This window comes from Spea bombifrons, chromosome 4 (genome assembly GCF_027358695.1).
Source record: "Spea bombifrons isolate aSpeBom1 chromosome 4, aSpeBom1.2.pri, whole genome shotgun sequence".
NCBI classification, from domain to species: domain Eukaryota; kingdom Metazoa; phylum Chordata; class Amphibia; order Anura; family Pelobatidae; genus Spea; species Spea bombifrons.
In genome coordinates this window covers 62,052,380-62,629,095 of record NC_071090.1, presented here as the reverse complement: position 1 = coordinate 62,629,095, position 576,716 = coordinate 62,052,380, and the positions used below count along the sequence as shown (strand labels likewise).

General features: G+C 38.0%; 2 protein-coding genes and 2 long non-coding RNA genes across 8 annotated transcripts; 1 reads left to right on the top strand and 3 right to left on the bottom strand.

Moving 5' to 3' along the window:
* Positions 1–27,157: 27,157 nt before the first annotated feature.
* Positions 27,158–58,168, bottom strand: LOC128492788 (guanine nucleotide-binding protein G(i) subunit alpha-1). The gene is made up of 9 exons (XM_053465478.1): positions 57,718–58,168; positions 38,907–38,949; positions 38,231–38,372; positions 37,516–37,673; positions 36,070–36,198; positions 33,393–33,522; positions 30,305–30,458; positions 28,928–29,134; positions 27,158–28,644 (listed from the first exon to the last, which is right to left on the bottom strand). The coding sequence occupies exons 1-8, from the start codon at positions 57,833–57,835 to the stop codon at positions 28,944–28,946; spliced, it is 1,065 nt and encodes a 354-aa protein (XP_053321453.1). The 5' UTR covers positions 57,836–58,168; the 3' UTR covers positions 27,158–28,644; positions 28,928–28,943.
* On the bottom strand, positions 37,040–37,509 carry LOC128492792 (uncharacterized). The gene is made up of 2 exons (XR_008354139.1): positions 37,249–37,509; positions 37,040–37,202 (listed from the first exon to the last, which is right to left on the bottom strand). It is a non-coding gene; the product is annotated as an uncharacterized LOC128492792 (long non-coding RNA).
* A 103,542-nt stretch (positions 58,169–161,710) lies between the features above and the next one.
* MAGI2 (membrane associated guanylate kinase, WW and PDZ domain containing 2) lies at positions 161,711–563,171 on the top strand. 5 transcript variants are annotated; one of them, XM_053465468.1, is made up of 24 exons: positions 161,711–162,211; positions 254,509–254,625; positions 410,942–411,061; positions 433,498–433,713; positions 435,103–435,313; positions 444,013–444,092; positions 482,171–482,228; positions 486,000–486,121; positions 486,908–487,090; positions 506,641–507,282; positions 514,282–514,313; positions 515,794–515,983; positions 519,760–519,801; positions 522,128–522,219; positions 525,396–525,588; positions 526,207–526,449; positions 530,356–530,541; positions 532,241–532,397; positions 532,479–532,719; positions 534,515–534,658; positions 543,178–543,316; positions 548,092–548,183; positions 555,991–556,041; positions 561,922–562,109. In XM_053465468.1, the coding sequence occupies exons 1-24, from the start codon at positions 161,914–161,916 to the stop codon at positions 561,973–561,975; spliced, it is 3,903 nt and encodes a 1,300-aa protein (XP_053321443.1). In that variant the 5' UTR covers positions 161,711–161,913; the 3' UTR covers positions 561,976–562,109. The 5 variants fall into 5 exon arrangements, with proteins under 5 accessions (XP_053321443.1, XP_053321446.1, XP_053321441.1 ...); XM_053465471.1 differs by lacking the exon at positions 555,991–556,041; XM_053465466.1 differs by lacking the exons at positions 548,092–548,183; positions 555,991–556,041 and having other exon boundaries at positions 561,922–563,171.
* Positions 414,376–415,613, bottom strand: LOC128492791 (uncharacterized). The gene is made up of 2 exons (XR_008354138.1): positions 415,149–415,613; positions 414,376–414,456 (listed from the first exon to the last, which is right to left on the bottom strand). It is a non-coding gene; the product is annotated as an uncharacterized LOC128492791 (long non-coding RNA).
* Positions 563,172–576,716: the final 13,545 nt, after the last annotated feature.

Genomic DNA, 576,716 nt, shown 5'->3' with positions numbered 1-576,716 from the left:
TTCAGATGAGAAATGTATAAATATGTATATAACTCTGATGCTTTAATAGAACCTTATGCAACTCCAATGCACATGAGGCATTAATGGGATGGGTTATCATGGTAATCTATTAAATATGAAGGGAGAATAAGAGGCCAAATAAAAAAATGCACTTGCAGAATATATCAAGACAGAAAAGCTGAGTTTAGTTATCGTGTTCCCTAATGATACTTCCATAGTATGCTGTACTTAACTATGTAAAATAAAAATATTTATCAAACAAATAAGATGAAAACAACAAGAACATTAGCTGGAGTCAGTGCTGCCAGACATCTGCCTTCAATTAGTAGCCGAACAAGTCAATCAGAAATCATGACCTAGATTTTAGGAATGATACTCCTTCATTGAACATAAAGCAAGGGATGCCTGTCAGTTAAATTAAAGGGACATGATCATAACAAGTAAGCATTTTAAAGGGAGGTCCTGTGGGCATTAAGTGCTCTATGGCATTATGGCCATAATGTAAACTGTGTTTTACGTTTTATTTTGCGCATAGACTAAAACTAGCTGTTTAGAGAGCGTGTAGGAGAGACAGTGAACATGAAGGAGAGTCCAAACCAAATGGGCAGGGAACATAATTCATTGCCCGGAGATAAATAATCATCAAATTATACAGGAATGTCAGTAACACAACCCCCTGCCCAGATTGCCTTGTAAGTGCTCCGAAGAGCAACCACAAGCGCCATCAGTGGATGGCGTTGCCGCCACTCACAAGATGGAGGCGCCAACTATCAGATCAATGAGTTTACAGAAGGTCTATCAAACATGTACTGCATTCAACCATGCAGGTCAATGGAGCCCAGCACCATAATCACAATGTGATTACTAAAATGAAATATATATATATATATATATATATATATATATATTTGCAAAAAAGTTCTGTATGAGAGAATCCTACAATTAGCGCAATATCTTAATATCTTCACAAAACTTGTTCCATGGAAAGAGACCTTCAAAATATTGGCATTTTAAATGCCCATGGGGTACCTAGTTTAAAAAAATGTATGATTTGATGGGGTAAATTGAATTGGCCAGCTTTAAAGATGTCCCAAATATAGGACATGGGCACAGACTGATTACCCAACAAACCTACGCATAGGGGCTATCGTTGTACTCAGGAGATGTTACTGAGTACATATTGGGTTGTTGTTTGATAGTGACATATACCAGGAGTGGTAAATTCACACCTGAAGTACAATGTGTGTGGGAAAAAAAAATACTACTACCATAAGTTTTGACAAAGGCTGATGTAGAATAAAAGCATGGAAAAGGTTAAAATACCAGCATTTGAAATACCCTAGGGTGTCTAGTTTTCAAAAATACATGGTTTGACAGGATAAATTGCATTGGCCGGAAAAAAAAAGCAAAACAATATAAAAACTTTGGGTATTTCTAAACTGAGGACAAAATCTATTTGTGACAGAATGACCTGTCATACAGAGCCCCAATGTACTCAGAGATGGCTCCAGCCTGGCTGTCAAACAAGGATAGCAAACAAGGCTGTCAAACAAGGACAGGTAGGAACTTCATTGTTTAACTAATCCCATTAATAGGATTGCTGCCAGGGAAATTTAAGGTTGGGTTGTATACATGTATCTGTTTATCTATGTTAATACAGTTCTGTGGATATATGAGGCTATATTTTACAATAATAAAATGTTCATTCTTGCTGTCTACTTACTGGGTACACATAGCAGGGTTTCAAGGTGTGCATGCTGACTTGTGCTGGAAGTGATTTCAGGGACAACAGCGGGATACATCTGGGTGATCTCTGGGAGATACTACAGCTCTCTTGGTGAACCCTTTACACTATTTAGCAGGTTTTTTCATTAGTTTTTGCAGACGAGTAAAAGATTTTTCAAATAAGTGAGGGAAAAGTCCTTTTTTTAAACAGAAAATCACCATATTTTATCTTTTTATAGTAAATAAGATGATATGATAAAATTAATGGTATCCAAAGAAAGCCCTGCTTGTCCTGAAAAAAAACAATATATGACATGTGTGAGTGCACAAAATGAGAAATGAGAAAATTACAGCTAAACAGCAACACTGAAAAAGAGCCTTTGTCCCAAAGTGTACTACGAAAAAAGTCTTGTCATTAAGGGGTTAATAATAAAAACATTGTAAGTGTATAGTGATAAGAGAGGGTGTGTATCTGTGACTGTGATATGTACGCACGTGGTACATGTTGCTGTACATGTTCTTCATATGTTAAACCTGGCCTCAATAAGAGAGAAGGATATTGCTTTTTTGATCTTGATGCTTGTCGGCCTAATGGTATTAACGCAGTTCAAGATCTTACTTATGTTTTTAGACATTGTTAATATATTCATTACAGTTGATCATTACATGGTCCTTTAAGTTAAATTAATCTAGGTTAGCCACATTGTATTAAGCACTGCGTAAAGTGTTGCGGCTATATAAATAAAAGGTAATAATAATATGATTGTCCATATAATTGTAAGATACATGTTAAACTTAAGGGCATATTTCTTCATATCGTGCCAACGTAAAATTAAATATGTCTGCCTATACTTGATGAGAGTTTTTTTTGTCATCATCAATGCATTTTATCTATTTATACTGCTTATATCTAGTGTAAGATGAAGAATTTGTGTATTTATCATGCCACCTGCAATACATTCTTTTAACCAGAAGATGGCTTTTGGGCACATTTAGATTTTTTTCCCCATATAGGGTGTATTGCAAATATATTCAGATTATTAAACCCATATGCTGAGGTTTTAATAAATTTCAATATTTAAAATAGTCATAAGGGGACACTTGTCTTTGTGGTTGGACTTGTGGTTAGAGCATGGCTAGGGGTGGGACTTTCCTCAGTACACCGTGGCATCTGAGAACCCCTTAAAATCCTATCCAAACCAACGCTCAAGCTGAATGGCAGTAAGTATGTGTTCAATCAGACAAATGTCATGCAAGACAAACATATGGGGCATAAAGAAAGGGCAAAATGCATTGGAAATGGGAACCAAATGATAGGTACACAAAGTTTTCTCTTCTAGATTTTTCTCATAACAATAGAACTTACATAATAACAACAGTATTTTTATACAGACACCTTTTAAGTGTCCATATAGTTTCCGCAGCCTCTGGTTATACTGTTTTACAGTCTTTACCCTTCCTTTGTTACTCAGGTTTAAGTTGGGGCCCTTTAAAGTGTAAGTTGGTAGTGATACACTTTTAAGTGAGAGTATGTCACCCTCTTTTTATTTCTGCCATTTATTTATCAAATATATATATATATAACATAATATAATATATACACACACACACACACCCATCTACTGTCAAAAAGCCATACCTCCCACTTGGAAACATGGCCAAGCCACTCAACGATTCATAAAAACACAGGGAGTGGGGTTTGGAAAAATGGCAGCATGTGCAGCTGATGGGTCAAATATTTTGCTGTAGCATAGGGTAGTTTGTTCACAGTATGAAAATGAGTGTTTGCAGGCAACAGTGAACAGTGGTGAAGGTTTGCAAGTTTGTGGTGCATTCTGGTCTCCTCAATGATGACAAGTTACAGCAGATATCATGCAATACCATCAGGGAGGTCCCAAATGTATCTTACAGCATGACAATGACCCCAAACATACAGCCAAAGTCACTAAAAACTGTCTTCAATGTAAATAAGAACAAAGAGTCCTAGAAGAGATGGTATGCCCCCCCCCCACAAAGCCCTGATTTCAACATAATTGGGTTTTTCTGAGATTACACAAAGAGAGCGAAGCAACTGAGGCTGCCTAAATCCACAGACAAACTGTGGCTAGCTCTCCAAGATGTTTGCAACATTCTACCTGCCGACTTCCTTAAAAACTGGTGCTGTTTTGAAATCAAAGGGTGGTCACACCAAATATTGATTTGATGTGGATTTTTCCTCTATTCACTCACTTTGCATTTTGTTAAATGATAAAAATAAACTATTAACATGTCTATTTTCTAAAGCATCTTCGCTCAACAACATTTTTCACACCTGCCTACAAAATATGTACATAGTTATTTAAACAAAAGCCAGTTTTTAGAAGATAATCAGATGTATTGCTAAATCCTGACAGCTTTTGATTCTTTTTTTTCAGGCAATTCTCAATTCGGTATTATATTATTTGATTACTAGTTGCTATCTATTTTGTATGACTCCAGTTGACTTAAGGCTTAAGAAAAACATTTCCATGTAAGATTTTTTCCTCTTCATGTTCCTTAAAATATGTAGGTTTTCAAAAATGTTCAAAATATGCAGGTTTTTAAAATATGTAGTCAATATGCAAGATGTTGACCACAATAAAAATTGTGTGTATGACTGTGTGATGAAGAAATTATACATGTAGAGAATTAAAAACTGCTTGGGACACCACCAATGACATTACTATCACATCTTATTGGAGGTTTTAATTATAAAAAGGCCTATCATTTGTAATATGTTATTCATCTCCTTATTGGAACTTAGTCCTTTTATAACTAGATACAACGTAGAAATGTCATTGTTAGTACTACTGAATGTCCCAAAAACTTGAATAATGTCTAAAGTCTAACTATCTTGGTGGTACAAAAGCATGTGTTGTCATTGATGCCTTAACAACGTTAAACAGCATTTAAAGGGGTACTAGTATGACAAAATATACATAATATAATTCATACAACTGCATATAAGTCATGTGTATGAGCTGTAAAAATCGACCTCCTTATTGTGTTGCCGGTTACAAATAATAGAGTATCAGATTTGTTGCTCTTGACCATGTACCAGAACAAGTCAGAGGAAGGGGCAGCTCTAAATTTATCCTTCAGAGGGATACTTTTTGGTTTCAAGTTTGGACTGTACAACCAATAGGGGATTAAATAATATTAACCCACTGACCGAATGAACCCCTGGGACCCATGTAAGGGCAAGCTCTGGGTGGGTAGCTTTTTACTTAATTTAAATATGCACAAGATCATAAAGGAGGCTAGATGGACTGAATATTTCTACTCTGTCGTCAAATTCTGTTTCTAGACACAATTGTTCTTTTAATTACAGAATACCAAAATCCTAAAATAAAGCAAAACTGTTTTTAATTTACTGTCTTCTCTTTAAAATATGGCTCATAAGGCTTCCTAAATAAACTCAGCAGGAAAGATGATGGATACGTGGCTACTGAGAATGTTAAGTTGTCCTGGCCTACGGTGGAGAGATTCACAAATCATGTGCCATTGAAACAAGAATTTTGGCAGCTTGCCATCAATTAAGAAATAGGTTGAAGCATTGTAATGAAGTAATTATTCAGGGCAATGAAGTGTATACATCGTAAATTAACCATGACCTAAGCTTCATGTGTTTTTAAGTGGAAAAAAAAGCTGGTACTAGCTGAGGCACCTGACAGAAGAGAAGGACTTAATTAAGGACAATACATTTTGCAACAAACCCCAAGTGGAATTCCAGCAACAATGACAGTACTGATATTTAAGTAGGCAAGAGACTCTACTGCATTTAAACGCTTCCAAAGATCAAACAAGGTTTGGGTTTTTAACAGTAATCACAATTGATGGGCCAAATGTTTCTGCCATCAAACTCATTTTTAGAAGCCTAGCATATATAATATATATATATATATATATATATATATATATATTTATATATATATTTATATATATATATATATATTTATATATATTTATATATATATTTATATATATATATATATTTATATATATATATATATATAATATAATATAATATATATATATATTGCAACCTTCAGTTACCAATGCAAGCCGTCATAACATATTTAGTCAACCTTTGTAGAGTAGTGTTTCTCAGAAACTGGCTTTAAGTTTAATAATTCTCGGATAAACTTTACTCCTGTGGCTAGTTAGCAGATCCAATTACATCTAAAGTTCCAATCTCGAAGAACTAGATCTGGACTATGTTTACGTTATCCAATCTGTTTAGAATTTGAAACTTATAATTATGTCACAGGGTTCAGCATTAACTTTTGATTATACCTTTGCCACCATATTACATAGTCTTCTTGATTTACTGGAAACCAAAAGAATCTGTATATTCACAATAAACAAGAAACTGTGCTTGCTAAAATATGAGGATATGGATAAGAGTATGGAAAACGTATTATCGCTAGCTTTAAAAGCTTGAAAATGTCAAGTATGCTTGTATAATCTAGAACACGTGATGAGGAAGGTCACAAACTGTCAAATGCTTTCCAGTCTCCCTTTCCCTGTAGTGTACAGATAACAGATCTGGGGAGTTTTCATATTCGCTTTTTAATAGAAAATGTCATATTGGTCAATGTAAGCAGTGCCGAACTATTTCCTATCCCAATATGAATATCATAGGAATACATTTGCTATAATGTATGTTGCTCTTGATGAGTTGCCTGCTGTTTCACCCAAAATTTATTGATTACAGTTTACCTTAAATAAACGCCCTATGTATGTATGTAAACTACTCTTATACATTCAACACAAAACATTTTTCATGCCACCTCTCATCGTAGGCAGAGCTCTCCCATTTGAAACCAATATGATGACATACTGTTACTTACTTTGTTACCCAAGTCTGTCTCAATATAGAGATGTTTGGTCTTAGCTTTAACCCTTTGAGTGCCTGGACACACATTTCCACCTGGGAGCCAGGGTTGGTGCTAGTTCAAGGCAAACTGTGTCATCACATCACATGATGTAATAGTAGAAATGCAATACAATGCCCCATTATTGTTTTTGAATGCACCAAATAATAAAATTAATCAAAATTAAAGTGTATGTAGTTATACCTACGCGTAGAACAAAGCCAATATGTGACAGTATGAAATATATATCAGAGAAAGCTCACAAAAGGTAGAGTTGAGTGGCATAATTATACCAAAAAACCTAGTAATAATCTAAAAATATAACAAAAATACTGCATTGTTAAAACCTTACTGGTATAAATGTATGTTTTTATTACTTATTGTTCATGGGGGGTCCTTGTTAAATCACATCCCTGCACGCCATCAAGCTTAGCTTACAGTAAACAAACAACAGTCAGGATCTGTTGCCATATTAACTAGTATCTTATGTTTTTATTATTGTTACATTAAAGGAATTAATCAGTCGCTGACCGAGGAACAGTTACCATCTTCAATTACAGGTTATGCTTTTAAATGTAAAAGCAAGGTGTCTGTAATGAAAGTCACTTTTGAATTTAAATACGTAATATTTTAAGCTGAAATAAGGGAGAAGACTGCCAATTGCCACCCTTAGGGGGAGGAAACAGTGCTGCCACATACAGTATATATTGTTGGCCTTCGTGGTCGTCTATCAACCTAGCCTACCATGTACGGTTGGTGGCCTCAGGATTAAGGTTTCTTCCGCGTAGTATTATTGTGCTGCCTGCTTTTATTGTGAAGTTACTGTGACAGAATGACCTGTCATACAGGGGCCCAAGGTACTCAGAGATGGCTCCAGCCTGGCTGCCAAACAGGCAGGAACTCCATTGTTTAATTAATCCCATCAATAGGATTGCTGACTGGGGATTAAAGGTTGGATGGAATACATGTATCTGTTAATTTATGTTAATGAAGTTCTGTGGCTATATCAGTCTATGTTTTACTACAATAAACTGTTCATTCCTGCTGTACTCAGTTCAAGGTAGTTGTGTCTACTTATTGGGTACACATAGCAGGGTTCCAAGGTGCGCATGCTGACTGGTGCTGGAAGTGATTCCGGGGACAACAGGAGGATACATGTGGCTGATCTCTGGGAGTTACTACAGCTCTCTTGGTGAACCCGTTACAGTTACCAAATGGAGCATGTAGCTTCGGTCTCAGTTGTTTGGACCAGAAGCAGCATTTATTTTCAATCCCTGTTGTTTAGAACAGGCAGTGAGAGGCATTCATTTGCTTAGGCATGTAAGCCTTCAAGTATAATGCATTTTTTTTGTTTATTAAAGAAATGTCAATCACTGAATATGCAATATGTAAAAAATCTAAATACACACGGTATATAAACCATAGACGTACAAATAACAAACTCAATACATACAAATTAGATATTCCACATTCCTCAGCCTTCAGTCCGGTTTCTTCTTTACTCCCTTAACAAAAACTCTCTCTGCATGAGTAAAGTATATTATAAATCACGTCAATACAACAGAGCAAGAATGCTGTCCCTCTAGGCACTTTCTGGAAAGCCATCAGCCAGAGAAAAAACATCTTTCGTCTGCATAACATCATCAGATAAAAAATATACTCTATATTTCATTACAAGACAGCATGCGGCATTTATTTAATTAATTGCACTGGTTCATTAGTTTATATTGACTAAACAAGCAGGGTGTTCACAGAGCATAAATCCCACATCAAAAGCATATCATTTAAAAGACATATGAAATTCTTCTTAGAATGCCTTGTGCATGATTGAATCATCCAGCTGAGTGTGTTTGACCAATGATTCTAAATCGCATGCATGAAATTAAATATCAACCTTTCTTTGATTTTTTATTAGATAGGAATCAGCACAAAAAGGTTATCCTTTCAATGGTACATCCGCAATGACATTTTGTGCATTTTAAAGGGACACTCCAGCCATCATATTCACCTTAATGCATATGATCGGTGACTGGTCCCTTGCAAGTTTTTCATGGAGTCCACCAAATGCATTTGGCCCTTTTCGCTACCCCTCAGCTGTTTGGCGTGTGCAAGATACTTAATGGCAGTCAACTCCAGCACTGGCTGGGCGAAAACTCGGGGAGATTCTAATGAGACACCCCATGTAAATGTGTGTAAAGTACTGCTATGGATGTCAGTGGGAACATTTTTCTACCATGGATTGGTTGCTGCAAGCAGCCACTCAGCAGTGTAAAATGTAGGTACACAGAGCATGCGTTCTGCTGTCTCTCTGGAACTGCAGCTTCTCCTTCAGGTAAGTATAATTTGTCTTTTTCTTTTTTCATATGTTAACTTACAAAGCACTTTTGTATACACGTATTGTTTGTGGGGCTCCCTGGGACACTGTCGTGTCCCATTTATATTCTAATATACCAGAATGACTCATATGTTTAATTATCTCAAAAATTGTTACTAGATTTTATACTATAGTAAAACTGAAACCTCTTTTGTTTTGGTAGCTACTTCACACATACCTCTTTGAGAGTACTGAAAAGAACACAAGAGCACAGAGTAGGGTAAAATACACCCCTCGTGGCCCCTGAAGCAATTGGCTTTATTGATCCAAGAGAATATATAGGTCATGTATGAAAACTGACCACTTAAATAGTCATAGCATGCAATGAAATGTTCCTTCTCGTTGGACCATTCTGTTTGATAACACCGCTTTTCAAACTTTATACCAGAGTCGCTTGTTATACATAACCCCCATAGTGTCCTTACTCTGACCATATCAGCCATTGTTTTCCAGCACAATATACATTTCACATATAGCTGGCCATTGTATGTAACAGGCTGCCTTGCAGTATGTGAGATATATCACTGAGTAACTCAGTAACTCATTCCTTTCTGTGACTCAATAAACTACAGAGCCTAGAGTTGGTTAGCAACTAACAATTCTTATCTGTTCCATAGATTTCAAGTTCCTAATTGATTTTATGGTAAATACTATATAGTTAGTCCAGATTGAGGAATTTACAGTGATATTACTAATTGGACTTTTTTTTTAAAAAAAAACATTTTTGTAACATAACAAATAATACAAAATTATACATAGTAAATACAAAAGCATACTTAAATATAACAGCATAGTTATGGGGGAGGTTTTGGCAACATTCATATAATACATGTCAAAAAAAGAATATTCAATATATACCAGGGGCGTCCAACATGCGGCCCACGGGCCAAATGCGGCCTGCCGGACCTCGAGGTGCTGCTCGCATGAGATCTGCAGCCAGGGCAACCGGAATCCAAAGAGCCCTGCTGCTTACCTGGGGGAGGGTCTTTTTTTACTCCACAGGGGAAGCGGAACACAGCAGGGTCACGTGAATTTACGTCACATCACATGACTCTGCTCCATTCCTGCTTCCTCTCTACAGTGCAAGAGAAGTTGCTCGCACTGATTCAAACAATGCAGAGGGAAGCAGAGGCCCTTGCGAGAGAGCTGCAGTGCAGGTAAGGGGGTGGAGGACAGTGTGTGAACGAGTATGTGTGATTGAGGAAATGAATCTGTGAATGAATGAGTATATGAATGAATGAGTGGGTGTGTGATAGCATGGATGTGTAAGGGGGGGCATGGCACAGGGTGGCTGTAAGTGATGTGCAGACCCCATACTGTTGGCAGCTTTAATACACAAGGGGGGGCAGCTAGCCAGGTTTCAGCATGTACTGGTTGACTAGTCATGATAGGAGTGTGATTGCTAAGAGCAATCACAGTCCTATTATGCCCAGGTGCCAGCATTTACTGGTTGCCTGGGCATGATAGGAGTGTGATTGCTGTTGCTGTTGATTTTTTTGTCCAATTTTGGTGTGTTAACCACACTTTTATTAAAAGTAAGTAACACACCAAAATTGGACAAAAAAATACTATAACAATATTAATTGATATATGATTGACAGCAATCACATTCCTATCATTCCCAGGAAACCAGTAAATGCTGGAATCTGGGTATACTTCAGATTTCTGTTAACAATTATATATATATATATATAACATTGTTATACGTTTATTAAAGTGTGGGTTTTTATTTCAAAAATAATTTTTAATTATTATTTATTATGAATCCTGAATTTGTAGTCGCTTCAGAGGACAAAACTTTCTAGGCCCAGAAATCAGTGAGAGGAAAAGTAAAGGTTTTGTGTCATTTTCTTTATTTTAATCTGCATATTTTATTAAAGGCCATATTTTCTCACAGTGAAAAATGAGTGCGGCCCATGCACATATACATTTCTGATGAAGTGGCCCACTGCAGTATAAACTTGGACACCCCTGATATATACAAAAGAACAGCAAATCACAAAAATTAGAAAGAAAAATTAGTGTTAAAATTACGTAATTTCTAACATAAGCATTTAAGGATTATTTATTGCAATAGTGTTTAATCTCATCTTTCCAAGAACCCCAAGATATACGTAATGAGTTCAGTTTTGAAGAGAATGGCCTAGTTTAATAACTAGTATTTATGTGTTTTGATCATGGTGGCATTTTAACTGTCCTGAAATCAATTTCAAATGTGTGGCAGAGATTAAGAATACTTGAACCTTTAAATTATTACTAATATATTGATTTGTTTTAAGTGTGTTTCTATCTTCTTATGTAATCATTTTTTATTTTTAATCAATAAAACATAATATTTTAGTTATTTGCATTGGATGTATCTTTCAATGCATTATTCATACTCACTACTTTTGCTATGTGGCACTTGCCACTTTCCTGCACCTACCAACAAAAGAATTAACACACGTTATGGTTTATAATCATTTACAACCCTAGAAAGCTTTTAAAATATTGTTTAGATTTAGCATAGTACAACTTGTGAAAAATAAAAAACCGGCAAGTTTCATAAAATATTTAGATGAAATAACACAAAATATGCCTTTGCAAAATGCTTCCAAATGTTTGATACTTGCCTGACCTCCTGCTGAGATGGAATTTCTACCAAGTTATTTCAAGCCCTCTATCTAATAACAAACTATTATATTTATTTTCTTTTGATTTTTTTAACCCATGCATCCTGACATTTGTCCAGATCATTATTCAAAACTATATGCAGTGCTTCTTACAGTACATACATTCAAAGGACTGAACTAGAATTGACAGGCTAAGCCGAACTATTAAGGCCCTTCTCGCAACTTTACATCTGAGGCTAACAGCACAGAAAGTATCTTTGATCTATAGCAGGGGTGTCCAACCTGCGGCCCTCCAGCTGCTGCAGGACTACATCTCCCATACTCCTCAACCAGCCCCTTAGTTGAAAGAGCATTATGGGAGATGTAGTCCTGCAGCAGCTGAGGGGCCGCAGGTTGGACACCCCTGATCTATAGTGTAAAGCCACCAGTCCTGAATGTTTGGTGAATGTATGAGTGCTGCATCCGATGGAATCTGCAGATTTAATGCAGAGAAACATGTATTCTCTTCCTAGGATGTTCAAACAGTTCTGAGTGAGCTCTCATGAGACTCTGGAGGATGCTCACTGGCATGGATAGCATGATCTGCCTCGATCATCTGAATTTCTTTTGCCCTTCAAAAGTCCCAGAAGCTGACACAAAGAAGATTGATGGATAGTTTTATAAAGTGTTCCATTCTTCCAGAGATTTTGGCTCTAGGGGAAAAAAGAGCATTGTGATTGTAGACACGCATCTCTTGAGGTCAACACACTGAATCACTTACTAAAACATCCTTGCAGAAAATCTAAGATTTGTACAGGATGACAAGTTGTGGCATCCAAGTAGTTTTCAAAATCGCAGAGAGAACCTTTACCAAACTGATCTCCATAATTTGTTTTGCTGTGCCCTCAGCAAAGTCCTTTCAACATCTAGGTCATATATTTAAAAAGGCCTGGATTTGGATGCATAACTTGTCCTTGGAACAATGGGATGTTCATTTTGGACAAAGGCTCTGTGGATAGTTGGGGAAGCTCTTTATAGCAACAGCCCCTTGTGCGGTCTGTTGCTGTAAGAATCACTGTGACCTTCAATGAGAAATATCCATCAGAACTGTTAGGGGGAATTGGAAGAAAAACAATAGGCCAGATGGCATATCTGTTCTTGAACCAGTAATATTTACAGCCAAAGGCTTGTATTGAGCACTGGGGGAGAAAAAAAATAACAAGCTTCTTATTCTTGAAACCATTAGATGTACTTCCAGTAGACCCAACTGTTCTAATACATTGAAAAATATCAAATTCCTATTTTCCTGGCTGAATGACAGTTCCACTGCTGCCTGATTCAGTTGTCCATGAATGTAGAGGCTCTGAGCTACTGCAGGTGTGATTTTCCCAGGTAAAATAACCATTTGCTAAGATGTTGCAAAATTATACCTCTTATACTCCCTTAAGTGGACAATAATTCAAGGTTACATGGTGTTAATTATTTTTTCTTCTGAGACCACACTCCTTGGGTTGCCATGGCCCTGACAACTACCTACCAAGTAGACCAGGTCTTCCTCAATCTAGTTTAAACCGATTCTGGTTGAGGTAACTTCCTTTTCTGTGTGGCCCTTGAAGTGCAAAACAACATCTAAAGGTAATGTAGTCCTGTGACTTGCTTTGGAGACTGAACCATCAACTTTGTGAATGTCCCACATTGTCTGTTGTCAGGAAATCAATGCTCCTGACTAATTAAAATGTTTATATTAATGTGTCATGCACTAGAAAAGTTTTATCTTTGTCTTACACTTGTGATAGGAAATCACTTTTTTGACAAATTTGAGATATTTGGCCTTTAAGATAGAATGGACTACCAATAAGAATAGGCAACAGTAAAGAGAAAGAAAATGTCTGCCAATTTCACAAGGTCCCCAACTAAGTGAGAGATACTTTAGGATTGCATATATGCTGATGTTGACAGTGTTCTGATGAAGAAGGCTGTAGGGGCAAAAATGCCCAGATATGCTAGAAAGAAATTACCTGGGATTGAACATATAAAAGCAAGCATCATCAAAACATGGAAGCAGAAACAGTATGTAATAACGTCAATAGACTTATATGAGCCAAGCAAAGCACGTCCAGTGAAAGAGCACAACCCCACATAAGACCTGCATAAGTACAACATGTTATTGTTGTATATTGGGTCATCTTGTGGTGAGGAGGAAGCTGACAGGAACTGCAGGAGAAGTAAAGAAAAGAAACCTCCGTCCCTCTGACACTCCCTCAACTACCAGGAATACAGTATGTGGCTGCCAAAACTTACTTAGGTCTGTCAGATAGGAATTCCTAGTCCCCCCAGTACCATTAGGCAGGCAAGGGTCATAAGGTTGCCAATGTTAATTTGTTTTTCAGATGTAACAAAAATGTATAAACATAAAACCATCTAAACGTAGCTTTAGGAAATTGAGGTATCTTTAGGCATTTCAGTGAAGTATAATAAAAATGAAATCACGTTGTGCATTCCTATGGTGTTCATCACCTATTTAAAATGCACAATAATGCCAATTAAAACTATTCAGTCTCCTGTGTTTTCCTTTATCTTACATCCCAGTGGTCCTGACATTATTTTTTGTGATCACAAGGCTTATCTTGTACTCTCAGGGATTCTTTTCCTTGCAAAGATAAGAACAAATGAAATTTAATTTCCACACTAATCACTATTGTTAAGCCCAACTCTCTTAAGAAACACAATAATCACACATTGCAGAGAGTGTTAAAGTGACTTGGACTTAATAGGGCAAAAGGCCAAGATCCCCTTTGTCTTATTGAGTGCATGAAATAGGTAATTGCTTTTCTCAAACATTTTTGTTAGTTGCTATGTTTTAAATAAAATAGATCTGGAAAAATACAAGGGCATAACAAAGCAACTTATGATATTCCAAAGTCTTCTGGTGCATCCACATGCAGTAGTTGGTTTAGCATGATGAAACTATTGGTCCTTGAGAGCTGAAGAGCAATGTCTGCCTATTATTTTTTATTAATATTATTATTACTCATTCAATCAGTGTTACCATGGATATATTTTTGTGTGCCTAGTGCATCTTATACACTTATTGTGAGTATATACTATATAGATAGTAAACTTGTTTGAGCACCGCACTCCTCATCTTTTGTTTCCGTCAGTCCAGAAGTTATGTGATTCTCTAGTCGAGTGCCAATTGTACAGCACTGCGGAATATGATGACATCATATTAATGAATAAATACAAATACGTTTGGTACTAAATGTTCATGTACTGAAACAGTGGGATTATTCCAACAAAAACTCTTGGTGCTCTGTCATGTTTGTAAAACAAAATAGATGATATGTGAAATGCTCAAAAAAAAAAAAAGAATTTCCCCCCTTATTTGGCAATATTAGATGTTCTGTTTCTAACACTCTGGATAATTTTGGTTTCGAAAAATGTGAAAAGTAAATTGGTCTGTAATTAAACTATTTGTTTTCACAACTAATGCCTTATTGACAACATCTTTCATTGCTCTTACTTGTGGTAGTTATTATATGTAGTTATATAATTATGTATTCTCTTGAGATTAAGTCTTGTGGGAGATAAACTGTAACACATGGAGCGAATAACAAGAAATGGTCCAGGGTATTATATTCTAGAACTATGTTGAAGAAACTGGCTATCCTAATAATCTTCTTTTTTATTTATTTTTTATTTCTTATAAAGGTCTCCCCTCTAAAAAATTCATTTTAGATACAACGCCTCTGCTTCTTTTTTATACCAACGTGTTGTGTAGCAGTCAAATTCCAAACTCCATCTTGCTTAGTAGTCTTTTTTTCCCAATGCAATGTATTAATTTGCTTTTAAATCCCAATTATTAAGTACATTGCACTCATTATCATTGGGTTAATTCACTGGAGTCTCAACCCTCTTCTAATTTAGTGCAGCTCTCTACCCCTAATTAATATTTCCTTAAATAGATGTTGCCCTCAATATAGTTTAACTGTTACGTTAAAAAAAATGTTCAGAGATTTTCTTTTAATCTATGAGAGTAAATTAAACTGTCATTATTTCTGCAAATCTATTGTTTAACTTAGAAAATAGGAAAATAATATTACAGCGCCGGTATTAGGCTTGTGAGGATTTGTGTTTTATGTGTATTTTCGGCTCAGACTGGAAGCATATAATCTACTCAACAAGAGCAAGAAGTAAAAGCATTTGGGTCATATGAAAACAGGGCTGTCAAATCCAAAGAGCAAGTGAGTGCATTTATAGCTTTCAAAATGACTTAAAGTATTCACAGTTAGACTTTTGAAGGTTTAAAAAAAAAAAAAAAAATTGCGGGGCTAGACAATAAATCTTATAAATAATTAAATGCCTTTAATGAAATTGAAAGATTTGGTGCTGATTGTTCAACACAGCCTATAAGCTATGTAGGTACAATGGTTTTTGAAGAGCAAGTGTAATAACTAAAGCAATAAATGGCATGTTACTTATGAATATATAACATTTAGCATTCTTCACTATAAGTTCTTTATTCATTACCTCCAATTAATCTAAACAGTAGACATTTCTCCTTTTGCTACAGGCATATGGCAAAAGGCAATTAATATTAAATGAAGCTGATCAGTAGTATTGTCATTTACTTAGTTACTTACTTGATCAAATATTTTTGTTTATAAGTGTTATGACTTCTATATTGGCACCAAAATAGCCACTGGGTTGTGCGTAGACATAGACTAAGCATTAAAGAGTCGCTGGTATAGTTAAACTGATGGTTATTCATTCACTAACATTGGTTTAAGAAAGGTGGCTAAGGTCATTTGTTATGTGAAAATAGCTATAGCCTTTAAGTGGATCTATCTCAGAAAATAGAATAGAACTGTAAAAATGTATGGGTCAAATTCACATTAAAGGTGTTTTACAGAGGTAAATGTATAGATTAGGGTGTATGCTCTTATATAAGGAAAATAGATATTTGGTTAAAATCTTTTCTACTTCACCCATAGTTGTTATATTAATCTATTTGTACATTTTGTTACTTAGACTACATATGTGTTGTCAGACTCTGTTAAACATTGCACCATTTTTTTAAAATGTGCACTAATATTTGAATTAAATTGTAGGCATATCCTTTATTTTATTCTTATTTTGTAAAATCATTAATCTCAAATAAATATTCTCATGAATCTCCTACTATATGATATAGCTAACTCTAGAACTTGTGTACTGTACATACTCTTTTTTGGAAGACTATCTAAATCCATTTGTCATCATTAGATCTCAATTGCCCATTAATTCTATGATTAAACACAATTCTTCTTCAGAGCACAAACATTATCATCACAATCATTTGTTAAAGATTAAGTCTTATTTTGTCTCCTAAACCATTTTACAACATTTTGATCCTCAGCAGCAACTATTATAATTGTCTCTAGGGTATAATTAATGGAATTACATTTGCACTAATAAAATATTTTGTGTCTGCAATATGTATATGCCATTGTTAAATTGCAGTCTTAGTTCTATCATATTTTTTCTGTTACAACTTTTTGTTAATTATTTTAGAATATTTTTTACATGCCCACTTCTAATATTGCTGTTGATATGGTGTTTTTCCCATGTTTACATTATATAAAAAGTGACTGATATGCTGTGCTTTTCTCCTTTTTTGAAATAAAGGAGTGTTTGATAGAAATAAATATGAAGGGCATGTGTCTAAAACATCTCTATAGCATAATTCCTTCTACTATGATATCTTACAGAGCACAATGAGGGTGTGCATAGTTTTATAATATATCTAAAATAATCCAATTTTTTTCCCCTTTAGTATAGTACTTAATGCAGGGGAAAAAAAAAGAAAAAAAGGGGATAATATATTGTAGCAATATAGTTAAACATCCTATACTCCCTTAGATATTTTCACCATTGAAATGCACTCACGCAATAATGAGCGCTATATATCCAGTTTAAGAGATATAATGCAGGGTTGAAAGAGAGATTTCATTTACTGCTTATCATCCCCAGAATTCGTTTTATTCAAAATGCAAGGTAGGACTATGGCATCTAACAGGTTTATTAAGCATATGCATCAGTGGCACTTAAGCAGACAAATCATAAACTCAGAAATTCCACTATGTCAACCCATTCACACAGCTCCTGCTATTTGACATTCACATATTTGAATGTCTTGTATTAAAGACAATAGTTATAATTTCTCATATTATGCCCTTAACTGGCAAACCTTTCAGCATTATTGTCAATCTAAAATTGTATCTAAAATCTGCTGCAAGTGATTTGGTTTTATTTGTAGCCATCTGCAACAAAGGAGGATAAGCTCACCTTATGGAGATATAAATGATCTTCCACATGCCTTGAGCACATGTTGATATAACATATTTTACAATTGTTTTTACAATATTTTACTAGATGTACTGGTCATCATCAGACCTATCTCAGATATATTATATGAAGTGCTTGATGCCAGAATACTCTATAAGTTATTAGTAAGGGTATAACTTTAAGCATGTTACAATAGAAGTTACATGCAAAGTGCTGTTATAATCAGGTTAACTGCAGCTAAGTTGGCTGTTGACCAGTTTGGGGTCAAAAATGCATCATGTGTAAATATTCTGCATCATTTTGTTAAAGTAAATTTCTTTAGTGTACAATAACCTTTATGGTTATTTTTTAAGCCAAATTATCCCTTTTAGATGTTTTTGTTACCAGGAACTTGGCAAAGATGTCCATGATACTTTCATGCATGCTAAATTTGGCTATTCATACGAAGCACCGAAAACAAGGCTAGACCCCTCACGAAGAAAAATGAAGGAAAAAGCTCAAAATTTTCAACCGATATTCATAGATCCACCTTTACACACACGCTCACTCTCTCTCAGTGGTGTCGGCAGTGTGCCCCCCCTATTGAAACGCTGTATTTTCTTGTTGTGCAGCCATGATAGACATGGAGGAGAGGGAGGGGCGCCAAGCGGTCGCTCAGGAATATGTTTTCAGCAGCCGCTTGGCACCCCTCACTCTCCTCTGCGAGGCCTCTGCTTCAGCAGTGAAGCAGCGCGCACCGCAGCAGAAAAGCGAGAAAGAGGTCTTCCACTCGCACTGCCGGACTTCTACAAGGTAAGTGAACTACAAAGGGGGGGAGAGGGGGTAGATAGTGAGAAGGGAGGGAGAGGGGGTAGATAGTGAGAAGGGAGGGAGGGGGTAGATAATGTGAAGGGAGGGAGAGGGGTTAGATAGCGTGAAGGGAGGGAGAGGGGTTAGATAGCGTGAAGGGAGGGAGAGGGGGTAGATAGCGTGAAGGGAGAGAGGGTAGATAGCGAAAAGGGAGGGTAGCAAGAATATTGGAATAGAGTCAGAATGAGTGAAAATGAATAGATTAATGTGTGGATGCATTGTGTGAATGAGTGAGAGTATTAATTAATTTGTGGATGCATTGTGTGAGAGAATTCATGGATTTGTGAGAATGCTTTAATGAAAATGTGTAAATAATTGTGTGAAAGAAAAAAAGGTTGTGTGAATAAATTGGTTGAAAGAATGATTGTGTGAATGAAAGTGAATTAGTGAAGGACTGTAAAAAGTGTTTGTGTGAATCATAGGTATATATAATTGATTTGTGAAAAGGCAAACACAAGCGGGGTGTTTATGGGACAAAGATGACACAGGGCGGGCTGTTTAGGGACAATGTTGACTCATGCTGTGCTGTTTGTGCAGTGTAGATGCCAAGGCTGGCCTTTGGTGTGTGCAACCTGTGATCTATGCCTGTAATGTAGGGGGTTTATATACCTTTAATGCTGAGTTTTTATGTGAATTCCAATTGATCTATACATGCAAAGCTGTTTTTTCCTATTTTGATGATCTATATCTGCTTTGCTGTGTTTCCATACATTTTTTATATACCTGCAAATACAGGGTTTGTATTCCTTAATTAGTTGATCAACACCTGCAGTGCTGTTTTCATGTTGCTTATTTGATCTATACCCCCAGTGCTTAGTTTACATGTGATTTCCAGTTGATCTATACATGCAATGCTGGGTTTGTGTGTTCAGTTGATCTATACCTGCAATGCTATGTTTAACTGCAAATACAGGGTTTTTATGTCTTATTCAGTTGCATGTGCTGTTTCCATGTGTTTATTTGATCCATACCTGAACTACAGGGAGTAAGTAAAAAAGATGTGTGGTTGGGATGATTACGGGTGAGACAACCTCTCAAAGTCACGGTAGGGTCAGAAGGAGACTGCACTGCGTTCACAGTCTTCTCCTAATCTATGGTCAGTATGGCAATTTTTTTTGGTGTGGTAGCGGATGGAGTGATTACATGCTAGGGAGCGTGGAATGGGGCCCAAGGAAATGCTTGGGGTAGGGTCCATTTTTTTCAATATAAAATATATTGGCAACAGGGTCTAATATTTATATATATATTGGCAGAAGGATCTAATATTTATATATTAGCAGGGGCTAATATTAAAGAATGAAAAATAACTGCCAGTTCAGCTGTTATTTTTAAATCATATTTCATGTATATGTAGTGTTTTATAAGTGCCACCCCTACTTTGGTCCCTGTCCCCTCATGTGTCCCCCCTAAATATGAAAGTTGGAGATGCCACTGCTCGCTCTCTCATGCTCTCTAAATGTTCCCCTACCTTCTCTTCTGTCCACTTCCGCTTCTGCCGACAACCTCCTCTTCCGCATCTTCTTCCTCATCTTTTTCTGCATTTTCTTGTGCATTTTCTGTCTTTTTTCTTCTTCTTTATCTTCAATCTTTAATCTTCTTTCTTCTGCGGACATGACCCAGCAACTTCCGCCAAGATGGCGGCAATGCCGTGAAGACCTCCTTAATCCTCCAATAGAGGAAGAGGACGTCACCGCGGTGCTGCCATTTTGGCGGAACTGGCAGGATTATGTCCACGTAGATGTGAAAGAAGAATAAAGATTGAAGATAGACTAGAGAAGGGAGAAGGTGCAGAAGAAAAAGATGCGGAAGAAGAAGCGGAAGTGGTCGACGGAGAAGGTAGGGAAACATTTAGAAATAAGTGTGAAAACAAATGGGCCAAAAATGAACATGTTGCAGATGTATACAACATAATTGTGACTACTAAGCTCTTTTGTAATCATTAAAAGAGTTCTGCCATGGCAATGCTGTAGGGTTCATCTAAGGACAAGCTATCACCAAAGTAATTAAAAAAGTGGAGTTTGAATATATTAACTTTTCCCTTATGGATTAGCTTAATGTTTGCTGAGACATTGTTAAAGATATAGTATATTTTATCCATTATAATTACTTCCTGCGCTATGTAACTTGAGGAAATTCATCTATACATTGTTAGCTTAATTTCTACATGAAGAATAAAAGTATACACTCAAAAAAAAAATAATAATTGCAAGTGTCCATTATCATACTGTACAACAGGTAACAAAAATAATAATAATAAAACAATAGCAGAGAGAATATAGTCTGTGCATGTCTAGACTGGGGACAACCAAACAGACATTATGTTATACATTACAAAGGACAAGTAGTGAAGCTGCTCCTGCAAAAAATGGAATGAGGCTAATGCATAAACCATACATTTTAGAGGGCTGGTGTTATCAACTCACATGTAAGTGAATATGCCCCAGCACACTACATTGATATGTGGAGCCTCCCTGGTTACCTTAATACCACAGTCTCAAAAGTACCATTATGGGCTTTGTGAGCCTACTCCACCTTAAGGCGAGAGGACCAAGTATTCCCTCTTTCGCAGGTCCTCACTTGATGAAGGAGGTGCATGTCTTGAATATTCACAATTAATTTGTTGGATCTGCCCCTCTTCTGTGATCATTCATTTCCATATTACGTATAATGGTGATGCCAAAGGAAAATACAAGATAAAAGCTTATCTCTCTAGATATTCACTTGGTTGCAATGCTGTTATCAAAATAAAATGCACTTAAGCCTATACGGACTTTAAGAATATATACACACACACACATATATATATATACACACACACATCAATCAGCCATAACATTATGACCACTTGCCTAATATTGTGTAGGTCCCCCTCTTGCTGCCAAACAGCCCTGACCCGGCGAGGCATGGACTCCACTAGACTTCTGAAGTCCTTTAGCTCCTGTACGTTGCGAGGTGAGGCCTCCATGATTGCATCCTGGTGCCATGTGTTCTCCAGGTAAGTAATGCACCTGGCCATCCACGTGATGTAAAAGACATTCACCGGCTGCCAGAGAGGAGGATCCCCCGCAGCACTGCAGGGAATCTGGATTCTCCTCTCTGACAGTTGGTGAACATCTGTGGGATGCACGCAGACAACCTCCACTGCTGCCAGAACTTCCACTGGGCCTTCTATGTCAGAGCACCGGCGTGACATGACCTTCCAGTGGCAGCAGAGGTTGTCTACGTGCATTGTGCAGATGCCCACCTGCTGCCCCCACCAGGTAGTCTGGAGCACAGGGGCAAGTCTAGGGATGCATTGGTAAGTCAGGAGGGCAGAGTGGCATGAAAGGGGTATAGGACATATCTGAGGGCAGAGTGGCATAAAGGGGGACATAAGGCATTTCTGGGGTAATATGTGTAAATGCCTGGTATTCTATCTCTTCGAAAGCAGCAACTCCAGCCTCTCTCTCCCAATCATGGATGGTTGAATATATTTGACTGATGAATGTAGTTTGCATCTGCTTTTGAGTAAACATTCAGCATTTGGTGGAATTGATTTGTTTCTGTTGTTAAAATAAAATATGAAAAATAAATGTGTTTGCCCCAAGCAGTATCCTTTTGTCTGTGAAACTAATCTTGGAATAGACCACATAAACATGTCAATGACATCTGAAACTCATCTGTTGAGGATCAGAACAGGATTTGGCAGAAGCCTGTAGATTGCTACCAGATGTATGGTTGGTTTTGTATTAACACTGCTAAGGGAAAAAAAAAATAATAAACGGCTATATTTTAATTATTAATCCTCATTGTTTGACAGAGGTGTGATGAAGAATATGGAATCCAGTAACTATGGTCTCAGATGATGTATTCATTCATTGACGTGTTATTATTACAATAACTGTTATAGACCAATGAAATAGTAATGTCTTAGTAGCACATTTCAAAAATTAGAAACATGCGTACAGTAGTGCATCTATAGCTGAAGTGAATATTCCTACTAGCATTTATCAAGCATGTGAGGGCCTTTTCCAAATCCAGAGCTGTTTTTTTTAACTAGGTTTGTAAACTTTACGTGGAGCTAAACTTTATTTTAAGTAAATGACTATGCAAACATTAGTTATATTAATAAGTTATATTATTATTATGTGTTATTAATTATTATGTATTAATTTCAGTAACATTCTTTTAACAAAAAAATCTTCTTTTCTTCCCTCTGCGAGTGAGCGGACAGAGACAGCATGTATAGTTATTGACTTCTGCAGAAAATACCTGGGAAAGGCAACAGCTAGTAATCAGGCTATTTTGCTACAAATGCTTAGGGGAATGATTCAGAAAAACCTTACTTAACTTAGCAACTTGATCTTCTCATTATGAGTGAAAAAACGATTAGTGCCACTTGAAGTTTATTGCAAAACAACATTATCTTTTGATATAGTAGACGTTGTTATCCAACACATAGATTGTTCTAAGAATACAAAAAAATCTAATACCAACTCAAAAGTTTCCTGGAATATGCTAAATTATTTACCATATTCAAGGGGTTCAACATCATATTGGATTTGATGTGTTTGAGAGTTGTCCAATTTCTCTTTTCTCTTACTTAGATTATCTTATAGTTTTTTTTTTTTTTATAATGTATCCACTTTCTATCTTGTCAAATGAAATTGCTTCTGTCTCCAGAAAGTTTTATCGCCTCTGTAAATTCTGTGTGTCTAATAACCAACGCTTGGGTAGCTGGTGTAACATAAGGTATTTGCTGTAACAATGTATTCTTTTTCTGTTTACTTGTATTTACTTTTAATTTTTATTTTAAGTTTATTAAAAGCTTATATTTTTACACTTGAAAGGGGTTTAATACATATTGTTACTTAACCATACAGCCCAGATCTTGCTGTAACAATGTATTCTTTTTCTGTTTAGTTGTATTTACTTTTAATTGTTATTTTAAGTTTATTAAAAGCTTATATTTTTACACTTGAAAGGGGTTTAATACACATTGTTACTTAACCATGCAGCCCAGATCTTCTCAAATACTTTGAGTGTTTGTAAGACAACACATCATTTGCTTGGAACATCCATGCTTGTTCTACTTAAATTGTAAGCTTTGTTGACCAGTGACCCCTGCACATTTTTTTTCTGTAAGTACAATTTTTATCTGATGCACTACTATATCCGTTTATCCATTGTGCTGTAGACTATGATGGTGCTAAATAGGTTAATAAATTTGCATCCAGATACCACCTAACAATTAAACGGGAGACGGGCGACTTGCATGATGGAAATAAACAAAAAAAACTCAAACAAAAAGGGAAGTTTTATTTTAATACCAGATTCATTATATGTAGTGTAGCATTTATCTATGAAGGAATTGAAGAAAAGTTGAGGCGTATCTCACAATTACTATTGATCTTTTTAGAACCTAGCCCCACACCTCTGGTAGCTGGAAAGTCATCATGAGAAAATGCGAGCTCACATTCTCAGAATTTTGGCTCATGGAGGTTACACAATGATGTTGCCAATGATGCCCCCCCCCCCACTCCACTAGGCTTGCCCCTCAATACAGCAACCCCCAAAACATGCTACTTTAACCAAAAAACACTAGAAACTTAACTGTATGCACATCATGAGAACTGAAAGATGTCTAATCCCACAGAATATACACAAGGTGTGTTTATACGTCCAAACCGTAGTATAAATGTGGGATATTGGATAGTGAGATGTACACTGTTTCTTGTATTCAAAACATCCTAGATGATGCTTTGGTGTATTTAGTAATCTAGTTTTCACTAAACAGTTGTGAGAGGTGACATTATCTGGGTCACACAGATGCAATAATTCTTGACTATCCCTAAAATGTGTCAGGAATGGTTTTATTTATCTATATCTCATAAGGAACAGTCTGTCAAAGTAAGCGAAAAGCTTTCTTATAAGCTAAAACCACTCAATTTATAATACATTTGTTAGAGATTTGTTTAAATCATCAATGCTGATACATATTTGTGCATCTGTGCGCCATATAATTCCTGCTCCATTGCTCAAACAGATGGCCTGGTGCTTTTAGATTGGTTTCAAAATCTGGAGCAGAGTCGTTTGCTGCATTTATGTGCAATGAAAATATCTTTTCAAATTTCACGATTGAAATGAGGCAAGACAATGTATTTTGGAAATGTCAAAATTAGGAATTTCTCTATTTCAATTGTTTCATTTTAAAACAAATAGGGCAATATTCACATTCATTTTTGCCAATCAATATGGGCATTAAATCGGTTAGATTTTTGCCTCAGTAAGCTTCTTAACCCTAGAGGGTTGCTTTGCTTATACAGAGCACTTATGGTTCTAAATGTAGAAAGTGATATCACTGCAAAAAAAAAAAAAAAAAAAAGAGAGAGAGAGAGAAATGAAGTGACCAACCATCAGGTGCATTCTATTTATTACTATGCAAACAACACCACAATTAAACATTTGCACCAGAATTGCTCAATTTAAACAGGCTCCTTAGTTGTTTTTTTTTGAGGAGACATCACAGTTTTTAATAACCAAAAATATTTCACAGATGGTCTATGGTGTCCAGTTCACTGTGAACGTTTTAAACTTATTTTTATGTATTGCCTGTTTAATAAACAAATAGCTATACTTCCTTCCATGTACAGTCATTTTTATATACTCGCAGATGTGAAGAATCCAACATCTTCTACAACTAGCAGACTTTTGCCTGCGTTCAGATATTTGCCAGATGCATAACTTGTCACAAGTTCTACACAGGAAGAGAGTTATAAGTGTCAAGGTGAGTGATAGCAGGAAACCAAAGAAGAAACCTCTCCACCCAACTATAAAGAATAATTTCATTTTAAAAATAGATTTACAGCTTTATTTAGTTTTATTAATGCTATGAATAAGGAAGATAGTTTGGTTCATCTGGCAATCCTGCTTGTTCCCTTAACATATGATTAAGGGAAGACTAGAAACTTGGGCTCCCAATGTTATGATTAGAAGCCTGCGTTATTGCGTAACCTCTCTCTCCTGATTTACAGACTGTACTATAACATGGAAACTGAAGAATGTTTTATTTGACTAAAGCTATTATAGACTTTAGAATATTTAATATATGTTGCAGAATTTACAATTATCGATGTGGGATCCGCAGCTTTACCCCCATATTACTGATTTTGTATGGTAGAAAGCTGGGGCAGGTACTGAATATGATGTCATCAACAGTGATTTATTAATTATGCATCGTATTAGTTGCTACATGATACATACTTGACTTCCGTTAATGTGCTGGAGAAACGAGTGTAGGTACTAAGGCTGGTAACACATAAGCTGGCTACACCTTATAGTTGATGTCAGATATCAACAATGCCCTAAACTCCCACAATTTAATTTATCAGTGTTTGTTAGGTGAATAACTGAAAGGAGAAAACCCTATGCTATCTAGTGGATTCTTACATTTAAACTGAATAATATAGTCAATATTACTGTTGAACGTTGCACTGTAAAAAAAGATGTTTATGGAAACAAAACAAATTATAAAATGTTCCTGAAAAATATCTCCTTATAAAAGATTGCTGTGCTCTTCAGAGTATTGGAGATCACCAGGTCAAATATGACCTTATTCTTCAGAGTGTATTATGAGTTGGATCAAGCTGTTATCTGAATCCTAAAACCAGTTTCCTTTGGCTGTACTGAAGATCATATTGTCAGGAATAAGAAACATAGCCAAACATAATACCAGCTTTGCCATTTTGCAAAGATTGCCTTCTCCAAAACAATATTACATAAACCATTAGTTTTTTCCTAAATACAAAAACTTAGAATCATATTTGGTTGTTCTTTATGCTAGGTAGGGTATTGTTTAAATGAATAACTGAACAGCCTATAGAAGATCAGCTCAGCCATTCATACAAGAAAAGCTCAGTAGGTTTTGCCTTTAATGTAGTTTTAACAGGCAGTTTTTTTAACCCTATGGGTTATACGTTGGTTATATAGAATTAGAAACGGGCAGTTCATTTGCTTAGTATAGACCCTCCAATTCTTGTTAGTTTTCCATTTATAATATTTGTAGAATTCCAAGAATTATTTCATTTTTAAAATAGACCCATAAGTACTAATACAATTTCTTGGAGAATAGGCTTCTTTTCATGGTATAAATATCCATTTTTCTTTTCAGAAGTCAAAAATCTACCTCTACTGGTGCACACATCAAAACTTTAAATTCATCATTTGCATGCAGTAAAATTACTTAATGTAAAATGGACTACAACTTGCATTGTACATTATTAATCGATAATATATAGTCATATTCACAATTTCATTTTGAGTATGTAAAATGTATGTACCTTTGCATGTAACTTTTTAATGTTACTTGCTTTCTCAAAAAAAAAAAAAAAAAAGTAATGAAACTGAACAAAACAGAGTTAAAATCTGAAAAAAATTGCAAATTTTATTAGGATTTGTTAGCAACACAGGGTATTACAGGGTAAAGTCAAGGAATCCATCACTAACGGTCAAAGAGTGTGCTCTATTTTACATAGTGAAGTGGACAGTTTGTATTTCCATATCCTCAGCATTAACTGTTACAATGAGAACGTGGCAGGTTATCTACCAAGTACTTTAATTACAAAAAAAAATAATTGAAGGCACAAATCATTTAGACAGTGGTAACCTCAGTAATTATCAATCACCATGAATTCATTACCAACAGTGAAGTACAAAACTTTAATGAAGAAGGTACAAGAACAACAATTTATACAAGCTCTGACAACACAAAATTATTCATGACGTTGGGTTAATATTGTGATCCAACACAATGTCCGTGGAATAGTGTAAAAGTTACGCTAAATGTCAAACCACAGAGAAATAAAATACATCTTAAAATAAAAGTACAAATAAATTGAAAACCATAAACAGTTCTGTTCTGAAGTTCTGTATGATGTTACCAATAATGTCTTTTAATTGTTCCCATTCCCAGCAGCGGCAGGGCATTTTTAAATGATAAATAGTTTACAGGGGAGAACAAATAAATCGAGTCCCAATGAGGCAATTCCATATACAGCATCACAAACCTACAAATTGAAAATGTAAAATCATGACGTCTTATTGTGAATGGAAAGACAGAAGTGTAGAAAAACACATATGTGGAATTAAATTAATGCCATACTTGGTCATCTAAATAATGTACTGCCATGTTCAGTATGCAAAGTACTGTTCCAAACGCATAAGGTAATCAGTCTCAGATTTGTTTTGTTGACACTTTAGCCAACAAGAAAGAAAAAAAAGTTCCGGGTGAACAACTGGAAAAAATTCTATTTACAAATAAAAGGTTATTTGATTTTAAAATATATAAAAATGCAATTTTGGCACTACCCATAAGGCAATGCACAAGATAGCTATTATGTAATAAAAATGCACAGTGATGGCTTAGGTCAACAGGATGATTCTGTGTTACATGCCCCAGGTTTGTGCACCTGTAAGAGGTGTCTAGATCTTTAAAAGGCTTCATATATCTTACAGGCTGCAACAAAACAAAGCAGAACACAGAATAAGGCAGCATGCATGCTTAGAAGGGTAAATAAAATGTACATTATTTCTTTAAATAACCGCAACAGGCGAGAGAGATACAATTGTCATTAACAGCATTTCATAAAACAGATTTTTTTGAGAACAATTCAAATTATTAAAATATTCTGTTCAATGTCTGTACAAATAACATTCCTACAATTACAGTATACATACAATCAAGATACCTCCTCCACTGTGTGGCCTAGTAGCAGTTGGAAAATTTACAAGACATGAACATAAATAAAGCTAATAAAACTGGCAAGTACAGTACTGGTCCGCCGGTCAAGAGTCTTTAGTCACTCCAAAAGCCTTCAAGCTATAACAGGGTGAAGTCAAATGCAATCTAAAGACAGGGAGGAAAAAAGAAAGACATCTGATGATACCTGCATTATTATTATGCATAAACAAATAAGACCTCATTTGTTGGTTCATTTCAATGGAATGTATTCACTTGAAGCTTTGCTAAGGCTGTTGGCTAATTAACATGGTAAAAAATACATCAAGATAATTTATATACTGTGTGCGTATGTTTAATATATAATATCAATATATATTTATATTATATTAGTATAAAATCATAGAATCCTATCATGGAGAGTGCTCTTTAGTAACATAACAGGTCTTACCATAAAATGTCATGTCTTAGAAAAGGCCACAGTCCTTGAGATTATTTTTAATAATGACATCAGTTACTGCATCAAATACAAACTGCACATTCTTGGTATCTGTAGCACAAGTGAAATGGGTATATATTTCTTTTGTGTCTTTTCTTTTGTTTAGATCTTCAAACTGACACTGAATGTATGCAGCTGCTTCTTCGTATGTATTTGAACCTGGGGGGGAAAAAAAATAAAAAATAAAAAACACATAAAAGAACATATAAAGCAGAGCCACATGAAAATAATTGGCAAAAGAGAAATTGTAACAAATATATGCCACTACAATTGTGCCCTGTGATGTTTGCATCTGCAGCCGTGAAATCTGTAGGCCAAGGCTCCGCCATCCCTGGGCATTAGGTTGCCATGGCGACTAGAAACCACTTCCTGGCGCTCCGGGTTTTGCAGGACAAGGGAGTAAAAATTGGCTGCAGTTGCCATCGGGGATCCGGAGCCCTATGCTTTCCTACGTGGGCATATTGAAGTTGGTGCAGTGATTAGCCCAGCTTAACCACTTAAGCCCACTTGACACCTCACAGCACCAGCTTTACCATGTCCCCGCAGGGAAGCATAGGGTGCTGGATTCTCGATGCCAGAAGACAGGCACCGGTGTGGCAGGTATCCACAAGGTGGGGGGGGGGGTGAGTAGTGCATCAGAGTATATACTGTAGTGTCAGAGTGTGTGTGTGTATTGCAGTGCCAGAATCTATGTGCATGTTAGAGAGATTTTTATATATGTATAGTGTTAGCTAGTGTGTGTATGTTGTTGGATAATGGGTGCATGTTTATAAGCGTGTGATGTAAGCATGTATGGTGCCATGTATGCATGGCATTAGCATGAGTGTGTGTGTAACTGTAAGGTGTTAGCGTTTGGGAGCATAAGATGTTGGCATTTGTAATAATTGTTAAATATCCAAGCTTGAGTGTAAAATGGTGCAATATACCCCTTGTCATAACTGGGGTACTATACAAAGCGGTGGAGCACTGAAGAAAGGTACATATGTTACAATCGATTGTCATAATCAGGGGATTTTTTGTAACATTATCACATAAGTAAGGGCATGATGTGAACTGTGTTTTGGTAGAAAAGCAAGATGGATGCCCCCATTCTTCTCTTGTAAGGCACTCAAAACTTTCCACTACACTATTCAATACCAGTCACAGCTAAAATAATAAAAGGTGATAAGTGATTTGGGTATAATCTAACTGCAATGTGCACATCTATAGGTAAATAAAGTTTCCTGGGTTTTCAAAAGATTTGTGCAGATTGTTGTAAATGTTTAGCTTCAAAATATACAGAACATAATTGAGATAGGGTATTCCTTTCAAATACTAATACACAAATACCTGCATATTCGGGGTAACAAATTGTCAGAGGGCTCCTTTTGATTTTTTCTTCAAACAAGTCCTTCTTGTTTAGGAAAAGGATAATAGAGGTATCTGTAAACCACTTGTTATTGCAGATGCTGTCAAAGAGCTTCATACTTTCGTGCATCCGGTTCTAAAAGGAAGAAAAAAAAAAATATTTTATGTTACTGATGGCTACAAATTAAATATGTATTTTGTTAGCTAAGACTGCTATACACATTACCCCAACAAATATTTTGAACTCCTAGAACAGTGGGACATGAGGGGACTAAGGAGGAGCACAGGAGTCTAGGTTCCAATGATTCGCCCCTAGTAAGGTGGCAAAGAAGCTGTCACCACTTCAGAAATATCTCCCAAGAAAGAATATACAGCCGCTGAGGATGACTGGTGCTAAGACGGGCTCTGATGTTCGGAATTACATCTTTTATGATACATATATACACACACACACGCAAGTTAAATGTTCTCATTACTGTAGTCCGCAGACCTTAATTGTGCACAGCAGGATACATAACATGTAAGAGAACTTCTGTAAAGTTGCCACTACAACTACCTATAGCTTGTGTTTCTTGTTTGGCATGCTGCATTTATGTTAGAGACAGGGCCACCATTAGGTTGTACGACCAGTACTATTGTACCAGGGCCCCCCTGCTTGGCTGCAGGGAATCTACCCAAGACATACCGCTAGGAGGATGCTGCAACTCGCACTTCCTCAGGCCCAACTTTGCGTGTGAGGACAATGAGCGAACAAAAGAGCCGACACCAGCCTCCTGAACCAAAAGTGCGTTGTGTGTTTGCAAGTGCAAATATTAGTGCAAGTATGTGACTGTATGTTAGTACGTTTGCACAGGTTAGAATGTTAGTGTAACTATGTTACTGTATGTGTGTGCCTCTATGTTGTTAACACAGCGTTAATATTTATGAGCATATGGTGTTGGCATGTGTGTTTCTGTTATGACATGGTGTTAGAGTGTGTCAGCATATAGTGTTGACGTGTCAGGGGTGAGGTCAGAGTTCGCGGTACCTGGGAGGGGGAACAGAAGGAGCAAGAGAAAGAATGTACCGTATTGGCCCGAATATAGGCCGCACTTTCTGGTGCGGGGCGGGTAGTTTTCCCCCCCATTTAGCCCTGCTGCGGTAAGCAGCAGGGTTAGGATCCAGATCCCCCAGCAGCGCTGCAAGGGACCTGGATGATCCTCTCCGGCAGCCGTGGACGTCTGGACGATGCACGTAGCCAACGTCCTCTGCCGGCACTTGCGCCTGTGCTTCTCCATCATAGAAGCCACCGCAGCGGACGTTGTCTGCGTGCATCGCACAGACGTTCACTGACCGGCCCCGCTAAACACCAAGGAGTCTGGGTGTGCATTGGTAAGTCGGGGGGTGGCACTTCTAGGAGGCATAAAGCATTTCAGGGGCAGAGTGGCACATCTATAAGTAAGGTGCATTATGAAGTAAGGGGGGGGGGCTTGGTTTAAAAGCAATGCAAACATGAATTCCCAATGTCTCCTGATATGATACTGATACTAAATATATAATTTGCAAGCATGTAAATCGACATAGGAAATAAGAGCAAAACACCAAAATTAACATACGTTTGCAGATAAGACCATACTCAAAAGGTTTCTTTGATGAGCTTATCTTAATGAGATTTTTGAATTTCACAGAAAAAAAGTCTAATTTCTAAAATACATTTTAAATTGGAAATTGCAGAAACGGCAAGATGTAAAATTCCCACATTGGGGCTTAGTAACTGGTACAATACACTGGCGACAATGTATCGACAGAATTTAGGCCAATTTCACTGAAACCTAAAAGAAAAAACTTTTTTTTTTTATATATCTCATGTACAAACTATTGGTTATGTTCACAATATACAGCAAGCAGTGCATCATTTTGTTTCAATGCATTTTACTATGAATTAGTTACAGAAGAGTCTAAGGGAAGGCTAAAGTAAATAGCAATTTCTAGGAGTCCAACAGCACTAAAAATCTTCAGTTTGCTTTACGGGTTTCATCCTATATACTATGGATGAGTTTACACAGACATCACTCTTACACAAGAACGCTGCTCTATTTAATACAAATACAAAATCCCGGTTTTCTTCAGTCTAAAAGTCAACAGACAGAATCAAGATTTACTCGATTGCCAGGTTGGTCAGTTCTTTATAATATTGCGCTACAACCCCCACAGGGTAATAGAAAAACTGTAAAAATGGCTAAAAACCTAAATAAGTGCCAACAAGCCGACACTAACAGGGATTAAAATCCAAAAACAGGTAGAGTATATCATCCAAGGCACTCTCTGTGGCATCAACAGTATGAAGAACTGGATTATTACCTTTTATTACAGCTAACAGAAAGCAAAGGGGTGTTTAGGTTTAATTGAAACACTGGAAATGAGGTAATCGCTAGAAAATTAAAGAGATCCTTATTCACAAATACTGTTACATTAAAGGTTCTCCTTCATTTATCTATACACAGGCTTTTTAGTTCTGTACCATTGTAAGAAACACATTAAATACAAATTAAAACTGCCAAAAATGCACTTAAGTAAAACATGAACGAGTAGCTACTGTAAAGGTGCATGACCTTAATAACAAACTTACCATAAAGAATTAATGACTTTAACATGAATAGCTTAGAAAAAAGGAGAAAGATGAGACATGACAAACATTGAAAAGATCAGTGCTAGAACTAGGCACATCATGGTCTGTGGCAGGAGAGTAAAAACGTATGAATTAAGTTAGGAAACACTAATTTATCAAAAGTGGAACTAACGTCTGGCAGTTGTAGAAAAAAGCCAAGGCATTTTTTTTTTCATACTTGTGATGAACCAAGACTTGTTCTGAAGCGATGAAAACTGTGTTGATAACGGCAAGACTTGTGTAACAAGGACATTGACTAGACACTTAATATATAAATAAAGCTTTATGTAGTATTAGATATAGAAAGCTTGTGTAATTTTCTCTGTCCTACAGACTATGCAGTCATTGCCATGATACCAAGTCATTAGGCTTACCATACATTGAGCTTACTTACTGTAAGAATCAAAAAAAGCAGGTTCTTACCATTTCTTCATCTTCAGCTAGCACTAAATCATAATCACTCAAAGCCACGCAGAAGATTATTGCAGTAACGCCCTCAAAGCAGTGAATCCACTTCTTCCTTTCCGATCTTTGTCCTCCAACATCGAACATTCTACAAGCAAATACAAATATTACTATAGATCACCAATTAGAACCACAGGAATATTTAACTGCAGCATTCAGACGTGCCACTACTTTGTGAACGGTGTATTTTCTTTGTAGAAATTAGATATTTTTTACATTGAGAAACATATTGTGAAATCGATAAGGACGGTTTAAAATGACGCCAGAAATTGTTTAACCCCTTCCGTACCGGTGACGTACCTGGTACTTCCTGATTGGGTGTCGCTATGGACCCTGGGATCGCGAGGGGCGGCTGCTACTGACCATTGGGTAGTAGCCACTCCCCCTCAATTCCATGCACGTGATCGCTTTGAAGCGATTCACGAGCATGGAATTAAAATATTTAAATAAAACTGCAGTCTTCAAGGGAAGACGCAGTATGAGAACGCCAGCACGGAAGGGGTTAATCAATAGGATTTTATTTCATGCAAAAACTTTGCAGCACTAGATTGGCAGTAGTTTCATCAGGTAGATAGTTTAAGTACTTTAATATGTAGAGTCTTTGTTATTGGAGCTGTATGAGTCCCTGTATGGCCTCTTAAATATTTTTGTGGAACATTTTTGTTTTATAGTTAAACAAGGTAAAACTCTCGTCTCATGTAAATTCAATAAATGCTCTTGATTAAATAAGCAGAGAAAAGCTAAACAAAAAATATCATGGATGACATTTCCTCTTTAGGAGCCAACCTTTTTTTGTGTATTAAAGCATCTGTTGGTTGATTTATTACATAGCAAGTATGTGCCATTGTACTTAACCAAGCAGCTTACAATGCAGAATATAAAATCACTACAGGATTCTTCATCTAAAAATAAATGCTAATGCCGAGTCTGTAAAAAGTTTGCAAAGAGAATGTCAGTTTGAAACACGTCATCAAGCAATACTAGAGTATAATACAGAAATTCAAACAAGTGTGGAAAGACAAACAAACTAAAATTTGAGTTAAGCGCGTTCCAAATTTAGCCTTTTGTCTGAATTGAGATAAAACTACCCCGTTTTGGACAAAGCTTGTTAAGGAAGCGCTTATCTTGTTAGCCACAACTCTGTTTAGTGATTAAACCCCATGGCTGAGTGGAAGGAAAATGAATCTTTGACCTCACTATAGATTCTGAACATCAGGGTCAGCAAGTTCCTCCAGCAAGAATGCAAAGTTAAGCTGAGACATCCTTAAGGTTTTAAGAGTGCATTACGTATGGACACATTGGAATGTTTTGTAAGACAGGCTTGCTGGTTTTTCCCTTCATAGGGTATAGTTAAGTCAGCGAGATGAAATGCAAAATTGTGGTTCAATGTACAGTATGGATGAACTCCTATGTATTTATTTGTACAAAGACCCTTTGCTAGCACTCTTAAAGAGTAAGAATCATGGAACTCTTTCTCAATAGTTTAAGGCACTGTATACAGTAATACAGTGTAGCACAGATGTCGCACCCTTTGTTTTGTGTCACACTTGTCTAGTAGACGTTATCTGCAGACTTGTAGGATATCATTGTAGGCAGTTACTTGATTTTGTTGCCTTCCTAACTCAAACATCACAGTGTTGTAAGGGCCATGTTAATTAAGTGCTGCTTACAGCTAATGAAGCCCCTTTATTCTGAAACTAATCACTCAGAGCAGTTAAATATTCCTTTGGTTGAATAAGACTGAGGCATTCTATTGTTTATTTCAAGTCAGTAAGATTCCAGTGCGCCTGTCTAGTAAACTGGGCTAGGGTAACAGACCTAAACACATACAGCTAATATACAGGTGTCAAACACTATTTAATAAAACAGAAGAATGCCTACATTTTTATAAAAAAAACTGCTAAAGTTATACTAGAATGCTAGTAGCAACAAATGGAATTGAATAGTTTCCATTTAGCCTTAAAGCTTCACATAACAGTGTTGCTTGTATAATACTAGCTGCAACAGGAAACAAATTCTTCTAGAATGATGAATGAGAATTGGGGAACATTGTGTATTTCTGTCTGAAACACTAGAAATTGGTTTTGCTTTTTCATTACACAAATTATTATAGACTTGGGGGAAAAAGCATGACTATACCACATCTACTTGTGTGGAGAGTTAAACAATATTAGATGAATACATCTTATTGTTATATGGTCCAACCTGTGAAACCAATAAATTGTACACCGTCATATGTGACAAAGGCTATCTTTCGCCAACAAATGTATATTTAGGATTAAAGAAAATAAATGACTGATCAATCTGATGAATCACAAAAACTATCATTGCTAACCTAGCATACAGTACATCATGCAGATCACCACAAAGCAAAAAACCAATATGATGCAATATCGCGGCCTGACTCAGAGCAAACATACAGGCATGTCTGCAGAAGAGAAAAGTACAAACATACCTTTACACCAAACACGCAAAACCTACAGAATATTCACTCAATGAAAAATCTAAATCTTGTACCCCTACAAAAAAATAATGTTGGTGGATGTAGAGAATGCATCAAAATTGTAGAGACCACAACAGCGGCTGTAACAGGTGAACAAATAGACGCTTTAAAAAAATGTAACAAATTCCTTACTTAAAATGGAGATCTTTAAAGGTAAAATGAGTTTCCACTATCCCAGTAGTTTTCACTCTGGTCCTGAGAACATCTTGTTGAGTGGGTATGTAACTGTTCTGAGCTATCCTGTCCAAATCATTGAGATAGCTAAAAATAAGCAAAACAGATTATAAACACACACACAAATATAACACCATATGCAACTAAAAGGAATACACAATTAGGAGTCAATTTGCCCGTGGCACGTTTTATCAGCCATTAAGACAATAGTTACTTGGTTGAGATTACCTGCCACTTCTATTTACACATCCTGCAGGCGCCTTGGTAATACAGACAGAACCTATTTCATGGTTAGGCAGGTATATAGTCCTGACCTTTCCTACAGTCCTTTGCAGAACAAGGAAGCTCTATGGTTGGTGCTTGATGTGATAGTTTTGATCCAGAATCATTGTTGCACAAACCTATTGCTACATTGCTGGTTGTCCCAGCCTTGTTTACTTCCCAGGTTGCTGTTTATTGGGGTGTCCTTAAGCAACCTAACTTGTCACCTGCTTCCTTGCTTCTGGTGTTAATGTCCTGACATCTCTGGTCTTGTATCTTATGTATTTTATTTTATTTTTTTAATACTACCTTTACTTCAAAGTGAATCTATACAAGACACAGTGGATCACGCTTTAGTGTGATTTACAAAATCACTGAAATAGAGTCAAACAAACCACCCAACCAAGTATGACGTGTGTAAGTGGTCAGAGTGTTCTGTATAAAATAATTTGTGGTGCAAATGAGTTAAATTGGAGCAATCAGTCTGAGCCATAAATAATATATTTATATTAAAAAAGAAAAACACACATCACCACCAGCGGAACAGAGGTAGATCAGCTCAGGAAGATACTTTTGATACCAAAAAACACTTGTCTTAAAAGTTTTAGAACATTTTTAAATAGCTTGCGCCATTTATATATAACCCTTGTTGCATTCTTTGTATTGATTTATTTTTAGGACTTGTGTATCATGCGTTAGTCATAGGAGCAAACCGTTGGAAGAAAAAAAGAATGTGGATGCGTTTGTTTTTCCCTTTTTTTTTTTCCTATTTTTAAAGCCCACAATATCATTCCTTTTTTGTTGACACTTTCAACACTATATAAACTAATCTGAAAATACGGTTGAATTTCTGTACCCAACTTAAAATAAAATAACTTGTGGAAACAGCTCTGCTTAATGCATATAGATCCCACAATACTGCAGTCTGTGCCTGCAATCCATATATAAGTATGCACCTATCCAACTTAAAGGGTGGCACACTGCCATGTATACACATGACAAAGTTAATCTGTGTCTATAAATCCTTAAATCAGTTTATGGCACCCTGGTAACAAGACCGTGACAGACCACAACGTGTTTCCATAATGCAATCTGTAATGAGTCACTGACCATCTAAGATTTTAAATGACCATATTTACTCACTATGCTGCAGAGTCATTGAGCTGGTATTCTCTTGATCTGTTAAAACACGCCTGCACACCGCCATCTTTCCATAATCGCTTAATAACTCCAGCCAGCTCTGCCGTCATAAAACCTTCTTCTGCTGCTCCAGCCAACACAAAAAGTTGTCTGGCATCATCCTACAAAAAAGTTAGTGTTTTAGAAACAGAAAAAGAATGACAGGAATTCTATGTATTTTCTTGCCGCATTTATTTTAAGAGCCTTTTCTGAGTGGGTTTTCGACATGCGACAGTATTTGGAATTTTCAAACTCTGTCCCCACCAAGCAATGTCAGCTTAAAAATTGAAAAGGTTGTCAATTCATCAACATCTTCCCACTCTATCCATGATCTTCTGCCAATATAGTTTGCTTCAGTAAGGGGGAGTTTGCTTCCTTTATTATGCATTATGATGGGTTAGCATTGCCTAATGCTAGTTTAACTAGTGAGGTGACCTTAAAAAAACTCGCTATCTACGCATTATACTCTGCCTTACTTTCAGCAGAAGTTCATTGAGTTGACCAACTAAGGAAAACTGTTTTTCTGCTTTTGAATACAGCCAACAGCTAAAATATTGCAACAGCTATTTTATTATACATTTTGTGGAAGTGTCACTCATTCTACAAAGTGTTACCTTGTCATAAAAAAAAAATTAAAAACAAACAAAGCACACTTGAGATGACTTATGTGAATACTTACAGCTCTTGATGGGTCTCCAAAATCTATCTTCAACCTGCCCATTGCCCTAATGATGGCAATAATGGACTGTATAGTGTTGCTGTACACCACGGCTTTGTACTGTTTACATTCTTCTTCTGAGTAGCCAGCTTCATGAATAATTCTAAATGAGAATACAAATGAGAATGACACAGAGCTAGACATTTTATTATGTTGATGTTTTGGCATGATGATTGCCAAAAGGGTCTCTGATTTAAATATGCTATTGTTTAAAAAAAGGACCCCCTCCCACAATAAGTTTGATGCAACCAATTTTTCTACATTCTCATACAGGATTTGCTTTTTTTGTATAACCAAATATTTTTTAATTTTGTTTGCTTTGTAGAAAAATTGTGTCCACCTGTTTAAGCAGATGTTTTCTGAGGTCCAAAGATACCAATCTGATCAAAGCCTTGGGTGGGGGGAAAAAGCAGAGGCATCTTTTATCATCAAGTTGTGCCGAGGAATACAGCAAAAAATGAAGATTTTGGATGATTTGGTTTCACTTAACCAGCTCTGCTTTTCATTAGTTCGCTTAATTTTATTTTTAATTGGTTCATTTAATAAATGACCCAGGGTCCTTTGGTCAGCTATTGTCATATTAAAGTAGTCATCTAGGGATTAAAAGTACTTCTTTTCTTACAGACAAGTTGCTTACTTCATTTGCTTCACAATCGTGCTTTTTCCAGATTCTCCAGCCCCTGAATAAAAAAAAAAAAAAATTAACAAAGATTAGCAATTTTTGATTTGCAGGTCTTCTGAATTAGCAGACAACACGGACGCTCTCACAATTACGCCATCATAACACTAAACTGACTTACTCAATTTTGACTGAAGAGATTTCCTAATAATCCATAAATTAAAGGTACTTACAGGGAATATCCATCAAACAGATCTGAAGAGGATTACTCAGGCTAAGGAATTAGTTACACAAACGTGACACATGACTAACTAAGTTGCAAATAACGAAGAGTTTCAGGATGTTTTTGGTCTATGGTGAAGCAGTTAGAGCTTTAAGCCTTAGTACGTATATAGGACATTTATAGACTGCCAATACTTTACTCATCTCAGCACATGGACACAGAAATTGGCTTACTGGCGAGTGCCATAGTACGGGATAATGCTACCCATCGTAACGTCTGCTAAAGACCAAACTTATCAGTTCATTAAAAAGGGTCACTTCTGCAAATGGTGAGTTGCGTTGAAACTAGCTTTTTCTATTTTTTTTTTATTTTTTTTTTTAAATATAGAAGTAGGTGTGTGTGAAAGGTTGAACTTGATGGACTGAAGTCTTTTCAACCTACTATACTATATAAAATACAGTACAGCTCAACACAGGAAAGGAGGTGCAAAACACATGCTATAGGCAAGCAAGTTATGTTTTATTTACAAGTTATGCAGCTCTTCTTACAGCTATATATGACACAACAACTACAACTGGGAGAAAAAGCGATGGATCAGGGAAAGAAAGTGTCTCAAGTTTACAATCTAAAAAAGGTTATTATCCCTGTTATGGCGCACACCTTGTACAACAAATTGCATCATTCACACATGTAAATATTTACCGCTTCCTCATTTACTATACGGACGATCCAGCTGTCCACGAGCCGTGATCTGGCTACTGCCTCTCTTACCCGAGTTTTGTCTAAAGGCTGTCTTGTACAGCAGCCAATTACTTTCATCCACGTATAAAGTGGATACAGAGGCAAAAGGTGATAATTGTTGACCTTATTTGCATGTGCCTACCCAGAATTCCTTGTGGTTGTGGCAGCACCATGAGATTTCTGAGGGAAAAACAAGCCTTCTGGCTTGTCTGGTATCTGTAGATGAATGTTTAATGATTCTACTACCCCTTAATTTTAAGTGGAAGGGTTTTCCCATCACCTTTACCTGCCATAACTTTTGTTATTGGTATTTACTATATCAACAGCAGCAAAAACCTTTAGTATATACGTATATAGACCTTTCGGGGGATATGACAATCAAGAATGCATTTGCTTCTTTTACACAACACAGAACTTTTACTTGGCAGGACGCAAGGATTTATTTTTTTTCGTTACCATGAAAACCCAGCAGCAAAACTAGGTTGCCGATTCCATACACTAGTTCCTGCTTTTTTTTTTGTGGTGCTCCTTAACTTTACAGTTCTACAGAAAGTAACGTAAGCAATGACATTTACTGATTAAAATAAACGCATTTTATGTATTAGGTGTGCGCTAAACAACCATTCAACTTTACTGTGCTGAAAGATTGTTCCCCATTATATCCCCCCCCATCGTTCTTCAGGCAGACTTTATAAGAGTTGCTGAGAAGAGAGAGAACTAGGCCAGTAAACTGATTAAAAGCTCACGTCGTGGATGATGGGACGTCTCGGCGTGGCAGAAAATACACACGCTATTCCTAAATAAATAGTTATTCTAAATGCTGTGATTACGACAGTTCCTATTTAAAGTGTTGTTGGGCTGTACGTTTGCTTTTAATTAGTCGGTAATTTACGCATCTTGCCCTTTAACAATTACTTATGTCTTTATTAAAACAAAACGTCTTATGCAATAACAAAAAAGTTAATACGATAGGCGAGGTTAAGCATGACTCAAACACTGTCACAACTAGCCTTTTCATTTAAACATTTATTACAGGTTACTATTTTAACATCAAAACAAAGCCCGCAGCTCCACTACACAGTCATTTTAATCAGCAAGTCTTCGAGAATGTTATAGAAACATTTGAATCTTTTATATGGCTATGTATCGCGTACATAATTTCAGGAGCAGCTGTATACATTACTCAAGATCAAAAACTTGGACATAGAAAGTAGATTACTCAGCTCTCTCACACCTGCAAATATAGGACACACGGAGATATCTACTTTTGCGTCGACATGATGCATCTTGTAGGTGCGAGATAAAAAGAAAAAGTTTGGAACATTCAAAATGTATTGCATTCTTGGTCATATATGTGAGTTGGAGGAGATACATTATTACTTTTTTATTATTTTGAGTGACATGCTCTCCATTTACAGAGCCAAGGTCGGTCTCACAGAAGGTAGACGTAGACCCTTGGCGTGCTGCTCCCAAAGTCTACAAACTTGACAATGCTTTAGGTGGAAACACCACAACCTTGCACTGTTACTCCAAACAGAAGCTTCTATTAAGATGGTATTGAAAGATTTAATAATGGTTAGGTTACCATGTTGCATTGCAGTTCTAACTTTCAAAAGATCATTGTGTCCTACAGCATAGAGAGCTAAAAAAAATATTTTTGGCGGAGTTTGGGCATTATTTTATTATAACACACAGTCACTATACTAAACCCTAGGCAGATACAAACAGATTTGTTTGCACAGGCAAGCACTGGCACAAAACAAAGAATTTGACCTTGTCCTTTCCTGCCAAGCACAAGCCGGTGTGTTTATCTTGCAATGTAAGTGTTTCAGCATTCGCCACAAAACAGAGTTCAGTTATAGGCTCCCTCACTGAGAGTAAAACAGGTAGGGGAAGCCGTCAACAGCGCATAAAGTATCTTGTCGACAATTCTGTAACATATGGACATTGGGAAACCTCTTCATTCTGCACATTTTGAAACTAAGCCGAAGTGCTTTTATATAATCTCTAAATTGGCATCTATATATGAAAACAGCACATTTTGTACCTCCACACTCACACCAAGAGTATATTAATAATATGTGTGGTATACATGTACTTTTCTAGCAGAGGAAAAGCATATACATGCCACATATTTAGCAGGAAGATTTAGTATATACAAACAAGGTTGCACATATATATATATATATATATATATATATATATATATATATATATATATACACATACATACATACATACATACATACACACACAGCTTCCATTTTTATTTTCTTTAAAATACTAGACTTGCGCATTTGGATTTGTCCAAATTCAAATTAACACACTTTGCCAAGAATGATGCCGAGAAAGTGTGAGAGACACAGAAACGGCTCTCTTTCACCATGGAAATGTCTACATTATTCTAGCCCCTTTGAGTACTTCCACAGATCCACGGCATGCACCACAGGGACAGTATCTCCCCTGTTCCTCCAGGCAAGGCAGAAGGTGTGCGTGGAGGCCGATACCGAGGAGCAAAAGAACAAGAGGCGGCAAGACAAGAAACGAACCTGCCGAAAAAGACAGGGACACGGAAGCGGAAGGTGCAGACGGTAGCATACCTACGTTAATATCTACGTTAATGGATGTTAATATCCAAGTAATGTATTTCAAGACCAAGAAATCTTGTAAAATTACTTCAGGAACAATGTGCTTTAATGTTTTAGTTTGAAAAACTCTCCCTCTATTTAATCTCCAGCTACCATAGATGTAAGTGGGGCTCATAGTTTACAGTGACCTGTAAATTACATAACGGATTTCACACTGCAATAAATAGCAGTATTTCCTTATACAAGAAACAGGTTTTTATTCAAATCGTTTCTAATTGCACAGGTCCCATCCCTATTGAAACCTGGGGCAACAGAGTTCAAGACTGAATGCATTTTTAATGGACTCCCTGAGGACGTAAGGCATCAAGTTTCCATGCTGAGTTTCCTCTGATGGAAGGGCAAGGTTGGCTTCCTCTGTCAGATTTAGGATATGTACCAATTTTCTTCAGAGTATTTAAAGCTTTTATACCATAAGCATGGAACCTTGCTTAATCTAAAACCTCAATGCCTTTTTTAAGCAATTCATGTGTGAATCTGAGTTGAAACCTTCAAGAATCCTCATGAGTGTGTTACCCACTCTGGATCTTGCAAGAAAAATATGTTCTTATCTCTAGTCCATGACCTTTAGCAAAGTTTTTGCATTTAAGCTAAGTTGTCACCTCACAACCATCAAAACCCTCTTCATATTTGTTTAGCTAGAGCAACAGTGGGAAATCTATGCAAACCAAGTATATTTACATGTGACCCAAGTTGCAGTTTGAAGAGTTGTTTGGGATAATGGATGGTCACCATGACAGCATGGTGAATCTACCATGTCATAGTTGAAGAACTTAGAAAAAAAATGCTAGTTATACAGCATAAAGGGACAACTTAGCCTCTTTTACAAAACAAATCCACTGCAGAGATGTCAAAGTTATTATACAGAATATGCGACTTATTTTAAATTTGAAATTTTATTACCGTATTGGCTCGGATATAGGCCGCCCCCGTATATAGGCCGCACCCTAAAAGTTTGGTGCTTTTTTAAAGAAAAAGTTTTTTTTCTTTAAAAAAGCACCAAAAAAAACATGCTGCCACTCTGCCCCCCCCGCGATACGCTGCCGCTGTCCTCCCTCCCCGAGATACGCTGCCGCTGTCCTCCCTCCCCGCGATCCGCTGCCGCTGTCCTCCCTCCCCGCGATCCGCTGCCCTCCCTCCCCGCGATCCGCTGCCGCTGTCCTCCCTCCCCGCGATACGCTGCCGCTGTCCTCCTCTGCCCCCCCCTCCTCGACTTACCGGAGCAGACTCCCGGGTGTCTTGCGGGGCCGGCGAGGGACATCTACGCAATACGCGTATGCAACTTCCGGTACCGGTACCGGAAGTTGCATGCGCGTATTGCGTAGATGTCTCCCGCCGGCCCCGCAAGACACCCGGGAGTCTGCTCCGGTAAGTCGGGGGTGGGCAGAGGTAAAACGCTTAGATAACCTCCCGTGCCGGCACCCCCCCCCCCGTGGGAAGTGCTGGCAGGGGAGGCTGTCTGAGCGTATCGGGGAGAAGGATGCAGGTCCCCTGCACCGCTGCGGGGGGATCTGTATCCTAACCCCGCTGCCTGCCCGGCGCCCGGGACTGCATGTCCCGGGCGACGGGCGCTAGACCCCGAATATAGGCCGCACCCCCACTTTAAAAACTTAAAGTGGGGGAAAAAAGTGCGGCCTATATTCGAGCCAATACGGTATATTTTGCTCAAATAAAGCTCTCTATACGCAGACCTGGAGGCTGTCATTGTTGTCATTCACGTGACAGTTTGGGTGGCTCTCTGCTCAAACACCGCTCTGAGCCGATTCTTTATGGCAACGCTAATGAAGTCTATTTCCACGTAGACATTCATTAGTCAGAGTGTCAAGTTGGGTGATTAAGAAGGAGCCATTCTATTATTTACTACAAGTAAATAATACAAGTTGAATAGTCAGTCAGTAGATTGGGCAAAGATAACAGTTGAAATACATACAAATAAATAATATGCAGGTTCCTGAAAATATTATGCAAAACCTAAAACCATTAAAAAAAGTGGGAAACATTGGAAAACTAATGTAATACATATTTTATCCTGTGAACATCATTACACATTTATAAATTTAGAATTGTAAAATCTCCAGTTTTGGAATGCCGATTAATTTATTATTATTTTAATAAAATTAAAAGTTCAAACATGTGCTTTAATGTTATTTCAATGTATTTCAATGTTAGTAACCACTCTGTTGACACGGAAAACAAAATCATAACATTAAAAATATTTAGGTTATTTTCCCATAAAACACTTTGTATGACATCTGCTTTAAAGCCATACATTACCTGAACTTGTTTATCCCATGAGATTCTCCTAACAACCGATATTACTTTGAACCTTCTGTATGCACATTGTCATATTAGAAGAAAAGTACTATCAATTGGGTGGCAGTATTATATTTTCTTGTAACAATCAAAAAACCTTACCTAGATTAACAAGTTGACCACCATTATTATCTAAGATTTCATGAAAAGGCCTTTTTACTTACCTGACAGCTCATTTCTTCTTGCATGCCTTCTCCCTTCAGGGCAAAGTCAAGCTTCCACTTTATAGGATCTATTAGTTTAAAATTGAAGATCCAACCGCACTTTATGGACAAAGATGGGTAGTGCCGGATTTAACTTTGGTGCTGCCCTAGGCTGAACCCAGGGCAGTGCCACCTGCTGCCCCTGCACTGGGCATGAGGATATAACATTTTACCCTGACATGCAAATTTTAAAGGAAGTGCAGCACGGAAGGAAACCATTTACACCTGGCTCCATAGTGTTAATGGAGTTAGCACGGGGGGGGGATCTGACATCTCCCTTTTAAGCAGTCCATTAGTAGACAAGTTACAAGGAGACTGATCACCAAGTAGGCCGATCAAGCTCCCAGTTATGCCACAAAAAGTGCTGCCACCCCCTTGGAATTGCCATGAATAAACAACTGAAAATGCCTCATGTACTGCTGGAGAGAGAAGATGTGCAGCAGTAGGTGGGCATTGGCGGGTAAGTAATGGGCCCTTCTCATTTAATCTTTAACATTGGTCAAAGCGGAAACCCCTTATCAAACACAATCAAGTAGCTTTTTGACTTCTTGGTTTAGATAAACAACTCTGACTAAAAACATTTACATTTCTCTTATGATCACCTGGGTCAAATACATATGCATAACGTAGCTACCCAAGAGGGTGGATGTGTCAAACTATGTCCTGTCTAGCTCCATTTAAGACATAACTTCAACAAAAAAAGAACTAGTCTTTTTTTAGCATATATGTTATGGTAGAGAGGAGTGCAATGGCATTACATGTTCCATATGCACCAATGAGTTTCAAAAGCCTTTCTGCAAATCACTGATGTCAACATACAGCTCTTCTTCCTACCTCTATGAATAATAAGGAAATTGTCTACCTTTCTTCTGTCCAAACATAAACCTTATCAGCACAGAGAAGAGAAACAAGCAAAACCAAACTAATCACAAGAAGTTAAGAACTGTGAGACACCGCTCTCACAAAAACACAAAATGAAGGAATTTAATGTACCAAAAAAGCAGTTTCCCCTTTTATAAGTCATCTGCATCATGTTGTTGAATTAAGTCTCCAAATAAATGGAATCTTTATAAGGCTTGGATTATTGTGACCTTATTTACTTCTACAAATTCCCAACACTTAATAAAAATCACTGATGTGTGAAATCTATGCACTTAAGCTACCATAGTCTCAAATTCAGCATTCAAACAGTATAAATAGTGACCTTGACTTCAGGATTTATTTTAACAAACCTACAGCAGCCATTTTTAACAAAACAAGAACAAAGACGAAAATGATGGAAACCTGCATGACAATATGGTTGCATTTTAATCCTTTTAACCAATCTTTTTATTTCAGTTATATAAAATGAAAAAAGACCAATAAAGCACTAGAAAAAAAAACTAAAATGTACATCATACACAGTCATTTTACAAATCCCACTAATAGGCCAGAACTATTTAACAATTTACCTAAAGAGACTTAGAATTGAGGAAGAGAGCGGGGAAGAAAGCATAACCAACGAGCAGCAGGGTGGAAGGACACAAGCCATCAGTAAAGTATGCATCACATTAGAACATGGAAGAAAACATAAGTTTAATCAGTGGTTCGTAAAAGGTCAAAAAGCAAATCCGACTCAAAATTAAGCCCTCATTTTGCTTACACAGTTGTATCTAATCAGACATATTAAAACGTCATTATCTGCCATCTGTATGACAGACCACGAAAAAGCTCTATAATGGAAAACATTAAACCTAGAATATTCCGACATCTATTTCTGCTGCTTGGTTACTGCTTGCACTGCTCAATTTTTAATGACTTATTGTGCTTGGTTGGAAGACACTAAAGGAGCATCCAAAGGTTTACTGCCAAGAACTGTTCTGTTTAGACTGGAAGGAGAGGAAAATGATGACCTATATTAGCAACAGGGCATACCAAAAAAACATGAGGAAGTAATTACTTCAATATCATCTAGTTATAAGTTAGGTGGGGAAGTTACAGAGGGATACACGAAAATATTGGCTCACGTTAGATTGACATCTATGCTTCTCTTGCAAGAAGACAATATTTTTTCCATGCGTATAACATTCCATATAGACTTAAGGTCAACAAACACAAGAAGGAATATAGAAGCCAAGAGGTGTTTAATTGCATAAGTAGGTTTTAGAATTACAAAGAGCCAAACACCTTGAAAAGTTTCCTAAGTGGTCGCTTCCTCATGAACAGTTAATGCAAAGCCATTTAGCTCCTCGATTAGTTAGCCTAATAAAGACAAGAGTTCGAGTGGCATTTGAAGCTCAAGCTGGTATTGCTTATAAGCCATATATATATGATATAATCATTTGATCCTGCCTCTTGGACATCAATCCACTGATGCAATATGTGTTGCATTTGAGAGGGGTCCTTCTATAATGTTTATTTATTTAATTTTCAACATGTCTGTTTAAAAGAACATAAGCTACAAACGATATAATTTAAAGTTTGGATTTGATAAGGTATTGCTAGAACATTACGGTTTGGGAAGGACAGTACTGATGTCCGGTGATTGCAAACCAGATCATCTGAACACGTCTCCAACTATTTAAGCGGACTTGGAAAATGGCATTCATATTACAACTATATGGAAAAAGGGTGTAATATCAGCAATATTTTTAACTGCCATCATAACAACATGCAAACTAATTCTTCAGAAACTGTGCTCATTTATCCTTTAATGTAAATAATCTGGCAAAGGCAAACAAATCCCATGCAAATATCCAGGCAAATAACGTATTCTCCTGTCAGAAGACAAGATCTATTTATAGCTCTCAACGTAGTCAGCTTCCGAAAGCTTAAAAAGCATCTGAAATCACAAATGATTCAGTTTCTTAACCAAACGAATTAATAAAACATATCACAAAGCTGCTCTTCTTTATGTAAATTTAATTTCCATCAACACAAGCACAGAATCTATTAAAATTTGGGTATAAAATCAACCTGCAAATATAGCCACACGGAAATCTACTTTCCTTGTTTTGTATGCAACAGATTAGGGCTAGGACGTCACCTTTATATATCTTTGGGACTATAACCTTGGAGAAGCAGTAAGAAGGGTTTACCTATCCCCATGAACGAGCGGGATCCCGGATTGCATTCTGTGTTTCACTCTAAATGTAAGCGGAAAAAGGAAACCTATAGAAAGAGCTGATGAGGGTCTTTACAGAGCTCCAATGGCATCAATATTGATGTGACAAGGGATTTAAATCACTCCATGTACGTTGCTGCTTTGTTCTGTGTGATGTTGAGCAACTTTGCCTTTGTCTGATTCCTCTACCGCTCTCCATCGAGAGATCATAGATTGAAGAACAATACCATGACGTAAAACCACCTTTCGATATTATCACATAAATCATCATTGATCATATACCGTAGTATTTATACAAATTTTAATAACAATCTAATTTGAAAAAGTACGTACATCGTTGGGTAGTTTGACTGCCATGAAGGCTCGACACACAGTATATGTATTTTTTTTAAATCTAGTTTAGAAACAAATAGTAATCTTTTCATATATAACTGGTAGTTACTAAAATAGGTTAAAATCTCAGGCATATAGATTTTTTTAAACATTTTTGGTTAATTCGCATGGTGTTTATAATTTAAGTTTTATATATATTTTAGCAAATACAATACTAAATGCAGCATTAAACACACTGTTCCCAGTACCGTTGGATGTCCCACTAAATTATTGAATCATGTCAAATACTGCCTCAGTCATAATTTTTGTTGGGAACACTGCCCTGTGACACAAAAGTATACAGAAACCAGAAATTATATACTATGCACTACTAATCAGAAAATCAAAATCCTGCTTGCAATACGACACAGGAAATAAGAAATGGATATTGATCTTTTCCTATGCAGTGATTCTAAATTATAGGTTTCAATAATATATGAACACTGAAGAAAAGTGAAGCGTTCCCCACTGACTAAGCAGTTCAGGTATGCCCTGGTGTAATATTTAAGCGTGTCCGAGCATGCCATGTAAACATATTGTTTAAATGTTAGCACAGGAATGCTATTAGAACAGACTGATTGGCAACAGTAAACCAACCTGTTTTCACTAAACTGACCAAAGTGAAATTACTAGGGCTGAAACAACTAATCGATAAAATCGATAATAATCGATTATGAAAATCGTTGGCAACGAATTTCATCATCGATTAATCGGATCGATTTTTATCGATTATAAAAAGAGGTTTTTTTCAGAGCAAATGCTCTGGAAAAACTCCTCTCTTTATATAATCCGACCTCAAACAGAGATCGGATTATAACACCGGAATCCAGATCCCCCGCAACGCTGCAGGAGACCTGGATTCCCCTCACTGTCGGCCGGTCTATCACTTCCGTCTCTCTCCCCCTCCCATCTGCCTCCTCCCATACACCCCTCTGACTCCTCCCCCCTCCCATACATACTCTGCCTCTCTACCCGGCACTGTTACTGACAGGCACTTTCCCTGCAGCTTCATAGAAGCCACAGTGTAAGTGAAGGTGAGTAACGGAGTCTTTCTGTGCGATTGCTGACAGAGAATCATCCTCTCTGACAGCCGGTGAGGGTCTGGATCGCACAGACAGACTCCGTTACTGCCCTTCACTTACACTGTGGCTTCTTTGAAGCTGCAGTGAAAGTGCCTTCAGTAACGGAGCCGAGCAGAGAGGCAGAGCGGTGTATGGGAGGGGGGAGGAGTCAGAGGGGTGTATGGGAGCCACCCTCCAATACACCACTCTGGCTCCTCCCCCTCTCCTACGCCACTCTGCCTCTCTACCCGGCTCCCTGGTGTCTTGTCAGAAACGGAGGTTCACAGGAGGCAGAGTGGAGTATGGGAGGGGGGAGGAGGCAAAGTGATGTATGGGAGGGGGAGGAGGCAAAGTGATGTATGGGAGGGGGAGGAGCCAAAGTGATGTATGGGAGGGGGAGGAGGCAGAGTGGTGTATGGGAGGAGGCAGAGTGGAGTATGGGAGGGGGAGGAGCCAAAGTGATGTATGGGAGGGGAGGAGGCAGAGTGGTATATGGGAGGGGGAGGAGGCAAAGTGATGTATGGGAGGGGAGGAGCCAAAGTGATGTATGGGCGGGGGAGGAGGCAGAGTGGTGTATGGGAGGGGGAGGAGCCAGAGTGGTGTATGGGAGGAGCCAGAGTGGTGTATGGGTGAGTTATAGTGGTGTATGGGGGGTATTATGAATTTTTAGGGCATATAGGGGGTATAAGGCATATGGATATTAGGCATATCAGGGAGGCATAAACATATCTGGGGGTAAAAGGTATATCAGGGGGCTCAGTTGCATATCACTGGCATATAAGGAGTATAAGGCATATCAGGGGCACAGTGGCATATCAGGGGGCACAGTGGAATCTGGCATATAAGAGGTATAAGGCATATATGGGGGCAGTGTGGCAAGCTGGGGGTCAGATGTGCATAACTGGGGGCAGTTTGGTAAATAAAAAAATTTAAACAAGGCTTTTTTCTCAGTTTTTATTAAATATGAAAAATAGTTAACATATGAATTAATATTTACTAATAACTTTGTATTAAAACCTAGTTTGAGAAGCACTGTGTTTGGGTTCTTGTAGCTTTTATTATTATGTCAGTAAAATAAGAAGGTGAATAGAGAGAGAGAGGCCATTGCAATAAAGAGATGAAAGTGTAAATTGTACGTTTTTTATTGCAATTTTTCTTCAATTTAAAATAATGTATTTTTTTATCCGATTAATCGATTAATCGAAAAAATAATCGGCCAACTAATCGATTATTAAAATAATCGTTAGTTGCAGCCCTAGAAATTACATATTAAAAGTGCCAGGTAGACAACATACGAAGATCCCTAGAAGAGAAAGCAAATAATGCTTAGTAGATCTGTCACTTTATTGCCTCTTCTAATAAAGTAGACCAGAAACTCATTATATTAAAAGCCCCCACGTAAATTCAGTCCCAGATCAGAACGTTTAGAGAGATCTGGGGTTGAAACATTGATCTTCTGTATGTGAACCTCTTATTAGGTAATAATAAGGTAATAATAAGGTAAGTTTTTGGATTTACAAGACCTGTGAGTGCCTACATTTTTGAGGATTTATAATTGTGATTGCCTGTAGTAGTAGTAGCAGTATATATTACACACATGGAAATATAAACTGATATACATCATCCTTAGTAAAAGAGGAGAGGGGGAACTATATCAATAAAAAATTGATGTTACAATCAGAAAATTAGGTCGGGGCTGGTGTTATGAAAATAAAAATAACTTAGGTGCCAGTAGTAAGATTTTCAGCATTCATGATTCTCTGTCCCTGTGATTTTTTTTTCAGTCACTTTTTCCTCTTTAGCACAGACATCACTTTATGACTTTCTTCCAACAAGTTTTACAAAGAGGTCAGTGTGTGAGGAGATAATGTGCAATGTATCAACGTACACAGGTGGTGTTGTGTAAGCCTTATGATCGTTAATTAAATATTTTATGCATTTTATTTTTAACATTGTGAAAGAGGTATATGGATCTAAAACTACTGTGCAAAAACTTGAGGCCTATTATTCCATGACAGAGCTTAGATGTTGTGACAGTAAAGGGGGGGATTAGGTAGCGTCGCTCTAAAGTAAAAACAGGAAGATTAATATTAAAGCAACAGATGTTAACAAAACAATGTCAAATAAGAAATGACAAGGCACACCACCATGCCAGAGAATTACTAAAGCAGGGAGATAACTTGGTTTGTCATCAAACACAAGTATTTTTATTTCTGTCTATTCAAGACACATAATGTAAATTATGACAATGTCATAAAATGTGATTACAGCTCAGGGCATTTGCTGTAATTAAGAACGCACAATTAGTTTTAGTTCTTTCAGGGCTTACTCTTAACTCTATCTGTATTTGAAAAGCCAATCATGATGTTTGTGCAAACCCATTGGAAAACAGAGAGCTTATAACAGCACAGGGACATGGAATATTGCACGATGACTAAAACACGTTTACCACTTAGCTAAAATTGGCTGATTTAAACAAATATTCTACAGATGTGTATTTACCAAACCTGAAGTCACCAACTTAACTATGAGCTTTAAACCGTCAACTCGGCTCTTGTTGCAGGAGAAACAGGGGTTACCCCTTCAAGATACACACTGATGTTGGTGTGTATCATAACGGCAATGAGAGTCCAGGTGTCAGTAAACCGGTGTATTAAGAAGACATTGAAGACCAAAACTTCCTGCCATGTAAAATTTGCCAGTGAGAAATATTTGAGGGGGAAAGGACATGAAATTGCCATTTGTTATTGTCCTTGCAAGTTATACATACATTGATGAGAAGTTTACAGGAGCCACTGAGTGGGTGGTAATGGCTCCTGACTTTGTATACCACCTCCCAAAAGCAGTGCTATTGACCCTGCCTCTGGTGTATATGGTAGCTGTAGAAAATAAGGCGACTTATCCAACAAGGCTAAGGCGTGAACACTCCACAAGCCAGGAGTGGCGTGAGATTTCTAATACATGCGTAAAGGTGCATAGTAGTGTATTTGCTATGCAAAACTCTGTCAGGGTCCTCAAATTGCAAATCGTAGCTACCAAGAACAGAAGGGTGTATTCAAAAGAAAAAGAAATTCACTACTTCAAAATCACATTCAAAAACATGAAGCTCTGCAAATGGTTTTTATACATTGAGGGCAAAGACAACTACCAAGGAAGAGATGCACAATGCCAGTTACTGTACTCAGCAGATTCAATCAACGGAGGAAGGGCTCAAGCTCTAACACCAATTGTATATTTGTAAATCTCACTGCGCTGGCGAATAACTTTCCACAAATTCAGAGTTCTTTTAGCTCAACAATTCCTGCTACACACTCGGGTTTGTGCTTCCCACACGTGTGTAAAGTAACTAAGTCAAACGTGGGAGGAAATTACAAGCATGCAAATTGTTTGACATATTTCAAATAATTTTAGGTTTAGCATCAAATACATACATAGAAAAAAAATCTTAAGGTATGAATTCAAGACTTTGGCTCTAAAGTCTAAATTCATGTGTGCTATCATTTAGAGGAAAGTAATATAAAAGTTATTGTATTGTTATTGTGTTAAATATAATATATATATATACCGTATTGGCCCGAATATAGGCCACACTTTTTTCCCCCAGGCAGCGGGGTTAGGATACAGATCCCCCGCAGCGGTGCAGGGGACCTGCATCCTACTGTCTGATACGCTCAGACAGCCTCCCCTGCCAGCACTTTCCACGGAGGGGAGTACCGGCACGGGAGGTTGTCTAAGCGCATCGCACGGACGTTCACCGGCAGCGGCGATGCGCCGTTGCCGGTGAATGTCCGCACGATGCATTTTAACCCCCCCCGACTTACCAGGGCAGACTCCCGGGTGTCTTGCAGGGCTGGCGGAAGACATCTACGCAATACGCGTATACAACTTCCGGTGCCGGCACTTACGCTGAGTGCTGGCACCGGGAGTTGTATACACGATGTGCATAGATGTCCCCCTCCGGCCCCGTAAGACACCCGGGAGTCTGCTCTGGTAAGTCGGGGGGGGGTGTAAGACAGAGTGGCAGCATATCTCCAGGGGAAGGGGGGACAGAGTGGCAGCATATCTCGGGGGGGGGAGGACAGAGTGGCAGCATATCTGGGGGGGGACAGAGTGGCAGCATATCTCGGGGGGGGAGAGCACAGAGTGGCAGCATGTTTTTTGGTGCTTTTTTAAAGAAAATGTTTTTTTCTTTAAAAAAGCACCAAACTTTTAGGGTGCGGCCTATATACGGGGGCGGCCTATATCCGAGCCAATACGGTATATATATATATATATATATATATATTTAATTTATAACCTCTGGAAAAAATAACTTTAAGAAAAAAAATCTACTTACACGTATTTATATGTGTTCATGGAATGCTGTCTACTTTTGGAAGGTAATGCAGATTTATTAGATTTACCCCATGCAGAGAATAAGATAAGCGGTATTTTGTTAATTTGTATCTTAGCACTAATCCGTTTAGTTGGTTGTTGGTAACCAAACTAACATTATCACCAAACAAATAGAGCTGTAACTAATAAGAATTAGCAAGCTGTTACTTTTGCTACCGTATATTAATAACAGGTAGTACTGAAGCTCCACGTTCACGACAAATGATCCAGTAAGGAACTTCCAATAAAAGAATACGCTGCTGGAAGTGTAAGCTTTCTGCAGTTGTTCCTCGCATATATTACGCGTAGCAAGACTTATATAACCACGTATGCTACTAGGATAACAGTGCGATGTACACAGAATTGTTACAATTATCAACACCAGACTAAAAAATATTATGTTCTTTATTTTTTCCATCACATAAGATAAACGGGACTGGATATTTGTTTTAAAACAATTAAAGAGCCGTCAGTGCCACGTTTACAAGAGTAAATTGTCATGCTGTCATAATGTCACTAATGCTTAGTGATCTGAAATATAGGCAACAAAAATATATACATTAAAAGTCATGTCCAAGGGTGTGCCCAAAAATAATTTTAGCTCATTTTCTCCTCCTTCTTGTTAACCCATAAGAAAAATGTAATCCCACTTAACCTATATCACAAACACAACAACGTGTTTTTTACTGACGAGATGTGCCTGCCTCTCGGTAAGCATCACATTGTGCCACACTGTACAGTATGGTACACAGAATTTGCAGTAATGATGTCACAACAAAACCAAACAACAATTTCCCTGCCCACAGCTCCTCACTACTACACTGCCAATGTGTAATGCAAATTTGCAGCCAAAGCGCATGTAACAGCGGCAACTGGGGTGCTGACCAAGATGCAGTGCGATCACAGCACTGCTGTGCTTAATAACTGTCCGTTCACATTAAGCCCACTCACAGTGACCAACAATTCCCACGGTGACACATGCGGAGGTTGGGGCTGCTCATTTTCCAAACGGGATGGCAAAAAGGGAAAACATAGATGCAGATCTACAAATTCCATGGGTGGTTTCCACTAGTAGAAAAGTCCAGTATAGTAATTTAAGATGAAGCCTTTTGGTGTGATGTTTCCTTATTATGCAAAGCTCTTTCATCGCACACTAGCCCTTCTTTGACCTACTTGCTTACTTGTCTTCAACTCCCTCTGTCCCCCACTCTCTTAAGCAAGCAAGCTTCTCTGCCCATTTGTTTCACCCATCAATCTCCTAGGTCATTGTATAAAAAGGTCAGCAGAAAGAGTACTTAAATACAAACGCAAGAGTACACTGCTGCAGGGATCACGACTCAGGAAAAATTCTATGAAAGTGCTCTTGTAATTCACAGAAAGCTCTGCTACATGATAACCCTAGTGAGTACTAACAGTTTTACATGTACTGTTTAGCCAAATAAATGTGATTCATAAACTTTGGCTGAAGACTAATTTGTAGGCAGCCTATTACATCATTAAGTGACAAAAAATATTGCACCCTCATATGGTTACATCAAATTTTCAAAGATGAAATACATCAATCCACTTCCCTTATTATAATACCATATATTCGGTATTATTCGTCTCTTAAAGCTATTCAATGGCCAGTTTACAGGGAAGTTTTTTTTTTTTTGTCTTGTGTGATGTTCCTAGTAAATAACAATGTTATCAAACTAGCTTGGTTAGCATATATGTTAAACAAAATAACAAGCAAATCTGAGAAAATAATGGCACAAGCTATACTTGAGATAAAGGATTAGAACACACATGGTTTGGTATGTAAATGTGTTTTAAATGCCCAATTTACAATTAAAAGCCAAGAGAATCTAATGAGGCACAATGGTAATTTGATAGCTGAGGCCCTTCGACACCTTAATCTGTGATTCAAGTACCTTTAGGAAGCTGCAAGGCCTTACACATCCAGCAAATGTTGCAAATGCTGCTGTCCAAATATACCAGGGGGGGGGGGAAGACCATGTGGTGCCTTGAGCAAGCACCAGAATAGCCAACGAGAGGAAATTGTAAATCCTACTACATATGGGTTTTAAAGAGAACTCCGTAAACAGCTCAGATCCCTTGCGGAGGAAATGCGCAACTAATTATTTCCCTCTGCTTTGTCAAAGCTTCAAAAGGTCTTTTATAACAATAGAAACAACAACAAGAATACCATAACCATCAGAATTAAATGTTTTTTTCGTTAGCCATCTAAAATATACCAATATTTTTGAAAGGGTATTTTTCAAACAGCATCGGTGCTTGGGAAAAACTTTCATCCACTAGCAAATATATCTGTAGGTATATGTACATTTTATTTTTTCACCACACAAGCTAAATACACTTGGAACAGAATTGCTAAAAACAGCAACAGATGCTTTCAAAACACTAACACAACTAAGCCTTGAGTCCTGAGCCAGTACCTGGCAAGCTCATCGCTGTTAAAGCGCAAACATTATTTCACATTTGAGTCACCCAACTTTTAAACTTGAAACTCTGCATCAGCTCTATTGATTTTAATCAGGACCTTAAAGGTGCCAGGTCAATACAAAAACGTATCGCTTGGGCTTCCATGCGCTCATACCTAGCGGGATGAAATAACATCTCACATGTCTCATTAGATAATCAGTAGGGTGCCATTTCACTTTGCAAATACACAAACACACGTTTGACATCACTCAAAAGAAAGCTTAACAGGCCATCCAAAGAGTATCTATAAGTAACATTATCTTCTTTTTTTTTTTAGCGCCATTTGCAATATATTCAAGGGGTATGATAAATCTAGAACTGACAGAATAAGACAAACCGATACATGACGTGGAGAGAGCCCTGCTCGCAAGCTTACAATCTTGAATCAAAAATAATAAGTGCTAATATTACAACAAATAAGTTATCCTCTACACTTTCCAATTTTAAAAAAGAAATGTGTTTTGTTTGTAAAGTTATTTGATTATTCACTGTGATGGTTTGAAAGGGATACACTATGTGTAATAATAATAATAAAAAAATCAAACCAAGATGAAAGGATGTTGTTGTAAACCCCAAAGGAAGCGATCTGTACAACATAACAGAATGGCAAGACTTTAGTACATCCTGCCCCGCAAACTTCCACTAAGGATGTTTAATTCATAAAGAGGACATGGGGGGTCTGAGTATTTAATAAGCCTCAGTACACAATATCATTGGTGCTTTTTTTTTTTTAGTGATCCCTCTTAGTACTGATTAAATGCTCAGTTTAAATAGAAAATGCTTGAGTCAGGCGAATCATTGCGACTTTTGATTGGGTTCAGCATTTTTTTTTTTTGGCACAACATTGTTCATTTTCCCCCATAAAAACAAACTTTTAAAAGCTGGCCATAGTTTCGATACACAAGTTACAATTTCATTAAAAGCAGACATTCTACACCGTTCAGAGGGCACGCCATTAAACAAAATCCCCACATCATAATTATGTAGTTGCACACCTACAATTGAGAGAAGCTTTAATACAATCACACCATACCACACCCTATTTCATCCAAAGCAATGCGGACTCCGCGGCAGCCAAGTAGTTAAAGCCTTTATTTAACCGGAGACGGGCAGAACGCCGCCGCACCCATGCCATAACCTTAATGCCTAAAGTATGGCTGCTATTTAAATAAAAGATTTTAGGCCTGCCTTAAAACAAAGGGGAGTTTATGGGAGATAGAGCAATGGCCTCGCGAGCTCCTCTCATGCTCCACTACTGGCTGTAGAGCAGAGGCCATGAAGGCACCCCTGCAGTTGTGTTACCCGCGTACCCAGTAGCAGCAGCTTGACCTCCCGAGCAGCCTTCTCGCCATCCTCCCTTAGGTTCCTGTCGATCATTTTACTCCTCTCCACCGCCGCTTTATCCTCTGCGCTCAGCGTACATCCCATGGTGACAGTGCTGCGTGTCACACAACGGCCAGGGAAACACAGGGCAAACACACGAAGCTGGCACGGCCCGACGACCAAGGTGGGCGGGGGTCCGGGGTAGAAACGAGCGTGTATGTCTCTCCACACGCGACAGGAACAGCCCGCCGCAGGTTAGCGAGCCGTCAGCGGGATGCTAGTGGGTGTGTGTATGCAGAGTCCCTACGGGAGGCACTCTGATAAATGAGGGCTAATGATGATGAGTGGCTCAGGCGGCCAGACAAACCCTCCCTAGGCTCTGGCTTCCACAGCTGCTTCTCTCCAGAGCGTCGCTCGCTCTAACCCCGTACGGATAACGACAAGTTGCAGAGCGCATGCGTCAAACCAAGAGGTGCGCTTTCCACAAGAGGGAGGAGCTATTGGTCGACAGAATGGAGGCGCCCTTTGTTAACGCCTTCGTTTCAGTAGCTGCTTTAGCGGGGCCTGTTGTTTCAGGAGGGAACCGGGAGAGTAGCAACGAACGGGTTATTGCAGTCGGATGCGCGTGAGCCTGCTACGTCACGGCGTTGTTGACATATAAAGCCAACGCAGTGATGTTTTATTTGAATGGTAACGGCTGGTTTGTTGTCTGCGGTAGATACGGGCCGGGGGTAGTGCATACGCTTTTGTTAAAATATGGAACTCCTGGGTCTTAAGGTTTTTATATAAAGATAAAAAAAACTGATTCCGCTGGTTTTTGGATTGTTAGTAAGTAAAAGCTGCCGTTAGCTTTACACCGTACTATCGTAGGAGTTTTATTTTAACCCCTTAAGGACAGAACTGTCTTTTTTTGTACCCTTTGTAAAAGTGGTTGTTTTAATACTTATGTGGCGCTCGAGTTAGGCTATAATTCTCTCTCATATGCTGAATCCACACAAATTTATATTTTGGCACTTTTCAGGACAAGGACTTTCTTTAGATGCCATTATTTTGATCATATTTACTATTAAGGTGAAAAATTGAAAGGCATTTTTTTTTCTTTTGTTGGAAAACTCTACAAAAGCAAATGAAAAAAACCTGCCGAATAGATACTGTTTGTCCTAAGTTTAGAAATACCCAATGTTTTTTGTTTTTTTTCAAGTTATACTGCAATAAGTTCAAGAAGCGTTTTGCTATTTACAAAACCATTGTTTTTCAACACTGGTAATTCTGCCCCGGTGTCTTATTTGGGACATAATCGAAGCTGGTCAGTTCAATTTACACCCATCAAGCAATATATGTTTGAAAACTAGGCACCCCAGGAGATTTCAAATGCTAGTATTTTAACTCTTTCCATGCACCAATTCTTCTACCAGCCTTTGTCAAACTCTCACCCCCCCCATACACACTGTACTTTAGGTATGAATTTACAGATCCTGGTATGTGTCGCTGTCAAACACCACATCTAGTCTTTCAATATGGTAAATACAATCGCTTCCAGGAGTGATCGATGGCTTGATGCCGGGCGTGTCGTCGCTAATGGGAAGTATTTCTGCGACTTGCCTGACATTTCAATTTTTGTTAAGGGGTTATTCTTTCAATTTGGTTTGAAGGTTAATTTATCATGTTTTTGCATTAGTTTAACCCTTTGATGACAACAGATGTGCCAGGCTTGTCACAGAAAACCATATGGTTTAAGACAATTGATGTGGGGTTAAGCAAGCTTAGAAATGTATTCTCTTAAGCAAGCTTAGAAATGTATTCTCTCAAACAAGCACATCAAGGCATTCAGCAACATGGGGGGGGGGTGCAGAGGCCCCATGTGATCTCTCACAGGTTATTGAAGTGTTGAGCAACACTGCTGTTGATCACTGTATAGGCATTGATCTTAAACAGCAGCACTTCCCTGCTGTCTGCATCATTTTAGGTTTTTTGTTTTGGGATTTATTCTTAACAAATGTATTAAATTGTTAATTCTATATATTTATGTATAGTATAATTACATTTTTAAAAATAAAACAAATGTCAGGTGTCTATTCCAGTTTTCAACTTGGAATTTTGACATCTGGTCATCCTGCATCCTTGTCTTATTTTGGACATCTTTGAAGTTGGCCAATATAATTTACCCTCCGCAAAGCCATATTGTGAGTGGTGGTATTTTAATGCTTTCCTTTCACCAGTTATACCACCAACCTCTGTCAAGGCTTGTGGTTGTCTTTTTTTTTGTGTGTAACTTTCTGGGCAAGATAAGGTACTCATAGTATAGGGTAAACTGTTCAATCTATAACATGATTATATATCAATAAAATGAGAAAAAAAAATGTTCACCTAATTATTACCTCATAAAACCCAAACCATTTGGCAAAAGTATCTTAACCCCTACTTTACTGTGTGTGTTTTGTCAAAAGCACCTGACACTTTTTTTTTCATTCATTAGCACAAATTATGTATTGGGTTCCCCCCTGCCAAGGACAAATAGTTTTCTTTTTAATTCACTTTTAGATGTAGCATAAATAACACATTAAAATAATGAAAATATTTCAGGAGGGGGAAACACTTTTTGTGTCATAATTATATACTTTGTACTTCTACTCTTGGGTATTCCTGCCAAGAGTATCAACTACAAGTTACTGTATCAGGGGGGCAAGGAAACCTGTATGATCTGTATGATTTATATAAAAAAATATATAACGTGGTAATATTCAGCCATTATATGTATTAACTTTAGGGGGGCGGCTGGGCAGTTTTTTTTTCCTTGAAAGAGATTGTGCAGCATTAACTCTGTGATGGCCAGTTTGCTGGTGACAATAGGCTGCTTTAGAGATGAGGAACAGGTTATCTTTGGTCCCCACACTTGTGCACAATTGCTCCATCACAGCATTAAAGGGGTTAATGATTTTCTGCAGCCCTATAGGCATTGAAAGAATTAAAAAATCTTTGCTAGCACTGACCTGGAAGCCAAAGGTACCTCCAACTCTTTTTCTGTCATGTTAGCTCTGCCAGAGTGTGCTGGTGATGATCACATCACTCCTGACCAAAAGGAGTCATCTGACCATTTTGAAAGCCATTGGATGACCCCTCACATAAGTTAAATAATTGTTTTTATTAGTTACATTGTATTACTTTACTGATCAGTGATCCTTTAAACACAGCAGAGCTCTGAAGTATTGTTTGCATTTCATTGGGGGGGGGGGTTCCACTCTCGCCCACACTCCCGCTCTCTCACATACTCTCTTACACTCTGGTTCCTTGTTCCTGTATCCTTGCCCCGCAGCTCTCACTGGATTAGACCAATGTGAGAGAGGTTGTACCCGTGGCTCTGCCCCTTTTTGAAGAAGTACTCCAAGAGGCCAGAATTTCTGCACCTCTCTTTCTCCACTTCAGTTGAAGTCAGGAATGATTGCCAGACTCCTAGCAATGTGGTAATTCATAAATAATAGGATAACGAGACTGGATGTATCATCAGGAGATATTACAAGCTGTATGAATCTAAATAAGGTTAACAAGGTAGGTGCAGTTCACTGCACATTGCTTCCCTGTCTGGGAGTATAGTCACATTCCTAGCATGCATCCTTTATATATTGTATGTCATCTAGGGATTAGCACTACCCCTTTAAAAAGATGACTATAGGTCTCAATGTACTTCCTGTAAGGTTAAGTGTAGAAATGTATTTACACATGATTTGCCTCATTAGGTACTTCCTCTCACACTCTGCTTCATTTTACCATATTTGCTCGGTTATAAGATGACCCCCCAAAATCTGAATATTAATTTAGGAAAAAACGAAACAAGCCTCAATATAAGACCACCCTATTGGGGGGAAAAAAGTTTTACTAGTAAATATTAATTCATGTAAACTATTTTTTCATATTTAATAAAAGACCTGCGGGGAATTCTCTGGCAGCCGGGGAAGGTATGCGCGACCTCCACTGTTACCGGCGCTTCTGCCGGCGCTCGGTGATAGACGCCTCGGTGGAAGTGCCGGCAGCATCGGAGGTTACCAGACAGGAGGATCCGGGTACCCTGCAGCAGGTATAATCAGACCTCTATTTGAGGTCTGATTATAAGACGACCTTGATTATAAGACAAGGGGTATTTTTTCAGAGCATTTGCTCTGAAAAAAACCTTGTCTTATAATCGAGCAAATACGTTAATTACCATGTTTGAAAAGTTGCCATAATGGCTCTTTATTTGCCCTCAGATAATGTTGCACGGTGGTGAAGCGTGATGAGTTGCCTTTATGGGAAGTCTGAAACAAGTGGAATCCTTGTACTGAAATTCGATCTATATCAGAGGTGCATGTGAAGCAGGTGTCAATATTTGTGCTTTGGTGTCACTGGCCATCCATCAAGGTCTAGGTGTTTTTTATTTATTGTGTTTTTAGTCACTATACTTTTTACATTTAATTAAAAAGCATGGTAATTCTATGAATTTAGTCATTATGGTAATATGTAAGTAGTTAAATTCTGTACCTTACCATTATCTCATGCCGACTACTTTACATCGGTATTTACACTCTTTCACGAGTGAGTAGAATTGAAGACAATAGCCCTGCTATAAAATTGTACTTTTTTTTTCTTTCTCTTTTTAACACCCTATTCACAAATCACGACTTAAAAAGGAGCTCCCACCAATTTTCTTTGTATTACTATCAGATTAAATATATCTTCAAAAGGTTTTTCTTTGTTTATTGCATAACATGTTAATATTAATGTATTATGTTTTTACAGAGCTGTATATTAGCCATTTGTATGTGTTCTAGCTGTGTTTTCTTAGCTCAATTTACTAGAAATACACCCTGACTTATACTGCCTTGTAACAAACGGTAAAATGGCTCAGTCTTAATGAACCAGTTGGCCACTCTGGCTAATAAAAGTCTTAGAGGAATGGATTAAGAAACCTTTGGCTTTCAATACCATCTTTATGCCAATAACACCCAGATCTATCTATCCTCTCCTGATCTCTCTCCCCCGTCACTAACTGCCTTGCATCTGTCTCTACCTGGATGTCTGCATGTTTCCTGCAACTCAATCTCTCCAAAGGGAGTCTTGGCTGTCTTTGTGTCACCCTTGACTCTGACCTCTCGTTTACCCCCCACATTCAGTCGGCCTCGAAAAACTGCCGTCGCCATCTTAAAAACATTGCCCGCATCTGTTCCTTCCTAACACAGGATGTCACTAAGGCTGCCTTGATTATTGTAACTCTGTCTTAGCTGGTCTCCATCTTACCCGTCTCAACCATCTACAATCCACCATGAATGCTGCAGCCAGACTTATCTTTCTCTCCCATGGCTTTACTAATACCCCTCCCATTTGTCAGTCTCTTCACTGGCTGCCTGTGCACTTCAGGATTCATTTCAAAGTCCTGACTCTTTCAAAGCTCTTCACAGTGGTTTCCCTACCTACATCTCATCACTCATCCCCAAACACTCCTAACCAGTCTCTCCGCTCATTCAATGATCTCCTGTCCTCTCCTCTGATTTCTAGCTCTCTTGTGCGCTTACAAGATTTCTCAAGGGCTGCCTCTATCCTTTCCCTCTGCCTTCGGTCCTTCAAAAAATACCTCAAGACCTATCTCTCAAGGGCTGCCCCTATCCTCTGGAATGCCCTTCCCCATCCTATCAATCTTCCCCCTGCCTTTTGTCCTTCAAAAAATCCCTCAAGACCCACTCCTTTAAGGACACTTACAACATTGCATATTAACGCCCTCCCGTATTCCTGTAGGTCACCATTCATAGTAACTCTCCTGCAATACTTATACTTGTGTAGCTGGTCCTTACCTAACAATGGCACTTTTACCGTTTGTAATACACCCTAACTCCCTCTAGATTGTAAGCTTGTTTGAGCAGGGCCCTCCTCACCTGTTGTTTCTGTAAGTCAAGTTGTTATGTTATATACTACTTGTTACATCCTCTCTACCCATTGTACAGCGCTACGCAATTTGATGGCACTATATAAAACAATAAATAATAATAATTGTCGTAACAAATCAGCACAGTGTAGTGTTTGATGAGGGAAAGCCACCCAAAATATCACAACTGATAACCATGGCAGCCTTCAGGTCCAGGTTGCTCCACAAATAACAATAAACTTGTTTACTGTTTGCTGTCTTTAACCCTTTCTGTTCAAACCATGGGTAGCATATGTGGTTGGCAAAGCTGACCCCAACAGGTTATATTGAAGCGCCTATCTCGAAGTGTCACCACAGAGCACAATGCTCTTACTATTTGATGGTTGTAGACTTTACGTTTATGTAGTATGACAGATGTCACATTTACAGAGCTTGGTTTCTGCAAAGAAGATATATATCTTATGACATTTTGACTACAGTGTCTGCACAGAAAATAATTCTTACATTGAAATTACAGTCATTGATTAGATCTGTTAACATATTAATTTTCATATCCAGTCTATAATATGTATTTAAAAATCATATACATAGATTAGGTATCTATATTTACCTATAGAATATAAATTCTGAGGAGAAATAACACATATAGATATTTGCTTGCTATGTTCAAATTCAAATTACCATGGTTACCAAGCTACATAGTGTTTTCAGGTTTCTTGGCAACCCTTGGAATCTTTGCTAGTTTGTGTCCATAGTAACCATGTTCCACTTCAGTTCTCCATTATAGATATAGTAACTAGTATGTTCCGTTCGCAGCGTCATTTTAATGTTTGGAATAATGACGTCTTACAGAATCATTTCAGTTCAAAAAACTGCAAGTGTAACAATACCTGAAAAGCAACCTATCACTAAAATCAGGGAAAAACATAATACAAATATGCATATAACCATCATTTTTAAGTTCAGCAATTAGTTTTGAAAATATGGTTTAGTATATACCCCCTCCTCCATATTATTGAATTTTAAGAAAAATGTTTTCCATTATGTTATGGAATATTTCTTGCATGTTCTGTAAATGTTTCCATTCAGGAAACTTATAGTTCCATTGTTTTTGTTCAATTCACACTTTGAAGCCAATTTTTTGTGATGTTAAAGAATGAGACACCTTTAATGTGACCTATAACGTGGACAATTAAATTGCAAAACAAACTGAAATCTTGGAGGGAAAAAAAAAAAAACCTCACAATAACCTTGTTGCATAAGTGTGCACACCCTTTAACTAATACTTTGTTGAAGCACCTTTTGATTTTATTGCAGCAGTCTTTTTGGGTAGGAGTCTATTAGCATGGCACATCTTGACATGGCCATGCTAATAGATTCCTGAGTATTTTAGAAACTGCTGATCTACTGGAATTTTCACTCACGACCATCTCTAGGGTTTACAGAGAATGGTCCGAAAAAGAGAAAATATCCGGTGAGTGGCAGTTGTGTGGATGAAAATGCCTTGTTGATGTCAGAGGAGAATGGGCACACTGGTTCAAGATGACAGAAAGGCAACAGTATCTCAAATAACCACTCGTTACAGCCAAGGTATGCAGAATACCATCTCTGAACGCACAACACATTGAACCTTGAAGCAGATGGACTACAGCAGCAGAATTTGGCGTATGCAATATGAAAGCATGAATCCATCCTGCTTAGTATTAACAGTCCAGACTGGTGGTGGTGGTGGTGTAATGGTTTGGGGGACATTTTGTCACACTTTGGGCCCCTTAGTACCAACTGAGCATCGTTTAAACGTCTACCTGAGTATTTTTGCTGACAATGTCCATCCTATTTTTGACCAGCAGGATAATGCACCATGTCACAGCTCACATCATCTCAAACTGGTTTCTTGAACATGACAACGAGTTCACTGAACTCCAATGGCCTCCACGGTCACCAGATCTCAATCCAATAGAGCACCTTTGGCATGTGGTGGAATGGGAGATTCGCATCATGGATGTGCAGCCGACAAAGTTGCAGCAACTGCGTGATGATATCATCTTCATATGGACCCAAATCTCTGAGGAATGTTTCCAGCACCTTGTAGAAAGTATGCCATGAAAAATGAAGGCAGTTCTGAAGGCAAACGGGAGTCCAACCTGGTACTAGCAAGGTGTACCTAATAAAGTGGCGAGTGTGTGTATATGTTTTTATATATACAGTACAGTACACTCCTCACATTTTTGTAAATGTTTTATTATATCTTTTCATGTGACAACACTGAGGAAATGACACTGCTACAATGTAAAGTAGTGAGTGTACAGCCTGTATAGCAGTGTAAATTTGCTGTCCCCTCAAAATAGCTCAACACACAGCCAATAATGTCTAAACCTTGACAACAAAAGTGAGTACACCCCTAAGTGGAAATGTGCAAATTGAGCCCAATTAGCCATTTCCCCTTTCTGGTGTCATGTGACTCGTTAGTGTTACAAGGTCTCGGGTGTGAATGGGGAGCAGGTGTGTTAAATTTGGTGTTATCGCTCTCACACTCTCTCATCTGTAACATTTTCTTCTTTGTACAGCGCTGTGGAATCTTTTGGTGCTTTATAAATAAAGTATAATAATAATACTGGTCACTGGAAGTTCAACATGGCACCTTATCGCAAAGAAAACTCTGAGCATCTGAAAAAAGAATTGTTGCTTTAAATAAAGATGGTCCCAGACTAGTAAAATCAGCGAGGATGTGGGTGTGGGATAGTGAATGGATGAATAAATGAATGAGTGAGTGTTGAGGGGCAGAAATGAGACAGGCATGCTTTTTAGGGGAAAGAAACAATAAAAAAAACGTGCACTCTGGTGGCTAATCCACATATGTGAGTGAATAATAAAAAATACATACACAACAAATCTTTGAAGTGCTGGAAGAAACTCAAATGGATCCAAATATATGGAAAAAAAGAACATAAACACTATATAGTGTAGTAAGTAGATATGTGTGGAGGATATAAATACAAAGACAGCCCCTTACATGATATAGGGCGTAGAATAGCCCTTTAAGAAGGATCTGTGTTCTTCTTGGATGTGGACTACCTCAAGGCAGCATATGTATTAGACAGAAAGGCGATAACGAGTAAGGTTTCTTATCTTACATTGGGGATTCCGCATTTTTCTACTGCGATCATATAACTAATCCATATTGCAGCGTCCCGCTAAAGGCACATAGTCCCCAGTGGCTCTGTGTACTTCCGATGACGTTAGCACGGACCAGGCAGATGCGTTTTGCTCTAACAGCTTCCTCAAGTGAGTATCAGGTAGGTTCCGTCTTCTACTGCAGGTCTGTGCTTTAAAACGTCCTCCTTGGAGTGACGTAAGTAGTGTAGTGCTGTTTCCAATTAATTCCAATATAATGTGTTAAAACAAATGCTTTTTAGGGGGAAGGGGTGTCACAGGCAGGCTGCTTCTCATTTACTTTTCTCTCTTACTCTGCTTTACTCTGCTTTTGTTATTATCTTCTCATCCTTTGGTTGCTTTCCCCCCTCTTTCTTTCCTTTCCTATTTCTCTCTCCTCTTTCTCCTCTCTCTTTGCTACCATATTTCTTCCCTCTACTAAACCAAACATGTTAGATGTCTACAAAACCACTTCCAATGACACAACCTCTCAAAGAGTCTCCAGAAAAAGCTTGGCAAAAGATGGCAGCCTATAGACCATTTTCTTCCTCCCATCTTTGTCTTAGTTTTAACTGTTGTAGTCTATTCTAGTCTTTTTTGCACCCTGATCTTTAGCATGACTGATTATGCCCTAGAATATATAGTGGAAAAGACAATGATATGTTTTTTATCATATTCTGATAATTGTACAAAAATGAGCTTCTGAGAAATAAACAAGAATAGCATGTGTATTTTCGTAGGTATATGAACAGAGCTCCACTTTTAATTGGTATTAATGCCATACATCAAATATCCTTCTGACAGCACTTCAAAGGCATGCCATTTTCAATTGCTACTTTTCAAGCTTTTTAAAACATCTCTCCCCACTAACATTAAAATGTTTTTCTAGCTTACATTTAAAACAGTTTCTAACCGATGTAGCATTGATTTAACTCTTCATTGAATTTTTTCTGCCTAAAGATAATAATTTAGGTATACATTCCTCTGAAACACTAACATAAGGTTTACAATAGCAACACAGGTATTTAATACCAGGGAAGATTTGGTATTATGAAGGCTTAAGATCTGGACATCAAAACTGTCATTAAATGCTTGCACTACACACCCTCTCAAAATGTGATAATGGTGGAGTATGGTGGACTCTAGGACATCTTAAAAACAACTGCAAAACTGTGCATTGTAGAATGAAGCTAGTGGGTCATACATCTTTCAGGACAGCTTAACAAGGTATTTATTATTTGGGGGAAAAAAAGGATAATGTTACTTACCTGCCGTCTGTCCCCACGCCGCAGCATCCCCCCTCCACCGCACGGTCACCACTGCAGCAGCAGCCACGGAGGCGAGGGAGACCTACCTCCACCGCACGGCCACCTCAGCAGCAGCCACCACGGAGGAGAGGGAGACGTCCTCTGCCGCAGCCTTCCGAAAAGCTGCACGGGAGAGGGAGACCTCCTGCTACGCGGCAATCTGCTTCGGCGCTCAGAACTGCAGGACATTATGAAGAGAGATTATGCCACGCTCAAGATGGCTGCCATTCCTGACACAGGAAGTGACGTCATGATGTTTTTGGTGGGAGATTCGAACTTCCATTGCAGGTTCCTAAATGAACCCTTCAGACTGAAGATACCTTGCCTTCTGATGTTCTTCTATGCCTTGTGCTAGTTCCTCAGACTGGGTTAATATATTCCTGATCTTCGTGTTTGACCTTGGCTTGTTCTTGAGTATGTTATCGGCATGTTTACCGTTTATCCTGTCGTCTGGAATCCTGACCTCGGCTTGTTTGAACTTACTGTTCCCTGGGGTCCTGCCTGAGTCCGGTGTCTCCAATACCCTTTGTAACGTGACAGATAGAAGGGAGTTTTGCATAATCTGTATAAAGTTACTGTGGTTAAAGTCCTAATACTAGTTTTAAAAAAGTTAATTTTAATTAAAAACTACTTAAATTGGTGTCCTTGAGAGTCAGTTCAGTCTCAAAAACCATTTAAAAGAACATAGCCTGTTTACTCAGGTTTAATATTTGTTTTATTATTATTTATTACATATGTTAAACTTGTGTTACATGCTAAAGAAAACAAAAATATATCACATTTTTTCAAAGCTCCCAGTAAAAGAAGCAGCATACAGACAAATGAACAGCAACATTTTATCAAAATGTTCGTAGGTAGCTTAATAGAGAATTGATTGTGAAGTCAGGCGTTTTGCATCCATTCTATAATAAATAATGTCAGTGTATTAGTAACGGACCTTACATATACTACAGTACTATATAAAATTATTTACTAAACTAGTATAGGCACAATAACTGTGTTATGCATGTTCCATTTCTATTAACTCACACGGCAGCTGAGAATTGCATTTTCATTCTAACACCACATAATTTTCTATAATAAATAGTTGTTTTATCAGTAATTAGAGTCATTCAACGTGTTATTTGTGCTTCATTATATCATATGTGCGTATTTAGTGGCTAATTGTGAATGCGTTAAGTTTGGCCAACAGCCCAGACCTCAGATCCTTTAACTACCTAGCAACAGTTTATTCTTGTGAAAAGTCAGAACTGTGAGGGGATGCTCACTGTTTATCTGTGTTCTAGCAATATAGTATTATATTATAATATAGGTGATTATTCTTATATTAGGTATTTTCATTTAGTTTTCCAATATTAAGACACTGCAGGGTCATTTCTACAAGGGCGATTACCATTCTTTTTATTGAATACAGAGCAGCCTTGTGGCAATTTGTAATCATATTTAAGATAAAACAAACATATATTTAGTACTCTTGCATTCTGTTTTATATGTTAACCTGTATACAGATTTTTTTAAACAGTGTCCAGAGTTCATAGTTCATACTACCAATGTAAGATTATCTAAAGTCACTTTACTGTTTAGCTGAATATTAAGAGCCTGGAGTATCACCATCAGACCTGGCAAACGTCCAGGACCGTCTTCCTAGAGCTCTCCTTATAGGCAAGAATGGGATGTAGGGTGACCACATTGGCCGTGATTCCCAGGACACATAATTTTTACATACTGCTGATCAGCCCAGATAAAATGCTGCCCTGTATTACGGGGGATGTATAGACTCATGGAAGGGAACCAATTAGTCAGTTACCCTAGTGGGATGTATCCAGGTTAAGGAGGCAGGATGTGACTGATCCCTAATGGTAATTATAAAGGGGTGACAGTGCCTGTGTTTGGCAAACAAAACTGGTCCCTGTGTAGTTGTGATGCAGCATATTATCTTATATTATAAGTAGTTACTGTCCCTTTACATTTATTGACCAGAAGGCCTTATAATTAATTCCCAAGTATAACCATGCTCATAAAGATGTGTTGATATCGCCTTAAAGGGGAAGTCCTGCATTCTTTAAACTATTGTTAATAAAATTAAATTTATTCTGTGTTCAATATTACTGCATTTCAAAGGTAATTGAGTAGGACACCATTTGTAGTCTTTACCTTGAAACAGATTATCTTTAACCACTAGAGCGCCAGCTACGTAAGAGACATGTAGCAGGCAAACTGAGTTGGGGAGGCCATCCACGTATCTCCTATGCAGTGCTATTAGAGTCTAATGCGGTGGGGGAAATTAAACGTGCTTGGGATAGACGTACAGCTATCCTAGATCTAATTTAAGAACAAAGACTGATTAAGGTTTGATTCTTTACATGAGCAAAAACAGGCAGACTAAGTGGACTGAATGGTTCAACGGTGACATGGCAGATTATCCATGAATGTTCCTTGGGTGCTTTATGGATAATCTGGCGCTACTTGAATACATCACAACTCAGCCACTAATCCCTAACTGCTCTATTATCCACCCTTCTTGCAAAAGGTTAGGGTGGGAGGCATGCATTGTGGAAATTGTTTTCAGAGCACAAATTGTTAACTATATATAAAAAAGTAGCTACTGATAAACTGAATACTATATGAAGAGATATTTAAGAGCGATCTTTATATTTCAGCAAATGTGCATTGTAAGCAGAAATGCTTAAGAGGCTTCAGTTTTAATTAACAGAACAGGAGAAATGCATTGCTCATGGATTTTTATTATATTAAAATCAATATACTGTTAATCTAACAAAGAAGAATGTTTGGCAATGCAATCAAATCTCCAGCGCAATCTGCTTTTTTGCTTGGTATTCCCCGGTACAGTTAAATTGGATGCTAGCCAAAAAACAGAAGAATTAAACTGCTATGATAATCATATACCAGTCATCCAATGTTCATCATGTTAATGACACATTGAGTTGTTTTATTTCTACATCTCTATAATTTAGAACATGTGGGTTTTGAATATTTTGTACTTTTGTACACATTTAGATTAGGTGTGTTAGATTATTTGGTCAACTGAGACTAAATTAATCCCATTTAGAAATATTACTATATAAATTATTCCCCTGAATAGGTAGGGAAATTAGCTTATTTTATGTATTTTTTTTATTCGAATTTAGGATTTTGATTATGTTATGATTTATATAGAGGCAATTGGGTTATATAATTCATAAATGGGAAAGCATATTGTATATTCGATTAAATGTCCAATGTGGACTAAGTTCTCTTTTTAGGCTTTAGAAAATTGACCTCTGGCAGCAGTTCCTTGCCAGGTTGGCTTTAAAAGGAACCCATCTGCCCACCTTGCATAGCCCTGCTGAAAAAGTTTCGATCAGCACCGGTAGCAGAAAAAAACAAGGCATGGAAGATTTATCAAAACATCAACAAATCCAGCTGATCTGCACTAGGCTCTTACTAACATATATTACCCAGTTTTGGTTCAAATTTCAAGAAGTGGCATTCTTGGCATTATCTTACAAATCTTAATGACCCGATATGTTGCAATTAAATCAGTGTTTTTATACTATTATTTTGTATGTTAAAATGTATGGATTAAGCCTTAGTATCTTAGACTTGTCGACAATGGAGACCACTCATTGTTCATTAAAAAAAAAATCTGCAAGCATTGGTACTACTGATTATTGTAAGCAGCGTTTGCTGCAATAAACTGGCGGCTTAATGCAGTTTCCATGGATACGTTACTAAAATAAGTCCTTGCATGCTGACAGATGATGTTTTGTTAGGTCAGCATGCAGGAACAATCATCCAATATTTGCTTACATGCATATTAGTTGTCAACCCCTTAAAAATAAATTAAAACTTTTGTTTATTCGTTAAATAAAACGCATCTGATAAAAAATATTTTTGTATTTTTAAGTAAAGATACAACTCCCATGACCCTTAGCCATGATAAAGGTGCTGTTATCTGAGCTGCAACCCACACATAATCCAAGTGAATTCACCAGAGCTACACAATTAGAGGAATATGTATTTTATGTTTAGATTGTGTTTTTTTGTTATAATTAATTGAGTATAATCCCAACATCCTTGTGCATGTCACCTAAATGGCTTTCATTTGCATGCTATGTGTGTGCACAACCAGATATACTGGATACATTTACAAACATATTTTATTTTTTGGTTTGACATAGTGGGGAAAAAGGGAGGATTATTTATTTATTGGATTTGGACTATTATATCATGTGATGCAGGGATATAGAGTTTTACAAAATGTGCAAACTATGTAAATATCAGCTTAATTCATAACTCTCGGCCATGGAAAGTATGCCTGATTTTTATTTAAATTGGATGGAAACAGATGTCATGGTTAAAACATTTGCACATATTCATAAATGTCACTTTCCCAGGACAGGATAAATGACTTCATATATGCATAAGAACATGCAAATGATGCTATAGTTTCCTTAGTGGGTTATCCTCCCATCAAAACAATGTCTGGTCAGTAACAGGAGGAAAACTAACTTGCAAATGTAGTCTGTGTTAAAGCAGACAGCATACACTCAAATTATATACCTTATTATTACACACCCTTCAAGGTTAATATTTTTAGTTATTGTTGTTCAGTTTAACATTATGGCATAGTTTTTGAATCAAAATATTTCATTAAACGAGAATTTTAAAAAAAGCAATAATTTAATGTTTCCACAACTTTTCAAGTTTTGTATATGACAAAAACAACACCAATTGGTTGCTATCAGGTCTACTTTTAGGTCCTTATACTACTACAGTCATGTTGGAAATGTTTTAGTTTCTTCTTTCACACACACACACACACACACACACACTGTATATCACATACACACTGATTCACATATGAGCAGACCGTCACACACACATAAAATGCATTTGATATTATATATGTCACATACACCCTATTGCATACATGATGATCTGATTGGCTTTTAACAATTAATTATAATCTGTAACAAAAGCAACATCTTTTATGCAACTGAAATTAAAAATGTGCACTTGAAGTGTTTATATGCACTGTAATCATGTGGGCCGAAAGTGGTCACTTTAGTAGAATTACCAAAATTGTCTAAAAAGTATATCGAGTCATTGTAGATGGGATATTCTCAAACTGAAATAAAGTATTAAGTGAAGTAACTCAGGGGTCATCTTCTTTTTAATTTGGGCAGGCAAGTCACAAATGAGGTTCAATACAGACAAATGTAAAGTTATGCATTATCGGAAAAATAATAACAACCCAAAACATACTTTAAAAGGCATCTCCTTTGGAAAAAAAAACTATTAATGAGAAGGCATGGAAACACCAATAAGATATTGACATTTATAAAATAGGGTATTGATTCACGGGAGGGGATATTATAACATCGTATAAATATATGCAGGGCCAATATAAAGAGCTCTTCGGTGACCATTAACAGAAATGTACTAAGAACAAGAGGTCACCCTCTGAGACTGGAAGAGCGCAGGTTTCATAAGAAACAAAGGAAGGGATTCTCTACAGTAAGGACAAATACAATGAATGCCTTCAAAAAGGGTCTGGATATTTTTTCTTTTTTTTTTTAGAAAAGCAGAACATAAGTGGCTTAACTAGCTTCTTTTAGATCTGAAGCAGGAGGAATAGGAAGAAGGGTTGAATTTTATGGACATATGTCTTTTTGCAACCTAAAATACTATGTGTGTCCAAAATAAAGTGGGCAGCTAAGGTTATAAATGGATGCATTAAAAAACAAAAAAGGAAATAGAATAGGGTGCTCGGCAGAAATATATTTACGGTATATAGTTTAATGCACTCCATAAGCAAGGTATCAAACTTCCCAGTGTTTCATAAAATCTTCAGCAGAACATCCACCTGCGCATGGCATCATGTAAGTGGTGCCCGGTGCCACAACATGCCATTGCCTGCATTACATTGTATATTGCCCACATAGACCAGAAATCTCTTGTGGGTTTGTACTTGAGGATACAGCTGCACACCGTTGTATTGAGGCATTTCAGGACTAAAATCAACATCAAAGCAAGAAATCCGCTACACGTTGATTTGAGATTAACAAGTCAGGTGCTGCACTGTTTGGATCTCTGCGGAATGAATGGAACATTCCAGATTCCAGGACACTTAATCAAATCCAAGATAGCAGATCACTTTCCACCTCAATGTTTTTTTTTTCTTTCTTTTGATATTTTCTTTGAACGTTTGGCATAAATTTATAGTGTTTGTGTATGGTATGCCTGTTTATTTTTGTGTTGGCTTGGAAACAGAGATGGAGGTCAAGGAGATGGAAGGAGTATTACAATGAAAAAAAAAGACAGGGGATACTTCAAATGTATTATGTATCAGAACCAAAATAAATAGTGATATTAACAGTTCCAAAGTCTCTGCCTAATTATATGCATTATATAACGATCAACTACAGACGTTTACCAGACAAAAGATCCACTATCCTGGAACTCTCAACAAGCTAGCATGGTTGAATGGTTTGCAGGTTAAACATTATCAGGAAAGTCTAAGGGATCTTAATATGTATAGCTTGGAGAAGAGAGATGATTTGATAGAAACATTTAAATACTTATTTGAATACATTTACATTGCATTTGAAGGGATTTTACAAAGAACAGGAGGGAAGTTTATTTCAAATGAGGAGAACAAGAGTTCATAATCTATCAAGAGTCAGAAGGTTAGATGTACTGTAAGGCTTTACTTCAGTCCAGTGAGAGTAGTGGACAGGGCCGGCCGAAGACTTAACGCCGCCTGGGGCGAAGTTTAAAACGCCGACGCCATAATCTACGACCCCCCCCCGGTACTTACCTTTAAACAGTCATGCGGCGAGTCTCCCTGCTCTGCCACGGTGCCGGCTTGTAATGCTGAGCGCCGGAAATTGACGTCACTTCCGGCGCTCTGCATTACAAGCCGGCACCGGGACCGAACAGGGAGACTCGCCGCAGAGGAGAGAGAGAGAGGGGCACCGAGTGGGTAAGCGAAAACCACTCGGTGCCCCCCTCTCTCTCTCTCTCCTCCGCTTCAAAAAAAAAAGCGTTTGGGGCGGCAAAGTGCCGCCCCTTCTAAAGTGCCGCCTGGGGCAATTGCCCCAGTCTGCCCCATTATAGTTCCTGGTAGTGGAACAGCCTTGCGGCAGATGTGGTAGAGGCTTAAACAGTAAGTGAATTTAAACATGCATGGGGTGGGCATATGGCTATCCTGAACCTAAAACGAGACAAAGGACTAATTAAGGTTTGACTCTGTAAAGCATCTGCCATCAGATTCTGTGTTTCTATATGCATTAAAGTTCATATGATGGCTAGAGCGCCCCTTTTGAACGTACCACAGATCCTGGGAATCCAAAAATCCTGCCTAGGATTAAGTAAAAGAAGATTGCCCCACAGAAATCCATATGAATATATTAATTAAATCAACAGTGTAGCAGGGCACTTCCATGTTAAGCCCGTTTATACTTTTCAGTTTTGTACTTCACAGTAATTGGGGCCATCAGCATAAAATGTCCTAGATTTATTGTGGACGTGATTTTTTTGCAGAGCAAGTGATTTAGTATGGGATTATTTCAAAAACATTCACTGTGTTGGTTACTTGTGACTTAAAAAGGCATGCTACTGACATATTTTTTTTAGTTTGTGGATAGCTATATATGTAGTTGTTTACTTGTAACATATCTAATTACCATAGTAACCATACCTGGAAATTCACTGTATTGTATCTCAGATACAGAGCGTGTCTTAATTTATCCACTTGTGCACATGAACTTTGATCTCATTATTAATAAATTTCATTTCTTCATTTCTGTTTTGTGATAGCTTTTCCAAGTTACCTATGCATGTTTACAATAACTGACAGCGTTTATAATGTACATAATCTTACCTGAAACAAAGCATGCAAATAGGATTTAACAAGAACCATTTAATTGTTGGTTAAAATTGGCTGTATTGACTGTTTAGGTTTATAGCTATATTTTCCCTGAACGTAGTAGAATGGCAATGGTAATAGAGCAGTTTTCCAGGGCCATGTATTTCTTAGTAAACCACTGAGAAGCACCTGTCTATTGTAGTTTTGTAATAGTACCCTAACAAGAACCTTATCTGAGAGTTGATAACAGCGGGAAAAGTAAGATGGGTAAAGTGTGCTTATATGGAAGTAAGGAAGTGAAAACAGACTACGAAAGACTACACACTTATCATACACTTATAAACCCATGCTAACATAGACCCTCACATAAACGTACTCATACACATTCATGCTTCCACTTATAGATACACTTTCATGCTCACACAAACACTACACTTACACATTCATGCTCACACACACTTACACATTCATGCTCACATACACTTACACATCTTGCTAACACAGAAACACTTACACATGTTGGATTACCAAGTATCAGCGTTGCAGACTTTTGAGTGATTAAACATTATATCTCTTATCTGAACATATGACCAACGTATTTGGACACTCATCTCAATTATTAACTTTAGGTCTTTCAGCGATACCCGTTGCTAAAAGGTGCATTTAATCAAGCACATAGGCATACCTTTTCCATAGAGAAATACTGGCAGTAGAATGGGTTGTATAGAAGAGCTTAGGGACTTTGAACAAGGCACTGTCATAGGATGCCACCTTTGCCACAAATCAGTTGGTGACATTTCGGCACTGCTAGATCTGCCCCAGTCTACTGTATATGATATTATTATTAAGTGGAAGCATCTACAAGTAACAGCTCAGGCACTCAGCGATAGTTAATGCACACCCATAGACCGAGTGCTCAGGTGAGTAGTACATAAAAAGGGCCTGTAAACTGTAGCATCACTCACTACAGAGTTCCAAACCCCCTCTAGAAGCAATAGGTTTCCATTGCCAAGCAACTGTGGCCAAGCAGAAGATCACTATGCATAAAGCCCAGGGCCGGCTGGAGTAATCTAAAGCACACTGCCACTGGACTCTAGAGCACTGGTAATGTGTTCTCTGAAATGATGAATCATGCTTCATTATCGCTCCTCTCACGACCTGCGGCTTTCTTCTACTGTTGTTACCTCTTCCCACTCCCGTATCCAAGATTTCACCCGTACCGCTCCCCTTCTGTGGAAATCCCTTCCCGTTCCGTCAGACTTTCTGCCTCTTACGCGACTTTCAAAACCTCTCTGAAAACCCACTTGTTGAGGGAAGTGTACAGCATTCCTTTACAGTGCTCCCAACCATCATCCTAATCAAGCCATCTGAACAAACAGCTTCAACACATCACCGCAATCAGATCAACTCATCCCCATTCAAGCAGTCCTCTCCTATTGTCTCACTCCCCTCAACCACCGATTAGATTGTAAGCTCGCAAGAGCAGGGCCCTCTTCTCCTTTGCACCAGTTTGTTATTGTATGTGTTATTGTATGTGTTTATAAACTGTTCTAATGAATTTAACAGCGCTGCAGAATTGGCCGGCGCTTTATAAATAAATATAATGTAATGTAATGTAAGTCTGATTGACAAATCTGGGTTTGGCAGATCGAAGGGAAATATTACCTGCTACAATGCATAGTGCATAGTGCATTGGTGGAGGAGAGATAATTGTTTGGGACTGTTTTTCAGGGTTTGGGCTAGGCTACTTAGTTCCAATGCAGGATAATGTTAATGCTACAGAATACAAAGGCATTTTAGACGATTGCATGCTTCCGACTTTGAGGCTCCCGTTAAGGGAAGACCAAATCTTGTTTCAGCATGACTCTGCCCCTGTGCAGAAAGTAAAGTCCCTCAAGACATGGTTTGCCAAGTTTGCACTGAAGGAACTTGAGTGGCCTGCACAGAACCCTGACCCCTGACCCCACTGAACACCTTTGGGATGAACTGGAAGGCAGATTGCGACCCAAGCCTTCTCATCCAACCTCAGTGCCTGACCTCACAAATGCTCTTTTGGCTAAATTGGCACACACTACCACAGACACACTCCAAAATCTTGTGGAAACAAATGACCGAATGGTTTTGGAATGGGATGTTCCACATGCTAATTTACTGTAGTTGTGCTTTTAACATACTTTTGGTGATATAGTATCTGCTGACTACATTTGTCAGACAGGAAAGATTCAGAAACTTCAGGAAAGTATATCTAGCTATTGGCAATTTGTCTCGGACACATATAGACAGATATCCACATACTGCATGATGAGTAATCCCAAACCTTGTGAATGACAGTCCCACTTTAATCCTTAAATCACTGCCACGTTTGTCAAATATTTTTTTGATGTAGATAGACATACTTACATAATTCATAACTTTGAAGAACATTATTTTATTGACAAATTTCTGCTGTTTAGATCTGTTTATATCCCTAAAGTAAATATTTTGGCAACTGACTTTCTATTCATATTTTCCAAAACTTTAGAAAGCTTTAAGCTATGTTCATTATGCATATTACCTAACGCTTTATGGAAAAAAATGGCATCTTTACTATACGTTGTATGCAGAGAAAGCTGCAGATGTGAGCGTTCATACAGTGTTGAACTATCATGGGCTATGTGTAGAAGAGAGCTCAATGCAGTCATATTTGAACAATAAAGAGCTCCATGCAAACTAAATATCTTTTTCAGGAAATTGTTTAACGTTACAAAAGCTTCACAATTAAAAGGCTGATGCAGAGTAATCAGCGTTCGAGAAATCTTAATGCATCTAAAGCTTATTCATAAGAACGTAGTCATTAAGATGTTATTTGTAAATAGAACAGTTGATTACGGGGTACTGTAACTGATGCAGAATCCAGATAGCTGTTTTTTTGAGTCAGTGCCAGCTGTCGCTACTTTTCAACCCAAGCAGAAATAATATTACAAATATAATGATTAATAAAACTGTATGACTTTTTTAAAAAAACATAATTGCACACAAACAGCTGTTATAATGTAGATAAGGTAAGAGTATTTACCGTAATTTGCCAGGTGGAGGGAAAAATAAAGTCTTAAGGTGCCCAAGTGTTAATTAGACTCATGAACAGTGATAAAGCATTTAAATATACAAATGTTACACATGCTATGTAGGGCAAGTCAATGTGTTTATGAAATTAGATATATGATGAAACTGTCATAATGTATAATTTGACCAGCGATTCTATATGCAGTCTTAATATAGTCAAGCAGCTTAATGTTCAGACTCAATCAATAAACTGTAGTATTCTCATCAGCCAGTAATGTGGATGTACCAAAGTGACACTGTCAACTGAATTAGGGATATCTGGCACTGTACGTACTAAACTAGACAGATAACTATTACTATTAGAAATAAAAGTAGACTTGTCCATTCAGATTCAACTTAACAAATTAGGCCTAATAAGCGCATTTAAATTGCAGAAGACGAGAAACGACCCACAATGAAACAAATGAAAACGAACAAGAAACCTCTGAATTTTCATTATCCATTCATCAAGACCAGCAGGGGTAGGCTGGCCCAGGAGGTTGGGGTGGAATTGCTCCCCAGGTCAGTCCAAAAGTCTTCACAAAAGGGACAGTCCAGGTGAGTTAAGTGAAGTGAGTATGTATGTATGTTAGAGTTTGTGTGTTTCATGAATGTGTATGCGTTAGTGTGTGTTGGCATGAATGTTTATGTATGCACGGGTGTGTAAGTGTTTGTTAGTGTGTGTTAGTGTGAGTGTGCATAAATATGTGTGCCACTGTGTATCTGATTTACCGTTGGGGTGGGCACAAGGGGCCAATAGGGCCACTTGACTTTACCTGCCCCCTGAGCAAGACGGTGCCAGCCCTCCCCAGATGGCCAGGCTGGTATATGCATTAAAACTCTACGACGTCTGCCTGAACCGTTTTACTTTATCCCAAAAGGGTTGAATCATGCAAAAATAACTTGGTAATTTAACAATAATAACTTAATATGAAGTAGTTCTAATGCAGGCTCATAACTGAAACATAGGTTTTAGGACTGACAAAGTACTATGGAACCTATTGTTTCCATACAGTTTCAGACTCAAGCCTTGCATTATTCATGTATTTGTATTAGTCTTAGAATGTTATATATTACTTACTTACAATAGTGCCATGGAAATAAATAATTGTAATAATTATTATTACGCAAAAGGGAATATATTTTTTTCACTTGTACACTACTGAAATTGTCCTCTAGCTAGTTTAGTTTAATTACCGATGCTTATTTACAGTCATCACATGTACGTGCAATGTGAAGGAACATATTTGTACTCCTGCCTTTTGTTGGAATAAAGAAGAAGGAAAACTGACTTTGTTTTTCTTATCCTCTTCCTGCTATTAAGAAAGTAACTTATTGTTTTTGTAGAAATATGTGGATACTGCCTTGGGTGTTTTTTTTTTTTTTACACGCACAGCAAATTACATTTATATTTAAATTATGTAAATAACTATTTGCAAGTTTTTTTAGGTTCACTTTGAAAAGGAAATAATTTATAGGAAGTATTTGCAGTCTAGTGGTTTTACATTATAACTTCCCTCTGGATGTCCACTTATCAAAGGATATTTGTCACCCACATATGTTTTTGAATCATTAAATTAAGCCTAAAGTACCTTGTAAAGTAACTTGTGCTTTTTGCTTTTCAGTCGGCCTTGTATAATGTATAGATAAATCAGAGATTTCTCCAGTTCAGCCTTTCTTGCTGGAAAAAACTGAAAGTGTTGGGCCTTCATAACAAATAGTAAATTGAGTGAGTTGAAATTAGAAAGCTCTTGCAAACCCTTCTTGCAACTATCCCTTTAATTAATAAACCCCTGCGTGACACTGCTAATCGCCTGCCTTCAACAGCAAACTAAGAGTCACGCTGGACTGGCCCAGTTTTATGAATTTTGATTAGCTTGTGACAGCTGTCCAATTGGGACAGCATTTCAACCATAAATTGCATATACGGCAAACCCTTTGGGGAAGCGGCCTCCGTTCTTAATGTACCCAATTCATTAGGTCTGTTTGATTAGTGTACTTTTTGTATGAGTGCACTTAATGTACCTTAAGTTTATTAAACTGTAAAGTGCTAAATAAATTTAAAAAAAAAACACATGCATACAAATCCAAATCAACTAGAAACTTTCTTTTCCATATATATATATATATATATAGTTTTTTTGCACAGGCACCTCAATTTGCACACAGTTCCCCAAGTTGCAGAGGCAGCTCAGAACAACACACAGGAATTATTCCTGGCCTGTTTTTTTGTGTTTGGAACAGACACCTCAAACACAATCCTTGTGCTACAGCAGGGGCGTCCAAGTTATTTCTGCAGTGGGCCACTTCATCAGAAATGGATGTGTTCGTGGGCCGCACTAATTTTTCACTGAGAGAAAATATGGCCTTTTAGCTTTGTAATACATATTAATACTGAGTTAATTTGGCAATAATTAAAAAACCAGTCGACAAACAGTTTTTTTAATCAACTTTTATATATTATTCCATAAATACTAAATTACTTAAAACAGTAAAACAAAGTAATTCCACGAACCATTTTAACACAAGTTTAGTCAAATAAAACTGCACAAAAAGGTTACAAAATCTAATGAGAGTACTGGTAATTAGCTGACTGAACTATGTTTGAGAACTCTGGAGTGTATTCAGTCAGGCCACATCTTAATTCGGATTCCAAGTTAACATCACTTAATGTGGCTCTCAGCTTGGATTTGAGCAGCTTCATAAACGAGAATGTGCTTTCACAGAGCCAAGTAGACCCAAACATTGCCCAGAGCTTGGCAACATAGGTCGAAGTTTCTGGATAGTTTTGTGATTTATATATCTGTCTCCAAAAGTCCAGAGACACTGGGTCTTCTTGGTGGACATAGTTCGATTTTAGTTCAATCAGTTCCTCTTGAAATTTTGCTATGTTGATAGCGCCTATTCGTGAAAATTCAGACACATCCTGAGGCTTGCATTTCAAAGGGAGGCGAAGAAAGTCAAAGCATGAACTAAACTCATCAAAGTCCTTGAACCTTTTTTGAAATTGGGATTTTGTTTCAAGCAAATAGCTCTCCAGTTGTTTAAAATCTGGGACTCCACTGAGTTCAGGGGAGTTTAGCAATGGGAAATGAGTGCAATCTCCCAGTGCTATTTGCTCAATCCACATGTCCAGTTTCAGTCTGAATATCTGGACTTCTTTGTACAAATCTGCAATGCTTTTGTTTCTTCCCTGTAGTTTCAAGTTCAGTGTGTTCAGGTGTCTTGTCAATTCTGTAAGGAAGTACAGCTTTGTGAGCCACTGAGGGTCTGACAAGTTGGGTCTCTGGGAGCATTTTAATTCCAAAAAATCCCTTATCTGTGGAAGCAGCTCTGTAAACCTTTTCAACACATTTCCGCGACTTAACCATCTGACTACATTAAAATATATTAAATCTCCATACTCTGCTTCAACTTCTTCCAGGTATCCCAGAAATTGCCGATGGTTGAGGGCACGAGCACGGATAAAATTTACAATCTTTATTACTTCTTCCATCACCTCGTGCAATTCACCTGACTTAAACAGTTCACAACACAAACTCTCCTGATGTATAATGCAGTGGAAGCTGGGAACACAAACTTTCTCCTTTAATTGGAACAATCTGCTGAAACCTTCATTTTTCCCTTTCATTGAAGGTGCCCCGTCTGTGGCAAGTGAAGTCAGTTTTTGCATATTTAATCCAAATTTTTCAAACTCCTTACTGGCAGCTTGAAGTATATTGCATCCTCGTGTTCGGTCATTAATTGGGGACAAGGCTAGTAATTCTTCCTTCACTTCAAAATCTTTGGTGACCAGTCTTATCCAAATGCACAACTGCGCAGTGTCTCTCATGTCGGTGGATTCATCAAGAGCGATACTAAATGAGAGACAAGAATTCAGCTCTTTTTTCAGTTGATCTTCAATATTCTGAGACAAATTGACGATTCGTCTAGCTGTCGTTTGTCGGCTTAACGGCATCATCTTGACTCTTTTTGTCAGTTTTTCTCTTTCCTTTTCGGTAAAGTCAAAAGTAAGAGCTTCCAGTGCTGCTAGTAGAGTTTCTTTCAGCATTTCTGCATCTGCAAAAGATTTCTTTCGCCTCGCCAAAATCCAAGAGCATCTTAGTGTGGCAATTTGGATCATGTCACCTTCACCTATGAATTTTCTCATTCGCTCTGCCTGCGCATTCAGCTGCCTTTTTATCTTTTCTAACTCCTGCTTTCTTTGCTCAGATTTAGGAGGAAATCTCTTCTCCATTTCAGCGTGAGTTGTGTCATAATGACGTTTCACATTGTATTTTTTACCGATAGCAAGAGTTTTGTTGCAAAGCAGACAATATGGCTTGGAGTCCTTTTCTGTCACAAAAAACTCAATTTCCCATTCTTCTTTGATTTTGCGATTTTCTACTTCCAATGCTCGTGTCTTCTTTGTTGGTGGTTCTTTGCTACTACTGGCACATTCCTCAGTCACGTGGGAGTCCTGTGGTTGTGATTTTTTAAGCCATTTATCCATTGTCAGGGCTTGACAAGACGATTCTTTGTACAAGAAAGAAAAAGTCACCATTTGTGGCCGCAACAAGAAATGCTTTCTCATAGTAATGGTGTAAGTGTCTCACAGAGCTCCACGCCAATAAAATCCACAGCAATGCACAGTGTGTAAGTGTCTCACAGAGCTCCACGCCAATAAAATCCACAGCAATGTACAGTGTGTAAGTGTCTCACAGAGCTCCACGCCAATAAAATCCACAGCAATGTACAGTGTGTAAGTGTCTCACAGAGCTCCACGCCAATAAAATCCACAGCAATGTACAGTGTGTAAGTGTCTCACAGAGCTCCACGCCAATAAAATCCACAGCAATGTACAGTGTGTAAGTGTCTCACAGAGCTCCACGCCAATAAAATCCACAGCAATGTACAGTGTGTAAGTGTCTCACAGAGCTCCACGCCAATAAAATCCACAGCATTGCACAGTGTGTAAGTGTCTCACAGAGCTCCACGCCAATAAAATCCACAGCAATGTACAGTGTGTAAGTGTCTCACAGAGCTCCACGCCAATAAAATCCACAGCAATGTACAGTGTGTAAGTGTCTCACAGAGCTCCACGCCAATAAAATCCACAGCAATGTACAGTGTGTAAGTGTCTCACAGAGCTCCACGCCAATAAAATCCACAGCAATGTACAGTGTGTAAGTGTCTCACAGAGCTCCACGCCAATAAAATCCACAGCATTGCACAGTGTGTAAGTGTCTCACAGAGCTCCACGCCAATAAAATCCACAGCAATGTACAGTGTGTAAGTGTCTCACAGAGCTCCACGCCAATAAAATCCACAGCAATGTACAGTGTGTAAGTGTCTCACAGAGCTCCACGCCAATAAAATCCACAGCAATGCACAGTGTGTAAGTGTCTCACAGAGCTCCATGCCAATAAAATCCACAGCAATGCACAGTGTGTAAGTGTCTCACAGAGCTCCACGCCAATAAAATCCACAGCAATGCACAGTGTGTAAGTGTCTCACAGAGCTCAACAGCAGTACAATTAACAATCATATGTGATGTGTCTCATAATGCCCCACAACAGCACAATTATATGCAATGTGCATCACAGAGATGCATAGCAGTAACTCACAGTATTGGGCTGATTCAGGCTGGCTGGAGCACACTGTGGGTACAGGCTGGATTCAGTCAGGCCGGAGCACACTGTGGGTACAGGCTGGATTCAGTCAGGCCGGAGCACACTGTGGGTACAGGCTAGATTCAGGCTGTGGGTATTGGCATGGGGGCACACTGTGGGTATTGGTCTGGGGGTCACACTGTGGGTATTGGTCTGGGGGGCACACTGTGTTAAGTTAAATAAATGGTACCCACAGTGTGCCCCCAGTCAATACCCACAGTGTGCCCCCAGGCCAATACTGGGGACACACTGTGGGTATTGGCCTGGGGGCACACTGTGGGTACTGACTGGGGACACACTGTGGGTATTGGCCTGGGGGCACACTGTGGGTATTGGCCTGGGGGCACACTGTGGGTATTGGCCTGGGGGCACACTGTGGGTATTGGTCTGTGGGGCACACTGTGTGAAGTTAAATGAATGGTACCCACAGTGTGCCCCCAGTCAATACCCACAGTGTGCCCCCCAGGCCAAAACCCAAAGTGTGCCCCCAGGCCAATACTGGGGACACACTGTGGGTATTGGCCTGGGGGCACACTGTGGGTACTGACTGGGGACACACTGTGGGTATTGGCCTGGGGGCACACTGTGGGTATTGGCCTGGGGGCACACTGTGGGTATTGGCCTGGGGGCACACTGTGGGTATTGGCCTGGGGGCACACTGTGGGTATTGGTCTGTGGGGCACACTGTGTGAAGTTAAATGAATGGTACCCACAGTGTGCCCCCAGTCAATACCCACAGTGTGCCCCCCAGGCCAAAACCCAAAGTGTGCCCCCAGGCCAATACTGGGGACACACTGTGGGTATTGGCCTGGGGGCACACTGTGGGTACTGACTGGGGACACACTGTGGGTATTGGCCTGGGGGCACACTGTGGGTATTGGCCTGGGGGCACACTGTGGGTATTGGCCTGGGGGGCACACTGTGTGAAGTTAAATGAATGGTACCCACAGTGTGCCCCCAGTCAATACCCACAGTGTGCCCCCCAGGCCAAAACCCAAAGTGTGCCCCCCAGGCCAAAACCCAAAGTGTGCCCCCAGGCCAATACTGGGGGCACACTGTGGGTACTGGCCTGGGGGCACACTATGGGTATTGGCCTGGGGGCACACTGTGGGTACTGACCTGGGGGCACACTGTGGGTGTTGGTCTGGGGGGCACACTGTGGGTTTTGGTCTGGGGACACACTGTGGGTATTGGCCTGGGGGTCACACTGTGTGAAGTTAAATGAATGGTACCCACAGTGTGCCCCAGGCCAAAACCCACAGGGTGCCCCAGGCCAATATCCACAGTGTGCCCCCAGTCCAAAACCCACAGTGTGCCCCCAGTATTGGCCTGGGGGGCACACTGTGGGTTTTGGCCTGGGGGGCACACTGTGGGTTTTGGCCTGGGAGCACACTGTTGGTTCATTTAACTTTAAATTGTTTTTTTTTTTTTTTAATATACTTTATTGATTTTTTAAATATATAAACTTTAAGTTGTAAGGCTGCTCCTCCACGTACCTGGCGTCCCGGTGAACTTCCTCCCTCACTCTGACCCTTGCGTATGACGTCACACGCAGGGAAGAGGAGGGATCATGCGGCGAAAAACTTCCCCCGCCGCTCCTCGGGTGACGTGCGCTTCTCTCCCTCACATGCAGGGTAGAGGAGGTGCGCACGCTGTGTTCCTCCGGTCGCCGCGGTGAGTTAGGCTTGCTGTCAGCAGTGGAGGTGCGGCTACCGCTGCAGATCTCGCGCGGGCCGCACCTCGGACCCCGGCGGGCCGCATTTGGCCCGCGGGCCGCATGTTGGACGCCCCTGTGCTACAGAGCTAACTATGCAGGCAACATAATGGTAACTACAGTTTGGATGGCTTGTCCATTTACCAACATTACTAACGCAGAACAAACAATTCAGTAGCTTTCTCCATAATCTTAAGGAACAAAACAATCTGCCTACCTTGGTTCAGAAATGTTTTTTTTTAAATGCGTCTCCATTAATTAGTCGATGTAGGTGAGCAAAAATAGAGAGTGCTGGAACTTCTAGGTTAGATTCCTCCCTTGCTGCGTGTTAGCCACTTGTAAACTGTAGAGTGGAGCATTGACCTGCCCTAGTCTCCAATTGCTCCCACCCCAGGGGCCCAAAGTACACAATGTTTCTTAGGCTAGCCACCCTCAAAAATGTTGGAAACAGGAGGCGTGTAGATACTAGATTCCACAAAAACAAAAGTTTTATTAAATATATCTCTTTTTGTGAAGATATTTGTGACAGCAGATTTCATCACATAGTTACATAGGGTGAGAAAAGACTTTAAAGTGAATCATGCTCAACCCTTTTATCCGATATTTTTCCAAGGCAATTAGCTAAAAGCAGGCCCGGACTGGGACAAAAAATAGGCCCGGGCATTTAAGCCTGAGCAGCCCATATTTATTTATTTATTGTTAAAGCCCACCCTTCATGTACCATCTTTGCATTTAATCATTCACACAAATCACTAACACATTCATTAATGCAGTCTCACAAATCATTCAAGCAATTCATCCTCACATGAATTCATTAATTGTCATACGCATTTACACAATTCATCCACACATTAATTCATTCTCATACGCATTCACACTACCCCCTCTCTTCATCTTATCTGCCCCTTTTCACTATGTTCCCCCTTTTCACTATGTAACCCCCTTCCCCACTTCTCAATATGTACTGCCTCTATCTATCCCCTCTCCCCCTTTCTCACTACCTAACCCCCATCTGCCCCTTCTCACTGCACCTCCCTCCCTCACCCTACTTACCTTGTTGCCGGAGCAAGCAGCAACCGAGACCGCGCCTGTGGCAGGGCAGGATTGATTTAGGGGCTGATGGAGCTGCAGCTCCAGGCCCCCACCTTAAAACAGGCCCAGTCAGGACTGGACTGACTGGTCCTATATGGCCGCATTAACGCAGAGCCCCTTAAGCCCGCCGCAACTACCCCCTCCTAACTATCTACCCTCTCCCTCTTTGAAGTTCACTTACCTTTCAGGAGTCCTGCGGTGGGGGTGCAAGGCCTCTGCCTCCCAGCTCTGCCACTGTATGGAACAGTATAGAGTGATGGGAGTTATGATGTACTTTTAGAGCATAATTAGATCATGAAAAAGACATTGGAAATGGTACAGCATAACACCCATCACTCTCACACACTTACCAATCCACACATATATACCAATCCACACGTATACCAATCCACACCTATACCAATCCACACATATATACCAATCCACACGTATACCAATCCACACGTATGCCAATCCACACGTATACCAATCCACACACATATACACCAATCCACACGTATACACCAATCCACACACACATACACCAATCCACACACACATACACCAATCCACACACACATACACCAATCCAAACACATATACACTAATCCACACACATATACACTAATCCACACACATATACACCAATCCACACACATATACACCAATCCACACACACATACACCAATCCACACACACATACACCAATCCACACACACATACACCAATCCACACACACACACATACACCAATCCACACACACATATACCAATCCACACACACATATACCAATCCATACACACATACACCAATCCACACACACATACACCAATCCACACACACATACACCAATCCACACACACATACACCAATCCACACACACATACACCAATCCACACATACACCAATCCACTCTCACTTAATGCTTTCCTACCTTTCCTTTCTTCTTTCAGCTTCTTTTCCCCCTCTTCGCTCCTCTTCTTCAGTTCTTGTCTTCTTCCAGGTCAGAGGGCACGGACAGCGGTGGGCGCGGCTTCAGTGTTGTGCGCCGGGATCTGACAACAAACCCCGGCGCACAACAGCTGTTGCCGCGCAGATCACAAGGGAGCGGTATCGGAGGTCTTTAACAGACCTCCGGCTCCCTTGAGTGATTTTAAGCCGGGTTGAACCCGGCTTAAAATCACTCAAGGGAGCCGGAGGTCTGTTAAAGACCTCCGATACCGCTCCCTTGCGAGCCTGCTCCTCCAGCGGCGGACATTACTGTCCGTCTCTGGAGGGGTGCCGGGTGCCGCAGGTTGGCACCCCCTGGAGTGTGGCGCCCTGTGCGGTCGCACACCCCAAAGGTCGGCCCTGCTCTAAGGGGCCGGCCTTAGGGGTCTGCGGCCGCACAGGGTTTAAATAAAAACATTGGGGTTTTTTTTTCAACTTTATTTAACATCCTCCATGTTAAATAAAGTCAAAAAAAACTTTATTGAACATCCTCCATGTTAAATAAAGTTTTTTTTAACTTTATTTAACATGGAGGATGTTAAATAAAGTTAAAAAACCCCCCAATGTTTTAATTTAAATCCTGTGCGGCCGCAGACACGTAAGGCCGGCCTTGGTGGGGACTTCCCGGCCCCTTAGAGTGGCGGACCCGGTCGCAGGTGCGGCGGGCCTAAGGGGCAGGCGCCCCTTATGCCCTGCGTTAATGCGGCCGTAGGTAGAGTAGGGGCCTGGAGCTGCAGCTCCATCAGCCCCTAAGTCAATGCAGCCCTGCCGTGGCCCGGCCCACCGGGCATTTGCCAGTCCGGGCCTGGCTAAAAGCAATATGATTGTTTTCTGGATAAACAATACCTAAGCTAATTGTTACAACCCTAAATGTATGCGTTCACTAGGAAGGCATCCAACCTGGCGTATGAGTACATTTTTCCTTAGCCATTGGATTATTGCTAGCATTCACAATACCTAGACCCTCAACCAAAGGGGTACATGACTGTTATGGACTGAATACCTGTACTTCCAGGGTTTCCTTATTCTACGCCAAAGGTTCCATGTGCTTTTCTATAATGGATTTACCTTAAAAGCAGGCATTCAATTTACAATTAGCATCTTTGTTTTGCGTCCCCAAACACATAATTTAAAATTTTCTGTCTTAAAACATTCTGTGCAGAGATTAAATCAATTTATTTTAAAATTACCTTGCCTATTTTTGAATCATCTGCAAACACTGAAATATTACCTTCAGTGCCCTGTTCTAGGTTAGGGGCTAGAGCTGTAACTAGGGCTCTTCCAGCCAAAGGCATTGACATCACACGTGATTCCCAAAGAAGAAAAAAAGCAAGAAGTGGAGCATTCCCTTACAGTGCCTGGGGTACTCCACTCAAAACATTAGTCCAACTGACAGAGCAGGTCTTGCAACGTTCAGGCAGGCAAAATGCTCAATATGCACTATACAGTCCTGTCAAAAAACATCTACAAAAAGGGAATGCATAGAAAACAAACAAAAAGCACAGACAAAGGGTCTTGTATGGACATAAATGCTTCAAATAGCTCTTTCGTGGGGTATTATCCTGCCATGAGGTAAACAAAAGAATGGCTAATTCCTAATCACAATGAAAAACGAACTAATGAAAGTCTATAATGGTATGCACTTTATTAGCATTGCCAACGTCGGATCTAGATCTGCAGATAAAATGAGTTCATTGAAACAAAGTGAAACAAAACCAGCTTTTCTTCAATGCTCATTTATATACAACACTCTATTTAATGCTGAAGGAAAAATGTTTACCTCATACAGAAAGTAGGTCTAATATTTGATCTCAATGCCCACGTGGTTCATGTTATATTTGTGAAGCTACTCGTCCATCGACAATACGAATTGGGGAGCACAAAATATATATAATATCTGTTGTGGGGTGAAAGTTGCTCTCCTAATGAAAGGGGGCTGAACTGGATAAATACGTAGCTGGCCTTCTGGCTTATATGGTGGTTGGCTGGGTTGTATTTAAGTTTTGGTGCTCTGGGTGTGGACCAAGAGCCTTGAGTGTTTGTAAATTGGTTATACTGGTTTTTGTGTTCATTTAAAAAAAATAAATAAACGATGTCAAGTGGTTTTTTTTTTATTATCGAAAATGTTTTGGTAATTTTAGATACCTTACAGCCACATGCACATGGTGGTGGATTTTGATGAATCTCTCAATAGTATAGTGCATATGGTGGCTGGATGTCCCTTTAAGCAGACTTGGCCCAGCTGACCGCCTGTAAAGAGAAATTAGGCTGAGAGTGTTGAGCTGTAAGCAAGCTGAGCCAGACAAACTTGCAATATAGTCACTCAATATAACTACAGCCTATAATTACCGTATTTGCTCGATTATAAGACGACCCTGATTATAAGACGACCCCCCAAAATCTGAATATTAACTTAGGAAAAAAAGAAAAAGCCTGAATATAAGACGACCCCAAAGGAAAAAAGTTTTACCAGTAAATGTTAATTCATGTAAACTATTTTTTTAATAAAAGCTATGATTGAGAAAAAGATTTTTTTTGTTTTTATTTCTTGTATTTTCCAACCTGTCCCCCAGTTACGCACATCTGCCCCTAAGGCTTGCCACTCCAATATGGCACTGTGGCCCATGATATGCCTTTTAACCCTCTATATGCCACTGTGCCCCATGGTATGCCTTTTGACCCCCTATGTGCCACTCTGCCTCCAGAAATGCCTTATACCCCTATATCCCATTCTGGCATTTAGGGGGTTAAAATGCATATTATGGGGCAGAGTGGCATATAGGGAGGTATAAGGCATTTCAGGAGGCAGAGTGACATTATGGGAGTTAAAAGGCATTGTATAGAGCACTCTGCCTCCAGAAATGCCTTATACCCCTATATGCCACTCTGCCATTTAGGGGGTTAAAAGGCATATTATGGGGCAGAGTGGCATATAGGGAGGTATAAGGCATTTCAGGAGGCAGAGTGCGCTATTAAATCCCCCCTTAACGCCACTCCAGAAATGCCCTATGCCCCCATTTAACACACACACACACACACCCTATACCCCCATTTAACTAACTAACACACACACACACACACACACACACTCTCTCTCTCTCTCTCTCTCTCTCTCTCTCTCTCTCTCTCTCTCTCTCTCTCTCTCCCCCCCCCTCTCTCACCCCCCTTCCCCCGCTCTCCCCCCTCTCTTACCGGTGCTTCCAGCCGGGGCAGCGGGTTGACGTCGCCTTCTGCTGCAGCCGGAAGGAGGTGTGGCTAGCAGCGGGGGTTTGTATGCGTCCGTCGCGTATACTTTCCCCGGCTGTCAGAGATCAAAGTTCCCCGCACCGGTGCGGCACCGGTGCGGGGAACTCTAATCTCTGACAGTCGGGGAAGGTCTATGCAACGGACGCAGACAACCCCCGCTGCTAGCCACACCTCCTTCCGGCTGCAGCGGACGTTGTCTACGCGGATCGCGTAGACGTCAACCCGCTGCCCCGGCAACGCAGTAGGAAGCAAGGAAGCACCGGTAAGTGTGTGTATGATGGGGGGGGGTGAGACAGGAGGATCCAGGTCCCCTGCAGCAGTGCGGGGGATCTGGATCTTAGTCTCCTAATCAGACCTCTATTTGAGGTCTGATTAGAAGACGACCCCGATTAGAAGACGAGGGGTATTTTTCAGAGCATTTGCTCTGAAAAAAACCTCGTCTTATAATCGAGCAAATACGGTAATCTTCTTTGGAAAAAACATCTGACTCAACATACAGAATGTCAGAGAGTCTTTAGATTAAAAAAATATATCTTTTTATTTACTAAACATTTTTTAAATCTAATCTTGCAACCTTAGGTACTCTTCAGACCGCGTTGCAGAAGAAAACTCATTGTGGTTGGCTTTACAACTCACTGCTTAGTGGAAAAACTCCATTAAAATCAGGTGCGTTCTTCATTGTTTTTATTATCTCTGCCTGAGATTGTCTAGAACTTCCGATCTCCTCTATTGTTTGCTTTTTTTTCCAGACAACATTAAACAAAGCTCAATAGTATTAACTTCCTAAGCAAATTGATCTTTGTCACCTTAGAGGAAAGGTCAACACAGCGTATATTTGCACTCCTTAAAGAAGATCAAATTGAAAAGTACTGTCTGCATATGTCAGCCCCCCATTAAGGATGCCAATTTACTGAATGATCCATTTAATTTCCTATGTACATAAGAGATTAAAGGGAAATGGGTTAGGTTTTTATTTAACTAGAGTGTCTTTATGCAAAAATAAATAAAAAATATATATGCAAATGTGGCGCAGACAAAAATATTTACAACAGATCAAAAAGTTACATAGAACTTGACATCCGATAAGAACGATTCGAACATCTAGTCACATATATATATATGTAACGCTTACTAGTGGTCTGTAGAGATAGATTGGTATGTTTTTCACATGGATAAATAGGTGACTGAGCATAAATACGGTATCTGCTTGTACCGATTCCTGATAGTGACTGTAATAGCGTCAAGGAACACATGGCTTACTGATAACATCAGTGGTGTTGAATTTGTTAGCGGCCTTTAAATAAACTGATTATAATCCTATTTGCCTTGCATCGCAACTTCTACTTGTGTAAAACTTGTCGATGTTATATTTACTGGCCTTTCAGATATTCCTGTAATGCATTATTTACTTTGATTACTTTGCAATATTTTTTATCTTTTATTTTTTCAAATTATTTTGCCAACTAAAATTTTTACGATTTTACCGTATTTGCTTGATTATAAGACAAGTTTTTTCTTCCAGAGCAAATGCTCTGAAAAATACCCCTCGTCTTATAATCGGGGTCGTCTTATAATCAGACATCAACTAGGTCTGACTATGAGACTAAGATCCAGATCCCCCGCAACACTGCAGGGGACCTGGATCCTCCTGTCGTCCCCACCCCCCAACTTACCGGTACTTCTGAGTCCCCGGTGCTTAGTCTTCTTATAATCAGGGTCGTCTTATAATCGAGCAAATACGGTATATACCACTCTTGCATGTTAGGTCTTCTTTAAACATGGTTAGGGCTTCTATGGCCCTTGTAGCAGTGTTGTGTTAGCTATTATACCTGTGTGCATGCAGATGCAAATTCAAATATTTACTATGGATTCCTTAATAAAAACAGATTTAAATCAATAAAGTATCGGCGAGGACCACTGTGAAAAAATAAATATAAGAAAAACGTTATTATCACGAGTGTAATATATAATTTTTTGGCCTTTTACACCAAGAAGACAGTTAAGTCAGATGTTTAACCTAACATTACTTATCAAACATCTATTGTGTGGCATCAATGTAATACTTTATTTCTGTAAATAACCAGAAACCCCATTCTTCTCTTCACAAATATAAGATTCAAGGAAAAGGAAGCTGAGCACAGTCTTGTTTCCTGGAAATGATTTAATCGGAAGCGATTTAGTAAAACATTTCCAGAAAGGTACGTTCAGAGTGTAGTAGTTATTGGACAAAGCCATCCAGGGACCCATTCAGACGAAGCAGGATATAAACCAGCTGTGTTTATTAACGTTCACAAGAAAGGAAATGTTTACTACGTGTTAGAACATTCGTTTTGTAATTCATTCCTGAAATTAAAATGTAGATTCTCTTTCCACAGCACGGGGATGAAAAGGAATTTGAGCAATATGTATAAATCCGCAAAGAACTGCATAAGGCAGCAAGATTGGATTCCAAACTGCACGATCTGTACGAGGGAACAATTCTAACATAGATGCCTTCATTGTATATGTAAGTTTGATGTATGGTGAATTCAATTGAAAACTACAGCACTGCAAAAAGTGGATTGTACCATGTAGGAAAACGAATGTTCATGAAAAAAAGATGCCAACGTTAGCAAATCCTTTTACTTTTCACATTAAACCGTCACATAATATTTCATAGTGTACACATGATATGAAAGTTGCAATTATTGCATATCTCTTATAGAATTAAAATGATGCAGCTACATTGTCATATTTCACTGCGCCATATGTTGACTATATTTAAATTGATATTTCTTCAGGGGAGCTTGAAACAGCCAGGCTTTTGTTTCTACTGGAACTAAAGTTACTTTGCTTACTGGTAGAATAACTTGTAATGTAGAACGTCTTTGTAAGACCCCTGCTTAAATATGTGTGTCAATTGCATGCAGCACAATAAGACTTCTTTTCATGCCAGCAGAATTAAAAAAAAATGCAAATATCAAGACAGGAATATCATGACCGATATAATCATCATTAGGGAGTGTTTATCTGGGCACCCACATGATTGTAATCGGTCAATGGAAGGCTCTGGGCATCAATAATGCGTGCGTTTCTCAACTACCTATTCCATCCTCTTTAATCATTTTGATACTGGTCCTGACCGTAACTTACCAATTGTTGGTGTTTTCACAGAGCTGTTCCATTCCAGGCATCCCAAAAGAACACACCATGGAGTACAGTGGGATAATACTGGAGCCCTATCTGTCCACCCATTGTTAAATCACTGCTAAAGTAACTTTAGAGGTTAATACAGCGAAGGAGTTTACACTGGCATGGGGCAAGCATAGTGCTACCCTGAAACTAAGACAAAGAACTAAACAAGATTTAAAGTATTTTACAGCACAGGAAAATGGAGCCGCATTTTAAGAAGAAAAACCCTCTTATATGTCATTTAAAAGCTCTCCAGTAATTTGTAGTCAATAAATGTATTTCCTTATAAACGTATTATCAGCAATGCCATCAAAAAGTGCAAATTTGTCACATTGCTGCTTTTTGAAATTCCTGTGCCTTCATAACCAAATAAAGATGCTACATTTTGTATTTTATAGGTTGAGAACATCATTGTTTTCATTTTCAGATATATATTTGTTTAATACCTAAAAACACCTCTAGATGGTGCTAAATGTCTGCGTATATAAACCATTTATTCACCACAATACTTTCAAATGTAAAAAAGATGATGTATCTTAAATCTTGTAAAAATGATTGTTAAACATTTTAGAATTTCATGTGTTTCCTTCCTGATTGAAATTGCTCGCTATGTTCATACAAGTAATGTATGGATGAAATATATGCTGAACGTATTTCTGGAGTCAGAGAAAAATTTGTGATATTGCCCATTGTACAGTGCTTCAGAATATGATGGTGCTATATAAATTGATATATAATCATAATAGTAATAATATATCCTATGAGTATTATATATTTGTGCTTATTATACATATGCACTTACTAGAAAAGAAGCCCTATATACCGGTAATACCAAGTCCAACTGAATTACATGAATTTCCGGTAGTTGCACAACTTAAGATAACATAGGCATTTCAAGTTGTGCTTGGAAGTTACAAAATTGGGGCAACTAAATGAAGCCAAGAGAAGGTCTGTGGGTGAGTAATATGATGAGCACATGAGTTCACATAATTCCTCAAGCTAAAATGAGAGCTAAACATAGACATTGGGTAATACAGACAAATAAGACTGTCAATGATGCAATGCAGTTTTGCAAACCATACTGAATGCAAATATATATGCTTGCTGGCACCGTATAAATAAATGTGATGTAATATCTCTTTTCTGTTTATCTCTGCCCTTCTCTTTGATCCTTCCACTTCTCTTTATCTCAGCTCTCCCTTTGCTCTTTATCTCTCCTTTTCTCTTTATTGCATGCATTTCTCTCTCTTCCATTTCTTTTTATATCTCCCCTTTTCTTTATCTCTCTACTTTCTCTTTATCTACCCTTTTTTGATTCCCCCTTTTCATTATCTCAACTTATTTCCTCTCTTTTATATCCCCTGTTTATCTCTTCCCTTTCTTTTTATCTCTCTTTGTTCTCTTTATCTTCCCGCTTTTCTCTTTATCTTGCTTCCTCTTTTTCTTTACCTCACTTTTTTTCCATCTCTCTCCCTTTTCTGTATATATCCCCTCCTCTTTTCTCTCTCCCCTTTATAGCTTCTCTATCCCCCTCACTTTTCTCCCTACATCTCCCCCTTTTCTTTGGTCCTCTATTTCTCATTATAGTGCCACATTTTTATCTAATCTCTTCCATTTCTCTGTATCTCTCCTCCTATTTCACATTGTCTTCCTTTTCTCCCTATTCCACCCACTTTTCATTATCACATTTGCACAGACTTACACAATCACACCAACACACATGCTCACTAACCTGCACTTACACACAGACATCCTTGCTCGAACACTGATACACACATGCACACACACACAAAAACACACAAACAATGTATGTTCCCATGCTCATACACATCCAGGCTTACACATACACATCCATGCTTACACATATATGCTCACACACAAACATTTACACACCCATGCTCACACATACATGTCCACATACACATTCATGCTCTGGTACGCTTGCACATATACACTTATGCTCACACATACAAACCCGTGTTCACACACACTTATACATACATGCTCACACAGACTTACATCAATGATTACACACATGCTCACACACACACATTCATGCTTACACAAACACAGAATATACATACATACACAAAGACTTTCCCTCTTTCTCCCCTTACTCGGTTAGAGGGAGCTTTTATGATCTCCTCAACCAGCTTATAGCCTAGAATGGAGACTCTGGGGCTAAAGTATAGTTTAGCCGCTAATGCATACTTTAGCCATAGAGCCTCCATTCGGGGCTATGAAGTTGATATTCAGGGCTTCAGCCGCAGTAGCCCCCATAGCGACACCACTGATGAGATGGAAAAAAAATGTATTGCAAAGGTAGCCAACATCAGTTCCAACATGAATAAACATCATGCAATTAGACCGTTGTGGCATGTTATGTATTAAGGATCAAGCATACAGTATGCAAAATAAGGAACCCCATGTAACAGAGGGTAAGGAATCAAAAGTGATCTTATGTCTTTATCTCACACCTAGATTTCCAAAGGTACTTCTGTTATGATAGTTTGTAGACAAGTTTATTTTGATGTAAGACTATTTTATGTTGCTGCCTGTAGTCTGAGTGGTGATGTCCTTTTGTTACTTTTGTTTGCTTAACATAGCTATACAAAGTCTGCAAGTATTAAAAAACTATGGATTTATTCATATTATCCAGGGATCGTATTTGTGCGGGTGTGACAAATATACAACTGTCCATCATCGTTTGTAATAATGCTTTCACATAAAGGAAGGTGACCGTTTGGCCTAAGATGGCCTGAGTCCAAGGAACATCCAGTGAGTAATGAAATGGATATTGCTTGGAGTGTTTAACACATTTCTAGTTATTGGCATGTATTTCCTGTTGTTACTGTACTGAGCCCCAGATTGGATCTCTGATTCAGAATGGCCTCATTTTGATTATGTATTATGCTGTAGCATTGAATGATGGAGCTTTATCTATTGAAGCTCATTTTTGCCAGCCTGTAGGAAATATTGAAAACAGAATGAGCTATAATATAGTCAACCAAATTACATTTTGTGTTTACATCTGGTTCATTTTTCTTATTTTCAATAGCATAATTTCTTATGGTCGGGATACAAGTGCCGAATGGAAAACTTCATGTATTATACATAAGTTGAACTTTTGGGGTAATTTGCAAGAACTTGATTTTGTTCTATGATGATTTCAATAAGAAAATGGCTGCCATTATAAATGCAAGACAAAAAAAGAAGAGAGTAAAAGAACTGCATTCCATAACACAAAAGTACAGAACACCAATCTGGATGCTTCAAACATTTGCTCAGTAATGTCATGTCATGTTTCCCTTGTTGACATTTTTTTTGTTGCAATTTGTTTATGGTTAGGTTCTTGAGGGCAATGCAAAGGATTAAAGCTAATATAAAATGTGCAGAATGAATCACCTGAAAAAATACTTGCAAAACTAGTGCTGTGTTAAAGCATGAAAAATCTTAGTTCAGACCACTGTGTGGAACTGTACCATTTCTTAACACAAATTTTAACAAAGGTTCAGGATTTCACATCAAACTTAATATCTTCTATCACAGCCTGATGTTAGAGGCTATGAAAAACCCGATGTATTGGGTTCAGCCAAAGAGAATACTTTTAAGCTAATGTCAGAAAGAGCATGTCTTTATTACTGCAATAGAGTAAGCCGTGTCTGGAATAACAAAAAAAAATAGAACTTTAATTTGTGTGTTTTTTGTTAGAATTGAGTTCACCCTTTCTCCAATCTTTCATTATATAATCCATGCCCCTAAAATGGAATTTAAAGATAACTTATTAAAAATCCACCTTATGTGTATACCATGTGGGCAGCTATGTTAATTGCATTATTATGCCCATTAAATTGAATAATATCCCTGACTATAGAAGTATTCACATTTAAGTATTCATATTAAAGTACTATAATATGCATTCTACCAACAACAAAAAATGTAAAAAAAAAATATAGCAGATACTTCTATCTTGCTGTAAAAGCTGCCCTCTTCCTACAAAAGATATGTTTCAGTATCTGTGAACTGAAACACCACAGCCAAAATATAATAAATATAATTATTTTCAGAAGACAGCTGCAACCCAAAAAGAGCACTCAAGACATAAGGTGACAAGCAAAATGCTTATGCAATCAGGAAAAAGCAAAAAACACCGATACTGTATATAATGTGTGTATAATACTGTATCAAACAGACTTCTGCACAAAAGCTCATCTTAGAAAGCCTTTACTTCCATGGTATCTAAAAACAAGACAGGTACACCCATGGCACAGTATCAGTATAAGAAAGTCCAGAACACTAACAGGAATTATTGCACATTGATCAATCCCCTTTAAAGTGCTTCAATCCAGTCCTGCAAGATTCTCCCATAAAGCAAAATAGCTGATAAATATATACATAAATACATAGATGTAAATAAAGACTTGCAAAAATAGCAGAATAATGTCCTCCAACATCCTCAAAGTGTCCTCCACACCTCCATCAGGAGGAAAAGCCAATCCTTGGTTTTGCTTCTTTTATGTTTCTTGTGCTTACCTCAGCGGGAATGTATCCGTCTCCTCCTTCAACGTATTAGACATGTGTATGGAGTCACACAGTAGAGGCAAGCCGAATCCAGGTGCAAAGACACATTGTACATATTGCAGTAGTACACAAGGCATATTAGTTGCAATTTCAAACATAGAAAGTACACAATACACGCGTAGGAAATCACCCACAGCCACCCCGACTATGACTCAAGAAGGCTCAAACCCCTGTAGCGGAGAAACTCCGCGCAACATCTGAAGGCAAAACCAGTGGTTGAATCAAAACATATTATAAAGGGACCTCTTAATAGAGTCATCCTTGCAATGAATGTGGACCATTTTTGGAAAAAAGACTTAGCCCTCACTTCCCTAGGCAACGCTGCTTCCAGCCAATCCATACGAAAAATTAAGTCCAACCGGCTTATGGCCATTTCTAGAAGCCGTGGGTCGGATTGTTTCCATTGGGCCAAGATAGCCTTTTTGCTTACTGCCGATATAGTTATTAAAAGCGTTTTCTCCCTAACCGAAAAAGGGCCTGCCTACCAGGGGGCGGCAGAATCCCAAAGAGGGCCCACTCCGCCGTCAAATCAAACTGAACGCCCAACACCCTGACCACATACGTCCCTCCAAAACCTCCCAGTACATGACAGGCCCAGAGGCCACGAAATAAATCTGCCTCCAGTACATCACATTTAAAACATTTGGAACTACTCCCAAATCCCACAGCCGCGTAAAGCTTCAGGGTCATGTAAGCTCGAAGTAAAGTTTTTAAAAACATCGCTGTACGACCGGGATACCAAAATTTGCTTATCAAACCCCCCCCCCCGGCCCAAATATTAACCAGTCATACTGCCCCATATCTCAACTAGTCTAAAAAATATGCATGCCTACTCCTTGTGTCCTCAGACAGTCTAAATGTATAGATGGCATATATAACACTGTGTATTGGAGCTCTCTGCTTCACAGAACCATAAAATAAAATAGTATGATGTATACTGGGTGGGGTCAGTGGATATTTTTGCCTGTGATATTATATTTTTCTAGGAGTGACCCTGTTGGGAAGAAAATTGTAGACAGAGATAAATATTGTAATATGGAAATATTAGTGATAATAGTGACATCTTATGGTCTGTGTGTGTTATTACTTCATCAGGGTCAATGTTTTGGTAAAATATAGCTGCTTGTTGCTTGAGGTATCACGTTTGGAAGTATCTATCCCAGTAATATCTTTTGGATATTTTAACATGCATGACTACAAGGAATTCGTATTTAAATTAATTAACCTATGTTACCCAATTATGTATTTTTACAATTAACGTCTACAGGTAGGGTGACCACAACGGCCATGTTTTCCAGGACACATATACCGTATTGGCCCGAATATAGGCCGCACCCCTCCACTTGTCTTTAAAGTGGGGGTGCGGCCTATATTTGGGGTTTAGCGCAGGGATGCGCAGTTCGTATTGCCGGGACATGCAGTTCCGGGCTCTGGGCGGGTGTTTTATTTTTCATTTTCATTTATCCCTGCTGCGGGTAAGCAGCAGGGTTAGGAGTCAGATCCCCTGCAGCACTGCAGGGGACCTAGATCCTCCTCTGCGGCAGCTGTGAACGGTGTTTCTCCGGCATAGAAGCCCGGTGGAAGTGCTGGCCGGCCCCGCTAGACACCAGGGAGTCTGGTGCATTGGTAAGTTGGGAGGGGGGGTCACTTCTAGGGAACAGAGTGGGATATCAGGGGGGCAGAGTGGCACTTCTAGGGGGCATAATGCATATCTGGGGGGCAGGTGGGAATTTCTAGTGGGCAGGTGAGCATTTCTAGTTGTGCATAAAGCATATCTGGGGGGTAGGTGGGCATTTCTAGGGGGCATAAAGCATACCTGGGGGTCAGAGTGGTGTATCAGGGGTTATAAAGCATATTGGGTGCAGAGTGGCATATCTGGGGGGCACAGTGGCATATCTGGGGGCAGAGTGGCATATCGGGTTATAAAGCATATCTGGAGCAGAGGGGCATATCTATAAGTAAGGTGCATTATGAATTAAGGGGGGGCACCTTAAAATGGCTATTGGTTTTCTGTTTGTATATAACATATGCTGACAAATTGATAGATACCAAAAATGTTAAAATACATGTATTCCTGTTCATTAGATAAAATACTGTTTTACCATTCCACTAATGTGTATTTTTTCTTTCAAAATATTTTTTTCTTTAAAATAGCACCAAACTTTAAGGGTGCGGCCTATAATCGGGTGCGGCCTATATTAAAACCAATATGGTAATTTTTACATATTGCTGACCAGCACAGATAAAATGCTGCCCTGCATTATGTGGGATGCATAGACTTATGGAAGGGAACTAATGAATCAGTTATAAATCCCTGTATATATGATTGTGACTGACCCTCATGCACTGGCGTAACTGTCTCCTTGTACCGGTATAAAATTGTTTAGAAAGGGCCCTTCCGACCTGGGCAGCATCGATCCAGGTCAGAAGGGCCCTTTATAAACTATTTTGAACCAGCACGGGGAGATAGGAACGTATTGGGGGACCCCGCAGTGAAACTGAGGCTGCTCGCACAGTGTGCGCAAACAGCCAGGGAAAGCAGCAGGAATGGGGAGAGGTAAGCGGCGGCAGGATATATGTGTTTGCATATATATATATATATATATATATATATATATATATATATATATATATATATATATATATAGATGTGTACTTGTGTGTGTGTGTGTGTGTGTGAGAGAATGCATGTGTTCATGTGTGTGTGAGCATGCATGTGTACTTGTGTGTGTCTGAGCATGCATGTGTACTTGTGTGTGTGAGCATGCATGCGTACTTGTTTGTGTGTGTGAGCATGCATGCGTACTTGTGTGTGTGTGTGAGCTTGCATGTGTGTTTGTGAGCTTGCATGTGTACTTGTGTGTTTGTGAGAGAGCATGGGTGTGTAATTGTGTAAGTGGGGTGAGATGGAGTGTGTGTTAGTGCGTATGAGTAAGTGTGTGTGTAAAATATGTTGTATGCTGGAAGGGGTGGGGGCACAGACCAGTTATGTGGGGGCAATGGTGGCATAGGCAAGCTGTTAAAGTTGGGGGGCCCTGTAAATTCTTGTAAATCGAAAGATTGATTACAAGATAGAAAATTATTATATTTATATAAACCAACACACAAAATGTCATAATGTGTGCGAATCAATTATTTTTCAAGAAATATGTATTGAATATTATAGGATAAAATAATTTATACATTTAATAGAGATAAATTGGCAACCAATATAGCAATCATAGTTGCTATACTGGTTGCCACAAACTAAAAACATTTTAACCCTGTAGAGTGAATGTACTAATTTAATTATTTTTTTGTTAAAACAAGATTATTGTATTAAATATTATGAAACAAAATACTTTCATTTGTACATTTTATTATTAAATTGAGAATTGACAAAACAACAACCAATATGGCAGGTATAATTCAGGTATAATACTCATTTAAACCATGTTTAATAAATTGGCAAAATGTGCAATGTCCACATCAATAACACCCCATTCTTGGTTGTAGCCAAGTCTTTTTAGGTTGTAGTTGGTAATCACTATGTACCAAGAGGTCTTTTAAGTTGCGAGCTTGTCTCTCCGTTAAAGAGGCTTCTGGTGGTAATACATAGTCAATATGGGCATCATTATGTAAAATGGGCCAAAACTGCTGATTTTAAGGATTTGTCAAATGCAGCAATAAAGTGTATTTCTTGTTGAGTCAATGTTTTTTTTTTATTTCTATTTTTGTTATCATTGGATAATAAATCAAATCTATTAGGGTTTACTTCTCTGGGATAAGTATATTTTACCTAGGTGGGTAAATCTATCTGACTTACAGTGTTTCTCCCTCTATCTGGCTAAATAAAATAATAATAATAATAAAAAATAGTAAGGGTGCATATTACACACCTACAAAATTAACAAAAAACATGAATGTGTGAAATTACCGGTATTTTACTCAGGGGATGTTGTTGAACATAAATCAGGGTTCTTAATATTAGTGGGGCCTAATTTAGGGAAGAAATTTGCAAAGTTGTAAAACTAGTTTTTACTGTTTTTTGACATATTATATATAACGAATGACAGACTGTACAAAAAAGTGGTTAAGAGAAGGTGAAATCTGTCTTTGAAAAAACAATATAATTTCTGTGGGTATACTAAACATGAAAAAAGAGAATCATTGGTTGATCAAATATATGCAAAAATGGTGTCACAAAGGGGTTCATGTGTTGAGCACAATCTATAATCTATAAGATTATTTTTACCATTGAAACATACACAGTGCTACATATCAGGCAATGAAAAGCACTCGCTATGTTTAAAAATGGCCCTCACCCTAAAGATAAAAATACAAAACAAATACAAAAGCCGGTATATTATTGATTGCTAAGGCAAAAAAAATAAAGGAATATGTTTTGAAGAATATGATTAGGAGTCAACACAGTTTTATGAAAGACAGATCATATCAGACACACTAAATTTTATTCTATGAAGAGATAAAATAAAAGTTGAAGGTGTGTTAATAGATGTATTTTTTTGTATTTTGTTAAAGCATTCATTTATTATTAGTCAAAGAAAAAAACAAACAATACAGTATTTCATGTACCATACCTAGGAATTTCCCGCGGTTGGTGCTCATGAACTCCCACTGACAGCGGCAGATCCGCCCACTGACATCAAGGCCGCGTCTCACAAGGGAAGGCTCAGGGTAGCCGGAGCTAAGAAGTTCCCAGGTATGGTGATTAGTACCAAGTTATTCTATTGTTCACAGCAAAGCAGTATTATAAGGAGTCAGAGTGTTTGTCTAGTAGATTTAGATTTTAGAACATATACAAATACTAATATGCAGCTAACGATAATCGTTATGCAAAAACATTTTAAAAAAAAGCATTTTTGAAAATGTATTTTTAATTTGATACCTGTTGGATGTCAGAAAGAAGAAAGCCAGGGAAATGATATCTTCTTTAAAATGTTTGTTTTTAATGTACAGTTTATCAGAATATCCCTTATCATTAACCACCTGTCCTGTGAAAAATAAATAAATATTGTAATAAGACAAGTGTGGTATAAATATAGCTTGCAATATTGCATTTTGCAGACTGCAATACTTTGAAGTCTATCTTTAAAAACATCATTGTCTTTAAACTATGACAATTAAATTGACCTTAAATAAATTCTAACTCATTAAATCTTTAGAACCTGCATATGCATTTATCATTTGTTGTCCCTTTCCAATTTACTTTGCAAAACTTTAATACACCAAAGCTCTCAAATGAATCTTATGGTTGTTTTATTTAATGTAATAAATATTTTCTAGATTATGCAACAACAGTAATGCTCAATCATAAAATAGTTGTTAATTTCAAGCCTTATTGACCTCCAGTGAATTTGGCCTGCTGTGATTTATCATAAGAGTGTATTTTTTTCTTCTTTTTGTTTATCAAGTAAATCATATTATGATAATTATTTAACACACTACTGGAATACTAATGTATATGTGTTATAGTTACATTGCAAGAACGTCCTTAACAAGCATTCCTCTCATCCCCATACTCTGATCAGGGGGCCACCCACGCACCCTTTGAGTACCATAAAGATGACGCAGGGCAAGATGCATCAAACATAGGCTGAGGCTATGTGAGGTAAGTGAGCTGCATGTATGTTAGTGTCTGCCTGGGTATGTATGTAAGTGTCTGCCTGGGTATGTGTGTGTGTCTGGATAGGTTAGTGTGCCCAACTGGGTATGCATGTGTGTCTGGGTATGTTAGAGTGTGTCTGCCTGGATATATTAGCGTGTTCGTCTGTATGTTAGTGTGTGTCTCAGTATGTATATTAGAGTCTCTTTGGGTATGTACATTATTGCCTGCCTGGGTATGCATGTGGGTTTGCCTGGGAATGTTAGTGTGAGTGCCTGGGTATGTTAGTGTGTGTATCTGGGGATGTTTGTGAGTGTGTGTATATTTTAGTGGCTTTTTTGGGGTACGTTAGTATGTGGGTTTGGTTCTTTGTAAGGAACCAGTCAGAGGAGTAGTAATAAAGGAATCTAAATGCAAACAGGACTGCATAACTCAAGTCTAGGGTGAATATGGCAGGCCGCAAGCAAAAGAGTTAATCCAATGAGCAGTCCAGGGTCAGTATGGGAGGTGGTAGGCAAATGGTTAATCAAAAGGCAATCCAAAGGTCAGGGGCACAAAGCAAAGGGAACACCAGGAGCATCAGATAACTTATTGCCATATGCAGGGAACTGGAAAGTAGACTTGGGCACCAGGGGGCTCTTCGTGTTCGTCTTCGTGCTCGTCTTCGGGGGGGAAAAAATCTTCGTATTCCACGAATATTTGCCTGTTCCTGTCTTCTCTTCAGGCGAATATTCGTGGACATTCTTCATGTTCGGTTTTTCTTCATTTTTCCTGGTTAAGGGGTTAATACAGGGTTAACGCATACCGCAGCAGCTCTGGCGCCAGAAGTTTAAATGTCCGTATGCGCAACTCTATTGGTCGTCAGCAGGGGGCTCGTCTGCCAATGGTTGATGGCAGACGAGCCCCCTGCTGGCGACCAATAGTGTCGCTCGTACAGACTGTTACACTCCTGGTGCCGTAACTTGTCCGGCAGATCCCACTGGTCTCCCTGTTCTATCAGTTAAATGTCCGTACGAGCGACTTTATTGGTCGTTCGTACGGACATTTAACTGATAGAACAGAGAGACCAGTGGGATCTGCAGGGTAAGTTGCAGCATTGAGGTTTTAAAAGTCTGTACAAGCGACCAACAAAGTCGCTCGTACAGACATTTAAAACCTCAATGCTTTATATATATGTTTGCACTTTGTCACTTTGTGGAATAGGGTGTCAGTCCACGTGTGTTTTTTGAGCTGCTATCTTCTAAACCTTGCACTACCATCACTACTGTTTGCTTTATCAATATACATCAGGGTTTGTTCCAATAGTGTTTCAGTGATAGGACAAATAGTATCGAAAATAATGGACAGCCCTGTCTTGTGCCATTTCCAAATGTTAATGGCTCAGACAGAATGCCAGTTACCTTTATACAGGCTATTGAGTTGTAAGAATCACTCATCCACCTCAATAGGTTTTCCTGAAAGCCATAAAGGTACCATTCACTGTAAGACTTCTCACCATCTCTGGGTAATAAAAATATGGTAATATCAAGCGATGTGTACAGTGTTTTTTTTTTTTTTTTTTAGCTTTGTAGCATTGTCCTTGGCCTCTTGGACCAGGAGAAATCTGACATCTAACCCCAGATAACGTTTCTTCTGTCTAATATACCTGGAGTCAAGTTTTAGGTCTTTGTTCAAATTGAATATTTGGAAGAACATGTGCAGAGCTCTGAGTATTTTTCGTTTATGGTTTTCATGTTCATACGTGTTTGCTTGTGAAGGTTTCCTGGCCCCAGTAAATAATTTAGAATCATAGCTAGCTAAGAGATTTGCATGGCTAAGAACATATTGTAATATAGTAGATAAAAGTGTCCCACCTGTGGATATGTCTGGGTCCAAGTATATATTAAAGCCTCCACTATGTTAGCAGAATATGCTAGTTAGTGGAAACAGGCACTAGAAATATAATTTTCCTAGGGTGAAAGAAATGACCAACATTGCTTAGATGAATACTAGTCATATAATGTGCAAATTAATTCATGAAAGGATATTCAGACCCGAAATAAAAGTTCTTGCTGTTGTTACGAGACGTTCACTCACCATCAATCTTAGGGCGCGTTCTTGATTTCCATTATCTATTCCCAGTGTTCCTTTTACAATGCCCCCAGCCAGTTGGAGTGTTAACTTTTTCTTGCTGATTTCCATAATTAGCTGTTCATGAAACTAGCTAAGCATACTTCTGTTGCTTGGAAACTTGGTGCAAGAAAAGAGTATAGCTATCAGCATAACAATAATGTACTGTATATGCTAGTATCAAAGGAGCTATCATTGAATCTCTCCTATCCTGTCTTACGGACCTGCTAAATCTGGCAAGCATTTTCTGCAGGCTGGCATCAATCCAGGGACAAATGTTTTAAGAAATACTACAGAACATAAAATCCCTTAGGCATTCTCCAGTATAAAAAGCAAATTTTCAATAAGCAGAATTTCTGTAGCATTGCTATAAATCTACATAAGCTTCCCCTAGAAGTCACACATTATGCAAAGCAAATACACTTACTGACATTGATGAAAATGTATCTAAAACAGTTCTTTTAATTTGCTTTCTACTTTATATGAAGGTAGTTTGGGAAAGATCTTAACGTATTGCCACACTACTGAATAAGGGATTTTTAAAAATGTTTCGGGGTGAATTTTCCCCGTTTAGGTTCATGACCCAAACTGATATGCTTTTAGAAACAGAGGTATCTAGCTGAGTGGGTCTTTCAAACACTTCAAAACAAGATAAGAGAATGTTTAGATCATTGTGTCGTAAAACATAATGCTGTTTTATTTCATGGGAATTAGGAATATTTTAAAAATCTAGCAGGATTTAATCCCTTGAGCAAGAAGTCTGACACAGAGGCAAAAGGGAATGACCTTAATGATACTTAACCAATGCAGCTTTCTTGGCTTTGCAGTGCCCATAATGGGGCCGCCCAGGGCCGGCCCGACAATGGACCCGAGTGGGGCAACCGCTCCAGACGGCACTTTTGAAGGGGCGGCACTTTGCCACCCCAAGCCCTTTTTATAAAGCGAAAGAGAGAGAAAGGGGCGCCAAGTGGTTTTCGCTTACCAAGCTGTCAGTACCCACTCGGCGCCCCTCTCTCTCTCCTCTGCGGCGAGTCTCCCTGTTCGGTCTCAGTGCCGGCTTGTAATACTGAGTGCCGGACGATTACCTCATTTCCGGCGCTATTGACCATCCCTTACATGCTGTCTTTTTTTGGTATCCTCTCACCAGATCTCATCTTTTAGCTGTCAATTGGATACATACAGCCACATGCTGCAAACATGTAAGAGTAAGTATTTTATCCCCTAACCAAGTTTCACCAGAGTTATGCTGGTCATTAAAAATAACACTTAAACCCCAGGTGTCCCAGTCGTGAGTAGTATCTTGGAATTGTACAGAATCCTAGAAAAAATGTCTCACATGCTAAATAACACAATAATCTAATATGACAAAACCTGGGACATCTAGTTACTGTGTAATATTCCACAGTTGTTAGAACATTGGGGCTCTACTTCATGAAAGCCTGAGGGCGTCTGGTGGCCTATGGGGATCTCATCTTCAGCATTCCGCCGCGCCTCATGGCACCCAAAGTCATCCTTTGCATATTTACATATTTTTGGATACAGTTGCCTATACCCACCATACTCTTTTAGAAATAGGGTAGTCTTCTGTATTGACATTTATATGTGGGCTGGCATATTATATTATAATATTAAAAATGCATACAGCCTTAGAATTTATTTATTGTTTACTTTATTGTTAAATGTCAAAAGTTACAGGCCTAAACGTCAATCACAATACGGGCAACTGTTTGTATAGCTTGTGCAAAGAAACTTGTCAAATATGATCTTCATTATATCACCAAAGTGATAACTATACAAGAAGTATGATGGTTGTGATAATTCTTTGCACAATATCCTCTGTATCTAGAAAGATAGAGGGAGCTGTTCACTCCTTTATAACACCATGTCCTTTTATGTAAATCTGTACATTATCAGACAGAATAAACATACCATATTTGGTACAGCAAGTTATCAACTTGAATATTCACTGAACACTACTCGCTACCTATTTTAACAATGGAATCTGTGGGATTTGTAGGCAACTAAGTTGTTTTGTCAAGTTCTACAGAGAACTACTGTTAGAATATGTCCTCGCACCCACCGTTCCACTGAAGAAGCTGTCATTTCAGCATTTTTCAATAATGTCAAACCTGGATGTGTCTACCATATAGGAACCCTAGGAGATAAAGTGGTTTATATATGGCAGGCAATATGAACAATACCTACAGTTTTATCTATGGACAGACTTAATCAGCCTTTCTACATTCAGATGCAATACCACCAGTTGCGGGTCATGCAATGCAGCCAGTAGGATTTGAACAAAACTATTTATACATATGTGCCACATTTTATGGCATGATGTTGCATCTTTTTATTTGCAGGCCTGATTTGTGGAGCAGAGTGACCCCATGGATCACCTGTGCCACTGGAAACCCTAGATGGGGTATCATATGGAATATCCAGAATGATAAACAATTTACACACAGACCAATGAAAATTATGAATGTACACAACTTAATGCTAGGAAGTCAACACGAGAAAACACTGAGCTATCATGTTCTCAGCGTTTTCTCGAATGGCAGTTACAGGATGTTGTCGCCAGTGGGGACCCACAAATCTAAAATTGCCCTGGGTCCCATGCTCCACTAGTCTAGCCAGAACAGACACTGACCGACCCAGTTCTACTAAATTGGCATAATATAGTAAACATTATAGCTGAGCAATTTCTTCTGGCTTTTTTTGCCCTATTTACTGATTTAATGGACCATTTTGTTATTTGATCTAATGGTATATTTAATGCCATTTTAATCATATTTTATAAGATGTCTTTTATTTAGTTTCATTTACTGCCTAAAAAAGTTAACGTGTGAGATGAATTGTGAAGTAGATGCCATGAAACTGTCATGGCATTTTGTTTTTTATTAGAAACAATTTAATCCATAGAGAGACACAAGGCTCACAGCCAGAGGACAATTTACTATATTAATCCTTCAGCCCTTCTTACATTAAGATATAATAATTTGGGCTGCTAAGCATTTAGCACCCCCTTCCCAATTTGTCTGCTGCCAGAATAACAGATCCTTTCTATCCCCCTGTCATTGTTTTATTGCGTTAAGAAAATTAAATAATTGCAACAGTTCACTATGGGTAGCTGTTGGCATTAATAAAGAGATTTCAACAATAGCATTATAAAAAAATATATGTTCATAAAACAAAAAAAAAACAATGTTCCTACTGAATCTCTGAAATTTATTGTGTAGTAAGTTTATTAAAGATATTGTAAAACAAATTGCCTTACCCTAATTGATTAATCGTGCAGAGCCCTCGTTGTGGCAGGTTGGACCAATAATTTGAGCCGCTAAGAGACTTTGTTTAACAATAGCTACAGAACTCACCCTTGGTAAACCCATGTTTTAGGAAGCCCTGGCCCAGACTTTAACAAACATTTACTGCAATGCGTCAGTACAGGATAATGCATTGTTCATGACGAGGCTTGTGGAACTCATTGGTGCCTCTTGGGTATTTAATTTAAATATCTGTCACAAAGCCTGTTACTGCCTATCCATGGTTTAGTAGTTTTAATTTATTGGTTCATTTTCATATCCTTGTCTCATAGTTTAGCAGTATACAAATTCGCTGAAATGGATCTGTTACAGATACCCTTACCCTCCAACATTTCAGGTCTCCAAATTGAAACGCTTGTGGTGGAGGGTTTTGCAAGAGGTGGAGAGGGTCATGGCCAGAAACAGAAGCAGTCAGAGCCAACCACTGTAGTAGAAGGGGCCAGAGGCATGGACAACCATCTTACCTTAAGAGCCGCCTTTTGTGCTCTATTGATTTTACATAAACTAGGGGACTGGTCAAATAAGTGGCAGATGAGATTCAATATAGATAAGTGTAAGGTAATGCACTTTGGTACCAAAGAAAAAAGTATGCAACTTACACTCTTAAGGGCATTGCATTGGGAAAAGCAGACAATGAGAAGGACTTAGGTATAATTGTAGACCATAGACTTAGCAACAAAGTGCAGTGCCAGTCAGCGGGTGCAAAAGCCAGTAAGGTATTGGCATGCATAAAGAGAAGTATTAAATCACGACATGAAAATATAATTTTACTTCCTTATAAAGCAATGTTGAGGCATCACCTTGAAAATGCAGTGCAATTTTGGGCACCAGTTTTAAAGAAGGATGCTCTAGTGCAGAGTCGGGCTACAAATAGAGAAATGGAGAATGTTTGTTATGAAGAAAGACTAGAAAAACTGAACTTGTTTTCACTTGAAAAAAGACGTCTAAGAGGGGATCTGATCATCAGTTGAGACTTGAGGAAATGAGATTTCCTATCAGCATAGGAAAGGGTTCTTCACAGTCATATTAGAAAATTGATCCAGGGAGTAATCTGATTGCCGCTATGGAATCAAGAAGGAATTTTTTTCCCTGTTGTGGCATAATTGGTAATTGCCCCAAGTAGGGTTTTTTTGCCGTTGTTTGGATCAACTTGAGAACTAGGTATGTGTGAAAGGTTGAACTTGATGGACTGAAGTGTTTTTTCAACCTACTATACGCTACTACTATATTATTACACTGTATGCTTTATACAGATTACACATTGATCTAGATGAAAATGATATTATACATAACATTGTTCTAAACAATTCAACTGAATGACCTTGTGATTGAAAAAAGATTCTATTAACATGGTTTATGTAATTCAATTGACATTTGCACTAAATTTATAACATTGTTCACTGTACACATCAATAGGACTTTTGCAAAATACATTAGTCCATTTTTAATGCTTTCTGCTTCATAATGTTTGAATGCTAATAACTTAAGAATATGTCGTTTATGGCATTTATCACAGCTCTTAAAGAATTTTTGCTCTTTGCAAAAGTAGTTGAGAAGCTAAAGCATAACTTATGATTTATCAGTAACATTTATCAAAATGAACACCCGCTGCACTAAAGTTATCTTACAAGGTCACAATATGTTGCTAAATCCTTTTTAACTCAGTAAAACAGTAGACAATGAGCTTACCTTTAATAATTTATATGCTAGGTGGCATTACGATAGTGAAAATGTACAAATATTCTCCAAATCATTACTGTTGCTACGATAATGGATAGAATTATTTAAAACCTTAGAAATATCATTCACATTGAGCTTCACCAATTGAGGGTAGATTTTCTGAAAAAAAGCTTCAAGCAATACAAACATTAGCAAATATATTGAAAAATTTCATCTAAACCTCAGGCCCTGTAATTTTAGAAGATTTTGGCCTTCTTCTAACACTTCTGAGTGCAAAAAAGGGTGAGGTTCGACTTTTCTGCTACCAATGCATCTAGCTGTACAAAATATGAGACTCATGCATCAGTGCTACTTTTTCCTTCAACCGGAAGAGGAAAATAGGTATACTAGACTCAACACATAAGCTGGCTGACAAAATGTTTCTAAAGAAAAATGTTGTCGTGCAGTGTCATGCAATTTAATATGCCAAGACCAATAATATGTTTTTTTTAAAATATATATATATATATAAATAAAGAGTGTAAGAAATGTCATCTTGATTGTTGAATGGAGTTTAGAGTGTAAGTAGAATTTTAAAAATAAGTTTGGCCACTGTTCAATATTTTTGGGGAATTTTGTGCTGCTCCCACAGAAGTAGCGCAGACTAAAATTGACCTAGATATATTTTTGTCTCCCATTGCCAGTAAAAAATAGTTTGGAAAGGGCCATTCTGACCAGGATCGGCCCAATCCAGGTCGGAAGGGGCCTTTCTGAACAAATTTGAACCAGTACGAGGAGAAAGTGTTTGCAGGGGTCACCTCGGGCCCCTGTCGCAGTTTCGACCTCTGCGACCCCTGTAGTTATGCCACTAAGTCAAAGTAACCTAAAAAGCAATGGTACGGATAAAAAGTTTGAAAATGTACAATGTGTGTACAGTAGAAAACGACTGTTGTATTTGTGATATGTTAACTGAACAGATTTAAGACCTATCAGAAAGTTTAGATATTTAGAATTTGTTGATTTCAGAATTACGGCAAGATTTAACACAAGCTTGTGTAATTATAAGGAAACAAAGTCATGGTTAAATGAGCAAAATAATAGGCTATTTAAGGTATGGTTACCAACCCACATGGGTAGGAGAGTAACTACTTTTGTAAGTTCTCCCATAGTAAAGGTGATGAAATAACACATGGGACAAATGGGAGATAGATTTCAAAAGTTTATATCATTTTCAACAGAGAATGCCAATTCAACAACTGAAATACTTGAAAATGTAAAACATACTATTTATGAGGATCCATTTTTATTCTTACTGAGATTTAAGCAGGTTTACAGAATAGTTTTTCAAACTCCTAACAATAAATGTCCTGATCTCAAGATCCAACAAGTATTGCGATTGCTTCCAATATAGAAATTCTTGACGGAGCTGCTGCATTTATTGCTAAGAAAACTGAAACCACAAAGGACTAACTGAATGTGTCAGTGGTTAACAAGGTTACTTACATGGACATGGAAGGGAGTGTAGAAATTAGCAAATGCAGGGTTCCCAGGAGACAGAATAAAGAACGTATTCAGTGTTTCTATTCCAACAAGGCAGGTCACTTTAGGAGACAATAAACTACTTGTTCCACAATGAGAGAGACCCTACTTCCCCGTCCACTTGAATTGTTTGGATCCTGTTTATTTGGATGGATGTGGCAGACCCCATGTACGGAGTCTCTTAAAGGGTCATGATATAATCATGATCCTCCAGCTCAACGATAATATTTCCCCTAGAAGCTATAATTGCAAGTGTGATAAATAATCTAGAACAAAGAGCGATAGTAAAAACTCAAACATTTAATGCAATAATCAAGTAAGTAACGGATGAACTCAAACTTTGGCAACTAAAAGAAAGAGCAAACCTTTTCAAAATGATTAGCTTACCAAAAGTATTATATCCATTACAATCCTTACCTTTACCATTAAGATCCACAGACACTAAAATGTCTCTACTGTCACTAAAATTGTACATATAATCACAGCAGTAGCACATAAAAGCACCAGCCAATGCTGGATAAGACACAAACCACCAACATTAACCATTTTTAAATCTAAACTATATCAATTGTTCTGCAATGATTGGGTATAGGCTATACGCCGTGTATGTTGATAATATACTTCATGGTACAGCTTACAGTTGTTATGACTAAATACACTCATTATAATACCTCATAATATACAGCACTCATCTTAGTATTAAACGCTCAGATCTGATTGGGGCGACATAGAGACGTAAAGGGACACGAATTGAAGATTATACTATTAATACTCAAGTGGTAAAGGTAGTGTTAGATATTGTGGGTGCATTAGGTTATAATAGTTTAGCCTGGTTTGTTTTTAAAATGAAAATACATTAAATATATTGAATGGCATGCAGTTACTTTTATAACCTTTTATCTTGTGTGGTGGTTGGGGGAGTATCTATTATATCGTACCTGTTAAAACCAACCTCTTCTTGCAGGAGTCCCTTGCTTGCCAAATTAGTTAGTTGAGATCACAACCTTCCTGGAAACTCCAGCTTTAACCCCCCTCCCCAAAGGCAGCTTAATATACCAAACAGAACCTATGTCTATAGCATTGGATAAGAAGGAAAGTACACAATCCTCATCATTATCAACAAGGAAAGGATCTATCCCCTATTGCCTCTTGAGTAGATACAAAACCTTCATTGTTCATGAGTATGGGGTTTTGTGTTACGACCAAAATAGGTAACTACGTCTTGTAACGCCTAAATATTTGAAAAATGTATTTACACATTATATCTTCGCCAGATGCGTTTTCCTAGAATTCTTGAATCTGATCAAGGTACTCGATTCACTGGTAAGGTTTTGCAGTCCATATGCGTAATTTTGGAAATAGACCATTGATTTCATGTTCCATATCAACCACAATCAGCTGGCATTGTGGAGCACATGAGCAGAACACTGAAATCAAGACTTGCAATTTCACCTGTTCTTATGGATTTTAGAAATACTAAAATGTGTATTTGTATGTGCATGGATGTGTAAGCGTGTGTAAGCACAGATGTGTATGTATAAGCTTGGATGTGTATGTGTGAGCATGAGAACATACATTTTTGTGTGTGAGCATGGGTGTGTAAATTTGCGCATGTCAGCATGTATGTGTAAGTGTGCAAGCAAGGATGTCTATGTGTAAGTGCGTGTTAGTATATGTGCATGTGTGTTGGTGTGAGTGTGTAAGTCTGTGCACATGTGAAAGGCAAGGAAAAGATGGGGGTGCTGAATATAATAACGAATAAGAGGAGAGATAGGGAGAAAGGAGGGAGATTGAGATAAAGAGGAGGAGGGAGATAATGAAAGATGGGGAGAAAAGGTGAGGGATAAAGAGAAGTGGGAAAAGCTAGGGAAAAATAGAGTTATAAAGTGAAATAGGAAGAAAGCTAAAGGGAAATGGAAGAGATGAGAAAGAAAAAAGAGGATATATATAATAGAAAAGGGTGATCAAAGAGAAAGGGAGATAAATAGAAAGATGGGCAGAAAGGAGAAAAATAATGAAATAGGAGAGAGTGTATTTGTGTTGTGGAAGTGGGTGTATGTTAGATCAAGCAAGTGTGTGCAACGGCCAGTGTAAACCAGCATGTTTATTATTAGCTTTTATTTTTATAGCGCCAACAATTTATGTGTAAGGGTAAGTGTGAATGTGCGTGTGTATCCATGTGTTTATGGGCAGGCATTTGTAGGAGTATGTGTGTATTTTTATAGTCTATATATACTGTTTTGGGCTTATAAAAATAATAAAGGGTGGGCCTGAGGCTGACTGAGAGGAGACCTGAGATTCTGAGGGGAGACCACTGTGGGTGCAATTTGGGTGTGGGGTAAGTCCTGTAGATGTAATCTGGGCAAGTCCTGTGGGTGCACTCTGGGTGCAAGGGGCCAGTCCTTATGTATATATTATATAATTAAAATAGATAGACTTGTTTGCATATTTCATAGACGTTGCTGGAAATAAGGAAATCATAATTTAGTTAATTTATAAATGTTTTGCAAATATATGTGTGTATATACATTATATATATATATATATATATATATATATATATATATATCTATATATATATATATATATAAATTATGCACAGCAACTACTCCTAAAGTGGACTCTACTGCTATCAAATGTGTTATGGCCTCTAGTCCGGGATCTTTGGGAGACCTAGCAATGCTCCTGCTTACTAAAATACATATGTTAAGACTTTGTGTTTAAGCACCCAAATCAGTAAGAAAATAAAATGTATATACATAAATAAACCTCTGTGTTATATATATATTATACAGTATATACTATACCAATAAAGGATATGTCACTGGTCACATTGGCCAGGGCTTAAGGTGGTGATGGTCCAATCATAGTGCACTTGCTGGAATGACTTAGATGCAGAATCATTAAAGATTCAGCACAGAAATGTTTTATGGAAAAGGCATTTGTCATTGCATAAGGACATCCAGCTTTTTTCCGAGGACATAAAAGTACAAATATTATAACTCCTGCTGCAGCTTTTAGATTTTGGAGTTGCGTCCACACAGTAGTGTCCTTGCAGATAGAATGAATTGAAGTAGAATCATGGTAAGAGAACATCAGGATAATAGTCCACACAATATCTTCAATTACTTTAAATGTCATGCTATGCATCGAACAGTCTTTAGATGTTGAACAATGAAAGAGTTCCCTAACTCAGCATTTGCCCTGAAGGGAACTCACTGAATAGCTCAACACTTCTGTAGCTAAAAGGCTATGACACACATGGTCACCTCTTTACAAAGTATGAATAAATTGCAAACCACATAGATAACATTAAAGAACATTAACATTCAGCTTTATCTACTTCCTCCTGTAGAATATTGGCAGACAAAAGAGATACTGTTGAATCTTGTTCAAATTACTGCAAGAAACGTGTTTGATATTGTTGGTAATATTCAATTACATTTAAAAAATATATATATATATTTAGGACAAGTAAAACTGGATCCGTAAAACATAAAACATTTAGTACAGTGGTGGGCCAGTCACAGCTTCAGGCCTGCTATAAGCGGGCATAGCCCGTACTGATCTATAGCGCCCAGCCTACGGACTGGCCCTAGGGCCCCCACTTCTACACTCATTTACTATTTACACAAACTTATACCTTGCATGCTGATGGAAGTGTAACATGGGAGCCAGGAAGATACTGCTTACCATGGGGATTTGTGGGGGGCAAGGGTGTGTAGGCATTTTTGAATCATGAAGGACAAAGACCCAATAAAAAGTCAACCTTGTGATTGCCTTTTCAATAATTTTTTTTTTTTGGATGGGCACATTCATCTTGCTAACCGGCACACATAAAGTCCTCTAATGTATGCAGGAGTGAATGTTCCCATTAGAGACCTAAATGGGAAAGTAGGGTAAGATAAATAAAACAATTTCCATTGTGTGTTTTTGTATGGTATATGTGGTACATACATATATTTAAAGTAATATCAGTGTAATCTCCATAGCATTGTACGAATTGCAGAACTGCAGTATTCCTAATATTTTTTTACAAATTCATAGCACAGTCTCCGACATGATCTATGTCTCCAGCTTTGGGTTTTTTTTTCAAACAAGTAATTTATTATTTCCATAGTGCATTAAATCACATCTTTGCCAGCGCTGGCATTTAATTTAGGATATGTAATTAAATGATTTTACAGTTCAGATCAAAAGTAGAGTGAACAAACTAGCCCTAATGCCCAATGCTACAATCAAAGCTAACTGTTAATTACAAATGCTTTTCAGATTTTTTAAGGGTTTTAGCTTTTTTTAGTATTATTTCTTCATTTGCAAATAATCATGAGCCAATCAGGGAACTTGTGCAATAAGGAGCAATCATTTCATGATTCATGAGGCATCCAAACATTTTTAAATTCAATAATACAACAAGGGTGGGGTACTGCTGTATGTGTTAAAGAGACATGTCACTCAAACAGTGCTCCGGAATGGGGGTCAGACTGAAACTTTCCTATAATGTGGCATAGTTTCCCCATGCATTTGCAATGAGGGCTGCAAGAAAATTTAAAGGGACCACACAGCCTTCATATTCATTAAAGTACACATGATGGATGAAGTATGCCTTTAATGCAATAATCAAAACTAAAAAAAAAACCTTGAAGCTTATCTGCTTTTCCAGAAGACTATTTTATTTCATGGATATGTAATGTACAGGGCTACAGATATATATTACAAAAATAAATTTAGGCACAGATCTACAGTGTCCAGACAGTATATTTGTCAATGTTGTGACGGAAACATTTTTCTCTGCATCTATACACAACATAATAATAAATCCATATTTGTATACAAAAACATAAAAAAAACCTTAGTGTTATTTTGTGGATAAGGAATGTCCTTATCACATAATAAAAATATTATTTGATAGATGACAGAATTCTGAATACCTTTTATTTACTGCAATCCTACAAGAAAAGAAAATGATAATATTTCATTCTAGACATATTTCATTCTAGCCAGTTTTATATGAACTCAATACATTTAAGTATCGAGACTGTGTAAAATAAATAATTGATTTGAAACTGTGGAACATTTAATAAAATATTGAATACTATTTTAGAGGTCAGTAATACAATGCTTGTTAAAGGGCAGCATACATTGTCATGTTATGCTTTTTTAAATAAGATTCTAACCCATCTGTAGGCTAGAAAAAAAAAAATACCCAATAACCTGTCCACACACAAGAGACATTCTCCAATCAACTGTTTGGCATGTTAGGAAACATAACAAATGTTTGAGCAATCAATAGAACATTATCATTAAAACTAGCCACAATATTCAAAATATATGTATATACCCTTTATTTAGTGGCAGAAAGGCAGAGGTTATCATGTTGGAGGGGTGCATAATTATTAGACTTGGGCACCAGGGAGGTCTTCGTGTTCGTCTTCGGGGAAAAAAAAATCTTCGTATTCCGCGAATATTCGCCCCTTCCTGTCTTCTCTTCGTGTTCGTTTTTTTCTTAGTTTTTCCGGTTTTGTAGAAGGGGTTAATATGGTGTTAACGCGGTACGGACTACGCAGCAGCTCTGGCAACCAATGGTTGATGGCTCGTACGGACTTCTAATCCTAATGCAGCAACTTGGCCTGCAGAGACCACTGGTCTTCTTGCTCTATCAGTTAAATGTCCGTACAAGCGACTTTATTGGTCATTCGTACGGACTTTTTAACTGTTGCACCAGGAAGACCAGTGGTGAGGTTGCACCTTAGGGAGTTAAGGGGCCGTGCGAGTGAGCCTATTGGTTGCTTTATCCTACGGATTTCCGCTCCTGTTATGCCCTCCTCCAAAACTCCTCCCCCAAATCCTACAATTGCTGCCTAGCCCTGCTCAGCCCCGTGGGCTTCAATTTCTCATCTCATTATAACTCACTCTCAGCTTATTGTTTAGTGAACAAACACTGTACAGGAATATAAATACTATTTACCATACTAAAAACATTAACAATATAATATGAATCATTAACATTCATATATGTTAATACATACCATTAAAAGCTGATGTAGTACCATGTACCATACGTAGTACACACAAACTCGCTCTAACACCAACTCACTCTAATCGGTGCTGTGCACCTGCCTTAGCACATCCCTAACACTACCCAGTTTCAAAATAAGTCATCTTAATTAAAATCCATTGTAACTTATAACATCTGTATGTTGCTTAAAGCTTCATCTCCCAAATGCAGTAACATCAAAGCAATGTAAGTGCTTTATAGAAATAGCAGCTTGTTGTATTATACTTTTACTTACTGATTTCCATGTGGGAGATGCTACCGAAAGGTCAGCTCAGTATAAATATTAGCAAAGTATATTGTTTTCGAAGCAAATACAATCTTGAGCAGAAATACACAGAAACAAATAGAATAGGCTCAACAGAATAATCTCTAGTGAAATAAAGAGGTGATGACATTAGATCGTAGCGATATGGATAATGTACATAAGAAATAGTGGCCCTCTCCAGGTAGATGATAAAATTCCAGGGTCCCTCTAGATGTAATGGGAGAAACTAGGCTGGTAGTTGTACAGCAACAATAGCTTGGAGAAGACAACCATTGGTTGAAACAAACAGCATCCGATACACTCTTCCAATAAGTAATAAAAACATAGTAAACATAATAAAAATATCACTTAAGCTCTATGCATTTGATCAGATTTTACTCCACTTTTGTAAGAGGCATACACACACAAGACAGAGACACACCAACTAGATATCCCCACTATACCCTCCCCCCCCCTTCAGTCCAATCCCTATCCAGTCCTCATAAAAGTGTTGGGTATGTGTGTGAATTATCTGCTCATTCCAAGAGCATCCAAAAACTTGCGCTACTGGGTTCCAATCATGCAACTCCATTTGTCATCGGCAGGATCCTCGAATCACACACAGCAAGATATGACTGAAACTTGGTGTAAACAGTTTAGTCCTCCAACTGCATAATAATGGGCTGATCAGTCAAAACAGATTTTAAACCTGAAGGGAAATAGAAAAAATGTAGTAGCAACAATGTAATGGTTCCCAAAGGTTATTACCAATGACACTATAATCATCTCTGTCAAGCGCTGTAATTCACCATCAGTATTATATGTGTACATGAAATGCTATATTATTATTATTTTTTTTTTTTAAATTAAACAACACTTAACCCTTAGAGTACAAGCTGACATCACACATATGACTGTCAGTTTTGTGTATATAGGAATAACTATAACTATAGAATTTAAATCTGAATGTGATATATATAACACACTGTGGTATCAAATAATATGTCCCTACATGTAAAATAGAACATAACCTTTAAAATTAGGTAAATAAAAGAACTGGAATAAGTAAGCCAAAAATAAATCATGAACACCAAATGTATCGGTTTGTCTTAGTCTGTCAATTTTCTGTCTTGTCATATCCCTTGAATTTATGTATTGTATTAAGCGCTGCGTAAACTGTTGGCGCTATATAAATAAAAGATAATAATAATAATAATAACTAACTCTATGTAGATAAACCTTGAGCAAAAAACCTAAATGGGAATAGTAAAGTAACCACCCAAGACACTGGGTGCTTTAAAAATAAAACAAATTCTAAATTACATATAATAATCAGGGTAATAAATAATAAATCAAACCTAAAGTTATACTAGAGGAGGCAAGGGCTCTACAGATTCCACACTACTGCCCAGAACACTGTATTAATTAATAACAGGGTAACTGTATTAAAGGGAACACACTTTATTAAGACCCAAAGAGGACATAGTCTTTCATTTGTGGATCCAGAAGCCCTCTGTTTAATATAGCTTTTAGAGATTTCCCCCCTCTAAGACCCTAGGTAAGTGGTTCAATGCAAAAAACCCCACTTTTTTCCAACTAAATAGGAGGACAGTGGTTCCGTCGATCACCCATAACATTATGACCACTGACAGGTGAAGTGAATAACACTGATAATCTTGTTATCATGGCACCTGTCCGTGGGTAAGATATATTAGGCAGCAAGTGAACATTTCATCCTCAAAGTTAACGTGAAGCAGGAAAAATGGACAAGCGTAATGATCTGAGTGACTTTGCCAAAGGCCACATTGTGATGGCTAGACGACTGGGTCAGAGCAAACCTGCAGCTCTTGTCGGGTGTTACCGGTCTGCAGTGGTCAGTGCCTATCAAACGTGGTCCATGGAAGGGAAAAAAAAACCAAAAAACAGTGTCATGGGCAGCCAAGGCTCAATGATGCACGAAGGCTGGCCTGTGTGGTCAAATCAAACATACGAGCAACTGTAGCTCAAATAGCTGCAAAACTTAATGCCGGTTCCGATAGAAAGGTGTCAGAACACACGGTGCATTGTAGTATGGGGCTGCATAGCCGATAACCAGTCAGGGTGCTCATGCTGACCCCTGTCTACGGCCGAAAGTGCCCATAATCGGCACATGGCCATAAGAACTGGATCATGGAGCAATGGAAGAAGATGGCCTGGTCTGATAAACCATGTTTTCTTCTACATCATGTGGATGGCCAGGTGTGTGTCTTACCTGGTCCCACCTCGTAACTTACAGAACTTAAAGGATCTGCTGCTAACATCTCGGTGCCATATACCACAGCACACCTTCAGAGGTCAACTCTCTTATGTCTATAGTTCTGATAATCCAGTGACTTTAAAAAATCTTTAACCAGCACTTATTATCTTGCTCTGCCTGGCTTTAGTTTTCCAGGTGGAATTCTTTCATTTTCTTAATTTACTGATTCACATTCCCTCCCCTCCTTTTCTCCCTCCCTCCATCTCTCCCCCCTCATTCTGTCTCTCTCCTTACCTCCCTCCACTGCAAGTCTCTCTCCCTCCCTACCTCAACTTCTATATAATTTCCTTACCTTTCCTCATCTCACCCTTCATCTCCTCATGTCCTCTTTTCTTATTTCACCTCACTTATGGTTGCTTTTGCATTCAAGACCATTACCATGTTACCATTTTATGAACTCTAAACTTAAAATTATTTTGGTAAAAAAAGGATTTTGTTGCTATTAAACCTATTTTTGCAGTTAAATACAAACATAAAATATGTTCCATTACCGCCCCACAAAAGTACATGTTTCTGACAAGCAGAGAACTTAGGTTCTTTTAAGAGATTTATTTTAAGAACCTATTTTGCAATGAATTTAACAATAACTGAGTCTGATTCTAGCTTTAAATAAGAAAAGCCAATTTACTGTAATAGAAAGCCATTATAAACATTAAATTTATGTCATTAGTGGAAACCATTTCATCATTTATAATAAAGTCACTGAATCAGCATCCAAGGTAAATAAGTGATCCTCAGTCTATCGTCCATAATAGACTAAATGCCAATATAGGTCCAGGGAGGCGGCAGTCTATCTGCCCCAGGGGGGTGATCTGCCCCCTCTGCTGTGCCACTGCTCAGTGGGCCAGTTACAAGGTAGGTCTCTAATTTTCACTTTGGTCAATCAGCGTTTATAAAGGTTAGGGAAAAGCGTTAGATATATAGGTGTGCTGACTCCATTGTAACCCGTCAGTAGAAGTTACAGGTTGATGAGAGTTGGAATGTGAGACAGTCAGTGACAGTAAGTAAAGACTAAGGTTAATTCTCATTCATTACTTATCTACCATACTGAAAGTCAATTCAATAGTGCGATGCATTTCTAAATTAAGTATGTATTGTTTATGCAGCTTGAGCATCATGTAAGTCCCTATTTGAAAGAGGCCAAAGGTTCACTAGCAACTAATGCCTAGTTGCTAGTGTGCCAGTTTAGCAATTCACTAATGTAGCTTCAAAAAGGAGAAATATACTTACTCAGAGTAAAATAAAGGAACATAGATACATACTTGATTAAACAAATAAAAATATGTCTGCCAATCCCCATTTCAACTACTAATTAAATGGTTCATTTCTAATAGAAGAAAATGTAGAATGATTCCCACTAATTCTTCCTTAAAGGTTTACCACAAAGCTTTTATAATACGCACAGATTTCTCCAGGGCCAGAGAGAGGATTTTAACTAATTTAGTATTGATTACACCATTTGTATTTTTTCAGAACAATTATTGAGTGGATTTGATGAAATAAACATTCCATCAGAGAGTGGAATAGCCTTGCGAGCAGAGGTGCCATTGCAGAGAATGCTGTCCCCTGCAGCTAATCTTTGCAGACTCTGATGACAGTCTAATTAAGATTTATGTTAAGTGAATAAATGCAAGTGGCGCCATCTACACTAGTAATTGTTCAATTGTATTTGCCAAAATATCTATCTATCCATTTTCAAGCAAGATAGATAGATAGATAGATAGATAGATAGATAGATAGATAGATAGATAGATAGATTATATAATTTGTTTAGTTTTTTCCCCAAAACAATTGAGTGCCTTAAACATTCCCAAGAAAACACACTTACCTCTAGGAAAAGCTGCAGTGTCAAAGCTGCTGCACTTTCCCCATCATTGTCTGAACTTTGCAACAATTTTAAATGCCTGAATCACAGGCAGGAAAGCGCTCCTCTGAAACCAATTGGAGAGCTTTCTGCACGTGTGTGTGAGGCCATTGGAACCTGGAACTCTTGGAGCATCTGAACCCTTACAATAGTGACCTTGACAGAACAGTTTGATTTACAATTTGTCTAGAAAAGAAAAAATAATTATATATATATATATATATTTTTTTTTAAACAGCTGGGAATAGAGACTCTTCTTTATTCTGATCTGGTACACAGTGCTCCAACATAAAGACGATAATTCTCTTGATTGAACATTTTATCCATTTTCTTTTATAGAATTTTTTTCAGTTTGGTATGATATGAACTATTTTCCTTCAAGTATCAAAGCCATATTCCTCATAACACCATAATGGCCTGTTGGTACATTATCATCTTTCATCTGCACGCAGTGCATTTTAAAAGTGCATAACCTTTCCTAAATGTCCTTTCATATTTTAGAATGAATCAAATTGTTATGCTGCTCATTTTTGAATGTTACAGACATCACAGAGATTTAGCAATTTGGAATAATATATTATTGACCTCTAACATTTTCACCTCTTACAGGAGATAAAATATTATATAAAACAAAGATATTACAATTGTGCAGTATAAAAGAATACATAATTTGGTGATCTTAATGAATGTCTATCGAAGTATATGCTTATTAATTAAAATATTTTGATTCAATATGCCGGGAGAACTTAGATGTATGTCTTTAATTTGATTAAAGATGTCTTTCGGTTGATAACTTTTATTGGACTACCACAGAAAAAAGATATAACGTTTAAGTTTTCAGGAGATCAGAGGTCTCTCATCAGAGGAATCATACTATTTGAAGAAGAGACCTCTAAGTTTCCCATGTGGACAAAGTGAAATAATAGATATGTGAATGGTAAAAAAGTTTTCTGTAACAACTGAAACTTTTCTAGCCCTAGTATGGGAAATCCATACATATCAGGTCCAGTGGATCTGTACTATTCAGATGGCCTATGATAGTAGACCAGACTTGTAGGTTCTGGGGTTGTATGTACTTTCTAGTTTTTACGTACCGCTCCACAGATTCCTCTATAGCTAATGGCAGCATATCTGGCTCTCTTATTTCCTACAGCTACAGGATGTTCTATCCACTGCAGTGCGCTCACAATACTATAAAATGGTGCCTAATCACTTGAAGACCATGTTGAAGACCTTCCTTGACACTCTCTTAGGTATACCTGGGAACTCTATGGGTCATGGAAGTAAATCTGTGGGTGGTGGTTGCAGTGTCTAGGCATGACCACTCCCTACCCTATTCCTCTCCCAACCCCATATGAATTTAATGTGTTTGGGGATAGGCCTGTCCCCATACAAGGCTAGCCCTGCCCCCCTCACACACATCTATCCTGGCATAAGCATTACATGATAAATCCCAGACTGTTCAGCATTAGTTTGCTATATCTAAAGATTATGTATATAATGAAAGCTGTACATCATTAAAAGGACTGTACAAAGAACAAGAGGTTAACCATTCGGACCTAAAGCAATAAAAAAAAAAGAAAAAAAAAAAAGAGTTCTTTACATTAAAGATGTGAAATTCACTACCCATCAAATTCAATAGATGCCTTTAAATGTAGGCTAGTTGAAAAAAAGACACAAGTCTATCATGTTCAACCCAAATAACTATGTTACTAGGTGTTGGCGTTATGCAAAGCTGCTGAAGAGTCTAAGGGTAGGTTGCCTGGAGCTCTCCATCTTGTGAGGAATTAGGTTTGGGACGGGGGCAGGGCTAGCCATGTATGAGTGCAAGGCTAGTTAAACGAGGACGGGCTAGCTGCTGACTTGGGAAGGGCTAGACTCATAAACCATTAAATGTGTTAGGAGCGAGAGGGGAATTGGGCCACTCCAATGCCACAGGGAAAGAGTGCTTCATGGAAACTGACCTCAAACCAAGAGAGCTCTCAGGTACTGTATGCCTGCAGTGTCTTTTTTCTTCTCTTGCAGCTAGCAACAATATTTTCTTACAGAGTGTTTCTAATGTCTGATCAATACGTTGCCAATTAATTCTGGTCAGTTATTCTATCGATCTATTTTTTAATATGCGGCAAGTTGCTTTATGTTGCCTAAGTATTATGAGGTTTAATTCCTAATTCAGACATGTCCATGTTTAATTATTTATTTAGAATTCTTTTTATGCACTTTGAATTTCTCTATTCAATTTAAACCTATAACAACGATATTTCTGATGATGAATTGCCTAGTAATAGAATAATTATATTCCCAGAGTTGAATCCAAAACCTGATAAAATAAATCTATAAGCAAAATCCATTTATATATTCCATTTTAATTCAGCCCTTTCCAAAATTATGTTCTGAGTTATTCATTATGGTCCTTTACATTTTATTCTTATTCAGAGAAAGTTGAAAAGTGTGTAAGTTTATACTAAGAACAAATGTAGGACGATGCAGTAGTATTGATGAGTGAAATGTTTTAAATATTCAGAGAGCATATTAGACCTGACCTTTGGAAGTCCAAAAAAATTCAGTGATTTTATAACTACCTTGGATTAAAAATAACATATTACTAATTATCTGGGCATACAATATTATAGTTCTTTCAAGTAACCTTTCAGTGGAATCCTGCCATTTGCATTTGTCATTCCCTTCGATATACCCAGCCACCCACGATAAAACAACACAACGCGTGTTTGGAAAGAAGTGGCCACCGTGTTTAATGACAAATGTAAAATACATAAAGTTGAACACAGGAACAGTGGTCCCATCTCCACATAGCCGCAACCATACAAGTTAAGTGGCTCTCTTCCTCACGGACTCATAGACACAAATGTAACCACACACCTCAAAAGCAGGCAGGTATTATTCCAGACCCCCGCCAAATGCCAAGACAATGACACACCAACTAAAGTATGTGCTTGAGGGCAGGCAGGCAACTCACTGGCTGAGTAAGTCCTACCCATAATCCCTTTTATACCTACCCTGTCCAGCCCAAATACAAACCCAACCCCTCTAGCACCCCAAAACCCCACTTAGCTAACCCTGAACATGCCTACGGCCAGCATAGCTCCATCATCCTGGCCCTGTGCTCCATCTTCAAGGCCTATTTGCTGAAAACGTTTATTGCAAAGTGTGCAAATCTGCCCATCTGAAATTGGATGTTATCATAGGGGATTTCAGCTACCTAAAACTCAACTGGGAATCTGTAGAACAACAAAATAGATTTGTGTATTTATTGGATTCCGTAAGACTGCATTTTATGGGACTAAACAAAGACACATTTAATCTTCTCAATGTTTTCGTGCAACAAATTAATAAATTCAATTGTAACAGAAAAATACACCAAGGGAAATGACAAAGGTTAAAATATTGTTTATTATATTATTATTATATTATATTATATATATATACACACACACACACCAATCGGCCAAAACATTATGACCACCAGCCTATTGCGTAGGTCCCACTTTTGCCGCCAAAAGAGCCCTGACCCGTCAAGGCATTGATTCCACTAGAACTATCACTGCCTAGACGTTAGCAGCAGATCCTTTATGTCCTGTAATTTACGAGGTGGGGCCTACATTAAAAAGCGATCATGCAAAATTGCAATAAAAGCACATGGAAGGGCTTTACGCAATCTACAATTTCTACAAATTAATATAATCCACTGAGCAGCTGCCTCCTTGCATAACCTTAAAATATATGGATAATTTAAATTTGAGATCCACTCTTATGGTGGGGGGGTCCTGCTGATGTCGGTGGGCGGCCCCGTTTAAGTCGGTGGGCTTTCCCGCTGACGACGGCAGTGGGAAACACCCCCATTTATCATGACCCTGCACCCGCGACCTGGAGGATTCAGGTCTTGATGCGGAGAACCGGAGGAGCAGTTCCCAGGTATGCTGATGCCTAGTTGGAGTCCAGTGCATTAAGATGGTTTGTTTATTATAATACTTGGTGTTGTAATATACCTTTGTAGCTTGAAATGAATTGCCTGTGTTTTAAATTGATTAAAAAACAATGGTTTATTTACAAGAGCTCACCACAGCTCTCATGCATTCACAGCAACTTGAAAGGAAGTTGAGGGTATACGAGTTGGAAGCGAGACTTAACTAGACTTCATTCTCACATTCTCTGCGCTACAACTCACAAATCCACCCATATTCCTTAAATGGGGGTCTAGTGGCAAGATTTCCTTCCTGTGGTCTCTTTCCCCCATGTTGTAGGTGGTTTAAAATAATAAATAGAAAAATTACAACGTTATCCCCTAAACACATATCTAAATACCCCAAATACAAGTGCCATGTATGGCAGTGAATGAAGGATGCAATTCATTCTTCAGCCACTAGATGTCGCTGGTTACACTGAAGTACACTATATGGACAAAAGTATTGGGACATCTGACCATTACACCAACAGGGACTTTTAGGACATCACATTCTAAATACATAGACATTTATATGTAGTTGCCCCCCCCCCCTTTGAAGCTATAACAGCTTCCACTCTTCTGGGAAGGCTTTCCACAAGATTTTTGACTGTTTATGTGGGAATTTGCCCATTCATCCAGTAGAGCATTTGTGAGGTCAGTGTCATGTCCCATCCAGGCTGCGAAGCTGCATATCTCTGGTTTTCACTTTTTCGCTACAATCCGTTCCTGTATTTCCTTGTGCTCTGTTCTGTGCTTCTGATTCATTGATCCCAGTTCTGCACTTTGCTTCAGCTCTGTTTCCTTTATAAGGTTTGCCCCACCCGTTTATTATGTTTGTCTCAGTCTGCAGTCTAAAGGTATGTCCTTCTCTGTTCTGAGTATAGATTTGATGTTCAGTTTCAGCTTTATTTGTTCAGTAGGCAGGGTTTAATGCTAGGACCCACCGAATATTGGAGTACTTTGGCGTAGTGGTGGGCTAAGCATACTATGGCCATATGATGTGACGGAATCTCCAATTGTTATCACATAGTCCTAGGCTAGTTCCTGTATTCATGTTTGTCTGTCTCTTAAGTGCCTTATTGACTTCACTAGCGCTTTAACTCTCATTATATTTATTGGTTATTTAAATTCTGCTTGTTTCTGACTATCCGTTGTTTGCCGCCTGCCCTGACCTTTGCTCGTGACCCAGACTAATCTTTTGCCTGATCCCCGAATTTACCTACTTGTTCCTGTATTATTTGGGACGTCTGGTTACCGGTTCTGCTATCCGTCACCTGGAGCTCCTCATCACTGCTTGGGGGCGCCTTTCCTAAGTACTGAAGAGAGGATCCACTTCCTGACCAGCCGAAAGTGAGAGTCAGTCTTCCGCTCTGTGACTTTACGCAGTCTTCCGCTTTGTGGCGGAGTTGCTGCTGTTTCTAAATGCTTAACATCCACCTCCTGAAATCTCTGCTCAACTCCTACTACTAATTTTGCTCCTGTTTGTACTAAATGTTAAATTATAATAAAAATGATTTTTTTGTCAAACAATCCTTTTTATTATGTAAATATGCTTATTTAACATAACTAATAATCTCATGAGATTGTTTAGCCTGCATTGAAATCATCTATTATGAAAAGTTGTTGGCATTAGATGAATCGGGTGGAAATGTATTAATGTAGCTTGGTCCATCCTCAAGGTATACTTTTGGATCAGTTCTGTTGACTTTCTGTTGACTTTCACGTAACACATGAAATATTTATTGCACAATGAAATACCTTAGTATGCTTTGTGAGAAAAATAAGTTACAACTTTACTCAACATCTATAAAGCTGCCGTTAGTAAATTCACACAGCTAAAAAGAAAACAAAACTTAAAAAAAAACTAAAAATAGCAATGCCAACTACAAAAAGGCAGTGTATGTAGTGAACACATACATGTAAGAGACTAACTGTCCTCACAGGATAAATAATTGTTCTGAATTTCTAGATCCCCATCAATCTGAAGACAATCCTCATTTTTCTGTAACGTGTAAGATGAAAGAAGGGAAAAGGAACAAAATTATTACTGCTTAAATGCACAGAAGAATGGATGAGCAGGCCTGGACTGGTTATTTGGCAAACCAGCAAATGTCTAGCATGGCTGTGCCAGATGACAACATTACTTAAATAAAGGCAACAAGAAAAATGTACGTAAGCACCCTGAATATACCATCTAAATCTGCAAACTTTCAATAGTAACTATCTTATTATGCTTCCAAAGTTCTTATATACGAAGCCGAATAGTCCATATAAGAAAGCAAATAATATCAGCCTTCAAATGTTCCTCCTCTTGGACCTTGATGGAATGGCAGTACATATCTATACAGCCATCGAGAATACAAAATGCTACATTATATTTCTAATCAGTAGTTCGAAATACTGAATATGGCAATATGACACAGAGAACAAAATTACCCTCTCCGGGTTCTACTCCTATTATTCTCGGTGAGCCACCTGATATCTTAGATCAGGGGCCATATGTTACTCTGCCACCTTCTCCTTCCAGGTTACTGTACATATGTTAAATCACATGACTATTAATTATCCTGTCTGCCATCTTTGACGGTATGTTATATACGATCATATACAACCACACAAAATTAGCATTCTAGTGAAGTACTGTATGAAGATTTTTTAATTAAGCAGGATACAAGTTTCATCGATCAGTATACTGGATCCCAACAATGGTAATGGTGCACTGGGAAATGTACCTTGTAATTGAAATGATACACCTCCTTCCCTATGTGTTTTGCTAGTAGGCTTAGACAGGGGTAGTTACTTGTACTACTGCATGCATGGCTGTTCTGGCCCTCTTAATTAGCTTTTTTATTTCTCATTATGTAGCCTAAATTCCATTTAATTAGTGCAGTTGTGAAAGGTCTATAAAAATCTCTGTCTTTTTACTATAACACTAGTATAATCTACACAAAATCAAATAACATTATAAAATATTTTTTTTATGTTTGCTTCCACCTGTACTCTACAGGTAACATTATGGTTAATTTACCAAAAGAGGCTGTTTTTCAGTTTTGGGGATTTTTTTGTTTGCATTTCTGCTAGAAGAATTAACACTACATTGTTTGTAATTCATATTAAACTATTAAAATTCAACACCTTTATTTTCTTCAAATTCAAGCCTGTTGGCAATGATGGTTTGGAATTGCATTGTTCAGGTATGTAGAGGTATAAATGATCATTTTATCCATCTGGTATTTTGTTTATGTTGCTAAATCAGATTCCCATTCATGTTATGATGCCAAAAAACAGCAACATGCATATCACCTTATCTTGGGAAATACTAAATAACATTTTAAAAACATGTTCAAAATATAAAAAGATTCAGAGAGAATCACGGCTAAAGATAATATTTTTGCAGGCATACTAGACTTGTGCATTCAGAAAAATTGCCTTTGTTCAAATCTCAGATAACAAGGCCGAAAACAACAAATTGCTGCAAAAGTGCTAACATTTTGTTCATTCATTGCCACTTGTAGCCCAAGAAGCAGGGATCTTCTCATAACTGGAGTTTTGTACTTTGTCTCCCTAGCACTGTGTGCCAGTGATTGATGCTAGGTGCTGGGATATGAAGTATCCCAGCGCTCAGCACTGAAGCCATGTGCAACACAAGGCAGCAATGAAGCACACAGGATTGAAGATGGAAAAGGAGAGGGAGAAAGGGGGATAATAAGAAATAAAGGAATATATAAAAATTATACACATATATATATATATATTTTGACTGTCTCTCCATAATATTACTGTTTTGGGCCTGAAGGGACTAGAATGATTCACTGTAACACACATTTAACCTATTAACTATTTACTGTTGTTTTAAATTTAAAAAAATGTCCTTATTGCATACCAAGGATGTATGGTAGAGTTGGTGGTAATAAACTGCACAATAATAACTAGGCAGAGCTACATTATGTTAATTATGTGCATTGGGAAGGGTGGGTGGAGTTTTGTGGCAGTGGGAGTGGTAAAGTTTCAAATAAATAATTGATAGCTGTGCTGCAAAGTGTCACCAGAACTAATTTTCAAATGTTGGCAACTATGCAATGCATGCAGAGGAAAACACATGAAGCTTCTACAGGGAAAGGCACTGATGTCCCTTAACTGCATCCCTTGGCATGAAATCTCTGGAAGGAACAGGCTGCCAAGCAGGTGTGCATCTGTTTGTGACTTTGTCAGCAGACAGGCTGATGCCAGCTGGTGGAAGGGTACAGAGCGGCATGTACTCACCCGAGCACTGCAGTCGGCATGGTCCTAGTGAGTGAGGAATGAAGGGGGTGCGTCCATGACCGGCACCAAGAAGGAGAGCGTTCACCGCATTGGATTTAAAAATCTAGAACTATGGTTCTCTTGGCTTGTGTGACTCCTGCTTTGAGTTTATGCTCCTTGGCTGCTCTATTTGTGCTCCTTGGTACCATTCCTCCAAGAGACTGAACCTCCTTGTGACAGAATGACCTGTCATACAGGGGCCCAAGGTAGTCAGAGATGGCTCCAGCCTGGCTGCCAAACAGGCAGGAACTCCATTGTGTAAAGTAATCCCATTAACAGGATGGCTACCCGTTACATTGGTGTTAGCGGTGGGATCCTCCTTGCAAACGTCCCAGCGGAGTACCAGCGGGTATACCAGCAGCAAGCCAAAGGAATGGTACGTGCTACAACTAGATTGGCGAATGCAGTACCTGGGAGAACAGCCTCAAGAGGACTTGGTGGCTGAGTTGGAGAAGTTACTTCCACTTGAAATGACTGTGGACTGTGGATACCGGGCCCTGTATTGGCAGGCCGCGCAGTGGTGTCCAGAGCTGAAGGATGACTACATGCCAGAGGGCGATGACTTTGGCGGACAAACATCCGAGCAGAGCGCAACTGGCCTCTGCCCACTCCCTTCCCTCACCCCAGACACTTTGCCCTATTCCCCGCAATATGGCCCAGAGACTGACCAAGACCCCCCCTGCATGTCCCAGCCAGATCCCCCAACTCAACTGCTGGCTTCGAGGCAGAGTGCTGCTGGACTCTGCCCACCCCTTACACTTGTTCCCATGCCTGACCGCAGTAACCAAGGAGGGTCCGGTCAGGCAGCCACAGAGTTGGCGGTGCCCCTGGATTTTACAAATGCAGCTGAAGCGCTGCCCTCGGGGCAGAGTGCCGCTGGCCTCTGCCCGCTCCCCTCTGTGACCCCAGCTCCATTGGCTTTACCCCCCAATGTTGCCCAGAGGCAGTGATTTCTATGGATCCTGTATCCCCAGCAGAAGTGTTGGCAAAGAGAGAGAGGCAGATCGACATCTCTCCCCAGCAGATGGAGTATACAGGAGGGGATGCATGTGGCTTTCCTCCCCTCGCCGAGGATCATACAAACATTTGTACCATGCAGGTGGATTGGACTACGGTCGCCACCTGCAGTCCCCAGAGGTGGCGGACAGTCAGCCCAGAACCCCATATGGAAGGGACCCCAGCCTCTCTGTTTTCTCCCCAGCGGCTGAAAGGACCCCAGGGAGAAGGCACATTTGGCCCTTCTCCCCAACGGCAGTTACACTATTTGGGAGAAGCAGAGTGCGGCTGGGTGAGTACTGGTCCTTTGTTAAATTGTTTTGGGGAGTACCAATTTGTGGCTGGCAGTGGTGGTCTGGATATACAGACTGACTTTGGAGTCAAACCGTGTGGGGTGTTATCAGACGTCAGTCTCCCCCAGAAAAAGGAGATATGTGATGGAGTATGTGATGGAACTGTCCATCACTGGGGCCCCTGGCGAGGACTGAAAGCAAGCCTGCTACCCGCAGATTATGGACCCTGTCTCCCTGCCCTGGCGAGTGGGACTGTTGTCCTCGTCTGGGACCCGAACTCCCCAGTCTCTAAGTGCACCACAGAACTGGTTAGTGGGACAGGTGCCTCTTGCCAGCCCCCTGCATCCACAACTCTAGGAGCGACGGAGCTGTGCTCCCCAACTGAAATGGATGCAGACCCGGTTGGGGTCTGGCCCCAGTTCAGTCTTCTTTTTAAAAAGGGAGATATGTGACAGAATGACCTGTCATACGTGGGCCCAAGGTAGTCAGAGATGGCTCCAGCCTGGCTGCCAAACAGGCAGGAACTCCATTGTGTAAAGTAATCCCATTAACAGGATGGCTACCAGAGGGATATTCAGTAGCTAAAGGGGATTAAAGGTTGGGTTGTCTACATGTACCTGTTTATCAAGATTAATTTATGTTAATGAAGTTCTGTGGCTATATGAGTCTATGTTTTACAACAATAAACTGTTCATTCCTGCTGTACTCAGTTCAAGGTAGTTGTGTCTACTTATTGGGTACACATAGCAGGGTTCCAAGGTGTGCATGCTGGCTAGTGCTGGAAGTTATTCCAGGGACAACAGGAGGATACTGGGTGATCTCTGGGAGTTACTACAGCTCTCTTGGTGAACCCGTTACACTCCTCTCTGTTCTTGCCCAAGACTCTAGCTCTAGCTTTTACCTGTAACAAATTCTCCTCGTCCCAAACCTGTTAGGCTAGACTCCCATCTGGAATATGAAGTTCAAGCCATTCTGGATTCCAAAAAAGTCAGGAATGCCATTCATTACCTAGTAACCTAAGGGATATGCTCCAGAAGAAAAATCATGGGTCCCTTCCAGTGATCTGCATGCTCTTGCTCTGCGGCACAAATTTCATGCTGACCATCTGGATAAACCTGGGAAGCTTCGGCTTCCTCAAGGAGTTAGTAATGTTACGTTGTTGGGACTCTACGAGCCGACACGAGTGACCACTAGCGGCTCGTACACACTCAAGCATTTCCATTCAGGCTGAAGAATGAAGGGGGTACACTGGTGATGCGCACCAGGAGGCAGAGCATGCACAACGGCGGATATAAAAATCCACAACTACAGTTCTCAGGCACCCTGTTGCAGTTCTGTGATACAGCAGTCTTCTGTGAGACTCTGGTTCGTGATTTTTGACCTTTGGCTTGCCTGGCTTCTCTCCTGTTTTTGATTCTGCCTCTGTTTGATCTATTTGAGCACCATACCTGGCTTGTCTGACTACCCGCTCCATGATCTAACCTTTGGCTTGTAAGACTACCGCTTAGTGTATCAAGCCCGGCTGTGTCTGACCATCCATTCTGCATTAACCCCTTGCATCCTGTGTCACCCATCTGTGACTCTCGTCTGATATTTACCTTTACAGTTATATGGATCCATTCATGGTTTGTCTAATACACTCAGTACCGAATTATTATAACTGCCTATACCTCAGCCTCCTCTCTGTTGCGATCATTTAAGTCCCTGTCCTCTTAGTTTGGGGTTCAACTCCTTGCTAGGAGAGATCAGGGCTGAAGTACTTCTGTGTTGAGTGCTCATTTGGCATTGGCAGACGTGAACTTCCCTTACAAATCCACCTAAACTAAGACCCTAAAGTTTATTGCTAGGCAAAAGGAAATAATTCTCAGTAGTAGCATGACAAGACGGCACAGTCATTCAGTAGCTCCTGTGAACATAGTGTCTACACATCAAGTAGGTTGGAGGCATGGTGAGCAAGTTGCCAGAGATGCACAGACAGTTAGAATCTGAAGGGGGGCAAGGGCCTTTCAGTATTCTAAAACTGAAGAGCAGCTTATCAGGTTCAGCCCTTAATATTACATATATATGTGTATGTTCAAAATGGCCTGAAATATTTCAACCTGCCTATAAATATATAAATTAAGTGCAAAACAAATTATGATGACATGTTATGTATTCAATAGCTGTACATCCTCACATTTAAATATGCAATTCCCTAATACAATATCTCTACTCAGCAGCCGTAACACTATCTATGGGATCTTTAACTGAGATTTTAACCTACTTAATATTTTTCTTTCTCTCAAGCAGCATATAATTTCATCTCAAGATTGTTAGCTTCCGAGTAGGGCCCTCTTCACCTAATGTATCAGTTTGTCTTAGTCTGTCAATTCTGGTCTTGTCATACCCCTTGAATACATGTATTGTATTAAACGCTGCGTAAATTGTTGGCGCTATGTAAATAAAAGATAATAATAATATGATCTTTACCCTAGCTGCATATAGCTTCTCCTTAATAAAAAGCACCGAATCCAAATGTGGAGACTAGGCATTCCTCACATCATTCTCTGGCCAAAGCATACTCAGAGATGAGATTGCACTGCAACCTTTAAGTGACCTTCTCTTTGTTTTTGTTTCATTTAGTAAAGAAGTTTACGAAGGGAGCGCAAGATCTGTACATTCCAAACGATATAATCTGTGCAGAGTATTCACAAACTCCTACATTATCCTACAATAGCTGAAGCTCTAGGCACAAGCCTAATTTATGTTATGGAGAAACCAACTTGAATTGATTGGAATTTGATTGACACAATATAATTAATAGTTTTACTAAAACACTAAATTTTTTTGGGTGCATCTCTAACAGCTTAGACGTTTATATACTAAAATATTTGCCTATTATTCTTGGCAAAATGACTTACCTTTGGTGAATCACAATTTTCTAGGCTAGCCAGAGATTCAAACTAAGGACAGGACCATTCTTTTGGGTTCTTGCTTTTAAATCACTTTACTGGAACTTTGAGGTTATTGCCCTTGTAAAAATTAACCCTCCACACGACTTTCTTAAAGCTAAAAAGTATAATAGGTTTTGATCGCATCTCAACAGATAACATAACCTGTTTGCTATGCTGCTAACGTGCGTTTTGGCCGAATATAAATGACGACTGGCATTTGTTTTCTTTTTTTTCAGCAATAGCGTTCTTCAAACCATACTTTTACAAAGTCTGGCTCTGTGGAACATCCAGAAGATACTTGGTCCCTTAACATTTGTATTATCCTTGGCCCCTACAAACTTTCCTAATTAACTGGAAAGGAGCGGCAGGGGGGCATTAACCCATGGGTTGGCTACCACCTGAAGCCACTGCAGTTAGGTGGTATTTCTGTGATGTTCAATCCCTTTCCTGCACCTGTTATGGGTTTCTATAAGTGTGTTTTAGACAGGATTGTATAATGGATAGTATGCATTAAGCATGTTATCTACCAAATAGGTTTTGCTTTACAACTGGGCCACTTAGCCGGACTTGCCCACAGTGGCTGGCCTTTTAATGGATTTAATGGTGTTCTAGTATGTCCACAGTTTAAGTTGTTTTTAGAATAGGAATTTAGCAAACTCATATAGAAAATGCTATGCAATTAAAAATATATTTTCTTTTAATTCTATGCAGTGGCACAATCTTAGTCAGCCCTTTCCTTAAAGATAAATGTTGTCTAATAAGAGATTCAAATCTGAATAAGGATGCCTCCATACCTAACTCCCATGTCAATCTACTTTTGTTTTTAGAAGTGGATGGAATTAACAGGAAACATATGCTGTTATGAACTGAATGCAGGATGTCATCAATTAGTTTCACTTTGCAGACTTTCTAGGGTTTTTTTCTACCAGTATTGAAAACCACATTTTTATAATCCACACAAAGTAAAATTATATTTCATAACAAATGATGTAACATTCCATTAATGGAAAACATCTGAATGATTTCACAAATAAAGCTTTATGAGGTCAAAATATCTAAATTCCAACCACTTAAAAGGTCTGCCCATACAGTAACTTAAAGTTAAGAATATGTTGCACAATTATTTCACAAACATTTAATAAGCAGCTATTAATATGACAACATTTTGTTCTGCCCAAACGCTTCTAAACGATAAAGCAAAACAATAATGTATCAGCTGCATTGAATCGACAGCTACGACTCTCCAGCAAATTATATGTCATCATAACTGGCAGGTGAAATAAAGTTACAGAGAACAAAAGCTGAGAGGAGAGATGAGGGGAATGAGGGTACATTGTTATACATTGTTATGAGCACGAACGTGGAGCTACTTTCCATCCTTTGTGGGTCCCCAGGGTACTCACCCTAAGTATCATTTATGGGATCCAGAAATACTGGGCCCGTCATGGACAATAAAAGTCACACTGGATTAAATGTTGGGTCTCCAACTGCACGAACAGGAAAAGAAATCCAGAAGACAAACATGAACCTGTCCATCCTAGCCGGAAAATGCCCACTGGCTTTAGAAAAAAAAGACACTGTAGCCGTAAATAATTTGCAACATTTAATCTCAAGAAATCACAAAAAGTGGTAAAACCCCTTATATGTTTCATATCTGCAGACACTTAATCATAGGGCTAATCATTACTCCCTGGAGAGGATACTTAAGCTTTGCCTCACAGCGTCAACACAACATGGGAAGCAGCCATTTAGCGTTATAAGCCTTCTGCTAGATTGGTGTAGACCTGAATACAGGGGGTGGGAGAGACCATCATGTCTCACTGGACAGCTACCGCCTGCCTTAAGCTGGGCAGTCCCCAGCCAATAAGGTGCTGTCCCGCCACAGTTCAACTGCTTCACAGGGTATGTGAAACATAGCATACAAGAATACCTGACAAGTGGACTGCAAACTATACACCAGGCAATAACAAAAGAAAATCAAAAATAAAGAACCCAGCCCTCATGTTAGGCTGCTGGAACGTACAGACCATGACAACTGGCTTGCCAGATGACCTCCAGACAATCAACGATACTTGGAAGACCTCTGTCATCACCAATGAGCTAGCACGACTCCAAATCTACATCGTTGCACTGCAGGAAACACGACTGCCAGACTCTGGGACTCTCAGAGAAAAGGACTACACATTCTTATGGCAAGGGAAGATTTCTGACCAAATCAAACAGTATGTTGTTGGATTTGCTGTCAGAAATCCCCTGCTGATAGATCCATGCCAACAAGGAACTGAAAGACTGTCACTCTGACTCCACGCATTCAACGGGGCCCATCAACCAGATCTGTGTGTACACACCAACACTCAGCACTACCAGGGAATGAGTTTTACACCCAACTAGATACGATTATCACCAGGATCCATAAAGAAGAGCACCTAATGCTACATGGTGACTTCAATGCCAGGGTGGGCACTGATCATGACTCATGGCCATCCTGTCTTTGGTATTGGATCACATCAGGGACATAGTGTTCAACACAGCCATGAACGTCTTTGGAAAGAAGCAAAAGAAGAATCAAGACTGGTTTGAGGCCAACTCCACTACACTCACTTTAGCCATAAAAGAACGCCACATTGCTCACCTGGAGTACAAGTGATCCCCCAGTCAGAGGACTTTGTGGACATACAGCTCTGTCAGGCGTAAAGTATAGAGGCTAAGGAGGCAGTGTGCAAATGACTACTACTGTCTCCAAATCTACCAGAGGTTTCAGCTTTCCGCGCCCACTGGAAACATCAGGCAGATGTTTTCATCAAGAAGGTCATAGGAACAACAAAAAAAGGTGACTGTGCCACTAAATTCTGCAACAGGTGAGATCACCTGATGTACCCCAAAAAGTTATACACACTTTTTTCATGAAAAATTGGGCTTTTGTTTAAAGCCATAGAAACATGTAAAAAAACAATAATTGTGAGTGCTAATATTAAAAAATTATACTTAAATTAAAAAAACAAAACTTTTTACAATTTTGCTTAGAATTTCTTCTACACAGTATGTCCCACTGTTGAACAGTGACCAAATTTATGTTTAGCAATATCCCCTGATTACAGATATACCCCACATAGATATTGTTTTATGTTCTAAAGAGCCACATTTATCCCTAACATAGTTCCCTATAGGATAGTATTTGGGGGAAGTGAACGGCAGGGCAGAGGGAGGTTTATAATTTTTGTATATAGTGCTAGGGCAATGGGCTAGGGCTTTTTTTTTGCAATATGAATAAAGATTTATTAAAGGAACTCTCGTACAAGTTATGTATGCCAGTGACATCACAATGACATCGATAGCATCACTGTATTGTTTATTTTTTATTTTCATTTTTCTTTTTCATTTTTATTTATATTTCATTTAAAAAAAAATAAAAAAATGTCCCTTTTTTACTTTTTAAATGTTGTTTCTCACTCTCTTCCCTCGCGCTGATCACACTGTGATTAGCAAGCAGGTCTACATAGCCTTCACATCACAATGCATACGATCAGCCAGCAGGGGGCAATCATAGATCCCAGCAGAGTCTACATAGATGGATTTCATGTCCCCAGTGAAACATACCAGAAGGTATGTAACAGTGTACCAGCGCTCATGTCGAGGACCGTTCCACATGATCAGTTGCTAGCTTCTGCTGATAGGGGAGAGTCCAGGCTGTCAGCATCTCTCTGCAGCTGCAACAAAATCAGGACATATGGGGTAAGGAACAGGATATGTTGTCTAGTCACATATTTTCTTAAATAAAATATTTTCTCCTCACATATGAAATACTTACAGTCAGTTAGCTCTGTTGATTTCTTGGTGAGGGTTGCAAGAGACAAGTCCAATGAGACCCATGTGACCTCAGGGTCGTTCCCACTGACGACAGTGGGAAACACCCCCATTTAAAGGGAAAATGGGCGGGGAGCGGAGCGTGTCATGTTTATGGTTGACTGTCACAATCTAAATGCCACATTGTGACTGTAGTTACAACTCTTAGAGAGTAATTTGACTAATTGAACTTCTTTTATATAGCATCCTCTGTCATATAAATCTCTATTGTGTAAAATACAAGCCAATGCTTTCCATTTGCTATAATTAAAATGCATCTATTTTTAATACTGTATTGACATTTTACACCATCAAATAGTAAAAATCCAATGAGACTGAATTGTACAAAAGGCAAGCGCACTTTTTTCATAAATTATAGAATTTTAAGATTGATAGCTTGAAGATAAAAGCAAGCACATATTGTTCAACCAGTATAGAGTAGAAATCCATAAGGTTTTTTTAATCAATGTAATTATTATGTGATTTCTGGTAAACTTAATGGATAGTGCAGGCATATTGTGAGCAAACTTAAAATTTAATTTTTTCTTGCAATGATATCTCTGTATTACTGACTAGCAAATGAAAGAATACTTCATTCTTACAAGGGTATAATATTAAGGAGGTAGCAGAGGCATTATTAAACACTAATCTACAACCACCAGACAAGCCCGGAGAAATGTTGAGGTCATGCCACCACGTGCAAGGGATTCTGGGTAGGCATATGCAACAAAGCTTAACAACGATCACCATTTTGCCTCTGTATCCCCTTGGAGCAAATGTACGCTGTGCTAGACAGCCTTTAAACAGAGCTCAGGACAGAAGTGCAAAAGCCAGATCACCATTTTATAGATGGGCATTGGGTCTACCCAAGGAAAAGATGCTTTTTCTGCCTCACCTATTAACAAATTACCTATTCAGATACTGTATTTGTGACAATGAAATAATAAACCACGCTTCTAGATTAAGGTGAAAGGTTACAAATCGATTAATAATGACCAATAAGTACATAAAACAAAGCAAGAATTAAATGCATGCCTAGTGAATACCATTAAAAAACACACCTGCCTAAGGCATAAATATTGGGGATTCTGTCACACTATATGACCTTATATTGCTTAGTCTGCCACTATGTCAAAGTACTCCAAGTTTGGCGAGTCCTAAATAGCCATCTAGAATCCCCAATATTTATGCTTTAGATGAGTGTTTTTGAATGGTATTCGTTGGGTATGTGCTGAATTCTTGCTTTGTTTTGTTAAATGCTACCTGACCAGCTTTTAATATGTACACTTTATATGTACACTCATGTACACTCATTGCACTTAAAAGGGTTATTCCACTTAAGACACAAGTTCTGATTCCAGGTTCCTCTCATTTGGTGCCAACACAGTGTTTCGTGTACCGTTGCTCGTTATTTTAATGAGTAGCCCGGTTGCTACGTATGTAGCAGTGTACTCTTCTTTCAAAGCTAACATTCTTGTTTTCTTATCAGGCTCCTCAACCCAATCCCTAATCACTAAATATATAACATTCATAATTATATTTAATTATTCATATACAAGTAGTAGCAGTTTCTAAATGTTCTTCTGTTTTGTGATTCTTCATTAAACATTGCGTTCTTGATGTTAGAATGTATTCTTCTCTTTCTTCATGGTAGTTAAGCCATGTGATTGTTCTACTCACAAATACTGTACATGCATAGCCAAACATACATATGCTATGCCGAAACATTACTAAATATTCTCCTGTTGTCACTTTGATTTTTTTACATACATAATGTATGCAGAATATGACATAACTGAAAAGTCTTTATAGACCTAGCCATCTGTCTATGCTGCTCTGCTACAAGATCTAGAAATATTTATAACATTCACTTTATTTCAACCCTCCTGTGACAAAAAAACATAATCATTGTTTTTAATTGTAAAACTTTTGGAAGGTTTTTAGAAGTGTTTATATTTAGTCTTGTCCTGATCTTATACATATAGCTTTAAAGAGTCTGCAATTACAAAGTGCTTAAAATAGGACAAGACAATGGTAAATGTAACAAAGATGCAAAATACATTTTATCAGTCCTTTTTTCCTCTAGGGTCATCCACACAAATATATTAAAGTTGCTACAACCTACTTTGCTGAAACTTAGGACATTTCTAACTAAAGCTTTATATATTTCCCAGTACTGTTGAATGTCCAAACCTTTCCCAGAAATGATTGTTTAATATTGTTTCATATTTTTTTCTGGGAACACTTAATTATCATGTGACACAAAAGCGGATACTAATGGGTTGTTACCATAGGAACCTAAATTGCTTCTTAAAATTCTCTGTGCTGTTTTTATATAATTAAATGTTCAGAGGAAAGCATTAAATGATCTGCTAAGATTTCTAAGCTTACTGCAGTTTAACTGAACTGCAATGCCTGCATTACCAATGCCTGTCTTTTTACGGTATGTACTAAAACACAAATACATTTTATTCACAAAAATACTTTTATTTCATTTTGCTACGTCTAAAAATTATTAAGTTCACTTACAGAATTTGTCCCCGAGTTCTACATTATGAACCATTCTACTGTCAATGTTCGTCTATAGAGATAATATGTGCTTTATTTTATACACCTGTTAGCAACTGGTGTGGTTGAAACACCTAAACTCAATAATTAGGAGTGGTATCCACACACTTTTTGTCATATTGTGTATTATATGTTATGGTACTTTGGACCTTCATCTAAACCTCTTCTCTTTCTCAATTTAAGGTACTGGAAACAGAGCAAACAAAGGCAAGGCAAGATGAGAGGAATGGCAAGGCATGTAGAAGAACAGAAGCTCTATTGGTCCATCTAATTTAAACAGTCACTAAGTCACATATGGCCACAAAAAGGCTAGAATTAAATGTAGTTAAGAATCCAAAATTTGCCTGGACAATGTTGACTAGTGGACCATTGTCCCAACTGCAAGCTGTACCATCCTGTATCACCATTATAAGGAACGGTTACAGTTCCAAATGAGCAATATCTGAATCAGGACTTCCATATCCATAAAACAGTGGTGGGGTGTTCCACATGAAAAACATCACATTGTTGTACTTGAATTGTTGGCAGCCTTACTTATGACATACCATACCTTTGGTTGTACCTAGAAGGTGAACTTGAGCCGTGGTAAAAAAAGTAAAATAACAATTTGTAACCCTTTGAATGATTTTGGTGAGTACACCTATTTGGTGATGGACAAACTATCTAAGTTAGGACAGTTGAGTGTGAATTTAGCTTGACTTGCTCTCAAGTTGATCTCACACCTATCCTTAACACTGATGTCAGATCATTGATACAGCCAGATTACCTTTAGCTTTAGAAGGTTTGAGGCTAGCCTCCACTGGAAAAAAAAATCTTCATGTACCACTTTTCTACAGCTCATGTACCACTTTTCTACAGCTCAGTACCTTATACAAGTATTCTGAATTACTGATATTTTGTCACAAACACAGTCACCGCACACAGAAAATGTAATGTCCTGACAGGATTAATACGACTTTCACTGGCAATTATTTTACACTACTTCAAGCATCTGGATGCCCAAAGACAAATAAATGTTTAGGGCCAGAAATCCCCAATTGTCAATTTTACACTCCAAACTATTGTAAGATTAATAGAACTGTGCTCACAAACGCACCAGGCATAACATAATTAAAACCCCACTTGAAAGGCTACATCCTGTCAGGATTTGTAATTGATTATGGGTCCAGTACATAGAACCTGCTTTTGATTATGTGATCAAGGGTTTTTAAATGTCTTGTACAAAGCAAGACAGATGGAAAAAGTAATAGTTTAAAAAAAATGCAGAAGTTCTTCTGCTGGAGTGTGGCGCTTTATCCCCTAGAAGAAGCAGTGTAATTGTGTATGTTATTTGGAAATGTTAAATTAATTTTGCCCCCCAATAACTCTATGTAACAAATGCTTATCTATATTGCTTTTGCAACTTTACATAGTTTTAAATGTGTGTCTATACATGGCCATGTCTAGCACAATCTGCTGATGCTACATAGATGAAACATTAAAGGATGCTAAATTATGTATTAATGCAGACATGTCTTTTTATCTTGATTTAAAAAGCAGGGGGCTTCTCAAAATTATAATTGTGAACATGGTTCTTCTTATATTTATGTTTATTCATAATTAATATCTCTTTGCATGGAAGAGTGCTACGTAGCTGGCAAAATTTCCTTGGTGTGACAGCTTTAGTAATGCTTGTAATGACAGAATATAAACTTTAACTAAAAGTTGATCCAAGGTCAGAGAGTTTTTGAGGAGTTTCTACTTAATTTAAACCACATGAAAGAATAATTCTCTATTACCAATGAACTTTGTACTGACCCTACTAGACCAGTGGATTGACAAATCAAAGTCTCAGTAGACAGGGGAGGGCTGGCAGCCTAAGGCCTGGGGGGCAAGTCAAGTGAAGTTGCTCCGCCCCCTCGCACTCACCTTTCACCCCTCATTCTGCTCCAATCACTATGCGGCCATCAGACTGCTGGAAAACTTATCTAAACGGCCGCTGGGTGCTGATTTAATCCTTTTTTTTATTTATTTAATATGCCGGATCGGCTTGCCATATTAAAAATAAATAAATAAAGTATTAAAGTAGCGCCGGCCGACAGCATCAGCACCCAGCAGCCGTTTAGATTCGATTTCCAACAATCTGATGGCCGCATAGTGATGTGAGCAGCATGAGGGGTGAAAGGTGAGTGCGAGGGGGCGGAGCTTTCACCCCTCACGCTGCTCCCATCACTTGGCGGCCATCGCATACGGCCGCTGGGTGCTGATGCCGCCGGCCGGCGCTGCTTTAATACTATTTTTTTTCCATTTAATAGCCAATCCGGCTTGCCATATTAAATTTTTAAAAAAAGTAGCGCCGACCGGCGACATCAGCACTCAGCGGCCGTTTAGATTAGATTTCGGGCGGCCTGGGGGGCAATTGCCACCCTGCCCCCCGGCCCAGCCCGCCCCTCTCAGTAGATAAAATGGAACTGTAACATTGGAACGTATGCTTCTTTAAAGGGAACAAATGGAAAAAATGCAGTATAAAGTTGCCATTGACAAAAAAAACAGTTTTATCTAATTATTTACAACAAACTTCCTGTATCTGTAGAGCTGAAGGCTGCCATTGTTGTCAGTCATGTGATATGTCGGATGTTTTTGCCCAGTCAAACACCGTGAGCTATATGTCCATTCCTTCAATGACCCCTTAGTCAGAGTGTATGGCTGTGTGAGCCATTGTATAGTTTTTTCACAGACAATATGATGAGTCAGTGTGTTTTCCTAGAAGATCAGACTAAGACACAAAAACTAGAACACATACAAACGGCTTAATAGTATCTGCATGAAAACATTATATTACACAAAATTTAAACCTGTAAAAAAAGAAAACCACAAAATATTTTAAAAACATATTTTTAATCTTATACTAGAGTAGCCCATTGCAGTAATTCTGCCTGATCACACTGCACTTGAGTTGTCATGGACACTGGCCTTCCCCTCGAGCAACAGTCATTTGTCTCCTGTGAGCCAATCAAGATTATTTGTGGACATCTGTCAGTCTTTCAGGGTTATAGATACCCTCCTGTCAGAGGAAAGAAATCCTTCTTAGAAGCTTCTGGAAAATGTGAGAGGGAGCTGAGCAGGGGCGTGAAGAGCATCAGGGCACTGCTTACCCAATAAGCAGGCCTAGAAGTAAGCCTGTTGTTTCTAATGTGTGCATTGCTGACAATGAAGCAGTGCGCTGAAGTGTCAGAGTGGAGAGAATGCACCAAGCTGCTGGACTGTATATGACTGGATAATGGACTGTATAATGTGAGACTTCCTATTTAAATCACTGCCATATACTACATTTAGTTTTTGGTTTTAGTCTTTCAGATAATATAATTTAGAGATGTATTCATTAAATTCACATATGGATTGTGTATATTCTTCCCCCAAGGATTAGTAACAAAATAATGGGACCCACAATACCAATCTCACAAAAGTAGATTTAAAAAAAAAATGTAAATGTAAATCTGTAAGGTAATAAATCCATTGAATGTAAAACGATTAAGACTAGCACTCAACCCCCATAAGAAATAGCTGACACCCAATTTGAGATTCCTCAACATTTCGGCTGTGCTGCCTTGTCTTTCACTAGGCAATCAATAAAACCATTTGTACTATGTGTATGTGTCGCATTTGTGTTCTCCATTACTAATTGTTATTTTTATATATTCACTGTAGGCCTGTCAACAGTTTGCATAAATAAATACAGAGAGCTTTATAATAAGCATACCAGGGAATTTCCTAGAGTGCTCCCTTTACTGAGGGAGTGGCTTTGTGAGGGTGCAGAGATGGCCATCAGTGGAGATGGAGCTAGCTATTTATGGGGGCCAGGGGCACTGTGCAAGTGTACCTAGAAGAATTGATGCTGTTTTGAAGGCAAAGGGTGGTCCCACCAAATATTAGTTTGAGATTTTTCTTTTGTTCACTCACTTTACATTTTATTAAATGATAAACATAAACCATAAGCATGTCTATTTTTGAAAGCATTCTTACTTTACAGCATTTTTTCACACACTGCACTGCATGTGTATGTATGTAAGTATATTTCGTTGGAGGGTTTTCCCAGGTATGATAAAATAGCCAACCACCTCTTGCAGGGCCGGCCGAAGACTTAACGCCGCCTGGGGCGAAGTTTAAAATGCCCCCCCCCGACGCCAGGGGGGGGGCGCGGCGGCATTTTAAACTTTGCCGACGCCATTATCTACCCCCCAACGCATCCCCCCCACCCCCCCGGTACTTACCTTTAAACAGTCCTGCGGCGAGTCTCCCTGTGCTGCCACGGTGCCGGCTTGTAATGCTGAGCGCCGGAAATTTACGTCACTTCCGTCGCTCTGCATTACAAGCCGGCACCGAGACCGAACAGGGAAACTCGCCGCAGAGGAGAGAGGGGCGCCGAGCGGGTAAGCGAAAACTACTCGGCGCCCCTCTCTCTCTCCTCCGCTTAAAAAAAAAACAAACAAAAAAAACGCTTGGGGCGGCAAAGTGCCGCCCCTTCTAAAGTGCCGCCTGGGGCAATTGCCCCAGTCGGCTCCATTGTAGGGCCGGCCCTGACCTCTTGGGTACCAAGAAAGCTAAGAACAAATCACTGGATCATCTATTCTGTAGTATGAAGGCTTTTTTTGTAGAGCCTAGGAATCACTTATGATGTCCTTTTACATTTTCTTTATGTATGTCATTATTTTTAGATTTTTAAAGAAGTAGCAACCCCCCTTTGCATTTTGATGTTCATGTCTGCTAATCACGCTAAGAGAAAGTTCCTGCAGTATCAGTGCTCACACCACTGAAATTTGTTTCAGTGTAATAGCGCTCGGCATGGCATCTACCGATGACGAAACAGCCTGATCTTCCATGCATTGTTATGAAGATGTCCCTAAAATAGAGGTGTAATAATACGTTCTCCATCAATAAGCCCACAGTTTTGCAAGAAACTTCCGTTATGCTCTTTGTTGCAAACAAAGTAGATTGTTGGCTGTTATTAATGATGTGAGGGTGGGCTGAGAAGGGAGAGAACCCAATGACTCAAATTGATTACAGTTTCTAGTTTTGCAGATTATATATCAGTGATAAGCATCTTTTACATGTAATATATATTTCCAAAACAATTGATTCACAAACAAAAATACATGATGTAGGCACCTTTAATGTGTGAAATTACTGTTACTAAAACTGTGAAGGTGACATTATATAGACCATGTGGCTTCTTGAGTTAACTATCAAGGATGGATCAAGGTCAGGTGGAGCCCTGGGGCAACAACGTACAGTAGATACACAAACACAGACATTGTATTAGCAAAGCTTTGGCTGCACAAGAGGATTACTACATTTCACAATTTAGCCTGTGATTGGAAGGTTCCAGTCAGTAACATCCCCAGGAATCATATTCAAGGGGGCAAGAAGGGACCAACAAAAAAGTTGAGGAGCATTATGCAAAGCTATTGAATGAGCACATATAACAAAGTACTAATCAGATAATGCAGTGAAAAAATATTTACATTTGTCATGGAAACTACCTCTGTCCTTGTGTTGCTCTACTTATATATAAAGACACATAAAGGCATAATGTTCATTCATTCATACACACGCCCCTGCATACACACTGACTGCCATAAACACAGATCTCCTACCTGCAGATTTTCTCTCTTACTGTAGTTGCAGGTTGATGTCATACACTAACCCTGATCCTTGCTTTTTCTTACAAGCAGAGAGCCATACAGCTTCCACAGTCTCACTGGCTGATCCTGTGAACATGACAAGAAGTAGGAAGCTTGCTCATCACTGATACCCATAATGGAGTCTGTGTTTCTGCAAAAACCCTATCTGCCAGAGTAGGTCTCCACATCCGCATGCAGTACTGTATTAATAGTGTGCAGACATAAATTAGTATCCAAGGAAGCAGCATGGTGTGCAGACGCTTAAAAAACCTGTATACCAGTGGTACTCCTGAGGGGTTGTAACCTGGATGCCATGCTTAATCACTCTATGGTGGGGTGCTGACATTGGCTGAGGCCCAGGCCAGATACCCGAGCTTGCCCATGCTCCTGTTAATGCAGGCACATAGCTACATAACCATGCATATTATATACTTCACCCCAGGGTAGAGGACTGCATTGGGAAAAAACTTGCGGGCGGTCTTGCTGGTGTTGCGGGCGGTCAGACGCTTACCCGCGGGTCCCGGTAATCCTGCGCAGTCCCGCAAGGCTGCCTTCGCGCTGCTCCCTCACAGCGTCTCTTCTGTTGTTCCGCCCAGCGGAGTCACGTGATTTCACGTCACTTCCCATGACTACGCTGTGGTCCTGTGCGGAACAAGAGAAGAGACGCTGTGAGGAAGCAACGCAAAGGCAGCCTTGAGGTACTGCATGGGAAATGTGCAGTTCAGGTAAGGAGATGGGCGTGATTTGTGTCAGGAGCGGGCAGGATTGACCACATATGTGGTCACACATGTTGCGGGAGCGGGAGTGGAACACACACATTGCGGGAGTGGGTGGGATTGGGCACAAAATCAGCGGGAGTGGGCAAGAGCGGGATTAAAAAACAGTCCTGCGCAGGGCTCTACCCCAGGGGATTGGGAAAACCTTCTGGGGACTAGGGGTCTGGTACACTCCACAATCAGGTCTTACAAAGGGCTGAATAAGTGCCCACCATAAGGGGGAGGCAGGCAAATGATTGTAGCACCTACCACACTTACAGTTGACCTGCATTTATGACGCTGTCTGTGAGATGCATAGGGTGATACCGGTGGCTATGTATAATGCCTATTTTTCACCACTACACCTTTTGAAAATGGTATACATGCAAAATTCAAATTGTAAAGCTCCCTCTGCAGACTTGTTTCATTGCTTTTGGCAATGTATGCAGATTTTGGACACAGACCTTGGATTTTTGTAAACGAGTGGGAATACTATTACAGCAAATTACACCGGAGCTAGTCATTATAGGGGTGGTAGACAATTTTTGGTAATAGGGCAATCTAAGCCATCTAAGAATATAGATGGAAGTGTCGAGAATGGCGATCATGACTCAATGGGGAACAGAGGGTTAGTTATTTTGGGTTTATTGACACACTTGAGAATAACGTTAAGTTCGGGATAAGAGACCCAGTATACCCCTTGGTATTATTTGCAACTCTTTGGTGGCCGGCCACCTGTGCGTGGGGTGTAGCAGGGGATACATTAAATGGAGAGGAGGGAGCCACAGTTGAGACAGACCCTAGCCATTTCACTTTTTGGAATGGGGAGTCATTGGAGAGAGATTGCTAACTGTTTATTGATGATTTATTGGGTTGAGTCATTATTATTCAGTAATGAATCTCTACTGACAGAGGTCTTTCCATTGCTCAGTGTACATTGGGTGAATATTCTGTGGGCATTCTTCACCTATAAGGAAAAAATATACAATATAAGGTTTTGAAAACATGGAGATGGCAACTTTGTAAGCTCTGAACTCCTTTGCGAGCTATGCACACCTTTGTTATACAATAGAATGTTGAGATCTTCTTCAAACATGTACCCAAGTAAAGTTTTCAATTAAAAAATAAATAAACCCCCCATCTCATTATTATAATAGATTATGAGCTTTAGTTTTCTCACTCTCTCCTCTCACACGGACAGTCACCTCTCAGGTTTGATATCTGCTCTCTTGTTCAGCTCCCAGATCCCAGGCACCACAGAAGTTAGCGGCAAACACCTAAAAAAACCAATAAATGGGGGATTTACCCAACAATGGTAAGGAACAAGGATAGGTTCCATACACCTCTTTTTAGGAGGTGGAACCTGGGCATGAGCCTCATCTGACACATTAGAAATTGGCTCAATATGTGTTGCTGTCAGAGTGGCTTCATAGGAGTCACAATAAAATATGCTTCTTCTACGCTGTAGAGACATTCCATTTTAATTAAATTCACAAAAATAACCTTATACTGCCTATTCTAATTCCCTCTAGCCATCAACTAAACTACCCGAACACTATACACTAAAATATATATTTTATTTTATTTTTTTCTACCTTCCTAAAACTCAACACCTCCTACACTATCCCCAATGCCCCATAACCTAACCTAAATATAATTTTTTTTATTTATTTCAATATAAAGATCTGTAGTTGCAATTTATTATTTTTTTACTAACATGAATTTGTAACATGGCTCTCTGACACTCCATTGATTTTACAGACTGTGCATGAACAGGTAATGGTATCTGTTGTTTCCAACCATGCAATTCCCCTGTAAAGCTATTATCACAAAAGGATAGGCAGCAATAATACCTGCTGGGGTAGAAAGATCACCATGTTGCACATAGTACAACATAAAATGGCAGAGGTAATTATTTGATTGATATGTAAAACATATTAATATGTTTATATGGTTGTAAGATATGAGGACTTTAATTAATCAGCAATTTGAAAAATGTGCTTTCATTGCCACACTTTCTGTTGCTATTTCAACTTTAGAATAATTGACTTAATAATATCCTGTAATGGGATTTTTATGAAGTATATGTAAATTGACTGGGTCTTTCACAGCCAACTGATCAGATCCAAAGGCAAACACAATGTTCTAGTTGTCAGTGTAAGGATATACACTATAAAGTATAATGCACAAGAGGAATAACAATGGCACATGTTACCATAAAGTACAGGTGGTGCCATTTAGCTACACTGGCAGAGGATTTTGTACACTGTGCTGCACATCAAAACCATTGCAAATTGTAATATGAATCCAAGAAGACATTATTCCTTGCCAGCACCAACATTTTATAACCTGTTACTCTATGATATGTTTGGAATCCCAGATTTGGCATTGTGTCTGATGCATTTTGCTTTCCTTTTGGCTCCAAAATGGTGATGTTCATCCTTGTTCTTTTTATTGCCTTTAAACAACTAATATGTGAATCCACTAACTACATACCTACCAACCCACTGAATATTCAATGTATGGTAACATAATAATAGATTACATTTATTTCATAGTTTTATTAGTTTCTAATAGTCACCTGGGGATATCTAATGCCAAACAGGTGAAACATGCAGTGCATTTAAAATGTCTTCAAAAAGCTAACGTCTTCTAAAGAAAAACAGCACTGGCTTATGGAAAGCAAGGGTGCACAGCATAAATGTCATCGCCTCATATGCATACCTAGGAACTTTCCAGCTTTGACCAAGAGTCTCCTGGTAAACCTAGATCCCTGGGCCAGGTTCTTCTTTTTCAGGGCACACATTTGTTTTGTAGAGTGTGAGGAGACCCAACTAGTGTTTGGTTCTAGGTGTGTGTTGTATGTACATCATACCTAAACTGTAAACTAGTCCATTTTATGGGTCCCCTAACTCTGGATGAACACATAGGGTATATTATCCTATTTCTGGAAAAAATCCAGAGGCAGAGCAGGCTTCTTGGTCGTATGTAATAATAATGATAATAACAATAATAATAATAATAATTTTTCTTTAAAACCGACCATAGAAATTCACAATGTTTTTTTTGTTTTTTTTTATTAATTACGTTTCCTCACAAGGTTAACTATGTTTGACTTGGCTATTACTGTGAACATATGTGTCCAATATATCTGGCGAGTATTGTAATGTTTTTGAACCAAATCTAAAAATACATTATTTCACTGTATTTGAAAACTGTAATTCTTTTCACTGTAATTCAAGAAACTCTAGACTTTGTACAGTTGGCAGAAATATTCTCTTTTTCATCAGTGCTGAGACATTATGAGGCATGTGATTTCAGACTTCTCAGTAGACTAATTCGTAAGTGTGCCAAAAATTATAGTCAGATTATTAGTAAATACACTTGTGATTGATGTTTAAATGTAAACAGTTGGAAAACCACAGAGTATTTATCAAAAGATGCACTGTAAAAATAAGCTTCAATAAAACCATCAATAACACCCATCCATGTCTACACGTCAACATCCAATCTCTACATTGTATTTCTGATCTATTTGATGTTATTTTAATGGACAAAAACAAGGAATTTTCTAAGTGATGGCTTTGAACGGTACTGCATATCAATAGGACCCCTCTTTCAGTTTATAAGCAAACATAAACACAACATTGGGTTTTATTATGTTATTAATCGTTGTATGAAACTCATTTAATCAATGAGGTAAAATTTGACATGATAGAATAATTGTTTCTGGGAAGGAACTAGTCTTTGGGCAATGCTAAATGTTGTTTATGATGGTATATGTAGTTTAAATTTAACAAAGTAGCTGGGACAGAACCTTTAACTGAGTAATAACAATAATAGCGATACAAACTGTTAAGTGTTGGTTGAGGAGTTAGGATATGTGATAGGACTTTGTGACACTTCTAACAAATACAATATAATGAAAACTTTAGTAAATGTGTGGCATTTGCTGAGCCCTGGGTCCTCAAAGGAGCTTATGACCCATAATGATCTAGAGGTCACACAGTACTGAAAAAAATTCAGCCACTACATATGTCTTCAGAGCGCAAAACACACCTCCCACCTCCGTTCTGAAGCCAAAATCTATGCATCACTAAAATCACAGATGGTTTTCTTTTCCCAAGTATAGGGTGGACCATTTAATTTCTAAACTTCTCGGGATGCAATAAGACCACTAATATTTTTTTTTTATTTTATTCTCTCTCTAGTTTTTTGTATATTAACAAATGACTGGATGAAAGCCAGCATGTCTCCTAGTTACTACCAAGAATACTGAATAAAACATTGGCCCAATTTTACACAGAGACAATATTTTCCCTATATTATTATTCTGCAAGGAAGTATCTTCTTTCATGGATTTACTGTTAGGAAATGATTTATACGGTGTGAAGTCAAATGACAACATCCATAGCACCCAGTACCATATACATTTCACATGTATTAAGTATATAAAATATGTATTTAAATATCCAGTACATTAAATTGTTTCTTAGACTACGTTAAATGCCTCAAGCATAAAGGATGTATTACTTTTTTTTTCGTTTTTCGTTTTAAGTCAATTGAGTTATATAAACTAAATAATAAAGTGAAATATATGATTTACAGGAAGTTTGAGTGTTAAAAACGGTTTGCCCTGAAAGCTCTAATTCAAGTTAATGTATCTTCAGAAATATACTACTACCTGATCATTTGCCTCATATCATTTCTTCATAGAATTGGTATTTATCTCCAATTTGATTCAGGCTATCTAGGAAATAATATGTTTTAGAGTTTTAACAGTTTTGCTTAGCTTGATAAATAGCTTGGTTCCTGTGGTTTTTCCAGTTCTTCTCAAATTACTAACAGCAAGTATGCTCGTAAGAAAAATATACCAGTATGAAGCAAGATTATGACAATATAAATGTAATATCTTGATTTTGTATTTCAGATAGGTTTCTTATCGTCTAGATTAACTGTAAATCCTATAGCTGTAAGTCGTTTTGATTAATCCTAGTACTGTATCTAAAGTTAGACTTCACAAAAACTTTTACAGTGATTGAACATACAAGGACATTATGTCAGCACAGTGAATGTATCAATCGCCTTTATTCTATTAGAGCCAACGGAAGACTTGGGTAAATCAGTTTTAATGGAGAACTGGTACGGTATGAAAGATCCTGAGGAATGAAAGACATGTGAAGACAGGAGGAACCAAAGAAGACAACTTAAAATTGGACTCAATACTTGGTCAAACAAGAGATCAGAACAACGTCTTAAATTTTAGGAGGATGATAACATGAGATGAAATGGCATATTTTTAGAGGGAGCTCTCCAATAAAGTCTCTAGAAGTCTCCATGTCAATTACTGTTTGCATGTTACATGTGGAGTGCCCTGAGGACATTTTTGTTACACTCAAATACTGTTAAACTGAGGGTTGACAGAAAAGTGAACATACTGCAATTAAACTAATGAGAAATATGAAATAAGGTACAACAGGAATTGGATACACTAAAATAGGAGGTCATTGCTCCACACAACTTTAAATCTAAACAGTTAATAGGCATTTTACAGTAAGGCAGACAGGAACAAATTATAAAAGTTCTGAGAAATGCGGATGTATGTAAAGTGCAGAAGAAAACTGCATAGCCTAGATAAGAAGAAATAGTTGGTAGGAAAAATGGTGCATTATAGGAAGCTATGGGATTGAGTCTTGGAGTGATGGAGCATACATTATTCAAGAGGCAGTATAGAGTATTCCAGGGACCGAGATAACCATGGGTTGATTTTTTATTATTATCTCAGTACAGCGAATGTATGAATCCTCTTTATTGTAACAGCGTCAACAGAGAAGACTCGGGAAATCGTATTTAATGGAGAACTGATACGGTATAAAATATCCTGAGGATTGAAAGACATGTGGAGACAGACAAGACCCAAGAAGACAACTTAAAGTAGTATTAAAAGTGGTCAAACAATAGATCAGAACAATGATTGAGTAGTAGAGAGCAAAATCCTGAATTTTAGGAGGATAATAGTCTATTTAACATGAGATGAAATGAGATGTTGTAAAAGAGATATGTGTGCAACAAGTAGAGGAACCTGTTATGCAGAATAGGAATATTTACAGCAAGACAAAAATAGTCATACTTTTTAATGTTTTAACCAAATATAACTTGGTATCAGTCAAACAAAATCAAACATTAATATAAACGCACTTCTACTGCAATTTTTTTTACTATATACAACCAGGTGAGCCATACAGGTTATTCAGGTTCATATGGCTTAGAAATATATTTTTACATAGGGATATTTTAGCTAAATATCATATGCACAATAATGTATATGATAGGTGAAGAGTCCCTTTAAATTTGTGTCTGGTCCCCATTGGAACTGCATGAAGGGATACTGAAAAATCCTCTCATATGCATTTAACCTTTTCCTGCCCCAGCCATTTACTGTGTATGATATGCGTTTGGCCGAACACATCTCCTGGTACATGATGTACTTACAGACAATCATTCCAGGGGTGGAGGCCTAGCAAGACCCCGTGCACATGCTCAGAGCATTATTTATTGATTTCAGGTGAAAATAATGAAAATTAAGGTACCAGGAAATGAAAAAAAATGATGGTGAAAAGTGGATGGGTAAAGCAAACATAATTTACCTCACTGATCCCCCAAGTCTGGCTATTACTTCCCCTTTAATAGTTTATTTTTCATTTATGGTGTATGTGTTTTTATTCATTTTCGACACAGTCTACAGTCTACTAATTTTCAACTAAATTATTTATAACTTTTGTATTTTGAAGCTGTACCAGATTTTGTGGAAACATGTTTTAACAGGCAAAGTATTTGAAAAAATAAAGTAGCTCCAAATTCCAAGTAATACTTGCACATTTTCACATTTGATCCAAACGTCTAGATGTAATACCTTGTGAGACATTTGTAAATACCAGAACAATATGTTTACGCTGTGCCAGTGACTCACATTCAATTTATTTGTAATGTTTCACAATTACAATGTATCAGATAATAATCCAACTACAACAGGTCAGAACATTCTGCAGAACAGAACTCTACAGCTCCTAGTCACTGTATCTGGAATCAAATTTTAGGACATATACATAGTTACATAGTTACATATACATAGGACATATGTGTAGAGGTCCTCTTAAGTCAGTAGATTGTTCTGCAACCAGGAAACAATTGCCACTAAGAATTTGTTGCCCATGGCTTTTATCCATCCACATCAGAATTACTCACGGGATCCACAATATATTTTTTTAAACATTCAAGACAATTTATATTTAAAAGCTCCCTTATTATTTCATACTGATATTTAATAATAAAATGCGGTTGATGTTGTGCAGTGCTTTTTTATGATTTTTTTCCTAGTTATTTACCAGTCTCTAACTAAGGCGTTGTTTAGAGTCATGTGAAAAGGAACATGGCTTTCTCACACTTATATTGTCATTTTAATCAACTTGACCTAGAAGTATGTGCAAATACTGTATTAGCTCGAATATAGGCTGCACCTGATTATAGGCCACACCCTAAAAGTGTGGTGCTATTTTAAAGAAAAATACACATTAGTGGAATGGTAAAACAGTATTTTACCTAATAAACAGGAATACATGTATTTTAACATTTTTGGTATCTATTATGCAGTTAGTCAGCATATGTTATATATAAACAGAAATTTGGAAAACCAATAGCCATTTTAAGGTCCCCCTTAATTCATAATGCACCGGGCCGGCCGGTGGACATCTGCGTGCATCTATGACAGAGACGCACCGGCGGAAGTGCCGGCAGCGGAGGTTGTCTACACGAATCGCCACAGCTGGTGAACGTCTACGCGATGCGCTTAGACAACCTCCGTTGCTGACACTTCCGCCGGGGCTTTTATAGTGGAGAACTGGAAGGTTATGTCAAGCCGCTGCTCACCACAAAAAAACACCTCTGGCAGCCAGAACTGCATGTCCTGGGCGTCGGGCGATAAGAATTGCGCATCCCTGCGCAAAACCCCGATTATAGGCCACTTTTAAGTCTTTAAAGTGGGGGGGAAAAGTGCGGCCTATATTCGGGCAAATACGGTATATTTTATGGTACTTTCTACATACCAAAACACTTTATACATTAACCTAACAGTTTTTTTGCTGCCCACTATTATTATTTAGCAGATATTCAAAGGTGCACAAGGATATCTGTAACTATTCATTGAAGATGATCTTTTTCTGACTTAAGTTTGCTGGAAATTATATTAGAGAGAAAGAACATACGACTAAAGATGACAAGCTACAGATACATTATTTTTACACGTTAAATTGTCAGATTATCTTTTAAATATTGCAGGATTCTAAGTATATAATGTGCAGGCATATATATATATATATATATATATATGTGTAAAATCTTATAAATCTATTAGGGAAGGGCTGGCACTATTAAGCATATAGGGCAAGTTTATAGTGAGCCAAAAAATATGGGTAACAAAGGCAAGGACAACAATGTTTAATGTACACAATCATGTCCTGTCCAATGCCCTGCCTTTATAAAATATTCACTGACAACTCCACATATGCTAAATTACATGTTTTTATAAATAGGTTTTATACGCTTGTTTAATATTTACATTAAATGTTGCCACCTATTGCTGTAGGAACTTCTTAAAATTCCTTTCACATTGCTTCAGATGCGTGAACATATTATCCAGTGCGTGAAAACAAATAAGAGCAAAGGATTTAATTAAACTTGTGTAATTAAATTGCTCTGAAGGGAATGTCCTAAGATGTAAGATCCTGTTGATGGCCCCAAGGCATGGTTTCCTTTTATATCTTATAATTTTGCACTAAACCACATAGATTCTATGAATCTTTTGTCAGCATAAAAATTTACAATATTTAAATACCACAAGAGCTCAATTTTCCCCAATTATGGATCACCTGAACAGTGGAAACATAGTAAACATGTTTTATATATGCAGGTTTTTCAAGTAATTTGTAATGTCTGGTTATATTGTGACACTGAACCGCTCCAGGAAGATGTTAAAAAAACATCAATTCATTGATTCCATGACAGCTTTAGTAAGGTGAGGTCCTCGTTGCAGCATTTTTAAGGTCCAGCCACACTTGCTTCAAGCTGTAAATGTAGCCAAAGAAACCGTTTAAACTTTGTGTTACCTGTATCGCCAAATGATGTTTGGCTACTGAAAAACTTGCTGGTTCTGATAGAATGGTGTCAGAACACACAGTGCATCACAGTCTGTTACATATGGGGCTGCGGAGCCACAGACCAGTCAGGGTGCCCATGCTGACCCCTATCCACTGCCTACAATAAGCACATGAGCAAAAGAGCTAGACCACGGAGCAATGGAAGAAGGTGGCCTGGTCTGAGAATAGTTTTCTTTTGCATCACATGGATGGTTAGGTGCGTCGCTTACCTGGAGAACACACGGCACCAGGATGCATCCATGGAGGCCCCACCTCGCAACTTACAGAACCTAAAGGACCTGCTGCTAACGTCTTGGTGCCAGATACCACAGCACACCACCAGAGGTCTTGTGGAGTCCATGCCTCGATGGATCATGGGGACCTACACAATATTAAGCAGGTGGTCATAATGTTATGCTGATCTGTGCATTTATGTATACCCAAATGTTACTGTTTGATGCCTGTATTGACCAAAAAGTCCTTAGCCTTGAAGCAGTAAATCCCACATTACTTTCGTTCTTAATCTAATTATCTCTCTATATTTCTGAATTATAATCTTATTTTGATAATGTTAGTGGATGGCCTTTCAGGTTCCTATAAATTTCTTTGTATCGAGTTTTAATATATTTATACATATTAGTCTCTTTTTGTCAAATATAAACAAATATGTCAAGCTTCTTTTATATAGAGAATATGTAATGAAAAAAAAGCTTGAAAATCAAATCAATTAACAACTGTGTTATTTGCGTATACATTAAGTTTTATAATTACCACGCGCAAAACGAAACAAAGAATCGTGCTTGACAAACTATGACATGTTTTCCCCAAAACATAATAATGACAGTCATTCAAATCTAAGTAAACTCAAACAACATACTGCAAAATTAATCCTATGTCAACATTCTGTTTTTAGAATATTCGCATCTATAACGCTTTATTATATAAAATGATTACGCATTTTCATGGTGTATAAAATAAATCTCACATTAGCAATGAATAATGTCAAAAAATGCTCTCCTTTCTCTTAAATGCGATTGTATTTCATGCTATGTTATCAAGAGTTGCATCTCCATCTAATTGTACATTATCCAGTATCAACATGCTATATTGTTTGACACATTCCCTAAATCAAAGTTGAATAGGAAAAAAATACATATAACACCATCAGGGGTGTATTCACTAAAGACAGATTTGGCAGCAGAGTCCGCAGGAGAATTGTGGTTTCAGCTGCTTGACTGGAAAGAAGCAAAGACGCGCAAAAGGTGAAATTTTTTAAATATAATACAGTTATGTATGAGTAATCCAAAATAAGTTTATGTAACCACTGCATTTTTTTGAGTCTAAAATGTTTTTGAAAAGATTAGTTCTGCGAACTACTTAATATTTTGTGTTATTTAGACATAAGTTATAAAAGAAAAGTACCCTTAAAATTTTAAGTAACCGGGAATCGGAGTGCTAAACGAATCCAATTAAGATCGTTGTAATAAATAGTGGAAAAAACAAAAACAATATTTATTCAGTAATAGAATCACAACAGGAATAAATGCATACACATTGTAGAAAACAGTATTCTTTGGAGAATAGATTTAACTTTTTTTTATATTTAGAATAATTGTGACATTATAGTTGTTTTCTAGGAAAATAAACTTTTTAATACCAGCTTTTTTGTAATTTGGTAACTTATGTATATTATTCACTGTGTTTTATTTCACGTATGGTTATATACCATGGTTGCAGAGGATACGAGTGCATTGTCTTTGACAACGTTTCTACATATACTTTAGATTCATTGTATAATGGTAAGGTAGCACAATACATTTGTCTAGTACCGGTATTCATCAGTTGAGGAATGAGTGACTGTTGTTTGGGATGCCTTCTTTATTCAGCAGATACTAAACGGCCAAAACACTGGATGTTTTACTTTCACCAGGGGAAAAGGGGTATAATTATTTATGTCTCTAATTTCCTACTGGAACGTGTTATGAAGCCTCTTAGTTTATTATCACTTGTAGGAGGTGGACATAATTCCACTGGTGGATCTGGATAAAATAATATTTTTTTAAGTTGATTTGATTGTGTAGGTAGGGGCTTTAATGTTTTAACAGGTGTGATGGGGTCAAATATTAATGTCTTCATGTAAAGATCTTATAAGCATTAAGCCACATTATTATTTGCTGGTTTGCTTTGTAAATAGACAATGATTTCTTAACATGAAGCTTGATGTATTCTTAAATTAATGGTGTTTCCTTCTCTTCCACATTGTTTTGTTTACTAACTTCCAATAAAGGATCTTGATAAGCGATCTCCTTTGATACAAGAATACATGATTTCCATTAATCCAGATGGGCCTTTTTCCATTGCATTCTCACTGTGACTATATTGATTAACCCTCTCTGCTCCAGACTCATCCCCTTCTGATTGGGTGCAGCACCCCGGCTTTTATACTATACTGTGGATCCATAGCCATTGATCCCTGGTGTGGTGGCCAAAGGCTCCCTGGGAGTCACTGAGAGTGTGGGGAACAAGCACTAGGATGGGGATCAGGGGCTCTGGATCTTCTCACTATCACTCACTCACACCAAGCATCAGAGGAGGAGTGGACACGCAGAGAATTCCGACCCCAGCGAGGCTCGGCACAGCAGCTGGCCTCGGTCAGCATGCACAGTGAGGGGGAGGCATGTCTTTCACAGCACCTCTAATTATTTGTATAAATAAAAAGACTGCAAGTGGGAGCAGTATAAATAGATATCCAAGGACGTGCGAGCAGCATTCGAATGCTCAGGCTCCAGATGACTCCTCTCTGGTTGCCTGGCAAACGCAGTCAGCCTCTCTCTCACACTTCACTACCGGGTTAGAGAGAGAGAGGAGCGAGCAGACAGCTCCCATCCCTCCTCCTCTCCCAGCTCTCCATCCTTCCCCTCCCTCTGCCAGTTATTACTGTACAAGTAGTATACACACGTACACACGCTTACACACATACACACTGTACCAGCCTGCAACACCCACCATGGAGGTCAGCTAGCATGCACTACTAACACACACACACACACATATATATGCACGCATGTGTACACACAACACAGTGTGAGAGAGCATACACATTCCAGCTGGAAATATAGCAAGAAGCTACACACTTCCTACTGCTGCTGCCGCTGCTGCTACATCCCCATCTCTACAGGATCACCCCCAACACCAGCTTGTCTTCTCCATCCCGCACCAGCTTCTCTCCTCATCACCCTCAAAGCCAGAGGCAATGTCCAAGAGCCTGAAGAGGAAGAACCACTGGACTAACAAAGTCCACGAGTGTGTGATTGACAGGAGCCTGGAAGGGGAGCTGGGCTTTGAGATCAAAGGGGGTGCAGAGAGTGGTCAGTTCCCATTCCTCGGAGAGGTGAAACCCGGGAAGGTGTCTTATCAGAGTGGCAAACTCGTGCCTGAGGAATTAGTGCTGGAGGTTAATGAGACGCCAGTGGCTGGACTTACCATCAGGGATGTACTGGCTGTGATCAAACACTGCAAGGACCCCATTAGGATTAAGTGTGTCAAACAAGGTAAGCCAGTGCTGGTTTATTCACTCTTCTTCTAATGATATGTACACCACGCTGCTCCATTCGCATGCATTCCGTTATCTGTGTTATTGATGTTGTATCAACACTATCACTGATTACATTGATGTATAGGGGCACATGGGCTGTCCACAATTCTCAGATCCAGAAGTGATCTGTGACATTGTGGCACACAGAGAGTTAAAAGTACTTCTGGAGTTTGGTCACCTGAAAGTGTGTTAAATGGGGGGGGGCTGGGCTGCACACTCAATAAGAAGCCCAGCCCTGCAATGCAGAGCCTTGTGGAAGAGGAAACGCATCCAGATCTGGGCTGCTGTTTGAACTGTTGCCGGAGTAACTTTGTTTTTGCAGCTGTTGGAGTTTGGGGATTTCTCGGTGCTGGCAGTGAGGCTGTGTCACGGTGTGCGTCAGTGACACCGATCTGCAAGCGGCTCCAACTTCAGGACCGGGCCACTGATGTCGCAGGATGAATGTTCTGCTGGGACGTGCAGGCTCTTTGCAGATACAGAGCACTGCATCTGGTCACTGGCTGTTAACCCTTAGCTGACAGCCCCAGAACTCCCAAAAACGATATACAGAATTAGCAAGCTCACATGTGATGTTTAGAACAAAGTGTGCCTTGCAGGTACCTCACACCCTCTGGGTAGCCTTACGCCGCATGCCCCTTTGGTATAATGATCTGGAGATCACTGCATCTGCTGTAGTAATCATTTTGATAGTAATCTGCACAATTTGTGAATGACTCTGGTGTGACTGTATGACTAATAGCTATTTTAAAGCGGTAGTGAGTAATTTTGGGGAAAACAACTTGCATAATATTCCTGAATGAGCAGGGTTTTCTTGATGTTAATGGATAACTCTGGTGATCTTTAAGTGGTATAACCTAGGAAAGTATTGCAAGGAATGTTATGTTGTTAAATCTAGAATTCTGTTTTGAGCAATGCAGAACCTTTACTTTTTACAGGTTACTAAAAATGTATCGGTTTGTGTGTCCATTCTAGTCTTGTCATACCTCTTGAATGTATGTATTGTAAGACGTGCTGCGTACATTGTTGGCGCTATATAAATAAAATATTATATTAATAATAATACTAGGAGAGTTGTGTTTAAGCTCCTTGATATCACTATACATTATGCACCAACAGCACACTTCTGTGCTAACAGTACTTGGCTGGCCCTGTAAATGCATAGTTAAATCAGTGATATCTCCTCACCCTTGTATTATGCAGGGCTAGCTCAGCCCTTCTTGCTGCAGAAACTTGCCAGTGCTGGCCCTTCATAATGTATAGTGAAATTTCCTTTGGTGAATAAACCTCCAGTGTACGTATTTTTAATAAAAATGATGTAGAAATGTGTCATTGTTCTAAGTTAAGAGGCATGTATTGAAATAAATATTATTTACATGTAACGGAAGCGAAAGTAGATCAGTAGATCTGGCCACTGGCCTGACATGTCTAATACCTTCACACCTTCCATAATACCTAGTGCTTTACATTTAATCAGGGTTACTGTGGGTCAGGTTAATGACAACTCTGGATGGATGAGAACAATCGGGTTATTTACTGCATAGCCTTAGCGGGAATGAGATGATCTTGTGACACTGATCCCAGCTCTACCAGGCCCGCAAATGGCATGAAGTCATCTTTGAAGTTCTACTGAATTCACTTCTCTTTCTAGTCTGAAAATAAGCATTGTTTTAAAGCGATCATAACACATCGGAATTGTTGTGATGTGAGTCTTTTGAAATGCTAGGACTGAGTTAAGCCTACTGTTTTTAATAAGCAGCAAACCATGCAATACTTTTCTCAGTATAAGGATATACGCCTCATTTGCACTTGATTTTGTAGCAGCCAGGTTCCTAGACTTTGCCCAGGACTGGTTATTAGCCTTAGCAAGCATTGACGCTATAATATCTCTAGCAATAATGTGAGCGTACCACATCATGCACTTTTTTTACTGCATTGAAGTTATATGGAAGGATGGCTTTGGTTGGGCGAATATTCTGGGACGGAAGGTACAGTAAAGGGAAAAGTTCAGTATGTGAAATATTGTAACTTTTGAGAACTTGGGGTATCTTATTCACCTATACCCGAGGATGCACAAATCCACTCCTCAAGGGCTACACATTTTAGATATCCAAACTTAAGCACAGAGAACTCAATAAAGGCAGTGAGATACAGAATCCTTGGTCCATTTGTGCCCCTCAAGAACGTGGGTTGGAGCCCTGCTTGAGTTTGTTGGCGAGCTAGAACATTTCAACTACCTTATTTAACAATGCAAATTAACCCAAGGCGTAATCCTTAATTAAATCAGTGACATTTCTAGAGTAATTTAACAGATCTAACTATGCTGTATGCAGAGGTGACAACTTTTAGGTTGTCTCTTAATAATGTATAGATTAACTAGTAAATTGAAATGTTTCATCACTCTGCAACGTGCATATACACGTGAATAAATCATTTATATTTTATTAAGTAAAGAACACAATTCAAACGTATTAATCTCTCGACACCGATGAAGATTTTCTGCATAGTACTTCTATGGTTTATAATAAAAAATAATACATCAATAACAGTTTAAAGGCCACATGCATGAACTGTCTGGGGAAAAAAAGACATTTCTTTCTGTCCAGGACCTTGAATGCTTTACAAGATTAAGTATTTCATACGTATTACTACAGAAGTACAGCATAATCAGTTTTCAGTAAAATGTTGGAGAAAAAATATATAATTTGTTAGATTAAAATGATTACTGAAATCCTTGGTCTCTATTTATTTTACCTGTGTTTGGTTAATGATTTCTCCACCAAATGAATACATTAAGTCTATATAGAAGTACTCAGGCCTCAACAGCCAGCGGATACACACAAGCGACACTTTTTGACCCAATATTGTCTTTGTGGTTTAAATAATAATTGTGTTATCTCACTTGTACATAATTGGACATAGTCTTTAACCCTCTGCATACTGGAAACATATGTAATACCGGTACATCCGCAACACCTAAAAGCTGAAAGGGTTGTGGAAACCAAGAGATAAGAAAATGATCAAATCTAACTAAATCAAAATTGCCATGCTGCAGAGAAGCTTTCTTTATTTTCAAGAAGAAAAAGGGTCAAAATTCATAAATATGATTAATTTATTGGCTAATTGAACTATAATAGATTGCAAGCTTTCAAGACTATCGAGGTCTCTTCTTGAGGTATATTATAGAAGCTCTCAAAACACATTGTTGTGTTCAGTCTTTGTGAATGTCTATCCCAATAAAACTGCAATAACTTTCTGAAGGTGTGTATGCCTGAATATAGAAGTTTGCATACACCTATAACTGAAAGTGTCAGTTTCAGCATAATTCGCAGTAATCACTATTAGAATGAAGCAGTTTAATGTGTTCAGGAAAGTATGTGTTAGTTGTTAGAGCAGTATTCTTAGCTAAGGTGACCAAATGTTTTTTTAAGTAGTTAGAAGAAAAATCCGGTCATGTTGCCCTAAATCCTGGCTCAATTTACATTAGGTAAAAGGCACTTACCGTATATACCGTACTATCTGTATTTTGTTACCAATGATACCATCTTATGTTTGCAATGTTCTCAAGAAAGCTAGCCCCTAAACTTTTCTTCATAGTTGCATATATTTTTTACTATGTACGAAAACGAGATGATTCTCACGTAAATTAGGTTTTGGCAAAATGCATTTTGCAAGTGTGTCTTTTTGTTCATGGAAAGCCCTTATCTTTTAGTTTTGTAAGTGGAAAAATATTTACTTTTGGATACGTAATTAACCGAATTGTGATTCTAACCACCCTAGTGTTGATTATTTTGATTAGGTCAGCAGCAGCTCATTGCAGGGTGAGTGTTCATTTACAAAGGTCAGTAACAGAATGGCCTCTCTGCTTAAAAGAGGAACTGTTGCATTGTAACCGAATGTACCGCCGGAAAACATCTGATCACCTGTTCTTTCTTTAATATTTTTTTGGATTCATACACACCTTGGTCCATTTTCCATTATCTCTTAGAAGAAGTTGTATTTGCTTCCTGGACTATGTTTGCATTGTTTTATCAGATTGAGCCTCTGGCAAAAGAGATTGTGTACAACCATAGCATTCCTCTCTGAAGCAATTATCACAAATATCGTAGGCCAAGGCGAATTAACGGTTCCCCTAAAATTACATACATTTTATTTTGCTTGCTATGGAGAAAATGATGTTCTTCAATAAGGTGATATGTATCAAACAGGCAGTATGTGTATGTAAAAAAATGGAATACATTATTATTGCTATGTTTTGTCCTCCGTTCAGATAACTTTATGTTTGCTGACAATGTCTTTATTTGTAATGTCACACTTCTAAGGTAGAACATGTGGGGTACTCTGGATTATGTTCAGGGCCCAACTGGTGATGACATAGTGGCCCTGGCACTTTAAGGCCAGTGGCCACCTGATGACCTAAGCGTGGCATATTTGTATGCTCTCAGAGCGTGCGGCCAGGCTTATCAATCAGATTGTATGTGACTATTTATGCCAGTGGTCCATTTGTTAATCTAATAACATAAAGATAAAAAATACACCTGAACATGGCTAGACTAAGGCCAGAAATATTCCAGACTTTGTTTCAAAGTTGCATGACAATATGGGCCCTCACACGTTGTGGCAACAGCCGATAATCCACTTGATTTTTTAGCCTCGGGGCTATTGCTTTAGCTAAATCTTCCGTAATAATATATAACAAAACTTTAGGATGTCAAGGATCAAAAAAAATGAAGTTAAATCTGATACATATATATATATATATATATATACTGCATATATAAAGTGATTCAGTTGTAAAATGATCTTATCACTATAGCAACAGTCGGAACATTATGTTGGTTGCTATGGTTATAAGGCTACTTTTCAATCATTTCACCAGGATTACTTTTTCTCATTGCTGACATGGGGAGCGCCTTAACGACTTTGGCTCCATTTTTCCTGGTTTGCATCTGTATACACTTTGAGGAAGAGTGTTGTTTGGTAGCTGCTCTCATTGTGGGAAGTATTTATATTCGTTTCATATTCACACGTGGGATTTTGGTTTTCTATTTGTGTTCGACTTTGGCTTAAGGAAGGTTCTGTAGCAGTATTTGTGTTCAGTGAATGATGAAGTTATTTGTAAGGGCGTAAATAAGAAATTATCATGATTAAAAATAATTTCAATATTATCCACTTAACAGTGTTAAGGAGAAAACACAATTTAAAGCCTTTAATTATAGGTATCAATAGATAATCATAAACTATAGTTTCTCTCGCTTAATTCGAAGATTAAATATTTCTATTAGGATTCATGACATATATCATGCATTTTATATCTAGAAATATAGAACAGATCTTGTGTACTGAGTACTGAGGCATTTTCTAGGAACCATTCCCTCTGTGATGTCTTTTCCATCACAGTTTAAGATGACCATGGTTTCCCACTCAACTTTACAGTCTAGTATTGTAATTTGATAATCTATATCATCTGTATATCTAAAATAATATATAATCTATATAATCTGTAATTTCCAAAGGTCAGGTTTGATCAATTAGGGATCTAATCTAGGGATGGCCAAGGCTTTTATTATTGCATATAATAGTTCTTTTGAGCCACTTCAGTCTACAGCTGAAATAAATTAAAACTGAAATGATATATAATGTATTTTTTATATTGTCCTCGATGTTCCCTCTTTTCTCCCACATGCATTCTTCATGTGAAATTTTGCTTATTTTGCCCATCCCAGGAAGTGTGTTGCAGATTTATTGGTAACATGAGCAAAAGATTATTGCTACAATTACTTGTAAAAATGTGGGAGAAGGTCCGCAGAGCCGTATTTCATATACTTTTGCATCCACTTTAAACAATTTGTGGCACCATTTTCATCATAAATTGAAATAAGTGATATTCCTTTAGATAACTGTAACTGTAAAATGCTTGCTACGCTGCTTTAAAGGGTCATTAAACTGTAAACATAACTTTGGCTTCTCTTGAAGCATGCAACACTGCTGGCAATCCCGATATAAGGGGCAATTGCCAGGATAATTCTGAACAGTTATAATATTAATATAGACAAACAATAATTTCTATATTTTTATTTTCATTTTAAATTACATTTTATCTTAAAAGCACATGCATGTTGGCTCCATTTCTAACAGAAATTATTCAAGATCAGATCAATACCTTCAAAACGTTCCTTGACCTCGTTGATATTCAAAGTTATCGTGCTTTATGAACCAGGTATACCTTTTACAGAAATACTATTTGTGTCAGAACGCCTCACAGCTCACTAAAGAGCATATCACTTGGGTTTTTTTATGTTTCCCCCATCTGTTCGCCCTTACACCGTGATTATCAGCCTCTCTTTACAGGTCCTGGTGAGAGAGCGCGCCGAATGACCACTGAATAAAGGTTAAGCTCGGCTGCTTGGCCGCTCTCCCTGTACTAGACAGCGGTAGGTAGGCGCATCACCTATTGGTCGCTCACAGGTAGGCGTTGCCCTGAGTGGTCATCAGAGACGGGCCCTCAGAACACCATTAGGGCTGGAGAAGTAGCTCTCACTCCCATTGGTCACTACTCTTGCCAGCCCGGATGTCCTTTTCTCATTGCCTGGTGAGTTAAAGGGATTAGCATCCACCCACTTGTGAGCTGGCCGGCCGGGTTTGGTCGCCGCTTGTTTAAAGGGACGTCATGGAATTGGTCGGCAGGCCCCCTGGCACCAGACTCAAACTAGTTGAAAAGCCCATTAAAGGGATTAAAGATTTAATCCTCTCATGTCCAATTGTTCTCCCATTTACTTCCTGTTAAGAGATGTGATAACAATATGTATAAATATGGTAACTTCTGTACAATAAAGTATTTTTCTTGCTGTTGGTGAATGATGGTAGTCTCGTCTACTTTTTATGACATAATCTCAGGGATTCAAGATAGCTCTTCTCCTGAGGCTGGAAACTGAGCTGGGGACTAAGGAGAATTATGCAAGGTATCCATAACCCTGACATACAACAACATTGTTACACTATTGTGAAAACTAATATTTAAATTTTATTTATTTTAGTTTCAAATGTTTATTTTAGTTTCTAGAATGTTTGTTCATATCACTTGACTCTTAATATAACATTAATATGGTTTAAAAACATGGTTAATGTTTTGATTTAGCAACTAAGGGGGCAATTACTTTTTCACATAGGGTCAGGTAGGGCTGTATAGCCTTTTTCCTTCTATACAGGAAATACTCATTTAAAAACTGCCTTTTGTGTTTACTTGGGTTGTCTAATATGAAAACTAATATCGATGACCTTGAACATTTAAACGTGACAAATGTCCAAAAATAGAAGAAATCGGGAAGGAGGCAAATACTTTTTTTCACAGCACTATTTGAGACTTGGCTTTAAAACAATTGGTTTAGGCTGGAGGTAAATAGTATAAAAGAAAATTAAACACATTGTCCCTTTACTGTGAACTAGGGGGGCACTCTCAGCCATCACATGTATGTTTGGACCCTTTTAATCATCAAGGTGTCCCCATTGCAAAGTTTTCATCAGGATCCCCATATACACTTGGCCTTATCCTCAGCTAAACACATCCGCTGCCATGTGCTATACTTGCCACCAGTCGGGTTCAAGGCTGGGTTAACAAGGATTTTGTGAGTGGAAATTAGTTAGGGCTTATGAAGGCATTCTTTAGTGAACCTGCCTTTCACACTGGTGTGCCCCAGGAAGGGTAAGTCAATTATATGCTAAACATAAACTACAAAAGTCTTCATAAGGCTTTGCTCTTTTTAATACTCTAAATTTATCATTAATATGTACTTAACTTTTTAGTACTGTAAGAAGAAGCAAGTAAATTGCGAAACACAACTCATCTATTCAAAGTGAAACTGTAAACCACTTATAAGTTATTCAACAAGAACTTCAAAATCTCTGGACTCTATCAGGAATATGATACGGGGAATGTGATACGAAGGAACGCTGGCCCTTGCCGGATTGTATTTTAAGGGGCCATTGTTTAGAGTTTGCTAAAAATAACTCTCGTTACCCATGCTTAACTGATATTGCGAGTAACTATTTTGTAAGGAAAATGTGCGTTGAATACTTAATATTACAGACTTGAGGAAGAGAAATTACAATGTTTCTGGAGTGTAATTCACTATCAATACGAGGAGAGTGAAAAAACCTAAGTTAAAATTTGTTTCTTTAAATTAATTAAAGTCATCATTGTATGTTCCTAGAGAACATCTTCATTAGAAAGGAGTGTGGTTATAAAAAAAATGTTACAAGGTGGGAGGTTTATAATTGGAACCATGTTTACAGTATATTTTATATAGATACGGCACACATTTGCATACCCCTACATGTGTGCTCTTTTAGTTACCAATCAATTTTTTTTCACGTTGTGAAATATATTGAAATAAGTAAATGGATTTAATGATAGCTTTCATAATGAGGTATTCTGAACTTGTGACTGCTCTACGGTTCATGGGAAAAGAACATTAACAAGTGAGTTAAAGCACTTGTATACTGAAAGTCCTACGTTGTAAAGACAGAACTCCCACAATGCTGTCCATATCGCAGAGGTGGTAATCTGAAATACATTTCTCTGTATAACCTGAAAGCTGCAGTAGAACGGGATTCATTTGTTTATGATCTTTTATCATGTCCTTGAATCACAGATGACTTTGCACTTCGATTTCTGTTATACATTCATTTTGCTCTTGTCCTCATTAATCAAAATAAATAGAGGGGGCAAATGCTTATTGAAAACAATGCTTATTGAAAAGTTTGGATTCTATAACATGAAAAATAAATGACTTCTCATAAATATATTTTCATAAAGTAGGATCTGATCTTCTTCTAAGTCACAAATATAGACAAACACATTGTCCTTAAACTAATAACATACAAACAATTATAATCTTTAATGTCTTAAAGCACCCATTAAACATTCACAGTTCTGGTGGAAAAAGTAAGTGAACCCTTGGATTTAATAACTGGTCGAACCTCCTTTAGCAGCAAGAAACTCAAACTGGTAACTGCAGATCAGACCAGCACCATGTTCAAGAGGAATTTTAGACTGTTCTTCCTTAAAGAACTGCTTAAGCTCAGCCATATTCTTAGGATGGCTGGTGTGAACGGCTCCCCTGAGGTCGTTTCATAGCATTTCTAATGGGTTATGGTCTGGTTTTGATTGGGCCACTCCAAAAGATGGATTTTCTTTTTCAAAGCCTTTCTGTAGTAGATTTATTTTGATGTTTAGAACCATTGTTCTGCTGCTTCACCAAATTCTACTGAACTTCAGCTGGCAAAGAGCAAGCCAGACATCCTGTATGATAGCTTAATAAAATTCGGAATTCATTTTCCCCTCGATGATGGCAAGCCTTCCAGGTCTCGAGGCAGCAAAGCAGCCCCAAATCATGATGCCCCCTCCACCGTACTTCAAGCTCAGATAGAGTGCAAGGCTGAGATAATAAAATAAACTGTTTGTTACTGTTTACATAATTGTTGTCTATTGTGCCTTTACTCAGTGAAAGCAGGCTCTGTTTGGGTTATTAAAAGCTCATCTTACCTTGTTCTGTGCTGGTGTTACCATAAACACTGTGCTTACTGCCAAGCAATTGTCTGGTGTTGATGTGGAACGTTAGAAAATATTAACGCATCTGCCAATGCGGTTTGTACATGTATTCTTTGTAAAGCATTGCCTGGGTGACCTTAATAGCTCCAAAACATCTACAACACTGATATGTATATTGATTGCTGTGCTAACACAAGTGGCCACGCAAGGTGAGTGAGTAAGCATTGTTGTGATCTACTTAGTGAAATGTTTCCGTGTAGTCGTCAGCCCGGAGCTTTAATAGCTCTGCCCTCTAGAGAAGTGATCATTCCTCTGATGTTATGCATCATTTAAAACAATAAAGGAGAGGGATTTCAAAGCTCCTGTCAGATGGAGCTAGTGTGTTAATATTTTCTGAAATTATACTGGCATAAAAGACAATATAGAGTATAAAATATGTGCTCATTAGCCAACTGTATTGCAAGCAAATTGGCTTTAAAGGGATAGCTTTTATGTAACGTTTGAAATGAGAATTCACATACTGATAATTCTTGCACCAATATAAACCGGAGATGTTTTTTTCAACTCATCAAGACTGTCAGCTGAGATGTGAAAAATAACACCTGCTATTTTTCATACATATTATGATTATATCCGTTTCTGTGTATTTACTTTCTCTATCAAGAACTCAGATTTATATTCATTTCTAACACAGAACTCACTTGGATGTGTTTTCCTGCAAATTGGACATTCTGTGGGGTGCAACGATTTTGACATCTAGAATATCATACACCAATCATGTCCTGTACAAGGACAAAAATATTTTAAAGATATTTATCAGAACTTAAAAAGTGTACATATCTTCATCTTAAAGAAGACCACCTGAAGTTGTTCAAAATGCATTATTTGGAAAAATACACCCACTTGATGTAGAAATGGCCGAAGACTTCTCCTGCATGGTCAAGGGATTCTGCAAAAATATGCCTCATGTGTTTGCAATGGGGACAGCACACATATTTAAAGTGCATATGATGGCTGTAGTGTCCCTCTAATAAGATGAAGGGCTTAACAGACATATTTTAAATATTATATTCATTTTGGTCACATGGACTCTGACTTCCATTCGGAGACACTGGTCTTCATGATTATAGTGTGAAAATCCCTAAATAAAATAAAAAGTGTAAACTCCTCTGAAAGAAGGAAGAAGTCTTCTCATCATCCCACTTGTTTCCCAGCAGGCAGCAAACGAAAAGTTGATATCTAATCAGAATCATGGCACTGTTTTAAATGAAAGCAGCCCAGTTTGAATGCCATTTATTAACCAGTATTCACTCAATTGACATTTGTTGTAAATTAAGGGTGTGTACATTATTGTCCATTATTTATTTTTCTCTTCTAAAAGAGCAAATGGGACAGCCAAGGTAGATAAGGGAATTTAATATTTATGCTTAAATAGACCCATTCAATAGATTAATTTTAGTGTTTAGTGATACCCAGAAGGGTTGAGTAAGGGTGCAAGGTTTCACTATTTCACTAGTTATATATTCTATTGATGATTGATACTTTTTAATTCATTGTAGTTACCCTTAATACAGAAAATTGAAATATTAGTCATGGCTTAAAATGGGCAACTTAAATCATCCTCTTAGTCGACTATTGTTTACCCTTGAAATGGTGCCCTATTCTGCCCCAAAATGATTGAGCTAGCTATAGACAGCAGACGGGAAGTGAAATGTCAATATCCTTGCACATTGGCTGCCACCTAAACCAGTTAGATGTATCTTAGTATATCTGAATACTTTGCATTCTGATTTTCATTAGTTTACTGCGCCCTATGAATTTTTGGCTAAAACATGTGCATCGCTGAATCTAATAGTATTATTCATATGTATCCAATCTGTGATGATCTGCTTTGTACCTGGATTACTTATTTGATTTTCCACAAAAATGATATGATGTTTATGGCTTCTTGTTGACTTATGACTTCTTTTAAGGTTAAGCATGACATCATAAGTTCAGCGTTCCATACTTGCCAACATTTGGTCTAATATCCCGAACAGTTCCAATCAAAATATGTGGGTAGAGGTATGACTTCTTAGCATGTCCCATCCTCTGAATGCCTTAGAATGCTGCATTTGATTTGTGTAACATAGGGTCAACTCAGCCCTATTCAGAAGGGAAACTCATGGTATGTCTCCCTTTCTTAATACTCTGACAGTTTCTGTGGGTTACTTAATTCAGAGGAAACCATTGTCAAATGGTCTACAACTGCACGAGTTATATATGCGTAAACTTACTTACAAATGCAATATTTTATATTTTGGTGGTATATATAATAAAATATATTATACAATACTAGGTGCAGAAATCAATTATTAAAGCAAAGAAAAAACAGAATTGCTCAAGGAAGTGTTCCGAAAGCCAAGATGCTTGGAACACACAAAGAAGCTGATCTGACTTTCTAGATGAATGCAAAGTTTTTAAAGGTAGAGAGATAGCCAAGGAATCGATGAATAGACTGGGCATCTTCAAACAACATAACACTGCCACAACACAATAAAGCTTGAAAGAAAATAAAACTTGAAAATTATGCCTGCGATTTGAGATTTGTTTAAGACTCTTTAACAGTTAGATAGTAGAGCATCATGAAATACAAATGTATCTTCCTGTAGCAACCCTTCCTCCTCTGACTCTGTTCCATCCCACACAACCTCTCCATACAGCAGGAGGGGAGGTCTGCAGGAAAGTTGCAGTTTCAACTCAAAAACCTTACTATGCATTATAAAGGGCCATACCTGGAAAAAGTTCCTGCAAGAAGAGCTGAGCTGGCTCTGCACCACATTGGTGGCAGTAATTTGGAGATTACGTCACATTACACTCATTTATATTGCACCAGCAGGTTCCATAGTTGTTTTGTTTTGTTTTGTTTCATTAGCCCCAGGGAAACTTAACATTATTGAAGGAACCATGAATTCTGCTTTCAATCAGATCATTCTACAGGAGAATGTCAGACCATCCATTTACATCAATATCTCCAGGAACACAATTTTGTGGTAGTTAATCTAATATTAGACTTTGGTTGAACATCTAATAACCTTTAGTGAAAAAAAAAATGCAGCAATGCAGAAAATCCGGGAAGAGGGCGAGTAATGCTTACACAACTGTGACTTACCAGACACTTATGCTACATCAGAGCTGTAGAATGTTTGCTACCTCAAATTTATAGCCATCTGTACTTTGGATTACTGTCAGAGAAGCACTGTTGATTGCAGTTTAATGAGATACTACACAATCTTAATGAACATCAAGTTTTCCCAAAGCATTCTGGGAACTTTGATCATGCCTTCGTTTGTTTCTTGACAGATCTTCTGCAGCTTTCAGCTCTCATACGTAAACTGCCCAAGACCATTCTTTTTTATTGACAACTAGGCACCTTATTAATTAAAGCTTGAATATAATGGCAAATGTTGTCATTCCCTTAAATAATATGTAATAGCAAATGAAACTTACAGAGTATATATATATATATAGTACTGTATACAATATATCCTGTCACAGTGTCGATGCATTTAATATCTTAGTTACATATTGTCTTGTTAGATTGCTTCTTCAGGTTCTAGAGATTAAACCAGTGATACAGTTTTTAACGATGCATGTCCTTAACTAACACATCCGGAAGTTTGGTGTCACATTTTAAGGAGACATAAGTATCTTTTGCGGTGGTCCTGTCTAAATTTTTTATAAGACATAAACTACTTTGCATCAGATGTGCCTTTGGTACATAGTACCCTGCGTTATGTTGCTATACGAACTATAGAAGTCCATCTAAGCGTATACAAAAATGCATTTTGATAGTTTGTTTTTATCATTTAACAAAATGCAAAGTGAGTGAACAATCAATATTTAATATGACCACCCTTTGCCTTCAAAACAGCATCACTTCTACCAGGTACACTTGCACAAAGTCAGGGGTTAGGGATTGGGATAGGGAAATAGTTAGGTGTATGATAAAAAATTATGCCAAACAGGTGCTAAGGATCATCGATTTATTATGTAAGTTGAAACACAATCACTGAAACAGAAACAGCTGTGTAGGAGGAATAAAACAAGGTAAGAAACATACATGCTCACTCAGAGCCGGCCTTAAGTGTTCCGGCGCCCTGTGCAGACTACTCCTGTGGCGCCCCCCCATCCCAAAAAAGGAAAGGAAAAAAATCTTGTCACAAAACTCCCCTTTCTCACTATCTTCCACATCTGCCCCTTCTCACTGCCTTCTCCCCCTCTGCCCCTTCTCACTGACCCCCCTCTGCCCCATCTCACTGCCCAATATACAATATATACAATCATATAGGTATAACTCTAATGCTTCTATTCGTAAATGTAAAAGGATTTATACATATTATTCTATGGGTATTTTATACAAAAAGAATCTGGCATAGTATAGCTTTATAGCAATCATTAGAATGTTCTGGCGTATAGGAAAGTTCTTGGCAACTATGGTGATAACTATCTATCTATCTTTCATCATCCATAAATATCATCTTTACACACTCCACTTAGACGTCTGACCTTACATAAACTCATTCCTTAAGTGAATTAAGGGTCTTTACTTACAAAAGAAGAAGCTTAGTCATACAGCCAGGACCACTTACACATTGATCTGCCTCTCTACAATTATTTTCCATGGTAACATTAAGTCTTTTACTACTTAAACTGCTCCATGGTGTGATGAGCATTATTTTAAAGTGAAAGCCAACACTACAGATATAAGTTGTGAAAGACTTCACAATACGAGTAAGGAGGTGTTTGTAACTCAAATCATTTTTGTGCCCTAAAAATCATATGTCGTGCTGCACAAAGCAAATTCTTGAAAGAATAGAAGCCTTGCACGGCTCTGCATTTTCTGATTTCGTATAACTGCAGGGTTCCTATTGGCAAGAGAGCGACACTCCCTCTGCAGACCGAGTTTACATTTACTCATGCTTTTGGAATGCAGATTTCCTCTGATACTGCAGAGAATTATAGGAGACTACATTTGAAATGTGCCATGAGTTTTAGCTCTAGCTGTCATATCCCTTTACTTTTGTCCAAGCGCAATGAATTCATAAGAGGAGAGAGTATACCGATTATATTTTGTGCCTTGAACTACGGCCAAAAGTTCTTTGTTTAAGTTAAATATGAGAAGATTTATGCTCTGCAAAATATGTGGGGACAAGCTGTTAAAAAAAGGGCAATGCCTGCAAGCTATTCATCTCGCTAATGCCATTGGCATTTTTTACTTATAGTATTACATTTTATAAATTATAACGTTACATTGTGTTGAGAAAGGTACATAATGTGCAGAAATGTATGAGAAATGTACATAGTCAAGCCAGACATTTTATTTTGAAGTATGTCTTTGTGTGATGTTGTAGGACAGGGGTGCATAATTCTCTTTATCCAAAAATTGTATCCTGTTTGGGGGTCTTGATATTGGAGTTGGATACTTTTTTTTGTTTTGTTTTTAAATGCTGCTCATGCCACATCTATGTATCAAACCATGACCACTGGTGATTCAGCAGAATTGAAGAGGAACAGTAGCACCTCCAGTAGCATAACTATTGTGTACTTTTTTTTGGCTGTGATTCACTGATTGAATATGTTGGTATCTGCTGGCTACCTCTTTAAACATTTAAAAACAAAAGGGGGCAGCAAGTATATCTGTTGGTCTGTTCTCCTGTAAGTACTTTTCAAGTGTTGCTACTTAAGAATTCTGTCTTGTACTACCGTATTTGCTATAAGACGACCCTGATTATAAGACGACCCCCCAAAATCTGAATATTAATTTAGGAAAAAAAGAAAAAGCCTGAATATAAGACGACCCTATAGAAAAAAAGTTTTACCAGTAAATGTTAATTCATCTAAACTATTTTTTTTAATAAAAGCTATGATTGAGAAAAATATTCTGGTTTTATTTCCTTCTATTTTCCAACCTGCCCCCCAGTTATGCACATCTGCCCCAGAAATGCCTTATACCCCCTATATGCCACTGTGCCCCATGATATGCCTTTTAACCCTCTAAATGCCACTGTGCCCCATGATATGCCTTTTAACCCTATATGCCACTGTGCCCCATGATTAAAAGGCATATTATGGGGAAGAGTGGCATATAGGGAGGTTTAAGGCATTCAGGAGGCAGAGTGGCGTATAGAGGGTTAAAAAGGCATTTCTGGAGGCAGAGTGGCGTATAGAGGGTTAAAAAGGCATTTCTGGAGGCAGAGTGGCATTAAGGGGTTAAAAGGCATTTCACAGAGCACTCTGCCTCCAGAAATGCCTTATGCCCCCCATTTAACCCCCCCTCTCTCCCCCTCCCTCCTCATGTAGTCGGGGCAGCGTGTAGATCCCACGCACTTACGCTGCAGCCGGAAGGAGGCGTGGCTAGCAGCGGGGGTTTTCTGCGTCCATCGCGCAGACCTTCCCCGACTGTCAGAGATCAGAGTTCCCCGCACCGGTACACGCTGCCCCAGCTACACACCGGGGACTCAGAAGTACCGGTAAGTGGGGCGGGGGGGGGCAGGAGGATCCAGGTTCCCTGCAGCTGCGGGGGATATGGATCTTAGTCATCTCATAGTCAGACCTATTTGAGGTCTGATTATAAGACGACCCCGATTATAAGCATTTGCTCTGAAAAAAACCTCGTCTTATAATCGAGCAATTGCAGTATTTTTAATATTTTTACCTTAGGTCCATCTTTACTTGAAATGACAGCTGAGTATCTCAATGCATGAGGATCTGCATTTTAGTCAACTTGGACCAAGCGCTAAGCTCTGAGTATTAAAAGTTAAATTCACATGTACACGGTGTGTAACTATGATACTGATGGCTGGGAGGACAGAACCCAGAAACGATTTTGGCACAAATCAGCAGACCTTAACATGTATGTGAGACAGTGAAATCAAGGCAAAAGAGGAACAATCAGTGTGGGTGAGCCAGATGTGAAGGGTAGACAGACAGCAGGGTCAACAGTTAACAAGTTAGGAAACCAAGAAAATCAAGCACAAGATAACACAGTTGCAGATTAATCGGCCCCAAAACAATAGAGCACAGGTTCTTGCGATGACAGGTTTGTATGTATAAGCATCAGGTGCAGATACTAAGGAATGCAATCTGGAAGAAAGGACTCCCCCTGGTGGTGAAGCGGTAAAGAGCACACACAAATCAGGTTCAAGGCCAGTTTGGTACCTGAGTTAAAATGTTAATTAGTATTCTACCTCCATTCTAACATTTTGAAATAAGAAAAATTTTAACGTAAGTAGAACTAGAACATATTTTGTTGACGTTCGTTTCATTGCCTATAATATTTCTAAAATGATTAATAATTAGCTATCAACTAAGCCAGTACTTGTATCAGACGGTTACATTTGTATGCAATGCTCACACATTTGTTAAACTTCAGGAGTTTTGACAGCTCTGTTTTCACTAAACATGTTGTTTTCTGAAACACACAGGATTCATTTAGTCTGATCTAAAAAAGATTAAGCCTTTTTTCTTTCCTTCTCTTTTTATCTCTGTCATCCTGCTGGGAAGGCTGTCACGCCATTGATATTAGACTTTATTAGATGAAATGTTATATTTCATTAATTAATGTTCTGTATTTACAAAAGATATATTACACCTGATGAAGTGTAGCAGAAGAGGGTGGTAACCTTTACTCAAACCAAAAAACTCAATATAGCAACCAAGTCTTGTCCAATTCTCACTCCCCAACAAGAACTTAATAACCTAATAAGAGACATGAACAAATGACTCAGTCATTGTGTAGGTCAAAGTTCGACAGGTTCACTGGCAGTGTATAGGAAGAAGAAATCGGTTCTGTAGAGCCAGCTGGTGGACACTGAAATTTGCTTTAGTTGTAGGGCACATGATCAGCTCATTATAGAGACACTTTTGTGTCTAGCAGTGTAGACATATCTTGGCTTGGCGCTGCCCAAAGCCCGACCCAAGCCAATGTCCCAGCTACCCCTTAGCACTAACCACCATGGCTGAGGTCTATCACACTAAGGCCCCTATGGAGGCTGTGCAGGTTAGGCACAGTGCTCAATTGTGTGTATGGGCAGGGAGAGTGACTGACAGCCCTCTGTAACTGGGGGTCTAGGCAAGACTACACCACTGTCTATCAGGTGAAGCTCTAGGTGCCAGAATGCAAAATTGACATGGACATGAACATAACTTCCAGTAGTGGCACAAACTCATCAATGCAAAGCAGTCCAGTTTGACATTTCCTTCTGCCCATCTTACTAGACCAGGGGCGTCCAACGAGCGGCCCTCCAGCTGCTGCAGGACTACATTTCCCATACTCCTCAGCCTGCCCCTTAGCTGAAAGAGCGTTATGGGAGATGTAGTCCTGCAGCAGCTGGAGGGCCGCACGTTGGACGCCCCTGTACTAGACCTTTCATGAAGAAATTAAGGTATATCAGGAAAACAAAAATAACAATTGTTTTCAAGGAGATTATGTAAATATTTTGTTGCAGACGGTTAAATAAACTTCAATTAACAATACGATTTACTTTTACATACTTTTATAATATTTATGCTGTGCAATTTGTATTGTTCATCTTGATTTACTTCTTTAGAACAGCAAGATATGTTGCTGAAAAATGCTAAATATTTCTAGATGGGGATCACTTCTATTTAGAGGCTTACATTTAAATATCTGTTAAGTCTGTTAAACATTAATACTGAAAGTCAACATTGACCTAAGTAGAAGATACGGTCCAAATATTCTACTTCATTATCTCTGACAATGCATGCGCAAATTGCAGAATAGCTACATCTGTTTGCATTTTGAAAAGGGTTATTCTTTGATTATAAATCAAGTACTTTTTTGTTTTGTTTTTATTTTCTTCTGGCATATACTGCTGCTGTGGGAATATTGATTTCATTATGGCACAGAGCTTGTATAAAACTATCAAGCAAGGTACATGTCAGCATATGAACTCCATCTTACCTTTTACATAAAAGGGTTCCAAGCATTAATGTTTCACAGTATTCCTTTGTGATGTAGATTGTTTTGTTGCCTATTGTTCTCTGTTTTATGTGAAAACGTTGTCTAGACAACAGGTTATAAGTGGCAATGGTAACGGTCAAATTCTGGATCCCAAACAGATTAAACGCACACTCCAGCAATCATATATATTTTAATGGTAGTTGTGTGTGCCCTTTAAACTATCACTTTCTACTTGCAAATGCATACATATGTCCTATTTACCAAAGCTTGCATGCAAATCCCTTGCTGCCAACCCTCTTCAGTCTAATACGACATGCGATTGTCAGCTTCAAGCATCCAAACATGACATTAAAACAGAACCACAGAAGGGGGTGGCAATACCAGATAAAAATATAATTGCATCTCAAGGTTTCCTGGCACTGGCTAAAACAATGCCTAAATGAATTGGATTTCTTTTCAAATCAGGTGAACTTAGAAGTTCTGATAATAGACACACATTTTCCCGTAAATCGGAGATACGGTATATTAAAAGTGCACTCTAGCCCAATTTTCACGTTAAATGCATAGTGGTTTCAATTTGCATGTAATCCAAGGTATTTTACTGCATGTGAATCAAGATTATATTCTTTAGTTTTTGGAGATAGAAAATGAGACCTCTCTCTCTCTCTCATTTAACACCTTCCCAGCTGCCTCTACTGCAAGAAGAGAGCATTCCTCAGTACTCTTTTTGCACTTGCTCAGTAGAACCCCTGTACTAGTTAATGGATGCTGAGTGCCTACTAAAATCATTCTGATCACTAATATTTTACTTGCACAAGTGTGATTGGTCACTTTAGCAGGAGTGCTACTGAGCATGTGCAAGAAATTTACATACAAATGCTTCGGGGGAGGAGTTAAATGAGACCAAAGTCTAATTTTCAAACTCCGGTAGCTAAACAATACATGCTCCCACTTGTATGCCATAAAATGTACCATAGTTCATTAAAAATGGATTCCTACATGCATTATTCAAGCAAATGCACCTATAAGTATTAAATAAACTAAATAAAATAAACAAGCACCATTTCTTTACTCTTATCTGTTTATATTGGCTCAAACTAAATAAACTTGATATCTTTATCTGTCCCTCGGCAGAAAAATAAATAGTCTTTGAAGGCACTAATTTTAAAGGTCAATACTATCGTTTTCAACATGCAACCTATAGCGGTAGGAAACATGGCATTGCATAAACCATAGTGCCTTTCTGGTTCAGTGAGAAAATTCAGAAAGTGTCACTTTGAAGATAAAATAGACTCTCTCCAGATAGACTGTCAGGAATTTGATGAGGTGTACTGCCGAAGCTCCCTCTGTTTCTTTTTATGCTCTTTGACTTTAAAGTCCTCTGGGTTATTCTTTATTAATCTAAAGAAATCACGGCTTCTGGCTATTTCACACCGTTTGAATTGTTAAATAAGCGTGACTATTAGTTTTCTAGGAATTAAGAAGGCAGAGCTACAACTTACACCCTTTGAAATACCATTTCAGTGTCATTATATGTGATATGTGTGGTTTTAGGTGGTTGACTGTATTGATGTGATTGACCTGGGCAGTTTTTTCTGAATTAAGGCCTTGAACAAATCAAAGCCGGGAAGTCAATAACAGGAAATATGAAATTGGCGTCAGAGGCCAGAATTAATATTCTGGGAAGAGCATAGCTCTGGAAATGACATGCTTGGTTGACGGTACTGTACATAAAATATGATGCACCTGAGAGATTACCTCCCAATGTGATGTGTTTTTTTCATTTTAAGATCAGTCTAGTTAATGAAAATATTCATAGGTTTATGTAAATGTATCACTACTACAAGTCTCAGTTTAAAGAAGGCATTGAAAGGTTTGCACCTGGGTCTTCCCAAAGTTTGTGCCAGTTAGAAAATTCACTGCAAATGCTATAATATATACAGTGTGTGTGTATATATATGTATATATATATATATATATATATATAATTACATTTAAAAAATGAAAATTTTCTTAACGTATTCCTCCCCAATAATTACTCAAACATAATAGGCATAAGCACTATAAACTTTATTTTAAAGTAACAGTTTTAAAACAGAATAGTAACTTTAGGGCTTCGTGTAAAGGTTATATATTTTGAAAGTTAGCATACAGTAGACAATAATAAAATATATCTTAAATATGTTCCCCATCACTGTGTAATATTGTATATTGCTTTTGCATTCCCCTAGTGTGTTAGGAGAGACGTGAAAACAATAAAGGATTCATACTATTTCAACTGCTAATGTGTTAATTACTGAGCACAGAAAATGGCAATTTAAAATGATAACATATATTTCAAGTGTGTGTCCTCTTTTAATTGCCTAAAACATTCACGCGTTACAGTTCTAGAACATACAAAAATATCCCACAGCAAGGCTCTAAACAGCTGGACGGTTGCCAAAGATTAGAATGTCTACAAAAGCATTATTATCAAGATAGTATGGTACATGTGCTATTGTGGATTATTAAGAGTAATAAGCTCTGTTGTTCGCTAAAATATATTTACAATACTGTGCCAGGTATGAAAGATGCTGTAACGTAAAAATGCCTTCAAAAATAGACTTGTTAATAGTTTATTTTTGTCATGTAACAAAATGCAAAGTGAGTGAACAGCAGGAAAATGCCTTTAAAACATCATTAATTATCTTAGGTATACTTGGACAAAGTCAGGGATTGTGTGGGCATATAGTTATGTGTTTGATTAAACAATTATACCAAACAGATGCTAATGATTATCCAATTAATATGTAGTTTGAAACACAATCATTAACTGAAACAGACACAGCTGTGTAGGAGGAATAAAACTGGGTGAGGAACGCCAAAACTCACTAAGAAGGTGAGGTGACCGTTTAGTGTCAAAAGTCATACACCATGGCAAGACTGAGCACAGCAACAAGGGTGGTTATGCTGCATCAGCAAGGTCTCTTGGAGGTAGAATTTTTAAGGCAGACAGGGCTTTCCAGATGTTCTGTCCAAGCGCTTTTGAAAATCACAAAGAACTGGGTAATGTTGAGGCCCATAGGTGAAAGACACATCATGCTTACTTCCACTTGCAATCATCAGTGCTATCAGCTCAGCATTGAGACCCTTGTACACCCATCTACCTTCCGGATGGAATGGGTTAGTAAGGGTAGGATCCCAGTAGTGGAGATTGGGCAGGGGGGGTCTACAGAAACTGGAAATACACTGATACACAGAGTGGAAGGAGAAGCCTGGCCAAGGCAGCAACAAACGGTCAGGAACCAAATTGTGTAGTAAAATCGAAATCTCAGGAAACCAGAAATCAGGAGTCAATCGCAGAGTCAAATGTGAAGCTGGGTCAATACCCTCAAAGCACAGCATAATACAGTAAAGCATAAACGCATACACCAACCAAGGGCAATGATTTAGCATAAGTCCAAGTATTTCATAGAGCTCTTCCGGGTAATGCGGAATATGCCGGCTCTCCTCTCGCAGGCATGTCGTGGTGGTGTGCTGCCGTTACGGAGGTAAAGAAGAAATGTGGTTAGTTCTCCAAGATTTTGAAGCAACCTACCTTTTTCTTATGTTCACTCACTTTGCTTTTTGTTCAATGATAAAAATAAACTATTAACTATTTTTGAAAGCATTCTTTCTTTACAGCAACAACAACTAACAGAGCATTTTTAGTTTACGATACTGGCTGGTATAAAATAGGAGACTTGTTGACAAGAAACATGGTATTTTATGACATGGAACATGTCAGCGTACTGACAGCCCTATGCATTGTAAAGGGCCGAATCCTGTGAACAGTTTCTACAAGATGGTCTGGATATGTCATAGTTAATGCTTTATTAAATCAATGAAATTGAATTTTACAACCTCCTGTAAGCTCACAGTTAAATGAACAGAGCCACATTTAGCTTTATTCTGTAATAGGGAGTTCTTAGTAAGCTACTAGAATTTGACAATTAAACTTTGTATTTAAATGGCTATTCATATTTCTATTGTTGAGATGTGTTTTATTTCTTTTTTATTCTACTCAATTTTTTTAATTTATTTTTTATGTGGGGAAGAAATGGTTATTTTAAGATGGTATTTAAGTCACCACCCATTTCCTATAAGAAGAGTTGATACATTTGAAATGCCACTTATTTTGGCAATATAAAATAAAGTTTATTTTTCAACTAACCAAGGGTAAATATATATATCAGCTTGTGCCAACTTTCTGCTGTTCTCTTTGACTTGTCCTCTTGATCACCCTTTCCTTCCAAATGCAGGTACATTCTTAATTAGCAAATGAGCCATACATCAGTAGTTTTATAGTTGCAGCAAACAAAATGAGGAGGTCATAAATAAATTATTTAATCTAGAATAATTAAAAGAGAAATTCACCTTCACAAATGTGAATTAAATATACAAACAATTTCAATAAGTGAATAGTAAAACCTTTCAAGCACTAGAGGCCATTAGTTGTAACATATAGTTTCCAGTCATTTTCTAATAAATATAATTTTCTAATAAATATACATGCTCGCTTGCTAAAGTTTCTCACAATCTGGAGCATATTTTGCTTTTGTCCCCAATATATCACTCAGAAACCCCTGCTTGTATACAGGTGAAATTCAAAATATCTTTACCTCCTGATAAGTAAAGTTTTTATGTTTAATTAATAGAACTTTTTGAATGCAACCATTAGATAATTACTACAATCTTGTTAGGGAGTTAGGATTTGAGTTATCTCATATTCAGCTCATTTAGAAAGTTTCAAAATATGTCAATAACAAGCCTGTTCTAAATATTTTACATAGCTGACCCTTATTAGCCACAGCAAAGCTGGGTTGAGGATATAGCTATGTACATGTAGTAATTTAGATTTGTTTAATGTAAGTTACATTTGTTTTTTTACTTTGAAACAATCCAAATGCAGCTATATAACCTATAATGTGGTATTCTGTAATCATTGTAGCTCAGTATATATATATATATATATATATATATATATATATATATATATATTAGTGCAAATCGTTTCTGTTGATCATTTTGGTAATCCTTTTTTTTATACTTTTCAAAACAAAGTACTTGTTTATTTTAGTTATATACGTATACATTTTGTAAGTCTTAATTATGACTATTAGCCTTTGGTTGTAGCAATGATGTTGTATTTGGTGGTAAGAACACAAAATGTTACCACCATACTGTGTAATGGAATAGGGGTGTGCAGCACAATTATGGCCAATCATAAGAAATCTATTGTCGAGGTTATATTTTCTACAATATTTTTATACTAAAGGGCTAACGTATCCACTCATGTACTCAGAATAAAATCACTTGGGTATATGAACTGCTTGGATGTGAACAAAACACAACAGGGGTAGTGTATTCACCTGTCCTTGAATTTTCTAAATGGTACACTATAGGCCGGAGGACAGCATTAAGTGCTGTTAATAATAGACATTAGGGTAAACCTGTCCTTCAAAGCCTTGTGTCCCTTAGCCTGCTTTTCTTCTATCAAAATAAATGACTTGCTCAGCAAGTTATTTCGATACTTAAACGAATTACCAGCTTCAGAAATTATTTTCTTTTGGAAACTTTTTAGCAGCTTCAGTATCAGCTGAAGCACTCTCTCTGGTATGAGCTTCTCTCGCCTCAAAAATCACTTAAACCACCGATGACTATGTTTCACAACACTTTCATCACCATCGTTTTCTGTTTGCGCTTAATAAAAAGACTGACTTATTTCTCTTTAAGTATACAATAACGAAACACCACGCTCTGTACACTCATCAATCCACTCTCGCAATAGACTTTCCATTCCAATATACAATATACATTACTGGAATGCTGATTAAAAGAGACAACTTTGCTACTAGAAGAACCGATAGAGATTTTTTTCTCTGGTGGACACAGGTAAGTTTAATGCAAGCACAATGTCTTTATTTCGTTCAACACAATCGAAAGGCTTAATTATGTCCAGTTTTATGTTTAGCGGCGCACCCTTACAAGCACTCTTAGGCTTTTCTTTACTAATACTAATTAGGCTAATAATTTAGGACGTATAAATAATGAACACATTGATAATGGATGCACCAGAAAGAAAGAAATTGAGATTCAGTAAAGCACAGATGCTCACACACACACTTCAAAGGGATGGCAGCTTGTCGCCACCACTCTCACTGCTCAGGTTGTATACTGTCTCTATACGGCTATATTTGATTTATATTATATGACAAAACTCCTTTTTTGTCAAGGATCTTTTAGTAACCACAGTCTTTTAGGCTACTGTTTACCAAAGCAGACCTAATGTAACGTCCATCAAAAATGTGTCTCTCACTATATATTTGTATAAAATAAATTAACATTTTGACCACCAGAGTAGTGAGCAACTTGGTGGACTCCTCTATGGCTCTGAAATATATATGCCATATACCATCAGGCAGGCTATTAGTTAAATATTCCCAGACTGTGTGCACTTACATCATGAAATAAATAACAGTGTTTCCGGGACATCTGTTTTTGCCTATGAGGAAATTGGCTGATCAGATGTGATAATATACACCCAGATAAGGTTTTGGGTGACTTATCAATGCTCTGGTGGCTAAGCATGACTAAGAGATGGAGAAGTAATTGAATTACCAAAAAGCTGCTTATGGAACATACTGGTTTATCACAGGTTCCTTTGTAACAGTATAAGTAGTTAATGTAGCATTATGTCTTAATGAGATGGAAGTGGATTTGACATTTGGGTTTGTGTTTATTTATAGCCATGTTATTTAAATAACAGTGGTGAGTCTTTGTGTTAGTTAAATGTTTTACCAAAATCAAAACAATATATATATATATATATTTCAGAGGGAATTAATACAGGGTATGTAATTTCACTGGGAAGAAAGCACTGTTGTTAAAGACAATTAAACATTTTTCAAGTACTATAGCTGCCAATGACCACAAAACCCCATTGATATAACAGCGTTTCCAGTTGTTGCTGGGGTATGCTCCTTATCCCCAGCTGCAGCAACATCAGCCCCTACGTTAATCCGGCGATGGCCAATCCGCAGGGACCGGAGTGGTGAGCGCAGCGTTTTGTACTACTCCTGTAGTAAAATTCCTTCTTGACCCCAGAATGGCAGTCAGATCTCTCCTTGGATCAAGAAGCTGTTTCCCCATAATTTAAAAATTATTGTGTGGAACCGTGTGAAACCCCTTGGCAAAATCCAAGTAGATTACATCCACTGCCACACCCTGATCGACACTTCTACCAACTTCTTTAGAATGAAATTAAATAAGTTTGACATGACCTATGTGTCATAAAACCATGCTGATTTTTGCTAATAACACTGTTCTTCCCAATGAATTCCTGAATATTATCCCTTAATAGCCCTTCAAATACTTTCCCAAGGTTAACCTTGATACGTACAACGTAGTACAAATACATACATTATCAGCATGAGTAACGGTTAAGACGAAATGCAGATAAACACCTTAGCAGGGAAAGTTAATGGGCTATGCCCTGGAGACATAATGGCAGCACTTACTGAATGATTGCTACTGGAAGTGCTGTCAGGTCTCTGGTTCTTAAGCATGGCTTAGAGCAGCCAGACAAACATTATTCAGGAACTTCCCATTGAACTGACCCATGTATCATTGGTGTCTTCTAATTTATTTTCACTTTTCAGTGCAAATTAACCTACAGGTCAATCTAATTATGTCAAATCATCAACAAAAAAGTTATCTGTGGTTTTAAAGGTGGTAGTGGCAACGATAATTAAATAGCATTGAACACTCGTTATTCAAGTGAAAATCAATGTAAATAAGTTACATATACATATTAATGAAAATACATTGCCCAAAACCTAATTCTTATCAGGACATATCATATCAAATAAATATGCCTGCAGTCCTAATATAATTGTTTGAGCGTACCAAATAACGTACAACTGTTTGATCACTTCCTAAACCCATTTAACCACATAAAGTGCCAGACACATCAATTGTTAAGGGAATGCATTTTCGTGACGTGCCTGGCTCGTCAATTGTCGTTGAGGGGTTAAAGAGTAAGCTGGATTTCAGGATGAGAAAAATAATAATAAGGCCCATCATTGCACACAAAATGACTCCAGTTATCACCATCACCTATCATCATCTGGTCAGTGATAACCATAAACAGTATAGTTCTGGGATATGGATCAATACATTGCCGTACAAGCATTATTATTATTTTCAATATTATTACATCATCTTTATATGTTTATGCCGCAATTCATTTCTGGTCTTCTTAACTTAAAGTGGTCTGAGCTTCTAACTAGTACAGTCAATTTTCGTTGGAACTGTTGAGTGACTGTTGAGTGACATTCAGACCATTTCTCTCCAACCTCCCCACTCACTAAAAGGTACCTTGTCTAGACCTGCCCATACATGTACTATATCTGCCCCTTCACAGAAACACTCACCCAGAAATTGGAGTGCTCTGGGTAGCCTATAACCCAGGAAATTCTCAGGTATGCATTGCTGAAGAACGGGTACATAGCACATCCATGGACCTGTAACATCTCAGGGGCTTGGTGCCATTAATAAACCATTAATAAATTGGATTTTCTGGTGATACTTGGTGTTCTTGGTTCTCTCATTTACTGCAATCTGATTTTGAATGATTTTCTGTCTTCTATTCCTGTATAAAATATTACCCCCACAACAAATAGGAAGCACAATAAACAGGTTGGGTCAAATGTAGATATTTTACATGAATTAAGAACAAAGGCAGGTTCTAGGGGTGTTGCACCTAAGAAACTAATCATGACCCAATCAGTAGCTTATACCTACTTTTGGCATACTCAGTATTGTTTACATTTGTGAAGCACCTTATATTTTAAAAATATTGCCACCTAAAAGGAGCGCTTTTTGCAATGTTTTAATGTGCATTTTTTTAAAGGCTTCTTCTTGAGCTAATAGAATAGGGTTCAGGAGTTGTTTTATTTATTCAACAAACCATGTATCATTTTAGGATAGAATATAAATTTATTGTATTTTATTTATAGCGCACCAGCAGATTTATTAGCATTATTAACATGGGAGAGACTAACTGTAACAAGAATATACTGGTATAGAAGAGAAGAGGGCCCTGTTCTTGTAAGTTTATTGGTTAATTGGCAATGAGTAGGTGAGGGGATGATTCTTCAACAATGGTTTCATTTTCGTTCACTATTTAATTAAAAGCAACCAAGTAATCTCTGTGTCCTAGAGATTTTTTTTATTTTGTTTCATTTTTTTAGCATCTATGCTTTGTTTTGCAACTCCTGATATCCTTGTCTCTACAATTTAATGAATTCGTACCAGGTAAGTATGTACTCTCAGAGCCTATGCATACACATGCATACATAATAAGCAAAGTATATAAGAATCTTTGATAAGAGGGGCAGATATACCTTGCCTCCATGATCCCTAATATCACTGCCTCTATTTCACAATAAATAGTAAAAATATGAGATGTTGGCTAACGTAAATATTAAGTATTGGATAGATGGAGGAATTACACAGTGCATAAAATCAAATCTATAGCTTGTGGATTGTTTCAAACTAAGACTCTGAGCATCATTTTCTGCTGCATTGAAAATGAGTCGATGGCCACACTAACCAAGCCTTAGCTCCCTTAATTGCGTTAGTTTTTAAACAGATGCTAGTGCACTTGAGGTCATTTAACTTTAATTAGAATGTTTGTGAAGGCATCAGCATTATGTAGTTGAATTTGTATTGGGATATTGCAGGAAGGAAGTCAGATTAAGGTTTCCATAGAACTACAAGCCTTTTCTTCCTTAGCCCAGCAGTTATTGGTACTGTAATTCACATAGGTGTTTGATTAATAACATTTCTAAGTGCCTCTGACAGCAAACACTCTTTAATGCTTTTACATTTGCAGTATTTATTTAGAGTTTATTTTATGCGTAAAAGAAAATTTATCTGGTTATTAGAAAGGTATAAACATTATAAAAAGATGCGCATTACCACAAAATATTTTTTTTTTAAAAAATGAATTTATAGAACATTCTTGATTAACGTAAAAGAGAACACGTTAAAAACATCTGAAAAACAACAGTGGGAAAGGGGACATGCTGGAAATTCTCACTGTGGACACACGGCATGTAAAAATTAAAAATGATTAATTTTTAAGGCATGTATTATACTACTGGCAAATACATACCTAAATTCCTTTTTAATGTATGTTGGGAAAGATACTTTTATACCTTTGTGCAAAATAACTATATGAACACAAAAGCCTAAGGAGAGCCAGATCACCTAGGGTCCTCCTAAAAGGAGAACCCAGTGAATTAGTCAAGGGAAGGTGGTGGCCAAAAGACACAACACGCTTTTCACTCCACAGACAATCTGAGTCTTCAAGGACCCAGCTCCACTGTGCCGTTGTCAGTGATAAAACTATATCAAGTGCAAAAAATTTAAAAAAAAAACATCAAAACACAAATGCTCAAAAAAATCTACTTAAAAAAAACATATAGCGAGTGCCCCAGTGGACCAAACCAGGGGACACCTGATGCATACCTTGGCCTGCCTGAACTTACTTAGCCTTAATGCCAGAGGACCAAGCTTTCCTTCAGTCACAGGTGCTCACTTGATCTTAGCAAAAGACTCAGAGGCACTGTGATATGTAATTTATGCACATACTTGGTAACTGCCCAGATAAAAAAAAAACTAATTTTGGGTCAAACCAGGAGGGTTCCCAGGTATGCTTAAGGATTATAATATGACAAGGGCAGCCATCCTTGGCTCATGGGATACCTCGTGGGGCTCTATTCTCCCTGTTTTTTCCTATGGCTTAAGTGATGGAGGTGTCAGGACCAGCAGTGTTGGGTCAGGCTGGAGTTGGTGTGCAGGGACAAGTTGACCACTCAGCTGACTTTGGGTGGCTACCTGCAGGTTTGTCAGACTTCCTGTTGGGCACCATATTTAGGTGGTCTGGGACACTGAGTGAGTGGGCTTGTAGTAAACCAAATACTTGTAGTAGGGGGATTCCAAACAACTACTTGAGCAGCCAAGGAACAGCAGGGATTCAATAGTAGACATTCTACTGTAAGACCAACTACTCACAGCCAGCAGGGAGGAAAGCAGTGGCAAGGAACTGAAATAAATTGAGATTATACAAGTAGTAGCTAAAACCATAGTCAAAACCCAGGCCAGGTTCATGCACAGAAAATGAAACATAATCCCAGATACCAAGACACAAAAGCTAAAACAGAACCCAGGCTAGAGTATAAAGTGTTTTAGACCAGATAACAGGTATCACTTGTCTAAGGTAGAATACCATGCTCCAGTCCTTGTGGCAAGGAGCAGCGGGGTGTATCAGGATCACTTATAAGTAATGATCAGTAGGTCAGCCAGTTACCAGCAGCTGAGCCAACATGTGTCTGAGGCGCAAACTGACATGTAACGTAATAACAATTAAATCATAGATGTTCAGGTAAATTAGTCTCTTTATGGAGGCTCCAAACCACAAAGTGCCAGGTTCATTTCCCAGAAGGTTGTGACAGAAGGCCACTGGAATATGGCCCAAACCTCTACATCCTCAGTCTGAGGACTAACAGAAGATTGCATATGTTACCTATACCAGTTTTGTAGCTAAACTGATAGGAGGACTGGACATGTTATGGTCTTCTATAACACAGAAATATCTAATGTGAATGTCTAGCTTTATTTTTATGTTCTTATTTTAAACTAAAATATGGGTGCAAATCCTTCACCAGATAGCTTAGGACAACATATTTACCCAAACAGATTTAACGAAATCAGCTGTTTGAGATAAGGACCATTATAATGTCCCTCTTTTAATGAATAGGTCTCTTGGCAGCCGCAATCAATTATTTAATCAAGCCAACATAGGCATGACACATTTTCTTTGAGATCAAAAATGCTAAATGGCTTCCTGCAACATTTCTTCTTTTATAATTATGAATCTTAAGAATTAATTTGGCTTATGCTCAAGTTATAGTAGAATGTATTTTCCCCATAGGCACTCTGCTATAATAGAAGAAACACAGTGACCACATTTTCATAAACCATACCTTTTATCTTTAAGGAGCTCATTGTGGAAGAGGAACTCAATTAAATGGCAGTCACATTGTTTTATTGGTCTGCTTGTTCTGTTTGCTGTTGGCAACATTTGCTTTTCATATCTACTTTAGAAATGAAGCAATAACCTGATGTATTTGAAATTGTGGATCAAAAACAGCATAAGCGTTAACATTGCCAAAACAAAATTGTATTCATTGCACAATCATACGTCTAATAATTTAGGATGCAATGGACCTTGCACTGGAACGTGACATAGATGAATTGGGGTTTGAAGGACCATCAGGGAAAATATTTACAGATGGATTTTTTTTCCTGCACACTGTTCATCAAGTAATCTTAGACTAAATGTTACGTAGCATGGAATAAATGTTTGAAATGCTTATTCATACAGGCTTGTTTAAATGCTTGCCCATGTAACCATTACAGTCCTTTTTATTGGTTAGCATGCAGCAAAAATAATAAAATATTAACGGTAATTGAATGGCCTAACATGACACATAATGTATATGGTTTGTCTGTATGTTGACATGTTGTGTACTTTCAAACACATTCCATAAAATCAAGGTCACCTATGGAAACAGCTTTTCCAAACATGGCTGTTTCAGTAGTACAACCACATGTTATAATAAAAAAATAATAAAAAAATTATTATTAGGCAATTTTTCCTAAAACTTGATTATCAGCGTGATAAGATATAACAAGGAAAGCTTCCTTAATATAGAATTAAAACATCAAGTTATTACCAAGTGTCATTAACTCCTGTTAAATAAATAAATGTTGCAGAGCGCATAAAGATTAAAATGTAAATACCGTGATAATTTAAAAATGGATTTAGGTGCAATTTTATTATGCCCCCGGCTTTCAGTTAACATATGATTTTTCAGCAGCAAAAAAAGTGTGAGTGATCTCTATGTTTCTATGCCCAGAACTGTAACGTTAGATGGATTACATTCCTGAGCATTTCTGGAAAACCCGATAAACTACACTCCTAGGATTTCAGAGTAGCACATAGTTCAGCATTAGCTATTCTGTAAGCTGCACGCTGCATCAATGCCCAATAGTTCCAGTCATCACTCCTTTTTAATGTTGTTTATTTCTTTTGGCAGTGTTTTACTAACTGAGACACACAAGGTAATTTTCTACTTAATGTAAACATGCTCTGAACATTGCATTTTCCTCAGTGCAGAAAACACATAATTAAAAAAATAACTTGAAAAAAAACCAGAGCTCTCTTTTTTGGCCTTATAAATAGGTAATAATCATAAGTGATCAATGGAGATTGTGTAACACTAGTGTCTGTTACTCACACTACCTCTGTATTCTATCCTTAACATCATGTATTCTGCCTCAACCACAATCAGGGGAGGGCTTACACCTTCTGGCCCAGTGGGACCTTAAACCCAAGTGACCCCATTGGCCCCTTGCCACCCCATCTTAAACTCACTTTCTCCCATATTTTGCAAACTTACCCACTCATGCTAACACACATACACACTCATGGTTACACATACTCACTAACATACACTTATACCCTCATGCAAACATACATTCATGCCAACACATACTCCTACTCACATGCACTTACACATTCATACTTACACATAGTTAAACATATACTGTACATTCATGCTCAAACATACACTTACACATTCATGCTCACACACAAGAACGTATATATCCTCCCTCAGACACAGGTACTTATACATACACTCTCACTCAAAACAGACATACATTCATATTCTCTCCTTTACCCTCTGTCTCACTTTCTCATCCTCTTACATCACCTGTAGCTTTTTCTCTAAATGCTTGCATACTGCACAAGTAGCATCACTTTTACTGCAGGGTTATGTGGCATTGCAATATGTGACCCCACTGCCTTCATGCCGCTTTGGGCCAGTCCAAAATTGTTCACCCAGGTCGACTGCCCCCTGGGCCAGTCCCCCCCAACAACAATCAGCAATTTGAGTCAAAAGATAAGTTAAAGGGAAGGAGTAATCATACAGATCCTAAGAACAGAGAGCTAAGATACATAACCCTGTGAGGGCCAGGTAATATAGAACTTATTATAAAGCACAATGATCTCTGCTAATTAAAACATATGAAACTAATATAAGTTGCAGTTAAAACTCAAATATATAGAGCTATGTGTATCGGTTTATCCCTAGTATTCCATCATTTGCATTGGTTAAGTAAATGAAGGCACTGTGACCAAGTTAAAACTCATTCTTTTAACACAGTACATAGATCAGTTTTGTTTTTTTGTGACTTAAGACCAAATTAATTTTGGGTGGGATTTTTTTTAAATCAAAGGAACAAGATCATTTCATTATACCGAAACAAGAGGACAAAATTAAAATTATGTTAGAGTCTAATTACATTGGTCCTAGTCACGGAATCATAAAACAATTAAATGACAAAATGACCTTTTCTGTTCCAATACCATTATGCAGCAAAACATGTTTAGAAAAAAGCATCAGGATATATATTTATTGATGGAAAAAAGAATAATAATATTGTATTATTATTTAAATCATAATTTATTTTTTTTAAAAGGGGTTTTCATGTAAGTGTCCTGGTCTGTATTTAATTTCTCTGAAACCTAAGCTCAGTGACAATAACCAGACTTCTTTGTAAAAAAAAAACTGATCACATGGAATTCATCATAAGGCCACAGCCATTTAAATGGCTGAGTCACAGCAAGCAAATGAAGTCAGGCATCCTAACTGTGCCTCCATCCTCACCCAGTGCTGTCAGTTATGGGCAAGGATGATGGCGCCTACTTGGATAACCTGCCTTAATCCAGCTGAATCATTAATGGTTGTGTGTTCCACATGATTATTAACTACAATTCTATATCGGTGAGCCACAAAGCCAAAACATACATTTGTGCTGAAAAATAATGTGTCCATTCACCCTTATTGAAAAGAACATTCTGATCCACTCATTTATCCTGTTTCTTAAACAGTAAATGAACCACTTTAATGACTAGGCAGGCAAAACATTTACTTCATAGAACAATAGTGTAATGCATTATAACAACAATATATTGTTTAAAATAAATACATTGGGTTCAATACCTTTTAATTATTATTATTACCTGCTAGCAAAGGAAACCAAAACGTTTAAGTGGTTTCATGTTCCAGCAGGTCATTTGTTTTTAATATATATATGTATATATACTGTATATAAGTGTGTGCTTGTGTGTTTTTCATAGCGATTGCTAGTGTTTTAAAGTGATTTTAATGTTGTAATGACTCAAAAGCTTGGCAGCTAAATAGGACCTGTGCATTTTATATACTGCAGCTTAGTGAGGCATCATCTACAGTAAATATGGTAGTAAAGTCTTATTTCTAACGTATACTGGCTTATAGACTTATGCTTCCACAACCGATCTGTTCATGGGGGGGGTTGATAACGTGGCCTTTGGGAATAGCTAAACTGAAAACTAAGAGCTATTTAGGCAGTTTGATGCCAATTCACTCGTCTATAACTACACATACAAGTATCTATTTATGATGTTTAACATTATCCACGTAGTGGTGTTTATGAGAATATCAATAAACTGCATTTGTTTTGTTCTTTAGAATAATAGAAGAGACCTCATTTCCAGATTTAGGATATAAGCAATGTATCAGTCAAGAACCATGTGTCCATGTTCCTATATGCTGTTATATAAACAATTATACCGTATTTGCTCGATTATAAGACGACCCTGATTATAAGACGACCCCCCAAAATCTAAATATTAATTTAGGAAAAAAACAAAAAGCCTGAATATAAGACTACCCTATAGGAAAAAAAGTTTTACTAGTAAATATTAATTCATGTAAACAATATTTTCATATTTAATAAAAGCTATGATTGAGAAAAATATATATTTTTTTATTTCCTTTTATTTTGTCAACATGCCCCCCCAGTTATGCACATCTGCCCCCAGGGTTGCCACTCTGCCCCCAGAAATGCCTTATACCCCCTATTTGCCACTCTGCCCCATGATATGCCTTTTAATCCCCTATATGCCAGAGTGGCATATAGGGGGTTAAAAGGCATATCATGGGGCAGAGTGGCATATAGGGGGTTAAAAGGCATTTCTGGAGATATATATATAACTGCTAACAGCAATCACACCCCTATCAAGCCAAGGCAGCCAGTACATGCTGGAACCTGAGGATGATAGGGGTGTGAGTACAGCCTCCCTATGCCATGCTACCACCCTTACACATCCATACTAACACACACTCATTCACAAACATTTAAATACTCATTCATTCCATTAATCACACATACACACACACGCTCAAACCCCCCAGCCCCCCACCCCCTTACCTGAACTGCTGATCTCTCACTCGAAGACTTCTGCAGGGGCCCGCTGTGCGTGCAACTTCTCTGGCCCCGCCCCCAGAGGAAGGAGGGGGGAGGCAGAGTTATGTGACACGCTGCTAGCTTCTTGTTCTCCTGCTGCTCGCGACCAAAGCCCGGTAAGTAGCATGGCCCCATTTTGAGGTCTGATTAGAAGACGACCTCGATTATAAGACGAGGGGTATTTTTCAGAGCATTTGCTCTGAAAAAAACCTCGTCTTATAATCGAGCAAATACGGTACTTTGTAAGGTCCTGTGTAAATCCAAATCAGAATATATAATATATTGTAAGTAGCCCTTTAAGGATTTTTCTCACAATCCCAAGGGCACAAAAATATTTTTGGTAATTACTATTCTGAATTATACAAATTGTTTGGCTAGCTGCTTGTATTCTGTGTTCATTTTAAATACCTTATTAAAATATTTTTAGGTGGTTTTTCAAATCATAAAATATAGGCAATGTATTTTTTTCTTTTACAAAATATCATTACTTAACTATGTTTTTCGAAGGTCTCCCCGGGCCTAGACTGATAAATGAAAAGATGGATTTAGCTTGGGGAGATTGATTGACATAGCTGGTAATGTCCTAGAGTTGGTCTCCAGGAGCTCTTCCTTAAAGGATGTGGAAGCATGTAAGGCAGACAACTGGCCACCAACAGGGTGGGAATTCTGCCTTCATAAGTTCTAAAGGGTGTGGAGAACGAAGGGCTGAACTAAAAGGACAAGTGCCTCCCAGGAGGTCTTTTCAATCAGATGCTAACATCAGAGGCAAGTCTAAAGAAACCCTGAGAGTTTCTAGTATAATTATCGGAGAAGGAGACCTTCAAGTATGACTTAAATATTTTCATCAACAGAATCAGCTTTTTTCACTTATGACCACAAGAGAAATTCTATATAAAATAAAGTTGTTGACTTTCGTTTGGTGATTGGTTTCATCTTATATTCAGGTTATTCCCTCACTATTAAGCTTTACTACTTCTGCTGGAAGGCTGTTTGACTATCCTACCACCTGCTCAGCGAAGTAGAACTTTTTTACATAAACGTTGGAGCATCCTTCCCTTAATGTTAATGTGAGATTTTACCGTCTTCTGGGATATATGGAATGTGAGAAGCACAAAATAGGATTTAGTTATCCTACCTATTACACGAGAGACCTTTGAGAAGCCGAGAAATCTGAATCTACTGCAGATCTGACCCAAACTGTATATATGTAGAGATGAACAAAAATAATAATAACAAGTTATATTTTGAACACTGTGGTTTTACATTTGATACATGTACTTAGTTCTATGGCAGGTTATGGCTTAACAAGACTAAAAAGATGGGAGTCTTTGCCACAAATTACACTCTAGAATAGCTTTTTGTACATGGCCTGGTTCATGAGTTTTTTTAGTTTATTTAGCTTGTATTTCTAATAATTCCTGTCGACGCGGAATAAATCATAATTTACGATCTTGTGGAGATTTTTATTTTATCATTTGTCATTAAGGATCATTTAGGTTGACCGTATTTGACCCAAGAGACAGGAAGCTTGTAGATATTACTTACTTTCTCTTACCACACATATATTATTTAAGCTGGTTATTATGTACCAGAAAGATAGCTTCTAAATAGATGCATTAAGCGTGTACAACCTTTAATTCAGGTGCCTTTTAGTTTAAAATATTGAACGTTTATTTTAAAGCTGCTGTCTTATTATATGATTTATCCACCAGAGGGTGTTGCATGTAGGTATTCCAAGTGAAGCCCTCAAACATTTTCTTGGGTATTGAAGGTAATATCAATGGATGATGTACAATAAATCCTACATATGCAATATATTTCAGTCATAAGAAATTGTGTCACAAAGCCATATAATATTTGTTCTTATTAAAAAATATTAATATTAAAAATAGAACATGAAATAAAGGCATTTCCAAGCAATTTGGTAGCGTTTGGTAAAAGATGGACAATTTTACGGCCCCTTTTCCTTTAAAAAATGTGGAAGAGTGTTGTTAGCTTTGATGTAAAAGTAATTCCTTAACATTCTTTTGTTGAAGTATCTCGTATTCCATATAACAGGCTTGTTTTAAAGAAGAGAAAACTAATTCTTACGTAGTTTAATAAAGATTCATTATGAGCTGAAACAGCACTGTATTGAACCAGTCATCCATATTTCAGGTTTACCTTTAGTTCAGCTGCCGTTGAACAGTTCTCAACGTGGTCAACAAGGACCTTAGCAGCTGAAGGCGATGGAGGGGGTTTCCAGCCCAGAGGTTAAATCATAATTCTAATCTCTAGCACATTTGGACTTAAACCCACCTTATGTTTTCCCAATAGAAGGCATCGATGTATATTGTGTTCCAGGATATGGATATTATTTTAGGCATGACACTGGATCCATATTTTCTGTCTTTTGCAAAAGCCGCCTTACAGAATTATGTGGTATTTAAGGCACCAGTAAATTCGCATAATAAAACCAGCTGAATTGATTGCTACAAAAAGTAAATGAAAAGCAGGCAGAAAAAACTTTGATGCATGTAATAATTTAAATATATATATATATATATATATATCATTGCCATTTAAAGGTTTGGGGTCACTTAGCTGTTTTCATGGAGCACAAGGAAATTTTTAGCTGTGCTAACATAATTGCAAAATTATTTTTCAATGAACAATTAGCCTTTTAAAGTTAATCTTGGATTAGTGAACACATCATGCCATTCGAACACAGGAGTGATGGTTGCTGGTAAAGGGCCTCTATACACTCACTGGCGATTATGACAGGAGACTTAGAAGAAGATAGACCTGCAGCAGCAGGAGGACTCTGACCAATGGAAACCGGACAGGAGACTACAGCAGACTTACAGAGCACAAGACTCTGACAGGCATGCAAAGAACTGAGTGTATCACAACGTACCAAACATCAGACATAAAGGTTGTGAGATGACAAGGGCTTGCCAAAACTTAGAAACACAAAACACGGTTCAATAATGTCAAATTCAGAGGCCAGGTGAAAGGTTGTCCATAATTAAGCAGTCCAAATAGGATTAGGCACAGAGCATGGTCAGGATGCTTATATGTCCATGGCATGAACTGATAAAACAGGGCATAATAGATAGAAGGCTATACCAGAGCAACAAAGGAGCACCGTGATAAAAACACCAATTGTTAAAATAGGTAAAGTGCAGCCCTTTGCAGACTCTGAAATTAACTGGATGAAGCCCCTGGGCTGATCAATAGCAGATGGGCCATGTCTGTTTACCTATGCACAATGCACACCATGCGCTCTTTGTGAGCAGAGCAGTCGGATCCACCACTACTAACTGCTGGATGGATGCCGCCTACCTCCACAGTGGTAAGTCTAACTTCTGCTAGCCTGCTTATTCCCAGCAGTATATCTTTTGGCTGCTTCTTGAGATAATTGAGATTATCTTTTTTATTGTGAAAGGATCTTTCTTAACCAAACTTTAAGTAAGCTTCATGATGCTTATTCATTTACATCTTCTGTGCATGGAAGCTACTAATTATACGCTCATTCATCATATACTTTAAGTAATCACTTAGAAGTCATTTCGACAAAATATGTTTTAAAATATAGTTTATAGAAAAACTAAATTGTTTATTTTTTTTAAAAGACAATATGTATTAGAGACTTATGTGTATGTAATTGGGGTAACTATTTTATCTTCCTGTATACTCTGCAGCTTATGATGTTCCGATATAGTCATGTTTGTTCTTGCTTTTATTAAAATCAAACCAAACCAAAGTAGGACCATCTTACGGTATGTACTTAGTCCATTACACAAGCATTAATAACTGTCTTATACTTAAGGCAAAACAATATTTCAGTATTTTACAACACCACAAAACATATTTTTCTGGCAAACTTTAATGAGATAAAGCACCCTGTGGAAGTGGGCCCAGAAGAGAAATCAATGAAAGTTCCTTTATCCTCTATATATCTGATCACTGGCTAATACCGTATTTGCTCGATTATAAGACGACCCTGATTATAAGACGACCCCCCAAAATCTGAATATTAACTTAGGAAAAAAAGAAAAAGCCTGAATATAAGATGACCCCAAAGGAAAAAAGTTTTACCAGTAAATGTTAATTCATGTAAACTATTTTTTTTAATAAAAGCTATGATTGAGAAAAAGATTTTTTTTGTTTTTATTTCTTGTATTTTCCAACCTGTCCCCCAGTTACGCACATCTGCCCCCAGGCTTGCCACTCCAATATGGCACTGTGGCCCATGATATGCCTTTTAACCCTCTATATGCCACTGTGCCCCATGGTATGCCTTTTGACCCCCCTATGTTCCACTCTGCCTCCAGAAATGCCTTATACCCCTATATCCCATTCTGGCATTTAGGGGGTTAAAATGCATATTATGGGGCAGAGTGGCATATAGGGAGGTATAAGGCATTTCAGGAGGCAGAGTGGCATTAAGGGAGTTAAAAGGCATTGTATAGAGCACTCTGCCTCCAGAAATGCCTTATACCCCTATATGCCACTCTGCCAATTAGGGGGTTAAAAGGCATATTATGGGGCAGAGTGGCATATAGGGAGGTATAAGGCATTTCAGGAGGCAGAGTGCTCTATTAAATGCCCCCTTAACGCCACTCCAGAAATGCCCTATGCCCATTTAACACACACACACACACCCTATACCCCCATTTAACTAACTAACACACACACACACACACACACTCTCTCTCTCTCTCTCCCCCCCTCTCTCACCCCCCTTCCCCCGCTCTCCCCCCTCTCTTACCGGTGCTTCCAGCTGGGGCAGCGGGTTGACGTCGCCTTCTGCTGCAGCCGGAAGGAGGTGTGGCTAGCAGCGGGGGTTTGTATGCGTCCGTCGTGCGGCACCGGTGCGGGGAAGTCTGATCTCTGACAGTCGGGGAAGGTCTATGCGACGGACGCAGACAACCCCCGCTGCTAGCCACACCTCCTTCCGGCTGCAGCGGACGTTGTCTACGCGGATCGCGTAGACGTCAACCCGCTGCCCCGGCAACACATCAGGAAGCACCGGTAAGTGTGTATGATGGGGGGGGTCGGGTGAGACAGGAGGATCCAGGTCCCCTGCAGCGGTGCGGGGGATCTGGATCTTAGTCTCCTAATCAGACCTCTATTTGAGGTCTGATTAGAAGACGACCCCGATTAGAAGACGAGGGGTATTTTTCAGAGCATTTGCTCTGAAAAAAACCTCGTCTTATAATCGAGCAAATACGGTATGTTATTACATGTCATGAGCAATAACTTCCTTAACATATCATATACCCCTACTTTTACCCCTTTATTAAAAAAACACTGATTTTATTATATTATCATATAACATATACCAGCGCCATATAAATATCACAGAAATACAGATAAAGGTGTCAATTTCATCATTTTTACCACTAAACTCCCATTGCTTATGATTACAACACTTTCAGAGACAGGCTAGTAAAGAAAAGCAGTAGATCACCCTTGTTCTGCGATGTTCCACATACAGTTTTCCTAATATCTGCCTGATTGAATTGAAATTTGCACTGGCCTTTTAAAGTGCCTCTGGGAATGTAGGATAGTGATGTCACTATCCTACATAGTGACATCACTATCCTTCATTCCCAGAGGCACTCTAAAAGAGTACAATCAGTGATCGTGAGATCATGCAGACCTTATTGCAGAATAGAGTAGGTGACAGTGATGTCACACAAACCTTGCTACAAAATAAGAGCAGTGCTGAGGATATCACATAAACCCTTGCAGAATACAAACGTTGCAGGTGATGTCAAGCATTTCAGTCAGTGACAATGATGTTCATCAAACCTTTTTATTTCTTACCAGAATCCATAGAATACAATGAATACAGAAAACTAGAATAAAAAATCTATGTTACACACAACCTTGAAATGGCAGCCTATATTGACTAAAAACTAAAACATCCATATATATACTTAAAACAAAATGTATTATTATTAAAAAACCTTTTCCTCCTACATTCCTCTTCAACATTTCCCATGGGCTTTTAAATAGAAAGTCTTTAAGTGACATTGAGCTCAGGGCATCTTTAAACTTATCAAAAAAAGCAAAGGTGGTTAACCGGCATTTCCTGCACAAACACTAACCTTGTTTATTATACTAAATTATCCCCCCCCTCCATAATTCCACCCTTGATGTTGCTCTTTTATAACATTTAAGTGTGTTTGGTAGGTGTGTGTATATCGGTGTTCTGCAACCCTAAAAGACACAATAATGTGTATATAAATAGAGAAAGAGGTGTTCATAAACCGTGTAAATTAAAAACTTTAACCAATTCCATAAATAAATATCAATATGTCACATACAAAGCCTTACCTCTAGCTACACCCTGTACAACAACTGTCTCAAATAAGTTTCATGTTTCATACATGGTAATAAACAGTTAGGTTGTGGCTATTTAGCTGTTCCAAGTAATACATATACTACAAAATTAAGTAGATGTGACCGTTCCCCTTTACGTATTAGTGTCCACCTTAATAAAAATTTACGTTATGCCATTTTTGCCACATTTTGCAACAAACACCACTTGATTGGTGCAGGGAAGTCCCGTAGTGTTACAACAAATGTTTTAACATAATTTCTAATTGGGGAAAAAAATGTCTGTGACATATGGTTTTAAATTTTGTAAGCTTACAAGCAGGACCCTGATGTATTGGTTTGTCTTAGTCTGTCGATTCTAGTCTCTTAAATATATTGTAAGAAGCGCTACATAAATTGTTGCCACTATATAAATAAAAGATAATTTTAAAAAAGTGATACACAGTTTTGCACCGTTTCAATGCTTCTAAATGTGCTACAAGTCTTTCTTTTTGATGAGTATGGAGCAATAACCTTAACCTTCAGGAAACACAGAGATTTTGCACCTGACCGCATTCTGCAAAAAAGTTATTGCTGTTTGGTCTTTGTTTGATAGAGGCTACTATGTGTTGATAACCGTGTTGTATCGATACACTACTCTAAAAAAGAGATTTATTCAGGACAATGATGTTGCTTTGATACACTGCTCTAAAGTATACATTGGTCAATTATTCAGGAAGAATATTTTTTAGGTCTACCTGTTTACTGCCTGTTTGCTGAGAGGTAATGAGAAATTCTTGTTTTAGCTCTACTGGGATGAGCAGCGCTGTTAATCAAATTCCTAAGCTGTCCACTTATATAAGAGAGCAATTCACAACTTGAATTCATTTCTTGTTCTTTGGTTTAATGAAACTGAAGCAGAGGGAACTATTCAGCCTTTTGAAAGATTTCACACAGAATATGGTTTTCAGTAGGTAACTGAATTACAGACTCCTAGTACAGAAAAGGAACTTCCTCCTGGCCAGTGTCCCCCTTCCAGAGAGCTTTAATGACGTACAGTATCCTATATACTGTTAATTAGGGATCAAGTTAAGTGTTTTATTGTATCCCAATTTGTTTTGTTGAAGTAGAACAGGAAAAAATAAAAAATATTATTGTTTTCCCCATGAGTAAAACATCACATTTGTTAAACCCCCTTTAAAGGCTGATCTGATATTTCTTTCTTGAATCAACATGATCTGGTTCTTATGCTCTACTAGTGTAGAATGACAAAGTTTCAATATCCTTTAGATTGTTTTCCATTAACCATTTGAGTGCTAGTGGTGCAATGGATTGTATAGAAAACTTGCTTACTCAAGTGCAGGAACCATGAAGCCCAACATCAACATTTTTTTTTTTTTAACTAACAGCGTTTGTGTATTTTATATGTTGTTCTCCTCATTGTAAACACAAGGAAACTACTGTACCATACCTCAATCTCATAACACATTAACTGCACCAGAACATTCTCTTGCTAACTGGCACAATATGGATACCTGCCTCATTCAGCACAAATTAACATTTATTCACAGTTCAGTATATTTCAATACACTACACGTTCTCTCATTAGTGAAGTAAATATTGGTCATTTTCTATTTTAGAAGACTATTATTCCTGATCAAGTAAGTTAAAGAAAAACAGTTTCTAATTTGTCGCACATTGCATTCAACTTTCCGCAGGAGGCAAATTGTTTTTTTAAGCATGTTGTCCATTGAAATGTTAATTTGTGCCATGACACAATTTTCTTTTATTATCGACAGAAACATTTTAAAATGGACTTCATCAGAACCACTATTTGTTGTTTATATGTTATTGACTTAAAGTCCATAGAAGTTTGGTGGGATGGTTCCTTTGGCACATTACAAAGTGGTCCCTTTGTTAGTTCATTTTAAGTGATTCTTCTGTTTCTTGTTGAGGTAGTCTTGCCTTTAAGTCAACAGTAATAGGTTCCATAGGTTAATTCCAAAATGACCCTTCCGTCTTTTGCTGGTCCCACGGTCAACAGAATTGTGGTAGGCTGCTGCCAAGATGACCCCTCTGGGATCCAAATTCAACATAATTGACTTATACATTTATAATAAATTACTTTATTTTGTCACTTACATGTTAATGACAACTTTTACATCCAGAGAGCCATCCTGACAACTGTTTTGTGGAAGGAATAGTACATCCACAGGGTCTTGAAGGGTGGAATCTGAAGCTTATACTGTCGCATATTGCTCTAGCATAAAAATACTTTGGCTGACTGATCATCAAGGGAACTATAGTTCACAGATGCTGAGTTCCAGATGTTGCGGGGCAAATAATGTCTGAAACAAATCATGTCCCACATTCATAAAATATACTACCTCATAGTGGAGCTTTTAAACCAATATTTCTGTAACAATTACAACGATCGCAGCTCAAAAACACACAGGCTATGGCTAGTTTATAAAATAATTTAGGTTTTCTAAAAGCTGTGGAGGTGACAGATCCCTTTTATGTATTCATAGCAAAATGTTACTGTCAACATCGTAAGAGAATTTGTCTTCCTTGAGTAAAGATCATACAGTGCAATTACTTACAGTATTCTTTATCAGGTAAGGTGTATTTGTAACATGTAAGATCAAAGACGTGTCACGGTAATCCATCAAGAAACTTTAACATATTAAATAAAAATACCAATTGGTTTAAATCTGGCAACATTGATACTTAGGTGTTAATTATTCGCCCCCTGCCACAAGACACACGGGCCAGAGGGCAGAATAAATTTTAAAAAAAAATCTGAAATCGAATTATTTCTTCCCAATGAGTAAATTAAAGTTTGGTAGCTGCCTAAACTCACTTAGAATAATCACATTAATACCGTACACTTAGGGTTTATCGATGAGCCTTTTCAGTGTAGCCATGTTCTATAGGCCAGCATTGTGCATAATAAATGAAGTTTGGAGATGCTTACATTTGCGTTACTATCACATTATAGTGGAAATGAAGTGTGAAAAATGTAATTGCTTACATTATTTTGAAAAATAATGGGCTGAAAATGCTGCCTGTGTTGTTCTGCAGGTACCCAGTGCTACATCAGCATGAAATTAGTTTATCAATGTCATTAATTTAAAGCTTTAATTGTTATTTTCGGGAACATATAATGTTCTCTGTATCTCAACGGCATCATTACCTGTTAGTCTGACAGTTACGCATATCCCAGTGCACTAATTATGGAGTGAAAAGAATGCCAGTTGTTTGGCACTTGGTAATAAATTATTTGGGTTTTTTGCTCACTAAAGTGGACTATTACTCCTACATAATACATTTGTCCAATTGAGCAGTTAGCAATTTGTTTTTAACACAGATTGTGCTAATATGCAAACCAATGCTCTATGTATTGTAAATAACTTTAGCAAATAAACAATTATGTCTGGGTTTAAAAAAATGTATTCATGTGACATTCAAATTATTCATTTCACAGCAATGTTCTTATTTGTAGTCATAGAAGAGGTTTATACACAAAGTAATTTTCTGTGTATCCCTTTTGCAGAGCATAGGGATAAGTAAAAAGCAGGGTGAACCTTTGCTTGGTTACTAAATAATTACGGTAAATCCACATCCTACAATATATGATATGTGAGAGGTGAGGAGGCCAGGGTGCTTTTGTCCAGTTAATAACAGCAACAAATTAACAGATAAAGGAAAGGCTGAACTTGATGGTCGCATGTCTTTTTACAGCCTATATAACTTTGTAACTATGTAATCTAACCCTTTCCATGATTGGGAAAGAGGGCACAAGGTGTGCTAGCTGATCCTAGAGGACCCCTATTTTTATTGTTTTAATCCATTTTTTCTGTTATCTTACATTTTATATACAGATTTTGTAGCGATATTGTAATTGTGGAGAGTGATAATTAACAATGGCTTTAAAACAGGCGACATATAAAATTGACAATAACATTCATACATGTTAAGAAGAGGTTCTGCTTTTGGGAGCTTACAATCTTTTAGGAGGTTGTGGAGGAATAAAACAGAAGGTGGGGAACTGCTTGAGCGAGGATGATTTAATTGTAGTTAGGTCGTGTGGAGAAGTCAGCAGTGTGGAGATCTTGAAGGCAGAGAGAACAGATGGCTTCTTTCAAAATGTAAACAGGTGGGTTTTTAGTGAATTTGTAGGGGACATTTTAATAGAGTGACATATGGAGTTCCAGAGAATAGATGCAGCACAGGCAAAATGTTTAAGGGTTGACAAGGCATCTTGCATTAAGAGTAATGTACATTTTTCTTAGGCCAGATTCTGCCATAGATGATATCTGAAAACGTGGCCAAAAGCAATCATAACACCAGTGAAACATGAAGAGCATCCAAGTAGGGCATCTTCAAAAAGATAACAAAATATGTACAAAGATCAGAGCCAGAAATCAGTGCCGATTTCTCGCTCTGTTTTGTGTACATATTGGTCTGACTGACCAAACCTTCAGGTTGAGCACCCTGCCTGCCACACAGGTGCCTTCTTAATGGTGTCCAGAGAAGGCTTTAAGTGGGAGAGGGTTAAATGCAATGCATGTAAAATTAGATGGCCATATATTGTGATGGAATCGCCAATATTAATGCGGAAGGTGTTTGATTCAAGACACCTAATACTGATTTTATCCATTTGTGTATGTTCTTTTTATACCAAAATACTTTGTAAAAGTACTATTGCTATTGTACTCAGATTAAATAAAAAAAAAATCAGTTGTATCTTTCAGAGGTAGCACAGTACTGTTTTTCTTATTTTGGCATTTAACCTTTTTTTCCCTAAATTGAGTTTCCTGAACTTTGAGTAGTTTAGGGACTTCCAAGCCTCCTTAGGTATCTGTAAACCTTATGTACAATTTGTTAGTGGCAGTGAGTGGATTTCTGTGGGTATTTTAGTAGTGTTTTGTATGAAAAATAAATAATACAAAATAATAAACATTTTTAACAGTTTAAAGACAGCAAGATTTGGGGAGCGACTAGATGTGAGAAGCAAAGAGCAAGTGTAAAGCCAAAGCATGGAACTGTTGGAATGGGATTTTAAACAGTGATGGACATATCAGAAAAAGGAGATAGAGAAGACAGGGGAATAATCAGAAGCTCAGTCTTGGATATGATGAACTTTAGGATGCGATTTCAGAGAGACAGTGAGGCAAGTTAAACGACAGGGATAAAAGCCAGGAAAGGAAATGTCATTTAGCATATCATCAGCATAGAGGTGGTAGTGCAATCCAAATGAAAACATTCTTTTCAGAGAGATAGAGGAGAGTAGAATTGAGTGGAATTGAGAACTGGCACACCAGCACATACCGTTAGAGGAGAACAAGTGCCAGAGAAAGAGATGCTAAAGGCACAGTCAGTGAGGTAGGATTTGAGCCAGGAGGGAACTCTGTTGCAGATGCTGTAGAAATCAATGCTGGAGAAGGGGCGAGTCAACAGTGTCAAGGGTTGTAGAGCGGTCCAGCAGGATAAATAGGGTGACATGACCTTGTGTTTTAGTAGGAGATTGTTGAATAGATGGGTTCAGGTAGGTGTAAGGTAGGATATATGAGGGAGTAAGTAGTAGGCAAATAGTGAGTTGATAGTACAAGAGGACATCAAAAACTTTGTTAGGGATGACAGGACTAAAGGAGTTGATCGCAACTGGCATGCAGGGATTAAGGTATCATGTAAGCAGCTTGAAGGAAGATGCTTTCTATGTTATTTTTAAAATAGTTGACAAGGCCTTGGGCAGTAAAGCTGGAAGCACATGAAATCCTCATGCACGGGTATTGATCAGTGGCGACTCTAGAAACAATATATAGGGGGGGCACACAAGATACCACAGTCAAACTGGGGGCATGAATAATTTCCAAAAGTAATGTGCTATGGAATTATACTTTTGTTATCGGGCTAAAATAATATCATTCAACATGGGAAGCCTGAAGCCACAATTGAGAGCGACTAATCCTTGAAATAAATATTATAACACAATAAATAACTTTTCCACTAAATGATTTCAGGGCCTTGAATGTTTTGTCCCCTGAAGTCACTACAACTTCAAGAGGGCATTTTATCTCTGGATAAATATAAATTAAATAATTCCTACTGTAAGTTAAGCGCCAGGAAACAGATAACCAAACACACACACCAACACAGGCTCTGTCACACCAACACCCAGACACACACACCAGGACAGGCTCTGCCACACCAACAACTTAACACACACACACCAGGACAGGCTCTGCCACACAGACACACACACACCAGGACAGGCTCTGTCACACCGACACCCAGACACACACACACCAGGACAGGCTCTGTCACACAGACACACACACACCAGGACAGGCTCTGTCACACCGACACCCAGACACACACACCAGGACAGGCTCTGTCACACCGACACCCAGACACACAGACCAGGACAGGCTCTGTCACACCGACACCCAGACACACACACCAGGACAGGCTCTGTCACACCGACACCCAGACACAAACACCAGGACAGGGCCTTTCACACCGACACCCAGACACACACACCAGGACAGGCTCTGCCACACCGACAACCAAACACACACACACACCAGGACAGGCTCTGCCACACAGACACCCACACACATCAGGACAGGCTCTGCCACACCCACATCCAAACACACACACACACCAGGACAGGCTCTGACACACTGACACCCAAACACACACCCTAGGACAGGCTCTGACAACCGAACACACACACCAGGACAGGCTCTGCCACACCAACACCCAAACACACATCAGGACAGGCTCTGCCACACCAACACCTATACACACACACCCGAGGACAGGCTCTGCTACACTGATAACCAAAACACACACACAGCAGGACACAATCTACGTCACAGACGTCTACATCAGAATGAATTTTTCACACTGCATTGTCGTTTATACCCCCCTTAGTGTTTTTGCCCCTTGTGTATTGATGCCCCTGCTGCCCATATATATTAACATTAGCCCCAGTTGCCGATAGCAGGTATAGATCAACACAATAACACACAAACCAAGCTTTGCATGTATAGATCAACTGAAATTCACTTGTGATCTCAAATAAACAGAATCAGACATACAAATCCTGTATTTGCAGGGATACAATAGTATATGAAAAGTAGCATTGCAGGTATAGATCAAATAAATACATGGAAACAGCATTGCAGGTATTAATCAACTGAATAAGACATATTAACCCTGTATTTGCAGGTATACATAAATAATTTATAGAAACATAGCATAGCAGATATGGATCTACAGAATAACACACAAACCCAGCTTTGCAGTTATAGATCAATTGGAATTCACATAAAAACACGTCATTAAAAGGTATATTTAAAACCCCCTAAATTACACGCATAGATCACAGGTTGCACACCCCAAAGCCAGCCATGGCGTCCACACTGCCCACACAGCAATCACACTCCTATCATACCCAGGCAACCAGTAAATGCTGGTACCTAGGCATGATGGGACTGTGCTTGCTGTGTTTGCTGTTAGCAATCACACTCCTATCATGCCAAGTCAGCCAGTACATGCTGGTACAGGGTGACTGTAAGTGATGTGCAGACCCCATACTGCTGGCAGCATCAATACACAAGGGGGGCAGCTAGCTAGGTTTCGGCATGCACTGGCTGACTTGGCATGATAGGAGTGTGATTGCTAACAGCAATCAAAGTCCCATCATGCCTAGGTTCCAGCACTTACACATCCAACCAGTAAATGCTGGAACCTAGGCATGATGGGACTGTGATTGCTGTTAGCTCATAAACTTTGCTGTTAGCAATCACACTCCTATCATGCCAAGTCAGCCAGTACATGCTGGTACAGGCTGGCTGTAAGTGATGTGCAGACCCCATACTGCTGGCAGCATCAATACACAAGGGGGCAGCTAGCTAGGTTTCAGCATGTACTGGCTGACTTGGCATGATAGGAGTGTGATTCCTAACAGCAATCACAGTCCCATCATGCCTAGGTTCCAGCATTTACTGGTTGGATGTGTAAGTGCTGGAACCTAGGCATGATGGGACTTTGATTGCTGTTAGCAATCACACTCCTATCATGCCAAGTCAGCCAGTACATGCTCGAGGTGCGGCCTGCGTAAGATCGGTTGCCCTGGCTGCCGATCTTACGCGGGCCGCACCTCAAGGTCTCGTGGGCCGCATTTGGCCCGTGGGCCACATGTTGGACGCCCCTGCCTTATTACTTTCTAACCCCCTCTCCCTCCCTTATCACTTTCTTACCCCCCCTTGCCCCCCTGTAGCGACGCCACTGGTATTGATTCATGGGAGGAGGATATCATCTTGCCTCTTTACAGGTCAATGGTAAGACCTCACCTTGAATATGCTGTACAGTTCTGGGCACCGGTCCTTAAAAAAAGGACATTATGGAACTAAAGAAAGTGCAAAGGAGGGCTACAAAATTAAAAAGGAGATTGAGAGATAATAGTTATGAATAGAGACTAAAAATTTTAAAATTATATATACTGGAAAAACAGCATATTAGAAGGGAAATGATAACATTATATAAATATATGCAGGGCCAATATAAAGAGCTCTTCAGTGACCTGTTAATTAACAGAAATGTACACCCTCACCCTCTGAGACTGGAAGAGCGGAGATTTCATAGATGACAAAGGAAGGGATTCTTTACAGTAAGGACAATAAAGGTATGGAATTCACTGCCAAGGGAGGTGGTGTTATCAAAAACCTTAGATACGTTCAAAAGGGGTCTGGATATTTTTTTTTAGAAAGGCATGACATACAGGGCTATAAATAAAATTAATATTTTAGAGCTTCTTGATCCAAGGAGAAATCCGATTGCCTTTCTGAGTCAAGAAGGAATTTTCCCCCTGATGGCAGAATTCAAAGTAGCTTTATTAGGGTTTTTTGCCTTGTTTTGGATCAAGAGTAGGGAGGTTAGTTAGGTAGAAGGGTTTAACTTGATGGACTTAGGTCTTTTTTCAACCTTATGTACTATGTAACTATGTTTTAGGAGGAAGAGAAGCTTCTTTCTCTTCCTCCTAAAAAGAGGAAGATAGAAGAGTGATGTGAATTGTAGTAGGATTGTTATGAGGGGAGGGAGAAGCAATATATTTAAGCTGAAGAGGGAAACGACACAAGGAATAAGTAGGAAGCCATAAAAAAGTTGGAGCGAGATGAGTGAATTAGACAAGTATCTAGGGGGTGGTGTTTCAGTTTCCCTCCAGTTTAACTTAATTTTAATTCCATCTCTCCACTTGTTAAGAGTGCTTCTATAGGCATGTATTGTGAAGCATGTATAAAAGCATGCATTGTGAAGGGTTGACATTTTTGAGTTCCATCTCATCTTCTGTTGTGTTCTGTTAGATGAGTAGAATAATCTAAAATATTTTATGTAACCCAATGCTATATATAGTTTGCTTTGATTTTTGGAATATTAGAATGATACGAGAATGTTTGCTAAATTTCTGCACAGTCTGCGTAGATACCTGCAGATGGCAGTAAAGATCAAATGTTAGCTTATTGGATGTTAGTGCATTGAAAGGAAGCATTTTATTGCCCTGGAATTAAACTATGTGAAAAAGTTGAAAAACGTACTATACACTTCATGCCAAGCTCACATAGCTTTAATATTTAGCTCATAACCCTTGTTTGACTGCCCCTAAGTTTTAGGCCAAAGGAGTACAATATGCACATGTAATAATGATTATCACAGTTTCTGTAACCAGATCCGATTTGCATGATCTCTTAACTATATTGTAATAAACGTTGTGCGTAGGGGAAACATAAGTTACATGTGCCAAAGAAATTTGCAAAACTTACCCTGATTATGAGTAGATCTGCTTGCATATGTTTAAAGTGAAAGGTATTGCGTTATGTTAAAGACTTTTATTTACTATATCTTTAGTATATTTAGATATTAGAATTATAAGCAATCAACACAAATAGACTTTCTCTTGACACAGTCAGTCAAGTGATAAAAATAAAATATGTGATGTGAATGTTTTGGTTTTAAATGTAAATCTATGCAGGTCTAAATGCAGGATTTAATATAAATGCCTGTATATTAATATATACAGGCTATGTTTTGGGGGCAAAAGTGGTGGCTGTCCAGGGCCCAGTGGTCAACATATGCCTCTTTCACATATAAAATGCCAAGGGAACATAAAGGAGTTGAGAAAATTACAATACAGAAAAATAGCAAAATCCAACTATGACAAACTGCTTAGGGCAAACTTGGAGAAGTGTTCATCTCAGTGTAATATAACATTTTTGTAGCAGGGACACATTTGTATTAGAGATTTCCCTGTTCCTATATGATTATCAAAGATAATAGTTACAAAGATATTGTATTATGAATGAATCAGTCATCCAGAATACAATATAACTACATTCCAAGGTTAACTGAGTTTTCCCATAACATAAAGTTATAATGGGAAAATTAAAGGGACAGTCACCAAAAAAGAATGCATATTGAAGTACTTAGTGGGTACTTAAATATTATATAAATTATATTCAGTTACTTACCTTAAGGGGTAAGTAGTCGAGGATGTGTGATGAACCATAATGCAGGAAGTTGTGTTAATTAGATAATTTAGTATGCTCTGTGTATACTGAGTGGATTTCCATTCCAGTATGTGTAAGTTAGTTTACCGTAATACATGTTCCATGTCCTCTTTAAATCCCAGAGAGAGGTTAGACCTAAACCAACACCATTGATACAACTTTATATTGAGAATGATTGCTTGATAAAAGACCAATAAATCATAGATGCTCTGAATACTTTATGATTTAGTTAGAAATGTTCCTGATGTAAGGGAAGGATGTTATGGTTTTTCCCCTTCCAGTGTCTAACCCATTTCCCATTTCCCATACCCCCATCATCAGGACAGCCATGTTGAGGCATGTGACAAGAAGCAGTATGGGATAGGATGGGGTCGGCCCCAGAAGTGGGTTCGCCAGGGGAGGCTTGCCTAACCGCCTTACCAGATAAGCCACCTAGTGGTGCTGTGTGGGAGCTGCAAAGGAGGTCTCTGCTGCTTTAACACAGAATCACCTATGTAATATTTGCATATGAATGTTCCAACCAACCACATAGCAGTATTCAAATTGTATGATGATATATTCCATATTGTGGAATATGTATTGTGAATTACTGATCAGCTTTGTAGGAAGTCACCTGTAGATGGAGTTCTTATGGCTTTTGGGTTTTGATAAACAGTATTTTAAAAGTAATTGTTTGGCCTGGCGATGGTGTTCAGTAGATGGCTTATATGATTGGACTAGGGTACAATCAGTCTTATTTTTAGCAAATATGTTTCATATGTTGCTGACCAGCACAGGTAAAATGCTACCTTGCAGTAAGAAAAATGCAGATACTCACCTGAGAGAATTAGTTACTCAGGTATACATCTATCGGTTATTACGTGCTGGTCAGCAACATGTGAAATGTATATGTGCACTGGCAGAAGTATTTCCCATGGCTTGTACAATGCTTTTTCACCTTCTACAAGCATTTCAAAACCTCTTTGTTATAAAAGTGGCGCATTTGGGGTTACAATCTTATTTTAATTATTGAGCGTTACTTAGTGGTAGATATGCTTCTAAATATAGTTATTGCCGTGAGATCATATTCTTCATTTGACAGCTCACAGTTATAGTGATTAAACTATCATTAACATTGGCTTTCTTTCTCCAGTATACAAATATGGTGCGCTGTGCACATTACATGTATTATAGATATTAACCTACACACAATTTTTAATTAATATCGGGTATTTTAAGTTATTTGGTTAAAAAATGCCTGCTCATAACTAACCATACACAGAAAATAAGTAATGTTATTAGCAGATGTTGTAAAGGCATTTTATAGAGAAGATTAAGTAGCAGACAGATGCCATCCTGCCTTCGCTGATATACTTCCCTCTGCTCTATCTAGTGTGTAGCATTGATTCTTGTTATCGAAAACATTAAATGCTGTATTTAGATGAATTGTAAGCTCAGGCTGTATTTATTGATCTCTGTTTTTTCATAGTATATCATTAAGTCACTAAATGTCTATCTATGTCAAGAAACAAACTGATGAACCAGTGATTTAGAGCAACTGGATTTCCCACTACATTTGACAGCAGTTTATTTGATGTAAGTAATAAGATGCATCAGACTCTTAACTATTTTTAGGTTCACAACTACTAATGGTCAGCAAATATTACACAATTAATAAAATAACAATTATTTTATATATTTTTACAGAAACTGCTTTTAATGCTGAAACATTCCGTTAAAACACTACATCTAGCATGCATTGAGTCACATACATTCTAGAAAAAGGAAAAATAATTCTATATTCACTGACATAATGCACCTTAAAACTCCTTTCCTGGTACTTGCGCATTGGAAAAATGAGGGACATACAATTGAATGCGGTTCATGGAAGTAATAATGATAATGGTTATTATGTCATTTAAAAGTTTATTATTTTTTATTAACGCTTGTTTTTTCCCCACACATCCAAACATATGCAAGATAATTCCATTATACAGGGGTATTTTGTGTGCTTTAACTGATTCCATTCAACTAAACAAGATCGTTAGCCTATGTACCTTGCTTTGTTTCCTTTGACATACCTCCTAAGTGCCATATTTTAAGCAAGGGATACCTATTTTTGTGCATTGTTCCCCTGAGCTGAGCTGTGGAATGGAAGTCCCAAATGGACTACCTTGTGATGTATTGAAGCAAAGTACCACAATATGAAGTCATAACCCAGTGTCCCGCTTCAGTACATCACAAGGTGGCTGGATGGGTCAGGTAGGTGAATGGTCTTGCTACCAGCCCTGTCTCTAACCTTGGCCCATCCTACCTTCAACCACCAACAAAGTTGTCCCAATTTAAACAACTGAAATGTTGAGATGTGGGGTGCTTTGATCTCTTAGGACATATTTTGGTATAGGGTGGGGTTAGGCGTGCTAGTATGGGTATTATTGGCCGATAAACACATTTAAACATTATTTAAATTAGTCTGTAGATAATCTTTACTTCTAATTCTAGCACTAGTAGAATTTGACCCAAGGTGTTTCAGCTTGTGGATCATTTGTAAGGCATCTAAATGTAACTCTGAGATGAGAACGGTAGATTAAATCAAGAAATTAACTTGAAGGAAAATAAAAAGTGCTTTGACAACTTTAATAGTGTCTGTGACTAAAGCATTTTTCTTGCTAATACTGCACTTGGTACTGTAAATGAATGCAGTGGCACATAAGCATTACCTTATCTTATAGGTACAAGTAAAATGGCATAATTTTTGGGTGTTATACTTTTTTTTGAACAGCAGAATTAATGTGGTTGAGGATTAGAAAGCTACTGGTAAAATTTGAAGCTGATGTATATAGGTGTTTTAATTGCTTGTATATATTAGATTTTATTACCAGCTCCTCTGTCTTTGGTACTTTTAGACACACTGTATAGGGTGTTTTTTTAGAACATAGTAATCCTGATACCAATAATGTTTATAATAATGTTTTTTTGCTTACATTGATTTTCTTACCTTTGTTAGATGAAACCATATTAAAATAGGATGGAGATTATTTATTTATTTATTTATTCTGATCCAAGTTTCACAATTACAGTCACCTTAACAAACAATGTAAAGGTCCAGTGAGCAGGAATGCTATGGTAGTATATATATATATATATATATATATATATATACGTTTTCTAAAAGGAAGTGAGTTTAAACATTTTTTGGGGTAAAAAAGTGACTATTGTGATATTGTGAAATTTATCACAGCAGCAACCAATGGTATAGTACTACTGAGTTGTCTATTCTATTAGTTGATATGGTAATAAAACAAATTTAGCAAGAGAGTAACATTTATGCATACCTTCATTGTGTCATTTACCAGGAAATCGTGTAAAAAAAAATTTTAATAACAAGAAAACATTCTTATTTTTGGAAAGTGTATGATAGGCCAGTTTCCCCAAATTTGTGTTTAGAAAATACACTCTACTTTTATTTTTTTTACAACTTTATAGCAGTTGTTAGTAAACCAAATATTATTCACACTTACTTTATTCCCAGATTCCTCACTGTTTAAAGAAAGCTTCCAAAGTAGATGTCCCCTGAGTGAGCAGTCTCGGTTATAGCATTTTCTGGTTTGTAGCATACAAGGAACAACTACAATCCACCTTCTGAGATACAGTTGAGTGATGCTGTCTTAATATTGATTTCATGCCAGTAAAGTAGGAAAGACAAAGCACTTTATTCTTTAAAGAGATTTTAGACGTGATGATGTCAACAAATGAATTATTGTAGAAACCGGAATCTCGAGGAGTGTTGATGATAACCTTAAATAGTATTTATCTTGTATTTAATCACTGGGCATCGGGTATAATTGCATCTTTAAAAAAAATAATCGAATTGTGAAATTCTTTCAAAGTCTAGTAAGAGGGGTTTGTTGGAGACAGGTGCTCGTGTGTAACTTAGGGGCTCTATCTGCTTCTCTCAACCTACCTACCTGTGTCCTTTGGTATAGAGATGTTTATGTAAGATGATCTAGCGAGGTAGCAGGTAGCATGTGTAATAACCAGCACATATCTGTTTCCATTAGTCTGCCAGTAGAGAATCAGAGTGCTAGGTTATGAGCCTAGCCTATGACCCTGGAACATCCCAGGGTAGGTTTCCCAGAGCTCTCCCTCTTCTCAAGTGAAAGAAGAAACTGACACACACAGTTTCCAGATATGGTTTTGAGCTAATAACTAGACTTGGGCACCAGGGGGCTCTTCGTGTTCGTCTTCGTGCTCGTCTTCAGCAAAAAAAAAAACTTCGTATTCCGCGAATATTCGCCTGGTCCTGTCTTCTCTTCGGGCGAATATTCGCGGACATTCTTCGTGCTCGGGTTTTCTTCGTTTTCCCCGGTTAAGGGGTTAAAACGGGGTTAAAGCCGCTCTGGCGCCAGGAGTTTAAATGTCCGTATGAGCAACTCTATTGGTCGTCAGCAGGGGGCTCGTCTGCCATTGGTTGATGGCAGACGAGCCCCCTGCTGGCGACCAATAGGGTCGCTCGTACAGACTGTTATACTCCTGGTGCCGTAATTGTTCGGCAGATCCCGCTGGTCTCCCTGTTCTATCATTTATTAACTGATAGAACAGGGAGACCAGCGGGATCTGCTGGGTAAGTTGCAGCATTGGGATTTTAAAAGTCTGCACGAGCGACTCTGTTGGTCGCTCGTGCAGACTTTTAAAACCCCAATGCTACAACTTACCCGGCACATCCCACTGGTCTCCCTCCCTGTTCAATTAATTAAATGTCCGTACGAGCGAACAATAAAGTCGCCCGTACGGACATTTAACTATCTGAACAGGGAGGGAGACCAGTGGCATCGGCAGGGTAAATTGCAGCATTGGGGTTTTAAAACCCCAATGCTGCAACTTGCCCTGCCGATGCCACTGGTATTTAACTAATTGAACAGGGAGGGAGACCGATGCCACTGGTCTCCCTCCCTGTTCAATTAGTTAGTCTGTGCCGGGTTAAATGTCCGTACGAGCGACCAATAAAGTCGCTCGTACGGACATTTAAATCTGTACAGGGAGGGAGACCAGTGGCATCGGCAGGGTAAGTTGCAGCATTGGGGTTTTAAAACCCCAATGCTGCAACTTGCCCTGCCGATGCCACTGGTCTTTAACTAATTGAACAGGGAGGGAGACCGATGCCACTGGTCTCCCTCCCTGTTCAATTAGTTAGTCTGTGCCGGGTTAAATGTCCGTACGAGCGACCAATAAAGTCGCTCGTACGGACATTTAAATCTGTACAGGGAGGGAGGCCAGTGGCATCGGCAGGGTAAGTTGCAGCATTGGGGTTTTAAAACGCTTGCACGGCCCTTTAACCTATGGATTTCCGCTCCCGTTAACCCCTTCGATGCTGTGTTAGATAACGCAGCATCGAAGGGGTTAACGGGAGCGGAAATCCATAGGTTCGCTGTCAGGGGCTACAAAGACCGTGCGAGTGAGCCTATTGGTCACCTGCAGGGTCTTTCTCTGGCATCAACCAATTGGTTGATGCCAGAGGAGGTCCCTGTAGGCGACCAATAGGCTCATTCGTACTGCCCTGTAACCCGTGACGGCGAACCTGCGGATTTCCACTTCCGGGAACTGCCGCGATGCCGCGAAGACAAGACAAGGTAAGATGAAGGGGGGGAATGGTAGACGAAGACGAAGACAATCAAGAAGATCTTCGTGGTGTGTGTCTTCGTCTTCGCCTACGTTTTACCGCCGCCGTCTTCTCTTCGGCGTGTCTTCGGAACGAACACGAAAACGCACTCTTCGTGTTCGTTTCCATGTTCGCCCGAAGACGAATGCACAAGTCTACTAATAACCCACAATGTTTAGTGTACTAATACTAGTACTAGTAATAGGTACTGCAGTGAAACTGAGCACCCAGGAAACTTTAATTTCTTTCATATATCCAACAATTTGTATTGTTTTTCCACTGCCAATAACTGCTCGCAAAATTATACACCCGCCTTCTGTCAACACTTGGCAAGTTGTTTTTTTTCTGGCTTTATGCTAAGTAGTTTAAAATAGTTTCAAAATAAAGAAGCAATTTCTTTCACATGAATAACATTTAAGGCTGTCACATACGATCTGACTCGTTCATGGCTTTTAGCTACTTGAACTTTCCTTTTGTCAGTAAAATGTACAGCAAATGACAAGGAATTGCTTGTTCATTAACAAGTGAGCTACCATAGACAATGATCACAATGCAACCTTAACAAAACATACCAATTTTACTGGGTCTGTGGCAAGAAATAATCTATAATGAAGCAGTAGCTAAAATGTGCCTCATTTGCAATCTAAGATCTGCTGCCTTAGTAGTACCATGACATGACTGACTGACTTGCCAACATGTCCATCCTAGAGTTTCACCTCAGAAGGTCCTCGCCTATACATGCTGTAAATGATCCTTATGGTTCCTACACCCATGGGGACAGTTTTCCAAAATCAGGTCTGTCAGGATAATGGCTTTATGCTGCCTGTTTCATGTGGTATAAAGACCAGCCCTGTGTAGTACATTATTACAAATAAATATAAATGTATACATTATATTTTAATTTGTATTGATTTGTTTAATGGGGTCCGTGACCGGGGGGAGGGGCATAACTTATGTCACAATGTCAGATCCCTGCACATAAGCAGGAATTGGTGAATTTATCCTGCATGCTGACAACCTGATCTAGCTATAGACCAGTTGCAAGCATGCAGGCCTTTTATTATAATGTATAACTGGAAACCAGCAGCTTGGTGTTCTGGAACATTTTTCTCTGACCTAATAAGCTTGATTCCTCTGTGTTTCATTGGCGGCACGAAGGTTCCATACATAAAACGATCAAACAATTTTATACTGCAGTGGGAGGAAGAGGAAAGAGATGTCAATCTAGTGAGAGACAGTCCATGTCACACAGAAAATATTATTTTATTGATCGCTTTGGGCTATTGCGAGGGGGATGGGGTATATGATGCAATGATATGTGGCAGTCTTTGTAATTACATTAAATCTTGCTATGGAAAAATAAAGGGAATATCACCATATGCTTGAAGAATGAGGGATACACTTGTAATTCCATTTTGAGACTGTTTGTGGATTATTGCATTGTCCTTATAAATAAGTAAATAGAATATTGTCATCACTTATAGTGGTTTGCCTTTCTAGAACAGATGGAATAATAAACATGTTTAGAAGCTTTCAGATACTAGTGTTTCATATACTAGAAAGAAAATAATAGTTTTATATCAGAAATATTCCTGGCTGATTCTCTCTTTATACTCATTTTACCTTTACTGAACAATGCATTTAAATGTTCAAAACATTTAGGACATATCAGACAAAATGCATTGAAGAAGCTTCCATACTATAAAACACAGGCATCATACATTAACACAGGTATTTGACATATCAACAACTCATATTTAAAAAAATGTACACTTTTGCTTTAAGGGCTCTGGCTACAGGCATGACTTGGAACCAAAGCTTCAGTGACTTTGTGATTTCTTAATATTTGTTTAGGTAATTAAGTAAGGTATTTAGTAGGTAATTTTTTCTTGTACTTTATATACTTGTTATAAGCTTGTTGTTTATTAGTCACATTATTGTGACTTTGGGAGTGTAGAGCACCGTGATACACTTAGACCAAGCAAACATACTGAGAAAAAAACGGATACTTAAGTTCGGAAAAAGTAACTGTATTCCCAAATACACTACTGTTCTCTCAATCTCCCAGAAATGTGCTTCAGACAACGACCTAAAAAGTTACTTGTCCCAAAGAGTAATTGTGCTTTAAAGAACATAAATACCGCATTTGCTCGATTATAAGACGACCCTGATTATAAGACGACCCCCCAAAAGCTAAATATTAATTTAGGAAAAAAAAGGGGCCCGGCTGTGCGAGCAACTTCTCTGGCCCCGCCCCCAGAGGAAGGAGGGGGGAGGCAGACTTATGTGACACTCTTCTAGCTTCCTGTTCTCCCGCTGCTCGCGACCAAAGCCCGGTAAGCAGCATGGCCCCAGCGGACATTTTGAGGTGTAATTAGAAGACGACCTCGATTATAAGATGAGGGGTCTTATAATCGAGCAAATATGGTACATTCTCCAACCAGTAGAGCAGAAGAGACTTGTAGTGTAATGATTCTATCAACTGCAAATGTAACTGTAGATAGCCTGTGATGGATGACCAACCTCTCACCAATGATGAACCTTGAATGGCGTTCATATCTTAAAAGCCGTTTCTGAAGTATAAGGATTTTAGTAGTGAGGTATACTTCTGGTGTATAAAAAAGTAGGCTGGCAGTTCTTGCCTACATTCAACAGCAGTATTTCAAATAACAAAAACTTTGGAAAGAAGTGCTGTTGAAAAGCTTAATTTATTGATTAGCTTTGTTGCTTGATTAACCCCTTCAGGACCGGGATTTTTAAGCTAGGGTGTCGCTAAAGGACCGGAGCCGTTTTTGTGTTTTTGCAATGTCTTTCTTCAACTGTAATTTTTCTCTTATCAAGTGGTGCACCCACACAAATCATATATTGTTTTTTTCAGCACAAGTAGGGCTTTCATTTGAAACCATATTAAGCTGGGTAGTACATTGTTTTATTTGAAATAAACTGGAAAAAGTGGGGAAAAAATGAAAAAAATGCATTTTTTTACAGTTTTGTATACATACAAATTGTACACACATTGAACCAATGGGAAAAAATTATCCCAAATATATTCATTAAGTTGTCCTGATTTGGAAACCACCCAACATGGCCAGGATTTTTATCTATTTTGACCAGTATAGGGCAAATATTGCAAGGCATGCATTACGTTTTTGAAATGTAATTTTTTTCAAATTTGGCATGGTAGTCTAATAACTGCAATAGTTGTCACAGATACTGATTATCCCCCCAAAATTATATGTTTATGAACAGTAGATAAATCAAGGTGTACAACTAGGGTCATTTTGACACTTTTCAAACAGGGATTTTATCGCCAATTGCTGCCAAATTTTGAGGTATTTTTATATATTTTTTTTTTTTTGCATATGTTGCAATGTTGCTTTAGATTTTATATTATATTTTGTATAGAATATGTGCAACTGCAGAAAAAAACACCAAATTGTGTTCACCAACATCCCCCGGTTCCAACAAGGCCTCACATGCATGGTTCATGCAATTTTTGAGGAAGCTATGAGGGCAAAACTGGAACATGCGCATTTTCGTTTTCACATTTGGAATTTTCAGAAATTGGTTTCCTGGGCCCATATCCCATTTGGGACATTTTGGAAGCCCCCCAATGTAAATTACCCCATAAAAGTATACATTTATGAACAGTAGACAAGTCAAGGTGTTCAACTAGGGTAGTTTTGACAGTTTTCAGCTAGCCATTTCTTCACTGATGTCTGCCAAACTTCACAGGGAAATTATTTTATTGCGTTTTTAACGCATACATTTCAATGTTGCACTGAATTTCTTGCACAGCATAAGTGCAACAGTGGAAGAAAGCACCACATTTTGTTCACCAACATCCCATGAGTCCAACAAGACCTCACATGCATGGTTCATGCATTATTTGAGGAAGCTATGAGGGCAAAACTGGAACATGTGCATTTACATTTTTTTAAATATTTTTTATCAGATTACTTGTAAGTGACAGGTTTAGGCCGCTGACATCAATCAGGGAGACCGATCAATAATCAGCGACTTAAAATGTCACCGACAAGTGATCAGGTAATAATTATGATTTTTTCATTTATTAATAATTTGTTTTTTCATAATTACCCTAGATGACCCCTCTCTCTTTGTAGAGCAGGGTCATCGTGGGCTGCCATAATGATCCGATCACTCCTATTGGCCAGGAGCGATCTGATCAGCCCAGCATTTGACCTGGAAGCACCTCAGGTCAGTGCTGTTATTTTTTTTATTATTATTATTATTTTATTAATTTTTTTAAATTAATTTATTTTTTAAATTTTTTTTATTATTATTTTTTACATTTTTTTTTTAACTCTTTCAATGCTGATGCTCCATTGAAGCACAGCATTGACTGGTATTTAGTCCCCACAAGCTTGTGGGGACTAATATTAACCCTTGCAATGCTGCGATGGGGGTCATACACAATCGCAGCATTGAAGGGGTTAATTGAGGAAGAGGAGGGTAGGGGTTAACTGAGGAAGGGTGAGGGTGGGGGGGCTGGTCTCCACACTCATGTGGAGACCAAAGAACCCTGTCTCCCTGTCCCTGAAGCTGCCTCTGGCAGCTGGGACACAATCTCCAACAGACTGGAGATTGTAGGGGAGGAGTCTCTCTGATCAGTCCTACAGGACTGATCAGAGGACTTCTGGGGGCTCGTTTTTGCTGTTGCTGGTCTGCCTGGGTTTCCAGGCAGACCACCAGCAGCAGAGCCCCCTACAAAACGGGAATTAACCCCTTCAATGCCGCGATCGCGGCATTCAATGCCGCGATTGCGGCATTGAAGGGGTTAACGCTGCACTGACGCTCTCATGGAGCGATCAGGCAGCAGGGGGGTGTTGGATCAGGTCCCCACACTTGTGTGGGGACCCATTCAACACCCCACCCCTTCCCTGAAGCTGCCTGTGGCAGCTGAAACCGCGATTGCAGATCTTTCTGCAATCGCTGTTTCTGCCTACAAAATCACTCCGTGGGAGTGATCGTAGGCATGGGGGCGGGTTTAGAGAGGCTGTGCTGTCTGCCCAGGAGTCCTGGGCAGACAGTAGCAGCAGCGCCTCCACGATCACCGCGATCGTGGTGATGTGGGGGCGTTTTTTGGAGGAGACGTACCTGGTACGTCCCGGTCTACCGGTGACCAGTAACCAGGAAGTACCAGGTACGTCCCGGTGCTGAAGGGGTTAAAGCCTAATTATATTGACAGTTTTAAATACACTTTGCATAAGAATGTGCACACTGAGCATTGCTATCATGAACACCGCTTGTTATGATCCAGTCGAGAGATGCCTGTCGACAGGACCAGAACAGCAAAAGCTAGGATTGTCTTCTAAATTTATAACAAGGTCATTTTGCTTTCAATTATGAGTAATCAAAGGAAAACATTTTTTTTGCTTATTTTTTAAATCAATTGTGTTGCAATTTGTTAAATATGATTTTACAACTCCTACATGTTGTCGGTGTAGCATTGCATTTTAACATACTTTCACGCTGGCAGTACTTATCTGACCCGTGTCATATAAGGTTACATACGCATTATTTGACATGTTCTATATGAATACACGTATGTAATCCTTCAAAAACAACATGATCCTAACAAAATTACTGGACTTAAGTAAGTCATTATCAATTTTAGCAATTACCGTGTTTCTCTTGGTAACAAAATACATGCTCAAAACACCTACGGGTCCCGTAATCCTAATAGCCTGACCTCAGGCTGTGAAATGGCTTATTACCGTGTACATAATATGGCATCTTATGAATGCTTCTTGCTGGTAACATCAACACCGCAGTGGCAGCTACTATATTTTTTCAAATACAAATCTGAATATGACACTAAGAAGGAATAAATGAACAGTGGGGCAGTGGTTGTTTGTGACCTACATGTTTTTTAATAGATTTTTTTTATATTTTTTTTAATAATTAATCACACGTTTTATGACATTGTTTTTTGACAGTATGCAATCTTTAAGTGCAGTAAGGTATAGTTTCATTATATAATAACAGAATAATCAAGTTATTAAGTAATGCCATGAGCGTAATAGTGAGAAGTTATTCCAGTTTTTACAGTTGATTTAGAAAAAAGTATTCTGAAAGTAATGACAACATGAAAGAGCTAAACAAACTAAAATAACTAATTGAAAGCTGCTGGAAACCTCAAAGTGTTTATCAAAAAAACTTTGTAAATAGATCCATACTTACTCCTTAAATCCACTATGATAAAAAGGGCATAATGTTACTATGACTGTACACGTTAGAATGGAAATTTAATTTACATTACATATTATACCTAATGTTGGTAAAGCCACAATTATTGTTCTTTACTATTTGCTTTTAGAAGATGCCAAGATTCAGCAGCCATTTCCAGTTATAACACAGCACTGTACAATTATGAATCTATTTTCAAATACATTTCTTAAAACCACATTGATTTAAGTATATCAGTTCCCTTAACAATTCCTTAAATTCCCTAAAAATAATCAAATTGTCCAGATTTACTACGTCTGTTTTTTTTTTTATAAATAACCAGTGTGGAGGAGAACTTGAGGACATTTTGAGTATTTAAAGGGCTTTTGACCTATCAGTTAAGTGGTGTTCTAATCCTTGATATTGATTTTTGCTTCCCATACTTCTCTTCGATGTAATAAAACAAAATTTTGCATAGAGGAGGAAAACCTTGTTGTTTTCTTAATGTTTAGCATTTCTTTAAAGAGTAGATATGTGGTTTTCAGTTAACCCTTTCAGTGGCAACCACATTTTCGATAAAGTGGACGCAAGATATCAACCAACCATGGATCTCATTAGGGTACCCTAAAATTATTTTCTGTAGTGTAGGGGGACTGCCGATGAGATCCTGAGACAGCCAGCAGCTGCATTCCTCCCTCCCAGTAAAATGCTTATGTATTTAACTGAATAAGGGCTCCAGGCACTCAAGGGTTCCAGCTCAGGCAGATTTATTGAAGGACAACACCAACAACGTTTCGACCTCACAATGAGGTCTTTATCAAGTTACCTGGGAACATCTAAGATCTGACTCCCGCAGCCCTCCCTCTTCAGGTAGGCTGATTATATCAATGGGCGGAGCCTATGTCATTGATAGGCGGGACTAATGTAATTGATAGGCAGGACTGGCAATGTCTTGGGTGGGGCTAGCCCCAACTTCTTTATAGTTAAATGGGTGTAGGAGAGGGACATGACCTTGCCATCAATATAAATAAGAAGTTAAAATGGGAATAAAGGTATGGACCACATTATAATACCTTAAAAGCGGGTGCACCAAAGGTCCAAGATACTTCTGAAAATCTGTACCCACAATGGCTTCATGTGCAATCTATGTGTATGTACCAGTACATAGGAATAATCATATGCTGAGGTGTATCCTATAGAATATTCAATGGTAGATCTAGTGAAATTATCTTTGTTGTCTCAGATGTTACCTGCTTATGTTAAGTTGTGCTGGAATGTCTCTAGTTAAAATGTTGACCCCATGCTACATATCACTAAGCACCATACTGCAAAATATATGTTAAGAGGAAGAAATTAGTATTCATAATTTAGCTACTTCAGGGATTACCTTCCACTTGTAACATTGTCTGATTTTAAGAAAAGTTTCTGAACAAGATACAGAAGGACCTTATGAGGTCTAATCATAAATACATCAGTCAAGTACCTTTACCTTACATCGGCACTCTGTATTAACAATACTTAAATGCTGTCCTGTTATGATGCAGGGGAAGAAATGTCCTTTTCAACAGGTTATGACTTTACTTTCGATCTTGTGTCTGTTCCTCCTTTGATAATTGTTTATGAAGCAGATTTTGAAGGCAGGGCCTTCTCCTTATGCATTAGAATGCAATTTACTTGGCTCTAATAAAGTATTGTACGGCAGTTAATGCTATTTGCAAAATCATGCACCAACGCAAGTCAACAAGAATCTTTCAGTTCGACTCCTACCCATGGAGAAACTCACTAAGATTCCCTATCAACATCCCAGAATTGCTTCAATGTCAGGGTCTCATGGGGAAGGACTGCAATCTCAGGCTCACACAGCCTGTAGCTGATTCCTTCATATTCTACACAGATCTGATGATACCTCAGCCTTCAAGTTGATCCCTACTAGAATGCAGGTGACTTAAATAAATGCGTCTAAGAATAATGACATGTCACGGTTTCCACATGTCACAGCTAACACATTTTGCAACCTTCACTGTTCAGTCTTTTGGTTAGTTTATTTCGAACGGTCCCCGGTATGCTTATCATTCACAACTTCTAACAAATTGAGAGCTGACCCCAAGTTTAACATTTTGTAAATAAACCAATTTGAGTAAAACTGAAAAAGCAATACTAGACAATTTTGTCATTACATTGAGACGTCTCTTTTCAATCTTGAAAGCATGCCATTATTTATGTGTGCATAAACCTCTATTTTTATAAGAATCTTTCCCTAGTCCCTAGCCAAGTCTACTCAGTAGCGGGCTGGAAATATATGCCTGCAATGCTACATTTCTGCATATGCCTAGTCTACATATATTAGACTACAATAAAAGAGATCATATTTTCCAATTCATTTGCAGCTGAAGTTATAGTGATCATGTGTAACCAAATTTACAGATTGTAAAATATGCAATGCTCGGTTTGTGAGTCCCTTGGATTAGTGCTAAACAGTAGTTCCCCTTATCCAAAAAGAAATGTCTAATCACTTGGGCTATGCTCACTCTTGAGTCACTTGGATTATTATGGAAAATTTAGAGATGGAAAACACTCCAGTGGTTAAAGAACCTTCTAGAGCGCATCATTAAGAGCAATTAGCTTAGTGGTAAAAACCCTAAAACTCTGGGATGTAGGGATATGAGGCATAGTCTATGGGTAAATAACAAACACCAGCAGTGTAATTATATACATGCCTTGTTGAAACTGCATATAGGTTTTTATTGTCTGCTTAAGACTTCCCTTCAGTTATATTTAGAATCTATATTTATGGTGTCTTTCTATACTAGTCAAAATGAAGGCAGATATTATGCTAATTTCCTCCCACACCTCTCACTTTTTTTGCCGGTGTCGAGAGGGGCAATAAATATGCTAACTCGCTGTTTTCATATCAATGGAATTGCTTTGTGTATCCAGTTTATTTACATAGACTAAAGGGCTTTCAGCTTGGTGTTGAGCTATGCTTTACAGTGGGAAGGCGAAATATGTAGCCTTCAGACTGTAAATTTTATATCACACTACAGTATTACTGTAAATGGACACTTGATAGGGTAATACCATGCAAAAGAATATTCTTTTCTGACATCCACAAAGAGAAGGAGTGGATAAAGGAGGACTGTAAAGTAACAGAACAATTACTGTACTCTACTCTGAACTGCCAAGACAGCTCTTGAATGTCCTTTAAAATGTAGTAAATGGTATAAATATCCATGCCATCTTTCAAGCAGTTTCACTAGCATTACGGAAGTGTAGGTTTTGGTTATTCCTTTCTATGACACTGAACATATCTAATAAAAATATATATTTATATAGAAACTGCATAACTGAAAGTACAGTAACAAAATACAAGAGTTCCATGATGTGTAGTAGTATAGAACTGCTATAATTAATTGAGGCTCTTTATCAAAGTTTGATTAAACTTAAATACATTCAGATGTTTGAGTGTCTAAAGCCTTCTAAAACTAGTGATATATTGAAAAAAATATATATACTTTGAACGATGGACAAAATCAAGATTGTTCTTCCCTGTTATCCAGAGAACATTGGGTTAGCATGTTAGGAAGGTCTTCCCCACCTAGGCAGAGTAGAAGTCAACTTTTGAACCCGATGCTAGCTGAGGAATACCCACTAGGCGCAAATTCAACATCGGAGGCAATTACAAATAAAAGACGTGACTATTCCTATGGTGGCTTTTTCACTTCTTGGCATTCGAAGAATGTAAAATGTCAGTATTCTTCAGTTGGTTACACTTTGATAAGGGCATCTAACACACTGGGGGAAATGTGACTTTTCAACACATTTGCACCATAGTATGAAGTATGAAGCGTGCTGTTTTGTATCTGTGAAAGAAGCTTACCATTTCACGAATGTCAATGATGGACTCTATAGAGTATATTCCTAGTAGAGTTAATCTGAGAAAATAGAAAACGTACACACTTGAAGTTTCCAGTGTTAAATACAGCTGCATTTTTCTAGTATTGTGTCTTTTTTTAGTATTGTTATCATTATTATTATTGGTACTGCAGCTATACATGGTAGCATACTTCAGTGTTTGTAAGTATATGGTATACCTCCATATAATTCTTGCCAGATTGTTTCATTTCACCCAAATCATTAGCAATATCATTGATGTCAGCTTATTTATTCTCATGATCATTAATATAAATATTTTCATAGAGCATAGTTATTAAAACATGGTTGCACTCATACAAAAGTGTAAAACATAATGGGCTGGATTCCATGCCAGCGATACATATATCACAAGTGATTGAATAGCAATACTATTATAGGCAGCAATGTAAAAAAACACCTCATTAACTAATTACCGCTAACACAGATAAAATGCATTGCTTCTTAAATCTTACACTTCTGTTTTACTGTACTGTATACAGTATGGTTAATGATTAAAGTGGGCAATATACAGTAAATACACGCATTAAAAAAGGCATCTTATGTGCGTTCTTCAGAGGGTGCACACATCTAAGCTTTCTGTTTGTAAGATTCAATGAATATTCATCCCTATTGAGTTATTCCTCTTGTGGGGAAGTCCTCAGATGCACTCATGCACTTGTGTTTGGCACTAAAACTTGCCATTTTAATAAAGCATATACCGTATTTGCTCGATTATAAGACGACCCCCCAAAATCTAAATATTAATTTAGGAAAAAAACAAAAAGCCTGAATATAAGACTACCCTATAGAAAAAAAAGTTTTACTAGTAAATATTAATGCATGTAAACAATTTTTTCATATCTAATGAAAGCTATGATTGAGAAAAATATATTTTTTTTTTATTTCCTTTTATTTGCCAACCTGCCCCCCCAGTTTTGCACATCTGCCCCCAGGGTTGCCACTCTGCCCCCAGAAATGCCTTATACCCCCTATTTGCCACTCTGCCCCATGATGTGCCTTTTAACCCTCTAGGCATATCATGGGCCAGAGTGGCATATAGGGGGTTAAAAGGCATATCATGGGGCAGAGTGGCATATAGGGGGTTAAAAGGCATTTCTGGAGGTATATATATATATATAACTGCTAACAGCAATCACACTCCTATTAAGCCAAGGCAGCCAGTACATGCTGGAACCTGGGGATGATTGGAGTGTGAGTACAGCCTCCCTATGCCATGCTACCACCACCACCCACCTTACACATCCATGCTATCACACACTCATTCACAAACATTTAAATACTCATTCATTCCATTAATCACACATACTTGCTCAAAAACCCTCCCCCACCCCCTTACCTGAACTGCAGATCTCTCACTCGAAGACTTCTGCAGGGGCCCGGCTGTGCGAGCAACTTCTCTGTCCCCGCCCCCAGAGGAAGAAGGGGGGAGGCAGAGTTATGTGACACTCTACTAGCTTCCTGTTCTGCTGCTAGAAGAAGAGACGCTGCTTGCGACCAAAGCACCGGTAAGCAGCCTGGCAACCTAATCAAGGTCTGATTAGAAGACGACCTCGATTATAAGACGAGGGCTATTTTTCAGAGCATTTGCTCTGAAAAAAACCTTGTCTTATAATCGAGCAAATACGGTATGTACATAAGTTGATGTTTCCTTATTATAGGACAACTCTTTGTTTAGTATGACTACAGGCAGTCAATTTACTAAATGTGTCTGCTGACCTTTTCCTGATATTATGGTTGGTTTTCTGATACTAAATTAGGTCCATCACTCACCAATGTGTGGTTGATGAGCATGATCAGCTACTTAGCCAGATCGTAGAAAATATAAGTATGTCTTCCAACTTTTTCTAGGTTCTCCCCAAAGAACAAAGCAGTTAACCTGATGTGACACTGCTGACACGTATCTTATTACACCTGTAAGCTAGCCGGTTTTGAGCAATGTTCATCATACATAATGACTTGTCCCAAGCTTTGAGGTAGCATACAAATGATCAACAAAGTTTTGCAGCTGTAAATAATTCATAATGCACCTTATGGTATCAACTAAAGTTCTGTGTATTTTCAACACTGAAAACTGACATCAATGGTTTAAAAAATTCAGATGTTTAGGGTTTATATATCTGCCCAAAGCATTTAATCTGCTGAAACCGACAAGTTCACAAAGCCTTAAGCTAATAAAAAGTAGCAGTAAGAAGTGGAGAAATATATTTTAGCTACATTAAAAGAAACGTGATAAAAATAAACATAAATTGTTTTTTCCCCCAGATTTTATCCAGCTTTTTCCATTAAGGGTTCTCTAAAACCTTTCCCTTGTAGCTGTTAACATCAAGCCATTGTTACATAGAGCTCTGTCATGGTGTGGCAATCATATCCATGAAAAAATAATACATTATAGTCTATTAATATAGTCTAATTTTTTCTAATTGGGAAAACTCATTATCTGATTTAATTGTTCGCCATCACAGTATACAAACCATATTGAAGGAGGAAGTGGTCCTAGAGTTAAAGAACCTTCTAGCTCTCATCGTAAACAGCAATGAGCATAGTTGCAGAGTGGATGATGATAATAATAATAATACATTTTTGGGGTATAAAGTATATTTTCTGTTTGTTATGTATGCATATGACTCCTTTAGGGCTTTAGTTTACTTTTAATGGATGTATATATTTCCAGATGGGTTTTATCCATGTAAAGAAATATGAGGTGGGGGTTTTCTGAACCGTTAACAGGTAATTGTTAGAGGTTTCAAAATAATTTTTAGAAATGGGACTTGTCTCTGACCATTATTCCTTTATTTAGTAAGAATGTAAGTACATGACTTATGTTCACTTGTGATATTAGTCCTTGCTAGAATGCCCAATAAGTCTGCTCAAAATGTGTACTGTGTTTACCTTTATTTCCTTTTCTGGGAAATATCCTTCCAATCTCTTAGCTCTCCATGTCCTTTACATTAAGCCTCAAATCAATAAGATACCAGTGCTCGCTGTCTGTATTGTTATGGTAGCTTGAGGAGGTGAGGACAGAAAGCTGCAGTCACTAAGTGATTTCATTTCTGTATTCACTATACAAGCTCATTTGAGCCCATCACCTATGAGTCTGTTTCCTAGGGGTTAAACGTAAAGCTAGGTTCTGCATGCGCATGTGATTGCTTTTCTTCAATGCTTGAAAGCAGAAGATGGCGATGGTAGTGCGTCTGCTTTTATTGAAACAAATTATTGATGATTGCAAAAGCTTTTGAAACCTACTTCTGACAAAGAACTCTTTGACCTGTCAAATCACATAGTATTTGAATCAAGTAAATTGCGCAGTGCTACCCACTATACTTCTCTCTCCCATCAGTGATTAGTATGTAGCATTCTTCCCAGTATATCAGTAAAATTGCCATATGTATCAATACACAGTCATTTTCTCAGTGAAATAATGTACTTATAATTAACAGAGTTAAATTTAGCCATAAAGAGATTGTACATTTAAAATTGCACTTAAATCTACACTATTAATATGATTAGAACTAATTTTTCCCCAACATTCTGACATTCCATTATACAAGCAGTTGCATTTTTCACATTGTAGATTGTCCTACTTATAATGCTTTCTCCTAACCGCATAAGTATGCCTCTTGTTTTTGCTGCTTATAATGTTGGTTCTTATAAAAAGTGAGTGACACTGACTTAAATCTCGCTATATTAATTAGAGTGACAGCCTCATTTAACTTTGACAAACATCCATTATGTTGCTCTTTATAGCTTTTGGATATGTAAGAGAAAAAAAATATTTAATGTCCACCATAGGAAAAACATTGAAATGACAGTTCATTTTGCTTACTTGAACATATGTAGCATACTTACGTACTGCTAGGCAGCTTTTATTTCTTAGCAAATAAAATATTTATAAATATTGTAAAATCTCAGACCCGTGTGCTTGTAACTCAAACATACTTTATTTAGAGTGAACACTAGTGGAAGAATCCATTGTTTACTTTGAAAGCCATTTTGTCCTAATAAATATGTTCAAAATACAGATTTATTCACAGCAGTACAAAAACCAGTATTTTACTTGGTCGTTGTAGTGTAGAAATAGAGAATGTATTTACAAAACCTTATTTCTTAGTTATTGAAAGGTAAGTGCAGAAGCTGCTGCAATTCAGCATAACAGATCTTTGAATAACTCCTATAGAATGAACTGACTACCAATACTGTATGAATGAACAAACTAGATGGTCATCTGCCGTCTAATTCAGTCTATAAGCAACATAAATTATGTACATTATTTTATTTTAGTTAGTAGTTGGGAAAAATGATTTAGATATTCTTGTGTGTCACTCATTGGGAGAAGAAGGTATATTTTTGTCGCAGCAATATATTTTGGCCCATTAGGACTAGAATGCCGCCATCAGTGGCAAGCTACAAACAACATGCCTGTCCATGATAGAAAGGAGATTCATACTCCCTCTCACAGCGGTATACTTGGTGTGGCGGCATTTGACACAAAGGTCCCTTTCATTGTGTTTAGCACTGCTAGGGAGCAAATTGTGGAGGGCTGTGTCAGTGAACAGTGGTCTCTGCAACTTCCCCTAAATCAACATGGATTAACCACCATTCTTGGGATCAGAAGGAGGGATGTCTAAAAAAAAAAAAAAAAAAAAAGGTAAAAAGAAAGGGCATATATTTGGAGTTAGGTAGGTTAAGGGGACTACTATGTCTCCAAACTGAGACTTCTCTGTCCCCAGGATTGTTACCAGTATTAAGTTATGTTTCATTTAAAAAAAAATGTAAGACAACCACATTTGTTTAAAATATGTTTACGTCACAGATATATATTTTGAGATCTGTGCTAATTAACCCCTTAAGGACCGGGCTCATTTTTCGTTTTCTACCCTGTGGGACCGAGGCTGTTTTGACACTTTTGTGGTGCTTGTGTTCAGGTGTAATTTTCTCCTCACCCATTTAGTGTACCCACATAAGTTATATATTGTTTTTTTCAGGACAAGATGGGCTTTCTTCAGATACCATTATTTTGATCGTATCATCTTATTTACTATAAAAAAAATAAAAAAACATGGTGAAAAATTGAAAAAAAAGACATTTTATGACTTTTATTTGAAAAATCTTTTACTCACCTAAAAAAGCAAGTAAAAAAACTAGCTAAATAGATTCTACTACTTGTCCTGAGTTTAGAGATACCCAATGTTTTTATGTTTTTTTGCTGTTTTTTGTACGTTATAGGGCAATAAGTACAAGCAGCGTTTTATGATTTCCAAATCTTTTTTAACAAATCTGGTCAGTCTGCCTACATCTCCTCTTTGGAACATCTTTGAAGCCGGTTAACTCAATTTAACCCATTCAAACCATATATTTTTGAAAACTAGACACCCCAGGGTATTCCAAATGCTGTTATTTTAACCCTTTCCATGCACCAATTATACAACTACACTTTGTCAAACTTTGTAATAGTAATTTTTTTTAATTTTTTTCCACACAAATTGTACTTTAGTTATAGATATACAGGTTCTGGTATATGTCACTATCAAACAACACCCCAATGTGTGTTCAGCAACATCTCCTGAGTACAGCGATACCCCACATGCATGGGTTTGTCATATTGTTTGGCTGGTAAAAGGCTACTTTTGGGGCATGCGTAATTCAGGTGGTCATTTGGTCATTCTGCCTCCATCTCCTCTTTGGAATATCTTTGAAGCCGGTTAACTCAATTTAACCCATTCAAACCATATATTTTGGAAAACTAGACACCCCAGGGTATTCCGAATGCTGTTATTTTAACCCTTTCCATGCACCAATTATAGAACTACACTTTGTCAAACTTTGTAATAGTAATTTTTTTCACACAAATTGTACTTTAGTTATAGATATACAGGTTCTGGTATATGTCACTGTCAAACAACCCCCCAATATGTGTTCAGGAACATCTCCTGAGTGCAGTGATACCCGACATGCATGGGTTTGTCGGGTTGTTTCAGATTTAAAATGCCACATTTGGGAAGTGCGCTTTTTTTCTCCATTTTGGTCAGTCTGTACCTATGCCCTATCTGTGAGCTTGGCCACTCCAATTTACCCCATCAGCCATTTTTTTTATATATTAGACACCCCTTGGGTATTTGAAGTGCTTTTATTTTAACTCCTTGAGATTTTTGAGAAATTTTAGCACTTGCTCAAAATAATAAACTTTACTTTTTTATTTTTTTTATTTTTTTAATACTTTTTTATAATTTTTTTACACATTTTGCTGGTACTGGATGGTTCATCTAGTGACATCACTGCATAATTATTTTTAAATGTTAGCACATTTTTTTTTTTTCCATTTTTTTTTTTTATTTTTTTTTTTTGAATATTTTACTAATCACATAGTGATTAGAAAGCTGGGCTCCATTGACTTGCATGGTTGAATGCAGTACCTGTATTCAACCAGCAAGTGGAGCCAGTTCTCTAGAGGGTCTGGAGACCATCTAGCAAACTTTTTCTTGTTTGTTTTTTTTACAGAGCGGCGGCCATCTTACTTGATGGCGAAGATCACCGGCAGCTGCGGCTGTGACCGCTCTCCGGAGCGGTCACAGCCCACCTAAAGGTAAGTGTTTGGTGTCGCTGGATGCCTCCTGATCGAGGCATTCCAGCGACACCATTTAAGTTTAGGAGGCGATCGTTGATCGCCTCCTAAACGCTTTTAAAACATGGCCCCCGATGCCGATCTCGGCCTTTCTGAATGCCTCGACATCGAGGCATTGCAGCAAGGCCGTTTAAGCGAAGAAAGTGATCCTTGATCACTTTCTAAGCTTATTTAACTTTTTGACGGTTCAGGACCGTCAAAGGTCATTTAGTGACCTTCTTGTCATGATGGTCCTGAACCGGCAAAGGTCGCGAAGGGGTTAAAGAACCATTTATGCTGATGTGAGAAGAAACAAACTGCAGACTTTTACATTATTTGTTTATTTTTCATGGTTTGTTTAAGAGCTGAGCACATTTTATCCAGCTTATTTTTGATGATCCCTAATCAGTGCAATTAACAACTATATACATTTTTATCACTAGCAACGCACCTGTTTAGTATACAAGCAGAGTAAACTAATTCCATGTTAATGGCTGACATAAACTATATTGCTTTTTGTGGGAGACACCAAAACACTTAATGCATTTCCAGATTATTATCTACAGCAGATGTGTTTACTTCTACAGCATCCACCACTATATTTATATTAAACAGTTCTGACTTTATGTTTGAACAAGCTAAAGGCACGGAATGTAGAGCCCATATCAATACAAAGTAGGTGATCTTTTTATAGCTGAAATTATTTGTAATTATAAAATCATATCATGATGAGACATTCATTTGCATAATTCTTGTCACCTGCATCTAATTAAATCGGTGTCCAGTCTAACATTTGCATTATTTAATTTTAATTGCTATTTGTGGCACTGTAGGAGACGTCATAAACAGTGACAAAAGCACTCAGAATACCAAAAATGTAGCTTTTTATTTCTTTTTTCTTAAACTCAGTTTAGCCACATAGGCTTGCAATGCAAATATATATCTCAGCAGCATAAAGGCCTCTTGACTTTAACAAAAAGAAAGTTGTACTATATATTACATAATAACAAGTGTACCTAGACAAATAAACACATTGATGCTGGTTGGATACACACAAACACACAAGCACACACATATATATATGTCAGTACCCCCAAACAGCTTATCTGTGCCATCATTGCCCTCAAACAGCTTGTCTGTGCCATCATTGCCCCCAAACAGCTTGCCTTTGCTTTCTTTGCCCCTTACCCCCTCCAGCATACACTCTTGCACACATATGTTAACACACTTAAACAAATTATACATGCAAACACACACACAATTACTCGCACTGACTAACACACATGTAATTCATTCTAACATACACACTCCCTCTTGCACTACTTATGCACACACTTACACATCCAAACTTACACACATATATACATAGACATCCATGGTTACACACGCTTATACATAGACATTCATGCTCACATACACTTATACACTGGCAGTGTATATGTGTGTGTATATGGATAGGCATGTGTAAGAGCATTGTATACAGGTATATGTGTTTATAGGCAGGCGTGTGCCTATGGTCAGTGTATATGTGTGTATAAGGGAAGGTGTGTGGAAGGGCAGTATATGTATCAAGATGCAGCTGTAAAAGAGATCTGTGCTGAACTAGTTTGTTCTTCAAATATACTTTACAAATGCGGGGTTTGTCCCTATTCTAAACAAAAAATATTGGGGATGGGACCACACACATGTGCCATGTGCACAATAATGGCACCATGAAATATAGGGATTGGTATTTGGTTATTTCCAGGGTTGTTTTTAATTCCCAGTCCGGCCTGCTTGCTAGTGAGTTTGCCTGTTCTTCACCCAGCTTTATTCCTCCTGCATGGCTGTTTTTGTTAATGGTTGTGTTTCAACCTACATTTTAAATGGCTGATCATTAGTACCTGTTTGGTACAATTGTTTAATCATAAACAACTATATGCCTAGAAATTCCCTGACTTTGTGCAAGTGTACATAGAAGAATTGATTCTGTTTTGAAGGCAAAGGGTGGTCACATCAAATATTAGATTTTTCTTCTGTTCACTCACTTTGCATTTTGTTAAATGATAAAAATATAGCACACATGATATTATTATTATTATTATTATTATTATTATTATTATTATATTAAAAGTATTACCGTATTTGCTCGATTATAAGATGATGTTTTTTCCAGAGCAAATGCTCTAAAAAATACCCCTCGTCTTATAATCAGGGTCGTCTTATAATCAGACCTCAAATAGGTCTGATTATGAGACTGAGATCCAGATCCCCCGCAGCGATGCAGAGGACCTGGATCCTCCTGTGTTAACCCCCCCCCCCCAACTTATCGGTGCTTCTGAGTCCCCGGTGCTTAGTCCGGGCTGCGTGTAGAGCTCTACGCGATACAATCGCGTAGAGCTCTACACGCTTCCCGGACTAAGCACTGGGGACCCAGATGCAGGGGACCTGGATCCTCCTGTGTTAACCCCCGACCCAACTTACCGGTGCATCTGAGTCCCCGGTGCTTAGTCCGGGCTGCGTGTAGAGCTCTACGCGATATAATCGCGTAGAGCTCTACACGATACAATCGCGTAGAGCTCTACACGATACAATCGCGTAGAGCTCTACACGCTGCCCGGACTAAGCACTGGGGACTCAGAGGCACCGGTAAGCTGGAGGGGGGAGGGGGGGGCATAACACAGGAGGATGCAGGGGACCTGCATCCTCCTGTGTTATGCCCCCCCCTCCAACTTACCGGTGCTTCTGAGTCCCCGGTGCTTAGTCCGGGCAGCGTGTAGAGCTCTATGCGATTCGCGTGGAGCTCTACATGCTGCCCGGTAAGCACCTGGGGCTCAGATGCAGGGGACCTGGACCCTCCTGTGTTATGCGCCCCCCCCCAACTCAGAAGCACCGGTAAGTTTGGAGGAGGGAGGGGGAGTGTTAAATGGGGGGTGTAAGGCATTTCTGGAGGCAGAGTGCTCTGTGAAATGCCTTTTAACCCCTTTAATGCCACTCTGCCTCCTGAAATGCCTTAAACCTCCCTATATGCCACTCTTCCCCATAATATGCCTTTTAACCCTCTAAGTGCCAGAGTGGCATATAGGGTTAAAAGGCATATCATGGGGCACAGTGGCATATAGGGTTAAAAGGCATATCATGGGGCACTGTGGCATTTAGAGGGTTAAAAGGCATATCATGGGGCACAGTGGCATATAGGGGGTATAAGGCACTTCTGGGGCAGATGTGTATAACTGGGGGGCAGGTTGGAAAATAGAAGGAAATAAAACCAAAATATTTTTCTCAAGCATACCTTTTATTAAAAAAAAGTGTTTAAATGAATTAACATTTACTGGTAAAACTTTTTTCCTATAGGGTCGTCTTATATTCAGGCTTTTTCTTTTTTTCCTAAATTAATATTAAGATTTTGGGGGGTCGTCTTATAATCAGGGTCGTCTTATAATCGAGCAAATACGGTAATTTATGAACATTTGGGTATTTATTGGGGTAGGACATAAATATTATTTATAAAAATAAATAGTTCACAGGAAAATAGGGGAACAGTGGATGTAGATGCACAGCATGTAATGAGTGCCAAATGGCCCCAGCAGGTATTTGGTCTGTGCTTCTGCTTTTAGAGTCACAACATTAATGTAACTATTTGTAATTAATTAAGCCACATCTCTACATTTCTGCAAAAATAGTACAATTTGATATATTTGTAGCAAGCAGATCAATTGTAACTTTTTAACATTGTTTATAGAGACACTCCAGCCATCATTAATATTCTGACATCTGTATATATGTCTGTGCTTAGTATATATAAAGTTGGTGCCTTACACTGCCACCTGTTGGTGAACTTTGGCCATGTTTCTGTCAACTTCCTGTTCCAGGTTATTCCACTGTAAGCAAGTCTGAGGAGAAGACAGTTAGAACAGTTATGAGCTCTCCCTTTTTCTTACACACAAATAATGTGTACAAACAATGTTCTAATATATGTTCCTAATTCTGTATATTTTGCAGTTATACAAAAAAAAAGTAAGAGTCCAGACAGTACCCTTGCTTCCTGGATTTTTATTGAGAAGTTGTTCGTTGTCTGCCAAACCTTGTACTAGTAACACATTGTGAGGGCAGAACAATTAAAGTGGTTTAATGAAAGCATATTAATGCCTGCATGACCCAGGATTTTCCCACTCTTAGTGACCAAACCTTTTTGACATTTTTGTGGTGATGTGTGGTGACGTTTTTGCCATGTTATATACATGGAGAAAACAGAAGAAGAAAATGCGGAAGTGGTCAGCAGAGAAGGTAACATTTAGGGAGTGTGAGAGTGCGTGAGAGTGAGTTTTTTGCTTCATTTTGGTCTGATTCGTGGGGCTCTGGCCTCATTTTTGGGGCTTCGTACAAATCAGTAAATTTACTAAAATTCTGTAAATTTGCAATTCGTACCACAGCCTGTGGTGGGGGAGCTCAACCAAAGCCCCCTTGGAATTCTTTTAAATTTTGTGTCGTTTTCAGAGGTGACTGCACTGACACTATCAGCACAGAATACCTGACATTTAAGTTTTACTGGTGGTTTGGTCAAGCACTGTTACACCTAATCTGTCACCTTGCAACCAGCAATACTGGTTCCTGTTTGACAGGGGAGGCCTCAGGCTTTCTTTTTTGGAATTGTGCGGTGGGAGTTGAATTACTTGCTACCTGGTTTGATTTTATTGTGTGACCTGCATTTACATAAAATGTCTAGCTTTAGGACAGGTCATTACATTAAGCCTGTAACAATAAAAAATATTATACAGATCATAAAAAACCCTGTCCATCTTTCACATGATATGCAAAAAAAACCAAAACATTTCACAATGTATTTACTTTTTTCCCCCTTGCATTAAGTCGTTATTTAAAATAATAGTTTTAATAGTATTCAGAGGTATACAGTAAAAAGATTGAGTTTTTATTTTAAATGTTTGGGAAATAATGTTCAAAATGACTCTCCTAGAAACATACATAACTTAAAAATATGTTTTGCAGTCAGAACAGTTACTCAAGGTCAACCATTTTTTATTTGAATGCAGATTTTAATAAATGCATGCTAGGCACAGGCCTCATCCTTACCAAGTGATTATTAGCAGAGCTACATACTGTGATATCCAAATTGCAGCATTAGATTTATTTTACATTTTCACATAAATATTCAAGGTCAAAACCTGTGATCTTGCTTTGTATAATGCCTTACTATGATATAGTTGTAAATATGCAACATGTACTAATTTTATAAAAATAAACGTAACATTTGCAGCACACAGCAACAAAAATCGCAATTTATAGGCCTTTTTAATAAACCAAGTTATTTTCTAAAAGCTGTGATGGCAGTGTTTCCTCTTTAAGAGTATCATGCTTGATGTAGGCAGTAGACTAGTGGTCTTTTTCTTAATAAAGGACTTACAAAGCTAGAGACGTTCCAAAGTGCCGGTGTTAATTCACACCAACCAGCATCCAATAACACTGCACGCACTCACTATGCTACTTTCGGTTGTAATTTTCCCAATAATGTTTTTTTTCCATTAATAGGTCACATGACCAGAGCAAAACGCGTAACTGTAAAGTTATAGTCATACACAGGCTCAATGGTTTTCCAGTACGAGTAAAATGGAACACAAGAGTATTGTACAAGATTTGTATCAATGTAATCAGATCAACTTAATATTTATACCACTTCTCAAAGCACTAAAGGTTTCATCATCGAGACCGTGATCTATTCTGCTGTTTTCATCCTACCTTAATATAGTCGGAATGAAAACTATTCTACAGGGAGATAATTATAGTATCACATCACGGTACACTTTACATTTTTTTACATAATATCCAAAACTTAAAAGTGCAAATGGTGCAATAGGAGCAGGCTGAACATACCAAAAACTTCCTTAGGATTTTATCTTGTCAGCTTTCGTTGACTTAAATTACACAGTACATTGTATGATTATAGGCAATCATCATAAATGTCCAATTGCTCTATTTTATTGCAATATGACCACTTCTGCTCAACTTCATAAACATTTTTATTAATAGTTACTGGTTAGGTTAAGATTTCAAGTTTCATGAATGTCTGCAGTGGATAGATGTGTTTGCAGGAAAACAGCTTTTACTTTGAATAATTTGCTTGGCTGAGGGATGTATTTTAATAGTAAATCCTTTTAAGACCAATTTGAGAGGCTGCCTGCTGCAATCCTACTTAAGCATACATCATGTTTAAATGAAAGCTCTGTGTTTTCTTATTAACTAAGAAAATGTATTAAAGTAACAGGAGCATCATGTATCTCTTAAAGTGGTCAATATTGGCTCTGGTTTTATTAATGTTACAATTATGTAGATTAACCAAACCCTTCGAAAGCAAATTGTGCTTGTGTAACATGGTACTGAGTATGATAGATATGTCACAGCTTAGAAGGATGAAAATAAATCGTTTTGTAGGTCTTTTTATAAATTTGAAATGTACTTAAACCACGCAGTTTTCCTGTTTTATGGGGTATTGTGGGTATATCTATTCTGTTCCTTTTGGGATCTTTTATTTCTCTAGTAAAACCTGTACGGGCTATTCACCAAGGGTCAAGTCGAATCCAGTGCACTAGAGGGGAAGCATACCACACACAAACCCATTTTACATAGCTAAATGGTTAATTAGGTTGAAAAAATGGTTCAACCATTTCACAAACCTATATTATTTGATATAGAAGAAGACAAAAAAAAAAAACACTGAGAGTAATGTTATCTCAAAGGGAAACAAATTACTTCTTGACTCCAAGGCAGTCGGACTCACCCTGGATCAACATTACCTTATCTACTTTAATTAGTGATAACCCTGTCTGCATTTCATAAATAGAAAAACATCCAAACATTTCTTTAAAAAATATTGATTGAATTGGCAAAAACAACTTTAGATGGGAGTTTATTCCACAATTTAACTGCCTTAACAGTAAAGAAACCTTCTCTGTGTTTAAGACAAAAGCTCCATGCCCATGTTTAGATCTTGAACATACATGTAAAGGTTTATGAAGAAAACAATCCCAATATGGACACCCTTTCTTCATAGCTGGAATTTTTCATCCCTTTCTATTTGCTATACGTCCTTTTTTGTCTTACTGAAGTGCATTGCTTCATTTCTATAAAATTGACAAATACTGACTTTGGGCATCGTTCCTTTCGTAAACAAAAGCAATGATTACAAGTGTACTACAAGTGTACTAAATAAATAGTACATAAATACATATTTAGATGTTATTTCAAAAGGACAATTTCTTGCAAATTGGTTGTTTAAAAATGTTGTTAAACCAATTATTAATCTATATTAAGAAAAAGAGTAAACAAGTCGTTTATTTAAAATATAAAAAATATAAGAGCATTCATATTGTTTTTTATTCAAAAACTGAAGTTATACGTTCTAAGCCTTCAACTCATCTAAAACTTTTTAAAAGTCTCTGTATTTTTATTTTTTTATTACACTTGGAGAGCTAAGAAGAAGATAGCGTGGTCCGCAGGAAAAGAGAGTACCCTCAACACATCTTTAGATTTCAAATATTTATTTATCAATTTTCCATACAAAGAGAAAAATTAAGGGGTACAAAAAGAAGAAACGGGACAGGGGTATTGCACTTTTAGAATCTCAATTGTACATGCCATAAATAACATATATAGTTGAATTATATAAAACTTATTTCATTTTTAACCGCCCGAGGTGTTTATCAACTTTCTATACAGAGAGGAGAAAAAAAAAAAATAAAATAAAAAAAAAAAAAAAAACGGGTACAGAGATAAGAAATAGGGCTGGGATATTCCATTATAAATTCGCAGATATATCTGCCATAAATAATATATATGCTGGAATTTTATTAAGCTTATTTCATTATTAGCTGTCCCGTAGAAGAGGGAAAAACAAGAGGGAGCAGAGAAAAAAAAAAAAAGAAAAAAAAAAAAAAAAAAGGAAAGAGCCGAGGGTAATTGTTTCTATGGTGTATTTATAACTTATTAATTTCAAGGATCCAGTCCTTATATATTGCTATTCTTCTATAGTAGCTCTGTCCAACCCATCCTAGCCCTTTTTCCATCTGTAATTGAAATAATAGTTGATTTTTAAATTGTATCTGTAGAAAAGCGTTGTTATTTTTCCAATGTCTGGCAATCAATATTTTAGCTGCTGCTAGAGCATGAATTAGTAGAATTTTCCTTTCTATAGTTAGGTTAGGTGGGAATATATGAAGAATAGCAATATCAGGAGTTTTGTTTATCCTAGATTTAGTAACCTTAAAAAATAAATCAAAAACCATGTCCCACAACAGGCTGACTACATTGCATGACCACCATATATGCATATAATCTCCTTTCTCTCTATTACATCTCCAGCATGTCTCTGATGTACCAGGGAACATTGAGCATAGTTTTGAGGGGGTTAGATACCAATAGTTTAGAACTTTAAAATAGTTCTCTCTAATTGAGATTGAGTGTATGATATTATGCGTCAAAGATATTGCATTTTGCCAGTTTTGTTTTGAAATTGGTCTCTGAAGTTCCCTGGACCATCTGGAGATAATATTAGAGGAGGCTACAGCATCTATCCTTTTTATCACTTCATATGCTTTTGTCAATATTTTCTTAATTGCTTTCCCATTAAATATATGAGCTAATTTTATTTGAATATCTGGATCTTCTTTATATAGTGTATATCTTAGGAAATGTTTTATCCTTAAGTAAGGAAAGACCTCAGTAGATGGAAGATGGAATTGCTGAACTAATTGAGCGTACTCCTTAATGGAGTTATTTATCAAGAGATCTTTTAAATGCATGATGCCCGCGTCTTTCCATTTCGTCAAAGATATATCGGATAAATTAAGCTCAATAATGTCGAGCCCTGCTGTATCCAATATTTTATCTTTAAGCTTTAGTTTTTTCTTAATTTTGAACCATTCCTGTATGATATCTCTAATAATAGTATTATTCCCTGTATAGATCTTCGTTTTCAGTTTAGATTGAAATTCCCATACTGCACTAGATGGATTTCTAATTCCGGATAGGTGTTGTTCCAATTGATACCATGGTTGTCGGTTATTAATTTCCAATTGTGTGTTATATATATGTATTATCATACATGCCTCGTACGTGCGAATTATCATGGGGTGACTCAGGCCCCCTCTATTTGACTTTTGAGCTAATAGTTTAATTCCCAATCTGGCTTTTCTATCGTTATTGATGAATTTATTGAAAGAAGTCTGTATCATATTTAACCAAGAGCTAAGCATTTTTAAGGGCAGATGTCTGAAGATATACATCCATTTGGGGAGGATATAAGAGTTTATTATATTTATTCTGCCCACCCAAGAGTACATTGTATTTTTCCAATTTTTTAATAAGAAGTTGGTCTCTTTAAAACAGGAAAGAAAGTTTCTTTCCATCATATTCTTTACTTTTGGGGTTAATTTTATGCCTAAATAGTTAAGCTCTTGTACTACTTCTTTGAACTTAAATTCCTCATTGATTATTTGTTTAGTATGTATCGGGATGTTTAAATAAAGAATTTCTGATTTGTGGATATTTAGCTTATAGTTGGAAATTTCTGCATAATTATTTATAACTTTTAGTAATTCTCTGATGGAACTTGCTGGATTTTCCACTGTTAGAAGAATATCGTCTGCGTAAAGACAAATTTTAAATTCTTCTTGTTTCAATACTATACCATTTATCTTGTCATTATTTCTTATGATAATAGCCAGGATCTCTATTGTTAATATATATAACATTGGGGAAAGTGGACAGCCCTGTCGAGTACCATTCTTTATGTAAAACCATTCAGATTTAATGTCATGTGCAACAATTCTTCCCGTGGGGTTAGAGTATAATGCTTTAATTGCCGATAGGAAACTGCCCTCTATTCCATAGGATTGAAAAGATTGAAACATAAAGCTCCAATTGATACGATCGAACGCTTTTTCTGCGTCTAATGCTAATAAAGCAGTTTTTCTGCGTTCAATATTAGCAAAATCTATGGAATCAATAATCCGTCTAACATTATTATAGGTGTATCTATTAGGGACAAATCCTATCTGGTCAGGATGTATCAACAGTGCGATTACCTGCTTCAATCTTTCTGCCAATATCCCTGCGAATATTTTCATATCTTCATTAATAAGTGATATAGGTCTATAGTTAGTAACATCTTCCGGTTTTTTATTTTGTTTAAGTATAGGAATAATATTAGCTCTTAATAATTCCTCTGACGCATGCTCTGTATCTATTAATTCATTAAACATTGCAGTTAAGTGTGTTGTTATCTCACCATTAAATTTTTTATAGAAGAGTCCACTGAATCCATCTGGTCCTGGACTTTTATTGTTCTTAATCTTATATATTGCTTTTCTCACTTCTACCTCTTCTATAGGTTTATTTAATTGAATCAGTTGATCTTTACTCAATTTAGGTGTCGGGACAATTTTTAGATACTTTTTAATTTGCTCCAAATTAGTATCATTTTTCAAGTTATATAGGGCCGAATAATATCTGTTAAAAGCCTGTCCTATCCTTTCGGGGGAGTTACAGATCTCATTATTTTCAATAATTTTATATATGCGATTATTAGCTTGTTTTTTCTTAAGCCTGTTGGTTAGTGATTTATCTACTCTATTATTTTTGAAGTACCAACGCTGTTTTAATTTTTCAAGATTTTTACTAATTTTTTCAAATTCTAGTTCTCTTATTCTTCCTTTTAATTGCTGGATCATAACAGATCTAAATTTAGTTGGTGACACTTGATTCAATTTATTAAGATCATGTAAATTAATATATAAAGAGGGTAAATCCAGGCCCCTTCTTCTATTTTCTATTTTTGCAATTTTAATAAGGTATCCACGGGTAACGCTTTTAAAAGCGCACCATAGAGTAGAGCGCGATATTGATATATCATCATTCTCTAAGAAATAGAATTTAATTAATTTCTGCAAGGATTGAATGTGTTGTTTTTGATCCAAAATAAAATTATTTAATCGCCAGTCCTTAGGAACTTTCTTTGGATATTTAGAGAGAGTCTCGCAGATAACTGCATTGTGGTCTGACCACACTTTTGTATTATTTACTAGAGGGCAGTTTCCTATCAGCAAATCTATACGCGCGTACGAAGCATGAGGTGCAGAGAAATGGGTAAATTCTTTTTGAGTTGGGTTAAACACCCTCCAGATATCGTAGAGATTATTTTTTTTAAAGAAGTTAGTCAAACTTTTAGCCGATTTTTCTATTCTCTGGTCACACATCGCTCCTCTTCTTAGGATCTTGTCCATATTGATATCTGGAATTAAATTAAAGTCGCCCGCCATTATGAGAATACCCCCAATATATTTTTCTGCTTTTTTAAAGACATCATCTATAAATCTATTTGCGCCAGTATTTGGTGCATATAAGTTAATTAGAGTATGTAATTGATCATCTATCTTACAAACAATAATTAAATATCTAGCGTCGGGGTCGATGTCTTGATATATTATTTCAAATTTAATGTTAATAGAGATCGTGATAGCGACACCTCTCTTTTTTTTGTATTGTAAGGAAGAGGCAATAACTTTAGAAATATATTTACTCTTAAGAGGAACATCTCGCGAACTAAGCCAATGTGTTTCTTGTAAAAAGCCTACATCAATTTTTTCTTTCTTTAATACTTTCAATAGTGAGGATCTTTTTTGAGGACTGTTCAATCCTTGAGTGTTTAGCGAAATAAAGCGTACCATCTATTTTGTTTTAAACACATATACCCTCGGCTCAAAAAAGAATTTAAAACAAACAAAAACAGAATAGGAATAGAAAAAGAATTAAAAGGAAAAAAGGAAAGAAACATCCTTTTTCCAGGACCAACCAATTCCAAGAATTGGTAGGCCTGAACTGGTCCTTCCCATCTACCTGGACCACACAACCTGTGCCTCATATTGTGAGTTAACACTAATGAGGTAAACAAAACAGCGAGGGCCCCTCTATGGAGTTCGGGGGATTGTTAATACAAATTAATACTTAGAAATATGCAATTAACGGAAGAAGGAAGTAAAGGAGGAGAGATAGAAGAGGAGAAGAAAAAGTACATGCCCTAAAGAATTGTTTCGTCATATATTGGTTCTGTTAACAGGCATATTCCAACCGGATCGGGGTATAAAGATGACATGGCAATTTCAATGTATATAACTATATAAACACAGTAATAATAAAATGCCTGTCTTAATACTTCTATTGTTCAATAATACATACTTTGACCAAGTACATCATGATATAATGATAATGGTGTAAACTTTATACCTTCATAAATTCTTAATACGGTCCATCAAAGAAAATACTTAAAATATGTGCTATATTAATACCTCCAATTATTATCCATACCAAAATTATAAAATGATTTATCTCATCTCGATCCCAATATTTAATTATTGCATCTTACGAAATTGTAATCTTATAACACGAGAGGGAAAAGAAAAAAAAAAAAAAAAAAAAAAAAAAAAAAAAAAAAATGTTTCTAAGAAAGTTTGTGCAGAATTTCATATAATTCGTTATCATGATGTTAAAATTGCATTGTATATTATATTAATTATCCTAATTCTTAGCCATAGCATATTCATAAGGTGCAATTTCCTAGTTCAGTCTTAAATCAATAATAAATGCTACAAATGAGGCGGTAAAAATGCATGTCCTAAAAATCGTTTCGCCATATATTGGTTCTGTTAGCAGACCTATTCCAACCAAATCGTAATTATAAAGATGACATGGCAATTTCTGTGTATATATCTATATAAACACAGTAATAATATTAAGGCGAATAAAGTGCATATCATAATATTTCTATTCTTCCAAAATAAATACTCTAATCAAATACATCCTGATGTAATAAAAAAAGTGTAAACTTTCTACCTCCATGAATTCTTAATAAATACTTGAATATTATAAATATAGATAAAATCTTTACAAAAAAATTAGAGCGCATATATCCGAGCAACAACCTGAGTTGAATGCAAATTTGATAGTATCTGATGTGTCTCCACTAGATTGATTTATTTTAAATATATACGAGTTTATTTAAACTTATCAGCATTTACAATGCTAATATGCAGTCCTCATTCGGATGTTAATTATCCTGACTGGATTATTAGAAGAGATTTATCATATCACCATAAATAATTAAGTAATTAAAGTGATACGCTCAAGTAGGATATATTCACTATGTGAAGGATAGATTCAACTATCGAGTTTTAAGTGCTAGTGTGCAAATCCATTTAACTTCAAAAATTTGTATTAGGAAGGTTAAAAGTGCCTTTACCATACTACCTTTCATAAATAGAATACAGTTTTAATAATATATAAAGTGCATCATATTTAGATAAAGTGCTATTAAAGTGCCTACCCTCCAATAAATTATATTCCCTTTATATAAAATAAATTCATAAAATAATTTAAAAAAAAAAAAAAAAAAAAAAAAAAATTAAAGACGAATAAACGATTACCCTCAACACATCTTTAACTGCATTTAACTGCGTTCGTAAATTGTTAAATTAATGGTCGTTGGGGTTCTAGTTATAAAAATGCTGTTTAAATTCTGAAACCGTATCATCCCACATTATCCTAACAGTTCCAATATCTTATAAAACTATAAAAAAAATAATTCTTCTCCAATAGCCTTAAGATGACAAATTCCTACAGAACAGCGAGTGTAGTTAATGTAGGCCACAATCTGTTCCAAAACTATACACATAGGCTGCGTAGCCAAGAACAACATAGATAAATGCCGCACAGCATTTCTGTTTCAGAGAGGACAATGGGATCGTGACTGGCTTTAGCAGATGTAAGAAAATGCATTTTATAGTTGTGAATTCACATAGACTACTGAAATTACACACGTCAATGCCATTTCCATAAGGCAAGTGATTCTGGCTCATGCTAGTAGGCAGAGCACATCTGTTGTTCTGTGGCTGGCATTTTCCTGGGCTGCCACAATGAATTTTCATCACTGTATACATATTCTACCTACTGTATTATGCAGCATGAGGACAAGGGAATCAAATAGTCACATTTCAGAGAGTGGTTAAAAATGAAAACCAGTGTGGCGAACAACTAAGAGCATAGAGGATACTAGAGAGACAAACACAAGGAATGTTCAGGAGCCATTTAACTTCTACAGGGCCCTTGTGGCTAGACTCAGTTGCTTGATTACCACAAAAATATATAGTAAAACATATAATAATATAACACTCCTGATCAATATTGGTACACGGTTCAGGCTTAACGAGTATAAAGTCCCATATAAGAAAAACCTATAAAAAATTGTATCCAACTAAAAAAGACTTTGTAGCAATTGTCCTGCAACATGAATTTGTATCAACAGTGTTTTAGCACTGAATACTTCAAAACATTGTGCTGATAGTAAAATATCTGTAGAAAGATGTCCTCAAACATTCAGTATGGTATGGATCCCTTGGGGTAGGCAGTAAGCACTATGTCTTTATAGAATTACTGGCCGGTGCCTTATTTGGTAAAACAGATGCTCATTTTCTTAACGGATCATAAAAAGATGGTACACTGTACCGCTCACCATCTGATGTTAGACCGGATTATTGACGCTAGCAGATCTTTTCCAGTACAACGCTCCAACTGGGAGATATGGCTCTGGATGGAAGGTAGCCTCTCACACAGGCGAGCGCACTGGCAATCACCGGCGTCTGATGTGATTATATCCGTCAGTTGTTAACTGTGTGTAGGACGTTCCGGCCGAAATCGCAAACACAGACCAACTCAGTGATGGTATTCGCTGGGTGTTCGCATGGATTCCACAGTCAATCAGCATACAGGCAAAAAGTGCAAATAGTGCCTCCCAAACTTCCACAACTGCCGCCGGCTTACGGCCAGTACCTGAACAGTGTCCAATATAGTAGTGTGTTTAAATACAAGGCAAGCGCGTTTCGGGGTATAGTAGCTATTAGAGCAGTCCCCTTCCTCAGTAGCTGTCACAGCTGTTTTTTTAGACTGACAGTTGTGATTTTATTAAAAGTGGTTTTTATACTGTCACATATATTTCTAGATTTTTCTTATTTCCCTAAACTGCTATTTCCAAACGTCATTGTGGTTTACTGAGGACTGATACAATTGTTTAAGTATTTTTCCATACGTAGATTCCACTTGAGGTATAGGTGGTGTTCCAGTTAACCTTGTAATCTTGATCGTGAGCTGCACTGTGTTGTGTGTTTTTAACTTCTACAGGGGTCAGAGCCTTAGAGCTGGCGCAACACTAGAGACAGGAAATGAGTGCAGGATTATGGGGATGGGTCACGTTACTCACTATAAATGAGGCATGCAAAAAAATAGCAGTTTGAGGAATTATACAGAAGTGGGGAAAAAGGGATATTTACTTATAATACAAGTAAGCTATGCGATTGTCTCAGATATACAGTTTTTTCCAATGGCCGTCTTGGACTTGAATAAATGGCTGTTTCGATTTCTGTGATCTGTGTACACACACACACACAGCCGGCCTTAGGGGTTTGCGACCTGTGCGGCCGCACAGGGCGCCATGGCAACAGGGGCGCCTGCCCGGGACTTAAATTAAAACATCGGGATTTTTTTTTGTTGTGTTTTTTTTTACTTTATTTAACACGGAGGATGTTAAATAAAGTTAAAACAAAAAAACCCCGGTGTTTTAATTTAAGTCCCGGGCAGGGGCGCCAAGCAGCCGCTCAGCGCCCCTCAGCGCCCCTCAGCGCCCCTCACTCTCCGTCGCGGTGCCGGCGTTTCATGCTGAGCGCCGGAATTATTCTGGCGCTCAGCTGTGAAATGCGCACCACGGCAGAGTGGGAAGACGGACGCCTCCCGCTCCCACAGCAGGACTCCAGCAACAAGGTAAGTAAGGATAGGGAGAGGGGGTAGATAATGAGAAGAGGCAGGGGGGGTAGATAATTAGAAGGGACAGGGGGGTAGATAGTGAGAAGGGGCGGGGGGGGGGGCAGTGAGAAGGGGTGAGGGGGTAGATAGTGAGAAGGAGCAGGGGGGGTAGATACAATTTCCCTACTTCAATGAAATATATAAAAAAATACATTTAATAACCTATACAGGATGACAAACCCAGCCTTGAAACATGTTACAAAGCCTTATGTTTTCTCTCTAATAATCGATTCACTTATTTTGTTTTGAAGAAATTGCAAGCGAGATTGATTAAGGTGACCAATATCTCTAGCAATACTACTTTGTATATTAAAATGTATTTAAACCAATCAAGATTTTATGGAAACAAAACTGCTGTCAGTACTGAAACAGACATAAATCCGATAATATAACTCTGCCTTTAATTTACAGTCTAAATATAAAATATAAGTAATTACAATAATGGCAACATATTTTATGCCTATGCAATTATTTCTACAATCATTTTATGAATGTATCACTTAAATATGACAGATATGTTAACTAAATAAATATTCCCTAAATGGGCAATAAACTTAATGTTGATATATATCCTGTAGCATTAACGCAGGAGGAAGTCATATAGGAATGCATATGCTTTAACTGTAATATGAGGGAATTTGATTACAAGATGTGATATTTCTGTAGACTCACACGGATTGGAGAACATATTGTATGTAGATTTTATTGCTGTACTATTCTACTCTCCATTATGCTGGATTTTTCTCATTGCATCATGGAGTTGATAATACTTAAAGCAGAGTTAATACATCAGATACAAAATAAACAGATTTCCCTTTATTTCTCATAATTCCTAAGGAAAGATTACATTGGGATGTTAATACACTGCAAGATAAGGATTACTATTTGTACTGTTATGATTATTATGATTATTATTATTATTATATTTATATAGCAGCAAGAATTTACATAATGCTTCTTATGGGGGTATGAAAAAACTAGAATTGATGGGCTAATACAAACTGATATATTAGGCAAAGAGGGCCCTGCTCGCAAGCTATTTTACAAGTAGTGTAATATATGTGGATCCCTTCTATAGACAAGGTCATATGATGCAAGTCACCAGACTTTACTCTGAATGCATACTGGGACCTTAAACTGGGCTGTGCATAGAGACTAAAATTTCCATTTTGCAGTGACCCTCAAATTTCTTGACACTAATATAAAACTACTGCTTTATACCAGAATGCTCACTATTTTGGTGTATTCACTCTATTGTAACAGTCCAGAGGTGTTGCAGTGATACTGAAAGTCTTTTGTGGTTATTTTCTTGTTGTTTCTGTTGTTTCCTTTGTACATTTTATTTGCTTTCCCAGCAATATATATTTTACAATGCAATAAGTGCTTTTGTAGAATCCGATGAATGTGACTTATCTTATGTTAATGTTGTATTACTAAACTAAACTGAACCAAATGAGATATATATATATATTCAAAAGTTTGGGGTCACTTAGCTGTCATGGAAAACATAATTGCAAAATAGTGCAAAATAATTGCATAAACATAATTGCAAAATAGTTTTCGGATGATCAGTTAGCCTTCTAAACTTAAACACAACCTGCCATTGGAACACAGGAGTGATGGGAGTGATGATGGACCTTCTGTACATCTATGAAGATATTCCATTAAAAATAAGCCGTTTCCAGCTACAATTTTGTATGATGCAACTTATAAGCAAGAATCACCTGACTGCAGAAGCAGGCTTGTATGACCCTACTAATGCACCTGCCAATTAGACTTAACAGTACAACATATATATATATATATATATATATATATATATATATACATACATATATATATATATATATATATATATAATTATTGCAATGTCTGTACCAGGGGGTGGGTCACATAATTATTTATGTCTTAGGGACAACATGTTTGGTAGATTTACGCCATTCTTATGCATATATTATATGTTCTAGGCAATGTTTCTTACTTTTCGTCTGACATTTTGTATGAATGGTAATGGTACGCTATAGTGTTTTGTCATAATTTAGCAATTGGGCTAAAAGGTCTACTGCTAAACATCTAGTGGGATTTTGTGATGTTTATTCTTAATTGTGGTATTTGTTATTTTAATGATATTGTTATTAATAATATTTTAACTTTTAGGAGGCATCATTGACAAAGACCTTCGCCGCTACCTCAATTTACGGTTTCAGAAAGGGTCAGTGGATCATGAACTGCAGCAGATTATACGAGACAACCTCTACCTCCGTACAGTGCCATGTAAGTCCATCCTTTTTTCATTCTTTTCCAAACATGAGCTGTCAGTTATGGCGATGATATGTGGTGTGAACATAGACCAGCACCCTAGGTAAATATGAGTAAATATGAGCAAAGAAGGCTGTGAAAAACTGCCTTTATTGTTTAGCCTTGTGATCATTTATTCCAAAAATACTGTATATATATATATATATAAATATATATATATATATATATATATATATATAATGCTACTTACATTAGAGATGCCTATTTTTATTAAGCCTGTGTAAAATATAATGTCAATAGGCTGGTTCTTCTTTTGCTGATGGGTAACGTTTTTGGCCTAATATTCACTATTTTGTCTGTATTATGATATCTTACTTTGTACCACAAGCCTCTTTTTTCACTTTAATTATTATAGTTCTTCTTTTGCTTAAGTAACTTGCCTTTTCCATTGTGGCTACCAATTCAATATGTCATTTTTATGCCATCCCATTTGTCTGTCTTGTTTAAGACTTGATGTCATTAAATCATAGCAAGCATTCATTTCTTCTGGATACATTATGTTCCCACTGATACATCATTTAACTGGCTGCCATTGGCTGCGAAATTAAAGACACATGGATATATTACCCGTGCTTTTCAAACGCTTATTTTAATCTGGCTGTAATATTGCTAGCATTCAGTAATGTTCATCCGATGTCCTCATAAGCACTGGTTTCCTTTTTACAACCCAGCTACACATACAGTTACACATATATTATACCTGTTGCTTTATATTGATTTATTATTAAATGGACAAGTAAATATTTAATCTTAGTTTGTATTGATTGTTTTGTTGGTGTAATGCCATTTAACCATTGTGAGCTATTGTGATATTTTTCATTATAGATACCTAATGATGGTGTGAGAAATTAGTATTTTAGCAACAATGTTTTACTAAATGTTAAAATATTTTAGTAAGAGAACAGCAATTCATCTTCCCTTACATTGTGTTTAATGATTCCAGTATCCTATCCTGTGGGCTAATGCAATTTCAGTAAATTGTTTTACACTATATGTCTTCTATAGTGACATCTGAATTGTTTTTCCTAATGCATATGTTTTGTATTTTTAAATGTTATATGGGTGGTTCTAGCCCCATGTCATCCAGGGCCGGATTAAGACATTGTAGGCCCTAATGTTGGGCTACAGATAATGTGAGGTCCCCAGTAATATCGGATTGGGCATAATTCGCTTGACAAATGTTCATTTTAATATACCTACTACGTCTTTATATTTTCTCAATTTAAGAGATATATAGTTATGTGCAATGTGACTGTCATCTATTATTGTTGTTATTGTTATTTGTTGACTCCACCCATTGCTACGTCTATGGTCACCAAAGAGATGAATAACTGCTAGTGTCAAGTGACTTTTGCACGTCTGGTGGAGACTGAGCCTGCGCTTCCTGTCTTGGATGTTGGGGGCACATATGCGCTGATACGCATAGTTCACGCTGTGTACCGCTATGGGCGGAGCATCCGGAAATATATTTGTATATTTGGCCCGCTTCCCAGAGTCCCCACCCCACTGCAAAAAAAATACCGGCTTTTGTATTGCCGATTTGCCGGAATTCATTCATTGTGCCAGCATCAAGGAAGTAAGTGTAACGCATGATCTATATATATATTTTGTATGGACGGCAACTAGGGTGACCACATTTTATTTCTGCCATTCAGGGACATACTATGAAGTGCATGAGATCACACATACAGGTGTGTGTATATATATATATATATATATATATATATATATATGCGTTAGACATGCATTTTTAACTACATAATATGTCCTTATTTCTTTGCCATACCAATACTTATGGCAAAAGGTCAGGGTTTAATTTACGAGGCCATCTTTAATGCTTGGCAACATCTTGCAGCGGCATATTCTTCAGTGCTGTACAATGGGCATGTAACATTGTGCTAGCAGCAAGTATGACTGGCTGGTGGGGACCACTGGGGGAACAGTAGTGAATACTTGCCCAGGGCCTAATGAACACCAAACACAGCCCTTTTCGTTAGGAGAAATCTAAAGCTAGAAAGATCCTCTCATTTCTTTTTCCTCTAGGCTTTGCAAATAAGAATACATTAAAATACAGTATTGTTATTCTATTTGAGGTTATAGTGTTTCACACTTTTATGAAACAGGGAAAATAAAACTCAAGCCCTTTGGCGAGAAATCACTTGGCTAAGTATGAAACAACCGAATTGGAACAATCGAAAGCAATTATAAGAAACAACATAAAATGATGTACACCTTTCCTGTCGTACCAATACCAGAAAGACACATAGTTTATTATATCAACATATTAACCAGTAACTAAAGTTTCTGACATTATTAACACTTTAGATCTCAGTGTTCTACTCTAGTGCATGTATTACATTATACGTAGTTTACATTTATAGAACAAATTAAAATACAAGAATATAATACTGCATAATAATTATAATAATACAGTCTATTATATAATAAGTGAAACTAACAGCGTACTACATGTATGTTTTGTGTATGTCTTTTAGATAATCCTTTCGGTTTTCATAACCCTGTACAGATTGATGTGTGTGTGGGGGGGGGAGTTATTTGTTATTATATTGTTTCTTTCACTGAATTTAAAAAGCCTGACTTTACATACCGATAGAGGGCTTTATTCCGCAAAGAGTCTTGTTTAATACTACCGGTTCATTACGGCTTCTGAATATATTCTAGAACAAAAAACAAATTAGTAAGTGGACATAACTAAAAAGATGAATTATAGGTACTGTTGGCATTGTTACTAAATGTGCTCTGTAAGCGCCATAGACAGTTAATTTAACTTGAAATGTACTTTGAATGTATGCTTGTGAATCCCTTCTAGAGTGTAAGCTTGCAAGCCGAGCAGGACCCTCTTTACCAAATGTATCTAGTTGTGTCATACCCGTTGAATGTATGTACCATAAGAAGCACTGCGTGATTTGTTGACACTATATAAATAAAAAATAAATATAATATAAATATAATATATATTGTGATGTTGTGAAGCTATATATGTTGCCATCTTTGGACATGTAACACTGTTATAGATGTAGTTACAACGTTTCCCTCGTATGATGGTTTTTGTATAACTCTATTCATCAGATATACAGAGCTCTGATTGTGGTCGTCTTAACTAGAACATAGTGGAAGGTTGAGTTATTTTTAAATTTAGGTATGTATATGCTTGTAGACCCATAGCATATCTTAAGTGTGTTGTGCTTGTTTCTGTTAGCACTTCTAACAATGCTTTAGTTAAGATAGCATGTATATTAACTTAAAATGTTTTACTCTAGTAGCAATCTCTATCAGTGCTTTTCCCAAAACCATTGTAAACATTAATTTAAACTTTGTATGTAAATTAACCACAAATGCATTAATCCCAAATATGTAGAGCGTTGGCGTTTTATATAGATGTCCATATAGCTTGCTTTGTGGACAGAGCATAACGGCTAAAAGCTGTGACACAGAGTTAAATGAAAATATATTATTCCATGCCTAACCACAATGGAAAGTGTATGCTTTCAATTTATCAGCAAGTACAAAAGCTTTGACCCATACAGCAGAACAAGGGTAGGGATGGATAAAGCGCAGCGCTTTAAACAGTCTAGACCATACTTTTTCTGTATGTGTTTAGCAGGCGAGAGACATTATGCACCCTTGAACATGGGTACTTTGACATTGCAATGATGGACAAAATATGGCTGAGCTTAATGAGTAGCTGTATTATTGAGCTGGTCACGGTTTGATGCTCTGTAATACCTAAGATGTTTTCAGCGATTAAGTAGAGTAGGCATTATTCAAGAAATGAAAACGATCATTTAGTCTCTTGTTCTGATAAAGTGCAGATTTTATTCAGTCTATCATCGGCTGATTTTAGTTTTCAGATAATATTGGTATGATCTGGAAAAGTAAAGTTGCCATTTTTCTTGTTTTGTACTTTTAATTATAAAATAAAATGAAAAACAATAAATCTAAAAAAGGGTTGTTTTTTTTTTGCATTAACACAGAAAACAATTTTCTCCTAGTGAAGTAATCTGTTTCACAAAACTAAAATTCCAGGGATGAAAGGTGGCTTAATCATTTTCATGGAATAGATGCATCATTATAATACATCACTTTTCAGTCACTGTAATAAGTCTCATTTCAAGTTGTAATATGATTTTCTCATATATTTTATATTTTTTTATATGCTGAGAAAGCTTTAAAAATTACAACTAACAAAGGAAGACCATCTTGTGTGTTTAATTAGGACAATGCAGCAGTAAAGTCACTAGACAGTGATAAATAGAACACTATATAGTGTCATTTATCTACTGTATACATCTATCTGTATATATTGCTCTTATGCTCCAACATCATGAGATGCAAGAACAGAAAATTGTATATTTTTGTAAAAAATATTTAAAAAAAGCATTAAATTAATTATGAAATCTTAATTTAAGGCTGCTATGGTTAATATAAACTGTATGATTTGAGTAGAATGAGTAGAATGTGGGAGCAGCAATTGACTAAATCACTGCCTTTGTTGAATACAGTTAGTCATGGGGGACTGAGAAGAGGGATGGGGGGGTTGCCCCATGGGCTGTACTGATTTGTAGATTACAGACCAGTGTCAGAATTTGGTTTTTTTTTGTGGCTTTTCAATCGTACACAGAGACACGGTGGTAAAATGGGCTTTATGCAGCATTTATACTATAACTAGATACTGTTTATACCCCTTCTGGATTTTCTATACAATCCATTTTGGCAGCTGTGTGGTGGACAGGTTTACATAGAGAACATAGTCACTGCCGATTGTATTTTTGGACTATTTGCATTGGCTTGAATGATGCCAGCCCTCCTTGGAATTAGTAGACACACATGGTGAGTGATGCCAGCCCTCCCTTGGAATTAGTAGACACACATGGTGAATGATGCCAGCCCTCCTTGGAATTAGTAGACGCATATGGTAATGCTCTTCGTGTCTTCCTGTGATTGATGGAGTTGGTCCAATTACTAGTCTTGAAGGTTGAGGAGACTGATACAGTGTCTGCTTACAATGAAATGACGTCGCCAGCTCATCTCTGCTTTAGCTGTTGGTGTCTCCTGTGTTGTTAGTTCTGTTCATCCATGTGGAACCACAGAAAAATCATCAGTGTCTGATTGTTTGAAGGCAGACAGCTGTTTTTAGAGTGAACATAATTTGCTTTTTGTATTTTCATTTTTTTTTTACTGGAAACGGCTTTATATTAGCATGGAAAGAGAAGTAGACCCTGAAATTGTTGTACAGTACATACTTAATTGCCTTTGCTTGCAGCAAGAACAGAATCTAATAATGAAGAATTTAAATATGCCTCTCACACTTTTGGAACACACGAATACATGCCCTCATTAGTGATGTATGTTCATGATGACATCATTAACATCTGGGCAACATTGGTTATAGAAGAAATAACATAGCGTGAATAAGTTTACAGCAGTAGAGAAGCACGTCGTTTGTGTTTTTTTCTTTTGAATATGGTGCATTGAAAAATGATATGTGCTCAGTAACTGTACATGGTCCTATTCAAAATAACATAAAGATGCATTATAACTTTTTATTCACACATCATTGATAATTTTAGCTCCTTACTGGGGTGCCTGGTTAGAGGTGCTGGGGATAGTATGATCTACCTTACTCACCCGACCACCTCACAATGTATTAAAGCAGAATACCAAGACATGATGTCATATTGCAGCGCTAAGCTTCAATGCATTGGCATGTGGGAGCTGCAGTTGAGATGCTGCAAACGCATAGACCTCAATCCATTTGACAGCTCAGTGAGCTGTGAGGGGATCGTTTGATCTGTCTGTGCCTAAAAATCAGGACTATCCCTCTTGAAACAGGACAGTTGGTGCTTATCTGTCAATAAGATGACTCTTGCTCCTTTTTATTATGTCCACCAAAAATTCAATCTACTTTGTGCTTGCAACTGACTGCCACTTCTTAAGTTAAAGCATAAAATCAATCAACTGAAAATGACTTTGCGTGCAATTACTATCAGAGTTAATGTTATCTACGCACAAATCAGTGCACAAAGTACAGTAAATGAGCACAACTCTCTTGGTCTTTTAAGCAGGCTGTCCCCTTCCTTGTCATCAGGAAGGACACTTTCCTGCTTGTTACGAGCTTTTACTGTGATTTCAATTTGCCCATTGGATTCTGGATTAAGGTGAAAGACGCATTAAACAAAAGTCAGGGCTGTTATCCACTTAGCCGTGCACCAAAACCATGTGGATTGTCTGTTGAGCCTTAAATTGGGGACAGTTCATTTCCTTAGTCCTATGGGATGAGAAGAGTTAAATGAAAAAAAAAACATGCCAGTGGTGGACAGGAGCAAAACATTTTTTGGCATATGTTTTATTTGGGATGTATATGGATATGTCAGATATAGTGTAGCAGCTGGATTGTTAACGTGACTGCTGTTAGAATTGTTTTCTGATGTTTTTAATTGTTGTTATTGCTCATTCAGGTATGTAATTTGTAAAGTACAGGAATACATTAATAATTTTATGTTTAATCATACAGTGAGTGACAATATCCTGTTATTGTACAAGCTTGATCTGTGTATCCAACAGCTGTAACTGGGAACAAAATGAATTCATTCTATTATCGTAATTGGGATGTGTGCTTCAATGAATCTTGCTTATATTAATAACCAGCAATAATGTACATACGTGTTGGGGATATTATTCATACAGTAGGCTTCTTCTTGGTAAACAGCCTGATCCCTTGTTAAGGCCAAATACATAAATAAAATTAATTACACCGTGATGTAAAAAACTGCTGATGTCAATCAGTTATGTTTATTTTCTTAGAATGACTTGAAAAATGCAAATACACAATGCAAGCAGTGATGCTTAAACCCCATTTCCCAGAAGTGAACTAAAGTGATACGCCACGGAGTCCACCAAATGTCAAACAATCAAATAAGGAAGTAAAATACACAAACTTTTTTATAGAAGTGCAGATTTTTTACTTTTTTGCTGTAAATACTCTAAGGTACTGATGGAAAATATTAATTGCGCCGTCTCTGTAAAGCTAATAAGTCTTAGCAGATCTGTCATTGTATTCTTTCCTCTGAACGTTTAATAACACAAAAACCAACACAGAAACTTTCGAAAGTACCTGATTTTGTGTCACATGACAATAAGGTGTTTGTAACAAACATTATAAAATAGGCAACATTTTACACAAGCAAAGACATTTGCGCAACCAGCATTGCTTGAAATGATGTTACTAATAGTGCATTCAGTTTCAAAAGAGTTAAATTGGGCAGAGTAGGTTGAACAACAACTTCTGAAGCTCCCGTGAAGCCTTTGTTTTCTGCTCAAGTTGCAATACGGAGAAGAAATATTAAGTCAATGAAATATGCAAGGATTCCTACATTAGTTAATCAGAGTGGAGCACTTAAGCGTAGCTCCCCTGTCCTATCTACTTATTTATATCGATCTACACATTACGGAGGTGTAATTGTTGCAGGATGGCCAGTGTTCTAAGTTAAATCTCTTCCATTTACCTTTATGTAGTAGAACATGGAGATTTAAGCAGGCAGTTGTCTTTGGGGAATTCTGTCTCTTTTGGTGCAGATGTCTCCTTCTCCCTGTAGTTGTGCGCATGCAGAGACTCAAGGTGCTGTGGGATGATATTATAACCCAATGCCTTGCGTTTCATGTACTTTATAGATTGGCATGGAGCAGCGTGAGAATGATCCATGACACAGAGACCCAAATATTCCTCCTCCACTGCTTTACCTCCAGTTACAAGGCTAGCAGGGCGGAATCCATGCATACAGGCGCCATTTACGTGGGTTCCAATCACATATGAACCTCATAAGTGTGCCACTCTACGTCAGGATTATCCTTAGTCTTTTATCTGGCTTCACAAGCCCCAACGCTTTGGGACTTGAATCATACTGTACATTTATTTATCCACTTTGCAAATGGACGGTCAGATTTGAATAAACAGCATCAGTTTCAAACCTTAGCAAAATAAATAAAGATGATGTAGTTGTCTACCCACATTAGCAGCATCTATAAACATCATTCTACAAAAACAAAGAAATTCATAAATTCTTGTTGGCTACATCGACTTTTGTGCATTCCGAGAAATGTGTTGAAATTATTCTGATTGCGTGAAGTTTTTCTAATGCCGAATAGATGTTGACAGCTTAGCAAAATGCTAGAGAAATCATTGGCTTCGCTGCTCAGAAAAGCAAAGAGATGAATTTAAATGAAGTGTCTTGAGAGGAGCAGGCTGTGCAATCATCCCTGCATCTTTCTATAAAAAGTCACATGTAGAGGGCCCTTTAACACTCTGTGTGCCAAATGGGGTAGAGAAGCTTAGCTACTACTGTTCTTCCAAATATACATGAAAGCATTAAAATATAATATGTAACAACCAGCAATACATTTTCACAGTTCTTTTTATCTTTTTTATTAGTACTATATGACACTCTGACTGTAACAATTATTATTTCACTTTTGCCCTTTTAGCATAAAATACACTGCCGTATGCATTAATGTAGGTCAGCACTGGCAAGAACCTTGTTTAGTCTCTCTTTGCTCCAATAAACTTCCTTTATCTGCAGGCCTGGAGGCTGCCATTGTTGCCAGTCCCCACACTGAGTTGATTCTTTATGGCCATGCTGATGAAGTCTATTCCTCCATAGATGTTCTGCTGTTTACCACAGGCGGTAGGAAAAGGAGAAAGGGAGTTTGTATAAAACATTGGGTTTAGATAACAGATCTAGAATACAAATGACAATGTCCAGCTCCCTGAAAACATCATATTATGCAAAAACTAGCAAATTATTTTTTTTATCTGATATTAGTAATACATAAAGTGATGGGAATTCCCCTTTTAAATAAAATGGCCATATGTCTATTGGTACAAGAGAAAATTGATTCTTTAGTTAAAGTTTGTGCCTTTTATTGGGCTAATACAGAAAGCTTTTGGTACCTCAGAGGTCTGTTCTTAAGGTGGAGACAGTAGTTGTCACCATGTAAAAATATATAATCATAACTGCAAAACTGTGACACTTAAAGCGACACTCTAGCCATCATATGCACTTTAATGCATGATAGCTTCGTGGTTTGTTTTGCTTTTTTGGGTGTCCCCTTTCAGGGCGAGACTGGTGATGATGAGTCGGCCCCTGGCATTTTTAGGCTGGTGGCCTCCTGATGACATAAGTGCCGCTGGAAAAGTTACCCAAAATGTCACAGAGCCTCCTGGTAAGCAGATATGGGAACAAAAATGGGGCACTGTCGGCCAGCGGCCCACCAAGAAATTGCCTGGGGCTTCAGATGATAGTCCAGACCTACCCCACGTATGGGATCCTCTCACACTTTTGTGATGCCCCTCATCACCTCCAGCTATATGCCTGGCAAGAAATGTATTGGGCTGAACACATCTCCAGGCAATTTTAATTGGGTAAATGTCTTTTGTGTCTGAAACTGAACAACAAGACATGTAAACCAAATATATTTATTGACTACAAATATTGAGTGGTATTGTTAAGATTTCATGTAGTTCCCTTGGTTATCGTGCTTGAAGTCTTCCTGTGCCATTGAGCACTTCCTTACAGATACAGAATATTCTGTATTGCAGTGTGTCGCATTATTCTCTGGAATACATGAGGTGGCACTGCTCCAGACTACAATATGGGCTTTATGCATATTGCAACATTTATCACTAGCAAACTGATTTTACCAGTGATGTGTCCTGCTAGTCTACATAAATTAGCACAACACCTGACTTGATTGTTCTCAGAATTATTCACAATTTATCAGCTTTGACATCTTTTTTGTGGATCCAGGTGATAGAAGGCAATTGAAAGAATTTTACAGAATGTGCCTCAGCTGGAATACTCTGTTCTTCTCCTACAGTTATTGTTCACCCTATGCTGGTTTATTCTTCCATCGGCATTATCATATAATGTTCAAAACTAGGATTTTTTACTTTTTTTTCCTTAACATTTCTATTTTTCTTCTGATTTCCTTCTCGAAATGCTGACACTCATCAGTATAGTTAAGCTTTTCTTTGTTATGTACAATTATACGGATTAAGAACATGCCTAAAATGTGTGCTGCAAATATTTCTAAAGCAGACTTGTTAGTGTTATTTTCAACCTGATTAAATCGGCATGAAATCAGCATTTCATCATCAGAAAAGTACATTGATTCTCTTAAGACAAGTATGTGGGTGGCTGATTTCTAGAAAACTTTCTAGAACAAAAACTCTATGTAACAACATTTTACACTGGGGTTTGTAGAGAAATGTGTAGATGCTTGGATCCCCAAGCGTTCTTATGACGTGGTTTACGGTGGCACTAAATGATAAATCATACAGATGGATTATCCAGAATTATAAAGACAACAATTTATCATAGAACTTTAAAATGCTCATGGCAGTAAATTATAGCATTGGTAATAAAAAATGAATCATTCTGCAGTAAACACTGTGCTTCTCCATAAACAGCGGTGCAGAAAGGTCAGCCCTAATGCTTACGCATGCTTCAGTTTCCAATTTAAATGTGATTAATGAGTCTAATAAACAAATAACTGATCTAAAAAGAACCCGCTTTTAGAACTGACATATATCTTTATGGGACACATTTTAATTATATTTTACATTGCATCGTAATGTGTTTTATGTTTATTTGCATGCTAATTAAAGTTGTTACGCATAATTTCCTTGTTGTTTGGGGTGTATTGGGGTTCTAATGTTTTTGGTTGTTTTCTTTTTTAATTTTAATTAACAGCTTTAGTAAATGTTGAATATTTAGCGGGGGGACTGTGAAATAACTAAAATAAAAGGTTAATATAATCATAGCCATAGTCTGCTATTGTGGAGGCAAAACACAGTTTAAAAACATGGATGAGAAAGATAAAATGTATCAATAATAACATACGCTATTAAATAACCATTAGGTTCACCCATTGCTATATACTCTTCACAGAGTATGCCAGAGACGGTCTGCGGATGAAAACCAGTCCTGGCCTTTGACCACTAAATGTTTTATGTGCAATCCAGCCAGTCGCCCCATGGCATATGTCATTAAGTTAACAAAACTCAATTATTCTAATGTTAGATGATAATTTATAAAATGGTCTTTGCAAAGCATATTAATAAAAAGTTTCTTTTTAATGTAAAAATGAAATGCTTTGTTAACATACTTTATTTAAAAACCTCAACCCCTGCCGCTCCCCCTATGTCCTTCCCTCACTTTAGGTGTAACCTTAGGGTATTTGATGGCCTTTTATTCCATGTGCCTGGGGTGGTTGCCAGATTTAAAATAGTCATTGTCTTACTATTAAAATAGCAGGCCATTGTGTAAAACTTTGCTTTTCAAAGGCAAGGTTTTACATAAAACATTTTTGTTGCTTTATACACAGTACTCCTCAAGCTATGAGATTTTTAGATTGTTGGAAAATCTCTCTGACATTGCACTGGTTCAACTTGGTATATGGTTTAGCTAACATGTTTATGAAATCCTTCTTTAATGACATGGATGTTGCCAGTATTTGTGTATCAGGACAATGGCACCTGGCTGACATGTTAAAAGGTGACATGTGGAGCCTTATGAATTAGTTGGGGGTTTATTCACAAGGAACAGTACCAGGAGATGTGGTTTGAACTCTACCACTTCATTATTTATTATGAAGGATCAACATTGGCAAGTTTCTACAGCAGCAAAAGCTTTTAGGTGAGTAGATATGAACCAGACATAATTGTGGTTAAGTACGACCCGTAGGAGCATTTGTAGCAGTTCAGTATGATTAGTGCAACGCATGTTTTCATCTGCCTTTTTCGAGAGAGGACTCTTGACTGAGCTCTTTCTCCAAAGAAACCATATATGACACATCTTAAGTCCTTTGAAAGAATGCCGTTACAGGTAATGTAATGATGATTTTACTGTGTTCTCATTTACCAATGGATTTGAGTTTGGTGATTGCATGCACATTCATTTTCATTAATGTGAAATGTTTGGCTTAGACGTTTGCCGCAGTCCAACTCTCCAGGTTATCATTCAGTATTTAGCTTAGCAATATCGATCAGTAACCAACTAATGCAGTTTTTTTGGAGAAAGGCTCTGCAGTTTAATGCCTAAGGGAATACAATTAGCCTACAATTCACATGGAAATTTACTTGATAAGGATCTTGAGTAGGTAAAATAATCTATTAAAGACAGTATTTTACCGCATTCTTTGCACTGCAACTGGCCCCTGTGTTTCCCCAGCATTAGCTCATCTACAGAGATGTTGGGCCACCAAGCTCTTTGCTCATAGGGGAGATCCGCTTGAATTGACCTAATATGAAGAAGGTGATTTATGTCCATGTTGTTTCTTCTTTGACAGACCTCTCTTCATACCAGTCTAGCTGCAGTCTAGTAATGCAGAACAATGGAATGTGACTTCTTACACTAGTACTATGAATTAGGAGGAAGAGTGGTCTGATACAAGTGGAAAGCTCACACTTTGGCAATCCATGCTGGACCGCTAGGCTTTAAGACCTCTTGCAGTGATGAGAACAAGGATTACCAGGGAGAAAGAGGTGTGAGGAAGGGGTATAGTGATTGGGGGAGAAAATATATAAACCAGAAATGGGGCTTGGAGTGGGTGACAGACAAGGAAAATCAACAATGATAGAAATGGCACTACAAATGGTCCTTCATATTCTGAATTCATTGATAATACAGTCAGATGAAACATGTCACCATTTAGAACAGACCTATATTTTGCATTCCCTGATATATATATATATATTATTCAGACTTTAGTATTCCCAGTGTTGCCAGAGAATGCTGTATCATGCTGTCTTTTGGAGGTGAATAATGGATTAAAACATGTTTATTAAGAGTGCAGTTTTGTTCCTATTGCGTGCTTTGATAGGCTTCTCTTTGATAGGCTTTATATTCATGTAGTTTATTTTCTCTAGGGTATAATGTTCACAAGCAGTTCCCCTACAAGTAAATAGGAACAAAAATTGGCTACTTATGGTGTCTAAGTACTTAAGTATGACATGGGTGTTCTATATGGGGTTGTATCTGAATATCTGACACCAGAAAACATTTCAGTACTGCATGCATGCATGTTACAGTATTTATATTTAAATCTGCTTATCAGTTATAACAAATGTTTTATATTTACGTGACACATATGGGAACCGTATAAATAAGTATCTGTTTATTTGTAGAATTTCACTGTATATTGTACGCCAATGACTATAAAAAGGAAAAGATATATTTAGATTTCTTATTTCAGATCTTACATAGCTTAGGTAAAGGGAGGAACATCTTTAAATGTTTTAGTCCTTCCTAAGACTGGTAGGATCCCGCAGATTGTGTTTTAGGTAGTAAACAGTTTCAATTAGAGGAGCTGCTATAGGCGGTTTCTGAACAATGGTTGGCCATAAAACTGTGTATGAGAGCATTAATGGCTATCCTTTGGCACTCCAGCTGCTGTTGACTAGTCAACATGATATCCTCCTCTCCCGATCCAATAATAATAAATAGAAGAAGAAGAAGAAGGAACAGACCTGCATAATAAGCATCATTCAGGGTACACACTCTAGACAGTGCTTTTATACTAATATCATGTAGAATAACACATGTTCGACCAGTTATCTAAACAAATATTAATGTATTCATAATTATCTACTAGGTGTTGTATGGTGAAATTGCAACTATTATGAAGAGACTGCTTATAAGGGGGTAAACTGATCTAATAAAGAAAAGCTATTTGTGGTGGTTTAGCGATTCTGTTGCATATAGAATCACAAAGGCCATTAAGTTGAAAATGCAGCAAATTCCAGTATAGAATAACTTTAATTAATTTTTTTTCTGGTATTGTGCGATAATGTCATCAACGTTCAAACAAGATGAGCATACAGTGATAAAGACTAGATGGGTGAAAGATAGCTGAATCTTCTTGGGATAAACATGATCTTTTTATTGTACTGTGAACATCGCACGGTTTTGCTATTTGAAAAGCAGGTTTTAAGTCTTGATCATAAAGATTATAGAAAATGTAAAGAAGGCATTAAGTAAAGCCTTACTTGATTTGAAATAGTGTTCAGCTGCATATTAACATTTCATATAATGAGTATGAACTAAACCACAACATTTGAATATAAATGAAATCCATTAAACCTATTGGGATGTTCTAAGGCACTACATGGGAAATTAAAAAGAAGCAAAACCACATGGGATAACCAAAGCTTTACCATGAGACTTTCCCTTACCACTTTCTGGGCATTTGCAGAGATTGTTGATTTCTTTCACCCAGATCTACTTTAGACTCCCAGCAACTGGAAGGCCAATACAGTGTTTAAAAGTATGTGGCCATGTCTTCTACCAAACATGAGCTTTAAATTATTTTAGAAGCTGTCATTGTAAAGATAAATCATGTAACTTATTTTTCTCACTGCTCCTTTCCAGTAACGTGATTTAATTTTGTATGTGATTCAAAGGTTTAACGATGCTGGACCTTTTATTGGGCAGTAAAAACATTTGCTGAAGGTTAGTTTGCAGTTTAACATATACCACGTTTCCCTTATAGTCAAAATGATCTATGCAGAAACTGGCTCGTTAAGATAAAAACAAATACAGTATAGTTGCACTCTGTTTTAGTTAATGGATGATCTGTTTGATGTTTAGCTTCTGCTTACATCAAATACTTTATTTTATATCTTCTGAATATTTACAGCAGAGTTCAAGCTACAAATAAGTTATGCATAATTATCTATGTGATGTGTGAAGTGCCCATTGCTAACAGCCTCTTTAAACTGCGCTGCTAACATTTTCCAACACTTAAGAAAAACAAGCTCACACAGAGCGGCCATTAGGTAGGGGACTGTGGATCCCCCAGAGCAGCCACAGTGGCCCTCTGAGTGGTCCTGTACTTATGAGATTGGGAGGCCCTATGTTCATACGTGGCCCACTAGCACATCATAAACTCAACCGTGTACTATGATCACCAACAGGCTGTTCAAAGAGAGCAGTTTATCCTAGAGTTCTGAATTGAGTTTAATTAAGTTTGCAGTAGTGTAATAGAAAACCAGCTCTCTATAAGGATTTGTTTTGGGTTACAGTTTGTATAATATGTCCTCGACTGCTGAAGCCTTTTTATTTTTTGCCACAAAAAATTGGTACATAATTAGCCAGTATGCTAAATAATTTGTAATTAATTCAGTGTGTGCAACACTCATTCTAAGAAAAAATATTGGAACTCAGCATTTACAATGTCCAAACAAAATGCTCTCTGTGAGTATGTCAATGACATGTAACATGTTATAGATATGCATGTCGTTTAATACATTACAGAGAATAAAGAAACATGTTCTTAGTTATACAATTGTGAGTTATGCAGAAGCCAGATAAGTAATAGCTAATCCATTATTCTTTATATTACAGTGATTTAGGATTTTAACAACCAGAGCACAATTGAAATAAAAAATGCAAAGGCATAATGGATAATTTTTAAACAAAATCAGCTTTCTATATTATACACCTATTTAAGATTTTAAGATGTTAGCATCCAGCGCTAATTGAGTCTTATCAAACTTGTTTAAGCTCTAACTTTTCAAAACACCATTGGCTATATTAGAAAAGGTCACCTTAATAATGTCAAAGTACATCAAACATTTATCGGATTTAGTTTTACCATGTTTCAGGGAATGTTTAATGAATGTAGCACCAAGCAAAAAATGTCAGCCATTCCAGAACACCTCAAATGTTCATACACGTTTTGTCCATTTTTTGTTTCCCCTGTGGCTCATGATACAGACTATGGAAACAGTAAAATTCACTTAAAACAGGCAGGTGATTCACAGTTCACTAAATTAAAACAGAATTATTAGAATAAAATTGAGCAATATGTTCTATTGAACCCAGCAAGTTTCAGAATAATTATTTTTGAATGTTCTTGAATTTAGATTTTTCACGAAAACTGGAGACAGAACTAGTGTCATTGATATATCATTTGTTTGACAATGTGGAATGATTGTGTTCCTGTGTTTAGTTTGGCCTCTCTTTTATACCGTATACATTTTAGAAGGTATGATGAAGAGTATACCTAATTTTACATTTACACCAGCAAAATCTAAGACAAAACCCCCCCAAACTTTTCTCAAGTGTCCAGTGTAGTTGCGCTGCTGTCCCACTTCTGAAGGAATCGGGGATCCTGGGCAAGCTTCTGATCTTCAGACCACCACTGACCAGCCAAGGCATCTGTAAAATCAATGGAGGTCTGGTTTAGGTGGGAGGTTGCAACTTTTATGGCCCTGCCCGCTTTCACCTCTTACTCAACCCACTCCTACCTCTGGTCCGGCCTTCTCTGCTTCTGGTCACACACACAACACAGGGGCCTAATTTGGACATCTGAAATTTCAGGGGGGGTCATAGGTAAAGCATTCTGCTAAACATGAAATATTCATACTATTTGATATTTCATAGTGTAGCATTAATCTGTATGAATCCAGAAGTTACATGTAAAGCGCACATGATTTTATATTTTACATCTGCACCATTTAAGGCAAAAAACTTTCCCTGTATGAACAAAATGTTGTTTAATATTTATGATAAACTATGAAATATGCATAAACTTTCACATGAACCATTGTTGGAAAAAAATTGTTAGGTGTCCAGTTTCACCTAGTTATTCGCCTAGTTTAAGAAAAGATAAAGCCACCAAGATAAATAGGAACAAAACTCTTACAAGCTATAAATCCAATTAACCCAATAGGGTGGGTTATTTGAAATTATTCACCTTGTTTACTAAACAGGAGAACATGCCTGGCCTGTGTCTACATATACTGGCGCAGAAAGAGAAGAAAGTGCCAACATTAAGTATTATTGTAACGCTCCAGCTCGAAGGTAAACTACTACTAGGTAAAGTCAATTCAATGCAAGGTATTCTTATGTTGAAGATTACCCTGCCCTGTTACAATGTTTGGATTTGTTAGATATTTGTTTTATAGAAATGTTTAAATGTCTCTGCGCCCAATAAAAGATGAAACCACAGCTTCCAGGTCTTCTAGATAGATTTATTTGTTTACGCAAAGCCCCAATTCAAGACAGATCATAGTAATAAGATGATGGAACATGGGTGCTATAGACTCTGGGTTATTAAGAATGAAAGAAAGAAAATACCTTATTATAGGTTTTTATACCTTTCTGTCACATAATTAAAAAAAAAAATGTGTTCTTGGCACGTATGTTTCATCCATACCTGATTTTAATTATTTCTACTATCCCTTTTTATTTTAAGTAGTGAGGATCACAGCAACTTACATTATGTTGAGTAGTCTATAGACTAAACTGTATTCGTTATTTTAAACATGCAAAAATGATGTAAATGTGACTATTTTCTTGCAAAACATTTATAACTTTGTGAGATTCTGTCCTATGAGCAAATCTTTGTACTTCCATGAAGTCTACAAACTTCTCAGTTACGCTGTTACCTGACAAAATATTATCTACTGTAAATCAAGAGATTGTGTATTCTAAAAAGGCTGCATTCGGTTTAAAACATCTTATCTATAAGGGACCAGCCTAAAATATAGATGGTTTGCATTATTTTCTTATTAGTTATCATTTATGGTGAACTAAAGGAACTTTTGACAATATATACCTTATAATGTTTTTAAAAATCAGATGTATATCAAAAGATATACACACACCTAGGAACTTCTCAGGGTAGCCTACAAAAGTGGTTAGGGGCAGGGGTCTACCCGTCTGTGCGACGGAGATCCAGACAGTCTTAAGTGGACAGACACTCTAAAGGGAATGGACATGGCCAAACACCACTCCTCTGCACGGAGAAAGAGGAAAGTTACCTGGAGACTCCGAGTCAAATCAGGAGAGATCCCATGTAAGTATATAGATGAATGTATGCTGGTTTAAATTTATATAACTGTTCTGACCAGATCAGTCTACAAAAATCTTATTTCTATTTAAAGGGATCCTTGCTTTGGACCACTACATTCTTAGATCATCCTTAGATATTTATAAAACGCTCTGTATTTAACTCAGAGATACCTGGGTTTTCATTTCCGTTTCAAAAAGACATTGATTTTATTCAGGATTCCTTCTTGCCAGTTCTTACATTCCCTTGCCTTTGAAGGCTACACAGTAATAAATCTGGCCTTATTTGTTTCAAAACAGACACTGAACTTTTGCTAACACTGTCTTGCTCTAACATTTTTTTCAACTTTATCTTGGCTCCCTTGCCAGTCTGTGCCCTTCTCTGTCGTTCCAGAGTATCAACTGAAGTTCTCAAAGGTGAACTGCATTGCTGTTTGTTTATTTTTTTCAGCTCTTGTTTTATTTATTGCCTATAAACCTTGCTTGTGTCAGCATCGGAACCAGAAGCTTAAATCCAGAGCTATAAATTGTTATTTTATAAGATGGCAACAACTAACCTCAGTAAAACGAAATGAGATATCAGCATTTTTGCTGACACATTTAGAAGACTGTATTTTACATAGTCTTACAAAGTAGTGTCGGTTTCTAAATCATGTTTTCCCCACATATGTTTTGATTTTAAATGAGAAAATCTACAATGTGACTTTTTCTAGTTTTTTTTCCCTGTTTTTGTGAAAGTTTCTGTAAAGTGCTTATACTTATTAATATATTACTGATATCTATCATTGGTAGAGATGTGTCATTCCTATGTATTCTATCTATTCAAAGCAGTGAAAGTGCTGTAATTGCAGAGTATGGTTTGTAATATACATCATTTCAAAGGTAATAAAATGTATCATTCATCAGATGATAAGATAATCGGGGGCTGATCTAACTGCCTGATCCTTCCATGTTACCTGACTGTGTAATGCTGTATAATTTGGATGTGCAATTCCAGCTTTATTTCTGTTACTTACTTCATGCAGAAATTCCATTTCTCAATGAAAGAAATTTGAATTTGCACATTTTTCTTTATTTTTTAACCGTTTTTCACACGTGGATAGCCATGTATTTCTTCTCTTCGATTTAACCTTCGATCTTCGATTTTGTTTTTGGGACTTTATTACTTTTTTGGAAATTATTAAACCACTGTAGCCCACACGGACTTGCAGTATAATGCACGTATGATTGATTAGATTGTATAAACATGTTCATGGGGATCCAGTTAGCCTTTTCTTTCCAAAGGGCATTTGTAATCTTGAAGGCCAACACAATTTATGGAAGTCATTTTAGAGCAAAGGTAAGCAAATTCTGTTTTTTAGATGGCCTTTTTTCTACAATGACCTATAGAGCTAAGAAATATCACAAATGTGGGTAAAATAACAAATCTGTATATATTTGATAGGTTTAGGTTTACATCAAACGCCCAGTTATATGAATCCTTGTAGAGAAATTAAGTAATAAACCTTAAATATATTATATTGTATTTTTCTGTATGGCCGATACTCTGTAAAGGTCCTGGCCCTTTGGATTAGTTACGTTAGCTCCAGATCTGCCACATTTTTCAGTGCTTGGCTGATTGAGACAGCCTACATCATAAACCTGTCATCTAAAAATTGTCATTAATCGGTAAAAACTCTCAATGTGATTTGTTACTAATGTAAAGCTACATTTAATCATCTCTGACCTTCACAGGTTACTCCACCTAGAACACAACATAAAGGAAAAATATGTAAGATGTGAACAGTGCAGTTTTCACAACCTAAATTAAAGAGACACTCCAGCCATCAAATGCACTGATATGCATGATATCAAAGCTCCATGGTCCCTTTACATTGTGTCACTTTTGCAAATGCATTTGCCATTTTACCTACCTGGAGAAAAGTGGTTTTTGGGGAGACTCAGGGACAGCTACTATAGACCTCTAGGCTAAGCCTGAGCCTAGTGCATCTTCCCCTTTTTTAATGTTAATGATTACATTAAGTTCTTTATGTGGTCTTTTAAATTAAAAATCAGATGCCTTAAAAGGTGTCATCTATGATACAAACACGCATGCTGTGACTGCTACGTGACTTTGAGTATATTGTTGAGGAATGAGTATTGAATGTAAGCATAATTTGAATGTTTGTAAATTAATTGGTACCTTAAAATGTAAAATTATAATTTGTTTTAACAAATTGCCTGTGTTTCCGTATTTCTCTCTTATAAATAAGGCTCTTTTCGTATGTTATCTGGGTCTCCCACTGACTCTCTGAGCGTTTTATTTGTTGTGTGTTTTTTGTGTTTGTTTTTTTAACAATTAAAAAATGAGCAACATATTAATGCAAACAAAGCCATTATTTACTTGTTGCAGGAGCATAATTCAAAACACTAAGAAGGAATATAAACTACAAATCAAAATCCTCTACCTCAAGAAGGTAAAACAATGCAGTAGAATTTTCTAACTCATAAATTCTCTCAAGAGTAATGTTTAGGGCAGAATGGGTGTAAAGTATAATTTGTATTCGGTCTGTTACATTGCACTGCCCTTTCAAGCTTCCTTTTTTTGGTTGTAAGACTACTAGGTTACTTAGCTTTTACTCGTCTTGTCCTTTCAGTTTCTTTCATCTGCAAGCTCCTTCTTCTTTTGATCAAAGAACGACACTAAAATCTGTAAATGACCTCTCAGGCTACCTGAATAACATTCCTAATAGAATAGAACTGATACCATTTGACAGTAACTTGAGGTACAGTTCCACCAAGGGTGCCTCATAAAATATCCCCAGATAAGTATAACATCATGTAAAGGGAAGTATAAGAAATCTGTGTTTTTCCTCAGTGCTCTTTGTCACTTAAAAACTGCTGCTAGGGTTGCTTTGAAAGATTCCGTTCATTCTTGCGTATAGACATAAAAGTTATTTTACTCAGTTGCACGCTGGATCTCACACCTGACCCAGGTGGGATTTGGACTCATCAAAGCAAAGAGACTTTTTTGGTTTTTGGTGTATTGGTTTAAGTAATATTTTTAGTTGGCTATACAAAAAATATGAGATGCTAACCAAGCGCTGTCACGGTCAGGACTACTTGCCAAGCCGTGACTGTGTGGAGGGCGTGGGCATGAAGGGGTTAATAGCACCAGGCCTCTGGATTTACTAACTAGACCCCTTAACAGGGCATAAGTTACACCAAATTAACCCCCAAATCCTGCCTGTATCCCCCCAGGTAGTCTGCCACCACTCACGATTTTGATACCGGATTCGTGAGAAATCCGAATTAGAACCTTTATCTCTATATATATATATCAACCCACCCCGGGCAAACAACATATATATATATCCTGTAAAACTTAATAACAATATGGTAACGTGTTATCCTCTCTTAGGGTTTGTGGATATCGATACTAGAGCCCAAAGACAGACTTGGATTATGAATATTTTAATAACAAAAAGACAAAGATTACACAGTGCCAGAATTACAAAAAACAAGACATACAAAATAAAAGTAAAACAGCAAACAGTTCTTAAAAACAATGGGACTTAAACACAGGACCCTCACTCACGAGTTTCTCCAATAAGCAGGCCTGTGGGAACTCCTTAAGTCCAGATGGTTCTTATGATGTTGTTCCGATCAGAGTATATCATGGAGTTCTGCTTTGAGGTCGCTGCATTGTCCCTAAATCACACTCTGTTTCAAGAAAACCCCCCTCTGACCACATGACCGATTATATGACACCATCCCCAAGAATCGGGTCCCATCTTTGATGTGCCAATAAGTTATGGTGGGGTAAAGGTGATGGAACCCCCCCCCACTTAAGATAGGAATGGAATTCCTATAACTAAGGATCCTTATCAGTTAGGCCATGAATCACCACAGGGGTCCTTTGGGAAGATGACACCTCTAGCCAGAACAGATACAGAGGGCATTCACAAAGAAACACATTAAATCCACCTCAGATTAACTCATTGAATGCTTAAACAAAGAAACTAAACCGCCTCTGCTGGGTTACCCTTCCATGCATCCACTCCGTTATATGAGTTAATCATGACAAAGTAATATTTTTAGTTGGCTATACAAAAAATATGAGATGCTAACCAAGCGCAAATAGACGCTTTATAGCAGGCCTTATGAAATTTGCCTCAAATTTCGGATCTGTACTGCCCTTTTGGGTGGGATCGGACTTATATGGAGATGGAGATTTTTCCCCTGTTATAGCACAAGAGAGATAACATTTGGGATGCACAGTAAGGCAGGCTATAAAGTGAGCATCTCATATTCTTTTTGTATGGAATGTTTTAGTTGCTCATCACATTAAAAGATCATGGATAACATATTAGCCACCTTTTCAAAAAGAAAAACCTGGGCTGACTTTCGATTGTATGCATATGAGAGAGAAGTCTTGATAGCTGCACTGATCGTCAAAAGGGGAAATCGTATCATTCTACGATATACTGACCTTATTACATCCTGTATCCTATATTGTTTTATAAATAGCTGTGTTAGCTTATTTATGCCTTCAATAATTTAGGATGCCAGTCTCTGTGTAGTTAAGCAAGTTTGTCAGTAAGAGCTATTTCATTCAGTTTAGACCCATGAGGATTATCACTGAGACACAGATATGCATCTTGAAAAACACAAACATACTTTTTCATATGTCTTACACCCATCATATTTAGATAACCGCGGTTTATTTTCTGCCGAGTCTTTTGTTTCTGCTAGTGTGGATGAAGGCTGTACATTCCCATGGGTACAATCAAGGGGATTAGGGTATATATAAATGGAATTAGGTGATAAGCCTTGTCATTAATGGAAATCCTTTACGTGTGCTAGCTTGAATCTAAGAAAAACTACATTTGTGCAATTTGTTTAAAATTCTAAGTAATATTTGACCAGCTATTTTTTTGTGCCAAAAGATTGGTATATTTATTGATTAAAAATACACTTCTAAAATCCGTTTTCCATTGCAAAGTAACTAATACTTAAATTTAGCAAAAAATAACTCTTTTTTCTGAGCTTCTCCCATTTCCTACAAGCAGTTTTATCTTATGATTCAATGGAGACTGAATGCTAATGCAAAATTCAAGGAGGACTTGCAGCGTTTGTGTTGCTGCAGCTTTAAATGGATTTGTGCCACTTAAAACTACAATGCGTTTAAATGGGACTCACTTATAAATTATAATTTATTTCTTATTTGTATTTGGGCATCACTAGAATGGGCAATATCATTACCCAGAATGGATGTACTAGCTCAAGAGAAAATAGTATCTTTAGTTGAAGTTGATCAAAAAAACTCAAAAGTCGTGAACATTTATGTAACTTTACCTCGTTTTTTAAGTTGCCCCAATAAAAGGTATCAACTTCAACTAAGGACTCCATATAGTTTAGCTGTGACTCGGGAAAGCCATCATATCATGGTTATGAGAGGTTTTATCCCTGCTGATGATTTCAAAGTGAATTTAAGTTACTGTCCCACCTGCAAAAGAGTCTGGTGAGAGATTTTTCTATAAATCTCTCTCACTTTTAAATGCCAGTGTTTTGTGATAGTTTTGCTGTGATTGCTTAGCAGGCAAAACATCTTCCTTTCTACAAAGGGAGTTGGATTGTTGTCCCTAGTGGGAGAAGTAGAACATCATTAAATAAAACAAACCTAAAAATGCCTGGTTTGCTCAGCAAGGAAAAACCATAACATAGCTCTATGATAATGTACTGGCAATACGAGTGCTGGTAAAGTCTCCAACTCTCCATGATCCGACAAGAAGCACAGAATAAGGTTTATCTGGGAATATAATTCAAAATACCACAGACCATCTTATTGCTAATCAGTATTATATATGCTTGCTTTGCGACAGAATACAATTTCATTAAGCATAAAGGCAGCTATCTCTGGATAGTGCAATATAAATAATGAATCAAAACATGAAAGTAAATTCTAAGGTGAAGCAAAAATCTGTTCATGTTCAGACAGGTTTCATACCTTGTGTCATACTTTAAATGCCATGGTCATTAAGATATGGAACATATTTGCATAGAAACCTTATCTGGTTAAAATGAATGTCCATTTAAAAGATAGCAGTCATTATAAGATCAAAGTCATTATAGTAATTCATCACTGTTATTGAAAGTCCTTGTGTAAGTCATATCATTGTCATATCATTGCCATATCATTAACTCATTTTTGTCTGTTGTGTAATAGTTGTAGGGCCGTCTTTAAGGAAAATACCTGCCAGTGGCTCCAATGCTTTTACGGGAGCCATATACTCATTTAGGCTTAACTTTATACTACATGGTTACTGTTGCTGTTTTATTGTTTTATTAACTACGCTGTTATGGTTGGCTTTGGGTCAAATGATCAAACATGAAATGTCAAGAACATATCTGTATTATAAGAGGCCTAGGTTATCCAAAAAGCCACCAAACGAGAAGGCTAAAAGACACAGACACCTAGAACAGAATAACACAAAAAAGGTCCATAAATTGTTTCTGCTCTACAAAGATGGAAGCAGAAAGTGAAGGGTGCTGAGACAGAAATAGAAGACCTCAATGAAGCATCAATAAAACAGACACCCCTCCTCCTAAATATACCTATATTTATAGCTCTGAGATTTACATTAAATCCCAATTTTACAAGAACCTCTATGTAGATTAATACAACAATCCCACCGTAGAAATCCCTGCTAACATTACGTACAAAAAAAAGAAAAAATACACGTAAAATAAGTTCTAACTATACAACAAAATCTTAGTTTGCTGCCCACTATGCCACAATATTTCCGTATGTATTTATTAAACATGAATAAAGTAATTATTCCTTATATTTAAGTGTTACATTCTATTTATATCCCTAAAGAACGTATTTCTCCATTATACTATATTCCTTTCACATTTCAGTTCCTGTAACTAACACTCCCCCCAAGTAATCTGTAACTGAGAGTTGGTAAAATATATTGGTTATTTTTTTTAACTTTTGTAACAGTAAGATTCATATTTCAAATGACATGCATTAAACAATATGACGCTTAAAATAATTTGTTCCATAAACCAGAGGCAGTCAGAAGGGTGGTTACTACAGTTCATTTGTACTTTACATCAATTTTAGTCAATGTCTTGTATGCCATTATAGTTACTAAAGCAAAATTGTAACAATTCAAAGTTCTTAATTCAAAGCAATCACAGTGGAAACAGAACATTCTATTGTTATAGTTAAGCCACAATAAATAAGACCTTATAACATACACTGATCAGCCATAATCTTATGACCACCTGTATAATATTGTGTAGATCCCCTATTTACAGCCAAAACAGCCCTGACTCGTCGAGAAGACCAGACCTCTGACCAGACCTCTGAAGGTGTGCTGTGGTATCAGGCACCAAGACGTTAGCAGCAGATCCTTTAAGTCCTGTACGTTGCGAGGTGGGGCCTCCATGGATGCATCCTGGTGACATGTGTTCTCCAGGTAAGCGACGCTCCCGGTCATCTATGTGATGTAAAAGAAAACGTGATTCATCAGACAGGCCACTTTCTTCCATTGTTCCGTATTCCAGTTCTTATGCTCAGATGCCCATTGTACTCTTTCGGCAGTGGACAGGGGTCAGCATGGGCACCCTGACTGGTCTGTGGATACGCAATGTACTGTGTGTTCTGACACCTTTCTATTAAAACCAGCATTAACCTTTACAGCTATTTGAGTTACAGTAGCTCGTCTGTTGGATTTGACCACATGGGCCAGCCTTTACCCCCACGTACATCAATGAGTCTTGGCTGCCCCTGACCTTGTTGCTGGTTCACCACTTCCTTCCTTGTACCACTTTTGAAAGGTACTGACCACTGGAGACCAGGAACACCCCACAAGAGCTGCAGTTTTGGAGATGCTTTGACCCAGTTGTCTAGCCATCACAATTTGGCCAGTCAAGGTCGCTCAGATCCTTACGCTTGCCCATTTTTCCTGCTTCTTACACATCAACTTTGAAAACAAAATGTTCACTTGCTGCCTTATATATGCCACTGACTGACAGGTGTCATGATAACAAGATTATCAGCGTTATTCACTTCACCTGTCAGTGGTCATAATGGTATGGATGATCGGAGTATAACACAGCTCAGCCTTCAATATCATTATCTCAAAATTGTTTAGACTAAGAAAACAAAAGTACATGGAGCATTCATAACTTCTCTGCATAATATTCTATTGCTTCAAAGTTGTACTTCAGTACAACTGAATTCAGTTCGCTGATTCAGTTTGTTGTCGGGTTTGGATATTCTTTGTATGTTGTCATAGTACGAAAATGAATGTGATGTCTCTCTGTATTATTGCCATGTAATGACTATTTTCTGTGGCTCACTAGCAAGCTGGTAGACTTTTTCATTAGTTTCATCTGGCTGACTTTTTGCCATTTCTTTACTTTTAACGAATGCCTGAGGAAAAGGTCAGTTTAGTTGAATATAATCCATTTTGAAGAATTTGCAAAAAGACAGGTTGTATAATGATTTATTGTTGATTTTTATTAAAATTACGCTGTCTTTGTTAACATCCATCTCTCTTTGTGTGTAGTGTCAAACAAAGGCTATGGTGCATGTGTATGTCACGTAGAGTTACTTGGTATGAGAATAAATGACATTATGTATCTCCATTTAATGTCTGGTAGCAATGGACGCACCTACTTTGGTCAACTCTGATAAATTCAAACGTAGCCCTGCCTTGTAAGATTTCATATAAACCCCGCACATCCTTAGACAGCAAATGACAATCCTGAAAGTTGCTTGAATCTTCTGTCAGCATTAATGTGCTTTTGTATGAAGTTATATTAATAAGTGATTCTATAAAAGCCGCATATATATTGGGTGGGGAGAGGGCTTGTGTATATGCTCTTCTTCTTGTGGTTTCAAGTTATATATATATATTCGGAACACAAAACAGAAGAGATTGGTATATGCTCTGAACCCATGGCTAATATTATTTGCATGTCATGATATAGAGAATGGGATATGAATTATATCTCGCTTGAATGTACCTGTTGATCCTTGTGGTTTAGCCCAAGATGAAAAGCTTATCTCTGGGGCATTCTTAGCAAAACGTGGCCTTATTCTGATTTCTGATTACATTTCAGATAAATTTCAGTTATTAGGGGTGTCGATCTGCCTGTCATGAAATGAAGTACATGGTATTTTACACAATCTATCACCAGTTCCAACAGGTTTTAATGGTTCAATATACCAAAAATTAGTAGTGATCAGGTGTCCACTAGTGAATATTATGTTGTTTTTCCAAGAGCCTGCATGTTTAACTAAATTGCAACTATTGTTACACTATTTGAAAACGTTTATACAACCTATTCATGGCTGAATATACATCCCAAGCACCCTTCGTTAAAAGGGCTACTAGACACCCATGCATTTTACGTTTCTGTTGTGACAGTGGTGCAAGATTACTCTTTAAAAGTATGACCCGTTGGCAGTCCCCATTTATTTGTGGTATTTTTTAAACAAATGCCAAAATTGGTGAAAATCTACATATTGAAAGTCTTTAGGATGTGTCTATAACTACTTCATATACATATGTGTAGCTAAAGCATTTCATCAAATTGGAAGCTTGATCATCATCAGTAATGATATTTGTACTTTCACACTGACCATTTTTCTAAACTTTATCTTTTTCCTCTGAAAGAAAAGCTAGTTTATTAAAATATGGGGAAGATGGATGGTAAAATAAGTGATTTCTTAATCTTTTTGCATAGATGTGACCTTTTGCAGCTATTTTCCAAGTTATGATATATAGAAGTGTTGTATTTTATATGCTTCTTTCTTGATTAAAGTGGGATGTCTACACATGGATGTATTGCTTTCTCGATTGTTTTGTGCCATCCGTTTGACAACAGTTATTTGTACACGCATAAGGATTTCTAATGTCATTCTAGAGACAGAATTTCCAAAAATAAAGTTGTTTTCTGGTGTTAAGTGAGTTAGGAAGCAAGAAGCATTCTTGTCTTTCGTCTTTCTCTACAGATACTCTATTAAACAGGATATACATATGCAAATGTATATTTGCTAGTTTTTTTAGCATACTCATTTAACTTCTTCTTATTCATGCCTACCCTGTTATATGTTGTGTACTGTCAACTACATGGGCTGCAAGTGAAATCTACTTGTACACACCACTGCATATACCGTATTTGCCCGAATATAGGCCGCACTCCCCCCCCCACTTTAAGTGCGGCCTATATTCAGGGTTTAGCGCAGGAATGCACAATTCGTATCGCCCGCCTGGCAGGCAGCAGGGTTAGGATACAGATCCCCCACAGCGCTGTAGGGGACCTGCATCCTACCCTCCGATACGCTGAGACAGCCTCCCCTGCCAGCACTTCACACGAGGGGAGTGCCACCACAGGAGATTGTCTAAGCGCATCGCGCAGACGTTGAATGTCTGCACGATGCGCTTTAATAATCTCCCTTGCCGGCACTTCCCACAGTGGAAGTTCCGGCACCAGAAGTTGTATACGCGTATTGCGTAGATGTCCCCCACAAGACACACGGGAGTCTGCTTTGGTAAGTCGGGGGGGGCACATCTTGGGGGCAGAGTGGCAGCATATCTCGGGGGGGGGACAGAGTGGCAGCATATCTCGGGGGGGGGCAGAATGGCAGCATATCTATTACACTAAGAATCAAAATTGTTCTTTAAAAAAGCACCTAACTTTTAGGGTGCGCCTATAATCGGGTGCGGCCTATAATCGAGCCAATACGGTATATTTTACAATGGGGTGACCATTAAGATATTATTTAGTTTTCATAAAGTTTACTATTTCCTTTGGTATTTATAGAGAAATAAATGGGGGAGATGTATTTTTACCATTATATTATGTGATTGTGTGTACATCTTGCCTTAAGCTAGGTATATATGGACAGCTGGAAAAAACATTTTTTATTAGGTTTCCCTAGTAAAGTATAAGCTGTTTATATGGTTGTCACGTAAATCTACGAATATTGGCCAAGCCTCACACAAGGACAAATGTGTCCCAACCCCTGCGCTCAAAGGGTTATGTTTCCAGCTTTTACATAATGTCATTTGTAATTGTAAACAGAAGTGCTGGCGAAGCCTGGAACCTTTTACATGGATCTTCAGGAATATGATACTTCCTTACACTGTTGATGCATTTTCATCCAAATGCATTCATTTTATCCCGAGCATACAACATATGGTAGTAGCTGTAATGCATGTTGTAATTCCATCAAACTGCCATTGCTTGCTCTGTCCTAGACAAACGGCATATTATTGTTTAGCCTCACCATGAAAAGCCTCCATCTCTGGAAACAATGCTCAAAGTGTGTATTTTGTTTAATGATGTGCGGAGGTAGAACCTGCGGAAAAAAACAGGTGTTCTAACAGAAAACAAATACATAAACATATTCCCTATAGAAACAAAGTATTTCAAGTGAAATATGTAAAAGGGTGACTTCTTAAGCAGAAAGCACAGAACGTTCTTAATTTATCGTCATCTACTTTACACCAGCTGTTACCGATAGCACTTGAGCTGAAACATCTTGTAGCAAAAAAAATCTTTGTAAACTTTGTAGGGTAACTTTCTCCTCCCTATTGCATTTGTGGGCACTATATCAATAATGGTCAATTGCCACTGCTCCATTAATTATTACACTTATTACATTATCCTTATACATTTTGTGCCCGGGTAAGGATGCTGGGAAATGCAGTTTTACAGCTGTTGTGCTGTAGTTGAGCTCCTCCGGTTACCTAGTTTGATTGTCGGTGTTGAGTTTATAAGTAGTAGAGGAAAGCAAATCATTTAATAGCACATAATAGGTTTTGTCATTTTCTGGAGGCCGTTGACACTTGTATTGAAAGGATAGCCGATAAGTACATCATGTCACCTTTGTACGTGTCCGTCATCGTCTCTCACTAATGTCTTTATTCAACTGATTGATAGCAATTACTTTAGGTGCGGGAGCCAGTGAATCTGCAGCAGTCATAATTCTTCCAAGCTATAACATCTTAGCTGCCACAGAAAGACATTAGCAGTAAATGTGCAGGCCACTTCTCAGGACAAGGGTCCGGAAAAAGATATATATAATCGATTAATATGGGGAAACTAGTAGGATTAACAAAAAAATATAAAACTAAATAATAAAGACCAACGCAGCTAAAGATTGATAAAACTGAATACATGGGGAAAGAAAAGGATCGAATATCCTTTGCATGCTTCCTTTATTTCTCTTTTCTTACACGTTCCTTGTATTCCGATCAATCCTTTTTAACTTAAGACTAATAGATTTTTTCAAATGAAAAGGTCATCATTTGACATCTGAGATTTAGATTGAGATTCAGGCTCTGCCATCCGCACAGGTATTGATGGGGTAATTGCTTTAAGCCAGTATCAACTAACCATGGAGGGTTTTTCCAACCATGTCACAGATGTGAAACAAATATAAAAGAACAATCAAATGCTAAGTTCTGATTATGAGATAACCTTTATATAACTATACAGTATATATGAATGGGACACTGTAGAATATGTGTGTGTATATCTATATCTATCCATAGATGTCACTCTCTCTCTCTTCTTTCAAAAGCAAGGTCATTTCTAATGACCTCAAACTTTGAACAGAAGTGTGTGTGTGTGTGTGTGTGTGTGTGTGTGTATATATATATATATATATATATGGTGCCTTGCAAAATATTCACCCCTTTGGCATTTTTCCTATTTTACTGCATTACAACCTGGAATTAAAATGGAGTTGTTGGGGGTTTGTATTATTTGATTTACACAACATACCTACCACTTTGGAGATGCTAAATATTTTATATTGTGAAACAAACAAGAAATAATACAAAAAAACAGAAGACTTGAGCATGCATAACTATTCACCCCCCAAAAGTCAATATTTTGTAAGCCTAGCTCTATGGAGTGTACTGCTTAAAGTTGTTCTATGGACAGATATCATAATCTCTGCTGTGGAGCTTCGCAGCTCCATCAGAGTTAATGTTGCCTCTCTGATTAATGCCCTCCTTGCCTGGTCCGTGAGTTTTGGTGGGTAGCCCTCTCTTGCCAGGTTTGTTGTGGTGCCATATTCTTTCCATTTCTTAATAATGGATTTAATGGTGCTCCGTGGGATATTCAAACTTTCAGATATTTATATATATATATATATATATATATATATATATAACTCAACCCTGATCTGCACTTTGTTTGGGGAGCTCCTTGGTCTTCATGGTGCTGCTTGCTTGGTGGTGCCCCTTGCTCAGTGGTGTTTCAGAACAGGTATAAATATACTGAAATCATGTGACACTTGGTGGAATTTATTTAACTGATTATGTGACTTCTGAAGGTAATTGGTTGCACCAAATCTTGTTTAGGGGCTTCATAGCAAAGGGGATGAATACATATGTATATACCCCCCATTTTTTATTTTTTAGAAGTTATTTTCTTCATTTCACTTCGCCAATTTGGACTATTACATGAATTCCAAATGAAAATCAATTTTAATTGCAGTTGGTATTACAGTAAAATGGATGGAAATGGGGGAAATGTGTCCCAACTACAGTCAGCCTACGTATAATTATACTCTTGATCTGTCATCCATGTTCCCTACTGGGCACAGAGTATATGCATTCCCCAGATTAGACTACCATTTAATACAGTCCACTAGCAATCTATGAAACATCATTCAGTTGCTAGCGTGTGGATCTAGCGTTTGAATAAAAGAGCTGGAACACCATGATGTTCTGCAAATGCAACATACAACAATTCTATCGTCTGCCTCTAGAAGTTCAATCTCAATTATGCGCACACACACACACTCACAAATATAAGTGTAAAGCGAAAACCTAAAGAAACGCTATGCAGATAGACTTTGCGTAGAACTCTTTCTTCTGTGATAGTAAGTAATAAGTACTCTAAAAATTCTATTTGCTATTAGACATTTATGTTTATGTATCATAGGAGCGGGCAATAGACAATCAGATTATCCAGTCCACACCTAAGGATCGCCCTACGGTATAATCACTGAGGAAAATCTGAGAGTAGATTGTCAAACATTAATTGTAATGGCGTAAAACAGCAATTAATTCATAAGAACTCATCACAATAATCTGATATAACAATGATAGTATTTTGTAATTGGAAAAAGTCCATCCAAGACATCTATGAAGGCATCTCCCTTTTGAATGCTAGGAGTACCTGGAGCTCTCCTCTCATGTGAGGGGTGGAAGTAGCTGCTCGAGGGGCAGGGTTAAAGGACGGGCTACCCCAAGTACCATTAAATGAGTTTGGAGTGGGAGGAGAATTGTGCAGGGAGTGGGCATGGCTTACCACTACTCCCTTGCCTAGGAAACTAATGAAAGTGACCCATTTAAGCAGCAATTCACCCTGAGTTTCCAAGTCAAAGTCAGAGCGTTCCCAGGTATGGTTTTGATGTGTCCACCTCTTTGTTTTGGCCAAGAAAAATTCATCGCACATTTATGTTAAAATCTTTGGTACATTCATGTAAGGTAAAAATATAAAACACTTTCACAGGATGGTAATGTGGCCCACAAGAGCTTGGTATTGCCCTTAATAATATTGCACATTTGATGCAGGTTTTACGCTTGGTCATTGTAAACATAAAACACACCCCTGGCAAATGAAACCGTGCTTCCCCTGGTCTTCAGGTCAGTTTGCTCTTTCTTGGGGCAGGGGAGCTGTATGTGGTCATGCCCTATCTCCTCCTACCTAAGACTATCTGGCCAATGTGTGCAGCTAGCCCTGTCTCCACAGCCGGTCAGCCCCTAAAGAAGCAATTCCACCGGAGGAAGGAGAGCTCCAGGTAGCCCACACTGCCAAGTTCTTCTGCATACCATATGAAATGCATATTTTGGTATGTGTTAATTACAATGTTTTAAGGTTTTAAACCACCACCCTCTCATATTCTTTGTTATGTTTTACAATTACTACATAATTCACATTTGTCTTAATGGATAACTGCATTGCAAGAGGCCATTTCACAAGTTTGAGTTATTATTTTATACATTTTTCTGTACATCTTTAGCTGTTATCTACTGCTACAGCTTTTACAATAATCAGTATGTCCAATATATGACCAGAGGAGTTATTAACAAGTCCACGCTAGCTGTAGAACCGGTGATAAGCCCACTGATGTAAACAATCTTATCACACATGATACAGACAGTGTTACTTTGTGGATATGTTGTTGTCAGTTAACCTCTCTTATTTTGTGAACATCTAAAGTGCTGATGGAATATTGAAAAACTACCGACAACCACTTTACCATGAAACATCAAGTCAACATATTATATGGCTTTGTCTGACACATGCAGCGACTTGGAGGTTTCACTGTATCTGGCAGCTCGCCCAGAAAAGGGCTAGTCTGGCTCATGGAAGTCTGGTCAAGCCCAGTGCCCTTACTTTATACATACCTGGGAACCTGCTGAGTTTCATGAGATGTCTCCAGGTAAAACACTGCTTCCCCAGGGATATCTTCAATCTCCAGACAGGGGAGCAGTGTTTGTTCATACCTGCCCCTGCGTGGAAGCCTTCACCCTTATTACAGTCACACTGCCAGGAGAGGGGGAGGTTTGTTGAGCTGACCCTGGAAGTTTCTCCAGTACAACCAAATGAATCTGTTGAGTTTGTAGCTCTTCCCATGACCGTATCAAAATGCTTCGCAACTTCTTACACACTTAAATGCAAGCTCTTAAACTTAAGCTCTAAATGCTGAATATTAGTTAAGATACAAATATGCAAAACCTTATGTTCTGAAGCAGCAAAGCATTGCAATATTAAGTTAAGTACCATCTATTTAATGGCAACTCTTGTCTATGCTGACCATACATAGTTATGAAGCATTGGCATGTTTTGCAGCCAATGTATTGTTAAGGTACAGTATATAATAACATTTTGTTTAATATTTTTGTCTGGAATGACTGCATAGCGCATATCGCATTCTTCAAAGAGTGACCTTTTTTTCAAAACATGTATAAAGCCCACTCACCTTTCAAATCAGTTTTCCTAAGGCATGAAGCTAAGCATTCTGGAATTTACAGCAAAACACTTTGATTTATGACCTTCAAACATCCTTGTGCCTTTTCCGTATTGTACGTTTCTCAAATAAGCAAAAGTAGATCATTTTATTACACACATTTTCCTGTAATGAATGCATGATTTGGTTCACCAAACAGGTAGGCTTTTTTGTTAACTGACAACTGATGAGAGACAAACCAGAAATGGCTGTGTTTAATGGTGGTATCATTTCACACATAGACATGGGCCCTCCTTTAAAATTGTCAGAATCTCAGACAGCAAATTCAGTGCAGATTGAGAACAGTTCTCAATGACAGTGACATCTCCTGACAAAGCAATTCCTTGCATATCAAATGTGCTAATTAGATTCATACTGACAGCAGTAGTTTATCTGATGCACAAGAGGAGGCATCCCTTTACAAGACCAGTGATCCACAGTTTCATTTAGATGTCAGGCTAGCTCTTGCTGCACGTTTTAAATGCACAATTAATTTTAACCTCTTTGGAATAAAAACTCGTACGGGCCCGTGAAATCTCTCTGATTTCTGTGAATTGTCTTGGCCTGAGAAGTGATGACAACACTGGGCAAGCAATGCCGTGGGCTAATGAAACCTTGTATTTCATACAACAGACCCAACTTTCTGCTCCATTTGTTAAATAAGAAAAAATGATTTAATTAAAACAGAAGAACATAAGCAATAAATAATGACAATTATGCCCAAGGTAATGCATTTATGTACTTGTTGTTCATAAAAATGTCATTATGTGGAGTAGCGAGGCTTCACACTATTTGAATGCAGACAGAGTTAACCTGTTCTATTATATTATTACTGCGTTCCAGCTATATTAGTGTATGCTATTATATTTAGTAAGGATGGATTAGAGTGATTTATGGACCAAAAATACTAAGTTCTGTTTACTTAATATGATTCTGTTACAAGCAAAATGTATAAAGTTGGTAACTGGCATCGCTGAATCAAGAACCATTGTGACATTACCGGCTTAGAACTATACAGGGTCACCGGTAAAGGCATTCTGTGTAAATGCCAATGCTACCCAGACATCCACAATAAGTCTTTAATAATTGTTCACATAAATCATGATTAAATATTTATTACTTTGTGTTTAGTTTGGTTTATCTCAGGTTTGTATTCTAGCGCATGAAGATGCCAACAGTGTTATGACTTCTTGTTTAAGTATAATGCTTAAAAAAGACACACAAGATTGCTTGTTAGCGAAACATTTATAGACTTACCAAATCCATATTAGTGGATGGCATAGTAAACCAACATCTGCAGTGAGACTTGTTTGCAATGTAATATTATATGAAAAATGAATTAAGCCAGTGATTTCATTACTTCAAGTGGCTTTATGGCTTCATCATAATGCCTTTATGTGAGTAACTATAACTGCTGAAATCAATAACTTCTGCCTATGAATTACTTTTATAAAAATTAAACCTTGCAAGGATTGTCCGGATGATTTTTCATGGACCCAAGTTCCATGTGACTTCAAATGTAAATAACTCCTTTTTTACCTTTTCTTTTAATTGTATTTTGTGTTATGTTTTACCTTTTATATATACCTAATGATTTGTGCAAAGAATCCTCCCTTTCTGAGCAATTGCCCCTTTGTTAATTCACCGCTGTATACACATACAATTTCAATACAATACATACTAATTTAAATATGTAAAACTAGATACACAAGTTTGAGTAAGTACTTGTGTTTGTTTCTTCATTGTTTCATTAATTTGTCTACCAACACTACCATCCCTAAGTATCCCACCACAACACCTAACCGTTCTCACTAGTTAGATTTGTAAATGTGTCTGTACTGTCTAGGCGGCATGAAACCACTTACTGGATATAAACAAATAAACGAATATTGGAGACTCTACTAAATCTTTTTTACTGCTTAAATAAGCAAAGAGAAAAAATAGATATGCACCATTCATTTAATTACAACATATAAAAAGGAAAAAAACTCCAGAGATCTCATGAATATTTTATTTCGGAATACAAAATGAATATTGTTTTAGCATTGTATTAAAAATTACACATTGCTTATCTGGATTGTAAAAACAACTATAAGTTTGCTTTTCCGATAAAGACTTTACCGTCTTGTCACCAGGTTAGTTCGTTAACCCCTTAATGACAAAGCCCGTACATGTACGGGCTCAACATGCATTTTTTTCAATGGGTTTAGGGACCGCCCATTGTCCTTAAGGGGTTAAGAAGGAGTGAAACTAGGCAGTTGTGTGATCAACGTGGGTGCTCTTAAATATAGACTCTTTGGATTTAACATGCAGCAAAAAAAAGCCGCTAGCATTTAAACCCTCCAAACATGCCTAGTATATAGATAGTGAAGCAAAGTAGGGGTGCACATACAATATTGTAGACAATACTTATCTTTCGAGGGAAATGATATTTATATAGCACTTAAAGAGAAGAAAAAATACAACCAACCCCTCATAGTGTAGTATATTTAAAAATCCCCCTTTTTAATGCAGTGTAAATAAAAGATATATGTAAAAAGCAATGTTTCCTTGGTGTAGTTAGCTCTCCTATTTACATTCCTCTACCTTACGCTATTACGTCAACGCGTTTGCTGTCAAGGCTTCACCCTTACAAAAAATTACTGCAGTTTTTCTGAAGTAATACTGCAGTTTTTTGGACATGAAAAAACTGCAATACTGCACTTTTACTGCAGTATTACTGCACATTTACTGCAGTTTTACTGCATTTGTACTTTACTGTACTGCACTTTTACTGCACATTTACTGCACTTTGTTTTATATTGCAAACCTACAGTTGTGCTTCAATTTACTGCAGCTTTATTGCATTTGTACTTCCGTACAAAAATAACTGCAGTACAACTGCAGTAAATGTGCAGTAATACTGCAGTAAAAGTGCAGTATTGTAGTTTTTTCATGTCCAAAAAACTGCAGTATTACTTCAGAAAAACTGCAGTAATTTTTTCGTAAGGGCATCAATGGACGTCTGGTTTCTTCTTTCCTTGTTAAGCCTTATGTCGGAAATATTTGATGGATCTCATAATTAGTTAACCAACAGAAAATCTATGTAAGTGAAAAATAAAAAAATGATACTTTTGGATATACCGACCAATATTACAGTTGCAACCCACAAAAGACTCTCTCCAATATCTGCAAATTCAGAACCAAAAAAGTGTGGGGCTTGTACAGAACTAGAAGTATAAAAAGTAAAATACATACAATAATGGAATAGCAACGGTGGCGTCGCTACAGGAGGGCAAGGGGGGGCAATTGCCCCCCCTAGGTTATTCCTTGCCCCCCCTGTTGCCCCCCGCCGAATTTGTAACCCCTTGACTGCTAACGACGGCATGGTGCCGTCGCTAGCAGTCCCAGTCAGGTGCTAACGACGGCACCATGCCGTCACTAGCACTACCTTACCTTGATGGAGGTCTGTGGACCTCCATCACCACCTACCCCGGCGATCTGCCCCTCAAACTGAAGGGCATCACCGGAGCCACCCTATCTGCCCGGTGACGTCTCGCGCAATGACGCGATGACGTCACCGCGCAACTTTATTAACAACTGACAATTGTCAGTTAAAGAGGTATGGGGGCATGCTGCTTAGATGCCTATATCTCAGGCATCTAAGCAGCTACATACCCCCAACATATACCATTGGAAAGGTAATCGCCTCGCCTTTCCAACAGTATATAGCTTGTAAAAAAATAATAAAAAATATTAAGTTAAAAAAATAAAAATGTAAAAAAAATGATTTTTATTTAAACAAAGTAGTTTAACTTTAAAAAAAAAAAAAAAAAAGTTTAAGTATTCTAGCTAAATGATCACTGTGGTAGCCAATGTTACCACAGCGATCATATAGCTATAAAAAGTCACATTCCCTTTTTAAAAATGGCCGATACTAATTTTTAATCCTATGATCCCTTTGATCATGGGGTTAAATTTAGCCAACGGTAGAGGGAGGCAATTTTTGAAATCCTGATGAACTGCAAATATTATTAAAATCAACCATTTAGCCTGTGCGGTACGTGAGTAACCATCTCATCCCTGGAGCGCCTTGCATTTTTACTGCAAAACTTATTTTTGCTGTAAAAGTGATTTTTTTTTCTCCCTTTACAATAATTTCTTTGGGATTGTAAGGGGAAAGAATGGTGTGTGTGCTTCTGTGAGTGAATGTATGGAAAGTATGGTGTGTGCTTCTGTGAGTGAATGGAGATATGAAAGGCGTGTGAATGGTCAGTAATTAGGGTTGAAGCCTTGACGTGGCATTACTGCTCACGTAGGAAGTTAAATTATGGCACAAAAAGTACACATTTGCAAAAACAACATCCCTTGGCGCATCAAATGAGGGGCTGCCTGTGTTTCTAGTACAAACCTGGAGTGCGCAAGACACAAATGAACATGTCGTTATGGATAGAAAAAACATATTTTCTAGCCAAAGCGACATATTCCATCATTATTTGTGCACTCAACTTTTGTCCTAGAAATACATGTAGCCCCTCATTTGAAGCTCCAAGGGGTGTAGTTTCTTAAAATGGATGAATTGTCTGAATGAGGGAGAGCATGAGTTAATATGTGGATGAATTGTCGGAATGAGGGAGAGCATGAGTTAATGTGATTGTGCGTATCATAGCTGTATAATTGTGGAAGGGCAAAGATGGCACTAGCAGGATGTTTGAGCCTTGGGGACCAAGATGGCACAAGCCGGGTGTATATGGAACAAAGATGGCAAATCGTATGTGTGTTATCTGGGTGTGCAACCTGTGATCTATCCCTGTAATTTAGGGGGTTTTAAATATACCATTAATGCCGTGTTTTTATGTGAATTCCAATTGATCTATACCTGCAAAGCTGGGTTTGTGTGTTCTTCTGTAGATCCAAATCTGCTATGCTATGTTTCCAAACATTATTTATGTATACCTGCAAATACAGGGTTTCTATGTCTTGTTCAGTTGATTAATACCTGCAATGCTGTTTCCATGTATTTATTTGATCTATACCTGCGATGCTACATTTCATATATTATTATTGTATACCTGCAAATACAGGATTTGTATGTCTGATTCTGTTTATTTGATATATACCTTCAGTGCTGAGATCACAAGTGAATTTCAATTGATCTATACATGCAAAGCTGGGTTTGTGTGTTAATGTTTTGATCTATACCTGCTATCGCCAGCAGGGTCTAATATTTATATATATATCGGCAGCAGGGACTAATATTAATATATATATTGGCAACTGGGGCTAATGTTAATATATTTGGGCAGCAGGGGCTAATATATATATATATCAGCAGCAGGATATAATATTAGGCCCTGAAATCATTTAGTGCAAAAGTTAAGGTATTGTGTTGTTTAAAGGATTTCAAGGATTAGTCGTACTAAATTGTGGCTTCAGGCTTCCCATGTTGAATGATCAAGTATGGTATTGTCCAATAACAAAAGGATCATTCCATAGCACATTACTTTTGGCAATATACCGTATTGGCTCGGATATAGGCCGCCCCCGTATATAGGCCGCACCCTAAAAGTTTGGTGCTTTTTTAAAGAAAAAGTTTTTTTTCTTTAAAAAAGCACCAAAAAAAACATGCTGCCACTCTGCCCCCCCCGAGATATGCTGCCACTGTCCTCCCTCCCCGAGATACGCTGCCGCTGTCCTCCCTCCCCGAGATATACTACCACTGTCCTCCCTCCCCGAGATACGCTGCCACTCTGCCCCCCCCCCGAGATATGCTGCCACTGTCCTCCCTCCCCGCGATACGCTGCCGCTGTCCTCCCTCCCCGCGATACGCTGCCGCTGTCCTCCCTCCCCGCGATACGCTGCCGCTGTCCTCCTTCCCCGCGATACGCTGCCGCTGTCCTCCCTCCCCGAGATCCGCTGCCGCTGTCCTCCCTCCCCGAGATCCGCTGCCGCTGTCCTCCCTCCCCGCGATACGCTGCCGCTGTCCTCCTCTGCCCCCCCCCTCGACTTACCGGAGCAGACTCCCGGGTGTCTTGCGGGGCCGGCGAGGGACATCTACACAATACGCGTATGCAACTTCCGGTACCGGAAGTTGCATGCGCGTATTGCGTAAATGTCTCCCGCCGGCCCCGCAAGACACCCGGGAGTCTGCTCCGGTAAGTCGGGGGTGGGCAGAGGTAAAACGCTTAGATAACCTCCCGTGCCGGCACCCCCCCCGTGGGAAGTGCTGGCAGGGGAGGCTGTCTGAGCGTATCGGGGAGAAGGATGCAGGTCCCCTGCACCGCTGCGGGGGATCTGTATCTTAACCCCGCTGCCTGCCCGGCGCCCGGGACTGCATGTCCCGGGCGTCGGGCGCTAGAGCCCGAATATAGGCCGCACCCCCACTTTAAAAACTTAAAGTGGGGGAAAAAAGTGCGGCCTATATTCGAGCCAATACGGTATATCTATATATATATGTGTGTGTTTTTTCAGTGGTATGATTTAATGGTGGAAATTATTAATGCCCCCCCAGTTTGACTGTGGTATCTTGTGTGCCCCCCCTATATATTGTTTCTAGAGTCGCCACTGAATAGCAATCAAATCGTACTATAGAGACAATATAATGGGATCGATTTCCCTTAAAATAGATGCTTAAGTCTCTAAATAATCGAATTAAAAATACCAGTGGTACGGTGGCTTTGTAAGTAACAGCAGCAAAAAAACTGCAGCAAACAAATGAGTTTGTAAGGTAATAAATATTTCAGCCCTTCTGAGTCTAAAGAAGTGGACATTTGGTTTAGTGAGATTTGGTTGAGAAACATTTATATAGTGTTAAATCAGGCTGTAATATAGCCAGGGGAATGTATTCTCTTAAGCTATGTGTTTTCTAGGCAGGGAATTGTATTTACTCAAACTACATGTTTTCTAGGCAGAATATTATAGAATGTGACGTGTGTTTGCATCGAGTGTTTGTCATTTGAGTTGGGAGAAATATAATATATATAAGCGTAATCCTTGACATGAAAGTGTAAAAAATGATAGAAACAGAAATACTCAAAGGAATATTAAAGGTGCTGTCCCACCTAGACAGACAATTTACCCAATTAAATGTTTAAGATCTTTCCTGGGGATTACATGAATGAGCCTGTTTAGATGTTCCGTGTATTAGCACGATTATTAGACCCAAATGTTACCTGTTAATTCTCTATAATAAATGCCACAACATATGCAGTAAGTCCTATACACATTTTAATCAAGGTTATAGAATCCACCTCTAATGTATCTGACAACTCTAAGGTCTAAAGATAATCCATGTTCCACAATAAGCAATTATAAGTATTTGTTAATATGTATAGTACCATCATATTCTGCAGCGCTCTACAATTGTTCCCTCGACTATGAAAACACAATTTGGAACTAAATTATTTAAATCCTAAATTCCAATATACTGCTATAGAAATCTGTATTGTCCGTTAATATTGCCAACATACAAGTTATGATATACAACATTCATTACTTTACGTTGGATTGAAAAGTACATGTGCTGAGGGAAATAGAACATTTGTATGCTACCCATTACAAGGATACAAATGAAGCTGCAAGAATTATACATTATCAATGAGCGTTCTATTCATACCAATATATGTGCGTGTTATGGGATCAAACATCATAAACCATCTATAGTCCACATTATTTCCATTTCCTACTTTGGTATCTTCTGCATGCATGATTCAGAAACCCACATGTCCTGTAGTGCTTAAAACAGAAGCCATTTATCGGTTTTTAGCACTTCAAGTAGTGTAAGCTTAATATTTTGAAAACGAAATCAATATAAGCAAACTGCATGTAAGCTCTCAAAGATTAAAACCTTTTTCTGTTAATTCATGGCTGTGCAGCAGGCACCAGTTTGATTGACAAGTTAATTGTAAATATTCTTTCAGTTTTGTTCAGCATGATGAATCAATATACAGTGATTAGATATATAATAAGTCTACTGTTAAAGTAAACATCCAGTAGTAAGTACGGTAACGCTCCCTAATTTTTAGCCAAATCAGATCAGATATCTTATGTTCCAGGGGCATGATTGTCATGGATAGTGTTAAAGGCACAGTCTAATGTCCCTGACATCCCCATTATTGAAGAATGCATGTTAAAGTACTCTGGGAGTTCAACCTTTATAAGGTTAGTTATTAAAAAGGAGCAAAAAGTGTCTGATCTCACGATGTGTCTTTAAGCCAGGTGAACCTAAGTAAAAAACATCTCAGTATTATCTTTTTAACAAGTACTTTTTGATTGCGAAATCTGAAACCAACATGTCGCCCCTTAGGACCTGCTTTGTAACGCATATATAACAGTGTACAGAAAAGTCTGAAATAAAGTTTAAAGTTATCACTATCCTGCTCAGTAAAGTTGATGCATCAGAACAGAAATCCAATAAATGTTTGATTGCCTTAATATGTATTCTTCGGCACTACAACACAGTTGGCTTTGGTGTGTTTTTGTTTTCGCCATGAAAAAGCTTTATTGTAGGGCTGAAATAACTGAAATATTTTAGAAGGCAGTAGAAGAAAGAAAGAGGCTCACATGAACAGCATAAACAAAACAGCTCCATTATATTATACAGAAAAAAAGTCTTTGTTACCAAATAAAATGCATTAGGAAATACACATTGTATCAGAGTTAAAGGAGCTGTTTACTTTGAATTATTTTTTCTATACCCTCTCTCTCATCTTTATGATAATTTATTTAAAAAATTAAGTAATGGATCACAGATCGAATTCATTTAATTCAAATAGGTATATAAATTAATGAGGTTAATCTGGGTATTATTGTTTTAGCTTTATTGCCCCAGTGGGACTATTTACTTATTTATTCATTCAAATAGCTTTATGTACATCTCAAGTTTTTTCATGAATTCCTTTACTGTTTTTGGCTGTGCTACTTTTAATGGAAAGCTTTTCCACATATCTGCTAAATCTTCTTACGTTACCCCTCAGCCTTCCACCATCTATTTCTGTAGTCCTCTTTTCGTTGAAAATAAAAATATTGTAAATGCCTCGATATACTTAAAAGGTTCAATCCTATCTCCCCCTCTCTCTTTACTCTTCTATGCAGTACACATTAAGCGGCTCTTTATTGTTAGTAAATTCATGTGACAATGTATTATTCTCTCTAAAATATTTATGTCCTTATATAGCCACCATCTCTGTACCTGGACACGATTTCTAAATGGCACTAGTTCATCTTTTTCTGCTGCTGGTATCTCGCTGTTTTTTCCTTTAGTTTCATTACCCTCTTACCTTTAAGTCGTCCAGAATAATACCTCCAAAGTCCCCTCTTCTAGAATAACAAGTTACCATTATGTCTGGATTTGTGTGTACATTATGTGTATCTCCTTCTTTCCATTGCAGTCTATGAGATGATTGCTATTGAATTACTTGTGATCAATTTATCTTTAGCAGTTCAATCCAGCCCAGTATTTCTGGTCTCTACGCAAATATTACACTCAGGCATGTACATATTCTCCAAAAAAGCAGGCCGCTTAAAACAGTTTGAGCTGATTTAAATGGAAACAGGTGCTACATGTGTGCTTATTTTAATACCTTTTTTTTTCAATCAATTGCCGTCAGCTTGCTTTGAGTATTTCAGCTTTGCTGGGATCTGCAATTTCACATTCAATACCTTCTAAGAGATTATATTGTTATAGGTGCTACTGCACATAATTCACAAACAATATTGCCAATTGCATTCATTCAGTTGAAAGGCTTTTCTAGAATGGCAATATTTTTTTTTTTAGTTTTCTCTTTCTCACCACATTTACAAGTCTACAATTACGCAGACTTAAAAAAAGCTGTGTAAAAAATAAATCAGTGTTAAGATGCATTCTAGTTCACGTAAGAAAAACCGTAGCGCTGTATCTGAGGCATTACACAGATCCTCACACGTGTGTAAACTCTCAGAGACATATTCACTAACCTGGCAGTTTGCAGACTTGTTGAATGTTTTAACTCCCTGATATTACTAGGCATTAGGAAACGGCCATCCCTGGTGAACCTCTCCTTCAGGAAAGGCTAAGTGACTACATAATGCATAAAGGAGTCTGGAAAAAAATCTCATAAAACAGATTTCCAGCATATCACACGTGCAGTGTATGTGCGAGTGCAGATAGAAAGTCGCCGTGTCTTTTAGTGTCTTTTTGTAATGAAAATCTGATGCATGAGAGACATCTGTTGATTCGTTATAGAGTTGTCGCTGAATAGGCATCTATCTAGAAGAGCTGGCCTAATCAAGGCATCTTTCTTCTACAATTTACATGGTATCGCTGTCTCAGTAAAAGCAGGGCATAAACCATGCTAAGTGAACATTCAGCATTTATGAGAAAGCACCCATGTGCATGGATCACAACTTGCATATTCACTATAGCAAGAGTTGCATTGAGTGGCATTTTGTAGAGGTCACCTACCCTTTTAACTCCTTTTCCATTTAAATAAATGACAACATGCAGTGCTGTGAAAAAGTTTTTGCCCCTTCCCGATTTCTTCTATTTTTGCTTATTTGTCACATGTTTCAGACAAACCTTACTGTTCTTTTTGGTCGGCAGTGGTTTTCGCCTTCAACTCTCCCAGGGATGCCATTTTTAGCATAATGTCTTTCTTAATGTGGAATCGTGAATACTGACCTTAACTGAGCTAAGTGAGGCGTGCAGTTCTTTACATGTTAGTCTGGGTTCTTTTGTGACCTCCGGGATGAGTCATTGATGCGATCTTGGAGGAATTTAGGTAGGCCGCCACTCCTGGAAAGGTTCACCACTCTTCCAAGTTTTCTCCATTTGTAGATAATGACTCTCACCATGGCTTTAGAAATGGATTTGTAACCTTTTCCAGACTGATAGATGTCAAAAGACTTTGTTTATCAAGTGTTCTTGAATTTCTTCAAATGGCAGCATTATGCGCTGATTTTTGAGACCTTTTAACCTGGGTGTGTCCAGTAAAATTGAGTCCAAATAAGAATTCAATTTGGTTAATTGGTTGATTTAGTAACTAAGGAGGTAATTATATTTTTACATAGGGCCAGGTAGGGTTGGATAGCCTTTTTCCTTCTATACATGAAATCACATAGAACCAGACCTGCATACTCACAATGTCCTATGTGGAGTAATGCCTATCAAAGAAAGTCCTTGCCAATTGGTCCCTAAATAGAGCCTTCCCATCAAAATAATTTACATGTAGGTTGTGGGTACCTTGTGTATACGTACTTGTGTATAAACAAATAGATACCTTGATGTTTTATAGTTGATGTTGGCCAATGAGTAGTCTGCTGTGGATAGCCAAAACCTAGAAGATGCTGGAAAGAATTATTCTTGTTCATTGCCACATTATCTTTTGCTCAAATACAGGCAAATAGAAATAGCCACTTTTGATCACATTCTAGCTACAAATAAAGTACTACAGCAGACAAAGGAATCAACACAGTGCTAAACAGTAAGTATCAAGGGAAGGTTCACTCTTAGTGTACAGTAGGAATACTAATAGTAAAGTTGCACAATGAATTAGAATCCGGAACATACTGGCGACATGCCGGACTGAGCTGTAATTCAGGACAGCGATTACACAATCCCTGCTGGAACTTCAGCCGAGAAACAGCTGTAGGTAACCAGCAGGCTTTTGGTTGATCATGGTTGAGCAGGAAGTCTAATCCTTCAGCACATACCAGGGGTTATGAATAAAAAGACTTTTAGAAGTGGTCACCATATCATATCTGCATTTTCATTGCAACAAAGTTTGCATGGCATATTTCTCTGCAGATATATAATTGTGTTTGTGTTGTTCATTTCTCGCTTACAGAGTACACATAAATATTGTTATGTTACCCTAAACATTAATAAATTATATCAAAAACAGTTTACACAAAAAACTAATATTCTAAAACCTGATTCACTGGATGGTTTAGAAACCTGAAATATGGATATATCTGTCTGAATAAAAACAACTGTGCTACAGATTTGTGTGCCACAATTTGTCTGTTTGAAAGATAGTCCATCTTGCTGTTTTCATAGTTTATATACATGATGATCAGCCATAAATCTCAACTGACTTGTGTTTGGATCGCTGTGTGAGTTGTTCTAAGATACACACTTGAGTAACAGGATTATCATCTGATGTTTCCATTTGTTTGGATCAAAAATGTCTTTAGCGGAAATGTATAGATTTTTTTTCTGACGTTACCAAATGTTTCTCCCGGATTTCTTTAACCTACCTTCCTACCTACTTGAAATTCAGTATCAAAAGATAGCATGAAAGGAAGCAGCCTGTTATCTCTCATGGACATATTCTGAATATATTTCAAGTTTTAAATAGATTATTGAAAAAAATGAACACTCCAATGTTTGTAGTTAATGAAGTATATGTAGCAGTATATGTCTCTCTGACTACACTGGATTCTTACAATAGCACATGAATTATACAGGTTGCCCAATAACATCCTGTGGTTTCATGGTCCCTACAACCATACACTTTAAGGACCTTTCTTCTCTAACACAGTTGGTGGATTGAATGCTATAACATACAATACATATGTTAATGTATTTTTGAACACACGCATACAGTACACATATCTATATATTATATACAATATAGTATTGTAGTATGCAATAATACTTTTTTTAATTGGACTAACGTGGTATTTAAAAGACAAGCTTTGAAGAGTTTTGCTCTCTTCAGGTCTGACGCAATATATGCATATATTATATACACATGCACACGTATCTATTGTATATATAATATAACATAAAAAAATACATTCCTAGTACACATGCTATTTGGTTATATAAAAAGTCAATCGTAAGGATTAACATTGTCAGGTATAATGTGATGTCCTTAAACCACTCAGAGACCCAGATGATGGACAAGCAGCTCTAAGTGTAAGTGAGGTGATGGATGATTAATCACTTGAAGCTGAGCACAGAGATGCAATGCTCTCTTGTACTGTGTGGACAGTATGGTGAACATTCACAGGGATGGGCAGTGACAACAACAAATGCTTTGCAGATACATTGGACCTAAATGAACTTCTTCCAGCTCACACAGTGATTATAGTGTCAAAGCCTCATGTACAATCCTGTTATATACTAACTGATCAAAGCAATAGCAGGGATCCTTCAATAATGAGATGGATGCAGCAACGAATAACTGGTAAACCTGCCACGAGCTGCATTTATGAATGTTAGTTAGCTAGCAAACTTTGGCAGTGAAAACTGTCAATAGAGAAAAAATACATTATACGAGTCACTTTTAAGCTCGGCATGCAGGTTATGTCATACTATAGTGTGCAGGATTTCAGATAGATAATAGATTGGATGAAATCAGTAGCTCTCAAAGCCAATTAAGTGAAGAAATAACTCAACAGTCATTGTTTCCTTAAGCAAGAGATGAGTGGGTTAGTTCTTGCATATTTTATTATATTATAGCAGAAACTGGATGTGCTTATTTTTGATGTTTCTCTTCAGGGCTGTACAAATGTCTATAATAATGTAGGGTTTCATCATGGTTTACTGTTTGGACCAAGTAAGAGCAACTTGGATTTTTTTCTTTGGAGCTGCTGGAAAGCAGTCAGTTACCCAGCAAAAGGGTCAGTATTCTGATTGGTGGGAATGTCTACCAGTTGCCAATATAAAACGTCCAATCTGCAAAAAAATTTAAAAAAAATGTAGCAGTCAGATTTGGAGACGCGAAATCTGTGACCCCCCCCCCCAGTCTTGTGCAGTAAGTTTACAAGCTTGGGTCATTCACTAGAAGTACTTGACCTGGCACTAGTGCTGCCAAAACCAAGCACTGCTCATACCAAATGCAGTAACCTTTACCACATAAACTCTGCAGCCTTATCATCTGTTCATCGGAGCTGACGTGTGCCTTATTGCAATCGGCTAAATCGTGAAGGCAAAATTAAGAAATGTAACACTACACTGCAAAAATCTTGTAATCTAGAAAGACTGTCCAAAGAAGAACATTTTACCCCTGGCTACACAATATCAGCTCCAAACCACTCATTTAGCATTCTGCATCTCTGGGATCAGTAGCCGATAAATTGCAGTTCATTCAGCTGTGAGTGTGAAGGGGGAACTATTTGCATTCTATAATATTCAGAACGGCTGCACGCCCACACGTTTGACATGATTAGAACGCATGAGTAGCAGATTAAAAATCACTGTATATTAAACCTAATAAGTGAGATGGAAATGCAGATACATTTGGTCATTTTCTGCAAGGTAATATTTATTCATCATTTCACAGCTTTTTTCTCTAGAACACTGTTTTGTGATGAATGTTTGCATTTCACTTTAATCTCAGGTTGTTATGATCCTAATAGAAATGATTACTTGTTTATATACCGGAACATTAGTGCGATGCAGAGGGGTTAATTGAACTTCTAATAAGATACAATCGAACAACAGCATCCCATATAAGAAGAGTAAGTTATGCTGAAGTGTATTTACTATTTCTGCCTTAATTGGAGATCAGATATATTTTATAGGTTATTACATGGGCATTTCTGAGTAATATAGATTTCTGGGAAAAGCTGCCGCTCCAGTCACATCAATACTGTTTTCACATTACAGGAACCTTAACAGTAAGAATATTAAAAAGTATGTGTACATAATCTACTTGTACCAGGGTTGGGCAACATTTGCATTTGATTGTTGGTAGGGAAACCATACACATTAACAGAAACTAGATTTGTAGTATAATGATTTAGGGGTTTTTTTTCCAAAGAATGATCCCTGTTGATCTAGGTTAGATAGTCATATATGTTATCTGACAATATTTCATCATTCTGCAATCACCGGGGACTACTAATATCTAAAGACAATGCCTCATCAACCAGTTGTATTGGATGTCCCAACTAGCATCCTCCTCAATAAGCTGATCCCAAGACTCTTCAGTACTCGCCTTTTAATGACCAAATCGTGGAGGATACCAAAATACTTCATCTTAAAAGGGTATTGAATGTCATAGAATGAAAACACGTAACTATTGATGACTCTCTAGCTATAATCATGTACATATCTATTTGTGTATTTGTAAGCAAACTTGTGGAACACACACAACCAATATGGGGTCTTTTACAGTAAACATTACTATTTTTGATACAAAAGGCTACTTAACATTGATTTATTTCTTTATTTACTTTTGCACAACCTGTCTTGCTCACACACTGAAATACCCACAAATCTGTGTTTTTCCCCCCTCTGGAAACTTTAAGATGTATGAACGCATGTATCAATGATAGAACGTTCACCATCTGAGTAAATGCAGTCTCTAAATGTTTCACCATGTGAACAGAACTAACTGCATCCTGGCAACCAGGAAACCCCAGAAGACCAATAAACGTGTCACTTACACACAAATGTATTCAATTAATTTATGAAGCTTTTACTGCTAATTCCCTAGCATCCTTCCAAAGGAGAGAGAACAAACCCACACACTAAAGCAGGCAATAAAAATGTCTTTGCAATACAGTCTCCCAAAAATAAGAAAGCATTATAGGCCACAAAATGAAACATAACGTCTGCAGTACATTGAAGGGCATTGCATGCTATGCCTTCTGCGTGGATACTGTGCCTCTGTTTTAAGACATATTGGCCGTAACACTTTGCTTGCAGGGGCAGCTTGTGTCTGTGAACTGTGGCTGCAGTGCAGGTCCTTTCCCTTAAACTTCCCCATCCTGCCCCTGCTGCTTCAAAGGCATATCATATTATCATTTGACAAAGAATGTTCCTGCTGACACGTCCTCATCAGTAGTACAAAAATCACAGGCAAAATCCCCTAACATAAATATTTAAGATTATTATAACATGGCGGGGAAAAAACATCCACAATTTTACTTTCAAAATAAAATATATGAATTGGATGATTGATGGTAGCATCCTCAGGACATGATGTTTGAATATGTGAGTAGAGATACAGACTGTGAGTTTGTAGCTGGGCACATCATTTATATATAATGTATATAAAAGTACTCACTAAGCTAGTCATGTTAAGAAGTCCAGTTTTGGATGTAATTATACCTAAAAAATACCTAAAATGGCTAAAATGAATCAGTTTCCTCCGAGTTTGCATCAGTTTTGTTCTCAAATTATCACCCTCCAAAAAAAATCCATCCTCATCTAGGCAGAAATTACTGGTTTTTTTAATCACTAGGAAAAAACAAGCTAATAAAGCAACAATAAAACATATACATTTAGTTTGAGCAAATCTGCTCCCATTTGCAGAATCATTTTGTGTGTTTGGCAGTGAAGATCAGGGTCAGTAAATAAAATGAGAACGCACAGTACCAAAAGATGTACCATTGCAATGTAGAGTACACTTTTTCATATACTGCCTACAAATAGATTGTGTATCCATATAGTAATGAGATTAGCTATTAAGCCCTCTAGCATTGCTAACATGCAAAGTTATTTACTATGTCATACAGTTATGTCTATTTTTTTTGCAAGGGAAGACTGTATGGATGAAGAAGGACCAAATGACCTCTGGGCTTCCCAAACATTTTGGGCTACTTCCAGAAGTGCCCTCTGTCATGAGTCTAAGAAAAAACAGAGTTTATAGAAGTTTGTTATACATGTTATCATGTTCTCTGAGCAAAGTGTAGAGTTTAATAAGCATATTTGGGAACTCCCCTTGGTCTGTGTGTCAGTTTCTGTGGGCCCACTTTATTACTAGGCCATTTGTATGAGATTGCTCTCTGAGAAGAAACTTGTTGACCCAAAAGTGGGTTAGATATCCACACAGCATATACAACGCTAGCAAAGCCAACCTGTCTCTGCTGGTTTCATGACATATACAGTGTATACATGAATGATGTGGAATGCGATTAAATTACCAAGCAGCATACCTAGTTGAGCCTAGTTTTAATTTAGCTGATTGTGTTGCCATATAATTTGTCAGATTGATATATTGGTGATGATGTATATTTATAATTATGCCCGTGTAAAAAGTTGCCTTTTTTTATTAATATATATGAATATACAAGCTCCTTTTCTCTTAAAGTATGGCGCATGCATGAGTTATTTGAAACCAAAGTGTTATTATTATAATGTGTGGACTAAGAAAATGGAGAAAATGGAAATTTAATTGAATTCAAACAATATCTTTTGCTTCCAGTTTCAAAAAACAAGTTTATTTATAAACTGGCTAAGTAGACTGTGACCTCTCATGTGGAGGGTTAATCAATTTGTATTTTGCCAACTTTTTTGTTACGTACAATTTTCACATGAGAAACAAGAAGAGGTGAGAGCAGGACATAACCTCTTGGGAGTTATTTAAGGAGAGATATAGAGAGTAAAAGAGAACAAAGTACGTGCGTAGATCAATACTTCTAAATATAGAAATCTCCCTGCCGTATAGTACTCGTGATCAAATGGGAGCAAATGGGTTTAAAGCTGGCCTTGTGTATACAACCTGTACTTGTGTCGGCACAACGTGTCATTTTTTTGATGTTTCTATGATGTTTCTCATGTTTTAAAAAATAAGATTCATGTTTATCTAAACCATGCTTGAGTGGGAGTGACTGTTTTTTTTTTCTTTAAAATATACATATATATAGTTCTCTCTCACACAATTATACAAAGAGACACTGAATCATGTTCTTAATGTATAGTCAGTTGGGTTTTTTGTGTGTAACATGCGGTCAACTCTTTAGACAGCATTCCCATAATAACTAGATCTATTACTTACTAGGTATTTACTAGGGATACAGAGCAGCACCTACAGCCACCCCTGGACCTACTGCATCCTGCTGCATCCATTATATCCCAGCACCAGAAAGCTGTGTAGGGCAGGAAGTGATACTACAGTGGTTTGTGTTGGCTAACCATAGTGTAAATAGCCCATTCGCATAGCCCAAATGGCCCACTCTGCCACAGCCCATCAGGGACCTCACCCAATGAGGCTGGTAAGAAGGAAATGGACTGACAGCCATCTTGGACTTCCTGTCCAAGGACTAGGCCAATTAGATGACACCGCTGCTTTCTATAGCCTTTCTGTTGGGTTATTATAATCAGTGTTCAAAGCACTTGAGTTGTCGCTGTTACATTGCTGGGCTTTTACGTGAGATTGCTGTCTATACTCATAATTGCTTACCGGCCCTGGTAAACATTTTTTTGAGAAAAGCTTGTGCATAAATTGTAAGCGATGTGACTCCATCTGCCTGCAATGTACAACAAAGACTGTAGATCGATAAAACAAATCACACACCATCTCTTTATTTGTAGCTGGGAGACATGCTGGGGATTATTTCACAAATCAACAGGTGCACATATGCAAACATAAAATGTTCACATAAACACAATAGAAATAAAGATAAATTCTTAATTTAATTAGATGCATGCTTTTCAGTTTGCTTTACCACCTGGATTCAAACTATTAGAATGAAAAATATAGGACACGTGTAATATGCATATTCACCAAACTATGCAAATAATATAATGAATATTTTTTATGTTAATCAGTATTTGCACACAAAAGAAGTTTCTGTTTCCATACTTGCTAATATCCTCTTTTGATTTATAGGTACAATTACTTTACCCTTAATTGGGATCTTGTTTCAAATTCTAACCTTTGAATCAATGCTGTAATAACTGTATTCGGGAACAGAGCAGAAATATTGAGCTTTTGTTTAACGTGTCAAAAGAACAAAAAAGGAATCAACTTGATATTTTAATCAGTTTCTCCGGGAATGTAATGTAAATGTTTATATTACAAGTAACTGTCATGATTTCACTCAAACAGCATTTAACTTTTCTATTATAATCTCAAAACAAGAAGCAGAGTTATAATAATTACAGGAATAAGACTGCTTATTTCTTAATAAATAGATTACACTATAATACACCCAGAGGCAGAGAGGGGCTGTACAATATACGTCATGGAGTTTCAAGTACTAAGCAGTCAGTCCTTGTATATTCTGGGTTAATGGCTTTACGATATGTCCTAATGTTTAATTGGGTGCTCACTCTGGATTTAAGGGTTTATCCACTAAATGAGTTTACAGATGAGGTTCAATTGCCTCTCTTGTCTATTTATTATGAAGGTTAAACACTGGCAGGTTTTAGAAGCCTAGGCCGGCCCTGCATAATTCAATGGATGAAGAAATTCTTCTGAAGCAGAATCTCACTGGTGCTGGCCCTTCATAATGGAAAACCACAACTATCATTATATCCTTAGTGAATATACCCCTACAAACTTTTGGAGCAAGACATTTTTTTTATCATTTAACACGGTGTCCCATTCACTGCATGAGTTTAATCATTGCAGATCAAAGTTTGGAGATACAAATAGAAGCAAACAGCTAGACTGCATTCAGAAGGACTTTTCTAAGCTTTCACCTTTAAAGGGTGTTACTCGCACTCAAAGTATAGCTATTAAACGACATGTTGATTTTAATGCATAAGTTCAGGATTAGTATATTTACCAGTTTTTCTCTGTTGTAAGGTACCATTACCACATTGATTGCCTGTATATTTTAAGTCAAGAGATGTAACTAAAAGGACCCGCCTGTATAGAAACAAATGTTTACCAATTCACTCACTTTTGAATTAGCTTTCTAGAGCATTTAAACTGGTTGGAAGCCAAGCAGGAGCTATTTAGAAAAGAAAAAAAAAACAGGATGTGATAATAAGACACTGAATTCAGGTAAAAAAACCAGTTCCTCCAAGAAAGGCTATAAATAAAGCAGTGATTATGTAAAAAAGTAAGTAAACAATGTATTGCTGTGAACATTACAGTAAACAATTCTGGCCTGAGCTAAATGCCTTAAAAGAAGAAAAACATTAGCTTTCATATTTCATATTAAAAAGCAATAAAGCTGCAGGTTTCACCCACATATTAAAAGAATAGACATAATAGCCTGTTGTGTGCTAAAATATGTGATAGAAGTGATGTTTCTTCCTATGCATTAAAGAGTAACCACTGCTTTTGCAGACCAGAGAAACATGCAAATTAGCTAAATACCATATTTATGCCAGTATTTATTATACACTATATGGACAAAAGTATTGGGACACCTGGCCATTACACCAATATGGTAATGTATTATATCACATATCTAAATGCCTAATATATCTAAATACATAGACATTAATATGTAGTTGGTCTCCCCTTTGCAGCTGTAACAGCTTCCACTCTTCTGGGAAGGCTTTCCACTAGATTTTAGAGTGTTTATGTTGGGATTTTTGCCCATTCATCCAGTAGAGCATTTGTGAGGTCAGGGACTGATTTTGGACCAGAAGGCCTGGCCTGCAATCTCTGTTCTAGTTCACCACAAAGGTTTTCAATGGGGTTGAGGTCACGACTCGTGCCAGTCAAGTTCTTTCATACCAAGCTTATCCAACCATGTCTTTATACACTGAGGCACAGTCACGCTGGAAACAATAGGGCCTTGCCCAAACTATTCCCACAAAGATGGAAGCATAGCATTGTCCAAAATGTGTCGGTATGTTCAAGCATTAAGATGCCCGTTTAATGAAAGTAAGGCGCCTAGCCCAACCCCTGAAAAACAACCCCATACCATTATTCTCCTCCACCAAACTTTAAAGTCGCCACAATGCATTCAGGCGGGTAACGTTCTCCTGGCATTCACCAAATCCAGACTCACTCATCAGACAGAGAAGTGTGATATGTCACTCCACAGAACATGTTTACACCACTCGATCTGACTCTTGGCATTGTAATTGGTGATGTGAGGCTTGCATGCAGCTGCTCGGCCATGCAAACCAACTCCATGAAGCTCCCACCACACAGTTTTTGTGCTGATATTAATGCCAGTGGAAATTTGGAACTCTTTAGCTATGGAATCATGTGTGTCTTTTACGCACCATGTGCCTCAGCACTCAGTGACTTTACGTGGTCGCATGGGAGCTGTGATCTGAGGTCTGTGTAAGATGAGGAATTTAAACTATTTGTATTATATGTTTTCTTGTCAATATAAAAATGGGTTAAATACAAACTTGGGACCTTCAGAAGGTAGACTACCTGGAGCTCTGCTTCTTTTGGGGGAGAATCTTGAAACCATTAAAAGTTCATAGAACTCCATCCCTGCTCTGTTTCAAACCCAACAGGTAGGTAGTAAACTAAAATTATTAGATAGGCTTGAACAGTAATGCCCAGACCTGTCTTCTGCATCGTTACACCCCCCCCCCCATATAGATTTTAGAATAGTTTTAGGAAGATCTGTCAAACTTGTAAGCAATTGAGTGAGGCTGGAACATTTATCATTGAGTAAACAGTTTTTTTTTCCATTTGCAAAGTGCTGCTAGGGAACCATGTAATGCTGTTAAATAGGCGCTTCAGATTTGTGAGGCTTTCAAAATGCTTAATATGCCACTAATGAGCACATGTGTATATGTGATTAGAAGAAAAGGCAGCAAAATGAGGTTATGCAAATGAGCTAATCAAGATGAAGAAATTGCTTTTCCTTAGTCTGTAAATGATTCCTACAATGGTAACAACATTGGTCAACAGCACACGAGGTCAGCAGACACAGCACACTTAATCACTAGATTGCAAGCTCATTCGGCAGGATCATTTAATTGTCTTAAAGATTATGCCATTTTTGTTTGTCTGTGATTAATTTTATATTCCGTATACGATAAAGCTGTGTCATGTTCTGCATGCAGTCCTTGCCTATTGAATACAATTTGTATTTGGTTTATTTAACAGATTAGACAATTATACATATCTATTACTTTTAAATGCATTGCCTGTTACATTTCCCTGTTGTTCGGCTCATGGCAGATGGGGGTGAGGACTATATATGAGTTTCTTACACTCTCTACGGGTCTCTGAAAATATGGAAAATACAGAAATACATAATTTTTTCCACTACATGTGAAATTCGTGAGAACTAACACATCCAAAAAAAGCTTCTACAATGCATCCAAAATTTGAAGGATTATTAATGGCTAATTTTTTGCACTATTAGAGTACGGTAAAACCTGTGCTTCAGTAACCTTTAAATGATACATATGTTGCTTTTATTCTCCAGTAAGTACTAGATTTCTCAATCGCAATACAGAGATATATTTCATTAACATACGTGATGGTGATGATATTCAATCAGTCAGACCCTTACTGCTCTGGCAGCTAATTAACGAAATGTCTAGAAGCATTTATGAGTCAGGTAACATTAACACCTCCCGAAACAGCTGTGTAACTATAAATTCACCCACACTGTTCTACTATTAAAGCTCTGTGTGTGTGATTTAATACAACAGCTGTAAAACTACCCAGGCCTTCTTCAGCTCAGCACTGCTATGTTCAAATCAGCTGTAGCTGCTGTCAAAGATACTAGAAAAGCCCATCTCTGCATATAGACTGTGGCATGTATACATATTCTACACATACAGAGGAAAATCACATTTTCACCAAGTAAAATGACACTAAGAAGTTGAAAGATCTGAAGTCCGATAAGGAAGATGAGCACCATAATATCCTTGATGGGCTGGAGCTCTGTTATCACTGCACAATGACGGCCACCAAAACACATTTCTGTACGCTTTAGGGAAATGAGTAGTGTGACTTCCTCAGATACACTGGCCATGGCGTAATCAAATCGCAACATTTTGTACACATGGGAACCATTCTTATTCAAAAGGTGCTCAGTGCTAGATCTGTAGATCAATTGATATTCACCATCATAGTATCAATGAATATTAAGACCACAAATTACTTTGAAATACTGTTGAATTCTTGGCTCTTTTAAAAGTAAGGTTCATGGATCATGTATAATGCAGCCTAGCTATAGGTAGAGGCACCAACATGCAGAAAAATATTTAGTCATATGCCATTCACTGGCTATTAATCTAAATAATTATCTCCCTGTTACGATGTAGGCCTCTGTGGCCTTCTAGTACCTCAGCTAAAGTGAAGCATGACCCTAAAGTTGGAATGGTCTTGGCAATACCGTGTTTTAATTCTTGGGACAAACTGAATAAAATTAAACATTGACATTCAAGTTTATATTTTGAGAAATTCTTAATTATTTTTGTTTTGTCTCATGCATATGTGCGAGGGGGAAATTTGACTACCTTTTGCCATATGTAAATAATGACATTCAGGCATTAGACTTAATTTGTCTGGTCTAAAAAGGCAACGTTTACCCTTTAGTGCATAGGATAGGAAAATCTCTCCGCTTCTATCACTAATCTACAAAGCTTTTTTTTTTTGTTTTTTAATATGAAGAATGAAGGAGAATTATTTATTTTAAATTCTTTTTAATTTAGCTCAGGCCAGAATTATTGACTGTAGTGTTCACGTTAATACATCTTGTAGTTATTTCTGAGATATTGCCAGGGGTGACTCTAGGTTTTTAGAGGCCCTAAGCTAAAAGATTTATCTGGGCTCTATCTTTAACACAGTTAATAAGAAGAATTATGACGCATACCTTAAGGAACTCAATATTTATAATATAAATGCATTTCAGAAGTGTTATTTTTTAAGGGACATGTATTACTTTTCTATCATTTTCTTCTATTAAAGCTTTAAGGGGCCCCTTAGACCCTGGGCACCCTAAGCAATTGCCTTTTCTATTTATATGGGATCACCACCCTTGGATACACCTTTTATTTGTATGTTAGTGTAACAGTTACTATTTCTAGTACTGTGCTTTATGTGGCAAAAGAAAATGTATTTCGGTTCTTTCATCATGTTAATAATTTATGGTACTGGCACATTTTTTCCCCTTGTACCTTGATTTAACGCTACAATTATCATTTGTGAAAGGGTACATGGACAAAACATTAGTGGTTACTGTATAAAGTGACATTACAGATTTTTCAGAGTTAGTAAAACATTTCTGATATTAGGTATTTGTAGCATTCAGCACAAAAGCTTAAACCTGCAGGGTCCATCCACTTCTCTGATGAATACTGTTTTGTATTGTGGAGAAATCAGCCATGTAACAAGGAGTTTTAGCTGAGATGGAAAAGATAAGCACCATCAATTTAATAAAAATACTGGGCCCCGGTTTCATAACAGAATACTTTTTTTTCTTGAGCATGCACCATGATGCTAGATGAATTGTTGAATATAGATTAGCGGAGCCAAGCTGCTTTTGACAGAAGACAAGTTCTCATCTTTAGAGGAATTATACATCACATGTACGGGGAACAAACTTAATTTTTACTGAATCAGGAAGTGTGTGTGAGTAAGAGAGTATATAAATGTACAATATAGCTTTTCAATGTAAGCTCGGCGCAGGTATTCAGTTCCTTGTAAAGTTGTGAATTTTCCAACAATACTATACAAAATGTATCAACATTTTGACACACATTGAAAACTTCTGGTACAGAAGAAGGAGAGGGCTTTGCTCTTGTCAGCTCACAGTCTATTAGGAGGTTGAAGAGGAATGACAGAATAACCACTACTAGAATGCAGGTAGTGTCTATTAGAAGTGCATGCTTCTTTGAACAAGTGGGGTTTTAGTGTAGAAAAACTGAAGAATCCCAGAGAATTAGGTAGAGCAAGGGTAAAATCTTGGCTACGTGAGTGGTAACAGTGATAATCATCCCTGGGCGAAACCCAGAGACTCTGGAAGAAGCACTGCTTCTCCGGGTCGCCACCTGAAAACTCAGGGTTGCCGGAGCTGCGCCCCACTTCCCGCCCATTTCCCAGTTAAACACCTTTGTGTCCCTCAACATCAGCAGGACCACCCACCAAGGTCAGCTGGACTTCCTGCTCACCTCCCACAAAGGAAGGGCTCCAGGTAGCCAGAGCCATAAGGTTCTCGGGTATGGTAATAATGGTTGAGAATGATGGAGACTAGAGACTGCAAATGTGATGCAGCAGAAGAAGAGCGATTGGATGCAAGCTTGCAGAGCAAAGTTAGGAAGATAAAGTTTAGATTTACCTATGAATTGCGCAGGTGTATAATGATATTCCAGATTCCCTTAGGCACATTGAGATCACTTACACCAATCCAAGTTTAGCTTCTTAAGGACAGATGATGTAACATTATATCCTTGCAAAACTGACATTTGAAGCCAATAATGTAATATTACATCCTCTGCTACTGTCATTGATCACGCCTAATTGAAGCTGCTATTGGTGGCAGGACTGCTGCTGGCAGCCGGGAGACGCAGGCAGGCTAGCAACAGCCAGTAGGAGATCTTTCCATGCATGTGATTGCTCAATGAGCATTTCCACTTACTGTTTATAGATTTTCTAGATAAAACCATGATCATTTTTCTTTTTTCTTTAAATTTTTTTTCATACCATATGATGGTTTATATATATGTATGGTTTCAAAAAATCCCTAAAAAGCAGTATACCATTTTTGTAGTTAAACAAAATGAGAGAGGAGAAAATTATGCTTGAAAACAAGATGGCAAAAATCTTAAAACCTTTTAGTCCTTAAATGTAAAAAAAGAGGAAAAAAACCCTTCATTATAATTTGAGGGGATGACCTTGCAAATTCAGAATTTCTAATTGAAACTATAGAGATTTTTTAAAACTGATATACTGATCACTCATATTAAGTAGGCCTGGAACCTAAATAATTTGCGTAACATATGGGTAAGGATTCATGACACAAAGTAATGAGTGCTTGTTGAAAATGAGCACCATGTGAGTAGATTAGATTTGTCCATGTGAGAATTGTCAAATATGGCTAATGTTTTAATGCTGTTTGCATATAACGATTATGTTTCTATTATTAAAACATTAGATTTATCCACGGTGTGCTCTCTATCCTCAAAGCCATTAATTTACTATTAGCTATATTATTAACGACCCATTTGCTACTTTACAAATGCATGCTTTTTCTAGATATGTGAGCCCAGGCAGTATGCCTTTCAGAAGTGACAAAACCCCTTTGTGTATTGTGCGCAGAATTTTAAGCTTTCTCTCTCTGATGATTTCAAAGAGGCAAGATCTGGATAACCAGAACTTTTCTGCATGAATTACCTTTCTTAATATTTCATATTTTTTCTTATCCATGTGAGAATGAAAGTGACACAGTATGAATTTCATTATTACTATTCAGTAGTTGTTAGTCTATTACCTATTTATCAGCAGCATTAAATTTTTAAGTAGTTTGGTAAGGCAAAGGAAGGTTTTGTATTTAGCAGCGTATTTTGACATAAGCCAACTAGGCCTAAGACTGAATTTTTGGGGGGAGAAGGTGATTACCAAAATAAGGTTTACAGTTTTTACAGCAAGAGTTGGGGTGAAAACTAGATGGACCAAAGAGTTGTTACCTACCATAAAATTCTACATTATACACACATATACACATTATCATTTTTACCATCATTAATTAATTAAGTCAGTATATACACCAATCAGCCATAACATTATAACCACTGATTGGTGAATCATGGCAACTGTCAGTGGGTGGGATATATTAGGCAGCATTTCCTCATCAAAGTTGATGTGTTAGCAGCACAGAAAATGGGCAAGCGTAAGGATCTGAGCGACTTTGATGGCTAGACGACTGGGTCAGAGCATCTCCAAAACTGCAGCTCTTGTGGGGTGTTCCCAGTCTGCAGTGGTCAGTATCAAAAGTGGTCCAAGGAAGAAAAAGCGGTGATCCGGCAACAGGGTCATGATAAGTCCACATCCCCGATGCCCTGGTTGCAGGAAACACTCCTGTTCTATGCCATGGAGCACATTTTTTTTATATTTAACTCACTGGGGATTGAGGTTGTCACTGATCAAAGCATGTTCCTACTGAGAGAAGTGCTTTAAGCTTCTTCAAATTTGTGTCTTGCCCTTGACATAAATAGACACCGAAAACTTTGACAGATCCACTTGTATGGTTAATTAAAACTATATTTTGAAATTACTATTTTCATGTAACATTAATATTGTGTATAACTTTTCATAAATTCTGAGGCACATATGTTCCTGCAATCTTCAGTTTTTTTTCTGCATCATGACTAACTCATCAGAAACTAGGAAGCATTCTTACCTGTCCAGAAAATGGACTTAAGTATGCTTGCTGCTTATACCAGGTTTTAGTAAAGGTAGCCCAGAAATATAAACAGATGAAGTAGAACTCAAATGGAATACACTAAAGTTGTATTAAAACACAGTTTTAAACATTTTCATTCTATATTTTACCTTTGCATGATCTGTTTTTGCAGTTTAAGTTTAGCTGACAGCTGTACAAAAGTAGCCATTGAACACTTCCTCAGGGTCAGTGTTTCAATAACAAACAAAAACACATTGCATAGTTTTTACTGCTAAAAAAAGGTTGTTTTTCTTTTTGGGAGGTACATTTTTCCACTTTGTCTTTACATAGTAATTTGACATTTTCTAGTCAATTTGATTTTGATACCTTAAATATTGTAACTCTTTAACAAGGAACTGAGAGTTATTGTTTTATTTGTAAATCTTTTTACAATAGATTTTTTAGAATCGTTTTTTTTTCGAATAGTCGAAATACTAGTAGTTAGGTGTAGCAGCTTACTAGTAGCTAGTGTGTAGGGCCAGTATGCCATGGGAGAGGTGGAAATACCAATATAGGGATGATGGTAGGGGAACATAGAAAACGTAATATTTAGTTACAGTTTACTTTTAAAAAGAAAATTACGTATTCAGCATTTATTTTAAAAAAGGTGCTCAACCCACAAAAGCTTGCATCATATTAGTAAATGTCAAGAAGAAAAATCCACATTGTGCCAGTTTTTACATCATTCAGGTGACCTTTTACCACTGTGACTTTTTTTGTATAAGGCCACTTATAAAATAACATGAGAAGACAGAGGGAACAAAATCCCCAAATAACCCAAAAAAGGCTTTGCACTTCCAACAGATTCTGTTTACTTAAGGCGTGTGTTCAGCTTTAATAGATTTGTGTTTGTGACATTTGACTATAAATGTTCTTACTGTGCCTGTTTTGTTGCTTCTTTTACTTTGTCGCCTCTTTTCTTCTATTTAATCAGCACATTGTTGAAATACAGTAGGGACTATAGATTATTTCAGCCTGCAGTTGGGAATGGATTAATCGTTGCCATTAACAAGGCTTTTTCAATAAAATTGCTTTACAGCAACTGACTAAAGACATTAAGAGAATGTTAGCCTTCACAATTAGCTTAATTTTCAATGATCAAATTAAACTTTTATAAATCTACTGGCCTTTTAGCCATATACTCACCTTTATATATATATTACACTCTGACAACTCTTTATAATCCTAAAATTGTGTCCATGATATAGATTGGAGGTTATAGATTTTGAGTGGTCAAAGGATGACCTATCTTGGGTCTTTTTATCTATTTTGACTTTTCAACAAAAACTGGACACCTGTCGTAGCCCCCAGTTTACAACAAAGCACGTCCTTGTGGATATTGACTGGAATCGTGTTCCCTGATTTATAAGCAACATTAGCTAGCTTTTCCAACAAATACAAATGTTATCACTTCATTAATATTTCTTGGAATCATTTAAATATGAACTCATCTATGTGATGTTGAGGGCTAGTGGGATATGCTGTTTGTTTTTCACTCCTCTATTTCTGAAGCGCTTGATTATTGACATATTGCAGTACCAGTCATCACTTGGTAAATTAGTATTCATTTTTGCCCGTCTTACATGTGTAATAATATTCTTTAAAAAAAGAAAGCTGCTATTATGTATATACAATAATCATAATGTACAATAACAGTATCAATGTAGAGCTTTTTACATATAGACAGTCTATTGTTTTATTGAAACCCTTGATACAACACAAAAAAATAGTATAGAGTACCCATTGTGCTTATGAATTGATAAACGTGTTAATTTTAAGGCTAAGAATACTGCATAAAGAGGAAAAATCTGATTTTTTTTTCCGTAACTCAAATTCTACAAATGCTTCACCTATAAGATAAATATAACACAGAGTCCAACATCAATATTTTCCTGTGAAAAGCTATGTAATTACAAATTATGTGATATGGTATGTGTTTCCATAGGAGACAACGTAAAGGCAACAGGTAGCAAATAAATCTATCTGTCACATCAATCATCGTCATAACAGTCCGAGAACAAAGAAAATGCTAACAAATAACCATTAGTCTTCATCAGCTGGGCTATCAAATATGTATTGTTATTATTCTTCATTGTTTTACATAGCGACATCATATCCCACAGTCAGGGGCCGGTGGGCCGGACGGACGACCGGCAGACAGGCATTCAACGCGGCTGCGGCTGCGGCTGCGGCCGCAAAGTTAAAAACTAAGCGGCCGCGAGCAGGATTGAATGCGGCCGTCATGCGTCATGCGTACCTGGCGGGGGGCGGGCGGGGGTAGCGGGGTCCGCCCCCGGCTGCCGCTCATCTGAGGGCTGCCACCATGCCGGCACGCCTCCAGAAACGGTTCGCGCGGCAACTGTGGCTGTGCGCCGGGACTTGATGTCAAATCCCGGCGCACAACACTGAAGCCACGCCCACCGTCTTCCGCGGAAGTAGAAGAAGAGGAAGAGGAAAAGTGAGAGTGAAAGAAGAAAAGGTAGGAGAGAGTGGATTAGTAAGTGTGTGAGAGTGATGGGTGTTATGCTGAATGTAAGTGTGTGAGAGTGATGGGTGTTATGCTGAATGTAAGTGTGTGAGAGTGATGGGTGTTATGCTAAATGTAAGTGTGAGAGTGATGGGTGTTATGCTGAATGTAAGTGTGTGAGAGTGATGGGTGTTATGCTAAATGTAAGTGTGAGAGTGATGGGTGTTATGCTGAATGTAAGTGTGTGAGAGTGATGGGTGTTATGCTAAATGTAAGTGTGTGAGAGTGATGGGTGTTATGCTAAATGTAAGTGTGTGAGAGTGATGGGTGTTATGCTGAATGTAAGTGTGTGAGAGTGATGGGTGTTATGCTGAATGTAAGTGTGTGAGAGTGATGGGTGTTATGCTGAATGTTTGTGAATGAGGGTTTCAGATAGCATGGATGTGTAAGTGTTGGGGGATAGCTTGGCATAGGGAGTCCGTAATCACATTCCTTTCATGCCCAGATTCCAGCATGTAGTGGCTGCCTAGGCATGATAGGAGTGTGATTGCTGTTATAAATTATTTTTTGGTCCAACTTCGGTGTGTTAACACTTTTATTGGACAGAATAATTCAATGACAGTATTAATATATATATATATATATATATATATATATATATATATTTATATATATAATTGCAAACAGCAATCACACTCCTATCATGCTAAGTCAGCCAGCACATGCTAGAACCTGGACATGATAGGATTGTGATTGTTGTTATATATATGTGTGTTAATATTATTGTTGATTTTTTTGTCTAATTTTGGTGTTACTTTTAATAAAGTATTTTAAATTTTTTTTTGTTTTTTTTTTCAGTTTTGGCCAAGTGAATGCTGAATTTTTAGTTTCAGTCCAGAATTTTCATTTCGGTGCATCCCTACTATATACTATGCCAGTCACTAAAGTGGTAAGCCTACACCACATCAATGTTTGGCTTAGTATATAGTGATAGGGGTTGTCAGTGTCTGGCTCAATGTATAGGCACACATTGACGGTGGTACCGTGTAATCCCTAAGCATATAATGTAACAAATATGCTGTACCCCTGTCAATGTTTGCCTAACCATAGAAACTATACAGTTTTAAAGTGTGTGTGTGTGGGGGGGTGCCACATACAGGGTCTGCCACAGGTGCCAAATACTCTAGGTACGCCCCTGCATCATGCGGCTGTCAGACCCAACGGCCATGCCTCAGCTCCTCTTCCCACGTCTTAAAAGGGGTGTAATGAAGAGCTGAGGCATGCGGTGTGTGCACGCCGGCCACTTTAATTTCATTAGGCGCTGGTGGAGTGACTGCCGCACGACGGCCGCTTTCAATGTCGCTCGCAGCCGCTTTGATGGTGCAATGGGCCAGTTGACTAGACTTGCCCCCCAGGCCTTAGGCTGCCAGCCCTCCCCTGCCCACAGTGCTGTACAATGTGATTTTTGCTACGTTGCACTTCCATAATCTGGAAATTCACAATGGATTTGGTATGGGCAGTAGTAGGCAGGTTATTTGTCTTTTTGTTAATCAATTGAGAAGCAAGCAACCCCAACCTGCTAAACACAGTCAAAAACTAGATGTCAACAAGCTAGCATTTAGTACACCAATTGTGTCAACAAGCTAGCCTTTAGTACACCAATTGTGTCAACAAGCTAGCCTTTAGTACATGAATTGTGTTTGCAACAAAGTCATTAAAATGTTCAGTATGTATCCATTTTTAATGAGGATGGATTCATGTTTTCTAGAGCAACTACACCATCTTCTCCCGTCCCTTTTCTTTTAGCATTTAGTGATTGAAACTATGTGGTGCTTAATACATGGATTAACTACCATAACTATAAAGGTGCACTGTAACAAATTAGGTCAACGTGAGTGACCATAATTCATGGCTTTTGTATTGTATGCTCATATTTTATAAATAATTGATTTGTGTATTATTCCGTGATAACTATAAATTATCACATTTCCAAGGTGGACATCCAACATTTTTTATAAAGTAATACCCAGACATGAAATCTGAGAAAAACTGTAATATGATAAATTGATTACTAACTCATTTCATATTTGATACAAAACAAATGTTTCCAACAACTTTGGGCCTGGATATATACTGAATTACCTGACACATAATATATCCCTAGTTTTGTCTTTAAACTCCGTGCTATCAGAGACCATAAGATCAATCTTTAAACACTTCAATTTGATTTGTTTGATTGTTAGGAGAGAAAATTAAGATGCATATCTTGGGGCTCTTGCCTTCTTGAAGACCAACCAGAACATTTTCTGAATTTTCCAAATATTACAAGTCTGTGACAAGTTTCTTTAATTTGCCATACATGAATTAAGTTTGACCTATATGGTAACCTTGTGTAGAAAACAAATTCATCAAGTGACAAAGAAAGCAAGGCTTTCACCCTGAAAACAAATTAAGAGAGTACTTCACGTTGCCTCTACAGAGGAGGGGAAACTTTTAAAACACTTCATTTGTGGTGCAGTTCCAGCGCAAAACCACCAAATAACTATTTGTTATTTAACATAAATGGAGAACCTTTGCCTGTTTCAATGCAATGGATTACTTATCTCTACTTTTGTTTTTCTGTGTAGGGTGACATATCAGATTCCTTTTGAATGGATAAAAGCTCTCAATTTCATTGTGCTACAGTGAGCTTCTTTTCTATTTAGGTTTCACACAAAATAATGACATAATGCACCATTCTCATAATCCAAACTTGATAAATTTCTGTGCTCAAAGAAAAAGAGCATCATAGGAATCCATCAGAGTGACAAATGGAGTCTTTGCAACTTGTATCTGTACCCAAAGAAGGTTTTTTGTGCTTGCCTTGCAGCAGTAGGTCTTTGCAGCTTTCTCCTGTATGGCACATGCAACTGTTCTTTGTAGGTAAAATTGTCTTGGTTCATGGTCCACCTCTTGGCAATCTTGTGCGTCAGCACTAAATCTAGTCCTCTGAGCTGCTGAAGTGTATTAGGTATGGATGAAGTCATGTGGCCTTACGCTGGTAAATACAGCAATGTTATGGAATATAAACTTTGATCTATGCCCTGTATTTTCCAAGGGAGGTGGATGAAATTGAAAGTCATTACTAAGATGAAAAAAGAACAACTTCCCATTAATTTTGCTGGGTCAAGCTTCATTATGTTGCTGTACAACCCAATATATTTCATTTTTACACCATTAATGAAAACAGCTGAGCTTTACAAATACAGCCTAAGTGATTGCATGGTGTTTGCCTTTTGTCATATTTATGTGCTGCATGATTTGTATCACTGTTCTCGCTTGTACACTACTAAACAAATCCCTGTGGGTGTCTGCCAACAAATCTGTCTCACTATATCAAGTATCTTTATACCAGGTACAAATAATAAGAGAACGGAGCTACCATATGCAAACAAAGAAAGTTTGCAGTGAAGTAGGCATTCCATTTTATGTGATGATGATTTACATTAAACTCAATTGGATTGTAGCACAAAACTATAAAAACAGCAGTCAGATACCTGCCTGAAGGCATTAAACACATAGCAATGACAATCTGTTTTACAGACAATCTGCTTTTATTCCTGTAATGCAATTTAATGCTCCTTAGATGTCTGTTTCCTAATTTCCGTGTGCAGTTCCTTGCTGAAATACCGAAGGATAGTTTGTATCTCCTTCTCGCAGTGGATGTTTATAGACAACTGACAGAACATAAATTACATCTCTGTTCTACACATTCACTCAGAGGACTCACATATTCTTCACTATGGTCATTTAGGTAAACAAGTATAAGTCTTATCCGTCCCTAGAGTGCTAGGCATTAAACAGGTATTCTTTTTTTTGTATTGACAAAGTGATCTCAGAGCAGACAACAATTCATAACTTCGCCAACACTACAAACTAATCTTTAGCACATCTGTAATGAGGCTGTAAAATAAATATAGTGCTTTAATTTCATTCACTTTATTTTCTCCAGCATTCCCCAAACAAATGGAACCTTTTTTCTCTGGCCACAGACTACTGTATTTACCAATACTACCAGGGTCCCACAAAGATCTCAGACTTATACAAAAGTAATGAGCCGAACAGCACCAAAGTTGACCTCTGATGTGTTCCTCATTAAAGGAGGTCATGTTTACACTGCATAAATTAAAGTCCCTATGACCTTCCTGTGACTTCCAGAGTTTTTCTCTGTGGTTTATTCACTAAATGTTGAGTTGACAAGACAACTGACAGGAGTGTCATGGTTTCAGTTTATTGACTCCACTATTCAATATGAAGGGCCAACATTTACAGGTTTCTCCAACAAGAAAGGCTAAGCGGCCCTGTAAAATGAATGAATTATTCATAGGGTGAGGAAACTGAAGAAAACTTACATGCATTATAAAGGGCCAGCCAAGCTCTTCCAGAAAGATAAGTTTGTTGTGTTTCAACCTTCATAATGTATATTGAAGTTAAGGCGTTAACCCCCCCCCCTAAAAAAACCCAACTGCTTTTAGGCTAGATTTCCACTTGGTTTTTTTTTGCTAAAAACACCCATAAAAACGCCAATAGCGCCACCTGGCGTTTTTTTTATGGAAAAACGCAGCAGCCAGATGTTAGCTGTTCTTCAATAGGAAATCCTATTTCCGCTTGGCGTTTTTCTGTTTGGCGTTTTTTCAGTCCTCTTTGGCGTTTTTCTGCTTTTTTGGGCTCTGTGGCAGTTTTTCAAAATCGCAGCATGTTCACACTCTGGCGTTTTTTGCAAGGAAATCATGGCGTTTTTCTCCAATAGAAGTCTATGGGAGAGAAAAAACGCCATGAAAAAGCCATGTGGGTTTATTGTCTTGGCGTTTTTTATGGCGTTTTTTCCACAGTTACAATGCAGAGGATGGACCCAGTATCTGTGTGTCCTACGAGAAATAGGCTGAAAACAAACAGTTTCACACAAAACAAAGTCCTGGACTGGTTCATATTGAATTTTACACCATTTGGAACAAACATGCCATTACAAACAAACATACGCGACCGGATCCTGCGTGCCAAAAGCAACAGCAAACAATTTGCACCATCATTTGGGGCCAATCTTCCCAGAGGAGCAGACATTCGAAATAAAGCATGCCTTACAAACCACAGAAAAGAGACAAAAGGGTCTACCAAGTAAATGACATCAGGAGAGGGCAGATACTTGCCATTTATCCTAATCCCTTTTAGCTGGGTGAAACTTCTAACTTGTAAAGGCTGGAAAAACTGCCTAAGGTCAAAAAAAGCAATTTCCACAGAAAGGCTAAAACGCCAGAAAAAACTGCAGAAAAAACGCCAAACGCAGGTAAATGCAGTGGCAGTTTTCTTGGCAGTTTTCCTGGCGTTTTTCATCAAGAAAAAAACGCCGGACAAAAACCCAAGTGGAAACCTAGCCTAAATGAGATGGCATGAATGGATGATAGGGTAATCCATTAGGAGCATGTGAATGCACACTTTCAATGCTAATGCCTGGATGCATAGGTACATGTTTCAGTGTTGTGAACTGATGGATTTGATTTGGCATCTACTTAAAAATTATGTTCCAACTGTTTGTTTTCATCAACTTTCCTAAGTACTTAAATTAGCATGTACCGGCTTCTTTTACTTCTCACTTCACTTCTTCTTTCAATTCACCCTTAATTCACTGAAATGCGAAAGAAAAAACAGATATGACTGCCCCTTAAAAAGTATGTTTTCTGTCTGAAAACAGGTCATATATAGAACCTCCTTTCTCTGTTTCTGGACTCTTTTTTAACAGGAAGACTTTTTGGGCTACAAATCTCTAACTAGAAATTATTTATATTAGTAACTTCACATTTATACATACATACAGTTACAGGTTGGCCTATTTTTTGTCTAGTTGCTATGACCTTGGAAGAAATGTAATTTCTGAATTATTGATTTTCCATTATATACCTTATATTTTAGAATTTAAAAAAACGGGGTTTATCAAGTCATGAAACATTGGAACCTGGCTACAACTCTGGTCGGAGGTATCAGTCAATGTTGCCACGAAACACTGATAATGAAACGAGGTGCTGGGAAAAAACATAGTGCTACCAAGATAGCATCAACCAAAGGTGAAAAAAGTTGGAAACTACACATTTATTTGCTTCAAAGACTTATTGTGAATAAAACGTGAAGCTTAACGCATTTTGCGCCTGTATTGGTGCTTATTCATAAGCTAAATACAAAGTAACACAACTAATGAATCAAACAAATGTGCATGAAATGAAAAAACACTAATCAGATCCATTTCTGAGTAAACCGGGTATTTAACTCTTGAACTTGAATATTGGCAAATATTGTGATTGATGAATTTATAAATTAAATTACAAATTCATTATATTACAGAAAAATAAAGAATAGGAGGGGATAAGTGAATATTAAATAGCTTTTTTTATTTTATTGTTTTATATAGCGCCATCAAATTCCGTAGCGCTGTACAATGGATAGACAGGACATAACAACTAGTATGTAATATAACAAATTCACTTACAGAGACAACAGGTGAGGAGGGCCCTGCTCAAGCAAGATTACAATATATATAATATATATAATTCAGAGTAGTTTATAACCATGTTAAAGTAGAAAAGCAGCAACATAGAAGGTACTTAACTCTTTATAGGCTAGAAAAGTAGCATCAAAATAAATACATGCTACATGACAAATATTACACAAATCAGAATATGACTTTTGCCCCAGATGCCACTTTAGCTATCTATGTAAAGGGGTTTGATCACCCAATGGAAAGTTAACCTCTGTTCCGGTTTCAATGTGTCCTCTATTTCAAGGGAAATGCCTGTGATACAGTTGCACTTTGTATAGCAATAAATTTACCTAAAATAAAGAATCACTAAATCTGTTCTTGCCTAACTTATGTCAAGAGATTTTATTACCCACAGCACTCCATGTCCCTATTTCAGAAATGCCATTTAAGCTTTTTGTGTTCCCCTTGACATTGCATGCTCAGCTTTTTAAAACTGACTCAAGGGTGCAATTGCACTCTCCAGGTGGCTATTTCATGTGTATGCATATGTATTACAGTTACCTCCAAGGAGATTTTGACAGCTTTGTGAGCTTTCTGGCTACGCTGTTAAGACTAAAGGGATAATGCAGAAGTAAAGCCAAAACAGAGTAAAATCATAAATCCTGCCATAGAAGAGTTGTGACTTCAAGATGTCTTGTCTGTCTAGTTATATACTAAGTATAAAATTATATCGATACTTTACCGAGAGTTTGGTAGCTAAATGGAACAGTGTTCCATCAGAAGTGCTAGAAGCTAATACAGTGAGAGAAATAAAACTCATGGTATAGGGATAAAGTTATCCTGAATCTAAGACAAGACCAAGAACTGATTAAGGTCTGAGTCTACATCTGAAAAGATGGGCAGGCTAAATGGGTCTGCCACCAAGTATTATTATATCAAGTACTGTAAAAAACTGTGTTCTGGATTTAATACTCTGTCCTATCACTAATGTCTATTAAACATATTGCCTTGTGTAGTGTGTATTAGTATGTGGCTTGGAACAAACATTTAAAAGTTCTCCTGTATAGAGATATTTGATATTGTAGACCTCCAGACTTCCAATATTTTCAAAAGGGTAATTTTTACCCAACATAACATTCAATATCAACTTTGCATTCTCTTTATGTAAGATTATATATAAGTTTTGGTAGGGTCATCTGGTCCTGCACAGAAAGCTTAAAATCAAAGATTAACAAAACAGTACATCACGGAACATAGCCGTGGTGCATGGCGTTGAGGAAGCGACAGGTCATTTCTAATCTACGAATTGAATGCTAAAGATTGAAGAGCTGGTGAAGTAAACAAAAGTTTGCCTAACTCAAAATAATCAATAAACTGTGTTCCATGCGCTGGATTCCTTCTGTGACATTCTACAGACAGGTCGGTAATGTGAAGCAATTGTGAACAACTGGCACACTGCAAGTATTTAAAGAATTGTATGATACAAGACTTTTTTTCATATACCAGATATTAAAGCCTGTGGTACCGCGGACACAGTGAAATGATAATTCTTACATATCAAAAAATCACTTTGTAAACAATATTTGGGATATAAACTGTTTTAATTGAAGGTACCACACATCCAGTGACAGTATGAAAAAGGTTTTAGCTTGACTGCCTTTCAGCTGTATCTCTAGAAAACCTGGCATACATTGTCAATTAGTAAATACGGGGTGGAAAAAATATATTCCAGCCTTACTTAAAGTCTGTCAGACCCTGCTTATGTTTAATTGCAAAACTTACACTTAAATTGCCTTTGTTTCAAAATGAAAGGAAAATCATTATCTGAGGGGCCAAATCGACATGGTCTCCATGCTACTGTAAATAAAAGTGTCGCACAAGTGTGTTCTGTTTCATTGACATTACCTGACATTTGCAACAGTGCACGGTATGTACTAACAACCAAATTCTTTTTTAGCCTAAAGGGCTAATCACAGTATAATGCCACTAAAATGGCTTAAGGATGTAAGGGCAAAATGGCAGTCAAATTGCCTCTAGGACATGATACTTTGAAAGTAAGTGGGTGTTTTGCCCTTGATTTAGGTTAAAAAAGCTATTAACCCCTTAATGACAAAGCCCGTACATGTATGGGCTCAAAATGCATTGTTTTCAATGGGTTTAGGGACCACCCATTGCCCTTAAGGGGTTAAAGCCATAACTGAGATCTTTTGTTTGTAAACAATGAGATGATTTAGTTACCAAAGTCGATCTCATTATAGAGATTCTGTAATAAAATAAGAATCAAATAATAGTCCTTAAAGGGGCAGCCTAGCGGCATGCCTCACCAATAATGCATTTTAAAAATAATTTAAAAGGACCATCTAGATTATTTTATATATACAAATATAAATTCTGTGTTTTTTCCTCCCTTTCTTGTATCTCGCAGTGCTGTTAATTATACGTTTGGATTCTGCGTCCACATTGTAGGGATATGTCATTAATATTGCCAAATCCCTGAATTTCACATTTACAGTTTTATAGGTTTAAAACATGCTATGAATTACAGAGATATTTTGTCTCTAAAAAATTGCAAAGGAGATTCTGTTTAAACAGTTTTTTTAATTTAATCCTTTTTATTAGAAATGATTTCTTCAACAGTATTTAAAAGAATTTAACTGGAACTGAAGTCTGATCAAACCAAACCTTACCATTTTTAAATCACGTCACAAAGTAATGCTCACTTTGAAATATTGAACATATATCTCTTGAAGAAGAGAATAGACTATAGAATGTATGACCTACATTCCAGTAACATTATCAGTATTGCTTGTTCCCATGTCCCCAACCTGAGTTAATAGCTAATTCACATACAATAAATTTGATCTTAAATGATCGGAATTTGAGTTACTAAGTGACTTACTCCTACCTGTATATATAGGACTGCAAATTTGAATGGGATATTTTTGTGGTTTATGGTGAGTTTTAAAAAGTGAGTATAATGGGAAACCGTGGTAAACAGTCCCGTATGCATTTAGTAGATTTGTTTAGTTAGCTTCAGCGGAGGATACATTACATTAGATGTATTTATATAGCGCCAGCAGATTCAGTAGTACTGTTACAATCAGTGGGCTAATTTAAAGTCACACACAATAACAAACTGGTACACAAGGAGAATAGGGACCTGCTCTTGCGAGCTTACAAGCTAGTCAGTTATAGGTGGGGGTACTAGTAGCAGTAGTACTAACTATGATGTGGCGTGGCTAGCTACTTAATCCCTTAAAATGAAAAGAAATGTGGCCTGGCATATTACTAGACATTTTTTAGACGACAAATTGACAAACGGTGTTCACTTGGATCAATTGTTTCATTATTTTTCATTTCATGAATTCTTTATTGATCTTTATTGATGAACTGATTATTTCAATGAATTTTGCACACTATGTACTTTTCTTGTTTTTTTGCTACAACTTGCATATTCATGTATTTATCAGGGACCTGTGTGATTTCCTGGGATCTGGATTGTCCCCCCACCTTTTTTCCCTTGCGGACCTTACCATCATGAGTTACCCTATCCCTTCTTTTTTAGAATATCCCCTGAGACTTATTCTGTGATTTTCTAGATTTTATCATAACCGTGGTGAAGTGAGCTTGCTCCTTGTGTTCACATTTCCAATTACAGCATATACTTCTGAGTGCTCACCTTATATCTACACTTATATTACCAGACATGACCACCAGACGCCCTACCCAAAATGGCTGCAAACATGGATTAGCAAGGCTGCCTTTGGTTTAATTTAATTAATTAACCTCTGCACGTCAGGAAGGTGTGCAGTAGACACCAAGAAGTCCTAGGCCAACAATGTACACAGCGCTTCTTACAATACGTATATTCAAAGGCTATGACACAACTAGAATTGACAGATAATGACAAGTCTAATCTCCGTTTGTAATGTTTATAATTTAGGCATACTTATGGAATTCCGGTTAGGGCTTAGAATTTGTTTCTTTTTTCAATTAAGCTTTGATTCTATTGTATGAAATATTATAAAGAGTATTGTTCTTTTCTATTTTGTGAGAAAAATGAATTCCACGCAGTACATTTTATTGCAACAATTATAGTGGAGAACAGACAAGAAAAGATTGAATTTTTCAGAAATTAGAAATCTCTGGCTATTCGTGAGAAATAAGTAAGGACTTTTATTTTGAAAAGCAAAGTATATATTTTTCTCTAAGTCATATTCAGCCTATTTTTTCTTGGTTAATAGCATTCATAGTTTGCCATTGGTCAGAATTGACTTATACAATCTCCGAGCTGTTATTCTCAAGAGTCACTTCATGTTTTAGTGCGTGTGGAAAACAATTTAATAAAATATTGTGCTCAAAGAGATTACATATTGATTGACCAGTCATTTGTGTGTGCGAAATTGCAGGGGTAACAGGTGTAGGTTACTTTCTAAGGTTATTGTTAATTGTCCCTACAGTCAAAAGCCGAGGCAAGTGTTTGAGTTTATTATGTTGTACAATGGTGTTAAGACCATAATTAGCAAAAAAAGGTCTTTGTAAATGGGCATTCTGCTTATTGGTAGCCCAGATAAATCAATATTTAGGGCCACAATGCAGCTGTAATTCTGTATAGAAAAGTGTTTTTGAGTTTAAAGCCGTTTCCAACAGTTATGTATATGGCAATATGTTACACTTCATATACATATCTTTTAACGTACATATCTAACATGTGATACATTAAACCAAAATGATCAACGTTTAGCTGCTCTTTCCTGGGAGACCCAAGAGCATGGGGTACTTGGAGGGTCCTACCAGAATACTTGGTTGGCGTTTTGACATCATGTGACGCACCAACAATTATGTGTGTTTTCACAGGGCAATGCACCCATGAAACACTCCATCACTGCCTCTTTTTGCACATGTATAGTTTCAGATTCTAGGTCACCCAGAGTTGATTGCAGTTTCAATAATAGAGATGACTGCAGGCCAGCCATGACATAATGTCAGTTAGGATTTTTTTTTGTGTCAAAATATACAATCAAATTTAAATCTCCCACATCTCTTTGGGATCTCTGTGTGAGCAGCAGTGGAGTATTTAAACAGCAGTGGAGTAATCAATACTGTGGAGCATTTAGACCAAATAGAGCATACAGTGGCAATATCAGTTGGGTTAGAGGCAAGTCCATCACAGATATGTTTACTTGCCCTGTTGTACAGTGTGGAGGACCAGGGCATGGTTATTATGTGATATGTTTCTCAGATTTCTACTCCCTTGACTATCTACTTTACTGCAATGGAAAAAAGGCAGGAGATGGCATGTTTGTGCAGGGGCAGTTGTATTGAGGTGGGATGGATCTGTAAATTGGTTAGGGTGGCAATACCACTAACTACACAACTGGGATCATTGTAATTGATGCTCCCAGTGCATATACACAAGGATATGCACGCAGATGCCCATCATTCTTATAAGTGACAACATGATCGTGAATGTTCCTTTAAGTAATAATGAGATTGATATAATGCCATGAAATTGTATTTATGTGCAGAATTAAAATCAATAAAATGTAATTATCCCAATAGCACAATATTAAGTGGACAAAGCTCTTTATGTCTTCTAGCATTAGAGTACCTGGCCCAATAATGTACTCAACTCTTTCATCCTCGTACCATGTACTTAGTGGAAACACTAAACAGCCAAAGATGAAATGCTCTTATTTGTCCGAAACTGCAACTCAGCACATAAGATACATTACTGAAAATACTGGCTACCTGAGTTGTGATTTATACACTAGCTGACTGTCCTACTTATGTCACATCACATATAAGTGTTCTATGAGTTTAGGTTATAATGCTTTCTTGTTGCATAAGGTCATTTCAACTTCAAAAGAGCCTTCCTATACTGATAAATATAATACATATTAAAAATGACCATTAAGAATGCTTAATTCATTCTTGTAGCTTTCCTGAAACACAACAAGCCCTCTGCTAGCCATCCTCTTAAGCCAGGGTCCTTGCAAGATTCAAAAAGCTTTCTTGAAACACCATAAGCCCTTTTCTAGACGTTAGAGTTGCCACCCTTTCCTCAACAAAATATCAGCCATGGTATGTGTGTTTATGTAAGTGTACGGTGGTAGAGTGAATGTGAAAGGGTGTTTGCACGTTAATAAGTATTTGTGTTAGTTCTAGGGGGACCTTGAAGAAATACTGCACCCAGACATTATTAACCCTAAGCTTGCCTCTGTTCTAATAAGGTATGCTTATGGGAGGATCCTAAGGCAGAATGATGGGTGGAGCAAGTGGGACTGTGGGATAGACATGGGGCAGGTTGTGGGAGGGGCATGGGGTTTCAGGCTACAAGCATTTACTGGGCCCAATATTTCTGATGGTGTCCCTTCCCCTACCCCCCTTGCCTCCTACAGCCATAACCCCTCTCCCTTTTTACCTTTAAAATATAATCTCTCTCTCTCTTTCCCCTCTTGTAACTTTCGTGAAATACCACTACCCTCTGCTAGCCATCTTCTTAAGCCTGGCACTAAACCACCCTCGTCTCCCACATGCACTCACCCCTATGTTCATTTTATACATCCTACTTACTGCTACAAGAGAGCTACTACTCCCTCTTTTTACTCATCCTTTTGTTTCAATTACCCATACTATTTCTTACAAGCAGGGCCCTCATAAACGTGCCAGGAACTTTGTGTAAAAGTAACATAAGGCTAGATGGCAAGCTTACATGCCGGGTTCTCAACTCCTGATGTGCCTGTATGTATTAATGTATATTTGTTATGTATGTGTTAACTGTCCCATTTAGGTTGGACAGCTCTGCTTTGTTCGTGCTTAATAAATGGTAATAATAATATCAACTGGACAAATGATGTCTTCACAGATGCATTTGGTGCTCTTTCCTGAGCCCTAAGTCAAAAGAGACTCATAGGAATAGGATAAAAAAATACTGGGGACTTCCCAGGGTAAGCAGGCCAGACTTCTATCTCCTCTATCCCCAGATAGCCCTTAGTGGGTGGGGAGTGGGTGGGAAGTAGGCAGGGAATTGGCATGGCCAAACACCACTCCCCTGCACGTAGAAAGAGGAAATTAACCTGGAGACCCAAGAAAGCAGCATTTAACCTGGAGACTACAGGTCAAACCCAGAGAGTTTCTCGGGTATGCATGTATATTTCCTTGTATTTGCTGGAAGACATCAAACTTTATTTTGTTCTAGGCTCAAACATTCCTCCCAAATGTGCCTCTTTGCACCAAAAGCACTCTGCCCCCCCTTTCCTCAACGGTTGCCCCTCTGGGACCTCAGAATGTTTGTTGGACATGAGCCCTAAACTTTACCATAATATGTACATAAACATCATGTAAAATACATTACTCTTCTTAGAAACATTTTAGAAACAGCACAACCAAATGGAAAAAGTCGTAATAAAGTTCCACCCCTAGAAACACCACCAAGCACACCACTTAAGAAATGTCTTTGGCCATTTGAAATGTTGTCTTGTATACTTAAATTACTGCACTGCATAAACTGGCTGGAGGGCTATTCCAATATCCACCACTACCATCTCAGTAAAAAAATACTGTTGTAGTCTGAACCAAGTTTCTGACTTTGCCCTGTTGTTGGAAATGTTTCCTCCATCCTGTTTAACCCACCTGAATGTACAAATTAAATGACAATTTATACCATAGTTCATGTTAAAGTAAACTAATAAAACATTTTGGTATGTCTATTAATTTACATAACATTATGTGAAAATAATGTTAGGGTCTAAACATTTTTTTTTCAAATCAAATTTACCTAATCCACCTAATTCAGTTTCAGTCTACTAACAAGAAAACAGCCCAGTGAACAGAGATTTATATAACAATGGAACTGCTCAGCTGAAGAACATTTTCTAATACTCCCTTCAATGAAAAATATGCTAACCTTTGGTTTCCACTGGATTTAATGTTCCAGTGTTTCAGTTTGGATTTAAGGCAAATGAAAGAGTTAGAAAACCCTATAAGCTATCAGTCTCTATATCTGCTGAAACACAATTTTCACTTCTTCCCTGTCCATTTGGCTTTTATAAGCCATTGTTTTGCATGTTGTGTATTCTGCATGTTCACGATGATATATATATATATATATTTAACTAACTTCACTAATCATAATTGTGGTAATTTTCTCTTCTTTTTAGGGTTTTTTGTAGCGCAATGCCACCAAGCCAATGCATTAGGGTTATTATGTATAAGCTATGACCTGTGTTGTGTATTTTATCATGCAAGTGATATATACCTCCAACCTGACCCAATTTAAGAGAGAGAGTCCTGGGAACTGATCCACTGTCCCAGGCAGTGTGGCTAGTAGTCCAATTAGAAAAATAAGAGGATCTCCACTGACCGGCGCAATTGAGGTCTGTGCTTTTGCATCAAAGACCACATCGCAGTTCCCACACAGCCTGCTCAAGACTCATTTAAGATGTGTGCCAAGATATGACATCCTGGTATTGTAATTCAATGTGTTGTAAGGTGATTAGGTAAGTGCCTGGTCTTCCCTTGGCTGCAGCCTTAACAGAGGTGACCCATTTGAGCACCTGAACTGTTGGTGGTATGGTGATAAAGAGCAATTAAAGAGGCTGATGATAATCCATTCTTATTATAGATACACATAGCAGCTTTTCATTGGCACCCATTTTACAGTCCCAATATCAGAATACAGCCTTCCTTATAACCAGTTCTCCTTATGGTTGGCAAGATGGTCCCAGAAAACCAAGCACATTTACAGATGTATAACTGGGGCCCCACAGCAAGCCTTGTGTCAGTTAGAATTTATTGATTGAGAATACCATTTGCATTGATTTGACTGAGAATAATATGGGCAATTGAGTGGGCACCATTGTATGTGAGTTTGCATCAGCACAGCGGAGGGATTTTTAGATTTTGGAGGCATTGATAAAAATAACCCTGGGTCCTTTACACATAGCCAATTTATTCAGTAAAACTATCTTTAGGTTTGACAATCAGTGCAATAATTTTAAGTATAAGAGTTAATCTCATGAAAGCTAAGCTTGGTGGCAGTGTAGCATTATCAGCAACTTAACAATAAGGGAGAAACAACATATTAAGAGCAATAATCATGCAAATCCTGAGAAAAGAAGCTAAGGTCATTTTCCCCATGCATCAGAAATTGTGTATAATAAATGTATATTGCTTATTTTATTCTGTTTACTTGATTATATTGGTTAATTTAGTGTGCATAACTGTAAAATAAAGAATGAGGGAAGAGTAACAGATTCTGTTTAACATTCCATTTGTATTTGTGGTGTATTTTTAAAGGTTTGCTATTCAACTATCAAGTTTTATTTGAAAGCTCCATCTTAATATTACATTTAAACTATGTGTCAGGGATACAATTATACTACCAAGACAGCTTTAAATATAGGTGATAATAGGTTCTGATTATTTAGACATAAATATATACATCATTACCCAGACCAACCATGATTAAAGCTAGAGCTCCTGACCTTCTGTAGATGCTTACTGCAGCTCATCAAACATTAACAGGACTCAATCCATTGGCCTCTCAAGAGAAAATTGAAAGGACTACAAAATTTCTAATTACATAAACTGAGCATTCAGTCTTCCCAGCCCCCCAAAATTCTGTAAAAATGACTTTGTTTGCCATTTTCTGCAGACAGCCCCTCTTTCCAAGTGCCAGATGAGCCAAATATGTTTTTCAGGATACATTAATGTATTTATAAATACGTTGTTTTAAGGAAAAGCGCGCCAAGCATCACATGATATAATCGTACAAGTACAAAAATTATAGATAGAGCTGTTGTTTTCCTCATTCTGTCCCCATATTAAATGCTAGAACAAACGATAAAAGAAAAAAGAGTAGTCTCTTTTTCTGAAAGACTTCAAAATCTTCAAAAATATATCCAAAGAACTGTATTGTCCCGAATATAGGTCGGCCCGATTAAAGGCCTCACCCCTAAAGTCTGATGTTAATTTAAAGAAAATGTAATGTAGGGAAGGGACAGAGTGCCACCACATATGAGATACATGGTTGGCTTCCAGAGCCCAGTTTGCTATCTATGTATCTTATAGATAGGTGCCACTCTAAGGATAGAACACATTTCTTAGAAGCCATTGTGTTTACCATAGCAATTTATTTACCAAATGCTTCCCTAAAATGTATTTTGTTGATTTAATGTCACTGATAAATTATTTAAGAATAGTTGCCAAATGAGTCCTGCTTGCTAGAAATTCTTGTGTTTCGTGATGTAGCATCATAAAAAATCTAGTCAACTTATTTAAAATGTTGCCTTCCAGATTGTTACACATACAATATATTAATCAAATATAGTTTTTCCTTTGGATTTTCTAATAAGGGTATTTCATAGGGTTATGGGAAAAAGGGTGAATTTGCATACACCGCTGGTTACGCCTTTGGTGGAGGTAAATGAGATGTCTAAAGTATGTAAATCTAGGAAAACTGAATAATTGATACAATAAAATACTAGATTTTAAAACTTTAATTAATTCTTGCTGTATCTTGGATTTGGGAGTTCCAAATATCCAAATCACCTTGCTGAGTGTAAGATCGATGAATATAGCTACCAGCCCACAATTTTATGTTGACATTTGTTTAATGATAAACATGATTTTGATTGAAAGAAGCTTTGTACCTTAGCGGTCTGTTAAAATGTGTTTGAGTGTTGTTTGGAAGAAGCAAAAAGTGACTGTAGCTATCATCTGTGTCAATCCTTTCCTTAGGTGGTTTACAAGGCTTGTCTGTCAAGAGGTGTCATATCGAGCATGCCACTGTACAGAAGAACTTTGAGCCTTCTCTGCAGGGTATCGCTTGTCACCTGCTGAGTGAAAACCCTTGTATTCCAGCAAAATCATACTATGTAGAGATCAAGTAACCTCATAATAACTGACACTAAGTCCAGGTGATTAAAGACCACAGAAATTTTAATAGAAGCCTCTTGAATCTCTCCTTCCATATGTAACATAAGCAACAAAACCTCAAGAGCTCTCTCCACCTAATGTATCGGTTTGTCTTAGTCTGTCAATTCTCTTCTTGTCATACCCCTTGAATATATGTGTTGTATTAAGTGCTGCGTAAATTGTTGGTGCTAAATAAATAAAAGATAATAATGATAATAAGTAAGTTCCATTTAAATATATTTTCTGTACAGGTGCCAGCTAAGCATGTGATCTGTTTGTGCAACTACAAATCGGTCACAATCTTGGCATTGCTTCTGCAGAGCTTTTACACAGAATGAAATGGTGCTATATCTGGTTTAGACATCAATCTCATAATTTATCTGTCAACATTGCGAAAATAAATATTTCAGAAAAATATATTTTAATATATACACATACATTTATTCTTGGCCTTAGCATACATTTTGTGATGATTTCATCAAAGACCCCTTCTGGCTATTTATCTATGACATGATGGATGTTGTCAAGTATATATTTGACATGTATCATCAGAGGTAGTCACAAAAGAAAACGCAGGCACCGTTTGCAGGGAAAAAGCAGGTTAAATGCCCTAGGATACCTCAGTACATTGAATATTGCAGAGCTCTAGCGGAAAAAATATAAAGATCTTACTGGCGCAGTTAAATTCATTAGGAACTTGTCCTCTATCGATGTTACTGTTCACTTTCAATTGAGTTTAGATTAGTGGATATTTTTGTTATATATTATGATTTTAATATATTTTAATTATTAATAATTATATAATTTTTATATATTTCATTGTATTACATTCTTGTCTCCTCCTTTACATTTCTTGTGTAAACATAAGATGAATATATCAAGTAGGGAATGATGGCTAGAGACCCTGAAATAATCAGGATGTTTCAAATAAAGGAGGAGAAGGTGAACAACAGTGGTGCCAAAGACGATACGAATTACTTCAATGATGGATCAGAGAACAATTTGGATTATTAATGTGCTCAGATGCTTGAAAATGTTCAAACAGTAACTTTGCAGCTATGAGGTTCAGTCATTTGCAACAAAGAAATAGCTGAGGCATATTGCTTCTACATTACACTGCACTGATTTGAACAAATTGTTCCCAGAATGCAATGTTTGAAACCTTGTATTAGATTGATGTGTTTCAGATTTTTGGAATATATATTGTTTATATTTTCAACCTCTCTTGTGGAAATGTATCTCTCTTTAATAATCTGACTTCATTATGCGTTACAAAGGACCCATAGAGCCTCCCCTGCATAATGCAGCATTATACACGGCAATCTCACTCCTTCTTGCATGATAAGATCTTTATGGTTGGACCTTTTTATCCACAGTGTGGCAGAGACATTAAAATGTCCAGCACCCTGCAAACTCCCAGTTTAGTCAATAAAGCCCATTGCCATACATCCATGTTAGTCTATCATCTTGTTTGGGTTCATCCTCTATATAGTGTATTTGAATAAAGACTGGCAATATTCAATTGAACTACTCTTTATATTGCACCCGAAAATATTCAGCCAGTTGATACAGAATACAGAGTCACAAAAAAGTTCAATCGCAAAAATAGCCTATAGTTATCTGCCACTTACTACTGCATTGTTACTTGATAAGAAAAATCAGATCAACGTTTTGGACCACATCATGGTCATTTATCACCTTGACAAAGAAGTAGTATGTAGTCTGGAGCATTGATTTGAATTTTCTTATCATGCTGCTTGTTTGTTGAATAGAGTATTACTTGAAGACCTGTGAGTGCAATTCTCCATTTCTGGACTTTGTATGCATTTCCCGGGAGCACCCGGACAAGTAATTATTATTGATTAATAAAAGCTGAGTGCACACCTTGTGGATTTTATATATAAAAAACCACGGTCACAGTAGCTGAGTGCTGTATCGCTCGTTCAGTCGGCAGAAGGGTTTCTAGGCTCTTTCTCATTCAGAGTGGCGCCTTTTTCTCTCCTCTGTGTGGAGGCACAGCAACCACTAGGTGGATCTGCGCTCTAGGCCGGTGCCTACCTTGTCTATAGGTAGCGTCTGCCCTGTCTTTGTGCCAGGTCTATAGTGTTATGACTTTTCTCTGGCTAACGACCTGTGTCCACACTAAGAAATGTTATTACGAAGATCCATGCGTTGAAATTGTTAAATGAGTACCAAATTCCAATTGTTTACTGATGCTAAGTCTGTGCACATAATGCTGTACGGAACATCTCGTCGCTGAAGAGCACTCATCCTGGTTTCTGATTTTGCCAGGTCTTCATAAAAGATATTTATTAGGGCCTGTTACACATATGTCAAGTGTGTCAACTGAAATGAATGATTTTTGTTCAGATGTTCTTCAATATCATACCTTGATATTCAAAGCTCAATAAGAGTGGAATTCACCTTTATCTATCTTGTCAATAACTTGACTTGCAGTTCTTTGAAATATGTGAATTAAGTCCGTGGTAAAAATATGTGGACAGAAATGGTGTCACACCTAATTCTCTGAGGTTCTGCCAGGATTGTTTCGCTCATTGCGTGGAGCTTGCGTTACACGTTCAGGAAGAAGGCTATTCACATACATACCGGAGACAGGCTAGGGTGCCAGTGGCATGAATCGTCCAAGGCTGTCGAGAATGGATTGGGAGAGCTTGAATGAAAGGTAGACATCAGTTAACTTCTTACAGATTTGACTGATTAAGGTCCTGATTAAGCATTTTCATTGGAAAAAAAACTTGTAAAATGTACTAAATGCAACAAGTTTTATTAACAAAATATATATAAATAAGTTAGCAAATGTTATTGCATCCATCTTGTTATGGCCTGCGTTTACACTTGTTACTTGAGTATGTTATGTCTCAGTGCTAATGATATGCAATGAAGTGGCTTATTAAAGTGAAGTGCCTGTGGGGGTCAAACTCGATAAGCTTATCTCTACTGTGCAGCAAAGACTCCTGAAAGGGTTCCGCCACTGTACACCATAATCCACCTGAAATACATCAAACGCTGGCATGCAGCCACTGTGACTAAAGCTGATGTGACCCTTTGTTTGCTAAGCATGTTGGGAAATGTAGTCCATAAAAGCTACAGTGTTTTCAGATTGAGGTAAATGTCAAGAAGTCTTACTAATGTAGATAGGGTCATCCAAGCTATTATTGGAGATGAAACCTATTGGGGTTAGCCTTTTGTAATGTAAAGTGTAAAGTGCAGCTCTCTCTCAAACTCTCTTTATGGAATAAGCCCCTGGAAAGACGTATAGTCTCCAGAAACACAGTCGGGTTCCTGGTGCTTCCAGGTCTAAAGAACCATAGTTCTACTCTATAGACTTCTACTGTATAATATATGTTCTCTAGTGTTGCGTAAGGGGAAACTCCAGTACAACATATAAAAAACATATACAATGTAAAACAAACATATACAATAACAACAAATTAGTGTTTAGAGCAGACACATGCTTTAAATTCACCTTGGTTTTTTAAATTGGAACTCGCCAGCTGACACACGGCAGGGTAATTTGGTTTCTAAGCAGCCTCACTAGTGAGAACTCCAATCTTCATCACCAAATAAATAATGTGGTATTAAAAACAACTGAAAAATATTCCTCAAAGAGAATAGAGTAGAATTCTATTCTGATGTGTATCAGATCTCACTCATATGCCATGAGAAACAGATTCCCCCAGGAAGAGGATATTTTTTCTGAAGAAAATTGCATGCATGAAGGAGGTTTACCCATCTATATTGAAGCCTACTTTTATTTGTTAGAAGGGAATTTAAACAGCGTGACAAAGCCCAATCATTTCCGCCGAACCATATTTTTACTTTCCATCTAAATTGCCATTTGCATTTTGTTTCCGCTGTAATTACCCATATTTTATTTTGCCTCTCATAGGAAAAGGTCACCTGCGTCTCACCTACTATAGCGCCCAGTAACCCCCTCCTTCCCGATATGTAAAGGCAAAACAGAGGGGAGATAGAAGAAGGGTCATCCTGCTGAGAAATGTAAATGACCCTGACTGAGCCGCACTGAGTTTGGATTGGAGGGGGAGGGGAGACAGGGAGAGACAGCAAGAGCAGGCAGGGAGAGACTGAGGGTAGCACTGGCTTCATCTTTTAAAGGGAGGAGGAAAAAAAGGAGCTCAGCTGCAGTTTGGTGTAGCTGTGTCTGGCTTGTGCGGAAAAATCTAGGCATCTGTGCTGAAAAAAAGCACGTATCTCAGCCCATCTGAGGTGTTATTTAAAAAGAAAAAATCAGGGAGAATAACATTGGTCTCCCATCAGGATTTGGCTGGATCAGTACAGGTGGCTTGAAGGTTTCAGGATGAAGGTCTGGCTGAGGACCACGGAAAGGTATGAGTCTTCATGTCTGCTTAACCTGCCTGCAGCGTGTGCATTGTTCTGGGCTGCACAGGGGATAATCTTCACTATATTCTAACCATAATGTACAGATGGAAGTCCGAACCTGAGCTAAGAACCGTGTCCTATGGAGCTGTGCTTATTTATTTAGCTGGAAGTAAAGGCTATTTCGGTCAGTGTTGGAGATGCTGTCAATGCTTGACAATACAGAATTCTATGCGTTGTGCTATGAAATACAGATTTTTGCAGGAGTGGATAAATTGACATTTCTTTCTCATCTTGCGTTGTTGGATGCGTGTTAATTTGGCTGCATTGATGTATGATATTTTTAAATATAATAACATGCATATGCAGCAACAGTATTGCAGTGGCTAGACTCTCATTTTGTCTTTGATATCCTTTGTATTCTAGCATTTCATCCATGGAACCTGTTTCTTTATGTTAAACAGCAGGTTTTGTCTTTAACAACAAAGAAATCCTGCACTTGCCTGTTCTGCTCTGGGAAGTGGTTGCCTGGAGTTGTGAGCAGCAGAGATATGACAAAGATGAGCATTTTTATGGTTATCCTGTGGTAAGGATATTTAAATGACATTTATAAGCATGCTTCCCGTGTCGATTCATACATTCGCAAGTAGATGCTTTATAGTGCATTGCAGTCCCTGTTCACAAATAAGGAGTATTACAAACAGCAGTAAAGCATTATAGCTGGCACTGAGCAGGTTAATAAAGGTATGGATTAATGGAATCGAACTGCCTTGCAAGCCAATGGATTTTAGACAGCTGAGGTGTTGTCTTTTTTCCCTTTGCTGGGGGAGGTGGTGTCTTTGTGGGTCCCCGTTGGCCAAATTGAGATGCAGTGTGACAATGCTCTAGCAGCTGTGCGCTGACATTTTCTCTTACACCTATTGAAAATGGCTTATTAGCTCCCAAGGAATGGCAAGGAGATGTTCTTGGGGTGTCGTTTTATCTGGGTTATCTTGTTCCTAGATAAGGAGTGACTCACACAGGGTTCATTTCAGTTGACTAGGTAGTAAACCTTACAGTTCTATAAAACACAGCAAGCTGTAATTCCTAGCCAGGCTTTTTCTGGGTTACAACTTTTGACGGCACTAAACATTGTGGTGATTTGGCGAGGTATACAACGTATTCCGGAGAAGTGACAATCAAGTTTTGACTCTGCGGTTCTTATTGTAATGTTCCAATGGGAGTTGGTGTCTACCACAACTAGAGGACCAGAGAGGCTGTTTCCTACAGAAGGGATCTCACTGATCATAGCAATCAGCAACTGAAAATGCATCAAAGTTTTAGCCTAATTGTAACAAAAGTATGACATAACACACAGTGGAACTGGATGGAACTGGAAACAAGTACTACAGACACAAAGCTTGTAATATAGACAGAGATGACCTAAAGCTTGTCCATAGCCATGCATAGTAGTATTCTTCATACAAGTGAGATGAGTGTTTTTTTTATAGCTGATACACAGTTCATGATGACAACATAGCCTGAGGCACAGATCACAATAGTATCTTTCAGGGATATTGTGGGTGAGCTAATGTAGCATGGAAAATGTTTCTACAGTGTTTATTCTGCATATTAACATTAAAGGACATGTTGTCCACATGAAATAGCTAATCAGCAGCATTCCATACCAGCACTGTGTTTGGGTAGCAGTATGGAGGCATATCCGAGAAACAGCCGGTAGTTGCTGGGTGCCTTGTACAAGTGGGAAAAAAGCCGGCCACAATCACAGCATAGGGGGGACAGTGGATTTACAGTTTGCTATAATTTTAGCTTGGTACAGAGACACAAACCAACTTGGTTATGCCGGTAAAGGCAAGAAATCTCACAACTGATAGGCTAGTGTGTTTTATAGCACATATAAAGTGAAAAGGTTTTTATTCTATATTGTCAAAAACAAAGATAAGCATCTTTGCAAGAGACATGAGGGACTGTTGTGTACAGTAAATTTTGTTCACCTAAATTCACCTTGTTCACCTCACCTCTGGGATGATGAGTTTTAGTCCATAGGCGCTTTGTGGTAAGGGTTGTCTGTTCCTGCAGAAGGACATGACTATTTTTTTTCATGAAATATACATTTCCTCTCATGTCATTGCAACTAGCAAGGACTATAGCTGTTATAGATTTGTTATAAAAGGTGACACAACTACAACATATAGTGCTAATTAGACTCATATCTACATAGTGGAGAAACACTTCTATTCTGCGAACACTCTGTGTGCATGCTTAATGTAGATCATTTGCCATTGTGTGGAAGAATAAATATAATAATTCATGGAAATGTGAAAAAGGTACACTGGTAATGTGAGTTATGAGCTATTTGAAAACAACATAGAACAAGTTATCTGGGCTAAAAAACTGTAAACGTTAAGTGGCTCCCCCTGTTTTTTTCTTAACCTAGAGTATTTACAACAAATGGAACAAGCAACCTAAGGAAATGCAGCAAAGTCACAAAATGTATAGAATGTCAATATTCAACAAATACAACATTTTCAACATAATGTACTATTCTCTTTATGCCATACATTTAAAATGGCTAGGCATTGCCTAAAAAGGGTAAATGCATTGCTTTGGTATGTAAAAGGCTGTGTCTTCTTCTTTTGCTTCTGTGTGACACTTTAGACTCTTAAAATAAGAGATTACATACCTTTTTTCTGTCATAAAAGCTGAGTTTGCAGGCAGTGGGTGATGCATTCCTTTTTGGTTTTCTGCCAGATAATGATCTTTTAAGTAAATCGAGGGAGGCATCAAAGACAATGTTGAAATGCCTTCAGAAGTCAGTTGATAGATATTTTGTAGAATGAATAAAATATGTATAGAAAAAACCTCTGTAGCCAATCTGTAATTCATGTCATTCTCAAAGTAGATCTATCACATTTATCATCTATCATTAATTCTGTCTTCTCAAACTGCCCATTGCTCATGTCTTACTTAACTTTGCCTTTACAAAGTGTAATAACTTTAAGTTAGGGACAGTTTTACGGAAATAAAACTGGCCCTGGTGTGGCAAAGCTTTAATAACTCATCCATGTCCTGAGGTCACCTCCATGCTTCGCAGTGTTGCTTTGGGTTCCTCCAAACGCAGAAATAACTAAGACGAAGAGGAATCAAGGAAATGTCTTAAAGGGATGGTGCTTCTTGGAAGATAGGCCTTTGGGAAGGTTAGACTAAGTATTGATAAATAAACTAGATTTTTTTAAATTTACTGGTGAGGATTCAAGAGTGCATGTGATTAAAAATGACATGTTTGATGATAAAATTGTATTACCCCATAATTTATATCATTGAACCTAAAGGTTTGGATTGAACAATCCTATGTGTGTAACAAGAAATCACAATCCACTCGTATACGGTACATTTCACGTGTTGCTGACAAGCATTCGTAAACTACTACCCTGCAGTATACGGCAGTTATATGTTTACCAAATAGGCGTTAAATACGATTCACTTTGTGGTCTTTGTGACCATTTGAATGAATTCTTCTATATTACGTCGCCATAAATTTTCCATATTATTTTCTCTTATTTTCATATTGTATACAGATAAAAGAACACATCTTAAGTGTATGTTTTATATCTCAGCTGATTATACTACTGTTTTGGACAACATTGTGTGAAATAAGAGAAGTTAAGAGATAAGAGATTTATATCTCAGATGGGTTATAGCTATGGCTGTCCTCCTGATCTTGGGGTCCTCTCTCTCCCTAACAGTTTGGGTGAGCAAAGCATGACACGCTAGTTGAGGTAGACGCAGAGCTGGGGACATGGAGGGATGGAACCAGAGGCTGAGAGATGTGAGGAAGGAAGCAGGGATGTCTTTTTACCTTACACGAAGTGCCACCTTGGAGCACTCGGCTTCATAACACGTGGAAGCTGCACTTTTATCTTAATTCATCTACGTAGAGCATCAACTGCCCAGGAAACTTAACCAGACAGGCTTCATAATTAAGTTGGCCCTCGGGACCTATATTCTCCACTAAAATGTATGTTTTGCAACATTAAGTAATAAGGAGTTAAAATCGCTTCTTCGTTTAAACAGAGATTGATTATTCTTGGTCACATTACAACATAGATGTTATTCATGTGCTGCTTCATAACAGCACATCATTCTGAATAGAATCAGAAACAACGAGGAAAAGCTTTGCGCTGCTTACACATGTTTATCTCCAGATAAGGTTCAAATAACCTTACCGTAATTACCTATGTTTATGTACTAGACATTCTATTTTCTTGTGGGGTTTCTAGATGTTTAATGGTTAGCTTTAATCCCCAAAGCAGATACTGTTACCTGTATTAAAACATTTTACATCAACGCCATTTTCAGCTTTACATACAAGGATTTGTATGAATAAAACTGTGCTTTTCAAAGGTGGCTATTAAAGAACTTGTTTAGCAATGACGTTGACATACAGAACATGTTTTTTTGAATGTATATTGAAAATACAGTTCTTCTTATTCTAATATCCTAATGGTCTTTAACGAAAATCAAAGTGTGTAGGAAGTACTAGAGTATAACTAATTTACATTGACATCTCTAGACAAACCAAAAATCAAAAAGCCTAGGGTTTTAAGTCATTAATTATATTGCACATCAAGTAGGCTTAAATTATATGGAGAAACTACTAAATATAAATTATTCTGTGTTGGAGTTTGGTGAAGACATTGCACTGGTGGGGGCCAAGCTAGCATAAATATCACGGAACCAGCATGCAACTGCTACATAACGCATGCATCAAGGGATTTTCTATTTTTGTTTTGACTTTAACAAATAGGAGAAAGTAGATCTGTATAGAATCTAAAAAATTACACATTCTACATGCTAAATAACCCATGTGATAATGTTTACAGGTTAAAAACAAGACTTTTGTGCCTAAAACCTGCTTTCCATGTGTATTGGGGAAAAGTATCTTAACTTCTTAATCTGTGTGATCATTGCTCCCTGCTGTGTTCCCTCTCTTATAATTTACTGATTGCTGATGACTGGCTCAGGCAGCCTTGGTAAGGAGGAATAACGCAAATAAAGAGGACTTCAGGATACCAAATTGTTTAGATAATGCTAGAATTGCCACAGGTTAACAATATTGTGGTTAGATTTTGAAGGTTCTCTTCCCCATACTCGGCTGGATTTAACATATTTGTAAGAAAAATAACTTTTTGTCCCTTACTTTTTCCGGGAAACATATCCTTGTCATTTGACCCAAAACCAAAGATACTGAATACGCTTATTAAAAGTTTCACTTGTTCTTAATATAGAAGGATAAGAATAAATTGGCAGATTTGCTTAGCCTTAAGTACTAATGTTTTATATAAGTGGAATGACACCTTCAAAATCCCTACACAAAAATGACCCTTTACAAACCAAAAGAACAAGCTACAGGTAGTTGGAGCAGATTAACTTTTTATGTTATGATGAAAGCTGCTAGGGTTACAGTTCCTCTTTAAATAAAAAAATGATATTGAATTGAAGCTAAAAAAATAATAGATTTTTAGCTCCTGGATGGTGCTTGTGGCAGAGATGGTCAAGTTCTTTTTAAATGTACTCATTAAACTGTAAAATAACTAGAATCGTCATACTATTATACTTCTTTTGTAGCGCCTCAGAAGGTCTAACTATAATGCAGTTCTCCTCGATAAATTTCTGAGATCTAGGCTAATAAAAAAATTGTAGAAAATGTCTGCTCCTTATGTGTACTTAAATAAACGATTTCAAGATATTTTGCTAGATGTCCTCTTCTGGCGTTTCATGTCTGAAACTCAAAGTGAATGCATTCCTCATTGTTACAATATGCTCACCATAGTAAATGATAACCATTTTGTTATCGCCAAACACTGTTTGGTATGCTTGGGAGGAATGAACAGATTTTGTGTAGTGTCTCCTTTCTGCTGCTGTCAAACTAAAAGTGTCATGCAGTTCAGCCAGTGAGAAGGACATCTAGTAACTGTGGGTAATGGGAGTTGTAATTCAACTACAATCGGCAATTGATGCATCAAATCAATTGCCATTTTCTTTGGCTGAATATTTTTTATGAATTTAACTCAAATATTGAAACTAGTTTGTAAAAGATTTAGAAATCGAAGGTCATTGTTGTTAGACATTAGCTTGCTTTTGTCCACCATCGATCACATGTGCTTCAGATTAGAGCAGGATAGATATAACAATTTGGAGTCTTCGTTAAATACAATGTAATAAATCAACTGCTACTGCTGTGAGAAAGTGCGTACACTGGGTGTTGATGAGCTTAAAAAAAAGATCTGTCTTCAGGTTCTTTTATCAACCATTGACTACTGTTTCATATACATTGGAGTTACATTTCTATATAGCATTGAAGACCTTACCTATGCTTAAAACTGAAGGTAAACAATATGATTAGACAGTGAATGACTCCAATTGAATAAACCTATCCCAAATACCCGATCAGAATGGCCTAGAGAGCGCAATGTGTACTGGATTTTTATAGCATCAGATTGTTCTCCTTTCGACTGCCTTACATAACTTACATTAATGATTTATATATTGATTTATTGTTCTAAACGTAAGAGTTATAAGGGTGAAACCAAAATTACTGGCAGGAATCTTGAGATAAGATTATAGCAAGATCTTAATTTCAGAATCATTAGCAAAGGTAAACGAGTGCAATTGTGGGCCTGAGCCGTAGCACACAAGAAGAAAACAGTGGAAATGTAAAATATTTTAACAAATCAAGAAAAACAACTGTCTCTGGGCAGAAATGGGAATAAACAGGGTGAATGCACCAATGAAATAAGATGAATGTTCTTCAGAAGAAAAGCAATGAAATGGATTGGACTAGACAGAAATGAAAACCAAAGAGCTCGCACCTATTACATGTCAAAGCCATCATGTAACATTGGAAAATCATAAAAAAAGCAAAGTGAAGAGTTGAGAAAGAAAACTACTTTAATCTCGTACCACCAAATGGAAACAAAAATTGTCTATTTTAGTCCCAAAACATTAAAACCCAAAGCCCAAAAAAAGAATGCATGGAAAATACTTTACTAGCTACAGAAAAAGGAAATAAGAGTAAGGCAAAGATGATGGCTTGTGAAATGTCAAAACCCATTTTATAAGAAAAGAACGTTACAGCAAAAGGATTGCAACAAAGTCTAAATCAACAGGTTGGCAACAACACTCGACCAACTGGCTAAGGAAATAACACGTGTTATGCGTGTTTATGCTCGGTCTCCAAATGTTCTTTGCCCAGTTTTTAATATATGTTATATATACAAGTTCAAGGATCATTTGGGCTGAGCACATTTCCATTTCTCCTGTAGCTAATTATAAAACCAATCATTTGTTATTCTCCCCACTACTTCCGTTTTGTTCAGGCTCCATGGTTTTCACTTGCTCACATCTTGGTGTCAGATTAATCTATGTTTTCCACAGCTGCTTCAATTAGGTAATTAATTAGAAAGTGGTTTAAAGGAGTAAGAAGTTTGGGGATGATTTACTTGGAGCACACCTGATGCTTCATTGGTATTTTTAGTTCCCTTTGCAGAGTGCATAGCAGTAAAACTAAACTTTCTTCCTAAAAAAAAAATCACCTTGAATTAATTTTACGTCGGCTATTGCTTGTTCTCTTTCTGATTTTCAATTCACATCCTAGAAGTGATGCTGTCTTTTTAACGGTGAGCCATGTAATACTTTTATGAATGCGTTGTTAAATCCAGCATCCGTGAGATCAATTCACTAAAGGGAAAATTATCAGGAGTGTTGTGTTTCAGCTTCTTGACTTCTCTAGTCATTATGAATGGCAAACCCCTGTGAGCCGCTGCTGCAAGAAGAATTTGGTTGGGCCTGTATAATGTATAGCTAAATCCAGAGGTTTCTTCAAAGTCTCCTCAGCTATTGAATTATGCCTTATACAGGGCTAACTTAGTTCTTCTCGCTGAAGAAACCTGCCAGTTTTATCCCATCATAATGAATGATAAGTGAAGGAGTTGATAGCGCAACTCTTCCTTTAGTGAATAACCTAAACAAAAAAAAAAGATGTCAATAAAAGAATATAAAGAGTGGTCCCTTTTCTAGATTGTCTGTACTGACCCTTTGTCTAAATATATATGATATTATGTTTAATATCTATATTTTTCTCTTTCTTAGTTTTTTTTGCTGGAATGTTAGGATAATCAGGTTTTTCTTTGTACAGTAAATCAAATATCTTAAAATAGATCATAAAGAGACAACTATATGATGTCAATGAAACTCCCAATGCTTTTTATTATGTAGTTTCTTCAGCATTGCTTAAAGTTTCCACCAATGCTGACTTCTTCTTCCCTCTATCGCCATAAGGGAGCTGGGAGAGTTAAGGAGGCAGAACCAGCCCCTTTTGAATTGGAAGGGGGTAGAATGTGACAGAACTGGGTGACTGGATGGATTGAGCCAAGTGACATTTTCCCAACACCTAGAATGCACTGATGGCCCAGAAATTGCCTGTGATAACCAGAGCCCTGGGGCAAACCTAGACATTTTCAAGGAAATTGCTTAATGGAGTGGTTATTCATATTATACATACTAAGAACTAATAATAACAATGCCCATCGGCACAGAAACCCTTGGCTTTTATGTTGTAAAATCTGAAGTCCTTTAAGGCTCAGGTATTGCTTCCCTAATGGACATTCAATAATTACACACTACATGCATGGAGAGTCACCTCAAAATAATCTGTGTACATGGGTTCCGTAATAACCTGAATCTCAAAAGATATTGACATATTTATCAAATTCACTGGAATGCTAGCAGCAGTGTTTGTTCTCTATTATCTGGAGGCTCTGGTGCACAATACACAATAGAAAACAGCTTGTTCAGCAGCTATCATGGACATTAGGGACTTGCGTGTGTAGGCTGATAACTTCACTTATGAATGTTTCCATCACTTCTCAATGAAAATAGAGTTAAATTACTAAAATGACTGATATTACTTTAATACATTTCTTGCTGTATTTCTTGGACATTTATTGACATGTTATTTATGTGTTGCTTCATTTCAGCTTTTTTGCTCAAAGGGATTTTTTTTTAAGGATAAAATACAGTCTGACCAGTTTAAACTTGGAGCGTGCATTTAAGAGCACACACATGAAATGTGTATTTCTTTGCTCGGGTAACACAGGAACGCAGCTTAGCTTAAGGGTTAAACAAACGCTTGAGGAAAATGTCCGCAGCTGCTGAGCTTTGAGCAGAGACCCACCTGTCAGAGAGTATTTCCCAGTTTTGTTCTTTCGCAGGTTCTGAATATAACAATATTGAATATGCTATTACAAATCTAAAGCAGTATTTATATGTTTGACTTCTTTAGGATGTGTGTTCAAGTGGCGTTAGTGTGCAAACACATTGCATAATATTGTTGGTGAACAAACTGAAGGATGAAGGTGTTAGAAGGTGAATATAGTAAATGGAATGATATCATTATTGAAAAAAGCTGAAAAGGCTGCATGTCCATGCCCTAGATAATGTAAAGATATAAAAGGTTTTTTTGTAAGGTTACTTTATGTGATTCCAGAAAGAATGAGGGGGATATCTTGGTCATTAACCAAGATTTCCTAGCACAACATCAAACCCGGGAACTTTCTGCCTCTGGCTACCCGGAGCCCCCCTTGCGGTATGCTGGTAGGATGCGTTGTGGGCGGTCCTGCTGATGTCGGTGGGGGGAGTGGGGCGTGCAGGTGTACCTAGGGGCACTGATGCTAAATTGAAGGCAAAGGGTGGTCCCTCCAAATATAAGATTTGATTTTAATTTTCCCTTCTGTTCACCTATTTCGCATTTTGTTAAATGATGAAAATAAACTATTAACATGTCTATTTTTGAAAACAGTCTTACTTTACAGCATTTTTTCACACCTGCCTAAAGCTTTTGCACTACACTTGCTGACATGTTTTCCTTACTTTTGCCCTTTTTCCTTTTATCTTGCCTGCCTTTTACATTTTTCATTCTCTTTCTGTCCCCTCCACACACACACACATATATATATATATACACACACATAATATATACATATATATATAATTGTTTTATATAGTGCCATCATATTCTGTAGCGCTGTACAAGGTGTGTGTGTGTGTGTATATATATATATATATATATATATATATATATATATATATATATTCACACACAAATAGGTGTGCATATATAAACATATACACAGTATTTACTGGATCCTCCACTTCCGTCCTGATGTTTTTTCCAGGTGAGCTCTTTGCATGAAGGAGGATGATTGCAGCATATTGCGGTCAAATCTTGAGGACCCTGAAGCTCTGTGTTCTCTGTATACAATGAATTTAGTGAATTTTAGACTTTATTCTAGTTTTGCTTTCATTGAAGATTTTGCATAGTGCAGCTAAAGCTGGGCTGAAAATATGATTTTGTCCTGGCATACTCAAATCACATGTTCTACTTGATTTCTTGGTAACTTCAGTGGGACTTTTCTTATCTTCCATGAATACGTACATATATTATCATATATATGTTATATATAGACTCATATGATTATTTTGTAAATGTCAACAGTTGGTCAATGATGGACCCAAAAGTCTCTATCATCAAGCCTGTCAAAGTGCGGTTATGCAGAAAGCTAATTGTGTGCCATTTTATTATCAAACCTCTCTTATCTGTTTTTATTAAATATTTATTGTGATTAACATACCAGTTTAACAATATTTTTTCTGAACACACGTTTTCAAGGCCACTTCACGAGAATAGATTGAGCTTTGTAAAACCGTTCTACCCACCCACCACATACAACGTCAAGGCCATTCCATAAAATATTAAAATAGTTTGGTGCTACTAAGAAAACTTTAAAGATTTTGTATTGATTTGTCTTCACATCTTCCTAATCATGCATAATTTAAGGCATATTGGAAGTCTAAAGTGACAATTAATCACAGTAACACATAGTACCACAGTTCAATTAGAGGCAATCCATTTTATATTGGCAATATGTCACAATCTATTTGATTCTATTCAGCATATACATCTTCGAGCTGTAAAGATGGCAGCGTATTGTCTTTGATATTAATAATTAAATTAAAGCAACGTAATACATTAAAGCAAAAGTAACAAAAGCCCCTAGGGGGGGCTACACACACTCTCCATAAAGCTCAATAAGACATTCTGTCGCCATGTCCTTCTCTATGTTCCATCCGATTTATTACAGAAAAATAACCTTTCACAGGCCTGTAATGTGTTTAGTTTCAGAATCTTAATTACTGCACAGTATGAAAACACATCTCTGTGACTAATGTTCAAGCTTTTAAAAGAATACATTCTTCTTGGCGTTTTGTATAGAGTTTTCCGAAGCCACACGTGGACAAATCATTTTTATTCAGTCCTGTTTATTATGTGTAGTACAGGCATTTGGTATTAAAAAGTATTGGTTTGTGTATATGTTTTTGTTTTTTTTATAATAAACCTGAATTTGTCACAGAAGTCCTATGACGGGGAGATCTCTCATGTCACGCCATACTGCACTGTGACGATGCAGCAGAATTTCAATGCCAAGCACTTCATATCATATATCAAGATCACTTCAATTATTTTAATGGAAAAGCCTCTAAAAATAGAAGCAGCTGTAATTATACTCTATCACCGATATTGATTCAAAAAGTAATTACAGAAGCACAGATCTATTTTGAGTGTTCGGTCCTGACGGGACAATAAAAATACACCTACATGATTCATATCCACCAGTACAATGAAAATATTGTGCAGGGAACCAAGAACCAGTATTTCATGAGGAAAAGGCCATAGTTAATCAGATTGTATCAAGCTAACGATGCATGTCAACCAGCAGTAAGACTGGCTTAGACGATTTGTCCTACTTTGGCCAACAAGAGTATATTTTTGGAGGATAAAAATAACGGGGGGCATGTACTTTATGTCTGAGTACATCACACGGATGGAGCATATGTTCTTACGTCCGTAAGGGAAATGAGACATCTAGGCAGAGCTGAAAAGGAACAGTACCCATTAGTACAGAAGAAGGATGAAAAATAAAATAACGTGGGCTCTGCAGTATGCACCATAACATGCCGTTCATTGGCAACTGCTAAACTCTCTGTTTAGATATCCCACCATAGGTAGATCCAAGGAGGCAACAGGGCAATTAAACCCTGCCAAGGAGAATTAGGTGCCATCTTAATTACATGCCGTCATAATAACATCACCAATTTTAACGGATAGTAGAATCATTGATTTAAGCAACATTGTAATGTCATGTGACCCCAATTCTGGCAGTGCCCCTCCTAAAGCTGTAAATGAGATTGCAGAAATCGACCATATCACTGATTAGCCGGCAAAAGAACGCTAGACAGATAAAAGACAAGCCATTACTTTTGGACAGCATGTATATTTCTTGCAACAAATATGCATACCCTTGATCTTTAACCTACTCCACAATGATATTTTGTCTTCGCTACTTTTAAACATGCACCAGACCTACTTAGTTTTCCCTCTTAGTCCTATGTTTTTCACTTCAGCTCCACAAGTTTTGGTAAAATGAATAAGGAAGAGGAACAAGAAGGAAAAACCAAACAATTACTTAAAATTATTGAATGTCTAATGTAATCAGAATAAACTTCAAATTGATATTGGTGCAGGGTGCTATCGCAGCAGAAGCCCTTTACTGCCAACGCGGTTCATTCAGTTGTGTGAGTAGTTTGCTGCCTATTTACATCTGTGTCAAATTCATATTTTTACTGCTAATAATATGTATTAACATATATAGTTAAGTTCTAAAAAATAAAATAATGACATGAAAGGATGAAAGTGAAAGTACTGGTATATGGAAACCATCCCTATTGAAGTGACTGTGCGTGTGGTGGCATTGGAGAAACTAATGTATCATGAATATTCTTTGTTTTGTCTGGATGTTTATATGCAATGTGTTTTTAAGCTTTTCTTTAGACGGATCTTGTGAATTCTCAAGAATATTTTGGGGAAGTTAGTTGTATTGCAAGCCATGCATTTTCAAATAATTGTTACCTCCATTTAAAGTTTAGACAGGTCACTGACTTGAGACCTACATGTACGGAGGGTAAAGGATCATTTATAATTGTAAATAACAAAAGCTGCACTTATACCCCGCAGTTGGTTTGAGGGTACAAATGATCGTGTTTTCTTTTCCATATTTATTTAACATGTCACACAGTTACCAAAACTTGATAGCAAGTATGTGCTGTGTCATCTAACATTGCTAGTTTGGAGCCTGTGTAGCCTCGAAAATTAGCATTCATGTCACTAAAACCTGCCTTTGAATAGGGACCCTGCAAGCATCAATTTGCATAATCCTATTGTACATTATTAAGCCATAATTATAATAATACTCATCAAAAAAGACTATGCAGAGTATATGGAAAATGGTAATTTATGCAAGTGCAGTTCATACTTTTGATAGACACGTTCATTGTATGTAGCTAAAACCCAAAGTACAACAATGTAGGTGTCTATTGTATCTTAACTGTAACGAATGTATAAAAAGCTACAGACTTATATCCTAAAGGATTTCTTTGATTTAAGATTAAAAAAAACCTCATTGTTACCATAGTTTCACGTTAGTAGGAGTCAAACAATCTGTTACGGAGAAATCAAGTTGCACTGAAACTCTTGAATAAAATGAAGAACAATTTTGTATATCACCCCAGTGCCAAGTGGGGGGAAGTATCAGAAAACATGACCTAGTGAATGATTGTTTCATGTGTCATCTGAGTATTCACAGCATAGCTAGCTTCGGCCACTTAAGTCAGCAAGATATCTTAGACTAACCAGTTTCAGTGTTGGACTGCTAGATGCTTCACCGTGTGAAGTTGGAACTCCCTACCACCATGTTTGATGGCCACTGTCCTATAATTCAGCTGGAAATTCTGTGTTCGGTTAAAGAGAACTCAACAACTCAAACATACAAAGTGGAATATTTACTAAAAAAGGGAGTTACCAGGAGAGTTCAATGCTTTAGCCGTATGTGATATCACCATGTATAGCAAACCTTAGAGATCAGGTAAATAATGTTTAAAACTGATGACCATCTGTATGTATCCACATTATATACATCACACAGGATCAGCTAAGCCCTGCTTGCACGATAAGCTGGTTAGTAAAAATTCCAACGGCATTGTACCTTCTTAAATTGAAAATGTGGCTCTAAAGAAAGACAGACTTTTCACATTCATATCCCATGTAACGTCGTAGAAGAGGTTACAAGTAGCAATTAATAATTTTGTGTGACTGATTCAAGGGTATGGCTTTTCGTGCCCTGTGCAAGCCTCCCATTTAATAATCCTTACATATAAATCACTGCTGATCTATTGCAAATATTATTTATTTGTAGTTACATTTAATTGTTATTATTTCTCCATAATTTATAAATCTAAAGAGTCTAATATGCTTTTAAACTTGCATATACATTAAGCATTACTCGATTCAATATGTCCAAATCAATGAAAGAGTGTAGGCTGCTTTCCAATCCACAAGGGTTGAAAGATCGTTCATATACAAAATAAAAAATTCGAGGAATCAAATGAATGGGAAAGAGATAATTCCTTAGCTGATATTGAACTGCAGCTGTCAATGTTGGCAATTAGCCTACTATTGTACAACGCTGAGGATCATGGGAGTTTTGATACTCCAACGCTATGATTCTGCTCCCTCTTGACTATACGATTTCTTTACTGTACATTAGAACCAATAACTAAGGACCATAGATTCCAAATAATATCATATCTCTGGAAACCTTCAAAACCCACCGCTACTTCTCTCGTTATAGCTAAATAATCATATAGTAACACTCATGAAAAGAGTACTTTAGTCTTATTACATTTATCTTGTTTAATCACCCAATACTCACTCATAACGCATATTCATTGCTGGATTAAATTATGAGGGAAGTGATGTGATTGAACACATAATGCAAATTATGAGATAAATCTAACAGCTCTAATAATCATTTCAATGGGCTGAGTCCTATATATATAGTCACTTGGTTCCTGCATGCTTTGTTTGCACAGCATGGTATGAATCACATTTCCTAGTATGTCTCTTCTGCATGATAGAACCATAGTTTCATGCTATTCCATTTGTACTAATAGGGTAGTTTTCTATTTTGTCTATGCTTGTTTTTTTCTCTAAAAGGATTAGTTAATGACTTTGTTCTCTCAAACTAAAGGTGAAAGAATGATACAATTTTGTTGCCACCACACATTTGTTGCCAGCATTTAAGAAGTCAAAACATTTTTTTTTGGCCGTAAAACCCTCCTTCTTCTAAATATGAATCCAAGAAGCACGCAGATTTCACTGTGAGTACTTTAATATACATTTTTTAAACACAAAAAATGGGGCTTACCAAGGTACAAGCTGCAGCACTGCAGCTGCCACCTCCTCTGTGGGCAGACCATTCTTGCCAGTGATTGGCTGGCAGGAAAGCACTGTAGAAATAAGAGCCAGTGCTGGAGCTGACTGGGGATAGCTGCAGAGGGCAGGTAAAGTAAAATTAACTATTTCAGCTTATTTAACAGACAGGTATCTTTGACCAATTTTAATATTTTGCTGTTAGCCTTTTAACTGGCTTGCAGTAGTACAAACATCTATACCTCTGGAAATTCATTGATATGATTCATTATAAATAAAAATACAAACAGAATAGCTGTGCATGAGCACTAATAACCACTATTCGCTTGAAAAATAGCGATATTAACAGTTCCTGATTCAGCAGAAATAATCCAGAAGTTTGTGTCCTGATGGACAGCTGTCCTGACCAGTGCCACAGGACATAAAATGCCAAAAGTTGTCTTAATGTCCCATTAATCTGAGTGTCCTGACAAAGGGAACCTAAAAGTCGACAAGTATGGCTGATCACTTTCAAAAGCCGGGGTGCAAATACATGTAAAGGAAAAACAAACTAAAAAAAATAATAGTGTAGTATATTTAACCTTTCAAAGTGAGCAATAGAATGTTTCTTTATCCACTCACAAAGATCCTGGATCCCACGAGTTCATCAAAAACGGTTATTTAATTCCATGCTTCTAGAATAGATCATAATAAAAACACCCAACGGCACAATATCTCTGTACATATATTGTGAAATGTGGAGAGACACTCAGACTCAGTCCTATGAGTAGCAGACAACAAATTGTTAAAAGCTCTTCAAGCTGTACAATTCTTGTACACGTTTCACTGGGATTACTCAGCTTCTTTAAGTATGGCTAATCAATGATTTGATTTTGTCAATCTCTTTGTTCTCTGTTTACAATGGTTTGTTGTTCCAAGTTGGAATGCTTAGTATGAAAATGAGGTCCACATCCGCTAAATGTTGCCTTCTTTCCCAGGTACTTGTTTGGATAGGTTTTTTGATACATATTCTAATTAAACCTCTGAACAATAAATGACCAATTCAAAGTAAGATCAGTTTCTTTGCTAGCATTGCAGATTAATGATTTTTGTCCATGTACCAGCTAATATGAAGTGGAAACAGATGCTGCTTAAGAAAAGCATGTGTCACAAGAAGGAAATATAGCACTTAGGACACTAGAGGCTCAGAATCACACTCAGTCCTAATTAGTCCAGTTTGTCATTATAAAGCTTTCAATCACATCATTATCCTACTTGTAAAATAAAGAGAGACAAGTAGCTCTGTCTATGTGTATTTGATTGTGTGCTGATTGAATAGGAAACACAAGATGGAAACACTCATTTCCAGTTTTCAATGTCCTTAGAAGTTATCTGCAGAACATTAAGTTGTTGTTTTATACGTATGAAACTGCATACATAGTCACAGGGCTGATGAGGCGGCCCTGGCACTTTAAGGCCTATAGCCGCCTGATGACATAAGTGAATCCGACGATTGGATATGTGCAGTGCAAATTATGGGTTTATGCTCACGTAGCATGTGGCTGGGCACATCCACCTGTCGGCGGCACAGTGCAGCACCCGGTGAGTATGGGCTGCCGTTTGCCAGCAGACCACCTGGCATTTGTTTGGTGTGCCAGATTGCCAGTCCTGGTATGCATAGTCACTTTTGTGCTTCTGAGAGACATCAAGATAAATCGACAGCAGCACTATAAATACTGGTATTTTTATCACAGGAATAAATATTGCTTTTAGCATTAAGTATAACTGTTTCCAGGAAAACTTTTTATATCATAAAGTATTCTGTCTTATTTATTAGGTTTATTATTATTGTTGTTGTAATACCATTGTGCCTAGTTAAATGAGCCCAAGAAATGTAATGCATTATAAATGTGCCACAGTATAGCAGTGTCCGTTATTAATAAAAAAAATGTTTTGTGAAAGTAATCAATAGTTATTATGTTTTATTATACAGTGCCACAGCATTGTATATGGAAGTTATTCATTTAAAGTACATAAATAACCTTTACCTATTTATTACATTTTGCTGTTCCGTTAAGTTTTGTTAATGGTGTACAAATTAAAATAAGCAATATATATTTATACTAAAATCCAACTCATCCTTCCTTCTGATCTGCACCATTATTGTTTTGCTCCATTTTTTGTTTTTTTACCAGGCATTTATTGTGTATAATCTCTGAGTTCTTTTTTTGTTTCTTCCGTATTTTCTTCATTTTCTCCCTTCTCTTCTCTAATGTATCTTTAATCCTTAATCTGCTACCTTCTTCTGCTATCTGCGGACATAACCCGGCGGGAATCCCGCCACAGTGGCAGCGCTGGGGTGACGTCCTACTCGATCTTTCAATCAGGGAAGAGGACATAAGTGAAAGCGGCAACTAAGGACAAAATGGCAGCACGTGCGGTAACGTCATCCCCCCATCACCCAGTCGTGGGAGAGGATGTCACCGCAAGCACTGCCATTTTGCCCTCAGGTGAACGTGCTCACCATTAGCAAAAAGATTTCATAAATCAAGTCATATGTGTTAGTTTACAATATCTCTACACATTCATATGGAGGTTGTGAGCATTATCATTTGAGTGAAAGCTATCATAAGATATCTATAGACAGGGGATAAAAACAGAATCCTCCATTCTGGAACAAACCATATTAGCATACAAAACACCTCCTGGCTTTCCTGGTAACCAGCATCTAAAAGTATGGTACTATATTATATTAAAATGATGAGGGAGGTAGCAGTACAATTAACATGCAGTGTATAATTAATGCACCTCGATTTTCAGCTGGTTTTATGGCCCACATCGATCTGTCTATGCATAAAAACTCCTCAAATATTATCATGATGCAAGAGAGAGTATAATAAGGTGGAGGAAAAATAAATACACGAACATCAGTTCTAGATTTCTTTTAAACACATCATAAACCCCAGAATTTTTTTTTAAATATAGACCTGGCAGTTAACTTAAACGCCCTGATATAAAACTAAGAGAATGAACTACCGTAGTTGAAAACGGTGCTTAATATGAGACAGTAGTGATATTTTTAAGCAACCTTTGGTCATAATGCACCTTCTTCTGCAGAGAACAACATTATAGCTCATCAGAGGTAATTGACAGCCAAGAGTCCTGGGGATAGGGGATGTTTCAGGCATGGATTAAAGGTTACTCTTTGTAACAGCAACTGCAGTACAAGGAACTGTGATTGTTATTTAATACAGCGATCTAAGCTTCTGATGCGACTCTTACCCACATTGCTATAGGTGGAGATGATGTATTTACCGTACTCATTGCCTTTTTTGTAAACTCGTATAGCTACAATGTACTATAAAATGTTTACATTTGAGAATACAATAGTTCAACACACCATGGGTTATGTACAAAAAGTGATTCTAGTGCAAGGCTGGATAGATGGTCTTATAACCATAGCAGCTGCGGAAGTACACTCTCTGTATTTTGTTAGACAATTCCACCAGTTGCACTACTTATTAGACCACCTTTCAGACTGAGCTTGTGTCCTCTTTCTCTGCATAGACATAGAGTTTGACAGCGTATGAGGCCCATCTAGCCCATATGTTCCTTATTCTGTTTAAATTCCCTTACTATATTAATCTCTACCAGTTTGTTAGAAGGCTGTTGCTCTTACCTACCAACTTCTGGGTGATATAAATGTCCTTACATTATATGTCTGGCTCTTTCCCTCCAAATTCCCCCTCTGACCTCTTATCCTAGCATTTCTCCTCCTTTGAAATGCAATTGTCCAGTCCCTTTATATGTATAAATCACAGTTGAGTCACCTGAATACTATCATTTTGCCTTTAAATTGTTACATCCTAAGTGTTTTCTTTACATTTACCAACAAAAAAACAAATCTGTCCATATTTCAAATTTACTTAAATCATTTGGTATATTCCACCAGGAATGTCTACTCTGTTGCAGACCTTTGTATCATCAGGAAGAAGACATACCTTACATTTTAGACCTTTTGTAATATTGCTAATAATAAAAAAATAATGGGTCCCAAAAATATTGAGACCATTCTTTAAATATTAACAGCAACTTTCTGTCTCCTAGAAAGCCGTTGCCTTATCAGACCACACAGAAAAACAAAGCACCCAGAGAGGTTTAGTAACATGGTTATAAATAAAAATACAAACTTTATACTAGTTGAAATTATGATATTTTACCCTGGTGAAAAAATAATTTGATCGTAAATCATGTTTTGGGATACATTACATTTCCAAGACTTAAATGTCTCTTTCAAATGTGACCTAGCAAATGCATGGGGTGGTGGTGGGGGTGCCAGAGACATCATTAGGGTTCTAATGAGCTGGAACCTTATGGTCACCCCTGAACATGCTTGCTGTTATATGTCTGGCCTAGAGTGATGATCTTTTGTAAGGAACTTGTACATATACAGTATCACCTTAAAATATATGTTTGCTCAGTGTATTTCTTCCCGACACAAACATCTGGCGTTCTCTAGTCTAGACAACCTGATTATATGAATGTAAAGGTGAATAAATCCCTACATATGACCTGTAGGATTAGAAAACTCCATTGCAGTCATATGCATACATAAACTCTGGAATTAACCCCTTAATGAGAAAGCCCGTACATGTACATTGTTTTCAATGGGTTTAGGGACCGCCCATTGTCCTTAAGGGGTTAAAGACAATCTAAACTAAGCATACTTTGTCAGGACATATTTTACCTATAAATACTTTTTCAGGTATTCTTGGATTTAAAAACAAAAAGTGCTCTATTTTAAAATTATTTTTGGAACTTTATTTTCTTTTTGCCGTATGAGACATCAGAATCCAAACCCAGTGATCAGTCACCTTGTGATAACCCTGAAGCTCTTTGCTTTTTGTGTTGGCATTTCTAGCAGATAACTAATTTAATCACTGAATTAATGTAATTTATATCTAGTATTTCAAAGTTCCTTAACCCTGTAGCAACCAGATGGGGGATCTATGATAGAGGAGCTCAATATTCTTGATAATATTATTATTAATAATAATAAGAATAAACATACCCACATCTGTTGTATATATCTCAAAGGAGTGTTCTTTAAAAAAAAATACATAATTAGATTTATAAGGATGAGTTCAGATACTCAGCCTTTTATGTATGGTTATGAAAGAAATTATTTCCTCCTGAGATTTCTACACATTGGCAGAACCTTCATATGCTAATCTGTAGGCCATAGATTTACCAGAGAGAAAAAAAAATCAGTTGTCATGGGAACCGCTTAAATTTTGCCCCAAGGTTTAACTTTGAATATGGTTAAGACATCATGTATTTTGAAAAACAAAATCAGCCATTCTTAATGTTCAGAGTTTACTTAGGAATATAGAGGACCTTTATCTAGTGCTTGGAGATGCATTCTTTTATCTGCCAGTCATGTGTGTTATTAAAAATGTGTGTATGCCCACAAAGTATCAGGGAATAATGTTTGTGCATATAATATGCAGGGGGCACATAAATGTTTTAAAACTTTTTGTTTGAACTCTATTCCTGTAAATAAATGTAAAAAGTTTTTCTATATATGCGTGTGTGTAAAGGTGTGCAGATGTGCATGCTGATCAGGCAATGTGTCTGTCCTTATCCTGCGGAATGTCGATCTTCATTACCATACACCTCTTTCCCCCAAGTGTTCTGGAGAGCCGGAGTCCTAGAAGCAACTTGTGTCCTATTATCTGCATTCAGGACTGGAGGCAAGCTGAAATGCTGCCCAAATAATTACCTGAACCCTGTCCCGGGCTATTCTCTTCTTTCTTTTTTACCAATCAGCACATGCGTTACTGCTGATGAAGCTGTCTTGTGTTGTTAGCGAAACACACTTTGGCAATTGAGAGTAACGCAGGCTTATCAGTTTTTATCCTTTTTGTTAGGCATTCAGGAAGTTAATAACATTTTTAAATTCTCTATTGTTTTTATTAGTAAAATTGTTTTATTTTGTTGTTTCGTAATATGAATCAAACACACCACTCTAATTGTTTACGTTTTTTTACTTAGTTAGATTGCCCTTTTCACACTTTGAATTATTTTTTAATGCTGTTTATCTTTTAGAATGAGGAGGTTTCCTCGTAAAGGTTTTTTGATGATGCTTTGTAACCAAGTAGTAATGGGTGACTGTTACTAATTAGTGTTTTGTAATAGCCTAAAGCTTGGTTTTTTAGAGTATCAAATGTCCAGCTAATAATAGAATAATGATTATTGAAAATCAACAAGGGTAACATATTCCCAGCATGTATACTATCATTTTATAGTTTGTGTTACACATCATTAAAGCACCTGGGGAGGAATTATGCATGGTAATGTTATTGGAGGAGAGATACTGGATAACGGCAGTCCTTGTATTGTCCAACAAATATAGTAATTCATCTGCAATATTAAAAAAGGTACAGATACAGTAAATGCAGCATGTCATTGTGATGTTTTCTTAACATTTGATTCAATATATATATTTATGTGCCGGTAAATGCTTAAAAGTGAAATTCTCCATTCACCACGGTAACACTTTCATAACTAAATGCCCGAATAGCAACATACTTCCTAACAATTCTAAATTTTAAACGCCTTAAAATAATAATAAAAAAACCTTCCTTAAAATAATACTTTAATTTTCTTAAAAAATTTACACATTTTGTTTCGAGGAATGCTTAATTGTCATGTGACACACAAGCAGCCTGTTGCCATGGAAACTAAAAACACTTCTGATGATTTATTACTATGTGATTAAACACTTTGAGAAAACAATTTGTTTATTTGCCTAAAGTGGTAGAAAACTCAGTGTTTTGTCTCAGTAGAATATCACCTTAAATATTGTTTCAGGGAACTTGACTTATGAGGATGTTAAGGTTATAAGATTAAAAAAGGAAAATATTATTACAGTGGTGCCTATAAATCTATTTTATTCAAAATATCAAGAAAAGCAAACAGTTAATAGACCTTTCACGATATGCTCAAAAAAATGCAAAATCTACATACATGGTAAATCTTCTATTTACAGGGTTTGTGGGTAGTTCATGTTGATTATTATCCATGTCTTCTCATTGGTAATATTTATTTTTGGAACTCTAATTTATTAATGGTGACTAACCAATCTAGTTCATGATCCAGAAGAGCAAAATATGACTTGAATCCCCATAATGTGTCTCATCATCTTCAACCCCCTCGGCACTATTTCTGCTAGCTTGGCGTTGTGTGTATTAATTGCATGGTACTCGTGGCCTAATGGCCCCTTCAGAGTTGTTAGTCACAAACTTGATAGATCGGTGGAGTACGATACAGATATATCTCTAATGAAAATATTACAAGATATCTAGATCATTACATACTTGTGTGTCAGTCAAAATACTTTGGGGGTTATTTATAAAGCACGATTCTCGTACATTACTCTACCTACACTGCTGAATTTAATGCTTTTGTAACTAAATCCAGCTTTAGACATACCGAATTTGCTGATTATAAGACGACCCCCCAAAATCTGAATATTAATGGAGGGAAAAAAAAAAACCTGAATATAAGACGACCCTATAGGAAAAAAGTTTTACCAATAAATGTTAATTCATGTAAACTATTTTTTTTAATAAAAGCTATGATTGAGAAAAATATTTTGTTTTTATTTCCTTTTATTTTCCAACCTGCCTCCCCCAGTTATGCACATCTGCCCCAGAAATGCCTTATACCCTCTATATGCCACTGTGCCCCATGATATGCCTTTTAACCCTCTAAATGCCACTGTGCCCCATGATATGCCTTTTAACCCTCTATATGCCACTGTGCCCCATGATATGCCTTTTGACCCCCTATGTGCCATTCTGCCTCCAGAAATGCCTTGTACCCCTATATGCCACTCTGGCATTTAGGGGGTTAAAAGGCATATTATAGGACAGAGTGGCATATAGGGAGGTATAAGGCATTTCAGGAGGCAGAGTGGCTTATAGAGGGTTAAAAGGCATTTCTCGAGGCAAAGTGGCATTGAGGGGGTTAAAAGGAATTTCATAGAGCACTCTGCCTACAGAAATACCTTATGCCCCCCATTTAACACTCCCCCGCGCCCCCCCCAACTTACCGGTGCTTCTGACTCCCGGTGTGTAGTCTGGGCAGCGGGTAGACGTCTACGTGATTCGCGTAGGCAACCTCCGCTGCAGCCAGAAGGAGGTGCGGTTAGCAGCAGGGGTTGTCTGCGTCCATCGCGCAGACCTTCCCCGGCTGTCAGAGAGAATTCCCCGCACCGGTGCGGGGAACTCTGATCTCTGACACCGGTGCGGGGAACTCTGATCTCTCACAGCTGGGGAAGGTCTGCGTGATGGACACAGACAACGCCCGCTGCTAACCGCACCTCCTTCCAGGTGCAGCGGAAGTTGCTCTGAAAAAAACCTCGTCTTATAATCGAGCAAATACGGTAATTCCCAACCTTTCCAGAAATAAATCTATTGTTTGCCTCATTCAAAATTGTTGCTGGGAACACAATTGTGACACAATCGCAGGCATATGCTTAAACCCTCAGAAAAAATAGAGAATACAACGGCCAACCTGCTTTGGTTTATTTTTTAGCACACTATAGAGTGTAATAAATGTTTTATGTAAATGGAATTGCATGTTGTAAAATAATATGAATAGATTCTCTTAGCAGAGAGAATCAAGACATCTTAACACCATCAATTCGTAGAGAAAGTAACAATTAAATAGTAACAAAGGTCAATCTGGTTATAAAATATTTCCACGGTAGTGTCCATTTAAACAGTAATGTCCCTTTAAACATTATTATTTTAATGTCCACTTACAAAACATGTGGTCCCGTGCCCCATGGTGCAAAGAAAAAGGTTAAAGGGAGTTCTTATTTGTATTGTAATAATCCTGAATGGCCAAGCATTGTCTTTATTTGCTGGTAAAAAAAAATGTGTTCCTTTATTATCATTCTGGAGACTGGAGTCACTTAACACTCTGAACGTGCCTCACAGAAGAACTTATCAAGGGACACTGCTGCTTTTGATAGGAGATGAAGGTCAGTCAAAGCATGTTAGCTACATATCTGCCTCTTGGCCTGATGTTTAACTTGACACATTGTGACATGACAAGGTCATGACTTGGAGTCTCGCGTGGGAATCAAAATGTCCTTCAGAAAAGTTGATGAAGAGCAGGAACGAAACTATTTGAATATAACACCGCTTATTCCTACTTTTGTGAAGCAATTTGCAAAATTAATTTCCTAACGTGACATCACAAAGAAGTCTAAAATGTCATGGTTTGACATGGTTTGAATTCACAAAAAACAGCAAGCCTTGTGACTCATATTTATTCAATTATATGCCAGTTTTAGGGTTACTTCTCCATCAAAATATATTTGGATTATTGAGACTTAAAACACTTGCCTAGATAAGCAAACCTCAGTTCAGCCCTGAGGGATATTCACAATAAGTGTATCATTTCAGCTCAATGTAGCCTCAGCAGTTGGGACCTTGCTGTATTCTTAGCAAAGTTCGGTTGAACACTAATTTCTGCTTAAAAATGAAAGCTGGATACCCCTATTTCGATGGAACTTGAAATGCAGGAAATGTATTTTAACTTCAGGTTAATACCAGAGAGTGTCCGTTCGAACCCATATATATATACTGTGTATGTATGTATATATATATATATATATATCTATATATATATATATATCTATATATATATAGATATATATATATATATATATATATTTAGAAATTGTTTACAGCTGTGTAAATTCTGCTATGTTGATGCTTTTCCCCACTGCCACCACCCTCCTAAAATTGGGTATATTGTGTTTGTAAAATATTCTGTTTCCCTCTAGACTGTAAGCTCGTTTGAGCAGGGCCCTCCTCGCCTGTTGTCTGTGTAAGTCAATTTGTCGTATTACATACTACTTGTTATGTCCTGTCTACCCATTGTACAGCGCTACGGAATTTGATGAGGCAATATAAAACAATTAATAATAATAAAATGGCTGCATATTCAACATCAATATAGAGGAAAGAAAATTATAAAAAAAACTTGGGACACTTTCCCACTTATAGAATAAGTAACCAGTTGTTGTGCTTTTTTGAAGTTGGAAACCTAGGTTTACTTGTGATGTCAGAAAAGGAAAAACAGCCATTTTATTTGGATTAGTTTAGATGGCACATGCCAGAAATCTTACTACTAGCATTTCAAGATCACAAGTAGCCTATTTGTATAGCTAAAAATAAATGTGAATCATTGTATTAACCATATTTACTGATCCAGATAAAAACCTTACTTGTTTATTAGCTATTACACAACAAGTTTCCAATAAGAAAACAAATAATTATTGTTTGAACTAATGTTATTTCCTATATATATATAGTATCTCACAAAAGTGAGTACACCTAACATTTTTGTAAATATTTTATTATATCTTTTCATGTGACAACACTGAGGAAATGACCCTCTGCTACAATGTAAAGTAGTGAGTGTATAGCCTGTATAACAGTGTAAATTTGCTGTCCCCTCAAAATAACTTACAGCCATTAATGTCTAAACCTTGGCAACAAAAGTGAGTACACCCCTAAGTGGAAATGTCCAAATTGGGCCCAAAGTGTCAATATTTTGTGTGGCCACCATTATTTTCCAGCACTGCCTTAGCCCTCTTGGGAATGAAGTTCACCAGAGCTTCACGGGTTGCCACTGGAGTCCTCTTCCACTCCTCCATAACTCCATAACTCCTCAATATATATATATATATATATATATATATATATATATATATATATATATATATATATATATATATATAGGCTTGGCAAATTACAGTGTGTCTCCTAACTTCCGTCTATTTTAAACATTATTAAAAGCATGCAAGACCAATTATTTTCAGAACATATAATTTTATTTAATACAGGTCCCGCTAACATAATGTGAATTTATAAAGAAAAATGTAATTCCTGCAGCTTGATTGGGTAATATGTGAAATGTGTTGAATGAAAGTTTGAGATTTGATGAGCGCCTCAGTGATTTAATTTAATAGATAACTGAATTAATATTTTGTGATAATATATCATTGAATCTGACATAGCACATTACATTTTCGTTTAAGAGATAACTGCAGAAACATTCTTTTTGGTAGATTTATTGAAGCATATCCTGCTGAGATCCATCAAGCTTTCAGTTTTAAATAAAACCATACCACTGATACTATTAAAGCTCTGGGTATGTAATGCCAACTCATTGATTGGTGCTACTTTTACAGCCACAAATAATCTACTAGTAAATCTCTTTTTAAAATTATAGTTAATGTATAGCCTTCCAAACAGGGCTGTGCCTAAGGTTTCTCAGCACCCTAGATGACTTACGTTTTTGAGCCCCCCCATTTTTTACCATACACTTAACTTGATAACGTTGGAGCCTTTGCTAAGTATGTGGTCCTGTGTTACGCCCTCCCTCTTGTTTAGTTTGGGGGGAAGTCTGTGCATCCCTGAAACTAGTGTGATAACATGTCCCGGATTGCCCGGAAATAAGTTTTCAGCAACCGCTCTGCGCCCCTCACTCTCCTCCACGAGGCCTCTAGCTCGGTCGCGGTTAAGCAGGGAGAGAGAGGCCTCACGCTCCCACCGCAGAACTCCTGGAAGATAAGTTAACTTCAAAGGGGGGAGAGGGTAGATAGTGAGAAGGGGAGCAGAGGGGTAGATACTAAGAAAGGGAGGAGAGGGGGTAGATACTGAGAGGGGGGTAGATACTGAGAAAGAGGGAGAGGGGATAGAAACTGAGATGGGGAGGGGTAGATAGTGAGAAGGGGGTAGTAAGAATATTGAAATAAATAAAGAGTGAGAATGTGTGAGAGAATTAATTTATGTGTGGATGCATTGTGTGAATGAGTGAGAAAATGAAATAATTAATGTGTGGATGAATTGTGTAAATGAGTGAAAGAATGGAAGCATTAATGTGTGGATGCATTGTGTGAATGAGTGAGAGTATGAATTAATGTGTGGATGAATTTGTGAATGAGTGAGATAATTAATGAATTCATGTGTAGATGAATTGTGTGAATGAGTGAGATAATTAATGAATTCATGTGTGGAAGAATGAGAGTATGAATTAATTTGTGGATTAATTATGTGAATGAAAGTGTGAATTAGTGAGTGACTATAAAAGTGTTTCTGTGTATCATAGATGTATAATTGATTTGTAGAAAGGCAAAGATGGCAAGAGCAGGGTGTTTGAGCCTTGGGGACCAATATGGCACAGGCAGAGGGTTTATGGGTTAAAGATGGCACAGGCCGAACTGTTTGGGGACAAAGTTGACTCATGCTGGGCTGTTTGGGAACAAAGTTGACTAATGCTGGGACAAAGATGACAAGTCCTGTGTGTGTAATTTGTCAGGTTCTGTGTGGGCAGTGTGGATACCAGGGCTGGCCTTTGGGGTGTGCAACCTGTGATCTGTGCCTGTAATTTAGGGGGGTTTATACCCTGTAATATGTAATATAACATAAGTATAACCATTTTCCTACTGTTAGTCTACAAATCCCACATACTGCAGTGCAACAAGTACAAGAGGATCTGGAGACGTAGACAGGAAGGGTTACGGTTGGTGGACTTTAAGAGAGTTATGGACAAGCAGCTGAGTGGTTATAGGGTGAGGCCTCTGACATTGTAAGTAATTTCTCATCTGCCCTCCCTTGATAGAGTGTTGGTTAGTAGGTATGATTTGTCACAGCCTTGGCGGGTTCCAGGTACTACTTGTAGTTGGTGGTGGTTTTATTGCAGTTTTGCTTGGGAGTAAAAATATTACTGGATATGATGTGATGTTGTTTGTTAATAAACTCTGTGGCCAAGTTATCCAAATAATGTCACACCTGTGGGTCTTTATTTAAGTTGGAAGGTATGGGACCACTCAATGTTATGCCAGTCGTGGCCAAAAACATGTTCTCAAAAAATGGCTACCCTACCAAAAGCAGAATGCCACTGCTGTACCTCTTCCTCCATAGACATCAGGGACAATGTAGATGACATTTTCAGTGGAAAGTAGGGTACTTCTTAAAGAGGGCACTCTAACTGCTAACTTGTTAAGCAGGCTATATATGTTTTGTTTTGTGGTGATATTTTTATTCTAGAAAAAGCTTGATTTATAACACTAAGTGGAATATGTTTAATATATTTTAGGCCACATATGGTGGGCTTTTTGATTGATCTACTCTTCTTTCAAAAGCCATTCCCTTCCCATTATCTGTTTGTGGAATTATATTGAACTTCACTCATCCATGACTTAGGTTCCAGGTCTTACACTTGATCTGTGTTGGCATCTGCTACATTTTATAAGTCTTAAAATGTAAGTGTGTTTTTTCCAGATAGTAAATTCATAGTCATCAGCTGTGTGCCTCTGAAATTAAAGCATAGAACTCTAGAAATATGACACCCTCTACTATATTTCATCTTCTGAACTCCGCTGTAAAATTGAACAAGAGAAATGTACCAATGCATTTGGATAATATCTAGGTAATGGTAGTAAGTAACGCGTGCTGTCCAGCTGCTTCTGGTACTACTTTACAAACTTAAGAGGATGTTGCTCAATCATACGGCATAAGATGATGCATTTCTTGTCATTTCATCTTGTCAGAATGAGAAGGTGATACTGTAATCTGATGAATATGTACAGATGCACATTTGAACATGTATTTATACTTCTTCTGCTTGTCATGTGCATATTTTGTCATGTAACATGTGAAATATACAGATATACAGATCCATCTGCCCCTGACATGGGTGTAGAGAAGACTGATGTTTGGCCGGGGGCCATCATGGTTTTGCCACTGCTGCTAAGAGCTAGCTTGTGTGCTTTCAGTACTACAAGGTGTAACTTGTGATAGTGTGTGATTTGCACAACTGATATAGTCATGGCTAATGCTATTGATATAACTCAGCCACATGTGTGATGTGACAGGGTAATGTATGATTTAACCTACTTTAGTGTGTGAGACACTGATCTGTTCCACAATTGTATGAGATCCATAAGGTAACACTTGCAGCCAAAATGACACATTATGCTACCTGGTCTATTGTTTCACCTGCTGAAAGAGTAGGCAGATATTTGTTTCTAAAGAGCAGTTTGATGTCAGTCCTGTGCTACTGTTTCTTTCTTTCCTGTACACCGTTTTGCTATATTAGTTCTGACAGTGCAACCTTCTTTTCGATATAATGCTTTATAAGTGCCTCCTATTACTAAATGACTCCTGTTAATACATAAAAGAGTTATAATTACCCTCTTAGAGAGCCATAATCTGCATAGTATCAGCCAAACACAAGAAAACCACGTTTTGCAGGTAAAAAGCACTTTTTGTTATATCAACAGCTTTTGCATAAATTAATTATTTCAATTCTATATGACAGTGTCTCTCCTATGGTGTTCTAATCTATCTATCTATCTATCTTTATAATTTAAGTCACTAATATTCGACTACTTAATAATCAAAATCACTCAATTCTCAGAAAAACTATACACACACGGCTGTACACACAGCTGTGTTTTGGCAATTACCAAATCCAGGTATTCGTAAGCATAGCAAGATGATACACAGTAACCGTCTCTATCTCTCTTTCTACCTATTAAGGCTTTTTTTCAGTTGATGCACATTCACCTAAATGTTTTATGAAAACAGGCGTGCCTGTAGAAATCTTCCATTAACGGGTCAGTAGCTTAATCATTTTTGTGCTGAATCATTTTAGCCATTCAGGTATTAAAACACAAGTTACAGCTTTGGAATTAAGGGACATGTTTAGAAGAAATTGTTTTATGCTTTAAACTGCAATATAGATAATTTACACTCCCTGTGGTATTGTATAGGAACAGTTTGAGAAGGGAATGAGAATAGGACAGCCTCGTCAAAATTACCAGCACTGACTGAGGACAATCCGTGTACCCCCTGAGCCCACCCAGAATGTTTGTTCATCCACCACCTTTGCCTAGTAGAATGAGGCTTGTAACATAGCCCATCTTGACCAGAGAGTGGGACACCGCCATGGTCGTTCATCGACTATGTTCTACCAAGATCTTTTGTCCTATTTGTTTGTTTGGTTATCTTTTATCATCTGTCTTTTCCTGACCAATTAAACTAGAATAGCCCTGTTCTGTGCTATACCGTGCAAGGAAATCAAAGACTTTGCACTAGCAACATACATCACTACCCTTGCTAAAATGTCTGTTATATTGTTTAGGGGATTATTTATATATTTTTAAGGCTGTCCGTTTTTGCCATTAAGACCTGCTAAACATTAAAATTGACCATGCACCGATATTTAGCTTACTGATTTAGCTTAAAAAAGCCATAGGTATACTAATTAATTATATATATTATTTTGCTATTGTGTCTAAAACCATTGCAAAAAAGTACATGTTACTACATTGTCCCAATGTATACTTTTCCTACTGGTATATCACAATTGCAATGGTTCCTTGAATACAGGTAAATTAATTCAGAATTTCATAAGGAAATGACCATTATTAGAACAATCTTTCCCTGCATTTGCTAGCCACTACATGTCACTTCAATGGAATATGTATGATGATTTATTAAAAGGGTGGTATTCATACCTGGGAACTCTGGGAGAAATGCAGATTCTCCGGGTCAACACCCGAATCCTCCGGGAGCAGAGTCTTGACATGCCCCATATCAACAGAACGATGTCCTGCAAGGGTACTCTCCGGGTAGCCGGAGCCCACAAGTTCACAGGAATGGTAGTATTTGAATAGTCTCAGGATAATTTACACTTGCTACAGACATCATTTTGTATGTCTATAATTTCATACATTCATATTTTTAGTAGCCAGACAGCCATGGCTCTTAATATTTAACTACTGGTCCTAGTATCTGATGCTATGTTGTTTTCTTTTCCTGTCTCTTAATTTTTAAATCTCTTAAATTGTACATTAATGTATCCAGGTCTGTCTCATAAACATATGTATATTTAAAATCTGTCTTCTTAAAGTTAAGTACAGTTTTCAATTTGGCAAATTTTGGATGCTCACTTGCAGATATGCATGTATAATCTCATTTACACGTGCAGAAATCATTTTTTTTTTAAGGATTACACATTCAGCTGTTAGATAGCAGGTCATAAGAAGCACACAAATGTAAATTAGCAAATGTTATCTCTACTCCTGCTCGGAAATGTTTTTTAGCTTTGAATAAGAACCTGTGTTCTAGTTAAATCATGCGTAAAATGAAAACAATGAATACATCTTAGGCTTTTATATAAGCTGTTCTCTTTTTTTAAATATAGATTTGAAAATAACTTGCAGATAATGACAGCTTGTGTATTCCAGGAAATCGTTTTCTATTTATGTATATAACTTGTGTTTTATTAAGATGAAATCTGATTAGAATGTACAAATTGTTCAGATTCCAGTGATGTCAATAATGTGTTCAACATCTATCTAGACTATGGCTATGGCTATGTAATTTATGGACATACAGCATGTGACTCTTTGCCTTCTTTCAGCTCGTGATTTTTAACCAAAAGTATTAAAAATAGACTTTTTAGCATATATATATAGATATAGATATATCTATATCTATATATATATTCCTTTATTATTATGCAAATGACAATGTCAGTTGGTTTGATTATATTATTCATTTTTTTGATGGCTGAGATAGTCGATTTACATATGCCAAGATATCGCATAATCTTACTTTAGAACTTTGCACTAAAAACAGCAACTGGATCAAAAAGACATGTCTGTCTTCATCCACAAATGAATGGTAATAAAAATAATTAAATAGATGGTTCCGTCAGAAAATATTGATACAGTATTTCTGAAATTTATTTCTGTACTTGTATAACCAGCTAGGGCCAGACTGGGGATGAAAAGTCCAACTGGCACTTAAAGGCCAGCGGCTGCTAAATTACATACATGCAGCCACAGGCTGGACACACACGGCCAGGCATAACATTTCCAAAATGTAGCAGTGGCCATTGGCTGGGTTTTTGGTGAGCGGATAGCAGTATGCACACCGTGCAGGGGATGTTAGACCAGTAGCTATATCAGTGTCAGTACCTCAGGGACCTCAACAAGATCTTGTTCAAGTTAACATTTCATAAATTGCTTTATAGATTGTATATTAGATTTAAATTAATTGTCGTAATGTTAACATTGTGGCATTTTGTCTTTTTTTTTTTTTTTTTTTTTTTTTTTATTATTTATAACAAAGTACAAAATACATCTCTTATAAGTTGTTATCAGAAAAAATCAACAGACAAGAGCAAAACAAGTACAAAACAAACGTACATGACACATTAAAATTCCCCTGCTACGACCATAACCTTGATTAAAATTAAATACTATTACCAAGATTTCTATTTAATATTATTCATTTCACAGATTTGGCTTCTATCTAGGTTTGAAGTATTCTGTCAGTCTAACCTACTTTGTTGAATTTGATCTATCCAGGCGTTCCAGAAGTCATATTTATTTTGAATATCAATTGATTGGAATAAAATTCCTTTTTCCATCTGGATTTGATAAATCAATTGACTTTTAACTTTATTCCAGCTAATTCCTTCAGAGGTTTTCCAATTTCTTGCAATCACTATTTTAATAGATAATAATAATTGTAACAGGAATCGGACATCTTTTTTGTTTATATTAGGAGGATTTAAGTGTAGTAAAGCCAAATCTGGAGTCAGCCTCCATTTGGAGCCCAACTTCTCTTCTACCCAGAAGGAGATCCTTTTCCAAAAACTTTGTATAGAGGGACAGCTCCACCATATATGGAGCTCATCCCCTCTTGATGCTCCACACCTCCAGCAATTTGGAATATTATTTTTATACATTTTTGCTAAAATTGTTGGTACTCTGTACCACCTATTCATTAATTTAAATTGTAATTCAAATAAATTAAGATTATGAATAGATTTATTAGTAAGATTCAAGGCTAGATCCCAGTCTGATGTCTCAATTTTCCTATTTAGATCTTTTTCCCATTTTTTGAGTGCTGGGGGACTTAAATCTTTTTTGTATGATTTAATCAGCATCAAAGATTTTGTAATAATTTTCCTATAGTCTTCAGCTTTTAATATTCTTATCAAAAGTCCTATAGATCTATTATTATCCTCTATATATAATGATTTAGATAGATAACCTTTTACTCTTAGATATTTAAAGCAATTAGCTGAGGGCAAAGAAAATTGTGTTTGAAGTGTGGCAAAGCTCTTTATATTTACATTATCATATAAATCTGCTATTGTGTTTATGCCAGCTTTCTCCCAATCAGCTAAATTTAAATCTTCATTTAGGTTTTGGATTATCTTCAGGGGTAAAAATGGGATAATTTTATCCCCAAGCCTAATCTTATTTTTTATATATCCCCAACTCTTCAGTAATTGTGCCAGCACTGGATTTTTTGTAGTTTTAATAAATTCTTTAGATTTCTTTCTTGGCATCCAAAAAAGAGATTGGAGATCTTTAACTGGAATATTTTTACTTTCCATATCATACCATGTTTCATAATTTGCTTTTTCATTTAAAGTAAGTAGAATGTGAAATAGTTGTGCAGCATACACATAATCTTTAATTATAGGCATACCTAGCCCACCATTTTGTCTATTTTTTGCTAATAAATGAAAATTTAATCTTGGTCTTTTCGAAGCCCATATAAATCTCGACAGTGCGTTTTGTATTAGGTCTGCCCAGGCTGTGGATATCGCAAATGGGATCATCCTAAAAATATAAGTAAATTTTGGTATTATATACATCTTAACTGTATTCAGTCTCCCCATCCAGGAAATATATAGTGTTCGCCATTTTTTAAATGCTTGATTCATTTCTTTAATTATTGGCAACATATTAATTTCCATCCATTCCAATGGGTTTGCTGAGATTTTTAAACCTAAATAGTTTAATGTACTTTTTGTCCACACAAAGCCAAATTTTTCAATTTGTACTTTTTGTGAATGTTCCAAAAACAGAGGCAGTATCTCTGTCTTTGAGACATTCAACTTATAGTTAGATAAAAGGCTGTATTGATCAATCAGCTTCATAAGATTTCTCAACGATTCTACAGGGTTCCGTAGTGTCAATAGGATATCATCAGCATATAGTTGGATTTTATGAGTGCCCTTTGTCCCACAGCCTGAAATACCTCTGCTTAATCTAATCTCCCTAGCCAGAGGTTCTAAAGAAAGAACATATAAAAGGGGGGAAAGAGGGCATCCTTGCCTGGTCCCATTAGCCATTGAAAACCATATAGGTTCTATTCCCTGGGACACTACTCTTCCCATGGGGGTGGTATATACCGCCATAATTGCTTGATGTATTCTTCCAGTGAAACCGAACGCTATTAAAACTTCTGACATATATTTCCAGCTGACCCTGTCAAAAGCCTTTTCGGCGTCTAGTGACAGGGTCATCTGGGGTACTGCCATTGTCTCTGCCTCAACCAGAATATCGGCCAGGGTTCTTATGTGATTAACCGGAGATCTACCCGTTAGGAATCCTACCTGGTTTCTATGAATCAATTTAAGAAGAACCCTTTTCAACCTATGTGCTAGGATTCCAGTGTATATCTTCATATCTAAATTTAATAATGTAATGGGTCTATAGTTGGCAATTTCCTCCGGATTTTTCCCTGTCTTTAAAATGGGTATAATATTACCCCTTAATAGCTCTGCTGGGACAATTCCTATGTCCATGAATTCATTAAAGGCTATAGTCAATCGTGGGGCTATTTCGTTTATAAATAATTTATAAAATTTGGCGTTATATCCATCTGGGCCTGGTGATTTATTGAGTTTCAATTTTTTAATACTATCTATTACTTCTTCTGAAGTTATACTTCTGTTCAAGTCCTTTAGGCTTTCTTTTGTTACTTTAGGGAATGTTTTTTGAGTAAAATAATCAATTATCTCGGCATCTGACGCTTTCTGAGGAATATTATATAATGAGAAATAAAAATCTCTAAAGGCCTCTCCTATTTGTCTAGGGGACATCAAAGTTTTATCTTTCAGGACTATCCTAGTTATATTATTTTTAGTCCTTTTATTCTTTAATAAATTAGATAACATTTTACTGGCTCTGTTACCTTGATAGTATCTTTTTATTCTTAATGAATTAAGAGATTTGTTAGCTTTCTCTATAAGTACCTGATTTATCTTTTCTTTAAGTTGTTCAATTTTTTTTGTCAGTTGAATATTCGGGGCTACTTTATTCTCAGCATTCATTTGATATAACATAATATATAATTCTGAGAGGGGGGCTCCTGCCATCTTCTTTGCCCGAGCTCCTAACTTAATAAAGTGTCCCCTAATAACGGCTTTGTATGCGCACCATAAAGTGCTAGCTGTTATATCTTTTGTGTCATTTTCCTGAAAAAATAATTGTGTTGTTTCCTTTATGTACTTAATATCCAAATCTCTCATCATTAGCTTATCATTAATTCTCCATTCTGGTTGAATCTTATTGGTTGTATCTTTAATGTCCACCGTTAAGAGGTTATGATCTGACCATGTGATTTCATGAATTTTAGATTTTACAACCCAGGACATCATGGTGATATCAGCAATTGCCAGATCTATCCTTGAATAGGCAGTATGTGATTTAGAAAAACATGTATAGTCCTTATCTATAGGGTGTACAGTACGCCAGATATCATATAATGAGTGTTGTCGTAAAAGAGCTTGGAATTTTTTTGCTCGCGAAATTATATTTTTATCTTTTATATTTCCCTTTAAAGACATCTTATCTAGATGGGGGTCCAAGACACAATTGAAATCTCCCATCCATATTAATGAGCCCTGCTTAATATCCATTATTTTCTGCGTTAATGATGACAAAAAAGGGAGCACTGATTGGTTAGGAGCATAGACATTTACCAACGTCATCAATTTCTTATTTATTTCTACAATCATTATAATGAATCTGGCGTCGGGATCTAAATCCACAAATTTCACATTTATATCAATCCCCTTAGCAAACACAATTGCCACTCCTCTCTTTTTTTTTTCCTTTAGAGATGCCGAGAATATCAGAGGGAATCTCTGAGTTTCCCTTTTGATCTTATCTAATGTCCTCCAATGAGTTTCTTGTAAGAAACAGATTTTAATATTTTCTGACCATAAGCGGTTTAGCAATATTGAACGTTTTTGTGGAGAGTTGAGCCCCTGAACATTAATTGTAGCAAATCTGAACATTGTTATATCAAATTAAATATAAATAGTTTCTTGGTAAAATCATTCCTTTGGACGTTTACAGCGGGAAATCTACCTTCACACAGGTTAACATTCAAATTCCACATACCAAAACATGAAACATACATCTGTAAGCAACACCTTCTATTGGGTGATTGCATACTTCCACCTATGTAACTCAAAGATACACGAGTGGATATTGCCATCTAGTGATGGCCGTCGAAGTCTCCAAAGGGCAATAATATATATATTTCTTAATATTGGTCTCATATAATTCAGCGGGGCGAGAAAAAAAAAAAAAAAAAAAAAAAAAGGGAATATAAAAATGTCTAATCTGGTAAATATTCCAGAGAATATGACTCTAACTAATATACTGTATCAACTTGGATAAACCAAGTCTTAAAGGCTTATAGTGAAGCATGTGCAATTCAAATATATGTGTATGTTGATATTCTAAATAAGAAGAAAAAAAAAAAAAAAAAAAAAAAAAAAAAAAAAGAATATAAAAATGTCTAATCTGGTAAATATTCCAGATAATATAACTCTAACTAGTATACTATGTCAACTTGGATAAACCAAGTCTAAAGAGCTTATAGTGGAGCATGTGCAATTCAAATATATGTGTATATTGATGTTCTAAATAAGAAAAAAAAAAAAAAAAAAAGTGAAATATAAAAATGTCTAATCTGATAAATATTCCTGAGAATATGACTCTAACTAATATACTGTGTCAACTTGGATAAACCAAGTCTTAAGGGCTTATAGTGAAGCGTGTGCAATTCAAATATATGTGTATATTGATATTCTAAATAAGAAAAAAAAAAAAAAAAAAAAAAAAAAAAGGAAAAAATTCAAATATATGTGTATATTGATATTCTAAATAAGAAAAAAAAAAAAAAAAAAAAAAAATAATGGGAGATGTAAAAATGTCTAATCTGGTAAATATTCCTAACTATACCTAATATATTTGTGTCAACTTGGATAAACCAAGTCTAAAGGGCTTAAAGTGAAGCGTGTGCAATTCAAATATATGTGTATATTAATATTCTAAATGGCAAAAATTCAATGGTGATAATAAAATGTGATATCTTGGCCTTATAGTGTTGGCCTTCATTAAAAGTGTGAGAGAAAAAAAAAAAAAAAAAAAAAAAAAACCCCTTAACCCCTCGTGTCTTTATTTATAATAGATTAAGCGTCCTGGGTATTACTATAGATCTTATTCAGTAACATCCATTTTTTCAATTTATCCGGTGAGTCGAAAGTCCACAATTTATAGTCATACGTTAAAACAATTTTCATCGGTACGGCCCATCTATATCGAATGTCTTTCTGTCTCAGAATCTCCGTAAACTCTGCATATTGTCGTCTCTTAGTCCTAGTGTAGTAGGATATGTCTTGTAAAATTTTGATAGTCTCGTATGGTTTTGGTGGTGTTGCATTTCTTGCTTTTTTTAAGATAGAGAGAATTCTTACCTGGGAATTCCTTTTCCTTGTCCATTTCCAGGTGGCACATGAGAAGAAGGCTCCGCCTACCAGGTAGGGCAGGAAACACTATAAAAAAAGGACACCTCCCCCTTCCTCCCCAGTGTGGTTAAAAAGAAAGACTCAGACAAATAATAGCAAAACCAATAAATTTTAATGGGCGGGGAAAAAGTGTGCCACCTGGAAATGGACAAGGAAAAGGAATTCCCAGGTAAGAATTCTCTCTTTCCCTTGCCATTCCAGGTGGCACATGAGAAGAATTAGCAAGATAGGGAGGGAAGGATTCCAGTCTGAAGGACACGACGACCAAATTGAGACTCGTCTGAGAGATGAAGGTTCAGCCTGTAGTGCCTTACGAACGTATGAATCGACCTCCAGGTCGCTGCCTTGCAAATGAGAGACGGAGACACCCCGGAGAGTTCGGCCCAGGAAGTTGAGACGGATCTGGTCGAGTGAGCCTTCAGGCCGGAGGGAGGTACTCTTCCCGCGGAGACGTAACATAAAGCGATAGCGTCCTTAAGCCAGCGGCTCACGGAAGCCCTGGATACTGATCTGCCCTTGCGGGGCCCCGCAAAGGACAGAAAGAGAGAATCGGATTTCTTCCAGGCCGACGTACGTGAGAGATATGACAGGATACATCTCCGCAGGTCTAGCGAATGGAGTTCCAGTTCTTTGGGATTCTAGGGATCCGGACAGAGTGTAGGTAGGACGATCTCCTGATCCGCATGGAAAGGGGAGACCACTTTAGGGAGAAACTCTGGAGGCAAACGAAGGATAATGCAGTCCGCAGAATCCTGAGAAAAGGTTCAACTCTGGAGAGAGCCTGGAGTTCGCTCACCCTCCTAGCGGAAGTGAGGGCTACGAGGAGGACAACCTTGTAGGTGAGCAGCTTAAGAGAGGTATCTACTAGAGGCTCAAATGGAGACAAGGTGAGTTGATGCAATACGAGATTAAGGTCCCAAGGAGGGACCGACGGCCGGATCCTAGGGCGAAGTCTACACATTCCCTTAGAAAATCTGGAGATCCACGGATGAGAAGCCAGATTGAAATCCAAGAAGTTACTCAGTGCTGAGATCTGGACCTTGATAGTAGCAGGTTGAAATCCTTTATCAAAGCCATCTTGAAAAAAGTGCAGCACCTCGCGGATAGATGGAGTGGATACTTCATGCACATTGCACCAGGCGATGAATGTCTCCCAAACCTTTTGGTACTTGGTGGCCGTAGAAATTTTGCGGCTGGAGAGAATGGTGTTCACCACAGATGCAGCTAATCCTTTGGAGGACAAGATCTCCCTTTCAGAAGCCATGCAGAGAGGTTGAATCGGAATGGATCTGGGTGGAGAACAGGACCTTGAATGAGAAGATCCTTCACCTGAGGAAGAAGCAAAGGTTCGTCTATGGACAAGGTGGTAAGGTCCGAGAACCAGATCCTGCGAGGCCAGAAAGGAACAACCAGGATGACTTTTTGAGGGTTTCCCCGAATTTTCCGGAGTACTCTGGAGATAAGGGGAAGCGGAGGAAAAACGTATGCGAGGTCGAAATCCCAGGTCTGCGAGAGTGCTTCCAGTGCTCGGGGATGACCGACTGGTGAAAGAGAAAAAAACTCCTTTACCTGAGCGTTCAGGTGCGTGGCCATCAGGTCTATCTGAGGAGTGCCCCATTTCCTTGTTATGAGGGCGAAGACTTTTTTGTTTAAGGACCATTCTCCTGGAGGTACTGATTTCCTGCTGAGGTAATCCGCCTCCTGATTCAGAGACCCCTTGATATGAACCGCAGAGAGTGTGCAGAGATTGACCTCCGCCCATCTGCAGATCTGAGCAGTCAGGGTCTGCAGGCGTCTGCTTCTGGTGCCACCTTGTTTGGAAAGGTAGGCCACCACGGTGATGTTGTCTGAAAGGATCCTGATGGACTTGTGCCGCAGGATTGGAGACCAGAACCTTAGAGCCCTCCAGACCGCCAGTAGTTCTAGAAAATTGATGTGTAGGCTTGATTCTTGGGGAGACCAGGATCCCTGGGCAAAATGGCTTCCCATGACAGCACCCCAGCCTGTCAAACTGGCATCGGTGGAGATTACCACCCAATCTCTCGTCTGCCAAGGGAGACCCTGCGAAAGATTCTTGGTTGACAGCCACCAACGGAGTGACTCCCGAACGAGGGGAGAAAGCCGGACCTTCTTGTATAGGGATGTCTGGGAGCGATCCCAGTGATCCAGTAAAAATTGTTGAAGGGGTCTTGCGTGAGCCAGTGCCCAGGGAACCGCCGGGATGGAGGAAGTCATGAGACCGAGCAAGGACATGACGGATCTGAGGGACACTGACTTGTACTGCAGGACTGTATGTGTGAATTCCCGTAACCTTAGGATCTTGTCCTGCGGGAGAAACGTCTTCTGTACTTCTGAATCGAGGATCATTCCCAGAAAAAACCGACGTCTGTTTGGCAGAAATTTTGACTTTAGGGGGTTCACTAACCATCCCAGTTTGTGGAGCGTCCTGAGGGAAAATTCTAGATGAGATTGGAGCAATGATGCCGAAGCTGCTATCAGGAGCCAATCGTCCAGGTATGGGACCACCTTTATGCCTCTTTGCCTCAGGAAGGCCACGACGACTGACATGAGTTTTGTGAAGATTCGTGGTGCTGAAGCAATTCCAAAGGGAAGCGCCCGAAACTGAAGATGCCGAATCCCTTGAGGTAGTGGAACGGCCAGACGGAGGAATCTTTGGTGGTCTTCCCTGATGAGGACATGTATGTAACGGGTTCACCAAGAGAGCTGTAGTAACTCCCAGAGATCACCCACATGTATCCTCCTGTTGTCCCCGGAATCACTTCCAGCACCAGTCAGCATGCGCACCTTGGAACCCTGCTATGTGTACCCAATAAGTAGACACAACTACCTTGAACTGAGTACAGCAGGAATGAACTGTTTATTGTAGTAAAACATAGACTCATATAGCCACAGAACTTCATTAACATAAATTAACAGATACATGTATTCAACCCAACCTTTAATCCCCAATCAGCAATCCTATTGATGGGATTAATTAAACAATGGAGTTCCTGCCTGTTTGGCAGCCAGGCTGGAGCCATCTCTGAGTACCTTGGGCCCCTGTATGACAGGTCATTCTGTCACATATCTCCCCTTTTAAAAATAAGACTGAACTGGGGCCAGACCCAAACCGGGTCTGCATCCAGTTCAGTCCGACAGCACAGCTCCGTCGCTCCTGGAGTTGTGGATGCAGGGGGCTGGCAAAGGGCAGGGAGACAGGGTCCATAATCTGCGGGTAGCAGGCTTGCTTTCAGTCCTCTCCAGGGGCCCCAGTGATGGACAGTTCCGTCACACACTCCATCACAATGTAGATAGGCGTCTCGCAGGTCTATAGTGACCATGAAGTCCCCCGATGAAACAACCTCCGTGGCGGACTTCAGGGATTCCATCCGGAACCTGTTGTATCTGATGCAGGCATTTACCAACTGTAGGTTGATTATTAGTCTGAATTTCCCGGATGGTTTTGGTACGACAAAGACGTGGGAATAAGTTCCCTCTCCTATTTCTTGAAGAGGCACCGGGACCAGAGCCCTTTCGTGAATAAGGTTGTTGAGTGTGGAGAAGAATCCCGCTCTTTTCCAAGGATCTGTGGGAGGCATGGACAGCAGGAATCGCTGGGCAGGTAGGTGAGTAAACTCCGGAGCATAGCCTTGATTGATGATGCGAAGAACCCAGGGGTCTGAGGTGATCTCTTCCCAGGCATGCAGGAAACCGGATAGCCTGCCCCCTACCTGAAACCTGCTGGCGTCAAAACTTTCCTGATTTGCCGTCCCTGCCTCTGCCTCTTCCTCTCTGGAATCTGCCTCTTGCGTAGGGTTTACCCCGAAAGGACTGGTACTCTTGATAGGATGTTGAGGGCCTGTAGGACTCCCTGTCTCTTGGAGCTCTGAAATAATTGGACCTGAAACGCGGTGGTCCCTTCCTCTGAGGTAACCAGTGCTTCTCGCCCGTGGTGGATTCTAGAATCGTGTCAAGGTCGCTGCCGAAGAGGTGGTTCCCCTGGAACGGAATGCTGCACAGCTTGTGTTTAGAGGCGTTATCTGCAGACCACGACTTGAGCCAGAGCGCTCGTCTAGAAACCGCAGAAAGTGCCGTAGCTTTAGCAGATGTACGGACAGATTCAATGGAAGCATCGGAGATGAAGTCAATAGCTAGGCAGGTGTCGGACAAGTTTCTTGCGACCTGCTCAGACCCTGGGATAGCTGCAAGATCTTCCACCGCTTGTTGGAGCCAGATCTTAATGGCTCTAGAAGTTGACGCTATTGCAATGGCTGGACGAAAGTTCGCCGCTGCTGCCTCAAAAGCCCTCTTGGCGGCATTCTCAGCCCGCCGGTCCATGGGGTCTTTGAAGTGGGACGCGTCCTCCATCGGAATGGCTGTTTTCTTCGTAGCCTTGGCTACTGCGGTGTCTACTTTCGGGACTTCCCAGGCCTCAGAATTCTTGCCATCAAAGGGAAACAGCTTTTTGGTTCTGGAAGACGTGAAGAATCTCCGGTCCGGATATTTCCACTGCTCCGTGATTATGGCCGAAAGCGAGTCGTGAACTGGAAAGGTCTGCGGCTTCCTAGAGTGACCCTGAAAAGGATCCGGTTTTGAAACTGGTATATCATCCTGTAGATTTAGAGTAGATCTGACTGCAGAGATTAGCTTCCCTGTTTCTTCGACTGGGAAGAAAAAGGTTTCTTCTTTAACTTCCCCCTCCTCATCCGAAGACTGGGGGTCATTAGACTTGTAGTCGTATTCAGAAAAGGGTGCCGAATAATCTTCCAGGGTATCTGGTAGAACATTTGGAGGACCCTGCTGGAAAAGATGATGCTGAGACACCGGCCCCTGAGCGGAGCTTGCCATGGCACGAAAACAGTCAAAGGTGGACTGCAGCTCCCCCTTCAACCAGGAGGTAAATTCTGAATTGGAAACATCTTTAGGCCGAGAGCAGGAGCTGCACATTTTGGCCGTAGGATCGTGTAGGGTCTTTTTACAGGATGAGCAGGCTTTATGTTTCGTTTTCCCCACAGACTTCCTATGTGGGGAGGCCTCAGAAGGAATGTCTGGATTTTTGTCCGACATAACTGAGGAGAAAACACAAAAATTATAACATCAGAAAGCAATGGAATAGGCCATAGAAATCTCTCTCTAAACTAGGAGAGAAAACACCTACTTGAAAAGGCAATATACAGTCCTCAGGCACAGGCAGGCAAAAAAAGAGGAGTAAAAAATCCAATAATACAGTACAGGTCGAAGAGCATGGAAAGATCTTACCCATTCTGGCGTTTTTATAGAGGCATTTAGGCGCCAAGGCCCGGAAACCGTCACATCCGGAAATTCCTCGTCAATTGACCTCTCGTGACCCCGGACGGAAGCCGGAGTAATTGCAGAGAGGAGATAATAAAACCGGGTGCCGAGAGATCGGCACTGCCGGCTTAAAGAAAACTGCTCGCGCCGGAGCGCTCTCCTGCCGCCGCACGCTGAGGATTCCCCCTCCCCGGGACGGAGAGAACCGGAGCCCGGGGATGTACGTCCCAGTGAGCCCCCTGGGCTGTGGGCAGCGTATAACGAGGACTGAGCCTCGTGTTACCGCGATTACCGCGGAGTTTACAGCCTCCGAGGCTGCCGCATCACCCTGGATCCACCGGGACCACTACCGGGTGTCGGGAGAGAGGATGCCCCCCCGGGGCTCCAAGAAAACAAAAAAAGAGAAGAAGAGGTAAGCTTCAGCCTAACCGCTACCTGAGTAGGGCAGGAAACAACACTGGGGAGGAAGGGGGAGGTGTCCTTTTTTTATAGTGTTTCCTGCCCTACCTGGTAGGCGGAGCCTTCTTCTCATGTGCCACCTGGAATGGCAAGGGAAATTATCTTTTATCCTTGTAGAAATGAAATGAATTAGAACGTCTCTTGGAGTTTCTGAAGAAATACTAGAGGGTTTAGCTGTTCTATGGCATCTGTCCCATAATTGAGTATTGGTTTCAAAATTAATGCCCAGTGCATCCAGAAAATTTTTCATAAAATCTTCCAATTTATCATTAGTAATTGTTTCTTGAATCCCTCTAAACCTAAGGTTATTCTGTCTCAAACGATCTTCTTGCTCAGCTAATTTCTGCTCAAGCAACTCAGTTTTAATTGAATTTTGTTGTATAATGTCCCGTAAAAGTACTGTCTGTAATTCCAATGACTCCATTTTTTCCTCATTATGATTTACTCTTTTTGTTATAGCTGTTAAGTCAGTTTTTAAATCTTGTATGTTGATCTCTATAATTTGTTTGATCTGTTCAAGTTGAGCTGCTAGCGCTTCAGTTAGCTGGTTATGTATCAGATGTCTCATATCTAGAGTAGCTGGACTTAATTGCATATCACCTTCTGTTTGATTACTTATATTGGGATTATCCTCTGAATCCAGATCTTTTCGGTCTTGCTTAGGTGGAGGGGTAAAGAAGGAGAGTCTTTTCTCAGCTTTCTGATCTTTCCGCTCTTTCCTGGGCATTTTGTCTTGAGATTTTTTTTGATGCCATAGTCTTTAAAGGTTATATTTATAATAAGTGTACTTAATACCGTAATCTTATGTATTCAGAAATTCCACTTAAATGTTAAGAAGGTAATAAGCATATCTTAGGGTCTCCTTAGACCAATTAACTCAGTTCTCTCAAAAGTATTGATATTAATATAGATCTTCGTTTAGCTTTAGTCCATGCGTTATTATCTTTTTTTTTTTTATTATTTTTTTTATTTTATTTATTTATTTATTTATTTTTTTCTTTCTTCTTCCTCCTCTTTCCTTCCTATCCTCCCCTGCCCCCTTTCTTTCCTCCTTCTCTTTCCTTTTCTTTTAAATTATCGTTTGGATAGTCTTTCCGTGGGATAAATTCTTAAGCATGAAAATACAAAACACCACTTTAACCCACAAGTAGTAAGTTATATAGACTTATCTGGAGATCCTGCCGTACGTCTTGAATTGATGTTTGGGCATTACTTCTACCCCTCCACCGCTTCACCGGTAAAATCTTCCATTCCTCCCGGCACTCTGATGATGTCCGCCACGCGTCCCCGTTCGCGGGTAAACTATGCGAGCGTTCCGCTCGAGGGCGAGGGCAGGTATACTGCAGGCGCTCCGGCGTACATCAGGGAGCTTCCTCCCGAAGCCACAGGCCACAGGCTCCCTCGGTAGGTCACTTCCCCGGCCGCGACGCCCGCTGGGCGGCCGGGATTGGTATCAGGTGCCGGTTTGACAGACGCTGGAGACCGGAAGACCTAGAGATCTAAACGCCCGAGCTCCGACATCCACGCTCACTCCCGCGTGCTACGTCATCGTTCACTTGTCTCCTATTGTGGCATTTTGTCTTGATGCCGCTGTATACGTGTCAAGACCCGGGCAAGCAGGTTGGGTAGGAGCCCAGTTGAAGGGGATACTAGGGGCTCTGTCTGTAGCCCTTGATCCATCATATGTAGGTAGGTACAGATAGGCACACAACAGACATAAAAGCAGGACTGGAATCGAAGAATAAGGGGGAACTGTAGTGAGGACAGGGCACACAGCTTGGAAGCCCACTGGCAGGGCACACGGCTTGGAAGCCCTCAGGCAGTGCACACGGCTTGGAAGCCCTCAGGCAGTGCACACGGCTTGGAAGCCCTCAGGCAGGGCACATGGCTTGGAAATGGCTGGCCAGGTAGGTAAGTCTGGTACACAAATCTGGACTGTAAAAGTAGCCAAGGTCATACACGGGAGATCAGAAGAAAGTACAAGGCGCTATAGCTGCAAGCAGACTAACAGGGACCCAAGCCAAACAAATACAAAGGACCTGAATGGAGGAGTAAGCAGGTATATAAGGGGAGGGTTACACCCTGGTGAGCAGATGCAGCTGGTCAGGTCGTTAGCACAGTGCTGTGATCTGACAGGTGGCCTCTAGAGGCTGCAACTGATATGACACCTATAAAATAAATACACAGTCCAGGCAGACAGGGTGAAATCCTGACACTGCGTCTTACTTAGTTTAATAGTCAACCGTACTTACATTGGCTACCTCAAGTTGCTTTAAGCTGGACCGTATTCATGATACTCTACTTTCTGCTTGTTATTACCAAGCAAAGAATATTATTAACCATGTTAAAGTGATGTTGTCTTTTGGCTTAGTTACACTCCCCTGGAGCATAATTTATTCCCATAAGAAAGTGTCTTGTACTTTAAAAGGAGACTTTAGTTTGTGTTTATGCTTCTGGGTTGAAGCACTTTTACAGGTAGTAAAATATATTTTACGATCACATGTTCTGGCTGCTGTTTTTTTCTAAAGCAAAAGGTAGCAAATCCCTTAATTCTAAGGTACAAGTAATTTAAGCTCCCTCTTTAAATATACTCATCTACTATTTACTACAAACACTAAATGTTTACTACTGAAATACTAAATGTTAATTTGGAATCTTATATCAATACTGACTTTTTGTGGTTTACCACTGTAATTGTTATATTGTTTTATTTTTTTCCATGGCAACCATGACATACACACAACATACACACACAAAGCATTTTTCTATCGCTGTTAGCAGAATCAGTACCAAAAATTATCACAGTGAAATAGGATTTATACATCCATACATAAGCTGCTTTTCCTAGTAAATTTGTGTCGATAAATTGTGATTATCCAAAATAGTAAACTGGATTCCTGTTATCTGTATAAATCACTACAGTGGAATGCTGCAGGCCAAGAATTATAAACATGTACAAAAGAGTCCATAGAGTCCACAATATGCTTTTATTTTAGAATTTTTAAAAACTAGTTTTACAATCCATATTACTCCAGCACTCCTTTACAGCATTCCACAGAGTGTATGGAGATGTTACAGCAAGTTTTGCCTTTCCCTTTTCAAGCGTTCCCAAAGATGTTCAATGCGGTTGATGTCCAGCGATTCTGGAAAGATAGAAAAAGCACTCCTTACTTTTCCTTGGACTTCAAATATGCCTGGCACTGCTTCGATGTGTGTTTAGAATCGTTCTGCTGCTGGAAATTAAATCCTCTTCTATACAATTTTAAGCCAGAGTGCCTGGCATGGTTCTGGAGAATGAAGTAGATCTTGTGCAAGTCACAAACTCAGCATTTTTTACACCTCTCATGTGGTCATGTGAAAAAAGTTTGTATTTGGATTAATCAGGAAACAGGAGTTTTTCCAGTCGTCCAACATGAAATTTTGATGTTGTTTAGCCCATGCTAAATACTTGGACTTGTGACGAAGAAGTGGTTTAGAGACTGCTGCTTTTGACCGTGCTTTTACTTATTGGGGTACAACGTTTGCATGATATACCAGTCACAAAGGTATAAAGGATTACAAATGTTATTTCAACTGATGTCCTTCTTCAAATGCCCTAACATGAGCACCTAACACAAGTCATCACAGCATTGCTATTAATATAAAAGTATACATAAATAGTTTTGTATTATATATAAATTGCAGGCTGTAACCAGACTGCAGTCTGCAGCACCACTGGTCATAGTTTATCAGTGCATGTTCTTTTAAAAGGTCATAGCTTGTTAGTGAATTAAAAATGGAAAAGGAGCTGTCCAATTTAAGACTGGGGATTTAAAATATGCCCTGGTCTCTGTTCCCACAACACAGTCCTAAATGTATATACACAGGATCAAATTAACTATTTATGGGACGATTGAAATTAAGGAATGCATTTAACTGAGAAAAAGACAAGTCTTAGAGGGCGTTATTTGAACATTGCTACAAAAGTCAGAAGTATCCATAGCACTGGCACATGGATGAGTTAACACATAGTCCTGATTCAGATTACACAATTGTGGGGGATCTGTCATTCTCTTTATAAAACCATTGATTTTTTTTTTCAAAAATATTAAAAGTGAGTATTCTTAGTGTCTAATGGGAAAATGCCTTCCTGGAAACTCACATCATTGGAATGCAGGTTTTATTATTCATATCATGGAACATTTAGTAAAGTTCCTGAAAAGACCAATGTATCTATTGTTGCTGGGCTAATCAAGTTGAAGACCTGTTGCAGCATCCTTCATGACTAACCAGGGACCTCCTAAGATCTCTGCTGATCACATCTCAAGAGCTAAACAAAAGCATCAGAAAGCAGATGATCTGCAATATTCAATAAACTAGACAGCATATTGACCCTGCTGGAACACGGAATCATGATCGCCACTGGCACTTAAAAACCTTAATCATATTGTTTAACATTATTTGTACATCACATGGTTTGCTATTAGTTCATATGCAATGCCCTGTTTTATATGAGGGAGGACAGATGTTTCTCATATAGCTTATCCAGAGGGAAATAAGAACAGGCTTTTTTAAAACATTTCCACTGAATTATCAGTACATTAAAGGGACTGATGCCAATTCTGATTTGCCGTTCACTTTAAATTCACATGTGAATAAAGCACAACTTACTGTTTCCCAACCTAGGAGGCGATGCACTTAAAGGGAATGAATGCAATATAATTTTGCCATTGTAAAAAATAAAATGCTTTCCCTGTGGGAAGCAAGTTTAATTGCTTTTGAATGCAACATGTGCACATTGTCTTACAATAATTAATTGGTGTCTGTATGACATGACTACTTATACTGCTAGACTTTTGTCATTTTAATAAGGTTACAAAAGCATAATGGCTCTTTGACTGCTAGTAAAAATGCAATGCAGATAATTATATGTGTGGTTTTCTACGAACTGTCTTAAATATGTCTTAAAGCAGAATATTGATCACCTAGAGGTGGTGGGAAAGAATGAAGAATAACAACTATAATATGGTTACTTTTATATCTTGGCTTGCACAAAAACAATGACTTCTGGTATCATACCCAGAGGTCTCAAGTTTGGAAAATGGGCTTTAGGGAGCTTTGTAATGGGTTGGGGGACACGGAAGCAGTTTGCGGAGAAGGTAGGGAGACATTGAGAGGGGGAGTGTTAAAGAGAGTGAGAGAGAGTGAGAAAGCATGCGTCAGGGCTATTATTACATGCATCAGGGGTCCGGGAGAAAAAAACCACATTTCTGGAAGACTCATGGAATTTCTGGGAGACTTGGGACCTCTGCATATCTCATTATGAAGTTATCACATTGTAAATTTCTAATTTATGCCTCTTTAATAATGTATTTCATCTCTCAGATTAGTCTGTCTCATATATACTGCAATGTATTCTGTATTATTCTTGTCTTCAGTATTCTAAATTGAATTTTACAATACAGAGATATTTTTAATTTGCATGGAAACATTTAAGCATAGAATTGGCAGCAGGGGAGGGCTGGCACCTTCTGGTTGGGGGGGGGCAGATAAATCCAGTGGTCTCTTTGGCCTCTACTCCACAGTAACTAACATACGCACTGGTGCACACACTTACACACACATTAACACACATACTCATGCTAACATGCACATACTTACACTAACACACACACACACTACTCTTACTCCTTCCCTCCCTCACTCTCAATTACCCCTTTACCTTGTTCAGAGCCTTGTTTCTAGCTGCACACACATCCTCTGCCAGCAGCCTTGATTTCATTCTACAGTCATATAACACAGTGTTCCATGCCCCCCCATATCTCCGTGAGGGGCCAGTCCAAATGAGACTTACTCTTTTTGAATAATCAATGTACAGATCTCTGTCCAAAGCGAGACATGAAAGCATCTTGACGGGACATTGAGACAGTGTCAAAAAGCTTGCACTGTCCATCATAAATGAAGAAAAGTATCAAATGCAGAAGTATTGTTCTTTTCTATAATGATTTATGACTTTTTTTGCTTAACACTGTTTAGAGAATATGGTTTAACACATTCTCAGAAAAAAATATTCTTTTTTTCTTCTTTGTTTAAGCAAGTTCACACCAGCAAAATCAGGTGCCAAAGCGTTGTTAAATTTAGCATGTACCTGGCAACATCATCACAAAATATCCATACCTATAAAGAACAGCATAAATACTGACTTTAGTACTTTATTTTGTTTTAGCAGTTTTTTGCACCAAATGATTTTGCACCAGCACATGCTCAAATCAAACACAGGGTGTTTAGTTATGTTCTAAATGAAACATGTGCATTATATGCAAGAAATCAATTGTTCATCTCCTTTGGGAGAAACATCTTTTGAGATGTTTCCAAAGCAAGCTCTTAATCTGCATGGGACTGACTGTGGTAATACACATGGCAGCAGGAGTTCTCAGTCCCTTTCTTACTTCATGTATTACTTTGGCTGTGCACTGCACTAGGCCTGGCCATGGGCAGCGCCTGAACCACCCCTCACAACTTACCTACAGGGTAACGTACCTCCAGGGTCACTGTCAATTCTGTTTAGCACAGCATATGACTTATATCTCAGCACATTGCCTCCTTAGTACACCATATTATGGAGCCGTGGAGGCAATGAGTAAGCAGTGCACTAGGGAACCTGATCACCATGTTTTATGGCATAGGGCCTAGTTGGCTACATCAGAATGCACCACTAATATCAGGGGGTTGTGTAACGCATTTAAGGGCCAATCATAAGACCCATGAATCCAATACACATGTGCAGCATTTAAACTAATTAAGATGACTATAGAAATGTTTATATGAGCCAAAAAATCTGCCCTTTAACGACGCAACTAATGCAGTATTAGTTTCACATATACTACATACATCATATGGGATACCTGAGCATTACACCAACATGGACTTTTATTACATTCTAAATGCAGACATGAAAATGCAGCTTCCACTCTTCAGGGAAGGCTTTCCACAAGATTGTGGAGTGTTTCTGTGGGAATTTTTGCCCATTCATTCAGTAGAATATTTATGAGGTCAGGCACTGGTGTTGGGTGGGAAGGCCTGGCTCACAATCCCCATTCCAGTTCATTCCAAAGGTGTTCGATGGGGTTCAGGGCTCTGTGCCAGTCAGTCAAGTTCTTCCACACCAAACTCATCCAACCATGTCTTTATGGACCTTGCTTTGTGCACTGGGGAATAGATAAAGCCTTCCTCAAAATGTTCCCACAAAGTTGAAAGTATAGCATTGTCCAAAATGTCTTGGTATACTGGGGTATGTCACCTTCAGCATACCAAGGCATTTTGGACAATGCTATGCTTCCAAAATAGTAGGAACAGTTTGGGGAAGGTCATTTTCTATTCCAGCATGACTGTTGAAAAGCGGTCATATCTCAGTCCTGAGCAGCTTTTTTCTGATGGATCTGGATCTTACAAAAAAGGTGTTTAAGCACGCAGTCTTTGAGCGAAAGAGCTTTCTATAGTCATGATATTACTAAGGGCTCTCAGCTTACTCACATGATGCTTGGTAGTACTTAATAACACATTTTTCATAATAATTTCACTTTAAAGCCTTTATGATATATCAGAATGTCACCTATGGAAGTGTATATTTTTTGTTTGTTTCTCAGATTAGTGTTTGAGCAACAAGTACATCTTATTTACTCAAACCTACCTCACTGTCTCAAGAATAAGTGGTTGTCCTGTATATTTTGCTACGCCTTTGGTCTGTTTATTATGAGCAGTGTCTTCAAACTATGGAATTTCTATGTCTTATTTCTATGCATTGACATAGGTGCTACTTTTTAAGGACCTATACATTTCCATACATAACTTATTTAATGGTTTACTATAGCAAGTTGTTTAAATCTTTTTTTCTGCTTAAGAATTTTTCAAGATCCAAACTTACTACAGTATCATGACTTTTTTGTCTGGATAAAGGGGTATGGATAAAATAAAACTTAAACACAGCTGATATATCTTGTTACTCAATGTCTCAATTGTATTTAAATGCTGGCTGCTAGTGTGACATTGTCTTTCTCTGTACCCCTTGGACAGCGAAGCCACTAATAAGGGGGGGGGGTGCTTGTCTTATAAATAATTAATTATTCTTTTATTTGACCAGTGAAAACAAAACTCTACTCACTTTGTAATATATCTGCAGGCCTACCTTCTTTTCCTTCTTCATTTTAACTTCACAAATGTCAAAAATAATTTCAACAAGTGGCCTGTTTAATGGTTCATTAGTATGTTTAAAAGAATACTTGAAAGATGGTAATGGAACTCATTTTGTCGTATAAAAATAAGTTAAATAGCAAATATGCTGTATATGTTCAATCTGCAAACGTGCATGTTTAGATTCATCGGAATTGCAGGTGATTATTTTCAAGTGCCAGTATTTCATTCATTTACTTATATGTCTGAGATTACCCACAACCCTTTGCGGTAATCTATCCATACGCATACACGAATTCCATTGAGTAATTTCACAAGCTTAAATAGCAACTATATTTAAATTTTTGTTACTCATAATATAACTTATACAAATATGACCATAAGTATAAGAACATGTACAGGGTATAATGCAAAGTATATATATTTACTGTATATATACATATACATTAAATATATAATATGGGTCTGTTTCAGCAATGCCCATTAGAAAGAGGCAACAAGTCAATTAGAGTACTTGTTTGTTATAATACATTATAGTAATGTAAAGGAAGTCCTTGATATAATGTTCTGGCTAGGAGTACACGAAACAAAGTATTTATCATAGAAAGTTTGGATTCCCTTGTCTGTTGAAATAAATATTATATCAGCATCAATTTTGGCAGCAGCAAGAATGGAGGATGGGTGTCCACAGTGGTTATTGTGGTTTATTAATGATCCTTTTCTTGAAAGATGTTCAGATGTTATATGGAAATCTAGGCTAAATATTTCAGTATTATCGCCAGGATGTAAAAGCCACTTGGATATGTCAATTTTATTTTGTTTTAAAGCATTGCGAGTTTTTAATACTCATTTGTTAATTACAAAGGAGAATGTCTCTACAATTTAATTTATGTTTTTGTCAATGTTTCCTGGAAGGTCAGATCGCTGTGAGATAATATGTGCTCACTCTCCTTCCAATTTCATTTCAATAGTTCTTTTGGTCATTGTGCCACAGTATGTGATGATTGAATAGCACATTTCATCAGGAGAAGGTGGAAATGAGATATTGGATCCCTGGGGACAAAATAAACATTATCATATTGCAATTGCAGTGAGCAATTCATACAAGTCATTATTTTCTTATGTAACATGTATCTGTTGTCTAGATGTATACTGTTATCTTGGACGATCCGAAAGTTTAGGTAGAGATTCAGAGATATCATAGCCATCACGCTTATTTGTATACAGGAATGCCCCACTACAGGGTAAATGGCCTAATTATTATTCCCAATATTAGGAATCAAGCTTGGATAGGCTTTAATTGTAATTTAAAAGATAGAGACCCACAGTTGGCTCAGTAATAAAGTAAGAAAGGCAAGTTTCTAGAGGACATCTATTATTATGAATTATTATTTAATAAGATCGTTCTTAAGCATTTCATTTATATTCATAGTTTATAGAATGTGAGTGGTCAAATCACACATGAAAGTGGAGAATGCATGCTTGAACATGGGTAGGGCTATCTCCATACCTGGGAACGTCCCATGGTAGGCTACCTTGAACTCTCCCTCTAATGAGTGTTACATCTAATATTGTAGTATATCCATAAGGTCTTGACGAGCTTAAAGAAAATGGGTTTCGTTATCTAGAAGCCAAAAAATATTAGGTGGATTCAATTTTAGGTGTTCTGCAGCCCTAAAGGTTAGAATTATGTGTACATAGACATCAGAATGTTTATCAATTCAATTGTGCATACATTTTTCTTCACGATACATGTACAGTGTCTGAGCCACACTTGTAATCGTATCCCTTAGAGAAAAGTCTCCTGTATTTGGCTTTGTGTTGTTTGGTATGTTAATGCAAAGTTAAAGTTATTTGCTGCTGATCACCGGTAGATTTAAAGTGCTACAGCAAATCTCTGTGGATTGTAATGGATCCTAAAGATATTTGTGGAGTAGAACTATTTTTCTACTCTAATCTAGTTTCATTACTAAATCAACAGGTGGGAAAACGATGCCAAAGTCAATGTTAACCCCGCTTGTTTGGGGGAGCGTTCTTGGTTTTCAGTTGCCAAGGCTTTTAAACACATTCTTCTGCTATTTCATTCTGGAGATATACTTCACAATCTGAATTCATTTTTTCCCTTTATGATTGTTTGGGTGCTTTATTTTCCTCTCCTTTCTGTATCACTATGAGTCAATGCAGAAACCAACTGTGTAAGTTAATTTTGCTTTTCTTTGCTTAGATGTGTTTTTTATAATAGAACGATATCTGTGGGGAGTATAAAATCCATTTGAGTTCAAATCATTTCATTCTTAGTAATAACATTTCAAGATGTTATTGCTCGTGGTGGAATATTTATCACTTTTGTAATGTGAATTATGTTTTTATGTTTGTATTTATTGAATTGCAAATTTATAAAGGGATTCTTACATGAGGAAAAAAGGCATACATTTAAGTACTGAAAGATTTTATAATATTTAGAAAATATTAATATAAGAAAAATCTTGTGGTTTTTTATTTCCTCTCAAGAATAATAATCTGCCTTAAGTTGTTTTACAAGTCCATTATTGTTTTGCCTGCAATTGATCAAGCCAATTTATCCCTATAATGTCTGGTTTGGTCATGTCTCGTCAAAATAATGGTTCTTTTATAGAAAACAAAATTGAAAAATATACCTATACCATGTATTGAATGATGTGAGTGTAAAAGACTTCTAATTACAACTATTCTAGTGTAGTGTATAACAATTAGTATAGTGTATAACATACTATGTTAACACTTGAGTAGTCCCTGTGTTGTCTTTGAGTGGTATTATATAGACAAAATATAATAGGCCCAATATCTTGATCAAGCTGTTAGACAGAAGACAGTTTTGTGTACATCTAGCAAATGATTGTTCTTGAATCACCCAGAACGTTTGCTGCCACCAATGATTTTGGCTTCAAAGAAGGATGGAAGTGTTGAAGAGAAGCAGTCTATGCATTTTGTGTCCCAGCATTCAGCATTCAGCATTCTGCATGCCTTACATATGTCTTTTACCAACCACCTAGCTATAGTGAGGTATAAGCCTGATGGACAAAGAGATACTAAACATGTCTAAGTCTTTAATATATTTATATTTATTATATGATTGGCAACTGTTTTGGACAAAAAATTTGATATATACTACAGAACTTTTACCAAGCTGTCTAATGCAGGACTAATAATTACAACTCGAGAATTATATATATTGGGCTTGATATACTGCCCTGGTTCTTCGGTTTAAAGGATCCTGGGTAACAGTCTGGGTCTTTATGCAGTGTAAATTATTTCCTTACTCTCAAAGTCTCGATCAATAGGTGTATTACACTGGAGACTGAAAAAATGTTTTATTAATGTGATATTCCGCAATTAAATAATAATGGTAGTTCCACTCATTCTCATAAATATTATACTTTTTTTTTTTACTATTAACAAACAAAAAAGCCAAATAAACCATTTTATTCATACTCCAAACAAGTGGCATGTGTTTTCCAACATGGACATTATTCTTTGCCTGTTAATGTATCAGGGCTTAGTAGTTGTGTCTAGTGGTTTCCTCTGTGTCTTGTTCTTGAAGAAAGTTGCCTGGTCATTGCAAACTGGCCGGCTTGAGCTTTTAAACAGTGATCCTAGGATTTACACACTAAGCTGCTAAAATGCAATTCTGAAATTATGCTCTGTTAAGTTGTATCCCTGAGCTGACTAGTAATCTACTAGCTGATAAATAAGCATGTCATGTTCCTGGTATTAAAAAAGGACATTATGTGAAGAAACTACATTGTGGAATCCTCACTGGTCATATTCAACATTCATTTTAGGATATTGTCTGTAGTTGTCTAATTAAATGCTGTGATTAACTTGAAAGCGTTTCAATAACTGTCACAAAAACAGATGATCTATCTATCTAGTTAATGCCTCGAAAAAGTTGCCCCAAACCTAATTGGACTATTTTCCCTGAGACCAAAATTTGTTGTGTTTCTATCTTGATAAAACAGTTTATATGTTATGTATACCGGTATATGTAGCTGCGTGTGTTGTTGTTTCTTACACTGACCTTGTCTGTTAGAGAATTAATTCAAAGTGTTTTATAACGTATTGATGTTTATACTTTATATCCAAGTCAGGGTTTCAGTAATGGAGCCGTAGAGCTGGCAGAACTACTAACAATGATTTTCCATCTTAATGAGATACCTTATGGGACTTTGGCATCCCATGGTAGCAGTGATTATATACTTTTTAATGGGTAAATCACTGTCTTTTTTTACAGTTGAACATTCAAGCCTAAAATGTCTGGAAATGTTTGGACATTAGCTTTATAAAGACTAAACTGAATACTGTTTTGCATATTATTTTCAAGGCAATATTGAAATTATATTTGTACATTTTTCAATTGCTTAAATTCTTTATATTGTGATACGGCATTTGCTATATAATTCTAACACATTTTCTGAACAGACACAGAATAGTAAAACCTTTTCACAAGAGCTACGGAACTCATCCAACTCATGTGTGTTTAACGGGCAAGTAGCGTTTACAAGGCATATCACAGTGGGACTATGCCGAAAGGTTATTTAATGTATAGAACAGAATAAATAAATGAATCAAATTCATTATATTGTATAATAAAAAAAAAATGTTTCTGCAAAATGTTAAATAGGGGTTATTTAATCTCACCTTAAGTGATGCCATTTGTGTTAAAAGAACTCAGGCTTTGGTAGAATAAAAAAGTCTTATTCACACCTAATTTATTGTATTGTCAGGCTGCTAATTTAATGTATTTCCTAGTTAAATGTCATGTACCTAATAAAGCCTCTGAGAAATGAAAAGGTGTTGGGAAAGTGTCACAATCATTCAGCAGAGTTATTTAGCATAAATGTTGCAAACGAACGACTCACAGTGCAATGAAACAGTATAAAACTAAAATATCACATTATGTCTGCAGACTTGTGCCAAAAACTGGCTTGCGTATCAGACCAAGTGGCCCTTAGCTGACATTATTTGTATGTTTCCTGTAAACTGTTTATCTACGATCAGAGGATTAAAGCAAGGTTAGGACAGTCTTCTGCGTAATTGTGTTTAATGCGTCAGCTCTTCTAAATAAGCATCCTGATGGGAACATTAAGCTAACTGTGCAAGGTGGGAACATAACCGAAAACAGGTTATTCATTCTGTAGCTGAAAACAGCTCCCAAAATGGACCCAATTCCACATGTTTACAAAAACGATTCAAGCAAAACCAAATGTGCTTAAAATCACCAAAAGATGTGTTCTGTTATATAAGTTGTTATAGGGGATTTTTATTATAATTATCATTATTTAGCAGCTAAACATTTTACCACAATGTGCAGTTATTGCATGTTCTTTTAGTAAACAAATTGATTCTGTTCCCATAGTTTTAAAAGACCGCACCTCTAGCTATAGTATCCAAAGATCATAGTTGTTAGGGTTATCCAACTACAACTGTGGAACCAAGTGTTGCCTAGCCCTACACTAGCAGTCTAAAAATGAATGTACCTGGAGCTCTCCCTTTTCAGGGGGCAAGGCTACCCCCGGGCAGACTTTAGTGGGTGGAAGGAATAGACGTATCCAAGCACCACTCACCTGCCTGGCTTCCCTTCGAAGGCAATATAACTAAGAGGGTGTTGAGTGTGAGAAGATGTCTTTTGGGTGCCTTGGTGTTTGGCCTAGTAGATGGAAGTAAGGTGGAATGTACCTCCTTTGGTGAAGATGTTCAGCCCAGATATACACTGAAGCAGAAAGCTCTCCATGCTTTTAAAATGTAAAAATAATTTAATGGGCCCTGTATGGGGCATGGGTGAAAACAGGCAGTGCATCATATTATATAAATATATGCAGGGCCAATATAAAGAGCTCTTCGGTGACCTGTTCATTAACAGAAATGTACAAAGAACAAGAGGTCACCCTCTGAGACTGGAAGAGCGGAGATTTCATAGACGACAAAGGAAGGGATTCTTTATAGTGAGGACAATTAAGGTATGGAATTCACTGCCAAGGGAGGTGGTGTTATCAAATACATTAGATACGTTCAAAAGGGGCCTCGATATTTTCTTAGAAAGGCATGACATACAGGGATATAAATAGAATAACATTAATATTTTAGAGCTTCTTGATCCAAGGATAAATCCAATTGCCTCTTGGAGTCAAGAAGGAATTTTTCCCCTGATGGCAGAATTCGAAGTAGCTTAATTAGGGGATTTTTTGTCTTCTTTTGGATCAAGAATAGGAAGGTTAGGTGGAAGGGTTGAACTTGATGGACTTAGGTCTTTTTTCAACCTTATGAACTATTTGTAACTATATATGAGCGTAGATGGGTTAGCATGCAGGGAACAGCATGTTGTGAGAGGAAAGTACCTTTCCCATTTACCTTTCGTGGTATAGAGAATATGACATTTGCACACCAACCCTGCTGCCTCATCAGTTTACCAAGTTAAAGTCCTTGGATGTTTCCAGCATATGACATACACAAGATGCAGAGCAATTGGAACCTCTAGAAATCTAGCCCTAGGCCTAGTTTAATCTCCTGTAACCCTTGTTGTAACACCACTATATTAATGTGATTTGTTGGTGTATTGTTTTGATTATATTAGGAATACAACGTTTCCTGTGAGCATTAGAAAACATGGGTAGATGTAGTGTAATACTAAGGTTTAGAAATAGCCCTTGTTGTGCCAGTAGCCCCACCTGCGTTACTACAGTACACGCGATTGGGACATTTAGCGATGCCAGCTCTTACAGTGAATTCAAAATGGCCGTACTAGAGTATGTTTCATAAGTATTATAAAACAACCAAAAATGATACAATCTGCTATATTTTTTTAAGAGAGGCGTTGGACCTTTGTTCATTTTCACAGTACTTGATAAAAAGGCACCTTTGCGGTATTCATAAACAAATTTATTTATGTATTAATAAATCTACAGATTTTCTAAACCAGTTGAAAGTAATTCATCAGAGACTTTCACTATACAATTCAGCAAAGAGAAATCAAGCGAAAAGATGAATAGTTATGTGATGCTATTTAAACATTTATTCTACTTTGTCAGATAACAGCTGCCTGCAGCACAAACATCCATTTGTTTGCTACTGCTGAAAGATGAAAAATACATTCATTTTAAATAAGCAATAAGAAACAGGCACACCAACACATTTTTACTAACATTTTGAAAAAAAAAATGTTGCCACAAGTTGTAAGATTGTTGAGATTTAGAACGGAGATAGGAATATCAGGAACGGCATAGGCCATAACAAAGGACACTTTATTGTGGATGTTTAAGTTGAAGGAGAAAATGAGTGCTGTGTGTATTTTCCAAATAATAAACAATAGAAATGTTAACTGCGTATAAAAACGTTGCACAATTTTCTGGACCTTTCAAAAAGTTGAGCTCTGATGAGTTTAATATCAAATCTTACTTTTGACTTAATCTTATACTATTTCTCAAAATCTAGTTGAAGCGGAATGCTATAAATTGCAATTTTTTAACTCTTCGTCTCTGATAATTGTAGCTTTTTCTTCCTACCCAGAATGTTTTTTTATTATGTCTGTTTTTTCTTCTTGGTTGTACGACATAAGTACTACTTTTTTTTTCTAATAGTGTAATAACACATTTGCTTGAACACCTGCCTCTTCTTTTTTCCATAACTTTAGAAAAAATGTTCATACATTAAAGAAATGAAAAACTCTCCGCTACTGAACACTGCAATAGCAAGATCTGTTTCTTTCTTTAGATAGACCTGTCATTTACAGTTTCAATAATTATAAAGGCTGCATTTTGCGTGAGTTGTCATGTTTCTCTAACACCTGATATAGGTTACTCAGTCAATGTGTCATTGACGAAAAATCACTGTTATTACGTACTCGCAGAAAAGCAATCCGGGCTAGAGATCAAAGAATACTTTTCTCAGCAGAAAGAGGACATGAAAAATTATTTTAGATGGTTTATCTGTAGAAAATTGTACCTGCACTTGACCTGAGCACTCCAAGGCTTATCACGAGAAGCAATAGAAAAAATAGAATATTAACATTAACGAGCAATATTATACGTATATTTGTGGAATGTTTACATTCAAAGGGGTGTGGTGACCATATTTAGCTACTAAATCCTAGGATGTTCCGAACAGGAAACCTAGGGTGCCATCTTGAAAAGATGCAGCATAGAAAATTAGGGCTATCTATCGGGACAACCGGAACAAAATAATTGGAAGTTTTGTGATGAATAGTTTGCTGAGCTATTTGCTTTAAGAACTGGAACAACCTACAGATCTAGGTCAGTCACAATGATGTGCAGCTAAGGTGACCTATGTGACAGTGACACCAGCAAGAGAAGAATGAGGAAATTATGAGAAACAATTTCAGTAAGAACTCCAATTGCGACAAACCTGTTTGCTCAGTGATGTGGTTTTATGTGGTATTTGTCACTTTCTTCAGAGTTTCCCATCAGTTATTAGTGATTATTTTGTAACATCCTTATCCCCTGACATCTAAGGATGTCACAACGTCACGCTCAGTGGAACAAGAGCAGGCATAAGGTTAAGGTGGGAATTGTCAAAATCAGGGAGTACTTCTGTGATTTTTTTCTCTACCATTATGTACTGTTTTACGGCATCACTTGACAGGAGTCTGCAATTGTGGCTGCCCATTGCACAGCAATACTACTACTATGGAATCTTCTCAGACATTGGCCATATATTTTAGCACATGGCTACAATTGTTGTTCCAAAAGAACTCATGTCTTATATTTAACCCCACCTAAAGAGTAACCAAATGAACAAACTGAAGACCAGTGTGTTTTCAATAGAACTTGAATTAGCAAATCTGTGAACCAATAAAAATACAAAAAAGAGGCATTAATAACAAGTTTTGCAAAGTAAAGAAGTTGGATGCACTGTGGATGTGGACCCTTTAATTCAGCGTAGAAGGCCACTATTTCAAACCCATCTGATCATGTAGTTATGTTTTATTATGTCAGGTTTCCATTAATGTTCTCTATGAGCAAAGCTATGTTGTGGAGCCAAAATATGATCTCATATTTACCTAAGCTCTCCTTCCATCTTTGGCATATCTATCTATTATATAGATATATAGATATAGATATAGATATATATAGATATATCTATCTATATCTATTTACCTCCTTCCATCTTTGGCATATCTATTTTTTTCAGAATATATGACGTAGCAACATGTTATATAAATGTAATGGTATTTAGAGTATGATCATGAAATCATTAGAGCATATTATGTGATAATATTCCAGAAACATCAGTACTATGCATCACTAAACCTAACTTTTTCAACCTGAACCCACCATTAATAGTTCATGAAGTGTTGCCTTCATCTACCTAGTGCTCTTATATCTCTTTGCTTTTTCAGTCTGTCTCTACTGTACATTGGCTTAAAGTTACTATTACTATCGTATATTGCCTTTGGTCATTGCCAAATGTCTTTGTCCTTGTGATATGAGGAATGAGTTACTTTATTTAGACAGGCTAGAGTGGGACAGATGGGCCAAATGGTTTTTGCATCTTATTAAATTTTAAAGTATATAACATCTAGTGATTGAGTTGATGATTGTAGTTTGTGACCTCTAGATAGTTATTTATGTAACCGAGTAAAGCATTTAGAAAAAGAACGTATTTTATTTACACATGTAATGTATGGAAACTGTTTCTGTTGTTTCTACGTACATTATTGTTACTTTTGGAGCTTTAGAACACTGTGATTCACTCATACTCAGCAAACATTCTGAGCTCCTAGAAAAGAGGGACATCACTGGGTGTAGGAGGTCTAATGAGAGTCCGTCGCTCCTAAATATAAATACTTAAAGACGTGTGATTACTGACAATAATAACAATAATAAGATATTACTTTTTACATTTCACATAGTAGTTATAGCTACTTTATGTACCCATTTAATCCATATATGAATGAATAGGTAGGTCACGCTTCATCCAGGAGTGTGCTGCTGAATAGTAGAGAACATATACTTATGACAAATGCCAGCTGTATTTTAAAACAGAAGTTCGTTATAACTAATAGTTCATTACAGTTTATTTTTTATGGAAATAGAAATCAGAAGCTTCAATGATATTAAACATAACCTGTTCAAAATGTCTGAATATTTTAACTTAACTTTTGTGAGAACCTCTAGGCTTTCATTCAAATTTTAAATATTGTAAACTGTTAGCATCATTGCACCATCTGGTAATGGGAGAAACCAGCTTTAGGCACCTTAATTATTCTGTTCATTTTTTACAGCTGAAGGGGTGTAAACATAATCTGGAGATAAGAATTCAAATGGTCCAAGTCTATTAACAACATGGAATGTTTAGAGTCGTTCTAGAACATTAATATACACAATTTTTATTTCATTTAAATATTAGTTTTAGGTTTGATGTACTGTTCATGGAAATAATTAACCACATCTAAACTAGGAAATGTAGAGTATGACAGCAGATAAGAACTATCCAGCCCATCTAGACTGCCTGGTTTATTCTGCGTTTTAAGACTCAAACCTTAATCAGTCATTGGTCTCCTGTTAGATTCAGGGTACCTTTATGCCTATCCATTGCATGTTTAAGTCCCCTTACTTTGCTGAGCTCTACCACTTGTGCTGGTAGGCTGTTCCAGTTTCCCAGTAAAGTAAAACTTTCTTGCAACATCTAAGCCTAGGAACCTCTTGTTTTATGTTTACCATTTATCCCCATTTGATATAAACTGCTCTCAGTACTTTGTTAAAATTATTTCAGTGTTTCTTCTCTAAGCTGTACGTATTAAATCATTTAGTCTTTCCTCATCATTTTTATCCTGCCAACCATCCTAGCATTCTAATGGGTAAATGGGTAGGCTTTCTGCTCTTCTATAGGCTTGAAGTGACATCGCTATATAGGACATGTAGTCGCTGTTTAATAGACTTTCCCCGATAGTAGTTGCACAGTCACCAACTAACTAAACTGGTAAACTAGGCGAGGAACACAAGGCAGCAGCATCATTATAATGAACACGAGTTATGTATAATTGGAAATTATTCTAGCCTTGGTGCCTGAATAATTATAATTTTAATAAAGACAGGAGGCGAGTATTTTGCATCTCTTCCTTTACTCTCACAAACAGCAGCAAAGAAAGGGTTAACTAGAAACAATGAAACAACCAATAGAACATCATACAGGAGGTATATAAACCCCTAAACCTTCCCCCTCTTCCTCTTTCGTCCTCTGCGAACCGGAACCGAGGAACATCAGAACCGCTGCAACGGAGAACCAAACCGAAGAACAGCAACTGGAACCGGAGCTTGGACCAGCAGAACTCTCAAACCGGGCAGTCAGGCGCCCTCAATGGCGAACCGCAACAGGAACATGCGGACGATGAATTCAAGCTGGAAAAAGAGAGAAAAACGTAACAGGACCATGCACCAGCAACAAAATATACACAACAGCCCATAAAACAGAGCAGAAAACCAGCGCAGGAAAGCCAAGACGCGAGAAAGAAAACCGCGCAACCACGGCAAGGAGCATACTTACCACCAAACACAACCTATCCCTAGGGAGAGGAGGGAGGGAAAATACTCGCCTCCTGTCTTTATTAAAATTATAATTATTCAGGCACCAAGGCTAGAATAATTTCCAATTTTAAGGCAAGACAGGAGGCTTCCTATTTTGCAGTTTTAACGCCCGACAAAAGCGCCACAGCTGCCGAAGAAACTGGCCGAAAATAGAAGGAGCGAAACGTGGAGGCCCGAGACCAATCCGCAGCCTGAAGGATGTCCCCGAGTGCGGCACCCGCTCGCAGGGCACCAGAAGCAGCCGCTCCTCGAACCGAGTGGGCGCCGAAGGACGGCTCCACTCCGGCCAGAGACAAAAGCCACCGGACCCACCTGGCCAGCGTAGGGGGAGACACCGCCTTAAACGGTTTAACATAAGAAATAAGGAGCTGGGAGACCAAGGGAGGCCGGACAACCGCCGACCGGGCAAGGTAAACCTGGACGCACCGAGCCACGCAAAGCTGAGGATCACCAGCAAGGTACGGGTACGACACCGAGGAGGACAACGACTTGGTCCTCCGAAGAACCCGAAAAGTAACGCCCTCAGGAGAAAAAGAGATACCGGACGCATCAAACGCCCGAACATCCGAAACCCGGCGGAAAGACAACAGGCAGAGAAGCAACGTAAGTTTGGCCGAAAGCTGTCGAAGAGACAAGGATTCATTAGCAGGCCAAGCGCGAAGGAAATCCAACACCATCGCCACATCCCAGAGGGATTCGTAACGAGGAGCCGGAGGCCGAGACAGACGGATACCCCTCAGAAGGCGACAAACCAGGGGCGCCTTGCCGACAGACTCACCGGCGAACCCCACGTGCCCGAACGAAATAGCCGAACGAAACACATTGATCGTCCGGTAAGACTTGCCCGACTCGAACAAGTCAGCCAAAAAATTAAGGACAGAGCCTAAAGAGGCCGAATGGGGATCCACCTGTCGTCCCACACACCAAGCAGCCCAGCGTCGCCAAGCAGCCCGGTAAGACTTTCTGGTACCTGGAGCCCAAGATTCCCGGAGCAGGGACTGAGCTCCCTCCGATAGGCCTGGGACCGTTCGGGAGCCCCCGAGATCGTCCAAGCAACCAGGGACAGACGGTCCTCTGCAATGAGAGGATGAGGCTGACCCTCCGGACCCGACAGGAGGGAAGGGAGACGAGGAAGGGCCAGAGGATCCCGGAAGGACAACTCCAGAAGAGCCGGGAACCACGGCTGAGAGTGCCAACAGGGGGTCACTAGAACCAGGGACCCCCCCGCCCGACGCAGATGATGGACCACCCTTGAAATAAGAGCGAACGGAGGGAAGGCATAAGCGCCCGACAGAAGCCACTCCTGGGAGAAGGCGTCCGTCGCCAGGATCTGGAAGCCAACTGAAGAAGTCCCTCGTTTGCCGGTTCGTCCGAGACGCAAAGAGGTCCAGGCACAAAGGACCCCTCCGGCGATGGAGAGCCTGAAAGACCTGAGGATGAAGTCTCCAGTCGCTGGCGTCCCGCCAGTGCCTCGAGAACCAGTCGGCCAGGAGATTCTCCGCGCCCGGGAGATACTCCGCCTGTAGTGTAATATTGCGGGCCAGACAGAACTCGAAAATGTCCTTGGTCACTTCCGTAAGTCGCTTGGAGCGAGACCCGCCGAGCCGGTTTATGTAGCGCACGGCCGACACATTGTCCATCCGAAGGAGGAGACAGCAATCTGTGCGGTCCTTGGCCAAACTCTTGATCGCGAACGACCCCGCTATCAACTCCAGACAGTTTATGTGGAGAGAGCGCTCCTCCAGGGACCAAAGGCCCCCGGTCGCCTCTGAGGCGGAGGCTGCACCCCAGCCCAGCATGCTGGCGTCCGACTCGAGGACGAAATCCGGCTGGGATCCGAAGATCGCCCGACCGTTCCACGCCTCCATATGCCGAAGCCACCAGGACAGCTCCTGGCGTACCTCGGGGGTCAGCTGAACCGGCTGATCGTAGGACGGGATCCTGCGGAGATGATGTGCCTTGAGGCGCTGCAGGGCTCGATAATGGAGAGGACCCGGGAAAATCGCCTGGATGGACGACGAGAGGAGGCCCACCACCCGGGCCAGGAGACGGAGAGAACAGGAATTTGCCCGAAGGAGCGCCCGGATCTCCTTGCGGATGGCCACAATCTTTGGCCTCGGGAGGCGAAGCATGGCAGCCAGCGAATCTATCTCGAAGCCGAGAAAAAGGATGCGCTGCCGCGGAGACAGCTCGGACTTGCTTGCGTTTACCAGGAATCCGAGCTGGTGAAGAGACTGGACCACAAAGTCCGTCTGAACCCGGAGGGACTCCCTGGAGTGGGAGAAGAGCAGGATATCGTCGAGATAGACGATGCACCTGATGCCCCGGGAGCGAAAGAGGGCCATGACCGGCTTTAGGAGCTTCGTAAAGCACCAAGGGGCAGAACTGAGGCCGAACGGCAGAGCCGTAAACTGCCAAATTTGTCTGCCCCAGCGAAACTGCAGGAAACGTCGGTAATCCGGATGGATCGGGACGGACAGGTACGCGTCCGTAAGGTCCAGCCTGGTGAACCAATCGCCCTCTGACATAAGGTCGCGAAGGAGGTGGATACCCTCCATCTTGAAGTGGCGATACACGACGAACGCGTTTAGGGCCCGGAGATTGATAACCGGGCGGAACTCCCCGGACCGTTTCCGCACCAGGAAGATGGAGCTGAGAAAACCGATAGGACCGGACGCCCGCTGAATAGCGCCCTTGTCGCGAAGGGAACGAAGTTCCGCTTCTACCAGGGCCTGGTCGGAGGAAGACCTGCGAATGGGGAGAGGCCTGCGCAACTGAAGGGGAGGAGATACGAAGTCTATCTGAAACCCCCGGACCGTTTGGAGGATCCAAGGGTCTGACGAAATCCACACCCAGTTGTGGAAAAAGCGAGATATCCTGCCCCCCACCCGAGGAAGGGAAGAAGGACAAGAAAAACTCATGCTTACCGAATCCAGAACGGCCTCTGGGGAATCCGGTAGCGCCGCGGCCTCTGCTGCCTCCGCGCGGGGCGAAGGACCGCTGCTGGAATGTCGATCTGTAAGATGACTGGGTCTGCGGGAAACTTCGGGAGCCTTGGAACGATGAACGGCTGGCGACCCGGCCCCTCGGTCGTCCAGCCCTAGAGGAAAAACGAGAGCTTGGCTGAAAGACCCTCCGCATGGACAATTTGGCCTTATTCCAGGAGGTCATCAACGAAACATGCTTATTCAGTTCCTTGACAAAGGAGTCCCCGAACAGGAGACCATTAGCCGCTGCCCCCAAATCCTTGGAGCCTAGTTCAGCCAGGCGGGGATCCATGCGAAATAGCGCCGCCTTACGGCGTTCGGTGGTCAAGGCCACGTTGGCATTGCCCAGGAGGCATACTACCCGCTGAGCCCAATCACGAACGAGCTTCGGGTCGAGGGGAGTCGCCTGCAGGAAGGCTCTGTCGGCCAGAGACAGGATTTGGGTAACGGGGCCCACCAGATCCAGCAGCTTGTCCTGGGCTGACTTGAGACCCTGTTCCAGCCCTTTTCTGGGGTCCCGCTTTTGGAGGGACAGCAGGGAGACCAAATTGGGGTCAAATTCAGGAGTTAGAGCCACCTTATCCGGTATGCAGGGGCGTGGGCATTCAGCTCTCATCTTGTTGCGCACCTCCTTAGGCAGGGATTTACGAAGCCACTTATGAATATACAGAGCAATATGTTCCGGAGGGGCCCATTCAGTGGCTCTGAGATGGCGCATGGTATGCGGGTCAAATAGTGAGGAGCCCGTAGGATCAAGGACTGGGAGGTCCGTGGAGGTGGAGGCTGCATGTGCCAAAGGAACTGAACCCGAAGGTAGTTGAGGCTCGGCCAGGTGGGGCTCATCCACCAAACACTCACGAACGAAGCGTGAGTCAAAGTCTCTGGACGAAACCAGATTTACTGAGGCTTCAGATCCATCAGAGGAATCAGCCCGCCATTCATCCACTATGGAGAGTGGGTCTTGAGAGGGACCTTCCACACAGTCTAAGAGAGGGGTGTCTGAGGTCTTAGGCCGTTTTGCGGGTGCCTTACCCTTGCCAGCTGTCACACTGCTACCCTTCCAAGGGCGCTTAGAACCAATAGCCTCCTCGTCAGACTTCTCAGAGTCAACTTCTGATGGCACAGCAGTAGGTTTGGAGGGTGCAGGGGGTTGCCCTGGAGGCATATTAGCCGTCATCTTGGATAGGAGAGATTCCATGGAGGAGGAAAACTTGGACTCTAACCAGGCCATGAAGGCATCCTGAGTAGGAGTGTCGTCCTGGGACATGTTGAATGCAGAGAGAGGCTCACTCAAACAATGGTAGTGCAATATGAAGACAGGGGCTCACCCCAAATAGGCCTGTGTGTATATAAATATAGGTTTTAGTAGGGGCTCACCCAGTGGCCGTGCAGCACAATAAACATATACAGTATATAAATGTAACAGGAGCTCACCCTGCCAGTCAGTACAGTGGAGATCCGAATAGGAGAGCAATAAATATCCAGCAGGAACCAGTGGTTGAAGTAGAGGAACCTTCCAACACAATGACCGAGTAATAACTGAAAACGAGTCGTCCACACGGAGGAAAAACGCCACAAACTGCCGAAAAACCTGTGAAAAACTAAAATGGCGTCCGAATCTCGCGACACGCGAGATCCGGAGCCCCAACAAAAATGGCCGCCGCCACGGGAAAGCGCGAGGCCGCCGCGGCAACCAACAAAGCAGGAACCAAAATGGCAGCGAGATCACGCGATGTGAGAGCTCGTTGCCCAAAAGAAAAATGGCCGCCGCAAGAAAAAGGACACCCTGGAAAGACGCACGATGCCCAGAGCTAAGATGGCCGCCGCCACACTGACGGAGGCAAGAAGAAAATGCCGCCAAAAACAGAGGGAGAAAACTGTGAAGACCGGAAAGGTAAGAAAAGAAAATAAACGGGCCCCACACCGGGGCAGGAGAAGGGAAATAGAAAGGTGCCGGAGGGCACCTAGCGGGGAACGGAAAAGGGAATAACCTCCCGGGGAAGGGGAACGGAGAAACCCCCCCCCCTGGGAACGAAAACCCGGGAACGAAAGGGATAAAACAGAGCTGGAAAGCGACGAAATAGGCGAACCAGCTAAAGGCAAGAAAGGGCAATAAAAGCACAAATAAAATAATCCACAGGGGAAAATAGAACGCTATAACGCAGAATATAATAAAATAAATAGGTAACCAAACAATAAAATAGATAATAAAATAATTAAATAATTAAATAATTAAGTAAATAATAAGGAAACTAATCACTGACAAATTAGAACCACAAATCAGAAAATAAAGCACCAAAGGAGCAAATGATCTGACCTGTATCCACGGTGAGCAGCAAAGAAAGAGGAAGAGGGGGAAGGTTTAGGGGTTTATATACCTCCTGTATGATGTTCTATTGGTTGTTTCATTGTTTCTAGTTAACCCTTTCTTTGCTGCTGTTTGTGAGAGTAAAGGAAGAGATGCAAAATAGGAAGCCTCCTGTCTTGCCTTAAAATTGTGTCACATATTAAACGCAATGGCATAATGGCATATATAAGCAGAAATAGTAGCCTTTATATCTTCACATGCGATACTGTGAATTATGAATGTGTTAATGATCATGTAATAAAGTATTTAGTAGTACAGAGACTTGCATACACTACATCAACACCTAAATAAAGGCTGCCACACATTGAAACACACGTTAATCGGTTAATTATACAGCAACAGCATATTCTTCAGAGCTGACCAAACAGTATTACATACTTAAATCTGAAAAAAATATTTTATGTAGGCGTTACATGTTTAAATAATTCCCTTTTATATACCACTCTCTCCTTTTAAACACATATTATGAGATTATAGACATTTTTTAATGTAAAATGCTATAAAACGTCATTTTATTTCCTGCATAAACAAGAATTGCATTTATTTTACCTATGCTACCTTTTAGCACAGAGGAAGCATTACAGCAATGTGCATCTAGCATCTGTAGGCGAGATTTAGGAAAAAGCAACTGGGAACAAAACCAGTGTAGGATGATAATCAACATAAGTAGATGGAGCCGCATGGCGAACATCTATTACACAGTGAGAGGGTCCAGGAAATGCAGGCTTTTTTGTATGAATAATGAATAAAAGTATGTTTAATCTACTACCTCTTGTAAAAGGATGTGAAATGTCATAGGCTGTATGTTTTTTTCCTACATTGCCTCTTACCATTCATATTGATGGCTGTAGTATTGCTGTTTCTTATAATACCAGCTAGCAGAACATTTAAAGGAAAAAAAGACTTTTACTTTCATCATCAGATTCCTATAGGCAGGGACACATTTACTAAAATATTTAGATCCAATGTGCCACTGCTTTCTGTACTGCAAGATGTTGAAAGAATATAAATGTTGAGCCAAAGATTTCAATGCACTGTATGGAAAAATAATACTTTAATCATGCACACATTCAACTAAATGTATGTTAAGAAATACTAATCAGTCATTTCCTTTGCATATCTTGTAGAACCTGTTTGCCAGCATTGAAATATTAGTTTGGCATCACTCTGTTGTATTGCCCCCAGAATAGCAAATCTAACAAGACTGACATCTGCTTATTTGTAGGAACATCAAGCATTGGGGGGGGGTAGGCTAATATTGCCTAATATTGCCACACACTTGTGATGTGTTGCCTGGCTTGATCTGGGGGTAATTGATTACTTTCATGCTTCCCCGTTCCTACACTATTTATATATGAACAGTTTGTGTATAGTAAACATACAATATTGCAAACTTGATTGATATGGAACATTATGTATATCTTAAAGCCACCAAGCATTCTGTGATCTGGTATCAAAAAATTGGAAGTGTAGGCTTTTCTGAAATGCCAGCCAGCTGCCACCACAGCTTGCTAAACAAGCATACACAGACATCTTTGGACAACAGACATCATGGGACAGCAGGGCTCTGGCTCTTGGGCACACGTCATAATATCTGTATTAACTTGTTTTATTTAGCATCTCAATGAGTCTATAGAAATGTCCGAATGTCCTGCATAAATTATATCTTTAGCTTGATTTCTAAAAATTAGTAAATTAAGGTGAGCAATAAGTAGTGTTTGCCAACTGGCCTGTTTGCCCCTGAAATGACAGCACTGTTGTTCCAGCAGTAAAGAACTGAAATTGTATCATTTAACCACGTCAGTCACTTAGATAACATTACTTAGTTTATGTCCGTATCAGCTAACCACAATATTTCAAAACAATGCAGTAGGTTTTTCAAGTACTGTCCTAGAATGGCTCTCAAGAGATACTTAGTTGCCATTGCATACATGTAAGAAGAATCAATATTGTTTGACCATTAAATGAACTCTTGGGGATTTCAACGTCTCCATACGCGATATATATTTAAACATTTGTATTGACAATATCATAGAACATATGATCATTTAATTTAATCACGTAGTCCATTTCATTATGAATGAAGTATGAAAGCTTATTGATATATACATTATGACATCAGTAGTCATTTAGCCTTTTTTAATGCACTAATGTGATGATGTGTGATTCAAACAGTCTCTCTTTCTTTTTAATTCTAGGCACCACAAGACAGCCTAAAGAGGGGGAGGTTCCCGGTGTGGACTACAACTTTATTACGGTGGAAGCGTTTATGGAATTAGAGAAAAGTGGTGCTCTGTTAGAGAGTGGAACCTATGAAGGTAATGTTTTGCTTCTTTTTGTTCCCGAGTTGTACACAGAAATTGATGCGTAAAAAATATCCGAACTACAAGCTGCTTGTGTCTCATGGGCATCTCGAACAAGATTTACAGCAGTGTAAAGACTAGAAGAAAACACTGTTTCATTTTTTCCCAGTTTGTCTGCATAGTTACTGAAATAAAATCCACAAGTCTTATCACAATACATTACAAAAGTTAAGGTGGTTTGACTTTAGTAAACAATGTAATATTGGAAATCATTAAGAAAACTATTCACAAGACAATCCATCATTAAATATGAGGCTGTTTTGTTGCAATACGAGAGTTATTGTGACAGTCGTGAGCTTCTGTGTAAAAACCAGGACGTGTATTTTTGATATAAAATAAAAAATTGCGTAACTTTCATAACCTAAACGGTTTAAGGGTTAACCATGATCTTATGCAATTTATCAGAAAATGTATGCTTGGTGCCATTAGAATACAGAAATTGTTTTCACTTTTTCTTTCAAATAGGCTATTGTATTTGTCTGGACTAATATTTCCAATGAATGTGTTAAGTGCATGCTAAATCACCCATCAAAGTGTGTAAAGTCATATTTCCTATGACGAGAGATACGGCAGTGACAGAACAGCCAATATGTAGATAAATAAAAGTCAATGTATTGGAGAGCTAACAAATATTTGCACTTAGCACCCAAATGAAATGAAATTCTTACTTGCTGACAGCCTGCTTAATCCTTACGTTTTTGGCAAGGGCCAGGTCACTTTATCACAACGGCATGGCTATTAACCAGTTAAAATGTAACTCTGGGGGCGTGGCCTGGCAACGGAGCTGCATGGACGTGTGAGAGACGAGCTCCGCCAGCACACGAGCGATACCGCGGCTACAACCATTATTTCTCCTAGACAGTGTCTTCTCCGAGTAGCGTTTCGTTCCCTGAAGCGGAGGAGATGTCTACGAAACATGTAAAGAAGACCCCGAGCAAGTTACAGCACTACTTTCCCAAGCGTACACGGACGGGTGGTGAAGAACAAGATGGCGACGAGTCTTCTTTCCCGCCATCACAGCCTGATCACGCAGATGGTGAAGTGGATATTGACCCAGAGGCTCCCGTGACCCCAGGAATCTTGAGACACATGCTGGATACCATGCAATCCTCTATGACTGATGCCATTAAAGGTATGCTTTCAGATTTAAAACAAGACCTGGCGCATTTGGGGGCACGTACAGACCACATGGAGCATAAATTCTCTGACTTTTCATCCACCTTTAATGAATTAGTTGACAGGCACAATGCATTGGAAGATAATTATGCTGCATTGCTTACTAAAATGGCTGATTTAGAAGATCGCTCTCGGCGTAACAATTTACGGATTAGAGGCATTCCTGAGGAGGTGACAGTTGAGGCCCTGCATGCGTACCTTCGCTCTTTTTTCCTCGTGCTCTTACCAGACATCCCGGAATCGGACCTGCGGCTTGATCGGGCTCATAGAGTGCCGAAACCGAAATCCCTGCCATCCACGGTTCCCAGAGATGTGATTTTACGCCTCCATTACTTTTCGGCTAAAGAGGCTATTATGCAACGGGCCCGTCAACATCCCTCCTTTCCTGCACCATACACGCACCTACACATTTTTGCGGACCTTTCCTCTGCCACACTGGCGAAACGCCGTACTTTTATCCCGATTACATTAGCCCTGAGGAAAAACCACATTTCATATAGATGGGGCTTTCCCACAAAGCTCCTCATTACCAGAAACGGATCTCTTCATGTTGCCTGCACACCTATGGAGGGGCTTGATCTTCTACAACAGTGGCACCTAGTCCACGAAGACATCACAACCATAGACCAACTGGACTCTATGCCTGTTCCTCGACGTTCACCCACAGATGAAGACATAGTGAGACCCAGCAGAAAGCGGACAACGAAGCAACACCATTCCCGATCACATGCGAAGGCTGCTTCGGTGTCCGCTTCACCCTCAAGGCTTTCTCCTGTGTCTACATGACTCTCAGATAAGCCCTCTGTTTTTGCTTTGCTCTGGTATCCTTTGACTTTTTTTTGTTGATATTTGAAGCCCCTTCCTTGGTTTTGTTGTACAACCACAGTTTCACTGATTTGGGGCTATTGATATGTTTATTGGTTACCCACTGCGTGAGGGGGTTTTTTATTTTACCCTCTGGACCCCGCATTTGACCACTCTTACACTCATACACACATACACACATGCACACGACGTATTCCTCCCTTTTTGCCACTCATTCATTTCTGCACCACATGGTCTCACGACTTATGGGCTAACATGTCTCAGTGGGGTTTTTTTTTTTTTTTTTTTTTTTTTTTTTTTTTTTTTCTTTCATGTCTACATATTGCCCTACTCGCCCATTGAGAGCTTCGAGTTTTCATCTTTGTCTCCCTACGAACATATGGCTGAGGCGTTCGTGCATCGCACACACACATGTGATCTCTTATGTTTAATATGCTCTCTGCAGGGTATTGAGATTTCGTTCCGTATACATTTGGTGTATCTATATGGGATGCTACAGTGTCGCTGTGCCGGCACTTGGTTCACTGTTTTTTTTTTTTTTTTTTTTTTTTTGTTTATTTATTTATTTATTTATTTATTTATTTATTTTTTTTTTTTTTTTTTTTTTTTTTTTTTTCTCTCTGTGTTGCCTCTCCATGTTGCGCTACATGCCTCGTCTGGGCCTTACTATTTGTTTCACAAATGGTTTACCTTTGCGTTGATCCTGCACTACATACACACATGTTCACAATTATGGTTATTTTCTCATATTTAATGTGATTACACTTGCATGTATCTCTATGGCCTCGTCTGGGCCTTACTGCGTGCTTCGTCTGGGCCTTACTATTTATTCCACAAATGGTTTACCTTTGCGTCGTTCCTGCACTACATACACACATGTTCACAATTATGTTTATTTTCCCATATTTAATGTGTCTATACTTACATGTATCTTTCTGGGGTACTGTGACTTGGAATTATTATTTATTTATTTATTTAGTTTTTTTTTTTTTTTTTTTTTTTTTTTTTTTTTTTTTTATTTATTTCTCCTTTTCTCTTATTTGCTGTTTATGGGATCTATTGTATGGCCCTGCCCACTACATATGGTCTCTATTGTGTGCCCTGCATCTGTTCTATATTCGTGACGTTCCTGACAAACTCCCCAACTACTTTGATATCAGATTGTATTACATGGTTCTGTATTGTTCATATGCACACTCTTCCACAGGGCTAAGTTTTGTGCCCACCCATCTCCTTATTGTATCCATAAATGCGGTTACCTACCTTGGTTTTATTTTTTTTTTTTTTTTTTTTTTTTTTTTTTTTTTTTTTTTTTTTTTTTTTTTTTTATTTTTTTCTCTCTTTTCTGACTATGGTTACTAGGGGATCTCTGCTTGATTCACCTGTTCTATCCTCCCTGTGCCCGGCGATTTCTCAGTCGCCTGTGTGCCAGCAAGTCATAGCTACTGCTGGTTTTTTTTTTTTTTTTTTTTTTGGCCTCGAACAGGCTTTCTGAGTCCTGTCGCACGGGATTCCCCTTAACGGCGCTTATGTACCACACATACACACACGTCTATTCCCTGCTGGGTTGTTTTTTTTTTTTTTTTTTTTTTTTTTTTTTTTTTCTTTATATCCCCTCTGGCAGGGGGGGGGTCTCACACGTTATACTTTAAGGTTTTGTGTTTCTATGCATGCTTTTACACCTGGTTGTACTTGCTGCCTGTTCATTTCCGTGGGAATCTTATGATTCTGTATAAATGCAATGTTTTGGTTCTCATGACTTTTATTGTTCGGGGTTTCTTTATGACTATTTCCCTTATACTGTCTTCCGGATGTCCGGAGAAATGTTTAGTTTTCTTAACATTGTCTCGCCTGTGTGCCAGCTAGTCCTAGCCACTGCTGGTTTTTTGCCCCCACATACGGTTCACTGTATTTCTTGAGCACATCGTTCTGTATAACCATTGAGGTTGTGCGCAAATTGTGTGTTTCTTGAAGTGCTTTTGCTTTTTTTATCAATTCCTTTGTTTCCTTCCCTTCTTGCCTCCCCCTCTTCCTCCCCCACCCCTTTTTTTTTTTTTTTATTATTTATTTATTAATTTTTTTTTTTTTTTTTTTTTTTTTTTTTTTTTTTTTTTTTTTTTTTTTTTTTCTTTCTTTCCTTCTCTTCTCTCTTTCTCTCTCTCTTTCTATTTTTTCTTCTCTTTGCCACTTAGGTCAGTCGGTCGTTATCCAGTTGCCACTGCTATTGTACCAAGATGCAAATTACCTTCCTTTCTATTAATGCTCGGGGATTAAATACCCCACATAAGCGTCGGATGCTGTTTCAGGAGCTCAAAACGCGTAAGGCTACGGTGGTGTTGATTCAGGAGACCCACCTCGCTAAATCCCAAGCACGATTACTGGCGTCCAAATATTATCCCCTAGAATATCATGCGCGCGCTGCCAACAAGACTATGGGTGTAGCTATACTTATTAGTAGACAAGTTCACTTTCAGTTGTTGTCTCAGACCCGTGACCCGAAGGGTCGCTACCTTATTGTTCGGGGTTGCATTGACGGTACCACTTATACTATCCTTAATCTTTATGCCCCTAATTCCGGTCAGACCGCTTTTTGTGATCATGTATTCACTAAACTACACAGGCTGAGGCAGGGTAGAGTGATTGCTGGAGGAGATTTTAATCTCGTTTCGACTCCCTCCTTGGACTCTTCCGCCAAATTGTCTACTAGATATTTGAGGACACTGACGGACCAGGGTAAAAAATTCCAAGATTTGCTTCACCAACACTCCCTTTTTGACACTTGGCGGGTGGTACACCCTTTAGGTAGGGACTTTTCTTTTTACTCGAATGTTCATTCAAGTTATTCCAGAATTGATATGCTCTTGGTAGATGGTGAGGTCCTGCAGTTGATTCAAAGCGCAGAGATAGGACATATATCGTGGTCTGACCACGCTCCTGTGTGGATTTCCCTGGTAAATGGTCCCTCCTTGTCACCATCAGCCCGATGGCGCCTAAATGAAAGTCTCTTGCAACAGACGGAGGTATGCGTGGATGTTGCGGACGCGCTCGCCGAGTATTTTCGGACCAATGCCACTCCGGAGATTTCGCCCTCCACCCTCTGGCTTGCCCATAAGGCAGTCATACGGGGTCATCTTATTAAAATTGCGTCTGCTCAAAAGAAGCAGAGATTACGTATGATCTCAGAACTTACTGACCGTCTGGTGTCCTTGGAGCTTACCAATAAAGCATCTTGGTCCAAAGACACTCAGGATGAGATAAGGGAGATCAAAGCTGAATTACATAAACTTCAACTACATTACACGGAATTCGCGTTACGTCGGCTTCACCTGCAGTATTATGCAAAGGGGAATCGTGCTGATTCCTTGTTGGCTCGCAAGCTCCGACTCCAGACGTCTGCCTGTACTACCCATTATTTGCAGACTTCTCAGGGTGGGAGGGTGTATAATCCAAAAGACATCGCTGATATGTTTGCGAAATACTATGACTCCTTATATAACCTCCGTCTACAGACGGACTTACCGCAACCGCGTTCGGTGGAGATTGCTGATTTCCTCTCCTCTCTTTCAATCCCTCGGCTTTCTGCAGATGAGTGGGAGGCTTTGGTGGCGCCGCCCTTACCTGATGAAGTAGAGCGTACCATTGCCGGCTTGAAGTCTCATAAAGCCCCAGGTCCAGACGGCTTCTCCAATCTTTATTATCAAAAATTTAAATCTATTTTGGCTCCTCGCTTAAGTGATCTCTTTTCCTGTTTCTTGGAGTCTACACCCCTTCCTGGTGAAATGTCTGAAGCCTATGTAGTCACCATCCCTAAACCCGGGAAGTCCCCTTCGGCTTGTGAAAATTATAGACCTATATCCCTGTTAAACACGGATCTTAAGCTTTATTCCAAATTGCTTGCTAACCGTTTGAATACCTTGCTTCCTACCTTGATCCGCAATGATCAGGTAGGTTTTATCTTAGGTCGTCAACCGTCTGATAATACGAGGCGCATTATTAATATTACCCATCTTGCGAAGTCTACTAATACACCTTGTGTGCTGCTCTCTTTGGATGCGGAGAAGGCTTTCGACCGCATTCATTGGGGGTATCTGCTCTCTACGTTGAGGGCTTTTGGCTTACCAGAGAAATTCGTTACCGCAGTTTCTGTCCTCTACGACCAGCCCCGTGCGCGAGTCTATACCTCTGGCTTTCTTTCGGAGCCCTTCGCTATTAGCAATGGCACCCGCCAGGGATGCCCGCTCTCGCCGCTTTTGTTTGCTCTAGCCATGGAACCGCTGGCGATTGCCATCAGAGATCACCCCGATATTGCGGGCTTTCCCATACGCTCCGTTGAATCTAAAATTTGTCTGTACGCTGATGATGTCCTCCTGACACTCACTAATCCAACGATTTCTCTTCCAAATTTACATGCGTTATTGTCTACTTTTGGTAATCTCTCGTACTACAAAATTAATTGGCATAAAACGCAGGCTCTTAATATAGGATACGAGACTTCGGTGATTGACGCCGTGTCCGGGACTTTTCATTATTCTTGGCGTACGGACTTTATTACATATTTGGGGGTCCGCATTACTAAGTCGGCTGGTTCCTTATTTAAAGCCAACTTTCTACCGCTTTGGAACAAAATCTGTGACGATTTAAACAGATGGTCAAAACTGGAGATTTCCTGGCTTGGCCGTATTGTCTCTTTCAAAATGAATTCCCTGCCCAAACTGCTTTACCTCTATCGGACTTTGCCCATAGCTTTGCCTTCTGGATTTTTTCGTACGATGCAAACCAGACTGTCTAAATTTTTTTGGCTCCACAAACGGCCCCGGCTTCCGTATCATATTCTACAGCGCTCTAAATTACTTGGGGGTTTGGGGATTCCTAATCTCAGGCTCTATTATCTTGCCTCCAACCTGGCTCAAACCCTTCTTCTCTTTTCAGATCCATCTAGGGTGGCCTGGGTGGACCATGAATCCTTGTTTACTTCCCCATTTTTGCTACGGGATCTTCTGTGGCTTCCTAAGAATTCTAGACCTCCACTGCCGGATGCCTTACCCACGACCTCGCTCTCGTTGGCAGTGTGGGACAAACATAAATCCATGTTGCGGTTTCCTGATCACCTTCTCGGGCACGCTCCATTGTCTTCGTTGAAACCCGTTATCCCTCATGTCCACTTAGATAATTGGATACGTTGTGGTGTCACTTCGGTATCCCATTTGTTCTCCGGGGGTCGTCTACGTTCTTTCCAGGACCTGCAGAGTACTTTTTCCCTGCCCAGTCGTGATTTCTTTAAGTATCTACAGGTTCGGCACGTCCTTTCGCAGCATCTGAGGGACCTCCCTGCCTCCTGTCCTGACTCCCCGATCGTTCGGCTTTGCCTGAAAGCCCCTTGTGTTCCGGGGGCCATCTCGGTTTGTTATACTGCTCTGTTGGGTCACGGGTCTGATGACAAACTTCCATTTATGCTACAATGGGAGAGGGAACTTGGCAGGGAATATGATGTTCAAACTTGGTATCATGCCCTCTCCTCGTTTCAGGGGGTCTCAAAAAATGCTACTCACTTCGAAACCAATAGGAAGGTTCTCTTTCGGTGGTATTATGTTCCTTCCAGGCTAGCTAAAATGTTCCCCTCCTCCTCCCCATTGTGCTGGAGACAGTGCGGGGAAGTGGGCTCCATGCTCCATGTATGGTGGGGCTGTCCTGTGCTCCAATCCTACTGGACGGCTGTTTTTCATCTCATAGTGGAATTGTTGCATATTCCAATAGCGGCCGAGGTGGAGATTGCGTTGTTGGATATGTTTCCCCCGTCATTAGCCTCCCCATTGCGAAAACTACTGGGTCATGTTTTGATCGCAGCCAAGGTTTGCATTGCGCGCAAGTGGAAGGACCCAATCCCTCCCACGATTCAGGACGTCTTGTATGCGCTTACTACTACCCGTACTTATGAACAGATGGCGCATTCCGCCTCTAACACTCCACACATTTTCCATGACACTTGGGCGACCTGGGATGAGTATTATACTGCTACATTCTGCCCTATGCCTAGTGGTTATATCCTGAAAGATTTGCGGACCGTTTGGTATCGGAAGGCGACTCTGGCATCTTGATTACCTTTGGGCTTCTTCTCTTTCTTTTACTGCTTTCTTCTTCTCGCTCTTTCCTCATTCCCCCCCCCTTTTTTTTTTTTTTTTTTTTTTTTTTTTTTTTTTTCTTTCTTTCTTTTCTCTCTCCTTCCTTCCCCATCCCCTCCCCATCCCTCCCCATCCCTCCCCCATCCCTCCCCATCCCTCCCCCGTCCCTTCCCCTTCCCTGTTCCTAAAAATGTAAAATCTGAGATCTGTGTGACATATTGTATACATATTATACCCATATGATATTTCTACATTGTTTTTCCGCATTGTATGGCGGTATACTTGTAGTACTGTCCAATTGTAGTGCGCATTTTTTTCTGTTGTTTTTCTTTATGTATTTACTCCTATGCATTACATGGAGGATTCTTGTGTTATTTTTATGTCTGATCTCAATAAAAATTCAGTTTCAAAAAAAAAAAAAATGTAACTCTGTAGAAGCCCTAATGACCGGGGCGGACTGAGACCATTTAGGGTCCCGGGCAACAAAAAGGCACGGGCCCCTTGTGGTGATGCCCCACACTATCATGACCACCCCTTTTAAATACTTTTAAGCAGTGTAAATAAATTTTAATTTGTGGTTTTCACACATAAATATAATTATTATTAAATATTTATTAAATAAAATCTGCAGCTATTAAAAAGTACAAGATATTCTATTTATAAATATATAAATACTGAAAATCAGTATAAAAAATTTATGAGTAACTATATTTATTATGACATAACTGCCATCACTACATACTGAGCCAGACATTGATGGTGGCACAGGATAACTATCATCACTATATTCTGAGTCAGACAATGACGGTGGTACAGAATTACTCCTATCAGTACATACTGTGCCAGACATTGAAAGTGGTACATCATAACTACCATCACTTTACACAGGGCCAGACATAGACGGTGGTACAGCATATCTGCCATCACTATATACTGAGCAAGACACTGTTGATGATATAGCATAAATGCCATGCCATAATTATATACTGTAACAGACATTCACAGTGGTACAGCATAATTGCCATTACTTTACACTGAGCCAGACATTGAGGGTGGTAAAGCATAATTGCCATCACTTTACACTGAGCCAGACATTGAGGATGGGACAACATAACTCCCATCTCTATATATTGTGCCAGACACTGAAGGTGGTACAGCATAACTGACATCACTATTTACTAAGCTTTATGTGTAACTAGGCACTTATGGTGGTATACACTATGTGAGTTATTGTGTACCACCATCAGAGGACCATCACACACATGCTACATGCTTTCTAACACTTTCACAATGTTTTCTTGCCTTTCCTTTGTCTCTGGTTCCTCTTTCACTTCCTCCACCTTAGTCTGTTTTGCCTCCTCTTCTTTTTCTTACCTTTCTATTTTCTTTAAGAAATGGCCTTCTGGTCCAGCAGTGGGTGTGTCTTCAGCACTGGGCGCCAGGATATGACATCAAACCCCAACGCACATAGACTTATACATAGACATTCATGCTCACTCGCACTTATACATTGACATTCATGCTCACGCACACTTATACATAGACATGCGTTCAAACGTACATACCAACTCCCTCTAGCACCCCCTTATCGCTCCTGCAGCTTTAGGCCAGACTGCTTGCACAGTGAGTGCTTCAACACGGGGTCACATGACATAACGTGACTCCGCTGCATTACTGTGTCCCTGTGCCATTTCAGAATTGTTTAGAAAGGACCCTTCCTTGGTTGGAAGGGCCCTTTCTGAGCAATTTTAAACGGGCACAGGGACACAGGAACAAGTGGTTGCAGGGTCGCCCCTGTAGTTATGCCACTGTTTTGGCTGGTTATTGGGACATCCATGATCTCGCCCCACCGGTCCTGCTCCTTCAAACACCACCCTGACCTTCGTGGGCCCACAACCCTCATGATGGGTCAGTCCACCTCTGTCTAATGATGTGGAATATGTTTCCCTACAGTTATTTTTATGATTTGCTTACTTTTAGTATGTTTTATTTTAGTCCTTTTAAAGACATCTTGGAGGCAGTCTGCATTTTACCTAGTGTGCAATACTAATGATGCTGTTTGTATATATTTGGTTACCTGAAATGCATGTATCCATTGTACACCACTTATGATGACGCTATATAAGTCAAAACAAATTCTCCTGTAGAAAATGTTCAGAAAAACATTTATTTAAGCTCTGCATATGACATTTAATTCTTATATAAATGCAATGAACATAAGGGTTTGTTTCACCAGAGCAGAAACTGCATTCCAATGTTTGCCCTGAGCCATTACTTTCCAGGCCACTTTATTCGGTATACACAGTATTAAAAATAAGTTTCTCTTTAATAGGGAGGATAAATGGTACAGATACCCAATGTGTCAGTGATTTTGTGGGTTTTTCTTAATGGTTATTTGGTGGTGCTTTCTTATAACTATATACTGTTTGTAACTATATTTGGATCACTTATTCAACTGATGCCTACATGGTCTACCAATATCTCAATGGATCTTAAGTGACACTGTAATGGCTTACAAAAATATGGTGCGCTTACTTCATAGACACATCACCAGTAGTATGTTGACAAACACAGTTATTTTGAAGGATTGATATATAGTAGTTCTATATAGTAATATACTCATTAATGTATTTTATGGCTCTGTAATGCAAGTGGTGTCGGTATTTTCAAATAACCAGCTGTCTCATTCAATGATGTTTATCTTGCATCTGTAGGACAGAAAATGTGATTATAGCAGAAAAGACCTTTCAAAGTCTCTAACATTGACTATAAATGTGTTTTTTTTAATGTTAAGGCTTTTTAAAATGTCATCTGCTGTAGATGTTCTGTTGAATGAAACTTTTAAATGCACAGTTGTATTTGTACTCACAAGGTGATACTTTTGACATCAGTGCCAATGATAAATAGCTTGAATCTTCTTAATTTGGGGGAAAAAATACTTAAATTTGCTTATACTGTTCAAGTTTCGTATTGGAGAGCCATAATTAAGTAAATTATAAATGAAAGATTTCAGCAGATAAGTTGAAATGTGTCAGTTATGTCGGTGTTTTCTAATGTTTTTTAAAACCAGCAGGGACCTTCCATTTGGTTACTATGATGATTGATGTACTTCTACAACTTTGCACCAAAATGTATATTTTTTATGAAACTCCCAAAGTGCTCTAGTGCACTTTGTAATGGTCACAAGTGAAAATAAGGGAGAAACATATCACACACATTTGAGATATGTTGAGATATAATAGTCATTATGCACATGCTATATAGCTACAGGATGGATCCTTCATCTAGGAAATGTACAGGCTTGTTTCTTATTATAAAAGCATAATGGTCATAGCCCTATTATTTCCATGAATATTCATACACTAAATGCTTGATTCTGGCTGTTAAATTCTTAATTGCTTTAATGATTATACATCATTAGCATGATATAAAAAGAAAGTCTTTTAACTTGTGATAGCTATCATATACTATTGTCACAGGGATGCTAATGACATTTCTTATATGTATCACTAGAGAGCATCTGGTTTATCTTATCTTCAGTGCATAATATGACTGGTCTTTATTCTGCAGTGCACATTGTGATCAATCTTTTTTCTGCACAGAGCATAATGTAATGTGGTCAGTGTTGCCCTCTTCAAAGTGCAGTGCATAATGCAGTAAGAATATCTATCTGCTTGTAGCTATTTTCTATATCTGTATAGAGAAGTATTGTGGCCAGGCTTTATATCCATGCTAAGCATGTACAGTATATTTTGGAGTATCTATCCAGGCAGTGGATAATGTAGTTAGTGACTGGAGAGAATGATGTATGAGTTTGTGTGTACACATAGAGTTCTCCACAGCATGGCTTAAAATCTTTAGCCTTCAAATAAGTTGTTTATTATCAATGTTAATTGAATAATGCTATATAACTCCCATACAAATTTGAATAAAGATACTTCAGCTAAAAATTGGTGTTTCGTGACTTTTTATTAAAAACATTATAAAAGGCCAATGACTATCCCTGAATACCGAGGATATTATACACAGTAATGTACACAGCAATATACAAACTGTACCAGGGTTTACAGGCTGCATAATGTTCCAACTACAAATACAGAAACAAGAAAACAATGGAGATTGTTATCCTGAAAGTATTACTTTGTAGCTGGAAAACACTATTTATGATATATTTGTGTTTTTTTCTATTACTTATAAAAACAGATGCATATACCATATTATATTGGTACTTGGGTTTGAATACCTTGTTATTTGAGCGAACATAAATTAGTCAGACTTGAATGCCTTTGCAAATATTTACTATTTATATGTAGTTCCACTTCACCAAGTTCAATTTACTGTCAATTTTCCAGCTCTCTGACATAAGCCATATGCTTGCAACACGAAAGTGCTACTCCTTGACTTTCTTATACCCTGTGTTCGAAATTCAATCCAATACTTCCTGACATTGGTATTTAAGTACCATGAACACTGCAGGATTATAGGATCATCTTGGCAGAGCAGAGTTGGATGCATTATGCATTATATTGCAACTTAGGAATTGCCATTCTGGTGTAAAACAGACCTGTCACTAAATCTTACATGTTACATGTCAGTAAATTACTTAAGTTTGTATAATAAGTCATGTAATGATGTTTGTATATTGCTTATTTTCATCTATATATATATATAGTAAAAAAAACACACAATTATGAGTCTAGCTGAACCTCAAAACCTGCCTCTCTTCACCTCCAGCCACAAACCCACAACACAGATGTCCCAATGTGGACACCTGAAATGTTTGGGGTATGAATGAAAACTCTCGTATCCTTTTAGTACAAGCCTATTTTCGTACAACATGGTATCAACATACCTGGACAATCTCCTGGGTAGGCTACCGAGAGCTTTCCTTCTTCTGGGGGAGCGGTTTAATGAGGGGTTGGGACTAACCCCAGACAGAGAGTACACAGAGCCACATTTGGGGAGAGTGGACATAGCCAAACACTGCTCCCATGCCAAAGAAAGAGGAACCTGATATGGAGACCTGGGCAGCTGCTCTGCATCTAGAAACTGAGGGTCAAACCTGGAGAGTTCTCAGTTAATGCAGTCTGTTAACTTCAGCAAGACATCCAGTCTTCATTACACAAAAATATATACAAGATGTAAAATAACCATTTGCTAGGGTTTCAGAGAAAAATGCAAAACTTCACATAGCGCAAGCTTACATATCAGTAGTCAGTATTTCACAGCCTTTAGTCTGTTAGATAGGACCTTGCTACGGTGGCATACTTAGGAAGGTAGTCTGCCCCAGGTGCCATGTATCACTAGCAAACAGATGTCCCAAGTCTCCTGGAAATTCCCTCTCACTCGGTGTCTCCCTATTCAATGCCAACCCCACTCCTTCTCTTGCCTCTTCTTGTTTTCCTGTCTTCCTTCTGTCTTCTTTTGCTTCTCACGTGTCTTCTGTCTTCATCCGCTTGTCGGTGAGCCAGGCCTTCAGGAGCACTTCCGCAAAAGGCCGGAATCTCCCAGCCACACCCTCTCCCTGAACGACGGGGAAGATGTCCCTGTGGCTCCTGTCTTTTCCTAGAGGCCAGAATAATACACCCCCAATTCACCCCTACTCCATTAAGAAAGATACCCCACCTTCATTTACCATGCAGACGAAAGAACCTCACTGTCTAGTGCATGGAGTAAAGATCTGTGCTTCACCAACAAAAATCCCTGTAATTAGCTCCTTTATGGATGTATACAATGTCTTATCCAGCATTCTAATCATTACTGCCACTGGAGGGAGCAACTCTTACAGATCTGAACTGTTCTATGCAGTTATTCTAGGCCTAGAAAGGTGCTGCCTGATGTGAAGGAAAAGAAGAGAGTATCTCTAGTAAATTTGGTTTAGAATCATGGTAACTGCAGCTTCATTACAAATAAGGAGCTACCTTGCTAATTTGTCTGATTCAGAGACCATTAGTAACATTTTAGCTATTGTTTATGTGTACATTTATAATAGCCACTATATTATGGTATCGTTCATCTAACTAAAATGTGTTGGCTATTTTTTAAATATATCTAATGACTGCAAAAGTACTGCAATAACCATATAATTATGTTTGGCACAACAGATTATTTATATTTCCTTTAATTATGTTATCCATTTTTTTTAACTTAGACCTTGACAAATAACACAGTAGCTTTCGCACATGTTCATGGAACTTAAATACATTTTTAATGTATTGTTCATTAGGTAAGGTACAATACATTAATATGCTGCAACAATACCCTATGAAGTAATGATAATACTCTCTCAGACGGCTTCTTAAACAGAAAATATATTTTTTTGCTTTTATCATCCGATGGATTGCTAAGCAATCTCATTCTTTTCTTGCTAGGAACATTCATTTTTCTTTGTTCTCGTCAATGATTGTCGCAGTTAGTCACTTGCAATCTGATCAATGGGCCTTTATTACATTTTACAAAGGAAAGCCACAAAATAAGAAAACTCACCCATTGTCTGTGATATAACTGAGCATTGAACTACAATAGAAATATCAAGACCTTTACTGTTTTATTTGTGTAGGAGAATTGCCCATTCTGCCCTTATTTCTGTGTAGCAGGCTGTGTGGGTTACTGCTGATGTAAATGACATAATTCCATTAGTCTCTGGGATCATGGCCAGAAGACCATAGTATTCTAGGATGAACCACAGACATATTCTGATATAGGGCAGCAGTAGATTTTGTAGAGCTATTACTATAGGGGGAAAGTGAAAATTAACAATTACATTGTAATTGCTAATTGGGGACTGCTAGTACAGAAAGCGATAGGTACTGCTCTTGCTCACTTACTGTCTGTTAACCAGAATAAACTGGTAATGTCAGATTTTTCACTGCTGGGTCTCGGGCTCAGATCTAAAGGCTTTAGGCCACTTTAAGCTGGGATAGGAAGAAAATGTGCATATATGGTTTTGATAGATTGTGTGTTTTATCTGTCGATAAAGTACTGTTGTATTATAGAAGGATCACCCAGAACAGACGGTGGAGTTTAGGGCTGCCCATCACATATGTGTTTTCTATGCAGTGCCCTTTAGGTGAATGCTTGTATGACAGGCCTAGGTGGTGCCCAAATAAGCATATTGTCTGCAAAATGTTTTTTGGGACATTATGTTACTGGACCACTCTGTGGAATAATACACAGCATGTACAGTAGGAAGCTGGATGTCTAAACGGGAGCCAACAAATGAAGACACGAACTCCACAATACATAGTAAATGCGTATTCATTGTCGATAATCCACCACATGATGAGCAGCAGGGATACACAGCTGCAAGGGAGAAATAGTGGAGGTAGAATTATGTATCGCAATATGTATGATTCCTTTGTTTGTATCAAATAACAGCAGGGTAACAATATAATCTTCCAGGGCCAGTGTTGTGGACATGGATTGCATCGTCCATTATTAGTGATTCACGTCACAGACGCTATATCTGTATCTCCTTTTGGATAAACCACTCCCCTAGCTGTGGCATACATTACAATACCAATTAGTTCTATTGTTTAAGAAGTGCCTTACCTCTACCACCAGGTACCACTAGAGAGTGATGTTAGATGTGTTTTGTCTAAATTGTGTATTTAAATATTAGCATCATTTTGCATAAAATAGGCCACGACCACAACAGCCAGGTATTGAAAGAGTTCTCATTGGGGGTTGCATGTTGGATGTCCTGGGTATAGCGCATGCAAATGGTTGCCAAACAACAAGCAATTTGTATAGGTTAAAAAGCCATGATTTTGTTTATGCAGAATAGGTATCAGATTTTTCAGTACAATGTAACAGAATCCTAAAATACCAAAATCTACTAAATACTAAATCTATATATAATTATACATTTAATACATATTTACAAATTGTGTATTATATATATATATATATATATATATATATATATATGTGTGTGTGTGTGTGTGTGTGTGTTTTTATCTTATCAGCATATTTGTGAATTAAAGCTTATTTGGACATTTTTGCTGGTAAATATGAGGCGTTGTATGAAACTACGTGTTTAAAAACATAAGGGGTGAAAGTGAATCTGCCTTGCTAAGTCAAGACCTATTCAGACTTGATAAGAAGAATACACAAAAGCATATCTCAAGGGCAAAACAAGGACTGATCCCATAGCTGAGTGACTCATGGATATGCATGCGCCAACACACATCATTTTGTACTGAAAGCTTTGCCTTATTTAACAGGGTTATTGCAATTCAGGCTTGGGTCTAGTGAGATGTAAGACAGATGTAAAGGACATCTGTACAAGGGACCCCTGAGGTCTTGAACGCTTATGTAAGGCTGGGCCTGTGAATGTGCGGGACAACTAAGAGGTATCAAGAACTTCTATAGATTGTGTTCTCTGGAATCAATATAGCAATATTCCTTTTCAAATTAAGTCTGGTGAGATTTCCATGCAAAATGTTTGCTTTTTTTCCTCCATCTGTCTTAGCTCTAACAAATGATTTGGTGCCAAACAGCAAACAGGCAAGACAGATGTCTTGGGCCATAAAGAGTACTTCTAGGGTGTAATGCTAAATGTGGAGCAATCACTGTGCAAACAAATTGAGTGTTCTGATGGCTGTACCCAATTATCCTGGGGAATTTCCTAAGTACCCTGATTCCCTGGGATAGCAAATTAGAATATTATTGGGGCTCTACAATTACTGGATGCAGTGGCCTGCGCCTACGTGAGCTCCATCCTTGGTGCTATGAGAACACATTAAGGTCATTAGATAGATGGCAAAGCATAAGCTGAAGCTATGGACCTGTGACAATCTGTAATATATAGCCAGCAGGTGGCAGCACAATGTAGCAATTCTCTGGGGTATTAGAAATATGCTTGCTTATGCTATATCTGCCTCATATAATATGCAACTAAGCCAATGTTCTTTTATAAATGTGCCCATTTAGACTTCACATTCAGTATATGGAAGTTACCAAAAAAATCTAATTTTCATAATTAAAGAAAACATAGAATATTTTGGCAGTATATAAATCAATAAATAACAATAATACAGAGAGCTCTTTTTCCTCCAGTTTGGTTACAAACCCGCAAGGTACGTAATATATATAATACTGTTTAATTGATCCATTTATTCTTCATCTTTTCAATTAACTGACCCATAATTGTAATTACCGAGAACATTCATTTCTTGAACAAAGAACCATTCGCTGTGGAACAGTTTCCAAATAGCAGAGATGCATGCAATAAAATTGAGTTATGCAAGGAAAGTAGATAACAAGCAAAAGAAAACAGTAGCTGTCAAGATGTTGTACAGAAATTAATTTAGGACCACTAATCTATTTTTTTCTTTATGCACGTAAGCAAGTTGCAACCAAGCTGAATACAAAACCAACATTGAATTTAGATCTGATAAACACTATGCTTCTATCTGCTGCTTTGTAATGCTGTGTGTGTATGACAGGAAGCGCAGGAACTGTTGTGTGGTTATGGTTGCCAAGGTAACAGATTCCATTATGTTGAGATGCATGGGACATCTGTGGCACTATCAGCTGAGCTTAGTGAATTATATTATAATAGGATGGCATCTGGATTGGAAAAAAATATAAAACATTCATAAACCCTTAACACGTAAAACAGATAATTCACAATTGTCAAATTTCAAAGGTCAAGTGATAGCCAAAGCATAGGGCACTCACCATCATATGAAGCCAGCTAGTGGAAAAATGTCACTACAGGAATGAAATGACTCTTTATAATACAGCAAAATGCTCTTTTCCTCTGTGTGTCTCTTGGAAACTGTTTCTTTGTATCAATGTTTAACAAGACCTCACTAAGCTCATATATGTCCTATACAACATATGTAATTTTTGTTTCCAAAGCATGTCAATGAGCAAATTTGGCAAACATTTTTTTTTTGAGTACCTGAATTGCATTAGAGTGTAAGTGTTTGTAGCGATTTAGGTAAGGTCAGAAGAAGAGACCTGGGTAGTCTCTAAAGCTTGCAATCAAGTTAGCCAATAAAAGTATCATTTTTACCAAATTGGCTTATTTTCTTTCCACAGCTAACCCAGTACTACTCTACACCTACATCATCATGTTGCATGATCAGACCATTCATCATTGTTTTAAACTCTTTCTAGAATATATAATAATCCAGAGATTACATGTTAAATTAGGACTGTGCCCTCTGTGGATGAGCAGGAAAAGAGGCTGTGACATTGCTCCCACATAGTTATTGGTCTTAAGGTACATTTTACCGGACTGCTGCTATATAACAAACCTTTAGAACTGTCCAAAATACAATGTGAGATCTAGAGTGGTATGAACACCTACTGCTTTTATCATACAATGTAACAGCCTGCTTTTGTTTCCTGCTGTTTGTTACACAATTTAGGAACATAACTGGGAACTCTCCAGATTTCACCTGGAGACTCCAGGAGAAGAGCCGCTTCTCCGGGCCACTACAGGGAATCTCCGGGTCACGAGAGCGGTGTTGCGGCATAGCCCACTCCCTGCCCACCTTCCCTTAAACAATTGGAACCATACTCTAAGAAATGGGTTATAGTTTTGGGAACAGAGTATACATTAAGTAGATCCACCATGATTCTTACTGAAGTAACTTCCAATTCATGTTCCCTCACTTAGGTCCTACAGTTATTTTTTTTCCATACCTACATAGGTAAGATTTTCCACCTTGATAGGCCTTCAAGAGGCCTGAGATGGGAATGTCAATTGCTCCACCTGTTCATCTGATATGCAGTGGGTGATATGTTTTTCATGCATATTGTAGGCCACTTTGTAAACAAAATCTTTTAATATTTTTTGTTTGTTTGTTTTTGATGTTTGACAGACATAACTAGTCATATAACTAATCAAACTAATATTTATAGTTAATCTGTGGACAGACATTAACATCAAATGGCAGGTGGTTTAATGTGAAAATACAATCTGAGAAAAGCATGTTGATTAAACACACACTTGCTAGAGATTAAGATGAGTTTGAACACCCATCACTTATTGTGAAGCTTTTTCTTTTTCTAAATACTTGGTTACTATATTTAGTGTAGGCTTTTTTCAGTCTTGCAGTGCCCATGAAAATTCATGTAAAACATCACCGAGTTTCCACAGGTCATCTAACTTTACTTGATGACAAGTATTTACAGACATTTACAGAAACTCTTACAGCCTAGCCAATGGAAGCAGATACACTTAACACGGTACTAATACATGTCTACTTTTTATAAACAAGTTAGCTCTTGTAGAATGTAGGACAGATTTGTTATGAACTATTAATGAAAGCTGTATATATGAACATTGCTAGTATATTTCAAATATGCATTTAGAAGAACAATCAAGTAATATAAGGCCCCGAGGCAAAAAGCATCTCTGAAAAAGCATGTGTAGAATTCACTCGCTGAATTATCAACTGTTAACAGCTTGCTAGAGTGTAAATAGATGTACATTGTGTGACCGGCATTCAGTCTTGCTCATCACTAATGCAAGGTTTTTCTTATACTGCATCCTTTAACCAGCTATTGTAATGAAAGTTCTACTATGTAGATTATATGGAGTATGCGTTTCTATTCTCTAAATATTGTACAATACATTGTAAATACGGTAATTCTGTTTTGAGGATTGATACTTGACAAATTCACAGTATGTCTACGTTTGTCCATAAAAGTAATGTAACTGGTAGACGTGCAAATGGGCCAAAAACTATTTGGACACATTTTTCCAAATGTTTTATTCTGGATGACATCTATTGCCCAGTGCCCACATTCACTCTCATCCACTCTCATTTACCCTCACTCGCTCTCTCATTTTTGTTGACTCTCTCTCACACTTCCTCCGTGGTGTCCTCCCATGGATCGCATGCCTGTTCAATGTTTGCATATGGTAGACTCATGAACAGAGATGTTAACCGGTTCCACTGATTCCTTCAAGCCCTTGACTGTTACTCTATGGTTGTTTTTTTACCTCATTGAGGATTCTATGTTGTACCCTTGAAGTACTGAATTCGGAATTTGTCTAACTGTGGACTGAGAAATATGCTATGTAACCCTTTCCAGCTTTATGCAAATCAACAATTCTTGATTGTAGGTTTTCTGAGATTTCTTTCTTGTGAGGCATGGCTGACATCAGCAGATCCTTCTTGAGAATAGCAAAATCAAAATGTTTTTGATGTCCAAGTAGCTCTTAATCACATCTCCAATCCAGTTTCATTGACAGGACTCCAGGTTTTCTAACTGCTGGCTCCAATAAGTTCTCGTTGAAGTGATTAGCCTAGGGGTCCCATATTTTTTTCCAACCCACACTGAATATTTGAATGATGTATTCAATATGGACAAGAAAAAAAACAATAATTTGTGTTATTAGTTAAAACAGATTGTGTTTGTTCATTATTGTAACTTAGATGAAGATCACATGATATTTTCAGAAAAAGTTATAATGCTGGTTATTCCAAATGGGTCACTTACCTTTTCTTGCCAATGTACCTTATCAAATCAAATAGAGCCCTTTATGCTTAGTCAACACATCATACTACATTTAAATATTATCTTTAAGTGACACCAGCTTTCAAAGACATGAAAGACTGTCAGTTACAGTTCCTACAAGTTTATAGGCTTAGAGTATTTTTTAAAATCCCTTTATAAGCATTTTTATTTGCCACCATTACATTTTAATGGCCCTAACCAATTCAAGTATTTCAATTTAACCCTATTATCTATACATGTTTCATTAACCCACGTCATACTGACAAAGTTGCTTGCACATTGACTAGTACAGGTCAGCTTCTCCTTCTTGCAGTGGCAGGCTCGGACAATCCAGCACTCAGTACCAAGTTATCTAGTGCTTTGAAGCAGGGAAGCGTTGACCTCTGGTATATTGGATTCCTTTTACATTAGTTTCTTGAGGGTATGATTTCATAATGTGGTGTTTTAGCATACCATTCAGCTGCTTCACTCTGCATAAGACATTACCTTTTTGATTCCAAATACTCGTCAGCAGAACGAGAGTGAAGTATTCTACTTTGAGTTTTGCCATCTGCCTAGAAAAAGCTTTAGTACACAGGAAAATAGCAACATGGCTCAGAGCTAATTTTCTTCAGTAAATTTCCCTAGATACCAACTATCTATGAGGGCTAAAACACAACTTTAGCATCAAGATAACGAAGCTTCCTCCTGATTTATATGAATATAATCAACATAACAGGGTTTGCACAGGCATTTCCCATGTCATCCTGTATATGTTTAGTTTATGGAAATATTTTTGAAGGTCAGTGATTCCTTGCTGAAACTATAGTGTATGAAACAAAATTTCCACCTCCTAAACTAAAATATATATTTTAAAAAATATGAAAAATACATTTTATTGATTTTAAATGTCACAGTGTCTCCTCTCTAGTATTAATGAAAACTTTATTTTCAGTGACTTCCTAATTGTTTTATGTGCAAGCATTTTGGGTCTTTTATTTTAAATGTGTTACCGTGCTGTAGGCTGAAAATATAAGATGGCTTTGACTGTGACGATTAAGGAGTCTTTACATCATAAAAAATGGGTGGACTACATGGATCAAATGGTTTATATCTGCTGACAATTATTTTGTTGCTAATATATTAAGCTGTGGTGGATAAATGAAAAATGAAAAGGGGCAAAATGGGTTGAACAAGCATATGGTAAAAAAATGCCAAAAAAGCTCTAGTTCTAAGGGTGTAGTGTACTATTAGTAAAGATGACACTAAGTGGGTATAGGAGTCTCGAAGACAAAAGGGTTGAGACTTGGTGGCTGATTCTTGGTTCCTTTGCAGCTTTATGTGTCTGCGAGTTATATGTAGCAGATTGCTTTGATATGCTACTACTCTTTAATGTCATCTGATATAAATATGAAATGATAAAGGTTACAGTTGCTGGATATGCCATTGTATTGGAGACAGGTATAGAGCATTGACTTGCATTTTGTTTATTTCACACACAATAATATCGCAGACATGACTAGAACAATGAAGAATGATACAAGAATACACAAGTCATGTGGGAAAGGAAACAAAAACTAAAACAGCTGATAATTTTTTATTTGAATGGATAATCACTGAACAGGAGCAGGACCAGATGCTAGATTGCTAGTTCCCAGCTAGGGGTTTGTGCATTATATGTATTATTTCAATTAGGTAGTGTACAGCCTCTTTTATATGGCTGCTTTATAGTTCTTGAGTCTCCCACTAAATTCAACTTTTTTATAGTTTCTTCAATAATGAATTTGGACTGCTGATATTTATTCACAGAAAATTACTACGGCACTCCAAAGCCTCCAGCTGAACCTGCTCCACTTCTGTTAAATGCAACAGACCACATTTTTCCTGGTGGTATTCCAAGGGTTGAAGGCAAACGAAAGCGCAATAAATCAGTGAGCAATATGGAGAAGACTGGAATTGATCCTCCAGAAGAGGAGGAAGAGGAACAACCTGTGATTAACGGGAATGGTGTTGCTGTGACCCCAGGTTTGTAAATAAATATTTTCATAATTCTTCTCCTTCCTTAAATGCTGCTGAAAACTATGTAGATATAATGCAGATACCTACTACATCTTACTTCAATGGCTTTCATTTTTTTGTTTTTTTTCTTAAATTTTACATTACTTAAAATGATTATTATTCCTATAATGTCACCCGTATATTTAAATCCTTTTTTTCATTCAAACATACAGTTTTTTCAGAATTACGTGACATAATTTATTATGCCAACTTTGCATAATATCTACATATTTACATAGAGTACTTTTGAATAAACGTCTCTGGCCTTTTGACTTCATATTCTTGTTGATGTCATAGCAAGTTACACTGCAAAGTCACATCTGTGGCCAGCATTACCACCCCTATTCCTCCTTTTCCTTATAGACCTAATATGTATCCTAGCACTCCCTGCATTTGTCACACTTCACTTATTTTTAGCTTGTTTCCTCTTCAGTTAACATCAATAAAGTTTGATTTGCAGTCACAGTTAGAATTCAGTATGACTCCAACATACACATCTTCAGTGCTGAGTGATTTCCACAACTGAATTTAGCTCTCTCATATTAATATATATTCAAAATATGGAAGGCAGTGTTTCCTCTTCTTGCATCAGATTCTAGATGGGTCAAACTCATCTGCCTGATTCCTCTTACTCTCTCAAGAGTCAGAATAGATTAATGTCCATCCTTTGTGAAATTGCAACTCTTACCGTGTGTAAACTACCAAAACATGAAATAACCCTAGAGCATGCTTGATTCATACCATGTATCGGTTGAACCTTCTTGCCCTCTATTTCCTCTTTTCTATTTTCATCTTAACCCCAGGTAAATGTTTTACTTCAAATAGGAACACTTACATATCTATTTTCTCTATTTATGTGTTTAGCAGAAACTGACTTCAGAGACAACAAATACTCATCTCACTGCTGAATATAACATTGAAGCAGGGAGTTACCTTCTACTAAAACCTAATAGATCCCATAATATGTCTTTGCTAATTGTCCCATAATCTAGGATTCTTTTTTTGGGTAGTGGGAGTGATTTATACCTATAACCTGCCAGCCAGTGCTTTCAAATGTCTACCTCTCTCCTGTAAAATGCCTTTCAATGTACCGTACCCATGTTTTGGTATTTGTATTAATCTGTAGAACAGTGTCACTGATTGAGCCTCTCTCTGTATATATTCATTTCTTACAAAGGAAAAACTATATTTTGTATTTAAAGTCATGGAGATGATGTGGTACAAGATAATCTGTCATTGGTCATGATGCAGGATACAAACCTACAGAAGATTCCGCCATTCTCCGTACCGGTCAACTGCACCTGTCCATTTATGAAGTAGAAGGTCAAGGTTGTCTTGTTTGTTTGTGTCTTCTAGAATCAAGTGAACATGAAGACAAGAGTACAGATGCCTCAGGTGAGATTTCATCGCACCCCTACTCAGCTCCAATCTATTGCCAGCCAGATGAATCCAGAGAAAGCACGGATGCCAAGAAACTGCTAAAGCCAGATGAACAAAGTGAGCTGGGATCCCTGCCTGACAATTGGGAGATGGCTTATACAGAGAAAGGAGAAGTCTACTTTATTGAGTAAGTTGAGAGATCAATAAATTCCAGGTCACAATGTGTCCATGTTTTGTTGGCTCTATTTGACAGAAATAAATGGAATTTACATGACAAAACATATTGTCAGTTTATCATAAAACCTCTAAAAGCCAATCAGCTCTTCCACATATATAACACTGTATGAGCCTAAAAGATGTTCTATTTATGTTACTGACAGAAAGATATTGAAACAATCTAATTAGTGCTACATTAGTTCCTGATAACCAGGGAACAAGGAGCAAGTGGATTGGGAAATTTGTTTTATTTGCATTATTATTTGCATCCGTGTTGAGCAAATGTGTCACTGAAGACATGTTGCATATTGTCCATATTTTATTTAGTTTTGTGACACCAAATTTTGGGCAACCCACTCATCTCCATGGCTTTGAAAGGGAAACGCAAATGTGTTGATGTGTCAATGAAGTATTTCAGCCACACAAAGCCATTTTATGTTAATATGCCAGTAAAAGTGTTTTTTTCCCTTTGAAGAACATTATCAACCAAACCTTGCTTATTTGAAAGGTCAGGTTTGTACAATTGTTCTCTTATGAGATTAAGTTAAAAATACTTTTTACTGACAAAAAAACACATTTTACTTACACGCCAATGCTCAGTTCCTCCGGAGTACCTTCTACCTTCCATGTAGCTAGTCTCTAACAGTACAGGAGCTGCCAGTATCCATACTGTGCTGTTGGACCCTTACTATCCATCAGTTCTTTGTGCACACAGCCAGGTTGTGTACCTTCAGAGGCCGGCTCCACACTAAAGCGGGTAAATAAAAGGACTTATGACTTATGCAATATATGAAGGCTAAGTGTCCTCTTTAAATTATTATTATTTTTTATTTAACATGTACTGTATATAAGAGTAGTACATGATAGCTTACGTATTTAGGAATGTTTTGGAAAAATGTCTCGGTAGAATAGTACGTTTTAATATAGGGTTTCCTTAATCATTTCATGAAGAACAAAAAATTCTTATAGCAACTTTATTCAGATGGCATGTTTGACAGTACTTGGAGCTCCTAATCATATCACGCATCCACAAGCATCATTTCTGTAACATGTTCTAGGCTGGAAAATACATAACATAGTTGTGTCACTTGTTTGATTTATTATTTTAATGTAATTTATTTTGTATTAGCAATGAAACCCATATGATAAATAACTCATATTAGCTCAAATTTGTGGTTGTCACTGCAAGTGCAAATGTATCATACAGAAACTCTGCAATGGAATGATAATTTTAATGTATGCAAATTCATCATTTAAATGCATCAGGCAGAAGGGAACAAATATCGCAAGGGTTTATTTCAAGACACACCTTGTTTATTGGTGGTTTTCATAAAAGTGTGGTCTTATAGTACTGCAGCCTGATAAATTAACTTGTATGGCTGGACATTGTCTTAGCTGTTCATATTTCCTGTGTGCAATATGATCAAAGTTGATGCAGAATAAACAATATATAGATATTCTAACTTAGGTTTGATTTATTTGTGATAATGAGCAATACAGTTAATTTACATGTGTTCAAAAATCTGCCTCTACTCAAAGAAAATGTACTGATATTTGGTTGAAAGCTACAATTGAGACCAGAAAACATGTTTGTCGAAATTTCCATTCTGTCCAACTTCCATTCTGTGCATATAGTTCTTTGAGTAAATAGATGACAAAATGTACAGATTTTTCACACTTTTATATTATGCTAGTAACCTCCTGGAGAAGCATTCACATTGATATTACATACAGATGATGAGTAGGTGACTACTACGGATGGGCTCATTGTAAATACTTCTCTGCATCACTGGGCTACAGATGCTCTTTTTCTTCCGCATACCCCCCTTCCATCAAAATTCTGCTTTTTTATATTTGGTTTGAGGTTTTTTTATAATAAAAATATAGTTAATAATGTTACATTATTCCATATGTTCATTTAAATTTTCTTTGGGAAACATTTCAATAACCTGAAAATAATACTTGGAACTTGTGGTTTATTAGCGAGGTGCAATTCATCCAGAAACGCAACTTCATTAGCAAAAAACTGAGATAAGATAAGTAATTTTAAGAAAAGTATATGAAAAGAAGCAGAGATGTTCAAAACCTATATAAAATTAATTAGAGCCATGCCTTCATACACTATGCTGAGTCTATTGGCTTCACAGATATTGTTATGTAAATGCATTCTGTGATCTATTGTACATTAAAGGTTACTTGTAGGACAGAGAAACTTTTACTGTCAGGTTAACATCCTTTATTAAACTATTAGTCAGCTCATCTAGTTTGTAAAATAAATAAATAAAACAATAAATTACCTTTATCCCTATCCTGACATTTCCTGGGTGTCACATATTATATGCATTTCTCAAATTAATTGTGGAAGGTTTGACAGATATGACCTTCAAAACATGATATGAATAAACACTAACACATCATTTTTTCCATTAATATAAAATCATCCATTATCTAGACTCTATAAATCAATTTGCCATTTAATTATACACGATAGGGGAAGCTATTGACTTCATCGTATAGAAAAGCTGTGATACCCATTGGATGTAATAGAGGTCGGTGACATACTATGTGACTATTTTAAACATATTTTCCAGGGCCCTTAACTGGTTTAATACCACAGTAGGAAACCGCTGCTACTACTTATGAAATCTCAATGCGATTTAGATGACGTGCACATAAAAGAACTCCATATGTGTTCTAGAGTCTGAGACTTTAAGGCATCTTCCGTAATATAAGCTTCTCTACCCTTACAGTATTGCTGGCATTAGTTCTTCTTCCTTTCTGATCAAACATCTATCCTTAGCGCTTTTAACCTCATATGTTCTGCTGTTTTGTTGAAGCCATATTCTGCCTAGCGTATTCCCCACTCCCGGCACTCTCCAGGTTACTGACTTACATTGCCACATATAACCATTATAGTGGGTCAATCTGCCATCTAGTAATAATGAAAACTTCTAAAGGGACACATCCCATAGAATTGTTATGTATGTTTAGACACACTTCAATCTAATTTACCTATTATTTTTAATTAAGTTTTAATACTGAAGCAATCCTCAAAATGTCTCCTAGCAGGTGAAGATCCAATAGATTGCATGTTACCAGATATCACACAGAATAGGCAGATCCCTTTATTTTGTGTATAGTCGCTTTAGTTATCTCATTCTCTTTATTAGTGTGTGATTAGAGGATGTATTTGGAGTAACCTCCAGGCACTTAACGACTCCTCTGACCCACCTTTAATATCCAGCTGCAAATTAGCAGGATTTGCTTATGCCATACTGAGATTTTCTGTTCCTTTCCAAAGTAGTGCTTCATTAGTTTAATTCTCAGCTTTGCTGTCTAACTGCTGTATTATTTTGAGGTTTTTAAATTAAAGGAATGCAACATAGAAAACAAATGCAAAAAAAGACTAAATTGGATGGAGAATGAAATTACCAAAGTATCACAGTCTTTAATAACTGATGATCTGCTTTATACGCATATATGAAAGGCAAGAGTTTGAAACGAAAAAAAAAAAAGCATTGCAGATCTTGTTCTATAAAACCTACTTTAGAAACCTTTCTTCTTAATATCTGCCTTTCCCACTGTTGATTTAATAAGGAGTGATTATTTTTTCCTTTGATTTGCGTTTATGTTTTCTCTGGCTCCTGTGGAAGTTCTTATTGTGGACAGTAGGGAAACTAGGAGTCCATGCTTATTTTTCACTCTACTGAAGTATGGTGCTAAATAATATATTTTCCTATTGTGTATTCATTTTCTTTTGAACCTAATCATATAACTTTAAATTTGGAAATCACTTGTGTATACACATGCTAATTGGATATAAAGTGATAGCTCAGAGAATTATATTGCTGGCACAAAAGAGCAGAATCCCTTTTCTGAAGAAACTTGATGTCCTTCAAAACTTTTACATAAATGAAGTATGCCTAAACCATTATGTGATCACATATTCTGAGGGGTAATAAGTCATTTTCATCATAATTACTCTTACTTTTATTTTATTTTTTCACAGTTTCAATAGTTAACTGTGTTTAATCATACAAAATAACTTGTTATAGGAAATGTGCATCCGTGTGCAATTAAGAGTGGTGCTGACTCCAAACAAAACAGAGTAGTAATCAAGCAGAACATTCTGTACTGAAGAAAACAATTTAGTTTAAACTGCTAACTGTGTCAGCTAATTTAATGCTGGAAAAATAAATGTCCAATTTAATATCGCCAAACTTTTTGTAGATTCTAAAACAAAGTAAGAATATGAATTGCAGCCTAATTACTTGTTATATCAACGTATATTTATTAAGTAATGACTTTAATAAAAGTATCTTCTAGCTAATTACAGAAACATTCTGTCTCCATTAAGAAGAGACACCCCTATAAAGTAAAGTCACAATGGTCATTAAGGAGATAGGATGCCTCGGATATTTTGAGAGAATTTTGGTCTAGAAACTGATAGAAGCTTATATATCATTCTGATCTTTTGAGCCCTCTGAACTAATGCATGTTTAAATCCCTTGACTGTAATTAACCAGTTTGAAGACTTTACCACGTCTCTCCCACCCTCTCAGTGAAGAAAAGTGAAGCATCTGTCTAGTTCAAAATGTGGAACTTTTTTCTCCTTTGTTGAACCCCTTTAATCCCTCTCTTCTGTGCTCTATGTTGAGATGTTTTGGTTCTCCTCAATTGTCGTCTGCCCTACATTAAAACGCTCCTTGTGCGAAGATCTCCCCTGTAACTGTCCCTTTGAGCAGCGGGACACAGGTGGGCCTGATCACTCAAGAGGGATCATAAAAAATATTTAATCAAGTTATTTTTTAAACATGTATCTTGAGTACAAGAGCTTACTTTTAAGATAAAAATTAAGTAATTTCTTTTTTAAGGCTTGGTAAGTATCTACTTATTTTTTATTTGAAGATTATTTTACTGTCGATTCTACTCCTTGGTACCTAATGGCACACAGCTACTGAAAAGCAGATACCAATGTTTCACACTCCCGCAAGTTACTAGCCCAGAATTCCCACTGCCCATACCAAGAATTCACCTTCCAAAGCTTGCACAAGGATTGTTTTAATTAAAGAAACAGTGAAAAACTACCTATAATTTAGTACTGTTCCACATATATTTGGTCCTTCAAATTAGCAAGCCTCTCTCAAACCGATCTAATCTTCTACATTTTGTCTAGTTATATATGCTTGTGGCAGTTATTCATTTAGTTATTGCAGATTATGCATAAAATACATGATTATTACCTTTTGAAAGACATTATTTTTACCAGTTGTGGAGTATGCAGGAAATCTTTTTGGTTTATAGTATACCTATATTGTGTGTCTTTTGTATTTGAGAAAATAATAGGACATTTAGTGTACATTTTCCGTTCAAGCATTCTCTCTAATGGTCTGCATACTGGAAATGAGTCTTGAAAAATAATACAAGTTAGTCTTTATGTAACCTCTTTGATATGTGAAGATAATGAAAATGGCTTTTATGGTTTACTCAGAAAAATGCTACATATAGCATAGACTTCAAACGTTAAAACATTACATCAGTGTTTTTGCAGCATGGTGTTATATAATCTTGAAAGAGGCTGCAATGTAGATGATCGTTTTTGAGAGTTGCCTAATGGCATCTGGTAATAGAACTGCAAAACTAGCAAGCGCACACTTTTCTTACTTTAAATATCATTCAAGGTGCAGTGAAAAAGTATTGGCTCCTTCCTGATTTTTTCAATGTGTGTGTACCTGTCACACTTAAATGTTTCAGATCATAAAACTAATTTTAATATTAGACAAAGGTAACACAAAATGCAGTTTTCATGTATAGAAGAAAAAACGCTACCCAGCCCTACCTGGCCCTATGTGAAAAATTGGTTCAATTTCACTAGACACACACACAGGCATGGTTACTGCCATCCCTGTTTAATCTAAACATCAATTAAATAGTCTTGGAAAGTGAAGTAGGCTAAAAGGTCTCAAAAAGCAACACACAATGATCTATAGAACTTCAAGAACAGATGAAAGGATGATGGTTTGTAGTCATTGACATATATCAACCTGGAAATGGTTACGAAGCCTTTTCTAATGGTTTGGGACTCCAGCAAACCACAGTACAAATGTAAAAATCTTGGAACAGTAGTGAACCCTCCTGCAGTGGTCGGCCTACTAAAATTCCTCCAAGAGCACATCAACAACTCATGCAGGAGGTTACAAAAGAAACCAGACTAACATGTAAGGCCTCACTTGGTGCAGTGTTCACAATTCCAGAATAATGCCAAAAATGGCATCCATGGGAGAGTTGCAAGGCAAAAAGCAGTGCTGGCCAAAAAGAACTTAAAGGCTTGTCACACTTTCACCAGAAGACAACTTTGTGACCCCCTAAGACATTTGGGATAATATTCTGTGGACTGATGAGTCAAAAGTGAAGCTTTTTGGAAGACATGGGTCCTGTTACATCTGGCGTAAAGCTTGCACAGTGGTGGTTTCAGGACCTGGGAAACTTGGCATAATAGATGGAATCATGAATCATGCTTTCTAGCAGCTCATCCTGAAGTAGAATGCCCGGCCATCAGTTTGTGACCTAAAGCTGAAGCACACATGTGTTGTGCTGGACAATGATCCGAAGCACACAAACAAGTCCAACTCTGAATGAATCAAAAGAAACAAAATGAAGGTTTGGGAGTGGCCTAGTTAAAGTCCTGACTTCAATCTAAATGAAATGCTGTGGCATGATCTTAAAAAGGCAGTTATATGAGGGACGTTATAAATTTATATTCCACACTTTTATATTTTCGTTGCAAACAGTGAAGGTGGGAGGAATAGTCATTGGTCGCGTCTTAGCGTGTCATGTGACTAGCTCTGTCTGGCAAGCTGGCTGCTGTTGCGGTTTAGCATAATAAACGCTGCAAAACGTATAAATTGCACTAAAGAGGGACAACGTTCTGTCATACGCTTTTTTTGGGCAGAAGGTATGCCGGAAGCACAAATTCATCTTCGCATGTGTGCTCAGTATGGGGATAAAGTTCTCTCTTGTAGCGTCGTCTATGAGTGGATTGAAATATTCAAAAATGACCGTACTGGTGTGACGGATGCAGAGTGCTCTGGACATCCAGCTAAAGCCACGACCACGAGAAATGAAGAAACCCCGGAACTGATTCGCGAAAACAGAAGAATAACAGTTGAAGAGGTTGCAGGAATGCTGAATGTGAAGTTGGATCTGCCTATGTGAAAAGCCCAGGAGCATAAGTGCAAGCGCTTAGACTTTTTTCCCCGACACATGGCCCGTGATCGTGAAGAAGGTGATGATTTTCTGCAGAAGAACATGGGTTCACCATTACAAGCCTGAAAGCAAGCGGCAGAGTATGCAGTGGAAGCATTTATCATCTCTTGTAGCAAAGAAATTCAAGATGCAACCGTCAGCAGGAAAGTTGATGTTGACTGTCTTCTGGGGAAAAGTTGGTACGATGTTGGGAAAATTGCATCGCAAAGGAAAATAGCGCCATAACATTCCACTGCCGTCAACAATGGGTAAGCAGGCTATAACAAGCACTTCATAATGATTTGAACTTAAAGAAACAAAAGGTGATTAGGGCCTTGCTCAAACAAAGACAACTAAGACAAAGTTGCAGTAGTCAAGGCAAGAGATTATGAGGGCAAGAGATTTAAATGCATCTTGTGTTAGGAAGGGACGAATGTTGGCAATAGATGGAGACGGTAGTTTTTAAGACTGAATGAAAGGTCAGAAACATAGAAATATAGACCTGCAGCTATATTAAATGACATTGTGTTACGCAAGATAGACACCCTTAACACAAATTAGGATTTCATTTCAATGGCTTGGACACATAGTAATTTAATACAGCAGAATTTTGTATAAAATTATTTGTGTAAACATTAAGCATTTTGAAGAATGTAGAGATCCAACATTTTTAACTGTAATTATATCATCATTGCAAAACGATTTTGTCTCTTAACCTGTAGAAATTGTGGTCCGTGAATGCAAACGTTTCCTTTGTGTGTTTTGTGATCTTTTCTCGATCAAAGGGAAAAACCGCCCTTTATCGGTTTATTTTATCTATAGACAAGCAGGCATCAGATCTATGAAATCCATGAAAAGCCATACTTTTGCCATTGAGCTGATACATAATTTTTTTTAACATCTTTTTGTGTAAGTCCCATTGAACAAACCGTTTGGCTTCCAAGAACCAGACAATAATTTTGTGATGTGTGGCAAAGCTTTGCCAGTACTATTGCTAACAAGACGTATGTAATATTTTAAAACAGGCATTTTATTCCTTCCTGATCTGTGATTTGTGGGTAAAGGAGCTGTGAGAAGATCAGGCTGAACAGGGAACTGTGTATTTTTAATAAATTCCTTTTGGTTCAGATGAGCTCTGAATCTTCAATGAGACTTGCTTGGCAGACAAGGAGTTGATTTTAATAAAAATAGCTGCTTTGAGCACAGTGAGTTGAGGATGCCAAATTTACAGCTGCCTTGCACGATTACTCCTATAACTCCTTCAGGGCTAATTAGAGCCAGTGGGCAAATTAAGTGTATCATTGCAATTTTGTCAGAATAAGCCCCTTTCCCTGTGTCACTTTCTCTTTCTTGTTTTGTTTCTTGGAGAAATAAATGGGATTCTTTTCACTGTGCCCTTCTTAAAGTGGTTTCTTTTCTTTTTAGTCACAACACAAAGACAACGTCATGGCTGGATCCACGGTTAGCAAAAAAGGCTAAACCCCCAGAAGAGTGCAAAGAGAATGGTAAGTTTCTTACGATTTTTCTGGAAGGCATCCTTTTAACCTCGCTGGTTCATTGAGGGTTAAGCCGCCCCCTTTTAACCTCATTAGCATGGAAGAATTGGTTCGAACGCGTTAATTAGCTTCTCTGGCTAATTTTTTTGTGAAGACCATCATAGGCAAGAATGAATTTTATCCTCATTCAAATCTCCTGCGTGCCTCCACGTTCTCGCGTTCACAGTCAAGGTCTGCAAGACTTGTAGTTTTATTTTGTGTGGGGCGTTTTGAGTCATTCCAGGGAGAGCCGCCTCTGATTGGGGCTTTGGGTGTACGATAAATCAGCTTGGATTCTGTCCTCCTAAAGAAGATGCAATGCAAGTGGAAGCAGCAGGGTCTGTTCAAAGGATTATGATTATACTATCGTGCACTTTTAAAGGTAAAGGTTCTCCTTGCGCTTTGGAGGCTGTTGTGCATCCTACCTTTTGTTGGGAATTGCCAAAGAGTTATTTCATTGGATGGGGTTATTTTGTTAAGCTTTCAAAAGCTGCGGCATCAATGTCGGCACAGTTTGAACCATTTGAGCTGTGTATTTCTAATGCCTGTTTGCCCCTGCTGGAAGTTACAGGGTTAGATATTTTTTTAACTATTTGTGAAAGGGCTGCGTACACGATGGTGTAGCAAACGTGAGCATAAAATCACAACCGTACAGATTTTTTTTTAATTAAAAAAAAAATCTTAATTTGATCTCTTTTATCCAGTGGTTTGTGTTAACTTTCTGTGTGGAAAAATAATGATTAGGTCCTTTGTCTTTGCGGCTGGAAGTAATGCTGTAAGGTATTTAGTGGTCTGATTTGGCTATTAGGTTCAGTAAGGCATTCGTTTTGCTATTGATTGCCGCTCAGTGAGAATGATTTCATTTCCTCATAATATGTTTAATGTTCTATAATGTGCTCTCATCTTGTAAATAACTCCTGGTGTTATCTACACATAGCACCTGTAAGCTGTACACCTCTAGGCTGTAATCACGGTCTGCCACTGCAATAATAACTCAAGCCCCACATTCCAAAATATCCACCTAGGAGCTATTTTCACACTTAGTTACAGCTCGGCAGATCATGTTCAATAATCCGTATACTTGTTGGGGCAGAGCATGCCTTGTATACTGAACAGATCATCTTCCATGTCTGTCAGGTTACCTGAAAATCAGCAGCTAGAACCGCAATGATAATTGGTTTATCTTATCACTCACCCCCAGATCTACTTTAGTGTTGCCATTGTCCTATATTTATCTTATTATTGAAATTATTCAGAGCTATGCACGTACCCATCCAATCCTTCACAAGTTCACAGCAAATGAAACATGGACTTTGTCATACTATGCAGTATACAGTAAATACAGCCAAAGTAATGCGTTTGACTGAATGCTGTTAAAACATCTTTTAGAAGCTACATGAAAATCACTCCTAAGAATGTTGAATGGCGATACCATTTCCAAAAATAATCATGTACATTTTCTTCTTATTCATATTTTTTCAGGGGACACTTAATGGGAATGTGGCATAGAGGCAGGCACTGATTAGTTGTTCCCATAGAATCTGAAAAAAAAATGTTGTAGATTAAACAATTCTGCTTTATTTGCTTAGCATGCTAAAGAGCTTAATGAGTTGTATACAATACACATGTACAACACATTTACATATGCCCGCCATGGTTCAGTGCAGTCTACATGTACCATCAGTAACATACATTGTATGGAACAGTCAGTGATGCATACTGGCCTTGGCTGACAAGGCAGGTTTGGGGTGGTAGTCACACTGCTTCAAAACTGGAGCCGCAAAACCTGGGGTGATCATGCCCCATAGTGTGCTGCTGCTCAGTGCGCAAGTTAGAAGGGTGATCTCTGATCTTCCCACTTGGCCCATTTACACTACTGAAGACAGTTCCGAGATGGCATTGCTTCTATAGTATCCAGTAGCGGATTGTTATCGGAACATTTTTTGCCCAAACCTGTTCAACATAAGTTCACCAAATGGTTGCTGCGTGTGGTATAAATGTGGGATAAAATCTTTGTTACTCTAGACACTCAAAATAGCTTTTGATAGTGACCCAGCATGTTCAAATTAGAACAACCCTGGGGCCAGTGCACAGTACATTTTGTAATGTATCCCTACTTAACCCTTCGTTCTGCATGTACACAAAAGGTGTGACAGCCTGGAGTCCCCCTGTCAGCAGAAATCAGCATTGCTGGCTTTGAGCCGACTGATCTTGTGTTATACAACTTGGCACAAGTACCAGTACAGTACAGGAAGGTAATTTATTTTACTGAAATATAAATAAAAATGAAAAATATAAAAATAAAAAATACAGTGAGTTCAGTGATGTCATTGTGACATCACTGGCATACATAAGGTGCACGTGAGATCCCTAAAAGATCTCAATCCATATTGCACTGATAACAGTATACAGTAAATAAATCATAATAATAAAAATAAACAAATATAAAAAAAGCCCTTACATGTCTGTAATCAGGGGATATTCTAAAACAAAATTGCCTCTTTTGTAGCTTTTGCCAAGAGCATTGGTCATGCATCACAAAAGCAGATACCGATGTTTCCATTTAAAGTGAACTCCCTAAAAGTATATGTTGTTTTTATGGGACTAATCCTTTGGAAGAAAGAGTGAAATGACAGTGTGAAACTGCTAGGTTTATTTGCTTAGCATACTACAGAGGTCAATTAATATTTGTCTAACTAGAACAGCACCTTTTACGGGTCATCCATAGAAGTCATCTTTCTCGCATCGATATGTTTATATGCTATAACAATATATATACCTAGAGTATATAATAAAGTTTTGATCGCTGATCAATAAAAAAGCATGTGCCTCAGAGGTGATCTCATAACTATGTTCAAATATATAAGAGGTCAGTACAAGGTCTATTTAGGAGAATTGTTCATCAGACATACTGAGCAAAATACATCAAAAAGATTATCATCTAAGATTGCAGATCAACCTTAAACAGAACAAGGTATTCTTCACAGTGAAGAACATAAACCTGTAGAAGACATTAACTTGGGTGGTGAATGCAGGTACTTGAGAGAGGGGCTCAGTTTTGCAAAGAAAGTCATTCATTGGCACACAGTTTTCATTTAATAGTGGATGATCCAGAGGGAAATCAAACTGCCTATTGGAGCCATGAGGGACTTCTGTACCCACTGAGACTACATTGGCTTTGTCTTAAAGAGGTCTTATTTCTTTTACCTTAATCTAGATCAACATTGATCATGATGTCAGGTTGAACCTGATGGACGTTTTGTCCTTTTTCAACTTGTTATCTTTTTGCCTAATGTAATTATATACACTATATAGAGTTGGACATGTTCTATTTAGTAATCATAGTTTCATTTGCTAATGTGTTTTCAAGGTCAGGTTTATTATTTCATGGCTGTGGCAAACCCATTGCACAAGCAATAGCAGCAAGTAACCTTATATCATGCATTGGTTCTCCTATTGTTTGCTCTCTGTGCTTCTTAACACATTCTAATATCTCATTCCGGTTTTGTACTGAGATAACTAGAAATAGCCATTGGTGACTGATACACCTAGTAAGGTAGGGTGTCTGACTTACTTTTGTTATATTAGCCACATGAATATTATTGTGGCTCTGAGAAAAGAGAGGTTAAGGAGAAATCGAGATGCAGCACTGGGCATCAGGTTTTTCAATCCTGTTGAGGGTTGGTCCTGCCAAAATTAGGACAGTGGTAAGGTACTTCACTACACTTTGGAAGGTTAAATGCACGGTTTGAAATACAAACAATGTTCTCTCATAACATCTGCCTGAAAACATCTGCCTGAAAGTGTTAATTGTATGAATGTCTCTCTCTCTCTCGTCCTATCTTTAACATTTTGAATTGCCTCCAGTAAAATTGTATGTATCAATTTCATTCCCACTAATTACAAGGTGTTGTATAATTATTTTTATTAATATTTTAGCAATGTCATGTTTTCATCTGTATGCCTGTTCAGAGATACAGTCTCAAGAAACAAATCCTTAGCAGATTATATTATATATATGTATATATATATGTATATATATATGTATATATATGTGTATATATATGTGTATATATATATGTATATATATAGATATATATGTATATATGTATATATGTGTATGTATATATATATATATATATATATATATATATATATATATATGTAGTTCCTAAGCAATATGTATATGGTGATATGTTTATTTAACGTCTGTTTTACATCATTGGTTCTTGAAGCATTTGCCCTCACCAGCAATGTAAGGCTGTAATGTGTGTGCCTTTTGTAAAGAATCGTTCTATTTTGTCACGAATATCAGAAGCATAAAACTCAGACATAGACAGTTGTCATGGATACACTTAAATTGTTCCTTCACTTGTCAAAATAGGTCTGTGGCATTCTCCATTTACAAAGGATAGAGAGTTTATTTTACATTTCTCTTTCGAATAGACACATTTGAAGCTACAGCTTTTTTAAACTAGAAGGAAAGTGAATGGAACTGATGGTGTCTGTCACTCTCTGCAAAAGAATGCAGTTTTAGGCTAAATATATCATCAAGAGGCATTCTGTGTATACAACTACAAGAATATTCAAACGATAGAAGCATAACTCCTTTACTAGAAGGCTAGAAACAAGTAAGATGTGAAGGTAATATGTAAATGATTAAGACTGACAGTATTCATGTGGTGTCGGATTCTGGACAGTTACAGAAAACAATCAGAGAATCCACGTTTATTTTTAACGTTCAGTGGCTCTTTTAGGTAGAGAAATTGATTAGCTAATGATAGGAGTATATCTGTCACAAATCTCCAAACTAACTTTTCAGGCACTGTCTTGCATAACTGGCCCACTGTCCTACTTTTGTGGGGGACATGGGCCAGTTGGAGAAAGCCCTGATCTCCCCTGACTGGCCCAGGAAGCTTTAAGCTGTTGAGAGTTATGCTCACAACAAACAAATTGCATTAGCTAGAGGTAGTTTTGGCAAGTGAATTAAGTTATGCTAAATATATTAAGGCATTACCTCCCCTTCAATACATCACTGTATGTGCAACTGTGTCAAGACTTAGTCAACAGAGCGACACTCCATCAACATTTCTGGGATCATATAATGCTTTTGGGAACTCTCACGTAGCACAGTTGCCTCCTAACTTTAACTTTAACATTTTTAGAATCAAATTACATTGTATAAAGGAAATGAAGCACAAAAGAACAAAAAATAAATGATCATTTTGTATGAATGTTTTCTTGCTGCATCCTGACTAAGCTGCTGTTGGTTGTATAGTGACACAGGAGTTCTGTTGGAAGTCCTTGGTATGCATGACGTCACACACACAGTGTGCGTTTTGGCACAATCCCAAGAGTTGCTGGCCAAAAGGAGAGTCGGTTTCCTTGCTCAAAAGAAACCATCAACAGAACCATTCAGCATACATGTAATGATATATAGAGCTAATGGGTTAAGCCAGATAACAGAACTCAAGGCATAATATTAAACAATATATCTTACATTTTAAATTTGTCATGATAAATTCTGTATGGATAGGTTGCCCCCTTCATGGACAATGACACATTGGGAGTCTGGGGCAGTTTATCTGTCAATGCATAGTGCATCAAAGCCCATAAACCTCCCATGGTGCTTCAGAATAGCTTAGTTAGAACAGCAGGGCACACCAAATCGTATTCTGTACATTTATCCAATGTGAATTTTGTTCCAGTTTTTATTTTCAATGAATCTTTGTTTTATTCCTCTGTGTTCTAATAATAATTTATGTAATTTATCAGCGGCATGTTAATGCAGCCCATCTGCCTGCCAAGACACTAATGCTGCACATATATCAAATTGCTAGACGAAGTGCCACGGGTCAAAAAAAGAATAAACAATCCACCTTACGTTTATGTTAATACACAGATGACACACTTAACAAGAGTCTTTGGTTGAGATATTTCATAAACAACATAAAAATAAGTTCAAATACCAGTTCACTTTGCATCATGGTTCTCGGCCTCCCTAACACTGCAGCATTACCTCAAAGGACTATGTGAGTTTGTATACCCAGAACACAGTAGGTTTTAATACCTAAGCCCAAAAGTGGCACCACAAGCATTCATCAGAGTCTCCATACTGCTCATGGCTTACCCTTCATTATACTCTTTCCTTGGTGGAGGGCCGCCTACCATAAGTCCTTATGAACCACTTAACACCCTCTCTGGCTTCTAATGTCTTTTCAAGGTCATTACTGGCTTCCTGGCATCAAAGAAAACAGTTGCAGGAATGAATTGGAAATACAGGGTTTTCAACAATCAAACCTTGTTGATAGCAGTAAATAAAAAAGGCTTGGCTGGAATTTGAACCTTATTGATGTCAGTCAGTGAGCATGATGCCCCATGCCAAAGTCCATGGAATGCCGTGCTGTATACAGTATTATAGGTTAGCATTGACAAAAACCTGGAATTATCTCCCTATTTTTCTCAATAAATAACCTTTATCTGCAGACCTGGAGCCTGCTATTGCTGTTACTCTTAATGTGATAATTTTGTTGACTTTTCCAGCCCAAACACCACACTGAGCTAATTATGGCAACACTAATGAAGTTTGTTCCTCTTATAGACTTTCATTAGTCATGTGTGCCCGACGGGTTGGCTAAGCCATTCTATTGTTTACCACGGACAGTATAATAAGGAATCGGGGGGGGGGTTTGTCTTATAGTTTGAGGTAAGGTAACAGAACTGAAACACATACACATGGCCATGTGTGTCCAATTATTTATATCAATGTATATATAAAATATCAGTTTATAAGTAGAGTGAATGCAAGTATTTTAAGTTTTTGATATATTCCTAACATAGTTGTGTATGGAACTTTCAAAGTTGCTTAGGATAATCCTCACGTACATTGTGTTTTGTTCAAGTTAAAATGAATGACAATTCTTTTTAACTTGAAACAGACAAGCTGTTCTCGTCAAACAAAGCAGATTGATTCAGAAATAAGGAGTGCAGAAAAGATAACTGCTGAAATCACAGTTATTACCAGACAGCATCAGTAAACATTTTCTGTTCAGAAAAATACATTGTGGATGTATTGTATCATAGCAGCAGTGCCACCTACAGAGCTTGGAAACTACTTCTAAAAGTTTCTTGCTATTAATTAGAACAACTACCTGACATTCTGTTTGCCACCTAGCACAGGCTAGAGCTGTTACAGACAAATCATTACGTCTGGATGAGGGATACACTAGTTTCGAACATTTGAGGATAATATTGGCAATCAAAGCATTGGATAAGGACATGGTGTCCCTGTCTTGTGAATTGACTGCTTCAAGGCTTACCAATTTAATTAAGGGTGTAGAGCATACTATGCCTGATAGGATTGCTATTAGAAGAACTACAGATATTGGTCATTTTTTTAAGATGGTGGTAATGTTTGCTTTTGTTACTGAGCAAGGTGGCTACTTCAGCCATTCTACAGTTGATTAAATGTTAAACCATGATTAGTTAAACTAGGTTTAACGACCTTCTGTTTCGTCTCCGCCTATGCTGCCTCTGGCCCGATCAGAGATTTTACGCTTTATCCTAATGAATTTGTACCAGTTTATTTTTATTAGTCATCATTTCTTGATACAAAATTATATGTTAGATTATAACATGATGGCTGGAGTCTCCTTTTAATTGTAACATTCTCCTATGTTTAATGACTAATGCAGTCAAAGCATCTATTCTCTATCTGTTTTCTGTGTCAAGTGGAAGAAGTAAAACCATTGTTTTGGCTCTTAACTGTTAATAATGTTTTTTATGCTTTTTTCCATTTGCTATACGTTATCAATGTTTTAGATAAACATTTGAGCTTTATTATTTTTGTTTGTTTGAGGTGAAACGTAAAACTATGCACAGTCGTTTATTTACCATGAACAATCTCATCTGACTTCATATCCTATTGCCCTGTAAATATATAAATATCTATGATAATACTTAAAGATGACTATTTTCGACATTGTGTCCCACTATGTACTTTGTAATACTTTAGGTGTTTTGTTTCTTTATGAAATTTGTCAGATTATTATTTTTCAAAGATTCACATCCCAAGCAGAGAGTGTGATTAAAACTTCAAATATTTTCTTCCGTCCCTGCACTTTAATATGCCGCATATCTTAAAACAAATTAAATGGGGCAGTGTCTGTCCCTTGCTCTGCATGGAATTTTTGCTCAAAGCTACGGTGTCCTTGATGGGATTAGGTGGAAGAAGATTAAAAGAGCAGGACAAGTTTGAAAGGATGTGTGAATGAATGGGAAATTAAATAGAGGAAAGAATAATGTGAAGGATGAATATGGCAGTAAGGAATTAGAACAATTTTGGCCTTTACATTTGGAAAAAAATGCAAATGCCTATGTTCTTTGTGACTAACTTCCTGCTTCTAGGTAAAAGCAGATTTTAATTTAAGAAAGTTAATAGAATTAAATATTAATATCAACACTTTTATACTTGTATTCCATTTTTATTAATCTTATGCTTCTAGGATCTCAGCTAAATTATTTTTACTTTTGCTGGGGTAGTGATATTTTGAGTACTTAGGAATCACAATAAAATCTGTAGACTATAACCATATTATTTTTATAGCTAGAATGTGTACTGAACAGATATACAGTTTTTCCTAATATATTGTTTTTAGCCCATATGTAAAAAAAATATTGAAATCAGTACTAAATGTATGCAAATGTACCTAATCATAACACAACACGGTGTCCCTAATACCACAAAAAAATATAGAAATATTTAAAAAGCCAGTTACCCCAAAAAGGTATGCAAAATGATTGCATAATATGCAGAATTGCAGAAACAGAGGAAACGGGTATTCACAAAGTAACCATCTGTTAATTATTTTTTAGCCATAGAGCCAGTGTCAATTAGGTTTTTGTGGCTGTGGAACAGAAATCACCTGACTCTCGGCATGTGGTTAGCATAGAATAGAAAATACCTGTTGAAAATACACATTCTTAGTGCATTGTGCTATTACACTGGATTTTGTATATCATATGATAAATAGTAAAATAGTCAGTTCAACCCTTCGACCTATCCTTCTTGCTTTTGCACATAACTAAAGTCCAAGCTGCTTGGTCAATATTTTTCATAACTAAAGCTTGTAACTCCAGCATGCAGCTATTTAAGTAGAACTTCTTCCAGTCCTAAGTGTATGGCACAAGTGTGGATGACATACTGTAGTCCTCTCCTACAGACACTTGCTTTAGTTGTGATTCTAGGTTATAAGGGTTCTAAATAAATGTTTTATGAGGCTCATCTCTATTACAAAAGTGAAATTTTTGAAATTTTTTTTGCCTTCACCCATTATGGAGCCTATAAGTCATTAGGGACAAACACAGCTACTTGTCCCACCTCCTCTACACTGTCCATTGTTGGGTCTTACCATATGAACTATATTTAGATTTGGTTGAAAGAAATGTGTGCTACTTTCTCTAACAGGCTGAAAGGTGTGCTTTCTGTGTTAACTTTTACAGGAGCATTTTTCAACTTTTAGTCCAACTCGAAAAATGAAAAAAAAACCTTAACTATTAGAAAATAAAGATTATTAAGATATAGTTGAGTGAATAGAAAGTACCCTCTTTGAATTCTATGGTTTTACATATCGGGAAATGGTAACAATTATCGGCTCTTAGCAGCTCTATGTATACGGTAAACACAAACTCAGATGAACAAAAACACATGACATATTACACCGCGTCATGATTTATTCAGCAAGAATAAAGCCAAAATGGAGAATCCAAGTACACCTTGATTCAATAGCTTGTACAACCACTTTTAGCAGCAATAACATGAAGTAATTGTTATCTGCATGACTTTATCAGTCTCTAATATCATTGTGGAGGAATTTTTACCCACTCTTTTTTACAATGTTGCTTCAGTTCATTGAGGTTTGCGGGCATTTGTTTATGCAAAGCTCTGTTATGGTCCCGCTTAAGCATTTTATTCGGGTTGAAGTCTGGACTTGGCCATTGCAACACCTTGATTCTTTTCTTTTTCAGCCATTCTGTTGTTGCCTGACCCAATTTCAGCCAAGCTTTAGCTGTCGGACAGATGGCCTCACATTCGACCCTAGAATACCTTGGTGTAGAGAGGAGTTCATGGTAGACTCAATGACTGCTAGGCTCCCTGGTCCTGTGGCTGGAAAACAAGCACAAATCATCACCCCTCCACCACTGTGCCTCATGTGTTTGTGCTGATATGCTGTGTTTGGTTTTTGCCAAACATGGCTGTGTGCATTATGGCCAAACATCGCCACTTTGGTCTCGTCTGTCCAAAGGACTTTCTTCCAGAATTCTTGTGGTTTCTTCAGATGCAACTTTTCAGACTTAAACCATGCTGCCATGTTCTTTTCAGACAGAAGAGGCTTTCTCCTGGCACCCCTTCCAAACAAACCATAATTCTTCAGTCTTTTTCTAATTGTGCTGTCATGAACATTAACATTTAACATGCAAACTGAGTCATGTAGAGTCTGGGATGTACCTCTTGGGTTTTTTGCAATCTCTCTGAGCGTTGCACGGTCTGACCTTGAGATGAATTAGCTGGGACATCCACTTTTTGCCCACTGTCTTGAATGTTTTTAACATTTGAATAATCTTTCTCACTGATGATGGACTTATAAGTGGCCTTATAACCCTTCCCAGGTTGTTGGGCGACAACAATTGCTTCTTTAAGATTGTCGCTGATGTCTTTCCTCCTTGGCATTGTGTTAACACACACCTGAATGCTCCAGACCAGCAAACTGCTAAAACTTCAGCTTTTATATTTGATGGTCACACTTGCTGATGATCAATTAATCAAGGACATATGATTAGCAGCACCTGTCTGCTACTTAGCATATAGAAGCAGTTTTGGCTTCATTTTTGTTGAATAACTCATGACAAGTTGTAATAAGCTCATGCTCCCTAAATGTTTCCCTACTTTCTTTGCTGACCACTTCCTCTTTTGCTGACCACTTTCCCATCACCTCCATCTTCTATCTTTTCCATTCTCTTCTCTTTGCATCTCCACAGACATAGCCCGGCGGGAACACAAACATGGAGGAGGACCTCACCCCTCAGTTCAGGGCAATATGAAAAAAAAGATCAGGGAGAGGACATCACCAGAGGCACAGTCATATTGCGCTCAGTTAACGTTTGGGTAAAATGACTCGGTTTACGGGGACATCCTCTCCCCTGATTTGAGAGTAAGGAAGAGCGCAACTGCTGCTATTTTAGCGGAAGTTCCTGTAGGGTTATGTCTGTGAAAATGCGGACAAAGAGAGAAGATAGAAAAGATGACGAAGTGGTCAGCAGCCAAGGTAGGGAAACATCGCAAGAGGGTGAGTGAGGGTGAATGTGGGCACCAGGCAATGAATTCCGTTGCTCAATACAAAAATGCCCTCATTTTATTGTTCCAAATCTTATGGGCAGGGAACGAAATTTGTTGCCCACAATGAAACCAAAAATGTGTCTGAAACGTTTTCGCTTCGTTTCCACGTGTATTTGATGTATATATTACATCATGCTAGCATTCCAGAAAGCTCCTGTAGTAGTTCTGTCACAGGATTAAAACACATGTCCCATGCACTCATGTTTGACTTGTGCCTAATGTGAATATATATTTAGAACAGAGAAAATATGGATTTCTTACAGTAAGTCGTGGATATCTGCATAAAACCATGAATATATTTCCTATTCATTCCTTTTAATGTAGGGAGCAGAAAGCTTCAGGAAACAAGTGTGACATTAAGGTTCCTGTGGCTTGAGTTATCACACTGAAACACAGCTTATTTCTCAATCAAATATCTTCCCACATTGCTTTGTTTTTAATCATCCCTTCCAGCAGACAGTACAGCTGATGCATTTGTCACAAAAATTAGTATCATACTGTCTGACCCAACAGTGGGAAAAATCTAAACAGAATACAAATCATACATATCCAGATTAATGTTGGCAATCCATATGTTTATTGTTGATCTGGGTGTTTTTTCATATGACACCCTAAAAAATAATCCTGTTTAATGAGTAAAAACCTCCAAAGCATAGGGTGTTTTTTATTCTTCACATTACCTTATTTAGCATGAGGACTAGTTATTTTCAGAACTAAAAATGTACCCTACCCCTTAGCTTTAAAAGATTTGCCTTCCTTTTTTAATTCAGTAAATGTATACTATTCATCTTAATAAAAAAGTATCTGTTCACATTCTCATACTTGTGTTCCTCGGAGCTTGTTTACAATTTACCCTTGTTAATTTAAACCACAGATATTCACAAAGCTGATGTATTATCAGAGGATATGTTTGCAGCAAATTAATTTACTTACACATTTTGATTTTCAATATTTACTTTATTGTTTACTTAAACGTTTTACTTAAACAGATACTAGGGATTGTACATTTTATGCTCTTATGCGCCTATGAAAATAGGTAAAATGTTTGCTTTTCAGTGGCTTTTTTAGTGATAGGTAAAACCATTTCTTAGAGGCTCCATTTGTCTGTGGTATGTAGCATACCCAAAATCAAGGCTTGGTCCCCACTACTATAGTGGGCGCTGCCACAAATCTATTTTGTATATTTTTACATAGAAGAAAGGGGCTTTGTGGGCTGCAACTTTCATTGCCCTCAGCTAAAATGTTGACATGGGCCATTAGAGTTGTGACACTCAATAGTTGTTGTGCCATAGGTGCAGACAGATTGGAACCTAAGGCATGTGGAAACATTCTGTTATTTTTTCTATTTGTTTTAGCATTTTAATGGAAATAATGGGGGAGATTATGTTTTGGGTTATATATACCCTAACTAAAACTATAGCATGTGCCCCTGGCCTCCCACACGGCAAAATATGCCCCAGCACGCAAAAAAAATAAATCCTAGGATTTTATCCAATTAGCAGATTTAGACACTTATTGCCAGGCGTTCAAACACTGATGTCAAGCTTAGTAAAGGGTTCATTGGGCAGTGATCTGCTGCCAGAACTTGGTGTCTGACATTTATGCTATGTGCCATGTATTTCATAAGGCTATATGTCTTATAGTTTGGTTTTTATAGATTGTTTATAAAATGGTGGGTCATTTAGCAAGTGTTCTAGAATTTAAGTACTCATTATTTTAGACAGTTTTCAGTTCAACAACAGCAAAAATAAACAGAAATTGTGAGGAATTCTGATTATAGTATCTGGAAAACACAATTCTAATGCATTTAAACCTAAAACCATGCCATCAGGTCATTTAGATGTAAATATGCCCTTCCAAACTCCTCAATAAATCATATTATACAGGCATATAATTTGACCACTTTAGCTTCTTCTTTCATTTGGCATGCAGTACGCATCACCCTGCCCTTTATCACATATTCAGGAAAATTCACAGAACATCTGCTTAATGTTTTTAGAGATTGATCATGAAGTGTCCGTGATGATTTGGACATATGTGCGCTAGTGGGAAATAAGAGCTTTATTTAGGAAACACTACACAGGACATTTTGTTTTGTTTAGCATTTAGTAAGAAGCCATTAACCATTATTCTTGTGCTCCACTTCATCGTTCTGCAGTTGATACTCATGAATACTTTTATCTGGAAAAAAAGGATCCATATGTAACCAGCATGTTACATTTTTTGATAAATTCCCAATTAACAAAACACTTGTCTTTATGCTGATGGGGTATGAAATGTAGAATAATCCAGGACAATGGAATTTTTTTCACAATGTGTTGTTATTTTTCATTTAGTTAAATGTACCATAGGATTGTTTTAGTACTGTTGCAATATTGACAGCAGTAGACATACCACAGCTGTGTAGCTTTCTGTTGGGGGAACAAATGAAATGTTTCTTTCTGAAGTGGGTATAGTATTTACTCTATACCTTCATGATGGATGGGAAGAGATTGGATCCCCCAATTTCAAAGCATGTGCACTTATAGGAAACCTAGATACCTACCATTGTGAAGTGTATTGTGATTTTGACCATATGTAAAGGTGAAGCAGTCATTTCTTTTTTTTAATTCTAAATCAGAAATCATGCAAAAAGTTACCTCCCTCAGTGTGAACTGAGTCCAGCAGACATGGAAACATTGAATTTTATAGCCGATAAGAACCAGTTTGCCCATCTAGTCCTGTGTATTTTTCCTGATGTAAAGACTCCAGCCTTAATCACTTTGCAACTCTATTTTTATGTCTGTTGAATCTGGGCTAATCATTTACTAGTGTGCCATGAATTTTACACCTACAACAACTACAGATGCATTAAATATCAGTGGAGTTGCTGGCATGCACCAATGGTTGGAGAATATATTTCTCCTGATTCATCTATATAAGTACAACATGGTTAACCAGACTTGACTGGTTTCATGCCCTTGCATACTAACACTTACACAATAACTTTTGTTATTTGAGTTGATTGCAACTACTTGCAACTTTACATTTTGGTATTTTCAGGTGAGGTTATGTTGGTTGAATCGTGAATGCTCTCACATGAAACATGCAAAAATGAATAACAAAACACCAATCAGGGCCGGACTGGGACTGAAAAGCAGCCCTGGAAAAATTTGGAGAGCGGCCCCGTATAGTTTATCTCACGGTCGCGCTCTTTAACCACATGCACCCCTTATACACACCCGACTCACACTATTTGCCATTCTTTTTATCTCATTATTTGTATTAAAATGCCAGAAAGCAAAAGTGTTAAAAGGCCCTAATAAATTAAATACATTACACATAATGGGATCAAAACATTTACTACTGCGAACATTTTAGATGAAAAAGTTCAGTGGAACAAAACACTGATCACATTATTCTTCACGATATTCTGGTAAGAAACTTTTGTTTCTTTATTAATTCATGTAGACTATTTTTTTCCATATTTAATAAAAGCTATGATTGAGACATGTTTGTTTTTTTTTCCTTTTATTTGCCAACCTACCCCCGAGTTATGCACATCTGCCCCCAGGCTTGCCACTCTGCCCCCCTGATATGCCTTCTAACCCCCTCTATGTCACTCTGCATCCAGAAATGCCTTATACCCCCTATATGCCACTCTGTCCCATGATATGCCTTCTAACCTCCTGTATGCCACTCTGCCATATAGGGGTCAAAAGGCATATCATGGGACAGAGTGGCATATAGTGGGTATAAGGCATTTCTGGAGGCAGAGTGGCATAAAGGTGGTTAAAATGCATATCATGGGGCACTCTGCCTCCAGAAAAGCCTTATGCCCCCCTATATGCCACTCTGTCCCGTGATATGCCTTTTAACCCCCATATGCCACTCTGCCTCCCTGATATGCCTCAACCCTCCTATATGCCCCTCTGCCCCGTGATATGCCTTTAACCCCCTTTTTGCCACTATACCTCCAGATATGCCTTTTGACCTCCTATATGTCACTCTGCATCCAGAAATGCCTTATACCCCTATATGCCACTCTGTCCTATGATATGCCTTTTAACCCCCTATATGGCAGAGTGGCATATAGGGGGTTAGAAGGCATATCATGGGACAGAGTGGCATATATGGGTATAAGGCATTTCTGGAGGCAAAGTGGCATAAAGGGAGTTAAAAGGTATATCATGGGGCACTCTGCCTCCAAAAAAGCCTTATGTTCCCCTAATATGCCACTCTGTCCCATCATATGCCTTTTAATCCCCTATATGTCACTCTGCATCCAGAAATGCCTTATACCCATATATGCCACTCTGTATATAGCATATGGGGTGTATAGGCATATAGGGGGTTAAAAGGCATGTCATGGGACAGAGTGGCATATAGGGGGTAAAAGGCATTTCTGGAGGCAGAGTGGCATATAGGGGGACACACTTACATATACACACACATGCTGATTTTTTTGTTTTTAACACATACAAAAAAATATTATACATTTTGTACAAAAAAATACATTACTTTACTCACCTTCTACTTCTCTTGACTTCCGTCCTCTGATAGCCGCACACTGTTCTCTTCTCTCTCCTGACAGGATGTCACTGACCTGACATCCGGTGCTGCAGCAGTGCGAGGGGGCGGAGCTTCCATCTCACGCTGCTCCCATCACTATGCAGCCATCAGACTGCTGGGAATGTAATCTAAACGGCCGGTGCGTGCTGATGCCGCCGGCCGGCGGCATCAGCACGCATCGGCCGTTCAGATTACATTCCCAGCAATCTGACGGCCGCATAGTGATGGGAGCAGCGTGAGGGGTGAAAGGTCAGTGCGAGGGGGCGGAGCTTTCACCCCTCACGCTGCTCCCATCACTAGGCGGCCATCGCACACGGCTGCTGGGTGTTGATGCGGCCGGCCGGCGATACTGTAATACATTTTTAAAATTTAATATGGCAAGCCGGACCAGCTTGCCATATTAAATTAAGAAAAAAGTATTATAGTAGCGCCGGCCGGCCGCATCAGCACCCAGCGGCCGCTCAGATTAGATTTCGGGCAGCCTGGGGGGCAATTGCCCCTGGTCCCAGCCCACGGACCTGCCGGCCCACCGGGAAATTTCCCGGTATCCCGGTGGGCCAGTCCGGCCCTGACACCAATGCCTCCTCCTCATTCCCATTTAATTCCTGATGCCCTTTGGGGACATCTTTACTTCCTGCCTAATCCCATGACTGTTCCATCTTTCCTGCTGAATGTAACATTTTTATAACTAAATGCAGCATTACAAACGATAATCTTAGTGCTGTTGAATGTCCAGACCTCTCCCAGAAATAATTTTTTTAAGCATGTTATGGATTTGGCTCTTTCCGCACCACTAGTTTAGTGCTGTGTAGATGATGTGTTTACCAATATGTGATTAACTCACCTCCAGTCATCTCCAGTGCGTTTGTGTGCAAGATGTTACCAATGACTTCAATGGGAGCACTTTACTGTCATTGATTGACTGCTTCAAGCAGCCAGTCAGTGGTAAGAATAGTCAGACCATGAAGGAGGACAGTTGCTGCTGCGGTGTTAGCACTTCTATGCCTAGTAAGTGCTTTACTTTTATTCATTTTAATATGCATTCTTCTTTAGAGAGGGTCTCAGGGACATTAGATGGTCCCCTTAAATGTAATAGTACGCTGTAGATATTTGGAGATAATTTGATTTGTGGTTTGTAATGAAATCCAGTGTAACTCATTTAACCTAAACCCTATGGATAATGAAACAAGTGTCTGTGTAATCTTTCTGTGTGATCCTTAATTTAGACACTGTCATTTATGGTGCTGCAACTTGGACACCTGTCAGCCTATTATAAATGTTAATGAACCATGAAAAAAGGTTCACACGGACATACGTATAAAAAGTGCCATAATCAACCTTGAAATCACATCACCTTTTTTCTAACATAAAAAGCCAATTTAGAAATGTGTCAGGTAATTGACTCAGACCAATCCCTACTGCCAAATGACACTAGCAATATAGACTTTAAATGCCTAGAGGTAGATCCTTCAAACTGTGGAGTGGCCCCTGGACCTATGCCAAGGAAGGGCTCTACCTCCAATAGTTATGATTTTTGCATATTTGTGTATGCACAAAAGGAGTAATTATCTCTCATATAACCAGCCCTACCCCAGTTATAATCCCAAGTATAGTCCCCAATATGATTGTAGAAATAGTGCTGCTCCTTTAAGTTTAGCAATGCCTTTTGATGCTTGAATGCATGGTCCCATGTTCCATGTGTATTAGCATCTCCTTTGTACTCTGCTATTCCTCTACACAGGATGTATAAATAGCTGCATAGAAACACTGAGAGTGTGACAATTTTGCTGTCTGGACAGCAAAATGAAGCTTTTGCAATGGCAAAACCAGGCAGCAGTGGGGTTTTTTTTCCCACGAACACCTTTCCTGCCCTCAGCCCATGCGAGATCTGATGTAACAACCTAGTGATGGCTTAAGTAAGTCACTTTCAATATACATGCAAGTGGTTAGCAGAAGAAAACAAGTCTGAACCCACAGATCAACAGCATCCTATGCTATCCCTACTAGACATCCAGTTACAGGGACCATGTGTGGTGCATAATGGCTAGGACACATTAGTACTTAAGAGCAGACTAGCGGTTTTCCCTTAATGATCGTGGTAATGACAAAACATGGTTGGGCATCTGGGCTAAAGCCTTTTTGTTCTAAAAAATGGCTTTGATCTCTCACCACAGTAAGTAAAGCAAACCTGCTATCTTTAAAAGTTAAATCCTAAGAACCTAAATATAAGTATGCAACACTTTTATGATGGATACTCTTTAGGTAACATGCATCACATCAGATGGAAAAACTGTTTTAATTAAATATCTTAAAGGTCATAACAATGTACTGTGCTAAAATTACCCACTTTATATTTAATGGGTTTGGTATATTTTATTCACTTATTGCCTTTTCCCGAACCCTGCAGATAATTAAACAAAACATCCAGATAACAACCTCCTACTAATTCAATTACCAGAGGCTCTAGATGCTAGTGTGACCTCTGCAATATTGGCAACCAAGAAATTCATTAAGTGGTGTTTACTTTGATATCTCAAAAAGTAATTGTAGACCTATCTGTGAGTACATTTTAAAAAAGAACAAAAAGCAAGTGAGCAAGTGAGTAAGGTTTACCGTGACATTTAAACTACTCTAAAAAAACAATGAAAAAGAAATAGGATTAACTTAATGTGAATGTGCTAATCCCCCAAATCATACGTTGTCCAGTTTTCATACACAGGGAGTATTGTGTGCTAAGAGGTAAATTAAATCTTCCCATAAGAATGCATTATGCACCAAATCACTTCTAAGGAAGTGAGGCTGGAAATGAATCTCAAATCCTTACTATAAGGAAGCCTTTGCTCTTTTGCGGGTTTAGTTTTACCCTCCAGCTGCTTCCTGGGTGGATTTCAGGACACGATAAGGCTGGAGTCTGTTTTGAATGCTTCTGTGAAATCCTCCCTTTGACCACTTTTAAAACATGGTGCCAATGTGGAGTTAAATCAGCGAGATTTCTTCGGTCTCCTCATCCACTATATTATACATTATGCAGGACCAGCATTGGCACTTCATAATAAGTAGTTAAGTGAGGGGAGCTGAAAGTACAACTCCCCTTTTAGACCCTGTTGAATAATTACTGATATCAGGTAAGATATCTGTTTTCTTTGGATGGCAGGACTGTATTGTCATCCGTGGGCCACTTTAGAAGAATTTTGTGGCTGTTGTCTAGTGGGTATTTTGTTTGCTATAGTTTTCTTTGCATCATACCAGAAGTGTTCGTGAATATTTGGAGGGGTGATATCTCTCCTAAAGTTGGATAAATTGGACCCCATTGCTGAATTACCATGTTTTTTCTGGATGGGCAGTTGCTTCTAGTTTTGTTGAACATAGCTCACCTGGTTCGTGAGCAAAATATTAATTGTATTACTGTGTTACTAATTAGTATTATTGTGTATAAAAACATTATCTTAAAACATTCTTACCAAGTGTACGTGGGGCTATTTATTGTGTAAAGGGATGATAGATTCTGTTGAAATCACCATAGCAACCATTGTATTGTCCCAGCTGATTGCTGCATTTTGCCCAAAATTGGTTGATGTAGGTCCTGCATGTGCAAAACTTTGGGTCCAGTGGCCTCAATCAATCCATTCAAGTTCATAAATCCTATGCATATGTTCACACAGGCTGCTCTGGTATCCTGCAAAGATATAGTACCTGTACATGTGTATAGACTGCATAGGTGGTAAGGGATCTGCAAACATTCCATTTAAAAGATATTGGTTACTGCTAGCACTCTGAACTCTCTGGCTTTAACTCATAGTCGCTGGGGTAAAGTGCCCCTTCCCTGGATCTCCAGGTCCATTTCTTTTGAAGGGCAGAGGAGCGGCATTTGGCCATGCCAATTTCCGCTCCAACTACTCTAAAGGGGCCTGGGTTTAGCCCTTCTTCTATGTGCTATGTGTGACTGGCCTTGCATCTTTGTGATGCCATTTCCCCAGAATAGAGAGAGATCAGGTAGCTTAGCCTTGTAATTTCCCAGCTAGAATGACGCCATTGGCAACAGCTTCCCAACCTGGGCTTGGTGGGGACTGTTGGCATTCTAGTCTTCCGCTACAATAGTGCAAGAGACTGCTTAACCATATTTCAGGGACGTCCACCAGAAGAATCTACATCTAACTTCCATGATCCTGCTTTCAACTGCCTAATTTGGAGGTATTTTGAAATAACATCACATATCACTTTATTTAAAAAATTGCATTTAAAAAAAATATAGAACTAAAGAAAAAATGTCAACAGCATTAAAACATGAAAAAACCCTGTAAGAGATTTCTGTACTAAACTGTCATTTAGTCTGAAGACCCTGCTTTAATGAATTCATTTTCAGCAGAGAAGTACGTTGAGGGTATCTGCAGGTGCCTGTGCTTCACTGATATTACGGTTAGGCAGAGATACAGACTGCCTTTGTGATATTCATGTTCCCAGTCCAGATAAAGTCACAACAAAGAGGTTTTCTGTTCTCAGACTTGCATTTAGCAGGAAAGGTCGGGGTAAAGCAGTCAATGGTGCTCTAGGTATCGCATGCTTAATTTTTATTAAATACTTTGGCAATGCGTAGCCTTTCCCTTTTGGATAGGGGTCAAAGATTAATGATAAAATATACTGGAAATACATTCTATGCTAATTGAGTTTCAGAAATGCTTCTGTAGCACTTTCTTTTACTAAAACATCTATTATCAATCTACCAAGTTAAATGTTTAAACTGCATAAAAAATTTAATTGTTTAATGCATAGAAAAATCATTGCCTAAAATGTAATGTAAAGCATGTAGAATATGTACTGGTTGTTAAGAGCTTATAAAGAACACATTTAGTAATCATGTGAACATTAACAAAAAATAACTGTTTTAATTAAAAAAAAAGTATATGAAATAATTACTATATGTATTAAAAATACATTCGCTCACTGCCCTCAGAGTATGGATCAGGCAGCCATGCTCTGTATCTCATTTTAGTTGGGTTAGATGTGTTCTAGTCAAAGGGTGTAGAAAAATGGAGGAGTGTGTATGAGGAAGGTAGGTAGGAGTACTTGAGAGGAGATGAAATAGTTTTTTTGTAAGGCTATGTATTGTTTTAGCTACCTACCAGAAGTGAATGAAGGAATCCCAGGGCAGAAATCTGGGTGTCATGAGTGGCGTACACACACACACACACATAGTAGCTTATAAGATAAACGCATTGCATTCATGCCTTTAGAACTTAGACATCAAGTCATAAAGGGGCATCACCTTCAAGCAACTAACGAGTTGTCTGCTATTGAAAATGTGTCAGGGTACACAGATGAAACACAGGAGAGCAATAGTCACGCATGGATCTGTTTGATAAAAGCTCGAGAGACCTGCAGCGATAACACATCACTTTGCCTTACCTAGGATAAATCATTTATTATCAAGGTATTGACTCAACAGTAACAAAGAAAAAAATGAAAGCAAATCCAAAGTGACTTTTGAAAGGTCATTAATTCCCTGTAAAAGTAAAACAAGCATCACCCTTGTTATCTGTCACTGTATACAGATCTTTTATGTTTAAATAAAGTCAGCCACATCCTCATTTGAAAAAGGCCCTGTGGGGTAGTAGAGCTTCATTTTATTATGTCATGTTCTTTCCGGGCATTGTATTGCTACTGGGAACTGCAGCATAGATGCTAGATGTGAAAAGATTTCACAGAGCGGTTAATATGTTCACACATGTATGGAAAGTACTGAATTAAGACTAAAAAACCACAAATGAGCATTAGAATACACAAGGCCATGGTCTTCTCTTCCATTAAGACCAAGAGGAAAAACATGTATTGGCTGCAGCTCTGTAATGTGACACAGCGTGTAAGGAAAATGCTTTGATGTGTATGGTAAATTCTCTGTGTTGTATTACGCGTGGTTATACTATCCATTATGCACTAGTCTTTACTCATTGTTTACATACAACAAATTAAATGTTTCCTTCTATATATGATATGTTGATGTCATCAACGAATGGAGTCGTTTTGTCAAGCCTTACTCCTATTGAGTTCTAAATGGGAGCCCCAGTTTTTTAACCACATGAATCAATGGTTGATGGGTGTGATGAGCATCCCAAAAGAGCAAGAGCTAACTATTCACTCTGACAGAGGAAAGCTCCTATTATACTGATATGCCCATGCCTGTCTCTTGACGTTCCTCTGATGTGCCCTTTTTTGATAGTTACAGAAGTTTTTTGAGTTGAACAAGTGGACAGAAAATTGCTTCCCAATGCATTGGTGATTATGTTTAACCCCTTTGAGATCAGACTGCTTTTCAAATTGAGTATTCTACAGGACAATGGGTGTTTTAATATTTCTGCGGTGCTCATGTTTATCAGTGATTTTCTTCTTTTTCATTTAGTGGTTTTTTTAGAGGTTTTTTTCAGGACAAGAAGGGCTTTCTTTAGATACAATTATTTTGATCATATAATGCATTTAAAAAAACAAATAGGGCAAAAAGTACAAGCAGCATTTTGCTAAGAACATAAAATGTCCCCTTACACTGTACATTGTTTTTTGTTATTTTTGTACTTTGGGGCAAGAAAGGGTTTTTAAAAATGCTTTCTAGCCAGGCAAATTAATTATCATTAAGGGGTTAAACATTCTATTTTGGCCGGTGTAAATATTGAGAAAACACTGGGCTAACTTTTAAATACCACTTCTATTGCATGAAGTCGTCCTGGGCAATATTGGCAGCACAGTATTTGTTGGACAACAGAATTGGATTACAACCCAAAAAGAGCAGGTAATTGCGAAAATATTATGTTTCTAGAAACATGCTGCTGTGACAGCGCACATACATATCACAAAGCCAACTCCAGAGGAGGTATATAATGAGAGATAACGTAGTTGGCTTGTCTTATGCTGAGCTTGACTAAGAATGAATAATTACATGATGAGCTAAATGAGCTTTTCCTCACCTATTTATAATGATATGCCTTTTGTGTTATGATTTACATGCTGTTTTTGAGGGTGATAGGGAGCTGTTTATTTCACTACAAATGGGTGCATGGTTTTGGCCTCAGAAGTTGCAGAGTAGGCTATGTAATGTTATCTTAGTAACTTCACACACTGGCAGCTTTGGGCAAATTATATACATAGCAATCACGTGCACTTTTGTATGACAAAGTCGTTTTCAAGCTGTTTTGAATGCTTTGCCTTTTTAAAACGACATGGTTCTCAGGGTAAAGAGCTATAATTGCTCTCACATTTGATGACGCATGCTGGAAAGTAATGAAACTAACAGATTAATTCCTACTGTGAAAGCGCTAAAACAAAATGAAACCTTATTGGAATCATTGGTGACGAAATAAGCTTAAACTAAAATGTTTTTTACGGTTCAGTGATTATGTGATTTTAATATACAGTGAGTTTAACATATCTCCCAAATCACCTAAGACTTAGTGAGTGCCAATTTTGATGGCAAGCAAAATTCTATTTGAGACCACCACAGATACACTGGATAGGTTGTTAATCACATGTAGAAGTGAACAGCTTGATATAGTTTAAGGGCTATGTCTGCTGGCTGACCACAGTTACTTCAATCATAAATATAGCACCCTTCTTCTTCATCGCAATGTGATTAGCAGTAAGGTTACAGGAAGATCCCTAAGATCTGTAAAGTCATCAGGAGATTATGTAAAATATATATATATCTAAAAATTTAAAAATAATGCTCCACCCAACCTAGAAATTTTATAAATAGTAAAAAAGGGAGCATTTTGGCCCCCATAAAAAACCTATGTATGTGGGTTATATCTGTATGCAGGGTATGTAGCTGAACATAAATTACATAGTTTTCAAAAGTGGCGCCACATGAGAGTACCTGCCAGGGTTGCGGGTGTCGAGTCAGTGAGGAGTCCCATTGCATGCTCAGGAACGGGCTGAGAACTTGGCTTGAGGCAGACAGCTGTTGGTGCCCAGTTGCAAATGGCTACCTGCTGTAACCTTAGACTCTTTCTTTGGTGCAATGTATAGACACAAGGGAGGGATTTACCATTACTGTGCATCTACTGCATTGAGAGATTATGGGCATCTTCAGGAGTAAAGGGTTCCCAGTCCTGGAAAAAAAGTTCTCCAAAACATTCATGAATGAAATAACATTTAATATAAGAGTCAATTTAAGTGCTCAAACTGATTTCTAATCATCTTGAATCGTGTAATGTTCTTTACATTTGTCTTTTGAGAAGTTGCAGGCAATAAAATTGCCCTGGTTATCATGTTGTGTATAGATACATTAAGTATGCAGTTCAAGAAGGCAGGTGGGCAATAGAAGGTTGCAGTAATCAAGATGGGAAATGAAGAGAGTTTAGGTGAAAAAAACAGAACTACACTGTTTTCTGTAAGTGTTTAATAATATGCAGCTCCATCTGTTGATGCACATTGTTTCCATTAATTGCTAGTTAATAGGATTTAATTACTTGCCATGGTAGACAGAACCACACAGCATTAAATATGTTGCAGAGTAGCATATGGCTGGACTAGTGAAGGAAGTGGGGTTTATAGGAGCACATAATGCAGGGACTTAATTCCAGTCCAAATAAATATGTACAAAAAGCTTTGTAGTATTCAGTGCTAAAATATCAAATACCTCATGTTATATTACATTCTTTGACAAGCTTTAGCGATAGTACTATAATTTCTTATGGTTCAACCTACTCATGAACTCTATTCAATTAAGTAATTATATGTAATTAATGTATTATGTTTCTATGCACCTAGTCAATATTATGTGGTTTACTCTAAGTATGGTATTGACAGATTCCAATATTATTTCGGTATATATTTAAAAAAAACTTTTGTGGAAATAAACACATTTAAAAAAAAAAACTATCTAGAATACAGTTTAATACACAACTAATTTATTTTTATAAGTTTGGTTATTTTCTGATGACAGCTTTGAGGTGACAGCTAACAAAGATAATACTAGAACAGTTATACCTACAATAATGTTAACTCATGAGGCTCTGAGTCAAAAATGTTGTAAAGGATAACTAAAGAATAAAGGTGTGCTTTGCTTTATTTAATAAAGAATGCAACCTTGGCAGTGTTCATCTCTGGAGAGCAGTGTAATGTTAGTTAACATTATTCCTGTAATGGTTCTGCTCAAGTGAAACCTGTGCTTAGAACTGGATTTTAGCTTTGACCCAGTGGGGCCCAATATATCCATGCAAGAAGGATTCCTCCATTAACCATTAAGTGATTTGCAACTGAATGTTTGAAAACAGCCAAACCCACATAAAGTAATTTTTATTAGAAAAATACATTCAAATCTGCCTTCTTTTTACCCATTATAATTGTTTTGTAAGTTGTGAGTTCTTAATTCTATGAACAATGTAAGTTCTTTAATTTTCTCTTACAGTGGCCCATTGCTTTTAGTCAAAATATATGAAAGGAATCTGATTCTAAACCTTTTTAGCTGGATAGATTTCATGGCAGTCTGTTGAAAATTGTTGAAGTCACCTCAATTGGTTCTATTAACTAAGACACTGTTAACTCAACTCACCAGGCTTGACTGAGGGTGCATGCTAACACTTGCAAAACAACTTGCACATTCACTTATATGCAACTTTAAATTTAGTGATTTCAGGCAAGGGCACCCAAGTTATGCATGACCTCACCTAAACCTTGAAAACTTTAGTTAGAAAAGGATTACCCATAGCAATATAAAAAAGTGGAAAATAAAAAAAACACATACCTGACATAAAAGAGCAGACCCTGCTGCAGCAGCTGCTGCCCTCTTCATCCATGGTCTGACTGTTCTTGGCTGCTTCAATTGAAATCAATAGGAACACTTCCACATAAGCCCACAGCATTTGCCAACCCAGTTTTGGAGCTGTCTGGCAGTAGGTATATAACATGCAGGGAGATGTGATATGGAGGGCATTTAGCTGGGGCACTGAGAAAAGGAGCAAGCGCAATAGGGTGGATTCTGCAGAATCCTTCCATGCATTTCTAAATGGACAACACAAAAACTTGAAGGGACCACGCCGCTATCATATGCATTAAAGTGCATATGATGGCTGTAGTGCCCCTTTAATATTATTCTATGATCTTTCAGGTATGGAACAGCTTGCTTTTGGGTATTTCTTTTGCCATATTATGTTTTAGTATAATTTATTACAGCACATCACTTGCAGATGTTTTTATGTAAGGATGTGACATGCTTAAATTATGTTTCTATAAAAATGCATAAACCTGACTCAAATGGTAGATGGCATATAACATATGAATATTGAAAAGTTCACTGGGAAGCATCTTCACTGGCTACATCAACAGAAAATTCAACGTTTCACTGCAGATATTACACATTTATGCCTGTGCTATAAAAACAGTTACAAAGTGACACAGTTTTATTTGCTTATCTTCAAAATCTAAATTGTAAGACATCTCATATATCCAATCCTATATTTTATCACCCCTGCAAATTGGCTTATAAATTGGGCAGTAAATCTTCAAAATACCCATCCAAATGCAAACAAAATACGTCTTTTGTACGTTGAAGAATGAACAGATGCCTGTTTTTCATGAGTTTTCTCTGAATTTCTCAGAAAAGGAATGTATTGAGATAAATCAATGTGTCAGATGACCTAACTAATAAGAAATTGTGTCTTGAAATGTGTGGATGTTTGTGCATATATGAATGAATTTCATTGGTTTTTTTACTCACTTACATTCTCTCGCACACGCTCATTCACTCTCTCTCATGCTCTCTCTGAATGCTTCCCTATCTTCTCCACCGTCTGTGTCCCTGTCTTCTTGCCATGCAGCTCAGCTTCTTTTCTTGCATTTTCTTGTTCTGTCCTTTTTCTTCGTCCAATAGTCCTCGTATCTTATTTTTTTGTCTGCTTCTCTGCGGACCTGACCTCACGGTGAACTTCCACCAAAGGGTGGAGACTCCGGGCACACACACTCTCTCCTGATAGGCGGAACGGGGGAAAGGCTATCCCCATGACCCTGCCCTTTTGAGGAAGTGCACAGAGAGGCCAGAAGAATGCAGATAGATTCACAGAGCAAGAGAGGGTCAGAAACGCTTTTCTTTCTCAGTAAATTTGTGTTAATTATTCTGGCCTGCAGGTGATTGGAGGAATGGGGGTGTATATATTTAGAAATATCTATTTTCCCAACCTGGGTATCTCCACCCAGGTATGCAAAGCTACTTTTTGGCTAATCCTGCTGTAGAAGCATTGTACCATCACTAGTTAGAAGTGAACTGATTTTCTAAAAAGTAGGGGTCTAATAGAACCGGTATTTTGATAAGAGGGATAACTATAATTTTTCCAAGTTTATAACATTTTACCTCCATGCAATAATAATAAATGCCCATTCAATATATTGTCACATCATAGATAATAAAGTAAATAAATAAACTGAATTTCTAAATTAAACTCATTACTCAGGTCCTCTAGTGCACTACAGTAAAGCTGACAGTAATCACAATTTTTTTTGTGCTGGTGACCAGATTTATACACTTTTCATATATTCTGACAGTACATGTATATGTAGGTACTTTGGCCGCCGGCTGCAACAGTGGGGGAGCTTTTACCAGTCTTCCAACAGCTCTCCTGCTGCATGGTACAAACACTCTCCCCTCCCTTCTGCAGAGCTGTGACACATTACACACAAGGAGAGCTGGCATGCTACATAAAGCGTGTTATCAAGATTCATTTAAAGGGCTGAGTGCCCAGCAGCATATCCCCGTAATGGACATCCATTTGTTCTTCTTGATTGATCAAAGTGATTTTCAATGATTAATGGCAGTCTATGTACTTTTATAGAGGAAAGAAACACGCCTTGTGGCTTGTTGTCAAGCCCTCTTTTAAAATGCATCATATTGGCTCCTACACCTATATTTACTAAAACATAGTGTACACATGTAAAAATATAGCATATACATACAAAAAAAAAAACAATAATGGCAAAATATCTTAGATTTTGCACACACCTTTGTAGATGCAATATCAATATGTTTGCCTTAGCATTGACATCACTACGTAGCTTAGTCCACAGAAATACCAAACATATCCCAGTGTCCATTCTTGGCTAATGTGTATTTTGTAGGCAACCAGAAACTCTATGCTAACATCTGCCACCTGTTAACATGTATAGCAGTAACTGAAGAAAATTCAGGCTTTGGTCAGAACAGTATCTAAGGGTACGTGCATACTGGTGTTGAGACTGTCAAAGATAAACTGGCATTCTTGGCACTTATGCATGATGGTAAAGAAGAAGCCTTTCATGTTTCCATTCACAAATATTTATTATATTCAGTTTATCTGTTACCTGATGTAGCTGTTATCTCTCATGTGTTCATAATCCCTGTGGATCTATGGAAAGGATTATTATCAAGAAAGTAGGAAAAAGTGCACTTTAGTGTAAAAGAAAACACAAAACATCCAAAACTGTGACTTTAGGCAAGTATCATTGCAAAAAAGTGTAACGTAATATTATCAGATGCGAATAATAGTTAGATGGCTAATCAGATCCTGGCTTTTGTTGAACCTGCACAGAAAATCTAACCATAGGTAACTTGCGGTGATTTCAGATTTATTTACACTGCCCCATGTAGGATAAACAGAAACATTTTTCACTTTATATTGAGTGCTGGGGGTCAGATACTCAAGGGAAGTTTTCTCTTCCCTACAGTGCTTACAGTCTTGTGTATTGCATTATTGAATGTAAAGTAAATTGCATTAATGTCTGTTGTAGTATTTACAACTATGTGCATTTTCTTTTCATTTAACTGCTCATGTGTTATTTATTTTATCTGTGATAAGTTGAAAATTAGAATGACAATTACATAACTACAGAATAGGTATGAATGACCATAAAGCAATTACACTTAAGTATGAATCAATTACTAAGGGTACATTTCATATAGAATATGTTAAAATGCAGTACAACACCATCTAATGAGGCAATCTCATTAAATATATATATATATATATATATATATATATATATATATATATATAGTAATAGCAGAAAATTACTATTTGGCCTATCTAGTTTGCTCTTTTTAAGTCACTATTTACTTATTATTATTTATTGTTTTATATAGCACCATCAAATTCCGTAGCGCTGTACAGTGGGTAGACAGGACATAACAAGTAATATGTAACATAACAGCGACAACAGGTGAGGAGGGCCCTGCTCAAACGAGTTTACAGTCTAGAGGGATTTAGGGTGTATTACACAATAGGTAAAAGTGCCATAAATACTTATTTATTTCTTAGTACAGCTTTATTCTATAATTATCTGCAGTAAAAGAACAACTGAAACATCAGTTTGTTTTCTCACTCATAGTCATCAGCACACATTTACTCGAATGGCATTTAATCACTCATGATGATTTATTAAGGTTAAATCAGCAAAATGGTAACTGAACATAGCTGGAATAATATTGCCAAACAGCTTTTTATGTTTACTACCTAAATGATTATTTATGACAGGCTCTTAAACAGCATTCAGAGAAACCAAACCATGAAAGGAAAATTTTTGCCCAATGGTTATATATATATGGGGGTTTTTTCCTATTTCACATATGTCAAAAATGGTTTTAAAAATTGTGATTAATATGTTTCATTTTTAGTTGTACCTGTGTTCTCTATATTATGAAAATGTTCATCTATGTTATATATTTTATGTGTCGGCTCATAATAATTATAACTCTCAACATCAAGAAGATAGTAAAGGTTACCTAGGAAATCTGCTTGTATTGTATTTCCAGTTACTACTTTTTTCCTTTAAGAGTGGAAAAGCTAAATACAATAATATTTATGTAGTATAAAGCCTCAGTTTATTCAAACAAGTATTACCCTTTCATGTCAGATGCAAATATCCAATTAAAGCACCACACTTAAAGGAAAGGAAGAATTTATGTTTGTGGGGTTTTTCAGCATCATATCATTTTTTTTAATCTTACCAGTTTAAGGTCTGGAAAAATCTCTTTATACAAGGCAAAACATCCATTCAGCAACTTCTTACTTAGGGTGATCATTTTATCTTTCCTTTTATTTGACACTATTACGGAAATTTTGAATATGCTTTTGCTCATCAATAAAGCTTCAGCATATTCCAGAGCAAAGCAAAAATAATGTTTGGACCTCAGTAATAATCATGACAGGCGCATAGTCGAGATGTGGGCCCCACCTGAAAAAAGAGACCCCACCCAAATACCATTCCCCAAATGAAACACAGACACCAGAAATGTAGTGGAAAAATTATTTATAAGTCCACAGCTTGAAAAGAACATAAAAACAAAAATCATTGTCATACAAAACATTAGAATACAAATAGCCCGACACCACCCACACCATGACAATGACCCCCAATAAATTAACAGTGACCAAAAAACATAACAATAAAGTGCCAACAATTTACATTTCCAACTCCAAAATAGGGGTATACCCAGATACCCCTACACCCCCAGGTTCTGAGCCACAGACCAGCTCGAAACCTACAAAAACCACCACCATCAACCTTTCATTCACCTTCTCCACGAAAAAACCCCATACAAGAATTCCCAAACTTGCCACTCCACCCCGCCACCAGCCAGACCTTGACCCCTCAAGCCGTCTGAGCCACGCCACCCCGAAAAAACAGGGCCCGAACCAAACCATCTTGAAAACCTAAGTTCAACAAATCCAGACCAACATCAGTCAAATGCACCCCGTCAGCCCGAAAATAACCTGGGAGCAGCAATTCCAACTCCAAATGCCGCACCACCACACCCCCAAACCGCCGAACAAAACTGGCCATCAACCTATTGACCTTACCCCGGCATCTAGCAATAGCCACAGGATCACGAGCATGCCTCCAACTTAAGCGAGGCACCATCTCTGACCATACCACCGAAACCCCCGGCACCAACTCCCTCAACCGATCCAAATCCTGCTTCATCCTCCGAACCAAATCCTTCTGCGGCACCAGACCCAACTCATCACCCCCAGCATGAAATAGCACAAAATCCGGTCGCAAACCAGAATGCAACCTCCCCCACACCTCAGAACACACATCCATCCAGCTGAAACCCCGAAAACCAAACCACCAAATCTTGATCCGGTCCTCAGGAAAGCCCAGTTGCTGACCGTTAACCCGAACTGCAGCTCTCCGTCTGGCCCAGAAAACATACGAGTGGCCCACGATCCAAGCCACCAAACCTACAAAAAAAAAAGAATCGCCCCTCAGACCACATCCCCAGGCCGCACATACGTACGAAAACAATCGGACTCCCATCTCCCGATCCTCTTAACCAAGGCATCGCCCAAACCTAAGCGTGCCGCCTCCGTAGCCGCCCCAATCCGGAACGAATGGGTTCCAAAATGCCGAGGGTCCAAACCAAGACCCAGCAGCCCTTTGCGAAAAACCTGTAAAAACTGAAAACGGGACAACGCAGTACCATCAGCATGAACAAAGAAAGCCCCAGACACCCGAGGGCGACCGTCCAAAAATTCCATCGCACCCTTCACCGGACACAACAAAGACCCCTCAAACGGGTACAGAACCACCACACAACCCTTCCCTAAAACATCCGTTTTCGATCTCCGTAACCAGATCGAGACCATGTCCCTACTCACCACCACATCCTCAAAACGCAACCCACCTTGACCCTTCGTATTGCCACTCACCAGCTCGCCAATCCGAAACGCCCCAAAAAACGCAAACAAAAACGCCACTTGAAACAACCGGGCCTCATAAAAGGAAAAACAAATACCAGGTAATACTCCAAGCAACCGAGATAGAACCTGCACCGAGACAGGCCGCCTCGAATCCACTCCCCTACGATTCCTCCTGAACCCCTTCAAAGCCTGCCGAACCACAAAATTTTTGGTGTGATCCACCCAACCACGAAGTTTAAACAAAAAGGCCAGTGCAGCCATATTCTTATCAATCACAGACGCCGAAACCCCCGAGGAAAACAAACGAAATATAAACCAAAGCAAAGCATCCAACTGATTCGAACTGGAACCCAAATCCCCAACCACAGACACCTGCCGATCCCAAGCATCCCACACCCTACTGTAAGCCGCCCACGTCTTAGGCGCCAACGAAGCTCTTATGCAACCTCCAAACATTCGGTCCCGAGCAGCCAGATCTCCTCCGGGCACGCCTGACCCTCCGCACACGCTACCGCTGCCACTGGAAACGAGACAGAGAATCCGCAACTATATTCAGAAATCCAGGAACATGCCGAGCACGAAAAACAACATTCAATGACATGCACAGCAACACGAACCTGCGCAACAACCTAACAACTGGACCCGAAGATGCCGACAAATGATTCACCGCCTGCACCACTGACATATTGTCGGAAAAGAAAACAACCTTCCGATCCCGCAACAGATCCCCCCACAAAGCCAAAGAAACAACCAAAGGGAACAATTCCAAAAGGGCCAAATTCCGAATCAAGGAACTCTCCAACCATTGAACCGGCCACCTTTCCGCACACCAGCGGCCCCCGAAATAGGCCCCAAAACCAACACTACCAGACGCATCCGTAAACAGTTCCAACTCCTCTGCCGTAGCAGACGCCTTCCTAAAAATCACCGTACCGTTAAAATGTGCCAAAAAGGTCCCCCAAACCTCCAAATCCGCCCTCATATCCACGGACACCCTGATAAAGTGATGTGCAGACCGCACCCCTGACGTTGCTTTAGACAGACTCCTACTAAATATCCTGCCCATAGGGATAACCCTGCAAGCAAAATTCAAGCGACCGATCAACGATTGTAACTGCCGAAGGGTAACTTTCCTAGCAGACTTCACCACGCCAACACACTGCCGCAACGCCATCAGCTTATCCTGAGGAAGCCTGCACTCCCCCTTACTGGAATCAATCTCCAATCCCAAAAAACTTAAACAAGTCGTGGGGCCCTCCGTCTTATCGGCGGCCAAGGGAACCCCAAACAAATCCGTAACCCATTCCAACGTCCGCAGCAAATAAGAACAATCAGCCGACTCAGCCGCCCCTACGCACAAAAAATCGTCCAGATAGTGAACCACCGACCGGCTCCCAGCCTCCTCTTTAACCACCCACTCCAAAAAAGAACTAAACTTTTCAAAATAGGAACAAGAAATGGAACAGCCCATCGGCAAACACAAATCAACAAAATACTCACGATCAAAAACACAACCTAATAAATGATGACACCCCGGATGAATCGGCAACAAACGAAAAGCAGCCTCAACATCAGCCTTAGCCATAAGGGCATTAGGCCCGGCCCTCCTGACCAACTCAACCGCCTGGTCGAATGATGCATAGGAGACCGAACACAGCTCCCTATCGATGTCATCATTAACCGACAAACCTGTGGGGTAAGACAAATGGTGTATCAGCCGATACTTCCCCGGCTCCTTCTTCGGGACTACCCCCAAAGGTGAAATCCTCAAATTCTCCAACGGAGGAGCCGAAAACGGCCCCGCCATCCTACCCAACTGCACTTCCTTCATCAACTTATCCTTAACCACGTCAGGAAAGTCCGCAACCGACTTAAGATTCCTACACTCACGCCCCGCCTCCCTAGGCTGAAACGGAATGAAAAACCCATGCAGGAAACCCTCCTTTAACAACTCCGCATCCGCACGCCTACCGTAGCGGCTTAGCCACGGTAACATCGCGCTTAACCTCACTGGAGACCGCCCCAGCGGGAGCCGCTGCAGGGGTTGACCCACTGCCACCGACGGCCCCTGACTTACCCCTCTTGAAACACCGGTTGAGACCATGCGCCCCCCCACATCCAGAGCACTCATGCTTAAATTTACAGCTGGCGCCCCACTTGCACTGACCCTCATTAAAGAGCCAACAGAAACCTTTTTTATTAACGGCCGACGAGGAACCGGAGGTTCCCGCGCCGGCCCCCTGCTGAAAGGGCGAAGCCCGCTGAGCCATCATCAACTTCATCCACAGCGGTAGGTCCATATGGTCCCACCGCATGCCCGGATTAGCTGCTAAGCGCTGCCTAAACTGCTCATCATACTTCCACCAAGCCAACCCCCCATACGTATGATAAGCCTCCCATATCCCATCCACGTAGCAGAATAAAGACGAACACAAATTAGGCGACTTCTCCCCTAACACACTCGCCAGAATGCAAAAAGCCCTTAACCAATTACCAAAAGATTTAGGTATCTTCCGATACCGACGCCGCTTCTCCTCTTCCTCCTTTTTGGCATCTTTTTTATCCTCCTCCTTAACCTCCACAAACTCTTCTAACGGAAGAAGCGAAAAAATCTCAACAAATTCCCCTTTCCACAGCTTCTCCTTAACCTCGCGCTTCAAGTGAACTCCCAACGGACCAGAAAAGGACACATAAGCATTCTGCCTAGCTGAATCCGCAATTTCACCCGCCAACTCCGCCCGCTCACCAACAGGCACAACATCCTCAGCCGACTGAGCACCCTCACCGACCGCCAAACCTACTGCTGCCTCACCAGAAACCGGCCCTGCCTGCACCTGTTGTTCAGACCTGGAAACCCAAACCTGGCTACAATCCGCACTGGACCCGGACCTACCCAAAGACTCCACTAACGCCTTCAGACCTGCTAATAATTTACCTTCCTGAAAACCCAGAAAGCCTCGGGGTTGCGTCCTGACCGCCACCAACAGACGACTCCGCTGGTCCGGTCGCCGTCCCGAGCAACTCCACACTCGTCCGCTGAACGCCCAGTACATCCGCCTGGCGCTGCTCCGACCTGGAACGAGAAGAAGACCGCGGCAATACCCTGCACGTGGACTCCTGACTAGACCGCCGAACATCCCTGGGAACCGAACCCCTAGAGCCAGAACGGGAACGCCATCCTCTGTCAGCACCGCCATCTGCTGCACGCCTGCGCCACCGACCGTCACCGGCCCTCCTGGTAACACTAGGCGACCTCCTATCCCTGGTCTGTGAGCGGGGCCCGTGGCCAGTCCGCCGAACAGACCGTGAAGGCGACCGACTCCTGCGTGAAAAAACACCGCCAACCCGACTAGCGTGCCTGCCCCGCTGCGCACCAACCCCAACTGGGACCGTGCGTTCCCCCCTAGAGCCATCTTCACTCCTCCTGCCACTGAAAACAGCACCCCGTGCCTCCCTGGGGCCTGATGCAGATTCACCTTGTAAAAAGCGCCGGCCAAGCCCATCCCTATCACGCTCAGCCATCCCGCGATCGCCACAATCACTGCTGCCACTCGCCTGACCGATCCTAGGACTCCTAACAGCACCCCCAGCGCCGCCATACCCTCCTCGGCTGCGCCACACACATCGCCGACCACGTGTCCTCCGCGGCCTTCCCCGTCGCTTCCCGCCGTCCCAGCAGCGCCCCCCCCGCATCCGAGGCCTGCCGCCCGCTCCTCACCGGTAAGTAGATCAGCCACACCTCCGGATCCCTGCAGAACCGCTCCAGCTCCCCGCCGTCCTCCCGCAGGCACCGACAAGCCCCGGGGCCTCCGTCCCCGCTCCTCCGGTCCCGGACGTCCTGCCGCTGGGCTCACACACCGCTCCATGTCCCGCTGACGACCGCGCCCTGCCTCCGCAGACGGACTCCGCTCCCGCCGCCGCCGCCGACCGGTCTCCTCCGGACTCAAGCGTTGCGGCGGCCTTGTCCTCCGCACCGGATGACGTGATTCCAGCGACGCGGGCCCGGCACCTTCCAGCAACGGGCCCAACTGGTCCCTAAGCCACGCAGCTCCTCGGTCCCTCGCAGCAGCCCGGATTCCCTCCAGCAACGCCTCCACATCACGATCCATGACCCTGAAAAAGAAAAAACACGCTCCCCAGACCAGAAAATGCCAAAAGACAACAATCCGGTCTGACAAGCAGATTAAAAGTGAGATAACAAAATGGATGCTACCTATTTATAACACCCAACCCCTAACCTAACTGACCAATACAATTAAACCAAAACCTCTAAGGCCCACCTCCTAGCACTGTCAGGGCCTCCTCCGCTAAGCTGTGCTTGCTCCAATGGCTTCAGTCTTAACAGATTTTACTGAACTCGTGAGTACTGTTCTTTGGCAATATGGATAGCTTTTATTAACTTTTTATTCTACCATTTTAGGCTTCATGGACAGATCACAGTCTATTTTAGAAGAACATTCTTGTCAAGCAAATAATTGGCCTTGCTAGGGGTTAAGACAAAAATCTAATGTATGTAGGGAGTCCAAAACCTTAATTAACATGCTTACAAGTCCGTAGTCCGCATGTTCTTCTGAAGCTTCCCTCTCAGCTTTTAGTCTGTTGGGATAGGACCTGGTTGAACCATCCTCCATTAATTTCCTTTATGCAGACCCCTATCAAATGGTCATTTTCTACCTTGTGTCTACTGCTGGGCCATGTGAATACCCTTTTGCAGGTTCTTGATTTGTGCAATGTATTTAAAATATGAAGGAGTAAAATGAATTAGCAAGAGTCAAGATGAAGGTCAGGGTCACAGGCATTCAAGGGTGTCCGGCAATCAAGCTAATAAAAGGTCATGACCCCAGAGTCTTGCACAAGCGCACCAGAACAACTAAGCCTTTCCAACAGAGGTTTGGCACTAAGGAACATGTTTTAGTCCAAGCCCCACTGGTTAAAGAAAGAAAAAAAAAACAAAGACAAAAAGAATATGTAATTCCAGTCACACTTTCTCACCCGATTGGAGGAATGATAGAGAGGCTGATCCTGTGGCTTTGCTTTTTTTGCGGAAGTGCACTGGGACACCAGAGAAGCAGAAGAAGAAAGAAGACAGAAGCAGGAGGCAAGAACAATGCAGATAGATTCACGGAGAAAGAGAGGTGCAGAAACGGTTGTCTTTATCCACGAATATATCCGGAAGAACATGCATTGTCGTGGCAAATTGTTGCCCCTGTCAAAGTGCCCCCTGGGTCCCAATGATGTGACCCATGTAATGGATGGCTCTGGTAACATGGCTATACACTAAGCATTTGGCTACTTTTTTGCATCTGTTTACTACTTTATCGTGTGTGTGCTTGTATCTTTAGAATATCTCCTAAAATTTAAATATTCATATTTTCACAGACAAACAATGTAATGACAGTCACAGATACATTGAAAATTGCTTTTGCTTCCCTAGTGTGATACCTGTAGATATATAAAAATGAATATTGTTTGTGCTATAGAACACATGCTTCCTCTGTCTCACAGAACATTCTAAATATCTGACCAACTGTTAATGTGCAAAAAAGTAATATTACTCATGTCTTTTATAAAACTTAGTTACATCATTATTTCTGAATGCTTTGAAATTATAGTATGGTAAAAACAGAATGTTTTTGTTTGTAAAATGGCTGATTTCCCTTTACTTTTGGAACCTATTCAAGCTGCACTGTTTGAATCAGAGTGATAGGGTACTTTTCATGCTCACAAACAACAGATCTCGACAGGTACATGCGGGAGATAAGTCCCTTGGAGCATTCCTGATAAACCTAGAACCTGTTTTACAGCAGTTCAATTCTGATCAGTTTTCCTCCGTTGAACACTAGTCCTAGCTGGTAACAAGTGGCAGCAGGTATCAATTAAGAATAGGTGTTTAAACTACAGCAGCTTCGTCGGAAGGAGTTAACCCATGTAATTTGGGAGTGGGCACTGAAGTAACTCATTTACAGAATCATCTTTCTCGGGGTTTCCCAGGGCTTTCCCAGGGTTAGTCTTTCCTTTACAGAAGATACCCAAAGGATTGTTCCAGCACATTGATCATTCTTTTTTTGTATAAATTCATCTATTTCTGAATTTTATTTTTAAATCATAAATTACTTTTGCAGAGGTGATAACAAATGCTATATTTTATTAAATATTTAATAAGATTGTTTATTTTCCTCTTAGCAATTCTGGATATTACGTTTATGTATCTTGTAGTATTAATTGTTTGTCAGCGAACATCTCATCTCTATTAAGAAACTGAGAAGGAAGCACAAATTACAAGTGAATGTTTACAGTCTCCTCATAAAACCTGAAGGGGCATTTATAACAGCGAAACGATTGACTACTGTGATTCTTTGCCTTGAATTTCAATTGCTATGAAAGGCAATTCCTTATGGCCCTACTCACAGGTTTCCTTTTTTACTAATTTTAAAAATCCTTTTTTTCAGAGCTTCCTTATGGCTGGGAGAAAATTGATGATCCCATTTATGGAACATACTATGTTGAGTAAGTTATTATTATTTATTCCACATGCATGTGTTTCATCCTGTTGGAGCAAATCGTACTCTAATGGTTAATCTATTTCCTGACACTTGTATGTTAATGTTCAGTTGTAGAACTGTGAGTGAGGTTGCCACAAGTTCCAAAATAAAATGTAATTTATAAACAATTGGTGAATAAATTTAGGTGATACACTAAAGTGACATTTTTATACAGTGGGCTTGCACCATTAATTTCACTATGCACAGGTCCCTTAGGGATGTGTCCTTTAAAACTAGGTACCATAAATATCCATGGCCAGCCAAGGTGTAAGTTAGAAAAAAAACATAATGAAAAACATATATCAGATGAGAAACATGGAAGAAGCTCTGTGCCATATTTTACTAGTGTCATAAAATCCATATTCATCAACATTTTGTAAAATTAGACATAATGGTTTGGATTCAATGCCATAAATAAATCTATCACAAGCATACTTGGGAACTCTACAGGTGAAGCCCTTTCTCAGCTCATTTTCCTTTCTCCAGGAAGGGGACTGATATTTGGTCATGTCCGCTCTCACCCACTTTCTCTCTTACCTTCTACCCACTTGAAGCTGCACAGCTAACCCCACACTCTCACAAAGTTGCTCTCCAGAAGAGGGAGAGTTGCTAGGTATAATCACAAGTAATTGAGATTACTGTAGGGAAACAGACAACTATCAGACAGCACATACTATAAGAAACTGATCAAAGACCTCACCAAGGAATACACTACCAAACTGAGGAAGCTGATCAGATCTGTCCCAGAAGAACAGCAAAAAAGATTGGAAACGTTCATACCCACCAATCCCAACATAGGGACATTCTACATGCTTCCGAAAATCCACAAACCAGGGAACCCAGGCAGACCTATAATAACAGGTATGGACACACTAACCGAACCAATTTCAGGCTTAGTGGAAAATATTTTAAAACCCTTTGTTAAAAACACTAAGAGCTTCATACAAGACACCACGGACTTCCTGAACAAACTCAGTAAAATTACAAACTTGCCTGCCAATTCCATACTTGTAACCATGGATGTGGAATCTCTATATACCAACATCCCACACGAAGATGGAATTGAAGCCTGCTCTCTGTTCCTCTCAGAACATACTCACAACCAGAAATACAGTCCTCAAACCGTTACCAAACTCATAGAATTCATCCTCACACACAACTACTTCAGTTTTAACAACAATATATATCTGCAAACCATGGGTGCTGCCATGGGGACGAGAATGGCACCACAATATGCCAATCTATTCATGGCTGACCTGGAACAACGATTCTTGGAAACACAACTTCACAAACCCTACAAATATTATCGCTACATTGATGATATTTTCATTGTCTGGATGGACGGAAAAGAAAACCTCAGAAAGTTTCATAACGCATTCAATACGTTTCACCCATCTATCAAACTCAAAATGGACTCCACAGAAAGTGTAAACTTCTTGGATACAACTGTCACAATAAACAAGGACACACTACATACATCCCTGTACAGAAAACCCACAGACCGATCCAACTACCTGCACAAATCCAGCTTCCATCCATCCCACACAAAGCAAGGCATCATCCATAGCCAAGCCACCAGGTACCACCGCATCTGCTCCAACACTGATGACAGAGACATGCATCTAAAAACACTGTCTCAGACATTCAAACAAAAGGGATACAAACCCAGGATCATCAATAAGAAAATTAACTCTGCGCTACAAACACCTGTTGCAATACAGAGACAAACAAACATCCTCACGCATACCTTTGGTAGCCACATACAATCCTGCCCTAGAAGAAATCCGAAAAATCATCAAGGATCTGCAGCCAATGCTAGCAGAGGATGTGGTTTTAAAAGAAATTTTCCCTGAACCCCCCATCTTGGCCTTTAGACAACCCGCTAATCTCAAACAAAAGCTGGTGAGTAGCAAACTACATACTGAAACAACACACACAGGTAATGGAAGCAAACCATGCAACAAAGCCAGATGCAAACTTTGCCAACACATCTGTACCAGCAACACAGCCACCCACAACAACAAGACATACAATATTAAAGGATCATACTCATGCACTTCACAGAATGTTGTATACATGATTCAATGCACCAAATGTACAATAGGGTGTTACATCGGTGAAACCTGCCAGCAACTTAATAAAAGGATGAATCTGCACAGATACTCTATCAACCATCATGAGGAAGAAAACTTTTGCACCCCAGTTGGGCACCACTTTACCCAAACCGGTCACTCCATACATGACCTTAAAATCAAAACACTGAGAGGTCATTTCAAAAACACCCAAGAAAGAAAGACATTTGAAGCCAAAATGATACATTTTTATGATTGTAAAAACAGAGGACACACACTATCAAAACTTCCTATAACCTGTGCCTTTTTTTTATACTTCTCTCTCTCCTACATGCTCACCCCTGCTCCCCCCTTGCCTTATCTGTGCAGTATATGCCACTATTTACTATTTACGACCCTCTTAGTTTTTTGTCTGCAAATTCTCTACCTTGTTGTTTTAACCCCTGTTTTAACCCTGTATCAGAACATGTACTGGTCAGTTTTAAACTGTGTTTTTCACTTGCTTGGTCAGAAATGCTTTTGACTTGATAAAGGGAGGACTCCCGAAAGCTCGTCTATTATTTTAAATACTGTTAGTCCAATAAAAAAGGTATTACAAGATTCTGCAACATTCTGTTTTTTGCATAAGTAATTGAGATAAAATACAGATATTTATAATGTCAGATTCATTAGCAGAGATAAAATGTATCATGTTTTTAATTTTCCTTTGCAGTCAGGGCTTCCCTTAGGCAGGGGCAAGGGGCTTATGCCCCAGCCCCGCACTTAAGTGGGCCTCACAGTGCTTCTGCTTACCGCTCTTTCTCATGCTCATGGTCTCCGTTTTGCTGGCTGAAAAGGAGTGCTAAGATATGACCTCATATCCTTGTGCTCTGCTTGTCTTCATTAGCCTGACTTGCCCCTTCCTCGGGACATAGGGGCCCCACATTCCTTTCTTGCATTGAACCCCACAAACTCTGAGGGCAGCCCTATCTCAGGGAAGATTGCTAAAGCAAGTTTATTTAAGTAGCTATTTAACATACTGTGTTATACCTATGTCCAGATATGTTTAAATTAAGTATTCACAGATTAAGGTCAGAGGTTACTAGTATTGTGTACAGTTTAGAAATACAAGAGTTTTAAGAAACTTATAATAAATAAACATACATTTTAGCAACATGTATAACTACTTGCTTGATGTACCTCGTAATGTACAGTTTATTGAAAACTGTAGCCATTTGCTCTGAAGCAATTCCATAGTATTTTGGTGAGGTAGACCCCGTGGTGTGTGCAGTGCATATCATTTGCCTCAAATCATGGGTTAGAGTGAATTCTTCTACTTGTAATTCATATTATTTCTGTGCAGGTAAAGATTTAGTGTGTTAATCTTAAGTTTTGTTTAGATGTGTTTTGCATCTTTTCATTAATTTAACTCTTTAGGCAAAGCAATTAACAACTAAATGTAATAGGCTGATAAAATACAGTAAAATAAAACTATATATTTTTTTTCCAGGCACATACATTTTACTTGTTGCTAATCAGCACCTGTAAAGTGCTGCCTGGCAGTATGCAGTAATCGTCCTCGAAATATTGTACTATGTAGTCACACTAATTTTACGCATACATTCAAAGATTTCAATACGCTAATATATCGCACTCTTCTTTAAAACAATTACATTTTTCCCCAGTCACATAAATAGAAGAACTCAATTTGAAAATCCAGTGATAGAAGCCAAAAGGAAGCTTCAGCAGCACAACATGCCCTCCACAGAACTGGGATCCCAGCCAATGCAGGCCCAAGTGTTCAGAGGTATGTGGCTTATTACGGTTTAAACCATGAGCAGAATTCATAATGCAAATGATCACTGTACTAGTGGTGGTCCCCGTGGGTGATAATGTTGTTTTATAATAGGCTATACATCTCACGTATATGAATTATGTAACAGAATGTAAAACCAACAAACAACAACATATGCATTATTATCCATAAAGTAGATGCTACTAGGCTAGTCCATATATTAATGGTACAGATACATGACTAGTATTTGAAGTATTTTATATCATTGTCACGTATATAACAGTATGTGTACATTAGAATGCTAATAGGAAGGGGTACGTATAAACATATTCTCCCATCAAATGGCTTCAGATAATCACTCCTTAGAGGATCACAGAATTACAAGGTAAATAATAAATGTCAACTATTATTCTAAACATGTTTCTCAAATCATTCATATCATAGTTTAGTGTATTTTTTAAATGTATGTCACTATGATACAAATTCATATAACCATGATAAACACCTTCTGGTGTGAACAGCCATCGTAAAGATCCCCTTCCGCTTAGACAAAACATTAAACTCTCTAGAATACTAGGGAAATAAATCTAAGCAGATCCGTGGCCTGTTACTTTCATCTGAAAATTGAATTACACTGGCATGCCATAATACATGCCATTGAATGGGGGTCAGATTGCCCATCATTTTTAAACTTATTTGTAGAACCATATTGAATCTAAAAATAGTAAATATGGTGCTTATTTTACAATATAAAGTGTTCTGAAACTTATTGTAATACTTTTTTTTGTATTTCTGTAGAAAAACCTCTCTTTACCCGTGATGCATCTCAACTGAAGGGAACATTTTTAACAACTATTCTGAAGAAAAGTAACATGGGTTTTGGATTTACTATCATTGGAGGAGATGAACCAGATGAGTTTCTGCAAGTAAAGAGTGTCATCCCTGATGGACCCGCAGCACAGGATGGCAAAATGGAGACAGGTAATTTCAATGCGGTGATTATAATTATTTTCACAGGTTTGGCTAGTTAATGAGAATTTCAGCGCGTATGCGAGTTAGTGATGAAAAATCTAACATTCTGTATTAACTAACATTGCCTTGAGAAAACCAAATACCCTGAAACGGAAATTACGTATAAAAACTCTGGCGTTGCAGGCCATCCCATCATTCACTTTCACAGATGCAGTTGCAATACTGTAATGTGTATTAATAAATTGAATATATAAAGCATTTTTGTATCTTGGATTTAGTGGTTCTAATAACATTTTTTGCACACAAGATCTGCCTCCGTGTGGGTGAGTAATGTTTTTGTTACATGCATCCTTTATCATAACTCGGAAATCTGTTCATCACATTTTTCTTTATTTTTCTATTTATTCGTGCAAAGCACCAGCAGGGATTGATGCATATTTTCCTCCATCCAATGCCCATACTTTCCTCTTGAAGTATATATTTTTTTTGCAATAAAATTTATATTGTAGCCAGGGCCGGCCGAAGACTTAACGCCGCCTGGGGCGAAGTTTAAAACGCCGCCCCCCCCCCCGCCGACGCCGGGGGGGCGGCATTTTAAACTTCGCCGACGCCATAATCTACGATCCCCCCCCCCCGGTACTTACCTTTAAACAGTCCTGCGGCGAGTCTCCCTGCTCTGCCACGGTGCCGGCTTGTAATGCTGAGCGCCGGAAATTGACGTCACTTCCCGCGTTCTGCATTACAAGCCGGCAACGGGACCGAACAGGGAGACTCGCCGCAGAGGAGAGAGAGAAAGAGGGGCGCCGAGCGGGTAAGCGAAAACCACTCGGTGCCCCTCTCTCTCTCCTCCGCTTCAAAAAAAAAAAAAAAAAAACGCTTGGGGCGGCAAAGTGCCGCCCCTTCTAAAGTGCCGCCTGGGGCAATTGCCCCAGTCGGCCCCATTATAGGGCCGGCCCTGATTGTAGCTCATTTGAGGTTTTTAAAGACACTGGATGCGTATTACACTTATGGTTGTCCAGTGGATAATATGGATATTTCCTTTCCTTTTCCTTACAAGGTTAAAAGGGATGGATTCCCAATGGTAATGAGCTGCAAGACGCAGTCTAGAAATTGTCCTAGGGTTTGTACTGCCATAATCCATAGTGTGTGGTGGTAGGAAGGATAGACTCGCCCCTGCAGCCCAAGTGAGGTTTTAGGCAGAAGTTTTAGATCTCTTAGGTTCCCTAGTTGTTTGACTAGTGCTTAACGAAGATTAATTACGACTGAGGTATTCTATTGTTTTTCTGCAAAATGATATTATCTGAATTCATTGACATCTCTGGGGCTTATTTAATGAGTAAACTCCAGTGTGCCAGACCACATTCTACATGTTACTTGGTTATATATTTCAATCTATAATATAGTACAAACTTACCTTAGTGGTGAATCCGAAAGAAATACCTTTACATGATGGGTTGTTTTTTTTCCATAGCTGCAAAAATTAAACTTGTCTTAAAACAGTGTTCATAATAGTTCCCATTTAAACACACGTTATTATAACCAGATTCCATGATTTCCAGATTGTTAAGGGACCAATCCTAAATACAAGGATACTTTCTTTACCTGACAAGACATGTGGTTCCTTTGGCATGAACCTCATTTGTCTGAACACCAGGAAACATTCACTTTCAGAGGTATATATTGCTTTAGTTGCTGGTGTCCCTGCTGCTAGAGGAAGCCAAAATTGCTAGCATTATACAAAAAAATTACTTTTGTTGGATGGATGACTGAAGGTACTGCTGGTATAATTGGTTTTGCAATGAGAATTTCTCCTCTTAATGTTCATTGGACATACATTATAGGTTGGAATGGTCCCGCTCCCAGTTTTAGTGGAACTTTGCAGCACACGTTCATGTAATAGTTGCTGTATATAAAACTTTACAACTCCCTGCATAGTATCTTCACATTAGACCCGTAACATCTCAAAACAAGTGAAAGACAAGCTTCAAATAAATAGTTTAAACATTATTAGCTTGTGTGATTTTAGTGATTTTATGCCAAGTGAAATATGTCCATAGGGTTGCCATGCTATACAAATTTTACAGATTTTATTTCAGTGTCAACTGCAGAGAAAAAGCATTTTTGTAATAATCATTTTGCAGCTTCTTATATTGGCAATTGAAAGCATAACCTATTTTACAGCAGTGGTTAACCTACCTACAGGCAGAAAAAATAGATAAAAAGTTTGGTATTTAGGGTACTGAAAAAACCTGTTTTTTTCATAAAACCTGTTTTATGAGTATTTGTCTTTAATCCTACGCTATATCTAACATACTATTCTTTCCATTCTCAGTCAAGCCCTTTACTGCCCCTCTTTAAACTGCTTCAAGTATGTAGAATTGCCCACTCATAAGCAAAATAATGTAAAAAAAAAAAAAAAAAAAAAAAAAAGATAAATGTTCATAACTCATGATGGTGTAAGCATAATTATCAGGAAAACTTAATGGAAGCATCCACCTGGTACTTTTAGCAAATTAATTTTAATTGTTGCCTCTGCAGTTTTTTGGAATTAGAGGAGCTTGAAATAATGAAGCAATTTTAATTACAGCTGTTCCTTATCTAATTATTTTATGATGGGATTTATAATGTTCACTAGAACATTACCTTAATTATTAGATCATTTAAAAGAGGAAAACAGACCCATAATACTTTGTCACCGAACACATTTTTGTAGCCATTGCAACTGCTACTGTATTTTGTTTTTGCAAATAATGTGCAAAAATCCAGTAAAACAATCTCCAATCAGAACTATTAATGCAAGCAACCCATTTACACAGCGCATTAACATTCCTGGTTCATCGTTGGCCTGTGATCCATTGTTTGGTGTATCCTTTGACCAACCCACTCACTCTTCTAAAATTAATAGATTTGTGCGTGAGACATACTTTGGAGTTTCCCAGACTGTCTGATCTTGAGCCACAACCCTTCACACAAGCAGGGCCGGCCCTACAATGGAGCCGGCTGGGGCAATTGCCCCAGGCGGCACTTTAGAAGGGGCGGCACTTTGCCGCCCCAAGCGTTTTTTTTTGGTTGTTTGTTTTGAAGTGGAGGAGAGAGAGAGGGGCGCCGAGTGGTTTTCGCTTACCCGCTCGGCGCCCCTCTCTCTCTCCTCTGCGGCGAGTCTCCCTGTTCAGTCCCGGTGCCGGCTTGTAATGATGAGCGCCAGAAGTGGCGTCAATTTCCGGCGCTCACCATTACAAACCGGCACCGTGGCAGAGCAGGGAGACTCGCCGGCAGGACTCTTTAAAGGTAAGTACCGGGTGGGGAATAATGGCGTCAGCGAAGTTTAAAATGCCCCCCCGCGTCGGCGGGGGGGGCGGCATTTTAAACTTCGCCCCAGGCGGTGTTAAGTCTTCGGCCAGCCCTGCACACAAGGGAAACTAGCTGATTTCTGCCAGCCATAAAACATAGTTAAGTTAACCAAACATGAAATTATTTTACCTAAATAGTCTTTCATGGTTTACTGAATAAAACACATATTCCTACATATCCAGCACTTTCAGATGATCCAGTTATTAATGAGATATAATGCACATTGAATATATTGCTGCTTGGCTTTGTGTTGCATGGATGTCATGCATCTACAGGCAGTGATGTACAAAATTATGTTTTTTCCATCCCACTGTCCCACTTATTGCTCCACCCATCACTCCGCCTTAAGATCCTCCCATAAGCACACCTCATGAGAACAGGGAGAAGCCTAGGGTAAGTGGCGTCTGAGTGCAGTATTTCTTCAAGGCCCCCTATAACTAGCGAGCATACATACTAACACTAAAACTCGCTTTAACACCCACTCACTCTACTACCATACTTGCATATAGATTATTTCAGCTGCTCCTTCTTCTCCCCTCCCAGGCACCACTCTAATTTCACCTCTGACATCCCAACGCCATTTGCTGACACACAAACTCATGGTATAGATGCATATGCTATCCAACAACGCACACCCATTGACATATATACTGTGTTAGCGTGTGTGTATATGCAGGATGTTTAGTATTAGAGTCAGTATGTCTATTATATATGAAATACACACACACTGCAGACACATACACACACAGTTGCTTCTCTACTCGGTGATTTAACAAAAAATGAAGAGCCCCCTGGGAGATGGATGGTTGGGACCTACAAGCTCCTTCTACACACAAACACAGTGACATTCTTCTACACACACTAGCTTTCTAAAATACTTAGTCACACAGTATAATACTTACATATTTACTTACAAACTCAGTAACATACTGACATATTTACACATATTAATACACACCAACATCCACACACATAACATACCTACACACACACAGTATCATACTTACACACTGATATACTTATTTGCACTTACACTCACACAACCTACCTTTGTTGGCTCAGGAGGGTGTAAGCCTGTGGTAGCGCTACTGCTCCCTCAAGGTCCTCACACATTATGTCTGAGCACCAGGAAATTATGTCATATTCCATATTATGTCATATACTCAGACTCAAAGTGTTGGACCTGAGGAAGCGATGCCCTCACACCACTTGGTGCTTTCCTGTGTCCAAGCAGGGGTCCCACCTATCTTCTCTCACCAGTGAGACAGCAGGGCGGCCAGACTCCCTTGCCCGGCTGAGACTGTACAAGTTGTACAATCCCCCCCCCCCCGGATTGGTTTAGAATTGAAAATTACAAACAATAACAAACTAGTACAAAGGGAGAAGAAGGCCCTGCTTACAATCTAGTCAGTTGAGGGGGAAGTGGAACAGTAGGAGAGGAGTGCTTGGATGAGGATATGTTGGTCGAGTCAGGATGAGCTGTCGGGTTTGTTGATTGATGGCTTATACAGGATGCTAGCTGAGAGTGTTATGAGGAAAGGTTGTAAGCGTCTCGGAAGAGGTGGGTTTCAAAATTTACATGTGAGGGAGAAAATCTGCCAGAACGGAGAAGGGAATTTGAGAGAATGGCTACAGCTTGGGTGAAATCCTGGATGCGGTAGTGAGAAGAGGTAATGATATTATAGCTTACTTTAGACATCTTGGAAGCCCTCATTTATAAGGAAACCTTTGCAGGATGCTGTAGCAGTTATTTGTTTTAGGATAACATACCAAATCCTCTTGTATTCAGAAGTGCTACAGAGGCTGACAACATTCAATTTAGGGTTAATTATATATACGAGTAAAGCATGCCTGATCATGAAAGCCTCTCAAGCCATCAAAGCTCTCAATACATTACTGTGACTACATTGTACTACTAGATTTTACTGCAAGAGTTTGGTAATATATGTATTCATAAACTATAAAGTGTCATATCCCATTATATAGCGCTGCAACATATGATACTGCCATATGAATCACTAAATAGTAATATGTGCATTATATCACCCCCTGGATCTGTATAACAGAACATATACAGAATTGCTCCCCCTGGAGCTGTATCACAGAACATGTGCAGAATAGCACCTTTTGTTGCCCTGTGCCAGAGCAGGTGCAGAATAGCACCACCTGTGGCTGTATGTCAGGGCATATAAAGAATAAAACCCCTGCAGCAGGATATTAAAACATTCACCAAACAATTGTCGTTCATTTAATATAAAAATAAATTGATGCATAGATTATTTTTAAAAATACACACAGCATTACCGTCAACAGTTCTGCACACACACAAAATCATGCAGGGCCATTTCCAGCTTCATCCTACTATCACCTGTTGCTTAGCATCTTTCAAGTATTCCATTATTTTTGGCAGTCATTTCAAGTCCTGGGATATAGACTGAAGCGAATAACAATTTGTATGTTTACAGGAGTGCTTCTTTTATGCTCCTGGAGAGGGAACACAAAAGCATCACCCACTAAATGATGAATGATACATCAATACAATTAGCAGTCTAAACAACAAAAGACTAATTGATGTATATCTCCATGTTCCTACAGACTTTGGTTGTTGGACAACTTAGATTTTAATTGAAATGATGATTTTCAGATGTTTAGAGCATGGACAACAATTAGAACCAGTCTGAAGTTTCCCACCTACAATCACAGTGTTTGTTCATCCAGTGTTCTATATTTAGGAAAAAAGACAACAGTAATTTGTACTTTAGTATGGGCATAATTATATTTAACAAAATGGAATTTTTTTTTTTTGTATAAAAAGAAGCCACGCTATACTGAATTCTCAAATAAAAGTTTAAAAACAAATTGAAAAATTTGACAAAGTAGTTAGCTTTCCTATATATATATATTATCAAACAAGTATGGCACAACTGCAAATGTACTTGTAAGCAAATCGTTCCTTCACTACTTTAAATCAATCAAATGTCTTTTGGCCATGAAAATAATTTCCCTAATGTAACGTAACCTTCATGGTAAGGAATCTGTTTTTGTTCTGGTCCTTCACAGACTATAAAACACAACAGTATTAATAATTTTTTTTCAAAAATAGCAATATTTTGTATTGGTGAAATTGGTTTGAAGAACAAAATTCCTAGTTTCTGGGCATATGGAGAGATACATATTGATTTTTTGTATCTTTGCCTGGTGGGTGGTAGCTACCTAAGGCATGAAACGTTAACAAGGCGTTAGTGGGGAGCAGTGAACTTGCAGTACTGCCTGTGCTACCGGCTATATATTGCATGCTATAGAGATTTCTGTTGTTTATAAATGAAGCATTGAACAGTTACTTTATTTCAATGTAGTGCCCTGTTGGCGTGAGGTCTCGCATAGGCCTGTTATTATGAGATGTTGCCATATATCATTTTTATTCCTTTATAGCGATCATAGGCTTTACCAGGCAAACCCCTCTGAGTTGAACAAAATGTGAAAATGTTGCAATGATCAAATCATACCTTTTGCCTTAATACAAATACCATGAATCCTTTTACAGTTATCTTCTGTCACATAATGTGTTAAGATCACCATCTCCGAGCAACACTTAAGACATGATTGCATTTCTGGCAGGGATAAGCTAGGTAATGAGATACTCTCAATGACCAGGGGCCATAATAAAACAAAATTGTGGATATTTTTTTCACTGACATGATTATTTTCAGTCTGCAGTGGAAGTATTTCCCTTATGTCTTATGCTACCAGGAATATCTGCTTACACGTCCCTTTCATAGATGGAGGAGACCACTGAGATCCTGCAAGCGTGAATGCCTTTACATACATACATATATAAGTACATACATACAGAGGTAAAATATGTTGGGGGGGGGTTTGATAGTAGCCAGTGTTCTCTTCTTGTAAAAAATGTTAACTGACTTTTATCTAAAAGCACGTAAAATGGGGCATTTGCATATAGAAATTAGGGTAAAGAACAGAAGTAGTAAAAAATAAATAGTACATGGCAGGGTGAACTTGATTATCCATATAGACAACATGGATCAAACAACACTAATTACCTGGATTCTGTGGGAAACCAGCATTAGAATTACCATCTGTCGTCCAGCACGTGAAATTTTTGTTTAGCCATTATTCCCCCAGATGATGTGTTGATATATTGGTATAAATGGCAGAATACCCAGTTGGAGATACAATGAATATCACTGACAAATAAGGAAGACATTAGAAGAAAATTACCAAAGCCACTAGAGAGGTTAATCGGTGTTCTACCTCCACCCCAAGGTGTTATATTAAAGAGATTTGTTTTTTTTTATCAATTCAGTTCAAGCAGTTGATCAATTTGTTTTTGTTAGTTCTGTTCACACAGTTAATAATCGCAAGTATATTTAATTATAATTACAGTTCATTCACTAAAAAAAGAGCATCAAATCTCCATCTATGTTTTGAGTGCTGGTAACACCTTTGTCTTTGGTGAATTAGTGTCTACGATAATTCTATAACCCATACCTTACAATATTTCATATGGTGAAGGAGGGACATTTTTTAGTGAGTGTGGTTAGAGTTGTGGCTGGGAGTGAGGCTTTACCAAGAATGTGTCATTGTAACCTATTATTAAATATTTGTGTATTAGCACATACTGTATCGTATACGTAAACTATGAAGTACAGGAGGGGATTTCAATTATTTCAAAGGAGGATGAAAGTTATAACCTAAAACCGGAGGGTCAGAGACTTAGATGTGTTTTACCAAGAAGGTGATAGATAAATGGAACAAGCCTCAAAGCGGAAGTGGTAGAGGCTAATACAGTGAAGGGTTTTAAACATGGGAAATGCATTAAGCTATGCTGAATCTAAGAAGAACTGGTTAACGTCTGAATTCTTTACTTAAGATAAAATTAAATGACTAGATGGGCCAAATGGTTTTTATCTGCCGTCAGTTTATATTTTTAAAGGATATTATGCTGTCTAGGCAAAATGAAGAACAGTATTGACATATTTATAGCTAGGGTTCTCACATCAGCCATTATTTCCTGGACATGTCTAAGTTTTACATGTTTCTAGCTACCATATATGACATGCTTCCATGTATTATGTGGCTCTGTGCGACCTAACACAACTTCCCTGCCTGTACGAAGAAGAAACTGATCCAGAGACTCGTGGAAGCAAGGCTTCATTGGGAGACTCCAGGTCAAGCCTAGAAAGTTCCAGCTATTCTCATTACTATAGTATTTACACATTATTGTAAATTGAGCTGTGATTAAAGGAATAGCCCATACGTGGCAAAATAAAATGAACTCACATGTTCTATAAAATGATCATAAATAATTAATGTATCATTATAACAAGAGAGGGTTAAATGGCAATACAGTGCCAGGGGTTGAATAGCTGCTGTGGAATAAAACGCCACATACACACTGCTCCTTATAGGAATAAAAATAGCACAGCCCTCCTGCTTTTGGCAGAGTAGCTTCTGACTTTTGAAGGTCGTTGATTTTCACCCTCATGGCAAAATTATGTCTCTTAACATCTGCTTTCGATGCAGACCAAAAAATAGGTGTTTTAAACCTCTTAATACATGCCCTTGGTAAATTAAAGTAATCTTCATAATAATATACATGCAATCTTGCACAATAATAATAATGGGTACTATTGTATTTTCAGTCTCGTATCAGTTTTGAGCTTATTTACTTCTATGAGAAAGGTTTACACAAGACATTTAGTCACTTGATTGTGTTCATTGTGATGTCTGTGAACATCACACACCATCCATTTCAGCAGTTTCTGGTGCATTTTATGAAGCGTAGTGTATGCTAATTAATATAATAAAGTAGAAACAAATTAGATTAGATCCTACCACAGCAAGCACAGGTATAATGGGTGTTTTAGATTTGTCTAATAGCTTCATCAGCTATAATATGCATGTTGTCAATATATGCTTGGAAATCATATTATATATTAATATATAATATACTTAAAAAAAAGTTCAACCATAGCCACGACTGTTATTGATTATTCAGCCAATGATTGGTTGTGTTTTATCCACTCAGAATGGTTTTCCCCCATTTGCTTTATTCATGTTAATCTTGGTTAATAAGGCTGTCTTCTTCTCAATCCAAAGCTTGGCATGGTGTGTTTATTTCGGGGTATCTCGTGATAATGATAGGGAACGTAACTCACACACAGAGGGGAGTTGGTGTTGTCATTTTTTATTCATTCTTTAAATAACATTCGGTCAAGATAAGCATCAGTTTGTATTCTGTGTGTGTTTTAGCAACTTGTATATTAAATTCTGCTAAAAAACCCCATTCATATAGTATCTTGCGAAATCTCAGTCATTTGGGGCCCAGCACCAGTTTTTACCTTGGTTTTACGGTTTCACATTTACTTTTAAATTATTTTGTACATTAAAGGCAAAGTACATCATGTCCTAAAAACTTCAATTAGATGATTGAGTCACACTCGCTCCAGTATTTCGTAAAACAGCTGAGAAATGTGAGCTTGACAGTTGTCTAATAAAGGACAGTGCTTGCTATCTTTAGACACCAATAATTGCTGCATTTCTCCATCAGATGTTTTGCTTACTTAGCACCTTGTATCTCCGGGGCTGGCTGGGATACAAGAGCTATTACTCTGTTTTAGTTGAAGAGGAAATTGATCAGTGAGCTTGCCCTCAATGGAGTCAGGAGAATCAAACACGCCTCCTACAAATAAACCCATAATATACCCTTGTTGCTCACCATTGTAGTAGGACTGTCCTGGGTACGCATCATCCTCCAGTCTCTACTGGAACACAGCTAACATATTATGCTTACTGAGGATGATGGGAGTCTCTGCCTGAAAAACAATCCACAGGGGTTTATGCACTGAAGCCTGAACTGCGGTGAGTAGAAACGTTCCAATCTCACTGACTTCAGTATGCATTATGAAGGGCTCAGCTGGTCCTGAAAACGGATTTTATAAATTGAAATGACATTCTGGAAATCTCAAGGATTTAACTATGCATTGCACAGGCCAGCTCAAACTGTGATAAAGGAGTATTTAGATGAGGATGGCCTTTCGTAACACTTGGTGTTTCCGCTTACTGAAATTCAAGCTTTAGTTAATAAACCCCTCTGCTGCTCTTGCCCACCCCTGCCTGGGAAGAGCTAATTTATGGCCTAAAGAGCTCCAGGCTACTTCTAATATTAGCAGTAAGTTATGTAAGCATTACTAGGTTCTTTTGCAGCTCTAATTTTTCAATCTTTTCCGCATGGTATTTAGTGATTTATCAAAAGGTATTAAATCTAGAGCATCCAGGACAGTTACATTATCAGGTAGAAACTGTTACCCAATTATGAAGCCGCAGAATGCATGAATCACAGTGCCTGAGCTGAGGACACTACGATCACAAATCACTTAAAGTCTTTCCAGTTTTATGTGATAGCAAAGGAGCATCAGTCTGTTTTGTCAAATAAGGTCAGAGTATTGAATCATCAACATATAAATCATGTTTTATTGAGTCCAATTATTATCATCACGCTTCCAAGTGACATATATTTTCCAGACACTTGGTACATGGGTATTCTTTTCGGCACTATAGATTAAGGAAAGTGTTTTGAGCTGATTTTTTATAGGCTTGCAGCCATAGCCAATGCTTTATTATTTTGTGATAGCGATACTGTGTTAAGGTTGTATGTATTTGTGACTAAGCTGGCTAGTTTGCCACAAAGTCTTTGGACCTTCCTCAAAACATTCTTTGTGCTCTTTTTATGTGGTGTGAGAACAGTTTGTTATATATGGTTATTCAGCAAACTCAACAGCAAGCTGTCACATAATCCTCTTAAGCAGTATTAATACAGCTTCCACTCATGTATACAGGGCCGAACTGGGAATGAAAAGCAGCCCTGGAAACATTGGGACAGTAGCCTACTTCACAAGGAACATGTGCCACCTTTGCCCCATATAACTTGCCTGTGTCATCTGTTTCCCCAAACATGTCTGTGCCATCATTGCCCCAAACAGCTTACCAGTGGCCCCAAGCAGCTTGTCTGTGCTATCTTTGTCCCCAGACAGCCTGCCTGTGCCTCATCTGCCCCTTAACTGCCTGCCTGTGCCACCTCTGCCCCTAAACAGCATGCATGTGCCACCTCTGCCCCTAAAAAGGCTGTCTGTGCCATCTATGCCCCTTAAGCTTCCTGTCTGTGCTACTTCTGCACCCTTAACAGCCTGCCTGTCATATTTCTGCTCCTAAACACATTCATTCATTCACTCACGCACCCATTTCAAATTTTCATTCATTGTGTAAAAATGAAATTCTGTCCTATACAGTAGGTTCACCAAGAAGACAAATGACGTTCTTGATTATAATGTAAGAAAGCCAGACTTGAGAAAGCTGTCACATAATTTACTTACCCAATTATGAATAGATTATTGGTTTAGATCACAAACTGCTTTGTTATCCTGTCCAAATGATGAGTAAATAAAAAGCCCTAATTAAAGCATCCCTATTAAAAATGTGCAGCTAATGGATAAGTTTCTATAAAAATTAGGCCCTGTCAGCATCCCCTTTCCCTGTCTGGAATAATCACCCTTTGTTGTTCCAAATACACAGGTTTATGCAGGGTGATTACCATATAAACCTATATTGTACAAATTAATTTGAATTGAGAAACAAAGGGCTTTCTCCAGAAAAACATACCCAGGACAGGGTGGCTTAACACAACATTAATAGAATTATTTCAACCATGGTCTACTGTGTTGAAACAGAACCCACGGGTCCTTCTCATTTGGAAAATTCCAAAATCCAAAGGTTATCCCCCTTTACCATACAATAAAAGTAGGAATTCACACTTATGCATATATTGTTTATTCCTTAGCTATAATGACATGCACTAATTATTTTGAAAAATGCTTAAGGGCAAAAACACATCCAGAGAACTTAATCATTCTGTCACAGTATCTTGTTTCCGTACAAATAATCTTATGATGTAACAAAATTTTTATGTAAAGCAAATACTAAATATTTGATTTTCGCAAATGTTTACATATTCTTTATATTGGGTCTAGGGGCAGGGTTCTTTAAAAATACATTATTTTTTTTAAAAAAACGTGCATTTTGGATATTGTGTGTAATGAATATTGAGAACACTCAATGGAAATGTCTGTTTCAAATCGTTTGACAAAGGATAATGATATAGCAGTGGTTTGAAACACGGCTCTCAATGACTATTGATGAAAAAACAGCTTGAGTACAATCAGGAAACTTTTATGGCTTAACCTGCACAGTAGGTGTCTGTCAACTACAATTCCTAAAGAATACTATCAGAATTTAAAGGTGAGGCGAAATAGAAGAAAGAGATCCAATAAATTAAAATGATGTTACTCGAGAGGAGTTTAGGCACAACAGAATTGTGTGGCACCTGACCAAATTATAACACCTTCATGCCAACCTTTAAATTGTGTTCTGTTGTTGGCGTATTAGGTTTCTTACTTCATCTCTGTGGCCTTCATAGTTCTTAAGGCACAGTTTTATTATCCAGATCTGTACAGCTTTTGTGACTTTGTCCAGGTAAAGAAATCAGTAATCCCACTTTTTTCAGTGGTCAAAACCTCTTGTATAGGAAACATAGTAGGAAAATGAGGTTTTCTCTGGAAACTGTACAATCATATTTACTTTTATGTATGTAAGAATTGTATAATCTCTCACTGAGAGTAGAAACTAGAAACTACATTAGTTATGTGATTTTCCTACTTAAAATCCAGCAGCGGAAGATGTTTTCTACATTAAATAGTAACTTGAAAACAAATATTTACCGTATTTAACTGCTATTTTTATTATTTATTGGAATACATTTAAACAGTCAAGTGGAGACTAATTGCTGTCCAGTTTTCTCCACTGCAGTTCACAGTGCTTTAAGTCACTGTTCTTTCTAGACCTGCTACAAAACAAGAATAAATAAAATATTTTGGTAACAGACAAATTTTATTAGTAAAATTGGATTTCGGATTTTTGCTAGCAGATGGTGAACTAGGGTGTTATTTGCTTTATGTAATATGCTTATGTGGGTCCCCATGAAGCACAAAAAGAAGCTGGATACTCCAGGTTAAATCCATTGGATATCTATTTCATAAACATCTTGTCTCTTGATCAGACATTGAATGTGACCACAGAAAAGAAATCTCCACAGTAGATTAAACATTTGGGAAAATATATTGTAAAAAAAAGCATGGAGACGTAAGATAATACATTTTGTATAATTTTCATGTGTTAAGAGACGGGAAGACCTTTAGTTGAATAGGGGAATAATTAGCACAGACAGATTGATAGAAGAGAGTATTAGTGATTGGGGACCTAAAGTCTATGCTCATTATTTATTATAAATAGAGATATATATTGCATTGCTATATTTTCACTCTTTTTTAGGAGTGTTACATGTGAAGATTAGGCAGATATTTAATTATTCAACTATATAATGTAAATACTCCATGCACATGCAGTGGAGCCCTCCCATTGAAGTCAACGAACAATGGTGTTTTGGGGTAGCTGCTGATACTCTGAGTTTAATGGGAGCTCATCTTCCACTGATTACAAAGGGAGTGCTACTGAGCATGTGCAGGAAATGTACTGATGCATCATGCATGCTCCAGCTTTCAGTAGAAGAATCTGGGGAGGAGTTAAATGTCGTAGAAGTAAAATGCACTGGAGTTCCTACAAAATGGGCTTCAATATGCATCTAACATATAAATAGAGCTGGATTGTATATAAAACCCAGCCTACACTAGGAATTCTATACTCATTTTTTTGTAGAATCTAAATAATATATCAATGGCACTGATGGCTTCCTTGGCAAGCGCTTACGATCGGTGTTCATTTAGTTTGACAAATAATGGCCAGTGCTTGACACCTGTTAACGTTGTGGTGAATAAATCTCTTTAACAAACCATGCTTGCTTCTAGACACCATCTAAAATTAGATTCTTGATCAATGGCAAAATAATAGCTTGCTTTCATGGATTTGTTTTAATAAATATATGTCATTTGAGCACTAAGTCATATATGGTTGTAACTTATAGTACACGAAGGGAACAGTATTCATTTTTTATTTCTTACAGAAAAATTAAATTATTGGCTTTGAAGGTGACAATAATATGTAATTTATACCTATTAGGGATTTCACAACAGTCTAGAAGCCTTGGGAATACAACTATTTGAGCCCTGTAATATATAGGAGGAGTGGATCGAAGCTATTATGTGCTATTCAAGGAAGGGCATAGTAATGTGCATGGTTTATATAATATAAGTCTAGATACAAAAATGTATGTACATGAAGTTATATTTGCTGTGTTTAAAATGTAAGTTTATTAAGTTTATAAGTTACATCTCCATCAGGCTACAAGGGTTCCTGTGATACCTTGATTTGAAGATATTGGCGCACTGCCTTGCTGTTTGTGAATGCACATATTCATTGCATTTTTCTATAGTCCTTGTGGTTTCTAGGTGGCAATGGCTTCTGCAGCATTTACACCATTACTGGATCCCATGTGGTGCTGGACAGAGCTTTATTACATTACTGGGCTACTTAGACGTGGTTGCCATCTTGGCTGAAAACTGCCATCCCTTATCTGACACCTGATACCCCCAACTTCACCAAACAACATGTCCCACAGTACCACCTTTGCCCTGAACAGCTTGAGTGCCTTTTCCCCAAACGCTTATCAGCGACATCCTACCCCCCAGACAGCCTGTTTGAGACATTTTTGACCCCAGCCTATCAGTACCACTAAACAGCTTGTCTGTGTCATTATTGCCCCCAAAAAACTAGTCTGTGCCTTCTTTGCCCCTTGCCCCCCCTTCCAACATACACTCATGTACACGTATGTAAACACACTTACACAAATTACACACACAATTTCACATCCATGCTCACACACACAATTGCACATCCATGCTCTCTCACACACACACACACAAACACACACATACACAAATACAGTGTATATATGTAAATACACATATACATATAGACATAATAACTTGTTAGATGTTACATTCACATTTGGGAAAGTATTTCTTTTATGCCAATACAGCTGTATGAAATATCTACCTCTAACTATGCATGCCTTACCGAGACTTTGATGGTTGCCAATTTCCTTTGTAATTCGCGTAAAAAGAAAATCTGTCCTAGGTACATTGGGGGACGCATGTTATCTTTTTTGTTCTGCTCATAATGGCACATGCTGTTAAACCAAGTAGTGTCACTTTGAAAAGAAGAAGCAACAGGGAGAAATTGCAATTGTTACAATTCTCTCTTCATTTACACTTGGGAAACTTTTCAACTGGATTACGGCCAAGCATGCTAATATTTCATTACAGAAGCTGAGAAAAGTAGAAGTTATGTCTTTGTTTTTTCCCTGTAATGTTAACAAAACACATGGAAGCAATAAAAAAGGGATTATTAAAATGTTTTGTTTACATAAACTAATATCCCGATTATATGTATACTCCGTACAGTATTGACATACCAGATTAAATAGTGAACATAATAGCATGGTACAGTTTATGGAATTTTATGTACGTCCTATACACATTATGCTGTTTAAATAGGGTTTCAAATTATGTAGCAATAGTTGCAGTTTCTTATATCTAGCGGCATAATATGCTGGTTTTATACATAATGTAATATGGCACTTGGCAGAAGGGTTGTTTTTTTATTAAAAGGACACTCAAACCATCATATGCACTTTAAACTACATGCTAGCTGGCTTTTGCAAGAATTCTGGGAGGGCTAGTGGGACCCCTGTATGTATGTGTAGCAAGCAATCCCACTGATTTCAAAGGGATCAGTTTGTTGTCAGTGTTTGGTAGCTCCAAGCAGCCAAGACTGGCAACAAAAGTCAGACCATGGAGGCGTGTAGCGCTTTGTAGCTACAACTTCTCAGAAAAGAAAGTGCCTTTCTGCTTTTAATTTATGTTGGCTTAATTCAATGCATATTAAATCACTTAAAAAAGTAACTTTCTAGGTATTGTACATTATAACATTTTTACTTTGCATTTTGATATCTGAGTGTGAAAAGATATATAATTAAATCCATGACAACTAGTAATACCATACCTCCCAACTGTCCCTTTTTCCTGGACAGTGCTGGTTTTGGGTATCATGGGCCGTCTGGGGAGATCTCATCAGGGTTCTTCACTGTTGCAGCGCAAACCTCTATTGCAGCTCCAACATGCTTACGATGCTCTGAAACTGCATACCACATCATACTCTTATACCGCAAAATGGCTCTTCTTACTAGGTAGTCGCGCAGTCCAGCCTCTGACTCCACGCTCAACAAACATGTCCCTTTCGTGGACACCTGAAATATTGGGGGGTATGATGGTTGATAAATATGTCTGGAAACTTCTTGGGGCTACCCCCTGGAGTTCTCCTGCTTCTTATCGAAGGCAATAAGGAACATGCAGAGTTAATGAGCGGGAGCTAGCATCCAATAGATCTTGAACAGTAGCAGAGAGTTGAGTGTCTAAGAGACCTGATCATCATAGAGAGTTTCCAGGTACATTGATAGGTGGAGTGTTAATTATGGTTAGCTGCTAATAACATCTCTAGCTACAAATAACACCATAAAGTCTGTAACCACAGCATTAGCCTACTACCTGCTAGAATGTCCAGTAGTCAGACATGTTTGTGATTCTTGTTCGTACTATTGTTTCTGCCGTGACGTTTTGATGAATACAGTATGCTGTCTCATGTCATTAGGTCATGTCGCCTTGACTGCTGGGACACAAAAAGAGTAAGAGCTCCAACTGAGCTGTCATTCCTTCCAAAAAATGAAATGCTTGAAAACATATTTTTTAATGTTTTTTGGAGAGAGTGGAAATGTAGTAATACTTCTTTCATTTCAAGTTGCTACTGAGTTTATTTTGCATAAATTGAAGGTATGTATTATGCAGATGATTCGCTTGGTGAAAAGCTAGAATGAGGCTTTTAATGACAACCACTTTTTCTTATTTTTCCCCCTTTATGGCATTTTGAATTTGAGAACATAGTGAAGTAATAAGCACAGTCATTGATGTGGAAATGTATGTACGCATTGTGCACCATTAGCTGAGCTTTAGTGATATGAACATTTTGTTTTTCAGGAAGTTACAGTTACAGTGTTACAGAACAGTTACAATGTCAATGATTACAATTTTTGTTTTAGATACTTGGAAACTCAAGATACAGTCTTTTTATATAATTCATTGGGTGTGGTTTTGCTCACAAATAGTTAAATTATCTGCTTACAGCCAATCAGAAACTGGCTCGCTAACGTTGTTGGAATATGGTGGTATCCCACTTATGACAATAAACTGTTGGTCTTTGGCGCCCTCTATATGTTAGGATGGATCAGTAGTATATAATAACACACTTATCAAGCATGTTATTACTTATTTTTTCTGGAACCCTTTTTAAAGGGATGAGTTAACTAAACTAGGTTCACCTTATTCCCTTTCTTTGTTTAACACAAAAAGTGAAATGACTGGATTCTAATAGCCATGTCCTCTCTGTTGTCACATTCTTTTTGACATTGTGATTGAACTACAATAAACTTTCTCAGGCAAGTGAAAAACATGGTAAACAAGTCAGTGTTTGTTCCCAGTAAAGATCTCCCACAGCAGTGTACTATTTAAAAGCAAAAAAAATAAAATAAAATAAAAGATCAAACATGGATATTTTTAAACAAAAGGTCATTGTAAATATTTGGCAAAAAAAGGGATAACATATGTTTAAGTAATTATGTAATATGTTGCATTGTCTGTATAACTTTGAAAAATCACATGTAAAAGACCTGAGAGATAAACAGGTTCCTTTACATTAGGAACAGTGTTAATGCAGCATGAATTGTCGAGAATTATCGCAAGAACCTTCCCTGGTCGGATTACTTAAAAGCAAATGAAGCCTATTTAAGTAAATAGATGCAGAGTTTTTTTGTTGCATTGCCTGATCATTAAAAACCCTAACATACGGTATATATTTATACAGATATGTGAAATCAGGATCAACTTGGCCATATGACAAACTGGCAAATGCCCAGTGGCATGGTGGCTACATACAGATAGGGCTGCATACTGATACTGCAACTCCAGTGGCAGATTGGGCCCTGCAGTGCGTGGCTGCCCAATCCGAAAATATAAAACCGTAATCTACTGCCGGGCATAGCCAGATGGTGGCCACCCATACCTTGTTTGGCATCTGCTTGCTTTAAAATGCCAGGGTTGTTTAGTGACCTCCAGTCCGGCCCTGTGTGAAATCAATTCGTCTTTCTAGTTTTGTGCCTATAAACGGATTCTATTCCAGCCTCTTAGAAAATCAAGGCAAAAATGTGTTTTTTTAAACATAAACTATTATAGATTATGAATAACAAATATAGCAGTTTTGACAATGAATACGGCAGGGCACTAAAAAGCCAAATAAGAGCTATATGTTGTGTTCAGACCATGCATTACAAAATTAGAGGATCAGGAAGTATTGTCTATGAAATCCTAAAAATGAGGTGTTCACTTCTGAATTCTTATGAAACAAGAGGTAAAACTATTAATGGGGTTTTGATTATTCATACTCTTTCAGAAAGATGTATTTTAATAAAATAGTTTGATCTTTTTTTTAATATTTATAACTTAATGATGTTTCACTAATAGTACATTGTAAGGAAGAATCGGTCAGGGGGCTCATAGCTGTTTGTTTAGATCAATATAGTAAACTAATTTCAATGAATTCATTTTTTTCTGAGATTTAATGTTCTGAATTTGTTAAGCTAAGCAGTTTGCTGTTTTTCCTTTATCAGCAGGAGGTCTGAGGATTAACTTTGACAATCAAGGCATAATGCAGAACAATCTTGGCCCTTCTTACTGACAAATACATCAAAGTGTGGCTTTTGTGATGCTGGCAAATCGCTGTTTATTAAATAAACCCTTATGCCTTCTGCTATGAGTAACTGCAGAAGTGGCAATAGGAAATAATGCTGTTGGATCAAGTAACCGTTTAACAGTGATGTCTATGAAGTTTTAATTAGGTTTCTTAAATTTCATAACCTTGAAGTATTTTTTTACAAAATTTAATTTCAGATTGTAATGGATTTTGGTTACTGAGAATTTAAAAAAAATCAGTTCATAAAAAATTCAGTTTCATTCCTATGTGTCAATGGCAATTAAATCTCACTTTGTCAATCATTGTTCTTCTTCTTGTAGGCGATGTCATTGTCTATATTAATGAAGTTTGTGTCCTTGGGCATACACATGCAGATGTGGTAAAACTGTTCCAGTCGGTCCCCATTGGTCAAAGTGTCAACTTGGTGCTATGTAGAGGATATCCACTGCCCTACGACCCTGAAGATCCTGCAAGCAGCCTGGTTCCACCTCTAGCAGTAATAGAAAGGCCCCCGGTGGTAGTAAATGGAAGAAATAACTATGAAACCTATTTGGAGTACATTTCTAGGACTTCTCAGTCTGTTCCAGATGTAGCAGAACGACCTTTGCCTTCTTTGCACTCCATCCCAGCAGATAGTCAGCTTGAAAACACATTCCCACCACCTCCTCCTGCACATGACGATAATGTATCAATGGCTTCTTCTGGAGCCACACAAGCAGAACTCTTGACCTTAACCATTGTGAAAGGGGCACAGGGCTTTGGCTTCACAATAGCAGACAGTCCAACAGGACAAAGAGTGAAGCAAATTTTAGATGTTCAGGGATGCCCTGGTTTATTCGAAGGGGACCTCATAGTGGAAATCAACCAGCAGAATGTACAGAATTTGAACCATTTAGAAGTAGTGGAATTGCTTAAGGAATGTCCTGTGGGAAATGAGACTTCATTGGTAATCCATAGAGGAGGTAAGTAAATAAATATACATATCATGTTTCAGGTATAGAATGGCACAAACCCAAAGCAACTTTGTTTTACATTATCTCAGTAGCAAAGTTTTTTATTGCGTTGTTCTGTTGTACTGGGGGATATACCTTCTTGCTGTTTTGGTTTTTTTTTATGGGTGCATTTGATACCATATGCTTTTTAGTTTTTCATTGTGCATAATTTTATAATCAATAATGTTTTTAATCTGAATGCCCTTTTGTACATGTTACTTCAACATGAAAGGGATCACAAGCCACCGCCTACACTTGAGAGAGAATGTGTAAGTCCAGACAATGTGTGCTGTGTTAATTGCTGTGTATGCTGCTCTTTCTGAAGCAGAAGCTCACCCGGGTTGAGTACAACTCTCCTGTCCCTTTAGTGAATAAAGCGATATGAGCGAACATTTCATATATATATACAGTTTTTAGTGCAATTGATACATATTCTTAGGACCGGACTTTTATAATAGATGGCTTAAATTTATTTTATTGACCTACAGAAACTGGCTGCAAAATCTAGTGGAAAAATGTCCCATTATTTGGAAAGCACTTTAATTATGTTTTGGTAATTTATAAATATTCGCCTTAGTATCACTTCAAATGTGAAAAGATTTTAACAGAAAATTAAAACATCAGTTAAGCTGAACCTATTAAGATTTAATGTATCACTAATTTGGAACATTGTATTTCCCACTAATCTTATAATCAGAAATATTATGAAAATGTAAACTCCCAGGGAAACCTGTTCTGAATGCATTATCTTATGAATGTTAATACACTATAATACTGAATATGTAAAACCGAATGTGCTTTCAATTGATTCAGTAGACAAGGAGCTTGTGTTGTCATCTTTTATATTAGCACCAGCAAATATTATTGCCAAGTTATACAGCAGTGTATAGATAGATATGTAGGTAGATAGAAAGAAATATAGAAGACAATTTATCAGCTGACACAGTCACATCATTCTTGTGAATCTTTGGGTGCATCTAAGCATTCACCTAAATCTCCTGGCAGCCTGGTTCAGCACGTACACATTCCAGAACAAAGTACAGGCAAGTCCAAAAACTCCAAAGAGGGCCAACCCGCTTGCACAGGAGGGGCTCAATGGGGTCATAGAAAGTCCTACTGGGCCATCTTAGAAGCCAGCTAATTTCAAACCATATGTTTTTAAAAAACTTGATACCCCAAGGTATTTCAAATGCTAGTATTTTAACCCTTTCCATGCATGAGATTCTACCACCAGGCTTTTTTGTATTGTTTTTGTATTTCACACAAATTGTACTTCACGTATAAATGTATAGCTCCAGGTAAACATCAGTATCAAACAACACCCCAATATGTGTTCAGCAACATCTCCCGAGTACAGTGATACCACCAAAGCATGGGTTTGTCTGGTGTTTGGGGGCTAAAAGGCCACATTTGGGAAGTGTGCTTTCCCCCCCCATTTTGGTCAGTCTGTGTCTATGCCCTATCTTTGAGCCCAGCCACTCTAATGTACCCCATCAAACCATTCATTTTTATAGACACCCCTTTGGTATTTGAAATGCTTTTACTCTAACTCTTTCCATGTCAAGATTTTTGGGAAGATACAATGCTAATTTTAGCACTTGCTCACAATAATGAATTTTATTCTTGTTGGACTTTTTTTTACGTTTTTGCTGGAACTGGATGGTTCCTCTGATACATAATTATTTTTAAATGTTACCACTTTTTTTTCCAGCTTTTTTTTCCCATATTTTTTAAATATTTTACTAATCACATTGTGATTAGAAAGCTGGGCTCCATTGACTTGCATGGTTGAATGCAGTACCTGTATTCAACCTGCAACTGGAGCAAGAGTTCTCAAGAGGGTCTAGAGACCCTCTAGCGCACTTTTCCAACTTTGTTATTTTTTTTGAAAGGACGCGCCGCCATCTTGCAGTGGCAGTTTTGACCGCTCTCCCGGATCGGTCACAGTGGGTCCTGGGTTTAAGGTTCAGTGTTGCTGAATGCCTCATTTATCGAGGCATTTCATTGACACTATTGAAGTTTAGGTGGCAATCAAACTCATGGCCCCTGATGCCGATCTCGGTGTTGCTGAATGCCTCGACACCGTTTAAGCAAAGAACGTGATCGTAGATTACTTTATAAGCTTGTTCATTGGTTGTCACCTGACCGTTTTTGCGTGACGTGCCTGGCCCGTCAATGGACATTAAGGGGTTAAACACTGGACAAAAGGACTCTGGGGGTGATGACTGGGGATGCTATGGGCATGGCCTGCACAGGGTACCTGAACTGGCCCTGGTGTCACCCTAAGCCGACGTCCTCTGGGGACCTGTCCCCCCCCCCCCACACACACACACACACACACGGAACATTGACTGACTGTATATGAGTGTGTGTGTGACTTTGTGACTTGTGTCTACGTACCTGTGTGTGTGCATGTATGTTACTATGTGTGTGATTATGTATGTGCCTGCATGACTGTGTGTGTATGTAAATGTGTGTGTGTGTGTGTGTGCTTGCGTGACTGTGAATGTGTGGGGACTTATGTATGTGGCCTGATACGAGAGAAGGTCCATAGGAGTGACAGCATGAGTTACCGCACTATATGACTCCAACCCAGTATTAAATTTCCCAGCAGCTCATGTAAGGAGGATTGTTTCTAACAGTTTCTTATTACAAGCCCAGAAGAGTCTTATTTAACAAAAAGGATGTTTTGCTGGAAGCCCCAGATATTTAATTAATGTTGATAAAGTGAAAGCAAAACATAGTGAGGGTTCTACATTTTACATTACAGACAGCAAAATCAGAAGTACATAATTGCCATAGTAATGGAGCCAAGGAATAAACGATAGGCATTAACTTTATTTCACAGCTGCCAAGGTATGTTTGGCAGAATAATTAATAGTAAGGGATGTCACTGTGAAATTGGTGGAGAATCACAAGGCAAAGCATTTGTGAACTGAGCTTTTACTGAATGAGATGTCAAATTGTGTTCTCTTATGTGAAGCCTTATGCTTCGTGCAAGACAGATCCAGCAGAGCAAAGAGGCAAAAGGAAGACAGGACCATACTTCTAGTAGATCTTGTCTAAATTGCCAGCTTAGGACAATTCTATGGTCTATACAATAACACAGATATATCTGGGTATATTGGTGCCTCAAAGACCTTCCCCTTCATCATCTTATCGGAGTGGGACTATATCTAGAACTAAAAGGGAGAGAGGATGTAGAATATGAAAGGCCCTGGAAAGGGTGGAGTAATATGGGCACTCTATTTAAAACTATAGCCCTGGAAAGATGGCAGTGGCTAGTCACCTGGAACCTCTGGCTCAAACACAGAGAGCTCCTGGGTGTAGATCATTGCTTCCCTCTGCTTAATATTTTACCTACAAAAAGTGCTGTGATATTGGTGATTCATGATGATGACACTTGCAACAATATAGTCATCCTGCCTTTCAGTGTAACCGGTAACATTTTCTGTTTCTGAATTTGAAGAGCTGAGATGTAATCACAGAAACACTCTATGACACTCATAATTATAAATTCCATAAAAAACGGACTGAGCGAGTGGGCAATTGCAACCCCCCATTGTCAGCCTGAATTCTTAATGTAAGGCCACTATGATTTCTTCAGGCAGGATTAACCTCATTTAAAGCACACCTTTTCACTCTGGGCCTAGCCTGCTGACTCTTGTTACCTATTACTAATAGATTATTTGAAGACATTCTTATATTAGTTAGGGTCTGGCTGAGTAGGAATCTTATGCATTTTACTTTTATTCATGCTTTTATAGCAAACTCTGCAAATGGAAAATGTCCTACGAAATGTTGCTTGGGTACGATAAACATAGTGCATTTAAATATTACATAGTGCATTGTGTAAATGCACGGTATTATTAAATCTGTATTCTCTGTGAACAGAATGGGTTGATAGTAGACTTAACTCTAGCATTACTCGCCAAATTAACGACTTGCTTAGTAGGCTCTGCATTCTGTATATAGGGACCTGCTTCTATATCAGTAGATGACTTTAAAGGTAATATGTACCTGGAAAATAACAATAGAAGACATGTTCCATGGTTTATCTTCTGTAGGGAAGCTTTTTTACATTTGTGAAGAGTTATGGAAAGCCTTGTGTCCCTAGAAGGCGCCGAAAAGCACATCGTATATTCACAGAGCCATACACCGTCTTCCAAGTATTTTTTCTGTTCAGAATTTGATCCCAATGAATTATAGTTAAAAGCTCTATAATTAAATATGCTACCGAGTAAACATGGTTGTGGCTTATTGTATGAATAAAACTGTTTCCATTTAGAGGACTGCACTTTAGCAGTATGCAATTAATATATTAGTGATGATCACCAGAACATCAAGCCTGGACAACGTAATATTAAATGTACGAAAAAATAGATTTTATTGCAGGCTCACTTGGCTTCCTCTTGCCTGAGGGCGATTTGTACCTCTGGGCAGAGACCGACTGAAGTCACTTGCTACCCTGAAAATGAAAAGACCGTCTGATTCTCCACCCTGTGACCTGGAAAAGCTATGTTCACACTATGGTACATAAACAGCAAGTGCGCTAACACTGGCAGAACAGAAGGCAGGAGCTGTTGTACATGTGATGCGCCTGCTTTCATTACACATGAGAAAATCCTATGCCACTAAAATCTAAGGACAAGAGTATTAATGGTTCATAGTGTGACCGGATCCCATTGGCTTCTGATAGCTAATGGTAAAAGTTTTGAGCTGCACTCCGCAGTTCAATTTTCTTAACCTATGATAATACCCTTTTGCATTTTTTTTGTCTTCTGAGATGTGCATTTTGTACACGTGCCACATTCCTGTTCAGCGGTAAAGACTCTCCTAAAAATACCCCCAAGAAAACTGAATATAGCGTAAGAAAAAAAGGCTCCAGAATCCATTAATCTTGTGAAGAAGAATTTCTACTTATATATAGAAATTCCCTCAGGGTATATTTAATGAGAATATGATGACTCAGTAAGGCAATTCCATCAGTTGCTATTTAGGGGTGCCATACGGAGTTATAAATGTCAACGGTAATTTGATTTGTCCCCAACTCTTCCTTATTTATTCATAAGACTGTGCTGACATCGAGTGGTGGCAAGCAAATGCTAGTTTTGCAGGTTCTTACAATGAAACTTTTTTAACGTTGGATTTATCACAGGTATATTTGGGTTAAAAAACACTATTTAGGAACAGTAAATTTGCACACTAGTAATCTTTGTATACGACATACTAAGTTTTTTCTTATACAAGACGTTACAGTTATTGCAGTTATTGTGGATAACATTTGTTTTCTCTGCATTGTGGCATTTTTATTATGTTTGATAGTGTGTTATCTTTGCTTTCCAGAAGCAAACAAAATGAGAAAATGTTTCAACACACCCTGTTATTTATCAAATGTGGCAGAAATATTATACTTTTAGAAAATTACTCTGTGTCCAAATGTCACACTCACGGCATATTTTATTAGTTCTTCCTATTTGTCTCCGACTCTGGGGAAGACTCGATTTTGTGAAATAAGTAGAAATTCGAGTCCTGAGCCATAGACAATTCTTTTTGAGGTCTTTATTACTGAATTTCATTTTTAACCAAAGAAAGAAAGTAAAAGCTTCCAACTCTTTTAGGAAAAAGAAATTCGGTTGGGGGGGGTAATATTCGTTGAGACATCCTAAGACCCAGAACTCTGAGTTAATGTAATTGTCATAATACAAATATTTAAAAATGGAAGATATGTATGTTAGGTGATTATAGTATATAGTCAAAAATATATTCCCTTAATGCTATACAGTAAGGATTATCCATTTTAGTTGTTGTTTCTTACTGTTTAAAGGTATATTTCCTTAATAAAAACATTAATTCAGTGATGTCACATTAAGCAAAAAAAGTTAAGCAACTCTTATTTTATTAATACACAAAGGCACAAAATAGCCCATGCTTTTCCTTCTACTAAATCCCCCCTTCTTGCTTCACATTAAATCTAGCATTCCCTGACAAAATGTTAACAGGGAAATAATTAGGGCAGGGTTAACACATCCGAAGCTATATTTCTTTATATAACCTTGTCCTAGTCGTCAGAGAAGGTTAAACCTCACCTATAATAGAATTTGCTGGTAGAAATCTAGTCTGGCTTTTTTTCTTAGTGTAAACACGCAAACCCTAATCAGCATTTGGTCTCACCTTAGATTCAGCTTAGCCATATGAATATAGCATGCATTTCCTCGCTGTATTACCCTCTACCATTTCTGCTGGGATGATGTTGCCCTTATCTACCACCCTCTCAGTAAAGTAAAACTCCCTTACATTACACCCAAGCCTCCAACACTCTAGTTTTAGATAATAACCTCTTGTTCTAACATTTCTCCTATTTTGAAAAAACCTAAATCTGTATATGTATTTAAATGTTTCCATCACACCCCACGTTTCCTCTCCTCCAAGTAGGAGAGAACTGGTTAACTCTGTGTAAAAAATAAATAATTGTATTAAATAAGTATTAGTTTAATAGGCATATTCAAAAATTTTCATTCTCTGTGTTCTAAGATAATTAGAACTAATGTAGAAAGTCCAATATATATTGCTGTTTAGTTTTAAAATGTTTGAAACTTCCTTCTCTTATCCTAATTGTGAAAATAATTTTAAAACTCTTTATAACGCACTGCAAGACAGTTTGAAGGTCCAGTTTTAGACCTTCCATGCTAAAATATTTATAGATAACGTTTATTTTTAATAGCAACCAATATAAAACGGAATTCAAAGACCCAACTGAACCCTTCATTTTTAAAGTTTTCTTTAAAGTATCTGGCAGTAAAATCATTTGGTGAGGTTTCTTAAATTTTACTGTAGCTCTCTCTCCATAAAATGCGTTGCAGCTTTTAACTTCTTTTAAATGGATGTTAAATGTGTAGCTTTTAGATCTCGTAATGGAAGTGTTTAAAATGTTTCTTTAAAGTCTCTCTGCTTTTTTTTGGATTACAGGTTTCTTCTCTCCATGGAAAAGTTCAAAACCTGTAAGTCATATTGTTTCTTAACCTTTGGTCTTGTAATTTATTGTTAAAATGTCAAATGATTTCAGCAAAGGTTTGCACAATGATTTTTAGCAGTAAATGAAGGATTCTGGCTTTTAACCAAATTATTTATTGAAACTGGAATCATAAGCCATGGTATGGTATGTTGAGCATGTGGATCCCCAGACTTTTCATGATGGTCAAGTCATATGTTTTCTTGCTCATGTAAGCAATATTTTTATCCCCTTCCATATCGAATAAAGGCAAAATGTTTCCCTAGACCTCCATGAGGAATCTAAATACTATATTTACACATTTTTAGAAAATGTTACATGGGGTACTTGAATGAACACTGCATTTCTCTGAAACATGTTAAATCACAATAAAGTTCAATATATGATGAGATTCATACGTTACTATCTGTACTGTAGCTATCAGGTTCAAAGATACAAGAAAAATGTAATCCCTTTGTTACCAAGGCTTTTTGGTGCCATAACTAATGTACACTTTCATAAGTCAGTTTAATCAGGATTACCCTTTTCCCTGTTTGATGTACCCACACAAATTATACATCTTTTTTTGTTTCAGGAATAAATAGGGCTTTCATTTGAAAGCATGGACACATACAAATATATATTACTTGTGAAACTTATACTAAAATAAAAATCTTAGAATTTCTGACACACAGTAGGTGCCACTGATGAACAATGACCCAATTCATGTTTGGCAGCATCCCCTGATTACATACATACCCCACATACATATTTTGTGTTTTAGCCACATCCATCCCCTACATAGTATCCTATAGGGTAGTATTTTTAAATATTAAATATTTTTAAAGGGATATATACTTTTTATTTAGTCCAGACAGACCCTGCTGGGTCTACCTTGTTCTCCATTGACCTTCTAGTGGGTGTCATCAGTGACGCCTACCCAAAATGAATGCCTGACCGCGTGACCGGTGTTTGTGCCGAGCACTGTTACAAATAATCAGTCAGGAGCAAATGATATGACAATGTCATATCTGGCGTGGTGCTGACTGGCACACACTCAGTCTGAATTTAAGATGGAAATCTGTGCAGGTTAATGCTCGGATCACCGACTCAAACTCTGCCCCACACCTGATATGACGTGCTGGCTTTTTGCTGACAGATGAGCATCTCTTCTGCCCCTGCAGCTGCACTGCAAGCATATCAAGACCACACTGAGGACTGCCAGAGAACGAGGGCAGAAATATGTTGAATTGTATTAATTAACGAAAATATTTGTTGAATATTGTATGAATATTGATAGAGAGTGTTTGAGATTGTGAGACTCCGTGTAAGACAGAGCAAATGATGGTGAGTGACAAACCGAAATGGCAGGGAACAAAATTTGTTGTCTGAAAATTAATGGACCAAAAAATAAACGAAAAATTGTTATACTAGAAGAAGAAATATAAATCACTGTGGTAAGAAAAGCCTTTTCTGATCTTCTGTTACAGATAATGGAGCGGTGGGATAATCAAGGAAGCCCACAGACTAGTTTATCAGCTCCATCTTTGCCACCAAATCTCCCATTTCCACCAACGCTGCATAGGGGTTCATTTCCTGATTCTACAGAGGCCTTCGATCCCAGAAAACCCGACCCCTATGAACTCTATGAGAAATCAAGAGCAATCTATGAAAGTAGACGTAAGTAAAATATTTCTAGCGCTAAAATATCTTCGTTTACTCTGTTGGGGTTTTCTCATGTATTTTATTACAGAAAAAAACAATGTTCATATGAATGCCCAAAACAGAAGGATTTGGGCACTCTGTAATTACCTTAACTAAAACATTTCATCTGGCTAGAATTCCATGATCTCATTTATAATTGTTTTTTCTTCAAGGTTTGTTTGTGGTTGTTACAGTATACAAATTAAAATCCTCATTAGGTCACATATAATACAAATTCAGTGCATGAGGCATTCTTAATCCATAGCTAAACAAATTTCAGAGTTTTCTAATTAGATGGATTAGGCAGTCGTTTTAGAGCCTGTAATGCTTGAGAGTGCTTGGACTTATGTAAAGATGGCATTGTGGACATGTTTCAAACCACACATTTAAGCCAATGAAATTACAGCTGCCATTCCAACCAGCAAAGATAGCCTGTATTTTCCTTAACCATTTGAAAATAGAAAATAGAATAGAACATTTTTTTTTTATTTTTTTTTTTTAATATCTGTCTACCAATATTTTCAGGGATGTCTCTCTATACCAAGAGACACTCACCTATATTCCCCGTTCTTCTGTATTTCATGTTACCTACTTTGCCTGTAACATACCATTTTGTGCTGTAGTATGTTTGCTGCAGTTTCCTTTAAATTACCTAAAAATGTCAACTACTCAATGTTTGGTTATTGTATATTTGAGTTAATTATTTTTAATCAAATTTGTAAGTTACATAGTCTCTGATTGGTGAGGATCTAAAATGACTACTTTTGCATTAAATGTTGTTGGTTTGTATTACTGACCTTTCACATTTATCAAGCTATTGTTTAATATTTATTGAAAAAACGAATCTGAAGTTAGATTGGGATTAAAATCTTTGACCCCTGGCAGTATAATTGTACTGCCCTTTTCAGAAAGGAGAGAAATATACTGTTACAGGCATCATCCCCCTTAGATCCTGTGTCATTTACTGACCTTGTGGAAGCTCTGATTGATTCCAGGATGAGTGAGGTAAAACTGCAAATTTTGGAAGACCTGCTGAGGTTCTACTCTTGCAGTCAAGAAATGCATTATTCAAGTTAATTTAAGAGTATGCAAAATATATGCTTGGATAGACAAATCCATGAGCCGGGAGCCTCTGAAAATATTACAGCCAGCTACTGACTTTTTGTACTATTTAATATTGATCTCTATAGCTATATCACTCAACGATTTCGAAGAAAATAAATACCAATCGATTCTGATTTTCTGATAATATAAGGAAGACTGTTTCTACTATTGGGCTAGTAATCAATAGTGAGTGAAATCATTGTGATGTGTCATTAAAGACGCAGTTCCACCTCATCTGCTGAATTTAACATTTTAAGTGCAGTATTAGAAACAAAATTCATACAACTGCTGAAAACCGGCTTTAAAAGAGTACATTAGTGAGTGGGAATGTTAAGGATCATGGAATACTTTCACTGTAACTAAATGTTCAAATTGCCCCTGTGTGCATTTATTGTGGCATGATGTATTGTTTTTAATATGAAAGGCTGGACTCAACCTCCAAAAAGTCCATGCACATAGGGACCCAAACAAAAAAGGGACGGGTGTTTTAAGCGGCTTACCTCCAGTTTACAGTTCTCACCTTCAAACTGGTTGGGCTTAAGCCCATTCTTGCATTCTCTATGTAAAGTAAAAATAAAAAATGTTATTTTGCATGTATTCATAAGTGGATGAGAATATCTTATATAAGGGAAGCCAGTCTTGGAGCACCATCTGCTGTGTGTGGACTGCATTTACCAGAATGCTCAACTATCCAAAATAAAGCTGCTTCCTGTGTACACATTTTAGCAGTGCATACTGAAGTAAGCCTAAGCCCCGTAACTTTTAGTGTGATTGTCCATTAGCATGCCATCACCCTAGGTGACAAAGAGTGTGAATGCTTGCAATGCCTATGCACACAAGCGAAAATTGGCTTTATCCCACCATGTAGATGAGAGGCAGCTGCGAACAAACAATAAGTAATGCTTCAAAATGGTCTTTATTTCAGTGCATATGAATTGGAGCATTTGCTATTCAATTACAGTTTAAGAAGTGACACTCCTGTGTTATGTTCCTCCTCCCCTGGCTCCCTTACCGGATGCACAAATTGCATTAGTATATAGACTCCTTGCATATACTCAGTAGCACTAGCACTGAAGGCCAATCACACGTTTGCTTGTAACATATCAGATAGCATGTGATTGGCTGCCACTCAGCGTTCAGCTCTCATTGACTAGAATAGACTTCTACTTAGCATGTGCAAGAAACATACTGAGGTATGCTTCCTGCTTTCAACAAAGGCAGCTGGGGGAGGAGTGAAATGAAAGTCCCACTTTCTACCTCCTATAAATAACTCAAGAACGCCTGCACATGCAGTGAATACACTGGATTCCATGCACAATGCATTCCACTGTGCAATTTACATAGATTGGAGTGTTCCTTTAAATTTCTTCATGAAATAAACTGTTAGTCAGCTAGCCTGTTGTTTATGACTTTTCTGTTCAAATATGTTATATTACGCTCCGTTTTATTTTTGCCAGACTAGTGACCCATACAGCTCTATTGCCACGCAGACAGCTCAGTAATACAGTTTGTCATGTAACGCTTGTAGGCATTTTGTACTGAAACTTGTACAGATGTCATTCTGATACTAGGTGCCAACATTCCCCTAGAAGCAAGTCTTAAAACAGGTCCACATTTGTTGTTTTTTTTATTTTCATTTTTTATGGCTAAAATAGTTTTTGCCGATTGATTTAAAAGAAGGGGTATATATCACATGGCCATGAGGAAATAGGATCAACTGAGACCATTAGAGCTCCTTCAGTGCACTATTTAACTATTTTTGGATTAGACCATTTCTGTTAGCTGGTACTAATTTGAAAAAAAATACTTTATTATTGTTATTCACTTTTGGTATGCTGTCAATATGATACATTCGGGTGTATGATGTTCAGTGTGTTGTGAACAGTTTAATAGACAACGCATTTGTAAGTATTCCAGGTTGATGTTGGCAGATTATCACCATCGTTTCAGCAGCACTTTTGTTGTTAATTGGGTTTATTGTATCAGCATCTGTTTGCCAAATGCAACCAGGTTTTTAATACCAAATAGCAAACCGAATAAGTGCACATAAATAATAATAATTAATATTTAGTATACAGAGGCAAATCAGGCATGACACTGTAACATTAAAGATACATTCTTTGCCATTAAAAAAGTGATATGTTGTGTAGCGCATTTCTGCTTATTCCTTAAGTAAGCCCTGAAATGCCAACTACCTTTCCATGCTTGGTGGCACTTTTCACCCTGCCAGTTTTATATAGTCTTCCATTTTTAAAACATTAATTATAGCCAGTGAAAAATATATTGTGTTTTCTGGTGCTGCTTTGAGATACTAATTATTGATCTGAACATAACAGTAAAATGAAGCTCTGACAGAGTGTAACAAGCCTGTGGAAGTCAGACATTTTTCTTTTTCCATTGAATATATTTAATAGATTTGAATAAAAAATGTTACATATTTTGATATTTTTCTATTTTGATATGGCTAATAAAATTGTATTGTGTTTATTAATATTCTTTTGTATCTGAAAGAGTCAATGAATTACAGGTGCCTTGCTAAGCTAATTATTTAGAATTGTACATTTTATTTTATAATTCATGCCTGAAAGAGGCCTTCGGAATATTCATATACACATTTCTTATGGACAATTCCTCATCTTCCTATTCAGAGCAAGTGCCACCCCGAGCTGGTTTCAGAGTGGATCCTGCTGGCAAGTATTCTACTGCAACCATTGTCCCGTGAAATATGTGTCCATCATTCTGTGTCTTTGTAAATGTGTGTCTGTGTATCCATCACTCTGGATAACGTGCAGCCATAATTGTTCACTTGTGATTTTATACAAACCTTCCTTTGCGGAACCATTTGCAAAAAACGGCCTTGGTTTGCATTACGTTCTACTAGGCTCATTGAAATTGACACAATATAATTTTTTATTAAAAACACCTTTGTAGCAGAAACAGTGATAAAGACATCTGCTGTTCAGTCAGTAAAGTGTATGTTAATCCAAGTATGTCTGAGAAAGAGACCATATTGGTCATTCTTTTATATATGTGAAGGGATGTAATGGATTTTGTCTGTTTTGAAGTGTCATAATGTCATCCACAAGGAAAAGAACATATAAAATCTGTGTATTAACACTTAAACAAGACTTAAGGATTTTTCGTGTCTATGTTGTCATCTGTGAGGTGGATATCTGAAGACATTTTGAGATTTTGTATCTCTGTGTCCTAGACATTGAATGCATCCACTGGGAGTTTATAGAATATAGATTTTATAATTTATTTGATCTGCATAATATGTGATTTATTTTTTGCTGCTCTATGATAACTGTGTCCCATTATAGAAAGTACACATTATTTTGTTATATGCAGATTGGGAATATTTCTGAATTTTTTTGAGGTTGGATCACTTTCATACAAATGACAAATGATTTAGCACTGGATTTTATGTGTTGAAATTCACAAATTTTTACTAGATGTACCTGAAATTCCCTGATAGTAATTTGCATATCTTTTGTTAGATAGATTTAATATAATAAATAATGGATAATTTATGGTATATATGATAGATAATAAAGTGCTGTTAGCTACAGTCACATAATTTATAGATCACGAGGTGATTCTGTAGTGCTTTTACAGTAAGAGCCCAATGAAAATTAACAGGAGCGTAACTGTCAACATGCCATTTGACTAAAAGATCACACGTTAAGGCATATTGGAACAGAACGAGAAGAGGGTCTTGCTTGTGCCATCTTACAATTTATTGTTTCTACCTGCTAGTATCATACAGAATTCCTGCTACATTTTCACTCACTGTGGCTCATAATGATCAATAACATGTGAGCCATTAGTGGTTTGCAAGAACTGAAACTGAAATATCTAAATTTCATTTTACTGTTAATCCCACCACTAGAAAAAAGTGGATGTTTTTTTTTAAAGAAAAGGCTGCTTAGGGTATTTGGTAAAACAAAAATCAATAGTACCATTTGGTTGAATGAACTGTACATACATTCCATCCGTAAGAATGTATTCTCTATTATTTTTGTTTAAAGGAATGTGTTCTATTGAATCTTAATACATTTTACCACATATTAAGCTATACCCTGCCAGCATTATTATTAATAGTATTGTAAAAATGAGGCTAACTAACGATAGTGGTTTACAATTTTGCCATGGACCATGCGTGACAATGTTAAAGGTATAGGAACCACACAAACTTTTTAGACTATAAAGGTTGTCCCGTCTTCTTGACGTTGATCTATCGAGAGAGTTATTCCCACTCAACCCACTATGTCAATTCTATCCTTTGTCTCTTACACATAATAATTTACTATAACTATTATTTACTTTTGATAATGTTTACAAAGTATGATATGAATTATTTAAGTAGATAGTATGTTTATCAAATATTATTAGTATAAACAATGTTATAATAATTACAAGGTTGCTATTGCCAGTTATTGTAATGCCAGAGACTATATAAGAAATATAATGGAGCAGAGTTCTGTAGCTATAACCCAGTTAAGTTATATTTAGTGTTTACATGGATGGCTGAGATAGGCACAGGATAAAGCTTACCAACTGCATGATAATGTTAATTAGTGTGATGGTATGTATAGCGGTGTGGGCTATTGCAGTTCTTCCAATGTTAAGCAACTGCAACCCTCATCAACCTCTTCTACATATATTCCTAATGTCCAGCTGAACAAGGATCATGGGAATTATATTTCAACATCAGATGAACAGCCAACAGCCTTAGTGTTATCCATAGCAATAAACAGCATACATCTTATTTCTTTGTATTTATGTCAATTTTATCTGTGAAATATCTTTTCTTTCTAATTTACATTGTCGGATGTTTTAACAATGCATGGTTTATTTGGTCTGTTTTCTATGCTTAACAATATTGTTGTGTCTCAGTTAATAACATCCATGAACCATTCCTCATTAATACTAATTTAAATGAATGTATACCTCTTTGTCCTAGTACTGATTGAACTATTTGCATTCTAAAAGAGTATTTGTATTTAACAACAGGCCCTGACTATAAGGAGTTGGATGTCCATCTTCGACGCCAAGAGTCTGGATTTGGGTTCAGGATCCTTGGAGGAGATGAACCTGGCCAGCCTGTAAGTCATTCTGCACATTACAAAGCATCATCACAAAATGCTTAACCTTTCACATAGCAATAATGGATATATATCGTAGGCGAAATCACATAGCTATATGTACAGTAGAAAAAATAGAAGATGTGAATCATGAAGAAGGAGGTGTCGATATACTACAGCTCTTGAGCATTTTTTCTTGCAGGCAAAGGATGCTGATTAAAGTACTTACTACGTGCTTTATTGTGCATTCATTGTTGGTGAGGTTGTTTTGGGCAGTAGACTATTTTAGAGGAAAAGTCCCTTATCTACGGTTTGATGGCATATCAACAACTGCTAGAGGCTACCATCTTGCATTTTTATGACTCACACAGATAAAACGCTATTTTCATCTCAACGCAATAACATTCAGTTAACATTGATAACTTTAATCTTTGAACACATTTGTAATGTCAAAACAGTGCCTATCGCATTGCCACTTTTAATCTGCTTTAAATTAGTTCAGCAAAATAACAAATGATATACTTTATGCTCATCGGTGATAGCTATAGTTTCTTTTTTATAAAACCTCATGCTTTAAAGAAATATCACACCCGTTCTTGTAAGTGGGCATTCTAGCATTAGATGGCCATATACAATATATAGTATGTAATGATATTTTCCATCATATCACAAAGCAGCTATAACTAACCACTTAGCCAATAAACTTGTAGGTCACAAACTCTATAGGGACTCAGAGAAAATGGGGTACCCAGGTGCCAGTGACCCTAGGCTTACCCTTACGCAGTTTTTGAGGTTCAAATAATTATTCAGTTGTGTTTTGTGTATAAAGAGAGCTTAATATTTGTGTAGTACAATGTGTACCAACCATATGATTCAATCGTATATTTGTTTAAATCCGAGTCTTTTATTTATTGTATGGTGGTTATCCATGTTTATACTTCCCCAATGTAACCCAAATCCTGCTTAGTGGCTCTTTATAGATACCTAGATAGGAAATATCCTCTGATTATTTACTTATTTTTTTGAACAGCCATAAGGACTAATTAACAAAATAATAAACACTTCATTGTTCATTATGAGTGGAATAATACATTAGTTTATATGCACTCCTTGTCGGTATTCCCTTTGAAGGGATAAGCTTCAAGAGTATGAATTTAAGGAGCGAGGATTAGTATGTTCAGTTCTCATACCTTATCTCTGAAAGTATATTTCATACGTTTGCAGCTTTAAAGTTGCAAGCTTTTCAGTTACACAGACTTTGTCTTTAATAATTGCTTTGTGCAGCCTAGGGAGAGGTTTGCGAATGGGAAGCTTCACCTAGAAAACCAAGGTCAACCAATAAGTTAAATACAATTATATGACCTCAAATCACGTTTTGTAGAATCCGTCTGCAAATGTGTTCCTGGCTTTGTGCTGAAATGGTAGAAATGTCAACAAAAGTGCTATACATTTACACAAGGGGCTTTGCCAGCCTGCAATTAAGCTCTCTAAGCCACTCGGAAGTAGTTGCATCGCAATAACTGTTGTATTTGCACAAGGGAATTTATTCATTATTCTATAATGGAAACTCCAAAATGCATTGCAGTCCATTTTTGAGGTTGGTGTAAATTGTGACTAAAGTCGAATACATCAGTTTACTAATCAGACATAATTCTATGAGCAAGAACTATGACATCTGTTATCATAACTACAATTTGAAAAGGGTCTCCAACTCAACAAAATCAACTTGCCTCAGTTGAATACAGTTAACGGGATCATTTTATAGTACAAAATTAACATTTCTCTGGGATATGTGCTTGCTTTTTAGAGAATTATAGAAAATGGCCCTAACCATGAATTCCAAATTATTAAAGCAGATCCTTAAAAGTACACCAGAACGCTTAGATGTTTAATATTTTGATAAAATGTTTACTTAGCCTTGTATTTCCATACATGATATAATACATAGGGCCAGCCAAGCCCTTCTTGCAAGAGAGACTGGAGGGTCCTTTATAATGCATAATGAAGTCAGTGAATTGATATTTCTTCCAAACCGCAAAACTGCTGAGTAATACTTCTGTCCTCTTGGTTCATATTCATCATTTCAAAAGCAATGCCTCGACAAAAAACTTTCTTCAATGCAGGATTAGTTTTGGTATAATATTATGGTACTATAAAATATGCTATGCAATTTATTTTTAGGCATAGGTTCCTTCTAATTAGTCATTTCAAACTTCCGGAAGCAGATTTCTTCTGATACATAAACATATCATGAAACATTCCACATTGGAACTCGGATATTATAAAAGGTTTGAGAAGTGTGTAGTATGCGTAGGTTAAATTTAGCTTGAGAGCGTGTTCTGGCTTCAAGGAAAGGTCTAAAAATATTAAGCTTCACATACTTTCAAATGTTTGATGTTCCATTGTTCAACATGTAAGGAAAAGAAAGTATCATTTATAAAGGGCACCGCTTGGAATCCATGTTTTATCCTACATTGTCTAAAAAGTATTAGAAAAAAGAAGAATACAAGTTATATTTTCAGTTAATATTTGAACTGAATTCTGTGCGAGCTCAGAACTTGGATCCCTGGTGTGACAACAGCATTGGTCTGAATCATAAAAAACATCCCATGCTGTTTCAATGCTGTCTTCTCAGTTAAATAAGGTAACATAATATATATTTTTCCTTTGCACAGACTGCATTATATTAAATATCGATTCAAAGACAGAATGTGTTGTCTTCTAGTAGAATATGCCACCAAATTAATCACTAATTCTATTAAAAGTGGGAATGTATCGATAACCCTTTCAGTGCCAGTGGAGGAAATCTCATAATGTGCAGCTACCACTTTTAGCAATCTCTATATCAGGGAGTTGCAGCCCTGCATGTACTACCGCTATTGGGTATTATTGTTGGGTTAAAGGCCTGTAGGTGTTTTCTCTCACAAACCAGTTTCAGAAAAGGCTGCCATGTTTAATTGAACGCAAGAACCAGTAGCATGGTAATGGTATGTGTTGGCTGTAGTTATTTCTGTTTTACATTTTATAAGCAAAAAAAGGAAATCATTATCCCTTTTTATGAATTTCTAATGGTGACTACTGGTGTTTTACCCTAGTCAGAGTTGTCCCTTGTTTTCCTTTCTTTTCTTGTTTTGTTTTTTATTATGTTTGAACATATCTGAAAGTAGCTATAAATGTTGTTTTTGTTTTATGACTAGATCTTAATTGGTGCCGTAATAGCGATGGGGTCTGCAGACAGAGATGGCCGTCTACGCCCTGGTGATGAGTTGGTATATGTAGATGGAATCCCAGTTGCTGGTAAAACCCACCGATACGTGATTGACCTTATGCATAATGCTGCTCGTAACGGACAAGTCAATCTTACTGTGAGAAGAAAGGTGCTATCTGTTGGTATGTTTAGCACACACTGCAATTTTACTAAGATCTTTTCATACCACTTAGCAATCAGTATATGAATCCTATTTGTATCTGGTTTTTTACCAGATCAGTCATGCTTTCATGGAGATTAAAATATACTTTGATATTTTTTAAGGTGTTGAAGTGCATTGTAAGCATTATATTTTGCTGTAATGTCTGAAATTAAATTTAGTTACTGACTAAACCCTTGCAAGCAGGGTTGGGGAAATCACTGGATCCAAGTAGCCATGTAGACGATTTACCATTCCTGGATCAAGGAAAGAAATCAAGCTTGCACCTAAACTTCACTGCTACTGATTTATTTAGGTTTTCTTTGCAAGTCCTAGTTTCTGGATACATTTGTGATGCTCATTAATAAAGAAACCATCTAGTAATGTGTCATTTCCCAAAAATATTCTAAGAAATTTACTATAGTTATTGGTACAGGATAATTTACAGAATTCTAAATTGTGACTGGTCAATATAGTTTTTGGTTTTATATACATTGCATGAGGTTATGCAAGTTATAGTCTCCAATTTAAGAGCAGTCCATATATGTTTAGCCCACATACACAATTCCTTTGTTTTTGCTAAGAAGTTTTCTTTATACAGGAGAACCATGCCCAGAAAATGGCAGGAGTCCTGGCTCTGTGTCAACACATCATAGCTCTCCAAGAAGTGACGCTGCCTATCCAAACAGTAACCATAGTGCACCGTGCAATTCTTCCCCTCCTGAAGGCTTATCTTCGCAAAATATGCAGTCCAACGATGTGATTATCCATCGCAAGGAGAACGAAGGATTTGGTTTTGTTATCATAAGTTCTCTGAACAGACCAGAATCTGGAGCCACAATAGGTATACTTTTTCTTACAGCATGTTTTTTTCTTGTAAGATGAATTCCATTACATTTCCTTTTGGTTCCAGGATGTATTATCATCTTCTTAATTGTGGACACAGCACACCATGTAGGGGGGGCTGTTCCACAAACCAATAACCTCAGTGAATATCAAGCACCAATACTGGGTCAGCTGGTGTGAGTTTCCAGTGAGTTCCTATTAAAGAAAATAATATTCTATTCCTGCATACACTAGGTTGAGGTTTTGTGAACTAAGTAGCATCTCTCGTTATGTGAATTTTTTAAACAAATTGCGAACGCCTGTTAGTTACTTTTGCTTTCTTAAGTTTTGCATTTTCATAAATTACAAAATATTTAGCATCTTAGTAGATGTTACTAATAACAGAATAATATTTCATATCTCAAAAAATAATTTGATGCTTAAGTCCATGCCACCACTCTAGTGCTTAAAGAGTTAACAAAAAATGTAATCGGTTCTTCCTCTTAAGAGATTCTGCGTTTTGTATCATGTAAACAGATGCTTTTACACAAGTTATAACCTTATTCTGCCACTGGAAATGATTTCCAGAAAACGTGAGTACCAAAGCTTTTATTTGGATTGGTCTCTGAATAATAAAATACTGCAGAGGTTGCCCAAGTATGATTGCTTTAGGATAGAAAGCTTATTTTACTGGAAAACATAAGCTGCCTTCCAGAGTTATTAAAATTGAGAAGTTGATATTGTGAAACTAGACATTTATCCCGTTTATTGTTGGACAATGCAGAGAGCTCCGTGGTGAAAAGATATGTTTATGGAATACATTAGGCTTTTTCTTCATACAGTACGTATTCAATCACGAGTTTCCTAAACCAAAGAACAAATTCAGTATTCATTACCCTGATTTATATGTATATATAAATATTTGCTTATTTCAAATTTTCACTATAAAGTTATTCTGTGTACGCACTGAATGCAAATCCAGATCCTTGGTACAGTAAGTGTGTGTGTGTATATAATATGTATGACATGTATATGTGTTTATATGTGTATAAACATATAACATATAACATACAACAACACAGGAACCCTGAACACAGTCTAGTGAAGTCAACAATGCCTGGATGCATCCACAAGCCAGTGAACATGTGTATAGTTAAATGGTGAGCACACCTGGGAACCCTTTGGGTTTGAGACTCTGGGTAAAGCGCCATTTCTCCAAGTCGCTGTGTGAGATCCCCAGGGCGCATGTCCCACTCCCTGTCCATTTCCTCACCCTCGTACAAATTTACAGCGTTTGGGCATAGCCCTGCCCACTAACATCATCAGCTCCGCCCATCATTACCCCGCAGAGGCCAGGCTCCAGGTAGCCTGGATCTTCCAAGGCATGATAGGTCCACAAAAATCTACAATCCTATTTACAGAACTTGTTTTTCCCCCAGAGGTGGGCAATTCTCAAATGAAAGCAAAATTAACAAAAAACTACAAGCAAAAACCTAGCTTGATCTGAACACTGAGTAACCTCAAACAAACCTGATGAACCAGCAGGGTGATAAACTAACATAAATGATGTCATGAATTCACCTACTTTTCTTTACGCGCAGCTCACTTCTAAGCAAGTCCAAACACAATCTTATCTTGCTCTACTACAGGCTAGGCCTTAAGGCAAACTACTTTAGCATAGTAGATTACGGACAGAGGAGATAGAGAGAGAGAGAGAGAGAGGCATGAATAATCTCATCATACAAGCTGACAAAATATTGGTTTGTAAAGCTTAAGGGGTTAAAAGTGCTTCAATTTATACAGTCTTACAAAATGATCACTTAGATCGCGTAGGATATCATTCTGTGAAACGTATCATGTGATGAAGGTCACCACTATGACCTGTCACAGTCCTGTTCCTTTTATTGTGTTATTTGCCTTAAAGTGAAGTCTGATTATCCTGCCAGACAGTTGCTGAAAAGTCACTGTCCTTAGCTAACATTTACAGTTCCAGGAGTGTTGTTGCCTAACAACGTGGAAACCTGAGAGAAGGTGACATGTCTTTTAAAGTAAGTCAGATGGTGAGAATGTGTTCTCATCAGGGTTGTACACTAAGGTTGTTGATGAACATATAATATAGCCTTGTCTCCGCAGCTGTAAAATTGAGCTGGACATGCTTAGCAAGGGAGCAAACACCAACGATATTGGTCAAGCTGTTTTTGCTTCCTTGTGTTGGAGTTTTCCATTGAACATAGAAAAAGAGGTATAAGTCTTCTGGCTTCCAGATGATGAAGATACCTCTGAGATTCCAAAAGTTTTAGTAAATTTAAATTTTTTCTTATGCTGGCCCAATATAAGGTATTGGCTTCAATTCTTCCATTAAAGACTGTTCTCTTCTATTAGGCTAACATTGCTCTCTCTATTTTAGCTTTTGTCCATTGGTACGCTATTAAAAGCTACATGGGATGTAACTGTTAATTGTACCACTATTACCACTTTTTCTCTGTGTATATAAAGTCCAATTTATCTTGTTTTGTTTTTTTAAGCTCTTTCCCGGGCATAAAAATGCAATTTTATTAACCGATAAAGGACTCTATTTATTACTGTCTAGGTTCATGAGGTTATGCTATTTTTCTTTTTCCAATAAAACCTCTATTTTGGTTTACTTCATCCATAATTGTAGCATTATTATTCTTCCAAATTTAAATCAATCACTTTGTCAGAAGCCGAGGCCTACCATAAATATATCAGGATTACAAAAGAGTTATCTTACTGCTTGATTTATTCTTAAATAAGCTTTCCATCTGCAATGTCGGCTTCAAAGTACTTATCTGTTAAGTCAACTGTCAAAAATAATAATTCTTTGGCTTTCCGAAGAAGGCATTGATGAATGAAGAATGGTTTTCTTTTCTCTTCTCTCTAAAGCATTTGATGTTTGCCTTCAGAATGTAAATGCTGTGTGTTCCATAAACATCTGCTGTATTAATTGCATTAGATCAACATTAAATTTATACTTAAAATATGTACATGTTCACTGGTTTTGCTACTATTAGCTGATATAAAGTACATGCTGTATAAATGTATATTATTCAAGCTAAACAAAAACAAAAATAATACAGGCTAGTAGAATGGTGCTCTTTAATTCTTGGGTTTTAAATGTGTACAATATTTTGTTAAAACAAGTGAAGGAAACTAAAAACAACAAAATAAATCAATGTGGGTTTGGTGTTAAATGAAAAATCAGTACAATTATTGAGAGTTTGCCTTTTTTTTCACTTTGCATAGATCTGGTAGGTCTTGTTAAATCTAAGTTTTGGGTCAGATCCAACCGTCCACTGCAGGAGCAGCGGGTGATTATCAACGACTGCATTGCTGCTTGCAGATAGAGTATCTTGTAACATCTTCAGTACAGGCTGCTCTTTTTTTCTTAAAAAATAAAATGCTAAAGCTATGTATGAGGTTTAATGGAATTTTAAGAAGTGAGTCTTTCAATGTGACAGTAAATGTAGGCACTATTAATACAAATGGTGGATTAATGCTAAGAATTAAATTTTTCTCTTTTGGGACCAATTAACCTATAACTAGGCCTGCTTTTTCAATCATTTAGGCAACCAATCAGGAATGGGTTTTCACTCAACCCTCGACAAATTAATGACAAGCTTGAAACTAAACCCAAGAACCATTGGGCTATATAAATAGGCCGCAGACGATGGTTATCCAGCTAAGTGCTAAATTACTGTAATAATTCCCAGAGGAAAAAAATATCTAATAAAAAATAATAAACACAGCAGGGTTTTTTTCTGTTTCAAAAATACGATCTTGCTTATAACGCAGAATAATGATGTTTTTTATAATAATTATGTAAATGCAATTTTCCTTCAATTATTACAATTTCAGAACCAAACTACTTTTCATGGATTCTAAATGCAGTTTGATTTTTCTGCAGCTGTACCGCATAAAATTGGACGAATTATTGAGGGAAGCCCTGCGGATCGCTGTGGAAAGCTGAAAGTCGGAGACCGGATCTTAGCTGTGAATAGCCAGTCTATTATCAACATGCCCCATGCAGATATTGTGAAACTGATTAAAGATGCAGGGTTAAGTGTAACACTTTCCATCGTTCCTCAGGAGGGTAAGTAGCTGCTTCTCAGCAGTTAGAAAGGTCTCATTATGGCTAATGGATACATGTTGTGTTTGTACTTTTAAATGAATGTTATAAAGAAACTTGTTTTAGGCACATACTGTACATAATAGAATAACCAAACATTCTAAATACTTGTATGTTGCAGGGGTTTGTCATTTTTGGAGGGGGGGCAATATTCAGAAGGCATTTTTCTACTGTATGTTGAATTTCAAATGCGCAAAGCATATTATTTATTTTGGTTACAAAAGTTACGAAAACATGAGTATACTGGCATAAAGGTTGATTCCCAATGGGCAGAGACATATATGATTTTAGCCTTTTTAAAGTAACATTTTCAGCTACATTTTGAAAGCTTCATGTATATTCTTTAGAACTAGTTGAAAGATTTCCACTAAAGGGAAAGTGGACAGGCGTTTGGAGAGTCAGTGTTTAATGTACCTGTGGGGGGTGAGTGCTTTGGCTTCCAGTTCGTGTTCATGGCATGCTCTTATTCTACCAGTTTGTTACCCTGAGGACATGCCAGTGTGTCCATAAAAGTTGAGGCAAGATGTCCCTTAGGATGTTTCTGTACATTCAGTCTTTTTTTGCAGGGGCTGTCTAATAGCTTGGACTCTCCCCGACAGCAAAACTGCCAACAGATCATGTGTGGCGTGGTAATATGTAAGCAATGCCCATTTGGTTGCTGGCCATTGGTCCCCCTGTAAACCCCCAATCTGCCATTCCAGTGGCATATAACGTTCTACAGCGTGCAGCTAGATCCACTGTATGCTACATGAGCAGAGAAACTGCCAAGACCACCTCATGATCGCCAGTCCCCCCCTGTATGTAAATGATAGTGTATGTGGAGTATTACTGTAATCAGGGCACCTACTGTGTAGACGAGATCCTAAGCAAAATGTTGAGAGAGAGAGAAAGCATTGTGCTTAGCAGTAGCAGTTTCAGTCTATTTTTTTCTGAATGTAATCTTTAAGCGAAATTAAATTCATTTTTTATCTTTTCAAAATTTGTTTGTGTGCCAAAGTCTGATATACCCATTCATTCACGTAATGATATAATATACATCACTGAATTGACCGTGTAATTGTATTAATTAGTGATTTATTATTGTAGTGTTATGGATGAAGAAGAATCTATATCAAGAGACAACCATCTGATTACTTGTACATCTGAATGCTTTATTTAGAGATATGACAAGTGTTCTTTCTGCATACACTTAATCAAGCGAATACTTGCCAAATCATTAAGCAGGAAAGCTATTTGTGCAGATGAACCAATCGGTTGAATCGCAAAATAAACAGACGGTCAACATAGCCAAAATGTACTTAAAAGAGACATTAAAGGGGTGATGTGAGTGAACCAAAACAAACACACATCTCTTCTATAGCACACATTGCACAATTATGATCATATCCATAATACCTTAAATACATAGGCACATTCTGTGAGATTGTTTTGAATTTTTACACCTGTTTGCTACATCTATAAGCAACCAAGTGTACAGTGTTATATGACCTTTATGCCTGTTTGTTCACGTATAAGAGCAATATACATCTACATCAAAATAACTAAAAGTTAGATATATAAATGCATTGAATTACATTTTATTTTTGTGCAAAAGATTAGAATTTGCTGAATTACATTTTACCTGTGTTATTTTACAACTGTGCTTTTTTCCCCTCAAACAAAGAGTTAAACAGTCCAGCATCAGCACCAAGCTCCGAGAAGCAGAGCCCCATGGCACAGCAGCACAGCCCAATGGCGCAACAGAGTCCGGTAGCACAGCAAAGTCCGGTAGCACAGCCGCTGCCTCCACAACCACTTCAGTTACAAGGGCACGAAAGCAGGTAAATGCTGGCATCTTGGTAACATGAAGTAAGGTAACGTTTACCATGAGGAACTCTAACCCCTACAATTTATTGATACAGTTATAGGTCAGAGGTGAAAGCCAGACAGGATGTAAAGCCTGATATCCGACAGCCGCCGTTTACAGATTATCGGCAGCCATCGACGGACTATAGGCAACCTCCGGTAGATTATCGACACCCTCCTGTAGTTGATTACCAGCAACCCCCTCCGATGGACTACAGGCAGCCTCCTTTAATTGAATACAGACAACATTCTCCTGATACCAGGCAATTTCCACTACCCGATTACCGTCAGTTTCAGGTATGTATGAGGTTATTATATATGCATACCTGTGAACTTTCCATGCTTGACCAGGTGTTTCAGAGTGAAATGTTGCTTTCCCGGGCCTCTCACAAGAGCAGGGCCCTCTTCTCTTTTGCACCAGTTTGTTATTCTATGTGTTATTGTATGCGTTTCTAAATTGTTCTTCTGACTGTAACAGCGCTGCGGAATCTGGCGGCGCTTTATAAATATATGTAATGTTATTGGCGCATAAAAATGGACATACATCGATTAGCGTCCTTGTACGTGTTAAAACTGTCTAAATGCTTTGTTATACAATCTTATTTATTACACAGGCAAATGTTTAAAGTAAAGGATTGATTTATAGCGGCAGAACTGAGTTCAGTAACATGTGAGGATCAAAGTCATCATAAATGGAGGCTTCCCTGTCCTAAAGTTACCTATCTTTTTGTCACACTTCTGCCAGAACAAGTTAGCTTCAACCAAGGGGAAAGACTAATAATGAAACCCTATAACGTGCTGTTATGATCGATACCCTTGCATACAAAGTTGATTTCTTCCTGAAATGGAGCTTGCATTGTGCATTGTGCCCCATAGTCATGGTCATAGTCATGGCCATGGCCATAGTCATGGTCATGGCCATGGTCATAGTCATGGCGATGGCCATGGTCATAGTCATGGCGATGGCCATAGTCATAGTCATGGCCATAGTCATGCTGGAATAGAAAAGGGCCTTGCCAAAACTGTTCCCACAAAGTTGGAAGCATACAGCTGTCCAAAATGTCTTGGTATGCTGAAGCATTAAGATTTCCCTTCACTGGAAGTAAGGGACTCAACCCCTGAAAAACAGCCCCATACAAGTATCCCTCATCCACCAAACTTTACAGTTGTTACAATGCATTTAGGGAGATAACGTTCTCCTGGTTTCCGCCAAACCCAGACTTACCAATCGGACAGCCTACCAGAGAAGTGTGACTCTTCACATTACACAGAACGCGTTTCCACTGCATGCATTGTACGTGGTGATGTGAGGCTTGCAGGCAGCTGCTCGGCTATGGAAACCGATTCCATGAAGCTCCTGCCGCATTGGTTTTTGTGTTGATATTAATGCCAGTGAACATTTGGAACTCTTCAGCTATGGAATCATGTTGGCGACATTTACACATCATGTGCCTCAGCACTCGGTGACCCCGCCCTGTGACTTTACGTGGTCTTCCATCACGTTGTTGCTGTTCCTAAACCCTTCTATTTTCTTATTGCAAGAGGTAGCATCCTATCACAGCACCATGCTCAAATTCACCGAGCTCTTCAGAACAATCCATTTTTCACAAATGTTTGTAAATGCATGGCTAGGTGTTTGATTTTATACAGCTGTGGCAATGGGTCTGAAACACCTGAATTCAATAATTTAGAGGTGTGCCCCAAAACTTTGGCAAATTAGTGTGAGTATATACAGTGGGCCTTTCAGGAACAACATCAGAACACTCTGTCCAGAAGAGTGCACCACTAGGAACACCTAAGATACTGCGCAGAACTCTCAAACTTCCAGGCTGGTAGAGAGCCAGAGGTTAGGGAAACGCATACCACCCATAGAGGAGAAAAAATAATTTAATGATATTTGAAACCAGTAAACACTGTCTCTTCTAAGCTTAAAACGTACACTGAACTACAAAATGTAAGATTCAAGGAGTTGGCGGATCTGTTAGGAAGACCTGAAGAAATTATTGTGTTCCTCGACTAGCATAAAACATGGCACTGAGGCAGTAAACACATAATCCTGAAATATAAACTTGGAAATAATTGTGTATTGCAGGACTATGACTATTTCACAGTTGAAATGGAGAAGGGTGTGAAGGGCTTTGGATTCAGTATACGTGGTGGGAGAGAGTACAAGATGGATTTGTATGTGTTAAGGCTGGCAGAAGACGGTCCAGCAATAAGAAATGGCAGAATGAGGGTAAGTCATATCCAAAAGCTCAGTGTTATCTATGAGGTAAAAACATAATTGAATCTAACAATTTAATCAATTATGTGATTGTTGCTTTTAACTTAATGTGTCATGTTTTTTAATAATTCAAATTTTATATTTCTGGTTCTGATATCAATCAGAGATGTAGCCGTAGCAATTCATGCAAAATCTCTTTTAGCAATCCCTCTTGGAAGTTAGCAGAATATTCCTGCTATTTTGGATATAGCTATAACAGAGTCTGGAATAATTTTGAATGTGATAGATTCCCTTTAAGTTTTATAGAAACTGCAGTGAATGATTCTATTAACGTTCTCCCAGATGGCACGAAAGTCTGTCTTCTCCCATGTAGCTAGGCCTATGAAATCATGATACATGCCTAAGAATAAGCTCGGTATATACATTTGTTGCAAACTGGCCTAAATAGTAGTCCAGGATATGAACAGAACCTCCAGTTAACCACCTTCATAATTACTGTGAGACTGAGATCAGTAGTTATAATGTGAACAGATTGATCCTTCCTGTATGAACAGGCAACAAGCTGGCTCATAAACCTGAAGGGTGCTCTCCAGTGTAATATTGTGTAGATCTGTTGCTCATTTACAAGATGCCTAATAGGCTTCATGGAATAATGTTTTAGAAGAAGAAAAATCCATCCATAGTATGAAAAAGGGTTGAAATGTTGGTTTATCAGGTTTTATAAATATGTTTCAGTCTATCTATCCATGTAATGCTATAGTATTAAAGTGACATTCAAATCATTGTGTATAATTTCTTAAATCCAAAACTACCTCTGTGCCAATAGGCATTTTATGGTCCCCCTTAATTCATAATGCACCTTATTTAAAGATATTGCCCTTTGCTCCCTTGATATGGCACTCTGTCCCCCAGATATGCCACTCTGTCCCCCAGATATGCCACTCTGTCCCCAGATATGCTTTATGCCCCCTAGAAATACCAGTCTGCCCCCCTGGTATGCCATTCTGCTCCCTAGATATGCCACCCCTCCCCAGACTTACCAATGGTGTCAAGCGTGGCCGGCTTGTCACCTGCTGCGGTGATGCGCGCAAACCTCTGCTGCCGACACTTCCAACGGGGCTTCTAATACGGATAAGCCCCGGCGGAAGTGCCAGCAGCAGAGGTTGTCTGCGCGGTGCACGTAGACAACCTCCGCTGCCAGCACTTCCGCTGGGGCATCTATGGTGGAGCACTGGAAGGTTATATCACGCCGGTGCTCCACCATAGAAGCCCCGGCGGAAGTGCCGACAGCGGAGGTTGTCTACACACATCGCGCAGACGTCCACCAGCTGCCAGAGAGTAGGATCCAGGTGCCCTCACTGCAGGGGATCTGGATCCTAACCCTGCTGCTTCCCCAAAGCGCCCGGAAGTGCATGTTCCGGGCATCGGGCGATACAAATTGCGCATCCCGAAAGTTGGGCCTATATTCGGGCCAATACTGTACATTTGCTAGTTATTTTGTTAGCACAATGTACATATATATATATATATAATGTGTTACACTTACCCATAGTGGACCTTGTCATCCACACTTCTTTTGGGTGACAGGTCTTTAAATAAGTAAACAAAATGGGCATACTAAGTGGGCTGAATGGTTATTATTTGCCATCAAATTATATGTAGCTTTATTGTAATTAATATGAAGCATTACGTGAGACTTTGTGTATTTTAACTTAATGTAGTTCTGTGCTAATTCAGATTCCATTTGCTACCAAAGAGTTTACAACTGTGAAAAGTTATCTGTAGGCTTTCTTTCACATATTGCTTGAACTGTATTCACCTAGCATTCCAGCTGAGATTTGCACTAAAGCTCTGAAGTGTTCAAGAACAGCTTGAGGGAAAGACACACTCAGACTGCCATGTAACTGCTGAACTATCCCTTGTCTCTATGCCTGGCTGCTAATTTTATTATACATCAATGTGCCCTGTCAGCCACAGGATTTAACTAACCTCCATCAAACAGTGTTATGTTATGGATTTGTTTTTATTGTTCTGTATTGCTCAATAATAAATGAAATGCACTTTGTCTTCCATGCATTCTCCAATAAAATCTTTTCAAGTGCATAAATAAGTTGGCATGCAATATGTTTTTTAATTCTTGTTATCTCGCCCCTGGTGCCTGAAGCACTATAGAGAAAATACGTACAATTTATAAGCCCACAATCATAATTATGTGCCTCTAACTATTTTGTGTTTTTTATTTTCTTTTTATTAAACATGAGTAAAGTCCAGTGTAGTGTAATAAATTATATAGGCAAATGAAGAAGTGGAAACATTTAATTGAAAAGCGTTGTTTTTATTTCTCTTCTTCGCCTATCATCATTCACATAAAAAGCTTTGTTCTTGTTGGCATGAAGATCGGTTAATACCTTTCTTCACTGGAAATGTTACACAGATCTTTATTGTTATATTACCATGGCAATACTATAACATTTCCCATAATTAGAACTATTCACGGATACATAAATGACACCTAAATGACACCCACTATCAGGGGCGTAACTAGAAACCTCAGGGCCCCCGGTGCGAGAATCTGTTAAGGGCCCCCCCAACCCCCAACCCATCTATCCCTTTCTCACGATCTCCCCTCTCCCTCCCTACCCCCTTCTCACGATCTACCTTCTCCCTCCCTAACCCCCTTCTCACGATCTACCCTCTCCCTCCCTACCCCCCCTTCTCAAGATCTACCCTCTCCCTCCCTACCCCCCCACAATCTACCCTCCCTACCCCCCCCACCCCACCCCACGATCTACCCTCCCTACCCCCCCCCACGATCTACCCTCCCTACCCCCCCACGATCTACCCCCCCCACGATCTACCCTCTCCCTCCCTACCCCACCCCCCCTTTGTAGGTCACTTACCGTCAACTCCTGTGTTGGGAGCGTGAGGCGTTTGTCTCGGGTGCCGGCGCTTCCCCTGCGACCCCGGTAGTTCCGCCACTGCCCACTATCATGGGATAAAATCCAGGTTAGTTTTGAGGCCCTCAAAGACATAGTCACTAGCAATAAAGGCAGAGCTTTTGAAGCATTATCAGCAAGATCATAGCAGGCACATTAATAAAATAAGACATAATACAGGAACATGTTGAATAGTATCGTGGTATTAAATTGCAGTCAGAATGAGACATCAGAGCACCTTTTAGGCAGAATACCAACAGTACAACAACCGTGCTTGGACAGTAGTCCAACTGCTGCCTGTTGGCTGTAATAAAAATATGTGATTGAACACTAGCCCTCCATTCTCTCCAAATTCTCTCCCCTAAGAACCCAATATATACCCCAGGTGTTTACAAATGAACTCAATTGCCTTGCTCAATGTGTGGTGTACTGAAGCCTTGGATGACTCCATTAGCGGCTTGGTAATGTTTGCAATGGAGCGGAAAGCCAAATTGATTGAGGGGAGTTTATTTCAAACTAGAAGAAATGTTAGAACCAAGAGGTCATAATCTAAAACTAGAGAGCCAGAGGCTTAGACATAATGTAAGGAAGTTTTACTTTACTGAGAGTGTGGTAGATAAGGGGAACAATCTCCCATTGAAAATGTGTTTGTTCATTAACCATTTACTGTAAAATAAAATGTTGCATCCATTTCATTTTTCATTTTGAAGAGGCAAATATGTTCTGAGGAGCTGCATAAAGTAAATTATATCATCTGTTTAAACATTGGTATTTTGAATCATTATTTTTGCTTTTTGAAAAATAAGGGTGTTAGGTTGAATATATCAAATATTTCTGTGAAGCAGTACCCAGATAAAATCCTTGCAAATTAAAATAGTGTAATGAGTATTCCATAGATTCTCTCCCAGTAACAGATATATCCGTTTAGTTATTCATGCCGTCTTCTATATGAGAATTACTGAGTGAGATTTCTTAATGCATGCAGTGAAATTACAATGCTCAGGGAGGTTTGATTAGCTCTGTAGAGGAATCAGCATATTCTCTTAACACCGTGGGGTGCCAAGAATGCCGTAACATGTCTAATCAGCTGTCTCAAGTATGTGGAATTATACAAATCCTAAAGGAGGCATCAATGTCACAAGCCAGGAATCTAGCAATTTGGATGAGCCATTTTTGGACTGTTTTCTTACCAATAACAGCATAATGAGTGTGTCACGAACGCAGCCTACTCAGAGGATTCAGGTTTTGGAACAACTGATCATCCATTTTTGTGGTGATCATACCACTTTTTTTACACAAGGTGTAATTTATTTATGAAATGCATCTGCCTTTCTTAGCTGCCCACATTTTAGTAGTCAGTCCAGGCTGATAAATTGTCCAACCCTTTTTCACCTCCATTGTCTATGGCCTCTTTGGTTTTGCGTATCCATTAGAATTAAAATATATTGCTAGTTGAGGCACCCTGGAAAATGTTTCACGCTGTGGAAAAAATACATTTAGGCATTTTCATATGGAGTCTTCAGGCCTTCTCACATGCATGTACCCCAGAGTCTCACTGGAGCCCATTAAGCAGTGCTCTGAATTTGTCTTTAGCTGAAGAGCTCAAGCTTTCAATGGGTTGCAGTGAAACTATCTCAGCTATGAAGCAAAAGGTGCAATGTTAATGTTTTGTGATATATATGTAGCAGCGTGATCTTTTTCATTCAGATAATAAGCTGTAACAAGGTTTCAGTTTATCTAGTTCTTTTGCAGAGAATATATTTTCTTGCAACACTTCCTGCACATTATATTGTAGCATTAACACCCTAAAAGAGAAAAAAAACTAAGGATGATTGATATGTAAGAAGACCTCCCTGTTGGCTATCCTTCCTATTGTATTTAATTTTCATTATCTTTACCAAAGGAAAAAGGGACAGGGAGGTTTACTTTAGGGGCCCTGAAAATCCAATTTGTGATTTTTCTCCTTAATGCATGACAGTATGCTGTGTGAAGGAGGAAGGATCAGCACGGGTCACAGGCTGCTGAGGCACACTGTTTCCTCTAATTTTCAGTAGTTGGTGTGAGCAGTAATTGTATGTTGTACAAGATTATTTTGGCACAGCCCCTCTCTCATGGCTACTAAAAATGTCCTCACCTCCCAGAGTCCCTTTGTACCCTACTTCACCGTGAAACACCTCTCTTTTCTTCCTCCATCTAGTTCAGGTATTGATCAAATAAGCAACGAGTGAAAACACATCATAAAGATGTAAGAAATACAAACCATGTATTTGCAGATATAGAATAAATAAATAACACATAGCATGGCAGGTATAGAGCAAGGGAAAACACACACAAACCCAACCTTCCAGGTATAGATCAACTAAAACATCACATGCAAACTTAGCATTGGAGGTATAGGTCAAACAAACAATGCATTGAAACCCTAAATTGCAGGGATAAATCAGTTCGTACACCCCAAAAGCCAGCTCTGGCACCCAGATTGCACTCATAGGAGTTGTCTCAGAGTTTACCCATAAAACTTGCTTCAGCACTAAGATTGCACTCATAGGGCTTAGCCCAGCACCTAGATTACATCGAGAGGATTCTGCCCATCACCCATATTGAACACATAAGGACTTGCCCCAGCCACCAGATTGCACCTAAAGGCTTGCCCCAGCACACAGATTACACCCACATGATTTACCCTAGCACACAGATTGCATTCACAGGACCTGCCTCAGCACCCAGACTTGCCCTTGCATCCACACACTTACTTGCCCTTCAACATACTTGCCCTAACATACAAACACTTTCAAAACACAAACACACTCTCTCTCCCCCTTTCTCACAATTTCTTCCCTATCTCATGATCTGCCCTTTTTCTCATTATCTCTCCCCTTTCTCGTTACCCCTTTTATCCCTCCCCTTTTTCCCCTTTCATAATATCTCTTTTTTCTTTATCTCTCCTTCTTTCTCTTTCCCCTTTCTCCCTATATCTCCTATTTCTATTTATTTCTCCCCCTACCCTTTATCTTTCTCTTTACATCCCCCTTTCTCTTTGATCCCCCTTTTCATTATCTCTCCTCCTCTTTCTCTGTATCTCTACCTCAACCCTCTCTTTCTCTGTATCTCTACCTCAACCCTCTTTTTATTTCTCTTTGTTCTCTTTATCTCCTCACACTTTCTCTTTATCTATCCAGACCCTTTCTCACCCCTTCCTCATAATCTTTCCTCCTCTTTCTCTTTACCGCATCCTTTTTTCCCTATCCCTACTATTTCTGTTTATTTTACCTCCGCTTTCTCTTTATCACTCCCTTTTCTGCACATCTCTAACCTTTCTCTTTTATCCTTTATTTTGATACACCTCTTTCTCATTATCTCTCCCATTTCTCTTTATCTCTCGTCTTTCTACCCATCTATCTGCCGGTTCTGTGTGGACACACGTTTTCTCTGTGCGCTGGTTAGAAACAATGTGTGCACTTCTGCACAGCTTAGAAGGAATTTTACTGAGGGAGCCATCAGGATTGCTCTGCCATTCTCCCTAATATTTGTATATATATTTCTGTGCAAGCAAATTGTCAAATAATAAATCCGGCATTTTCCTCTAATATACCAGGAAAAAGAATGTAAAAAAAATAACATTACTTGATAAAAATAGAATTTAGACAGTGGTACCCAAACTACCCTTGAATAGGAATATTCTCCATTTAAATGATCTTTTGCATATAATGTTCTCTAAAGTCCCTCTCTATCACAGTAGTCTGTATCTTCTCTGTTACATTTGAATGACACAAAATAAATATTCATGGATAGTAATTCTTTTGAATACTGAAATACAAAACTATATCACAGTAGGGTTTATATTTTTCTGCCAATTTACTAAGCAGCAAATCTATTAAAGAAATGGTCAGATGGAGTGACATGAGTTTTATAAACTGTTCAGAGGAGATTTTCTAAGCAGAAGCTAGATGTGAAGGAATAATATATCTGGAGTCAAATCTGTCACATCATTAACTTCCCATCATGCTATAAATTGTATTTGTGCCACATTTGTATATACTGGCATCAATATCCTTGTTTGAAGATACTGCATAAACAAATCAAATATGAGTATCTGTCATAGTGTGGTTCTTGGAAAGGGAAATAAAATAATCTTATTATACTCTCCTAATACACTCACATCATATTGTCAGTTCTTTTCAATTCACTGTGTTTCCTAAGACCTATATTTGAAACAAAAATATTCTTCTAAAGCAGGGGTTCTAAGCAGAATGGACAATAGACTATGTGTCAGTTTTGTTAAGATTTATATAAAGTGCACCACACACAATAGAGAGATATGCACCAGATAACACTAGGTTAATATTGTGGTACAACTGCTTAGCTGTGGTTTGCACTTAATGGATGTACATATTAACTATTTTAAAAACAAAACATGAAAATGAATTAAAAGACAAACATAATTTCCAGCAAACAAAATTGAGTCCTAGACTTTGCATCCTCAGGGAAATGAGGGGGTACCGTATGAGTTTTCATCATAGTGTTTGTACAGGGTCAGGTGACAGGATGTTACCATTTACATAACGCACTGGATATTTCAGTGGGAGCGCTTTCCTGACAATAATTGGCTATTTTATTTTTGTTTTTTTGATGATATTTTTTGATGACAATTGACGGTCCGGCACGTCATGATCTAACATCCAGTTAGTGAGAAGTGACGTGCCAGGACCATCATGGTTTTAAACGGGTGCAGAACGTGATCCATGTTGGCTTTCTGCACCCAAACAGTGTTGCTGTAATGCCTCGGTGTTGAGGCATTCAGTAACACTGAGATTGGCATTAGGGGCCAAGTCTGGCCCCTCCCCTGGCCGTCCATGTCCGCCGTACAGTGTTTGGTGGCATTTGCCCGTTTTAAAAGAGTTAGGCTTTCAGCGACACAAAACTCCCATCCCAGGACGCGCTGTGACCGCTCTCCACTGCGAGTGATTTTGCCACTCGCAAGATGGTGGCGCATCCTTTCAAAAAATAAGAGGCTGGGACTTTCCATTTATTCAGCTTTTGTGTGCACAATAAATACTGTGTATAGATGTGTTTTCAGATTATTGGTCTCTTCTTTCACAATCAACCTTCCCCCATTTGTTCTTATGTAGTACATTTCTGTTGGATTTTTGTTATAAACACCTAGAATGTAATCATGTGCCCCCACCATGCTGTACATTTGTTCTGATCCTGGAACTATGTTATTGGATGTAGAAATGGAATGTACCAAAAGTACAAGCAATCAGCCGTTATATACAATGCTTGATGTTAACACTTAACCTATGGAAGGTGGAACAGTGGAAGGGTGCATGATGAACAGTGATGGTAGAAAATATATTGGCATAGATTTTGACAACTGAAGAGCGTAACTGAATTTTTCGAAGCTTTGCTTAATTATGTAGCATTACATAGCTCGTCGGTGATATCACTATAGAAAGTGAATTATCTGTCAAATCTGTCTTGTGTATATGGCATTTTGTAACATGTTTGACAAAACATTCTCCTTTGAAAATGCAGATACTCTTAAATTCTCTTACTTAATTTGATCATTTATTTTGTATCTTCCCTTCTTGGCAGGTCGGTGATCAAATCATTGAAATCAATGGGGAAAGCACAAGGGACATGACACATGCCAGAGCCATAGAACTTATTAAATCAGGAGGAAGAAGAGTCAAACTATTATTGAAACGTGGAACAGGACAGGTTCCGGAGTATGGTGCGTTTTCACCTTGTTTACACAAACAGTTTAAAACCAATGCTACCTACACATATACTTCTATTGCCTGATATTTACTGTAAATAATATATGTAAATAACATATGCCCATAACAGAATAAGATGTTTGTTCACTACCAACATCCCACTGAATTTTGGCACCTGAGGGTGATAGAGTTCAATTTGTACCAAGGTCCAGGTGATCTGATTGTATTTCTATAAACACTAAATTAGTATATGGTTTCAAATAAAAACTCATTTTTATTAGTTATTGGTTTATATGGCACCATCATATTCTGCAGCGCTGTGCAATGGGTAGATTCATTCAGTATATGTCACCAATTCTATGCTGTAAAATATTTGTTTGACTGTAAAATATTCTCCTCTGGCAGGTAAATCCAACTAATGGAAGAGACAGGTATCTACTAGTATACTTGTTAGTCCCAGAGCTAGCAATGATTCTGTTCAGAACTGCTTTTCGAGGAATAGGCAACGTTTCTAAAAACTCAACTATTCAGTTTTAGCGCAAGTTAGCTCAGTTACAAATTAATGTGCTCTTGATTAACAAATAAAGTATAATGCTGAAGCCGCATTTAGTTGCAACAAATTCTTTGGATGTTCAGTGGGTGAAATGGCATATCACGTAATAGCTGGAAGTTAATACATTTAAAATAAAACTTTATCCCTGCCCCTTTCATTCATGTCAACATGCAGGCTGGGCAGGCACAAAAAAACTCTTATTGAAACCAATGAGAGTGCTTTCTGCATGAGTGTGAGTGTTGGGGGGGGGCTTGTTAGAACCCCTGGAACTCTGCACCAGTCGGAAACTAACGGTGAGTATAACATGCATGCTGGCAGTAGATGTGTTTGACCAAACAGCAGTGAAAAAAGACCAAATGCTTCTGAAAGATTCTGCTGAATCCCTTCATCCATTTGCATGGTAGAAAAAAGTGTCAGCTTATAGTGCATATGATGACAGGAGTGTCCCGATAATCATGTACAAATTTGCTTCAGTTATAAATCTGAGACACATCACTGAAAATGAAAGCTGATATTTTTCATGCAGGAGGTGTGTTTGAGTGAACACCTGTCCTTGCACGTGATAGCCTTACTCACTGTCATCTCCAGCACTGGCTCAATGAACTCTGCAGACGGGGGTCTGTTCAGACCCTTGTGCAAACACATGGTAATATCTCTTATTGATTTCCAGCATGACAGATGAGGAGGGCAGGTTTTACATTAGGATAGTTTTTTTCCAAGGTGTAGAATGTATATTAGAGTATACACAGTGTACCCCTTTAAGATACTAGAGCGCATAATTAATGTGTTGTGGACGTGGAACTGCACCTTTAAGAATGAGTAGAATTGGATACTAAGCAATATTTAGCACATATTTACAGTGTATGGCGCGGTTCAAGAGGAACAAGCACACTCAAATTTGTCATATTTATTTCTGCTTTTTCAACCCAGATTGGATATTAGCATGTCTATTGTGGACAGATCTGCAGAATTTTGAGTGGGTCACTATTGAGCCCTTCTAATGTGCATTGGTGTTCTCTGCAAAACAATCCTACATGTCCTCTTCCACCTGATTAAACATTCATCGAAAATTTAGCTCACCCTTGATAGATGATATATTAGCAGATTTCCAATATGCCCCATGCTGGATCAGGTCCGGCAGATATTTTTAATATATATGGTCTCAAAATGTTATCTTGACAATCTATACTCCTCACGTATTCTGCTCAGATTTAGTACTAAATGTCCCCGTTGACCATTTTCTTTTTATTATAAGCTATTTGGAATCTCTGCTTGGATCCAGGTCGCTTAATGAAGAATAAATAAAAACAATGTTTTAAGGACCATTGTTAAAACCATTTTCAAGTTACTGCAATATTTGTGATAGACAATTGAAGGGTTAATATTCAGAGAGTCCCCAGGTGTAAGTAACACCATTTTAATTCTTATGAGATACTTAAAGTATGCCTAAAATTATACCCATCATAAAAAAGCAAAGCAGGGGGCATATTAAAGCAGACCTAATGAATGATGAAATTGCACATTTGCATGTACAGTATGTACTCTCCGCCAGATAATTGTTTCTTTAATTTTATGCCCCCCGCCTCCAAGCTCTGCCACATTCAGAAAACTGTGTTCCAATGGCACCATCAAACTTTAAGGCATGTGATCCAATACAAACAGTAATTACAAAAAAAAAAAAAGAAGAATCACCAAATTGTTCACCTGGGGTTATATTTCTATTCCTGGAAAACATGTTTCTCTTATTAAAGCTCTTGCTGCAGAGGGGGGGGGATACAGTATGATTTGAAAACATGCAGTGCTAGAGGTTGATCTGCATTTAGCTGTTTCTTTATTTCTAAATGATACGCTGGTACTTAATGGCTGTGATAGTGTAATGGTGAAAAGAAAAAGGGATACATATACTGCTGCGGTCTCCTCACACTACCCACTAGTGTGTAAAAAGTACACACATCTATGTGAATGTATGCCATACCAGCTCCTGGTTGTAACACATAACAAGGCCATTTGCCCAGTGTGCAGCATATGAAAACAAATTAGAACCACATTGCATTCTATGTATATATTTGCCAGTTTTTTCCCAATTGATACTGTATTTCATGTACTGATTTTTCTCTCAATAAATTGCCAAGGCTAGTAAGTATTGGAGAGCAGGGATGCGGGAGATTAAAGTCTTTAAACCATCATTTCAATAAGTAGGAAAGGTCAGTCTTTTAGTGCTCGCCTGGCAAAAAAAGCCTATGCCTAATCTTCTTGCTATTTAAGCAATCACTTGATGTTTTTTCTATCCATTAATGGTAGAAACACTTTCTCTGAGATATATACTGTCACTTTTTAACATAGGTTGTGCTACAAATTATAAAGTAACCACAGTTGCTTTGTTATAGTTGTTCATCACCGTGCCTGCACAATATACAGTATGTGCCAATAAAGCCTGTTACCTTTCTAGGACCAATCACATGAGTAATCAAATTATAGATACCGTAATTAGTTATTAAAGTGTTATTACATTTTATTTATAGAATAACATCAGATTATGTAGGGCTAGTAACACAAGATATTCACTAAAAAGAAGCTTCCAAGAATTACCTATAGTATTTATCTGAGATAAGAGTTCTTTATAAAATAAGCAGTGCATCATAAAACAGTGTGTGACTCAAAAACTGCGTAAAACAGGCTACAGAGTCAGAAGAAGGTCACTGACTTATGAGCTAATATATAATACATCCTGCAGCTGCCCCACTGATTCTCCCCGCTGATCCTGCATTGCGGTGCTGAGTTATTTGTAATATTGTAATATATCGGCTGAGACACAGCTGCACACTGGAGATAGACGCATACATGCAGGGAGGCCATACTACCTTATTGACAATAAAGTGGATAATGAAATCTCTTTCCAACCTCCTTATATTCTTCTGATTCCCCCTTCTCATTTTATTCAGACTAATAAGCTAAATGCCACTGTCTGCTCCCGGGGCTTAAAAAAGAAGGAGCTAAAGGGAATAATATTAATTGCATTCTGCAATGAATAGTGTTATTTCAATCTCCTTATTAAGACTTGCCATGTGCCTTTCAGACTCTAATTTTACATTTCTTCAGTTTCAGTGGTCTCTGTAGTTGAGCCATATGGATACTGAATGAGATTTGTTGGGGGGGTGCACAGATTTCTACTTAGAAATTTAGCTAAGTGTTTTAATCTCTTAAAGGTCAATGACATTCTAAGCTCCAAGGCTCATCCCAATCATACTCCTGATGTAGTTTCATCCAGGTCCTGCAGAGCTACTGATGGCGAATAGAAAGGATGTCCCAAGTCAACAGAGGGTGTTTAAGGCCCATATTGTGATAGCATGACATATTCTCATCCGAAAGCACCATACAGAATTTAATTTCATACTGAATCTCGGTTATCACAAAGCGACAATGAGCATGCTTACAGCACGGGAAATAAAAAGAGTTCAAGGACAAAATCTATATTAGTTTGCACATTTTATTAAACTCTACCTCAACCATTTTAAGGTTAGTAAAGTAGTTAATGAATGTAGGACAGCATCTTCTGAGTGCTACTATTTGTGTTATTAGTGCTTTCTATGTGGTGCCGTGTGCTAACAGCATATGTGATTGCAGTACACATGCTGACCAGTAGGGGTGAATGTCATTGTTACATTAAGAGTACTTTGTGTTCTTCTTTTTGTCCATATGATAAAAAGCTATCAGGTGCTAAACCAACATCTCAACAATGCATAAATGCTAACTCGTATGGTCTATAACCTCTGCCCCACCACTTCCAAAAATAAATGTGTACTGCAATCAGGCTGCTTCAAATCATCTGTTAAAATGCATTAAATGTTTATTGTTTTTGTTGACAAATGTCTTATTCCATATAATAGAAACACGTTTTTACTCTTGTCAGATTAGACATATAACGTTTAAAATATAAATATACATCAACTGGCTTGGTACAAATTGTCAATATCATAATTGTTTTGGTAGAGTTTCAGAAATCACCCCAAGATGCCAGTGTATAACATCTTTCTCATATAACCACTATGTCTTAGTCACTCACTAATATTAAAAACATATTTGTATGACTGTTTATACAAATACAATTTCCTGTTTCTGTCTCTATACTTTTGCTAATAATACTAAGACTCTTTGCTAACAATAATTCTAAATCTTTGTGTCACTGTTCTGTTAATTCTAATGATTGGTCCTAGGCTGTTCCTCCCCTTCCTTTAGGAATGGTACCTTCTTCCAGTCTCTCCATGTGCATGAAAAGTGACAAGCATGGGTCCCCATATTTCTACTTATTGGGCCACCCTAAAGACACGGTTTGTAAAATCTGCATGTATATTACTATTTTCTAATCTAATTTGTCTCACTTTGTCATATTTAACTTATTCTTCAAAAATAACCATCTTTGTGTTAAATGTAATTCTGTCTCTTTTCACTGTACAATTTTGGTTACTGTAAAACTGTTTATTTTATAATATTTAGTTAGATGAACATTTAGTGCACGGGTACATAGATTAATGTTTATTGAGTTTTAGGCTTTTGCTTGTTAACATAAACAGAAATAGTTTATGTGACAAACTGAATAGTATCGGCTGTAGAATTTGGTTACATTAACTAGATTTATCCAATCTGTAACTATCTTCCCGTAATAATCGAAATGTAGGGTTCTACATTGGCTGGAATGTTGTCGCATTCTCTCATTTTTGTTTGTTTTTTGTTTTCTTCTACCAAATTTAAGTTCTCACGTCCTTTGGGAAAGTGGTTCTGTATGTAGAAGGTCTGGCATTGAATGGCAAGAAGATAATGTGTGATAAACTATTAATATTCTGTTGATAGTAATTCATTTTGATATTTTTGTATTTTAATTGCTTATTTAATGTTTGATGCTTCAATAAGACATATGAAATGTCAAGTTTAAATTGTTACAAAATCAACCCAAACTTTAGTTCTTTCTATTAACTTTTTGCATGTTTGTCTTATGTAAAGTTCTTCTTTTTCAGAAAAATAACCAGAAACTAGGACATAAATCTTCTTCATAAGATAGTTTTAAATATCTATACATATAGTGAATATGATGTGTTGCATGTTGAGTTTTTTATGTGACATGTTGTCATTTAACTTATATATAAATCATGAATGCATTTGAAGCTCACAACCATGGCAGAAATATTGCACGTACCATCATTGCACTGAGAGGCGCAGTGTATGCATATACATCTCTGCTTTATGTTTATATGCTATGTTGGCTGTGTCAGCTGAGATCTTAATATTTGTAATGGTGATGATGCAGAATTTCATTAATTTAGTTTTAGTATATTGTTAATAAGCACATTAACAATAGAATGACAGAGGATGGGAAAAAAGAGCAGTGTTTATAAGCAATCAAGGCCCTTAGTGATTGGAGGTGGTGTTCAATATGGCACAGATTTTTTCACTGAAAGGATCAACATTCCTACAGTGCAATAAGATGTATCCACCATACCTACAGTGCAATAAGATGTATCCAACATACCTACAGTGCAATAAGATGTATCCAACATACCTACAGTGCAATAAGATGTATCCAACATACCTACAGTGCAATAAGATATATCCAACATACCTACAGTGCAATAAGATATATCCAACATACCTACAGTGCAATAAGATGTATCCACCATACCTACAGTGCAATAAGATGTATCCAACATACCTACAGTGCAATAAGATATATCCACCATACCTACAGTGCAATAAGATGTATCCAACATACCTACAGTGCAATAAGATGTATCCAACATACCTACAGTGCTATAAGATGTATCCAACATACCTACAGTGCTATAAGATGTATCCAACATACCTACAGTGCTATAAGATGTATCCAACATACCTACAGTGCAATAAGATGTATCCAACATACCTACAGTGCAATAAGATGTATCCACCATACCTACAGTGCAATAAGATGTATCCAACATACCTACAGTGCAATAAGATGTATGTCTTTTAATGTGTAGAAAGCTAAGAGAATAATGTCTGTCCTCTAAAATGCATTATTACATCATGGTCCCGCCATTGCTTTACATTCTAGCTATTCATGTTTGGCATTTCCAACATCCACAGCTGCCCTTCTTGTAAAGCAGTCTTGGAAATTGATTATATTAACACTTAATGGGCAAAACAGTCTAGGAGCTAATGTCTGTGCTATGTATAAATACAAAGTAATAGGTGGTTATCTTTAGATTGTGTCATTAGAACGTTTTTCAATAAAGAAAAGTAAGTATAGTATACTCTGTTAGCCTAAAGAGCGCTATTTTTAAAATCCAGCTGCCAGACACAATTGAAAAGATGTCAGAATGTACTGGATAATCACTGGAAACATAAAAAATGATAATAAGATCTAATGGAAACACTTTGTTATAGATGGACCTGTACACGAGGACAGATTTCCCCCTAACATTAGGGTAGATGAAGTGGGTGATTTACATGCATTACCTGTAAACCTTCTAGCTGAGAGTGTACTTACAGAAATGTTTAACAAAGCTGCTGCTAGAACGTGTCCCTTACGAAAAAATTACTGCAGTTTTTCTGAAGTAATACTGCAGTTTATTGGACATGAAAAAACTGCAATACTGCACATTTACTGCAGTTTTACTGCATTTGTACTTCACTGTACTGCAGTGTTACTGCAGTTATTTTTGTACGGAAGTACAAATGCAATAAAGCTGTAGTATATTGAAGTACAACTGTAGGTTTGCAATATAAAAAAAAAGTGCAGTAAATGTGCAGTAAAACTGCAGTACAGTGAAGTACAAATGCAGTAAAACTGCAGTAAATATGCAGTAAAAGTGCAGTAATTTTTTGTAAGGGGTAGGTGGAAATTTGTGTGCAGGATCTTGCAGACACCGGGGTCATTTATAAAGGAAACATAAACACATGATATACTGGATGTAGTGTCTAAAACCATGCTTGCAACATGATAGGTGAAGCAGAATTATACATACCGGTACTTCTGTTGCTTGCAATACCACTACTTAAGATGTAGCGTTTAGTTTTATCAGGGTTTCTTATTATGTACCATTTGTCATAGTGTGATCGTGCACCTTTTCATTCACAGGCCTACTTTTTAGTGTGACTGACTCACTCCAGAATAAGTTGCAGTCAAAATAGTGTCTGTTTCCCATTTTTTACACCTATGACACCTTTTATAAATCACCTAAGTATGTTAGTATGCAGAAGGTTTGGTTGGGTTTCTACAAATATGCTATTTGTACTTTAAAAATAGGATGTCTGTGTATGTATGTATATACATATATATATATATTTATCTTATATATAGAGAGAGAGAGAGAGTGTGTGTGTGTATACATATATATAGTGTATGTATCTTATGTATATATCTATGAGAGAGTGTGTGTATGTATATTATTTTATAATAATCTGTGTGTAAACTAAACCAGAATGACCAAAAACACAGAATTATTTGCATGGGCAACAAATAAAGTTGTCTTGTTCTCCTGTAAAAAGTAAAATAATATTGGATAGTATGGCAGTGGTCTTTTAGCTTCATAGATTTTAGATATACCTCTTACATAGCCACAATTTTTCCACTGCATGTCATTAAGTATACACAATTGAGTCAAAGAGAGGGTCTCCCTGCAGAAAAGCTTCTCCAAGGGTTAGTGTGGAGTTCTGTCTGTTGAAGCAAGTTTGCTTTTGCATGTATGATATTTATGTCAGCAATATCATCACCAGATTTATATTTGAAAACAAATAGAAGACTCATAGAGACAACCCATAGTTCTTTTCATGGATGGGTCCAGCTATTGTCCTCAAAATGCATCCTAATTTTAGACACAGTATAAAGCATTATTTTCACTATGGCTTGGAATGTTTTGTGCGGGATACAGTTGGACAATGTTTCTATGTTTTCTATGTGTTCTTTGTGCTCATGAAAGTCATTTCATGTTCTTTCATATTCAAAGAGCTTTGTATGACAGAGTATTACTTGAGATTACTGAGGAAATTCTTATTTCATATAGGGTTAGTATTGGTTCAAAACATTAGGAGTTTTTTGTTATATCTATAGTAATGTTTGCCCTTATCCTGGAACAGATAGCTGGATTCTAGTATTTAGATTACTTTTTTCTAACCCAGTCTTTAAGAAGTACCGACAGGACAATATTTAGTAATTACTAATTCTATCTTAATAGGGGATTCATAAAACCTTGACCACTTGAGGACTGAGTAAGGTGAACCATTTGTTTTTTGTTTAGGAAAAAAAGTTGAAAATTACATCAACCTGCATTGTCATTCAGTATTATGTGGGTTACCTTCTTATCACTTATTGTGGTCTTATCACTATCACAATCATTGGAATTGGCCATTCAGCATGAATATCCATTGGTTACTATTGATAAAAGACCACTTTCCAAACATTTCAAGAGTCACTTTTTCATACTTAACCCAATGAGTTTGTGACATCACTGGCACTCTTTGTGTGCTGAGGTTGGGTACCCCTACTTACAGAAAACATTTAATGTGATGTTCATTAAGTGATCCCTTTCTCCTGCCCTGACTGTATTAATTATATTCAATGCATTGATATGCAGCAGTCATACATGTGAGCCCAAAGCTAGAATCTTGATAGGTCTACTCTATCATATATATATATATATATATATATATATATATATATATATATATATATATATATATATATATATATATATATTTTATTCAAGGTTCTTGGTTTACATACATGTTTCTGTGTGTTGATCTATGGCGAGTCTAAAAATCACAAACTGAAGGGGGATGTACTCAGTGTTATTTTTGGAACACATTATGTGGTCGTGTATGAGTAATAAGAATGTTGTGGTGTTCTACTTTGCATGTCAATTACAATGTAATACAGGAGTAATTTTACTATTCTACCCTAGAACTTTAAGACAGGTTACAGCCAAGGCACATGCCTGTAAGGCATCCTGTACTTTGGTAGCAATTTAAATGGATATTCTCACTGGAATTCCTACTTAATTATATTTGCAGGCAATTAAGTTATGTGAAAAAAAACAGTAGCATGTCTAAATTGTGTTTTTAAATTGATTATTTTTCAGGCCTATCTAGAGATATATAGAGAAAAAACACATGGATAGAAATTGCATTTGCAGCATCACTATACACGGCTCATATTTTGGCATAATTACCCTTTACATTTCATAACTTAATTGTACTATATGCTAAACAATGGAATAACAATTGCCTTTATTTTTACCGGATTTTCTCTTTTTAATCTAATTTAATCTCATTTAAAAAAAGTAGGTACAGAGATTACCCTTGGATTTTCTAATAAATATTATTTTTACATCCCCTTTCTTTTGCCCTGTTCTGCTTTTTTCTGTTTTGTTCTTAGTTGTACTCTCTCAAAACGAGATCAAGGAATTTAAAATGTTTAATACCTGAGTTAGGTAATAGAGACTGTGATTATCTGTAGAGATAAAAACACAGCAGTGGTGAATTTACTTAAATCCTGAGGTGGATGTACTTGATCTTAATCCATCGGGAGATTGTGAATTTACTTGCCAAGTACTAATGTAGGGGCAGTTAACTGTGTAAATAAAACAATATTTGTAAAATCTACTTACTTAAATTGCTAGCAAATGTGCAAAGTAATACATATTACACAAACAGCTCTTCTGACCATGTGTATGGACCCAAAGTGCATCCAATTTAAGACATTCTGACTACAAATAGAGGCATAAAGTTCTGCTCATCGTGAGCCATAAGCTTTGCATTTCTCAGAAATATTATTTGGCAAACATACAACAGATTTACACAGAAGCCTGATGTTTTCTTATTAAGGTTTAATAGTTCTTATACTGAATGCTCCCCTGGATGTTAGTCTGCTTTAGTGTCATCTTGTGCCTTACGGAACATTGGCACAAATGCTTAATTAAAAGGTTATTGTTCAGCTACCTTTTTATCAACATATATTACCAATGCAGTATCAACAGTCTCATTTTCCATTAGTATGTTTTTCTTCATCCAAAGAGCTGTCCAACTGTGGTTGAAAAAGATAGTTGCTCTCAAATCCTGCTAACAGAATCTAGCTATTCTTGTGAGGTGAGTCTCGTATATGGTGGGAGCCTAAGTAACAAGCGTAACCTTTTCCTATTGTATCTGTCAACTGGCAAAGAAACATTATTGTAATTTAGTTCTAACAACACTAAATATATGGTAGCGCAACAAGTACTGCATCCGACAGTTGCACATATTACCTGACATGCTAAGGGTACTTGAGGAACAATGAAAGGTAGACGCTAAGCAGCTTTTTAATGATCTTTGGCCAAGGAATTTAATAGGATTTTCTCAGAAAACATGTGCAGATGGTGATATTTGCGAACTGAAGTGGGAGAGAAACAGAGATAGGTATATGTGCATGGCTGTAAGATACACGTGTGGTGTCTGCAATACAGAGCCATAGAACAGCAAAACAGGAAAAGTAGACAATTCTGTTCCTTAAAATAGGTTAGCTGATATATTTCAACCAAAGCGTGACCCTCCATGAAAACTGCTTGTAAGATATGTACAATAATCATATTCACACACACACAATAATGTTTTTTATTCCCATAATAATGCTTCTATTATTCCCATGTTGGAATGCAAAAGCGCTGATCTTGATTTGTTCCCAGTTCCCATCAGGGAAGAACTGCATGCTGTTAACACTTGCAAGCTGGTGGCTATCTACCTACAAATATGTATGCATTTGTAAGGAAAAACAGTGAAAATGTCACTGTTTTTAAAGAGAGCCTTTTGGGCAGTTTTTGGCATGTTGCTGATGGAGCACAGCGCACTTTGCATGATAACACAGCACAGCAGTATAGCTTTACACGGCCTCGGTCCATGCCACATTGCTTCCAGGTAGCATATGACCATGTCATTGGTGGTTTGAATTCCCTCTCTGCATTATACTGGTAACAGGATTGCTGAGAACTAACTTCAGGGTCCTGTTCCATTCCAAATTCCTATCTTGGAATAGATGTATTTCCATTGTTCTTTACCAAATAAAAAGTATGCACACCGCCACATTGAGCACAAGTAATCTTTTTAACCAAATAATGTTCAAATTAAACCAGAATCACTGAAGGTACCAGGGTATTATATAGGTAAATAATATTGATAGGAGTCCATCCTCAGATGCCTAGGGGCCCTAACACTTTTCATGATACATACAATGCTTATGCACAGTGATATTAAATGGTTTATTATGTTAATCTCACCTATTATTCCAAGGCACGTTGACTATATTTTTACTGAAATAATTGTATATTTTTTTAAATGCTCAGTATTCACTGACCTGTGTTTTCTCTGCCACAAACTACATGCTTAAATTGTTTATCTGAAAGTCACGGGAAAGGCACATGAGCATCCCTTTTTATCATTTGACAGCCACATCTTGTCAAATGCCATTTAATGTCCTTCTTCAGAAAAGACACCAAATGACTTTGAATAACAATACATTCATAATCCTGATGTATAACAACGTAAAGCAATGGGGCATCACTTAGATCATCAATCACATTTGACATTTAAACCCAGCCTAAAATCAGTTTATTCAAACTTGCTGTATTTCAGCAACTAGTACAGTCTTAGTATGTGACTTCTAGGGTAACAGTAGAAAGAATTAGCTTGCAATGATAACTAAGAACAAATTCTTAACAGCATTTTTGAATTTTGCAATGTAAGAAATGTTTTGCCATGGCCTGATACTAGGTAATGCCGGTGACTAACATTTTATATTTCTCAACATTTTGCACTAGAAAGTCAAAGTTTTATTTAAAACATCCACATTCTCTAGAAGCATATAATTAGAAGTCCCCCAAGCATCTGTGTATTGGCTTCCGTTTTGGCTGCATTGGGAGATGTACCAGAACACTTAAATAAACAATCTTGTTAAGTGTTGAAAGTTGTGCGTATAGCTCTAGAGGTTTTCACTTAGAATAGCGCTGTTGTGTTAGATGACTCAGAGGTAATTCAGACAAAGATCGTAAATCATCAGCCTATAAGTCTGTCTCCATCATGTCACTCAGTTTTCCCTAAATGGCTTCTACTATTGATTGTCCTCTTTGCCATATGCAGGCATCCAAGCTTTTTATATTGGTCTCAGCATTCAGAAGATTTGTTCAGTTGGTAAGTTTGACACGCATCTTTTATTGCTTCACATGGAAGTCCCCAGTCAGCAACAGTAAACCTGTGTGTCCAATGATGTTTACAATAATTTTAGAGCCAAAATGAATGGTTCTCGAAACCTAAAGACTAGGTCTTGGTTACAGTGTTATATTGTAAGCGTCACTAGAATTCCATTCTGTGACATAACAAATACCAACTAAAGTACATTGCGGAGTCTTAACACACAAGTGGAGGTATCACAGGGGAAAGAAAACCTAATAATCTCTTTTCGAGTTATCATTTAGCAACTTTTTGTTGTTATTTGACTCCAGACACTCAGGGCCCAACGTGGTTACTCAAAAGTAGAGGTTGTCAAGCTGGCTGGCAAAGCAGTAGAAGCAAAGGACCCGTAGGTTGAGGCCAAAATAGGCACTTCACTTGAACCCAGATGGAAACTACATCTTTTTGCCCAGCTCATAGTGAAATTCCTTCTATAAGAAGCATTTTGTTAAGTCTGTGCACTTTTCCAGTAACTTGGAACAGTTTAATACTAATCCATTCCATGATTACTGCTGCCTCCTTATCTGTCTAGACCAATGATGAATTGCATACTTACACGTTCCTTAGATTTCGTAATATTTCTCCCATTTTTACATCAATGGATGCTCAATGTTCGTGAGTCACCACGCTGTGTAGAGCTCACTCTGTCAAAAAATGCTTACCTTTTGATTTCAATAAGTTCTATATGGTTGTCATGGAATGTAATTACATTTCTAATCAAATCTTCTTAAAGAGGGTTACAGTGCATGATTTTTTTCCCATCTATAATAAGCAAAAGTAATTTTGAGTGTCCTATTTTTTACCAAAGTTTCTTGACTTTAAAATGCATCTGTTAACAAAACAATCTCTCAGATCATTCGAACAAAATGTTCAGGATAACGAGACATTAAGATGAATTCTTCCTAGAATTTTAAATCCTTCTTTACTGATGAAATTATTTTTTTCAGCCAAAAAAAGTATGTTATTGAAAAATAAACAAATGAACACATTGCCTCCTCTCCCAGTATAATAATTATATTTACATACTAAATGAAATACTGTAGGTCATAGTGGAAACTTTAAACTGCCACACGCTCCAACAAGATGCTGGATGAAATAGTAATTATACAGTGTGCATAATCATGCAATCCTCATCCTAGCCATACATTAAGCATTTGAGGGAAAAAGTTCTGGAAGGCAATTATGTATCTAATACCTCAGTAATACCAACCTCATTTATAAAACTTCTGGCACGGAAGTAAGACTAGTATAATGAATCAAAATTATATTGCTTCATAAAATTGGCCAGATGAAATTTGAGATCCCAGAAGTCCTGGCTGTTTTATTGCTAGGGGTAAAAACTATTCAAGGGCAAAATTGAGTATTAAAATGTGCTTTACAAACACATCTGTAGCACTTAATAAATATGCAGGAGCTTCAAGACAATAATACTGAAGCTATAAAAATGTTAGAGTTGACAATGATGCTAAGGTGATTTTTTTTTTTCAGCCCAACAGATTTTTATTGTATTAGACAGGGTGACCTTTCGTTATAGATGTTTGGTATTTTTAATAAAATATGCATCAGGGGCAATTTTGTATCTGCCTAGTGCAAATTTGGAACTGCCGGTAGGACCACTCTGTAAAAAAAATAAAACCCAGCAAATTAATATAGAAAAATAGCAATGCATTTCATCACCTTTCAGAAACAGAACATTGCAGGGATGGGTAGGTGGGTGCCATAATACCACTCATACAATTTCCTTTTATTTAAGCACAATACAAGTGTGCTTCCAAATGTTAACTCTATAAGTAGCCTTTAGTGATGCTAATGGTTCCAATGCTAATGGTTCCAATCTAATTGTTCTAATAAAGGTCCGTATGAAGAGTATAACTTCTCAGGAGGTAAAGGTATTGTGAAATAAGTCTCCTGTTTTCAAGCCGGGGTTTTATCTATGGCGCAGACACTTGCCACTGTGTGCATTATAATACAGACAGAGCTTGGTGCCACATTTTGATACTGTCATACAAAAATGTTAAGCTTGGAATATTGCTGTAGTTTGTGACTGTAGGGAATATAAGAAATACAGTACATAATTATGATCATTTCAGATGATAAAATGCAAAGACAACTGAAATGTCCCATTATAAAAACAATAACAGATGTTTAGATTTCAGCCATAACCAAAGAAAATGAAAAAAAGCAAAATTATTCGTTTGATTTCAAAGCGGAAAATTATGCAATTTTTATGTTTATATTTGTGATGAAAAGCAATCATCATATTGACGGTTGAACAAACTGAAATGAGACATTATGGTTTGAACAAATTATGAGACATTATGGTTCGATCAAAGGAGGATTTGTTTTATTATTCTGAGTCTTTTGTTTCTTTTGTGTTGCCTGCATTTTGACCACAAACATGGTTATTTGTGATCAATGAATATAATACATATTCACTTTACATACTCACACACTCTCCGTCACTGACCAGCTTAACATTTGCATGTTCCTTGCAGGACATTTGTATGTTCCTTGCAGGACATTTGTATGTTCCTTGCAGGACATTGATGGACAGCAGTTGTTAAGCCATCCCACAACCTGCAAGTTAGGTCTGGGTTGAAGATTTTGACTTAGTACATTCATTTTTTTACTTTTTATTCACTGTACTGTAACCTTGTATATATTTTCAGTCACTGGCTAATGGTGATATCTACTCCTTGTTTCAGCTTTCCCACTAGGACAGTCTACTTTTCCCTCTCCGATAAAAGTATTTTCTGGAAAGGATGGATTGTGATTGTGCCAAGATTCACATCTTGTCCCTGTGAAATGGCCAAATAAATTTTAGAAAGTGTGATAAGAGTGATTTGTGTGTAACAAGACAAGGGTTTTGACTAGATAAGGACCTTATGCATCCTTCAATGCCTGAAGGCTAGCAGACAATGTTGGAATGCCCTGATGTTTCATTAACAAGGAATGCAACTGGATTTGGCTGAATCATAAAGTAGTTTATGTATATTTACACCAATTCTATGGCTAGTCAATTTTTTTTCATCCCCATGGCACATATATATATCAAGGGCCTTATCTGAATACTACGGAATAACACAACATATCTCTTTATGGATCTTGGCTCTTCAAATGTATTCATCACCAACCCCAGAAAATGTGTTCACATTTGTGACATTAATGAGAGTTTAAACTGTGTTAGGAACTGTATGGATTATTCACAGATATAGACATCATAAGAAACATTTTCTCCATTGTCAGGGAAGTCATAACAGACAGATAAAAGAGAGATATTCAGAGTATCACCTACTGAACGTGGGAAGAACAAATGTAAGTGTTCCTGGGAACCTCTGGTTTTGACCTGGAGTCTTCGGCTGAAGCTCTGCTTCCATGGTCAGTTTCTTCTTTATGTGGCAGGGAATAGGGGTTTGGCCACACTGCTTTAACTCCTACTCCATACCCACTTAATACTGTCTGGGGCTAGCCCCACCTCATGCATGACTATCCCTATGTCCTTGCAAAGGAACATGATCAATGACTACTAGGGGATTAATCAATTTATGAGTTTGATTGTATACAGCTGTAGCACAAGTTGTGCTGAAACATTATAGCTTTTTGTTATTTCAAGTCCCTAACCTTAGACGTTATTACATTTCATAGTATTGTAATAATCACTACATGTGTGATGCAAAACTACTGCCTAGATTTTTAACATTTTAGCTGTTTATTCAGACCTACTAGGCTGTGTTGTCAGTTTCACCAACAAAACTCTGACCATGGAAACTTATGTTGACCACTTGGCAAGTTCATCCAATAAGTCAGACTATGGCTGACATTTTTGCTCATAACAAGTTGTTTAAAATGTAAAAAAGTCTCTCGGTCTGATTTATGCTGTTAAATTGCTCAGAATTTTACAGCCAAACTGATGAACCCCTTAATGTTTTGTGAGATACAGAAATAAGGCTTTTTATTAGCCTGTTTACTTTTAAACATAGCTGTGAAAGGTTATGATCAAATAATTGCCTTTGTGTTGAGTTGCTGCACACAGTAATGTAATGTAGGTATAGAGGTAAGTATGCATCGTTCTGAATGAACTCTATTGTCAGCAAGCTGTGTCCACATTGGCTAATTACAAAACGCAAGTGACTGTCCTTTGTAAAGTCTGACAGATGCAGGTATACATTGTCACACTGTGCGGACTCAACATTAAGTAGTAACAGCATGAGTGTATGATATATATATGTATATGATAATGATTGAGCACTATATTTTTGAGCATTGAGTATATAAGGTAAATACATCCTATTGTATACTACATTCATTTAATGGAACCATGTTCAAAAATCTAGAATATGTTGTGACGTTAAAACACTATGGGGTTTATTCATTAAAGAAAGAGCTGAATTTCTGCTTCTTAAATTTGTTATACATTATGAAGGTCCTACCACAGTGAGCCTTTGCTGCAGAATTAACTTGATACACATTGATTTATACACAGTATGGAGCCAGCTCAGCCCTTCTTACTGCATAAAGCTCCCAGTGTTGGTCCTTCTTAATGAATAGTGAAGTTAAAACAACTCTTTCCTGATAATGCTCCCTTTAGTGAAAAAATCCCAACGTGTCATAAGAATTTTTTTCTTATATTATACAATTTAGAACCATATACATGAACAATCAATAAACTTAATACAAAGTGTTGTTCAAAAACACACGGTATACATTTCCAGTTAAATAAAAATCGTATGCACTTTTCCTTATATAATGTAATTGTAGAGTGAGATATGTATTTGGAACTGAATTACACCCCTAAATGCCCCTCATAGTCCTACAGAATGATACCGGTAAATACTTTTTTCCTTAGAATTTCAGTTGGCCAAAATAATGGAATGTGGTTGATTCATTCCCAATATGGCAAATGAAATGAAAGTTTGGAGCCTTGACTGTAATTTTTGTGTAATGTTTTTCTATATCTGCTTTAGTTCTTCAACAGTAGTGTTAGCTATAGAAACTATAAATAAGAGAGGTTAGCACATCATTCTCTCATCTTTTATTCAACTGTAAGTACATAAGCAATACATATTGCTTAACAAAAAAAATAAAAAATAAAAAATCTACTTAATGTCACCTTAATAATGTCCGCAAAACAAACCTTGACAATGAGCAGAGAATAACAAATGTGGGGTTATTTGTGATTTATTTATGACACCATATGTCAGTTTAGGATAGTTGCAACGTATACTTTTCTGATAAGGCTTGTTTATTCCAGTTAGTGCTAGATTAAGACCCTCTGGGGCCTCTAGACCCAATCTTTACAAAAACACAAATATACATGCCTGCCAGGCACCGCGCGCCTCTCCGTACTGCTCAGTGGGAGATGCCTTGTTAGTATGCTATGCACCCGCCTTCCAGGTACCGGCGGATTATCCATTAAAGTACAGTGTGCCGCAGACGCCAGTCCCAGCATGCCAATGACCTCATTCCTCTTTGACTATTTCTTGAACACATTTTAAAGCTATGTAAACTTTGTGTAAAATTGGTGCAGAAAACACAAGACTGAATGCCCAAAAATGTCCCACAATAAGTTATGTTGCAAACAAGCTGCCATCGCCCTGGAAAAGCTACCCTGGGCTGGAATATGCCCCAGTATGGTGTGTTAAACTGTTAATGCAATGTAAAGCCAGTTAGTTAATATTAAACGCTTGTCTTTGTTAGCCCATAATATTTCTAGAAACCCACCATAAAGCATGTTTGCCATGGTCATATTTTATAAGTTGCAGTTTGTTTTACTAGGACAGACAGGCAGAAACACATAGACATAACTTTGTATTAAAACACCGTTTTTGTTTTCTTCAACAGACGAACCAAACTCCTGGAGTTCACCCTCTACCACCTCCCCAGGGCCGGAAGTAAGCGTTCCTCTTGATGACATGATTGCACCATTATCTCCATCGCATCCAGTCTTGCCCTCTGACCCTACGTACCAGATACACCCAGAGCCAGATTGGGATATCTACAGGGAACATGATATGGGAAAACCAAAGGAACTTATTGCAAATGGTCATAAAAAGAAAAGATTGGGAGAGACAAGAGAGAGATCAGCAAGCCCTAAGAAAGTTGACAGGTCAAAGCGTGAGGAGGATTTCAAAAAGGAATTCCAAGAAGGCAAGCAGAAAAAAAGTGAAAGTCGCCAGACCATAGCTGCATCAAAAGGGGATGTGAAGAAAACAACCAATGATGGAGGAGATTGTGGGTATCCTGAAGCAGGTGATGGTGGAGGTAGGACTTCCAGGTCCAATGAAGCAAACCAAGAAGGCACCCGCAGTACAAAAGACAATTACAAAGAGACAACCAGTGAGAAAAAGTCCATAACAGCTCTTGAAATGAGTAGGTCAGATTCAGGTGGCGTCTCAAAGGTGTACGGTAGCAACACACTCAGTTCTCGAGTGACTTCCGAGGAACAAGATAAGAGAGATTCAGAAGCAAAGCGCAACGAGTTCCACAAGGAAGGAAACATACACTCTTGCAGCAGCCGCAGTGTGAACACTGCAACGCGGAAAGCAACGGTCTCACCAGGACCATGGAAAATCCCTGGCTCCGATAAGCTACCTAGCATCCTGAAATCTGGCACTTCAGCCATGAGCAGATAACTGAACACATGACTGTTTCCCTTTAATTGTTTCATGTAGATTTGGAACGTTATTCTTAGCTTCTGTTTCAAATAATTTAATTTTTTTTTCTTCATTTATTTATTTTAACTCTCACTCGTATTTACCTTCACGAAGTGTCTGGGACCAGAAGCATCTTTTTGTTGTTTTTCCATATGGTGGTGCACAGTGTCTCACAAGTTCGAAGATGCAAGTATGGTGTATTTTGGTTTGTACAGCTCTGCCTGGTGCTTCCAGGTCATTTATTTGGCTTCTAGCAGCTAAGGAAGAACCAAAACAGGAAGTGCACCCAGTGCAGTCAGTGCAGCTTAGCTTTAGTACTTTTCAATGAAGGATATATGGGATCCATTCCAGTCTTGTCTGTAGCAAAACACGACAGAGCAATCACAAACTGGAACATCGCCTTAAATTAAACTGCACTGAGTTTTATGAAGGAGAAAATGAATTATGCCTTGTAATTTGACGATGGTATTGTAAATAGTATTGCTATATACATTTCTAGACAGGGGTTAAGGAATTTCTCTGAAATGTTTTGGATAATATGTCCAGAAAGATCATATCTCCATTAACCTGCCTGATACATGCAGCGCACACAGATACTGTATGTGCTGCCATTACTTTGGAAACCTTAGGTACAGACTGACGTGGCTTTGTTTTACCGCTTTTTTTTTTTGAATGACATTTTTAGAAAGAATCGCATAGTGTGGATTTTAAAGGAATTGGAGATACACATGTTCTGAAAAAAATGTGCATGTAATAATGATGTACACAGCGGCACATTCAAACATAGGGACACAGAGCAAAGCTATGGCTCTTAAAAGAAACAATAGAATGACAGTATTCCTTTTGTAAGAGCCTTGTTAGTCCCAATCTGCATATTTTGTTGGTATAGGAGGACAATTCCCTTCCATCCCTGTAACGGATAGCCCTTTAAATATTTTATGTTGTGCAGTTTGACAATGCCCTGAACCTGCTGCATGAGTATTGGTTTCCGCCGGGCATTTCTAGGTGGCTTAATAGCAGGAAGATATGTTTGGAGGTACAGGGATGAAGGTTATTATACATTTATTACCTGTTTTCGGAGCAAAGACACCATAACTGGCAGTCAAGGGATCACTTAAAAAAGCCAGGTTATTGTCCTAGATCATGTAAAAATAGAGATAAACCACTTTCTATGTGACAGTTTTTAGGGCTTGCTGTCTAAGGTAATTTAATACAAAATCCATTTGTAAACACAGGTTGCCCTGCACAAGTGCAAAACCCCCGACTAAATGAATCATATCAGAAGCTGCCCTTTCTTGCCTTATACAAAGTCATACAAATTTATTGCATATTATAAAATTATTGAATCACAACTGCACTTTGAAAGCTTATACTATATTTATAATACAGTGGAGACAGTCTATTAAGAAACATATTTTCATTAGTGTATTATAATTAAAGATCTGAGATATATATTAGTAGAAAGTCTGGGAAGAGATGAGGGTGCATTTCATCAGACTAACAGTGCTTTACCTTAGTTTAAAAAAAAAAAAACTTTTTTTTTTTTATTACTGGTCTCTAACCCTCAAACACATTTTCATTTAATCCGAATTAAAAAAAAAACAAACAAACAAAATGGCAATGGAATGCTAGTTATAACTGAACTTTGCAGCTTTAAAACCAGTCACCATTCATGATATTAAAGCACAAATACAGAGCATTTTACAAATGCCCACATGTCTAGCGCCCATCTGTAGATCCAATTTTAGAATGTTACCATTAAAACTTCCAGTTCTGGAAAAGTGCTTCTGTAGTGTAAGTGCACGTCCCGATATTTATTTATTTTACTTCTTTGTTTTCCAGATACGAGCAAGCTGATAAGTGAAAATAAAATGCAGTTAGATTACGTTGCCATAAACTCTGATCTGCACGGTTGATTGCAGTTACCTGTGCAGTACTAGTTTAATGCAGTCATAATAAGTAACTCGTGAAAGCAGCACGTCATCCAGTCCCATTCCAAATAATATTTGTGTGGTGTTAGCTGTGAATTTACCCTGTACAGCTGTATCTCTATAAATATAATTCCATGTATTAATAGTCACAGAAACGCTGTAAGTGAGCAACTATTTTTATGAAACGCACCACTACGGTTAAATTAACTTTTACATAAATCTTGTTTACTGTATGATATTCTAAAACACTGTCAAATAAAATATATATCCAAAATAACTGGTTTTCTTTCTTGTTCTGTGGCTAAAATTATTACAGCAAAGGATCCTGCACTAGCATGTTTAGAAATGAAACCTTAACCAAAAACACAAACTTTTAAGAGGTTTTTCCCCCCAATTTCTATGGCAACAATCTATCATTGCATGTTTTTTTACCACATGGAAATCAAGCATTCCCTGAAAAATTACTAATGAATCAATTTTTGTCTGGGAAATATTTGAAAATTCAACTACGAATTAGGTTTCTAATATTGCATTTAGTTATTAAAGTGTCCAGTTCAGCAGACTACGTAGTACTTAAATTTATGACCACATACAGTTTACAAATATAATCAATGATTTATACAATGCGGGTATCAACACATCACATACTGCAAGGCAAGAAGTCAATATTAATATTAGAAGCCTATCATGTGTATAACATTAGGCGCAACAGCACTAACTTTTCATGATCTCGCCATTAAGTTATTCCTCCCTATTTTGTTTTTTAAAGTCATTAATCTTTTTTATTGCAGTTAAACTTTGTAATGATGAAAAGGAAAGGAAAGCAATACTTGTGTTAACCTAAAGTAACATATATTGTATTTATTTATGCTATTAAAAGCTGTTAAAACAATTCTCCTGTTAACTTGGCTATAAAAATTATAAAACAAAAAAAAAATTCTGGGTGAAGCCCAGCTTCCCTAAGTCTCCAGTTCATCATCTTCTTTCTCAAAGCAGGGGAGCAGAGTATAGCCTTTCCCACTACTTGAAGCACATTTTGCCCACTTTTCCCTGCTCAGTGTCCAATTTCCACCAGTAATGGATGTCTGAGGCCAGCCATACCCCTTCAAAATGCCACCTTCCAAGAAGAGGGAGAGGTCCAGGTAGCCCATCCTGAAACGCTTCTAGCTATGTCAGTCACACTAAAAGACAAACAACATATTTAACATGCATGGGATAGGCATAACACCATCCTGACTCTAAGATGAGACCAAGGACTGATTAAGGTTTGAGTTTTTGCAGCATGGAAATGGGTCATGCCAGATATTGTGTACTTTAACGAGTGTTTACTTAGGAGCGTTCCATAAGTACCCTAGATGGTTTTTGTGTATGATTATGTCTTTGAATTAAAAAATATGCTACGGGGGACCAAAAATTAACAGTTTGCTCAGAAGCTGAAGTTCATTTGTATGAAAGTAAAGCTGAGAAGCCGGGTAGTTGAGCTATATTAAGATGGATGAAGTCACGCAACAAAATGATGTATATATATAGTATTCCATCAATAAGCACCATAGGTAGTATAGTCTGCAGGATCAATTTCTCTGCTCAGGGTTCTTTACTAGGATTAAGGGATATGATAAACCACATGACAACACTATTTCAATATTTACACTAACTGGAATGTGCTGTTTTCCAGCCCGTATTCGCTGAAGAGACAGATGAAGCATATGTGAGAGAAGGAAGTAGGCTCTGCTAAATAAACTGTGGAATCGGTGATATTCAATGTCTGACTGATGTTCAAATAACACTCCCTAAACAAGATATGTCTACTAGTTTTATGACACCTGACAAGTCTGCATCTCATTCCTTGTTGTGTACTACAGACTGACATTACCACCACCTGAAGTTTTATCACTTCTGTTCATACAAGAAATCCAGCAACTTTACATCATATTATGTCACTTTCACACTCCTGATTTACCAAGCTACAGCTCAAAAGTGTGCATACCCTGGCAGCAACTGTGACATGCCGGCATTGATTTTAAAAATATGACTGTGATCATGCAAATTTTTTTAAGGCTACAGATCATTTGAAGCCATTTATTATCACATAGTTGTTTGGCTCCTTTTTAAATAGTAATCATGACCAGATGACCCTGTTCAAAAGTTTACATACCCTTGAATGTTTGGCCTTGTTACAGAAACACAAGGTGACGCACACAGGTTAAAATGACAATTAGAATTTCTCACATATGTGGCTTTTTCGATTGCAATTAATGTCTGTGTTTAAATAGTCAATGAGTTTGTGAGATGTGGATGCACTGAGCAGGCGAGATACTGAGAACAGGCAGAAAAGAACTGTCACAAGATCTGCGTAACAAGGTAATGGAACTTTATAAAGATGGAAAAGGATATCAAATGATATCCAAAGCTTTTAAAATACCAAGTCAAGGTCAGGTAGACCAAGAAAGATTTCAGCCACAACTACCAGAAGAATTGTTCGGGATACAAAGAAAAACCCACAGGTAACCTCAGGAGAAATACTGACGGTGTGGTTGTTTCGAGGAGCACAATACGACGATGCTTAAACAAAAATGAGCTGCATGGTCGAGTTGCCAGAAAGAAGCCTTTACTGCACCAAAGCCACCAAAAATCCCGGTTACAATAAACACGACAACACCTTGACGCACCTCTCAGCTTCTGGCACAGTGTAATTTGGAGTGATGAGACCAAAATAGAGCTTTATCAGCGCTATGTTTGGAGAGGGGTCAACAAGGCCTATAGGGAAGAGAATACCATCCGCACTGTCATGCATGTTGGTGGCTCACTGATGTTTGGGGAGGGGGTGAGCTCTAAAGGCACAGGGAATCTTGTGAAAATTGATGGCAAGATGAATGCAGCCTGTTATCAGAAAATACTGGCAGGCAATTTGCATTCCTCTGCAAGAAACCTGTGCATGGGACCCTAAGTACAAGGCCAAGCTTACCCTTCAGTGCTTACAGTAGGAAAAGGTGAAGGTTTCAGAGTCGCCATCACAGTCTCCTGACCTTAATATCATTGAGACACTACGGAGATCTCAAACGTGCGATTCATGGCAGATGACCAAAGACTGCATGACCTGGAGGCATTTTGCCATGATGAATGGGCAGCTATACCACCTGCAAGAATTCGGGGCCTCATAGGCAACTATTACAAAAGGCCCGCATGCTGTCATTGATGCTAAAAGGCACAATACACAGTATTAAGAACTAAGGGTATGCAGACTTTTGGACAGGAGTAATTTCATTATTTCTTTGTTGCCATGGTTTTTTTTATGATTCTGCCATTCTGTTATAACCTACAGTTGAATATGAATTCCATAAGAAATAAATGTATTTTGCCTGCTCACTCATGTTTTCTTGCAAACTTTTGATCACAACTGTATATTCCTGGATTCTTTCGTTAAACACCAAGCATGTCTCTTAAACTGGAGAAGCCCTCAGAGCACAGGTTAGCAGGATCATTGCATGACTGTGTTTGGGGCCTGGGGGCCTAGCTCCCCATTGTCCCCCGTGGCATACTACATGGGGCCGCTCCCTCATTGCCTGCTACCCGGGTCTGGGACCTTGCAGCCTTTCTGGACTTTGGCTCTTAGTGGCCCCATTACAAGCATGTGGTGGGGCAGTAAGGAAGGGTTCATTAAGGTTTGTACTGACCCATTTTTGATGGTGGATCTGTAAATGGTGGATAAAAGGGATTATTTAACTGCATGTTGCAAAAATATACCATTGTTGCATCTCTTCAAGAAACTATATTCCAGCTTTAACGAGGTCCATAATGTTTTAATAAAACATTTATTGCCTTTCCAAAATACAATATTTAGTACAACAGTTAAAAACCCCACGATCTTCCTCCTAAATACATCATCCACAATAATCTCACAGCATATCATTACTGGTTCACCTCAAATTACTTCAATTATATATGAATTTATAACGCATGGCTACATTTCTCATATGCTTCTCCTCTTTTTTGCTAACTCCCAAGGCTAAGCTGTGGGAAGAATTATGTACCATGAGTCTTCTTTCTAAAGATAATCCTTTAATGATCACATTGCTAAATTAGGAATTCTCTCACCTCATGTCCACCCTTTATTATTATCTTGTAACAACCTAAGGATCACTAGAGCGAATGTGATAAAGTTTTATAGCTCACTCACTCATGTATTCAGAACATCGCATCCATGTGGACCTGGCACAGCAGCCACAGATGAGGAGCAGAAGTGACATGTGAACAGTGGGGGTCTCCAAACAATCATATTTAGAGGCAGGGACACAGAGGGGGGTTACACGTAACCTCCGATGGCATGGATGGAGTACCACTGGGTTCATTAATCACCACAACCACAAGTGAGAAAAGCATGGATATGTTAATGCATGTTTCTTATGTTATTGCATATGCGGACACTGTGTGTACCACAAGCCACCAAACTTCTCTCTCCTCCTTTTAAACCACTCATTCACTCACCATCGCCCTTTTTTTACCTTTTAAAATACCACCCTTACCATTTCCTTTTCACTTTCTCCTTTTTTTCTTCAGTGGTTTTACGTTTAACCACTGAAAGGAGGATTCTATTCATCACTGCTTTTAGCATAACTAAATCAATTAATTAAAACTACCCATAGCTTGGGCTTTTGCTTGGCAATACTGTTTTGATTAAAAGTTCACCTTCTAAAAAACGGTAAGGTTTGTTTCTGAGTAAAGGAACCAGCATCAGTTATCTCTCCTGAACCAACTGAAGATTCAGCAGCCTAAAGAAAAGCTTCTACCATTTGCTTTGGCAGAAGAGACTCTGACATTGTCTTATGTTTGTTCCCCCTTGTACCAGTATGGGAATGTCCCCTCTGCTGCTAATTAGCTAGACTTTGAGGCTGCCATTGTTATCAGTCATGTAATATTTGGGTAGCACTGCCTGCTTAAACATCACACTGAGCTGATTCTTTATGGCGATGCTCCTACTTAGACTTTCATCAGTCACAGTGTCCGGCTGGGTGAGTCATCCTATACCTTACCACAGGCAGTATGATAAGGAGTCTAGGAAAACAGAACTAGAACACATACACATGGTTAATATATATTTGTTTGAAGACATTATGGGATAACTCAGGAAGCACCACTGAGGAGTGACAATTGTTGCACCAATTAGTCCATCGGTGGTCACTGTGGTGAACATTGGGCACAACCACAGTTGCATCTACACATAATTCAGTGGTCTAGCGTACTAACATGCATGTGGTTCAGCAGTCAGCCGAGGGAGGACCTACACAACTTTTAGCACCAGTTTTAGTCATTATATTGACTATATGGTGAAATAGCTCAGAGGCTGATGAAAGCAAAATTAACATACCTAATATCCTGTTATAAAAGCCTATGCACACTTGCCTTTCAAAGGCTGCTAGAACCAGCTCTCAGTACAGAAGATGTTTCCAGGGTTATTGTAGGGAATTGAAGAGTTCTAAACAAAATTCCAACTATGAACATCCAGTCACAAAGGTCACACATTTCACAGAACTCAGACTATCTGAGATTTGCAAATAATATACTTAATGCATCATACCACAATCTCCTAAAGATGGAATCCAAGATCATGAACAGTGCTCCTATTTCAACCAAGCTAACCATGCTTTGGATATAACAGGCCTACATAGATGAACTAGAAAATATTTTTTTCCATACGATATCTTACATCTATTATCAAATCACTTTTTTCATCATTACATTGCCTTTTAAAACAAGAATGTCTCAGCATCTAATGAACTACTTAATTATGACTTATTTGAACTAAATGGAATAATACTGTTAAAATAGAAGGGTCTTTATACAAGCACAGAAATATGAATCTATGTGGGAACGCTCTACAGAGTAAACATCTCTCACAATATTTTCATGTCCCCCTTTCAAATAGATTAATGGGATCACCTAAGGTCCAAACAAATTGCAACTGAATTTGTTGACATAAGTCGCAGAATGATGGGGAGGGACAATAGCATAACGTTCCCAAACAGGAACCTTGAAAGTCAAACAGTATCTATAATCGATTTTAGGTCTCATGGCCTCCTTCATAATGTTGAAATGTTTTACATGAGAGACCTGTTGTAGAAATATTTGTAAGAGATTATTATCATTAAAGAAGTCTTTAACATGTTTTATATGAACTATTAATATTTCGGTCTTCTGTGATTAAACCAAAAATGTATCTACATTGAGAATTCCCCAAAGGCCTGACCAAAGGCAGTGCCTGCAGCCGCACCTTTCATCGCCACCATCCCCAGTGTAGAACACAGAATATCATGGAGCTCAGTGCCTTTAAGTGGCATTTTACGGTGACCCATACTTGAAATGGGCCAGCTGCTGAGATCAGAGATCTCCATTGTAGACAGCCCATTGAGCAGTCACAGACCAGGGAGACTGATTGCTGAATCTGCCCCCTTGTTTTGCACTGGGGGACTGTGCCCCCCCCCCCCGGAGCTATAAATATAATCCATTGCTAATGGTATATATATATATATATATATATATATACTGTAATGTCTTGGTATGCTGAAGGGGACATACCAAGACATTTCATATATTTGTATGCTGTGCCTTCAGCATGGAATTGCACCTTCAACCCTGCCCCAGTTCCCAAGGACCCTAAAAACAGTACACATTATTTTTATGTTTATTTTTGCGATCACATTGTGTTTTATAATTACAGTTCTAGTTCTGCTAGTTTACTACATACCCCCAGGGAAGGTTTGGCAGAAAATGTCTCTTATTCTATAGCTTTTTTTCATTCACTCGTCTCTACACAATGGAATGAGCGTGTGTTTGCTGGTAGGAAGGATGCTGCTGGGGAAATACATTTAATACCTCTCTCCCTGCCCATGGGTGTAGGAACCCCTAAAAATCTGGGGGGGGCAGCATTTTCCCCATCAGATCCCCACTTTCCCACACTATCTACCCCCTCTCCCCCCTCTCACACTTTCTTACTATCTACCCCCCTCCCTACCTTCCCTTCTCACACTATCTACCCTCTCCCTACCCCCCTTCTCACTAGCTACCCTCTCCCTACCCTCCCTTCTCACTAGCTACCCTCTCCCTATTGCCCCCTTCTCACTAGCTACCCTCTCCCTACCACCCCTTCACACTAGCTACCCTCTCCCTACCCCCCCTTCTCACTAGCTACCCTATCCCTACCCCCCTTCTCACTAGCTACCCTCTCCCTACCCCCTCTTTTCACTGTCTACCCCAGGGGTGTCCAAGTTTTTTCTGCAGTGGGCCACTTCATCAGAATTGTATACGTGCGCGTATCACAGTCCCATCATGCCTAGGTTCCAGCACTTACACATCCATGCTATCACACACTCATTCATTCATATACTCATTCATTCACAGATTCATTCCCTCAATCACGCATACTCATTCAAACACCCTCCGCACTCCCTTACCTGCACTGCAGCTCCTCGATGCCGCTCACAAGCTTCAGCAGAGGGCGCGGCCTCCCTCTGCGTTCTCTGGTACTGGACAGAGGAAGCAGGATGTGATGTAATGTCACGTGAACTCTGCTGGGTTCCGGTTCCTCTGTGCAGTACAGAAGACCCTCCCACAGGTAAGTAGCAGGGCTCGAGGTGCGGACTGTGTAAGATCGCTTGCGGCGTTTCTATGGGGGGGGGTTCCTACTGCCCTGGGGGGGATTTCTTAATTATCGGTCCCCCCCGCATGAGTTACTGGGGGGGGGATCTGTCCCCCCCGTCCCCCCCGGTTCCTACGCCCATGTCCCTGCCTTCTGCATTAACACAGAAAGATTATTTCTACTGAAGAATAAAGTCAACCCAATCACCTAGTAGTCTTTTTAAATAAAGGGGGTTTATATCAATGTTATTCTATGATGAATATTTTATCTGTAATTTAAGATGTGCTTATATGACATTTACTAATTTTTGCAACTATGTAAAATAACCAAATTTCCTTTCTTTCCTTTCTTTGTACTTCCCATACAAAGAAAATCCCATGAATTTCTGAGCAAGAAAGTCATGTATGAGAAGCATCCATACTATTTGTGCTACCTCCACTCTACCTTTACACAGAACGCGAGGTTTCAGTACACTAGCTAAACCATACTACCCGGCACCCTACCATAATTAATAATGAGATCCTTGAACTGTACTCCACTGTACAGCTTTTGGTCCCTCCTCTGCTATCTTTCTATTTTAAGATTTCATAACTTCATATTTACATCAATATTTCAATTTGCTATAAAAGAGTAGAATTTAGTAAAATATAAAATACAGATCATGGTTTGACGTGGACAGGACCTCTACTACAGATAAATGGAACCAGTCTCTCAACAAAAATTGTAATATTATCTTTTATTTATTAAGCACCAACAAATTACGCAGCAACGTACAATTTAACAAATATACATTAAAACATACAGACACATCAGGAGTTGAGGACCCTTCCCGTGAGCTTGTCTTCTAGTCTTATGGTACTTGTACACAAACGTCCTGGCAGGAATGGTGGGCTTGTGATGGCTCTGTTTCTAAGACAAGGCCAATGACTGATTGAGATCTGAGTCTTTACGTAAGGAAAAATGGACACACTAAATGGGTCGAATGGTTTTTATCGATTCTATGATTCCAATGAGTTAATGAGCTAACATACAGACTAATAAAGGAAAAAAATGCTACAACCTATACTCACTAGTAAGCACATAATCAAGTAATATGCGCTCATCATTTAACTTCATACGGTTAGAATGGAGTCAGGAATTTCCTGACAAAAACACAACAATTAGGTTAAATTAAGCTAAACTAGCTGTAAAAATGTCCAGATCTCCATGATACGAACTGAAACTGATGCAAGACAGATGCAACCTTTGTATATCATTTCAACAGGTGTATATGGCATACATATAATTTAGTGTCAGAACAAAAATCTATTAATTAAAATTGACAAATGGGCAGAAAAGGACATGAAAACAAGAAAAAACATGAGCATTAAAGCTAAAACATTAAAAAAGGTTAATTTAATATCATAATCCATGATGCATGGAGTGATACCTAGTGCTGGAATGCAGATTGGAAACACAATATTCATGAATACGGTAGTTTGGTTTCTTATGTATTAGTTTATGTAGGGCTAACCTGGATTTAATTATGAGCATGAAATAGGTGCCAGCATTGCAGGTGTTTTTAAAACCCTTTTTACTGTGTTGGAAGTTATTTTATTTTTTGGTTCTTTTACTTACCTTTTAGTTTCTGGCTTGTTTACCTGCAATGCTACACAAAGTATCATTAAAAGTAACCACATGAAAAACATTGAATGTGTCAATGTAAAGTACAAGACGGCTTTCACAGTTGCAAAGAACACTTGCCAGAATTCTGACTATTTTCACATTTATATTTTGTCCTCAAACGCCCCATAAGTATAATGCACAAAATATACTCAGTGATATTTCTTTCAAGTTTCACATTCAATAACGCATTGTACAAGGCCAGCTAAGTGAAGGAGGTGAAACGAAAACTCTCTTGCTAACTTTCCTGACAGCTCTCCGTTTAGTGAACAGACCCCACTAGGAGAAAGCTGGCCGTTAATGTAGCATCACCTCCAATCATCAAGTCATGAAATAAAACGACAGCACCAAAACAATTGATTTTAAGTCATTTCCAGGTAGTTCCTGGAAAGTATGTTAAATGACACAATCCTACCAGTAATATGCGTGGGCATTCATTTAAGATTGCAAGTGCAAGTAATCATAATATTGATTCAATTTAAATGTCATGGGACCATTTGTGCCACACTGACGGTCCTGATAAATAATACGTTTTTATATTCGAACTTGTGACATACAAACTGTTGTTTATAAATAGCTAGCAGAAAGATTTTTTTCAAATGTTAATAAAGCACATGAAAAAATACATTCACAGTTGGCATTGGTATATTACATTTATTTGATTAAGGGCAGGTGTATCAAGTCTTATCCTTGAGGAGGCTGTCACACTTCTAGAATTTCTCCAGTTAATATGTCATTAAATAATTAATATTGTAACTCTGTAATCCTGTTGAGTTCAAGGAGGACATCATTGACCTAGAGACACATACCGCTATAAACAGGAAAGGCTGGGACACAAGATTCTTACTTTTTGTTACCATTGCAGACAACCTTGACAAACCTTTCACCTGTTCACTAGATAATGTATATGGATTTTAGGATCATCTCTGCTTTAGTATACATTGTGCAGGTAATGTGGATATAACCCTTCTTCTATAAGAATGAACAGCCATTCTTGCTAAGTGACCTTCCTATGTAATGCTTACACATCACGTCTCTGTAAATGAAGAAAATACAACGACAACCACATAAAGTAACCAAGACTGGAGATCAAAATATTGAAATGATAAAAAAGAAGATAGAAACGATCGATGCATCCATTTCTAATCTAGTGGAAAACAGAGTGATCCGTGCCATAAAATTCCTGCAGGGAAATTATTTTCCACAGTTTTTTTGCCTAGTGAGCTGAACTTTAATGCAGCGGAATCATTCACTCACAATATTTGCTGAGAGTAATATACTATTATTAGTTACTTTTCCTTGGATGGATGTCAATAGCTAAACTTTAAATTTATCTCTGAGTATCCCTGAATTTAAAGACAATTACAAAAGATAAGGGGTACTTGGGTTAATCCTTTTTACGCAATTTCAGTGAATCACAACAAGAGTGTCACCAAAATATAAATAACATAGAAGTAAATAGATGCTAATATGCACCAAGTTTGTCAGGGACACATCTTTAACAAAAATTATAAAAAGAATAATATATATTTATATATGACATATAATGCGATATATTAAAAAACAACAATATAGTACAGACAGTATCTGACTGTGTGCCGATTGAGAAATTATTTCTTTCATGATGGTTTTATATTTTAATGTTCACTTTATGTTTTATGTCATAATACAGGTCATATTTTCTTTGTTACATTTATGGTATTTATTAGCAATTCATTTTTTCTTAAAATTGCTGACCTGGATGACCTGTAGTAACCAGAGACTAAGGTTTCTGTAGAACCGCTAAAATAAGTTCTTGTTTTGTTAAATAAGTTCTTCAAGTTTTCTTTTTCTTGTTTCTCTGTTCTCCCAGTGGTATCTCACTCCAAAAGCAAACATCTCACCACAGCAGCTGGTAACCTTAGTTGTTCTTCAATTATTAGTGTAAAGGAGGCAGTGGAGATGTTTACAGAAGCAAACATACGTGATATGTTTCAGAAAGATGCAAAATGTCCAACTTTTACTACAATCTGTAAACATGGTCGATAAAACCAAGAAAAGAAAAATCATTTACAATTAATCCAAATGCTGGATAGTCCCATAGCGCTGACTAAATCAAAAATGTACTTCCTACAGACAGGAACCCGAGCAGATTGCTTAAAATAATAACAAGGCACTAAAGTTCTTGCTTTCAAATATTACATTATGTGTACCAAAATGCTAGCGATGTAGCTTTATTTAGGGTAGTATAATAGTCTTACCAGCTGCCAAAAAGAAAAAGTACTTTATAAACACCACAGTATTTGCAATCATGTTTAAAATGTCTGATACATTATGTGACAAAGAATGCCAGTCATTACTAGTATCAGATGTAGATCTGTCACACATATTAATATATGCTCATTTACACATACATACTCATTTACACATACATACTCATAATAACACATATTTACACATAGTCATGCTCACACTCCCTCTAACACACACATATACACTCATGCTAACATATGCACATCCACTGTAAAATACATGCATGTATACATACATACTCACTCTCTCTCCAATTCCCATATCATCTCTTTCATTCTCTCACTCCCAGCCTCACTCACTCTGTTACCCATTCTCTGTATCCCTTATCCTCTCATTCTCACCCACTTACCTTCTTGGAGGCTTATTTCTTGGATAATGTGTGCTTTTAATGTGAACCTGCTGCTTAGCTGCCTCTGCAAGTTTTTTTGAGAATTGCCTCAAATTACCAGCTGGGATTGGCCTTTC

Coding starts and splice junctions, on each gene's coding strand:
- LOC128492788 (XM_053465478.1), bottom strand. CDS start 57,835: ATGGGATGTACGCTGAGCGCAGAGGATAAAGCGGCGGTGGAGAGGAGT. Junction 37,674..38,230: donor TTGGAGACCCATCAAGAGCT/GTAAGTATTCAC, acceptor ACTTTTTTGTAG/GATGATGCCAGACAACTTTT. Junction 33,523..36,069: donor TTTAAAGATCTCCATTTTAA/GTAAGGAATTTG, acceptor ATTTGCTTGTAG/AATGTTCGATGTTGGAGGAC.
- MAGI2 (XM_053465466.1), top strand. CDS start 161,914: ATGTCCAAGAGCCTGAAGAGGAAGAACCACTGGACTAACAAAGTCCAC. Junction 162,212..254,508: donor GATTAAGTGTGTCAAACAAG/GTAAGCCAGTGC, acceptor TTTAACTTTTAG/GAGGCATCATTGACAAAGAC. Junction 543,317..561,921: donor AGGACAGGTTCCGGAGTATG/GTGCGTTTTCAC, acceptor TTTCTTCAACAG/ACGAACCAAACTCCTGGAGT.